General features: G+C 42.6%; 3 protein-coding genes, 1 long non-coding RNA gene, 1 other non-coding gene and 2 pseudogenes across 16 annotated transcripts; 4 read left to right on the top strand and 3 right to left on the bottom strand.

Moving 5' to 3' along the window:
* Window positions 1-897: 897 nt before the first annotated feature.
* On the bottom strand, window positions 898-349,361 carry LOC105484918 (hedgehog acyltransferase). 10 transcript variants are annotated; one of them, XM_011747037.3, is made up of 12 exons: window positions 349,214-349,361; window positions 327,665-327,798; window positions 311,198-311,265; window positions 285,722-285,835; window positions 272,736-272,930; window positions 268,728-268,943; window positions 254,720-254,891; window positions 213,065-213,215; window positions 165,280-165,315; window positions 87,893-88,094; window positions 53,361-53,505; window positions 898-1,346 (listed from the first exon to the last, which is right to left on the bottom strand). In XM_011747037.3, the coding sequence occupies exons 2-12, from the start codon at window positions 327,753-327,755 to the stop codon at window positions 1,255-1,257; spliced, it is 1,482 nt and encodes a 493-aa protein (XP_011745339.1). In that variant the 5' UTR covers window positions 327,756-327,798; window positions 349,214-349,361; the 3' UTR covers window positions 898-1,254. The 10 variants fall into 10 exon arrangements, with proteins under 10 accessions (XP_011745339.1, XP_011745334.1, XP_011745336.1 ...); XM_011747032.3 differs by lacking the exon at window positions 349,214-349,361 and adding an exon at window positions 348,749-348,885; XM_011747034.3 differs by lacking the exon at window positions 349,214-349,361 and adding an exon at window positions 348,289-348,545.
* Window positions 298,921-299,032, top strand: LOC112427248 (U5 spliceosomal RNA). The gene has a single exon (XR_003018756.2). It is a non-coding gene; the product is annotated as a U5 spliceosomal RNA (small nuclear RNA).
* Window positions 349,362-372,720: 23,359 nt separating the features above from the next.
* On the bottom strand, window positions 372,721-373,603 carry LOC105484915 (ribonuclease H1 pseudogene; annotated as a pseudogene).
* Window positions 373,604-404,314: 30,711 nt separating this feature from the next.
* LOC105484914 (uncharacterized) lies at window positions 404,315-405,753 on the top strand. The gene is made up of 2 exons (XR_989297.2): window positions 404,315-404,661; window positions 405,496-405,753. It is a non-coding gene; the product is annotated as an uncharacterized lncRNA (long non-coding RNA).
* A 5,122-nt stretch (window positions 405,754-410,875) lies between these two features.
* LOC105484967 (hsc70-interacting protein-like) lies at window positions 410,876-412,405 on the top strand (annotated as a pseudogene).
* Window positions 412,406-431,974: 19,569 nt separating this feature from the next.
* On the bottom strand, window positions 431,975-445,389 carry LOC105484911 (SERTA domain containing 4). Of its 2 annotated transcripts, none has more exons than XM_011747022.3 (4): window positions 445,257-445,389; window positions 440,073-440,264; window positions 438,627-438,742; window positions 431,975-436,649 (listed from the first exon to the last, which is right to left on the bottom strand). In XM_011747022.3, exons 2-4 carry the CDS (start codon window positions 440,245-440,247, stop codon window positions 435,870-435,872), a joined length of 1,071 nt encoding a protein of 356 aa, XP_011745324.1. In that variant the 5' UTR covers window positions 440,248-440,264; window positions 445,257-445,389; the 3' UTR covers window positions 431,975-435,869. The 2 variants fall into 2 exon arrangements, with proteins under 2 accessions (XP_011745324.1, XP_011745325.1); XM_011747023.2 differs by lacking the exon at window positions 445,257-445,389 and adding an exon at window positions 440,751-440,934.
* Window positions 444,067-446,821, top strand: LOC105484912 (cuticle collagen 2-like). Of its 2 annotated transcripts, XR_011613828.1 has the most exons (4): window positions 444,067-444,608; window positions 444,782-445,570; window positions 445,990-446,074; window positions 446,501-446,821. XR_011613828.1 is itself a non-coding variant. In XM_011747024.3 (3 exons), the coding sequence occupies exons 1-3, from the start codon at window positions 444,309-444,311 to the stop codon at window positions 446,515-446,517; spliced, it is 402 nt and encodes a 133-aa protein (XP_011745326.1). In that variant the 5' UTR covers window positions 444,086-444,308; the 3' UTR covers window positions 446,518-446,821. The 2 variants fall into 2 exon arrangements, 1 of the variants encoding a protein (XP_011745326.1); XM_011747024.3 differs by lacking the exon at window positions 444,782-445,570 and having other exon boundaries at window positions 444,086-444,608.
* The last annotated feature ends 40,766 nt before the right edge of the window (window positions 446,822-487,587 follow it).

Genomic DNA, 487,587 nt, shown 5'->3' with positions numbered 1-487,587 from the left:
ATAAGGGCCATGCTATGTCATAAACAGGAGGCAGCACTAGGTCCAAGTGAGCCTTTCACTCAATGACAACTTAATTCACCTACTTGAGATGTTGTAAATTCTCCTGTAATTAGATATATTATGGATTCAAATTTTAAGGCTCCTTTACCCCTCCCCACTCCAAAAAAAAAAATTCCAAATTCACACAGAAGTATTCTGAATTATCTACCACTTGGGACCTTTGGTAGCCTATCCAGCATCTTTTTAGAGGAGTGAATAATCAAGTTATGTGAATATATTTAGATTTTAAACATTTTCCTCAAACATATTAAAAATAATTCTACAAACATGTAGATTATCTACATGACAAAAAAGGCTCCATTTGAATCAAACCATAACAATATAAACCACTAAACGTGAATCACTGAGTAGGAGGATGACTTTTGAGACGTGTAGAGAGGGTGGACAAGACTCCAGGACACCATCCTCATGACTAGCCTGATAGCACCCATCTGTGGATACACTATCCTGTGGTTTCTAAATGCTGCTTCTGTATTAAGAAACCATTAACTGTAAGGTAGAGGAACTACCATGTTATACTTCTCTGCAAATCTCAGAAACAAGCACCCAAATGTAGATCACCCTGCTGAAGCTCAAATCACAGGACTCCTTGGGTATGGATGCCTTAGAATGCTACAGGGCTGCTACTGTCTTCTTGGACTAGGTAATTCAAAAGACAGCTGTGGCTTGCTCTCTTTCCTACAGAGGGGCTGAAGTGTGAAGCTCAAACTCTAGTGCTGCTTCTAGAGACACTGTGGGATGTGATGAAGGAGGTCACTTAAACATCAACGTCACTCAAATATTTTAGAAATACTGCCCAGAAGACAGGCCTAATCAGGATTTCTGTGTCTCAATCAATAAATGTACACTACATTCTATTCTTGCTTAAGGGGAAAGAATGCAAAGGGCTCATGAGAGTAGGTTCTAGACCAAAATGTCACCTTGTGTAGTTGGGCAAGACACAAGACTGCCCTGGACCCCAGCTTCCTCAATAGGAAAATGATGGGTTGGGGTAGAAGATTTCAAAGACTCCAGGTTAGAAGATTGTCTGGCTGTGAATTTTCTGTGAGATCCAGCATCCAGTCTTGGAGTGAGAACATTCAACCGAAGATGAACAGATCAAATCCCTTAGAGGCTGTCCTGGAGTGAGAGGTCAGGGTGAAGCACTGTTTGCCTTGGAGGCCAGCAGCAAGGACTGGCCTGGGCCCAACAGCATTAGTCCATAGCATAGGTCTGGGCCCAGGCAATGCCCACGTGGGAGTAGCAGTACAGGAATCCCAGGACAGAGAGGGTCACCCATGGCCAGCCTGCAGAGGGAGGACACAGATGGAAGAGCAGTTAGAAATGCTTGGGGCAGGATGTCCCATATGGGCAAACTGTCCCCTTTTGGAGAAGGCAACCTGAGAAACAACACAGGCCTCCTGGAAAGTCTGCTGTAATGACAACTTCAGCAATTGAGTCCTACATTACCATCAGAGTCAGCATAAAATGAGGAGTGCACTACTGCAAACACGAACCATGTTTAGAAAAAGGGCAAGCTTTTAAAGAATCCATGTTTAGGGCCAGGCACCTGTAATCCCAGCACTGAGAGAGGCTGAGGTGAGAGGATCACTTGAGTCCAAGAGTTGGAGACCAGCCTGGGAAACATAGTGAAACCTCCTCTCTTCAATCAATCAATCAATCAATCAGCCAGACCTGGTGGTGTGTTTCTGTAGTCCTAGCTACTTGAGAGGCCAAGGAGGAAGGATCACTTGAGATCAGGAGTTAGAGGTTACAGTGAGCTATGAATGCACCACTGCAATCTTGCTTGGGCCACAGAGTTAGACCCAGTATTGGTTTAAAAAAAAAAAAGAAGTAGTAGTATCCATGTTTAGAGGACTAAAGCAGTTAGTAATTGAAAAAGGAAAAAAGTCCATGAGTCTGAGAAAAAGTAGTCTCATGTGCTACTGTAAACATGTAGGTCATGTTCCAAAACCTGTACTTGTAGATGAGTTGTTTGAAACCAGGGTAGGGTACATTTCCCCCTAGAATAATATTGATTCATGGACAAGACACAAAAATCACCATCATCATCCTCACCGTTGTTTTTTTGTTTTTGTTTTTGTTTTTAACTCGTAGTAAGTGTGAAATAGCACTAATAGGAGCTCTGAGCCCTGGGGCATTTAGGATCCTGAAGCTCTAAATATAGGGTCCTCTGTCCTTGGTCAGCCTCCCCAGAGCTTTCAAGAGTTCCAAGTGGTGGAGAGTGGGATAAAGACTTGCAGACGTGGCCTGTCCTTGGCAATGAGACAGGAAGGTGCCAGCAGCCGAGAGGAAAAGGGTGCTGGACAAGATCAGGAGGGTCATTTGATTGGGGGCATCACAACATTTCACAGAGAGCTTTATAAATTTAAATTTTTGACATTTCTTTTGAATATGGCTAGCTAGGAAGTCATTACCTTTGTCACTCCAATTGTGTTAAAAGAAAAGAATGACTGTGAAATGTAGGCATTTACAATGAACTACATTTTTTTCTTAAAGTCCATGAGTCCCATAGTAAATCTCAAAATGTAGATTGAGCATTATACTGAATTTAGTGCCATTTGTAAGCACACAGAAGGGGGAGCCTAAATTAAATATTTGCTTTCAAAACTGAAAGCTTTTAGTGATTCCCTCTACAAATACTTGTCTTAGAATATCTGATGTTCTTTTCTTTTTCTTCTTTTTTTAAAATTAACAGCTCTTTCTGCTGAGTATTTGTTGCTTAACAATCTTCATGTCTTCTGCATGTTTCACTTAAACATTGATTGGGGGTTCTGGAGAGCCAGAGATGCTGGGGAAGATACAAGATGGCAAAATGGAAAGACCCAGTCCCATGTCAAAAGCACTCCCACTCCAACTTGGGAAAGACACACACACACACACACACACACACACACACACACACATACCAGTGGGACTTATGATCCATGTGGTAAGCACTGGATGATGGAATGCACAGAGCACATTTAAACTGGGCCACATGGGCTGAGCAAGAGTTTGTCAGATGGCAAGGGACAGGGACCAGCTACCAGAGGAAGACCACCTGATGTGTGACCTTACAGGCCATCCAAGGAACGGGGATCATGTGACGTGGCTGCTGCATAGGGAAGAGGCAGGCAGGCAGACAGTGGTAGGAATAGGAAGGAGGCTGCAGGAAGCCCATGGGGATGGTTACAGGCTCTCTTCTTGCTATGTCAGCCATTAGCTACCATAATTATTAATATGGCATGGGGAAGTCACTGTAGCATAGTGGTACATGTGCAGGCTCTTAAGTGGGATGAGTTCAAATTCTGGCTCTGCCACTTGCCAGCTGTGGAACCTTGAGCAAGTTAATGAACCTCAAATGAAAAACTAGGGATAGAGCAACTTACTGAACAGTGTCCTTACAAGGAGGGAGTGAAATGATGTAAAGACTTGCATGGTGCCTAGCATAACACAGAAACTAAAAAAAGGTAGTAATAATAATGGTGAGAGGGCATGGAAGTCTTTCTCCACCAAGATTAGAGTGACAACAGGGAAGTCAAGCCCTGGCCTTCCTTGCGCCTTAGCCTAGCTTTCCAGTGTTCTCCCAGGCCCCGCAGGCAAGAGAGGTGAGGGCAGCAGAGGACACCTGGCAGCCTGGCTCCAGGACCAGCCCCACAGCTCCACTTCCTGCTAGGCAGCCAGTATGTGTCCTGTGGCTGCCATAACAACTTACCAAACTTAGTGGATTAAAACAATAGACATGTATTCTTAGTTCTGGAGGCCAGAAGTCTGAAATCAAGGTGTTGGCAGGAACCCTTCCTTACCTCTTCCAGCTTCTGGTGGCTCCTAGGATCCCTTGGCTTATGGCAGCATCCATTTTCACAGAGCCTTCTTCCCTCTGTCCTCTCCTCTTCTTCTAAGGGCACCAGTCATTGGATTTAAAGGCTATCCCAAATCCAGGATTTCCTCTCAAGATACCTGACAAGTTACATCTGTAAATAACCTATTCCCAAATGAAGTCACATTCTGAGGTGCCAGGTATACATGAATTTGCGGGGGAACACTATTTAGCTCAATACAGCCAGGTACTTTCCCAGAACTTCCAGATGGATCCATCCTGCTGGAAGCCCTCAGAACTCTCATTACTGAGGCTCAGGCACAGATGCCAGGGGACTGGCCAACACCTGCTCCTCAGTGGGTTCAGGGAGCAGGATGAGGGGAGTGGGCTTTGGACACAGAAAGCACTCCTGGACTTCAGCTGTGTTTGGAGTGAGGCATCAGCAGTGTTTGGTAAACATGGAGCCCAGTGGCCAGCTGTGGAGATGGGCCAATGGGGATGCTTCGTTTACACAATGCTAGGCCTGGGGCATTGCACAGCTCTGCTTGGCACCTGTGGCTATCAAGTGACACCCCGTGAAAGCTTCCGCCTAACACACAGGACTATAAGGAAGACTGTCCCCAAGATTGCCCAGAGGTGAGGCATAGACATGTTTAGCACAGGCCATAGCTAGGTTCTGAAAATTCTCCCCATTCTTACTGTATATGCCATCCAGAGAGGTGGCTAGATAGCACTTAGGAGGACTTATAATCCTGACTGTATTATGAGATCCTATTAGGGCCTCAGTTTCCCCATCTACACAATGAGAGCTCAGAATAATTTTTTTAAAAGCATACATGCAAATAAAACAAGATCACAGATTTGGTAGTGCTTTTAAAAGTGTTTTAGAAATACAAAAGATTAATATAGGGCCACTTGATAATTCTGTTACATACCCACAGCTCACTGGACTTTTTAATGCACACATGTTCCTACAGACAGTAGACCTGGCATGTACCAATCGGCTGTCAAGGGTTCCTTATCCTTTCCTGACCTCAGGAGTAAGATTTATGATGACAGAATCATCATGAATGGTGATTCCAAATGAAGTAACATGCTGAGGTACCAGGTCCACATGAATTCCAGGAGGAATACCATTTATCCCAATGCAGTCAGGCACTATTTAGAGATGGAGTTTCGCTCTTGTTGCCCAGACTGGAGTGCAATGGCGTGATCTTGGCTCACCTCAACCTCTGCCTCCCAGGTTCAAGTGATTCTCCTGCCTCAGCCTCCCAAGTAGCTGCAATTACAGGCATGCGCCACTACTCCCAGCTAATTTTGTATTTTTAGTAGAGACAGAGTTTCTCCTTGTTGCTCAGGCTGGTCTCCAACTCCTGACCCCAGATGATCTGCCTGCCTCGGCCTCCCAAAGTGCTGGGATTACAGGCGTGAGCCACCGGGCCCAGCCCAAAATTCATTTTCTAAAATGATGGTAGGCCAGGCACAGTGGTTCATGCCCATAGTCCCAGCACTTTGGGAGCCCGAGGCGCCCAAGTCACTTGAGGCCAGGAGTTCAAGAACAGTTTGGCCAACATGGCAAAACTTTGTATCTACTAAAAATACAAAAATTAGCAGGGTATGGTGGTGTGCACCTGTGATCACAGCTACTCGGGAGGCTGAGGCACAAGAATCACTTGAACCTGGGAGGCAGAGATTCCAGTGAGCCAAAATTGTGCCACTGCACCTCTAGCCTGGGCAACAGAGTGAGCCTCTATCTAATTAATATATACATATATATATATATATATATATATATATATATATATATATATATATAAAATAATGATGGACCTTCAGTCCTTCATCTTCCTAGGGGGAGAGGGACTTGTTGTGTGTAGGACTGAACACTGGTCTCCCCTAATCATGCCTTCTTCCCCTGAGGCCTCTGGGGAGCAGGAGCACTGGAAAAGCTTTCTTAACCATGCAGATGCATTCAGCAGTGGGAAGGCTGCTGTTGCTGAATCAGCACAAATTCCTATCCCAAGGAATAAATCAATCCATCCTAATGGGACATGAGTTAATTGAGTTGCTGAATTGTGTCTGAGCTATCAATTACCGCATCACAGGCTCACTTGGCTGTCAGGCTGGGCAGCACTCCTGAGCCTGTGACTACCATCTTGTCTCTAACAGGGCTTTTTCAAAGACCACATCCTACTAGTACCCATTTTTAGAAGAAAATGGCTGATGGCCAGCACGTGAACAAACTTCAGGGAAGCTTTCTTCCTAGCCACCCAGCACCATAGTCTGTCTACATGTAAATGCTCTACAAAGAATATGCAATCTACTACACCATTCACAAAGAATACACAATCTTAGTTAATTCCTACAACACTCTGAGGTAGAAATTACTATTCTCATTTTAAGAGGGATAAACTGGGGCTCAGAAAGGTAAATAACTTGTCATAGAGCACCCAGCTAGCGGATTCTCAAACTTTGGTTTTGATTTCAATCCGATAGTGATAATCTTGCTTGAAGTCACATCGCCTCACAAAGGCCCAGAGTCCACATCCCAAGCCCGGGGTGTCAGGTTGAGTCCTATGTGGAAAATAGTCTGAATGATGTCTGTCCCTTAGTTTTTAAAATCTACCATTACCCACTATTTATCTAGCATTAATACTGCCTTAACTTCCTCCTTCCACCAAGGCTAGAGACTCCAGCACCCCACTGCCTGCTGTCCCTCTGGCTCGTCCACTGTGCAGTCATCACCTTGCTGGTTCCCAGTTCTGAGGGTTGAACAGCGCTATGACCTTCCCAGCTTGGCCCTTGGGTCCTTACAGCTAAAATGATAGATTCTTACTTCCTGGTCCCATAGAGCAGCGTCCCCCAGTGACTCAAAACTAGTCTAAGAAAGGAAAGAGAGGAGATTCCCATTACTCCTAAGAACTACCAGGTGGTAAAGAAAACAAGATTCACCTCCTAAGACAAACTCTTCTTGGTCAAAGCCTAAGTCTGCAAATGTGAAGGATATATTAGGTTGGAGCAAAAGTAATTGTGGTTTTTGTCATTACTTTCAACGGCAAAACCGCAATTACTTTTGCAGCAACCTAATACGATTCTTAAATGTCACGAACATATCCATCCATGTCCGTAGGGTGCACTGTGCACATGAAACAGCCCACACAGCCATCCTGGTTAACACCAATGTGAGGCTGATGAATTTCAACCTCCAGAGGGTTTGCTAATGGGCTGGCTCAGAGAAGGAGATATCCAATGGGGAAGTAGAGTGAAGGGAAAGAGGCAACTCCAGGAGATGCTGCCAAAGACAGATTTATAAGACTTGGTGACTGATGAATTTGGGGGCCTCTGTCATTGACTCTGAGCATATCCTCAGCATGTGCCCTCAAGGCTGACACTCAGTTGGTGTGCATCAGAGAGACTATACCTGACATTAAAAGAATGATATGCTACCCTAGAGTGAGTAAAAGCCATGGTCCTGGCCTCTCCCTCATGACTTGTCTTCTACAAAAAGAGGGGTCACATGTGGTTCTGCAGGGGCCCCAAGGGTCTGCTCTTGCACTTGGCCACCATCTCTTTGGATCTACAGGTCCGTGCCTGTGCCCTGATAATTGTTAGATATCCCGAATATCACATATCTCTGCTTTGGTGGCATTTTCTATTTTGAGGCCACTGGAGAATGAGTGCTTCTTTCCTTAAAGAACTGCCTCATGTACCAGATCCTAGTCCTAAGGTGCTGACACCGGATCTGCAAACACACTGGCCCTGCCCTAGCACTCTCTGCACCATCCCACCAGCTTCACAACCATTATTTCATTAACTATTCAGAATGACTTTATGCACTGCTGCCTTCATTCAATGAGCTGGCTCTGACAGCACTTAGTTTAACCGTGTTCAGATCTGATAGGGGGGAATGATAAGGTGGCTTGGCAGCTGTATTTAAATCTTATTTACTCCAGCAGTTGCAGTCTGCAGATATCATGGAGTCATTCATCAAATGGCCTTGAGCCTGCAGACCTTCCTCCAGAGCTAAATTTAGAGTTTTAATCTTAATAAGCCTATGAGGCAGGAGCCTTCTTCCGTCAGAGGGCTGGTTTCCTTATCAAAAGATACACAGCAAGAGCAAAGCTGCCCCAGGCTTCTGAGCCTATAAACCACTGGATCTAACTCCATACACAGGCGGAGCTGGACAGAAGCTTTGAAGAACGGGCTTTTGCTACCTCAAGGTTCTAATAATAATTCCTTACCCTCACAGAGTTTACGCACCTGGAACTCAAACCCCAGTGTTCAGGCCTCACAGTTTTTTTCAAAAAATGGTCAGCTGTCACTTTCACATCCTCTCAGGAGAAAGGACTAGATGGTTGTCATTTGTTCAAAATTGAAGCAGAAAATCCCAGAACAGCCAGAACCACCTGGAGGTGAAACGCAGACTGCAGGGCCCCACCCCACAGTTTCTGATCCAGTAGGTCTGGGGTAGGCCTGAGATTCTGCATTTCTAGCACGTTCCCAGGTGATGTGGATGCTGCTGGTCTGAGAACCACACTTTGGGAACTACTGTTGTAGGGGAATCTGCAGGGGGAAGGGCTTCCTACTAAACTGGGTGCTCACGCATGGAGCAGAGGAGACAGACATTTACTGAGCATTACATGTGGCTTGGCTGGGTACATCCCACATTCTCACAACCACCTTATCAGACAGGTGTCACCAGCCCCATTTAGTAGATACGGAAACTAAGGCCCAGAGAAGTAGTTTTCCCAAGGTCTAAACGCTCACTGGACATTAGAACTCAGGGCTCTGCGACTCCACAGTGCACTTGGCCACTGAAGCTCAGAGAGCAGCAGCTTGCTTCAGGCCACACGGTGAACCCTCCTGGCCAGGATTCTTTTCCTTCAAATCCTTGGCCTCCAAATCTCATTTCATCCCCCTACTCCAGGTGTTCAAGGTGACAGGGAGGAAGGAGCTTCAGGATGGTATTTTTAGACCTCAGCTATCACTCACTCACTCGATCCCCCCATCTCCTGGGGCCGCCCTTTCTTGTCTTTGTAGTGGGGGACAGAGAAAGCATGGATGAGCATGCTTATATCCTTTGTCTTGGTTAGTGCCTAATTTAGACTGTGAGCATTGAAGAGCATGTTCCCAGTGCCTGCATGATCCTTTATTAAAACCGTTAAAGCCACAATTACATGGCCCCTGCTAAGGGCTGAGCCTGCAAGGGAATTTGGCAAGGAGAGACAGAGGAAGGGGCAGCTGGGACCACCCTCAGGGAGCTTTCTCCATTCTGAGCAAGAGATCCTTGCTAGGAGCTGAGCGCACATTTTAACCAGCACAAACAGTGGTCTTTAATAAATCACATTGTTCACAGTCAATTTCACATCCTGATGAGGCCAACTTCTACCACATTTTTCATCCTTCCCTGACTCCCGATGCAAGCCCCGCAGGCAAGCACTTACTAAAGCACTCACTTCCATGAAGTAAAATCATTCCACCTGAAATGCAGGGAGTGGGGAGAACCAGCCAGAGCCACTTTTTCTTCTTCTGACAGCACAAGCAGAAGGGGTGCTGGAAAAAACAAATATTTTCTCTCTCCGGGGACAACTGGGTAGGGGACCCGCTTTCCAGAAAACTGTCCACTGCAGTGGTTGCTACACCCCCAAATCAAGCCCCCGGAGCCAGAGGCTGCACAGTCAGAACACACTTCCCCAGCTGTTTCTCTTCTTTAACCTGTGTTTTTATTCCAGCCTAATTAGGAGTGTTGTTCATTATTAATTCATGACCACACTATAAAACACAGTGGATGCTGCGTAGCAAATGAGCTCATGGAAGCCACTTTCCTGAAACGGGGATGGCACACCACGAATCAGGCTTCTCGTCAGACGTGCCTGACAACCGCTCACCCACATCCGTATTTATGAAGCACCTACTGTGTGCTTAGCATTCAGACAAGCAGCCTGGATTCTTGCCATAGGCACAGTCTGCGTCTTTGTTTGAGGCCTTATGCAAAGGTGCCACCGAAGGCTGAGGGCATACTCTGGGGCCACCACGCTCCTCCCCTACACCTCATGTTCAGCTCCACAGCTCTGGGATCCACTTGTGCAGATGACAAAAGACTCAGTGATGACACAGATAACAGAGATAGGATTTCCAAAAACTAGGTAGGATAGGAGGATGAGCTGACACTAATGAGTTAAAATTGAGTAAGATGAAAACAGCTAAACTTAGCAGATTTTTGTACTTTATTTAATTTTTAACTTCTTTTTTTATTATACTTTAAGTTCTATGGTACATGTGCACAACGTGCAGGTTTGTTACATATGTATACATGTGCCATGCTGGTGTGCTGCACCCATTAACTCGTCATTTACATTCGGTATTTCTCCTAATGCTATCCCTCCCCCTGCCACCCACCCCCCAACAGGTCCCTGTGTGTGATGTTCCTTGCCCTGTATCCAAGTGTTCTCATTGTTCAATTCTCACCTATGAGTGAGAACATGCAGTGTTTGGTTTTCTGTCCTTGTGATAGTTTGCCGAGAATGATGGTTTCCAGTTTCATCCATGTACCTGCAAAGGACAAGAACTCATCCTTTTTTATGGCTGCATAGTATTCCATGGTGTATATGTGCCACATTTTCTTAATCCAGTCTATCATTGATGGACATTTGGGTTGGTTCCTAGTCTTTGCTATTGTGAGTAGTGCTGCAATAAACATATGTGTGCATGTATCTTTATAGTAGCATGATTTATAATCCTTTGGGTATGTACCCAGTAATGGGATGGCTGGGTCAAATGGTATTTCTAGTTCTAGATTCTTGAGGAATTGCCACACTGTCTTCCACAATGGTTGAACTAGTTTACACTCCCACCAACAGTGTAAAAGCATTCCTGTTTCTCCAAATCCTTTCCAGCATCTGTTGTTTCCTGACTTTTTAGTGATCACCATTCTAACTGGTGTGAGATGGTATCTCATTGTGGTTTGGATTTGCATTTCTCTGATGGCCAGTGATGATGAGCATTTTTTCATGCATCTGTTGGCTGCATAAATGTCTTCTTTTGAGAAGTGTCTGTTCATATCCTTTGCCCATTTTTTGATGAGGTTGCTTTTTTTTTTTTGTAAATTTGTTTAAGTTCTTTGTAGGTTCTGGATATGAGCCCTTTGTCAGCTGGGTAGATTGCAAAAATTTTCTCCCATTCTGTAGGTTGCCTGTTCACTCTGATGGTAGTTTCTTTTGCTGTGCAGAAGCTCTTTAATTAGATCCCATTTGTCTATTTTGGCTTTTGGTGCCATTGCTTTTGGTGTTTTAGTCGTAAAGTCCCTGCCCATGCCTATATCCTGAATGGTATTGCTTAGGTTTCCTTCTAGGGTTTTTACAGTTTTAGTTCTAACATTTAAGTCTTTAATCCATCTTGAATTAATGTTTGTATAAGGTGTAAGGAAGGGATCCAGTTTCAGCTTTCTACTTATGGCTAGCCAGTTTTCCAAGCACCATGTATTAAATAGGGAATCCTTTTCCCATTGCTTGTTTTTGTCAGGTTTGTCAAAGATCAGATGTTTGTAGATGTGTGGTGTTATTTCTAAGGTATCTGTTCTGTTCCATTGGTCTATCTCTCTGTTTTGGTACCAGTACCATGCTGTTTTGGCTACTGTAGCCCTGTCTTATAGTTTGAAGTCAGGTAGCCTGATGCCTCCAGCTTTGTTCTTTTTGCTTAGGATTGTCTTGGCAATGCAGGCTGTTTTTTGGTTCCATATGAACTTTAAAGTAGTTTTTTTCCAATTCTGTAAAGAAAGTCATTGGTAGCTTGATGGGGATGGCATTGAATCTATAAATTACTTTGGGCAGTATGGCCATTTTCATGATATTGATTCTTCCTATCCATGAGCATGGAATGGTCTTCCATTTGCTTGTGTCCTCTTTTATTTCATTGAGCAGTGGTTTGTAGTTCTCCTTGAAGGGGTCCTTCACACCCCTTGTAAGTTGGATTCCTAGGTATTTTATTCTCTTTGTAGCAATTGTGAATGGGAGTTCACTCATGATTTGTCTGTCTGTTACTGGTATATAGAAATGCTTGTGATTTTTGCACATTGATTTTGTATCCTGAGACTTTGCTGAAGTTGCTTATCAGCTTAAGGAGATTTTGGGCTGAGACAATGGGGATTTCTAAATATACAATCATGTCATCTGCAAACAGGGAAAATTTGACTTTCTCTCTTCCTATTTGAATACCCTTTATTTCTTCCTCTTGCCTAGTTGCCCTGGCCAGAACTTCCAACACTATGTTGAATAGGAATGGTGAGAGAGGGCATCTCTGTCTTACGCCAGTTTTCAAAGGGAATGCTTCCAGTTTTTGCCCATTCAGTATGATATTGGCTGTTTGTCATAAACAGCTCTTATTATTTTGAGATACATCCCATTGATACCTAGTTTATTGAGAGTTTTTAGCATGAAGGCTGTTGAATTTTGTTGAAGGCCTTTTCTGCATCTATTGAGATAATCACGTGGTTTTTGTCTTTGGTTCTGTTTATATGATGGATTACGTTTATTGACTTGTGTATGTTGAACCAGCCTTGCATCCCAGGGATGAAGCCAACTTGATTGTGGTGGATAAGTTTTTTGATGTGCTGCTGGATTCAGTTTCCCAGTATTTTATTGAGGATTTTTGCATTGATGTTTATCAGGGATATTGGTCTATAATTGTCTTTTTTTGTTGTGTCTCTGCCAGGCTTTGGCATCAGGATGATGCTGGCCTCATAAAATGAGTTAGGGAGGATTCCCTCTTTTTCTATTGATTGGAATAGTTTCAGAAGGAATGGTACCAGCTCCTCTTTGTACCTCTGGTAGAATTCGACTGTGAATCCATCTGGTCCTGGACTTTTTTTGGTTGGGAGGCTATTAATTATTGCCTCAATTTCAGAGCCTGTTATTGGTCTATTCAGAGATTCAACTTCTTCTTGGTTTAGTCTTGGGAGTGTGTATGTGTCTAGGAATTTATCTATTTCTTTTAGATTTTCTAGTTTATCTGCATAGAGGTGTTTATAGTATTCTCTGATGGTAGTTTGTATTTCTTTGGGGTCGGTGGTTATATACCCGTTATCATTTTTTATTGCATCTATTTGATTCTTCTCTGTTTTCTTCTTTATTAGTCTTGCTAGCGATCTATCAATTTTGTTGATCTTTTCACAAAACCAGCTCCTAGATTCATTGATTTTTTTGAAGGGTTTTTTTGTGTCTCTATATCCTTCGGCTCTGCTCTGATCTTAGTTATTTCTTGCCTTCTGCTAGCTTTTGAATGTGTTTGCTCTTGCTTCTCTAGTTCTTTTAATTGTGAAGTTAGGGTGCCGATTTTAGATCTTTCCTGCTTTCTCCTGTGGGCATTTAGTGCTATAAATTTCCCTGTAAACACTGCTTTAGCTGTGTCTCAGAGATTCTGGTACGTCGTCTCTTTGTTCTCACTGTTTTCAAAGAACTTATTATTTCTGCCTTCATTTCATTATTTACCCAGTAGTGATTCAGGAGCAGGTTGTTCAGTTTCCATGTATTTGTGTGGTTTTGAGTGAGTTTCTTAATCCTGAGTTCTAATTTGATTGCACTGTGGTCTGAGATACAGTTTGTTGTGATTTCTGTTCTTTTACATTTGCTGAGGAGTGCTTTACTTCCAACTATGTGGTCAGTTTTGGAATAATTGTGGTGTGGTGCTGAGAGGAATGTATATTCTGTTGATTTGGGGTGGAGAGTTCTGTAGATGTCTATTAGGTCCACTTGGTGCAGAACACCCCACTGTCAGTATTAGACAGATCAATGAGACAGAAGGTTAACAAGGATATCCAGGACTTGAACTCAGATTTTGTTTTTTAATCCAACTATACAAATATGGAGCGGCAGAAGTGTGGGAACATGGTATGAAAGGAGCGTTTGATGGATTAAGTGATATCTACCTGGTAATGATAAGACCCTGCAGAAGAGAAGACAGTTGCTGCAAATATATAAAAGTCTACTTTAGAAGAGTGATGCCAAGAGGTCTGAGCACCCTTAGGGGCAGGGCTGGGAGGAAAGAGGAGACGCCAGGAGGAAAAGGGACACTTGGGCCCTTGGACACCAAAACAAGCTCGAGAGACTGAGCTTCCTTGGGCTGGAGCAGGACAGCGTGTGGGCCAGAACATAAGGGAGGAGATTCCTTCTTTGATGGGAGGTAGAACCTGGTCTGCGAGCCTGTGTACCTGCCTTCTTTCTTCCTATGTCCCTGGAACCAGGGCATGCATGGTAAAATGGTCAATGAATACACAAAGACGAGACTGAAGAAACACAGGGTTGTTGACTTTGGAGTACCCATTCACAAGACTGCCTGCTTCGGGCCATTAAAAATAATAGTTGTGGCAAAACCTCTGATCAAGACCACACCCTCTATGTACATTTGGCCCTCATTTTCCAAGCCTGTGCAACACAAAGTTAATTGACGAAAGTGCCCACCGTCTAGGCATCCTCTACACTTGTGGAAGTGCCTGGGAGAAGAGGCACCTGGCGCGCACTGGTCCTGAACACCTGGACTTACCAAGGGAGGGAAGGACAGGAACGCACTCCACACACCCACTCTCCTACCACCACCAAATGAAAATGCCAGAAAGAGTTGTAAGGGAAAGGAAAGACAGAGATGCCTAAACTACGTGAACATCTCAAAGGTGATGTCAGCAAATGCTTCTGATATGTTCTTTTCCTAAAGCAGTTGTTGGATAAAGAATTCTAAATTACTTGACTTGAATTTCTGAGCAAAGAACAGAATGATAAAGCCAAGTCCCCAGGGGCAGCAGCCATGGCTGCAGCAACTCTTCCCAGAGCTCTCAGAAGCGATGATGAGCTAGGATTGCAGGCCACTGCTCTGGAAAGGGAAGGAAATGTTCCTGCCTGTCAAAGATGCCTTTGTTCTCACCTCCATGCTCCCACTGTGTCTGCAAAAGTCTATTTTGCTCATCAACACACTAAAGATTGGGACTAGTTGAAAGCTGGAGGTATTGTGGAGCAAGAGCTTTTCTGTGCATCATCTTCCAGCAGCTGCTGCTCTTCATCCAGCAGTGGGGCTAGGCTGTCCAGAGGCATCCCCACTGTCTCCCCTGCTCCTCCTGCCTAAAAGTAGGATGGGCTGTGCCTGTGACGCAGTAGGTGGCTGTGGAGCCATTTCTCGTGAAGGATCCTGAGGCCATAGGTTTGGTCCCACCAGTGCTCATTTTAACCACCTGAGCTGCCTTCTTCAAAAGCAACCTGACAGGAGCGCAGAGCAGTTCTGAGATTAGTTCGGAAAAAAACATGGCTCCAACATTTACAAATGGTATTTGGAAAAGGCATCTCATCTCCCAGATCCTGTACAAGGAGGGGTGTGGGGAACACAGGTAAAGGCATCCAAGCTCAAGGATGCTACCGTGGTGGCGCTGTCCACATTGCCCCCTGCAGCCAGCCCCTGGAGGTGAAGCAGCTTGCCATGCCTTGGGAGCACAGGGCATTTAGGTGGTCCTGGGCACCAGGAGGAGGCAGCACAGGGAGAGGCCCACTGGGAAGTCAGGGAGTCTGGGGGCCCTCTCTGCTAAAGAAGCATGAGAGCTGCCTGAGGGTGGGGCAAGGGCTCTTATATCACTGTTCAGGGGAGAGAAAAGGAATATAGAAGACCCCACATCTCTACCCTTCATCCATCAAACCCACATGGAAACCCTGGTGACCAAGGGTTCTTTCCTGAGGGTGAGAGGAGAGGCACTGGGCTGTCTCACGCTATAGCTGCTCCTCCTGGTGTGACCCACTTCCCCTGCAGGAGCATAAGGTTATGGAGCCATTGGGGACCAGGGGATGAGCATGGCTGCCTGGCCCTGGAGAGGAGCCATGGTCACTGCTGCTGTCATCTCAGGCCACATGGGAAACAAGGGGCTCAAAAGGCAGGGGCTCGGGAGTATGTGTGCTCAGCCTGAGAGTAAGAGAAAGTACATGCGTGACTGTGGACTCCAGCGAGGCTGACCGGCTCCAGGTGCCATGCTGTAGAAGTGACACTGTCACACAGAAGCCACTTCCTCTGTGTAGGTCTAGAAGGGCTCCTCTATGGGAGGTCTAGAAGGGCTCCACATGGGGACAAGAAGATAAATAAAAGTGTAGCCTAGAAAAACTACATGAGGTCACCTGGAAAGGGAAATGGACTTAGTCTATGTTACTCCAGAAGACAGAACCAGGACCCATGGATGGAAGTGACAGGAGATGGATTTTGGCTACTGTCAAAAGGAGCATATAACATTTAGAGCCTTTGAACAGAAAGTGGGCATCGTTCTTGGAATCACTCAGCATGTGAGCGTTTGGGAAGCTGTTAGGAAGGCATCCATTGCAGTTATCTGCCTCTGAGAGAAGGTGGGACCAGATGATCCCTACAAAGGTCCCTTCTAATTCTAAGAGGTTACAGTCCTATAAAATACAGGTCTTCAAATCATCCTTCCCTCCCCCCAGAAAGTCAGTCCAAGGAATAAGCTAAAAGACCAATGCAGAAGCAGGGAATGGAGGGTCATTTGTCTATAACTAGAGCAGAAGGCAGTGTTCTAGCAAGCTGTGGAAACGTCAGGGGAAATGGCAAATTTTTAATGACGTGCTCATGAGGATATTTACCTGATGTATAAAGTGACTAAGATACTTTTTTCCACTTCGGTTACAGGGAAAGACGTTTTTGTGCCTTACAGACCCTGCTCTGAAGGAACACTATGTTCCCACAGTCAATGGCAGGTCTGCCTGGGACAACAAGCAAGTCCTGGTGGGTGCTCCGAGCCCAGGCTGGGATGGGTGTCCCCTGCACCCCCACCAAGAGTCCCTCTCGCAGCAGCCCTGCTCACTGGGTTGCCTACATTTCCTACACTTTGCAGGAGCTCACAAGGAAGCATTTCCTCTTCACTGGCTGATCTGCTCAGAATCAAACACCAGTAACCAATTGTCTACAGGGTCAGAGGAGACAAGACAGGGTGCCATTGACGTGGATCAGAGGAGAAGCCAATCAAGACAGCCAAGATCCCAGTGATTGCAACAGTCACTAATGAGGCATTAGCACCTTCCCTGCCTCCTCCATGCTTTCTGTTCAGGCAACGGGAGTGGCAGGGAGGCTGGGATTCTTTGGGAAACTTTTCCCAGCTATTTATTCTCTTCCTGGTAATCTTTACATGGAGTTAATTGTTGGCCTCCAGGGAAGGGGCCTCAGCTGCCGCAGCTTCTGGCTGGTTATGTTTGTGACCTCAGAGCACAATATTTACATGATGGAGTCCTTGTAGAGTTTCCAGATGCTTCTTTGGTTTTGGGTCAGTTCGGGACGTGCAAGCAGCCTCCCTCAGTGGGCTTTCTCTGATTCCTCTAAAGTGATGGGGTAGTGTCTACAAGGGTCAGCCCTATGGCTGAGATCTGGACTTCTCCCCATCTGTGTCCCAAAAACTGGAGCTTGAGGTGATGTCCAAAGAAGGAACTGTGACAGTCCCCTCCCTGTGCCTCTGGTACATCTCTGACGTCACCCTTGGGCGGAGTACTGACCTAGGCTGTTGGAACCCTTCCCATTGCAGAGCCTCCCACCTCCTTCCTAGAGGCTGCTGTGTACTCATTCCACAGGGAAGATATGGCTCTGTTCTTGCCGTTTGGCTGGAAACAATCTGATCTGAAGATAAACTAGCCATCATGCGACTCGCATCATTCAACACTTATTGAGCTCCTACTATATACAGAGCAATAGGCTAAGTGCTGGGGTACCAGCGATTAAAAGGCTGCCTTTCAGTTAGGGTAGGGAGACAAGAATCTCACGTAAAACAATAAATCAGAACCCCAGGGTGTTTCCTGATGTTAATGAATGATTCACTCAACATTTATTATGCCTTTTCTGTGTGCTGGGCACTATGCCAAGAGCCAAGGCATGTGAGATGGAATAACTGGCCTCTGCCCTTGGAGATTTACAGTTTAGCGGAGGGAGGGACCCAGGCATTCATGGTGTGGGTTTCAGAACACTGAGAGCCGGTGGAGAGGACACAGGTATAGACAGGGCTAAGCACATGTGGAAATGGGGACTGCCTTGATTCTATCAGTCGCCAGTGCGTGAACGGGAAAGGCCAACCATGGCTCACTATTCCACTGTCACGCTATTCTGCTGTCACACTATTCTTGTCACACTATTCCCCTGTCACACTATTCCCATCACACTATTCCGCTGTCACATTATTCCCATCACACTATTCTGCTGTCACACTATTCCTGTCACACTTTCCATCACACTATTCCCATCACACTATTCCCCGTCACACTACTCCCGTTACACTATTCTGCTGTCATACTATTCCCCGTCACACTATTCTACTGTCACACTATTCCCATCACACTATTGCCCTGTCACACTATTCCACTGTCACATTGTTCCCATCACCCTATTCTGCTGTCACACTATTCCCATCACATTATTCCACTGTCACACTATTCCCATCACACTATTCCACTGTCACACTATTCTGTTGTCACACTATTCCCATCACACTATTCCCGTCACACTATTCCCATCACACTATTCCCGTCACATTATTCCACTGTCACATTATTCCCGTCACACTATTCCGCTGTCAAACTATTCCAGTCACATTATTCCCGTCACACTATTTCCATCACACAATTCTGCTGTCACACTATTCTGCTGTCACGCTATTCCGCCGTCACACTATTCCCATCACACTATTCCACTGTCACACTACTCCTGTCACACTATTCCACTGTCACACTATTCCAGTCACACTATTCCCTTCACACTATTCCGCCGTCACACTATTCCATCGTCACACTATTCCTGTCACACTATTCCGCTGTCACACTATTCCCGTCACACTATTCTGCTGTCACACTATTCCATCACACTATTCCGCTGTCACACTATTCCCATCACACTATTCCCATCACACTATTCCACTGTCACACTATTCTGCTCTCACACTATTCCCATCACACTATTCCACTGTCACACTATTCCCATCACACTATTCCACTGTCACATTATTCCCATCACACTATTCTGCTGTCACACTATTCCTGTCACACTATTCCCTGGCACACTACTCCCATCACACTATTCCCCTGTCACACTATTCCCCGGCACACTACTCCCGTCACACTATTCTCCTCTCACACTATTCCCTGTCACGCTATTCCACTGTCACACTATTCCCGTCACACTATTGCCCTGTCACACTATTCCACTGTCACACTGTTCCCGTCACACTATTCCACTGTCACACTATTCCCATCACATTATTCCACTGTCACACTATTCCCATCACACTATTCCCCTGTCAGACTATTCCGTTGTCACACTATTCCCATCACACTATTCCCGTCACACTATTCCCATCACACTATTCCCATCACACTATTCCACTGTCACATTATTCCTGTCACACTATTCCGCTGTCAAACTATTCCAGTTACATTATTCCCCCGTCACACTATTCCCGTCACACTATTCTGCTGTCACACTATTCCGCCATCACACTATTCTGCCATCACACTATTCCCACAGTATTCCTGTCACACTATTCCACTGTCACACTATTCCACTGTCACACTACTCCCGTCACACTATTCCACTGTCACACTATTCCACTGTCACACTATTCCCGTCACACTATTCCGCTGTTACACTATTCCGCTGTCACACTATTCCCGTCACACTATTCCCATCACACTATTCTGCTGTCACACTATTCCCATCACACTATTCCCGTCACATTATTCTACTGTCACACTATTCCCATCACACTATTCCCCTGTCAGACTATTCCAATGTCACACTATTCCCATCACACTATTCCCATCACACTATTCCCTTCACACTATTCCACTGTCACACTATTCCCATCACACTATTCCCGTCACACTATTCCCATCATACTATTCCGCTGTCACAATATTCCCATCACACTATTCCCGTCACACTATTCCCGTCACACTATTCCACTGTCACACTATTCCCATCACACTATTCCTGTCACACTATTCTGCTGTCACACTATTCCCATCACACTATTCCCCTGTCAGACTATTCCCGTCACACTATTCCCGTCACACTATTCCCATCACACTATTCCCCTGTCACACTATTCCACTGTCATAGTATTTCCGTCACACTATTCCACTGTCACACTATTCCCGTCACACTATTCCCGTCACACTATTCCCGTCACACTATTCCCCTGTCACACTATTCCACTGTCATAGTATTTCCGTCACACTATTCCACTGTCACACTATTCCCATCACACTATTCCCCATCACACTATTCCCATCATACTATTCCGCTGTCACAATATTCCCATCACACTATTCCCGTCACACTATTCCCGTCACACTATTCCACTGTCACACTATTCCCATCACACTATTCCTGTCACACTATTCTGCTGTCACACTATTCCCATCACACTAATCCCGTCACACTATTCCGCTGTCACACTATTCCCATCACACTATTCCACTGTCACACTATTCCCATCACACTATTCCCCTGGTCACACTATTCCATTGTCACACTATTTCTGTCACACTATTCCACTGTCACACTATTCCCATCACACTATTCCCATCACACTATTCCACTGTTGCACTATTCCACTGTCACACTATTCCACTGTCACACTATTCCCGTCACACCTTTCCACTGTTGCACTATTCCGCTGTTGCACTATTCTCCTGTCACACTATTCCTGTCACACTATTCTGCTGTCACACTATTCCATCACAGTATTCCACTGTTGCATTATTCCACTGTCGCACTATTCTCTCGTCATACTATTCTCCTGTCACACTATTCCCGTCACACGATTCCGCTGTCACACTATTCCCATCACACTATTCCACTGTTGCGCTATTCCACTGTCACACTCTTCCACTGTCACATTATTCTCCCGTCACACTATTCCACTGTCACACTATTTTCCTGTCACACTATTCCCGTCACACTATTCCGCTGTCACACTATTCTCCCATCACACTATTCCCATCACACTATTCCACTGTCACACTATTCCTGTCACACTATTCCACTGTCACACTATTCTCGTCACACTATTCTGCTCTCATACTATTCCCGTCACACTATTCCATCACACTATTCCCATCACACTATTCTGCTGTCACACTATTCCCATCACACTATTCCACTGTCACACTATTCCCATCACACTATTCCCGTCACACTATTCTCATCACACTATTCCACTGTCACACTATTCCCGTCACACTATTCCAATGTCACACTATTCCCGTCACACTATTCCTGTCATACTATTCCCGTCACACTATTCCACTGTCACACTATTCCCGTCACACTATTCCAATGTCACACTATTCCCGTCACACTATTCCTGTCATACTATTCCCGTCACACTATTCTCGTCACACTATTCCCCGTCACACTATTCCCGTCACACTTCCGTCACAGTATTCTGTCACACTATTCCCATCACACTATTCTGCTGTCACATTATTCCCATCACACTATTCCACTGTTGCACTATTCCACTGTCGTATTATTCCACTGTCACACTATTCTCTCGTCACACTATTCTCCTCTCACACTATTCCCGTCACACTATTCTGCTGCCACACTATTCCCATCACACTATTCCACTGTTGCACTATTCCACTGTCGCACTCTTTTGCTGTCACATTATTCTCCCGTCACACTATTCCACTGTCCCACTATTCTCCTGTCACACTATTCCCGTCATACTATTCCGCTGTCACACTATTCTGCCGTCACACTATTTCCGTCACACTATTCTGCTGTCACACTCTTCCCATCACACTATTCCACTGTTGCACTATTCTGCTATCGCACTATTCTGCTGTCACACTATTCTCCCGTCACACTATTCCACTGTCACACTATTCTCCCATCACACTATTCCACTGTCACAGGCACACCTTCCAGTGGTTTCCATCCACCATGAAGACCCTCCTTCAACATGCAGAAGGCCTGCCCTCCAGCTCCTGCCCCACCACCTTGGCTGCTGTGGCCTCCAGCATGACTAAGACTTTTTTTCAAAAAAAAAAATCTATTTCTTTTTGACGAGATAATGCACAAAATACAAAATGTACCAAAGGGTAGGCAGGGAAAAGGAAATCTCCCCTCACTCCTCTGTCTATCCCTCAGTTCCTCTCCCTGTAGGCATTTTCTGTTCCCATTTCCTTGTTTATCCTCCCACAGATATTGTATGTACACAGAAACGTACACATTAAATGGTATTTAACTTTTTTTTTTTTTTGAGACAGGGTCTCACTCTGTCACCCAGACTGGAGTGCAGTGGTGCAATCTCAGCTCACTACAGCCTTAACTTCTTGGGCTCAAGCAATTCTCCCACCTCAGCACCACCCTCCCCCAAGTAGCTGGGACCACAGGGATGCACTGTCACACCCAGATAATTTTTGTATATTTTTTAGAGAAAGAGTTTCATCATGTTGCCAAGACTGGTCTCAAACTCCTGGGCTCAAGTTATCTGCTGGCCTCAGCCTCCCAAAGTGCTGGGATTACAGGCGTGAGCCACTGCACCTAGCTGGTAGCTGACTTTTCATTCTAAAATATGTATTGTTTTTGAACCTAAATACTACACACACTGTTCCTATTTTTTAAGGTTCTATATCTTGGAAATTGTCCCATGTACATATATATAAGGCTGTTTTGATCTAACAGCTTGGAAGAATTCTGAAGAATGGATGTGCCATAATTGATTCACCTGGTGGCCTCCAGTGGACATTTATGTCCATTCCAATATTTTGCTATTACAATGGATATCTTTGTATATTTCATTTCACATGTGTGAAATTACGTCTGGATGTCAAAGTCCTAGAAGTGGAACTGCCGGGTCACTTTTGAGAGGTACTGCCAAACTGCTCTCTCTAGAGGAGCTGGCACTTTATACTTCTACAGGAATCTATGAGGTGAAACTTTTTGATCTATGCCAACCTGGTATAGTACCCCTTGTCCTACTTTCAAGGTGCATTTCTCTTTTGCAGAGTGAGGTTGAGTGTCTTCTCATTTGCTTCAGAGACATCTGCATTTCCTTTTTCTGAGAACTCTCTGCACCCTTTCCCCATTTCTTCTAACAGGCTGGTGCCTTTTTCTTACAGATCTACCGGAGTGAGGCTGTTATTACTGCACCAGCCTGAAGGGTGTTCTGCGGCCCCCTTGGAGGGCACGGGCAAGGGCACTGAGTTGCGGGGGAGGCTCCATAGGCAGGGCCAGGCCTGCGACTGCCTGCTTGGCTGGGAGCAGTTTACAATGGCTGGGCACCTTGGTATCTCCAGGTGCTCACACACTGGGCTCTGTGCTCAAAGTACACAGTGGGCCCTGGGTTCTGCCCTCTGTAGCAGCTCAGATTTCACTGTTTCTGAATCTTTATTGAGGAAATCAAAACCAACTTCCTTACTACTGGCATCATAATCTCTGCAAGGGGTTCATAGTGAACCACCATCTACAGGAAAGGCTGTACGCTACTTCTATTTTCACTCTTATGACCCTTCAGCTGCAGAGCTAGAGACAAGAATTTGTTTTGATTCCTCCATTCTTTCTTTCTTTCCTTCCTTTATTCCTGTCTCCACTCCCTGCTCTCTCTCTTCCAATCCCCTCTATTCCATCTATCCATCCCATCCACCCACCCATTTAATACTACTTAGGGTGGGCAAGGCTTTTCTCATTAAGACTTCTCTCTTGGAAATGCCATGATTGAGTGGCTGATGTGTATCCAGCATTTATTCCAATTACTTCCTCCAGCTCTTGAAAGCTAGGCTTTCCTTCAGTTGAGTCAGTCAGGATGGATGATGTATTAGCCTCGGTCATGCCATTTCTGGGCCTCTTAGGGTCAGGGTTCAGGGTTCCTGCGGGCCCCCCACCTCCAGCTCCATTAGTTCCTTTCCTGGCTTGCCCTTACTGACAACGAAGCCCTGGCCTAGAGGCCACCAAGGCAAGGTCAGGTGACTGCTTTACTTACTGGGATGCCCAGGTTTTCCATGATCCTGTCTGGGATGGTCTAGGCCCTATGACTATGCTTGTTGTGCACCTCAATTCTGAGCAATTCCTATTGCAATATAGCGGGAGAAGAGGACAACTGAACTTCCTTCCTGTTTCCAGTTCTTGTCAATGTCCTTCCAGCCCGAGAAGGCAGCAGTGGGTCCAGCCTCCGGCTTCTAACAACACTCTCAACTTCAGCAGTACTCACCTACCTTGGGGTCTCAGAGCTGGCTGCGCAGCCACCCGGTCTGAGGTTCAATCATAAGCCACAGGGTACCCTTCAGCATGGCTGCTAGGGGCCTCTTCTCTGAAACCCTTGATTCTAGCAATTCACTTCTTCCCTTGTGTTTCCCAATCCTAGAGACAGTAACTGCTTTCTACAGCTACATATATCTGGGATGCCTCAGTGTCCCTTTTTGTTCTTTCAGCTTTCTAATACTTGTGTAATTCCCTATATTAAATCCCTGCTGCTTAAATACCTAGTATAGTCTCTGTTTTCCAGACTGGATCTTGACAGATACATCATCTAACTCCCAATTATACACCAGACACTGATCAGTGCCCCTGTAGGATCGAGAACACCAGGAAAGGAGGGGCAATAATTCTGCTGAGTCTGGAGAGATGAGTGGGGGCATTTGCCATGCACAGAAGACAGACCCAGAACTTTGAGGGTTTCAGCCTTTATGGAGAATCAACTAGAGGAGCTCTCACCAAGTGTTCTCTTTCTCCTATGATCAGAGTCACAATTACTCCAGGCTCCATTCTGAGCTGGTTCCTCTCTCCCCCTAGGGATGAGATTGTATGGCTCCTGGCAATTATCTACAGCTTTCCAGTATATTTAATCAGTGAAATTTCATATAGCTAATGAGTCTTCTCTTTCCCTTTCTAAATTTATAATATGAGAATATGTTAAAAAGATTATATTTGCCCCTCATGGACAAACTAAGGAAGGAGTGTGCCATGAAGCAAATAAATTCATAAATTATAGGCCTGCCTCAGGCCCATGCGCCTCTAGCTCATTCCCACCTCACCCCCCGCCTCCCACCAACACATTATAAGCAAAGAAGGGCTCCAAGGCTTATCTTGTCTGAACTAATAGCTATGCAGGGATATCCAGCTGACCTAGAAAGAGATTAAATATACCTTCTATCCAAGAGCTTCCAAATGCTCTGATTAAGAGCTTGAGTTGGATCTGAATCCCCTTAAATGTATTTATAATTGGCTAAATTCCAAAACTGCAAACAAAAGGCCCTTGTATTATGTTTGCTCTTTTAATGAAAAGAAAAAATAACCAGACCATGCTCCCAAGAATGCACCTATAGTTCAACCCTTTTTATGGGTGACCTTTAAAAATGAATTTTTGAAAACTCTATTTCAGCATACTCTCTAGGATGCAGAAACACAAAGAAGAAAGGAATAAGATGTCCTACCCTCCATGGTTGGGGCCAGTTTCAGGAGCCAGAACTCCCAGCCACAGAAAAGAGCCCTGCTCTTGGACTGAGGGGTCCTGAGCTCCATCACTTGTTAGCTCTGTACACCAACTTCTCTGAGCCTCTTGTTTTCTCATCTTTAAAACCAGAATATTCAATCCCTACTCACAAAACCATTATGAGAATAGGAGCCATCTGATTCTCCATTTATTCAACATAAAATATAGAATGGGAAATCATAAAAAATCCAAATCTCAAGCAGCAAACTTGAGCTGTTTCAGAGTCGTATTCAATATCCCAGTCCTCAGCATCATGCCATATAGGCAAGATGAACAGGTTTCTTCCCCTTTCTACTGGGGAGGCAGGGGCAAGACTCTGACAAGAACGTTCTTTGACATCTCACAACTATAAATCCAAAAAGCTTTCCTGAAGCCTAACACTTGTCACTGAACAAGCACATTTCTGATGCTAAATGATATGAGTAGCCTATGCAGGTATAGAGACACAAACCCTGAAGATACTCTCCTTGCATAAACACTTGCTGTTTTATTGTTTTTAACTTCCAAATAAGCTGCTGCCATATCAACCTATGACCGCTTCAGCATTGTTGGCTCTGTCGGTGGCAAGATTTCTGTCATGCTGACCTGGATCCCCAAACCCAACACTCCAACATTCTGCTTTCCCATTACCCATAAGTGGGACATGATAGTTGACAACACATAGGACAGGTCAAGGTCATTCTTGACTCTGATCTCCATGTGGCTCCTGCCAGAGATGACATAAAACCTTTAGGGTGACACAGCGTGAACAGTATCATGGCTCCAGGCAGCCCATCCTCACATCGGGAACAACACTGCATTTCTCCACTATCTGAGGCTCATGTAGGTCTATCTCAGTCATGGCAATGTTAGGTCCCAACACTACCAATCGCTGCTGTATTCTGCGTGACCAGCACTGTGCCAGGGTTACCTTGGTCTGACCCACTCAGGCCTCTCCAGCTTACTCTTTAGGAACTGATGTGAAGCCATGGCTTATTTTGTAAAGCCATGCCAATTTCCCGTGGCAATTGTGCCATGCTTAGAAAACTCCATGAAAATGAGTCTCTATTCCTAGTTCGCTTAGACAAAGAAAGTAAAAGGGGATCCTGGGTGTGCTGAGTGGTCAGAGGGGAGCCAGAATGAGATTCCAAACCCCATCTGAAGACAGCCATGTATCTGAGACTAATTCCCCTGTATTACATACCAGAGTTGACTATATAGCCAAATTTATGCTAAATATCCCCTCTACCCTCTTTAAGTATTTGCTGAGGCCACGATTATACAGTCGGGCTGATTCCAAGGATTTGAATTACTGGAAGCTGTTTTCATATATACCAATTGGGTTATTTAACACAAAATTCAGCAGTGCTAAATGTCTGACTCCGAATAAATTATAGAATCATTATGCTGGGAATGGTCTGTTTTTAAAAGGCTCAATCCTGGTATCACTTGAATTGAACCATAAATTCCCTGAACATTTCTGTATGCAGGCATGTTAACTCAAATGCTCATAATAAAACCGGCTTTTGCATTTTGCATAATTCACATTCAGACCTCCATGCAATTTTCAAATTAATCCTGCATTATGTAGTAACACACATGCATACATAGAGCCACTCATTTCTCTATAGGACAGATAAATCCTCACCTGGGGGAAAACAACAACTGCTGGAAAATGCATGTTCTGGACAATGCGTGTTGTGCATAATCAATCAGCTTGTGGGGCTTTAAGAGTAAGTGTATATAAATTTAGGGTCTTGGGATGATAACCAAATAGCACTGAATAAGCAGATTGGATATGGAGGAAAAAATTTAAGACCTCCACCATTGAGTAAAGAACTCAGAGCTGTGCAACAGCAGAAGAGAAGAAACAAATGCTGCAAAGATGGAAAGAACCTTGTCTCCATCACCATCCTCACCAAGTACACTGCTGGGGAGAAAGGTCCTCAACAATAAATGCATGGCTTCAAGTCTCCGTCAGCCGAACGTATGCTGACTACATGTTCATACTAGGCCTCTGCGGATCAGCGAGGCAGCACTCAATTTCCTTGAATATTTTTTTTTTTTTTTTTTTTGAGACGGAGTCTCTCTCTGTCACCCAGGCTGGAGTGCAGTGGCCGGATCTCAGCTCACTGCAAGCTCCGCCTCCCGGGTTTACGCCATTCTCCGGCCTCAGCCTCCCAAGTAGCTGGGACTACAGGCGCCCGCCACCTCGCCCGGCTAGTTTTTTGTATTTCTTAATAGAGACGGGGTTTCACCGTGTTAGCCAGGATGGTCTCGATCTCCCGACCTCGTGATCCGCCCATCTCGGCCTCCCAAAGTGCTGGGATTACAGGCTTGAGCCACCGCGCCCGGCCTCCTTGAATATTTTTATCTGCGGATGTTCCGCAGATTCTCCATGCAAAAGTGGCTCAGACATTGAGACTGATGATGACATACCACACCAGGAGGGTCTGAAAAGGTTACTACTCATATAATGTGGCTTTCTGGAGATAGCGGGGATCCAAGCCATTCCAAATCAGCTTAAAAAAAGGGAAGGGCAAGTGGCTTTGGTTTTAATTGTGGTGAGGGTCAGACCAGTGGTTCGATTTGCTTGGTTTGAACTTGCAGCCCGTAAGAAAGGTGCGGGTCTGTTTTCTTACAGGCTCACCCAGAGGTGGGACACAAGAAATCAGAGGGGTGGGGCTTGAAAGCTGTCAGCAGTCAAGCATCAAAAAATGGAGCCAGACTCTTTTTTTTTTTTTTTTTTAAGACGGAGTCTCGCTCTGTCTCCCAGGCTGGAGTGCAGTGGCCCAATCTCGGCTCACTACAACCTCCACCTCCCAGGTTCAAGCGATTCTCCTGCCTCAGGCTCCCGAGTAGCTGGGACTACAGGCGTCCGCCCCCACTCCCAGCTAATTTTTGTATTTTTAGTAGAGACGGAGTTTCACCATATTGGCCAGGCTGGTCTCGAACTCCTGACCTTGTGATCCACCCACCTCGGCCTCCCAAAGTGCTGGGATTACAGGCTTGAGCCACCACACCCGGCCCAGACTCTTTACTACAATTTTTCTGCCTTCAGGCTGCCATTGCAGATTTAAAACCCCACTCTGAAATGTACCTAGTATGTGACTTGACCTACCTAAAACTGTCTCCTCAGCAATAAAAGTTGTATAGCATTTAAAGTAAATGATTTTACACAGATTAAAGGAAACTGGCCCAGTGCCCAGACATAACAATGTTCAATAATTGTTTCTGAATCTGGAAATTTAAGAAGAGAAATCTGTTTCCTCCACATAGTTTCACATTTACCCTCGGCTTTTTGTTCTTGAGAAAACCAGAAAGAGGCCCTCAGCTCTGGTAAGGTTCTAACTCCTTGCCAGAGATATTGGGATAAGGGTGGGGATAGAAAGGAGTGGACAGGGTTACATGGCTGGGGGTGCTGGGAAGCAGGGAGGCTGGCAGCCAGGGTATCGCATAAGGCAACTCCCCCTAACATGCCACACGACATTTCCATCTGAGGCAGCTCTGCTGGTCACAGGGGAGAGATAGGCATCCTGGCTGGAGGAAAAATGGCCCCAGTGGAATGGGAAAAAGGACCAAATGGTAGGTCTTATGGGTTAAATTGTGTTCCCCAAAAGGTATGCATAAGTCATCACCCTCAGTACCTCAGAATGTAATGGTTTGGAAGTAGGATCTTTGCAGAGGTAATGAAGTTAAATGAGGTCGCATTCAATGAGGATAGGCCCTAAACCTAATTAAGACTGGTATCCTCATCAGAAGAGAAAAGACAGAGACAGGAGTGATGTAGCTACAATCCAAGGAACACGAAAAGAGCAAGGGAAAGTCAAGGCAGGATTCTACCGACTCTCGAAGAGAGAATGCGCTTCTGATGCTTGGATTATGGACTTCAAGCCTCCAGAACTGGGAGAGAATAAATTTCTGTTACCTAAACTCTCCAGTTTGTGGTCTTTGTCATGGCAGTTCGAGGAGGCTAATACAGTGGGAAGGAATTATCCATTACTTGCACCTCTTTTTTCTTTGAAGATTTGCGTGTATAATTTTACTCAAAATTGGAATAGCTAGGGATGCTAATGTTTATTTTAAAATAATGAACAAATTACAGATCTTCATTTATTGCCAATTAGCCATTAATTTCTCAGAATTATTTTAAATATGTAATGAGAAGATATTTTACATAAAAACATCTAGAGTTTCATATAAAAACATCTAGAGTTTCAGTTCATAATCATTTTTATACTCCATGGTTATTACTGTAGTAAAATTGTAAACAAAAGATAAAGACGTATTTCTGCAAGATCTGTAAGCAGAGAGAAAATGTTAGCAGTGATTATTTCTGGGTTATGGGATTATACGTTATTTTCTTCCTTTTCTGTTATTTTCAAATTTTCCTTAGTATGATAAAAAATATTGGCAAAAGAAACAGTTTTTCTTTCCAAGAGATATTGTAATTTTCATAAAAGCAAGAAATAGGATTCAGTGTCTTCTTGTCTTATGGGCTTTTGTCTTGACTTTTAATCCGAGGGCTCAGGGATATGTTCACAGCCTCTTCATTAGGACTAAAAGGATTAGAATAGAGCGCACAGTGGTGAGAACATTCATTCACTCCTTTGGAGATTAGAAAACAGGAACTTATCCTGCCAGCACAAGAGGCTCGGGCTAGGAGTTTGTAAATATTTTTCCTGCTGTAGTATACGAAGTCTCTTTTATTCTCAGGAGTTTTCAAAAATAGGCCTTAAAGTCCAGCTGCTTAGAAGTCTCTTGTAACAAAAATCAAACACATTTAAAAGTAAATAGAGACTTCTGGTTCTGCTATGATCTCCCACTACTTACACGAAAAACTCCGTGCAAAGTATACAAAGCAACTACCAGAGTACTCAAAAAAGCAAACACAGTCAGCAGATTTTGCAGGACTCAATACTTGCTGAAGCACGGGGGTGAGTTTCCCATTATCTTTTTCTTCTTTTATCTCTCAGCTGAGCTGGGAGGGCAGGTCTCAGTTGCAGAACTGCAGGGTGAAGCAGCAACAGGGAGGCTAAACCCCTGATGGAAATCTGGTCTTTCTGGCCAAAGCGATCCAAAAAAGGGGGCCTTTTGGGCTGGAGAGCATATAGGGAACCCTGAAGGAGAGTGAGCTGGGTAAGGGGTTTGCAGTGCATGAACCCCCACAGGTCTCAGACAGCAGGCCTCAGCTGCACAGGAGGGACCCAAACTGGTATCAGGAAGGCCTGGGCAACTGAACTAACACTTCAAGCATGACCGAGTCCCAGACTAAACCTTGAGTGGCACAAAGCAGACCCACAGCAACACAGCAAAAGCTTTGAAGACAGAACTGAGAAAGAGGCCGGGCGCGGTGGCTCAAGCCTGTAATCCCAGCACTTTGGGAGGCCGAGATGGGTGGATCACGAGGTTAGGAGATCGAGACCATCCTGGCTAACACAGTGAAACCCCGTCTCTACTAAAAAATACAAAAAAAAACTAGCCGGGCGAGGTGGCGGGCGCCTGTAGTCCCAGCTACTCGGGAGGCTGAGGCAGGAGAATGGCGGGAACCCGGAAGGCGGAGCTGCAGTGAGCTGAGATCCGGCCACTGTACTCCAGCTTGGGCGACAGAGCGAGACTCCGTCTCAAAAAAAAAAAAAAAAGAACTGAGAAAGAAAGCATGCACCTCACAGCGTGAACTTAGCCAGGTTAATCTTTTCATAGCTTGATGGTGGGAGCAACTGCACAAGTATATCAACTTGTCAAAATGTGTTGAATATTATCCAGTACTTGGGATAAAGGGACTGCATTTTATGTATAAAAGTTACACCTAAATAAAGTGGATTTCTTAAAAAGTACAGTGACAAATGGTGGTGTCTCCATAATAATGAAGGTAGTATCTGGTAGGGAGGCAGCCAGGTGTGACGGCAAGCATGTCCCGTCCGCTAGGCTGGGCACCCTTCAACAAGTTGTGTAACCTCTTGGATTCTTTGTTTCCTTGTCTATAAAGCAGAGATTATACTAACCACCTTTCTAGAAAATTTTGTGAGGACTAAATATATTAACGTAAGCAAAGGCCCAGGCAAGTGCAATTAGTAAATGTGAAAGAAACTCTACCTCCAAATGACTACTCCAGAGGACGTGGCCATGCGCAATAAGTGGAAGTTACAAGGAGAGCCCTTACCAGTGGCAAAAGCTGTCAGGCAGACCCATGTCATCTACTGCAGGTTTCCTGGAGTACCCCAGGGCTTATAACAAGTTGTTCTGTGCAAAAAGTGGCCCATGGTTAAATGTTTAGAAAAGACTGAATTAAAGTTAAATAACTCTCCTTACTATATGGCAGAAGTGTCAATGTGTATCATAAATTTCCAAGAGGACATGCTATGCAAAATTTTCCAAACTGATTTTGCCAAGGATCACCTTTTAGACTGAGCACTTCACTCTCCCAAGACCAGTATTACTATTTTTTTTTTTTTTTTTTTTTTGAGACGGAGTCATGCTCTATCACTCTGGAGTGCAGTGGTGCGATCTCAGCTCACCACAACCTCTGCCTCCCACGTTCAAGCAATTCTCCTACCTCAGCCTCCCAAGTGGCTGAGATTACAGGCACCCACCACCACGCCTAGCTAATTTTTGTATTTTTAGTAGAGACGGGATTTCGCCATGTTGGCCAGGCTGGTCTCGAACTCCTAACTTCAGATGATCCGCCTGCCCTGGCCTCCCAAAATGCTGGGATTATAGGCATGAGCCACAGCGTCCAGCCCAAGACTACTTCTTAGACGAAGCACTTTACTCTCCCAAAATGATTACTATTTCTTTGGATTATACTTTGAGAATACTTTGGGAAATGCTGAACTCTGGAAATGAGCATTGGACTGAGAGTCAGGAGACTTGGCCTCTAGTCCTGATTGTATACAAGTAACGTTACCTTTCTAGACCTCAGTGTCTTTTTCAAAATGGGAGGGTTAGACCAGAGTCTCTCCTCCAAGATCTTTTTGGATCTAACTATCTACAATTCTACGGCTTCTGCAAAGTATACTGGAATAAGTATGCTGCTTTGGGAGAGAGGTGGGCCAGAGGACCTCCAAATTTCCAAATAATTCTTCAAAATATCCATCTTTTCAGCTATAGATCTTAAAACAGAAAAAAAGGAATTTCTCCATAAAATAAAAATTTCCAAAAATATCACATCTTAATTCTTGGCATATGAATATATCATTTTCCAACAACTCTAAACACCACTGGCTCATCTGTGTAATGTTTCCAGATGCTTCTGCAATTAGTTCTTTTGTATTTAAATTCTGTCCATTAAATTGAATAAGATGTTCCTTCTTCTCTTCCAACAAAGTTGTCTGGTGGTTAAAAAAAAAAAAAAAAAAATGAAGCTACTGAAAGACAACGCGAATGCCACTCTCTGCAGGCAGGTTGTTCACACAAAATCTGCAAAAGATTCACTGACCAGTGCTAAATCATGATCTCCTCCATCTCCGCATCTCCAACTTCAACTGACACGACTACCATGATGCCTTACAAAAGATGAAGGAGTGATTCACCCTCTGGACGTGTGGTATGTTCCAGAACATTTTGGGATACATAAGCTATTTTCCCACCTATATAAATAATCATTTCATTTGTGATTAATCAAAGACTAACACTGACTATGAGTTTTATATTTGTTTCCTAAATAAAGAGATGTACCAATATTGTAGAGATTTCAATTCTCAACAAACTTATATACACATTCAATGTAATTCCAATCTAAAGCCAACCAAGTTAATTTTTTTTGTAGAAACTGAAAAGATGTTTCTGAAGTAAAAAATTTAAGTGTATCCAAGACAATTCTGAAGAATTAAGATTAAGGAATCACATTCACAGCAACAAGATTTAAGATAGTGCTGTATTGGCCCAGCAAGAGACAGACAGACCATGGACATCTGATTTATGACAAAGGCTGTAGTACACATCTGTGGGGGATACAATGGTTTTTTCAATGAATGTTGCTGAGTCAATTAAATATCCGAATAGACCAAAAAAATGGATCCCTATCTCACATTAATACACAAAATTAATACTAAACATATTTTAGATATAAATAGGGAAAGTAAAAAAGTAAAGCTTCTACTGATAGAAGATAATACAGAACAATATGTTCATGAGCTTGGGGTAAACAAGTATTTCCTAACCAGAACATAGAAAGTACTAACAATGAAGGAACTGACTGATAAATAGGACTTGAAAAGTAAAAACCTTGTCCCTCAGAAAACATCATTAAAAGAGTAAAAAATGGAAGCCATAGAGTGGGAGAACATATTTACAACATACAAAACCAACAAAAAATTCTTACCCAGAATATATGCCTATAAATCGAGAAGAAAAAGCCAATCAACTCAATTATTTTTAAATGGCCAAAAGACTTCTACAGACATTTCACAGAAAAGAGTATACAAGTGGCTAATAAACATTGCAAAGATACTTAAACTTTAGTCATCAAGGAAATGCAAATTAAAATCATGATGAGATGACAATCACACCTATCAGAATAGCTAAAATTAAAAAGACAGTTATAAGTTTTGGAAAGGATTTGAGGCCACTAGGTTCCTCATGCACTCTAGTGAGATGATAAATTGGTACAACCCCATTGGAAAACTGTTGACTTCTACTGAAGCTGAACGTACACGTATCATAAGACCCAGCAATTCCTAAGTATATACTCAACAAGAAATATGTACAAGGTTTTTAACAGTCTCAATCTAAAAACAATCTACAAGTCCATCATCAGTTGAACAGATATATGAATTGTGGTATGTTCACACAACGAAATACTGTACAGCAATGAAAATGAACTATTGCTACACATAACAATGATAAATCTCTCAAACATAGTCTCAAAAGGAGCCAGACACAAAAGAGAAATATAGTCCCTTCTGCTTTAATGTGATGTATGTGTTCCTCAAAAGTAACACAATATGCAAATACATGCAACTAAAATCATAGGGCTTATGAGAAAGACAGGAACAAAACATTCAAAACTTTGGCAGTGACAAATTTTAAAAAATAGGGAAATCTAATAAAAATGGAAGCACGGTTTTACACATGTAAAATTGTTAAGAAATGCATACATACTAGAATAAATAGCATTTTATGTTGAAAAAGACCTGAAGTTTGCTTGTGGAAGAGGGTGTAAGAAGGGTTGCAGCTTGCAAGTTATTGTGACGTGGTGGAAGTAGCATTGCCTACGACTGGATGGAGTGTGTAACACGAGATGTGGATGGGTGTGTCTCATAACACAATCAACCCAGGTGGCTGGTAGATACATGAGGTGCATGTGTGTGCATGCTGTGCTTTCCTACTGGGCTCAGTTTCACTGAGTGAAGATTTCTGCATTCATTTAGAGTTTCTTGAGGACAAAATTGCATATAAGCAAACACTAAATTGCATTATGCTCGAATTGTTCTCTAATGCATCAATCATAATGGAAATTTGCATTTTCAAAACAAGCATTACAGTAGAACTGCTAGTACCTTATCATTCTATTTAAATAAAGTTCAAACGTAGGCAAAATTTAATCTATATTGTTATTAGGTTGGTGCACAAGTAATTGCTGTTTTTGCTATTAAAATTAATGGCAAAAACTGCAATTACTTGTGTACTAACCTAATAGATATCAGGATATTGGTTAGTCTAAAGGGGATTATAACTAAAAGGGATCACAAGGAGTAATTTCCAGAATGCTGGATACTGACTAAACAGGTGTCTTCAATTTTAAAAACTGATCATTTGGCACATTTAACACTTGCGCATTTTACTATATGTGTTTTATGTGTTCCTGGGAGTCTTCCTAAAAGAGATATTAACAGATAGGAAGACAAGTGCTAAGATCTTCCTGCGCCACTATATGGACATTCAGTTCTTCCCGAAAACACATACACTAATCACTGACACCATGTCACAAACATTTACATAGTTCTTTTCACACAGTATTCAGTAGCTCATCATTTGTACCCTAAAGAACAAGGTAAGGTTCCTTTCAGTTATTAAATCCAGCCAGACAACTCGTAAAACCCCAGCATTTTCTTAGTAGTGCGATGTAGTGAAAATAGCACTGAAGAAGCAGCTAGATGACATGGGCTCAAAACTCAGCTCTGCCATTTACTACCTAGGTGGGTTTGGCAGGTCAGTTAACTTGAATTCTAGTTCAATCTATATCATAGGACTATAATGCAAATACATGTGCTTTGCAAACCGTAAAGAGAATTGTGTCCACCTAAGCCAAGATGCTATTGCAGTATTTTCTCCCTCAATTCCAGCTGAAATTTAGTTTAAGCCTCCTATTTCCTTGTTTGTACTTCAAAATCCCAAATAACAAAACTGGCTAGCATTAGCCTAAAGAGGTGTGTGTGTGTGAGTGTGTGTGGGGTGGGGTGGGGAGGTGCACACACACATGTTTTGAATACAGTTCCATGTTAGGGCTTTGGCAAAGTCATTTTGATGGTGAGGAATTTAGTGTTCTGATGGGTTTATACCTTCATCAGAAAAAAAAAAAAAATATGTCCACATAGCATCTTGAGGTATGTGCAGATCTAGAGGCATTTTAAAGTCCACTACTCAGCTTATTGGAGTCAGAACTCAGTATTCTGTGGTCAGAGAAGAGTTTTCATTACAACTAACATCTCATTTCACCCCTTAGCCCCAAATAATTCTCTTCCTAAGGCCACTCCCTCTTGTCTTCAAAAAGTGGTTTTTTTACTAAACCAAGAAAAATGAAGAAGGGCAAAAATCTAATATCAAACAGTACGTTTCTAACCCCAGATGCTGATTATTTGGATAAGTTAGTTTGTAGTATCTACATCACTGGATATATGAGAGCTGCCTAGGGCTGCTGAGTTCTTGCCACCTTCAAAATTCTCAAAGCACTATAATCTACCCACCAACTCAGCTGGAGATACACAGAATAGTAATGGCTTCTTCTTAGCCATGGATTAACACTTCCAGGCTTGAAGAAATGAACACTAGCCAGGCATTAGAAGGGAAATTAGAAGTCTTCCATATTGTTAACCAATGCTGGCATTAACAGATCAATTATGGTAGAGTATCTCAGGGTAGTACAAGGAGGATTCCAATTAAGAGTCATTAGGGGTGCTCCTTAAAACACTGGTTCCCGGATGCTACCCTAGACCCACTGAATCAGAATCTCTTAGAGGTAAGAGCTCAGGACTCTGCATTTTAAATAATCTCTCCAGGTGACTCTGATGGGCAACAAAGTTAGGAAACAACTGTACTGGAGGTTGCGCAAGGAAAGAACTGACATCATACTAATGATGACACAAAGGTGAACAGTCTCATTAAGAAAGCTGTTTTAAACCAGGTCAACCTTGAAATCACTCACCATTGTGTTAAGAATGAGGAATGCAGTTACCAGGCATCAAACCTGCACTGAGCCACTGAAAGGAGGAAAGAGTGAGTGTCACACACATTTAACACTGAGATGTCACAGCAAACAACAAACCCAAAATTTTCTACACACCATTCTGAGGACTTCTGTCAGGTGAGATGTGACCTGGATGTTCCCGCCATTTCAGTAAGCTGCTGGCTATGTATCAAACACCCCACAGTCCCCACATATATGCATCCATCTGTTTAGTGGAGGGATTGATAAAGAGCATTTCCTCTGCAGAGCTTGGAAAACTCATCTTATGCTAAGTGGCAAGTCATAAGGACACCGGAAATGCCAAACTAGCAAGATGAAAAGCAGAGACTTACATGATGACTAGTACAGACTAAACTAGCAGATGAGCAACAAATCAAGTTTTTGGTTTTACGTTTTTTTTTTTTTTTGGATTGACAGAGTGAGGGAGGAAGGCAAAATGGCATGGGATGAGATGGGAGGGCAGAAGGAAGGGTAAATGGACAAATGAATGGGTTGAAGGAAGAGTGGACAGGCTGTTGGGTGCGTGGATGAACGGATAAAATGGATGGTAAGGCCAGGCGCGGTGGCTCATGTCTGTAATCCCAGCACTTTGGGAGGCCAAGGCGGGTGGATCACGAGATCAGGAGATCAAGACCATCGTGGCTAACACGGTGAAACCCCGTCTCTATTAAAAATACAAAAAATTAGCTGGGCGTGGTGGCGGGCACCTGTAGTCCCAGCTACTCTGGAGGCTGAGGCAGGAGAATGCCATGAAGCCGGGATGCGGAGCTTGTGGTGAGCCGAGATCGCACCACTGCACTCCAGTCTGGGCAACAGAGCGAGACTCTGTCTCAAAAAAAAAAAAAAAAAAAAAAAAAAAGGTGGTAAGACAAATAGACAGATGGACGGAGAGGATAGGGCCATATCGGATCAATTATCTTTTAGCCTTAAACTTTTTTTTTTTTTTTTTTTTTTTGAGACGGAGTCTCGCTCTGTCGCCCAGGCTGGAGTACAGTGGCCGGATCTCAGCTCGCTGCAAGCTCCGCCTCCCGGGTTTACGCCATTCTCCTGCCTCAGCCTCCGGAATAGCTGGGACTACAGGCGCCCGCCACCTCACCCGGCTAGTTTTTTGTATTTTTTAGTAGAGACGGGGTTTCACCATGTTAGCCAGGATGGTCTCGATCTCCTGACCTCGTGATCCACCCGTCTCGGCCTCCCAAAGTGCTGGGATTACAGGCTTGAGCCACCGCGCCCGGCCGCCTTAAACTGTTTTTAACATGCCCTTATTGAGATATGATTTGCATATCACACAATTCACCAATTTAAAGAACACAGTTCAGTGGCTCTTAGTATATTCACAGTTTTGAAACCATCACCACAATAATTTTTTTTTTTTAATTTTTAAGTATTTTATTTTTGAGGGAGGGTCTCACTCTGTCACCCAGGCTGTGGTGCAGTGGTATGATCATAGCTCACTGCAGCCTTGGCCTCCCAGGCTCAAGCAATCCTCCCACCTCAGTCTCCAGAGCAGCTGGGACTACAGGCACATGCCACCACACTCGGCTATTTAAAAGATTTTTTTTTTTTTTGTAAATACAGGGTCTCCCTATGTTGCTTAAGCTGGTCTCAAAATCCTGAACTAAAGGGAAGTGATCTTCCTGCCTCAACCTCCCAAAGTGCTAAGATTATGGGCACAGGCCACCATACCAAGCCCCATATTCAATTTTAGAATATTTCATCATCCCCTAAAAAGAAACCCATGCCCATTAGCTATTACCCTACAAATCCCTATCCCTCCCAGTTCCAGACAACTACTACTCTATTTCTGTCTCTATAGATTTGCCTATTCTGGACATTGCATAAATAGAATCAACAACATGTGATCCTTTGTGACTGGTTTCCTTCATTTACCGTGTTTCCAAGGTTCATCCATGTTGTAGCATAAATCAGTACTTCATTTCTCTTTATTGCTGAATAATACTCCATTGTACGGATATGCCACATATCATTTGACAGACATTTGGGTTGTTTCTACTTTTTGGCTATTATGCAGAATGCTGGTATGAAAATTCATGTACAGGTTTTGTGTGAACATAGCTTTTCATTTTTCTTGGGCACATATACAGGAGTAGAATTGCTATGTCATATAGTAACTCTATGTTTAACTTTTTAAGAAACTACCAGACTGTAGACTAAACTGTTTTTCATTTTACACTCCCATCAGTAGTAAAGGGAGTAGCTGTGAAGTGCTATCTTATTGTGGTTTTAATGCACATTTTCTGATGTCTAATGATGCTGAATGTCTTTTCATGTGCTTATTAATCATTTGTATATCTTCTTTGCATAAATATCTATTCAGGTCCTTTGCCCTTTTTTTTTTTTTTTTTTTTTTTTTTTTGAGACGGAGTCTCGCTCTGTTGCCAGGCTAGAGTGCAGCGGTGTGATCTTGGCTCACTGCAACCTCTGCCTCCTGGGTTCAAGCAATTCTCCTGCCTCAGCCTCCCAAGTCAGGACTACAGGCGTGTGCCACCATGCCCAGCTAATTTTTGTATTTTTAGTAGAGACGGGGTTTCACTATGTTGGCCAGGATGGTCTCTATCTCTTAACCTTGTTATCCTCCTGCCTTGGCCTCCCAAAGTCCTGGGATTAAAGGTGTGAGCCACCACCCCCAGCCCCCTTTGCCCATTTTTAACTGGGTGAATTGTCTTATTTTATCATTGAGTTATATATTCTAGATACAAGTTCCTCATCATTATATGATGTGCAAAAATTTATCATATCCTGGCTGTATTTTCATTTTTTTGATGTCCTTTGAAGCACCAAAGTTTTTAGTTTTGATGACACCCAATTGATCTATTTTTTCTTTTGTTATTTGTATCTTTGGTGTCATATCTGAGAAGCTATTATTTAATCCAAAGTCATGGAGATTTATCTTGTTTTAAGAGTTTTATAGTTTTGGCTCTTACGTTTTGGTCTTTGATCCACTGTGAGTTAACTTTTGTATATGATGTGAGGTATGGGTCCAGCTTCATTCTTTTGCATGTGCATATCCACCAAACTATTTTGATAGAAGAAAAAATGGGGCCATGTGGCAGAATAAGGTTAATATAATACCAGTACTAATAACTACCTACCATTAGTAAGGGGTCATCATGTGCCAGGAACTGTGTAAGGTTATATTTATTATCTTACTTAATCTCTAACAACCCCCTATGAGGTAGGTATTTTTCTCAATTTACAGGTGGGAATTTGAGTATTAAAGAGGTTAGGTCCCTTGTCCAAGTTCTCATACTAGTAAGTGGCTCAATTATGTCTGACTCCAGAGTCCTCCACTACCACCCTACACTGCCTCTGTAACAGCCCTCAGAAATCGGGGGACATCTCAGACACACCTAACTTCTCTTAGCAATTCAATATGAATTCGCTAATAAAGCATTTACCTAACACCTCCTATTTATATTTGAAGCACATTGTCATTTCTTAGACGTTTCAACTGGGATGTTTGACTCTGAGGAAAAGCAGAATTTCTGTAGAATCTAACACTTCAGCTTCCGGCAATGGTAGGTATATTATTTGTACCAGTACTTCCACTGGGAGAAAAGAGAATCCTAAAATTGACAGATAAATGTTTTAATTTTTTTCCCTAAACAGCTAGCAACATTCCGGAAAGACAGTAAGGAATAACCAGGCCAAAATCTAAGAAAAAATGAGAACCAAAGGCGGCAAACAAAGTTCTTAAAGTTTTTTTGTTTTTTTTTTCTTGAAAACATCTGCCTGTCCAGACTGTGCTGCAGCCTTTGGGGTGAGATAGCAGAAGAAAAATCCCAGAGCCTGACAAAAGCAATGAGTCTAACAGGTGGGTCCTCAAAAACACATTAAGCTGGGGTCCAGAAAATAATCACACTCATCCTAAGGTTAAGGGTTAACCAGAGGTAAACCTAGTTCCCACCTCCAAAGGAGAAGGGGAGGGAAGTGAATCCCTCCCTAAGGAAATGCAACTCTTGAGTCAGCCCTATTTGTCTGGCAGATGCAAGCACAAATTTTGTCTGGAGGAAGATACCTTCACACTGGGCCTCAGGAATACCTCACACGTAATTACGCAAGATAATGAGCAGCACATAGTCAAAGATAACCAAGTATCCAAGGAAAGAGAAGGTAGGGGTAAAACCCAGCAGTAAAGGAACACAGCAGACACAGATTCACACAGATTAAAAATACTTAAAGTATCAAACATAGATTACAAAGCAGCTACGCTTATTGATGTTTAAGGAAACAAAAGACGAATCTGAAATATCTGTAAAATATCTGCAGAGAACAGAACACTTTCTATAAAAGGAGTCCCCCTTCCAGAGCGAACTTAGCCTTGGAAAAAACATTAATTCAGGCAGTACATGGAGCAAGCGGCTCATCTCCGCAAAGCACCCCCTCTTTGTTTTCACATTCTCCTTGGCACTTGCATATCCTTTCAAATTCTAAGGGCAAAGGCAAAGAAACAGAGGGGAAACTTGGAGTGACCATTCTTTCTCCAAACTTCAGAAATTAATCTATAATGAGCTCCCAAATAAAAAGGATAAACCTCAGGTATTTTTGCCCATCTCAGGTACCAAAACCATTATTGTACAAATTATGAAGACTTAACTGATTCCCTAAAATTCTCCCTGGGAGAACTCTGAAGATTTCTTTTCCCATCTTTTCTGTCCTTCGATGCCCCACAGCCATAGCTGAGAGCCTCACCATCTTTCCCACAGCTTCCTCCTGATCGCCCTGCGCCTAGGACTGCTCCCCTTCATGTGACCTCCAGATGGATCTTTCAAAAATGAAAATCATGTCACTTTCTTGCAAAAATCCTTGTAGCCCCTGCCTTTCTCAGCCTACTAAGGATGAAGTGCACACTCCTTAGCATGGCATGTATGGACTTCATTCCCTGATCCTCAAGTTACCTTCCTGGTGTTTGTTGGTGCAAACAGCTTACTCATCAATATCACACCTTGCATCCTCTCCTGCTATGATCCCAGGATGCTTGCAGTTCCTGAATATATGATTTATGCCTCCATACCTTTATACAGGCTGTGACCCATCCCCCAAGTCTGGTACTTACTCATCCATTAAGCCCGCCTCTGATGTCACATCCTCCATGGTGACTTTCTCACCCAGAAGACAGAATTAAGAAGACACATATTAAGGCAAGTGATAGCCAGAAGTTTGGCTGTGTTTTAAAATCAGCTTATTGGTGCAACCCTGAGCCATTCACCTTTTTGTCCCCAAAGCATATATCACAACACTATGTCCCAAAAGCCCTCTCCTTCTGGCAGTATTCTCTGTAAAAATAACTTAGCCTTGCACCTAGACTCAGCTGACAACTGTCCTTCTTTCTCCTGCATCAGATAAGCTGAGATACTTCCCACGTTGCTTATTTCCTTGCCATGGACTTTTGCTTTTCTTGGTAAAGCCCTGGCTGATAGAAATTTTGTATTGCAATCCAAAAGTCATGAGCCAACCCTCCAGCAACCTTAAATGGCAGTCATAAAGTGAAAAAAGTAATCAAGAGGTTAGCTTCAAATATGACTAAAGTCAGTTATGGATAACTGTGAACGCAAACAGAAAAACAACAAGATTGGGAACAATTTTGTTAAGTTACAAGTTAGCTGGTTTCTTCTAGCTTATTAAAAAAAACCCCAATAACTTTCTGAGAAAAAGCACAGCTCCACAGACAGACCTGTGTGACCAGAAAATGTCCAGGCATGGTTTGGCTGCTGTGCCATTATGTTGTCCGGTATTTTTCAGATTTTCTATGATTGACAACCCTCAGAACACAAATGGCTCCCTGCTGTGCATGACTCAACAGATGTGTTTCAAAGGCCTTCTCACTAAGGCAACCCAACTTGGAACCAAGACAAATGAGAGTGCTCCCACCTACCCAACATGTAAACAATGGGGAAAAACGGAAATCAGGTTTACCAAGCAGAATTCCACATTCCCTTGTATCAGCAGAGTGGCCCGGCCTCCCCCAGGGAGGCCAGAAACATCTTCCTAGTGCTCTCTGGGCAGAATGTTCTATCCCCTGGCTTAGCACTCAGCTGTCTGTCTTCTTACCCCACTAAAAGCCACAGGTTACAAGTTAACTCTCGTAGGCAAATGCCCCTGGCCCCAGTAGATTTCTAACAGCAAAGAAATACAGTAACTTTTTTAAAACAAAAGGTTAAACTTCCCTTTTCATTTTACTGATAGCAGGTGAAGTCCTCCCAATTTTCTGTTTCCCAAGATCACCTAAAAATGCAACCAAAAAATATTTTTTAAGTCCTGAGATGTGCTGCCTGGAGACCTAAGTAGGGCTAAAATTAGCAGCTGCCTCCTTCTCTGGGCAACAGTGGTCAGCAGCTGGCATGCTACAATAGCCAGAGGAGAACAAAAGGGTGCAGAGAGGCTCTGTGGGCACACGTGCCAGCAGGCGCCCAGGGGACAAAGGCTTCGGCCCTGGGTTGGTGGGATGCAGGGTGGCTCTCGAGTGGAGTATCAGCTCTGCCTGCCCTGCCCGGAAGCCTCCATCTGCCAGCCTGACACAGGGTGACATACACTGCCAGGCTAGCTATTCCTATCTGCTGCTTCCTGTGTAATCAATGTCAGGGGTCAGAGAAGGGCAGAAGAGGAGAAGATAAATATGAAGGCAGGTCGGGGCTGGAAGTTTGGCTTTGTTTTAAAAGTGGCTGATTGGTGCATCCTGGGACACTCACTGCGGGGCCGTGTTTCTGCTCACCCGCCTTCACCTACCACATCCCTGCTCTTGCCTGACCTGGATCACCCGTGAAAGATAATGGCTCCCCAGGAGCTAGAAGGCTGGCTTTCCTTGCTCCTCACCTCCCAGGGCCCTCACTGTGCCTCTGGATAACCATGTGACATTGCTGTGACTGGGTATTTGACGACTCCTATCCTCACTTCACACTGTTGGAATGTCTGTCCTATGGCCCATGCCCAGACAGCAAAGTCTAACCATTATGTGGACCTGAACACTCGAAGTGGGCGTTTCTGGCCCTCCAGCTGCTGGACTCATGAACTGTTTCTTACAGTGGGGAAGAGTCACTGCCAGCCCATCTCAGTACCTCTCCCTACCCCAACTCCATACGCCACACAACATAATGCTCCCTATATTAATTCCCTAGGGCAGCCAGAACCAAATACTACCAACCAGGTGGCTTAGAACCACACAAGTTTAGTTTGTTGGTTATAGAGTCTAGAACTCTGAAATCAAGGAGCCAGTAGGAACAGGCTCTCCTCAACACCTGGAGGGGAGGAGCCTTCCTTGTCCTTCCCAGCTTCTGGTGGCTCCAGGTATTCCTTTGTTTGTGGCAGCATCACTCCAATCCCTGCCTCCATCTCCCCGTGGCTGCCTGGGTCCCTGTGGCTTTACATCATCTTCCTCTGTGCATGTCTATCTTTGTATCCAAAGTTCCTCTTTTTATAAGGACACCAGAGTATACCCTAATAATCTCATTTTTAACTTACTGATATAGGAATTAAGAAGAAATTATGCAGGCAGATAGTGAGGGTCAGGAAGTCCTCAGTAAGGTTTTCCTTTTAATGAAAAGCAGCCCCAAACCATATTCTAACAAAGAGTAGCTTGTAAAATTGAACTGCAGACAAAGACAAGCAAGCTGGAAGCTTGCATGGCAGTTTGAATGCCGGCAGCTGTGCCAATAGGAAAGAGGCTATGTGGGGACTAGGCATGTCCAAAATGGCGGCTCCATCTTCCCTTTTCTTTGCCAACCATGTGTACAGTAAGGAGCAGGCGACATGGCACCAGCCAGGCTAGCTTCCTCGTGCCATGTAAATGTCACACCTGGTCCAACCAATCTTTGGGCCCTATGTAAACCAGACATCACCTCCTCAAGACAGAGAGCTGTTCTCCTTTCTCTTTCTTTTGCCTATTAAACCTCCACTCCTAAACCCACTTCTTTTGTGTCTGCATACTCGATTTCCTTGGTGTAAGATGACAAACCTCAGGTATTTACCCCAGACAATGACGCTGCTTCATTATCATCTCTATAAAGACCCTATTTCCAAAAGGTCACATTTTGAGGTATTGGCGATTAGGACTTCATTGGGTGGGCACAATTCAACCGTAACACCCTCTTTTCCATGCTTTCCCCTTTCAGTAGCTTCCCCTTAGAGAGAATACTCCACAGCAGCAGCTAATGTGATCAGGGCAGCCCCTGGCAGCTGGGAGAGTTAGGTTAGTACAGAGGAAAATGGCCCAACTAGGCCCAATTGACAGGTGTCAGCTGGAAGCTGTGACCCCTTCAACAATCTTACATGGTACCAAACAGGTGCTGACAAAACAGGATATGCTTTTTTCTGTCTTTGTTTCAAGATAATGAAAAGGTTTTTTTGTATAGTCTTCACTCTCATTTGTTGAATATTCACTGAAAGACTTGAGTGCCTTAATTACACTTAAGATAAATGACCACAGTGCCAGATAGAATTCCTGAGGCAAGGAAAAGGTCCCCTGGATTCCACTTTCTGATCTTCACTGCAAAGACAAGAACCACGGCCAGCCATGTTGCTGTCCTTTGTTGCATTTCCAGCACTGCCCTTACATATGACAGTCACAGGCCCTCGGCTCTTATGACAGCCAACCTGAGATAATTCTGTTTCCCCAGTCGTTGAAATTGTGTGCCAAAACAAAATTATCTCCTCTTTCCACTGCTTTCTTGGTCTGGAAAAGAGTAATTACACTGGAAACAGGGCTTGGGACCAATCAAATGCAATGTCAGAGTAAACCTAAAGAGGGAAGCCAAAGTCCTTGACCACTTGAGCAAGCTTGGGATAAAAAGAGTTGTAGGCATGTGGTCTGGTTAGTGCTGATCCAGCTAACAGGCCTCAGGCTGGTCTATCAGCCCCAGAGCCTGGAAGGTCTGACTCTTGTCACCCTTCCAACATGCTCAGTGGAGAAGTACTAAGAATCAGAACAATTAACCAGGCACCTTAGACTGTCTCTGGCAGTGACACCCAGGGATGGGTCACAGTGAAAACAGTGGTTGCCTGTCATGATTTAGGCCTCACAGAGCAGAGAGAGAAGAGTAGTCTGATACAAAGAATGTAGAATTTGGAGTCAAAGGGCTTGTAATCTCACCTGATATTGCTGCTTAGTAGCTGGACAATTCTGAGGTGTTTTCTATACAAATAATCCAGGAGAAATAATTGGGAACAAAGGTAGCCAGTGCCTCTGTTTGCAAGAAATGCAGAAACAAAGAAAACCCTGGAACACTGTCTCCCAACATGGATTGAGTAAAAAAAATAAAAATAAATCTCCTGTAACAGAAAAGTACAAAGATATGTTGCCTTCAGGCATTCCTCGATCTAGGGGCTCAAAATTATATGGCTTCAGTTTCCATCATGCAGCTCTGCCTTCCTCTGAGCTGGCCCCCCGCCTCCGTGGCTGTTCACTGGGAGGACGAGAGGGCTCAGCAGCTCCAGCTCTGCATCCTGACAACTCCACACTCCAAAGGAGAGATTGCTTCTGCTTCCCAATAGTTCCAGCAAAAGCTCTGGAATTATATCACATGGCGAGACGGACCCTACTGCCTGGCCAGTCCCGGGCCACTCATTGATTGTGGATCTTAGATACGGGGTGTGCCCCACCGGAATCACACAGATTGAGGGCGGGTGGGAGAGATCTGTTCCCAAAGGAAAAGCAGGGCGCTGTTACCAAGGAATGGGAAACAAACACTGAGCAGGCAAAACTGCAGCAGTCCTCAACAACACCCTTGAAATTCCCTGAAGATAACAAATCTCACGTGTGTCCTTCTGTGAAATTTAAGTATTACCTTTTTTTTGACAGGCAGATTCACATTTTAAGGAGGCTAGTGGCACATCCCAATTGCTATTATAACCAAATCTCTTTAGAAAGAAGCTATGGCAGTGGTGTCACCGAGGGGTGTTCTGTGCCACAGCAATTGCCCATGTCAGCGTGGTGCGGTGGGCTAAGTAACGGCTCCACTAGAGACGCGCACCCTCTAAGCCCCCAGACCTGTCAAAGTCAAAGTCACCTCACACAGCAATAGAGACCTTGCAGGGGTGATCAACTGAGAGATTTTGAGATGGGAAATTTCTCTGGATTATCCAGGCATGCCCAGTGGAATCACAAAGGTCATTATAAGAGAGACAGAGGAGGAGGCCAGGTGCGGTGGCTCATGCCTGTAATCCTAGCACTTTGGGAGGCTGAGGTGGGCGGATCACGAGGTCAGGAGTTCAAGACCAGCCTGATGAACATGGTGAAATGCTGTCTCTACTAAAAATACAAAAATTAGCCAGGCGTGGTGGCGCACACCTGTAATCCCAGTTACTCGGGAGGCTGAAGCAGGAGAATCGCTTGAACCTGAGAGGCGAAGGTTGCAGTGAGCTGAGATCATGCCACTGCACTCCAGCCTGGGTGACAGAGACCCCATTTCAAAAAAAAAGAAAGAGAGAAACAGAGGAGGAGACAGCAAGAACAAGAGGTAGATATGTGTGACAGAAGAAGACAGATGAAAGAACATGGTTTGAAGATGCTACACTGCTGGCTTTGAAGACAGAGGAAGGAAAGAAGGCATGAGCCAAGAGAAACCTATCTCTGTAAATTGGAAAAGGTAAGGAAACAGCTTCTCCCCTATAGCCTCCAGAAGGAACCAACGTTGCCAACACCTTGACTAGCCCAGTGAGACTGATTTCAAACTTTTGGTCTTCACAACTACAAGAAAAATAAACTTGTGTTAAGCCAACAAGTTTTTAATAACTTGTTACAGTAGCCATAGGGAACCAACTTGGCAACACAGCAAGTGGTCAGGGTTCAGTGCCCTGGAAACTCTAATTAGCAGGAAAAAGTTTCCACAACGTAGCACAAAAGATTTAAATGTTATCTGGTTGAAAGCCCTTCCTGGGTATTTTAGAATTTGTTTCAGCTTTAACATAACCCTAGGTGCACTTATGAATAAGGACTTTCACTCACTATTCCTCACATTCTATGCCTGGTGACTTGGCTGGAATTACTTGTGGGAAAACTAATGCCCAAGGCCTCTGGCTGGCCATGTGGCATGCAATAAAGAAACCAAGGCTTCTGCAAGTCTTGACATTCAGATTCCAAGAATGGTCATAAATAGACCAATGACGTAAACACGGATAGACCGTGTAATACATCTACATGTCAACCTCATCACCCTTAAGTATGATGCACAGGAAGCCCCTGCTTTTCAAACTCTTCTAGAACTTTCAGAGGATCCAGTGAGGCACAGACACAATCAATGACAGCAGTGAAAACTCCATTTGGAGAGAAGGGCCAGGGAAGGCCATGAAACAAAGTCATCAGAAAGGATGGCCTCTGAGGCACCGACACCTGCCCTCTGTCCTCTTTCATCAGAAATGAAATTTTTAATCCCAAGAATTTGAGAAGATATGATGGGAATGAATTTCTATTTAACCACAACCCTCCAGAATCTCTAGTGCAATACTCTAGTTCAGCTTTAAATAAAATGCCTGTCCAGAACCATTTGAGTTCGGAGGCAAATAAACTGCTCAGACAAGCTAGTAATCAGGGAAAAATATACTTTCTCTTCTCTCAGCTAGAAATAGCAAGCAAATATGGGGACCTGCATAAGAAAATTACCAGCTCCTCTCTCACTGCAATCTAGAGGGAAAAAGAATAAAATTCTCCTTGCCTTGGCATGGGGTCACTCCAGGAGCTAAGTGTTAAGGCAGAGCTTGCCAAAATAGATCGGATGATAGAAGGAAAAACAAACATCCATGTGTGTATGTGTGCATGTGTGTACAGGTGTGTGTGTGTAAGGAGGCATCAGACAGGGCAATGTTCCGCGGATGCCACATCTCTACCAAGCTCTTGTCACTGCAACACTGTCACTGGATCACCCCAGTGATCCAGGCCCCTCCACTTGGGAAATGGTTTGGTTTTCCTTTTTTCTTTTCCTTTTTTTTTTAAAACAAAGTCCATGGCTTCCCTGCACAAAAGCACACAGACTTTTCAGAAGAAGCACCATTCTGCACCCATACAAACATTATAAGGCTCTCAGCCCTCTCAAGGCCAGATATATTCCCAGTGTATAAACACCCCCCTTGAATACTTTTTCTCCTCATTACCCCAGGACAGTGGAGAGAGCACTGCCAAGATGCTTAGGCCACAGCTGGTTTATGGGGACTGGCCTTGCTGATCTGGAGTTACAACTCATTGATACCTTTGAATTACAGAGCTCTATTCAGCTGCTTGTTGAAGAAATTATCCTTCAATGTCAATGATTTATGGCAGGCATGAGAAAGCTCCTTCTATTAACAAATGCTTTTCAGAGCCAAAGCACTTGTAAAAAGCAACCTGCATTGGTCTCTGCAAAGCATGACACAGCAGAGTTCCTCCTAGAACAGCATTTGGACCAAATCTCCAGCCATATCCTTCTCAGATCCGTGGACCAGCTAAATCTTTTAAATAAAGTTTGTGAGGCCTAAATATGCATATTCCTCAAGCAGCTTGAAGCATAACTTCAAAAGTAAAAATTTGGAGTTTTTTTTTTTTTAAAACAAAACAAAACAAAACAAAAACATAGATCCCTTATTCTCTGCTGAATAAACTCAACACTACTTCTTCAATCTCAGCAGCAGAGGTAACACTTCCTGACCAAAACTGTTTTGGGGATGACACATTACCAGAGCCCTAGGTTTGCCACTGAGCATTTCTATCCCTTGCCTTCAGACTCTGTCTTCCACTCTCTAGACAGCAGGGCAGGTGCACAACAGAAAGGGAAGGGTCTGGTTTTACAGCCTCATCTCACCCATATGACCCACAGAGACCAGGACAGACATTTTCATGGAAATCACTAAAATAAACTTTGTAGTTTAGAGCAAACAAATCTACGGCTAAATTCAAGTGAACTGGAGACAGGAAGATACCAATTTTAAGACAACTTTTCCAGGTGAATCATGAGATACTTCTAGGGACATCAGTGATGCCAGAAGAGGGCTCCCTGGGAAACAGAGAGGGGTATCTTTTAAGACACATGTGTATCCACACCCCATTAGCTGTGAGGTGTTCACAAATCTCCTCAATAATCCCTATCTCCTAGATACCCATCTGCTCCTTCCTACTTCTCCAGGACTCTGAGGCAAGACCTGTTAGAGGGATGTGGTGTCAGCGGTTCCTCCCTCTTGCTGCAGCAGGTCCCAACCCATCAAGGTGCAGAGGGAAGGGCCACCTTTCCCTTAAATCTGGAAATCTAGACACTGAGCTTAAATGCTCTCCATCCCTAAAGCCAGCATTCTTACTCGCTTCACTGTATTTCCTCAGTGTGTAAAGATGGGCTCTGGAGCGACAGGAACTGATCATGTGTCCCAGGGAAGATGCCAAGACTACAAGGCTGTCAAAGGTGCACATTTGTCAGCAATTCCATATACAGTTTGACAATCCCTTAACTAAACTTTCTGAGGTCAGATGAGTTTCCGAATTCAGATTTTTTTAATTTTACAAAGCTCGGATATGAACAGCCCCAGCAGAGACTGAGGGAGCATCGTATAGACTCATTATTTTATTTCACCAAAACAGGAATATTCATATTAATCTTCTATCAAGTCACATTAGTTATTAAATGAAATCCAGAGTTCTCCAGGATGGGAGCTTGGACACCGTCTGGTTCATTTACCTCCAAGAGATATCTAAAGCCAATCCTCCAGCGACAAAAACCCACAGCAAGGAACAGATGAAGGGGCAACTGCCAAAACCCCAGCAGACATTCCCTGACTCAGGAGGCCCATGGCACAGGCCAGCAGAGATGCAAACAAGCTTATTTGGATAATCACTGACATAGAAAAAGCCTTCTAAGCTGAGTTTCTCTGGCCTCGGAACCCAGAAGAGAGATGATTCCACAGAGCCTTCCACATTTATAGAATCAGAGTTCCCAGGGCTGTGGCACCGGAGTCCAAGGAGGACATAAATAGTGCGTTCAGTCATAGACCATAGCAGGTCCCATGTGGCAGCAGTAGACCGCGTTTTCAGAGCCCAATCCCATGTGACTGAGGTTAACTCCATAGGATGTCAGGTAAGTCACACTTTGATCTTCCTGCCTTTCTCTCTGCTCCCTTCAATGCCAGCATTCCCCGGGGTTTCTCCCACCCTGTTCTCTTCTCACTCTACACAGCTCCATGGTTAACTGCACCTACTCCCCTGGCCTCACATACAACCTTTACTCCCTTGACCCCCACACATCTCAATCACTGGTTCCACCATCTTCTCCAACTCTAACTCATATTTCCAACTGCCTCTTGGGCATTTCTGGCCAGGCCCATGTGCCGCTCCTGCTGTGCCATAGAGAGCTGGTGCACACTGATATCTGCATGCTTCCCTACACGCCCCTGCCTTGTACTTGGGTTGGTCATGTGACTGGCTCTGACCAATGACATGTAAGCAGAAATATCACGTGTTTGAGCACCTGGTGTGCCAGTCCCGTGTTCTCTTCTCCTCCATGATGCCAGGACAAGATTTTGGAGAATCAAAACAAACATTGTAGGTCCTGGAGCCACTGCTTAGAAAAAGCCACTGGCTTTGTATTGAACTGTCAGAGAAACAAACTTCTATGGTGAGAAAGTACTGAGATTTTGGAATTTCAGACAAAGCAGCCAGTGGTAATTTCCCTGATATACCTGCCTTTTCTACCTAGCAAATTCCTGAATTATTACTTCAATTCAAATGCCACCTCTTCTGAAGAGTGTATCTTCCGTGGAAAGTCAGTTACTCTATCCTGTGACCTCCAATAATTCACTCATACACCCGGCAGAGCAATTCCCTGAATCTACCGCACATTTTTGTGTGTTTGGCACTCACATTTGTGAGCTTCCTTTTTCATCTCTGTGTTCTCAGTGCCTCGCAAGTAGCAAACACTGAATGCATTTGATTCAGGGAAGTGAAAATCAGAGCTTCCTCATTATGTGACAAGCAAACCAAATCAGCACTTTCCCCCCAAGTCACAATGTTCTTATCATTGTGCTAGGTTCTGTGAGAGGGCCCAAGAAAAGTAAAAAATGCTGTAACCCACCTGTATCTTCAGATCCTTTGCACCCTACGATTTCTCATCTCTATTAAAGGAAAGCTTTCACTTAGAAAGCACATGGTCTTTCCAGGAACTATCAGCTAAAACATCTCACAGAAAGCAAGATCAAAGAGGGGTCTTTTAGTGACAAGATTAAAGTAGAACAGGACTCTCTCTTGGCCCTTTGAGCCTGGCTCACCCAAGGCTGCCACAGTTTAGGCCCATGGTTTGCCATTCTGAAATACTGCAGCTGTGTTGCTGTTATTTCTGGTGTGAAAAGAGCTGCAGCAAAAGCACTGCTGCCTTCTCAGGGACCCAGATGTGGAGATGATGGGCCAGCTGTGCAGTTGCGTCATCACCACTTGGCAAAGCTTCCCAAAGCAAAAGCACAAGACCGTGTCACTGGGCAGGGAACAGAGCAGGGATCTTCTCTTTTAAGATGTAGCGAGTTGGCTACAGTAGTATGTACTGTGAGTAGTTCCAAATCTCCCGATTCTCATAGATATAACTCAGTCCCAGCCCAAGGGAAATGGTGACCATAAATAAACAATGATCAATTATTAATAGAATATTTTGACAACTCCCACATAGCAGCAGTTTACCTGCTGCAGGTATGGCTTTGCTTTGGATATTCAGATTACCTATTTAATGTACATTAAACATAAGGTTGGCCCCTGGTATTCACACAAAAATACCCACAACCAAGAGCTGTGGCAAATACCAATGCCATGCCACAGCTTCAGGAGAGTACAAGGAAGCTTCTAGGGCAGATTCCTAGTAAGACATTCAGAGCAATAAACAAAACAAGGTGAGATTTTGCAGTACATTGCAGACTAGGACCCACGGACATTAGGTGTCTCTGTTGTCTGTTGATTATAACAGAATATCTAAAACTGGATAATTTATAAAGAAATGGAATTTATTTCTTACAGTTATGGAAGCTGAGAAGTCCAAGGTCAAGGGGCTGCATCTGGGGAAGACCTTCGTGCTGGTGGGAACTCTCTGCAGAGTCCTCAGGTAGCACAGGGCATCACATGGTGAAGAGGCTGAGCATCCTAGCTCAGGTCTTTCTTCCTCTTCTTGTAAAGTCACCAGTCCCACTTCCATAATAATCCATTAATCCGTGAATGGGTTAATCCATTCATGAGGGCAGACCCCTCATGATCCAATCACCTCTTAAAGGCCTCATCTCTCAATACTGCCAATTGGGGATTAAATTTCAACATGAGTTTTGAAGGGGATATTCAACCACAGCAGCAGGAAAGATTAAGAAATATCAAATCATTGGAAACATAGTGTAATGGAAGGGAATATACACTTTGGGAGAGTTGGAATAATACCTTTTGGTGTTAAACAAGTATCACATACAGGAGATATGGAGCATCAAAAAGAGGGGACACTTACAGTCATAGCTAAACATAGGCAATTATTCCTGGCTGGTACTTTAGAGGTCACATACTATGAACATAACAATGAATGAGTTCCCCAAATCCCATCCATCCCATGTGTGATCCCACCCGCATACATGGAAAACAAGAAACTGATTGAAAACAGCACTGTCAAGCAACTTACCTTGTATGAAGATCCTATTCCAGTAGGTTTTCCCAACCTCATTGCCCCCCAGAAACACCAGGTTGGACAGGATCAGCATTGAGGTGGAACAAGACGCAAGGGCAGCGTGGAATCGATGGCGAGCTTGTGGGGAGAAGTATCGGGTCTGTGAGAAAAATGGCAAGAAGGCATCTCATGACAAGGGTGGAAAAAATGGGGCTAAGACATCATCCAGCTTTCTCTGTCACCAGCCCAGGGTGCCTCCCCACAGAGCCTGAACCAGGTCATTATTTAAACAGCTCTCAAAACTTCAATTCCAGTCTGGGTGTGGCGGCTCATGCCTATAATCTCACACTTTGGGAGGCTAAGGTGGGAGGATCACTTGGGCCCAGGAGTTCAAGACCAGCCTAGGCAACATAGTGATATACCATCTCTACAAAAACAATTTAAAACTTAGCTGGGCCTGGTGGCATGTGCCTGTAGTCCCAGCTACTTGGGAGGCTAAGGTGGGAGGACTGCTTGAGCCCAGGAGTTTGAGGCTGCAGTGAGCCATGATCACACCACAGGACCCCAGTCTGGGTGACAGAACAAGATCCTGTCTCAAAACAAAACAAAACCGTACTCCTGCAACATATTCATTCTACCCTGAGGAAAGAAGTGACATACCCCAAGTTGTTTCTTTGAGGGAGAACAAAATGTGAGGGCTTCCCTCTGACATGTGGAATACAAGCACTGAAACCAGTTAGGATTTAGCACTCTCCCTCCTCCACTTGTTTTCTGCATGTAAACCTACAGGTGGAAGAACTTCAAACTGCTGTCTGTGATAACTAGTATATATAGCTCCACGGAATTAGGTCAAGATCAGCATGCTCCTCTGGGCCAGTTACAATGACCCTGGGAAGCCAGCCAACTGCCCCCTAAACCTGACATGCTATTAAGAGTAATCTCATAACAAGGGTGTAGGACAATCAGTGTGAGCCGAGCCTACTGCTGGAATCAGAGCTCAGGCCCACACTTCACCCGCGGCACACATTGGCACTGAGGATGAAGTGTATCGGCGTGCCTGAAATACTCAAGGCTGGAGGGATGTTTTACGGCATCACAATAAAGAATTCCACTTGTCCTTCCTAGTTCTTCATTGTACTTCTCCTTTTAAGATTTTCCTAGGGATTTCACAAAGCAAACAAAGCCTTTATTCTTCAGCACTGACTGTTCTGGGAGCCCCCTCCCGAGTGAGGTCGCGGTGCTGGAGTGTGCGAGCCTTATTAGCACTTGCACGGGGACCGCCCCGAGGGACTGTGTGTTCAGAATGAGAACCAGGTACAGCACAGCAGGGGCTCAGGGTATCTGATAAGCACCTCCACCTAATCCACAGACACAGAGGAAGAGGGAGCAAAGGGTCTGGAGATATTTCCCAAATATCCTCCAGAAACCCACACATCTCTAGGGTCACATGCACCCTAATTTCAGCTGTGTTCCAATTACAAACAGAACTCGGAATAACTCAATGACAGCAGCCGATGCAATTCATGACAGGCAAAAAGGACTAAATTGGAGGGCGAGTCTTCAGCAAGAGGCTTACTTATTATGGCGGCCCTGCTGTGAATCTCCTGTGACTGCTTTGGAAGCCATGGTCGGTGTCCTCTCCATCTAGAGAAACGAATTTCTGACTCCTCCTGTTCTCTCCTGCCAGCCCCAGGGTCTGTTCCTAACTCTCAGATCTGGCTGCTATCCTCTATCTCCCCATCTTCCCACCCACGGCTCTCTGCTCCAACATCACTTTGGAACGTGCTTTTACTGCTGGCAAACACAAGGGTGGCCCGTTCACAGAGACGCTGTGCGGTGGACAGTGAGATGTCTGCCTGACCATGGTTGTTCTGGAATGCTCTCCAGTGATGCAGAGTGTCCCTACTTAGAGGCCACCAGGCAAGATTACCTCTAGTCTTGCCCCTGCTCTAGGAGGCCACAGGCACGTACAGGAGGACACTGTCAGACAAGACCTGGTACAAGATAACTACATGGTGTGAAAACTGTTAATGAGAGAGAAATGGGGAAGGAGCAGGCTTATTATTCAGCACTCTTCACCTCTGAGAATAATGGGACATTAATCTACCACTTTCTGCATTCTAAAGCAGAGGAAGATATTTTCTGGGTATTACTGACTCAATTAGCAGTAACTAGGAAGGCAGGGTGAGAGGAAGTTGGGAGACGGGGGAAGATCCAAAATGGATTAAGAAAATATGAATTGTCTTAATTGACATAAATGCATCCAAGTAATTCTCTCCAGATACTGCGGTTACTAACAAGACATTTGATTCCTAAGGGATCTGCTGAGTCTGACACTCCACCACTTCTGTTCTAACCACATCAGTCTCCCCCAGCCTCACATCCTGAGAAGGGAACACAAAGGCACTGTGTCATCTTTCCTTTGTTAACGTCAACTACCGAGAGTGCACGTAGCTTGTTAAGCTAAGTGGCTCTTCTTTTGTGGGAAGTGACTACAATTATTAAATAATCAACAGAGAGGTACTGAGAGAGGAAGACTCTCTTTGCATGGGGCTGCTAAGCAGGACTGTGGAGCTGACACTTGGGGCAGGGTAAGGACTGGCCACAGCAGGAGGAGGAGCTGAGGGCCAAGGGAGGTGAGAACAGACAGTGTGTCTTGGAGGCATAAGGCTCCTCAGTCTAGCCCTGAGGCCCCAGCTCCTACAGTTCTTCCTTTGATTCTGTGATTACCCCCATATCTTTCCAAGCTGCATGGTTCCATGAGTTCCTTTATCTACTTAGGATTAAAAAAAGTCAAAATCATACCAACTGTGAAGGAGCTGCTGATCTCAGAGATAGGAAGGGAGGGGGCAGCTAAAATCTGGAACGAATGACTACAATCCAATTTTTATAAATGTTTTTTAAAAATTTGGAAATTAAAAAAAAAATTTAAATAAGCAAGAATGTTAAAAAGCACAGCCTGTTAGAATCAAACTAAAAGGATTTAAAGGAGAAATCAAGATGTCCATAGGCAATTCTTGATTATCCCCCAGGGTGAGTGGGTGGGAGACAAAATAGATGATGATCAAGGAATCCAAAAACCTAATTTTAACCAACAGCCTCATCCTCTGACAAAACTAGCCATGCCAATAAGCAGCAAAATGAACAGAGTGTTGCTCCTTTTCATGGTGAAACGGTAGGGAAAAAGAATGATGGGCCACAGGAAGGAAAAGGGGGTGGGATCTGTCCGATTCATCCACAAGAGGGTAATAACTAACAACAAAGGGGACAGGAGTCTCAGCTGCAATTCATCTCTCCTCTTTGCATTCTCTGGACACTTTGGAAGGTGATGGTTTTGACATCAGGGATCTCTCTCTCCACCCTGGGAACCCCCTGGCTCAGCTACTGGTTTATAGGAGCTCTAGGGGTAAGTTCCCAGGAGGAAACAGGTCATGTGGACAAAACTAGAAGGTATATTCCCTTGGACCAGGCAGCTACATCAATAAATTTAACTTTCGGAATCTCTAAGGCCACAGGGCCAAAGCCTCCACTTTAAAGACTTTTTCTCTTACACTCTCTTTTCCGTAGTCCTACAGCAATTACCCCGGTGGTCCTTCATCACCAGGATGCAGGCCTCTCACAAGTGGGAGGCATGCCTCAGGTGTTAAGTCACCATCCTCATGGCTTAGGTACTTGAAAACTCCCTTGAAAAGAGAATTCATGTTGAAGAATTGTAAACGAATGGGGGAATATCAGAAGACAGTGAAAAGCCATCAGGTATGACAAAGAGAATTGCCAAGTTGATCAGTTAAGGCAATAATGGACAAATAGAATATGATGTTCATTAATACGAATTTATCAGGACAAAAGAGAGCTCTGGTCTGGTCCTGGTCTCTTCTTAGGGCATAGATTGGTCTGTAGCAATCTGATTATCTGGCAGCAAAAAACTGGGAGTGGCACTATCCCCTAGGAGATGTTTGAAAAGTTGCTGGGCATTTTTGGTTGTCTCAATGACTACAAGGCAATATGACATTTGGTGGGCAGGGGCCAGGGATAATAAACACACTGCAATGTGCAGGACGGACCTGTCCTGCCCAAAAGGTCAGCAGAGCCCTGTTGAGAAAGGGCGAATTGTTCTCCTGCACATTCATCACAGAGCAGAGTTCTCGCTTGGTCTATGTGGGCATTAGGAGCAATGCCAAAAATGTGCCCCCTTTCCTTTGGGATCCAGAGAAATGCATCCCAGTGCAGGGAATGTTCCCTCACAGCATTCAACCACTAGGCCCCTCCTATCCTGCCCACCACCTGGCATCATCTGGAGAGTGAGGAGGAGCCTCCTGTGCCCCCGGCCACAGACAGGCAAGGTGTAGCCACCAATTCCAAGCTTCCTCCCCTGACATTCCTGAAATCCAGAAGAAAAAGGAAGAATGGGAGGTGGGGCACTTTAGAATCACTTTGTTCTCAGGCTGGGGTGACCAGTTCTCTACATGGTCTCTACGGTACATGACAGAGGGGTGGGTCGGGCAGTTTCTCTTCCTGTGAATGTGAATATACCCACTATTCAGGTGCAAGGGCAGGTGCTAGACTTTTGGCCTGGTTACAGCAAGCCCCTGAGAACACTCAGAGCACAGGCCTAGGGCTAACCTCCAATTCCTCTGAGTAGTCTGCCTGTGATCCAAGAGACTGACACGGGATGGGGGAATATCATGACAACACTCAGCTATGGCAACACTTGGCTTTAAACTTCCCTCTAAGACACTGACTTCCAATGGGAAGGACTGCAACCCAAACCAACTAAACCTTAGGGCTAAACTAAACTTATGTCAAACTCCTTTGTACTTCCAGGTGTGAGGTGTCTGTGGCTTCCTGTGTATATTCAAATCTCCATGGCAACTCGTCCATCTTTTCCAGGCAGCATCCTTTCCCTGGAAATCACAGGATTGGTGGGGGCAAACAAGCCAGGGATGGGGGGCTGCAGGAATGTGGGTCAAAAGCAAAGCTAGAAACATACGTGGAGATGGGAGACAGAGGGCACAGTTGGGCTGGAGGTTGTGGGCTTGCCAGCCCCTCACTCACCCACGGACGGGCTGCTTGTGGGGCTGATACGGGAGGTGGGGACAGGCTGAGCATCTGGAGGAGCAGATGGCCGAAGGAATGGCTGCTGGAGACTATGACAAAGGCTTGGCAAGTGGGACCTGATGCTGCTTATTTTTAAGTGGTGGAGAAGCTAAAAACAGAAACTGGGTGGGTTTGAGCAGCTGGACACGGTTCTTCCATATAATCACTGAAGTTTTCCATTTTCTAATAAAAATGCTAACCAGAGGGTAAGAGAGGATGAAAAAGGCAATGACAAGGGAGGGGTTGGTGGAGACCAGAGAGAGCAAATGAGCGGTGAACACCCCACAGACTGTTAAGATGAGGCTAGAGACAACAAGAGACCCAATTATAACTCTCAAGAAAGAGAAGAATGACCAGAGTGACACAATCAAGGTCAGGAGGACTCAGATTCCAGTCACTCCAGGGCCCATGTCCCATCTCTGTGCCAACCTGTAGGACGTTTTCCCTTCTCAAAACATTCAGTCATTTTCAGCTAGAAGTCTGTGTTTCACCAGTTTCCCCTCTCTCATGTTCCTACCAGCATAGCAGGTTCCTCAAGGATAGGGCAGGACTGTTTCTCAACTATGTACCATCCAAGAGCCATGCATATCCTATGTGTGCTCAATAATTAGCTATCACCGGTCTCATTCTTTGCCCTAAATAAGTTACAGAATTTCCTGAGTTCCTAAATGTTCTATCCCACCCTATATCCAAGCTGAATGAATACATGAAGACCCTCTGAAAGCAATACCTCCTCCTTCCTTCAAGTGTACAGGGCTTCAAACAACAGCAGGTCAATGCAGTTACATTCTCCGAACTCTGTGTACATGCTCCTGAGAGAGAATCAAACACCTGCAGCAATGAAGGCAAAGCCAGTTTTCTTTAACTGGACAAGTTACCTTCCTCACACTTTAGATGTCCAGCTTAGTTTAAAAACTGCAGAGGCCAAAGTTTAGCATTTAAATCCATGCAGTACGTGAAAAAATTTCAGAGTACTCTCAAATAACTAAGGAAACAACTGGCTCTGTCTAGTCAGAGAACTTAAGCCATGTTTGGGGTGCCTGGGGTCCTGCTAAAAGTTCCGGATTGAGCAATAGTACTGCCTCACCCTAAGTTCTTACTTTTCTACTGCCGCGGCTCCACCTCCAGTCTGCACATCTCTGCTTCGAGTTTTCCAGAAGCCACAACTTTAACTGACATGTCATACTCTAGCCTTTCTCCCTCTAGTTCGTTAAGCACATTATGTGTCTCTACTCTGCAAAATGCTTTGATATTTCTTCACTGCTTAGAGACTGAAATCCAAAGTGGGAAGGCACTTTAAACTGGATCCCATTTTACTTCCCAATCTTAACTCTCCCCACTTTTTATCAATGACATGGCTGTCTTCAGTGTTCCCCAAACATAACATGTGCTTCCATATTTATGCGACTTAGCAAAAGCTGTTCTCTCTACTTTGAATGCATCTTCCTTATTCTTCAAGTCCCAGCTTAATGTCAGCTCAGGAGAGCAACAGCTTTGGACCAGCCCAACTTGGGTTTAGGTTCTATATTTCTACTTTTTATCTGTGTTGCCCAGGATGTGCTGAGGCTCTTCATTTACCTAATTCACATTGGTATTAGCACAGTCAGTTACCCATTTTCTGTTTCTATAACCCATGGGCTAGACAACATCTATCTACGTTTTAGATAAATACAGTTTGTGATGCAAAAAATTCACTGTGTGAGCAGCTTTACTTATACTGTAAAATAGGTAAAAACAATTCATATTTTACAAAAGAACTAGAGATTAAGTAACTTACCCGGATCATAGACTGATAAGTGCAGCGCAAGAATTCACATGTTTCTCTAACTGAACATCTTCATGCTCCTACTACATTACACAACTTCATATCTGTGAGGCAGTGTGGATTCCCTTCTCTCAACTGCAGCCTTCAAGATCTTTGCCTTTTGAGTGCCATACACAAAGTGGATTTTCAAAAAGTATTTGTTCAACAAATACGTCACGCATGTATCCCACTAACAATGGTTGGCAGATACCAACTGTTGATTTCAAATGCCATATGTCTTCAAGAACATATGGCTTACAATGACACTGGAATTTTTAAAAGTAACTGGAATCTACAAGTGCAGTAGGAGATTTAGCAAATCTCCCTAGAAAGTGATATCTAACAGAGCAAAATAGAAATATAAAATATCTGCATAAAAATTAATAGGCCCTGGGGGAAAAGGGGGGTTGGAGAGATGTTGGCTGGTCAAAGGATTCAAAATTTCAATTAGATAGGAGGAATAAGTTGAAGTAATCTATTGTACAACACAGTGACTATATAGTTAATAACAATATATCATATTCTTGAAAATCACTGACAGAGTAGATTTTAAGTGTTGTCACCACAGAAAATAAGTGAGGTAGGGCATGTTAATTTGCTTAATTAAGCCATTCCACAGGTATACACATTTCAAAATATGTTTTACACAATACATTTTTATGTGTCACTTAAAATTTTTTAATGTGCAAAAAAACAGTTGTGATTTTTGTATCCTGCAACTTTGCTGAATTTGTTTAACATTTTTGGTAGAATTTTTAGGGTTTTGTACGTGTAATCTGTGAACAGAAATCATTTTACTTCTTTCTCATTTGGATGCTTGGCTTATTGTTTTCCTTTAAAAATTTCTCACTAACAATGAGAAACCTGAAAAGGAAATTAAGAAAGCAATTCTATTTATAATGGCATTAAAAAGAATAAAATACTTACGAATAAACTTAACCAGGGAGGCAAAAAAATTTGTATAATGAAACTACAAAACAATGCTGAAAGAAGACATAAATACAAAGACATCCCACATTCATAGATGGGAGGAAGTTTTTTTTTTTTTTTTTTTTTTTTTTTTTTTTTTTTTGAGGCAGGGTCTCACTCTATCTCCAGGCTGGAGTGCAGTGGCACAATCATGACTCACTGCAGCTTCGACTTCCTGGGCTCAAGCAATCCTCCCACCTCAGCCTCCTAAGAAGCTGGGACCACCACAGGTGTGGCTAATTGCAATTGGCTAATTGTTTACTTTTTTGTAGTCTCACTATACTGCCCAGGCAGGTCTTAAACTCCTGGGCTCAAGTGATCCTCCCACCTCAGCCTCACAAAGTGCTGGAATTATAGGCATGAGCCACTGCACCCAGTTGGGAAGAATATTGTTAAAATAACAATACTACCCAAAGTTATCCACAGATTCAATATAATCCCTATCAAAATCCCAATGACATTCTTTGGAGAAATAGAAAACCCCATCCTAAAATTCATCCAAGATCTCAAATGGCCTAACTAGCCAAAACAACATTGAAAAAGCAGAACAAAGTTGCAGGACACAAACTTGCTAATTTTAACACTTAAAGCTACAATAATCAAAACAGTGTGGTACTGACATAAAGATAAACATATAGACAAATGGAATAAAATAGAGAGACCAGAAATAAACCCTTATATACGGTTAAATAGTTTTTGACAAGGCCAAATGATTCTCAACAAGGGCAGAAAGAGCATTTAATGAGGAAAGAACAGTCTTTCCAACAAATGATTCTGGAAAAACTGGATATACACATGCAAAAGAATGAAACTGGACCCTTATACTATATACAAAAATTAACTCAAAAGGGTTCAAATATCTAAAAAGAAGAACTAAAACTATAAAACTCTTAAAAGAAGACAGGGGGAGACCTTCATGACATTGGATTTAGCAATGATTTCTTGGCTATCACACAAAAAGCACAGTCAACAAAAGTAAAAAGAGATAAACTTGACGTTACCAAATTAAAAACTTTTATGCATTAAATGATACTATTAACAGAGTAAAAAGACAACCCAGGAATGGGAGAAAATATCTGCAATCACATATTGATAAAGAGTTTAATAACCAGAATATATCAAGAACTCCTACAATTCAACAACAACAAAAAAGCAATTTAAAAAACTGGACAAAGAACTCGAATAGACATTTATCCAAAGAAGATATACACATGGCCAATAAGCACATAAAAAATCATAAAGGAAATGCAAATCAAAACCATGAGATATCACTTCACACCTTCTAAGGTGGCTATATCAAAAATGAAATAACAAGTGTTGATGAGGATGAGAAGAAATTTGAAGCCCTGTGCATTGCTGGTGAGAATGTAAAATGGTACAGCCACTGTGGAAAACAGTATATAGGTTCCTCAAAAAATTAAACACAAAATTGCCATATGATCCAGCAATTTCATTTCAAGGTATAATACAAAAAAGAACTGAAAGGGACTCAAACATATATTTGTATACCAATGTACACAGCAGTATTATTCACAATAGACAAAAGGTGGAAGCAACCCAAATGTCTATCAATGGATGAGTAAACAGAGTAACATATACATAAAATGGCATTTTAGCCTTAAAAAGGAAAGAAGTTTTGACGTATGCCACAACATGAATGAACTTTGAAGACATTATACTGAGTGAAATAAGCCAGATACAAAGGGACAAACATTGTATGGCTGCACTTATATAAGATACCTAAAACAGTCAAATTCATAGATACAGAAAATAGAACAGTGGCTACTAGGGATGGAGGGAGAAGATGAGAGATTTCAGATTAGGATGATGAAAAAGTTCTGGAGATTGAAGGTCGTGATGGCTGCAAAACAATATGAATGTATTTAATACCCCTGAATTGTATACCAAAATGTGGTTAAAATGGCAAATTATATGTTAAGTATACATCATCACAATGAAAACATTAACAGGCCTTTGCTAACAGATATACGGAACAATGAATACATGCAATTTTCAAATGCAGGTGGACCATAATCAAACTCAACATGTATTAAACCAGGAAGGGAGCCTAAATACATTCTAAGAAGTTATCATGAAGGCCAGTATCATCCTGATGCCAAAACCTGGCAGAGATACAACAAAAAAAGAACACTTCAGGTCAATATCCTTGATGAACATTGATGCAAAAATCCTCAATAAAATACTGGCAAACCAAATCCAGCAGCACATCAAAAAACTTATGCACCACGATCAAGTTGGCTTCATCCCTGGGATGCAAGGTTGGTTCAACATATGCAAATCAATAAAGGTAATTCATCACATAAACAGAACTAAAGACAAAAAAACCCACATAATTATCACAATAGATGCAGAAAAGGCCTTCAGGAAAATTCAACATCCCTTCTTGTTAAAAACTCTCAATAAACTAGGTATTGAAGAAACATACCTCAAAATATAAGAGTGATATGTGACAAACCCACAGCCAACATCCTACTGAATGAGCAAAAGCAGAAACTGTTCCCCTTGAAAACCAGCACTAGACAAGGATGCTCTCTCTCACCATTCCTATTCAACATTGTATTGGAAGCTCTGGCAAGGGCAATCAGGCAAGAGAAAGAAATAAGCGCATTCAAATAGGAAGAAAGGAAGTCAAATTATCTTTGTTTGGAGATAACATGATCCTATCTTTAGAAAATCCCATCATCTTCTCAGCAAACTATCGCAAGAACAGAAAACCAAACACCACATGTTCTCACTCATAGGTGGGAATTGAACAATGAGATCACTTGGACACAGGAAGGGGATCATCACACATCGGGGCCTATTGTGGGGAGAGGGGACGGAGGAGGGATAGCATCAGGAGATATACCTAATGTAAATGACGAGTTAATGGGTGCAGCAAACCAACATGGCACATGTATACATATGTAACAAACCTGCACGTTGTGCACATGTACCCTAGAACTTAAAGTATAACAATAAAAAAAGTATATATATATATAAAAGAAAACCCCATCATCTCAGCCCAAAAGCTTCTTAAGCTGATAAGCAACTTCAGCAAAGTCTCAGGATATAAAAAGAATATGCAAAAATCCCTAGCATTCCTATACACCAACCACAGGCAAGCAGAGGGCTAAATCATGAATGAACTGCCACTAACAATTGCTACAAAAAGAAAAAAATACCTAGTAATACAGCTAACAAGGGAAGTGAAGGATCTCTTCAAGGAGAACTACAAACTACTGCTAAAAGAAATCAAAGAGGACACAAATGGAAGAACATTCCATGCTCATGGATGGGAATAATCAATATCGTGAAAATGGCCATACTGCCCAAAGTAGTTCATAGATTCAGTGTTATTCCCATTAAACTATCATTGACATCCTTTACAGAATTATAAAAAACTATTTTAAAATTCATATGGAACCAAAGAAGAGCCCAAATAGCCAAGGCAACTCCTAAGCAAAAAGAACAAATCTGGAGGGATCACACTACCTGACTTCAAATTATAGTATAAGGCTACAGTAACCAAAAATATGTGTCTGATATAAGAACAGGCACATAGATCGATGGAACAGAAGAGAGAACCCAGAAATGAGACCGCATACCTAAGCCATCTGATCTTCAACAAACCTGACAAAAAAAGCAATGGGGAAACAATTCCCTATTTAATCAATGGTGCTGGGAGAACTGGCTAGCCACATGCAGAAAACTGAAACTGGACCCCTTCCTTATACCATATAAAAATTAATTCAAGATGGATTAAAGACTTAAATATAAAATCCAAAACTATAAAAACCCTAGAAGACAATCCAGGCAATACTATTCAGGGCATAGGCACAGGCAAAGTTTTCATGACAAAATCCCCAAAAGTGATTGCAACAAAAGCAAAAATTGGCAAATGGTACCTAATTAAACTAAAGAGCTTCTGCACAGCAAAAGAAACTATCATCAGAGTGAACAGACAACTTACAGAATGGGAGTAAATATTTGCTATCTATCCATATGACAAAGGTCTACTATCCAGCATCCATAAAGAACTTAAATAAATTTACAAGAGAAAAACAAGCAACCCCATTAAAAAGGAGGGAAAAGACATGAAAGACACTTCTCAAAAGAAGGCACAAATGTGGCCAACATATTTTTAAAAAGCTCAACATCACTGATCATTACAGAAATGCAAATCAAAACCACAATGAGATAGCATCTCATGCCAGTCAGAATGGCAGTTATAAAAAAGTCAAAACAACAGATGCTGGTGAGGTTGCAGTTGCAGAGAAAACTAAACAAAACAAAACACTTTTACACTGTTGGTAGGAGTGTAAGTTAGCTCAACCATTGTGGAAGGCACTGTGGCAATTCCTCAAAGACCTAGAGGCAGAAATACCATTTGGCCCAGGAATCCCATTACTGGGTAAATACCTAAAGGAATATAAATAATTCTATTATAAAGATACATGCACACGTATGTTCACTGCAGCACTATTCACAATAGCAAAGACGGAGTCAATCTAAATGTCCATCAATGATAGACTGGACAAAGAGAAATGTGCTATATATACACCATGAAATACTGTGTAGCCAAAAAAAAAACAAGATCACATCCTTTGCAGGGACATGGATGGAGCTGAAAACCATTATCATCAGCAAACTAATGCATGAACAGAAAACCAAGCACCGCATGTTCTCACTTACAAGTGGGAGCTGAATGATGAGAACACATGAATCCACGGTGAGGAACAACACACAGTGGGGCCTGCTGAGGGGCTAGAGAGAGGGAAAACATCAGGAAGAATAGCTAATGGACACTGGACTTACTACCTTAAAATCATCAATACCTAGTGATGAGATGATCTGTGCAGCATACCACCATGGCACACATCTACCTATATAATAAACCTCCACATCCTGCACACATACCCCTAAACTGAAAAGTTGAAAAAATAAAGAAAAAAAGTTACCATAAAAGCTATGCTCACTGATAACATTGCAATAAAATAATGTATAACAACAATTTGCAATAATTAACACACCATTACATTTTTTAAAATTTCATTCATTCAAACCAAAAGTGTTTATTTAAGGAAAAATAAAATGAGTAAACTTTAGCAATTTTTATCAATTAAGAAAATAAGGCAAAATAAATAATATATATAGAAAATTTTTAAATCTTTGGAGATTATATAACAATATATTTAGAGATATAGCTTAAAAAGGTAAATTATCTAGAAAATATAAATTACCTCAATTTTGAATAAAAGAAGTAGAAAGTTTGAAAAAGCATAAACATAGTGATATGGTTAGGCTTTGTGTCCCCGCACAAATCTCATCTTGAATTGTAATCCCCATAATCACCAAGCGACAAGGGAGAGACCAGGTGGAGGTCATTGAATCATGGGGGTGGTTTCCCCCATGCTGTTCTCACGAGAGTGAGTTTTCATGAGATTTGATGGTTTTATAAGGGGCTCTTCCCCCTTCCCTTGGCACTTCTTCCTTCAGCCTTGTGAAGAAGGTGCCTTTTCATGATTGTAAGTTTCCTGAGGCCTCCCCAGCCATGTTGAACTGTGAGTTAATTAAACCTCTTTCCTTTATAAGTTACCCAGTCGTGAGAAGTTCTTTACAGCAGTATGGAAATGGACTAACACACATAGAAAAACTGAATTAGTGGTTAAAGCCCTATGTTCAAAGAAAATTCACCTAAATGATTTTTAGTTAATTATTTTTAGAGATGGTGCCTTACTCTGTCACCCAGGCTAGTGTGCATTGGCATGATTATAGCTCACTGGAGCCTTGAACTCCTGGGTTTATGTGATCCTCCTGCCTCAGTCCCCTGAGTAGCTGGGAGTACAGGTACGTGCCACCATGCCTGGCTAATTTTTTTTAAGTTTTTGTAGAGATGGGGTCTCACTATGTTGCCTAGGCTTGTCTCAAACTCGTAGCCTCACACAAACCTTCTGCATTGGCCTCCCAAAGTGCTAGCATTACAGGTGTGAGCCACCATACCTGGCATACAGGTGATTTTAATGAGCAAGGTCTACCAGATGTCAAGAAGAGATAAATTCCATTTCACAAAAACTTTTTTGGAGAGTAGAAAACCATGGAAAGCTTCCACTCATTTCATGACATTAGCACAGCCCTGATATCAAAGTCATAAAAACTTTCACTTTAACAGTGGAAGAAAGGCTAGCTTCCAGTTTTCTTATGTTAGCTTTTTATGACTAACCAAATTTCTTTCCAAGTTTAATGGTGTGTTAATTACTGCAAATTTCCACCAAATTTCTTTCCAAATTTAGTGGTGTTAATTATTGGTAATTTTTGTTGTTGTTCATTTTTATTACCTTAAAAAATACAAATTAAATAGCAGCAAGTCAAATACAAGAGTAACTTAAAAACACTCTCCATGGAGTAAGATTTACCCCAGGAATGGAAGGGTGATTCAATATTAGAGACATACAGATAATCTACGTAACTCATGGAAAATAATCTTATGATCACTCAATAAATGACGATAAAGCATTGGGTAAAATTGTACACTCATTCACAATAAAAACCTCTAGAGGACTAGAAAAAGAGAAAGCATATGTAAGCTGAAAAAGAGGATATACCAAAATCCCACAGCAAGCATTCCCATAAACTTCAAGATAAAGACATTTTATCCTCTATTATCCAAAGCTGTACAAAATATCCTAGTCAGTACAATGAGATAATTGGATGTAGTAAGAGTTATAATTGTTGGCAAAGACAAGATTGTCATTATTTGTGGGTGATGTGACCATTGATATAGAAAATTCAAAAGAAATAACTGGCAAATTAGCAGAGCTAACAAAAGATTTAGACAACATAAATGCAAAAGGTTAACTCAATACAAAAATCAGTACTTTTCCTATACCAAAGCAATGATACAAAAAGAAGTATGCAAGACTTCTAAGAAGAAATGATGAAACTTTATGTAAGACCATAAGAGAAGATTTGAATAATTAACGTTTGCTATGGTTTGAATGATGGTGTCCCTTCCAAAATTCATGTTGAAACTTAATCCTCATTGTGGTGGTATTAAGAGATGGGACCTTTAGGGGAGTGATTAATTCATGAGAGCTTCACCCCATGAATGGATTTGGGCTCTTTTAAAAGGGCTTGTCAGAGTGGATTCACTCACTCTACCCCTTCATCTTTCTTCCTTCTGCCATGTGAGGACACAGCATTTGTCCCCTCTGGAGAATGCAGCAACAAGATGCCATCTTGGAGGGAGAGACTGGGCCCTCACACTTAAATGGCCAGTGTCTTGATCTTTGACTCCCAGCCTCCAGGACTCTAGGAAATAAATTTCTGTTCCTCATAAATTACCCTGTCTCAGGTATTTCACTGTAGCAGCACAAATGAACTAAGACAATATTAACCGTACTCAAATCATACTGCAATTCAATGCACATCTAGCAAATTCCAATAAAAATACCAAAGGAAGTTTTGGGGAACTTCACCAGTTCTAAAATTCAGACGGAAGAGTCAACAGGCAAAACTAGCCAATGCAATTCTGAAAAAATGCCAAAAACAGGTAGGGGCTTTCCCTAGCAGAAATCAGGACACAATATAAAACTCTAGTATTTAAAACTAAAACAATCAACTAGATCAAAGCAACAGAATAGATAGCCAAAAAGTGAATCCATGTATATTTTGATATTTACTACATATTCAAGGTGATCTTTTAAATAACTGGGGAAAGGATAGAGTATTCAATAACACAATTTTAAAATGTAAAAACAATTCATAACTGCAGGCTATACAAAAACAATCAGTTGACCAAATCTGGCTCATGGGCCTTAGTTTGCCAACTCCTCTGTCCTATTTTATTCTTGGTAACTACCCTAAAGAAACACGTACACACGTGTACAAGGAAGCTCAAAATGGAATCTTCACTGCAGACGCATTATTTGCAAGCGAAAAAAAAAAAAATAGAAGCAACCTGAATTTTCAACAGGAGAATGGCTGAATGATATATCCATACCATCCATACCATTCCCGATTACACAGATCTGCATACACTATCATAGAAACATCGTCACAGCATATCAGTGAGGAAGAAAACTGCAAACTTTAGAATATTCCTTAAACCACACAAACACAAAATAGCAAAGGTATGGGAGACTATATTCGAACTGATAACAATGGTTACCTCTTGGGGAGGAAAATGAGCAGGGTGTGTTTGTTGGGGGATGGGTATCCCAGAGGACTTTCAGCTTCATCTCTCTATATGTATTTTTTAAAAGTATATGGTTGTGAATGACTTCATTAAGTTAAAAAGAAGTAACAAGGGAAAAACAAACAAAAGAAAACCTAGGAATCTTTCCACTAAATGACCTTAGACCCCAGCCATCTCCCTTGAGCATAAAGAGTCAAGGCACATGGGTGGGAAGATGAAAGTCTGACGACCATCACACCCAAGTGATAGCTGCGCATGGTACTGAGGGCCTCCCTCTCCAGGCTACACTTAGGTCCCTTGGGACTAGTGAATAAGCCTAGGATGTGACAGCTGTGGCCTTAGCTACATCGTGTCAAAACCACAAAAACAACAGTTTAAAGCAAGGCCTCCTTTTTAAGTAATCTTAATATTTTAAAATCTAAGAATGATTCACCAAGTGATAGGACACAAAACTCCTCTACTGATATCCAATTAAACATAATAAACATCTCTGATCCCTTTGCAAGTCTCATTAAAATGCAAGTAAACATTTGAAAAAGGTATACATCCACAGATAAAAAATGAAGGGAAGAGCAGGGTGAGCAAAGACAACTCATTTTAATAAGATAGAGCAAATTAAAAAATTAGTAGATTTGAGATACCCAAATACTAGATGTCAAAGACATGAAAGTCATTTATACACCAAACACCCATAAGGCCCAGGCATAGAGGCACCAGGTACCACAGATGGCAAGAGTAACCCATGAAGAAGAAAAAAGCTGGGAGATTAGTTAAAAAGCTGGGTAATAAACATATACAGCCCGAGGTTTCCCTCTTCCTCCTTTGCCCCCAGGATAAAAGTTCTTTCATAGATAAATTGCATCAAAGAGAATTTAAAGGCAGGGACAATGGGCACAGTAGAATTTTAGATATATACCAAAGATGTTCGCAGTAATGCTTCCAGAGCAAAAAACAGAATACATACACTAATGAAAATGGCATTTCTCAATAGAAAAGCAAAAAGCTAGGAGACAGATAATATCTTCAAAATTCTTAGGACAAATTACTTTTCAACCTGAAATCCAGTGCCCAGTCAAGTGTGAGAGTAAATATAAGACATTTTTGAAAATACAGGGTCTCAAAACACTATCTCTTTATGGCCTTTTTCTTAAAAAGCTACTAAAGGATGTGCTCCATCAAACCAAGGGAGAAAAAGAAAAAAATAAAAATAAAAAAAAACAAGACCCAGCACAAAGAAACAGGGATTTGTTAAAGGAGAGAGGAGAAGGGAAGCAGCAGTACAACAGCTAAACAGAGCATCTAAAGAGCAGTGAGTCAGGTGGGAAAAGGGGATGGAAGGGCTTCAAGAGAGATTCTCCAGGAAAGGAAGAGAATAGACAGATGAGCAGATACCTCTGACCATGTGGAAAATTCTATCTGAGGGATTTTCCAGTTCTATTGGAGAATCTGGGAAGCAGGAGGGACAGTAAACTAATGAAAGAAAAAAATGGCAAGGCAATTCTTCACCTAAGTGGAAGAAACAGTTGTATAAGAAAGGAGATGCACTTATATTAAACAGTTTGGCAGTGAGCCACACTTACCATGGTGTGCTGAGTGCTGAATTAACAAACAAAATGGAGTTATTATATTAAGAGGAAAAATAGGGAATAGGACTAAGATGCTAAACTTTCATGAAGAAAGCAGCTATAGTTACAATTCATAAATGAAGAAATGGGCTGAGCGTGGTGGCTCATGCCTGTAATACCAGAACTCTGGGAGGCCAAGGCAGGTGGACCTGACCTGAGGTCAAGAGTTCGAGACCAGCCTGGCCAACATGGTGAAATTCCATCTCTACTAAAAATAAAAAAATTAGCCAGCTGTGGTGGCGCACACCTGTAATCCCAGCTACTCAGGAGGCTGAAGCAGGAGAATGGCTTGAATCCGGGAGGTGGAGGTTGCAGTGAGCCAAGATCAAGCCACTGCACTCCAGCCTGGGCAACAAGAGCAAAACTCTGCCTCAAAAAAGGAAAAGACAGACAGAAAGACAGACAGACAGACAGACAGACAGACAGACAGACAGACAGACAGACAGACAGACAGAAAGAAAGAAAGAAAGAAAGAAAGAAAGAAAGAAAGAAAGAAAGGAGAGGGAGGGAGGGAGGGAGGGAGGGAGTGAGGGAGGGAAGGAAGGAAGAAAGGAAGGAAGGAAGGAAAGAAAGAAGGAAAGAAGGAAGGAAGGAAGGAAAGAAAGAAACATAAATGAAGAAATAATAAAATTAGTGTACACTTTGGAAAGAAGTAAAAATCAGAAACAACTAAGAGAATTGAATGTTGCGTTGCTGTTGCTGGGGAAAGGGACCCAAGAATGAGATGAAGGGAAGCTGCTTGTTTGCTTATTTATTTATTACATTCATGCTTGATGTGTGAACCATGGATGTATCTTACTTAAACTTTCAGGTTTCAGTTTTTTTCCTTGTAAAAATGGGAATAATAAGACACACCTATAAGGCTGCTGTTAACATCATATGAGATAACGTGGTCAAATTCCCTCTGTGAACATTCCCTTTTTAGTTGGACCAATTTTTCAGAGTAGTTATTTGATAAACAGGTTGAGAGGAGACACAATCAAAACCCACGTTTTCCAAGTACTGAGGGCTGAATATTAATCAATCCAATGCCCAATACGCATAAGCAGCAAAGAGACATGAAGTGAATGGGTGATCTAAGTAGGAGGGGTTTATCAAAACGAAGATTCTTCTAGTCTGAAATCCAGGAAGCTTAGATCATGTATAACTGGGTTTGACTCCCTTCCTCATTTAACTGTGTTCTTAGATAAATTATTTACCTTTCCCAGTCTCCAGTTTCCCTATCTGTAACACTGGAGGTAGTAACACCTACCCTGGAGGCTTGCTGCAGTGGTTACATCAAATAACAAATGTGAGAAATTCTTGTACGGTATCTGGTACCATTTCTTCTTTAGCAAAGGATGGCAACTACAACAGACCTAGTTTGTTCTGGAGAATGACAACTCTAACCTTCAATTTCTTTGTTGTTCTTCTTCTTTTTTTCTTTTTTCTTTTTTCTTTTTCTTTTTCTTTTTTTTTTTTTTTTTTGTTGTTGTTGTTGTTGTTGTTGAGTCTTGCTCTGTTGCCCAGACTGGAGCACAGTAGCTATTCGCCAAGTAAAATCATAGTGTGCTATAGCACGGAACTCCTGGCCTCAAGCGATCTTCCACCTCAGTCTCCTGAGTATTTGGGACAACAGGCACATGCTATCAAAACAGGCTGATTTTTATTTGTTTTTGTAGCAAACGTATCCCACTGTGTCTCCCAGGTTGGTCTCGAACTCCTGGCCTCAAAGGATTCTCCCACCTTGGCCCCTCAAAGTGTTAGGATTATAGGTATGAGCCACTACATCTGACTAACTTTCAATTTCTAACATAAATCAAGCATTCAGGATCAGCTAGTCAAAGCCTCCCTAGGGTGAATCCGTCCTGCTCACCTCTCTCTCAATAATTTTTAGTTAGACAACAGTATGCATTTACTGTAGCAAAAGTTGAAAATATAAATAAGCAAAAATAAGAAACTATGTATCACAAATAATACTACCAGTAAGAGTTAACCACCATGATTATTTTAGTGTATAACCTGTCACATACCTTTCTGTTTATGTGTATTTTTAAATAAAAATAAGGTTTTATTAAATCTATCATTCTTTGGTGATCATTTTAAACTAATATGTCAAGAACCTATTCCCTCTCAAAAAAACTATTTTAGGCCAGGTGCAGTGACTCAGGCCTGTAATCCCAGCACTTTGGGAGGCCGAGGTGGGCGGATCACGGTATCAGGAGATCGAGACCATTCTGGCTAACATGGTGAAAACCCGTCTCTACTAAAAATACAAAAAAAAAAAAAGTATATATATATATACACACACATATATATATATATACACACACACACATATATATATATATATAGAGAGAGAGAGAGTCAGGCATGGTGGCATGCACCTGTAGTCCCAGCTACTTGGGAGGCTGAGGCAGGAGCATCACTTGAACCTGGGAGGTGGAGGTTGCAATGAGCCCAGATCGTGCCACTGAACTCCAGGCTGGGCAACAGAGTTAGACTCTGTCTCAAAACAAAACAAAACAAAAAAACTATTTTAACATCACTTTTAATAGCTGCAGTCAGTTTGATGGATGAACTTCACCTTTTATACTGTACCCTTGCTTCCTACCCTTCCGTGGACAGTCAGTGTCTGTTCTAGCGATTACTCCAGCCTATTAGGTAAACTGCAGGTTTGACACCAGAAGAAAAAGCAAGATCCAACTTAAATTGTGTGTTTCAATACATGTCAGTAATCACAAGTATATTAATACCAACCCAGCTTATCTCTAACAAGACCAGCAGCTGCTCGAAAGGCTTTTTAAAGCAGAGTTTATTTCTAGGACTTGGAAAGAATGTGAGGTACTTTAGAAGAATCTTATTTTGGAAGTCCTGCACATCTCTGCCTTAGATCTTTAAAACTGCGTACATACGCGTGCACACACACATGCTGCACACATATAGTCACAGCATATGTACATATATAAATATACATTGTAAAAATATACTGCAGTAAGTATGTGCATATTATTTTAGGAATAAACAAGGGGGCTATTTTTCTTTTCATCAATAACAGGAACACTGGAAATTCAAGCTTTGTCACCTCCGGTGGGTAATTTGGATCTAGGGGAGAAAAAAAGATACCCAGAATTGGAAAGACACAGCCAAAGCTTCAACATATACGTACTAAGATTATTTGTTTTTCCCAAGTTCATCTGTGGAAAGCTGCTAGGCACTAGACTGTGATTAGAGCAACCACCATTCATCTGTGCTGCAGAAACAGAGACCAGAGACTCACAGATGAAGAATCAAACTCCACAAACCACCAAGAAAAGCCAGTTTCAACCATTTACATTTACGCTGTGGATCTCATCTTTGGCTCAGTACTCGTTCCTGAGATTATGGTGTCCCAGGTGAGCCTTTGCATTAAGCAGGGAGAAGGTATAAGAATGCCATGATAGCAGCCGGTGATTGGAGCAGGTGACCTGTCTTGCTCCAGCAGAAACTGAGCAGCCAGGGAAAGGCAGCAGAAGGCCAAGCACTGGCCAGTCCTGGCGCTCATCAGTCCAGGAATAACTGAAAATGGGTTCTATTTCAAAGCCTTCTATCTGTCAGCTGACTCAGTCATGGAAAGTTAAAAAGAACCTTTGAAAATGCTTTTGTCATACTAAACATATTGGAACTAACGTGGAATTATTTTCAGAATTCTGCCTCTTAGACCAGAGAAGTTAAGATTCAGGCTTCCAGTTCCCACAGAGAAGAAAATGTATAACCAGAGAATTGCATAGTGTGTTTCCTGCATCGCTAATGATCCTTAGGACTGGGAGACAATGCCGTGGGGGTGCCAACGGGTCGTAATCCACCAAGGAACGCACTGTTCATAACAACACACATTGCTTTTTCCAGACCCAGAGGCCCGAGTGAGCACTAATAAGCTGGCACAACAGGCTAATTTGATGTGTGGGATTAATATGTTAATTTAATGCTCTCCTGTTTGGTTAAGTGGTTTGTGTTTCTAAATTTCTAAGCATGGCATTCAAATCCCTTTACATGGGAACCATGTGGCCCCTCTAACCACCCTTCTCCCATTTGTCTTGGCAGCCTCGTGACCTAGAAACAGCATGCCCGTGCCTGACTTCAGGCAGCGTGTGCACTGTTCTCCCAGCCTGCAATGCCAGTCTTCTTCTCCCTCCTGACCCTAGCCAAATCCTACAGTTGATTCTCCAGGTTGCTATTCAAGCCTTGGCTCTTTAATGAACCTTTCCCAAAAGCTTCGCTCACACTGACCGCCATGAACATCAGCTGCCTCTGTGCCTCATTCTGGTCACTCTGCATGTAATGCCTTATAGTGGCCCTCAACTGGTCTGTGCATATCTCATCTCTCCATCTGGATCATAAGCCCCTGGGGGGCAGGGATGAACTCTCACAGCTTTCTTTTCTCACTGCCAGCACTCTCATTTTACTCGACCCCTGAGTAGCATCACCACCATGGACCACTTCCCCTCCATGAAATCTCCCCTCTTCTTAGTTTCTGTGAAATCACCTTCTAGATTTTCCTCCTCCTCAACTCCTCCTCCATCCAACTTCTCAATACTGGTGTTCCCTGGCTGCCTTTTCTTCTCTTTGCACACACGCACGCGCACATTCTCTCTCTCTTTCTCTAAGAGTCTCAAATATTCTCATGGCTCCAAAATATCATCTATATGCTCCCAAATTTCTGTCTCTAGCCTGGACCTTTCTTCTAAGCAATGCCTGGGAAGGCTAGGTCAATCGGCATTTTATTATGTTTATAAAGGCAAGTTCATTTGTCATATAGATATCCTAGCTCTTCATAGAGGGAAGCTCCCGTTTCATGGTTTTATTACATCTTTAATCCAAAGCAGTCATCATAATATGAGTACTCTGATAGAAGGCCAGGCAAGGAACCTTAATTCATGGCAGGGATCATGTCTTATTCAGTTTAGAGTCCTTCAGTAATGTGCAAAGTGTCTCCCACATAAGATGCTGAGAATTTTTTCCCTAAATGAATAAGTTAAGAAATGAATAGCCATGCTGACTATGCCTAAGTGGGCTCAGTCGAGAAAGGGTACCATTTTCTGGAGAAAATGTCTTATGTCCAGTAACTGCTTGATTTCAATTTGTTGAAAGAAATCCAAATGGTGGAGGAATAGAAGGCCATGAGCCATTATCAAACACCACAGCTCTTCTCAAATTTTCTTTATACTCCCTCAGAGGCTTAGTCGGGGCTTGGACTACTGACCCCTAGGAAAAGGTTTTCTAATCAGGACAACTAGACATGTATGTCTTGTCAAGTGGTAAGTTAGGATTCTACAGAATCAAATAACCATAGTTTGGATCATGTTGGTCAATTTACAATCAACAATACTTTTAAATTGGTTGATCTCTTAAAACCAATTTGGAATTCTCTATCTTCAAAATCAAACTGATCAACATGGCCAATAAATTGAATTACCACCACTATAGAGTCTTTGGGTTCTCTCTGATGTCCCAGAACATCAAATCCCTACCACAACCATCAGACTGATTCTCGGTGGTTTTCACTAGAGGTGTGTTTCCTCAATTAAGTCTATAAATAGAAATTTTACTGCTTCAGAGAGGATATAAATCAGCTCAGCAAGACACTCTTGGGGCAAAGAGGGGGAGGCAAGGCTGGGAGGGGAGAACGAATTTAAATTATTCAATGAAATGGAAATCAGGGGTGGGGGTAGGTGAACTATTTGAGATATAGATTCTCCTTTGGGTAGGAATAATCGACAAGCAGCCTGAAGGAGCCTTCCGTCAAAGGAGAGATCAAATCGAGAATTGGCAAGAAGTGGTGTCACTTCAAAATGTTTCCTCTGATTAAAATATTTCAATGCCAAACAGAAATCCTCGCTCCCTGGAGAGTACATGTATAGAGAAAAAGCGCAGTCTTCCAGCAGTAACTCCTCTACATCCACCGAGCTTGGATGCTTTGTGAAAATGCCTTTTGTCAGCTTCCTACAGCTCTGTGTCTCAGTGAGTCACAATCAACAATCCCTTCTCTCATAAAGCAGCAGGCTACCAGGAAGACTAATTCCTCCTTACCCCATTGTTTCCTGTATATATATTTTGTGCACTGAGCATTATAACAGCATTTTGCCATCACTAGACCTATTTGTATCTATGCTGCTGCTTAGCAAGATAATCTCTCAATACTCAATAACTCTCAGTCTTAGTCAGTTTTTTCAGTGTTCAATCTATATTCTTCATGTTGCTGCATAAGCCTATTTCATCTTAAACTCCCCTCAGTGAATGAAGTCAAAAAGGATCATTCATTCTTTCTTTTATTCAACAAGGCATTGTGCCAGGAATTGGGATAAGGGTCAAGAATACAGTATTTCTGACCTTGTGAGGCTTACAGTTCAGTGAGGGAATAAATTATGTTAAAATTTCCATTTCAACTGTGATAAATATAGCAGAAGAGAACATATACAAGGTACCCAAAATAAATTATCAAATGGGATCTAATTGAGTTAGGAGGGCCAAACTAGATATCATTTGAGCTGAAATCTGAAGGATGAGTAGGGGTGGAAGGGAAGGAAAGAGAGCGTTCTAGAAGATGGAAGTACCTGTGTTGGGGAGCTGAGGCTAGAGGGACCAGGTATGTAATGAATGGAAAGAAGAACAGAGAGGTGATGGGGGGAGGAGTGGGAAGAGGCAGTAAGTTAAAGATCAGATAGGGTGTCATAGGTCATCTTAAATGTTGTGGACCTGGTTCTAACAAAATGGGAGTCACTATAGGATTTAAAGGGCAGCAACATGGCTAGGTTTTTATGGAGAAATATCAGTCAGGACTATGAGGATAATAAATGGAAGGGGGAGGAAGTGGCAGCAGGGATTTAGTTAGAAGCTATTTGGTAGACCAGGAAAGAAATGAGAGCAGCTTGGATTAGGATTTCAGTAGAAATAGAAACAAACAAAAAAATTCAAGGTCTACTTAGGAGGCAGAATGTACAGTACATGCAGATGAATCTGAGGGGGAGAGAGGTACAAAGGATAACATAATAGCTTTGGCCTTGAGTAGCTAGATAGATGGTGGTGTCATTTGGGGAAAGACAGTATGCTGGAATTACTGGGAGGTAGGGGTGCATGAGCTCAGTATTACATGTGCGAAACCTGGGAGATTTCCAAGTCAAGAGGTTCAGCACGTTACGTTTTCTAGAAGGGGGTATGTTCCAGAGTTGCACTGTTTAAAATGGTGGCCACTAGCCTTATGGGAGATACTGGGATCTAAATTAGCTAAAATTAAATATATTTAAAATTCAGAGTTTAAATAGGCACTAGCTACATTTCAAGTGCTCAATGGGGCTAGTAGCTACTGTATTAGACAGTGCAATGAACATTTCTGTCACCATAAATGTTCTATCAGACAACCCTGTTGTAGACGATCAGAGGGTTTCCTATTTCCAACACTCAGCTCTGACAAGTATTTGGGCGAATGTTCAGCTCTCAGTCTACCAACACCAAGAAATAGAATTCTTCTATATTTTGATCCCCAAATAAGACCTTGGGGTTGAAGATGAAGACATGAAAGAAGTGGGAGGTGAAGCAAGATGGCCAAATAGAAGCCTTCACCAATCATTCTCCCTGTAGGAACACCCAATTAAACAACTATCTACACATAAAAACACACCCTTATAAGAACCAAAAATTGGATGAGCAATCACAGTACCTGGTTTTAACTTCATATCACTGAAAGTGGCTCTGAAGAGGGTAGGAAAGACAGTCTTAAATTACAATGCCACCTCTCCTCCATCCTCCAACAGCAGCCACATGGCATGGAGCAACAACTCGTACACTTGGGGGAGAAAGATCACAGTGACTGTGGGACTTGGCACTGGAACTCAGGGCTGCCCTGTCACAGCAGAAAGCGATACTGGGCAGAACTCAGCCCAGTGCCCATGGAGGCGGCACTTAGAGCAGCCCTAGTCAGCGGGGAAGCATCCATCCCCCGAAGTCAGAACTTGGATTCCAGCAACCCTTTTCCCCAAAGGCTAAGGGACTCCAAGGTCATAAATAAACTTGAAAGGTAGTCTAGGAAACAAGGACTGATTCCTGAGCAAGTCCTCATACTTTGCTGAACTTCAAGCCAGTTGATTTCAGGGACATGTGACCTAGTGAGACACCAGCCAGGGCATCCAAGGGAGTGCTTGCATCACCCCTCTCTCAACCCCAGGCAGCATAGCTCACAGCCCCAAGACAGATTCCTTTCAAACTTCTGCTTGAGAAGAGGAGACAGAAGAATAAAGACAACTTTGTCTTGCAATTTGGATACCTGCTCAGCCACAGTAAGATAGGGGGCCAGGCAGAGTTCTGAGGCCTCCATCCCAACCCCTACCTCCCAGACAACATTTCTAGACACATCCTGGGCTAAAAGAGAACCCACTGTTTTGAAGGGAAGGATGCAGTCCTGGCAAAATAAATCACCTGTTGACAAAAGAGCCCGTAGGCCCTGAATAATCAACAGTGGTAGCCATGCAGTGCTTGCTGTGGACCTTTGGTATGACTCAGAGATTTGCTGGCTTCAGGCATGACATAGCACATTCCCTGTTGTAGTAGCTATGGGGAACTCCTCCTGCTTGAAAAAAGAAAGAGGACTTTGTTTTGCAGCCAAGGTACCAGCTCACCCACAGTGGAGTAGAGCACCGAGTAGGCTCTTGGGTTTCCAGTTCCAGGTTTTGGCTCAGACATTTCTGCACCTGTCCTGGGCTAGAAGGGAGTCTACTGTCCTGAAAGGAAGGACCCAGGCTTGGCAGCATTCATCACAAGCTGAATGAAGAGCCCTTGGAGGCTGAATGAACACTGGCAATAGCCAAGCAATACTTGCCACAGGCCTAGGGTGGTGGTAGCCATGAGAAAAGACTCCTCTGCTTGTGGAAAGGAGAAGGCAGAGTGGCAAGGACTTTATATTGCAGCCTGGGTGCCAGCTCAGCTATAGTAGAATAATGCACCAAGTAGATTCCTAAGGTTTCTGACTCCAGGACCTGGCTCCTGGATGGCATCTTAGGACCCACCCAGGACCAGGAGGAACCCATAACCCTGAAGGGAAGGATACAAGTCTGGCTGGCTTTGCCACCTGCTGATTATAGAAACCTAGAGCCTTGAGCAAACATAGGTGGTAGCCAGGCAGTAGTTACTGTAGGTCATGGGCAAGACCCAGTACTGTGCTGACTTCAGGTCTGACCCAGTGCAGTCCCAGTGGTGGTGGCCCGCAGGAGTTTTTGTGTCACTCCACCTCCAGCTCTAGCCAGTTTAGCACACAGACTCCATTTGTTCGGGAGAAAGTAAGGGAAGAGAACAAGAGTCTTTTCCTGGCAATCCAGATAATTCTTCTGGATCTTCTCTAAGATAACCAAGGTGGTACTTCCATGAGTCTGCAAGACTCACAGCATTACTGGACATGGGGTGCCCCATAATGCAAATACAGTTAGAGCAACCAAAAACTTAGATCACAATGCCCAAGTCCCTTCAAATACCTGGAAAGCCTTCCCAAGAAGCATAGGTACAAAGAAGCCCAAACTGTGAAGACTACAATAAACACCTAACTCTTCAATGCCCAAATACTATTGTACCATGCACAAGCATGACAACCATCCATGAAAATATGACCTCACTGAATGAACTAAAGAAGGCACCAGAAACAAATTGCTGAGACACAAAGATATGTGACCTTTCAGGTAGAGAATTCAAAATTGCTGCTTTGAGGAAACTAAATGAAGTTCAAGACAAAACAGAGAAGGAATTCAGAACCCTATCAGATAAATTTAACAGACACTGAAATAATTACAAAGAATCAAGCAGGAATTCTGGAGATGAAAAATGCAACTGACACACTGAAAAATTCCTCAGAGTCTCTTAGCAGAATTGATCAAGCAGAAGAAAGAATTAGCACACTTGAAGATGAGCTATAAGAAAATACAGTCAGAGGAGATAAAAAATAAAATAAGAGAATGAAGCATGCCTATAAGATCTAGAAAATAGCTTCAAAGAGGCAAATCTAAGAGTTAATGGCCTTAAAAGGGAGGTAAAGAGAGGAAAAGACAGGGGTAGAACATTTATCCAAAGAGATAGTATCAGAGAACTTCCCAAACTAGAGAATGATATCAGTATTCAAGAACAAGAAGGTTACTGAACATCAAATAGATTTAACCCAAATAAGACTACCTCAAGATAATCAAACTCCCAAAGTCAAGGATAAAGAAAGAATCTGAAAAGCAACGAGAGCAAAGAAATAAATAACATACATTGGAGCTCTAATACATCCGGCAGAAGATTTTTCAATGGAAATCTTACAATTCAGGGGAGGGTAGAAGACACACAGTGCTAAAGGAAAAAAACTTTTATCCTAAAATAATATATCCAGCAAAAATATCCTTCAAACATGAAGGAGAAATAAAGACTTGCCTAGACAAACAAGCTGAGGAATTTCATCAACACCAGAACTGTCCTGCAAGAAATGCCAAGGGTAGTTCTTCAGTCTGAAAGAAAAGGATGTTAATAAGCAATAAGAAATCATCTGAAGGTGCAGAACTCATTGGCAATATCAAGTACCCAGGAAAACACAGAATACTATGACAATGTAATTGTGGCCTACAAACTGCTCATATATTGAGTAGAAAGACTAAAACACAAACCAGTAACAAATAATAACAACAACAACTTTTAAAGACATAAACAGTACAATGAGATATAAATAAAAACAACAAGAAGTTAAAAGTAGTACAAAGTTAAAGTGTAGAGTTTTTATTTTTCTCTTTGCTTATTAATTTGTTTATGCAATCAGTGTTAAGATGTCATCAGTTTAAAATAACGGGTGATAAGATTATTTGCAAGCCTCATGGTAATTTCAAACAAAAAAACACACAACAGATACACAAAAAAGCAACAAATTAAAACACACCACCAGAGAAAATCACTTTCACTAAAAGGCAGAAAGGAGGGAAAGAAGACCACAAAACAGAAAATGAATAGTAACATGGCAAGAGGAAGTCCTAATTTATAAATAACAATGTTGAATGTAAATGGACTAAACTCTCCAATCAAAAGACAGAGTGGCTGAATAGATTAAAAAACACATATAGATTAAAAAACAGGACCCCATGATCTGTGGGCTACAAGAAACACACTTAACTTATAAAGACACATAGACTGAAAGTAAAGAAATGGAAAAAGATATTCCATGCCAATGGAAACCAAAATAGATTTCAAGACAAAACATCAGCAGCTATACTTACATCAGAAAAATAGATTTCAAGACAAAAACTATAAAAGAGACAAAGATACATATATCATCATTATACAATGATAAAGGGATCAATTCAGCAAGAAGATATAACAGTTGTAAATAATATATGCAACCAATATTGGAGCACCCAGATGTCTAAAGCAAATATTATTAGAGCTAAAGAGAGATATCCCAATAACAGCTGAAGAAATTATACACCCCACTTTCAGAATTAGACAGATCATCCAAACAGAACATCAACAAAGAAACATCAGCTTTAACCTGTAGCACAGGTCAAATGGACCTAATCGACATCTACAGAACATTTCATCCAACGGCTGCAGAACACACATTCTTCTCCTCCACATATGGATCATTATCAAGGATAGACCATATGTTAGGCCACAAAATCAGTCTTAAAACATTTTACAAAATGAAATTATATCCACTACCTTCTCTGAACAATGGAATAAAAGCAGAAATCAATAACAAGAGGAATTTCGGAAACTATACAAACACAGGGAAATTAAACAGTATGCTCCTGAATGACAGAGGGTCAATGAAGAACTTAAAAAAGAAATTGAAAAACTCCTTGAAACAAATGATAATGGATACACAACATGCCAAAACCGATGGGATACAGCGAAAGAAATACTAAGACGAAAGTTACAGCTATAGGCACCTACATCAGAAAAGTCGAAAAACTAAAAATAACCTAATGATGCACCTTAAAGAATTAGAAAAGTAAGAGCAAACCAAACCCAAAATTAGAACAAAGGAAACAATAAAGATCAGAGATGAAATACATAAAATTGAAACAATGAAAATACAAAATCAATGAAATGAAAAGTTTGTTTTTTCAAAAGATTCATATAATTGACAAGCCTTTAGCCAGACTAAAGAAAGCAATCAAGAAAGTAATCCCAATTATAATAGCTACGAATAAAATTAAATACCTAGGAATTAACCAAGAAGTGAAAGATCCCCACAATGAAAATTATAAAACACTGGTGAAAGAAATTGAAGAGGACACAAAAAATGGAAAGATATTCCATGTTCATGGACTGAAATAATCAATATTGTTAAAACATCCATATTATCTAAAGTAATCTACAGTTTCAATGCAATCTCTATCAAAATACTAATGACATTCTTCACAGAAATAAAAAAAATCCTAAAACTTATATGGAACCACAAAAGACACAGAATAGCCAAAGCTATTCCGAACAAAAAGAGCAAAACTGGATGAATCACATTATTTAACTTCAAAATATACTATAAAGCTATAGTAACCAAAATAGTATGGTATTGCTCAAAAACAGACACATAGATCAATGGAACAGAATAGAGAACCCGGAAACAAATCCACACATCTACAGTGAACTCATTTTCAACAAAGGTGCTAATAACATACACTGGGGAAAGGACAATCTCTTCAAAAAATGGTGCTGGGAAAACTGGATATCCATATAAAGAAGAATGAAACTAGACCCCTCTCTCTCACCATATTAAAAAAATCAAATCAAAATGAACTAAGGACTTAAATTTAAGGTCTCACAATATGAAACTACTAAAAAAATACATTGGAAAAACTTGCCAGGACACTGGAGTTAGCAAATAATCCTTTAGTAATACACAACCAAAGCAAAAATGGACAAATGGGATCACATCAAGTTTAAAGTTTTCTGCACAGTAAAGGAAACAATCAATAAGTGAAGACACAACCCACAGAATAGGAGAAAATATTTGTCAACTGTCCATCTGACAAGGGATTAATAGCCAGGATATATAAGGAGCTCAAACAACTCTGCAGGAAAAAAATACCTAATAATCTGATTAAGAAATGGGCAAAGGATCTGAATAGACATTTCGAAAAAGATGACATACAAGTGGCAAACAGGTATATGAAAAAGCGCTCAACATTAAAGTCAGAAAAATTCAAGTCAAAACTACAATACGATATTATCTGTCCCCAGTTAAAATGGCTTTATCTAAAAGACAGACAATAACGAATGCTGGTAAGGATGTGGAGAAAAGGGCATCATTGTACACTGTTGGTGGGAATGTAAATTAATACAACCACTATGGAAAACAGTTCGCAGGTTCCTCAAAAAACTAAAAACAGAATTATCATATGATTCAGCAGTCCTATGGTTTGGGATATACTCAAAAGAAAGGAAATCAGTAAATTAAAGAGATATTTGCACTCCCATGTTTACTATAGTACTATTCACAATAGCCAAGATTTGGAAGCAATCTAAGTGTCCATCAACAGACAAATAAAGACAATGTGGTACATATACCCAATGGCGTATCATTCAGCCATAAAAAAGAATGAGGGCCTATCCTTTGCAACAACATGGATGGAACTGGAAGTAATTAAGGAAAATAAACCAGGCACAGAAAGACAAACTTCACATGTTCTCACTCGTTTGTGGGAGTTAAAAATTAAAACAACTGAACTTGTGGAGACAGAGAGTAAAAGGATGATGACCAGAGGCCTGGAAGGGTAGTTGGGTGGAAGGATGGTTAATGAGCATAAAAATATAGTTATATAGAATTAATAAGTCATAGTATTTGGTAGCACAACAAGGTGACTGCAGTCAACAATTATTATATATTTAAAACTGACTGGAAGAGTATAATTGGATTGGTTGTAACGCAAAGAAAGCATAAATGCTTGAGATGATGGATACCCTATTTACCATCATGTGATAATTACACATTGCATGCTTGTATCAAAATATCTCAGGTACCCCATAAATACAAACACCTACTATGTACCTGCAAACATTTTTTGAAAAGACTATATGACAAAGAAAAAATAGTTTTTTTTATTTAGACATCTGCTAATCTATCTTAATAAAACAGATGAAGGATATACACCATGAAGAAAGGGTGTGATGGTTAATTTTATTTGTAAACCTGAATGGGCCCAAATATTCACTTAAATATTATTCATGGGTGTTCTGGTGAAGGTGTTTCTGGATGAGATTAACATTTGAATCAGTAGACTGAAGAAAGCAGATTTCCTTCCCCAGTGTGAGTGGGCCTCATCCAATCTGTTGAAGTTCTAAATAGAACAGAAAGCTAAGACAGTATTTTTTTCTGTCTTCAAGCCTGTCTTTGAGCTAGGACACTGGTCTTCTCTTGCCTTTTTTTTTTTTGGACTGGAACTTACACCATTAGCTCTCCTGGGTCTGAATTTGTCAGCCTACAAAATCACACGGTCTAATTCTGTACACTAAATTTCTTTACCATCATCCCTACCGCACCCCACCCCCGCCCGCCCACCCAAACACACACACACCCTATTGATCCGTTTCTCTGGAGAACTCTGAATAATACTGAGGACGTGAGGGGCATGCAGAATGAACTCACAGAGGCAGTAAGTCTTTATTTGGATTTTGACAGAAGAACAGGAAACTGATTCATGGAAAGAGAGAGAGGAAGGGTAAACTAAGTGGGGAAATAGTTCCCTCAAAAATTTGTGTGCATTTGGATGTTGTGTGGAACTACACAAGAAACAGGGTACTGGAGGAAGACTCTATGTCTGGACAAGTGGAGGAAGAACTGAAGAATCGATCTGATATGAAAGCACTAATTGTACACTGACTTAACACTGAGGCTCACTCAGACAATGGGGATAAACAGAGTAATGGGAACCTGGCCATGTACTCAAGGAGTACATTGTCTAAATAGCCGTCACCTCCTACCAGGCTTGTAGGTGATAAAAATAGGTTTCATAAAATATATTCTTGCTCAATAAAGATGCAAGCCAAACATCACATTTGCAACATATAAGACAAATATTTTGCCAAGAAAATGCATATCAAAAATTACTATGTACCAAGGTACCTGAATTATAGATGGAAGGTCAAGTGAGGTGAATGAGTGAGTCCTGAAGCAAGCTGTGATGGAGCAAGGTAGACAGGCAAGAGCTTCATCCTGTGAGTAAATGTGCCTGATGCCTTGATTTATTTTGAACCAAAATGAACAGGCCACAGGCTACATGGCACAGTTGGGTTACTCCAATGTTTTAGATTTCTAAAATTATTACTAGCATAAGCTATGGCTCAAAGGCCACAGAGCACTGCTTAACATTAAGTTCAAGGTTAATGTTAGCTGCTTCATGAAACAGCACAGAAATGAGTTACAGGGCTACAGACAGGGCTGAAAAGAACCTTCTGTCTTTCAAAGGTGATAACTGTGTTTTCAGGCTTTGGAGCAGAATGCTCAGATTTGAGGGAAGATTAAAATCTTTATGATACCATCCTTTTTCGTTTTCCTGTGTGTTACATAGCCATGGCTTTCACTGAAATACCATTTTCTATTAGAATCCATTGGCATTTCCTTCCTGCTGATGGCTGGAAAAATATTTATCTTTATACATACATGAGCATATTTAAATCCCCTCCAATGTGTTGTTTGACTACTCAGTTTATTTCAGTTTTTATTGAAATAACTGTCCACTTGTACTATGGCTATCTTTATAAAAACATATGTAAATGTATTCTGTTTTGACAGGGTTTTTTAAAGTGCATTTGCTTTAGTTATTCATATTGGTGGAATTTAGCCACATTAATCATTTTTCAAATTTTCTGTGTGTGATTGCCTGCCATGAACACTGATGCCAGCACATTTCTTTTTAGCTACTTTTTTTGGGGTTAGAGGGATATTGCTGCATCTTCAGAACTGATGATTTCCGACAAGATTGTAATATATCATATACCACATTTGCAAGATAAAAGCTATGCCCATAGTTTAAAATCACTTAAAATATATGTGTAAAGAGAAATGCTTAATTGATTTTCCAAATCACTTTCCTGTAAAGTTGAACTGTTTCTTAAAACCTTAGTTGTTTTTTATACTACTATATACAACACCCATCAGGATTTAAAATTCCAGTTATACTCAATATTAGCAAGGTCATTCTTATGCGCCATTGGTAGAAACATAAACCAGTGTACTTTTGTCTACAGGGCAGTTAAGAGTTAATAGGCAATATACATAAGGAACATTAAAGAAGAGAAAAACCTTGAACCTGGAAATTTCACTTATGAGAATTCATCCTGGTTATGATATTCATTTTAATCCAGTGGACAGCTGCAAAAAACCTTTAGAATAATATGATTACTAATAATAGGAGACTAAAATAAATTATGGCATATCCACATAAGGGAATTCTATGTAGCCATTAAAAAGGGTGGTTAGGTATGGACTCAGTGACTTAAAAAGGTGGTCCAGATACAATCATCTCTCTGTAATAGCATTTGTTTTAATGTTACATACATATGTCTGTTTGTATAAACACATAGAAAAAATTTAGAAGAATGGATCTTAACATGGTTTCTGTTGAAGGGAGGTTTTTTTCTTGTTTAAATTTTCTAATTTTTACATAATACATTTTTTATAGTTATAACATATATACGCATACACACACACAAACACACATAAGCACTACAGAAGCTTCTTTTCCAGCTGTCTTGTCTCTAGGCATATGGACTTTGAACCAACCTAGCAGAAAGGGCCCACGGTGAGGGCAGGGAATCTGATGGCCCCATCCCTCCCAGACCTAATCTGCGTAGCTCAGCTGTCCCCTAACACAGAAGCAAGGACCCTGCTCACCAGACTGTCCTGGATGCAGGGAATCTCCACCAGCCTCCGGACTCCATTCTCCACGGTGACTCCCAGCCAGTTGAGCGCTGCCCAGCACCAGAGGTAGTCGTAGCCGCCATGCCAGTAGCTCACAAATGCAAATGTCATCGCCGTGGAAAACAGTGTCCCCAGCAGGCCATGCTGGGACCCGCCCACTGGAATGTACACATACCTAGAGAAAGAAGAGGCTGTTAGGAGCCATGCAGAGGGCTGCCCTGCAACTCTGCCTGCTCCCTGGCTTGACTCTCCTGTAGCACACTGCTGTTCACATATGCAGATCCTTCCTCGCTTCCAGGAGGCCAGATTCCTTGGATTCTCCATCCCACAAGGAGTTGGCAAAAACCCAAGCCTCAGCTCTGCAGGGTGTTAGGTTAAATGAACACACAGGCTCAAGAGCTCTCATTACTAGAGCAAAATAGCACTTACAAGAGGCAGGGCAAGAAGTCATGAATTTAGAGTTTCTGAAAGGGGTGGGCCCGGGCCCAACCCTGGAAATCCAATCACAGAATGGCAGTTAGGCTTCTGGCTACACGGGACCAGCAACCTTCAAGGCAGGTGGTATGGTTTGGCTGCGACCCCACCCAAATCTCATCTTGAATTGTAGCTCCCAAAATCCCCATGTGTCATGGGAGGGACCCAATGCGAGGTAATTGAATCATGGGAGTGAGTTTTTCCTATGCTGTTCTGGTGATAGTGAATAAGTCTCACACGAGATCTGATGGTTGTACAAAGGGCAGTTCCCCCGCACAGGCTCTCTTGCCTGGCACCATATAAGATGTGCCTTTGCTCCTCTTTTGCCTTCCGCCATGATTATGAGGCCTCCCCAGCCATGTGGAACTGTGAGTCCATTAAACTGTTTTTTCTTTATAAATTACCTAATCTTGGGTATTTCTTCATAGCAGTATGAAAATGGACTAATACAGCAGGTGCGGATTTTACAGCTCAGACTATTAAGTTTATGGTAAACCCATTATTTAAATGCAGTTGGTAAGATCACGTTCCTAAACAGGCAGGAGCTGGGTGCAGCAGATGGGTGCCAGAGACGGTTCCCCAGCTTTCTAGGCAGGTTGCCCAGAAGCAGTCGTGAATTCACAACAAAGAAAAGGGCTCTGTGCTCACAGGGCAGCCAAAGTACCAGACAAAATGCACAGCCGTCCCCTGGGTATGTTCTCTATTGCCGAGACAGCTGCCTGAGTACAGAGAGACAGGACTATGTTCTTCAGTCAGTATTTTCCTGCTTGAGTTGGACAAAACTCACACCTTAGGCTGTTAGGACCTGGAAAGCTAGGAGCTTTTTGCAATAGCCTTTTTAAAAAACCCATAGGCCTTTGTTTATTGCTGATCAGTGCTTCTTTGTCCAACCTTCCTCCAGGAGGGAAAAGGAGAAAATCCTTTTCTGAATACACAGTATGTTCCAAGTACTAGACACTTTACATATACTACTTTGTTTGATTCTTTAAAGCACCATATGTATGGTTTATACCCACTGCCCCAGCATTTTAAACAACTTAGCATTTGTCCTGTTTATATACCATTTTAATTTGGGGGAAGCGATCAAACTTGTTTTTGAGGAGGAAATAAAATTGTTTTCGGAGACGAAATTGTTCTAGTCAAAATGTTTTCAACAGGACTATTTTATTTTTAGAGATAGCATCTCTAGATGTTACCCAGGCAGGAGTGGAGTGGTGCAATCTTAGCTTACCACAACCTCAAGCTCCTGAACTCAGACAATGCTCCCACTTCAGTCTCCCAAGTAGCTGGGACTACAGGCATGCACCACCACACCCAGATAATTAAAATTTTTTTTTTGTAGAGATGATAAAAGTTGCGTAGGCTGGTCTTAAACTCCTAGCCTCAAGTGATCCTCCTGCCTTAGCCTCCCAAAGTGCAAGGATTACAGGCGTGAGCCACCACACCTGGCTTAATAGAACTGTATAGGTAGGCAAGCTAAAAACAAAAGCAACTTATCAGGCAATAAATCTTTTTAAAGACTATACCATTGTAATTACTTCAAACTATGCCACTGGACAAAGACTCTCTCCTTGACTAAACTTTAGTCAAGCTCCTCTAAGCTCTCTAGGCCTTGACCTTGGTGTCCATCTTTATTGTAGCAAGAATACTGCTAAGTCGGTTTAGAACGAACCCCCCACCTGCAGTATCTGATCATGCTCCAATATCTGGCCAAATTCTTCATCACCTACTCTTGGTGCCTGATCACCCTGGCTGCCTTCAGGAGGAATCCTGTTAAGTCTGTTTAGCCAGAATCCCCCTATTTCCCAACGTTTCCTCTTAATAGTAGTCTACTCAATGACCTCCACCTTGCTCCTTGGCTATATCCCCCTTGTCCAAGCTGTATTCAGAATTGAGCCCAGTTCTGGCTGGGTGCAGTGACTCTTGCATGTAATCCCAGCACTTAGGGAGGCCGAGGCGGGTGGATCACCTGAGGTGAGGAGTTCGAGACCAGCCTGGCTACACGGCAAAATCCTGTCTCAACCAATAACACAAAAATCAGCCAGGCATCGTGGTGTGGGCCTGTAGTCCCAGCTACTTGGGAGGCTGAGGCAGAAGAATCTCTTGAACCTGGGAGGAGGAGGTGAAGGTTGCAGTGAGCTGAAAACATGCTACTGCACTCAAGCCTGGGTGACAGAGCAAGACTCTGTCAAAAAAAAATAATTGAGTCCAGTTCCATACTGAGGTCTCTTTTCCCCTATTACAATAGTTCCCAAATAAATTTTTTTACTGCTTCAACTACTACCTATATCTGGTTTTTCTTTGACATCCTCCACTCTCAAATATGTTCCAGTTTCCAGTTTGGATAATAAATTATTTGATCACCTTACATAATCCCATTTTATGGGTGAGGAAACTGAGGTTGAGAAATTAATTTGCCCGAGGTACACAGTTGGGGAGGAGAAAGACCAAGAAGCAAATCTGCAACTGTACACCCAACTTACTGCTTCCATTACATCCGTGGGCTAATTTTTAAAGTCCTCTATATTTCACCCCAATCAGGAACTATTAAACTGGAAGGTATGTGAGAATGTAGCAGTTTCAGAAATAAGTAAAGCAAAGCCAATTCTTTCATTTGTGCAAAAACAGGACCATCTTGACAATCAAATTAGCAAATAGGCATCAAGCAGTCAATACAGATTACGGAATCTTCCACCTGCTGTTGAGCATGTCTTTAGGCCTTCAGGGAATTCCTGGCACTATGGGAAACAGACAAGACTTTGTTCTTGCTATAAGGATGGGCATACCTGCTTGTGAAACAATAGCAAACAAGTCCCATCATTAAGCTATGTGACATGGTACAAAGTAGACTAGGAAGGTTTCAGAGTGCAGGGGAGAAGGGTGTGAGCGAAAACAGTGGGGCAAAGGAGGCTGAAGGGCGAAGCCTCTCATTCTGGCAAGGCCAAGAGGATGAGTTTTGGTAGGCAAAGAGAAGCTTGGGTTCTGCGCCAAGGACACAAAGGAGGGGCTGGATGACAAGTCAGAAAAGCCTGACAGCCCAGGGCCCAGTGGTCTTATCCGGTGTTCTGCTGCCCCCTAGAGGCTGCTTGGTTATTGGTGTAGAATACTCAGCAGAGGCAAAAAATGGGCCAGAATTACGCTGCTTCCTACCTGCATGGAGGTAACCGCTGGCCCATCATGAGGCCGCCCTTAACTTTACATAACCAGTGTTGTATGTAAAAATAAAATAGGGTGATCAAACCTATTGCAAAAGGATGAAGAACGACTTCTCTTTAAGGAAACTGTGCAGAGGGCTATTTTATAAAACAGATTATCAAATCTCTTTTCACCCAACCTGCTTCATGTTGTTGTGGTTGCTATTGTTTAAATCGTATCTCACTAATTAAAAGTGAGCTGCAGCCAGGGACAGTGGCTCACGCCTGTAATCCCAGAACTTTGGGAGGCCGAGGCTGGGGAGGTCACTTGAGGTCAGGAGTTCAAGACCAGCCTGGCCAACATGGTGAACCCTGTCTCTACTAAAAATACAAAAATTAGCCAGGTGTGGTGGTGCACACCTATAGTCTCAGCTACTTGGGAGGCTGAGCCAGGAGAATTGTTTGAACTTGGGAGGCAGAGGTTGTAGCGAGCACCACTGCCCTCCAGCCTGGGCAACAGAGTGAGACTCCATCACACACACACACACACAAATTAGCTGCGCTGTATATGTCAGAAAACCAAAGCATAAAACCCTCTCATTCTCCACACCAGTGGTACTTGATCTTGAATTCAGCTCCAAGGAGGACACGTTTTCAAGCTTGTGATCAGGAAACATCTAGCCCCAAAATTACATGCCCAGCTATTTTGGGCATCTCCTGGAACCAAGGCTCTGTTACTTTGCCTTCAAAATGACAGCAGACAAACATCTCTGAAAATTCCTTTTATTCCAGAAATTCATATATGGCAGGTCTCCAAGGACATGAGGCTGTTTGTTTCAAACCAGAAGAGGGTATAGTTTCAAGACTGGAAGATAAAAATCTCTTCTTTATTCTTAATTTCTAGAAAACAGTACGTGTGGTAAAAAGGAGAGCAAACAGGTTATTTTCTTTTACAAATTCTACCATCTTCTGTCAGTTTCATGATTAATAAAAACAGAAACATGTCTCTTTTTTTAGAAAAGCAATAGTATGAAACTGCTTACTAAGATTCGCTGCACAGTAAATTGATTTCCCAATGGAAGAAAGCAATCAGCACCACCTTCTCAGCAAAGCAAAACTAAAAACCTTGCTTCTCGTCAGTGACTGTGTCAGGCTGAGTCTTCATGAAGCCTGCCTCGGCCTGGCTGGCTTCGTGTGGTCACCGCTTATAGAAAATGCTGCAGCCACCTTCTTAATTTAAAAGCATCTCACCGAATCAATGCACCATAGCACACCCCCAACTCAGGAGGAAGAATCCATATAAAATGTAGACAGTATTGATGACTTCTACCCTTTACTCAGTGCCCATGCGCCAGATGCTTTATGCATACTATTTCTAATCATTAAAACAACCCTCCAAGGAAATAACTAGGCCTATTTTACACAGGAGAGGTAAAATCTGCACCTAGAATGTTGTGTTTTTGGTGATATATTTCCTGTTTAACCAAATCTTCAAAGCAGTCTCCACAGAAACATCCACTGATGTTTTATTAACTGAAAAATGTCCTTTCTAGGAAAGAATTCTTGCTCAAGAGAATAATGCTTACAATTTACAAAGGGATTTGAGCCAATGAGCTCTGTTAGCCACTGTTCAGTGTCAGAAGACAAGAGGTATAACTTCTGCTTTTGAGAGACTAAGTAGTCACAAGTCCCACAAGCAGAGATAACACCTGCTATCTCAACTCCCTGACATCCTGCAGACATCTGCCTATTTCAGAAGTGGGGCACAAAAAGTTGGTGGCTAGGGTGATGCTGAGTAGAGGTACATAAAGGGAGAAGAAAGTATCTAGCTCCCTCACACCTACTATGAAAAACAACACAAATATACGCCCTACAGTGGGAGACAGGGGTGGAAACAATCCATGTGGTAAACGCATTTATCTAAAAATCGCAACACTTCCTTTTTCCAAGGACCCATACAATAGCTCCTTGGCTTGCTACATTTACCACTTAATTCTATGACAGACTAATCCCAGACCCCAATAAGGTATGAAGATGAAGCACCAGACACTGACGGACGTGGCTTTTACTGTCTCCTGCACTGAGCTGAGGTGGGCTTGCTGGTTTCCTGTCATTATTTACCTATTCCTCGGCCGGGCTAGGGCAGGCAGTTGCTGACATCCTACTCCAGCTCCGCCTTAACTTTCCACCCTTATTTCCCTTCTCCCCACTTGGCTCTGGTAACAAATCCTAAAATCCTGAATAAAGGAGAATTTGATAGCTCCGTGCCCTTGGTCATACCATTTCCACATCTTGAAGACATTCCTCCATCCTCCCTGATTTTCCAACACCTACTCAGTCTATAAACTCCAGTTGATTTTCCATGTCCAGGAATTCTCTTTTGCATTTTCCAGCTTGCAGTTTAACCCAGGAACCTACGGTGTGTACTGTCTGTTCCGCTGATTGAACAGCTATTTACCAAAATGTGTCTATTATGGGTGTCATTTGAACTAAATTATAAGATTCATTCAGACAGCACTAGATATGTGATGTGCGTATGCATATGCATGTATGTGTGTATTACACAGCTACTAGTCAACAGTACTTATATACGTAACACAATTTCCATTTACTGCTGATAGCCTCGAATAGCTTTTAAACTTGTTGTAAATTGTCACCATTGTCATGGACCCATTATAAGCAACAGGAACAAAGGGAAGATTGGTTATAAGGTCCTGTACCAGGTACTGGGAGACTTTGGAAGACACCTGTTCCTAAAGAATACAGACCACTGAAAGACCCTGAAGTTTCTCCATACTTTGTAATCCTAATTACCCTATTAAAGTCAAAAGTATGTGTCACTACACCTCTGGAACTACTCTAACCCCAAGAGATTTACCACCCAAAGTAAAAGTACTAGTCCTTCAAAGAACAGAGCCTTTAGTGGCTAGGAAAGGCAAGACTTTTGTCCATGTTACACTGGTGGTGAGGTGACCTCACCTTGGCTTCATCTGGGCCCTGAGACCAGTCCCTGTGCTCAGGTTTCTCTACAGAGCTGGCTGTGCTGTCCTGAGCCCAGTTCTCATGGGCAGTAGCTCCCCTGACCCAACCCTGGCTCTGGCTTTGGCCTTGGCCCACATTTTAGTGCTCTTTCTCACAGCCAATGATGACCCTCCAGTCAAATCTCCATCTTCTAGGTAGATATCACAAAGGAAGCTACACATCTACTTATAAAAAGTTTTCACAATCTACCCATCTGACAAAGGTCTAATATCCAGAATTTACAAGGAACTTAAACGTATTTATAAGAAAAAAACAAATAATCCCATCAAAAAGTGGAAAGAGGATATGAACAGACACTTCTCAAAAGAAAACATTTATGTGACCAATAAACATATGAAAGAAAGCTCAACATCCCTCAGCATCAGAGAAATGCAAATCAAAACCATGATGAGATACCATCTCACACCAGTCAGAATGGTGATTATTAAAAAGTCAGGAAACAATAGATGCTGGCTAGGCTGTAGAGAAATAGGAACGCTTTCACATTGTTGGTGGGAATGTAAATTAGTTCAACCATTGTGGAAGACAGTATGGCAATTCCTCAAGGATCTAGAACCAGAAATACCATTTGACCCAGCAATCCCATTACTGGGTATATAACCAAAGGAATATAAATCATTCTACTATAAAGACATATGCACACGTATGTTTTTTGCAGCACTATTCACAATAGCAAAGATTTGGAACCAACCCAAATGCCCATCAATGATAGACTGGATAAAGAAAATGTGTGGAATACTATGCAGCCATATAAAGGAATGAGATCACGTCCTTTGCAGGGACATGGATGAAGCTGGAAACCATCATCCTCAGCAAACTAACACAGGAACAGAAAACCAAACACTGCATGTTCTCATAAGTGGGAATTGAACAATGAGAACACATGGACACAGAGAGGGGAACAACACACACCAGGGCCTGTTGGGGGGTGGAAGGTGGCGGGAGGGAACTTAGAGGACAGGTCATCATAGCAGCAAACCACCATGACACACGTACACCTATGTAACAAACCTGCACATTCTGTATACATATCCCCCCCGCCTTGTTTTTTAATAAGGAAAAAAAGTTTTCAAAGGAAGATGCACACAAAAAGGAATATAATTTGCTTTTAATATCTCTCTGTCCAGTAGAGATAATAACAGCATCTTAATAAGTAATAACCAGCAGTTGGTTAATGGGCAACCATAGGCTTTGTCATCCTCCAGAAGGCTAAGAGGAGTCTATTTTCAAAGCAGAGAAAATATTTTGAGCTGGACTAATTCTCAGCTCCTTTACTAAAAGATGCTGTATAAAAGCTTCATATGCAATTCTGAAAATTATCTATTAAAAATTCTATGCACTCTTTGGCAACAGAACATTGTAGAATTTATAAAATAGAAATTAAATTCAAGCTATATTTAGCCTACACTTCAACTTCTAGGTAAATGTAATTAGATGCCAACATTTAAAAAATAATAATTTCTTTCTTTTCTCACTGAGCTGGTAGTTCAGTGAGTTGAAGTACTGTGCTGATAAACCCAAGCTTGTAGCCTCCATCTTAGAGAAAGATTCAACCACACCTTCATAGTTCAAAACCCAAACTCTGGCTTCACAAAAGCTCTATCTTTCTCACAGAAAGAGAGGCTGAGAGAGTATGAATGGCTCAGTCTAAGCACATCTGTCACTAGAAAACAGCCCAAGCAGCAACAGTGGTGAAGTGGAGGACAAGAAAGAGGGCAGTGCTTGAGAGCTAGAAGATGTGACCTTGGCCCTGCTCTGCCACTCACCAACTTCTGTAACCCCAAACTTGTCAAGTAAACTTCTCAGCTTAAATATACACACTGAGTATGCACTAGCAGCACTAAAACCTTCTTTGAGTATGAGTTGCTGTGAAGATCAGATGAGATAATATATAAAGACTCTGGATCCACATTTAATTTTTTTTAAATCATGGCAAGAACACTTAGCATGAAATCTACACTGCTAACAACTGTTTAAATGCATAATACAGTATCGTTAACTATAGGCACAATGCTACCCAGTGGATCTCTAGAAATTCTTCATCTTGCATAACCAATATTTTATATCCATTGATAAGGAAAAGACCCCCTTCCTCTCACCCCTGGCACCTGGCAACCACCATTCTATTCTTCGCTTCTATGAGTTTGACTAGTTTTTAACCTTTAAGTTTAGGCGTACATGTGCTGGTTGTTATATAGGTAAACTCGTGTCATGGGGGTTTGTTATACAGATTATTTCATCACCTAGATATTAAGCCTAGTATCCATTAGCAATTTTTCCTGATTCTCTCCCTCCTCCCACCCTCTATCTGTGGTGTCTGTCATTCCCCTCTGTGTGTCCATGTGTCATCTTTTATCTCCCACTTATAAGTGAGAACATGGAGTATGTGGTTTTCTGTTTCTGCTAAAGATAATGGCCTCCAGTTCCATCCATGTTCTTGCAAAGTACGTGATCTCATTGTTCTACATGGCTTCATGGTAGTCTATGGTGGATATGAACCACTTTTTCTTTATCCAATCTACCATTGATGGGCTTTTAGGTTGATTCCATGTCCTTGCTATTGTGAATAGTGCTACAGTGAACATCTACATGCATGCAGAGTTTGACTATGTTTAGATTCCTCATATAAGTGGAATCATACAGTATTTCTCTTTCTATCATGGGCTTATTTCACCTTCATAGCCTTATATATAACTGGAATCATACAGTATTTGTCCTGTTATGGGCTTATCTCACTGAATAGAATATTCTTCACGTTCATCGATGATGTTGCAACTGGCAGGAATTTCTTCTTTTTTGAGGCTGAATAATATTACATTGTATGTATATACCACATTTTCTTTATCAATCCATATATCAATAGATATTTAGGTTATGTCCATATCTTGGCTGTTGTGAATAATGCTGAAATTAATACGGAAGTATAGATATCTCTTCTAGATACTGATTTCCATTATTTTATATACTCAAAAGTGCGATCGCTGAATCACATAGTAGCTCTTTTTTATTTTTCTGAGGAATCTCCATACTGTTTTCCATAGTGGCTGTACCAACAATGTACAAGAGTTCTATTTTTCCACATCCTCACCAACACCTGTTACCTTTGTTTTTCTAGAAAATGATAGCCATCCTAACACATATGAAGTGATATCTCATTGTGATTTTGATTTTCATTTCCATGATGACTGGTGATATTGAGCATCTTTTGCACATATACCTTGAAACATACAACCTACCAAGAAAGAATCAGGAAAATCTAAACAGACTAATAACAAAGAGATTGAATTAGTAATTAAAAACCTCACAACAAAGAAAAGCTCAGGACCTGATGGCTTCGCTGGTGGATTCTAACAAACATTCAAAGAAAAAGTAATACCAATCCTTCTCCAACCGTCAAAAGAACTGAAGAAAAAGAACACTTCCAAACTCATTTTATGAGGCTGTCATTACCCTGATACCAAAGCCAGACAAAGACATCATTAAAAAACTACAGGTCAGCTGGGCACAGTGGCTCACATCTGTAATCCCAGAACTTTGAGAGGCTGAGGCAGGCAGATCACATGAGGTCAGGAGTTCAAGACCAGCCTGGCCAACATGGTGAAACCCTGTCTCTACTAAAAATACAAAAATTAGCCCAGTGTGGTGGTGCATGCCTCCTGTAATCCCAGCTACTTGGGAGACTGAGACAGGAGAATCGCTTGAACTCAGGAGGCAGAGGTTGCAGTGAGCTAAGATTGCACTTCTGCACTCCAGCCTGGGTGACAGAGTGAGACTCCATCTCAATAACAAAACAAAACAAAACAAACCTACAGGCCAATATCCCTGATGCACATAGATGCAAGAATACTCAACAAAATACTAGAAAACGAAATTCAACGGTATGTTGAAAGAATTGGTTCATCATGATTAACTGGGATCTACCCCTAAGGTGCAAGGATGTCTCAGCTTACACAAATCAATTAGCATGATACATCACATTAACAGAATGAAGGACAAAAGCCTTCGTTATCATCTTAATACACGGAGAAAAAGCATTTGACAAAATTAGACAAACTTTTGACAAAATTAGACAAACTTTTATGATTAAAAACTCTCAACACACTAGGTACGGAAGAAATTTATTTCAGTACAATAAAGGCCATATATGACAAGCCACAGCTAACATATTTGACATTGAAAAACTGAAAGTCTTTTTGCTAAGATCGGCAACAAGCAAGAATGCCCACTCTCACCACATCTTTTCAACATAGTATTGGAAGTACTAGCTAGAGTAATCAGAAAAGAAAAATAAATAAAAGGCATACGAATTGGAAAGGAAGAAATAACATTATGTCTGTTTATAGATAACATGATCTTATATATGAAAAACCCTGGGCCGGGCGCGGTGGCTCAAGCCTGTAATCCCAGCACTTTGGGAGGCCGAGGCGGGCGGATCACAAGGTCAGGAGATCGAGACCACAGTGAAACCCCGTCTCTACTAAAAATACAAAAAATTAGCCGGGCGCGGTGGCGGGCGCCTGTAGTCCCAGCTACTCAGGAGGCTGAGGCAGGAGAATGGCGGGAACCCGGGAGGCGGAGCTTGCAGTGAGCCGAGATCGGGCCACTGCACTCCAGCCTGGGCAACAGCGTGAGACTCCGTCTCAAAAAAAAAAAAAAAAAAAAAAAAAAAAAAAGAAAAACCCTAAAGACTACAAAAAACCCATTAGAACTAATAAATTCAGTAAAATTGGAGGATATAAAACTAACATAAAAATCAGTTGATTTCCTATAAACAATAAATGATCCAAAAAGAAAATTAAGAAAAAATATCATTTTTAAAAGAACAAAAAAAAAAAAGAAAAGAAAAAAATAGAATGACAAAGAATAAAATACTTAGGAATAAATTTAGCCAAGAGGGCAAAAGATTTGTACACTGAAAACCATAAAACATTGATGAAAGAAAGTAAACACACACAAAAAATGGAAAGATATGCTGTGCCCATGAATAGAACTCTGGAGATTTTAACACTGCATACACATGAAAGGTTTATACTTACTAATAATGGGCCAGCAGCAGCATACTTCATTCAACGAATATCATGTTAAGTGTTCTTAACACACACACACACACACACACACACAAAACCCAAAGGGGTACAAGGAAACTTTTGGAGGTGATGGATATGCTTATTACTTTGATTATGTTGATGGTTTCATGGGTGCATGCATATGTCCAAACGCATCAAATTGTACACATTAATATGTGCAATTTTTGTGTATCAGTTACACTCCAATAAAGCTGGGGTTTTAAAAAGCCATTATCATAACAAGTAGCACTCCTATATCTTTCATCAGCATTTGAAGACACCAAGAACACTGAACTGCTTGCTCAGGGATGTTCTTTACTTGAAACCATTAGTCCTAAAAGTGTCACTATCAAATCCAGGTCACTTAGTGCTATTGGGTCAAAGCTATGGATTCAACACCCACATATACCTGTTGATTATTTCTTAATCCAGATGACAGCCAGCTGTTCTCCACACACCTAACACTGGCTGCGGAGGAGCCTGCAGAAGGTATGTGGGTGTGCCAGGGTAAGGCAGTACCTACTACGATTTTGTCTATCTCCAACATTTTGCCATCAAATAACTGTCACCCTTCCCCTCAGGTTCCCCCTTTATCTGCCAAGTAGAAAAGTCACCTGACCAAGTCCTTTTCTTATAATGAGTTACTGCAGTAACTAACTGTCTAAAGAAAGTCCTTATACAGGTTTACACATTTTATCAGTTTAAGTGACCTAATGATGTCCTGGGAGGTCAAAGTCCTGATGACACATGTGTCTTTGTGGTATTACAATCTTCACACCAGAGACTGTAAAACAAGCAAGCAAAGCAAAAGCACCAAAAGCACTTTTCAAGATGTCATGCATCAAAACTAGCTCCCAGTCACAAACAGGGACATGCCAAGGCCCAGCGGAGGTGAACACCAGAAAGGGGTATGTACTGTTTCCCTCCCTGGGGTTTCTAACCCTCTTCTTCTGCTTGAGAGCACACTGAAGCCTCAGCATCCCCAGGGCTCCCAGGCCCAGGTCTATTCTGGGTTATAAATAAATACTATATAAAACAGATTCTTTGGAGGTTTGAGCATAGGAGACAGAGTGGGAATTTACACTCTTTAGTGCTGCAAAGCTGAGTCTAATTGCTAATAAAAAGGTCCTTGAAGCCTCAGTTTAATAACCACCAACATTTTCTGGCTGCCTGCCTGTCTTCCCACCTTTCTCCCAGGAGGATGCTAAAAGCATTTATAAGCTTCCCTAGGCCAGAGGAAAAGGTGGGGGCGGGGTGGGGGGGTACGAAAAGCCAGAAGTAAAGGGGCAAATGAGGATGTCCGTATGATGAAGGGATGCATGACTTCTCCCACTGCACAGTCAGGAGGAGAAGGGGTAGGGGAAAGAGCCCACCCTTGCCCCCAAGGCATTTCCCAACCTTTGCTCCATCAGCAGATCCCAAATCCAGGGATTAAAATTGCCACCATCCTGGGCATACACCCCTCTAATCAGCATGTGAACTATGGGTTTCTCCTGGATGTTTCCTTTCCATCTCTGCCTCTCACTCACATCCTATTCAGTGCCACTCCTGCCGGTCCTAATCTTCAAACTCATTTATCATGGCTGTTAGGAAAATGTTCACTCTAAAATAAACTTGTACAACTTAAAGGTTACTGTGCTGGTACAATGCCTTGGAGTCTCTGGAAGAAAGTGCTCTGAGGACAAGTGCAATAAAGAAATGCCTAGCTGGTTCCCGAAGCATTTCATTCCTCATCTGGGTTGATGGTGTAATGATTTTGTGGCAGCCAAGCTAGAGAAGGCCCCAGAGGCGGGGTCCATGGCCTTGATAGGTGTATACTCCAGGTTTTCAAAGCAACCAAGTACCACACATATGAAGTCTGGTCTGTTGGTCAGTTAGCAAAAACAAAAATCAACAGCCGACGTGTGTAACATAAAGGAAAAGAAGAGGCAAGTTCTTTGTGGTCAGGAAGCATCTAGTCTAATAAGGGTGGGCAAGTCTCTACCTTCGGGGGTCCCACTTCCAGTGGATTCCCATTGTATTATGGCCTAAATTAAACCCATCAGCTTGGCTTCTTCTAAGTCATTCTCCAACTGCCTCTTATGCCACTAATTTCATCTTACCAGCCTCCAAAATAGATTCTCCACCCCAGTCATTAACTTCATTCCTGCCCAAACCTGGGCCTTGTAATCATGCCATGCCATCCCATCCCCCAAGCACGGAAGGCCTCTGGTCAGTCTTTTCCATCATTTGATCTTTCAAAATGGGTTTAACATTCACTTACACAAAAATTTCCCCAGCCAATCTCACTCTTTGATTCTTTACCTCTTTAAGATTCATGCATTCATCTCAACCTAAATGATTTCTTTCAACTTGCCGATGTGCTGCTCTTTAGTACTTCTGAGCTACCTCACCAGGCCTGACAGCATGCAGGATTCCCCACCTTACATCAATACCTGCAACACAGAATTATAAAATTTCCCTTCTTAGTCCACCAGGGTCTAATTTAGACTCCGAATTCAGGAGGACACTCAATAAATCCTAGTGAATTTCCTTTGTCTCCTGCTCTTTCCTTCATCCTTCTCATTTCCCTGATTCATCTCTCTTGCCTCTTCTTTTCTTTGACTGTCACTCCTTGTAAACAAAAGATGATTCTCCAGCTAGAAACTGTGACTTCGTAAGTAAATATCACTGTTTATGTCTGCCGCCACTGTGTTCTCCTCTAAAGTGCTGTGGGGTTTCGAGGTAATATTTACGAAGTCAGACTAAATCATAGATACCAACAGGAGATACCCTGAGCAAAAGGGACGGCTGGCAGGGACTGATGGGGGGGACACATACCAACGCCAACCTCTCCAAGAAAGCTGCTGGAACTACCGAAAGAAAAGGGAGATTTAACCACAAAGCAAAACTCCAGGGTTACATGTTTTTAAAATTAAAGCACTCAAGTTGTGATATTTAACATATATGACCTTAACTTTAAAAGCATCAAATAAAACCATGGCTGTGCCCATCAGTATTCGATATCTGTGAGGGGATGGGGTCCAGGAGGCCAAGAGTTGGCCTTTGCTGTATTACTTGGGTTAACTTTCCTGACGATACCTCTTCCTTGGCCAGGCACGTCACTTCAATTCCAGCGTGTTCGCAGGTCACAAAAAGAGTAGTGTGGGTCAGGCGCGGTGGCTCACGCCTGTAATCCCAGCACTTTGGGAGGCCAAGGTGGGAGGATCACGAGGTCAGGAGATCAAGACCATCCTGACTAACACGGTGAAACCCTGTCTCTACTAAAAATACAAAAAAATTAGCCGGGTGTGGTGGCGGGCGCCTGTAGTCCCAGCTACCCGGGAGGCAGAGGCAGGAGAATGGCGTGACCCCGGGAGGCGGAGCTTGCAGTGAGCCGAGATCACGCCACTGCACTCCAGGCTGGGCAACAGAGCGAGACTCCGTCTCAAAAAAAAAAAAATAGTAGTGTGGAGTCAGGACCTTAAAAGCACCTTAAAGCACAGAGTAGGGCAGATGTAGGGATGAGTAAGTCAGGGTCACAGATTTCAGTGGCAGTTACTTTTCTGGTTTTTGATTTACGACTGGGAATAGCTGAAGGGCTAGGAGAGAACCAGGGAATGAAGCCTCTTGAAAGGTCTATAAAGTCTGGGAACATTTGAGACATAAGCATAAACGCTCTTGAAGAGTTACAAAATATCACAATAGTGTGCTGTTTGCTACTGGTTTCTATCAAAGCAGAGGGGATCTGTCTTCCCTGATTGGGTTTCAGAACACAGAGCTCCTGAAATATTAGCTTATGCTTTTGAGTTCCCCATTTTCCCTACCCCTCTGCTGCCATGAAGTTAACTCTCGTCTTTTAACCAAAATTAAAATGCATCGGCAAGTGCAAAATGCACAGGGGAGAGTTTGAGTGGTGGGTCTCACTCTGTTGCTCAGGCTGGAATGTACTGGTGCAATCATGGCTCACTACAGCCTCAAACTCTTGGGCTCAACGGATCTTCCCATCCCAGCCTTCTGAGTAGCTGGGACTGCGAGTATACACCACCATGCCTGGCTACGTTTTTTTTTATATTTTAGAGACCAGGTCTCACTATGTTGCCCAGGCTGGTTTCAAACTCCTGGCCTCAAGCGATCCTCCCACCTTGGCCTCCCAAGTCACTGGGATTACAGGCACGAGCCACAAAACCCAGCCAAAAGGGTTACTTGTAGGAAGCCTGAGATTAATCTTGACTCAAGGTAACAAATTATTTCCTAATAGCACATTTCTATTGTATCCTGGGCTTTCTTTAAGGCATACTGGAAATGAAAATGGTCATCTAGGGTGGCCACAGGTGAGTTTCAATGCCCAGAAAGGGATAAAAGTGGGAGAAAAAGCCAGCAAGTATTATATGGATACCCTTTGCAAAACACTGACACTCAAGACTGTCTTCAGGAGGAAAGAAAATAAAGGTCTCTGAAACTGATGTGATTTTCAAAAAAATAATCAAAGTGGAATGACTGCTGGTGGTAATGAGGCGGCTGCTCCCTCTCCAGACTGAAATCCGCACTCCGACAAATCAGCTTTGACAGAACTGTTTCAACTGCCTCTCATTTACCGTAATTATGATTCACGATCCCTATCAGAGATGGCACCTTTTAAAGTTTGGCACTAAAAGGGAAAACTGATAATGCTTGAGCTTGGGCATGAATGACAATAAATCTGCAGTAGCCAACACAGCCGTGCCAGTGTAACATTTACGGAAACAAAGCAGGAACATCATCCCATGCTCAGGAAACAATGGCCCGGTAAGCATTTTTCTCTTAATGCAGTCAGGGCTGCGGGGATGATGATGCTTATTTGAAAAATCCCGTGGTAATTGAGTAAACTCTTGAGTGCACATTAGAGATTAATATTTTAAGAGCTGGCATGTTACAGACAGAGGCAGTCTAAGGATGACATTAAACGTGTGACATACAAGGCAGAGTCTTCAGTAGATTAAAAATGCTTCTGTTCATGCACTAAAGTCATAAGAAATCCAAAGATGTCAGCTGTAGATCTGGATATTAACATGGTGGTCCAGGCTAGGAAACAACCACTTCCCAACGGTTGGGGAAAGAAGTACACCATACTGATGGCATTTCACTTGCTTGGAAGGCTCCCTCTCAAGTGTGGGGTCAAGATGAGAAAAGAAGTTTTATGGGTCGGAGAGTACTGAGCTCGACTTTACCTTACCCCTGAGAAAGGCAGGCAGAGAAGATGAGAGTGATTAGTCACTCCCCAGTACAGGCGGCTAATGTTGCTGCAGAGAGAAGCCAGGTCCTGAGTGTGGGGATACAGAGAAGCAGCTGGGTCCAAATGAGGGATGTGCTGTTCCAAACTCTTCCCACCCACACCATGGTCCTGCCTTCCAAGACTATGACAGGAGAAATTGTAGGCAAGGGGCAGCTGCCAAGCAAAGCCATTTCATGGAGCCAAAGAACAAAGAGATGCCCTCCAAGCGCCCGCATGCCTGTGGAGCCTCATTTACCCAGGCAGCGTATGTTGACTTGAATCTAACAGCCAGTAACCAAATCAGCAGATCTGGGTCTCTAACACCATTAGCTTTCCTGACAAGAAAGGGAAAGGCATGGAGGAGATGCTATGTATCTGGTTCATGCCCAGAGACAATGTGAAGGGCAGAAGTAGCTGATTCAGAGCTCACCATCTTTGCCTTGGGTAGCACAGATCAGACAGTTTATTTTCAGAGGTTAAGAAGCTGACCCTTTTTCAATTCGACGGCCGAGGCCAAGAGATTGAGAGAGGCTCCTTCAAGAGCATTCCCTATTTACCTAAATGAGAAGGCCAGAGGAGAAGGCTGACTGTCCATGCTGCAAAGCATGGGAGTTAAGGTGAAGCTGTGGGCTTTAACACTTGCCCCTCTTATGGCACCAGGAGCCAAGAACCATCCAGAGGGATGCTAGAATGGGCTGGACTGCTGCGGGCAACCAAGCTACTCTTCAGAGTTCACCTGCGGGGCCAATATTGCTAGCCCATCTAGTTAGCACCACTTTCCTGCTGCGTCACCTTATGACTTGACAGCACCGCCTTAAGTGACCTCTCCTGCAGCTCAGTCACTTCAAATCACACTGTTCTAGCTCCTCAGTGAGGAGCTTGCTTGGAGAATACAAGTCTCTATGTTAGAATGTATGCCAAGGGTGACCCCACACTCTCATTAGCGCAAAGGTCTTTTTAGTCTGATGCCTATCCTTCTGCTCCTCTCCACACACACTCCTGGGTGGTGGGTCTGTGGCTCACTGTCTTCCTCAGCAGCACCAGCCCTGGGCACACAGCTGCCTCTGGCACAGCTGCGGAGTCCTCTGTGTTCTTTCCAGCATCTCTCATACCCTCCAGGAGTCCCTAGTTCCCAGGGATTACACTGTACATGGTCAAGCTTCCATCAGTGTCTCTGCTGAGCCTCACAGGGCTGCACAGCTCTCCAGAGGGCCCTCATCCAAAGTCCCCTTGGGAGTAAGACATCTCCCAGGATCATGGTCTGAGCAGGGCATGGGACTTGGCAAAGGACCGAACCCCCTCCCATGGCTCTGGATGAGCTCAAATACTTCCTAGGGGTGTACTTCCAGAGCAGAATGTGGGCTAGAGATCATTACTCCCTTCTCACAGTGCTAAGGTAAAATGTCTCCCTTTCAAGGTGCAAGTTTCTAGGAACAAAGCACATCAACTCTAACGGTGGCTCAGGGTTGCACCTATATAACCTGGTATCACAAACTGTATAGTGACTTCTACTAGAATCAAACCAAGCCACTCTTGGCTCCCCAGTCGTTTTTGTGTATATTTGTGTTTGTGAAAGGAATGTGCCTATAAAAAATAGGCTGAGTACCAACTACAGGCTAGGCATAGGGATAATATAAAGAGGGATTGAAACGTCTGTGCCTGCCTGGGGCAGACAGTCTAGAGGTATGTTTAACATCTAAAGGTACAGTTAAAAAAAAAAAAGTCGAAGCAGAATGAAATAAATGCAGCCTGGAGCTATAGACAACTTGCATTGTGCTGGGGGATGAGGGGCTGATTCTGAGGGGCAGCTCCCAGGGACAGGTTCATGGGGAAAGCCACATCCGAGATAAAGAAGAGGATATATAAAGCAGTAGAGGGTTCTAATTTTGTCTTTACTGGCTAGTTGACATCGATCCCAATGTACCCCTAATACCACTGACAAGCTCTTGCAAAGTCAATGTCAGAGGAAAAAGATTATCATTGCCTTCCTGAATCAAGGAAAAAAAAATCCTAAAAGTTCACAAATTAAAAAAATGTAATTGTACATTACTATGGAAAATCCAAAAGGTAGACTACAAAAAGACATGTGGGTACATTATAAAGAAATGAAATAAGCCTTTCTCAGTGAGTGGAAAACAAACAGATTCTGCTGCTATACATTGTGTGTGTGTGTGTGTGTGTGTGTGTGTGTGGCTCTGTCACCTGAGCTGAGTGCAATGGCACAATCTTGGCTCACTGCAACCTCCACCTCCCGGGTTCAAGTGATTCTCCTGCCTCAGCCTCCCGAGTCTCTGGCATTACAAGTGCCTGCCACTGCGCCCGGCTAATTTTTGTATTTTTAGTAGAGATGGGGTTTTGTCATGTTGGCCAGGATGGTCTCAAACTCCTGACCTCTGGTGATCCGCCTGCCTCAGCCTCCCAAAGTGATGGGATTACAGGCAGAGCCATCGTGCCCGGCCTCTGCTGTTATAATCTTATAACACACTTCTGACACCCCATGTTTGGGGGTTTTCTCCCACATACCAAGCAAGCAATCAGTTCTGGAGTGACATGAACTGGGTGTCCCCTAACTGAATTTAATTCTGATACTATCTACCTGGAGATAGGGTCAGATCACACAGGTTGGGGACTTGGCCCCACAAAACTGAGCCCTACTTCTGATGCCAATCACAAGCCCTAAGTTGGTTTACCTGTGCTTCTGACCAGCTGAGGCAGGAGCATAGGGTCTGGAGGCTGGGAACATAAGGCTGATTCATGCTGACTTCCTAGAACTAAATCAAATGGAAACACCTCAGCTATGATAGGAAATATCCTCTCCATTTACACAGGGCCTACACTGAGTAAATGACTTTGTAACTTTACTTGATCCTCTTCATTTACATACGGCATAAGCCAAGTAACCAATGGAAACCTCTGGAGGGTATTTAAACCCCAGAAAATTCTCTAACGGGGCTCTTGAGCCCCTATGCTTGGGTCTGTCCTGACCCTGTAGAGGATATTTTCATTTTCAATAAATCTCTGCTTTTGTTGCTTCATTCTTTCCTTGCTTTGTGCATTTTGCCCAATTCTTGGTTCAAGATGCGAAGACCCTAGACACCCTCCATCGGTAACATAACCAGCCATAAATTGAGGCTCCCATGACCCTCCCTCCTTGGGTTTAATTTGCTAGAGCAGCTCACAGGACTCAGGGAAACTTACATCTACCTTATATTGTTATTATAAAGATTATTACAAAAGAGACAGATGAAGAGATGCATAAAGCGAAATGTGGTGGAAGGGGCTCAGAACTTACATGCCCTCCCCAGGTGTATCACCCTCCAAGAGCCTTCACACGTTTAGCTATCTGGAAGTTCATCAATACTCTGTCCTTTTGGACTTCTATGGAGACTTCATTACGTAGGAATGGTTGATTAAATAATTGGTGATTAACTTAACCTTCAGCCACTCTCCTATTCCCAGAGGTTGAGGGGTGGGGCTGAAAGTCCCATCCCTCTCGTCAGGCATTGGTCTTTCTAGTGATAAGCCTCATCCTGAAGCTACTACGGGGGTGCCAGCCATCAGTCAACTCCTTAACATACAAAAAGACACATGACTTTAGAGATTCTAAGGATTTTAGGAGTTGTATGTCAGGAAACTGGGAGGAAGATCAAATATACATTTCATAATTTCACACTTAACAAGTTACCTGAGAACCAAGGGCACCCAGTTATAAAATCTGGATTTTGGTTGCCCCCCAAGAATGAGCCTGGCTCAGCAAGCAGGTCCCTGGGTATAAGCAAGGCTGTGTCTCCATCTCTATAACCCCGAACAGCTGTGACCCATGCTGGGCCACAGCATCTCCATCTAGGACATAAGTTTGGAATCTATGCCCAGCTCACCTCATAGGATGGTACATGATGATCTAATAAGGCAAAAGGGATGGAAAGGAATGGAGAAATAATGTAAAACAAATTATCACTATACTGACAGGATATAAACAATAGCGTATTAGAGCCACTACTGATCATCAGAAAAGGATTTGCATTGAGTTAAATATTTTGATAAAGAAGAGAGAGAAAACACTGACTGCTCACTGGGAACCAGGTACTGCGCTGAACATTTTACAGGTGTTACTCAATTTATGAAGCTACTCTGGGCAATTTCCCCCTCCCCCAATTTCCAGATGAGGAAAATAAAGCTCAGAGAGGTTACTTACTTCCCTACTTGAGGAACTGGTCACTTTGTTCCATGTTGCATCAAAGAGCAGAACTTTTCATCCACTGGTGAAAATTACAGTGATGCATGTTCTCTTCAATCTGAGATGTCTAAGAGTAAGAAAGCTACACAACTAATGGTGGAGGAGAAATTGAAACTTGGGTTTGTCTGATTTCAAAATGTGCATTCTTCTTGATGAAACGGGAGAGTTGCCTGACCTCCCTCGCAGGACGTGCAACAGGAATGTGCATCCTCTGGTTGCCGCCACTGATCAAACCCCTTATGGGAGGGGGAGCACAGAGACAGACAGGTGCAGGAGCTGGAGCAAGCAACCCCGGGCTCCAGCCCCATGGCAGCATCCAGGGGTGGGAGCCTGTGACTCCCAAAGCCCAAATGGTCATGTGTTACAGTGCATTCTTTTAGCCTTGCCATCTGTGAATGGCTTAAGTGTTAACCAGCTCAGTGGACCCTCTGCCTTTTTGCAAGGGCAGGGGGCCAGTGTGACAGCTTTCTGTATCCAGAGCTCTTGTCCAGCATCCCTGAAGAACTGGGTCACACATAGAAGGATGAATGCAGGGGTTTTAATGAGTGGTGGAGGTGGCTCTCAGTGGGATGGATGGGGAGCTGGAAGGGGAATGGAGTGGAAAGATGGTCTTCCCCTGGAGTCTGGCCATCTAGCAGCCAATCTCCCCTCCAATCATCACCAACTGAACTCCTCTCAGCATTCACACATTCCTTCTCTTCTCTCCTTCTCTGCCATGCTGTTCAGTCATTCATCAGCTCATCTCTTTGTCTTGTCTCCTTGTCCCCTCATCTGCTTATGGAGCCTGGGGTTTGGGGTTTATATGGGTACAGGATAGGGGTATGACGGGCCAAAAGGCAACTTTTGGGTGCAAAAACAAGATTGCCTGTTCTCATTTAAGGCCACAGGTATCCAGGCTTGAGGATGGGGCCTTTGCTGGGGAACCACCCTTTTCTGCCCAGTATTTCCCTATCTCGTGTCTGTATCATCACTAGACCAAGTTGTTTCCCCATGATTACTACAAATATTAATATAGATAATCTATATGCTTAACACTACAAAGACAATGTTTAATTTGATATTTTCTAGCTTTTTAATATCTACTGAGCCTCCAGTAAATGTCAATCACCTTGTTCTGGGCTTTCCACCGTATTTCATTTGATGCTTTTTTGGCATCTTTAAGTGTTCACAGTTATGTTTGTGAACCTAAATCATCATTGTAGCAGCAAAGCATGGCAGAGGTAGATAAAGTATCCAACTAACTGTGAGGTGATACAAAAAATTCAACGCATTTCTACTCAAATCTGGTAGAAACTCCTGATGACAGCAAGAAGTCTGGAGGCCAAGAATGACCCCCTATAGTTGGTACAGAGGACACTAGAACTGGAAGGGATCTGAGAGGCCATCTTGCCCAGGGACCCCTGAGCTACACCCACACCAAGAGCCATCCAGCCTACACCTCCACACTCTTAGCAGATCTCAGCTTGTGAAACAGTCTTTCTACTTTTACACAACTTAGGTTGAAGAAAACATGCTTCCTGGTGCTTTTCATTGGTTGGTCCTGACTCTCTTCTTCAAAGAAACACAGAGCAAATACCAACCCATCAACTGGCAGCCTGCAAAATAGCTGACGAGAGCTTTTAGCTCTCTCCAAAGGCTTGCTTTTGCCTGCTACAGATTCTCAGCTTCCTTGTCCATTCTTTGTGATTCTAAACTCTCTCACTGTCGTGGTTTCTGTTTTTTTTTTTTTTTTTTTTTTTTTTTTTGTATATTTCCTTGTTTGTGTCCCTCTGGGATTATGCAGCCAGAAACAGAAGGAGCATTCATGGAATGACAGGAATAATGAAGAACATACTAGGAATGCCACATTCTTTTCCTAACCGTATATTTGCATCATCACCAAGTATTTTCTAAGTATCTACTACATGCTGATACTGTGCTATCCAACAGAGGTGTACAGGAACACACCAGATCAGACTAAAAGCTTATATACAACCTGTTACTGAGGATGTCTGTGGTAACATTTGTTTCAGGGCAGACTTAACTCACAGCAGAGCTTGCATCTACCACTCTTTTCTGAGAAAGTCAAGATCAAGACCATTATATGAGCACCCTCTCCTTCTTGCCTAACCACATATATCATCCTTATCACCATCAGCACACGTCCATTCACTATTTGGCCCTTCTCCCATAGTAAAAGAGATGCCGTTTCCACAACTAAGCCTAACTCTGCTTGTTAGCTCCGTCTCCTTCTGCCTCCTGAGGAACCATGCTTCCCCTTCCCAGCTCCCATCCCCAGTATCTCTGTCCAACTTATCTGACTGGTTCTTTCCTTAGCCTAAAGATGCACTTCCCCATTTCATAAATGTCTTTCTTTCATCCACAGCTTCTTCCAGCTTCAATCCTAATGGCTTTTTTAAAGCAGGTATTTAAGGTCCTTGAAAGAATAGTCTACATACAGTCTCTAAGTCCCTCCATCCCATTCCCTCCTTAACCTGTTGCAGTCTGACTTCTGTCCCTCCCCTCCCCATTCCATCAGCTTTTGTCAAGGTCATCAAAGACCTCCATATTGTCACAGCTGATGACTACATCTGTGTCTCTCTCTTATTTGTCCTGTCTATTACATTTGCATTGACAGTGCCTTCCATTTTCCTCTTTAGATAATGTCTGCTTTATGTCTTACCACTACTGTACTCCTTACCTTTAGAAGTATTTTTTAAAATCCAGAACTACCAATGAGCTTTTTGTGTATGTCCTTTATGACATTCTTCTATAAATACACATAGACACATACTTCTTATAAGAACAGGATGGCATACATTCCACTTTAGGAAACCGTTCCGTTCACCTAATCACGAGCATCCTTCCACATGACTTTCGCTGTTCGCATTCTTTGCTTCTGTGGCTCCGATGGAGCTCTCTGTTTTCCTTTCATCTTTAGAGCCACTGCTCCTCGTGCTCCCTCTCAGGCTACTCAGTCTTTGCCTAGTTCTAAAAGTATCAGCAACCACTCATGGTTCTGTCCCTTAACTTCTATGTGCTGACACTGGGAGACCACATCAGCACATTAACAATGTAGTGAAGCCAGGCGCTTTACGCCTGTAATCCCAGCACTCGGGGAGGCTGAGGTGGACGGATCACCTGAGGTCAGGAGTTCCAAATCAGCCTGGCCAACATGGTGAAACCCCGTCTCTACCAAAAATACAAAAATTAGCCAGGCAGGGTGGCGGACTCCTGTAATCCCAGCTACTCAGGAGGCTAAGGCAGGAGAATCACTTGAACCCAGGAGGCAGAGATTGTAGTAAGCTGAGATTGCACCACTGCACTCCAGCCTGGGTGACAGAGTGAGACACCATCTCAAAACAAACAAACAAACAAACAAAAACAGTGTAGTATGGGTTCATCTATCACATTAACCAGCTAGTCAACCACTCACTGAGGCTAATAATACATTGATGCTAATATACAGTAGGTACTCAAGAAATATCTACGAAATGAATTGAAGGCAAGGAGGAAGAGAGAAGAGCTGAAGTGACTCTGAGGGAGGCCAGCCCAAGTAACTTGGCATGGTGAAGACCCAATATAAGGTTATGGAAAAGAATAACAACGGGCCGAGGGGAAAATATCAGAGAAGTATCAAAACCAAAATTTCTCCTTCACACCTATGCTGAGAGTTGGATCTGTCATGCAGTTGCTGAGAGCACCACTGAATAGATATAAGAAGTGGTTCCCAACTCCCTGCTCTCCCATGACCAGCCTCCAGGAATCACTGTGCAAGAATGCCCTTGTGAATGGGATCTGAAGAGGCTCTCCCTGGACTTCACTCCACTGCAACGTTACAGAACCCTCCCCACTGTGCTTCCCACCCACTATCCCATAAACTGCCTTCCACGCCCACTCCACTCTGATTTCACCTTTAGGCTCCATCTGGAAGCCTCCTCAGATAAACATCATCCATCTTCCAAACTCAAATTATGATCCCCGGCCCCTAACACGATCTTTTCTGCTATTTATAAATTCTTTTTTTTTTTTTTTTTTTTTTTTTTTTGAGATGGAGTCTCACTCTGTCGCCCAGGCTGGAGTGCAGTGGCCGGATCTCAGCTCACTGCAAGCTCCGCCTCCCGGGTTCACACCATTCTCCTGCCTCAGCCTCCCGAGTAGCTGGGACTACAGGTGCCCGCCACCTCGCCCGGCTAGTTTTTTGTATTTTTTAGTAGAGATGGGGTTTCACCGTGTTAGCCAGGATGGTCTCGGTCTCCTGACCTCGTGATCTGCCCGTCTCGGCCTCCCAAAGTGCTGGGATTACAGGCGTGAGCCACCGCGCCCAGCCTATTTATAAATTCTTACCATTTGGATAGTTATACAGTTGTTCAGTTGCTTCATTTTCTTAGCTATATTGGAACCCCATAGGGCTGAGACCTCATCTGTTCCAGAATCTATACCCCACATGCCCAGTACCCTTCTGTATTCCCTCTAGGTACTTGCCACAGGCAGAATCACTTGACCCAGAAGCATTAAAACCAAGGAGATGCCTCAAAATATAGCGGTTAAGGCATGGATTCACCCTTGGATTCTAATCCCACCTTCACTTAGTAGTTGTGAGGCTCTGAGCCAAGTTTATCTGTTCTGAGCCTTAGGCTCCTGATCCTTAGAGTAGAGGCAATAAAATCCACTACAGGAATGTCGTAAAGCTTAACCAAGACATCGAACACAAAGAGCTCAAAGAATGCCTGGCATACAGCAAGCACTCAGTAGATGTTGGATGTTAGCTGTGACAAAGATGCACCTCAGCAGAAAGAAACATCTCAAAGAAGCAAAAGGGCAAAGCAAGCAAGGAGCCCTGCTCCTCTCTCCAAATCATGAATGGCCTCAGGACAGCTGTAGCAAATTCAAAATTCTTTACTCACCCCCCACCCTTGGCCCTTGGGGATTGGATTGAAAAGAATTTCTGCAAAATACCCTTTTCTTTATGAGTGACATTCCTTAATAAGTTGTTTAAGTGGAAGCCCCCAATGTCAACGATGCAGATTGGAAAAATATATATCCTTTCCAATTACCTTCTCTAATTAGTGCTTGTATGATTCGTGCTGCTAATATTGTTTACACTAAAGGGTGCCCTCGAAACAGCAGTCAACTATCTCCTAAGTATTCAACAACTACTTAAAACTGAGCTGGTTTATCGAATGATATCTATAAGTTGTAATCTTATAATTTACATTGTATTTGGTTAGTAAGTTTACATTGTATTTGGTTAGTCTCTGTCATATTCATTCATTCATTTAACATAACACCTACTATGAGCAGCCACTATGCACTGGAAGAAGTTAGTAAGTGACTATCAGGTGTCAGGCACTGTGCTGGACACGATGAGGAAAATGAAGTTGCTAGAGACACAGCCCCCACCTTCAGGGAGTGTATCCTCTGCCTGACAGACAAAACAAACATTGAGAGTGACAGCCAAAAGAATTGATGTTAAATGTTCTCACCACAAAAAAATGATAACTACGTGAGGCAATAAATATGTTAATTACCTTGACAATCACTTCACAATGTGTACATACATCAAAACATCACATTGTACCCCATAAATATATACAATTATTATTTGTCAATTAGAAATCAAATAAATGCAGAAAAAAGAGAAAATGACAGCAGTTTAAGGTAATGTGAGTAGCATACAGAGTAGCAGTAAAACTGGGTTAAGAATGAACACTTACTGAGCACCTTCTAGGCACCAGGCAGATGGCTGGGCACTTGCCACATTTAAACCTATGATGTGAGGTAGAAAACCCACATTCTCCAGATGAGGAAACAGATTTGGACTCACACCTATCTCTGAAACTGGCATCCTGTCACCATGCCATGCTAACTCTCTTTGCCCAGCCTCTTCATTTAGACCTATTTATACATTTAGACTTATTTATACAACATTTATGCAAAATAAGGTACAGAATGGTTAAGTACCCTGCTCATATTTAAACATTATGAATAGATTTATTTTCAAAAGTTCTCAGTCTTTTAATCCTACAGACTCTTTATAATGAAACTAAAGGGCCTTCTATCTGTCCAAACAAGTGGCCCAAGATCACCTTGAGGCCATGATGAAGGTAAAAGGTACAGGCCAGTGAAGAAATCACCTAGTTCTATGGGACTTACCCCACACCTCAGCTAGAAACTGGGATGTGGCAAAGGATTCTGTTTTAAACCTGGAAAGGAGATGACCATTTTCACCACATCTTCCCCTTCTTTCTTTGAGAAAAGATGTATCAAAGAGCATCATAGATACCGGCCTCAGTGATCACTAGCTTCCTTCACTCTCCATGGTCAGTGCAGCTCAGGAGTTGGCATTTCTTAATCTGAAAAGTCTTTAAAGTCAAAAAGAAAGAGGAAAAAAACGGATCCACCACACTCTGTTTGTTTGTTTGTTTGTTTGAAGACACAGGGTCTTGCTTTGTCACCCAGGCTGCAGGGCAGTGGCACGATCATAGCTCACTGTAGCCTCAAACTCCTGATCTCAAGTGATCCATCCTCTTGCCTCAGCATTCTGAGTAACCGGGACTACAGGTGCTGCCATCACACCTGGCTTTTTTTTTTTTTTGGTAAAGATGGGGTCTATGTTGCCCAGGCTGGTCTTGAGCTGCTGGATTCAAGCAATTCTCCTACCTCGGCCTCCCAAAGTGCTGGGACCACACCGCAGCCTCTTCTATTTATCTTGAATGATGTCATAGCTGTCATCCTTTTATGTGGTTCTTTTTAACTTACAGGTAAGTGCCCTGGGCAGGGTGAGCCCCCAAGAAGCCAGAGGTCTCCTCAGGGAATAACTTCCAGTTATAAACAAGTCTCAGAACAACTTGGGGAAAAACCAACAAAGCATGAGAGAGGTGAGATATGGACATTCCCATTGTTTTTAAGGGGAAAAAAAACCAAAAAACTTTGACTCTGTGGAAGTCACACACATTCTCACCGTGTTCTCTTCCTTGTTTGTTTTTGTTCACAATTCTGAGAAGTAATAAGCAAAGAAATAAAGGACCATCTTTAGGAACTAAATACCAATTCAAAGGTCAGGACTAGTCCTTAGAAGGGTACAAGAGAGAAATTGGAGGACTGAATGCCTCAGGACACGGTTTTCGCGTGATCCTAAGAGTTCGTGGGAAAGGAGCACACAGGAAAACTTGGCCGAGTGGTAGAGTTAAGAGATGGCCAATTCAGGAGAAAGACACAGGATCCCAGGGCTTAAAGGGCCTTCTACGATTACAGTGAACCAAAGTCTTCAATCCCCTGGCACTACTAGAGACAGCTGCTCCCAAATTACTGACTGAGCAGGCTTTCAACCTCATTAGAAATGTCTTTGGGAAGGAATTGCCATAATTTCTCAGATAACAGAGTCTGATACACTTTGTTTCAATAATGTCACACACACACAAAAATACCTACACTTTTCCTGGGTGACATCAATGACTGAATGGTCAAAAGAAGGAACCACCACATCTGCATAAGTCACTCATCCACAGAGCAGCCAGCATAGTGTCACAATAAAATCCTGTTCCGAGCACACAGAGACCAGATCTGGATTTCTGCCTCTGACCTATGGTCTCTAGGACATTTGGTGGGAAAACCTGGCCATTTTTGTGAATGGCAGCATTGTGTGGTGGAAAGATGAAGGTTTAGGAGTCAGACAGGCCTGTGTCCAAATCCTAGCTCCACCACTTCCAATCATCAGTGAGAATCTGCAAAGTGAGCTATGATCTATGTATAAGGGGTGCTGAATAATAAATGCTGAATGGAATTAAAAACTAGATTCACTACTATATCCTGCTTCACATCAACCTTTACCGACTAACCTCTCCTCCAGCACTTATCCACTCCATTTATTCAACAGATATTTACTGAGTACCTACTATGGGCCAAGTGGACAGAGATTAAACTGTTTATTTAAAATCATGAACAGTACAGAGAAGGTCCCCGCCCTCATGAAATATTCTAGTAGGGGAGACTTAAACAGATAAGCAAATGAATAGGTAAATACTTTCAGACTACTATTTAAAAAAAAAAAGCAATACAGCATAAGGGGCTAGAGCCTGACCACATCATTCAGAATCTCAGCATGGATGGCAATGCTTGATTCAGTACTCTTTCCTGTGTGTTAATCTATAATCTGAACTAGGCTGAAACTTCTCAGACATATGGATTCTGCCTTATAAGTCATCACGCTCTGTGATATCTATGGGAATGCCAAGCACATAGCAAATGCTCAGCAAATTTCTATCAACTGACAATGAACTGACTGAAGAGGATTCTACCAAGTTAGATACCATCCAATTCCATGAGTTACTACTTGATATCACTATGAAATAAACAGAAACTTTAGAAGCACAGTCTCCTCACTACTCCAGACAGGACCTCATCATTAGCACTAAGCTGACCCCAAGACAACCCCACAACTTCCATTTCAATTTCTCTGTGCGCCTTTCCCAAGGATGCCCCACCATCCCAGCCATATGACCCCAACCCATGCATGCCTGGCCTCAAGAATAACTGGCAAAATTCTGAATGGTTCAACAGCCTTTTTCCTATAGAGCTGTTTTGGAGATTCAAAGAAAATGGCAGATTCTGTTTACCCATTTCGAGATAAAACATTTTTCTTCCTCACTTCGCCAAAGCCTGTAAGCTCTGTTTACCAGAAGCCCCTCAAAGTGGACCAGAAAGCAGCAAGAAAAAAGTCACCAAATCCATTTCCTGCCCCTGGAAAGTATATTTACTCTTCCCTATCCTTTCCCCTTAAGCTTCTTCTACAATCATTAACACTACGAACTGCTCAAGCCAACACAAACAGGTAAGACCCAAAAGCAAGTCCTGGCAGGTGGCCAGCATCTGCTCTTAGGGACAACTGCATCCTTTCTTTCTAAATAAAGTAACAAGAGAAAGAAGCACAGGGTACCCCTCCTACCTTAGCCAGGTAGGAGAACTCTACTGCAGCACTCCTTTGCAAAAGAGTTACCAGCCTTCATTTTAAAGCTTCCACTATCCTGATTCCTTCTGGAACTACAAAGGACACTGAGACCACCAGGTTTTGTGAGACACGTTTTCTATTCACTCGGCTTTTATCCACCCACCGTTTGCTGGATATCTTCTGGCAGAAGGCTCTGTGTTAGCTGTTATGGGAAATTCAAACCTGAGTCACAAAAAACTCTCTGCCACAAAGGAACTCACAATACAGCATTACCCTCAAATACAAGGTTGAATCATTCTCACTGCTCAAGTGGAAGGAAAAATCCCCAGGGATCCAGTTCCTTTTAAAGTGTAGCCACTTTCCCAGGACACCACTGAAAGCCAAGCAGGAAGAATGCTCTTCTGACTCCTCAGGAAATCCGCCCAAATACCCATGTGGACAGTGTCTTCTGGCCTGTTCCACCCACGTACTCCTGGCCGCCCACATAACCAGCCAAGTGCCTTGCCCACTTCTTCCTTGACAGTAGGTGATATGGTTTGGCTGTGTCCCCACCCAAATTTCAACTTGAATTGCAATGTTTTATTTCGAAATGGGTAAACAGAATTCCCAAACCCTCTGGAGAGAGTTTTCCCTCTTGTGGGAGGGATCCAGTGGGAAGTAATTGCATCACAGGGGCTGGTCTTTCCCGTTCTGTTCTCATGATAGTGAATAAGTCTCATGAGATCTGATGGTTTATCAGGGGTTTCCACTTCAGCTTCTTCTTCATTTTCTCTTGCTGCTGCCATGTAAGAAGTGCCTTTCACCTCTCGCCATGATTCTGAGGCCTCCCCAGTCATGTGGAACTGTAAGTCCAATTACACCTCTTTTTATTCACAGTCTCGGGCATGTTTTATCAGCAGTGTGAAAACAGACTAATACAGTAGCCAACAAGTAACTGGCCTGATCCACTACCGAAGCAGGAGACATTCGTGTACAAGTGCAACTTAGGTTCTGATCGTCAGGCTGGGGAAGATTCCAAAATTTCAACTTTCTAAACCAGGGGTTTCAGGAGTTGGAAAGCAGTGGAAGGGATTGGCTTATCTTGGACTCATCTGCCTTCCAAGGACACTTGGAGGTTCATGGGGGCATTTGTTATGGGTCCTCCACTCACAAACAGAGTGAAGACATTCTTTCTTTATCACATATCCAGGAGTTTAGCAAGTGTCAGTTAATAACATATGCATTTCATACCTTAATGCATTTCATTGATTGCTCAAAGTTGGTCCCAGCCACATTCTGTCTCCCTCCTAGGGTCTCTTTCTCACCTGTGAGCCTTTGGCACCACTGGGTCCTCCCCATGTTCCTCCAGCTCATTCAGGGGGAAGGGCTGATCCTGAGCCCTGCTGTGAGTGTGGGTGACAATCAGCACCGTCTGCAGGAAGCCTCACATCTGGGTCCCATCCCCTATTTCTACAGCACAATCTTACACTGTCCTTCATTTAAAAGAAGAAACTGCTTATCTAGCCCTTCAGGGGGTGAGTGGCTTTGAGCTGTTTTTCCAGTGGTATTGGATTATGCTGACTCTAATATCCTTACTTTACCAGAACAAATCACACCCATTCATGAGTGGCTGGCTATGTTAGGGGTGAAATCTGTGGTCCATGCGTTGTTATTCTTGGTCAAATTATAGGAAGTTAAATTCCATCATCTTGGTCTCATCAGCATCAGTCTCCAGCTCAAAGAGCTAATCAACAACTACAGTCAATCAAACATGGCAAGAGAGTGAAGCTGTCATATCAGCTCCCCTCTTGAAGGCCGCTCTGGGCCCAAAGGATGGTATATGTGTTCGTCAGCAGGAGGAAGGATGTTTGGAGGCCCAAAGGCGATGAGAGGAAAGGAGGCAGTAGGTGTTGGCAGACCAGGAGGGAGGGCAGCCCCCTGGGGTTCAGGTGAGCAGCAGGGAGCAGTGGGAACCAGGCTGGACATGTGCACATTTATATCATATATTCATGCACCTAATAAACATCTGGGGGCTGACCACAGCTAGGGGACATAGTGATAAACAGAAGAGACACAGCCCTTGGCCCTGGGAGAACTGACCTTTTCATAAGAATGGACTCAAATGATGGAAGGTTCTGTTTGTTTGCATCTTTATTTTAAGAAAATCAGGGGAAAGATACCACTTGAGGGAAAACTCTCCAGAGGTCAGGCAACATGAGACAATAAGGGAGGAGCCTCGTAGGGCTGCAATTTACATGCCCTCCATGCCCCCTGCTGCTGGAGACAAGATGAGAAAAAGACCACAAGAAGGGGAGGAAAAGAAAAGAAACGAGAGTATAGACTAAACCCCCTGCACACTACAGTTCTGACTCCTCACAAAATACTTTTTCAAATGAAAATTGTCTTTAAAAAAAAAAATGGGGGAAGGACATGTGAAAGAGAAAAGAACAAACATGGCTATGCTTTCAAAAACAGGGCCTCCAAACATCGACATTAATAAGCAAATTTATTGGTAGGAAGAAATTCCAATCAATACTAATCAGGCTCAGCTGGCCCACTTCTCCTCACAGGGCTTAATAACACTTCCCAGCCCTGATCTGATTGGAGTCCAACACATGCATACTAATGAGGCCGCCAGTGCAGAATTTACCACTAGGCTTCTAAGAGGGTTTGATGGGCACCATTTCTGTCCCGGATGTCTGTCAATCAATATATATGGGCTTCAGCCATTAATTCAATGGTTTGTTGGTAATACCCAACAGATTCAAGCCTGTTATCTAACAGTCATGAGGGACAGTGTGTGAAAGCCTGGCTGCTTTGAAACAGCACAAACTCCTCTCTGAAAATAGAAGTCCAGAGAATCTCTTCTTCTCACAATTTCCTAATTGCCCTCAACTATTCTATGTCATGCCCACTCTCCACAGACTCCCACTGACGGGCGGCCACTCCCTTAAACAGGACTAGGGCCCAATTCCAGGACTTCCCAGTCTTGTTCATCTCACAATTCCAGTATTGTGCACGAATTAAAATTCTTCCTGTCTCCAGCATGGGCAAGATCTGTTGCTTGTTCTCTCAGCTTGGAGAGAAGGTGTACTGCAGGCTGATGCTTCCTCTTCCTGCTTATCTGGGCTTCACTATGGTGTCACAGCAAGGGGTTGGGGTGAGAACTACAGGCAGCAGAGGGGTCTTCTCAAGTGAGTGCTTAAGGCAAGGAGGTAGCCTCTTTCTGTAGGTTGTTTCTGCTTCTTCAAATTGGCTGGTTGTTAGTTTTTCTTTGTGGTGAATGTTTCTAAATGCCAGGCTTTTGTGGAAAACTTTCATTGGTTCCTTGAGGGGATCCCCCTTCAAGTCCCTGGGTGTGAAATATCCAACTCAAGTTCAACATATTCTTTCCTTCCTCTGGCCTCTATCACAGGAGGCCCAATATACAGCCTCTTGCTTCTGGGACCCCCTTTATCTGGTGGGCAGCCTTCTTTGCAGGAGAGGGAGGTAGGCAGAAGAGAAAACACCAGCAGGATGGCTCACACCCAATCATCTTCCAGGGGACCCACTCAACAAACACGAACCTTATGTATTCCAGCCTTGCTAAACGGCCTGAGAGCAGACTGCTAAATGGCACCCTCTCTTTCAGTGCCGCCATCTCTCTCCTGACCCTCAGATCTCCAGTGAACCACAAGACACACCTTGAGAAAGACTAGATGGTGCCACATAAATCCATCATGAAAGACAGGAAGTCAAGGAAACCCACTTTCCTGATTTAGAGATGGCAACTTCTCACTCAAGGATCTTAGCACTTTCATGGTCTTACGCTGAAACCCCCTGCCTTCTCGCTAGTATGTTCCCACACATTGCACACACATGCACATTTTCACAGCACCTCCACGGACTCCCACCCACAACTCACACACAGGGAGGGTGGCCTGGTCTCTGGGTAGAGAAAGGTGCCCTTGTCTCCAAACCCAAATCTCAACCTTCAAGACACAAACCCGGCACTGAGCTCTGACCAGCACCAAAGGGCAAAAACTCCCTTACTCCTCCGAGTACAGCATCCCACCAAAGCTCATCTTCACAAGCCAGGACAAAGCAGCAAACCGAGGTTACAACCCTAGCTGAATTAGGAGAGGGTCAGGGTTTTCCTGAAAGTAATTAGTTCAACAAACATTTTTGAACCCCTCATGATGACAGACATTACAAGGGGCACTGAGGATGCAGCAGTGGACAAAACTTTCACTATACAATCATAATAATGTGCGCCCTCATGCTAAAATCATTAACCTATCTGGTTTATCATCATCATCAGTATTATTACTCTCTTTCTTAAAATGCATCCCCTCCCTGCTCTCCACACGCAGTGTTCATAACCCAGCAGCCCTGGTTCTGCTCGTTCGCTGCGGGCTTTGCGTGCCCATGACCTATGACAACAGAAATGGAGCCTGTCCACCTTAAGTTTTCAATAAAAATACAGATCCCAGTGATGAATATTTTATCAGGGAAGAGAACAATTTCAGGGCCATTTCTAGTAATATGTCAGCCCCAGACAGGAGTGGAAGGGAGCTGGAGAGTAATGAAGTGGATACGCTTGGGGTGGAGCCACGGCCCAGCAAACCATACAGGGAAAGGAAGAGGTGGAGAGAGGGAAAGAGGGAGAGAGGGAGAGAGGGAGAGAAGGAGGCAGAGCCCCGGGTGGCCTAAGCAACTCTGAGCCCATATCCCCATTTCCAGGGAAGGAGGCTGAGGTCCATGGAGAAATGATTTGAGAAGCTCACACTGCAGGAGTCTAAGCCAGCCCTGAACACCAAGATGTTTTACTCTGGCCTCAGAGAAGAGTACTGTCTGATGCCCTGTGGCCACTGAGCAGGGCTAGGGTTGAAACCTTCAGGAGACTATGAAAGCCCATTGCTAGGTGAACTGTAACTCCGATGCCCAGACGGTTAAATTTAGGTCTTATTACTCTGCACTTCCCTCATGTTTCTGAAGTCTCTCTTCTGCCTTCCAATGTGTATGTCTATCTTCCCCATGATCCTAGAAGGGCCTCCACAGAAGAATGTCCTCCCCTCCATCTGGAAGTCTCCTGAAGCTAAAGAAGCTCTACAGCCTCTCTGACCCCAACCCTTTCAAAGCCTCTAAAGGCAGGGTACAAAGTGGGGAGCCAAGTTGACAGATGAAGAAGAGCAAACGGACACACTCTGAAAATTCAGCTTGGGGTCCAATATCGCAGGACTTGGCTGTTCTTGCTGTGGGCCAGGAAGCCAACCTTGGTTCCCTCTTTCTGGGCAGCAGTAGAGCCACTGGATCCAAGCAAAAGGTTCCATCTCCCATCTTCCTCTCCCCTCAAAGGCCCTTGGGCTGGCATGACGTCAAGAAGATGTTGACGTCTTAGGACAGAGAGATGCAGTGGAACACGCAAAGATGGGGTAGAGCCACCTGAATGGGGGAATAAAGACATTTAACTCTTCAACGCAGACACTGCACTAAAGGCTGGGGATGTGACATGAAGGAGACCTGCTCCCTGCCTTCATAGACCAGCAAAGAGAGAGACAGCTATAAGAAAACAGAGGTCGGACTCAAAGGAGGGCAGGAGTCATTCTGTGAGGGTAGAAAGCCAAGGAGGGCTTCTCAAGGGGAATGAGGAGGACAATTAACATATAATCACCAGGCAAACCAAGGGTAGCCCCATTTGCTCTCCTGGCAGCTGAGCCCTCTCCAGGAATTGCTTTTACTCCAAGAGAGCTGCCTCACCCAACAACATGGCCCTCCCTGGAGGCAGCCCACATCAATAACTGGTCGAGAGGGAGAAGCTTACAAGTGTCCGGTTCCCTTGACTCAAGGCAGGACAACTGTGAAGGGTGTCTCAATTCGAGAGCAACATGGGGCCAACTAGGTGATGCCTCTGCCACAACTGCCCAGCAGTCCAATTTTCCCCTTGCTTAATCTTGTTTGCCTCATTCCCTCAAAATTGTCCATCCCACGAGCACTTGCCAGTGAACTACCTGTTCACAAATTTCCATCTCCAAGTCCATTTCCCGTATTTCCACCATCTCAGCCAGGCACAAGGCACAGGCCAGAGGTTTTCAAGAACAATGTCTCAGAAGGACACAAATTGGACATGTAAGGTACCTACGTTTTAAACAAGCAAAGCACTGATTACTTGTCAAAGATGCAAGCTTTCTCCCAGAGCCCTCTGAAAGTTGTGTGAGTCCCTGAAGAATCTACCTGGAAAATTCCAATGCCCCGAGGAGCTTTCTCAAAACGTACCCCTGCCACCTGCTTCCCTGCGTATCATCCTTACTCTCCACAAGTCTGTTTATCCATAGAAACAAAATGTTAGAGCTGTCACTGGGAATACAAATGGGGAGAAAGCCACCCTCAAGCCAATCGATAATGCTGGAGACGAAGCAACTGCAGTGCTCTGCAGGTCATAGATTATGAAGTACAAAGAAAGGAAACTTAACTCCTAGCACTGCATTGTAGCCGATGGTCAGTAAGGAAAGCTCATGTTCCAATCTGATTCTATTTTAGCCACTTGGCAGAAAATCATCACTGAGGCACAACTGAGATGGCCTTGAAGGTTAATAAAAATCTTAGTTCACTTTCCAAGACTTCAACATCACAGAACTTTTCAGGAGCTCTGCCTCTCTGCAAGGCTTGCACGCCTATTTACAAAGGCAGTAGCTTCTCTAAAGTACCTTGGTTACCAAAGCAGCCTGGGAGTTGATAAACCAATTTGTTTTCCCTTCAATAAATTGTTCATTAATGTTGCTATGACATTTACATCTTAAAATGGTTTTATGGCTTGAGATTAAAAAAGAACCGTTCCAATAAATTTCATATAACCGAGAAGATTCCTGGCATTTTGATTAAGTAGTTCCTTGTGATGATAAAGTTTTATCTTGAATAATGAAGGGGGAAAGCATTAATCACTTTAAAGTCATTGTTGCCTGGTCTCTGGAGCCAACAACCCAGCAGGCTCTCCTAGGGGGTTACTCAGAAACACAATTTAAAAAACAAAAATAAACCTACCAATCTTCTAGCAGGGTTACAGTTTTCAGAATAATTGCTAAATCTGCACTGTCTCTAAATGGTGCAGAATCTTCAGAACTGTGACGAGTCATGCTGGGTCCCCACTTTCCAGTTCCTCGTGGGTGGGGGGTGCTAAGGATTCTACTTTTGCTCGCCACTGGGACATTCCCTCTCTCCCTGGGCTTTGCAGCGGGCTGCACTAAGAACCTCTGAAGGCACTTTAATTCGGTCACTGGAGTATACATCACATCCTACAAGGAACCCAGGGCTTCAGAGAAGAGCCAACACATTTGATTATTCCAGTCACATGGAGTTCTTTTTTAAAAACCCACAGATCTGCACTCACTTACTATCGAAACCTAGACTCTAGCTGATGTCAGGATTCTTACATCCCCTGTGTCCTTTAGCTCTGTATCACTCTTTAGGAGTTCTTACTCCTGCTTAAAAAGTCAACACTTCTGGGCCAGGAGTGGCTGCTCACACCTGTAATCCTAGAGCTTTGCAAGACCAAGCTGGGCAGATCACTTGAGGTCAAGAGTTCACGACCAGCCTGGCCAACATGGTGAAACCCTGTCTCTATTAAAAATACAAATTATCTGGAAGTGGTAGCATATGTCTATAGTCCCAGCTACGTGGGAGGCTGAGGCAGGAGAATCACTTGAGCCCAGGAGGCAGAGGTTGCAGTGGGCTGAGATCACGCCGCTGCACTCCAGCCTGGGCAATAGAGTGAGACTCTGTCTCAAAAACAAACAAAAAAGGCATCCCTTCTGTTGATTAGGCAAGCCACTGAGAATTCGATGTTGAGTTTTGGTGGGGTTAACAGTATCTCTTTCCCACCTCTCTCTCATCCCTAGCTTTCCCCTGCAGGAGAAAAGGGGGTCAAAACAACATTAACTGAATGCCTACTATGTGCTCGTTCCTGTGCTCACAGCTTTATATCATTTAAGCTGCACAGCAGTCCTGAAGTAGGTATTATCACCATTTTACAGTTGAGGAAACTGAAGTTCAGAAGAGCTTAAATAACTTACCCAAGGACACACACAGGGTAAAAGGTGGAGAGAAGGAGCCATGCTCCGTTGTGCTTTTTCTACCGTACAGACAGATTTCTTTCCTCTCATGTACTTTTGGATGTACACATATCAACTAACCATGGCTCTTATATCCAAGGCATTTACAAAGGAGTTAAAAATCCCAGCCAGCTGAAGAGTAAGTCAGTGCTGATCTGTGGATTTCAGAAAAGAGAGAAGTCTGTGTGGCTGGAATAATCAAACAGCTTTAGGGAAGAGGTGAGACATAAGCTAGGCATGAAAGGATGAGTGGAGTTTAGATCATCAGAAGTAGAAAGAACAAATACTTCAGGAAACAGCACAAAGGCTTGCAGTTGAAAATCAGCACAGTGCCTGGGGAGGATAGTGGATAAGGGGGTGAGTAGAGACAGTAAACATTCTCTTCTCTGGCTCTGATGAGCCCTTGCTTGGTACATGTGTCCTAAGATATGACAACTCTGTTTTTTTAGAAAGGCAGAATGCAAGTGAGTAGTATGATCCAAATGAACAACAGAATTTTATCTATTTACGGATATCTTAATCTTCTCACACTGCTTTTTTTGAGATGCAGTCTTGCTAAGTTGCCCAGGCTGGCCTCAAACTCCCAGGCTCAAGCCATCCTCCCACCTCAGCCTCCCAAGTAGCTGAGACTACAGCGTACACCACTGTACCCAGCTTCCTTCTTTATTTTTATCCTATCATAATGCCATATGGTAAACAGATGTATTATTCTGCTCACTTTACGAAGAGGAAAAAATGAAGTCTAAATTGCCCACAACTCTTCCAAGTAAATGGTGAACCTAAAACTCAAGTCTCCTTATTACCAGACCCTGTAGGCAGATAGATGTCTTCCCATGAAATGGCCTTTGAGCACTGACTGACTAGAACTATGGATTCTCGCCCCTTTGCACACTCTTCTTACAATTTCGGGAATTCAGGGAGTCCTGCCGCTTGCCCTGGACTTCATAGAGAACCATGGACTCTGAATATAAACCTCCCCACAGTACCACACTCTGCCAATCCATCCTTCGTATGCAACTGACAAAATGTATTTCCTAAAAGGCTTTATTGCCAGTGGCTCAATACCAACCCTTCATTATAGAAACCTAAATGAAAAATAGACAACATCTGATCATTCTTTCCTCACCCACAGTAATAAAAACAATGACAAATAACAAAAACAACAATCATGCCTACTTTAGTGCTTTACACGTATTATGCCATTTGATCCTCACAACAACCCTACAAGGTAAATGCCATTATTATTACAGGTGAGCAAACTGAGGCACAGAGAGATTAGGCAACTTGCCCAAGGTAGTAAGTGGCAGAGCCAAGAATGGAAGCTGGGAGCAGGTTCAAAAATCCACGTTCTTAAGAACCACTGCACTGCACTGCCATTTGCCATCCGAGAAGCCCCACCCAGGCTGAACGCATAAGCCTGGCAGTAAACTTCAGAATACTTCTCCCCCAGTTAGCGGGGTCTGTTAGGCATTAGGAACAGCAATTGAAATAATGCCAAATACAGGCACTTCGGGACCTGCCTTAATAGGCAGATAAAATAAATATGCCCTCATCACAACCAGCATGACTACTGTTGATGGGCCTGGATCTACTTTCTTAATGGGAATTCCATATGCTTCTGTAATTTTCAATTAATACCATTAACAAGTCCAGTGATTTCCTTCTTCATGTAGAACCAACTTAAATTTCTGCTCAAGTTCTAATCAAATAATTAGGTAGCTAGCCTGTTCTAATTCTTCATGCACCAAGGAGAGCCCTGGCATAGCAGGAGCATCAAGCCACAGTTGGGTGCCTGTCCCCACCTTTTGTACCACCTGCCTCACGAGCTCCCCTCAGTCCCCTGGTTCCTACTCCAGATCTGTGACTTGGAATCTGATTCATCCATTCATCTATTTGTTCTTCATTAATTCATTCAAGCAAACAAACACTTATTAAACACCTACTATTTTCCAGGCCTTGTAGGCTCTGGGGATACAACATTTTAAAGCAGCTACTGTTTTTGATAGTCCTTGTATCACCTCCAACAAAGCTCCCTTAAAGCACTGGACCTTGTCCAGGACAGTAACATAGGCCAAGATCAGACCAGACAGTTGCTTACTTGGCCTTGGTAATTGGGTCTGGCCTTTTTCCGAGGTGTTCTTGGGTGCTTTCCCCAATTCTCCTCTGCCTTGGTGCCCACGGTGAGCACTGATAGCAGAACAGAAATGTTCCATAAGACAATGGCGACTACCAGGACGGTCCATCACTGCTGGGTCAGTGAGTATAGTAGGGTATGAAATAAGAGAAGAAATCATGCAATTATGTCATCAGAGTTTTCCCCAAGATCTTTCTGGACTCCGAACCACCACCTTATCATACAGCTGTTTATACCCACCCTACATGAACATTATTCTGTTTTGACTTTTTAATGCCATTCAGCACTTCAAAGTCAATCTGCTCGGCTGTGTACACACACTCAAGATGCCCACCTGGCTGGAGTAACACACCTGCTCAGATACTCCAGATTCAGTACAGGCAGACAGAAATAGGTCCTCGGATGAGGTTCTGGAGTCACAGGAGGACTTGGTCGAATGTACAAATTAACGCTATTTGGAGGGAAACTTGGAAGTCTGAATTCCCAGAGGCTTTGGAAGAAATGAGATTTTCATGACTCATTTAATCATCTTCCTCACAGCTCCCAATTCAGTGCTAAGTACAAAATGGTGCCCAATATGTTTTAGAGACTAAAAATAGTAACTAGATTATTGGAATACTGCCAAATAGAGGCCCTTTGGGACCTGCCTTAATGAGCAGATAAAATAAATATGCCCTCATCACCACCAGGATGACTACTACTGCGGGACCGGGATCTACTTTCTTAACGGGATTCCATATGCTTCTGTAATTTTCTATTAATCCCACTAACAAATCCAGTGATTTCCTTCTTCATGGAGAACCAACTTAAATTTCTGCTCAAGTTCTACCCAAATTATGAATCAAAAAGTTTTTGTCTTGCAACCTATTAAATTTTCTGAGATGGAGTTTTGCTCTTGTTGCCCAGGCTGGAGTGCAATGGCACAATCTTGGCTCACCGCAACCTCTGCCTCCCGGGTTCAAGTGATTCTCCTGCCTCAGCCTCCTGAGTAGCTGGGATTACAGGCGCTTGCCACCACGCTCAGATAATTTTGTATTTTTAGTAGAAACGAGGTTCCGCCATGTTGGTCAGGCCGGTCTCGAACTCCTAATCTCAGGAGATCCACCCATCTCGGCCTCCCAAAGTGCTGGGATTACAGGCGTGAGTCACCCCACCCGGCCTAACCTATTAATTCTCTCTATTCCATTTCAGCCCATCTCCTGACCACTAACGCCATCTGAGACCATTTGAAAGGGTCCAGAGAGGCCCTGGTGATGGCCCAGTTCATCACGATCTGTCACTTCACCCCACAAAAACTCCAAGCTGTTCTGTCTCCACTCTCCCCTCATTCTTTCCCATCCAGCCTTCATTATCAAGTCTGTCACCCGGACTTTCAAGTTTTCTCTCAAATCATCCCACACTCTCCATTCCCACTTTCACGGTGAAGCTTCAAGCCCTGCTTCTTCATTGCCCAGGTCGCTGCAACCACCACCTTGCTTTTCTCTGTGCCTCCATCCTCACCACCACCAGCTGCCACACCCTCTCCACACTGACACTGGGTTATTTTAAAAATGAAATCTGATGCTGTGAAGCCCGTGCTTAAACCCATGTGGAGGTTCCTCATGCCAGACAAGATAATGTCCCACCTTCCTGGCCTCTCCACAACCCAGCCTCTCCTCTTACCTCCCTGTAGACCTAACCGCCCCAGCCACACTGGACCGCCATCTTTCCAAGCATGCACTCATCTTCCACCTCTGCACCTCTGCTCCAGGTGCTTCCTGCTCAGCAGTTCCCTCCTCCTCCATCTGCCATGCCTGGTGGAATCACACGCCAACCTTCAAGTCCAGCCCCTGGATCACATTCCCTGAAATGTTCTGTGGCTTCCCCAGGCCAAGTGGATGGTCCTGCTTCTGTATTTTCCCATCACTTTATTCAGACTCCTAGTATGGCACTCAAATACATCACATTCAGGCAAACTATGGACCACTTTGTATCCGGGACAATGTCTTTCCCATTTTTATGTCTCCAAGGCCCAGAGTGTTGCCTGGCATGTAGTAGACAGACACTGAGAGAATGTTAGCTGAACTGACCAGCTGAAGTAGAGTAATTAATTCTGGCTGGTGAGAAACAGCATAGTGTCATCTAAAGGGATGCTTAGACTAAATGTTAAGCAGAAGGAGGAAAAAAGCTGTAGTATGAAAACAGCATGAACAAAGGAAATGCCCTTCCTCATGACCTTCAACAAATAGTTAAAGGAACCTATTAAGTGCCAGGTGTTGCACTAAGTGTTGGCGATATAAGCAAAACTATACGTGGTCCCTACTTTAATGGAGCTTACAGTCCAACAGGGAAGAAAAGCAGTCAAATCATTTCACAAATAAATGAAAAGCTGTCATGAGGCTCTAAAGAAATAAAACATACTACTCCAGGAGAAACAACAGTTTTACTTAGAGATGAGAGAAGGTCTCCTGAAGAAGTGATGACTAAGGCCTGGTGCAGTGGCTCACGCCTGTAATACCAGCACTTTGGGAGGCCAAGGTGGGTGGATCTCTTGTTCCCAGGAGTTTGAGGCCAGACTGGACAATGTGGTGAAGCCCCATCTCTACAAAAATTACAAAAATTAGCTGAGCATGGTGGCACATGCCTGTAATCCCAGCTACTTGGGAGGCTGAGGCAGGAGAATCACTTGAGCCCAGGAGGTGGAGGTTGCAGTGAGCCGAGATTATGCCACTGTACTCCAGTCTGGGCAACAGAGTGAGACTCTGATCTTAAAAAAAAAAAAAAAAAAAGTCATGACTAAATTGAGTTGTGAAGCGAAAGCTTATTAAGCAAGTGAGAGAAGAATAATATTCTAAGCTGATGGAATAGCTTGTGCAAATGTCTTGTGGCAGCAAGAGAAAATGGGCACTCAAGGGACCCAAAGAAAACTCATGAGGCTGAATGCTGAGAGTGAGGGATGCCTAAAGATGATGAGGCTGCAGAGGTAAGAGAGGTAAGAGAAGAGGCCTAAGCAAGGAGAGCTTTATAGTTCAGTTTAAGAATTTTGTCTTCAAATCTTCAAAGCAATGGGAATCACTGGAGTATTTTAAGCAAAGGGTACCTCGATCAGAATTGTGTTTTTTGTTTTTAAAAAGCCATTCTCATTACAATATAGAGAATGGGTAGGAGGAGGAGAACACATGGATGTTGACTAGATGGGAAACTACTTCAGTCGCCCAGATAAGAGGTGACAGTAGCCATGGATATTTAGAGACAGTGGGAACATTTGGGAGACATAGGTATGTAGAATCAACAGACCTGGGAATTTAAGGGTGAGGACGAAGGAGGTATCAGAGATGACTCCTGCCATCTGGTGCATGTAATGGAAGAAGTGAAGACACCGTTTTTTGAGGTAACAACTATTGAAGAGATAAGATATTGAGGAAAGATCATGAATTGTGGCTAACGAATGCTTTGAATGAACTGGGAGTGGAAGGACACCTGTAAGAGAACCAAACCCATGTATGATCTAGATTAGGAATAGCTGGTAGAGTCTTCTCTGAAAAACACCCTGGGCTGGGCATGGTGGCTCATGCCTGTAATCCCAGCACTTTGGGAGGCCAAGGAGGGCAGATTACCCGAGGTCAGGAATTCAAGACCAGCCTGGCCAACATGGTGAAACCTCGTTTCTACTAAAAATACACAAATTAGCTGGGCGTGGTGGTGCACACCTGTAATCCCAGCTACTCAGGAGGCTGAGGCAGGAGAATCACTTGAACCGGGGAGGCAGAGGTTGTGATGAGCCAGGATTGCGCCCTTGCACTCCAGCCTGGGCAACAAGAGCAAAACTCTGTCCAAAAAAAAAAAAAAAGTAAAGAAAAGAAAAGAAAAAAGAAAAACAAGAAAAACACCCTGGAGCCTTATGAAACCCTTCTAACTTTCTCTAGGTAAAGATACTTGACAAGGTCCCTTGACAGGAATCCACATAGTCAAAAGTCACTAAGACTGTAGTATCACCAGCTACATCCCCTCCCACTGTTGATGCCTAGAGCTTGAGAGATTCCCACACCTCAGGACCAGCAGTGGGTGAATAGAGTGCACGGGCAGTGCATACTATTTCCTTCTCCATCTTTTGCAGAAAATAAAGAGTCTTTTCTCGGGGTCTAGTATTTGAGAGGGCCGAAGACCCTGAAACAGACAAATCTTGGATCTTACAGACAGCTCACAGGCCACCTGCAACCCAAGGGTAGAGAAGAGAAAAGTCAACAATGTGTTCTGGGACCAAGAACTGCTTCAGCTGTCTAGATTATGTGGAAGGTGGAGACAGCGAGTGTAGAAAAATAGAGCTGGAAAGATGAGCTGGGATTGGATATGAGGCCTCGATGAACCTATCCCTACGGGCAGAGAGGAGCTACCAAGGTTTCTGAGGATGTTACTAGACTCTCATCCATGTTCTGTTAAGGTAAGGAGGTCATGGAAAGGATGGACTTAGAGGTAAAAGAACGCAGGCAATAATACAGAGCATAGTAGGAAGGCCATTGAGGGGGTCCTATGAAGAAACAATGAGAGCCCCAATAATGAATTCAAAGAAAAATTTGGAAAAATTAAAATTCAAGACATATGAGGTCTTTTGAAGGGGTGGCGAGGGTTGAGGCAGGGTCTCACTCTGTGACCCAGACTGGAGTGCAGTGGCACAATCCCAGCTCACTGCAGGCTTGAACTCCTGGTCTCAAACTCCTGGCTTCAAGCAATCCTCTTGCCTCAGCCTCCCAGAGTGCTGGGATTACAGGTGCAAGTCACCATGCTCAGTCAGACATGAGTTTTTTAAAGAGTCAAGAGAGATTATTTGAACAATTCCCTTAATTTTTCAGAGAAAATGAAAGAAGGAAAAAAAGAAAAACACCCTGGAGCCTTATTAATTTTTCAGAGAAAAGGTAGAGAAAAAATATTCAGAGAAAACATGCCCAACCATCCTACTCATGAAATTTACCCTTCCTGTATCCTCCCCTAACTTCCCTGCCCCTGTTAACCCACATTTACGAAAGTAGCTGAATTTCTTTTTTAAAAAGTGTCTGCTTTTTTAAAGGCTATTCCATCAGCTCCCGATTATGAACTCACTAAACGTGTTTTCTCTTTCTCGCCAGGACTAATGTTCCATAAAGGCTTTAGAACAAGAAAATCAAAAGCTTTGCTTAACTGTGGTCATTACAATGAAGCAAATGCAGTTTTCCCCATGATGCCTGTCTGTGAACAATGGTGCCATACTAATCTACCTCTGTTGGCAAACAGCTCTGAGATCAGCCCCTAAACCTTTTGCAAATGTAAAACAAAACAATCAAAATATATATACACACAAAGATGTCCATATATGTATAATATATATACAACATGTATACTTAATATGATTTAAGACAATATTATTTTATTTTTGTTTTTTCAGAGACAGGGTCTCACTCTGTCAAACAGACTGGAGTGCAGTGGTGTGATCCTAGCTCACTATAGCCTTGAGCTCCTAGGCTCAAGCGATCCTCCCACCTCAGCCTCCTGAGTGGCTGGGACTGCAGGTGCACACCACCGTGATTGGCTAATATTTTATTTTATCTTACAGAGACAGAGTCTCGCTATGTTGCCCAGGCCAGTCTTCAACTCCTGGCCTCAAGCAATCCTCCCAACTCAGCCTCCTGAAGTGCTGAGATTACATGGGCAAGCCACTGCATCCAACCAATATTGATTTTTTTTACTAAAACACTGATGCAGCAAAAACTGTTAAGAATTTTATTTATTTCCTAAACCCAACATTGATACAACAGAAACAGGAAAATAAACTAATGCATTTGCTGAATTGGAAAGAAATCAAAATGTGTTTTGAAATACACCAGAGGGATGACCATGTCCTTGGTAAGCCAGGGGTAACAGTTTAGGTGACAGCAAGAAATTTGGGCAGTTGGAGGCCAACCTCCCACCCCTACCTGTTTATTCCCTGCCCAGAGGTGTGAGAGGCAGGCAGATAGATAAAGAGTAATCAAGATCTAGAAGGATACGTAGGTTGTCATCTGTCAACAGTGACAACTTTCTGTTTGTCTCATCTTGAAACAGTTTGAATTTCACTTTCCTTTGCCATTCAAAAAGCAGGGCTGGCAATGGGAAAAACAGACAAAGGGACATCAAGGGAGAGGACAAGAGAAAGCAGGAGGAAGGAGGAGATGAATCCACCAACTGGCCAGCCATCCCCCATTCAGATACTCGGCACAGAGGCATTCCCTGGAATAAGCGCTGATGCTGATGCACTCCCCGGCCAGTGCAGAGACATTCTCCAAGGGAGGGCCACACTCACATTGCTGGCCTGGGGCACTGGGCAGACAACAAATCCTTCCCATGCCCTCAACTGAGTCATTCAGACCAGGAGACCAGGGGGATGCCGACATTCCACCTAAACCTCTAAAGTTCCCTGAGGATGTAGATATTCTTTTCTTTTTGTTATTGCTTTGTGTTTTGTTTGTTTGTTTTTGAGATGGAGTCTTGCTGTGTCACCCAGGCTGTAGTGCAGTGGCACAATCTCAGCTCACTGCAACCTCCGCCTCGCGGGTTCAAGTGATTCTCCTGCCTCAGCCTCCCAAGGAGCTGGGATTTCAGGAACACTCCACCACACCCAGCTAATTTTTGTACTTTTGGTAGAGACGGGGTTTCATCATGTTGGCCAGGCTAGTCTCAAACTCCTGACCTCAAGTGATCTGCTGCCTCAGCCTCCCAAAGTGCAAGGATTACAGGCGTGAGCCACCGTGGTTGGCTGGTGTTCTTTTCTAGAACAGTCAAACTTTATGTCTGCCTGTGAGACTTTGTTAAGCCTTTACCCTCAAAGAGCTTGTTTCCCCTCATTTAGAAAATAGCAAAACCCCACACTCTATTGGATTCACAGAAAGATTTGGGGAGACAATGTTGGTCAAGTGGCTAAACATGATACCCCATGCACAGGAGGTTCTTAGTAACTCATTGTGGATTTATTCAGAAACACTGCTTAGTATTGTCTCTATTTTTTTTTAAATATAAAGCTTATATTTTTTCATTTAAAAAGCAATACTTGGCTGGGTGCTGTGGCTCCCACCTGTAATCCTAGCACTTTGGGAGGCCGAGGCAGGCAGATTGCCTGAGCTCAGGAGTTCGAGATCAGCCTGGGCAACACGGTGAAACCTCATCTCTACTAAAATACAAAAAAATTAGCTGGGCGTGGTGGTGTGCGCTTGTAGTCGCAGCTACTCAGGAGGCTGGGGCAGAATTGCTTGAACCCAGGAGGCAGAGGTTGCAGTGAGCTGAGATCACACCAACACACTTCAGCCTGGGCAACAGAGCGAGACACTCTGTCTCAAAAAAAAAAAAAATTTAAATAAAGCAATACTTAAGCTGGGTGTGATGATGCTCACCTGTAGGTTCCAGCTACTTGGGAACCTAAGCAAAGGAGGATAACTTGAGCCCAGGAGTTCTAAGCTATAGTGTGCTATTACTGCACCTGTGAATAGCCACTGCACTCCAACCTGGACGATGTAGCAAGATCTCATGTCTTAAAAAAAAAATCAATATCTACTCATTGAAGCAAACATATTAGATATTAAATCTATATCAATATCTATATATATTTAGTACACGCTATGTGTATGTATATGAAGGTGAGGGTGAGTCAGAGAAAGAGAGAGAGAGACTGTGTGTGTGTGTGTGTGTGTGTGTGTGTATAAAGAGGGAAAAAATCTCCTATTTACTACCACCAAAGAAAACCACATCAATATTTTGGTATTTTTTTCCCCAGTTTTCTCTCAAGGCAACATTGTATGAATGTTCATATTTGCTACACTGTTGTCATTATACTAAACTGCAATTGTAATTCTGATGATAAATGCTACCTTGGAGAAAGGCTGTTTTGGAACATCTTTTATGTCAAATTACAGGATTATTGCCTAAATTGAGAGTAACAATCCCTAACAACATTCTTTACTTTTTAGTTTCATCCAGATGCTATTGTGAAAAGAAATACCAAGCCCTCGGCCATCTTCTATGTCACTAGAGTGACCAAGTCATCAGGGTGGCTACTGGGTGACCAGTCTCCTCAGGACTTCAGGGAGACATTCGGTATTAAGCCTACTGAGAGTCCCACAGAGCAATCCAATCCTTTTGCACTTCTTTATTATTTGATTTATAATTTTTAGTGTACTTCAAGCAATGTTTTCAATTAAAGGTTGCCAGGTGGCCTGCTTCATAAGCCCATGATGATCTGAGAATGCCCTTATAGGAAGAACTTTTCTTGAGTAGAAGGAACAGATACACACTCTCATATCCAGGAGGATTTACTGGAAGGACACAGGACAAAATTCAAAGGATGACAGAGCTTCGTGAGCACAAGAAAGGCATTGAAACAGCTGCCCTGTCCCTGTGTGTGGCTTCTCTGCTCCTCTCTGACCCCACTCAGCATCCCTGCCTCCTCATAGCTTCTGGCCCTCTGCAATGTCAGTTTCCACATTGCCAGACTGGGGAGCTGTTGACAACACCCCCATCTCTGTGACTCCCTAGCTCGAGTCCTCAAAACCAACTGCAATATTTTCTCTATTCCAAAATCCTCAAAGTAGAATCTAGCTGGCCCACCTCATCCCTGTTTACCAGATCTTAAATCGCAGGTTACTTCTGAGGAATGGCCACTGCTACTCCTACCACTTTAGCAGGAGATGGCAAGGCCACCCAGGCTCAAAGGCCTTCCTACTCCATAGGTCCTTCCAGGTCAAGACCATTGTGTGAGAAGAGGGCTTGTCCAGGGCAGGCACCCTAAAGCATTTTTAGAGAAGTCATTCAGTTGGCTTCAAACACTAAAACAATGTAACTGGATATAAAATTATTGAATCGTAGTCTTTCCTTCTCAGTACTCAATAGGCCTTGTTCCACTGTTTTTTTTTTTGGCCTGAGGTGTTGCCAGACAGATGTCCAACATCTTTTTCTCCTCCTAAGTAACCCTTGTCTCTGTGTGGATCCTTATGTACCTTTTCCTTTTATTCCATAATTCACAAATTACAGCAGAATATGCTTCCACGTGGCTCTCTTTGATTTTTTTTTCCAGACAAGGTCCCCCTCTGTCACCCAGGCTGGAGTGCAGTGGTGCAATCTTAGCTCACTGTAGCCTCTGCCTCCCAGGTTCAACCAATTCTCTTGCCTCAGCCTCCTGAGTAGCTGGGATTACAGCAGTCCGCCACCCTGCCTGGCTAATTTTTGTATTTTTGGTAGAGACGGGGTTTCACCATGTTGGCCAGGCTGGTCTCAAACCCCTGCCTCAGGTGATTCACCTGCCTCGGCCTCCCAAACTGCTGGGATTACAGGCGTGAGCCATTGTGCCCAGCCCCTTCTATGCATTTTGCTTGTAATATGGTTAGTCCTTTCAAATCCAGGAAAGTTTTCTTCTTTATGTTGCCCTTTTTAACGCTTCTGCTCCCATTGTTCAGGTTTTACAGTTATCTCTAGTATTTATTATTTTCTTTTATCTTTTTCTACAATGTGGAAGACAATCTCAAGATGGTCTTCCTCACAGGAGTATTTTCAAGTGTCAATTTCGATCTTCATGTTCTCCAAAGAAAACTTTAATTATGTGATTGCATCCTTATTTTTCCAGAAATGCTTTCTTATTTCTCTTAACTCCATTTTTCTTCCCTTCTTATCCTCTATTTATGGTTTATTACTATTTCATATATGCCACATGAGACTAAAGCTTTAAAATATTTGACCTGTTTTTTATATTTATAATAAATAATCTCACAGGCCTGCTTTTCCTCTGAGACTTGGAGTGATGAGTCCCTTACTTCACAGTGGAAACTTTCTTCAATGGCTAAATATTATTTATTTTTCTCTACATAAATCCTTAGAAGAAGTAAAATGTATTCATATTTAGCATTTATCACCAACTGCTATCTACCAATGAGGAATATATTGACTTTTGCTGTGATTTTCAATGCTTAATATCTCATTTTCATTACATACTATAATAGCAATTATGGGATACAATGAATCCATTCTCATAAAAGTCTGTATGGAGAAAAGAAAAAAAATACAAAATGTGTACAATTGTTTAAAGGAAAAGAAAGCCTTGTAATACAAAAAGATACTTTCATCACTATTTCTAATTATCAAGAAGAGAAAATCACTGAAAAATTTTTATAGCATCCAATTACCAAAAACAATAACACCCAGAATCATAAAATTCTCTATAAAATTAATAAAGGAGAACTTCAAATGACTCGAGTTTCTCAAAATTTTTCTTATTTCAATTGAAAGGGTAAAGGAAACAGTTTATTGCTTTTCACTTTGTTCTGTTTCTCCTTAAGCAACAGTCAAATCTCCTCAAGTAACACACTCGATGAACAAAATGAGGTGCCAGTCCCTAGTCCAATTTCAAGTTTCCAACAGGTATTCTCTGATATGCTGCTTGTTCCTTCAGGGCGCATTTTCCTCTACTCCATTCCTTGCTTGTTTGATCAATTAACCAACAGGACACATTAAAATGGCCCTTCCCAATGTGTCAGCAGGGCCCTTCCTGTCTCCATTTTCACCTACCATAGCTGACCTGTGGAAGACGGAAGATGGAAGACCGAACACAGAAATGAACCCCAATGGCCCAATCCTGTGTTCCTCACTTTCTGTCTATTCATTTTATTATTATTGGAGTCTCCACACTGATGTGGAAAGGGGGGTGTATATGAATTGAGAAGAGCAATACAACAACTGCGCTGGAACGGAATGCAACAATGACACTGTATTTGTACAAGGAAGGGCAGCCCACCTTTCTGCTTGGAGCAGACTGTGTTTCTGAACTGGGAGGACAGGCAGACAGCAGAAGAAGGGTGAGGGACTTCGTAGCACAGCATGCACAAGCCACTGACAGCATTTTCAGACAAGTGAGCTTTCTGTGCCAAAGTAAAGGAAATTTCTCATTGATTCTGACAACAGCCTGAAGTCCAGCCCTACTTTTCAGTGTTGATTTCGTTCATCTTTTCTCAGTGTTCTCTAGACATTACATTACAGTGGTGGTTGGGTGAGGTTGTATCAGAGGCAACAGACATTATTTTAAACTTGAAGACCTATAGCCACCTTTTTTTTACACCTTCCTTTATGTACAGTTCAAAACCCAATGTGACATTTTATCTTTAACAGTGGTTTTCAACCAAGTGCAATTCCCCTCCCTCTCCATACCCCAGGGCTAGTTAGCACTACCTGGTGATATTTTTTATTATCACTTGTAGGGGGTGCTACTGACATTTAGCAGGCAGAGGCCCGAGATGCTGTTAAACATTAAGTACACAGGACAGCTCCCACAACAAAGAATTAACCAGTCCAAAATGTCAACAGTGCCAACATCGCCGAATCCTGCTGTATGGCAAAGGTCCAACTCAAACAGAAGCCCCATGGGGGAATTATCTGAGGGGTGTCTTTGCTACTCCCGATCACCTGTATTAGCCCCCTACTCATTATCTGAATGTCCCAGTTACATTAACTTTCTGCTGATTAGGAGACACAAATCCTTCTCCAACTCAAGAAAAGACAGATTCTCCCATATTGTTCTTTCACCTCCACTGTAAATGATATAGCAGACAAGAGATACAATCACTAACAGGCAGAGGCTGAAAAGTCTGCAGTCACAAGCAGTAATGTGGTACTGAGCCCAGCATGCCTGGGCTGGACACACATGAAAACAGCAGACAGCTGGGTTCCCCAGCAGGAAACTGGAGGGAACTGGCTGCATTCTGTTCAGACAAAGAAAGTTGAGTGAGTACTGAAAAGATGCTCTGAAACTCGTTCTCAAAATGCCAGTAGTAGCTATGAGCCCTCAGGGAACAACAGGCATCAGAGACTCTGGGTTGGGTGGATGAAAGATGGTAAAGGTCTGTGTGCTGGAATAGGCTAAATTCATACAAATATCCCAGGACTTTCACACAGGCTATTTATATATTTTGCAGCAGTGGCTTCAGTGATGAGGTGCTTACTAAAGCACTAAACGTATTTTCCCCAGTTAAAAAGGAAATATTCTCAAAAGGAATTCCACCACATTAAGGCAGCCAAATCAGTTGGTCATTAGCACTCTGATGGCCAGTGACAGCTCATAGCTGGACTTGATATGCATATGCCCGAATCTCCCCAGGAGTGGCTGAGAGTTACAGAGCTGGCTGCTAGTTGGGTAATTACTGGAATCTTGAGCATCTGCAAGCTGCTCTTCCAGGCTCTGTAATTCAGAGCTAAGGGGGCCATGCTATTGGTTACACAGCTTTTAGCATATTTGCATGTTTGTGTTGTAGTTGGTTTGGTTTGGAACACTGTTTATTTCGTGGGTGTCTTTATTTGTTGATGTGCTATTCACAGGGATTCTCCCCCACCCCCAAATTTTCAATCAAAATCTTTGCTATGTTTTCTGTGTAGATACAGCACAAGAAGGGATGCACGCATGCACGCATGCACGCGTGTACACACACACACACCAGCAAGAGTGTCGCTCATAGTAGCTTCTGTCATAAAAGGCCAAGCCAGTCTGACATCTGATGTGTGAACAGAGTTATTTGCACACCGAGCGAACTGGCCTACCCGCTCCCACTGACCTCTCTCCCCCATCCAAAGGGATTCTAGCCAATGTCCAGAGAATCATCAACTATGAAAGACAGATTATTTATATTATTTTACCACACACACACACACACACACACACACACACACACACACACACACACACACACACAATGTTTCCCAGTCCCCTTCCCCCACAGTATTACAGCTCAGTAGGTTAGAGCAACACGCTAGTAATCCACCTTACAATACTGTACAGTGCCACCAAGTTCTTCCACATAAATCATCTAACCCAATCTTCACAAAACCCTGTGATGTAGTCACTGTCTTCTATTTGGCAGATGAGGAACTGGAGCCCGATATGGGCATGTTCACATGGCCAGGTAGAAGTAGTGCTGGCAGTGGAGGTCCTATAACCCAGAGCTCCATGCATAACAATGGCCTTCCTCAGGGCTGGGATGCATTGCCTTTGCCCCAGAGAGGCCTGTGCTCCTCCCTAGTGCTCAACACAGCTAAACAATCCTACAAAAGGCCAGAGGCTGGTCAGGAAGCCTAGTTAAGAAAATGTGGATGCAGCCGGGCGCGGTGGCTCACGCCTGTAATCCCAGCACTTTGGGAGGCCGAGGCGGGTGGATCACGAGGTCAGGAGATCGAGACCATCCTGGCTAACACGGTGAAACCCCGTCTCTACTAAAAATACAAAAAATTAGCCGGGCGTGGTGGTGGCGCCTGTAGTCCCAGCTACTCGGAGGCTGAGGCAGGAGAATGGCGTGAACCCGGGAGGCGGAGCTTGCAGTGAGCCGAGATCGCGCCACTGCACTCCAGCCTGGGTGACAAAGCGAGACTCTGTCACAAAAAAAAAAAAAAAGAAAAGAAAATGTGGATGCATGGTTTTAGGTCTAACATTTAAGTCTCTAATCCATCTTGAATTAATTTTTGTATAAGGTGTAAGGAAGGGATCCAGTTTTAGCTTTCTACTTGTAGCTAGGCAGTTTTCCCAGCACCATTTATTAAATAGGGAATCCTTTCCCCATTTCTTGTTTTTGTCAGGTTTGTCAAAGATCAGATGGTTGTAGATGTGTGGTATTATTTCTGAGGGCTCTGTTCTGTTCCATTGGTCTATATCTCTGTTTTGGTACCAGTACCACGCTGTTTTGGTTATAGTAGCCTTGTAGTATAGTTTTAAGTCAGGTAGCATGATGCCTCCAGCTTTGTTCTTTTGGCTTAGGACTGGTTTGGCAATGAAGGCTCAATTTTGGTTCCATATGAACTTTAAAGTAGCTTTTTCCAATTCTCAAAGGATAGGAACAGACACTTCTCAAAAGAAGACATTTATGCAACCAACAGACACATGAAAAAATGCTCATCATCACTAGCCATCAGAGAAATGCAAATCCAAACCACAATGAGATACCATCTCACACCAGTTAGAATGGCGAACATTAAAAAGTCAGGAAACAACAGCTGCTAGAGAGGATGTGGAGAAATAGGAACACTTTTACACTGTTGGTGGGACTGTAAACTAGTTCAACCATTGTGGAAGACAGTGTGGCAATTCCTCAAGGATCTAGAACTAGAAATACCGTTTGACCCAGCCATCCCATTACTGGGTATATATCCAAAGGATTATAAATCATGCTGCTGCTAAAAAGACACATGCACACATATGTTTATTGCCACACTATTCACAATAGCAAAGACATTGGGGACCAACCCAAATGTCCATCCATGACAGACTGGATTAAGAAAATGTGGCACATATACACCACGGAATACTAGGCAGCCATAAAACAGGATAAATTCATGTCCTTTGTAGGGACATGGATGCAGCTGGAAACCATCATTCTCAGCAAACTATCTCAAGAACAGAAAACCAAACACCGCATGTTCTCACTCATAGGTGGGAATTGAACAATGAGAACACTTGGACACAGGAAGCGGAACATCACACACCAGGGCCTGTTGTGGGGTGGGGGGAGGGGGGAGGGATAGCATTAGGAGATATACCTAATGTAAATGATGAGTTAATGGGTGCAGCACACCAACATGGCACATGTATACATATGTAACAAACCTGCAAGTTGTGCACATGTACCTTAGAACTTAAAGTATAATAAAAAAGGAAAACAAAAAAAAGAAAATGTGGATGCAAAGCCAACCCTCTATCAAGGAGTGACTTCAGCAGTGCATCCCACTAGCAGTACTCCCATGGAAGGCAAAGAGAGACCAACCCAATCCACAAGGTCCTTACTGAAGGCCAGAATGTTAGACACAAGAGGTACAATTCTATGGGTATCTTAGCACTGACGTGATGGGTAAATCTAGACCCTATATATTTGACCTTTCTCTGGCAATTCTATTACAGAAAATCCAAAATTGAAAACTCTAAAATTTGAAATGTTTGAGCTCCGTGATGATGCCACCAGTAGAAAATGCCACACGTGGTCTCATGTGACAGGCCACAGTCCAAATGCAGTCAAAACTCTGTTTCATGCACATAATTATTTAAAATATGGTATAAATTACCTTCAGGCTATGTATATAAGATGTACATTAAACAAATGAATTTCATGTTTAGACTTCAGTACCATCCCCTAGATATCTCATTATGTATACGCAAATATTCCAAATTCTGAAAAAATATAAAATTCAACATTTCTAGTCCCAAGCATTTCAGATAAGGGGTACTCCACCTGTATTTCTGTTTATGTACAGGACGTAGTGGGGTGGGGATTGTTATATAAAAAGAGCATTAATGAAACAAACAAAATATAACAAAACCCTAGGGGGAAAAATGTATAAATCTTTACCCCATGTAGCGTGAATAATCATCTCCCCACATCCTCAGGTAGCCAAAGCTAAATATAACAGAAGTGTACAAATCCACCATGGTAGCAGTGCAGTGACACAGTATTGAGTTTGAAAAGAAAACTTGACAAGCTCCACGTGAGCCATCAGAGCCAGGAAAAGAATGGATGCCCCTCATAGACCATAGGTGCCTGCTCAGCAGTGCCCGGAACAGCACCTAGGAGAACACTCATGAAAAAAAAAAAAAAAGGTACAATTACCCCAGTGCGTGGCAGCTAGCCAGGATGAAAAGATGTCCTTCCACTCTATACGGCAGCCTGAGACTCCTCATTTCCCCACCAGCTCCCCATCCACTTTCTCTTCCAGCCTCCTCCCTAACGCCACATCCCTCAGTGAGTTCGGGGACCCGGGAGTATTCTGCATCATCAAGCCACCAGGTGCCAGCACAAACTCATTTAAGCTGGGCCTTTTTTGTTCTTGGAGTCAGGATTGATTTCTCAGAAATTTTAAAAAGTTTGGTAAGACCAAATTATCAAACCCTTGATTTCTTTATTAGAGAGAAAGCCAGGAAGATCAAAATCATTGGAAATCCCTAAATCTCAGTTTATCCAGTAGCTTCCTTGGCAGGACTACAGAACCCGTTTAAAGATCCCCAATCTAAAGCAATGATCACATAGCTTGATTTTTTTTCCCTCTGAAAATACACCTATGGGTGCACTATATACAAATGCTGCCGCTCTCCTGCCTGCTCCAGCAAGATGCATCAAGGACAGGATGGAGAAGCTCTTACAGACAGAAAGCTGCAGGTTGTCTGTGAGTCTCAGAGGTGATTACAAACATATTTAGTCATGAAAAGACCATCTCCAGACATAAGGCCAAGAGCAGCATCTGGGGATGCACTCTTCTCAGGCATACCCATTTCCCTTGGAGTTGACAGTCCCCAAAGATGCTGTCTTCTGAAGCAGCCAGCTGCCATCTGCACTTCTAAAACAGCAGAGCTACTAACAAAAGAGCCAGATTTTCTGTGCCATTCACCTCCATCTCACCCAATTATCACTCCTGGCCATACCCAAATTCCAGTGCCAGTGAGCAATGATAGGGCTGGAAGGTGACGATCAGGGACGCTCCACCATTCAAGACATGTATATTGAACGAAGTGCCATGCTCGATGCCACAGGGACTTCACACCGAAAAACAAGGAGAGGCTTCTGAGATGCTCACAAATCTAGTGAGAGAGAAAGACTCAACTAGGGTATATTCCAGAAAAACTGTATGGAAAAAAAATAGGGAGTGCAGATTTGACTCAGTAAATAGAATATGAACCCAAGTCTCATTTTTCATTACAAATATTGTCTTTAAGAATGTGGCCCTTTCTCCACATTGCCCACTAGGACTCTTTCTTCCTTTCGTATTCTACGATTATCAAAGGCTTGTGCTCTGGCATTTCTAACTGGTTTAATCATTCTAATTATATCATAAATGTTTGTTCTCCCTCTCCAACAAGACCACAGAAAACTCAGGTAGTCGCTTACCTTTCTGTCCCATCATTGGCCTTAAGAGTATTCTGCATATGGTAGGAGCTCTGCACATGGTGCTGACGGAAACATAAAATCCAGTATCTAAAACTCCAATATGGGGTCTGGAGAACGTCATGGTTCTTGGATTGCTCAATTGCTTATAGGAATTTGCCTGCTTCAGTCAAGTCACAGAATTCTACAGTTATATAAGTTTAGGGCTAGAAGAGACCTTTTAAATCATAAGGTGTTTTTACCAATGAGTAACTGATGTCCAGAAATGGGAATTGGCTTTCCTAAGGCCATGAAATAAATGGAAAAGCCAGGACTAGAATCTTGGGCCTCTGAAGCATCAGATGAAAATGAAAAAACGTTATAGAGTCCAGAGATAAAATAAGGAACCTCCTCTCAGTAGCACAGGGAGAAACAATATATATCTGCATTTTATTACAACTGAAAAATTGTCCTGTGCAATCAGATGCACTTTCTCAGCTAAATGTTTTCCAGTTCATTATTTTGCTTAAAAATTGATTAAAATGTTCAAAAATCTATTTCCATTTCCAAAATGGATTTCACTGCAATAGACTCAGTATATTAATAAACACATACAAATGTCACTCTACGAAAAACACATTGTCTGCAAATAACCTTTCAATTAGAAACAGATGCTGTGGGCTTTCAGATTCTAAAGTGTTTTTATTTTAAATGGCCTTTTCACAGCTGAAACCAGGTTGCTCTTTCTTTCTAGTCCACACACATTTTGAAGGTCAGACCTTCCCCTGGGATCACATGTTGCTTGCAAATACCCAGGAATCATCGCCTGTTTGGTGTAGAATGTGCTCTTGCATCTGTCTTGTCAATAAAGATTATCCCACCCACCCTTGCCACTAAGCAAGCCTTTTCACATAGATTTGGTGAGAGGAAAAGAAACAGTGCTAGTTGCAGCTATGTCAATCTTTCTCATCAGATTCAAATTCCACAAATACATACTGAGTGCCTATTAAGTGTTAGACCCTGTGAGAGGCACTTCCACATGGGTTTTCTCTCCTTAGCCTTGAAACAGATGGTATTGTGGACTGATGGACAGATAAGAGATGACAATATCCACCACTTAGGGAACTGTCCGAAGTATTTTACATACATTAGCAAATTTATCATTTCCAACTCACATATGAAAAAAACCGAGGCTCAGACTTAGTATGCAGTAGAGTAGGGATTCAAACCCAGGTGGTTGAATTCCACAACTTACACTTCTAACTGTTAAGCTATTCCGCCCCTCTGCAGCATGCATTGACAAGAGATTCTAGTCCTCTGCCTAGGTTCCTCTTCTTCCTCTCCAACAGTCACACAGTCACACACTTTAATTACCATAGTTCATACGTACAGTCATGCATTATATAATGATTCAGTCAACAACGGACTGCATATACGATGGGTGGTCTCATAAGATTATAATGCTGTATTTTTACTGTACCTCTTCTATGTTTACATGAATACTTGCCATATTACAACTGCCTGTAGTATTCAGTACAGTAACACAGTGCACAGGTTTGTAGCCCAGGAGCAACAGGCTCTACCATATAGCCTATGTGTGCAGTAGGCTATACCACATAGGTCTGTGTAAGTACACTCTATGTTGTTGCACAATGATGAAATTGCCTAACGATGCATTTCTCAGACTGTATCCTTGTCGTTAATTGATGTATGACTAACTGGTAAAGGGAAAAATAATATCCTTATAAAATAGAAATTGTGACTGTTTATAAGCATTTTTTTTCTTAGCCTGTCAATACTTTGAGCATCTGAACATAGAATTCACTAACAGAATTGACTAGATTATTGTACCAAATACCCACTAATCCTGCCTCTTTTTATTGGCTTAGTTCGGTCAACACGCTGTCTTAGAAGCACATAGGGCCCACCCAGTTCTCCTAGGTTCTTATTTAAAAGAACAACCCAGAACAAGGATTCAGAGCCATCTCTCTCAGACATCCTCAAGTCTGTGCGAAGTCTGCAAATGCTTCTCCATCTCTCCCTGCCTTTGTCTCCAGAACAAGTTGCTCTGTTAATAATTCCGTATTCAGTACTCCTCATTCCTACAGGCTGCAGGGTACGCCTGATTTCCAAGTCCCTGCTGGTACTGTCACACATTTTTCTCATTCAGGAAAGGGTATTCGAATGCAAATGAATCTCCTCTAATTAATGCAAATATGCACATCATTGCAAACATTGGTATTAATATTATGATTCATAACAAATTAGCCCTGATAGCCCCGACCCTTGTTTATACCCCTTTAGTCATGTTACCTTCACCTTTTAAGGTAAAGGCTAATATGTACTTACTAGAAGATGTATTTCCTAGGAATTCAACATGACATTTCAAATGTGCTAAGATCCTTATTAGGACTGTTACTGTTTCTCTTGGTGCTCTGGACAAAGTTGAATAGATTTTGAGTGATTTACTCAACTCTATTTTTCCCACAAATCCTATGATTTTTGTGTGCAATTTTACATAACCTGAGCTTGTATACCCTACATCAGAGCAGAAACATTTGAACTGGCAGCACAACCAAAGGATTAAACTTTATCCAGTTACCTCAAGACTCACGTGGTACCTCTTCAACACTGAGTCGCTGTGAGAACAGAATGAATTACTGTCTTTACCGTGCTTATTTATATAGTCTGATATATAACTCAGTTTTTAGTTGCAAACAACAGACTCTAACTAAGCAGAAAAGGAATTTATTAAAGGACATGTGCTCACAGAATACCTGGGTGGGCCAGCAAATCAGGCTGGGAGACCATTGCTCCCTGAGGCCACTCCAGTTCACCCCGCTTTTGGTGACACCGCCAGCAGCACTGTGCTGGTACTGCAGATGCCTGTGCTGCAGACGCCTGTGCTGCAGAACCCTGTTTATGCTGCAGGGAAAGCTGCATACCATCTCTACCATCTTTGCTGGAAATAGTTTTGTGGGAGGCCCTCTCATTCCCATGATGCTCTTCTGAATTACAGTTACCCCTTTGATGTCCCTGAGAAGCTGGGCCTGGGATACACTGGGGTACTAGCCACAAGAGAGGCCCAGAGAGTGACTTTTTGACTTGTACTTTGAGGAGGCCGAGTACATAAGGCTAGAAATTCCCTAAAAGCCACAAGAATGTTCAAAAGGTACTGCATAGCTAGAGTAGGGATTAAATTTTACACAAGTCACAACAAATACTGATCTCTCAGTACCACACTGATGTCACCGCTCCTCATAGCTGAATTCAGTGTTCTGGTCTGATGTACATCAGCTTAACAAAAAATATCCCCATTTTTTTTCTTTTTTTTTTGAGACAACGTCTCGCTCTGTTGCCCAGGCTGGAGTGCAGTGGCACCATCTCGGCTCACTGCAACCTCCACATCCTGGATTCAAACAATTCTCATGCCTCAACCTCCCAAGTAGCTGGGATTACAGGCGCATGCCACCACACCTGGCTAATTTTTGTTTTTTTCAGTAGTAACAGGGTTTTGCTATCTTGGCCAGGCTGGTCTCGAACTCTTGACCTCAGGTGATCCACCTGCCTCAGCCTCCCAAAGTGCTGGGATTATCAGCATGAGCCACTGCACCTGGCCTCCATTTTCTAACAAAATTTGATCTTATATGTTGATCAGCATTTGAAAATATCCCCAAGGTTCCAAGGCTGCACTTATCAATGGATGATATCCCAGGGGGTAACAATTTGTATGAGCACATGGGGGTTTTGACTTGCTGACAAACCAGGACATAGGTGCATCACAGATTTCTACAGATGGCAGGGTATGCCCGATTTCCACGTCCCTGATGGTACTATCACATTTTTCTCATTCAGGAAAGGGTATCTGAATGCAAATGAATCTACCCTAATTAATATAAAACTGTACATCATTGCAAACATTGCGATTATGATTGGTAACAGATTAGTGATAATATTCCTCACAACAGATCCTTTCACTTCCGCATATTAATAGGCTACACTATGCATTTTCTAGTGAAAGTTTCTCCCTTCAATATGTTAATTACATCATCTGAATGAGAACTTTAGACATGCTAGGATACATTTGCACACATAATTTTTAACTACAGTTATGTTTCCCCAGGAAACTCCTTAGTCATTCATTTCCAGTCTATTGCTTAGCATCTAAAACTGACTTTGATCTTTAAAATGGCATTCAAGGCCTTACATGGCCCAGCCCTGGACAATCCACCAGTCTCACTATGCGCCTCACTCTTGGTGCCCAGAACACAAGGACTTTCTTTCTCTTCTTCCTCCTGTGACACACCCTGCTCCTCCCACCACAGGGGTTTGATATGCTTTTCCCTCCACCTTCCACCCCAGAGATCCTGGGAGAACCTTCCCCATGACCAGTCCCTGCACCACTCCTGGGTCAGGTGCATTGTGACACACACTTGCAGAACCATGTGTCTCTCTCTCGGCATTACTGGTTGCTATACTTTTGCTGATACGCATATGATCACCTGATGAACACCTCTCTGCTCCTAAAGCATAATAAGCTCCCAGGGGGTAGGAACTCCATGTCTTTTTGCTCACTGCTGTGTTCCAAGAACAAGTAGGGTTTCTTGCCCATGGTAGATGCTAAAAAAATCTGATATATAAATGAATGGGTTTATGCATTTAGAGAGATTGACTTCACCCATTTATTTATTTGCTTGATGTAACTCAGAGTTTCAAAGTATCTGACTTTCCTCTTAAAGGTGACAATGTCTCCATTTCACAGATGGGGAAACTGAAGCAGTGCTATTAAATATTCGCTAATAAATTCACATGGCTAGTACATACCAGAGATGGCCTGGGTTTGGCCTACAGCAGCTCCACTCATTAGTGCCACACTGTTGGCATACCATCCTCTGCCAGGTGCTCAAAGGAAATTGTAGAAGAAAGCAAGCCCACAATTCTGGCCCTCAGGGAGCTTACTTGTGAATCGCCAAATCTTAAGCATTAGCAGAATCACTCATTTTCTTTATTGTTTTCTTTTTAAAAGTGTTGCCACTCAGTATGCTAAGATCCCAAAGAATGACAAGATAGCCAGGGAAATGATGATGCTGATAATGGTGATGGCTAACCGCCATTGTATTACTGCTGGACACTATTCTAAGCACTCTAAGTGTACTGTGTTATTTGGTCCTCAAAAACCTGCTGTGAAATAGTTATTATTATTAATCTTCATTTTACAGATGAGGAAAGTGAAGCACGGAGCTGTTAAGCTGGTCACACAGTCAAGAGTAATGCATCTAGCACACAAACCCAGGCACTCAGCCATGGGAGCCTGCGCTGCAAAACCGCGAGAGACCACACAGCATGCTGCAAGGGAGCACCTGACGCTTCCAGGGGAGTCTGAGCTGAGTGCTGAGCCAGCCTATGCAGGAGGAGGGGGCGACACATGCATTAAAGGAAAGAAGAGAATGAAGGAGCCTCTGCATTCTTGGGAGGTGGTGATGAGGGTGGGGCTATAAGTTCCCATCCTCTTATCACATGGTTGGTTACCCTGGTACCCAGCCCCCATCCTGATGCTATCCAGAAGCCCATCAAGAGTTGCCTCATTAGAACAAAAGACGCTCTGATCACTCAGGAAATTCCAAGGGATTTAAGAACTATGCATCAGGAACTGGGGTCAAAGACCAAATATCAGGACAAAATATTATCCTAGTGCCCCTAAGTGTTTTAGGAGCTCTGTGCTGGAAACTGGGAGGCAGAGACCAAATATATATTTCATATTATATCACAACATCACAGTAATTTTATGGAATTTCAGTAGTTTAAATTTAAATAGCCATGAGTGATTAATAGCTACTGTATTGGCTGGCACAGATCTAGACAACAGAAGCTGCTCTCTAGTATCAGAAACAGCAAGGCTGCTTAGCAGAGGCTGTTGAGATTGGAAGGGACCTTAGAGTTTATCTGGTATAATTCTCTCATCTCACAAATAAGAAAACTAAGGCCCGAACAGAAGCAACTCACACAAAACCGCTGCAGCTAGAGAGGTACAGCAGTCTAGAGTGTTGGTCTTCTGCATCTGATCCAATGCCCTTTCCATTCCACAGGCTGCTTCTGTTACTGATGCAAAAATAGCTCTAATTGTGTTTAATTCTGGTATGTGGAATTGATGCAGCTCACAGGCAAAGCTAACTAAAGATCATGTGCTCCACCTGTTGAGCTAGGCATCTCCAATGTCCATTGAGTAAGTAACTATATTAGTTACTTCAGTTGCAAAACAAACAAACAACAACAACAACAAAAAAAACCAGAACCCACTCTGGTTAGTTTATTAAGGAAGGTTAGGCAGTTTGCACAATCTCTGAAAGGGCCAGAGTTCCAGGCTCAGCGGTGATGCAATCAGAACTGCTGACAAATTATACCACCACTGCTCCAGTGGGGACTCAACCATGTCTGCCACTGGACTCAGGGAAAGGGGCTCTCCATCTCCAGCGCTGGGCATAGGACTCCACCCCAGGACCTCTGTCCCTCCAAGCTGGGTATCACCACTACCACCCTCACCAGAATGCACTTCAGGTCCCACCTCTGCCCACCTACCATTCTCTTCAGAATCTAATCTCAGGCACGGGGGATCTGAGACTCTTCCTGCAAGGAAGAAAAAACATTTATGGCTTCTACCAGATGCAGCAACCTCATAAGGCAGAAAGATCCCCCATGCATAAGAGAATTCAGAAGAAGGCAGCGCCAACACTTAGCAAACGGCCTGTCAAGTAAATAACCCATCTGTACTGGCCTAAGACCATGGATCTCACAGCCCGTCTTGCTAAGCAGCATCCCTGACTCAGAGCTTTTTACATTTAAAACTATGTCTCTACATTGCAAATATCTCAAACAAGTCACCAGGGGCTCTTTTTGATTTTTTTAAATGATACATTTATTCACAGGAACATCTGTATTGATAAAGCTATGTATGGTGGGAACTAAATTATGCATCTCAATTCTCAAGTGTGGAGAGTTTCTCTTCTTTTTTTCTTTTCAAACCTGGATTTTCTCATTAATAAACTCAAATATAGCACAGCCAGGAAGACAAATAATTCTAACAAGTTTTTCCTCAAAAGTGGTAACAGCAAGATCAGGGTAAGGAGTGAATCTGAGAAATCTTCTAAAAACGAAATATTAGTGAAATGTGGAGCATAATCATCAAGGCCCTTCCATTCTAACACTCTGTGAACATAAGAAAAGGACTCCAAAGCAATCCAAGTGTTTGCATCTGAAGGACAAGGAATGTTGTCTTGGACATTGACATGACTGTGATGGGGAAAGCCTGGAAGGGGATTTAACTTTTGACAAGAAATGGGAGAACACACCAACACAGTATGTGACAGATTGCACTGGCAGTCCCAGAGAAGGAGCCAGCCTTGTGGACTTAGAGGGTCTCTGCATCCTAAGATGGGCTGACACCCAAGGCGAGTGGGCATCAACACAAGGGTGCTGATGGCTAATAACTGGGCCTTCAGAGACCTCACTAACTAATGGCCAAGCAAGAGAGACGAACCAGTGACAAGCCCTGGTTTGCTGAGTGGCCAGAAGACAAGATGGGTACTTGTCATCCTGGGAAAACTGCAAACCTCTATCCCAAGTACATTTTGTAGCCCTGACCCCAACTCCACTCAGCTGCCCATACTTCTGGAGATAGTCTATTGCCACGACCAACCCTCACTTAACTGCCTCGAGGTGAATATTCACGTGCATAATTACATATTTTAGAACACACCAGGCAAGCAGAAAGAAATTAAGAGGTATTTGAGGTCTATTGTTGCTCAACACAGTGAAGCTTTCACAGCAGCTGTCTGTTTGAGAAACCCCCGAGTAGCAGGACAGACCTGGACTAGGAGGCTCCAGCTCATGATGCAGAAGCGCAGTCATGGTTGAGGTTCAAAATTCCCAGTTTCTCTAGATTCCCACCTAAGTCTGTCAGAGTGACTTTCGAAAATGTAAATCAGATCCTGTCACTCTCCTACTTAAAACCCTTCAAGGGTGCCTATCACGTTCAAAATGGAGCCCAGTCTTCATCACAGTCTGGCTGTTCCCTCTTCCTCCAGCCTCATGGAGGACTCCTTGCTCCTTCACTGGCCAGCCCCAGGCTCCCCTTCTGTTCCTCAAGCACATTCCTTTGCACCTCAGAGGCTGGGTGCTTGTACTTCCTTCTGGCTCGAACAGTCCAGCCCTGGCCCTTTCCCCGGTGACCCCTTCCTCCTCATTCATCTCTGTGTCACCCACTGCCTCAAAGAGGGCCTTCCTGCCCAGCCCTTCAAACACGGCACTCACGCCTGCACCCTCCATCACATCAAGGGAATGATAGTGCTTGCTTACTTGGGTTCTTTTTGTTCTTCCATTAAAAAAAAATTTTATTGTAGAAACACTTAACATGAGATCTAATCTGTTAACAGGTTTTTAACTACACCATACAGTACTGATAACTACAGGCGCATGCTGTACAGTGGATGTCCAGAGCTTATGCATCTCGCCTACCTGAAACTTTATACCTGCTGATTAGCAACTCTCCCTTCCCCCAACCCCTGGCAACCATCATTCTATTTTTGCTTTTGCTTCTGAGTTTATTTTAGATACCTCATAAAAGTGGATTCATGCAGTTCTTGTTCTTCTGTGAGTGGTTGATTTCATTTAGCTAACATCCTCCACACTCACCCATGTCATCACACACTGCTTACTTGTTTTCTCATTTACTCACTGGGATGTGAGCAAAGAGAGGGCAGGGACATTGTCTATTTTGTCACTGCTTTGATCCTGGCAGCCAGAATAGTGCTTAGGGCACTTAATTTGGTATAAAAATAAACGGGTTAAATGAAAAGAAAATTACATGGTTACTAAGTCCTTTTACATTTTTGAAAATAAACTTTATTTATCTTAATATGTTGAGGAGCCCTCTAGACATTAGACGTTGTGAGGTACTATGTGGAAGATCCAGATGAGTCAGATCCTGCTGGCTACCTGGGAGGGGGTGCAACATGTATGTGCACACATGCGAACACATGCTATATTTAAAGCTGGGGTCCCAAAGTCCCCTAAGAAGCAGAGTCACTGGGAGTGATTCACAATTATACTCATTGCTGGACTCTACCCAAATCTACTTAGCCCAATTCCCAGATGTAGAGCTTGGAGATCTAAAGTATCCAGGAAGATTCCCAGGATCCAGGAGGCTCGGGAGACAGCGTTATCGAGGTAGAGGGAGGAAGGCTGCACAGAGAAGGCAGCATCTGAGATGGACTGAGACGGGTGGGATTTGGATATGCACTAATGGGGGAAGCACAGGCACTTCTGATATAGCTAACAAAGACGCCAGGAGATGGTGAGGCATGGGGCAAAAAGCAGCATTTGGTCCCAAGTGGCAGTGGCACAAAGGGAATAACGGTGAGATGAGATGGAAAGGTAGCCTGAAGACCCACTGTGGTGGGCCCAGGACACGAGGTTGTATAAAGTCTGGTTCCGAGGAGGGAGGGGCAGCATCAGGGCTGGGTTTCTGTGAGACTGATGGGTGGCCATAAGCAAAGTGAAAGAAAAGCTATGAAAGGTGAGGGGATTGGGAGGAGGCTCGGACAACTTGGTTGGAAAGAAAATGAAGACCTGAATCACAGCTAACATCTGCATGGAGTGTTATGGCCCCTAAAACACTTTTGACACACTTCATCCCATTCAAGCCTGGCAAACAACTTCCTTGAGCCAGAAACTGTGATTTCCAATTTACAGATAAGTAGTCAAGGTCTTAGAAAGGTTATGTAAGTTATCTAAAGTCACGGGTAGAAAGAGTGAAGAGTGTGCCAGGATTCAAATCCTGTTACTCTGATTCCAGAGGTAAAGTGGGACTGGGGAGTGGGGGGCAGGGAGATAAAACTAGCCTTGAGTTTCCATCATATCCAGGCACAGAGCTGAGTGATTAGCATGTATTATTAAACCTCATCACAGCTCTGTGGGATAAGAAGCCCAGTTCACAGACAAAGGTGCATATTATTCTTTTCCTCCAGAAACAGAAAGGAAGGGGTGGATGTGAGAGATGTTAAGAAGACAAAGTCGGCCGGGCACGGTGGCTCAAGCCTGTAATCCCAGCACTTTGGGAGGCCGAGACGGGCGGATCACAAGGTCAGGAGATCGAGACCATCCTGGCTAACACGGTGAAACCCCGTCTCTACTAAAAAATACAAAAAACTAGCCGGGCAAGGTGGCGGGCGCCTGTAGTCCCAGCTACTCGGGAGGCTGAGGCAGGAGAATGGCGTAAACCCGGGAGGCAGAGCTTGCAGTGAGCTGAGATCCGGCCACTGCACTCCAGCCTGGGCGACAGAGCAAGACTCCGTCTCAAAAAAAAAAAAAAAAAAAAAGAAGACAAAGTCAGTAGGATTTGGAAAATGACTGGGTGCAGGAGCAACGACGGAAGGGGGTTCCCAGCTCCATGGGAGCCAGTGGACTTCTCTCTAGCACCCTGCCTGTATTTTCATTAACTGCCTCTCTGGGGCCTATTTGGTTACCTGGGTCTCTTCACTCACATGTTCTTCACTTTTTATTTAAAACACTTTAGTACAAGAACATCATACAGATCCTTAGCTTCTTTCTGGTGGAATCAAAGAAAAGTTTAAAAGAAACTGATACTGCAGTCACTTCAAAGGAGATGAGTTTTCATCAGGCAGGGATGAAAGAGACCTGGGGACTCCTCCCAGGTGTCATTTCTCCCCCGAATGCCACTAAAAGATGATGGGCAATGTCTAATTAGGGCCGTAAAGATACACACTTTAGACTCACCTCAGGTGGAAGTGGTGTTTTAATAAGCTCATTCACTTTTTATATCACTAGTAAAAACTGTTTCAACAGAAATCGACCTTTATGTTACATTTACAAAATACAAAGTTTAAAATCCTATGTAACAAAGCAAGTATTTTTTGCCTCTGAGTTATCACCTCTGTGTTTAAAAATATATACATAATGGGCTGGGCGTGGTGGCTTATGCCTGTAATCCCAGCACTTTGGGAGGCCGAGGCAGGTGGATCACAAGGTCAGGAGATAGAGACCATCCTAGCTAACACGGTGAAACCCCATCTCTACTAAAAATACAAAAAAAATAGCCTGTAGTCCCAGCTACTCGGGAGGCTGAGGCAGGAGAATGGCGTGAACCCGGGAGGCAGAGCTTGCAGTGAGCTGAGATCCAGCCACTGCACTCCAGCCTGGGCGACAGAGCAAGACTCCATCTCAAAAAAAAAAAAAAAAAAAAAAATATATATACACACACACACACACACACACACACACACACACACACACACACACACACAATGACTTCATCTTTCCTTCCTGGTAGACACAGAACATGCATGTGTTTTAGCTGGTTCTAAACTGCTAAACTGAATACAGATGCTAAAATTAACTTCCCATTACCATCCTACTTCCAGGATCAAATGTGTGCCTCTCTCTTTCTGTTTCCAGGGCAGCTCAGAGCCAAAATAGGTCTAAACGGTCCTAAGGGGACACCAAAAAGAGAGTGGCTCATCTTCAGCTCTCTTCCTTCTCAGAGGGAGTACATAAGCCTCAATTAATCCTTCATTTGACCACCTCGCTTCTTAAAGACGCAAGGCAGATTTTTTGAACGTTTCAGACATCACACAATCCAAGAAACACTTCAGATGATGGTGACCAGACTTCTTCATCAATACCAGGAATGCTACAATTAACTACAGCAAATGTAGTGATAGACTTGTGGCATCTGAGATAAAGAAAGTTAAAAATTACCCTGTGATTCATAAAATTCAAAATGCCAATGATTTTTAGCCCAAATAATAATTCTGTTCTGTTGTAGGGCTAATTTTATGAAAGGGTCAGGTATGGGGTATCAACAAGGAAAAAGCCAGAAGCAGGTAATATCATTTATAATCATTTCAGAATTCAGTAAGCCACCAACTCCCATATTGCTGAAATTGGCTGCCCTTCTGGCCATTCAAAGATACTCCAGACTTCATGGAAAACCTGCACCAACCTCCAGAAGAACAAAAGACACTACAAGTGAATAGTTGTCCTCTTCTACCTTCTCTTTCATCAGAACAAAACCATGCTTCAAAAGGGCACATGTATTTCATATAAATGTTGGCCTTTGTATGAACTGAATATACACTATATTGAACACCATTCTAATATGCAAAATCTATTTATTTGTGGAAAAATTTATCTTCTAAGGACTCTATTAAAGATCTCCAGAGATCTTCTCAAATAGCTTCAGGGCCATGCCAGAGGTTCACTGCCTTGTTCTATTTGCCTAAGAAGTATCAGTGGAATTATTTCCATACTTTGCATTTCCACTAGTCCTGAGAAGGTATCAAGACCTTCTCCTTAGGACAGAAGTAGTGGCTCTGATGAACTCACACATGGTCTCTGGAGTAAATGTGAAAAGTGATGATAAAATTTATCTTGCTATTTTTTTTAAAAGCTAGATTATTATTTGAAATATGTATTTGAAATTAATTAAAAGATACATGTAAATAATATAGAAAAAAATTCAGGTGAATACTTTTCTGATTTTAAATCTGTAAGTTAAAGAGTAATGAAAAATTATCAATTGACAAATTTAATGTTTCAGAGACACTGGGAGAAGGATAGCATTGGGTCCTCTTTTAAAAGTCATATGTCCAAAGTTAAGTTATCAGCTTTAAAAAGTTAGTCTATTATAACTACAGCACTCTTTATGTTAATCCCATAGTAACCACAAAGAAAGAAATTACAGCAGATACACAAATAAGATTAAAAAAAAAAAAAAAGAAAAGAAAAGAAAAAAAGCTTTGCAACACAGAAAACCACCAAACCAGAGGGGAAAAAAACAAGAGAGGAAAAAAGGAAAGAAAGATCTACAAAACCACCAAAAAACAATTAGCAAAATGGCAGGAGTAAGTCCTTACTTATCAATAATAATCTTGAATGTCAATGGATCAAATTCCCCAATTAAAAAGACAGAATAGGTCAGGTTCAGTGGCTTACATCTGTAATCCCAGCACTTTGGGAGGCCGAGGTGGGTGGATCATGAGGTCAGGAGTTCCAGACAAGCCTGGCCAACATAGTGAAACCCTGTCTCTACTAAAAATATAAAAAATTAGCCAGGCATGGTGGTGGACGCCTGTAATCCCAGCTACTCAGGAGGCTGAGGCAGAAGAATTGCTTGAACCCGGGAGGCGAAGTTGCAGTGAGCCGAGATCATGCCATTGCACTCCAGTCTGGGCGACAGAGTGAGACTCTGTCTCAAAAAAACAAAAAACAAAACAACAAAGTGTTTTAAAATGAGCTGAAGATCTTAATAGACATTTCTTAAAAGAAGATACACAAATGGCCAACAGACATATGAAAAGATACTCAGCATCACCTATCATCAGGGAAATGCAAATCAAAACCACAATGAGATACCACCTCATCCCAGTTGGAATAGCTATCACCAAAAAGACCAAAAAAAAAAAAAAAAAAAAAAAAAAAGGTCAAGTGTGGTGGCTCATACCTGTAATCCCATCACTTTGGGAGGCCAAGGCAGGAGAATCACTTGAGCTCAGGTGTTCAAAGGCAGCTTGGTCAACACAGTAAGACCCTGTCTCTACCATTAAAAAAAAAAACAAAAAAACTGCTGGGCATGATGGTGCATGCCTATAATCCCAGCTACCTGGAGACTAAGGCAGGCAGATTGCTTGAGTCCAGGAGGCTGAGGCTGCAGTGAGCCATGATCATGCCACTGCACCACAGCCTGAGTGACAGAGGGAGACCCTGCCTCAAAAAAAAAAAAAAAAAAAAAATGCAAACAAAAGTGTTGGCAAGGATGTGCAGATAAAAGAATCCTTTACATTACACACTGTTGGTGGCAATGTAAATTAGTACAGCCACTTTGGAAAACAGTTTGGAGGTTCCTCAAAAAATTAAGAACCAAACTACCATATGATCCTGCAATCCCACTACTGGGTCTACATCCAAAGGAAAGAACATCAGTATATCGAAGAAATATCTGCACTCCCATGTTTACTGCAGCATTATTGATAATAGCCAAGAGATGGAATCAACTCAAGTGTCCAACAACAGATGCACAGATAGAGAAAATGTGGCATATACACACTGTGAAAGTTAATTATACAAATTGGGTCACTATTGTGATGCCCAACTAAATCAGAGTTGAGGGGCCAGGGAAGAAAAGCACTTGGGACACATAGCACCTGCTCCAAGAGTTAAATGTTCCACAAGCTCAGGTGCTGAAACAGCCTGCTGTAACCCTAAGACCAGTTTTACCTAATAGCTGCTGAAATGACTTCCCGAGACTCTAACACTGGTTTTATTTACCATCATCAGTCACCAATCAGAGCTTACCATCTCTCAAAAGCCTCTCCAGTGCCAATGAGCTTTCTTTCAAAACAATACATAACATTTCTCTGTCCAACACAACTCCCAACTTTCTGTTTGTTCTCTGGACATATGGAAGGCCACCTGGTCTGTATGTATGCCCTGAATTGAAACTTCTTGCTTCTCATATGTTTGTTTTTGAGACACAGTCTTGCTCTGTCACCCTGGGCTGGAGTGCAGTGGTATGATCTCAGCTCACCACAACCTCTGCCTCCCAGGTTCAAGAGATTCTTGTGCCTCAGCCTCCCAAGTAGCGGGAACTATCGGTGTGTGCTACCACACCCAGCTAATTTTTGTATTTTCAGTAGAGATAGGGTTTTGCCATGTTGGCCAAGCTGGTCTTGAACTCCTGCCCTCAAGTGATCTACCTGCTTTGGCCTCGCAAATGGCCTCGCAAAGTGCTGGGATTACAGGCATGAGCCACTGTGCCTGGGGCCAAATAAAATGTTTTAAATTTAGAGATTCATCTCTATATTTTATTTGATTTTGGCAACACAATGGAATACTATGCAACCATAAAAAAGAAAGAAATCCTGTTATCTGTGACAACACGGATGGATCTGGAGGATATCATGTTAACTGAAAAGATCCAGACATAGACAAATACTACATGATTTCACTGACATGTGGAATCTTAAAAAAATTAATAACACAATAGCAGAGAATAAAACAGTGATTACCATAGATGGGGTAGAGAGGGGAGGATAGGGAAAGACTGGTCAAGGGGTACAAAGTTTCAATTAGATAGGAAGAGTAAGTTCTGGTGTTCAATTGCACAGTAGAGTGACAATGGTTAATAGTAAGGTATTGTATATTATATCAAATAGTTATTGTATAATACCAAATACAGCATGTTCTCACCACAAATGACAAATGCATAAGATGACAGATATGCTAACTACCCCGATTTGATCATTATACAACATATATATCAAAACATCAAATTGTAGCCCATAAATACAAACACAATGTGTCAATTTTTTTTTTTAAGTCATGATGTTATCCTGCTCCACTGAAAACTACTGCCCCACCTGAGGTGGTCAGACAGGAGCAGTCAGAGGTGGGGGTCGGAACAAAACAAGTATCATTCATCTTTTTTAAACTATTATTTTTTAGCTGACAAAAATTGTATATGTTTATGGTGTACAACATGTTTTGAAATACGTTTATATTGTGAAACGGACAAATCAAGCTAATTAACACATGCATTTCTTCATATACTTATCTTTTGTGTGGTGAGAAAGCCTAAAATCTCCTCTCTCAGTAATTTTCAAGAATACATCATTATTAGCTATTGTCACCCTATTATACAATAGAGCTCTTGAACTTCCTTTTTCTGTCTAACTGAAATTTTGTATTCCTTGACATTTCTTCATTCCCCACTCCCAGACCTTGGTAGCTACCATTCTACTGTTTCTATGAGTTCAATTTTTTTAGATTCCACATATAAGTGAGACCACATGTACACCTTTGTCTTAAAAGAGACAGTGCTGGCTGCAATTCTGAGTAAGATGGAAAATGCTGGCCAGGTGCAGTAGCTCACGCCTGTAATCCCAGCACTGTGGGAGGCCAAGGCGGGAGGATCGCTTGAGCTCACGGAGTTCAAGATCAGTCTGGGAAACATGGCAAAACCCCTATCTATTCAAAGATAAAAGAAGAAAGAAAAAGAAACATGCCTCAGTCAGCAAGAATCAAACCAAAAATCATTTACTTTCTTGCCAAAGCTAAACTAAGCTAAATTTAAACAAGCCACCCTGTTATCTATAATGAAACAGAAATTTTTATTCTGTAATCTCTTTCCCCAGGTTGGTCAGCTTTTCTTACGCAGTGTCACATTAAGAACTCCAGCCAGTAGGCTTCTTCTGAGGCCATTCCTAGGTGAGTTGTGATTGCTGCTTCTGTCTATGATTTCTATAAGATGCAGAACTGAGCTCACTGAATTTTCCCACAGTCATCACAAAACACTAATACCAAAAATGCCCACATTTCATTAAGTGTGACAGCTCCTTCCTGCCCCCATGGCTCAGTGGAGTACTTCAAGGTTTAAAAGGAAGCATGTCCCTCCTTGCAAATGCCTAGTCTGAGATCAAAGATAGGGCTCTTGGCTTTGTGGAAATTTACGTCATTCCAGAGAAGTCGACATGACTTCCATCAATTTAAAAGATGCAGCTGATTAATTTCAGGCATGCTGTAGTTTTTTTTTTTTTTTTTTTTTTTTTAAGCCAAACACTAAGTATTCAATACAGCCTGACAAACCAAACTGCACATTAAGAGCTTTTGGAGCTAATAAATGTAGTTAATCTTAGAGGGGAGGAGGAAACCTATGACAATTTCTCCCACATTTGCTCTTTTACAAAGGGAAGTATATTTTCTTCTCTTGGCCATTATAGAGTGAGAAGGATTCCTTAAGTACCATCCCTTTCACTCTTTCAACCCTCTAAGGTTTTCTCTAATGATATATTTACAAGAAAATGCCATTGCTGTCTGAGGTTACTAAGGGGCCACTCACTCCCCCTAGCAATCAGGCTCTACTTCTCTCCACCTAAATGAAACTGCTTTCTCTAAGTCTAAAGGACACTTAAGACCTTCTGGTGGCTAAATACAAGAGTTCATCCCATTAAAAAGAAAAAAATACCCACTCCACCCACCCTCTCCACCAGCTGCCCTATCTTTCTTTCCTCCCCTTCACAGCTTATCTTCTTAAAGGAGCTGTTGCTGCCATCCCCTCACTGCTAACCCCACCATGCCCCCACCCTCTTCAACCTAGCTTCAGGGTCATTGTCCCAAAGAAACAGTTCTTATTAAGGTGTCCAGTCATAAATGGTGCTGGGTCCCATCAGGTTTGACTTCCCTCCCAAGCTGGGAGAAGAAAATACCTCCTTTTTTTTTTTTTTTTTTTTTCTTTTGAGACAGAGTCTCACTCTGTTGCCCAGGCTGGAGTGCAGCAGCCCATCTTGGCCCACTGCAGCTTTGGCCTTCTGGGTTCAAGTGATCCTCGTGCCTCAGCCACCCAAGTAGCTGGGATTACAGGTGTGTGTCAATACGCCTGGCTAATTTTTGTATTTTTAGTAGAGGCAGGATTTTTTCTCATATTGCCCAGGCTAGCCTTGAACTCCTGGCTTCAAGTGATTTGCCCACCTCAGCCTCCCAAAGTGCTGGGATTACAGGCATAAGCCACTGCACATGGTTGAAAATACTTTTTTTTTTTTTTTTTTTTTTTGAGACGGAACCTTGCCCTATCACCGAGGCTAGAGCTTAGTGGCGTGATCTTGGCTCACTGCAAGCTCCACCTCCTGGGTTCACACCATTCTCCTGCCTCAGCCTCCCGAGTAGCTGGGACTAGAGGGGCCTGCCACCATGCCCGGCTAATTTTTTGTATTTTTAGTAGAGATGGGGTTTCACCGTGTTATCCAGGATGGTCTCGATCTCCTGACCTCATCATCCACCTGCCCTGGCCTCCCAAAGTGCTGGGATTACAAGTGCGAGTCACCAAGTCCGGCCTGAAAATACTCACTTTCTAAAGAGAGCTGCAAATAAAGAGGTGAGATCCACCCCATTCTGGGATTACTGCAAGATGGAGAACTGCCTCTGCTCCCAACCACCATCTTTACCACCCCTACCCCTTACTCCCAAGCTGGGAAGAGGAAAGAGGAAGAGACTCCTTGGAGTCATTAAGTTGTTTGCCTAGTGGGGTGCGCTGTCATGTGATGGGAGAGGAAGAGACCTACTCCCAGAGGCTAGGGATGCCTGCAAAACTAACCTCTCGTTCCCCAGTAGGATAAGCAAGAAACCTGCTAATTTTCTCTGCTCCCTGCCCGAACGAGGGTAAGGAAACACAGAAGACGGCATGGCAGGGTAGAGAGAAGCCTTACTCTCCCAACAGCGCTCGCTTCACAGAATGCTGGTTAAGGTGACCAGTTAGAGCATCTTCCAGTACCTGCCCAAAAGGGCCTCCTGCCAGAGCAAGGGGATCCCAGCCTTGGTCACGTTAGAGCCACTTGACCACTCCCTCTCCTTCCTCCAGACCCAACTTAGGAGGAAGGGTTGGAGCCCAGAAGAAGGAAAAAGAGGAGGGATAGCAGAGGCAGACCCACCGTTCACTCCAACTACAAGCCTGGCAAGGGATAAGCACATGGAAAGCTTCAAATCAAATGTCTGTTTTTGCAAGTGACAGCATTCCCAGGCATATCCAAGTAAGTGGCACATGGTAAGCTTAAGTTATTTGCTGAATAATCGACTGTACAGCTTCTTCTCAACCTGCTTCACCCCTCTTGTCCTTTCTGTCTCATCTCATTCATTCCCTGCTAGCACTAATGTTTGCTGAAGGTTGATCCTATACAAGTTTCTGAATCTAATCATTGATAGGTGACTAAGACATGATCCCTGACCTCAAGAAATTTACTATAAAAAATAAGAGTACAAACTTGCATCCACTACAAGGCATTAAGGGAACAGTACAATGGGAGTTATACAAAGCACCAAAGACATTAAATAAAAAACTCGAACTACTCCCTGAAGTAATAATACATCCAGATTCTTCTGATCAGTTCAAATATGGAATGTTCATGCCTGCTTTCCCATGACTGCTGGTTCTTTGTCCTTCCTGCTAAAATGTATTTACCCTTGCTGTGTTGAAGATAGCAGTTCACACTCTACTATCTGTGGAGTAAGTATGGATGGTCCTGGAGAAAGCCAGGACCATCCATATTCCTTGAGTAGGAGGGAAGCCGAGGAGATTTCACTGTGCAGCCTTGGATGAGGCCTTGGAAAAGAGGTCAAAGAGGATAAGGCCTGCATGGCCTTACTCAGAACACTACCATATCTAGTGCAGAGGAAATGTGGTTTTTGGTGGGATTAAAGGTGATGTCAATTATGTACACTTCCTCTCAAAGAGCATCTTACCAGTAGGGAGATGGCCACGCATTGTAGAGAACGAAACCAGCATAACACTTACCCAAAAATCACATTGAGTTTACAGACTGTTCATTATCAGGCTATTAGACAATATTAACTAGCATTTAGAGATACATACTTGCAGAAAGCAAATCGCCTTACATAATTTCTGGTTTCCTTGTCATCTTTAGCTTGCAGTCTTTCAGCAACCATTTCTGCTTCCCTCAATAGTTTTGACAAGCATTTTAATGATCATTATTTATCATTATTAGAGTAATACATGCTCAATATTAATACATTTAGAAAACACAGCAAAACTGATAGCAGACAAAATATGCATATTCTTAAAACTATAATGCTGGTATATTTCCATTTAACCTCTATTAGATTTAATAGCTATTTGAAATTAATATGTCCCATAAGCCAACTCTGGTAAAAATCACCAATAAACTAGGATATAAACTGTCATCTGTAATCTCTTTCAATTATGAACAAGGTTGTATCTTCACAACTATAAAGCAACTGAAAGATTCCACTTAAAAAGACTAAATTCAGTGGAGGGAAAATTGGTTAAGGCGGTTGTTTAATGTCTGAATACAAGCTGGCACTCCTAATTTTTCAATTAGTTTTTCCAGCAGCCTAGTAGTTGGAATTATACTTGTCTGAGATCTTACGTAACTATCACTTCAGAAATAAGCCACTTTAAACATTGATTTCTTTAATTGCTTAATCATGTGTGATTCTGGGAACAACAAAAAAACTAGTGTTAGCAATGTTTTCTTGACAAGTATATATATACAAATGCCATTATTTATCAAGATATTTAACAAGGATTTTCCGTTTCAGTCTTTCATAATAGACATGCTATTCAATGTTACCTAAAATAAAAATTATTGGCTTACCTGATTAAGAACTTATGCAGTCCAACATCAAAATACCTGTTCAAAGGAGACATAGGCAGGCATATCAAGAAAAGATATTTACAGTAATGGTAGACTAGACAACTATCTATATAATTTAAATTCATAGCATGAATAAATGGATTGCTATACCACAGTAGTTCTCAAGATGCGGCCGCTGGAGCAGCAGCATTCCTGGGAACTTGTTGGAATTGCAATTCCAGGCCTTCTCAGGCCCCACCTCAGACATACCAATTCTGAAATTCTGGGGATGGAGCCCAGCAATTAAACTTAACAGCCCTCCAGGAGATTCTGGTGCAGAAACACTGCTCTCTAGTAGCATAAGTGTCTCAGCAAGGGTAAGCTCGCTCTAGAAACAAAGGCCATGAGAGTGGATCTCCCAGGTACCTTCCACTTTTCCAATAGAAGAGTCCGTTTGTAATATTCATGTCTCAGATCTTCATTTAAAAAATATATATGTATACAAACACACACACACATATATATGTATATGTATATGGTTTTTTTTTTCCTTGAGACAAGGTCTTGCTTTGTCACCCAGCCTGAAGTGCAGCGGTGCGATCACACTCACTGCAGCCTTGACCTCCTGGGTTAAACCAATCCTCCAACCTCAGCCCCCAGAATAACTGTGACTACAGGTGTGTACCACCACACCGGCTAATTTTTAATTTTTTTAATAGAGACATGGTCTATGTTGCCCAGGGTGGTCTCAAACTCATGGGCTTGAGCAATCCTCCCACCTCAACCTGCCAAAGTACTGGGATTATAGGTGCAAGCAATCGCACTCAGCCCGAAATATGTTTCAAAAGCACAACACCACACTAGCCAAAGGGAAGAAGGTTAGAGGGGGTAGTGGGGTGGGGAGAGGCTGGTGCAGCAGTGGCCTTCCAAGCCCCACCTAGTTGTAGTCCCTGGAGCTTTCCACCTGAGAAAACAATCCTGTCCCATCTCTGGGTCTGCCCTGAGCAGGGGATTGGAAGAGCTGCAGCTCCATGTACTAGCTGGGAGCCTGCCATTGTGCTTGAGCCTCATACCAGGCATCCCATAGCACTGGTCTATGGCAGACCCTTGAAGTCACAGCCTTTTCCTGACACCACCAAACTGGTACAGTCCATATAAATGACACTGCTTGGTTTCTCTAACTAGCATGCTTGTTCCTCCCGAACCTCTGATTGTGTAGCCAGTGCCCTTCTCTCCCTTTGGGTCAGAGTGTGAGTAAAAAGACCAGGTGGCCGGTGTAGTCTCAGCTACTCGGGAGGCTGAGGCAGAAGAATGGTGTGAACCCAGGAGGCAGAGCTTGCAATGAGCCGAGATTGTGCCACTGCACTCCAGCCTGGGCAACACAGCAAGCCTCCATCTCAAAAAAAAAAGAAAAAAAAAAGAGAGAGAAAAAGACCAGGCAGCCAGAATCATGATGATATAGTTCCCCAGGCGGAATCACTGCTCCCAGCACCTAAAGGGTGGTGGTTGCATCCCACCCACGAGTCTCACCTCTTGGGTTGCCAACCTGACTGAGTAGGGCCTGAGTTAATTCTGTCCCTTTCAGACAAGGGGTAATGGACGCAGGAATTCACCCTCGAGGGGGGTCTGACTGTCCAGACCCCACCTGTCCCTAGCTTCTAGCTCCACCCTTGCCTCATCCCTCGAACATCCCATCATGCCTGGTACCTCGCCACCTGACATTTGACAGGTAATTACTGTCATTCCCTGTGGGATACCTTTAAATGACAAGATTCTTTTATGTACTTAAGTATCTGTTTACAGACAATGGACACAGCATAGGTGAGAATAAAGAAACTCAAAGCCAAAACATGAGAGACCTCATTTACTATATCACTGACCTAAAATAATTACATAATTCAGGAAAAACGGGATTAGAGATACATAAATTCCATTTATTCATAAGTCTTCTGCACAGAGCTGTTCTCTAAAGAGAGATCTACCTGTAGGCAGAGGTGATGTGTTTCATTTGAATTTTACATTGACCTGGAAAAGATGCTAAGTTCTTTCTAAAATTATATTTAACACAAATTTTTTAAAAATAGAAATGATCCCTTCTCTTAACCAAAACCAAGGCTACCTTGCTCAGCCCCATAAATAAATATCCACACCACAGACAGCAATTTTAAGGTTGCCACATCTATAACATGGGAGGTAGAAGTATGTGTAGATTAAAACAAAGATTTCAGCTTCCTTCACTCATCCAAAGCTTGAGAGCCTTTTCAATTACATTGGGAACAGACAGCAACAGACTATTCCAGGAATCACAGGACAAAGCAGACATGGAAGAAATCAGAGATCCGCAGTATATACTGGGGTAGGAGGAAGGCACTGAAACAGTAATGAAAAACCTGATAATAATGAGAAATTGTATTTATTGTTTAGAATCTGGCAAGTACTATGTTTGGTGCTCACATACGCATGCCGGTGAGGCAGGTACTGGTATCCCCAGAGCTGACAGCCAGTAGAAAACAAAGCTGGAAATCAAACTGAACCCTAAAATGCATGAATTACTTGTTCTTCCCAAGCACCCCACTAAAAGCAAGGTTCTCACTGCCTTTCGTTATTACCAATTGAAAATGACTGCTCATGTTAAAAGCTGATGTCTTCCCGCTTCCACTTCATTTCTGCTTCTCCCAGCATGGCTGCCCTGCTCCAGGGAAGCCCAACTGCTGCTTCTCCCACCTGCTTCTTCTCCCACCTGCTTCTTCTCCCACCTGCTTCTTCTCTCACCTGCTTCTTCTCCCACCTGCTTCTTCTCCCACCTGCTTCTTCTCCCACCTGCTGCTTCTCTCACCTGCTGCTTCTCTCACCTGCTTCTTCTCTCACCTGCTTCTTCTCCCACCTACTTTTTCTTCCCAGGTTCCACCCTCCTCCTTGGTCTCAGCTAGCCAGGCTCCACAAAGTGATGGAAGTTCAGGTAAGTGGAGATGTACATTATTTGTCCTTTTGTTTCTGGATGACTATCAGTTTAAAAAAAAAATAAGGTTCACCCAACTCATGCCAACACCATCATTCTCATTCAACCTAGCCATGGCCTCCAGGGGATGATGTGGTAGTCAATTCATTTCTTTCCATTTCCAGGTGCCCTTCCTCATAGAAACGGTGGCCAGCCAAACCAATTCCCTCTCCCATCTCCTCCTCTACTTGTAACATGAGGCCTACCTAAGGACACTAAGCTTTAGCACACCACCTACTGAATATTTAAAAACTAAATATATTCGAAACCATCTCTGTATTATAAGACATAACAATCTCTGAAAGGCAAAATGTGTCTTTCTTATTCAACTAATAGCCAGGAAATTATCCATTCTTATAGCCCTGAAAGATTTCCATTGCAAAGCACATCTTAGGGCTTTGAAAATACTTCCCAATGATAATTCTGTGTAGACAGCCAATACATGAAAGGATGAATGTATCTAAAAATTAATTCGAGCTCCAGAGGTGGGACAAAGAGCAGGTTTTTAAAAAATCACCTCTAAATATAGGAGCCCTTACAATGACTACAAGATATGGGTAGAATATACATAAGCTTTAATTTAATGCTGCTTCTCACATTCCTTGGATCATGTGAGAAAGAAAGGCAAGGTTAGGGGAGAATAAAGGGTTATAGTTTCTCACCATGCAGGCACAGTACAGCGCACACAGAGTGGAGAAGGGGAGATGTTAATAGTAAAAGCCAACACACATACAGTGGTTAGCATGTACCAGGCACTCTTCCATTCTACACACATACACACAATTATGTTTGCAGTAACACTATGAGGTAGACAGATACTATTATCATCTGCACCACAAAGGAAGAAACAGAAGCACAGAGAGGTTAAGGGATTGTTGGTTAGGGGTAAAGCTAACACCTGAGCCCAGATAGTCTCCACTAGCCAGAAGACCCTCCAGGGAACAGTACCTTGGTTTTGAGGAATGAATAGTAGGAATGCACCAAGATTAACTTCCTGAGTTTGGTTATTAGAGGGCTGAGTATCCCAAATCCAAAAAATCTGAAATCTGAAACGCTCCAAAATCTAAAACTTTTTTAGCACCAATGAGATGCTCATAAAAATGCTCATGGGAGCACCTTCAGATTTTGGATTTTTTAATTTGAGATGCTCAACTAGTGTAACTGCAACTATTCCAACATCTGCAAAGCTCAAAATCCAAAAACACTGATTTCTGGACCCAAACATTTCAAATAAGGGATATTCAACCTGCATATTGCAGTTATTCAGTTGGTGCAAAAGTAATTGCATGTGGTCTTGGCCATTAAAAGTAATGACAAAACCCACAATTACTTTTGCACCAACCTAATACATAGGAAAGTGTCCTTGGAAGCATACAGTGAAGTATTTAGGGTGATGATGCTTCATGTCCACAACCTAATCTCAAATAATTCAAGGGGAAAACGTTACATGTACCATGCTTCTAATGTTTGTGACTTTAAGATTATTTCAACATTTTAAAAATGAAAGATAAAACAGAAAGCACACTCCTTGCAAAATAAAGACAAACAAGTTCATGTTTTTTGTATATAGAAATTAACAATGCATCCTAAAATCAGAATCTACTGTCTATAACTCTAATTAGTTTTTCCTCATATCTTTTGTTTTTGAGCTGTAAATGAGTGAACATATATAAAATGAAAATCAAGACCACATGATAAAACCAATGATACCTATCTTACTGGCTGGAGAATGAAGTGGTCCATAAAGCTGCTCTTCATAAGAGTCATTATCTTAGTCTTACCAACTTCACCACCAATAAGTCAGGCAACATATTTAATATGATGCTAAAGGTTTGGCTTAAAGAATGTATATGCCTTTCATCCTGTTCCCATTAGAAAGAAATAAACCAAACATATTTGAAACTATCATTACCTTAAGAATTTTAAGTATCATAAGAGAAAATTACTCTATCCAAAAGAAAACTGTGGTCTACCCAACCAGAGGGCTAGCCTTATGTTACCAGAATTTGTGGACTTTTGCAGCTTCCTCAGAATCATGAGTCAATTCTTTTATCATCATTATTATTACATATTGACATATTATAGTCATATATATTTATGGGGTACAAACTGATAACTATGATTTTTGAACATAATATGGAATGATTAAATCGAGCTAATTAATATATCCATCACCTCAAATATTTAACATTTTTTGTGATGAGAATATTTGAAATTTACTCCATCAGTGATTTTGAAACGTTCAGTATGGATTTCCTCTTTACCACGGTAAACCTAACTCATGCTCCTTCCAAAGAGTTAAGGGGTGGGGCCTCCCCTGTGGGGCCATCTTTAATTTCAAAACACTAGCAATCCAATGAATTCTAGAAATATATTCTCATGGCCAGGCGTGGTGGCTCACACCTGTAATCCCAGCACTTTGGGAGGCCAAGGCAGGTAGATCACAAGGTCAGGAGTTCAAGACCAGCCTGTCCAAAACGGGGAAACCCCGTTTCTACTAAAAATACAAACATTAGCCAGGCATGGTGGTGGATGCCTGTAATCCCAGCTGCTAGGAAGGCTGAGGCAGGAGAATCACTTGAACCCAGGAGGCGGAGGTCGCAGTAAGCCGAGATTGCACCATTGCACTCCAGCCTGGGCGACAGAGCAAGACTCCATCTCAAAAAAGAAAAAAAAAGAAATATATTTTCATTTAGTTTTTTTATACAGATGCAAAAGGCACCTTAAGGAGCTACAGTAGGAAAAGAATATACATTGTTTTCTTAGAAGTATATGCCAAACACTGGGCTAAGCACTCTGTATATCCTAATTTTTAATCCTCACAACAACCCTGTTAAATAGGTCCTATTTTATGAAGGCTTGTGTCTTTATTCCCAGTCTCATGGCTATCAAATGCTCAGTCAGGATCTAGCTTAGAGCAGACACCAAAGTCTGTGCTTTTTCCTTCACATATTCAACCACAGACTCATTTAACAAATATTTATTATGTGCCTATTCTGTACTAGATACTGGAAATTCAGTAATGCACAGCACGTAACCTCTGCTTCAGGGAGAATAGAGCCTAAAGGGATGGAAAAGTCAACAATAATTTCAATGCAGCGTGACTGATAACTAATCAATCATTCTCTCCCACAACAGACCAAAAACTTCATAAGGGCAAGAACCAGAGCCTGCCGGAAAGCAATAAATGTCGTTGAGTGAAGCAATGTGTGAATGATATGCCCGTAATAAAGCACCAATGCTTCTGTCTGCTCTGGCACTTAGCATCGTACACTGAAGATAGAAGAGGCTCAAAAGTAGTTATTTAATACATTGAATATTTTATGTAAGTGCATAAAATAAACACCCACAGATAAAAATGGGGCTTCTCTTCTGCAATAAGATACTGATCAAACTGTAGCACAATCATTCTTATCACCTTTTAAGGAAATAGTCTCACTGCTAACCAGCTCACAGAAAACCAGGATTTCCTTATGACGAGGCATAAGGAACATGGATCCTGTACATATTATTCTTAGCTCCTTCCAGAAATTAAAAATAGAAAATCTCGTACGATATGCAAGTTTTGTTATCTGCACATCAATTGATAGCAGCCACAGGGAGGCAGATTTCAGCTTGAGATAAAAAGAAACTGGAATGGATGACCTTTAAGATTCCTTTAAGCCTCAAGTTTCCAAGTTCGTGTTTCAGGCACTTTCAGGCAGCATCTCTAAGTATGAGTGCTCCCTCCCACAGCAGCAGCTCCTGTCTGATTACCATCAGCAAATTAGTAGACTGTGCCTGGGCTAATACAACCATGGCAGCCCTGGCAGTTTATTTATGATTATGACTGCTGTACTCATTAGAGCCTCGCAGTGCATCAAAATTAGGCTTGTTGGGCCTGACAAAGTGGTGCTGCCCATATGCTTACTCACAGAGCACAGAGGTTTATATATCACCTAGCTTAGAACTGCTCCTTTGACGGAGGAGGGATGGGGGCCACACAGCACGTCCATGGCAGAACTCAGACCAGAACCTATGGCCAGCTCCAGGACTTGTTCTGCACTAACAGGCTGCCTGCCCTTTGGGGTCCTGTCCTTCCTCCCAGGCTAATCTTGGCTAGATGGGAGCTAGGGATAAAAACAGCAATGGACTACGGCCAGGAGTGGCAAATACCATACAACCGAGGTATATTTTAGAACCACTGTTGTCATGGCCACTAAGGATGACAGGCAAGGTAGCATGTAGACAATATACCAAAATTCAGCTCTCAATCCTTGCCTCCACCTCTTCCATTTTCAATCTTCAGTCTTTTGTCACTAGACTTGTTTATCCCATTAATGGGCTGCGAAAGTTCAGCCTTTACATTCCTGCCTGGGAAGTTTGAAAACTAATTTGCACAGCTGGGGGTAAAAACCAAAGCACATCGCTAGGGTAACAAAGTTGATGCCTAGACTCAAGAGGCCCTGATTAGTTCTGGCTAGCCTACCCAACCCAATTTTAGACAGCAGAGAAGACCTGAAAGTGTATCTGCCCTAACCTCCTCCTCACTTGACAAATTCGGAAGCACAGAATAAGGAACATGAAATAATTGAGATACAACAAACAGCAGAGCTGAGGCTGATCGACCAGGCCCCCTAGACCCCAGCTTTTTGTTCAAAGTGTCCCAAGGCTGCCCTCCTCTCAGTGTCAAGCAACATCTTTATTTTCTAAGGATGCCCAAGGCACAATTCTTGGAATAGGCTTACTGATGACATCATATAGTAACTGGCACCATATCATACCATCTTCAGCTCCATCTGTTATCCTACATCTCAACCTGCTCACAGTCAAGAATAAAAAACCGGGCCAGGTGTGTGGTGGTTCATGCCTGTAATCCCAGCACTTTGGGAGGCCAAGGAGGGTGGATCACCTGAGGTCAGGAGTTCAAGAACAGCCTGGCCAACACGGTGAAACCCTATTTCTACTAAAAATACAAAAATTAGCCAGGCATAGTGGTGGGCGCCTGTAATCCCAGCTACTTGGGAGACTGAGGCGGGAGAATCGCTTGAACCCAGGAGGTGGTTGTTGGAGTCAAGATCACTCCGCTGCACTCCAGCCTAGTCAACACAGCGAGACTCCATCTCAAGAAAAAAAAAAAAAAGAATAAAAAGCTACGCTGGGAACATAGTGAGAAGTGAAAATGAACTTAGACTAGCATGATCCCAGTTGCCAGTCAAACACGTTTGGTGAAATACCAAGGTCTGATGGAAAAGTAGAAAACAAGCCCTGGGAGGACAAACTCCTCAGAACATGGTGAAAACAGTCCTGAGTTACCACGTGACATGCTCTTATGGATCAGACAAGTGTGTCTGCCATCAGATCATCAGGAAGGAGGGTCTGGAAAAACAGCCCACAAGCCTGAGATATAGGCATTTCACTGCTGAAGGAAAGGTGAGAAGGCACCAGTCCCAGGCATCATCAGCTCAGGAGTGAAGACATTTCCCCAACAACAGTGGAAATCATGACACACTGAATGTAGAATTAGAAATTCGAGATCTGGATTCTGACTCTACCACTTAATAGCATTTGACCACAGGCAAAAAGTTAATCCCTCCATGGCTCTGTTTTCTTAACTGTGGCATGGATACAGTGATACCAACAACAGAAAAGGGAATGAATGTAGTAGGTACAAATGCTTCAATAACGTTCTACAAATGTTCAAGATTGTTTTCTCTCCTCCTTAGACGTCATTAAGAATCCTAACAGAGTATTCTCCAAACTGTATAAATGCTGTGATTATCCAGGAAATATGTATCGAGTACCTTCTAGATGCTCAATAGAGCTACAAGAGATGCTTAGGATACAACAATGAACAAGAGAGTTCCTACCCTTGTGAGTATTCTGGAAACAAGTCCTTTACTGGATATGTAATTTGCAAATATTTTCTCTCAACCTATGGTTTATCTTTTCATTTTCTGAAAATGTCTTTGAAGCATAAAAGTTGTGAATTTCAAAAATCCAATTGATCGATATTTTTCCTACTGTGGATCATGATTTTGGTGTTATATCTAAGACATCTTTGCCTAACCCAAGATCTTGAAAATTTTCTGTTTTCTTCTAAAAGTTTCATAGTTTAGCACTTAAAGTCCATCATCTATTTTGAGTTAATTTTTGTGCATGGGGTGAGTATAAGGGTCTAAGTTCATCTTGCATTTTATCTCTTCATGTAAAAACGTCTATTGGACACATTTGCCAAATTAAAGGTCACTGGCAACTTAGAGGACTAGTTTCATTGAGCGGTGGAAATGGAAGCCAGACTAGAGCCAAGTAAAGAGAGGATGAGAAGGAGAGGAGGACACTACCCAGTGTGGGTAGTTCTTATGAGGAAGAGTTATGTCCTGAAGGAGAAAAGGAACCATAGTCACCGAAGAAAGATGAAACAAACAAGGTTGGTTTTTGTTCATTTGGGGGAAAGTCTTCCATTGTACCGGTGATAGGTACAGAAGATTTAAAAGAAGATGAATGCAAATGGCAGTGATTTGGTGGAGATAATATTTTCAAGAGTATAAAGCAAAATCATCAGATGAGAGAAAAGTAGACAGGAGTTACATGTGGACATTTGTTGGTTTTGCTTGTTTGCTTGTTTGTTCTGAGGGAAGGCCTGGCTTCCTTTGGGGACTTACCTCTCACCTACTGTGTCCTGTTCTAGTGGGACAATTAAACCTTATCCCTGCCTGCTAGAACCATGGGCAAGGCAGCCAGGCTAAGTAAAATTAAATCTTGAATATATAGTGGCTCATGCCTGTAATCCTAGCACTTTGGGAGGCCAAAGTGAGCCAATCACTTTAGGCCAGGAGTTCGAGCCCAGCCTGGCCAACATGGCAAAACCCTGTCTCTACCAAAAATACAAAAATTAGCTGGGTGTCATGGCACATGCCTGTACTCCTAGCTACTCGGGAGGCTGAGGAAGGAGAATCATTTGAACCCAGGAGGCGGAGGCGGAGGTTGCAGTGGGCCGGGATTGTGCCACTGCACTCTAGCCTGGGTGACAGAGGGAGACAGTCTCAAAAAATCTTGAGTATATAAGGAGTATATATATTAAGTATATAGTATAAGCTAAATTAAATCTTGAGTAAATAGACAGCAAGAAAGAAAAAAGTTATTGAGGCTGATTCACTCCAGGTGTTGTGCCTTAATATGACCATGATACCACTTTGCTGACGTATTATAACTATAATAAATTCTATTAAAGAATTCTAAACATGAATTTATAAGTTGTTGTCTATTAGGAAAATAATGATTAGTACTTCAATGGAACTTTAAATTTACAAAGCACCATCACAAACATTTCTTAACAAACTGTAAGGAAAATAAGGCTTGTATATTATAACCATTTAACAGCCAGTGGTACCTAACAGAGCCTGGTTCTTGGCACTTAGTACAAGCCTGGTAAATATGAAAATGCATGAATGCATGATTAAATGATTCTCCTACAATTGTGTAGCCAATAAGGGACCTGATTTTAACTTAAACTCAGATTGCCTCACTAAAAATTCCGCGATTTTCAAATGACTAATGTATTATAAATTAAATGAGATATACTTTTCAAAAGATTATGCTTATAACTTCTGGACTAGGAAAGATTTAATTCTTAAGAAGAATACAGGAGACCTAAAATATAGGCAGAGGGGATATTAACTGTTGGGATAGGACTAAGGATGAGGGTTCCCACATATTAACAAAATTAAAGCATCCAATAAGATGGGCAGAGCTTTGTTCTTTTTTTTTTTTTTTTTTTTTTTAAAGGTGGGGGTGGGCAGCTCAGGGAGAAGGTTTCAGATGAAGCAAGGCAGTGCTCTCGATATGCCAGATTTTGTGTGTGGATATTCCTTCCTTCCAAGCACTGGCCTGTACCTCAGAGGTGAAATGCCTATAAACTAGCACTTCCCAGATCCCCTTTCCAGCTGACTTCTGATTCAGTTCTCCCAATGAGAGGCACTCTCATAAGAACTGAAGGGAAAAAAGCAAGAAAAGCCACTTTTCCCAGGTGGCAGCTGCGGACAGGCCTGTGGACGTCAGCAGATGGCAGACATGGGTTTCGCTAGCTGCTTCTGCAGTGAGGGACTCTTGAGACCCCACTTTGGTGCTGCAGACAGCCAAGATCAGCAGCAGCAGCTTCCAACAGCCTTCCGACCCTCCACTCACCACCCCTCTATGAATTTGGCGCGCCTCCAGTTCCCTATAGTTAATCCTTGCCACCCAACATATCTTGAGTGATTTCCATTTTCCTACCCAAACTCCCATGCAACCGATGAAACAGGGCAAAGCTGCTGCGGCAAAAGGGAGAAAGGGGAGGAGACAGGACAGAAACAGATGTGCCAGGAGATTTCAAGCATCTGCAAAGGGCAGAGGCTGGGGAAACCAAGTCTATGGGCCAAAATAAGAATGGCAAATAAATCCATTTAATGAATAGAGTGCCTACTATGTGCCAGGCATGGCATTAGAGGCTAGAAAAATAAAACTGAACAAAGCGGAATGTGGTCCTCCAGCATTCAGTCTGGTGGAGGAAATATAAGTGATTCAATGAATCTGGAACAAAGGGATAAATGCCAAAGAAGAGATAAGCATGAGGTGCTGTGAGAGCTCCTGAGGGGGTGTTTACATTTTACCAGCATGGGGGAGGGCAGGAGAGGCATGGAGGAAGGGTTTCCCAGAGGAGCTGATGCTCTAGCTGGGCTTTGAAGAACAAGAAGTTGGACAGCCTGGTGTGGGAGGTACTTCCCAGGTAACATGTCAGTTCCATAGTGTTTAGGATCCTCACTGCGGAAGCCAACTGGCAACAGTCCCCACAGAACATCACTTGAGTTGGTGACTGATAAGGGGAGCTGGTTCCAGAGCCACAGGAGATGGTGACAAACGTTGTCTTCTTTCTTCCAAGGAGCACTTCAGTAATGATGCCCAGAGGGCAACCAAAAGCAGCAAGATTAAGAGGAGAGAAGTCTACATCCCTAATGGAACCACAGAGCCCTGCTGGTCTTTCTGCCCAGGTTGCCCTGGACAACCACACCACTGAGTATCTCCAAACAGAGAACAAGGATATATGACTTACACCTTCCTCTCCATGATGCTCCAAAAATTACATAGAGACACAAGCTTCAGCATGTGCTTATAGAGTAAACTGGACCCAAGACACCCAGAGCTTCAGGAAACTAAAGAAATTAGGTTAGGCTTCTAAGGGTTGAGTTCTGGGAGCTGGGTAATTAAATGAGTCAATACTTATTAAAAAATGCCAGCAGGTCACAAGAATTCAACACAAAACTAATATAAGGCTATTATTAATACAATCTTAAAAGCTGAACATCTTCCCTGCATGTGTATTTTTATAATCAGTCATCTTATTAATACCTCATTCTACCCTTCAGCAGTTTGTTTGTGAATACATCACAACAAGTGATTATTCATGACATGTGTTTGATGAATCTGTTCATTACGGTTTGAAAAACTGCCATCACATGATCCCTTCAAGGATCTAGTTTCCCCTCTCGGAATAGTTGAACATTTGGCCTTGTTACCCAAGGCCGACTGGTTTGAAAAGTTGCTTAACTGGAATGAGGTACACAGGCTTTCCCTCCTTTTATATTGAAACAAAATACTTTTTACCATAACCAGGACTCAAAAGACAACAGTCATTGTATCTAAAAATGATACTAACAAATTTTGAAAATATATTTGACGTTAGTGTCATTCTCACTAATTTGTGTCCTTTCCTTTCTCAGTTTTACTCACATACTCATGATACATCGGAGCCTTAAGAATTCCCATTTGGTTATTTATTCCCTACTTGACTAAGATATAAGTAGAGTTTCGGGGTTTTAAAACAACAAGCTCTCCTAGTCTTTGCAGCCGCCTCTCCTAGGCTTACTAATTACCAGCAAACTGTCTAAGTCTCTTCTTGGGCATCTCTCTCACTTAAGTGGCTGAGCTAATCTAAGTGAATATGGCTATTTTCCCTTCCATAAATTTTTTTTTTTTTTTTTTTTGAGTCAGAGTCTCACTTTGCCATCCAGGTTGGAGTGCAGTGGCACAATCCCAGCCCACTGCAACCTCCAACTCCTGAGTTACAAGGATTCTCGGGACTACAGGCATGCACCACCACGCCCAGCTAAGTTTTTTGAATTTTTAGTAGAGACGGGGTTTCGCCATGTTGGCCAGGCTGGTCTCAAATTCCTGACCTTGAGTGATCTGCCCATCTTGGCCTCCCAAAGTGTTGGAATGACAGGCATGAGCCATGATGCCTGGCCACTTCCATAACTTTCTATCAAATTCTTTTTATTGAAGTCCAGAAGAAAAAAATTAAGGAGCCACAGTTTGTCAACTGTCAATGTCACAATGCAGCATAGGCAGGTGTGGGGAATGGGAAGCAGAGACTAGAAGGACACGGATGAGGATGGAGTTCTGCAGGGCTGTGTCACGGCTTGAGGCCTGAGGTTCAAGGCAGTGTGACACAGATGGTCTTCTCAGGACTAAGCAGTGCATAGGCTGATTTGCACAGCAGAGGCAGCAAGGAAAAATAAAAACAGACTGCAAGGCAGGGAAGCAATACATACAAAAGAGTGCCTGGCCTTTCACAATCCACCATGCCAACAGTTGCTTTGGTTTTTCCTAGTTATAATTAATGCTGGGTGAGTGGGCCAGGCCTACAGCACCCTCATTAGCCACCCATTGCTCAGACAGCATTCTGGACAGAGAAGTCGTCACTTCATAAAGCCAACTGATGATGTTGCTGGGTCTTCAGGGATCTGCACAGGCGAGAACATAAAGGGGCCTTCAGTGTTCTCTAGCTGAGTGGTTCTCAACCTGCTCATTCAAGCTGCCAGTGGTCCCTATCTGTGTTATAAAAACTAAATTTCTCTCCTACTGAATGTTACCAAATTTTTAATAGATTTTTTTAAAAAATCAATCTTATTTCAAGAAATAAGAATCATATTGTTGTCTCAACATTTAAATTTTTAAGTTTCATATACTTCAAGGAAAATTAAAATTTACTACATTTAATAGAAACACTAAGAAAAGTAGTATCACATGCATATTGTACCCCAAACATTGTTCTTCTGGACATAAATCCACGCAAGAGAATAAAGAATGTAATTTCTTTATATTTACTGAGCTTCTCTCATGAGCCAAATGCTGTCAGGTACAAGGATGGACAGTCCCTGACCACAGGAGTTGATAGCTTAGGGGGTCAACTGATACATAAATAAAAAATTATGGCCAGGCTTTGTGGCTCACACCTGTAATCCCAGCACTTTGGGAGGCCGAGGCGGACAGATCACAAGGTCAAGACATCGAGACCATCCTGGCCAACATGGTGAAACCCCATCTCTACTAAAAATACAAAAATTAGCTGTGCGTGGTGGCGCATGCCTGTAGTCCCAGCTACTTGGGAGGCTGAGGCAGGAGAATTGCTTGAACCGGGAAGGTGGAGGTTGCAGTGAGCTGAGATCATGCCACTGCACTCCAGCCTGGGTAACAGAGCGAGACTCTGTTTCAAAAAAAAAAAAAATTAGGGTCAGCCCAGCATTCTAACAGTAGTAACTCTTCGAGAAAAAATGGGCCTCTACAGACCCGCGAGCCCACTGAAAACAGCACATCCTCCAATCCTCCAATCCTCCACTGTGACTGGAAGATGCAGAGAAGCCCTCAGGTGTAAAATCTTAAGCCAGAGAAGACCTGTGGCTGCAGGGCTGACAAGTAGTAGGAGAGTGTTGAAGAGTAAACAGTCAACATCAAACTAAGAAACTTTCTTGTAGAATAGTGCCTTTCCAATTAATTAGTAGGGCTCACTTTATATCAAGAAACGACTCCAGTTTGAAACTCTCACAGTTTCAAATTAAGAACCCAAGGCCATATGTTTTTACTTTGTGTTGTGTTTTCTACTGGTCTTTTAACTGTTTAACTAGAGACTTCCAGCCTGCTTAGGATCTATTAGCACTTCAAAAATAATTTGTTCTTTTTCAGTCATTTACACTAGTCAACACAAAAAATATTGGCTAGGAGAGCTAAAACAGATTTGTTTTCACACCAGGGAATATATCAAATTATATTATACAAATCATGTCTGTAATTATTCTACAAGATTCCTTTAAGTAGGGCATGCCTTTATGTTTCTAATAATCCCTATTCTCAAAATATCAAAGTTTAATTATACCCCATTTATCTCCAGGTAGAATTTTCCATAAGCTCATTACTCAGACCACACTCCTAAGAAGACTAAACAGGCAGAAAGATCAGCTGAAAGTATAACTGCTATCACAAACTCCTGTATTGTATTCTATAAGAAACAAGCCATGCAGTTGTGCATGAAATATGGCCACAGATTTGAAGTGAGAACTCACAACCAGCAGATATACTTGACAGATGACCAGATAGGTAAAAGGTATAGAACTACAGAAATCAGACAGAAGGACTCTGAAAGGACATTAGTATAGGCTCAATTTACTTAAGGACAAACAGTCCCCCATAGCCCAGTAAGACTTCCATTATCTTGCTTCATTGTAAAAGTCACTGGTGTTCATATTCATGATCTTAAAGTCACAGGTAATTAACCACGGGTGTGGAGCGCATCAACAGCAGAGCTTCTTAAATGGGCTTCTGCTAGCTAATGTATACCTCTGCCTAATGGTGCACAGTATTAGACACTGTACAGCAGTGTTTCTTAAACACTTTCTCACACGACCCACAGTTAAAGATGTATCTTGTATCTCAACCCAGTTATAGAAGTTGTGATGGCCAGTCTCCATGATGGCCCTGGACAATCCCCACCTCCCACCCTTGACCCTCTCGTAAAGTCCCTCTCGCACTGTACCAGGATTGCTAGATGTGACTAACAGAAGAGAAGAGAGTCATAGCAGACTTGATTACTTTTGATCTGATACTCTTAATTTTGATCTGATACTGCATCTTCTGTCTTGGGGGCACACTCTTGTTCTCTTTCTGTCTTAGGTCATGTGTTCTGGTAGAAACCAGCAAAGATGTCATGAGTAGCACTAAGAAAAGGCCTATGTGGTGAGAGGCTGAGGCCTCCTGCCAACAGCCACAAGCACAGGCCTGGAAGATCAGCCCAGCGAGGTCTTTAGATGACTGCAGCCCTCGCTGACAGCTTGTCTTCCACCTGAATCAAACCACCCAGCTAAGCAGGTCACAGATACCTGACCCCTCTAAATAACAAATGCTTATTGTTTTAAACTACTAAGTATGGGGGTAATTTGATAACTAACGCAAGTATATAACTAAAAAGATTCCCCCAAAAAACTGTAATTACCTTTACTCTCTCTGACCCATGAATACTGATATTTTCTATTCCATTTTTTGAGACAGAGTCTGACTCTGTTACGCAGTGGTGTGATCTTGGCTCACTGCAACCTCTGCCTCCTAGGTTCACGTGATTCTCCTGCCTCAGCCTCCCGAGTAGCTGGGACTACAGGCATGCACCACCATGCCCATCTGTCTTTTGTATTTTTAGCAGAGATGGGGTTTCACCATGTTGGCCAGGCTGGTCTTGAACTCTTGACCTCAGGCAATCTGCCTGCCTCAGCCACCCAAAGTGCTGGGATTACAGGCGTGAGCCAGCATGCTCAGTCCTATTTCATTTTCAAATGTTGCCTGAAACCCACTAAAATGATTATGACCTACAATAGGTCATAATCTGAATGGTCCAACAGGCATTAAAAATATAACAAATATCTGGAATTCCTTATCTATATACATATACATTTATACATACATAGAGAAAGAGAGGGAGAAGGAGGGACGACAGGATCTTTATTGCTAACAAACCATATCCATATCTACTACTTCAGTTGATTCTTGCAATAACTGAAAGTAAAGAAAGGATTAAAATCTCCACTTTCCCGATGAGTCAAAAATGTTGCTTGAAAAAGGCTATTTAATTTGCCTAAAGTTAAAGAACTAAGACCAACAGAACTGAGCCCAGCCCTCAGGCCCTCTGATTCCTGGTGCCCTTTCCACTAAGCCACCTTTGCTGTGTTTCCCCAGAAGTAATCTAATATATAAATATTGTAATATAATTTATATAAAATCTTTATGGAAAATATATATTTAGCATGTATTATATATTACAGATGTATACAATATTTTATACTATATATAAAGTTTATAATCTATTATATAGATATCCTCCTTGATTTTCATTGAGTTCCCAGGACCCCATGTTCTCTTGGTTTTCCTGGTAACTCACTGGCTGCTCCTTCTCAGGTTCCTTTGCTGATTCCAGCCTCTCACTGCTGGAGAGCCAGGGCTCATCAGTCTTTGGTCCTCTTCTTTCCTCTGTGTACTCATGCCATTGGCAGTCGTACCACCCAGTCTCTGGGTTTTAAGTACTACCTATGCTAAAGACTCCCAAATTGGGAGTTCCAGCTCAGGCCTCTTTCCTGCAGTCCAGAGCCACACATCTCCTTACTTTTTAAATAACTCTACTTGGATGTCAAAAAGCAATTTCAGGCTGAGCACAGTGGCTCATGCCTGTAATCCCAGCACTTTGGGAGGCCAAGGCAGGTGGATCACCTGAAGTCAGGAGTTTGAGACCAGCCTGGCCAACATGGTAAAACCCTGTCTCTACCAAAAATACAAAATCAGCCAGGCATGGTGGTGTGCGACTATAATCCCAGCTACTTAGAAGGCCAAGGCAGGAGAATCACTTGAACCTGGGAGGCAGAGGTTGCAGTGAGCAGAGATCGCACCATTGCACTCCAGCCTGGGAAAAAAGAGCAAAACTCTCTGTCTCAAAAAAAAAAAAAAAAAAAAAAAAATGGCAGTTTCAAACTTCACACATCCCAAACTGAACTCCTGATCTCCCCGCTTGCATCTACTCCTCTGGTAGCCTTCCCTATCTCAGTTGATGGCAACTCCATCCTACCAGTGGCTGAGGCTAAAAACCCTGCAGTCATACTTAACTCTGTAACCCTGACATCCAATCCATCAGCAGAGCCTGTTAGCTCTACTTTGAGATATATCCAGAATCTGATGACTTCTCACCACTTCCACTTCAATAGCTTCCTAAAAGGCTCCCCTTGCTCCCAAAAAGCCATTCTCAACAGAGCAGCCAGAATGATCCTTTAAAGACCCAAGACACATCACTCCTCTACTTAATGCTACAATTGTTCCCCACTTCACTCAGAGGAGCAGCTCAAGTCTTTACTATGGACTACAAAACACTGCACATGTAGGATACAGGCAAGGTGATGTTGCAGAAGCAGATTGAGATTTAGCCTTTAAGCCAAGAGTGAGCTCAGTGAATCAACAGTATTCTAACCCCCCTCCCTTCAACCAAATTCTAATATTTATCTGCTTCAATAGAAGAACAAAAGAATTGAGCATGGCTTGTGTTCATCAGACCACACCTGAAAGGTCACCCTCAATTTCAAGTGCCTACTTTAAAGACAGATTGACAAAGAGAGACATGTCTGATGATAACATCCAGGCTGAGGCAGGAATGTGAAAGAATACCATTTGAGGGGGGATGCAAGGAACCGGGAAGTTTAAGATGGATAAGTAATGAACCAGAAAACAGGGTTTTCAGGTGGATTTCAGCTCAATTATGACTATAACCAAATGGGTAGCCTTGAGAACTTTCCTGTCACTAGATCATTTTGGCAAACTCAGCACCCAGTCTTAAGGTTTTAAGTGCTACCTATATGCTCAAGACTCCCAAATCTGTATTTCTAGCTTTGACCTCTCTCTCATACTCCAGACGTGGGATGACTAATTTTATGTGTCAACTAGGCTAGGCTATGGTACCAGTTGTTTGGTCAAACACTAGTGTAAATGCTGCAGGTAAGGTATTTTCAAAATGTGATGAACACTTAAATCAGTAGACCTCAAGTAAAGCAGATTACCCTCCATAATGTGGGTGGGCCTTATTCAATCAGTTGAAGGCCTTAAGAGAAAAGACTGAGGGCCCCAAGGAGGCAGAAATTCTGTCTGCAGACCACCTTTGACTAAAAAGTAGAACATCAACTCTTCCTTGGCTCTTTAGTCTGCCAGCCTGCTCTGCAGAGTTTGAATTTGCCAATTATTTAAAATTAATAATATATATGTATGTATATCTACATGCACATACATACATGTGAGTGCAATCTATATTGATTCTGTTTCTCTGGAAAATCTTGACTGCCATAAGACCTATAGATCTCCCTGCTTTTTGACTGTCTCTGCTGGGATGACTAAAAGTTGCAAACTTAGCATTGTGAAGGGTGTTATAAAGGAAACCAAATATTCAGATGGTTGGCTGAACTAGAATCAAGGTACTTGATCCTTTCAACTGCTGATATTCTGTTAACTTTGAAGGCATTTGTAGAAAAAAGAGGGTGCACAGGCTAAAAAGGGGAAAATGAACTATTTAAGAATTGGAGCCCAGTAGCCCTCTAAGAAATGAGATCCCAAAAGGCTGATAAGACACTTGGCATCTGAACCCATCCATTGACAGGAAGAAGACAAAGACTAACGCACAGAATAGAATTCAGAGATCATTTAGTCTAACTTGCTTTTGGTGCAGAGTTTTGCTATAACCTAGGCAGTTGCTACTGAAACGAAATCCCTTTATTAAAATTATATCCCTTATTTTGAGCTGACAGTGGCCTGTATCTTTCATCCCAGTCTTGGTCATGGTTCTGCCATGTTAAACAATACAAAGTAAGTAAATGTACACTCCAGTCACTTATATATCCCAAGACAGCTATTTAAACCCTCTCCTACTCATGCCTTCTTTTACAAAGCATGGGTATTTCTCAAATATTTGACCTATTTCTTAATCAAATAGGCTTCCAAACCCCTAACCATTACAACCACATTAGACACATTCTAGTTTGGTAATATCTCTCAAAGTGCCTTCACTCATCCATGCCTCCCTCCATCTAACCATCCATTCATGAAGCAGCATTTATGAACACACAATATACAGGTAGGAGATATATAGAAATGATCAAGATATAATCCCTCTTTTATGGGGATGGGGAGTGAAGAACTACAAGTAAACAGACCATTATTGTGCTGTGTCATAAATGGTAGGAGAGAAAGATGAACTGGAGCTACAGGAGACTCTAAGATAGAGTGAAATCTGGTAGGCTGTTGAGAGTAAAAGAGTCTTGACCTAAGCTGAACTTTGAAGGTTAAGGAAGAGTTAGTGGGAGGATGTAGAAGATAAATGAAGAGGATGCAGGTGGGTACATGTGTGATGACATTCTAGGCGGAGAAAGTAGCTTATAGGAATTAAATACAGGGTCAGGTGCAGTGGCTCACACCTGTAATCCCAGCACTTTGGGAGGCCGAGGCAGCAGACCGCCTGAGGTCAGGAATTCAAGACCAGTCTGGCCAACATGGTAAAATCCTGTCTCTACTAAAAATACAAAAATTAGCCAAGCGTGGTGGTGTGTGTCTGTAGTCCCAGCTATTGGGAGGCTGAGGCAGGAGAATCGCTTGAACCCAGGAGGCAGAGGTTGCAGTGAGCTGAGATCGGGCCGCTGCACTCCAGCCTGGATGACAGAGTGAGACTCCATCTCAAAACAAACAAACAAAAAAAAACTAAACACAGAAAGAAAGAAATATGGTCCATTAGGTGAATGCCGGTAGGGTAGAGCTCTGCAAGTAGCTGGGTATGACTGAAGGAATAGGAGCAGAAGCAAACTGGGAGCAGAATATAAGTAATCACAATAAAAGCGAATCTTTATTAGGTGTTTAGTATGTGTTAGAACTCATTTAATCCTCTCAACAATACTGTCACGGTCGTACTATTAGCCCAATTTACAGATGAAGAAGCTGAAAACCAAAGAAATAAATAACTTGCCCAAGGGTTCTCAGCTGGTAAGTAGATGAACAAGGTCCTAACCCAGGAAGTAAGTTTCATGGCTCAAAGCCATAACCACTGCCTTCCCACCAGCTCTCTGAACTTGCTCCTCATAGGAGTTTGTGGTTTATCCTAAGGCACTAGGGAGCCACCAAACAGTGTTAGGCAGAGCAATGACTGGATAGAGACTTATTTATCTTCTAGAAACATTTCAGTCTGGCATTAGTGAGAGCACAGAGGGAGAGGGCTCAAGAGTGAGGTGCGAGGCCAGTTCCGAGAGATGGTGATGGGCCTGCAAAGGTCAGCTTGAGAGGCCTGAATCAGGCTTGAACCCCATCGACGAGGGTCTCAGAGGACTTAGCAGCATATAAATCACTGCCCCTCCCCCATTTCTTCCCACTTTCAATCCAGGAGAGAGACACACACACACTCTCTCTTTCTCTCTCGATGTGTGTCTCACAAAAATGGTGTCTTCAGACAGTTTATGTGAGATGGCTGCATAATGGAGACACTTAAACACATATTGGCTGTTTCAACTTTTTCCATATGGATTTTTTTTCTTATGTTCCTTACAATGTGTTATTTTTGTCTTCTGATGTAGAAGAATGTTTCTGCAAGTTCATAGTTGAAACATTTTTCTACATCACAAGTAAAAATCTCTACTTTGGAATGTTTTTCTTAGCAGAAAATTTTCACTTGGGTGAAAGTCTCTTTTCCTATTAGTGGGTTTACATTTGACAAAAATTAAGACATGACATCCAGGTTAAATCCCACAGGCCTCAATTTCAAGTTGTGATGTGATGCCACCATCAGGTTAGCAGGTATGTCTTTTGTTCCCTTTCTGAAAACATTAGTTTTGATGAATAATCTCAATAATCTCATTTGCCTGAGGGCACATGGGGATTTCAAACCTGGGAAGTTTGCTAAGGTGTTTGATATGGCCAGAATATCAATGTCACTTCTTGGGTGAATATGAAAATGTTTAGGTTTGATTTCTGAGCTTCAGCTTTCCTGTCCCTGTCCCCTAGAGAATTCTCCCAGGAACCAAGTCTAAGTCAGGGCATTTCAACTCCAAATGGGGAGAACCAAGGAAATCAGTAAAGACATCACTCCATTCATATCCATGTGTGGTCGTTATTTCTGGTGGAGAAGATCTGCTGGTGGCAGAAATGTATGAGATGCTCAGAGATACCTTTCCTCTCTTTAGAATGTGTTAAAGGCCAGAGTTATTCCCTGATTTCACAAGCCTCTTTCTCCCCGCTCTTCTACACCATTGCTTGGTCTCACTCCACGAATTGAAGGCCTTGGCAGCCTATGAGCCCGGAATCCAGACCACTTTACCAGACGTCAGGGAGCAAAGCTCAGATGCCAAACTTGGGTTAATCCAGAGGCCATGGTACTGGTTACCAGATCTAAAAACAATTGAGGAATTTTACAGTTACTTTTTTTTTTTTTTTTTTTTCTTTACTAAAATGGGCTCACAAAATTCTTTGCTTCCTTCTATATCTCAGCAGTTAATAGCTGCTCTATGTTAAGACGTAAAACAGTCATTGAGGACTATGCCTCCTACAGACAAGCCCACTCAACTGATCTGAAATAATCATAAATGATGTTATGGCCTTCACAAAGGACTGGAACTGGGGGCTGTGGGGGATGCATACCTGGAAGTGATATAGGGTGAGCATCTGCAGATTCTCCTGAGCTCCTCTTTCACTAAAGGCATGGATCCAAAGGTGTGTGCTCTGCTTAAGAAGGTCATGGGAAGTTTTCCTGGATTCACAGATGGTCAGCATGTAGGAAGCCTAACCTACAACCTCAGCTTTTCTAGCTCCAAATAAGAAATGCAAACAGAGAAGCTGATGGTTACCAGGACAACACCGAATGCCAGTTGCTATAGAATAGAAAGAGAACACGACCAAAAGAGGCCCTGGTCAAGGGGAACTGACAAGCTACTTGGAGGAGGCTGCAAAAAGAATAATAATGTGGAGACAATTATGACCACAAGTCAAGGTGCACAAAGTAAGATCCTCAGATTAGCCTGCTTCTCTCTCATGAAGGCTTTAATTGGTGTTTATTCAGCATTTATGTATCAAATTATGTAAGGCAATTATGGCATTAAGCTGACAGCCTCAGAATGACTTTTCTGTCACTCCTCCTAAAGAATCCCAGCTTAACCCTATCTCCAGTTAACTTTCTTCAACTCTCTTCCCTCCAGCTTAATCTCCCCACTCCCTGATCCCCACTCCTAGCTCTTCAGGGACAGCAGAGAACTATTTACTAACAACACAATATTGTACAAATCAGCACATTTTAAAGAAATAACTTGCACTGCATTTAAATAAAGTTGTACCCTAAATGAATGATATCAAAATAATGACTTTGTATCAAAGAGCTAGAATCCTGACTGAACACATACAGGTAGAAAGAACATTACTTAAGACTTTTCAATAGAATTTGTCGTGAACCATTCAGCAAAGCATTGCTTCTGTTGTCCACTTTTTAGTATGGAAAGTTCCTTTTTCACTTAAGCCAAACCTGAGAATAGTTCCCTCCAGGTCCCCATTTTGGCTTCTTTGCTATGTCTGTGAATGTTTTACCTTATTTTTCTTTTTGTGAGACAAGGTCTCACTCTGTTGTCCAGGCTGGAGTACAGTGCCACAGTTGGCTCACTGAAACCTCTGCCTCAGGGGCTCAAATGATCCTCCCACCTCAGCCTCCTGAGTAGCTAAGACTACAGGTGTGTACCACCAAGCTCTACTAATTTTTAAATTTTCTGTAGAGACAAGGTCTCACTATATTGCCCAGGCTGGTCTCAAACTTCTGGGCTCAAGCAATCCTCCTACCTCGGCCTTCCAAAGTGCTAGGATTATAGGCATTAGCCACTATGCCTGGCCATGTTTTACCTCTTATTAAATTCATTCATTCATCGAATGAATAACATTGAACAGCTACTAGGTGCTAGGCATTGTTTGGACTGTTGAACTACATGAGTGAATAAAATGGGAAAACATCTTCACTCTCATGGAACTTCTGTTCCAACAGGGAAAGGCAGACAATCAACAATTCACCCCCATTATGTGTATAATAAATAACTAGAGCATATCATGTGTTAGTGGATGGCCAAGTACTAGAGCAAAAAGCAAAAAGAAAAAGTGGAGAGTGATGGGGTGAGTGGGGATGTCAGTTGAAGTTTTAAACGGAATGGTCCAGGTAAGCCACCCTTTGAAGGTGATATGTGAGTCAAGATTTGAAGGAGATGAGGGAATCTGTGATGCAGATATGTAGGGGAAGGAAGAGCCAGGTGACCTTTATAGGTTTTCCTTCTCTGTTATAAATTGCTGTGCTGTGCATCAAATTCTCCAGTGTAGAGGGAAAAAAAAGATTGCTTCCTTCCACCCTTCTGGATCTTTGGTCTACAAATTAACATAAGACAGATTAACAGAGGAAAAATAATTTTAATTACATACAGATGCATGGGAATCCCACGAGGAAGCAGCCAGATGACTGAAACTAATGTATCATCTGAGCTACAGAGAAGAATAGGGGTTTGGGGCTTCTGAGGGGTGGTGAAAGCAAATTATGGAAGGTGAGAAGAGGAAATGGATGGTGAATAAATGTTGCCTTGGTATGCAGATTAAAGTCCCTTAGGTGATAAAAGCTGTCTCTTGTAGCTTTCTTCCTGCTACAGATGCCTTTACTAATAAACATTAATGAGCATTTCCTTCATATATGTACATTTCCTTTACAAAAGGGGAAATTTATACTTTATTTTAGGCAGCTGAGGGAAAGGTAAAAGAGCATTTCCTGTGTTGGCTGGTTCTCAGTTTCTTTCAGCTCAAAATAATCTGCCAAAGTGGCATATTTTGGAGCAACATCTTCTGAACCCCTTCACCAGCATCTCTGGATCATTCTTCCAAGCCATTCATTATCCATATCTCTCAGTGTCATACTAGAAACACATATTAAAACATGCATGTGCTTCCTGGCTGTCAAAACAAATTTGGAAGAGGATAGGACTCTAGCAACCATTGTGAACTTCCCTTCAGAATACTACTAACCCTTGTCTTTCAACTGGATACCTCTGAAGACCATTCTCTGTGAAGTCCAGGGAGGGGCTCAAATAGATATTGTGGGGCTCTGTAGGAGACCATGTTTATGCTCTCCCATAGCTTAAAAAACAAAAAAACAAAAAAAAAACCTCTTAGTTACTTTTCATTATTTTTGAGTATTGACTTATTCTGGGAATGGCCTCCCTTATACCACATCCTCACGGTTCTGCAACCCCTTTGTCCTCACCTTTGCTCCTGAGCTCCTCACTCTGCCCACATATCTGCTGCTCTGCTGTCTGAGCTGACCCTAAGCTCTTTGCACAGCCACACAGATGCCTGGCCTGGCAGCTCCCATTTCTGCCCATCCTCTCCTACTGCCTACGCCTCTGCATCAAGATCTGGACTTCTTAGGAGTGAAATCTGAAAAACCACATCACAGGTGTGAAGAACAGACAACGAAAACAATTTAAAATAATTATATGGTTCTAAGTTGAGAGTGACTGGGGACTTCATTATCCCTCCTTTTCACATTCTTCAGAGAGCAGAAGCAGCTTTCAAAGCCACAGTATAATCAGCAAATCAAGTTTTCCTTTAGGCTAGCAGCCAGTGCAGGATTTAATGACAGAGGGGAGAGGACACTTGCCTGCCTAATGCCCAGGCCAATAAGAAGATAATCAAGAGGCTTGATCTTAGATGACAGTAACTCCTGAGATGAATGCTCTTGATTCTTGAGTTTTCAGAAGCCCCTGACTTTCTAAGTATACAAACTGCAGAAAAGGTACTATTGGATATGAACTGTCAATACTGGGGGCAAGTCCCTTATTAATACACCACCTTAGAAGTTAGCCTGATGCACAGGAAAGACTGTGCTTCCCCCACACTGAAGGTCTGGGTGTAGACTCTAACTGTCCACTCAAAAGAACCTATGTTTGGTCAGTCCTACCTGTGGCCAGCAGGTAAGTACACAGTGCTGCCGATGGTCAGAATACTTGAAAAGAGGACCCAGCATCTAGATAAAAGCTCTAATTATTAATAATGTGAATAGCACTTTCAGCAGCTCAAGAACAATCCTTCAAAATGAATGAAGAAGAAATGAGAAGCTGATTGGAGTGGCTTCATTATGGGTAAGCATTCACTTAACGTAGTCTTAGGAGGAATTCAGAAATATGCCCTTTACTAGGCTGTTACAGAAATTCATTTCCTATTTTTGTGAGAATACTTTGTTTTTATGTCCTTATGTGAGAGCTAGCAAATGTATTAATTAACATCCTGATTACGCTTCTATCAAAAGGGATCATTTAGGGGAGTGGTTAAGAAGTTGTTAAAGAAGAAAACCCATGAAAAGTGCCTATTTTGTTAGACACAATAGCAGAATCATTACGGTGATGAGTAAGGGCAAATATGTGAGAATACTAATTCAAGCACATACAATTCCTGACTCAATTTTCAGAATTAGAGAGTTTTAAAGTTGAAGACCATCTTAAAGATCCTAATCCTATTCCCTCTCTTGGCTTAAAGGAAATTGAGGCCCAATATTACAGCCTATCAGATGCCTTTTGGAAACACAAGACCACACAGGGCATACAGTCTGAGACTGACATGGTTTAGCTGTGTCTCCACTCAAATCTCAGTACTCCCATAATTCCCACATATTGTGGGAAGGACCCGGTGGGAGAAAATTGAATCATGAGGGCGGTTTCTCCCACACTGTTCTTATGGTAGTGACTGAGTCTCACGAGATCTGACTTTGATAAGGGAAAGCTGTTTTGCTTGGTTCTCATTCTCTCTTTGCCTGCTGCCATCCATGTAAGACGTGACTTTCTCCTCATTGCCTTCAACCATGATTGTGAGGCCTCCCCAGCCATGTGGAACTGTACATCCTTAAACCTCTTTTTCTTTATAATTTATACCCAGTCTCAGGTATGTCTTTATCAGCAGTGTGAAAACTGACTAATATAGAGACCTCATGATCCAAACAGCCCCAGGACCTAAGGAGTTGCTGATGGGAGAGGTCCATGTGTCAGTTCTGCTGGGAGCACCCAAGGAAGACATGAAATGGGTCCTGTTCTTAAGCAACTGTGAAGAACAAGAAAGAAGGCTATAGCTCTGACCAGGGCTGACTAGTGAAGAAGTCTATGGCGGCCGACCCTGAGCCTACAGAGAGGAGGACTTGCCTCAGAGTGATCGGACCATAGCACTGTGTGCTGTATATCCTAGGAGGAGGAGTCGGCATGTTAAAAAGTCAGGTATACAGATGTGTTTTTATTCTCACTCCCATCTAGGTCTTGAGCCCACTCCTGCATGGGGGAAGAGGAGGCCTGAGCTCTTTGTTCTTTCTCTTTCCTCATTCATATTCTCATGTACTCTCTTCTCTCTCTTGTTCTTCTCGTAGCCACTCAACACGAGGCAAGACACTGAATTTCAAATTTGGGCTCAGTGAGGAGCAAAGAGACCCCATGAACCTCTAGCCCACACCTCATCTTACTCTGCACATAGCCATCAATGACTCCAAATTTATGTATGGATACTTTAGGGATCACAGAGGGAAAAAATATGATTGGCAGGGCAGAGTTTATTAATATAAGGTATCCTTCTCAAATCCCATTTGGGCATGTCCAAGGACACAGAAGCAGGTCAATGGGGCTCCCCTTGGGTAAGACTGAGACAATGTGAGCACCAAAAAATAAATACATAATTAAGTAATGAATTGTAAACTACTAAAAAACAGGAAGTGGTGCATCCGTACAGATAATAAATATACAAATAAACTGGGGGAAGGAGCTCATGTTTTCAATAGAATACCCAGTGCCACTGGTAAGTCCCAAAGTCAGGAAGTCATCATTTTGCAAACATCAGGGTAAAACTGGCTCAGGCAAAAATAACCCATAACACTAAGTCTAGGGGGACATTTTGACAAAGAGCAGAGTATTTGCATGGTCTTCAAGTGTCTTCCCTAGACTGTTTATTAGCCGCAAGGCCAAAAAAAAAAAAAAAAAGTAACTATGGTAACAGTAGATAAATCAGACAAAATTCATCCTTCAGGATGATGAAAATTAACATCTCTAATGGGCAGAGTGGGACATGGTGTCCCTCCAGATGACATACCCCGACAAGGATATAACACTTCTTATGTAGTTTTCCTGCCCAGAATGTATATCAGTCTCATCATGAGGATTCTTCAAAATTATGAGTGTTCTATTAAATAAGGGAGAACTCTTAAATGTCATAAAAGACAAAAAAAGGCTACGGACATTTTCCAGGTTAAAGAAGATCCTAGAACTCCAACTACATGTCAGGCATTTTTGCACTCTCTTTTCTGTGAGCAATCAGGCTTGGGGTTAATAATAAGGTTTAGCATTCCTTACATGAATAATCTGCAGGTGGAAAATCAGTTTTTAAAATTTCACAGGCCTCTTACATAACCTAGCCCATGTTGAGGCTTGTAGAAACAAATAAAACCAGCATTGTCCTTGAAGTTGAGCCTGTCAGTCAGTCACAATCCCATTTTGCCTCTGGGCTCTGCTTCTTAGCTAGTATTTTTTTTTTTCTTGAATTGTGAATTCACAGCATTTTCACCACAGCTTTTGCTCTGTGGCAAAAATGGATTTATCCTTATAAAAAGATTTATAGTATAGAAATGGATTTATACTTATATTATTCTACCTTGGTTGATGGGTCTTTAATCTCCTTTCCAACTGAGCTTTCAAAAATGTAACCCATGAGGAGATAAACAGTCCATATAATAAAAATAACTTCCTTAACTGAGCTGGGCACAACTGACTTTAATCTGAGGCCCTAGTTCATTCACAAATTAAAAATACATCAAATAAATTATATCACTTCTTCCACTTTGCATTTTAGGCTTTATTTATTTAGATGATGGCTATTAGACATAAATAGAAACTAATCTATTTTCACATCACCCTCCTTTACCCCACAAATACACAGAACCTAAAGCTGGAAGGAACTGCTGGAACTAGATCAGACCTCTCCCCTGCCTTCCAATGACAAGATACCAGGGGCTCCACTTCAAAGATGAGGCAATCATAGCCAGGGGCTGACTTAAGGACATGCATGCAGGCAATGACAGAGGCAAGGTTAGGATGCTGCAGGGCTCAGAGAAGCGTTCTCTCTGCTCTTCTAAACAAATGCAGAACATCATGAAATTACGCACTTTATGGTCTAGCTCTCTAGCTCATCTTGCCAATCACTAATATGATTTGACGCATTCCATTTAATTTCCCACTATTTGAATAGTCCCAACACTCTCCCCATGGCAACAGAAATAAAAGTTTGTGAATTTTGTGCCAAAATAATAGTAGAAAGAGTCACAGTGACAAAGGGCCACAGAAACAGAAGAGAGTGCTATTATTATGCATTGGTTACATTTACTGGTGGTAAATCTACAAGAAGTACATTCACGTCAGACAGTGTGGATAAAAAATAACTCTCCCCAAAGCCCCAATATCCCCAAGCACAAAAGAGGCTACGTTTATACAGCATAGTATCTTTGGAAAATAATCTCTGGCTTTGAATCCAAGACGGAAGCTGAGATTTGCTTGAGTGCATGAGGAAATGAGAAGAGAGTGATGAAAAGCTACTGTCATGAACATATTACACCTTTTAAGCAGCAAGAAATTCATTTAATAAATTGATTGAAGCCTGGAATCTAATTAAATCTAAAAGAGGTATCAACCTGAAATGCTAATAAGCTCACGCTCAAACTGTATACACGGAAGCTCTGCTGTGCATGCCTTTAATAATGCATTACCTAAAGTATATTCTGTATTCATTATAGCAGTACAGCAACGTGACATGAATTATTTCCACTCTCTACTTCGGATGCAAATATCTTCATGCAGGCAATCTATTTAGCCACATTCCCCTTCCCAGTGAAGGTAAATGAGATGTGGCTTTCAACGGCTGCGATCATGGTTGTAAAAAGGAAAGCTGAAACTTAGCAAGGAAGCTTATGTACCTTTTATCCAGACAAACAATGAAGGGAATATTCTTCTATCCAATTACTGGCACCCTGTGTTTAAAATAATCTGAATGTGTAAGGCTAATAATGCAAGATGCCAAATTGCATTAGAGAAACTAAAGCTTCAATTAGTTCAATTTCAAGTGGCAGCACATTTTCAGATAGGCACCAGCAGCAGCAGGTACTGTAATCCCACAGTTTAACTCTCCTTGAGATGCTCCAAAAAGGTGGCTGAGTTCTAAGAACTGTGCTCTATTTGTGATCTGGGAGTGATCCGGGGACCGGGAGGTGCAGAAGAGTTATTTTTAGTGGTGACCAGATGATGACATCTAGGCTTGTCTATAGATTACTGCTGGCACCCTTTTAACTGGTTTACTGCTGCCTCAACACAGTACAGTGCTGAGACCATCCTGGCTAACATGGTGAAACCCTGTCTCTACTAAAATACAAAAAAAATTAGCTGGGCGAGGTGGCGGGCGCCTGTACTCCCAGCTACTTGGGAGGCTGAGGCAGGAGAATGGCGTGAACCGGGGAGGCGGGGCTTGCAGTGAGCTGAGATCCGGCCACTGTACTCCAGCCTGGGCAACAGAGCCAGACTCCATCTCAAAAAAAAAAAAAAAACTTCTTAGCTCAAAAACCTTCCACATCTCCCCATCTAACTCAGATATAAACCAAAGGATGCACTATCGCTTACAAAGTCCACTCCCCCACCCTCATCTCCTGCCACTCTCCTGGTCACTCCACACTCCATGACAGCCACACTGGCCTTCTTGCTATTCCTTGAGCACTTTGGGCACACCTCTGGCATTGGCTGTACCTTCTTCCTGGAACACTTCTCCAAATACCCACATGACTCCTGTAATCTCCTCCAAGTCTTCATCAGATATCACCTTCTCAGTGAGGCCTATGCTGATCATTCATTGACAGTCAATCCTTGTTATTCACAAATTGTGTATTTGCAAATTCATCTCACTAAAATTTATTTGTAACCTCAAAATCAATACTTGAGGTACTTTTGTGGCCACTCGCAGGCAAGTTCCATGCAGCAAAATATGTACATCACCCGATGAGGTCTGAAGTGCTGCTGAGGATCTCAGCTGGGTGAGGTCCAACAAGGCCCATGCCGCATGCTTTAGCTCTCATACTACGAGTATCCTTTCTGCCACCTATTTAGTGCCATGTTTTACACATTTTTGTGTTTTTGGCGATTTCATTGCTAAAAGTGACCCCCAAGCACAGTAATGAAGTGCTGTCTAGCGTTGCTAAGTACAGGAAGGCTGTGATGAGACTTATGGAGAAAACACAAGTGTTAGAAAAGCTTTATTCAAGCACAAGTTATGGTGCTGTTGGCCATGAGTTCAATGTGAATGAATCGACTACATATGGTAAAGAAGGCGTCTTTAAGCAGAAACACTCAAAAAAACAAAGTTATGTATTATCAGTTGATGAGAAGGTTGTGACCAGAGGCTAGCAGGAACCTAACTCTGTATTTCCCCTAGAAGCAATGGCTCAGTGGTCACTAATTCAGTGTTCGTAAAATGATATTGACTGTATACTGCAACCCTTCCCCCAGAACTCCAAGTCTCCCTCACCCTGCTCTATCTTTTTCATAGCATTTATCACTTCCTAACACACCATATCATTCGCTTATTTATTAGGTTTGTTAATTATCTGTCTCACCAGCTATGAGTAAGCTATGTGAGAGTATGTGCTTTTGCCTGTTTTGTTCACTACTATATCCCCAGCACATAGCACAGTTGCTGGCACATAATAGGCACTCAACAAATATTTGTTTGATCAGTGAATGGATAGATGGATGGAGTCACAGCCTTCCCTGAAGCAGAGATCTGACAAGTGCCTTCCTAGAGGATAAGTACCACATGAGTGTATCTAGGAAAACAAAGGAATAAGGTGGGAATTCTGTCCTGGAGGGGAGCTATCAGGGAGAGGTCAGAGAAACATTTTATAGTCAGCTGAGCCTAAAGGGAAGCAGAGGCTGGGTGGGGAACAAAGAGTTTACCTGCAGGCTCTGAAGCTGAACCCAGGTAGACAGTTGCCAGGTTTCTAGAGGCAGACTGTAGATGGAAAGTTCAAGCCAGCAAGGGGTGCAGGATACAACAGGCTCCAAACAGAAAAGGGGGAGGGGGGAGGTGCCAAGCACCATCATAATTGCATTAATCCTTAATAACTAAAATCCCTGGTGGTGTGCCTCCTGGAATAAGCTCCATAGAGTTGCCCATGTAAACAGCAGCTTCGTTACGTATCAATGGCTGCAGCTCCATGTCTTCTCTGGCAACTATTTATGCCTAGTGTTCCATTACTGGAACACGAAACATGTGGGAGTAATTTATATCCTACTGCTCAATGTCATTGCCGAGGTCTGATTGCAAATATTCAACAAATTGCAACCTCAGGCATAAATGGGTTAATTGGTGGCTCAACTTTGACTCCTCAGCTCGCAGTCTGTCCATGGGATTTCAATACAGAGGTGAAGTCTCTCTCAAACCTGATTCACCTCCAGCACACTTTGGACCTTGGTGTCAGTGTCCCTGGAGGGTGACTACACCTCGTTCTACCCCAGATGAACTTCCGATAGCTATGTAATTCATATTGTGTCAGTTTACTCAAAAGACACACATACACACACACACACACCTTTAATGCCTGAATGTCCAGTAACAAACAGAATATGAACCTTAATTTATACAGAAAGATTAACTTCTCACCTTCATCCCAGCAGGTAGGCATCAGTAGCCCATTAACAGGTAGAGAAACTAAGGCTTAGATAAGTTGAGTACCTTGACCAAGGTGAGAGAACTAGTAAGGACAGGATGTGACCCCAAGTCTGCCGGACTCCAAAGCTCATGCTCTATTCTCTACACTACATCATTACATAACTCCCTTAAATGCTTTTTAAATGAATTAAAATATTGCTCTGCTTTTCCAACAACTTTATATCAATAGTGATGTACAATTATTCAAACAAAACAATTTATTTCACTTATTTTCAGGGAATTAGTGTAATTTCATTTAGTTTTCAAGGTGCCCACTGACCACAATATTTACATTTTAAAGACATGACAGTTTAAAGCTAATCACTGGTAAACTGTTACAGAAACCAACATCAAGGAAACTAGGACATGCTGTTGGGAGATGACATGGTATTGTCTCAGGTCTGCCACTCTCCTCTCTGGGCAAATCGTTTAACCTCTCTAAGCTTTTATTTTTCTCATCAATAAAATGGAGATAACAAAAACAAGGCCTTCTCTGACTAATCTATTGAACCAATAAATGAGACAATAGATGTGGAAATGTTTTTTAACATTCAGGGGCTATAGAGACTCAATGATGGTCATGCCTGTCTTGTGACACATTACTTGTCAGTATTAACTCCCTGAGGGCAGGGACTCCTCTATTCAGCTCTGTATCATATCCATTTGTCAATGGTTGGCCCATAGTAGGTGCTCAATAAATACTCCTTGACCAAAGAGAACTTGGACTATCAGGTACAATTCATTCAGAGAGGCTCTACAACAAGTCTAAATAGTCTGTGAGCGAAGTATTGATGAGAATAATCTAGACCATTTGAGAATCAAACATGAAGTTACAGAATCATTTGGGGAAAGGTCATACGATAGGGGACACTCTGTTCAGTGAGATGCTGATAAAACTTGCCCAGGAACAGCTGACAAATTGTTTACTACTCCTGCTGCGGGCACTTCCACCAGCCACTCAGTGGTCAGAGTACACAGCCAACAGATCACACTTTAAGCCCACAAGGGTCAGACGGCGTGACACAGATGCCACCACTCTGCAAACCCTCTCCCAGATGCTTGTCTCTCATTATGGAGGGAAGGGGTCCAGAAAAATGCTTCCCAGCACCAGGAAAACATTTAAGGACACATTCCTCAGGGCCAACAGTTCCAGAGTATCCATCTAAGATTGGATAAATGGCACTTTTGAGGTGCATATATGACAAACTCACACAAGAACAGCCCCTGCATAGATTTCTTGAGGGCAGGTCCTACCCCTACTTGTCATAAGGAAAATTCCTTTCTACCTACATTATGTGGTCAAGGCTCCACTAGGAAGGTGCTTTCATAGAGTGTGAGAGAATCACTCTCCACCTCACCTAACATCCATCCCTCTCCTCTGAAGCACAGGCAAGATACCTGGAACCCTTAGGCTACTAAAGATTTTCTCAGATTCCAGAGATTCAGCCTCTCACGCTCCTATTTCACCATCCCAAGAGCCAAGGACCACAGCCAAATTCCACACATAACTCTAACTGAAGTCTTTACTCAAACCAGGAAAGGGGCTGGTCCAGTTTCTTGGTTCCACCTATAGGACTCTTACAACCAACAAACTTGAGGAAGGGAGGCACCCAGGCTACATTTTAGTTGATTATGATTGAGTCAAAGGCAAATATTGGCAGATGATCTTGCTAAAACCTTTTGGAAAATTAAATCTGCTAATAGAAAATGAAGCACACAAAAAGCATAACACATAAAACCAGTCCCTTGAATTTCCCTCTGGATCAATCCTATTGGAGTGAGTGATGACACAACTCAGGAGGAAATACATCTGTCTCAAATATACCATATCCCACTCTGTAGCAGGAACTCACTTGAGAAATCCCGGGGAACCTAAGATCTTAGCTCTCAGTTTTTTCATTAAAACCAGACTGTAAGAAGGGTACCTAATCCCAACTGCAACATAAATATAAGTAATCTTGGAAATATATTGCTATGACAATTACTGCTACCAATTAAGTCAGCCGCCGACTAGACAAGTATTATTTGCAGATTTACATTATGATGACAATATGTCATAAGCTCTGAACTACTGCCCCTATCACCAAGCCTCTGCAACTCCATTTCCCTTAGTCTCCTAATGACAACACTGTTCCCCACTCCCAGGTGAAGAACCTCGATTAAAATAATGCAGCAAGCAACCTCGCCTGACTGCCTCCCAATCACTTGCTAATCACAACCCAGGCGCCACCTGTAGGACATCCATGATGTATATTTTAATTAACTTCTTAGCAAATCCTCTGTAGCCTGCAGCTAGCAACATTTCCCAGAAATGGAATGCCTACTTGAACTTGTCATCTCTATTTCAACAGTAAGGCCATGCCCCTGATGATGCTTTCCAGAAGTCTGGTGGGTCAGCTCTCCTATTTAAATAGTCTCACAGGAAACTAGATCCCTCCCTGCCATGAAGATCAGGTGGCCAATCCTCCGAAATTCACAGAAGGATGTCTACAGGACTTGGCCAGAAACCAGGAGAGGCTGGGCATTCCCTCCTGAACGGCGGAGTCCCTCCCCTGTGGGCTTCTTACACACAAGAAGCAACTCTAGGGAAACAGTGGGAAGAGGGCAGGGAAGAGAAGTCATATATAGGAAAATGAATTCGAGGACAAATGCATCCTATGGTGACAAATGGGCCAACTCATTTTTTCCAAGTTTTTGTGGCTGTAGATCAGTTGCCTTTATATGGTTTGAGGACCTGTAAGTCGAGCTTCCCTGATTCCTTACCTCCTCCAAAGAGCTGCCCTCCAGCACCCTCCCTGCCTTAAAACACAACAAGTTTGTTGTCACCTGTCTCTTCAGTCCGTTTGTGGTGCCATCCCCTGGTAAAGTCAGTAAAAACTCCCATTTAAGTTCTTCAGGGTCCCGGTCCCTGTGACCCATGTGAATGTAAGATACTGAATATTCAAACATATTTACAGTTACTCATGGCCATCATCCAGGCAGTCTATGGAGCCTTGCACATCGAGGAGGAGAAGTCCTGAGGAGTCATCTAGCCCAGTGACTCTCAAATGTTAATATGCATACACTGTTCCTAGGAGATCTTGCTGAAAAGCAGATTCTGATTCCAATCTTGTAGTCAAGATCCTGTATTTCTAACAAGCTCCCAGGAAAGATTGATATGACTGTTCCTCAGACCCTACTTAAGACACCAAGAATCTAATGCAAGGCTCTTGCTAAATACCAAAACGCTGGCTTTGTCAAAGCAAAATATCAAATACAAAACAGTAAGGTATAGCAGTCCCTGGCCTCCAGAAGTTCAGTGGCATTTTGTCTGATATAAGAAGGGTCTGGAGGCCGGGTGCGGTGGCTCATGCCTGTAATCCCAGCACTTTGGGAGGCTGAGGCAGGCGGATCACGAGGTCAGGAGATCGAGACCATCCTGGCTAACATGGTGAAACCCTGTCTCCACTAAAAATACAAACACTTAGCTGGGCGTGGTGGTGGGCACCTGTAGTCCCAGCTACTCAGCAGGCTGAGGCAGGAGAATGCCGTGAACCTGGGCGGCGGAGCTTGCAGTGCACCGAGATCGCACCACTGCACTCCAGCCTGGGCGACAGAGTGAGATTCCGTCTCAAAAAAAAAAAAAAAAGGGTCCGGAGAGTGTGCCCTATGGTACTAGAAAGCCAGCACCCAAGTCACAGAGGTTTGTGAGAGAGCTGCACAGGCTGGACTGAGGAATGAAGACTTGTTCTGCACTACTGCCAGTAAGGTGAGTGAGAGGAATTTGGAATAGAAGATTGGAGCCAGGCTTATACACCATGCTAAAGAATAAAGCATTGTTTGCAAGCATGACAACCAGAGAATTTGTCTTAACTTTTACCCTGCAGGTAATTACAGTTTATGGTTCTTAGTAGAAGACAAAGTATTCATCTTGTTCATTAGGTAAGCAGTTGGGCAGTATCAGAGAATTTGTTAGTATACCAAATGAAAGTCTTTGAATGTCTGTACAGACAGGTGGATTAGAATAAAAATGGCAGTAGGTCTGCGAAGCAACACAAAACAAATGTTGTCTGTAGCTGTAATCGTCTGCAATCTCAGGACTCACAAAATGGATAAGAAAACTTCTGCCTTTCTTCTGGGTATAACAGAAAGAAGAAACCTATTCACCCACAGTGCTACAGAATATGCAAATTTTCACATGCTCCTCTACGAGCAAACACACTTATGGCTCAAAACCTTTCTTACTAAGAGGATTAGGATTTAAACGCAGTTAGCATGTACTAGCTCTGTGATCTGGGACATATCAGTATCTCTCATTCTCACTGATGATAATATCTAAATCCTTACTTAACAATACAATTACACGAGAATAAATAAGCTAATTCTAACGGGATTTTTTAAAACTAGAACAATGAATTTCACTCTCAGCAATCTCTCATTCCTAGTGGTTGTCTGGCTGCTCACAAATTCAGAATCAAATCTAATGAGTCAAAACTTATTTTCCTCCATATGACAAAAAGAATACGCCATTCTCCCTACAAAGGCTGGGCAACAAGGCTTCCTTCCCTAAAGAAGAATATGTCATCAAGAGAGAATAGGAAGAGGAAACAAAAAACTAGTCCCTTGTGACACAGTGAACCATGGGAAGAAAAAGAAAGAGAAGGAAGAGGATGAAATTATTCAGTCTCATGTTCTAGCTTCCCCTGCCCTCAGGTCACCCCATGGCATCCTGAAAGGGAAGTCTGTCATGTAGGTGGAGGTAAAAATCCAATCAGAGAGGCTCTGGCTTTACTTCCTGGTTCAGACTCTGATAGACGACTCTTGCAAGATGCTTTCCACAAAAACACAGGGTGATCATATCACAGTAAACGTAGTTAGGCAGAGTGAAGGAGAGAGCTTGGCTGGCAGTGCTAAGTCTTCCTCAGCAATCCCTGTGCAAGAAGAGATCCAGAAGTTCTTGCATTAAAGGTAGAGGGATGAAGTCCAGAAAACCAGGATAAGGTGCACCATGATGGATGGCAAGGTAAGCCTACCACAAAGTACACAGCTTTGTCAGAGCCTGGCCAGGACTCAAAAGGTTCTGCCTAGTTAATAAGAACTGGGGTTAGCTCGGCACAGTGGCTCACACCTGTAACCCCAACACTTTGGGAGGCTAAGGGAGGTGGATCACTTGCACTCAGGAGTTCGAGACCAGCATAGGCAACACAGTGAGACCTTGTCTCTAAAATTAAAAAAAAAAAAAAAAAATAGCTAGGTGTGGTGGCCCACACCTGTAGTCCCAATTACTTTGGCGGGGGGTGGGGGGGGGGTGGGCTGAGGCAGGAAGATCACTTGAGCCTGGGAAGTTGAGGCTACAGTAATCCCTGATTGAGCCAATGCACTCCAACCTTAGTGACAGAGTGAGACCCTGCCTCAAAAACAAACAAACAAACAAAAAACACCTGGGGTGAGGCCAAGTTAGGAAGAAAAGAAGTCTGGACCCCAACCAGGCCAAGTTCACCACCTTTCCCTCCTCATCAGACTCACTCTTATCCACTAGACCAATAAAGAAACACAAACTCCTTCTTGGATTCTAATGCTGAGTTTTTCAATACACACAAAAATGGAAACATTTACATTTTAAAGAAACACAAAACCTGGAATGCAGGCTGCTGGAGGATGGGCCCAGAAAGTCTCAGGTCAATATAGGAAATAGAGACTATGGCAAAAGACAGCATTTTATGATGACCATAAATGGACTTAGGCTGGCAGGTTAACCACTGGAAATAAAAAATTAAGTTAAACCTATATTTCAAAAATTAAATTTGCCAAGCATGGTGGTGCACGTCTATAGTCCCAGCTACTCAGGAGGCTGAGGTGGGAAGACCACCTGAACCCGAAAGGTGGAGGGGTGGAGGTTGCAGTGAGCCATGATGGCACCACTGCACCTAGCCTGGGCGACAGAATGAGAACCTGTCTCGGAAAATAAATAATTACTCTTTATCTCTTCCTCAAGGGAGTGGGAATAGTGAAGGATCATGCATTCTTTCACTTAGAAAATATCGGTTTGTTAAGTGCCTACTATGTGCCGGTCCCCATGCTAGGAGGCAGGGATTCTACGGGGGTAGTCTTTCGAAAAGCTAAAGAAAAACTGAATCAGTGGCTTGTGGATCCCCAAATTAGGAATTTCTGCCCTACATAAAAATAAATTTTAGATGGAGTGTAGAAGGACATTCTCAGCTGATGACTAAAGGCAGAAATTATACAGGAAAAGAATGAGAGCCTTAATTGCATATAAATGTGAAATTGACATATCCAAATATTCTGTAAATATTTAAGAAAAATAGAAGGTTGCACTCAGTCCTCAGAACTGAGGTGGGGCAAAAAGCAACACTACTTTGCTGAAGGTATGTCTGAATTAGAAATAAGGTAGAGCTAGGAGACCCAGAAGCTTAAAGACCAGCAGATGTAGGACAATTCTCCTTTTTCATTGGCAAGGAGGACCTGACCCAGCATGAAATGAGATAAAGGAACAGAAGAGGAGGACAGTCGTCAAGGTGGCTGTGGGAAAGGAGATGCAGGAGGAGACACTGGCAGGAGAAATTAAGTCAAATTAAGTCTTTGTGGGCACCAGGTAAAGCCTCCACTTCCTTCCTCTATCAGGGCAGCTGTTTCTGGATTGCTGTTTGTAATACAAGGATGTAAGATAAGAACAGAAGCCCCCAGTGGCCCCACACCATTCATCCAGTCAGTGACTCAGGTTAAACTGGTGATTCTCTTTCTCCCCAACCCTCCCCCTCGGTGCTATAAACCAAAAACAAAACACTGAACCCCCCAACCGACTGAATGGACCTCTTCTCTTGGCTAAGGGGATTTAAAAGTAGACCTGAAAAATTAGTTCAGGCCATGATGGGAAGAAGGGGTTGAAATGCCTCATTATACTCTCTTCCCTTCAAAATTCAGGCACAACTGACCAGCATTAACATTAAAACAGAGATCTTAAGACAAAACAGACTCTTTGTGGCAATAAGATACCAAATTTCAACCTGACTCTAGTATAGCATTACATGACAGATAGCAGGCCCTGAAAGAAATTAAAGTATTTTACCCTAAAATATATCTCTTTGACATATTCTGAAATGACCCTGCAAAGCTGTCTCTTGTGGGGGAAATTTACATTCTGTAGAGAATCCCCTTCCCTTTCCAGGTCCTTTTCTGATCTTGAAGAGATTGGCTGAGAGTTGAGCACCTTTTAAAGGTCTGAAGAGGAAACATTTGCCATCTATTGTCTCTAAGAGTAGCTACTTCATCTACATAATAAGAACCTTGGTCTCCACAACCCCTTCTCTTAACCCAGACATTCCTTGCTATCGATTCTAGGTCTTTAGATGATAACTCTTTTCCCAATTGTTAATCAGAAAATCTTTAAATCCACCTGTGACCTGTAAGCCCCCACTTCAAGTTGTCCTGCCTTTCCAGACCAAACAAATGCATAACTCACGTGCAATCATTGATGTGTTATGTCTCCTTGAGGTATAAAACCAAGCTATAACCTAACAAACACAGGACCTCTTGAGACTGTGTCTTGGGCCTTGATCATTCATATTTGGCTCAGAATAAACCTCTTTAAATATTTTACAGAGTTTGACTATTTTCATCAACCGTGACACAGACTGAACCCTTCCCATCACTCCTTGAACCATTCCCTTTCTAGGGAGTCAGTATGTAAGCCATAGTCATTCTCAGGTACCTCTAAATTCCAGATCCTGTCCCACAAGCCCCACACTCCAGACTATGAAGGAGAAATCTGCTTCAGTTCCATTTCACTAGAGAGACAGTAAAAGGGAGTGATCAAGAGCACAGACTCAAGAGCCATGTGTTTGGATTCAAATCCCAGCTCCACCACTCACTCGCTGTGTGATCTAAGGAGAGTTACTCAACCTCTCTATGCCTCAATTTCATCATCTGTAGAGTGCAAAAATAATAGTACCTACTTCACAGGGGTTTTGTAAAGATGAAATACATTGAATATATAAAAGAACTTAGAACTGTCCTTGCAGAAGTGGGAACAAGCTGTGTGGGAGGACTTTTTTTCTGAATAAATTATACTTGAGTATGTGTGCATGCACAAACACAGGGATACACATTTTCAAAGCTGTAATAGCTCAAGTACCTTCTAATTGATTTTGAGATGTTATCTGATCTTATTACAGGAGCAGATAATTTTACTTTCCAAAGGTGGTGAATATTTTAGATGAATTAGACTTGTTCTTAATATTTGTCCATTTCCCTAGATTATCTGTAATTATATTGACTACTTCATAGGATACAAAATTTCAGTTAGAAGGAGTAAATTCAAGAGATCTGTCGTACAATATGGTGACTATAGTAAACAACAATGCATTGAAAATTGCTAGAATTTTGTTTAAATCTGCAAAAAAAACCTCTTCTCACTAAATTATTTGATATTGGAAATAGTGACTTTTTCAGAAAAAATGTTATATTAACATATATTGGGCTTAATAATGTTATTTTAAATGAATTTAAAACATGTTTTAAAAATAACTGTCCTGGCAGAATGTAAGCATTATGTTCTTTGCACTGCTGCTACTGCTATTGCTGTTATTATGATTAGAGTTTGGGCTATTCTGAGGATGTGTTTTAGAAAGGCTTCACTCCCAGCCCCACATCCAGCTCCTCATCTTCCTCTTTAAGGCATTAGGATATCTCCTTTCAGCACCTCCCTCAGAAAAATCCTACCCCCAAAGATAAACAGTTGCCAAACTCCTCTCTCACAGCCAAGTCTGAATTGAATCCCTTTTCTCCCTTTATATTTGTAACTTTCTCCCTCATCTCATATCGAGGATGTGGCACAACATCTGATAAAATAATGACAGTAATAAAGTAAGAAAGGCAAACATTCTTCTTTCTAGATTCCTTACAAGGCAAAGTCATTCACAAAGAAATCGCGGCAGATGCAATATGTTGGCATGTCATGCATTAATACTTAATGAGAAAAACAGGGAGATGACAGTGGCGTATCAACAGCAGTCATGGTATGGTACACCTACAGCCACATTATCACCACATGCTGCAGAGAGAAGCCGCTCAGCTGCCAGACCTAAATACTTGGAAATCTTGCTCTTAAGACCTGGTGATCAAAATTTCAGAAGAGTGACCAGTGTCCATTCAGCATAGATTTCCACTGAATGCTGGGCACCGAGGAGGGTGCTAGGATTACAACATTAAACAAGAATAAGACATGATCACTGCCTTCAAAGGGCTTATGGGTTGGTGGGTTGCAACCAAGTAGAGTGTGACTATTACCATGAAAGGTACAGGGTTCCAGCTCCATTAGGAATTGGATACCCTTTATAGTATCTCCATCTTACAGAGAAGGAAACGAAGGCACAGAGAGGTCATCGGCTAATAAGCAGTGGAGCCAGGATTCAAACCCAGGCAGTTTAGGCTCTAGATCTGTGGCCTCAGACACTATGTTCTGGTGACTGGTGATCAACATCTTCCATCTGAAAATGTCTGGTGCTTCTTACATTAGATTACTTCTTACTCTAACAGTCATCTAAGAGCTTGTCAGTAAAGGCACCCCAAAAAAAATCTTCCACACGGGGAGAAAATGGAGAAGAGGACACAGTATCTGTGAAACAAAAATAAATCCGTGAAGCAAAATAAATTCAGGAAGCAAAATATAATGATGGTTTGTAAAATTTGCTTTAACTTGATAGCCCTTTCCACTTTGATCTATGGAAGTCTATGTTTGAAGGAAAAGGTAAGGGGATTTCAAAATATGAATGCTACAAGAAAGAGAATATGTTTTGAGTTTGTTGAGATGGAACTATGAGATAGGGGTTGACTAAGGTAGGTACCCAAAAATGTGAGGTAATATAAATGTCTAGTGGCTGGAAACTGCTTGCAAAGTTATATGAATGAATAAGAGCTCTGTGAGGGGTGGGGGAGAGGTCATACTGGGGCAGATTCAGGGGACTCACATGCATCTAATTTGAAATCCATGTCTTCCACCTTTTGTCACTCACCTCTTCTACCTTCCATCTACTTCAACACTTAGCACCTTATCAGGTCTTTCTTTTCTGAGAAATTAAAAAACAAGCAAATGGTGGGGCTGGGCACAGTGTCTCATGCCTGTAATCCCAGCACTTTGGGAGACCAAGGTGAGAAGATTGCTTGAGGCCAGGAATTCAAGACCAGTCTAGCCAAAATAGTAGAGACCCTTCCTCTACAAAAAATTTTAAAAATTAGCCAGGTGTGGGGGAAAGGGGAGGGAGCACATTAGGACAAATACCTAATGCATGTGGAGCTTAAAACCTAGATGATGGGTTGATGGGTGCAGCAGACCACCATGGCACGTGTATACCTATGTAACAAACCTGCACATTCAGCACATGTATCCCAGAACTTAAAAAAAAAAAAAAATTAGCTGGGTATGGTGGTGCGTGTCTGTGGTCACAGCTACTTGGGAAGCTGAGGCAGGAGGATCACCTGAGCCCAGGAGGTAGAGGCTGCTATGAGCTATAATCACACAACTGCATTCCAGCCTGGGTGACAGAGCGAGACACTGTCTCATAAATAAACTACAAACGAACAAACGGTATAAGTTTTACTCTATTTGTAATGATTATTAATCATTATTTATATAATTATGTAATGATTAGTTAATCACTTATATTTTGGTGTCTGCAGCTTGCCTGCAGTGTATCCAGTGCTTTAGTATATGATCTTACCTAACCCTTACAACAATCCAGTGAGATGAGTACTATGATCAGCCCCATTTTAATGCCTCAAGAAACTGAGGAATAAGGAGATTTGTGGGGGTGGTTGTATTTTAGCACAGGGATCCTGGTGGTCATCTCCCTTCAATGTGGCTGGGGCTAACAGACAAGTAGATGGGAACACAGGCATTGTCTAGTGACAAGATGCTGTTCCTAGTCTTTTCATCCAACACCTCAGTCTTCCTCTCACATAAGGAAGCAGACAAAAATGACAAGACCAAGGCCCCTCCTCTGAAGGTCCAGCCCGTACTGCTTCCACCGTAGTCTCTGTCTCTGAATCATCACATCTCCGGCGCAGAGCTGAAATTTAGCCTTCCATCGGCCAGTCCCATCACTGCTCCCTGCCTCCCTACCCCAGTCCATTAGCAGGTGGACCTCTCGGTCACCTCTGGCTTTGTTTTATTTTCAAGCAAAAAAAAAAGTACTAAGAAACTACCCCTTCCTGAGGACCTACTATATGCCAAGCTCGCTCAATCCTCATAGCACCCCTATGAGGCAAAGTAGTACTATTCTCCTATTAGAGATTAAAAGACTGACCCAGAGAATTTAAATTATTTGTCCAAAGTCACATAACTAGTAGGTAGCCAGCTCTTAGTCAATAGATCGCTGCCCAAAAAAGCAATCTTTTATTAACAGCACCTATTTGACCTTTTCTTATTTATGCTCACCCTATTCCAGCTTTCTACCCAACAATGTCAGTAGACATGATAAAATATTTCACCAACTCCATGCCCGCCATCCTGCCCTGCAACTGGTGGTTAAGCATGATTCAAAGGCAGTACTAATGCAAAGCCAGCAGTTTGTAGAGCTGATTTATCATCTAACATGCTGGACCAACTCTCTACCTAGGGACCTAAATTCTTCTATTGACCTAACAGCCCACGCAATCTACCTGACTAAAAGAAGGTGCTCAGATTCCTCCTCATCCCCAGCCTAAAGATACTCCTATGTATTAAGGTCTAGCAGCCACCAACAGCACCCAGATCCCCCTGGGATAAGCAATGATGCATGAGTTTGCCTCTGAACACCTGAAAGCATCATAATCCAAGAAATGCAGAGGGCAAGCTGTGCAGGATTCCTGAAATAATTGAAACTGACCCATAACTCACCAGCCACCATGGGAAATTCTATCACTTTGCTTCCACAGCTAGAAATCAAATCACAAAAATAGGATCAGATCTCTTATTTGGAGCCTTAGACATGCAACGTCATCTTTAATGACTCCTGGCAAAAAATGCTCATTACAGATCTCAGCCCATCTAAATTAAATGTGAAATCCAAAAATTAAGCAGAAAATTATCATTTTCTCAGGTCCATAAGACCATGGAAAAATCATGCAAGTGGGAATACATGTACTCCTTGGAGTCTTATTATATCTGTAAATAATCTGAGCAGAAATTATATGAAAAAGAAGGTTTACGAGGAAAGAAAAACAAACCCATCAGGTCCTAACTTTCAGGTTTGGGCCTTCTTGGTGAATTGCAATTTTTCACAGTCAATTTGAACTAGCATGGCAAGGAAGATTATGTCTCTGGTAATGGCCAATTTTATCTTTTCTATGATGTAGAGCTCATATTCCTCTGATATGGCAGGCTGCTGACTTCAAGTCTCTCAATGCTAAGTAGGCTGAAAGATGATGCAATCAGTCAGCATGGTGTTCAGGAGGGTATGGCTCCATTAAAATGGGGGGGCTAAATATTCCTCTATCAGCAGTTCTAAATCTCATTCAGTGTAGATCTCTGAGAAGTTCAGGTAACCATTAAACCATCTCTGGAGATTCTTCTCTCCACTTCCCATCCACCGTACCCTTTACGTCACCATGTGAATAGCTGACATGACCCAGCAGAATAATTTGCATCACCAGCGTTCACATCTGCTCATGATTAAATTCTTCTCAAACCTAAATTCAGGAAGAGAGCCATTCCCCGTCCGCAGCAATACTTCAACAGATGGCCCAGAAAAAGTAAGGTTAGCTATTAATAGAAATTACAAATTCAAAACCTAGTTTCCTTTAACAAGCATTCTTAAAGAGAACAGTTAGAGAATGAGACCAAGACCAGTGTCAGGGTTATGCTACCAGATACCGAACATGCAACATGGTCAACCTCCTCCTACTAGTAAAGGAGCATCTGCAAATCACACAAAAGAGACACTCTAATTGTTATTCTATTTTTTTTTTCAATTAAAAAACTACTTCTGAGTCTTACATTGTACACTGAATCTCAGAAAAAGTTCATCTCCATACCTAAATTTAACTACTTAGTATGAAATGACCATTCTGTACAAAGACCTGTGTGTTTCTAAGTATAATTAGCAGCCCAGAAAATCCTTCAAGAAACCTAAAAATGTGGAGAGGAAAACCTACACCTATGCATGCTAAAGAAGCCAGGATAAAAGTCTAGGTCACTCCCAGGAAAGGCCCTCTTTGTTATTTTGTCACATGCCCTCAGAAACACCTCTTTTTAGAACCACATCACTCCAAGGGGTCACCCCAGAGCTTCCTCCTCAGAATAACTTTTCATTACTACTCTTTTGTCCACATTTGTCTTAAAACTTTAACTGAGTGAGGGGAGAGTGTCTCAGCAGCCTGGGGTCTCAACTATATGAGTCTAGTTCTAATCAAGACAGTGACAACGGTCTTGACAGACATGTTCTCTCCACCTCTGTGGTTGATATAGAGCTGAAGGTCTTCCTCGGACAAAAAAAAAAAATATTAAAATAAAGGACAAGAAGACAACCATTTTGAGTATGAAATGTAGTCAACTGCCAAAATTGCCTCTGGTGACATAATGGGTTGGTATTTATGGACATGGGCCCAGAAACCAGCATGCATGCCAGGGAGTTATGGTTTTATCATGCCAGCCAATACGGGAGAAGCCTTTTAGGGGAATGTGCTTCCCAAGAAATGCAACAGTACAAGCATTCACACTGAGTAGGCACAGGGACTGTGCAAGGTTCACACCAGATACTTGTGACATGTTCCCAAATCATGCTGGGTCCCAACCCATTGACTCAGTAAGTGACTTTGATGAGTAAATCAAAAGTTAACAGAGCCTTCCAACCAGCGTCACCTTTTCAACAAAAACCATTCCCTGGCTTTCTAGTTAGAGAGTACCTCTTTGCCAACATTCCCCAACCTTGCCATGAAAACAGGGCAACCTGTAATATTTGATGAAGTAAGGACAAATCAAAGTAACTACTCGACATTCCTTGCAATCACCATAGGAAATTTCTTACTCCAAGAAGCAAGCTGGACCAAAAATAAAATGTATTTAGAGAGGCTCTGATAAATTCAGCATCTGTAATAAGTTACTATGAAAAATCAGGATGTTGAGTGCTACCCACCTCCTTTTGAACAGCAACATTAGATGTGGCAGTATTTATTGAGCTGTTTCCCTACCTGTGTCTTGGGTTTTTTTGCCTACAGAGACGAAATTTAAGAATGAATAAGCCTGTAATCCCAGCTACTGGGGGAGCTGAGGTGGAAGGATCTAGCCCAGAGTTTGAGACTAGCCTGGGAAACATAGCGAGAACTTGTCTCAAAAATTAAAAAATAAAAAGGAATGAGCCACATGAATCAGGCACCGACTCCCATGGTTGTGCCAGTGCTGACCCTGAGGTTCTTCCATTAGGTTTCCCATTGCAAACACAATCCTGTCACTTATTACACTCTGGAAGTGATAAGAGGAACACAGCAACAAGTCCATCACATTGAAAACAACAATCTGAAATGGCAGAAGGACTAAGGAAAAAAAGACTCCACACCAACCATAAGACTATGGGTCAAAATCTAGAAAAGTAAGAAAATTTCAGAAAAAAGTATCTGTCTATCATGTTCACTGAGCATAAGAATAACACAAGTGTTAAAGCTAACATTAGTAAACATCTATGTTATACCACCTGCTCTACACACATTAGGTTATTTAATCTTCAAAACAACTCCTTGAGACAGAGATTACCTTGACTACCGTTTAAGAAATAAGAAAAATGAAACTTACAGACATTTATAAATAGTATGCTGCAACACTGGCCTAACCTATTATCCTGAGTCTTTTTTTCTTAACAGTCTCACATATACTGATGTCATTTTCAAGAAAAAGAGAAAGCAATTAAAAAATGAAGATACAGTAGCCTTTCCCAAGTTAGTAAGAAACTACTTCAAACATAACCCTTTGTGCACCAGTACACAGACTCAGAAAGAAACTTTCTTATCTCACCTATCTACATAGACTAATCATAATTGTGAGAGACCCAGAAAGCATGGATTAGTCATCCTGTTAGTAGGATGAAGAAACGGATGCCAAATGCAGCTTGAGCGAGAGACAGGGAGAGGACAGTAGCCCGAACCCTTTGAGGCCTGTCCAGCCGTGCTCCTCCCACTGGACAAGCCTGACCAACTTTAGCAAACCCAGCGCCTGACCTCCACATCCCGGTGAAACTGAACATGGTGCTCACGCAGCGAGGGAGGGCGGGCGGAGTGAGTCCATCCAGGCGCATGAGCAGAGCCGGCACGCCAAAGAGCACCAAGTACTTCACGTAGAAAAAGAGCACCTGGGCTAACGCCAGTCCTCCTGAAAGGCAAACAGGCCGGTCAGACACACGGATGAGAGTCACAGCAGCTTCCTGGAGGAGACCAACACCCCAGGAGCTATGCCAACTGCCTCGCTTCTCCACCCACCCCTTCCTCCCTTCCACTCGCACATTTTACAAAAGTATCCCACATTGGTTTTCTTCAATGAAAACCATTTTCGATTAACAAAAAATGAAATTTCATTATTGTGACAGGCAAGAGGACCTCTTAGCAGTCATGCTTTTACAGATACTAGGAAAGAGAATGCCCAAAATGTGTACAGTGCATTAAAAAACTATTACAAAGGGGAAAATCCTTCCAAAATCTTTCAAAACCTACGTGATAATGGGTACAAAAAAAAAAAAAAAAAAAAAAAAAAAGAATAAGATCTAGTATTTGGCTGAATAACAGGTTAACTTTGGTCAATAATTAATTACACATTTTAAAATAACTAGAAAAATATAATTGGGTTATTTTTAACACAAAGGATAAATGCTTGAGGTAATGGATACCCTATTTACCCTGATGTGATTATTATACACTGAATGCCTGTATCGATCATTATGCATCATATGCCTGTTTGCTGTATCTCCCATACCTCATACATACATGCATCCACAATGCACACCCAAAAGTTCAAAGTTAAAAAAGAAAACCTACACGAGTCTATACCCACTAGGATAACTAGAATCGAAAGGTCAGATCAGCAAGTGTTGATGGAGATCTGGAGAAACTGGAACCACCAGGCACAGCTGCTGGGAGTGCAGAGTGAGGCAGCTGCTTTGGAAAACAGTCTGGTGGTTCCCCAAATGATTAAGCAGAGTTACACATGACCCAGCAACTCCACTCCTTGTTATATACCTAAGAGAAACGAAATGTTCACACAAAACATATGTTCACACAAAAACGTGTACCCCAATGTACAGAGCAGCATTATTCACAATAGCCAAAAGAGGAGACCACCTAAACATCCATCAGCAGATGAATGGATAAACACAGTGTGGTCTGTCTATACAACAGAATAACTTCCCACCATAAAAAGGAATGAAGTACTGATAAATGCCACAATGTGGATGAACCCTGAAAACATGAAGCTGAGTGAAACAAGCCAGTCACAAAAGACCACATATTGTATTATTCCATTCATATGAAGGCCCAGAATAGGGAAATCTATAGAGACAAAGTAGATTAGTGGTTTCTTGGGGAGAAGTGGCAGCAATTAATAAAAGGTGGGGTTTCTTTTCAAGGCGATGAAAATATTCTAAAACTGGTGGTGGTGATAGGTGAATCATATCTGTGAATATACTAAAAGTCACTGAACTGTACCCTTTAAAGGGGTGGATTTTATGGTATGTGAGCTATCTTCCAATAAAGCTCTTTGGAAAAAAAAAAAAGGAAAACTCACATGAAGGCCTGAGGTCTAGCGGAGTAAGGAGGCAGTGGGTCCGCCAGAGCAGTGCCCACAAGGAGAAGACCACAGGCCAAGCCCAGAAGGAACCCCCAGGGAAGATGATAAATGGTCACACGCTCTCTCACCTCAAGATTGCCCTCCCCACTGTGCAGAAAATTACTGCAGGACATGTCGGTGTGGCAGACCAGGTTATCTTCTGGGATATTCTGAAGGAAATAACCAAGCTTCAGAGAGGTACTAGCAGAAAATACCACCGTCTGTCCTCTTTGATGCCCCACTATGATCTTTGAAAGAATGTCACTATTATCGAGTGTGTGGCTATAAATGGTAACCCTGGTGCCAGAAGAAAAACATAAGCCACTTTCTGAATATACAGTTTGGGTGATGGCAGGTGGTGTTTCAAATGTGAAAGTCATACATCCTACAAGGAGAAACCCCTGGGAACCGCTGTGTCTCGTTCCCATTCAGAAGTGATCAAACAGGTTCTTCAGACTTTTGAAAATCAGACTACAGTCATACTTGCTGAAGGGCTAGGGATAAACTTTCAGCATTCTTGGATGTGCCTGGTAAGAGTCAGGAAAACAAATCTGATATATGTGTGTGAATATATATGTATACATACAGGTGAATATAGGCATACACCACACGTTCAGCAAGAAGTGAGACATATGTCCTAGCAATACTATCATAAAATACTTGAAGGGCATGTGATCACTCTGGGTGACAAATCAGTCTCACTGGCTGAGATGGCAATGAGGGAGGCTCGCAACTCATGCAAAATGAACCACTAGGCTCTAGCCAGAAAAATTCCACAACTAGAGATGGCAGGACACATACGTAAGAATGACTGATTAAAGGGTACAATGCTTCCAGAGCTGAAAATAATCCACCTGAAAACTGAAGGCAACAATGGACCTATGGAAGAGTATGCATGGTTAAGGCCATGCCAAGCTCTTATGTATATGAAGCATCACAGACTTCTCCTGCCTGCTAACAGGATGCCAGATCAGGAAAAATGGGTTGCTTCATGTCTCAAGTATTGCTTTATTTTTTACACTATTTTTGTACATTTGTCAGATCCAAGGCATATAAATTAAAATCTACGGCTGAGTCTACGTGTTTATGAGTCACTGTGTGTACAAAATATTCACTATTTGTTAGTACTTTCACACAGAACTGGGCTAAGGAAAAGACTGATTTTGCATAGATGTTTAATAAACTCTACTGCTAAATATAATTAAAGATAAGGTAATTGGGCTTGATTTGGGTTTTCTTAAAGCGCTATGTGAATGGAAAGCATGTATACATATGTAACAAACCTGCACGTTGTGCACATGTACCCTAGAACTTAAAAAAAGATATAGAGAAAAGTTAACCAGATAACCAACAATATGATTAAATACATTTTTATAATATTTAAAAAAAAAGTCATACAAGTGTTCTATTTTCCTGTCACTGAATATTTCTTATGACTTAAGATATGAAAGGCTTAAATAGATTTTTTCCTTGAAATTTTAATATCTGGTTTACTAGCTTATATAATAAAAGACACATAATGATTTTTAAAACAATATTAAATTTAAAGATTAAATTACAAATAATAATTTGTGTGTTAATTTTCTTTAAAAATTGGGTTTGCACCGTGGATTTCACTACTCTGCTGTCTTGCTGTTGATTTTCATTATCCCTTTGAAAAATGCATGGCTTGGCCAGGCACAGTGGCTCATGCCTGTAGTCCCAGCACTTTGGGAGGCTGAGGCAGGTGGATCACGAGGTCAGGAGATCGAGACCATCCTGGCCAACATGGTGAAGCCACGTCTCTACTAAGTAAACACAAAAAATTCGTTGGGCGTGGTGGTGCATGCTTGTACTCCCAGCTACTCAGTTCAAGCGATTCCAGGTTGAGGCAGTGGAATCGCTTGAACCTGGGAGGCGAAGACTGCAGTGAGCCAAGATCGTGCCACTGCACTCCAGCCTGGTGACAGGGTGAGACTCTGTCCCAAAAAAGAAAAAGAAAAAAGAAAAAGAAAAAAGAAAAATGCAAGGCTCACTCTTCTTTCCCCTTGACCTAAAAATTAGTCTCTTTCCCTTGTAAGATTTGGTCTACGTTTCAGGGTTGACCCTAAATATCTTGTTGCATTCTCTTGGGCATACAATAGGCAGAAAGGCAACATAAGACTATAAATGACTCTACTCTGATTGCAAGTTATTTGACATAAATTGAACTAGCTTCGTTATGCTCAAAAAATTACATTTTACTATTTTTCAATACTTTAACAAATATTTCTGGGTTTGTATATGTAAGATTTTCTCAATTAGCAAGAGTTATGACTTTATCTAACCCAACTTCTTCCCCCACAAAAAAAAGCCATATATGAGTTCATGTATTACACACTCCTTTGACATTCATTCAACAAGCATGTGCAGAGGGTATGACTAATGGAATCACCAGTTATGTCCTATGAGAAATAGACTAGAGGTCAAATCGGTGGGACCTAGCCTCAGGGGATTCACAGTTTCACTGCAGTCTCATTTATCCTTCTCTTTTGCCACACAGTATTTTCTTCTGCCTCTGTGCCCTACCCCTCCTTCTTTTCTTGGCAAAATACTATGTATCCTTCAGATCCCAGCTCAAATATGGTCTCATCTCATTCATTTAACATACAGTTATTGAACATCAGCTCCTTGTCAGGCACTGAGCAATATGGTGGTGAATAAAAAGGCATGATAACAGCCCTTATGGAGTGTTACGGTCTGTTGAAAGAGAAAAGAATGTAAATTAGGAGTGAGATTAATACTCACACCCCGAGGACAGGCAACAACCTAAACACAGAGGATCAGACACCATTCATTGCACATATAACAAACATTCATTGTGTACATATGTGCCAAGCATGGTTCTAGGTGCTTGGAATGCATCAGTGGATACTCCTGCTCTCATGGGGCTTATACCCTAGCAAGAGTCAACAAAAAAATAGACATAAAAATAAACTTTATAAACTTTTTAGGAAGTATGACAGAATGACTTCCTGACGATGGCTGCAACTGTATCTTTCATCCCATATGGTCTTCTGCAATGTGACCTTGCCACTCCCCCATCAAGAGTAAATCTGGGCAGGTCCTAGGACCAACAGATACAGAAGAAGTGATGTTGTTCTAATTCCAAGCGTGGTCTGCCACTGGCCGGACACCTTCCACTTCCTGCCCCTTGGAATGCTCAATCTTTGAATAGTACCTCTTAGAACCCAGTTGTCATATAAAGAAGGCCAAGCCACACAGAGCGGCCACATGAAGATATTCTGGGGAACAGCATCAGCTGAGCTCCCAGCTGACAGCAGCCTGAATGGCCAGCCATGTGAGAAAACCTCTTGGACATCCTGCCCAGTTACACCTTTGAAAGACGGCAACCCTGGCTGATGTCTGACTGCAACTATAGGAGAGACCCCAAGCAAGAACTACCCAGCCAAGTACAGTCAACCAACAGAACAGGGAGACAGAGGCAATCATTGTTTTAAGCTGGTAAGTTTGGAGATGGTTTGTTATTCAGCAACAGCCAACTGAGACAGAGGACAATAAATGTAATGGAAAAAGCAAAACCGTAGAATAGGGTGAGGGAGCTCTGAAGTGCTGAGGTGGCTGATGCTGCCCTTTTTAAAAGGAGAGTGGGGTGGTCTTCATCAAAACAAGGACATTTGAGCAAAACTTGAAGGGGGTGAGGAGGTCAGCTATGCAGCCACTCTGCTTCCTCTTGGGCTCTCATCATACTCCCTTCTTATGATCTGTCTGTCCTTATCCTATCAGACCACAGTTGTATACATGTGTGTATAGCTTAAGACTATAGGTTCCTTAAGATCAGGAATGGTGTCTTATACCTCTTGCATTCCCAGCACCTAATATTTGCCATATGGTTGATGTTTGATAAGCATTTCCTTAAGAAGTAACTGAATGAAAAATTCCCCTTATACTATAGTAGGAAGACAAACTGTATCACAGTACTTCCGGGAAGTGCATACAGTCAGATCTGAGGATTTTTAAATCTCTACTGAAGTTCAGACCTGCCACCAAATCAATGAGTCTTCTGTAGGTTTGGGACCTTAGATATTGTATTCCCAGTATCAAGAACATTGGTGAAAAGGAGAGAAAGAAGTCCCAGCACTATGTCAGCTACTGCCTTGAAGTTACTAAATGTGTAGTTAATTCTGCCTAACAGCAGGCCACCTCTAATTGGGCCATCTTGAAACTCAACTCGTCTGAAACAGAATTTAGCTTTCTCCCCTTGAAAACTGTAAATGGCACAGATTTTCAAGACAAAAGGAGACGAATGTCAAATTCTATAAGAGTTCTAGGAGGGCTGAGAAAAGATCCCAACTAGCTCCCCTGGAATTTAGTTCTTCCCAGATTGACATACATACCTACCCAGCCCTTCTTTGTGTTTAATCTTGACTTGTCATAATTTTAACTAAAAATGAAGAAACTAGTGACTGGATCCCATCTGGCTGATCACCCTTCTCTCGGCTCTAGTCCACAAATGAGTGGCTAAAAATCTCACGCTGAAAGGTGGAGGGAATGGGAAGGAGAAGCCAAGGCCAGGCCCAACCTATTTTTCCTGCCCTGACATTCCTGTCCTCATTGAACCACTCATTTTATCCAATTCTCTCCTTCACTTTCTCTTTGCTCACACTCTTTTCTCTGCCTAGAGGTTCCCTTCCTCCATTTTGTCTGTCAAAATTCTACCTAAGTTTAAGGGTAGAGTTACCCTTAAACTGCCATTACGCATGTAAGTGCGATTTTTTCTTAAAGTTTTTCTAACTGCCCCAGCTGAAATAGTCACACAGTATTTTCCCAGTACATAATGTGGTTCAGCTTTCTGTAAAGTCTAGTTATCGATAAGATCTGAAGGGCAAAGATCACAGCTATCTTCTTTAATTCCATCTCCTTAGCACCAACCAGTGCCTGGCACATAACACAAAATGAGCAATGAGTATTTGCTGAATGAATGAATGGGATGAAAGAATGAATGCACTTTTATGTCCATTATCCCACTGTTAATTTTTACCACCCTATCCCACAAGTATTGCCCCCATATATCATATTAGAATGCAAAGACTGATAAGGATTAAGTGACCTTCGCAAGCCTCAGAGTCAATCCACAGTTGGGACTTTAACCCAGGTCTTTTGGCTCCAAAATCAACGGCATCTTCTCCAAATGCCAAGCTTCCAAAAGTACCTTCTCTACATATAAATTTTTAGATTTTTAAAAAATGCTTTACTCATATGATTTCAATTCTAGTGTTCTATTATCTGTACCACATATGAGGAAGTGCAACTAACATTTCTACTACTCATTATCTTACAGGTCTTTTTGCACTTGCTGATACTGTCTACCAGATTACAGGATATCCAGAGGCCATCCCCACATGGCTGAACATCAGGACCTCCAAGCAGCAGGCACACAATACAGAGTAGCGCATCCAATGAACCTTGTTAATGATCAGAAGATCTTCCCGGGGGTAAACACAAGGGTCTGAGTTGTATGAGATCACCTTGTGAATTGTTAATTCCCCCACAGACCTGAAGAACAACTCAGCAACTGCCTCATGAAAATTCACTTCCCTCAGCTTCAGGAAGCTGCCTTACTAGCTTGTGCCCCCCGACTCTCTCCACGTTCTCATCTCCAGCCTGTCCTGGGTTCCTGCATCAGTCCATGGCCTGACCTCTCATCTGGACATTTTCTGCTCCAAGTCCCTCTAATAACTTTTACTTTGTACACATCAAACCTACGCTAGATTTTGCTTAACTTTGTGATTAAAGCTTTGTAGCTTCACCCCGTCTCTACTAAAAAATACAAAAAACTAGCCGGGCGAGGTGGCAGGTGCCTGTAGTCCCAGCTACTCGGGAGGCTGAGGCAGGAGAATGGCATAAACCCAGGAGGCGGAGCTTGCAGTGAGCCGAGATCCGGCCACTGCACTCCAGCCTGGGTGACAGAGCGAGACTCCGTCTCAAAAAATAATAAGAAGAAGAATAATTTTTAAAAAAAGCTTTGTAGCTTCAAGAACCTTACATTTTTTTAAATAAGTTTTTTCTCATATGAGGTTATTTATAAGAACCTCTTATATATAAGATCTGGGGTAAGTACTGGAAATATAAAGATGAATCAAGAAGAGTACAGACCAGGAACTTCAACATAAGGTAGAAGTGCCACAACAGACACTTGGAGATTTTCTCTCCCAGCCAGGGGTGAAGGAAGAAGAGAAGCTAATGTCCTGAGGTGGTCAACACCAGTGCTGAGAGTCATCATGATGGCTCTGTAGACACACTGAACAAAAGGTAGCTATTGCCCCACAGGAGTTCTGTAATGTGCTTGGTCAGGAGGAGATGGATCAGCACCCAGAAAACCAAAGTCAGTAAATGTGACTGGTCGGGGAAGGGAGTGAGGTCATGGGCCGAACTGAGGAATGGCTGCCATATACTCCAGGGCAGCAAGTGCTAGAGCCCAGAAGGAAGAGCAGCGTGTAGGGGAGAGGCACCGGGGACACCTCGTGTGAAGCCTGGCCAGCCAGAGGGGCCAAAGAAGCAAAAGGAATTCAGTCATCTCTAGCATTGATTTCTGGAAATGAATGACTATAGCAACTGGTGTCATTTCAATTCAACCTAAACCTCTAGAGCTAGAGGCAGCCCCACCAGGAATAAGCTAGTGTCCCCACTTCTGAGCCCAACAGTGTCACTGGCCTGCTGAAGGAGAAACAGTCAGAAACCAGTAGCTCAGACTCATCCACTAAGAGATCCTGAGCTGAATCTCTGACTAAGGGGAACACCTGTAATCTACCTGACTGTGCACGGTCTATATCACAAAATCCCCTACTCATAGTACAGCAATAATATGCTCTAAACAATTGGCTGTGCATGTTGATGGCAAGGCCATGCACACCCGGTAGTGGACCCTCTGGTGCTCAAAAAGGGGGTGGTCCCAGGACCCCGGCTGCATCCGGCTGGTGAGTAGTTCACAGAAGAGGCTTCAGGGCTGCTTCTAGGAAATGCAAAGACTGAGTGTTCAGAGTAAGTAAGACCAAACCAGGGAGGGAGGAGAGACAGAAAGGGGAAAAAAGGCAACAAGTCAGAGGCGGGAGGAACATTAATCACATCCGTAAAACTAGGAACAAACAAAGCAGACATTGGTAAAATGAAGCAAGAACAGACTAGAGTGGGTTGGAGAGTGGTTTGGGGCTATAAACTTCTGGCTGCATAATTCCTTTCTGCGTGAACGCACAAAACACTACAAAGAGGCCAGGCTGTGCCCCTTGGGTGCATCAACAGACCTGGAGGGACAGCAGCCAAACAGAAGGGGACAACGCCAAAACCTGGTGCTCTCCTGATGAGAGCTATGGCAGAGCTTTGCACTCTCCTCCCCCCACAAATTGCTAGAGTGGGATCTACACACCCTTCACACGTGGCTTCTCAGACAGTTCCATCTCGTCTCTCACGGGTCTTATTATTTACCAATATCCACGTAAAACAATAGTCACACAAACAGTAAAAGCATAAACAGATGTAGAAGAATAAAAATACCAAATTCAGGATAGTGGCTGCCATTTAGGGGCAGGGTGGGAAACACAATCAGGAGGGAACCCAATCAGGCTTCAACTATGTTGTAATATTTTATTTCTTAAACTAAGGGTGGAGAAACAAGTGTTTGCTCCATTCTCTCTGTGGTAAGAACTACTATTACTCCCCATTTTACAGATGGAAACTTGGACACAGAAAGGTTACAACATTTGCCTAAGATCACACACTAACAAGTGGCAGGGTCGTAACTTGAATCGGGTCAGCTGTCTCCAAGTCACCATGTTTACTAGATTCACACACAACTCTGAGGCCAGACGTGGAACAGAGCCTGTGTGAAGCTGACCAGGGAGTTATTAAAGGGAGCCGACAGAGGTTATTTCAAGCAGGGAAAAAAAAAAAACAAATGAACCAAAAAAACACAGGGAAGGAGCTCTAAAGGTCCTCAGAAAATCCAGCCTCAAGCAGCACAAAGTATGCAAAGGTATTTGAGATCAAATGAGGGGGTGGCGCATTGTGGTGAGCAACTCTAGGTGAACAGATTTGCTCTTTGAGTTGTTTCAAGCTAATACCAGGTCAAAGAAGCACAGGCACAATAAGAGATACCTTTTTCTGCTATAAAGGGCAGGTGATGTGAAAGACAGGGACAAGAAGACAGGCACTTAGTGTGCCAAGGACCATCAAGCTCAGGAAGCCTTTCAGCCGCTCCCAGAGGTGATCTCTATCAAGGTCAAGAGTCAGCCCCAAAAAGGGCTTCCACAGCTGCATCCAAATTGTCTCCTGGCCTCCCATCATTCTCCCTTGCTTTGTCCTTAAATGAGAGGAGCCAGTGATCTGTAGAAAGGGCTCTATACTGGTCAACCATGAACTAACAGTCTCCCAGGTAACTGTTTCTTCTTTTTCTTTAACACCAAACTGATCCTCTCAAGGTCACAATGAGTGGTTACTAACTTGGAAACCCAAGAGAGAGTTTACTTCCCAGAGTGACTATTCTTTGAACATGTTAGACATGGAAAATCCTAGTTTTGGAAAATTTCTTCTTAACGGGTTCAAATCACCAAAATGCCCCTCTTTAAAGAAAAGATGTGTTGCTGGAGGAGACAATTTACCTAGGTAGAATATTAAATCCTATTTGCCCATCTTGTTCCTCAGGATACCACCTATGACATCATCTTGTACTTGATTCAAGAAATGCAGGGAAGATTCCACACAGCAGAAGCAAAGTAATACTCCACATACACAGCCAGGCAAGACTTAATGAAATAATGTGGGACAAGAAGGGAGCTTTATACAGGGCAAAATGTCCTGACAGTTCTAAAAAGCACATTTTCAGGCAGAGTCCATGATATGGTTTGGCTGTGTCCCCACCCAAATCTCCACTTGAATTGTATCTCCCAGAATTCCCATGCGTAGTGGGAGGTACCCAGGAGCAGGGAGGTAATTGAATCATGGGGGCTGGTCTTTCCTGTGCTATTCTCGTGATAGTGAGTAAGTCTCACGAGATCTGATGGGTCTATCAGGGGTTTCCGCTTTTGCTTCTTCCTCATTTCTCTCTTGTCACCACCATGTAAGAAGTACCTTTTGCCTCCCGTGGTGATTCTGAGGCCTTCCCAGCCATGTGAAACTGTAAGTCTAATTAAACCTCTTTTTGTTCCCAGTTTCGGGTATGTCTTTATCAGCTGCATGAAAACAAACTAATACAATCACTCACTTTGCCTAAAAGAAGTGCTCTGTAAAATCTATGTGCAGAATGAATTGAAAATTCACCACTAATTAAAGGATTCTATTGCAAATCCTTCAAAAAAGTAAAGAATATCTTCAGAAAGCAAATAATTGCCCCCCCCACCACCAAAGTATCCAACAAATTCAGATTTCCATACGTCAACTTGGCTTAAAAGTTGACGTATGGAAATCTGAATTTGTTGGATACTTTGATGCAGCTATTTTCTTAGATGCAGCTATTTTCTGCATCTAAGAAGTTATATGTACACCAAGTTACCTGAGCACAACAATGAGTTAGGTAAGAATGAACAAAGATCATGGTATTCTGAGGGGACTATGGGGGAAGGAGATAAAGGGGGAAAGGGAAGGCAGAGAATAGTTGGTATTTTAAATAACCGTGCTGCAACTTGCTACATTTCAGTATATATTTATAACAGCACATCAAGCAGGCATCTCTTCCATTCTGCAAGCATGCACCATGAAATTATCTTCACACTACATAGAATATCTGTAATTGAACAGTCAAGTTCCAGAGTAGTAAATCCCAGAGTAGCTTTAGGTTCACACTGCATTAATTTTAAATAACCTCAGGATTCTAATCCAAGGAGAAAACTTATAAAAAATCTTTCTACTGTATCTTAACAAACCTTAGAATGTTTAATTCCTCAAAAGAGTGGAAAAAGAAAGGAATATTATGCTAACTAATATATGTTTGTCTCCCCAGCTTTCAAAACAAATATCAGATGTCAAATGTCTTATCTCTTTCCTCTCACTGTTATGTTGTAGAATGAGAAAAAGCAAATGGATAACTTTGCTGGCATTTCATCACCATTTAGATAGGTGCACAGGCGTTATATCAACAACAGTTAGTACTTAAACACTGAGCTAAAAAACTGATTACTTACACTTAGACAGGTTTTTAATCTCCAATCAGTGAACAGTTAAGTGTTTAAAAAGGACTCTAATGTACATTTCACAAAGCTTTATTATAAACTTTGCCATGTAACTTTCAATTATTTTCACTTTTCTACCTCCTCGCTCACTCTCAAATCCCTTGCTAAAGCTCTTTTCTCCCATAAACTCACATACCTGGATTTACCATGGATTTACCATAGAGAAGCACCATTCAATAATGAATTGAAGAAATGTTACCTTTTTGAGTTCTTTTAAAGAAAAACCTCAAGTCACTGTCTTTGCTCCCGTTAATCCTAGGCTCTGCCTAGTTAGGGTAAAGCTCCACTCTGCCATATTCTGTTTTCTTAGAAGATTCTGAAGTTCAAAAGAATGTAAGAGTTCTTATCTTTTAGAGATACTACTGAAATATTTACAGGTAATAAGATGTCTGGGATTTGCTTTAAAACAATACGGGAGAGAGTACAGATGAAAGAAAATTGGCCAGGAGTTGATAATTGTTGAACCTGGGTGATGAATACATTAGGGTTAATTCTACATTTTCGCTTTTAATTTTCCAGAATACAATATTCTAAAAGGGGAGGCATTGAGAGCCCCCATCTCAATCCTGAATATTCAACTTCCTCCTCACCACCCACTGAATGCATGTGCAGGGGGCAATGAGCAAAATGGGCTTATCTCAGCACAATCCCACCTCCTTGCTTGGCCTTTGTACATAGAAAGCATGAAAAATAGAAAAATGGAGAGGCCAATGATGGGAGGGAGAAGGGGGAGAATGTCAAGGATCAGAATAATGAATTAGCTTATCAGTCCTTAGATCGCTGGGAACTGGCAGCCTATGAAGAAGAATGTCTTTCTACAACAAGATGCCCCATGATCTTTAGCAATTACAACAGCGCTTCTGAAATGTATCTGGTCCTAAACACCTTCCGGGATAATAATCACAGAGAATCCTAGCCTCTCCTTGAAAGATTCTGTTTAGTATCTGAGCCAGAGACCTGAAATCTATATATAAAACAAGTACTAGAAAATTATGCCCAGTCAAGTTTTAGAGACCTAAGTTAGAAGATCCACACTCTACTTTGTTTCCCCATTTTTTAAAAGATATATCATGTTTTGGGAGGCTGAGCCAGGAGGATCACTGGAGACCAAGTGTTGGAGACCAGCCTGGGCAACACACAAAACCATGTCTCTGTAAAAAATTTAAAAATTAGCCAGGCATGGTAATGCATGCCCATAGTCATAGCTACCTGGGAGGCTGAGGTGGGAGGATCACCAGAGCCCAAGAGTTCAAGGCTATGTTGAGCAATGGTCGCACCACTGCACCCCAGCCTAGGTAACAGGGTGAGACCCTGTCTCTAAATAAATAAATATAAATATAAAAAGATATTTCAAAGTGTAAATAGCAGCTTTCTTGGAAAAATAGAGATTACCTTTCTGTTGTTTTAATTTTCCAAATACTAATTTCGCTAATATTTTCAGATTTTCAGATATAGAAAAGAAAAAAAGTCACCTTTCTCGCTCAGTTTGTTCTGTGGCAGAATTTCAAAGGTAATGTTCCAAATTCATTCTGACATCCATCACTGAGTTATCCGAAAAGAGAACATGCAGGGAATTTCAAAGAGAAATCTTGTGCCACAGAAGTGACCTTTCATTTTATTAGCTAAAGACTGCTATCATTGGCCGGGCACGGTGGCTCAAGCCTGTAATCCCAGCACTTTGGGAGGCCGAGACGGGCGGATCACGAGGCCAGGAGATCGAGACCATCCTGGCTAACACAGTGAAACCCCGTCTCTACTAAAAAAATACAAAAAACTAGCCGGGCGAGGTGGCGGGCGCCTATAGTCCCAGCTACTCGGGAGGCTGAGGCAGGAGAATGACGTAAACCCGGGAGGTGGAGCTTGCAGTGAGCTGAGATCCGGCCACTGTACTCCAGCCCGGGCAACAGAGTGAGACTCCGTCTCAAAAAAAAAAAAAAAAAAAAAGACTGCTATCATTTTGATAAGCACAACTTAACTGTAAAGAAACAATGCTCTGCTAGCCTGAGAGTGAAGATCAGCAATCACCCAGACCCAACCTAATACTCCCTACTAGAGAAACCAAGCTCCAAGCTTCTCTGCAGAGTTCTGCTAAAATACTTCTACAAATAGCGCTATTTTTTTTTTTTTTTTTTTTTTTTTTTTTTTTTTTTTGGGACGGAGTCTCGCTCTGTGGCCCAGGTTGGAGTGCAGTGGCGCGATCTCGGCTCACTGCAAGCTCCACCTCCTGGGTTCCCGCCATTCTCCTGCCTCAGCCTCCGGAGTAGCTGGGACTACAGGCGCCCACCACCACGCCCAGATAATTTTTTGTATTCTTAGTAGAGACGCGGTTTCACTGTGTTAACCAGGATGGTCTCGATCCCCTGACCTCGTGATCCGCCCACACTTTTAACAAAACCCTATTTTAACACCTATTTTAACAAAACACTTTTAACACCACCCTATTCCATCGGGTAAGGATTAGTAGAAAAGAAAAAAAAGTTACTGCCAGTTATCAAAGCTCCCTCAAAAGATAAATCCTCAGCTAATTTTCAAATTTGCTAGCATTCCAGGGGAAAGCTGTTTGTACATTTTATCTATATATTTATTTAATATGTAGATTCATTATAAAATGTGCCCTCTGCTATTGTCACAGTCCTTGGAGTTCGTAAAAAAAAAAAAAAAAAAAAAAAAAAAAAAGATTTACAGTGTACCAATTATAAAAGATATGGCCAGGTACGGCAGCTCATACCACTGCACTACAGCCTGGGCAACAGAGCAAGACTCCATCTGAAAAAAAAATTTTTTTTTAAAGATACAAAATAATTTTTTAATTCTTCAGAATAGGAAAGTTGCACTCAGAACATCTTCCCTTTCACATAAGAAATGTTTGAAAAGCAGGATGTCTCCACGGCTCCAGTGATCTATACAGATCTCCCATATATTTTCCCTAGTCGGCACCCTTCCCAATAGCTTTAATAGCCATATTCTCACTGTTTCCTGTCCCCCACCCGAGACGCAGTCTTGCTCTGTTGCCCAGGCTGAGTGCAGCAGCGCAATCTTGGCTCACTGCAACCTCTGCCTCCCGGGTTGAAGCAATTCTCCTCCCTCAGCCTCCCAAGAAGCTGGGATTGCAGGTGCCTGCCATCAAGCCCTGCTAGTTTTTGTATTTTTAGTAGAGATGGGGTTTCACCATGTTGGCCAGGCTGGCTTTGAACTCCTGACCTCATGATCCACCCACCTTAGCCTCCCGAAGTGCAGGGATAACAGGAGCCACCACGCCCAGCCTATATTCTCACTATTGAATCCCAAATACGTATCACTAACATTGATATTTCCCCTGAATCCCAGAACTATGGATGCATACTCCCGCTGGAAATCTCCGCTTCCTCTCTATACCTGTGGCCCCACACAGTACCTGGCACCCAACATTTAGAGAGCGAATTCATGAGTAGAAATTTCTTTATGAAGACTTAATGAAACTTTGATGAACTGATGTGAATTAAATGACCATCACTTTTTCAGTGATCACAATTACATTTGAGGAAGGTCAGCACTTAAATAACTCCTCATAATCATTTAGCCTCCCTTAATATGCCCTGTGTCACAAAATTGGTGACAGTTTAAGACTGGAACTCTCAGCTTCTCTCTCCCAATGAAAAGTAATTCATTTTAGTCATGAAGGAGCAGAGGGAGGCTCCCTCTAAACCTGGGGGCTCAGGGGAAGTAGTTCAGAAGTGAGATGTTTTAGAGGCATTAACTAGATAAAGAAAACCTGAAGCAATGGCATAGCCAAAGCATGAAGAAATGAACCATCCCAGCGCAGCTGGGGCGGAAAAAGCGTAGACAGGAAGGGTGATGCGACTTCAGCAACGGGAAAGGCACTATCAGAAAGGGTCACACTCGTCAGCTACAAAGCACAACTTTATAGCGGGAGACCTGGGAAATCAAATAAGAAAATTATATGATATGTTTTGTGTTTTAGAAAGATCAGTCTGTTTAGAAAAAAAAGTAGAGGATGAGCTTTGTTCCTAAGGGGAGAAAAGGCAGAAAAAGGAGCTAGACAGAGAAGACAGAACAGCATGGCCAGAGGCCAGAGTCTGAGTTTCAGATATGGCAGAGGGATCCAGGAGGTCCGACCACTAATTTTAAGCTGCTTGTGGAACTGTCTCCCAAACCTTTATTAAAGTCCTCTAACACGTGCTGCATCCAAAGAGATTTTTGTTGGTGGTTGTGTGTGTCATGCATGGTGTGTGTGTACAAATTAAGAAAAATAACCAAATGCCACGTGATAGCCAGGGTGATATTCAATAGGGACAGCAATATGATCCCCAAACAGAACCAATTCCATGGAAGCAGGAGGTGAGGGACAGAAGCGGCACAGGAGTAAATGTCTCAGAACAGCACTGGGCCACGCTCCATCTAGGGAATAAAGAGTCAGGTCCACCTTATCTAGAAATTAAGGAGCTGGGAGACCCTCACTGCTGAAATCCAGTGACAGTCCAACCTACAGCCTATATATAAAAACATGTTCTACATAAAATCTGAAAACTAGAGTAAGTTGAGAATTTTTTAATTTCACAGGAGAATTTAATGAAAAACAGTTTAAAGTAAAAAGATTCAGGGAAATCATGAAAGCTGGGATGAGAATGGCTACTTCGGTAGACTCTCTCTCTCTCTCTCTGGTCTAGAAGCAATACCCATCCTGCTCCAACCTCAATACTTTGCAAATTACCCTAGAGAGGCTGAATATTAGGCTAATTTGGTCTAATTTGAATTGGTTAAATGACTAGCTATCTTTTACTGCCACCTCCTGGCCCCTTCTAGTATGTCTACCCTAAACTATTACACTAAGACTGATAAACCCTCCTATGCATACACAAAATATCAATTACATTCAAGAATCTCTTAATTGCTGAGTACAGTGGCTCATGCCTGTAATCCCAACACTTTGGGAGACTGAGGTGGGTGGATCACCTGAGGTCAGGAGTTCAAGACCAGCCTGGCCAACATGGTGAAACCCTGTCTCTACTAAAAATACAAAAATTAGCCGGGGGTGGTGGCAGGCGCCTGTAGTCCCAGCTACTCGGGCAGCTGAGCCAGGAGAATCACCTGAACCAGGAAGGCAGAGGCTGCAGTGAGCACTGAGATCGAGCCACTGCATTACAGGCTGGGCAACAGAGCAAGACTCCATCTCAAAAACAAAAAAGAACCTCTAACCAAATAAATTGTCAAATTAAACTATGACCACATTGCAGATGGAAAGTTATGCTACCGAGTGGGAGTCCCTGATCGAGGCAGCCGGTCACCCAGCCACATCCCCTTCAAGGTGGCTGTACACTGACAGTCACCTCAGCCAGGGTCTGGGTCCTTCGATTTGTGGGTCAGGAGCCTGATTTGTCAGCACCCTGAGACAGATCTGTGTGTAGGGGTAGACACACATTAACCCAGCTCACGGAGACAGATCTATATTACCAGAATGTGGGGCCTCATATCTTCTTTAGGTCAGTCACATAAGAAGTCAAATGATGCATTCAGAGAGTGCTTGGTGAGAAAGAAATCAGGGCCGGGGCACTGGCCCTGGTTCAAGAACCTGAACCTTCAGTGACTTCAAGCTGTGAAAGATGGAGGCACCTGTCTCCTCCACAGGGATATTCTGCCACCTGACATGACAAAGCAAATTGCTGAACCAGGGCATCCTTCCCCAGCCAATCCTTGACTGCGAATTGTCAGGATTTGCCTTCTGGACGTTTCCTTGTCTAGTTCTGACTAAACCAGCTCCCTTTCTGATCGGCAAAATCTTTCCAATGGTATGATTAAAGCCTCCAATTAAATGATCCTCAATCAAGTGCCCACCAAAATACATGTTTCTAACCCATCATGCACTGATATAAAAGTCTTCTCTCTGTAGTGGGCTGCATTTTCTCTTTTTCCAAGCTTTGGAAGCACCCTGTGGTAATCTCCTGTAATTACTTCTAATAAACAGGTAGAGACAACGTCCATTTGTTGAAAAGCTTACAGACAGCTTGCGCATCTCTACTGTCACAGCTATTCCTCTCAACCACCATGGGGGTTCTCTGCGTAAGTACTATGATTCTTATTTTACAGATAAGGACACTGAGATTCAGAGATGACAAGTGGTTTTTCCAATGTCACAGAATTCGTGGATATGGGGTTAAGACTAAAGCTCAGATCTTCAGACCCCAGATGAGTCTACTGAGGATCCTTGCTTTTAACAAAGTACAAAGGCGTTTACCTGACCAACTGCACTATTCATATACTCAATAAATATTTATGGAGTGTCAAATATTAGCTATCTACTGTTTTAGGCAGTGGGGACACCATGATTAACAAGTTCACTAAGGTTCCTATGTCCATGGAACATAGACTCAGGGATGGAAGGCAGACAAACGAGGAAAATTTCAGATGGCAATGAGTCCTACGCAGAGAAAAAAAATCCAGTGATGTAGAACGCTGGTTGTCTATTTCTGTTTGGGTCACCAAGGACAGCTTCTTTGGGGCAATGACATTTAAGCAGAGATGGGAATGACAAGAAGTCATATGATGACGAAAGGCAAAAGCATTCTAACATGAAGGAACGGCTCATAAAAGCACCCTGCAGTGGCACCATGCTTGCTCTGTCTGAAGATGAGCAGGAAGCCCAGAGTGCTGGAGCACAGAGGCCGGGGCAAGGGTGGGAGGAGATGAGTCACGGAGGCAGGTGCCAGACCACATGATGTTTTGTTAAGGAGGATCAGACTGGCTTTAATCTAAGCTCAATGACAAGCCAGCACACAACTGCAGAAATATTCTGCTTTTTAACAAGGTCGCACCATTGTAGAACAAGTTTTACACCCCACAATCCCAAAGTCCCGATTGTCCCATTATTCCTAACATCCACTGACTGGTGTCTTGATTAATATGGTATTTTTTCCATAAATGGGAAGGACATATTTGAAAGGCTTCAAACACTATAATCTTGCAAGAAGAAAAGTTTGTCCTATCTAAAAACTCATATATATATATATGCAGTAGGTTCATAGCCTCAATATTCAAGCAATCTGACCTCCAAGAAGCCCTGTAAGGTTCCCGTGAGGCCCCAGTTGTCTTTTGGGAAAAGGCTGGGGGAGAGGGCCACAGTTCCATGCCTTGCCCACCTGACAAGAGAATCTCCCACAGGTTCCGCCCTTTGCGCTTTTCCCATAGTTGGCTGCTTAGATGGCACCTGACTGCAGCTTGCTTCATACTCAGAGAGAGAGCCTGTAACTGTCCAAGAGCAAAGGAATGTTAATGAGCACCCTAAGAGGATAGCAGGGGAGGAGAATCCAGGAAAGAGAGAAAGGTAGGGCAGGTGGCAAGAGATGTCTAGCCTTCTAAATAGAAATCAATTGCATTAACAAAAAATCAGTCCACCACCAACCACCTCTCTCAAACACTGCTGATGTCAAGAAAGAAAAATGACACTACCCTTCTAAAGTCTGGTTTGGCAATGAGTTGCAAAAGCCTTTGACCTAGGAAATTACCCTGAGGAAATCATCCCAGGTGAATTTAAAAAGGTTAATGTAAATATGTTCACTAAAACATTATTTATAATGAGGCAAAATTTTAAGCAATAATCAACAACAGAGAATTGGTTAACTAAATTATAGTAAAGCCATAGAAAGGAATACCTGAAAACTAGTAAAAAATATATATACTCTAAAAGAATGAAATCTAAAAGATTATTTCACCACATAGAGGAAAAGTTCGTAATATAGTAAGCTTTCAAAGTAGGTTGTAAGCTCTGAAGCCAAGGCGACCTTTTAAAAGGAAAAAAAAAAAGTAGCTGTAAAGAACACAGGGCTTGCAAATCCTTGTAGATTATCTGGACAAAATGCAGAAGGCAAATAGTAAAGGCAGAGAGGGCTAGCGAGAGATACTAGCACAATTCTATTTTATATTCTCTGCACCACTGTGCTCACTAGTCAACATGTGACCACTGTTTAAAACTTGTTTGTGTGTTGGCTGGGCACAGTAGCTCAGGCCTGTAATCCCAGCACTTTGGGAGGCTGAGGCAGGCAGATCACACAGTCAGGAGTTCAAGACCAGCCTGACCAACATGGTGAAACCCTGTCTCTACTAAATATACAAAAATTCTCTGGGTGTGGTGGTGCATGCCTGTAATCCCAGCTACTCAGGAGGCTGAGGCAGGAGAATCGCTTGAACCCAGGAGGTGGAGGTTGCAGTGAGCCGAAATCACACCACTGCACTCCAGCCTGGGCAACAGAGTTAGACTCTGTCTCAGGAGAAAGAAAAAAAAAAAAAAAAACCTCGTTTGTGTGTTATATATTGGCTGGGCATGGTGGTTCACATCTGTAATCCCAGTACTTTGGGAGGCTGAGGTGGAAGGATTGCTCAAGTCCAGGAGTTTGAGGCCAGCCTGGGCAAAATAGTGAGACCCAGTCTCTATTTAAAAATGTGTGTATATGTGTGTGTGTGTGTGTGTGTGTACATATATACACATGTTTACATGTGTATATCTGTTTTTATATACACATTTATTGCATGTTGAAATGTTTAGCAGATTATTTGTTGCTCTTAATTACAAATTTGAGAGGATGTCAATGAACAAATACTTTTTCCAACTGCCAATCATTTCCACTTTCATGGTGAGGAAAATATGTTGCTATTATTACTATACTATTAAAAAGAACAGTTTGAACTAAGATATCTTTGGTGAGCCATGGGGCTATCTTTGTCAAAATCTAAAGACAAGCTTGACTTTCACTGACATTAAAATGCAAATAATTTGAAAAAGTGTCATATTTGTAGATTAACCACCAAAAAACTCACTTAGGTAACAACTTGACAGCCAGAAGGTGTAGAGAAAGATTGATCGGAAAAGTGAGCAAGGTCTCTTTTGGCAAAGACACTTGACATTCAGACCAGTACCTCTAGAAAAACAATTACTGAGCTTTCTGTCCCTCTGGGCCCAGCAGGCTTCAGATTTCCTATGTAAGAGGTCTTATTTGCAACTTGATTCTCAAGCCATTCAACAAGCTGCTGCTGTCTAAAATCAACATGGGCATTTGTGAAACTTGACCACAGTCCCTCTCCCGTTGCTCATTCCTTACCCTCCATCCACATCACACAGTCCCTGCGGGTTCCCCTGCACTTTGAATAGGCTCTGTCCACTAGACGAGCACACTCTAGTGGCAGTGACATTAGTGGCAGCACACAGTGGCTAGTGCAAGTTACCCTAGGAGGCGGTGGCATCCTTACAGACTGTGGCATATTGTGGGGTTTGAGTCCTGGCTGCATAGCCCTGGATTCAGTCCTCTGAGTTCAGAGTCCTGTGATTGTATGAGCTACTCATTTTCCTTTTAACACATTTTATTTTCTGCATAAATCATCCAAAGTTGGTTTCTCCTACTTCCAAGGAAGAAATTGATAGTTTCAAGAAACTGATACTCAGTACCTGTCGGCACGAGACACTCAGGAAAACCTGGGGAACCTAGACTTGGTTGTCTTGATGCTTTGGAGCTGAAGGCAGTGAAAATCCAGCTACTAATCAATAGTGAGACTCTGGAAGCTCCAGGTACACAGTATTGAAATTGTTCATCAAATTATTGTCTGGAGTCACCTGGAAAGAAGCAACCATTGAAGCCAACACTGGGTGACCGAGTAGACAATTCCACAAAACACTATTGTGGTGAATACTAGGATGCACTGCCCAGATTTCCTTAAGCAATGAAGGACTCACTGTCCCAGCTGATGGGAGGTGACCAGCAGAAACCCCCAGCTGGGGATTGCCTCCACTGGAGATTGCATCCACTCAGGAAAGCTACCTCGCCCAAGCCTTTCTGGGGCAGGCTACATCCAAGGACTGATTGCCATGGGGGTAGAAAGGCTTAGCCTCCTCACTCTGCTTGGGACCACTCCAAAGAATTACCCCACCTGCAGAACTCCCTACAGAATCGACTGGAGCTTCCATGAAGACTCCATCACAGTTGGCTCTTCCCTCTTCCAGGTCCTCCTTCCACCCCTTTCCTCCCACAAGAATTAATCTCAAGAGAACACCCTAATAAGCACCTGCAAACTAGCCTCCCTGGGGAACACAGTTTACAACTACTAAGGGCATGATGTCTTGAATTCCAAGAAATATGGTGTAGGCTGGTGGCTTTCAACTGCCAAGGAGAGCTTAAAGAATGAGAGTAAGAGGAGAATGACAGGCTCAAATTCCTAAATTCTCAGCTCAGGGCATGGACTGAAACCCAGGGACCTTCTCGGCCTCTGCTAAAAACCATCTCTTATTTCTTGTAGTCAGCAGGCTCAATAAACAAAAAAACCAAAAAGTTTTATCCTTATATTTATTAAATTACATTGCCAGCTGAATTCTCACCCTTGCAAGGTATCTATAGACTGGGCTACCAATCCACAAAGAGTGAAACTCCTAAAAACTAAAACGGATATTTAAGGTGATTCAGAAAAGCCCAAGTCCCCAAACCTCAGGGAGCATCACTTCCCAGCAGTGACAGCCCATTTTTCCCTGTGTAAGGCTTTCAGGTGAGGCTGATCTGGCCTTACCTGAAGACCCTTTCAATGAAGTCTCATGAAGGAATTACTTTGCAAGAGAAGCAGATTTTCTTCATCTCTCCTGCTCACCATGCCTCACTGTCTAGAAATGAGCCCCAGCATGCCCCAAGGGGCCTATTACAAGGCTTTCACTCCAAAAGAACCACAAAACTCTGACCTATATATGTGCAAATGGATTCTGAGGAATCTAGATGGAGGGAAGAAGACTAACTGGATGGGGTGGAATGATCAATATGAGTACACTTACCAGCAAGTCAGGATTCCACATGCCAGCTGCAGCAGCTGGGAGTGGAGCTGACTGTATGACTCTGGAAACCCAGACACCACAGCTGCCCATATGTGTGGGGCTGAGATGCCAGAAATTCTTTGGGAAGTCATAGAGCAAGTAATAGAATGATTTCAGGAGATAAGAACGTCAGGGTGGATTTATCATGTGTGACCTGCTAGCCCACTCCCTAATTATGTCTCTAAGAGAGCTCAGAAGACACTCCTTTCACTGAGAATTTGATAAATAAATACACTAGTGAGGGGAGCACAAGCATCTCAGAAATGTGTTGCCAAGGCCATTCTCTGCGGGCTGAGAATGCTGTTAGGAGACAACGAGATTCTTCATTTCAATGCGGACACCAAACCCCTTAAGTAATAGACTAAATGCCACTTAACCCCAAGGTGACGTGTGCATGATGACCACAGTAAGCCACATGGCCTTCCTGGCGGTCAGATGCTCTGATTCACTGGGATTTTTGGAGAAGGGCAACTGATCATGAGGTCCATAGACCTTAAACAGACAAATATTCAAGTTGAACCTCTCTGTGTCTCCATTTCCTCACTGTAATATAGCAATAAGATTCTACCTGCTCATAGGGCTGCCATGAGAATTACACAGGCTAATATAATACAAAGCTTTTAAAGCAGTGTTTGGCACAGATTAAGTGCTCAATATATGTTAGCTATCATTTCCACTACTGTTATTTTTATTGTCATTATATAACTGGCAAATAATCTAGTCTTAGTGAACAAGGCTTAACTTAAGCCACCATGATCATTTATCCAATTTCCAGACCTGAGTCAGTTCACAGATCTAAAGATTCTAAACTAGAGAGCCAAATAACCATAAGAAAAATCATTAATAGAGCATGCCAATAGGACCTACAAAATTAAGAGTGGCAGGCATACCAGATGCCTTAGTAAGTATGAGCATATCAGAAATAAACATATATATATATGGGTATATCACTTCAGAGCAGTTTCTGGAAGTTCAAGATACAAGTAAAGGGCAAGTTGGTCTACCTTATGCCACTCATCCATAAGAAAGAGGCACAGCTGGCCGGGCGCGGTGGCTCAAGCCTGTAATCTCAGCACTTTGGGAGGCCGAGACGGGCGGATCACGAGGTCAGGAGTTCGAGACCATCCTGGCTAACACGGTGAAACCCCGTCTCTACTAAAAAATACAAAAAACTAGCCGGGCGAGGTGGCGGGCGCCTGTAGTCCCGGCTACTCGGGAGGCTGAGGCAGGAGAATGGCGTAAAAACCCAGGAGGCAGAGCTTGCAGTGAGCTGAGATCCGGCCACTGCACTCCAGCCTGGGCGACACAGCGAGACTCCGTCTCAAAAAAAAAAAAAAAAAAAAAAAAAAAAAAAAAAAAAGAAAGAGGCACAGCTTTGGCAGACCTCTTCGGAATTTGGAAGTGATATATACATAACTGTGCATGCCATTCTAACTCATTCACCAGGTGAGCTATCCCTGACCACAGGACACCAGAGAACCATATTACCTGAGTGATCCATTATCAACTAGAGTTATCTGATTCACCTAGCCACAATATCAGGAAGCATTCCATTATCAATGGATACATACACGTGTGTGTACACACATACACACACACACAAGGAGAATCCTGAAGTCACAAATAAGTTGCAGGAAAAGAGAACTCTTCCTCCCAATATGCTGACTCCTGCTATATAGCTATCCTTCTCTCATCCCACACCTAAGGCCCAAAGAGGACTTGGTAGAGGAGGGGAAACTGAGCTCTGTTCACTGACGGCTCCCCATGATATGCTGGAATCTGCTGGAAATGAACAGCTGCAACCTTGCACGTGAGGTGGCCCTGAAGGACAGCAAATAAGGAAAAAGCCTCACACTGGGTGGAATTTCAAGTGGTACATATCATTAGTCAATTTTTCTGTAAGAATCTAAAACTGATTCATGGGAGTGTCCAATAGTTTCCTGGGATAGTTAGGATTGTGGAAGGAATTCAATTGGATAAACGTTAATAAGGAGGCATTTAAATCAGTGAAGAGGCATATAAAAGAACATCTCAAAATAAGCCCAGTGGAGATATTTGTGACCCATGTAAATACTCAACAAAAGGGCCTGGCAGTCTAAATAACAAGGTGCCATGGCCCCTGCACATCAGCCAGCTTCTTTCCACAGCCATTCCAATGGGCTCATGACCAAAGTAGCCGCAATGGCAGTAATGAAAGCTTTGCATAGGATCAACAATGTGGACAGCCTCTCACCAAGATTAACCTGGCTATTAGCACAGCTGGGTCCCTAATTTGCCAGTTTCCTATGACCTTCCATATTCTGGTATGAGGCTGATTATACTAGACCTCTTCTGTTTTGGAGGGGCCAGAGAGTTGTTCCTTGTGAATCTGCTTTCCAAATTCACCAACGTGTCTGCCAGTTTCACCATCCATGGGCGTAATGACTGTCTTAGTCACTGTCATGTTATCAGACGTAACATCACTTTTGTCTAATGACCTCACTTTGTAGCAAATGAAGTCAGACGCTGGGCTATGGGATTCACTAGTCTTACCCATCATTCGAAAGCAGTTAGCCTTACAGAATAGTCTGTCAAAGGTTCCCATACACATCATCATGTGACGTTGAGATTCTATCCCACAGGATATAGAATGTGCTCTGAGCCAGCAAACTCCATATGGTGCTCTTACCCATCACCTAAATATGTAGAGTCAGTATTCAAAGAGGGGAAGAAGGAGTGGCACCTCTCACTATTGCACGTCTTAACCTACTCCTAAGAAATCCTCTTCCCATCCATGCAACTCTGTGATGTGCTTGGTTAGAGGTCTTACCACACAGCAAAGAAGTGCTTCCACCAGGGGACAAAACAATGACTCTATCAAATCAAAACCTACTATCACCCAGCCATTTGGGGTTCCTCATGGAACTAGGAGAACAAGTGAAAGAGGAGTTATAGTACAAGCTGGAAGCCTTAACCTTTACTGTCAAAGGGAAATTGAGTTACTCCTACACAATGGAGGCAGGAGGAGTATAAAGGAAACTTAGGGGATTTTGTGGGGTATCACCTAGTATTGCCATGTCTACTGGTTAGTTAATGGAAGACAACAGCAGGACTTGCAATGGCTTAGACCTATGAAGAATCAAAATTTGGATCACACCAGAGTTAAGAAACCCAACAGCAGAAGTACTAACTGAAGGCAAAAAAGAACACAGAATGAAGGGGAAAGTCACAAACCCCCTGATCAGGCACAGAAATTGCTCTATCCCCATCAAAATGCCAATGACATCCTTCACAGAAATAGAAAAAAAATCCTAAAATTCATATGGAACTACAGAAGACCCCAAATAGCCAAAGCAACCCTGAGCAAAAAGAACGAAGCTGAAGGTATCACGCTATCTGACTTCAAAATATACTGCAAAGCTATAGATACCAAATCAAGCATGGTAATGGCATTTTTAAAAAGACGTACAGATCAATGCAATAGAATAGAGAACCCAGATATAAATCCATGCATACACAGTGAACTCATTTTCCGCAAAGGTGCCAAGAACATAAAATAGGCAAAGGGCATTCTCTTCAATAAATGGTGCTGGGAAAACTGGATAACCACATGCAGAAGAACCAAATTAGACCTCTATCTCTCACCACATACAAAAATTAATTCAAACCACACTACAGACTTACATCCAAGACCTGAAACTGTGAAACTGCTAGAAGAAAACATTGGGAAAATACTCCAGGACACTGGTCTGGGCAAAGATTCTAGGCGAGGCCTCAAAACCACAGGCAACAAAAGGAAAAAATAGACAAATGGATTACATCAAGCTAAAAAGTTTCTGCACAGCAAAAGAAATAATCAACAAAGTGACATCCCACAGAATGGGAGAAAATACTTACAGATTATCTATCTGACAAAAGATTAATAACCAGAATATACAAGGAACTCAAACAACTCGATACCAAAAAAAAAAAGAATCCAATTTAAAAATGGGCAAAAGACCTAAAAGACATTTCTCAAAAAATGACATATAAATGGTCAACAAACATATGAAAAAGTGCACAACATAACTAATCATTAGAGAAATGCAAATCAAAGCCACAATGAGATACTGTCTCACCCCAGTTAGGATGGCTTTTATAAAAAAAAAAAAAAAAAGATGCTGCTGAAGATGTGAAGAACGGGGAACCTCATACACTGTTGGTGGAAATGTAAATTACTACAGCCTCTATGAAAAACAATATAAAAACTCCCCCAAAACACAAAAATAGAACCACCATATGATCCAGCAATTCCACTACTGGGTATACACCCCATAGAAAGGAAATCGACATGTCAAAGCAATATCTGTACTCCCCATGTTTATTGCAGCATTATTCACAATAACCAAAATATGAAATCAACCTAAATGTCCATTAATGAATGGAGTTAAAAAACTGAAATATAAATACAGTGGAATATTATTCAGCCATAAAAAAGAAATTCTGTCATTTGTAGAACATGAACGGAACTGGAGGTCATTATGTTAAGTGAAATAAGCAAAGCACAAAAAGATAAACACTGCATGTTGTCACTCACATGTCAGAGATATAAAAGTGAATCTCGTTAAGACAGAGTAGATTGGTGGTTTACCAGAGACTGGGAAGGGTAAGCAGAAGGGGAGGATGAAGAGAGGCTGATTAATGGGTACACATATACACTTAGAAGAGAGAAGACCTGCTGTTCAATAGATCAATAGGGTAACTATAGTTAACATTAATTGATTGTACATTTCAAAACAGCAAGAAAATAATTCAAATGTTCCCAGCATTTAAAAAGAGATCCCAATTACTCTGGTTATATGAATGTATCAAATTATCACATGTACCCCCAAAATATGTACATTATATATCAATTTTGAAAGTTAAAAAGTTTTCTTAATGAAAAACATAAAAATTCACTCTAAACCATTACCTGTACTTTATTTGCTGTATAATGCATTTACATGTAAATTTTGACTAACATTTCTCTTCATTCTCATCTCTTTCCCCTTCTATTTAATATGAAGTGTGTCAATGGTAGCTAACTCTACAACTGAGCTCACAGTTGTAGGATATTAACATTATGACCTAATTCCAGGAGATGTGGACACTCCCTTGAGCCCGCTGAGAGCCTGGACTTGAAGAGTTACTTAGGGAAAGACGTGCGCATGTTTTCAGCTCTATAAGAGATAGTGTGTGTCTTCCTCGAGGTGTTCAGTCTGTGGTACACCACTTGAGGACTATATCTAATAACACTTCCTTGCTTAAACTTAAACCTTGTTTGAACTCGGCAGACATGGATAGGAGCTGCTCAGTATCCTCTTCCTGAATATTCCTGCATATTAAAAGAATTCAGCCTCCCACTGGCCTTCAGAAAGCTATAATCACGATCACATTTCCCACTACTTTCTGATTGCTTTTAGTTGCTGAAAGCAGAAACACTGAAAGTTTCCCCCAAACAATTTCTATTTTCTCATATCTGATTATTCTTCAACCCTATATTCCCAAAAAATGAACAGTGGCAACCATGACCATAGTCAACCACGACTCATTTGCCAAAACTGAAACAGAATCTCTTCAGTCCCCTCTTACTTGGCCTCTCTTCAACTTCTGATAAATTGTGCACCTCCTTCTTTTTTAAACCTTCGCGAGACACTTGTTTCCTTCCTCATTAATTAATATTCCTTCTGATTCATTAATGGCCCTCTTTTTCTATTCACCTGTCAAATATTAGTGTTCTCTAAAGTTCTATCCTTCCAGTAAGATACGTCTAATGCAGGTGCTGGGCCAGCTGCAGCGGGGGCAGAGGTAACCCCACGTAGACCAGTACAACGCTGGTGTGGAAAACATCCACAGCCCAATGCCCTGCCCAGGCAGTGCTCAGGGAGCAGATCTTCCTGGAGCCTGGCCTCCACCTGAGAGGCTGATTACAGCAGCTCTAACCCTCACTAGAAACTGAAGGAGAAGGTTAAAATTAATAATCATCATCAACATCACCCTGAAGAGAGAGAAAAATAAATGGGAAGAAAATTTTACTTTGATATCTCCAGGAGAGGATTAAGGGAAATGAAAGAAAAACAAATGTCGCCCTGTTGCCATGGAGCCCCCAATGTCCTCTCAATCACAGTGAGTAGCAACGGAGCCCTGACAGACAAGCAGCCACCACTGTTTTTTTCCATCCCCGCCAGGAGAGGGTTGAACACCTTCCATGGAGTATGTGAATTTCTCTCCTTTGATTAACCACATCAATCCCATGAGAAACAACCTCTATTTATATTCTCTATTTCTGTTAACTTTGCAGCGATCCCTTTTTGGAATAATAACGTAAGATGTATGATTTCCCTTTGCTGCCTTATGCAAAATCTTGCATCAATCACTCATCTGGATATCTGGCTGCTCACACTAACACCAATCTGATGTCATTTGCCAGGCAGAGTCCCTGTGAAATTTTACTTCACCTGAACCTGCACGTGAAGTACTCATTAAGCACCTGTGCTGTCAGTGCTGCAGGAGAAAGACCCCAGAGGCAGTGGTATAGGCACTTCTCTAAAGCAGCTCTCACTCAGCTTGGGGTGTTCGGAGGGGGTCATTCCTGGACAGGGTAGAACGCTACCCAGTCCTGAGATCTTTAGAGATGAAGGATATATTGTATGTCTTCTTCCATGTAAGACAAAGAGGCATCTTTTACTCTGTCTGTGCTGCTGCCTCACACTTAACTACAACTTTTGGAGGGAAAAAATGGCCATCATGGAAGAAGAGCCCTACCATTGAGAGGTTAAAAGTGATAGAATAAAAAAATTACTGTAGCTCTGTATTAGTTCAGAAGGAAATCAGAGGCCGCAACCAGGGCGCAAAGCCCATATGCCTTCTGCAAACCTTATAACCCCCTTATGCTTATTTTATCTTTCTGAACATCATCTCAAGAAGGATTAGCCCCCAAACCTTGAAGCTGAAGATGCCCACATGCTGGAAAGAAAGGGGGTGTTTGCCATGCTATACTCCAACCATGGCAGCCTGGAGAGACGGAGACCCTGAGGAGTGGCCTGGAGATGGCAGGTCCACCAGAAGGAAAAAAGATGCAGTCAGGACCCACTGGGCTATGTGACAGCAAGGCCATCTGAGACTACGTGGCAGGGAAACAGAACATACTAGGCATCATCATTTAACACAACCAAAGCAGCATATTGGCTTCTGCCTCTATTTTTTCACCTTTGATTTATTCTGTAACCTTGGTTTTTAGTCTCCCAAAATGAACAATGTCAACCATAACCAAAGTCAACCATGACCTCCCGTTTGCTAAAAGAAAGACTCTCTTAAATCCCCTCTTACTCAGCCTCTTTTCAACCTCTGATAAATTGAGCTTTCTTCTTGCAACCTTCACAAAACCATTGGCTTCCTCCCTTGTTTATTAAAATTCCTTCTCATTCGTTTTTGACTCCTCTTTTTCAGCTCACCTCTTAAATTTTAGCATTCCCTAAAGTTCTATACTTGGCCCTCCTTTATTCTCATTCTACACATTTTTCAAGGAAGTTCTTTCACTCTTGTGGCCTCAGTTATCACATGTGTGCAACAGTTCCCACGTACCTGTCTCCGTTGTCAATCCCACTCCTGAGCTCCAGTCGCATCTAACTATATAGTTGTCCTCTGTATCCCTGGGGAATTGGTTCCCAGAACCCCTACAGATACCAAAATCCATGGATGCTCACTTTTCAATGACACTTTTGAGAATGAAAGGAACTATTATAATGATGTCAGGACAACAGATATAAAATAGGACTGCAAAATGGGATATTTGGTCACTCTGCAAATCATAAGCCTCAAATTAATTGTTTTAAGAGTGGAATAAAACAATTATAAAATTTAAATCTTCTATTTTCTTGGCTGCCTATTATACTACTTTTCAAATTTTCCAATTTGAAACACTACACTGCAACTTTGTATTCAGAAGTATTTGCCCTAATACAAAGTACTGGCTGCCTCTCAAACAACTCTCTTCCCCCAGTCCTTGCCATTGGAAAGGGAATTTCATTCCAGTGTCCAACCTCTTCCCCATAGTAACCTGAAAGAAATTCCTGGTTACAACTAATCATGGGATGATTATAATATGGGCATATGACCCAGATGATGCAGTTACAGCTACAAGGTGCATAAAGGGGGAAGCTGCTGGAAATGTTTCTTGGGAGATTTCTTCCTTCTTAAAAAGAGGTATAGGGGAATTTCCATTTCTGGCAATATAACAGACTGTCCCATCTTGAAAATCATGCCAATGGAGAACACCTAAGAAATGTTAAATGAAATATGTAAAAGCATCATTTTAAAATATATGCTTGAGCTATTTGGAAAAGTCCTTGGAGACCAAACATATACATATACAGTAAGAGCTGAAAAATGGGTGAGCGGTGGTGCTTGTCTTTACCCTGGTAAAACCTGCCAGGCTGCAAGGACCTAGGCTTTGTTTTCCACAAGCCACATGTGGGGACAGGCGGCGGTCCTGGGAGCCCATACACATAGGAGATCAGGGTGAGAGCCCACACAAATTCAGATTTCCAAAGCCCAAAATTCCCATTGCCGGTGTGTCCCCTCAGAATCCCAAGCCAGAAATGTAAGTGGCACCACGTTGGTAATAACTCCAAGCACCTGGCAGATATAAACCTAAATATTCTCTGGATGAATGTATTTCAAACACAGACACCAAAGAATTCCCAAGGACAAAGCAGCAATTAACATGGGCTCACAATCAAACATCCCAAAATATGGGTGAGAACTGACAGAAGTAAAATGGATAATCAGACTAACAAAGATTGCAGATGTAGAATTACGAGCTATAGGATATAAGATAAACATATTTATCATGTTTGAAAACATAAGTAAACTTGAAAGAATATGCAAGGAAAAGAAACTATAAGACCTCACAGATACAAAAAGGCATCAAAAAGAACTTATAAAAATAAAAAATAGGACTGATAAAAAGACATATTCAAATTTAGAAGAATTTAACCAAATATCAAATCGGTAATATGAACACACATTAAAAAGCATTATTTCAAATGGCTTTTGAATACAGAGCACTCAGTATCTACCTCGACTCTAAGAGAAAAAAAGAACTGAAATGATTCTTAAATGTCATTCAGTGATTTTTAGTCAAAATGTTGAGTATTATAATTTTGAAACTACTCATAGTGTCACCACAAATAATATGCTCATGTAGTTAGAAACTATGATCTTCATTAATAAAGAAAAAAGGCACAAGTATAAAATCAAAGTTGCTAAGAAAACACATAGTAATGTTAAATCTGAATTTAAAATCTCAGTATGAACTCACATTTTACAAAACTCATGTTTTTGTAAAAACATATTCCCCAGTCTACTCACTGGAAATTTTCAGGCCTCCAAACAATAGCACCTCTGTAGTAATGGACAGACTCGGATCTCGGCTCCCAAATATAATTCCCCAACTAAAAGGAACGAAGGCTCCTTTGAAGATTTGGCTGATTCCAATACAGGGCTAAGGAAAATATAAGATGAGCACTGGAGTATCTTTCAGTTCCAGAAACTAAGGAAACATTCAGAGTCAAATAAAGGCTCGTCAAGAGAACACAGAAGCCAGCCTGACCAAATTTGGGACAATTTTAGCATCCAAAAGGAAAATTACTACATTGAATTGTAAAATATAAAATTATTTGACACTACTATTGAAGGAGAATATTTCACTGAACTCCTTATTCTATAAAATGAAGTTTAAAGAGGAACGATTACACATTTGCCCTGGCTTTTTATGAGAAACTGTAGTCAGCTCCAGTTTATGATGGAAAAGTCTTCTTTACAGAAGAATGCCAGCTATCAAATGCAGGTATAATGATAGATTTGGAAAATCAGCATTTCAAACTCCTACTCAAAAAACTGATTCAGGCAAGTTTCATCAAAAAATGTTAAAACTATTCACTAACACTATTTTCCAGGTTTTTGGGGAACAAGATACTCAGATAGCACTGAATTAACATCCCACATATTGCTTGCTAATTGCAAAGGGATAAATGTACCTTCAGAAGAGAGAGATGGGGCGCCACCACCATATGCAGGTGATTTAACTTTGTGATGCAAACAGAGGGGGCCACCTGACATTATATGCACCCCACAGATACAACACGAAACACAGGGCATTCTATATTAAGTTATTTTTGCAAAAAAATTGTTTTATTAAATCAAGACTCTAGAGGATCTAGATCTAAGTTTCAATTTACAGAAACAGACAGGATAGAAGAACAAATTTAAGAGTAACGCAATTTAAAAAAATCAAATCCAGCGTGTGGGACATTTTAAAAGACAATAGGTCTGGACTCCTCAAAAAGTCTTATCATTTTAAAACATGGTTGAACTATTCTAGATTGAAGTAGACTAATAGACATGAAACCAAATGATGCATTTGGCTGATTCTGGGTTGACAAAAATAACTTTAAAATATATTTGGAGACAACTAGGAAAATGTGAAGATAGACTAGATATTAGGTATTAGAAAAGTACTATTTTCAAGCGTGATATGTAATTGTAGTTAGGTAGGAGAATGTTACTTGGGGGCAAAAATTAACAATTATTGGATCTACACGGTGGATCCATTGTGTTTGTTACATAATTCCTTCAAACATTCTAGATATTTAAAATTTCTCATAAGAATTGGGGAAAGTTTAAGTATGCCATATCACCTATGATTTCATAGGTGATATGATAGGTATTGTAGCTAAAAATAATTAATCACTTTAATCTATGAAGGTTTTTCTTTTGGCGGGGGGCGCGGAGTGGAGGACAGAGTCTCACTCTGTTGCCCAGGCTGCTGGAGTGCAGTGGTGCGATCATAGCTCACCGCAGCCTTGACCTCCTGGGCTCAAGTGATTCTCCCATCTCAGCCTGAGTAGCTGGCACTACAAAATCATATAATTACATGGAAATTGAATGACCTGCTTCTGAATTACTTTTGGGCAAATGATGAAATTAAGGCAAAATGAGCAAGTTCTTTCAAACCAACCAGAATAAAAATACAACATACCAGAGTCTCTGGGACACAGCTAAGGCAACGTTAAGAGGGAAAGTTATAGCACTAAATGACTACAACAAAAAGTTAGAAAGATCTCAAGTTAATAACCTAACATCAAAACTAAAAGAACTAAAGAACCAAGAACAAACCAAACCCAAAGCTAGCAGAAGACGAGAAATAACCAAAATCAGAGCTGCACTAAAGGGATTAGAGACTTGAAAGGTCAGCGAATCCAGGAATTGGTTTTTTTAAAAAAATTAATAAATAGACCACTAGCTAGACTAATAAAGAAAAGAGAGAAGATTCAAATAAACACAATAAGAAACAAGGGGGATATTACCACTGACCCCACAGAAATACAAACAACCATCAGAGAATATTATGAACATGTCAAACTAGAAAATCTAGAAGAAAGTTATCATTTCCAGGACACATACACCCTCCCAAGACAGAACCAGGAAAAGAACTGAATTCCTGAACAGACCAGTAAGAAGCTCTGAAATTGAAGCAGTAATAAATAGCTTACCAACCAAAAAAGCCCAGGACCAGATGGCTTCACAGCTAAATTCTACCAGATGTACAAAAAGGAGCTGGTACTATTCCTACTGAAACTATTCCAAAAAATTGAGGAGGAGAGATTCCTACCTAACTCATTCTATGAGGCCAGCATCATCCTGATACCAAAACCTGGCAGAGATACAAAAAAAGAAAACTTCAGGCCAATGTCCTTGCAAACATCAATGCAAAAATCCTCAACAAAACACTGGCAAACAGAATCCACCACTGCACTAAAAAGCTTATCCACCACAATCAAGTAGGCTTTATCCCTGGGACACAAGGTTGACTCAACATATGTAAATCAATAAATGTAATTTATTACAAAAACAGAACTAAAGAAAAAAACCACATGATTATCTCGATAGATGCAGAAAAAGCTTTCAATAAAATACAACATCCATTCATGGTTAAACACTCTCAATAAACTAGGTATTAAAGGAAGTAAAACTACCCGTTTGTAGATGACATGATCCATGTTGAGAAAACGCCATCATCTCAGCCCAAAAGCTTCATAAGCTGATAACTTCAGCAGAGCCGCAGGATACAGAATCAATGTGCAAAAATCACTAGCATACGTATACACCAACAACAGTCAAGCTGAGAGCCAAATCAGCAACAAACTACCATTTACAACTGCCACAAAAATAATAAAATACCTAGCAATGCAGCTAACTAGGGAAGTGAAAGATAGCTACAAGGATAACTACAACCCACCGCTCAAAGAAACCAGAGATGATACAAAACAAATGGGAAAACATTCCATGTTCATGGATGGGAAGAATCAATATTGTGAAAATGGCCATACTGCTCAAAGCAATTTACAGATTCAATGCTATTCTTATTAAACTACCATTGACATTCTTCACCAAGCTAGAAAAAACTATTTTAAAATTCATATGGAACCAAAGAAGAGCCCATATATCCAAGGCAATCTTAAGCAAACAGAACACAAAGCTGGAGGCATCATGCTACTTAACTTCAAACTACACTAAAGGGCTATAGTAACCAAAACAGCATGATACTGATACAAAAACCAACACATAGACTGATGAAACAGAACAGAGAATCCAGAAATAAGGCCACACACATACAACTATATGAACTTCAACAAACCTGGCGAAAACAAGCAATGGGGAAATAATTCCCTATTCAATAAATGGTGCTGGGATAACTGGCTAGCCATATGCAGAAGACTAAAACTGGACCCCTTCCTTATAGCACATACAAAAATTAACCCAAGATAGATTAAAGACAGAAATGTAAAACCCAAAACTATAAAAACCCTGGAAGACAATCTAGGCAATACCATTTGGGACACAAGCATGGGCAAAGACTTCATGACGAAGATGCCAAAAGCAATTGCAACAAAAGCAAAATTGACAAATGGGATCTAATTAAAGAGCTTCTGCACAGCAAAACAAACTATCAACAGAGTAAACAGACAATCTACAAAATGGGAGAAAATTTTTGCACACTAGGCATCTGACAAAGGTCTAATATCTAGCATCTCAAAGAACTTAAGCAAATTTACAAGAAAAAAATAAACAATTTCATTAAGTAATAGGCAAAGGACATAAAGTCTTTTCAAAAGAAGACATACATGTGGCCAACAATCATGTGAAAAAAAAGCTCAGCATCACTGATCATTAGAGAAATGCAAATCAAAACCACGATGAGATCCCATCTCATGCCAGTCAGAATGGCTGTTACTAAAAAGTCCAAAAATAACAGATGCTGGCCAGATTGTGGAGAAACAGGGACACTTATACACTGTTGGTAAGAGTGTAAATTAGTTCAACCATTATAGAAGACAGTGTGGCAATTCCTGAAAGACCTAAAGACAGAAATACCATTTGACCCAGCAATCCCATTACTGGGTATATACTGAGAGGAATATAAATAGTGTTATTATAAAGACGCACTCATGTGTATGTTCATTGCAACACTATTCACAATAGCAAAAACATGGAATCAACCTAAATGCCCATCAACAATGCCCAGCCTGGATAAAGAAAATGTGGTACATATACACCATGGAATACTATGCAGCCATAAAATAGAACAATATAATGTCCTTTGCAGGGACATGGTTGGAGCTGGAGGCATAGAAGAGAACAACATGCACTGGGGCCTATCATGGGGTGGACGGTGGGAGGAGGGAGAAGATCAGGAAAAATAACTAATGGGTACTCAGCTTAATAGCTGGGTGATGAAATATCTGTACCAAAAAAAAAATAAACCATGGCACAAATTTCCTATGTAATAAACCTGCACATGTACCCCTGAACTTAGAGTTAAAAAGAAAGAAAGAAAGAAAGAAAAACCTAAAGACTCTACCAAAAAAACTATTTGAATTGATAAACAAATTCAGTAAAGCTGCAGGGTACAATTAGACAAAAATCAGTATCATTTCTATACACAAACAGTGAACTAAAGAAATCAAGAAGGCAATTCCACTTCCAATAGCTACAAAAAAGTAAAATAACTAGGAGTAAATTTAACTAAGGCAGTGAAAACCTTCACAAGGAAAACTGCAAAACACTGATGAAAGAAATACAAACATTGAAGAGGATACAAACAAATGGAAAAACATCCCATGCTCATGGATTGAAAGAATATTGTTAAAATGACAATACTACTCAAAGCAATTTATAGATTTAATACAATTCCTATCAAAATACCAGTAACATTCTTCACAAAAATAGAAAAAAAAAAACCTCTAAAATTAGTGTGGAACCACAAAAGATCCTGAGTAGCCAAAGCAATTCTGAGCAAAAAGAACAAAGCTGGAGTCAGAACACTGCCAGACCTCAAAATATACTACAAAACTGTAGTAACCAAAACAACATGGTACTTGCATAGAAACAGGCACATAGATCAATATAAAAGAATAGAGAACCCAGAAATTAATCCACTATCTAAGCCAACTGATTTTTGACAAAGCTGCCAAAAACACTCATTAAGGAAAGGACAGTCTGTTCAACAAATGGTACTGAGAAAACTGGATACCCAAATGCAGAAGAATTGAACCAGACCCCCACCTCTCACCCTCAAAATGTAATACCAGGCCAATGTGGTGAAACCCCATCTCTACCAAAAATATAAAAATTAACCAGGTGTGGTGGCAGGCACCTGTAATTCTAGCTACTGAGGAGGCTGAGGCAAGAGAATCACTTGAAACCAAGAGACGGAGGTTGCAATAAGCCAAGGTCACACCACTGCACTCCAGCCTGGGCGACGGGACGAGACTCTGTCTCAAAAAAAAAAAAAAAAACAGAAAATGTGGTATTTTTACACCATGGAATACCATGCCACCATAAAAAAGAATGAAATTTTATCATTTGAGGCAACAAAGATGGAACTGGGGGACATTCTGTTAAGTGAAATAAGCTAGAAACAAAAAGTTAACGCCACATGTTCTCACTCATAGGTGGAAGCTAATAAATGTTCATACAGAAGTGAAAAAAACCAAAGAGAAAATACTAGAAGCTGGAAAGGGAGGGATAGGGAGAGATTTGTTAAAAGATACAAAACTACAGTAGGTAGAAGGAATAAGTTGTAGTGTTCTATAGCACTGTAGGATGACTAGCGTTAATTATATATTACACAGTTTCAAATAGCTAGAAGGAAAATACTGAATGTTCCCAACACAAAGAAATGATAAATGCTTGTGATGATGGATATGCTAATTACCCTGATCTGATCACCATACATTGTATGTACCAAAACATCACCATGTACCCCATGAGTATGTACAGTTATTATTTGTCAATTTAAAAAAAAATATTTTGGATGGTTTATATTTTATCAGTCTATGATGCAAATGTCCATAATAACCAAAGATTTTTTTAACTTTAAAAGTTTTAGAAGAAAATAGAGAATTACCTAATTATTTTTATTTATATTTTTGAAATAATTATTTTTGAAAGACCCAAAAAAGTAAAAATGATAAATAAAAATGTCTAAATGCAACTGCATTAAAATAAAGCCTGTTCATCAAAAGACAACATACAAACATTAGAAGTCAAACCACAAACCAAAAGATGTCAATATTTGCAACTACACATATGACTTTTTTCAAATAATATAGAATAAATTTTATGAATCCATAAGAAAAAGACAGAAATCCCATTAGAAAAATGGGCAAAAGTTATCAACAGTTATTCATTAGAAATGATATACCAGGCCAGGCACAGGGGCTCATAGATGTAAGCTTAGGAATTTGGGAGGCTGAGGTGGGTGGATCACTTGAGGTCAGGAGATCAAGACCAGCCTGGCCAACATGGTGAAACCCTGTCTGTACTAAAAATACAAAAATTAGCTGAGTATGGTGGTGCACGCCTGTAATCTCAGCTACTTGGAAGGCTGAGGTATAAGAATTGCTTCAACTCAAGAGGTGGAAGTTGCAGTGAGTTGAGATCACCCATACTCCAGCCTAGGTGACAGAGTGGGACTATCTCAAAAATAAATAAGAAATAATATAATAAAATCCTTTAAGCCTATGAAAAGATGCTCAAATTTATTAGTAACCAAGGAAAGGCAAATTAAAACCATGAGATAAAATTCACAACCACCAGATTTTCAAAATTAAAAGATATGTGAATTAATTTCCAGGTTCTCTATTCTTTTATATTGATCTACATGCCTGTTTTTATGCCAGTACCATGATGTTTTGGTTACTACAGCTTTGTAGTATATTTTGAGGTGTGGCAGTGTTCTGACTCCAGCTTTGTTTTTTTTTTTTTTGCTCAGAATTGCTTTGGCTATTCCGGTTCTTTTCTGGTTCCACACAAATTTTAGTTTGTTTTTTTTTTTTTCTGTGAAGAATGTCACTGATAGGGATTGTATTAAATCTATAAATTGCTTTGAGTAGTATCAAGTGTTGGTGAGAATTTCAAGCAAGGGAAACCCTCATACACTGCCAAGAAGAGCATAAATTGGTTTAGCCAATTTAAAAAATAATTTATGTTATAAATCTGAACATATATACTACCCATGATACTTATTTCTAGATATAGATATATAGACATACATATATTCGAGCAATGTTTGACAAACTCTGGATAGTGACTCATCCAATTCAGGGATTTTAAAATAGAATATTTTAAAATAGAATAATATGGAACAGAAAATATCAGCCAGTATACATTGCAGGTGGTTCAAGGTAAAGTATGACTTTGTGAGAGTTTACACACAGACACAGACATGCATATACTCATGCACACACCTGTAATACAAAATGTATTTCTTACTGTGGGTAATGTGCCAAAGAGATTGAAAGTTATAGCCCTACAGGGAAACCCTTACACGTGAGCTCCAAGAGACACAGAAATGGCATTATATGGAACAGCAAAACCCTGTTAAAAAACTCAAATGTCCTTCTATATGTAGAATGGACAAATAACTTCTTGTATATGGATACACTGGAATGCTATACAGCAGTGAAAATAAGTGGTACCTAGTTACATGTTAACATGAATATTTCTCAAAAACATGTTAAACAAGAAAATCAAGTCATAGAACATACATACCAAGTATGAATCTATTCATATGAAGAGGTGTTAACATATGCAATTTTAACTGTGGTAAAAGTACGACGAAAAAAAAGAAAAGGATAAATACAATATTCAGGTTACCTTTTCAGAAAGGGTGACAGAGGCTGATGGGATTAGGAGCACAAGGGCTTCTAAGATTCTGGTTAGTTTAAGCTGAATGGTAGACATACAAAAGGTGTGTTGGTGCCATCAGAGTCACATAATTTACTACCCCTAGTGCTGAACTTAGGTATCATTGTTATATGGAATAACTTTTCCTTATTGTTTAAGCGCCATTTTGAATTGTGTCTTCCATTACTTGTAGTTTAAAAACCCTCACGCTGAAACAGTCCCTTAGTTTGTATCCCGTACAACTGGGATCTGACTTAGTATAAGCTATCATTTAATCATATTCTGTTTGTCTAATTGTATCATTAAAACCTTACAATATTAAGCAACCCCAAACTATAAAAAATTTTGTTTTGAAGAAAGAGACTATCATTAAAATAGCTTAGCATTTTTTCCATCTTAAAGGTTTCTTCCTTGGAAACATCCTGATTAAGTACGTGTGATACCAAGAACAATCAAGATTTGTTTAGGAAGATCTATGAAATGTTAAACAGATAAGGAGGGAGTCGGGCTTGTACTCTTGCCCTCAGCAGGAAACAGCTTAATCTGCCTGAGGATCACACAGTTATTGGAGCTACAGGCTGGAGGTCAGAGTACAGGCAGAAGTCAGTCACTGCGGGAGTCCTCAAAAAAAGAGAGAACAAGGAAGTGAAGAGATTTTATTCAGAAACGGGCATGGGCTCTGCTGTTTTGGCCAGAGGAATAAAGAAGAGTGGTTTCTCCACAGACAAATCCTATACAGGAGACTAGCCCTGCGGAGGAAATAAGACTTCCATGCCACCTCCCTGGCAGACACACAGGAAAGGGTAGATAAGAAAAGGGGATCTACAGAGGGAAATACACACACACCCTTTATTCTATCCCCCAGACACTTTACAAGGTATACCCTCAATGTGCGGCACTTTCTAATATCCTCCTATTATTCCACAAAGTTAAGTCTCCCTGTTTTACAGATGAGGGTGCTGGAGCTCAGAGGTTAAGTAAACTGCCAAGGTTACCCATCAGTCATTGGTGAAGCTGAAACTCAAACCTACAACTGTGTGATCCTCAAACTCATTCTTTTTTGAGACAGAGTCATGCTTTGTCACCCAGGCTGGAGTGTGGTGGCATGACCTTGGCTTACTGCAAACTCCGCCTCCCAGATTCAAGTGATTCTCCTGCCTCAGTTTCTCGAGTAGCTGGGATTACAGGTGTCTCTCACCACACCTGGCTAATTTTTGTACTTTTAGTAGAGACATGATTTCACCATCTTGGCCAGGCTGGTCTCAAACTCCTGACCTCAAGTGATCTGCCCGCTTCAGCCTCCCAAAGTGCTTGGATTACAGGCATGAGCCACCACAACCAGCCTCGTGTTCTTTTATACCCTATGCACAAAGAACAAGGAAGACTGTGGAACAACTCAATCTTGGAGCATTCCCTCTTAGAATGAACTCAAAGCTGCCCCCAGCAACTCCTGCTGTCTACTGCTAAACGCAATGCTAGCTATCTGTGAAGATGTGGACCCAGCTAAGCTCAGTAGGATCCCATTACAGAGGAGAATGCCACCATTCTTGGTTCCCAGATTATAAGCACAGCTCTCACTTCCGTCAATCATGTCAACCACATCAACCACTTCTCACGTGCATAATCTTGGCCACAAGAGGAGTAGGTTAAAAAATAATAATAAAGAGGGTTTGCTCTAGGCAGCTGCACCCCTCCTCACCCCCACTCCAGCTCCACTCTGATGCTAACTGACTACTGGGGCTCATCCCACTGTTAGTGATTCCCACAATTACCTAACGTCCAACCAGAGACAGCCTCCAGGAGGGGGATGCTGCTGTAGATGGCATGCATGTACATCAGGTGAGCCATCAGCTCGGCCAGCCACCACCAGCAAAGAAGGCGGCCCAGCCCCAGGGCCAGGACACACAGGTTGCCCTTCAGGGATTCATGCTCCTGCTGCTGCATCTAAAGTGGAAACAAAAGAGGTCATTAGATGGTGATTGATTTCTAAAACAGTCCCCTCGATAAGATTTTTCATAAACTTCCCACAAACATTATTGCTATGCCGGCTGACAGAGGGTTGGTTTGGCTTGTCTTGGGAACACTCAACATTCTTGGGTGGAAGAATCATATCTGAGCTTGAACACTGTCTCAAAATAAGAATGGGGGATGGGGGTCAACAAGCTAGCCTAGTGCCAAGAACCAAAGCCACGTTCTGCACTGATCCCTCCACTCCAGCATCAGCCCTGGGAAAACCCAAGTGGAAGGGCAGCACACGGTGTATTTTCCCCACTGGGAATTTGGAGTTTCTTTAGGCTACAGGCGCCACCCTGCCTGAATTCTTCCATCACCTACTCATGTCTGAGGCTGGTAAAAGCAGGGCCCACTCAAAAAGAGACACAGGACTGGTAGAAGAGACAGAGAAAAAGACAGGGGCTGAGAGCAAGGGAAAATGATGTGTGGGAGTGTCATTTCACCCTAAGTTGTTTTCGAAACATGGCAGACAATATGTGGAACAAGTCTCTTGCCTAGTAGGCAGCAGAGCATAACAGTTAAGAATACAGACTTTAGAAAACATACAATAAGGTGGGTCACGGTGGCTCACACCTGTAATCCCAGGATTTTGGGAGGCCCACGTGGGCAGATCACCTGAGGTCAGGAGTTCGAGACCAGCCTGGCCAATATGGTGAAACCCCATCTCTACTAAAAATACAAAAATTAGCCAGGCGTGGTGTGACACATGCCTGTAATCCCAGCTACTCAGGAGGCTGAGGCAGGAGAATTGCTTGAACCCGGGAGACAGAGGTTGCAGTGAGCCAAGATCACACCACTGCACTCTAGCCTGGGCGACATAGCGAGACTCCGTCTAAAAAACAAAACAAAGAAAAAGTAAAATAAATCACTTTGGGTAGTTTTGTCATCAAAACAATATTGAGTCTTTCACTCCATAAACTCGGGCTGTTTTTCCATTTATCAGGTCTTCTTTAAATTTCTTTCAGCAATGTGTGTAGTGTCCAGTGTACAAGTCTTATACCTCTTTGATTAAAGTTATTCCTGAATATTTTGTTCTTTTTGATGTTATTAGAAAAGGAATTTTCTTCTTTAAAAAATGGACTTTAGAGTCAGAGGATCAAGATCAAATTCTACCACAAACTACGCAGCCGTGTGATCCTGAGCAAATTACTTAACCTTTCAGAGTCTGGGCTTCCTCAAACATAAAGTAAAAAACATTGTTGTGATGATTAAATATGATGAAGTATGTGAAGTACTAAGTACAGTGACTGGCATACAAGAAGCCCTGGATACTTGGTAGTTAGTATCTATCATTAACCATTTCCATGTATGTCTTCCCATCCTTCCCATGTGATGTCCCAGACAACCAGCTACAGGGCAGCATTAGGAGACAGCTCAGAGCCAAACACCAAAGGCAAGAGAGGAATGTCACAGATACAAATAGAAGCTACTGAGGGCATACTCAATACATGTGGACAACACAGACGAAAAATTTTAAAGCCTGGTTCTGTGGTCTCACCTCACTGCCTGTTGTTTAGAGATGCATAATAACTTAAAACACATAGATTCTAGAATTCATAAACATGCTGGAAAATGTGAAGTGAATTCCATTTCATTCAGCCTTATACCACTAAACAAATATAAATACAGAAAAACTAGAGAGAGCAGTAAGTTTTCTGGATCTCACAATGACAAGATTTTATTAGACTGAAAGCTCCCTTGAAATGTAGAGGACAGACTAATGTTAAATGTCGAAGCTGCATCTGCACACATTAGCCGGTGGAGGAAATGAGCTTGCTTTAGCATTTGACTACCAGGGCTCATGACACAAAGGCCCATTCCGTGAGGTAGCTCCTTAGCTTCTCTCTCCTCTACCATCAGGATGCAGTGGGTCCCACTGCAGCCAGGAGAGTGGCAGGCACTGCCCCCAGTGGGGAAGAGAGAGTTACACAGCAGGGGATTTATTTTTATTCCATTTTCTAACACTTCCAGTGTTAGAAACTTCCAGTCTCTCAAACTGTCCTCCCGCAACAAGAAGCCAGGCTAAGAAATTTTGGTCGGCTCATTGGCATTACAATCTTCTGCACAAACAGCTTTCTCCCTTTTGCCATCTGCTTGGTTAACTATGCCCAGGAAAGCTTGTTGGTTTAACTTTTAAAATGTAAATTAGGCTGGGTATGGTGGTGGCTCACATCTATAATCCCAGTACTTTGGGAGGCGGAGGCAGGTGGATCACCTGAGGTCAGGAGTTCGAGACCAGCCTGGCTGACATGGTGAAACCCCATCTCTATTAAAAATACAAAAATTAGCTGAATGTGGTGGCACACACCTGTAATCCCAGCTATCCAAGAGGCTGAGGCAGGAGAATCATTTTAACCCGGGAGGCAGAGATTGCAATGAGCCTAGACTATACCACTGCACTCCACCCTAGGTGACAGAGAGAGACTCTGTCTCAGAAAAAAAAAAAAAAGGAAAAAATTGGCAAAACTAACAGGAATTTCCCTTTTGCCTTTTGTTTCCCTCAGTTCACTTCAGGAAGACATTTTATGCAGTCATACCAATCTGCATTGTTAAGAAACAACAGTAACTGCTTTGGAGAATCCATCTGGTTAGTATTGACAGGAAGCAGAACTTGAGTTCTCCAAGAAGGAAGACTGGGTATCCTTGGGTATTTGCAGACTTGTATTGATCAGACCTAACTGCAATTAAAGATGCACTAGTGACCCCAGGCAGACCCCTTTCTGGGCATAAACTGAGGATGGTTTTCACTTGAATCCTTACCCCAAGCATGCATGCTCTGAGAGACCCTACAAAGTCTATGGCAGCAGATCTGTTACAAGCCAGTCAATCACTAAATCCTCAGTGTGGAAACATCGACCTGCCAGATCATTCACGTTTGTGTTAATAAACAAGAAGTTAAAAGGAAATAACCCAAATGTCCAACACTAGGGTGTTGGTTAAGTGCATGTGTGTACCTCAATATTATATAGTCATGAAAACTACTTTTATTCAATGTGCATAAAATAATCCAAGGCAGGAAAGATATACACCAAATGTCAACAGTGGTCATCTTTGGATGGTGAGAGTTTAGTTATTTTTTGACAATTAATTTTTTTTTTTTTAAGACACAGCTTCACTCTGTCACCCAGGCTGGAGTGCAGTGGCACAATCTCAGCTCACCCCAACCTCTGCCTCCCAGGTTCAAGCGATTCCTGTGCCTTAGCCTCCCAAGTAGCTGGGATTACAGGCACGTACCACCACCACACCTGGCTATTTTTTGTATTTGTAGTAGAGACAGGGTTTCTCCACACTGGCCAGGCTGGTCTCAAACTCCTGACCTCCAGCGATCCACCCACCTTGGCCTCCCAAAGCGCTGGGATTACAAGTGTGAGCAACCGCACCCGGCCAAATTGGTTCTTTTTTAAATCAGAGAAAAAGTAATGTGACCTTACAATATTGTGAATATTTGGACCCTCTCTGTTAGTGAGGCCAATGTCCTCAAGACCCCTCTATTTCTTCATCCTGTTTCTCCAAATGCCTGGCATCAGAACTTCTGCCAGGAAGCCCAGCATCCTCTATGAGTGAGTATTCTTCTCCGTGTTTTATGCTAGACTAATTTTTATTTCTCCTTTCCTTCTCCCTTCACTCTCAGGTTTTTTGTTTTTTTGTTTTTTGTAGCTATGTACTGAGTTCTTCTTTGTTCATTCTCAACCCTTTTCCAGCTCTCCAAAGCAAATTCATTTTGACCTAATAACCACTAGCAAAAGAAGAAATGATTACAAACACACTGCTCTGGTCTGCATGTTTGTGTCCCCCTAAAATTCATATGTTGAAATCCTAACCCCCAAGGAGATGGTACTAGGATGTGGGGCCTTTGAGAAGTGATTAGGTCATGAGAGTAAAGCCTTCATGATTAGGATTAGTGCTCTCATCAAGGAAACCTCAGAGAGTTAGCTAGTTCCTTCTACCATGTGAAGACAGTGAGAAGGTGCCAATCTATGAACAAGGAAGCAGGCCCTCACCAGACACGGAATCTGCCAGCTCATTGATCATGGAATTCCCAGCCTCTAGAACTGTAAGCAATACATTTATGTTGTTTATAAGCCAACCAGTTTATAGTATTTTGTTACAGCAGCCCAAATGGACTACGGCCGAAAATCAGTACCAAGAGTGGGAGTGCTGCTTTAACAAACACCCAAAAATATGCAATTAGTTTGGAAGGGGTAATGGATAGAGGCTGGAAGAGTTTGGAGGTGCATGCTTTAAGAAGTCTACATTGCTGTAAATGGATCTTTAAGGGAAATTTTGGCAAGGGCTCAGAAGGAAAGGAGAAGAGCTGTAGAGAAAGCCTCAATATTCTTAGAGAAGAGCTAAGCAGTAGTGAACAGAATGTTGGTGGAAATATGCATGGTAAAGGCCATCTGATGATTTCTTAGACAAGAGAAATATGGTATTGAAAACTGAAAGAAAAGCAATCCTGTTATGAACCAGCAAAGAAGTTGGCTGAATTGTGTTCATATCCTAGTGTTTCGTGGAAGGCAGAATTTGTGAGTAATGAAATTGGATATTTAGCTAAAGCCATTTCTAAGCAAAGTGTTGAAGGTGCAGCTTGGCTCCTCTTGACTGTTTATAGTAAAATAGTAGAGGAGAAAAGTGATTTAAAGACAAAATTGTTAATCAAAAGGGAAGCGGAACTTAAAGATCTGGAAAACTCTCAGCTTTTCCATACTATAAAGAATGAGAAAGCCTCTTCAGGAGAGAACATTGAGAATGTGGCCAAACAACCACCTGATAAGGTTAGTCAGCTGTTTAAACAGAAGCCAGGACCTCCTGTCCAAGACAATGGAAGAGTGATTCCAAAGGGAATTCAGTCATGAAAACTATTTTTGTTCAATGTGCATAAAATAATGAAAGGCTGGAAAGATATACACCAAATGCCAACAATGGTAATCTTTGGATGGTGAGATTTTAGTTATGTTTTACAATTAAAATTGGTTCTTTTCAGTCAGAGAAAAAGTAATGTAACATTATAATATTGTGAATATTTTGACCCTCTTTGCTGCCACCATCATCACAGGCCAGAGTGCAAAGGCCTGGGGGACAGAGCAATTGCAGATGCAAAGGAGGGGATGTCACTGCCCAGTCCTGCCTCACACTGTGGGCTCTGCTCCCCACTCCCCATCACCAAACTCCTTGGCTGCCCCAAGAGTGGCTTCTGTGGGCCCCAGTGCAGTGTAGTTGGCACTGCAACCAGCGAAGCTGTAAGCGGGTGTGGCTGCCTCCACCTAGATTTCTAACAATGCCTACAGAGCCATGGGGCCCAGACAAATAACTGCACAAAGGCAGGGTCCAGCAGAGCCATGCAGGTGGCACTGCTCTCATGACCCCAGACCAGTAGAGCCACCAGCTCAAGATTCTGGCCTGGGCGATTGGCAGGAGGCGCAAAGCCCCCATGAAGGCAGAGCCACAACCCCCCTCCCTGCCACCATGTGTCCAGAAGGCACCCCAGTGTGTCTAGAAGGTGAAACCTCCACCCTCGTGGGCCTGGAGGGCAGAGTAATGAGCCAAAAATGATGATTCCTGAGCCTTAAGGTTTTGGACTTCCTCGGGAGCTTTTACTCCTTTCTTCTTTCTGATTTCTACCTTTTGGAATTGGAGTGTCCATCCTATGCCTGTCTCACCATTGTATTTGGGTGCACAGAGCTTGATTTCACAGGCTCATAGCTGAAGGGGAATTTGCATTAGGATGAATCATACCTTGAGTATTACACACATCTGACTTAGATGATATTTAAAGGAGACTTTGGATTTCAGACACTTGAGCTGGTGCTGGAACAAGTTAATACTATTGGGGCTATCAGGATGGAATGAGTATATTTTGCGTGTAAGGAGGATATTAATTTTCAGGTGGCAGGGGCAGAATGTTATAAATTGAATGTTTACATCCCTCCAAAAATTCCTATGTTGAAATCCTAACACCCAAGGTAATGGTACTAGGAGATGGGGTCTTTAGGAAGTAATTAGGTCATGAGGGCATTCTTCATGGTTGGGAATAGTGCCCTTACAAAAGAGATGCTGAAGAGTTAGACCCCTTCCACCACAAAAGCACACAGTGACAGATACCAGCCTGTGAACCAGGAAGCAGGCCCTTACCAGACATCAAATCTGCCAGTGTCTTGATTTTGGACTTCCCAGCCTCTAGAACTGTCAGAAATAAATGTTTGATGCTTAGAAGCCATCCAGTTTATGATATTTTGTTATAGCAGTCTGAATGGACTAAGACATATACTATCCATTAGTCTGTAGAGGCTAGAGGAGTTCACACCAAGGTTAAGACATGTAGAGGCAGCAAAATCACTGTAGACCAATGGACAGGTCTTTCCTGGCACCCAGACTCTTTTCTTTATGACACAGGCTGTCACTCTATTGCCTAAGCTGGAATACAATGATGTGACCCTACCTCATGGTAGCCTTGATCTCCTGGGCTCAAGCGATCCTCCTGCCTCAGCCTCCCCAGTAGCTGGGACTACAGGCATGTACCACCATGCCCAGCTGATTTTTTTATTTTTTGTAGAGCTGAGTTTCACCATGTTGCCCAGGCTGGTCTCAAACTCCTGGCCTCAAGTGATCCTCCTACCTCAGCCTCCCAAAGCACTGGGATTACAGATATAAATCAGTGTGCCCAACCTGCCCAAACTCTTGGAGAGAAGCAAGTCTTCTAGCTGAACGCAATAATGGCCTCAAAAGCAGTGTTGACAGCAGATAATCTTCACCCACAGCCATATTTCTACAGTTTCTAAATAAGCAACTGTGCATATGGCCCACAGGCTGTTCAGCATAACCTACCCCAAGCTCAGGTCCCCTGAAGGCCAGGACTGCACCTCAGGCTTCCAAGCAGTGTTGGGTATGGAGCCCCATCCCAAGGAGTGGAGAGATAGCAGCTGGACTGGAAGGGAGCCAACAGGCCAGAACCAACAGCCCCCATGACAATCAAGAAAATACCACTAACACCCAATCACCTCTCAGTTCCAGGCAATCACGTTTCGAGGTCAATTCAAAGGCTTCCTTTCCCTCCTCAAACTACATAGTTTCTAAAATGACACAAATATCTTAATTAAGAAAAATCATGAGGTACATTTTGTCAGATGTTGCCTTCCTAATAATGACTTCCCTAGTTTCCACAAGCTAAAACTTCCCTACCAGGTTTAATAAGGCATAATTACATGTCACTACAGGACCAAAAGGGCTAGACCTTTCTCTGCAACACTCCCTTTCTGGTGCTAACTGCCTCCTTGCTCTGAGCAACAGAAATGTTTATTAATTGCACAAATAAGCCAGGCATGGTGGCTCATGCCTGTAATCGCAGCACTTTGGGAGGCCAAGGCAGGCGGATCACTTGAGGTCAGGAGTTCAAGACCAGCTTGGCCAACATGGTCAAACCCTGTCTCTACTAAAAATACAAAAATTAGCCATGTGTGGTAGCATGTGCCTGCAATCCCAGCTACTCAGGAGGCTGAGGCAGGAGAATCGCTTGAACCTGGGAGGTAGAGGTTGCAGTGAGCTGAGATTGAGTCACTGCACTCTAGCCTGAGCAACAGAGCGAGACTCCATCTAAATTAAAAAAAAAAAAATTGTACAAATAAACATAGCAAAAGAAAAACAATCCAACTTTCTATTTGCTTTCACCTGAAAAAAAAATAAAAAAATAAAAAAAGGTTTTTCATGATTCTTTAGACTCATATCATTATTACAGTCTATTTACATGTGCAATCTAATTGACTGTCTTTTGTTTAAAAAATCCGGCCAGGCATGGTGGCTCATGCCTGTAATCCCAGCACTTTGGGAGGCCAAGGAGGGCGATCACAAGGTCAGAAGATCGAGACCATCCTGGCTAACACAGTGAAACCTCGTCTCTACTAAAAAATAAAAAAAAATTAGCCGGGCCTGGTGGCAGGCACCTACAGTCCCAGCTACTCAAGAGACTGAGGCAGGAGAATGGCGTAAACCCAGGAGTTGGAGGTTGCAGTGAGCTGAGGTTGCGGCACTGCACTCCATCCTGGTCCACACAGTGAGACTCCATCTCAAAAAAAAAAAAAAAAAAAAAAGTCCAAAATTTGTCCCTTTTCGACCCAGCAGGAAGAACAGACAGCCCATATACAGCCCATCTAATGTGCAGGGCAGCTCTCTTGCCTGCATGCAAAGTACTTCATTTGAGACATTTCAAACCTAGGGGACTGCCAACCTTAAGACCACTGGAAACTGCTACCATGGAAATTGAGAAGTTCAAGCATCACTAAAAAATACACATTAACTCATCTGCAAAGTGCATTTCAAAATGCATTATATTTTAAAACCTCATTTCATGCAAATTGCATAAAAAGGAATAGCGACGCCTTTCTCTCTCTTCCAAATATATTCTGATGATTAAAGATGACAGTTCTCAAAGCTGAAAGGTTCTTTTTCTTCACACGCGAATAATACATATGTTTGTAAGCACAAAACAAAAGCCCTCCCCAGAGCCAGATATTCAGCTGGACCACCTGAGCCACTAACTTATTGGCTTCTCTTTGCTTGGGTCTAGGAGGCCTTGTGGCAGTTGTTTTAGTCCTTTATACTGGTCACAGACCATACCCTTACTCCTAACAAATCATTCCCTAATCAGACCCACATTACTCCCGCCCCCCCCTAGCCATCCAGACCAAGGCCAGTGACGTCCAGTGAGCTCTCCTGGAACAGCAAGTGGGGCCTCCAGGTGTTGCTGCTGCCAAGACTGGTACTTGGTCCAGCCAGCTTGAGCCTCCAGACCTACATGTCCACCAGGCGACACTCCATCCCACTCTAACTCCTCTCACAACCAAGTCAGCACAATAAGGCCCATGTCTTGATTCCCTTTACCCTATCTGCATTGCAATAGCCTCTCTTTGTCTCTGTTTCCCTGTCCATAAAGTGGTCATGACAGTATCTCTCTCATAGGTTGTGAGGAATAAACAAGCTAGAATGGCCAGGCACAATTGTGTGTGCCTGTAACCCCAGCACTTTGGGAGGCCGAAGCAAGAGGATCACTTGAGGCCAGGAGTTTGAGACCAGCCTGGGCAACATAGCAAGACCTCATCTCTAGAAAAGTATTTTTTTTTAAATTAGCCAAGTGTGGTGATGCATACCTATAGTCCCAGCTACTCAGGAGGCTGAGGTGGGAGGATCACTTGAGCTCGGGAGGCCAAAGCTACAGTGAGCTATGATTGCACCATTGCACTCCAACCTGGGTGTCAGAGTGAGACCATCTCAAAAATTTGAAGTTAGAATTGTATAAAGCCTGGCTCAGACTAAGTGATCAGCTAGTATATTTTATTACAATTCGCATGATTCCAGGAGCCCATGCCAAATACTAAACAAAGCTTCTGGGACATTGACTGCCTTGCACAGCTCTTGCCAGTCCCAGCAACTCTGGGACTGCCCCCATGCCTGTTCCCGCAGCAATTGCCTGGGTCTCTCTTCAAATAGATGGAACCAGCACACTGGCCTCTTCTGAGCCCAAGCATGGCCATGGCCCAGTAACCCCTGCTGCTGTGCCTGCCTACCAGACTGGATACCCAGGGTCTCCCTTCTGACCTAAACTACCCTACCGCATGCTTTCTGGCCAATAATCACAATAATAAAAGTAAGAGACCGAGCATGGTGGCTCACACTTGTAACACCAGCACTTTAGGAGGCCGAGACAGGCAGATCACCTAAAGTCAGGAGTTCGAGACCAGCCTGGCCAACATGGTGAAACCGTCTCTACTAAAAATACAAAAATGAGCTGGGTGTGTTGGTGCACACCTATAATTCCAGCTACCTGGGAGACTGAGGCATGAGAATCACTTGATACCAGGAGCTGGAGGTTGCAGAAAGCTGAAGTTGTGCCACTGCACTCCAGCCTGAGTAACTGAGCCAGACTCTGTCTCAAATAATAAGAGTAAGAATTAACACTTTATAGTATTAACCTGTCAAACCACATTACCTATACACAATTATTTAATCCTCACAGCAATCTTGAGGGAGGCACTATTATTCTTCCCATTTCACTGATAAGAAGACTGAGGCATAAATAACTCAGCAAGCACTCTCAAGCCAAAGCAGAGCAGGGATTCAAACTCTGGAGGGTGGGCTCCAGGACCTTTGCTCTTAACCTCCATGCCAAATTCCCTATTTGACCACTGGCTTCTCTAAGGTGGGAGAGCACAGTGCCCAGCAAGGAAGAGTCCCTGGCCTACCACACTAAGGCTGCTCCTCTCCCCAGTGCCTACACCACACCAGTCAACCTCTTCAAGACGAACCGGCCCCAGGCTCCAGGCTAAGCAAGTAAACACCATGTCCTTCCCTTCCCTAAGTCCCTCAGGATCCCTGCCTCACCGCTGACTTGGTATCCGAGTGCCACAGAAACATGAGAGAAAATCAAATCGGGCCCATGTTCCTAAAACTCTAAATGCCACCAGAAATAGCCTTCAAGTTAAGGCGCTGAGGCAAATTTTTACCTGTTCGTGACTAATTATGCAAATTTCATACGCTTTACATTGCAGAAGACACCTCTTCTATACCTCCCTCATTTTGTGTATGTAAATTGGGTGGAAGATACGTTCTCCAGGGGTATGCCTAAAACTAACATTGTCATTTGATCCTTAGGAGTTTGCAGATACTGGGTGAAGATTTCCCGCTGGGGTTGGTTTCCACGATGGGGCACTGCTGCCCCCTGGTGGTGCAGCGTCATTCTCCTGCTCTACGTTATTTTTAGGCATTGACCTGCCAGTCTAAGAACCATGCATTTCAATATTTCCAATCCTTATAGCTGAAGGCATTTCATGCATGCATTCATTCAAGCATTCATTCAGAGCAAATCTAACTTACAAGTTCTTCCAACTAGCTTTCTTTCCCCACCTCCCAGCCTTTTCCTTCTTGGCTTCTCTGAAAGAACCCTTTCACTACAAGATAACCTTTTTGGTTTAACCCCCTCCCCCTTTAGAGCCCCCTTCTCCATAGAAGGGAAGTTTCCCACAGCCACTTTCAGCAGGTGCGGAAACCTCCTGGCTTTTTAAATTTGCCCTATATCTTACTGAACATTTATCCTTTTCTAGAATGACTGTTTTATGAATACTCCCCAAAACATAGAGGTTTTAATTTGCCCTTTCGAGTTCCCTGCTGTCAGCAATTGCTATTGTTTTGGAACAGGTTAAAAAAAAAGGGGGGGGGGGAAGGAAAAGACATGGATAAAACCCAGAGTGTCTATACCTGGCCCCTATAGGAAGCAACCTGCCCCTTCACTTCCCCAGACTGAGACTCAAGAGAATGAGAGCCCTTGGCTAAGGATTTAGGTGGGAAATAATCTTAAAGCATGCCTCTGTGTGACACAGGACCCTACTAGAGGCCTCTAATATTCTTACTAGACCCTAAAAGGCACAATTGGAAAAGGGGGCCGGGCGTGGTGGCTCAAGCCTGTAATCCTAGCACTTTGGGAGGCTGAGGGCAGACTGCCTGACCTCAGGAGTTAGAGGCAAGCCTGGGAAACATAGCAAAACCCGGTCTCTACTAAAAATACAAAAAATTAGCTGGACTTGCTGGCGCATGCCTGTAATCCAGCTACTCAGGAGGCTGAGACACGGGAATCACTTGAACCCAGGAGGTAGAGGTTGCAGTAAGCTGAGATTGCACCACTGCACTCCAGCCTGGGTGACAGAGTAAGACTCTGTCTCAAAAAAAGAAGAAAAAGGAGATGAGAAATAACAGGAACAGATATTTTGCATAATAATAAAGTGCAGAGCATACAGGGCAAAGCTTATATATAAGAGGAAGTCGGGAAAACAATCTGTTTCCTCCTAATGGATTTAGTTTATGTTTCTCTGAAAATTACCAGCCATCCTCAGGAAAGGGGTGTCTGTGTGTGGATGTTTGGTCCAAAAGTTATTGCCTGGCAAACTGGGAATAATTCAAATACTCACAAAGGTAAGGAGATTGTAAAAGAGAGGAACCCATCTTATGCTGTGCCCACCCTACCTTTACTCCCACCCTCCTCCTGAAGGGCCTGTTAAACCACCTTCCTGGGTTCTAACCCTACAGGTTCTGATTCAGGAGGTTGGAGAGGACCTGAGAATTTGTATTTCTAACAAGTTCTCTGGTGATACTGACGCTGCTGGTCTGGGAACTACACTTTGCAAATCATTGAGTTAGAAGATCAGCTGCCATCATTAAACCATCTCTTTCACACAATAATTTTAAACACAATTTCAAACGCAGATTTTAAATTCCTTCATGACAAAAGAACAATCCCAAACCGAGGTATGAGAAACCACAGACTAAACATATCTGTCTAGAATATCAATTTCACTTACAGATTTCTAGAGATATAAAAAGTTACATACTTTCACTGGAAATTTTAGAACATTATGTTATTGTTATAATGCAAAAATATATTCTTTAATACAATGCATAATTCAGTGGAACTTTGAGGACAAAATATGATTTCTAAGAACCCTCTCTTCTTTTTCAGGGAGCATCTTTCATGTTGCTGCCCAGAAATGTGCAACACTGCTGCTTGCCCTGCACTTCCAGGTGTGTGCATATGTGTGGGTGTGTGTTGTGCGTGTGCATGCATGTGTGTGTATGCACGTACATGTTATTCTCTCCTCTATGAGGATTGTTTTGTTTTGGTGGTGGGGGTAGAAGATCCCTTGAGAAACACTGTTTTAGGCATTGTCAATTACTAATTCCTTATGTGAATTAACTTAGCAATTATGCTCCATGAAACTAGAGGTAGGTTGAGGAGGCAGAAAAAAAAGAAAGTTGTAAGCAAGGGGGAAAAGTGAAGTAGGGGGGAACAACAAAGGTAGTTTAACATGGCATTTCAGACAAGGATGCTGTCCAAGGAAGGCAGGCAGGGGCCTGGGCACAAAGGGGAATCCAGTCCTGAACACACACCATTGCCTTCGAACTTACTTCAACTCCACTCTGTTCTCACATCTAGGTCACCCTGAACAGCTCCCAGGCTATGGCAGGACTATTTCTTAAGCAGCTTGTGAATATAAAAGGAAACATATTATTTGCCAAGCAACAGCTTAGACAGTTTCCTTTTCTATTCCTTCAAGTAATAGCATCATAATCAAATTTTTTTCTTTCCTTGGGACTTCGCCACATTGGATACCAACTCCCAAACTCCTCGTTGTGCCTCACTCATTAATCCTGGTTGCCAGAGTTCACTGAAAATCAAGGTGGGACCCCCTAGAGCTAACATATCTGAGGGGTCAAACTTTATTTTATTTTTTTTTTATTTTTTTATTTTTTTTTTTGAGACGGAGTCTCGCTCTGTCACCCAGGCTGGAGTGCAGTGGCTGGATCTCAGCTCACTGCAAGCTCCGCCTCCCGGGTTCACGCCATTCTCCTGCCTCAGCCTCCCGAGTAGCTGGGACTACAGGCGCCTGCCACCTCGCCCGGCTAAGTTTTTGTATTTTTTTAGTAGAGACGGGGTTTCACTGTGTTACCCAGGATGGTCTCGATCTCCTGACCTCGTGATCCGCCCGTCTCGGCCTCCCAAAGTGCTGGGATTACAGGCTTGAGCCACCGCGCCCGGCCAGGGGTCAAACTTTAAAGGCTCATTTCTCATATGCATTTCATCTATTCCATAAAACCTCATGAGAACTAATAGTGTTGTAAATCTGTGGGCACCTCTGAATGAAATGACTCAAGAGTCAGAGAAGCCCAGAGCAACAGTGACAAAGGCTTAATCTACAGAATCCCAATCCCATCCCCAGCGGGCTCTACCTGTTTGATGAACTCCGGGAAGCTGAGGATGGGCCCATTGTGGAAGACTGGATAATAAAAGACATAGGCCAGCATCCAGGGAAAGGAGTAGGAGGTCGATGCAGCAGGCAGCTGCTGCCAGCAGAGCTCCAGGCTGAAGCTGGTGTAGTAGAGGCAGCGAACGGTCAGCGTGAACTGCAGCAGGTAGTACTCATTGTCTGTCTTGTACCACCTTCTCTACAAAATCAAAAGGAGAGAACAACCTCGGAGTGGCCAGCAGGGACATCGTCCAGTCCCATTGCAGCTGCTGGCCAGCAGGGCCACCTTCATCTGAGAATCCTAGCGGGCTCTGGGAAGGCGACCTCTTCTTCAGGTAGAGCAGCTGTGCCATAAAGGGGAGTCGAGAACCAATGAACACCAGGTAAATCTCATTGGTAATCAAAGCAAGCAGTTAATGAGCAGTAGGAAAAAGAACATCTCTAATGTAAACTTAGCATTAGGACTGACACAACATAATGAAGGTTTTCCCAGACACACATGTATCAGATACCCAGGGCATAAAGTGCAGATTAGCTACATCCAGTGGATACTCTGACAGCTTCTTCAACTATTCGGATAACAAAGAGGGGCTTAAAATGTCCCATGGGATTTCTGTCTTCAACGTATTTTTCTTTTCGCTCTTTTGTTACCAGTTTGGCTCTACATTTAGTTGAGTAGCATCTGTCAAATAAGTTTTATAGACAAATATTAAAAAATAAACCCTGCCCTCAATATGTTAAATTCTCATACAGGACATAGATGTGTAAACATGCAATTACAATACAGCATGAAACAAGAAATAACCTGTGCAAAAATATGCGTGGAACAAAAGATGAGAAGGAAATACAGTAAAATGTTAATATCAGGGAGTAAAATCAAGAAGTATTTTCTAACTTCTATATTTTTCTATATTTTTTATGTTTTCCAAAAATACATTCAGTGAGAAAAGCTATTTATGGAAATATATAGAAGAAATATAACTTGGGTCAAAGGAGAAAGTAATTAATTTGATCCATCAGGGTCTCTTAAAGCTGTACACAGAAAAACCAACCACTGAACAGAGTTTCTACTTCTTGTACAAGACTTTAACAGCCACCAAGGGGAAAGAGGATAATCATATCAGGAGAACCACATGTGCAAAAGCATGGAAACCCAGCTAGTTTCTAATCATATGATCTCCTTCCTCAATGTTTTTCAAATCACTGTAAAACTTACAGAACAAATGAATATTTATTTACCTCCAACATCCATAACTGATACTGTCCCCAAAGAAATGATAAATGGAATTAGATTCTGTTTTTACACTTGCCAGGTCCCCAAAAAGTTAGGTATGAACTTGTTTTCATTTTTACTATAAATCTGTTTTTAAGCACACTTGCTTAAATGGTTGCCTAGTTAATCACTCTGGGAAGTATCTTTTGTTAAAATGGAGTGATTATCTGATATACTCTCATAAGTCCAGATTTTGATATATGTGCTTAAAATATTAGCCCCACATCATTAATGAGAATGAGAAAAATTAAGGTAGACTAAAAACAGCAAAAAATGCTTCAACTTTCAAAATGCTACAATTTTCACAAAATCACTTAACATAGATTATCTTGTTTGACTATCAGAACAATCCCATGAGAAAGGAAGAGGAATTATTACTTCCATTTTCCAAATAATGAGACTGAGGCTCAGAGGCTAAATGATTGCTCCAGCTTCAGAGTAAGAAGAGACGGGGATTAGAAAAGACTAGAAACCAGGTCATCCATCTCACATTTCCCATCATGTTCCTTCCCATTACTGTGTCGATGCAGGGCACATGAATGCTAAGTGCAGTCACCTGGATCAACGAAGGAGTGACTGAATGAACAAAAATATAGATACCACAGGAGTTCCAGTCCCACAGTGATTGAATAAAGAATATCCAACACAGCCCAAGATTTTGAATGTGCCTATGGAGATCCTAGGGGGTTAGAGGAAGGGATAGGTGTGTGTAGTGTCCCCAAAGCTCTATGTGACACCTGGTCACTTACATGCTACTGTTTTATTGTGTCCCCGGTTTGTAAGAGCCAGCAGCTCTCAGAGCAGTATGTGATACTAAATGATCTGTGTTTTCTGTGGCCCTCTTTTATTACTTGCCTTTAGAGACTGAGGTCTAAGCTGTACTTTGAAAGAGAATCAGGTGGACAGGGATGATGGGAAGGGTTGGTTCCAACAAACAGTGTAAGCATATGTAAATGTGTAAAGGGAAAGGTAAGCAGATTGGCCTGACTCAAAAAAACAGCTCCTGCCAGTTGGGCAGTGTTTGGGAACCGGGCTAGGAAGGAGAAGGTCGATGAAGGTGGGAAACATCAATGGTCCTGCCCTAGGCACATGACCCCCAGTGTTTTCCAAGCTGTGCATCTCTCAGGCTGGCTATTCTCAGAGTCAACTGACCCCAAAGGTGAAGGGCTCTGAAGCCGAGTGCCCAGGACCAGACCCTGGAGCTGGGACTTGGACTTGTGTTCTTCTTGCCATGCATTTCTACCTTAAAAGAAAGCTCCCACTTCTGGATGGTTGAGAGTTCCACACAGACTCTCCCTTTTCTCCCCTGCAGCCGCAGACCTTGGCAGCTCCAACTTGCACATGTAAAGGGTGTATTCAATAGACAAGTGAGAGAAGGAATCTCACACAGCCTGAGTGGGCCTGAGATAGCCTGAGGGGCCTAAGCTTCATTTGCACAAGCAGGGCTAGGTTATTCCAGTTACCAAAGACAGAACCAGATAGTCCGGAGCTGTCCAGGAGATGCTAGCCACTGCCAGGAGATGATCAGAGAACACACAACAGAAATCAGAAAATGCAGTGCAAGAAGAATTTGCTGATAGGTGCAATCGCCTCAGCAAGGCACAGTAAACTCTTCAACTCGGAAGGCAGTCCCTCTGTCATCCACCATCCTCTGGGCCAAGTCTGATGTGCAATCATAAAATAAAAATGCACTGTTATTGTGACTAAGAAAAAAATAAAGCTAAAAGGTAAGTGCCTATAAAATAAGACTTCACTAATGCAAACAAAAGCTATAAGGAAGTGTGGTTTGAGCCCAGTGTCCTCCTCTATTAGCACAAACAACCCATAGGTGACTGAGTCTGTCAAAATGCCTCTGGGTTTACTAAAATGAAAGCTTGGTCTGGGCCCTTTGGAGATAACCCTTTGTTTTCACTATCTAAATTGAAAGTCCTTCCACTAGGTCACATGAGTAGATAATAAATCTGTTCCTGACCAGGCACAATGGCTCACACCTATAATCCCAGCACTTTGGGAGGCCAAGGCGGGCAGATCACATGAAGCCAAGAGTTTCAGGCCAGCCCGGCCAACATGGTGAAACCCCGTCTCTATTAAAAATACAAAAATTAACTGGGTATGGTGGCAGGTACCTGTAGTCCCAGCTACTCGGTTGACTGAGGCATGAGAATCGCTTGAACCCAGGAGGCAGAGGTTGCAGTGAGCCAAGATTGCGCCACTGCACTTCAGCCTGGGTGACAGAGCAAGACTCCATCTCAATAAATGAATAAATGAATCTGTTCAATCAACTAGGAAGAAGAAAAAGACCTGACTTACCACCACAGGGCCATTGTGGCCATCAGATGAGTTGAGTGATGTGTACATTCCCTATAAATTGTAGGGCACTCTCCAGATGATTTTTAGTAAATCCTCTGTTTGTTTCTTCTCTCTTTGTTCCTGGCCCTCTGGCCCTGTGACATCTGGCACTCCACATGCCTACCCAAACTCTGAGAGATGGTACAGGGCCAGCCCTGGGCAATCTCACAGGGCTAAAACACAGCCAGGAATGATAGGACTGCAGAATGCACCACTAGGGTTCACATGTAGCAACCTTGTATGGCCACTATGGGGAGCCCCATCACAGTTCTACAATCATCTCATCTGAAAACCAAGGTGTCTACTGGGATCAAGGCAAAGCCAAAAGGGCCTTCTCTGGATTCCCGATGGTAACAGGAAGACACTTACCTTAACTTCCTCCACACCCTGCAGCCTCAGTGTGGAGAGCAGGAGGAGAGAACAGAGCCACGACAGGAGCTGAGACCGGAACTGGGCCACGCAGAAAGAGATGGTGGTATGGAGCAAAACCATGGCCACACCAGGGGTCCCCAGCACACACCAGCAGGCCCACATCCCATAGAGCATGAGAATCCAGGGTCTGTGCTGCAGACAGGGTGGGGCCCAACCAGAGAGAGACAGGGAGGGAAAGGAGAGGGAGGAAAAGAAAGAGAAGTGAGCTCATGGAATTGATACTGAAAGTTCTACATGTAAGAGGATCACATTTAATTACCCAATAAAGAAACTCTAATTATCACTGCCCTGGGAATTTTGGTACAAAACAAACAAGATTCAGAGGGACTTTCCACATTAACCCCCAGAGTCCCAACAGCTCCACCCAGAAGCAAGTAACCACTCTCCTGCCTTCAACCAAAGCCACCCAGACCCCTGGGTCACACAACAATAAGATATTGGATTGACTTTTCAACAGACACAATGAAAGCCAGAAGACAGCTGGAAAATTGCCAACTGGACCACATCCTACATACACCATCCTTCAGAAGTGAAGGCGAGAAGAAGTATTAGTACACATTTCTAGGAAGGCTTCTTAAGAAAACTGGATCATCCAAACCACGAAAGACTTTCCAAAGTCTAAGCCAGAGATTTTAAATATGTAGGGATTTTTCCATTTTTGATTTTTTGCATATTGATTAGTCAAATTTATGTCATAGAAAAATTGCATCTTACCTGCTTTATGAGCTACTGAGGACTTTGCATAGTCTACCTGATTGATACATTTATTCCCATTTTAGGAGAATCACAGATTTTTATCTAATCATCAAGTAATTTATAGTTATCACATTGAATAAGTAGATGAATTAACATATCTTTGCTTCATGATATAACTTTGGTCAGATCTGATGGGGAAATCCTTATTTAATAACTATAATGTTTTAACTTTGAGACGCAAGATATCATTGTGGTTTAATGATTCAAGCTTTGAAGTCTAACTGCCTAAATTGAAATGCTTGTGTCTCATAACTACCTGTGTTACCTGAGGTAAATGACTCCATCTCTGTGGATTAATTTCTTCATATATAAAACTGGAATATCCCAGCATTTTGGGAGGCCAAGACAGGCGCATCACCTGAGGTCAGGAGTTTGAGACCAGCCTGACCAACATGGCATAAACCCCATCTTTACTAAAAATACAAAAATTAGCCAGGTGTGGTAGGTGACTGCAATCCCAACTACCCAGGAGGCTGAGGCAGAAGAATCCCTGGAACCTGGTAGGCGGAGGTTGCTGTGAGCTGAGATCGCACCATTGCACTCCAGCCTAGGCAACACAGCAAGACTCCATCTCAAAAACAAACAAAACAAAACTGGAATAATAACGGTATCTCCTTCATGGGGTGTATACACAGGAAGGACTCTACAAATACGGTTGTTATTCCCATAGGGAAATGTGATGTCTCACAGGGACGCATTTTAAAATGTGGATCCCAGGAACACACCGAATTGAAAAGTGAGAAGTGCCTGAATTTAAGTCTTCTTGTGGAGCCAAAGACTTTTCAGGGCAAGACAGGTGTGGAGTATAAATTGCAAATCCCATGCTTTGATGCTAACACTTTCAAAATATTGCCTACCTACTATTCTTTCCCAAACCTATACTCTAGTTTAAGAGAGAACATTTTAAATATGAGACTAGGTCAGCCATTTTTAAGTTCCAGGAAAACCAGAGAAATGTGAAGTTCATTTTTACTATTTTTCCATCCTACTACCCACAGAAAACAGCCACATAAATTTGCTTCAAACCCTCACCTCTGGGCAGAGTCCAATTATAAGGAATACGTCGCCAAAGACTATTTGAAGAAGTAGTTTTAACAAATGAAAAAAAGGAGGTTCTTTTCCAACATGACCTACAGCATTTACCAATGGAATTCTTTTTCGTGCATGTGTGGCTACATACATAGACACAGTTATGTTTTTATTAAGTGCTATTTGATCCCTTCGGAAAAAGCCTGTTTGCTAGGATTCATCTGGGAACTTACCACAGTCTGAAGCTGCTTCAACTTGGAAAATGCTGAAAGAACCTTCAGGAAATACTTCACAGTGCTGTGCAAACCCCATTTACTGGAGAGACTCTATGATGAATTTAACAGTGGTCTCCAAAGCCACCTTGAGGCAGACAAATTTGTCCCATATTCATCCCCCACTGTTTCCCTACTGCCAAACAGTACAGGCAGACGACACTTAACTGGTCTAAGACATCACAGGACACGCTCTCACATGAGCCTCATGTTCTCTACCCATCTTAGTATTATGCACTGATTCTCCCCAGGTACAAGCAACTCTACTATATACATTCATGATGTATAGGCCACGAAAAGATGTGAATAACGCAAAAAGAATCACCTACACAAAACTGTTGTATAGATTAGAATCCCACTACAATGTTGATTTTCATACTTTGTCTATAAAAATGCCATTGGAATGAATCCTATCCCCAAAACACCATTAAAATCCTGCAAGAGGAGAATCACTTGAACCTGGGAGGCAGAGGTTACAGTGAGCCAAGATCACGCCATTGCACTCCAGCCTGGGAGACAAGAGTGAAACTCCATCTCAAAATAAGTCACAAACAAGTAAACAAAATCCTGCTAGAGCAGAATCAGCCTCCCATGCCTTGCAATCCAACTGGCATCATGGCAGGGCCGTCCCCATTATAGATGTAGCCCTTAGGGCACAGCTGCCCAACCACGATCCTTCCCATGCACATACCTAGATCTCAAGCACTATGAAGAGGGTTCCAGGATTAAAGGGTGGCATGGCCCAGCAGGGTGAGCAGCAGCATGGACGGCCTGCTCCTCTGGGCAGCAGAAGAGCTTTTTCTAAGCATTTCAAAGGCCAGTTTCATAAGCAAAGGCCTAAGGATAGCCCTGTCCCATCCATCTCTACTCCAAATGTGTGTATGTGTTTATCGACCTTTTTTCTCTCTTAAGTAAAAATGCTTAACTATCAGTATTAAGCCTCTGACATCTGACATCAACCAGGCCAGAATATTTTTTAACTTTTCAAAAATAAAAAAATAAAATGTGTTGCATTTTGTTCCAAAACAACACTTCTGACTCCTCACTAGAAAGGCTTTCAGACTTTTTTTTCCCAAGTTCTAAAGGTAATAAGAGCAGACATGCAAGATTTGGTCATACATGTACTGTACGTCAAACTCAAGTTTGAAAACACACCTAAACACCAAAATAGCCCCATTCATTTAAATTACAAGGTTCAAATCATGAATGTGATTGGGAATTACTTGTTACTTGAAAGAAGACACAAAGAATCACATTGATCACATCAAGTGTATAAGTAAAACATGGCCTTAATGTTGGATTGTGATGTTTCTGATGTATAAATTTAGATTCCAATTGCATACAACTTTTATATAATGTTCTCAGATTTTTATTGAGATAGTTGTATTCACATATACATACAGGAGACATCCCTTGTACACTTTACCCGGTTTCTTCCTATGGCACATTGTTTAAAACCACAAATATCACAACCAGGATATTGATGTTGCTGCAATGCACCAAACTTACTCAGATTTCCCTAGTTTCACTTGTATTCATTTATGTGTGTGTTTAGTTCTATACAATTTTATCACATGTATAGGTTTGGTATCTACCACAGTAAAAATGCAGAACGGCTCCATCACCACAAGGATTCCTCATGTTGCCATTTTATACCACATTTACCTCCTTCCCACTCCTCTGACCACCCCCATCCCTAATCCTGACAACCAATAACCTCTTCTCCATTTCAAAGATTGGCCTTTTTCACTCAGCATAATTTCCGGCAGATATCTTCAAGTTGCTGTATCAACGGTTTGCTCCTTTTCATTGCTGAGTAATGTTCCATGATGTGGATATACCACAGCTTGTTAGCCATTTACCTACTGGAGGCTGTCTAGGCTGTTTCCATTTTGGGGCTATTACAAATAAAACTTATGCAAACATACATGTATAGATTTTTGTGTAAAAATAAGTTTTCGTTTTTCTGGGATAAACGCCCAAGATCACACTTGCTGGGGTGCAAGGTAGTTGCATATTTAGCTCTATAATAAACTATAAAACATTTTCCAGCATGGCTGTAGCATTATACTTTCCTGCCAGCAATGCATGTGTGATCCAGTTTATTCACATCTTTGCCAGCATTTGGTGCTGTTACTATGTTCTATCTGAGCCATTCTGGTAAGTGTGTAATGACATCTTGTTGTGGTTTTAATTTGAATTTATCATGCTCTTTTAAAAGGTATCAAAGCATGAGTGACCTGAAGCTTGAGATGGGTTTGCTGGAGCACAGGATGACAGCCCCACTGGAACTACTCTGACCCTTCCTTAATGCTCTTTATTCCAGGTTCTTCCATTTCTAATAGAAGATGAACAGAAAGCAGGGGAAGAGGGAAAATGTTTAAAAGTCTGATGAAAAATAAGGAAGTGTACCCTATTTATGTAGCAGTGGAGACAAAGCCAGACTGAGAACGCTATGGCCTCTCTGATGAGACATAGATCTTACTAACCCTGATTGACTTAAGCAGGCATCCTTCCCCTCTGCTCCCTGGGTCTACACTGAACCACTCTCAAAATGGGGTCTGACTCTACTTGATAGTCTCCTTTAACAGGCTAAACTCCTGCTTTGTTTAGATTACAGTAATGTGAGCCCAGAATCTGGCACAGTGCCCAGCATATATCAAGTGTTTCATAACTACTGGATGGAAGGACGGAGAGAATAGTTGCATGGATGGATAGCTGGGTAGATGGATACGCTTTCCCAAGTCTTGGGATTTAACCTTGTGATCATGACTAAGAAGAAACAAGAAAATAGTACTAAAATGTGGGCTTTGGAACCCACTAATGTGAAAACCTACTGTCTTCCAAAGTCTCTACTTGTCCTACTTAACCCTTTATAAACAAAGGCTGTTTTGCGTATGTAGGTAGAATGGAAGAGACATTTCACATCTCACCGCCTATTACCTGTTTGCCACTCACAGCATCTCTCAACTGTACTTCTGTTGGGGGAAATCTCCAATAGTTAACAACTGATGGGGCACAGGTACCAATCCAGGAAAGTGGATACCTGCTATAGAGCCTTCTATCCATCACCCCAGCAGAGTCTCCCGGGAGAATAACCAGTTGAGCTGGCAGAGCTCCAAGGATGGAATCAGTGACCCTAAGAAAAGACTACAGATTTGCTCTTTCTTTTGAAATCCATACTCTTAAAACCTTCTTCATAAGGAGTCAGGAAAAACTGCCAATGCCCCTTCTCACACCATCTGTTTCTACTTCAGCTCATTCTGTGCCAAGGGCGCCAAGTGATAATAGGATGTGCCTGAGTGGGTTCCCTCCTTAGAGTTTACCTCTGTAGGGAGGAATGAAAGTGTCAGCCTTGGTCAGAATTCCTGTTGGCAACATTATCAGATGTCCCTGCGTATTCTTTTTGCACATCTGCCAAGAAACCACTCAATGGGAGCATTATTTGGGAAATAAGAATGGGAATCAATCAATATTCTTATGTATGACATAATTTATTACATACTACATAATTAGCAGCTCTACTGAAATATATATGTCTTATATATACATATATATTTATATACAATCTCCCCAAACAGAAAGATACAACCCACCCATCCCAGAGTCTGAAAAACTGCATTCTAGTCTGCTTTTTCCTGGGAGTAAAGGCCAGCAGGCCCACACAAAAGGAATTTTATCTCTCCTTAGACATGCATTGATGGAGATAGAAAGGGGCTGATTCCAGGAGAACCATTAGCACATGATATTTCTATTCGGCGCATGGATTTGGGAATGTCCTGGAAAAAAGCTCTGCTCCCTGCAGCCTTCCAGAGGTTGGTTAACTCATCTCACTCAGCACCATGGGTCAGGCTTCTCAGCCCTTTCATATCCTGCGCCTGATGAGCTCAGCCCATCAGCCAATAGCTAATGATGTGGGTTCTCCCCATCAGAGGCACAGTGAGAACCCAGCTGTGTGGTTAGCAACAGCACCCACCCTCAGCCCTACACCAGGTCAGACTTCTCAGTAAGTTCACATGGGGGTATTTTTTGGTTCTGAGGGCAGAGAACACAACGTCTCAGGTGGTGGTGAGGCCACAGTTGGCATTCATGAAAGGAGGCAACTATCTGACCCGCGACATCCAATCCAATCATAACACACACACAGCCAAAGCTCAGAGCCGTGATTCAGCCTTCCCTCCAGGGCCACTGGCTCCTGATGAAGTCTCACCAAAACCCAAAGAGAGAGCCTTATCCAGGGAAAGGGTGTTTAACTGAGCCAAGTAACTCAGTGGAAAGTTTTATTTCTTACCATGGCAAAAAAAAAAAAAAAAAAGATAGATCATGCTTTTGAAAATAAAAATAACCTGCCACCTCTCCGTGGGAGGAGGTGCAGCGAGCCAAGGAAGAGACGAGATTAGATATTAGATAAAGGAGAAGGCTAGAATCTTTCAGGGCTTAAGGCTATAGCAGCAAGAATTGCTAAAGCCTGTCCCTGCATAGTATTGCCTATAGTTTAGGATGCCTCAGAGAATGGGGAGAAAAAAAAAAAAAAGGACAACTGCAGCCTAAATCTTCCACCCTGAATAAGTACCAAAAACAACTACCTGAATTAAGTCCATCTGGAACACTTAGTCCAGGTGGTGAAAGCAGAGTGCTAATGAGGCCAACGCTGTGGTTCATACTTATGTAAGGGCCAAGCAAACTCAGACAAAGAAAGCACTGTGCCCCAGCCACAGGCCGAACCCGGCCCACCAGCTGTCTCACAAATCAAACCTGCGGTCACCCAGAGGATGACAGAGGCACATACAGAGGGAGATGACTCAGTGCTCACTCTGCCTCATTCCAAGAAAAATGCAAAAGAACACCTCCTACGGACATTGGATGAGATGTGCTCTGCAGAGAAAAAGACTAGTCCCCCTGTCCAGCCCTGCCTGGTAACAAGATGCAGGAAGCTGAAACAAGTGAACCATTTCCTTGAAGCCACAGCTCAAAAGCCACCTTCTCGGAGGCCTGCCCTGACACCAGAAAGGCAGGTGAGGCCCACACCTTCTCCCACCATAGCGTGCCCAGCCAACCACATCAGGTACAGAACAGTGAACAGTATTTGCTTTCCTAACTTCCCACTCAACTGTGACTCCCCAAGAGAAGGGGCTGTGTTTCTCAATCCTTTCCCCCAGGACCCAAGACAAGCTTGAAAAGACCATCAGCATGGGAACATTGCTACGGATGCTAGACACGGCCTATGCCCTTGAGGATTTTGGAATCTCAAGATGGTCCCCTCCATTCTTGAATAACAAACTGCTCTCAGGAGCAAATGCCAGCAGATGACAGCAGCAGACACCATCTATTGGGCTGTCCTCATGTGCAAGCATAACCTTGAAAAACGTTTGCTTATCAGCCCCTCTCCACAACTCCATGAAGCCAGCAGTGCCATGCCGCTTGCACAACTGTGGAAACAGCCTTAGAGATATTCAGGAACTTAAGGTTACACAGTTTGAGAGTAGCAATGCAGGGATTGACCCTAGCGCTCTTAACCACACCAAATACTGCTTCCCACAAGAGGAGGAGCAAGAAGTCAAAGGTACAAGCAAATTAAATGAAGGGACATCTATATCCTAATATAGCTAGATTTCTGATAGTGTCAGGTGCAAAACAGGAGCTGAACGTAGAGGAGGTTTGGAAAGAGGGAGGGGCATCTAATCAGGAAAAGGTAATTAATCTCAATCATGCATTCTCAACAAGGGTTGTATCTCCTTCAAATGAGGTGGGGTGGGGCAGATTTTGTAGGCTAGACCTAAGGATAAAATGGAAATTAAAATTAGTGATGACTGGGCATGGTGGCTCACGCCCGTAATCCCAGCACTTCGTAAAGCAGAGGTGGGAGGGTCGCTTGAAGCTAGGAGTTTGAGACCAGCAAGACTCCATCTCTATTGTTTTTTAATAATTGAACATTTGTAGAAGATTAGTACTATATTTTGTCTAAGTTTTAGGTTACTTGTTGGTTATCGGGGGCAAGAAAACCTTACTCCTTATGCATACGCACACTAAATAAACAGATATATACAGGATATCTGTAGTACTCAAATTTCACAGAGGAGGAGAGATGATCAGGGAAAAAATTATCTCGAAAGGTGCCTCAGGGACAATACTGAAAAAAATTTAAGAAACACTGATCTACAGGAAGCGAACAGGAGGAACAAGAACAAGGGTGAGAGGCAAAGGAGACCCATCAGAGGAGGCCATGTGGGTCCTGATGCGCATGGCCCAGAGACATGGGGGGGACAGATGAAAACACAGTGTCCCCAGGGCAACTCCACCTTTCCTTCTGCCCATCATTTCATTCTTCCATGTGTTCAGTTAAAAATATACGAAATATCTGGCCAGGTGCACTAGCTCATGCCCGTAATCCCAGCACTTTGGGAGGGTGAAATGGGAGGATCACTTGAGGCCAGGAGTTCAAGACCAGTCTGGGCAATATAGTGAGATCTCGTCTCTACAAAAAGTTTTTAAAATTAGCCAGGTGTGGTGTCACAGCCTGTAGTCCAAGCTACTCAGGAGCTGAGGAAGGAGGATTGCTTAAGCCCAGGAGTTCGAGGTTACAGTGAGCCATGATTACACCACTGCACTCCAGCCTGGGTAGCACAGTGAGGTCCTGTCTGTAAAGGAAAATAAAATCACACAGTGCTGGTGGCTGTAGGGTAGGCCCTCCTCTGGCTTTACTATATAATGTGTTACTAAGTAGTTATACCAATATATATTCAACACCCTTTCTGGATGAGTTCAGGCAGCTAACGCTGATATCATCAGGGGATTTTTGTTTTGTTTTTGCCAAACTAGAAAGCATAAAATGATATCTTATTGTAGTTTTAAGATGCAATTGTTTGATTACTAATGAATTTAACATTTTTTCATGTTTATTGGTCATTTATGTTTCCTCTTCTACAAATTCCTCTTCATATCTTATATCATTTTTCTATTGAGTGATTGTCTTTTCTACGAAATTTATTCCATATGCCAATCCTTTGTCAGTTTGCAAATTACTTTTCCACTATTGACTTGCCTTTCCACTTTTCTATTGTGTCATTAGATAAAAAGTTTTTAATTTTAATGTAAATTTATCAGTGTTTTCCTCTATAATTTGCACTTTTTGTATCTTGTATGAAAAAAATCTGTGTCGGCATCAATATTCTATGTCCTATTTTCTAAAAGTTTAATACTTTTGATTTTCATTTTAACTTCTTAATTCATATTGAAAATTATTATGAGGTAAGCATATGTATACCTTCTAGTTTGACAAAAGTAGATCTTGTTTTTATTGCTTTTCAACGTAATTTCCATAATTACTTATTAATCAATAATTAAAAGTCAAAAAAATAGATATTGCTGTAAATGTGATAAAAAGGGAACACTTTCACACTACTGGCAGAAGCATAAATTAGTACAACCACTATAGAAAACAGTATAGGAATTCCTTAAGGAACTAAAAGTAGAACTACCATTTGATCCAGCAATCCCACTACTGGGTATCTACCCAAAGGAAAAGAAGTCATTGTATGAAAAAGGCACACGCACCTGCATGTTTATAGCAGCACAATTTGCAATTGCAAAGATATGGAACCAATCTAAGTGCCCATCAACCAACGAGAGGATAAAGAAAATGTGGTATATGTACACCATGGAATACTACTCAGTCATAAAGAGGAAAGAAATAATGTCTTTTGCAGCAACTTGGTTGGAGCTGGAGGCCATTGTTCTAAGTGAAGTAAGTCAGAAATGGAAAACCAAATATCATATGTTCTCATTTATAAGGGGGAGCTAAGCTATGAAGACACAAAGGCATAAGAATGTATAATGGACTTTGGGGCTCCGGAGGGAAAGGTTGTGGGGGTGAGGAATAAAAGACTACATATTGGCTACAGTATACACTGCTTGGGTGACAGGTACACTAAAATTTCATAAATCACCACTGAAGAATTTATCCATGTAACCAAAAACCACCTGTACTCCAAAAACTATTGAAATAAAAAAACATGAAAAAAATCTCCCTACAATAATAGACCTATCTATCTTTATGTTTATGATCACTTTTTGTTTTATATATTTTGAAGCAAATAAACTTAGAGTTTTAATATCTTCCTAATAAGAAATGAACTGTTTGTTATTCAACAACAGCCCTCTTTGTCACCAGTAATGCTCTTTGCCGCTATTAATAAAACTGCACCAGTAGTTTGTCAGAGGGAGAGGGGTTTAATATTTGCCTGGAACATCTTTTCATACTTTTACTTTCAAATTATGTGTCCTTCTGTTTTAAGGATATCCAGCTAAGAAAAGCCTCTCTGAGCTCCGTTTTGGTTTTTGTTTTCCCTTATTTCTCTTTCTTTTTTTCATCTAGTCTGACAATCTTCATCTTTTTTGAGAATCCACTTATGTTGATTGTAATGACTGACATATTTAAACTTATTTCAACCATTTCTTTTATGCTTTCTCTTTGTTCCACTTTTCCATGTTTCATCTTTACTTTTAAGGATGAAATGTCTAACAAATGAAGTTCATCATATTTTAAAGGGATTAAAAAAACTGATACTATATTATTGATCCTATCTTGCAGAGGACAACTGCTATGTTTTGAATGTTTGTCCCCTCCAAAACTGGTGCTGAAATTTAATCCCCAGTGTGGCAATATTGTGAGGTACAGCCTTTAAGAAGCAATTGGATCATGAGGGCTCTGCCTTCATTAATGGATTCATTCATTCATAGGTTGTATTAGTCTGTTTACACACTGCTACAAAGAACTACCTGAGACTGGGTAATTTATGAAGAAGAGGTTTAATTAACTCACACTTCCACAGACTTAACAGGAAGCATGACTGGAATGCCTCAGGAAGCATGACTGGAATGCCTACCATCATGGCGGAAGGCAAAGGGGAAGCAAGCACATCTTACCACGGCAGAGCAGAAGAGAGAATGAGCAAAGTGGGGAGTGCTAGACTTTCAAACAACCAGATCTCATACGAACTCTATCATGAGAACAGTAAGCGGGAAGTCTGCCCCCATGATTCAGTCACCTCCCACCAGGCTCCTCCTCCAAGACGTGGGGATTGCAATTTGACATGAGATTTGGGTAAGGACACAGAGCCAAACCATATCATGAATTAATGAGTTATCATGGGAGTGGGACTGGAAGCGTTATAAGAAGAGGAAAAGATACCTGAGCTATCACGCTCACCACCTGATCTCCTGCATGGCCTCAGGACTGCAGAGACGCCAGCAAGAAGGCCCTCACCAGATGTGGCTCCTCAACCTTGGACTTCCCAGCCTCCATAACTGTGTAAATTCCTTTTCTTCATAAATTACTAAATAAGTTCATTTTCTTATAAAATTACTCAGTTTTATGTATTCTAAGCAACAAAAATTCACTAAGACCATAAATGAAGATGCAGTGAAAACCTTTGCTCAGGTTAGAAAGCTAATCAGTGACCAAACTAAGGACCAACATGAGTAATACAATGTCTAGCACTCTTCCACCACACAATTAGTACAATCCTCGAAGTACATCATCTTCCCCTCACAGAGGTAAAGAAAAAACAGTATGAAGCTATTCATTTTACATATAGGAAAACTAAGACTTATGGTAATAAGTCATTTACACATGAGTGGGAAAACTTTGTTACAAATTAAAATGTTAAATTTCCAGAAATTTTGAATTCTTGGGGAAAAAAAACTAAACAGAAATTTGTGGGAGAAAAGAAAACCATTAACGAGGGCTGAGGTAGATATATTTATTACTAGCTTAGGAACAAAAAAAATTATTATTAGGTCTGCTCACAAAGTTACATGAAATTTTAAAATATATTCAGATCTGACGACGTCTAATATTTTGGATTTTGCCAGTTCAGCAGCCACTTGAGTACAAAAAAATAATCAATATCATATTTAAGAGGAAGTTAATATGCTGTTGGGATTTCCTATCTTCCAGGGTTAGAAGCAATGCCCAGGAAGCACCGATTTTCAGTAGAGTCAGAAACTGACTCAAGTTAGGTGCACATCTCTAACCACAAGGCATCCTGTTTCTGTATCTCACTTTCTGGTCTCAATCTCCAGAGGTTTCTGTTTCTCTTCTACTTCAGTTTTATCACCTCCGGGACCTCTGAGAATCAAAACATTTTTCCTAGGTTGAATTCCAAATCAGGTATTGGTTGTGTCTTGTTTTTACTCAGTAAATTTCCAAGCACAGACTTTTTCCTCCACCAGGAATCTATAGCAAGCAAGAAGCATTTATCAGAGGCCTCTGATCAACACCCTGGCCTTCAGGTGACAGAAAGATCCCCCTGGCAGTATACCAGGTCCCTTGCTAGCTAGACCTGTGAAGAGGGTCTCAATCCCGCCTCATATAAAAGTAGTTTTCAAATAACCACTTTGAAGAATCTTTCATTATCTAAGCCAGACCAAGGCAAAAGCAAAATGCTACTGGACTTCCCATCTAAAACAGCGACAGCAGCATAAACTACTTGAGATTAAAATTATTCCCACTTCTTAAGTAAATCATCAATTTTCTTCTGAATTTGGACTCGTCTAGATTCTCAACAACAGGCAACTTTTTGATAAATTGATCGGAAGTGATCTTAAAGACCACCACCACCCTCCATGGTTAGTTGTACTCTACAACCTTTATATTCAATGTCTGAAAATAAGTTGGAAAAAGTAAGTGCAGGATATGAACTATGAACTTTTATCTTAAATGTTATATTGATCGTTAACAACTTTATCATTTTTTCCAGGCCCCCAATGCTAATATTCATGTCTTCTGATTCCTAGCTTGGACTCTTTCTTTACAAGAAGCAAAGGAAAAACACACTTAAAAGGTAACAACACAAATAATCATACCTTTCTTGCCAGCAGTGTGGCCATTTGAGACACTACCATGTGGCCAAGGAGAAGCCACACCAGCCACTGCTTCCCCCATTCCATCCAGAAGCTCCACTCAAAGTCAGTCGCATCCTAAATAGGACAAAATAGGAGTTTATCAGAGGGATTTCAGTACATGTCTGAGTCAGAACACAAACTCCAGTTAATAAAACTGGAAAGGTCAGTGTGAGTCCAAACTCTGTACAGGCTTTACACACTTCTAGCCTTTCCCCATCCACCTGTACACTCCCCTCCAGCTTGCTATTAGTTAATGGCAAAAACTGCAATTACTTTTGCATCAACCTAACAGAATCATTGCTATTGCCATTCCCCAAATGCACCTTGGACTTTCTACAACTCAGTGTCTTTGTTATAGCTGATCTCCCAGAGCCCTCTATAGTATAGATACTATTATTATTTCCATTTTGCAAAAGATGAAACAGAGACTTAAAGAACTCAATTCATTTACCCAAGGTCACAGAGATAGCACAAGTAATGAATTGAGGCTATCCCAGTTTAGACAACTAGATGTTTTCACTAAGAAGAGAAATGTAAATTGGACACTAATAATATGGCTTAAAGTCAGTCATTCTGAGTCTTGTTACCATTTACAGACAGAATAATTTGTCAGAGAAATTAACTAATTTCATATAAATTTATAATAAAGGAATGAAAGGTACACTTCCCTTCCCCCCAAGAAGCTCTGTGTCCATGTGGCATTCTGTGTCTGCATCGGTACCAGGTTCCACATGTATGAAGCTCCCCAGCAGGAGTAGGTAGAAACCTCTGAAAAGAGTGGACATGTGGATGCTTAGAAACCAGCACCTCCAAGTCATGGCCTCAGGAGCCCCAGAAAGGACCACAGAGGCCAAGAGGAGCATGGAGAGATGCACACAGGATGGAGGGGGATTTGAGGTCTCAGAATTTTCTAACCAAAACGTGTGCCTGGAAAAGGACTCCTGCAATGACTACTGATATTGAACCCCTCACCAATCTCCACAAGTAGAACTTGAAGTCTCTCTTAACTGGATTTGAAGAAAAGTGTGATTTTTTTGGTGTACCTAAGATTGTGGGGTAATGTCATACCAGTTACACACAAATAAAACTTTTTTTACAGAAGGTAAGATACACATAAAATTGATCTTGATTCATAACAGACTATGAGTGCAAGGTAGCTAAGAATGGAGGCTTGGTTTGGGTCCAGAGCCCAGATCTACTCACACTTGCTGTGATGACCTTGAACATGATTCTTAACCTTTCTGTTCTTTTTCTTCATACAACAATAGTACTTACCTTACAGGGATTTTTGAGGCTTAAATAAGAACATATGTATATTAAAAGTTTATAACAGCACACAGTACTCACTAAACAGCAGTACCCATTACTCACTGCTAGACCCATGTGCTTCCCATCCCTTGTAAACCACCAGCCAAGACTGTATCATGCTTTACTTTGTGCCACTCATTTAAAAAAAGTTTTCCCATTTCTTCAAATAAGGAAATACAATACTGTGCATTCTCAAATTACACGTGCTCTCCACACCCCAGATCCTGATACATGATCTGCTCCTAAAGCCCCTGTCCCCTGCTGGAAATCATGTATCTAGTTGAATTGCTTCCATTTAGAGATGACTACACCAGAGTCTGGGACATGCCCACCAACACACAGCCAGGCAGCACGGCAGAGAACCCAAAGCTTTAACCTGGCTCCTGATCCCTGATCCACAGTTTATTTCCCCATCTAGAGATTTCCAAGTTAGCTGAGAGTCAATTAACCAAATAAAGGTAAACAAGTTCAAAGGTCATGTGATGAGGCCATGTTAGTAAAATACCACTTTTATAACAGGGATATAGCTAAAAAGACACGGAAAGCCGAGACTTTTTTTTTTAACACAAACTCAAAAAATAAAAAACAACGTTTGAGTTTTTTAAATATAACATTTTTGAACACTTAGAATTACATTTAGAATTCATGACCCCAAGCTTACCTATGCCTCACAACTTCTCCAAGTTTAATTTTTTAGGGGGGAAAAAAGGATATAATATGACAAAACATCTAAGACTTTCTGTTCCACCAGAAAGTCCAGGACTCCTGAAAACTCTGCTGGTAAAATCCCATCAACAAAAATTACGCATGGCCTTTCACCGCTAATTATTACAAAAAACATTCATTTAAAGGCAATAAAAATGTCTCTCTCATGTCTATTCTTCCCCATTTAAAAAAGTTACCTAAGGGAAATGACCACACACAAAAGCTGGGCCAATGAAAAGGTCAAGATGATGTTTAATGATTTGGGTAAGAAAAATATTGACTCACTGCTTCTCGAAGCAAAAGCTTTATAGACTCTGAGCTCAGTCACACATTTCAAGGCAAACATGAAAGCCTGAAATCAGGAACAACATCATGTTCTGTCCTTTCCCCCATTTTCTTTCTTGACTCCATGGTTATTAGTCAATTAGGAGTCTCTTCTTTGGGACTCTAAGGGGGTCAGCTATAAACTGGGGCTAAATCCCAGCGAGGCAGAACTAGGCAGGCTTCTCCATGGAAGCTTGGAGGCTGTACTCCAAGGAGAAGTCACCCACATCCAACCTCAAGGTGGACACAGCCACCTACTTGTTAAAATGCAGATTCTGATGCAGTCAATCAAGAGTGGGGCCTGGGATTCTGTATTTCTAACAAGCTTCCAGATGATGTGATACTACCAGCCTGGGGACCGATCTGCACAACTGATGAAGCCTTCCTACAGCTGAATGTTCATAAACTCACAGAATCCTTAACAGCTCAGCCCACCCCGTACCATTCCCAGCCAGGGAGGGCACACACTCCGAAGCTGCTACCTAACACTCACCAACAGAGCAGTCATCCTCCTGTTCACCGTTCAAAGCTCTGAGCACCCAGACTTCGGAATTCACTGAACAAGTTAACAAATGCGGTTGTTTATTCCGAGGCTTGCATTCTGCCAACAGGCAATACTAAGGACTCTGAGAGACACAATCGTTCTGGGTTTCTTAAATAGTAACTCTACCTTCCTGGCAAAACACTTTTTCCTTTCTTAACAAAGGAAAGGGTCTGGGCCTAGTGTTTGTAACTGCTGCTTTTCCTACCCACAATGGAGTTCTACTCTAGGCACCATGAGGAGCTCAAAGTCTAAATGGGAACACCCCCAGCACCAAGACCACCACACCCCACAATGAAGACACTAAAAATCCACTGCAAAGTGAGAGGGGTAACAGTGCTGCAACTCAACTTCATATGTCCAGGAACCTGACAGACCTGTCCTTTCTTCCCATACAATCACTGATGAACATTCGAGTATGTGTTTTCTAATTACAACCTCATAACAATCTTTAAAGTGGTTCGTTTGTTTGACAGACCTTATCTTTTAGAGAGTTTTCAGTTCACAGAAGAATTAAGCACAACGTTCAGAGAGTTCCCATAGACCCCTTAACCCCTCTCCATCAGCATCCCCCACCACAGTAATATATTTGTTCCAATTGGTGAACCTACACTGATTCATCATTGTCATCCAAAGTCCATAGTTTACATTAGGGTTCACTCTTGATGTTGCATATTCTATGGGTTTGGACAAATGTATAAAAACACATATCCACCATTTTCATATCATACGGAATAGTTTCACTGCCCTAAAAATCCTCTGTACTCTACCTCTTCATCCCTCCTAACCTAACCCTGCCCCCCCTCAATCCCTGGCAAACAGTGATCTTTTCACTGTCTCCATATTTCACTTTTTTCAGAATGTCATGTAGTTGAAATAAATAAGTTTTGGGTTTTTTGTTTTTTGGGTTTTTTGGGGTTTTTTTTCTGTCAGCAATTTGAAGCTCTTTTTATTTGAGACACTCTCACTCTGTTGCCCAGGCTGGAGTGCAGTGGCACAACCTTGGCTCACTGCAACCTCTGCCTCCCAGGCTCAAGTGATTCTCGTGCCTCAGTCTCCCAAAGTAGCTGGGACTACAGGTACATACCACCATACCTGGCTAATTTTAGTAGTTTTAGTAGAGACGGGGTTTCACCACATTGTCCAGGCTGGTCTCAAACTCCTGACCTCAAGTGATCCACCAGCCTCAGCCTCCCAAAATGCTGGGATTACAGGCATAAGCCACTGTGCCTGGCCTGAAGCTCATTTTTCCTTTATTCTTCTTTTTTCTTTTTTAAGTAGTTGTTTTTTATCTCTGTGTTACTAATGAGTTAACTGGAGGTCAGAGAAAGCAGATTATTTGTCCAAATCTAGTAAGGGGCAGAACTGGGTTTCTAACCTAGGCCTGTCTGATGCCAAGGAGGAAACCCTTTTCTGAGATGTTTCTACTCATACTTGTCCCTGTACCTGAACTCTCTGCCCTTCCCACCCCTTTGGCCCACAAAACTATTTGACTAGACAATCTCCAACCCAGAGTGCACCTCATTAATGCCCCACAACCACAAAGCCAGCCCAGTGACATGCACAAAACACTCACTAAATAGTACAATTCAAATGTCAGCACAGAAGTGAGGCTTTCCCATCCCTGCGCCTCCCAGGTGGACCTCACTGCACTCCCTTCTCTGTCATCCACATCTCAATTCTAGAACTTTTATTATGGCATATTTATTATATTACTTTTATTCATGTATTTTCTCTCTGGAGGGAAAAATGGAGTTCTCCGGGAGCAAGAACCTTGACTCAAATCTGTCTCCTATATAACCAACATTCAGTAAGCCTTTCAAACGGCGGGGAGCAGGAAGGGAGCCAAAAAATCAGGCCATCTAGTACTTATCACATTTCTCCCCCTGTTTAAACTTGGAAAAGTCACTTATCTGGACTTGAATTTCCTTGTGTGTAAAATGAAGGGCTCCACTAGCACAATGTCTAAGATTCCTTTCAGAAAATGGGAAAGACAGTTATTTTCCAGGCTAAAGGAAAGAAATACTAAGAAAGTGCTTGTCACCCACCCGTGCAGAGGGGGTGGTCCCCCCTTCTCACACCCCTATGTCACTAGGGAAGAAAGTTACAAGAAAAAATTCCTGGCAAGTGAGGACTTGCCCTAGCAACTCACCACTGAGTAAATCTTTCCTCCTCCTAGCCTTGAATTCTCATCGCCCTTAAACCTTGCCAGATCACAACTCACTCTCAGCCGCTTAGCTGGAGTACTGTGTTGTTATCACAAGGGATGGCTAAAATTCTGGTTCTGTGTTTTCTCTTGCATTCCCCAGAAAATTGAGGACTATTCTCTAGCTGAAAACAACATAAATGCATAGCTACTGAGGCCTGGTCAATAGACTAAAATGTAAGGTACCAAGCCAAGTGCCAAGGCACTCATCAAGACACCCTAAGTGAATGAGAGAAATTCACCCTGTTGCCACATCAGTTAGCTCAGTCTGCTAGTTCCTCAATCCAGATCCCTGGCCCCACTGTTTTTGGAGTCTTTTTGGATTTTTTTTGTAATCAGTCCATGACCTGCTGAATAGTTCCACTGTTTATCTCCTAGTGAGATGGGTCAGGAGCACTGTTTTATTATGCCTGTTGATGGCATTTGTAGATAGCTTGCTATCAGCTCAGAAGTTTACATCTACAAATGAAGCAGAGTCTAAGAAAGGCCATGGATGAGCCTTGAAAATGATTTGAGGTCAGGTGCAGTGGCTCACGTCTATAATCCCAGCACTTTGGAAAGCTGAGGTGGGTGGATAGCTTGAGGCCAGGAGCTCGAGACCAGCCTGGCCAACATGGTGAAACCCCATCTCTACTAAAAATACAAAAATTAGCTGGGAGTGCTGGTGCATACTTACAATCCCAGCTACTCGGGAGGCTGAGACATGGAAATCACTTGAACCTGGGAGGTGGAGGTTGCAGTGAACCGAGATCATGCCACTGCACTCCAACGTAGGTAACAGAGCAAGACTTTGTCTCAAAAAAACAAAAATAAATAAAACTTTTTAAAAAATGATTTGACCCATTGTATAATCATTCAAATATTTCAAGAAAGTTTATTGAGCATCTAGTATATGCTGCTTCATATGCTCAATCACAGCACATCAATTAGGCTTTGATATCCAGGAAAGTCTTGGAGCTACTGCAAAATCGTTTTCCTCCCTGTACCATATGCTAGACCTACTTCAATTCTGCAGACTGTTCTCTACTCACTTCTACCCATTTGGCCTTATTCCTTCCATTCCATGCCCCCTACACAGCACCAAAGTAATATTTTTAAGAGCATAATTGATCATGTTATTTCCCCCACTTAATATTCTTCATGTGCTCCCCTTAGCATTTCAGAGAAACTTCTCAGTGAGACTCATGCAGTTCTTCATAAAATGGCCCTGTCCCCCTGTCCTACCTAACCTTCACTGCCCCCACCATCCCACATTACAACTGCATTGACCCCTCTGACCCCACAGCCTGACATTCATGCAGCTGGGCCTCCCACACTTTGCTCCCTCTATTTGGAAAAACCATCACTGAAGCATCATGTGAATGAGGACCTACCTTTCAGGTCTCAGCTCAGGCAAGCCTTCTCCCAGGAAGTCTTTCCTAATCCATCCATTCAGCCTGGACTCAGTGTCCCTTGCCTATGCTCTCATAATATGCCACTATGGTTACCTGCATCAAAGCAACTTATCCCACTGTGCTTTTTATTTTTTTATTTTATGTTATTTTATTTTGAGACAGAGTCTCGCTCTGTTGCCCAGGCTGGAGTGCAGGGGTGCGATCTCAGCTCACTGCAAGCTCTGCCTCCCGGGGTCACACCATTCTTCTGCCTCAGCTGCCTGAGTAGCTGGGACTACAGGCGCCCGCCACTACACCCGGCTAATTTTTTTTTTTTTTTTGTATTTTTAGTAGAGATGTGGTTTCACCGTGTTAGCCAAGATGGTCTCGATCTCCTGACCTTGTGATCCTCTCGCCTCAGCCTCTCAAAGTGCTGGGATTACAGGCGTGAGCCACCGCGCCCGGCTTATTTTATTTTATTTTATTTTTGAGATGGAGTCTCGCTCTGTCACCAGGCTGGAGTGCAGTGGCATGATCTCGGCTCACTGCAACCTCCACCTCCTGAGTTCAAGCGATTCTCCTGCTTCAGCTCCCAAGAAGCTGGAATTACAGGTGTGCACCACCACGCCCAACTAATTTTTGTATTTTTAGTAGAGATGGGGTTTCACCACATTGGCCAGGCTGGTCTCGAACTCCTGACTGCAAATGATCCACCCTTCTCGGCCTTCCAAAGTGCTGGGATTACAGGCGTGAGCCACCAGGTCCAGCCCCCATTGTGTTTTAATTACAGGTTACTGAGCTGTCTCTCCACTAGACTGTGAGCTCCTTTCCGACAGGGTCTACATATATATTAAGCATTGTATCCTTCAATAAACATAATATATTAGATGCTCAATAAAAGTTCGAAAAATTTGAATGATTATACAATGAGTCAAACTATTTTTAGGAACCTGATATCAGCACAGTCTGCTGGGAAAGGGGAAGAAGAGATACCAAAAGTGAAGAACCCAGTTTCTGGCTTAGAATGCCTTTATAACCCCAGGTAGGGAGAAAATATAAGCTCACAGAATAGTTCTAGTGGATGATCTGCTCTGCAGATTTTCCTGACCAACTCAAGGCCCACTCTCTGAAAAATCAATTACTGACTCTCAAGACATGGCCAAAGCATAGTATTATTACAATAGAGGACCCATTTCATATTCATAAGAAACACATAAACTAAAGTATGGAAAACACCTGGAATACAGCCAGGAATGTATGAAGTACTATGTCCTTGTTTGTTCAGTAAATATACAAATAAATGAACAAACAACAAACTCGATTTTACTTTCATAGGCCCAGAAACACAACTCCAGGAGTTTTCAAGCCGCACATCCTGAAACGGTTAGAAGCACCCATAGTTAGAATATGAGAGAGTTCAGCTGTTCAAGATCCCAAACCCAGTGCAACAAAAGGAAAGAAGAAAGTTCTAGAGATTGTGGACTGAAAAGAAGTGAGTCCACAGTTAACAAAAAGGAACTTCAGCATTCAGGAAAGCAACCATCTTAATCTTTTGCTAAGAAGAAAACATCTGCTGGTACAGCAGGTACTGCCAATTAACTCAACCATGACTCTTCAATCCTCTCTAGCATTACTTCCTACACATTACAGGTTAGAAGGTTGAAAACTACATATCCCCGAATTCCCTGTAGCTGGCAGGTCTAAAAATAGCTGAACTTCTGATGAACAAATACAAACACTATGACTCTGAGAGTAAAGGAACGATGCATGGGCTGTAAGACTTCTGAAGAAAATGGTGGCAGAGGCCCTTTGGCTGTTCTGCAGCAGCCATGATGGAGATTCTGGGGTCTAGTCAGGTCAGAGATGCTGAAGCTGTCAGATGTGGCACCAGAGCCCTAGGTTCTCAAGCCAGGGGCTATGTGGCAGCAGATGTGTAGGGTGGCTCTCGGAACTGTTTCTGGTAGCTCACTTAGTGCCTGCTCCTAGAGGTCTTTCCATTATTCTGAAATGTCTTTAGATCCCTGCAATAATTGTCTTTTTAAAATGACTGCAGCAGATTCTGTTGTCTGCAGTGGAACCATGACTAACATACTATGGAAGAAATGTTTCCTCTGATTGGAATCCAGCTCCAGCTTAATAACAAAAGCATTATGAAAACAATTCACTTTGAAGGACACTAGTCTGAAATAAGTCTATTCAATGGAGGAAAATGACATGGAAGAAAACACCAGCTAGGTCAACCCAATGAATGCTCAAGAGCTAGGTAATGAAGGCAGTGATTGTTTGTTAGAATACAGTCACAGATGCATTTATGTATTTCAAAACCAAAAGATATGTAATGTTCTCTATACCAAAAAAAGGTAAATGTTTCAGGTGATGGATATCCCAATTACCTTTATTTGATAATTACACATTGTATAGAGGTGTCAAAGTATCAAATGTACTCCAAAAATGTGTACAACTATTGTATATCAATTTTTAAAGAAAAAAAAAGGAAATGACCTACCTTACCAACCACTGTATATTTTTCATTATTATACCTTTTTCCTTCAGAGAAAACAGTATAGAACTGAATATATTTACTATTTTCCTTATCCTCATACCTAGCAAGTTGTAAAAATAAAATACTACAGAAATGCTACACGTTTGTGTACTTATTTCCTAAATAGCATTATTTGCTTATTGTTTACTTTGAGACCATATATAATATCTTATTACACTAAATAAGAGTTATCTGCGATCAGAGAAAACCTTTATGAGGTTCTTGAAATCACAAATGTTTCCCTGCACATTCTAAGGCAGCAAACTGACCTGAATGGCCCGTAAATCTCCAGACAAGAAACACAAAAGGAGACTAATTTTGTAAGAATTCTGCACAAAAGAGGCACTGCTCTCCGAATGAACCCGGGCTAATGATTCATTGAGCAATTATTGGAAGAGTTTTCTTTTTCCTTCAACAACTGCTTTTCTCTTTCTAAAAGAATTTGAACTAAATCATTTTACTGCTTACAATTTCCAGAGACAACACTCTCTCCCAGTCAATACTTTCTGAAAGATAAAACGCTTTCACTAATAAAACCTTTTTTTCTGGAAATAACGAAGTCCCTGCTGAAACATCATCACCCTCCTGCATAGGTGAAGATGCTTACAAGGGCAGGGACACCGCCAACAGGACAGGCCCAGGCTGCCCTGTTCTACTGTGTACCATTCCCAGCCTCTTCATTGCCCCTCGCCACACACGCCAGGCAAATTGGTCCAGGGTAAAATGGTAAAGGGGAGGTGTTTTGTGGAAGAAGAAAAGAGAAAGCCTCTTAAGACAAGAGGACCTAATGAACATGGGTAAATTATTTCGCATATCTTCAGCCCAACTGCCAACCTAAACTCAGTAACATCCTCTGGTCACAACTCTCTACCTACCTACCTATTTCTCAGAAGTCACTTTGGATTATGCAGGAGAGCAAGACTGCAGAATCTATTCGGTTTAACATGAATAGATTCTGTCTCCCTGCTCTGTCTATGCCATATTCCCACCTTTCCTTTCCTCCTAAAGCCAGCAAAGAAGGAATCAAATGTTTAAAAAGAAACATTAAATTTCAAGGTGAACTTGAAGGCACAAAACTGTATTATTTTCCCCACATCTCTCAAATTGGAAAAACACTATATTTTCTACAAGGTATATGGAAAAAAAGAGCTATAAACTATGAAAAAAGGTGATAAACAAATTGGAGATCATGACAAAAAAATGTAATAGAATGAGATGACTGGAGAACAAATTACACAGAATCATGACTCCTCAGCTTCAAAATATGCTAATAAATCACACATACCATTAATGTCACTTCCCCAGAATATCAAAAAGACAAAGTGAGTCACAATAACATGGAAGGAAAAAAGATCCTCAGCCTGTTGGGGGCCACAGCCCCTAAAATGATCCTTACACTCAGAGAATTTACTCTCTGCTGAGGAAGTCTTCACACATGCAAGAAAACTGGTTTGTACAGAACGTCTCTGCAGTGGGCAAACATAGCAAACTGGAACTCCACATGGAAGCCCAAAATGTTGGAGATCCCCAGGGCAAAAGGCCAATTAAGAAAGAAAGTATAATCTCAGAGAGAAAAAGGAAGAATTAACACTTTTGCCATCTATTTAGGGGAAGAAGAAAGGAACCCTCCATAATCCCAGATGCCACCTTTCTACTTTACACACTGCCTGAAAGACCAGGGAAACAGGTGAGCAGAGCTATGTTGAAGAGTACTCCCATACATCTTTACCTCTGTCCCCTTTGCCCATTAGCTCCCAAGCTGTTCAAGAGACACCTCCCCACCCAGATCACCTGTGAACCCACCAGCCATCACAGGCAGCCCAGGAACCTGGGAGACCGGGAATAGAGACAGACAAGAACAAGACCAAGGCTCACCACATCCTCAGGGCACACTGCCCCATCCTTCCCCCGCTGTCCATTGCTTCTACCATCTCTCTTCAGAAACCTATTTGTGTATTAATAAAATAACTCATCTTATTTATGATACCTGAAACTTACTTTAAAACACAGACTACAACACAGAGACCTCTGCTTTCAGGCAAGACATAGTCCGCACATTTATCCCTATCCCTCCACTAATGACAGCTAAAACCCTTGGATGTAATCTATAAAACAAATGCAAGGAGATTCTGAACGGTGAAAAGAGCAGACTGGGCTACAGAGCTGAGGACCTACGGAATGACAATAAGCAAAATAAAATTAAGTATGAAGTAAATGTTGATATATTAATATTTACATTAATGCAATATTAATTATACTTAATATAACTTACTAGATGGGCTTAATAGCAAAAGTAGATTACATAAGAAAGAATTATTGAGCCAGGCATGGTGGCTCACGCCTGTAATCCCATAACTTTGGGAGGCCGTGATGGGTGGATCATTTGAGGCTAGGAGTTCCAGACCAGCCTGGCTGACATGGCAAAACCCCCTATCTAGTAAAAATACAAAACAATTAGCTGGGCATGGTGGCACATGCCTGTAATCCCAGCTTCTTGGGAGGCTGAGGCAGAAGAATCGTTTGAACCCAGGAGGCAGAGATTGCAGTGAGCCAAGATTGCACCACTGCACTCCAGCTTGGATGACACAGTGAGATTTTTTTTTTTTTGAACCTAAGGATAGGTCAATAAAAATTACCCAATCTGAACGAGAGAGAGAGAAAACTGACTGAAAAAATACAGCCTCAGAGACCCTTGATATAAGAACAAAAGACCTGACATTGGTGTCATTAAATTTTCCAGAAAGAAAGAAGAAAAAAAATGAGGTTAAAAATATGTTCAAAGAAATAATGGCAAAAAAAAAAAAAATCCCCAAATTTGGCAAAAAGCAAAAACCTACAGATTCAAGAAGCTGAATAAACCCCAATCAAATTAAATACAGCAATTAAAAGACAGAGCTTGGCAGAATGGATTGCTAGAAAAATGACCCAACTCTAGACTGTCTACAGGAATTCACTTTAAATATAATGACATGGGGAGGTGGAAAGTTAAAAGGATGGAAAAGAATATGGCATACTTACATGAATCAAAAGAAAGTGGGAGTGGCTCTATCAATGGCAGATAAAGTAGACTTCAGAGAAAGAAAATCACCAGGGTCAAAAAGGGTCATTGCAGAATGATAAAAATATCTTCTCACCAATAAGATATAAGAATCCTAATATAATTTTAATATATATTAAAAGCATTGTGGTTTTTCAGGGATTAGAGATGAGGAGGAACAGGGTGAGTATGGCCACAGAAGAGGTAGCACGGAGTAGCTCTTCAAGGTCCTATATCTTTATTATGTTGGTGTTTACATGAATTTACACGTGATAAAACTGCATATAACTATATACATATACACAAATAGGTGCCTGCAAAACAGGTGAAATCTGATTAAAGTCTGTGGGCTGCACTAATGTCAAGTTCCTGGGTTTGAGTTTACTATGGAAGATTCCCCACTGGGGAGCTAACCATCAGGTCCTCCTGTTGACAACAGCAGACACCAGGGACTGCTGGGGGGTGGGAGGGAGGACTGGCAAGGGCTGAAAAACTATTGAGTACTGTGCTCAGTACCTGGGTGACAGGATTATTCACACCCTCAACCTCAGCGTCACACAATATACCCAGGTAACAAATTTGTGTATATACCCCTGGAATCTAAAATTAAAAGTTGGGGGACAAAAAGATTCCCCACTGGGGAATCTGGCTAGAGGTACACAAAGCCTCTCTGTACTACTGCTGCAACTTCCTATAAGTGTGTAATTGTTTCAAAATAAGATGATGCTAAAGATAACAAATCGTACTCCAAGTCCCATTGTATAAAAAGGGCTAAAACGAGAGTTTCTATGGTTAACCCAGGATGGGATTTAGAACCCTGCTAGCATGTCCTCTACTTCGCCCCCTAGTGGTAGCACCAAAGGCACCCGGTGAATAACAAGGTGTGGAATCTCAAGGCGATGACTCAACATTCATTTGCATACCCATAGTACCCTGCACATAGTAAATTCTTTAAAGCTTAAAAGAATATTTCTTTTGACTCAACATTTCTAACTATGGGAAGATTAAATAATTCTTTTTGTGCAAACTGTAGGCAGTAATTCTTTTTGTGTGAACTGTAGGCACCATCGGTGTACTAGGAGTTGCAGTTACTGCCATAATGAGTTAAAACTGACTTTTGGTGTTCACTGGTTTCTCTTCAGATCGAATAAATCTTTCGCCTTTTACTAAAGATTTCCGTGGAGAGAAACAAATCAGTTTAAAATTAATTTTTTGAAGCCTTGCCTTGGCAAGGCAGATCATGTTTTATAAAAAAAGATCTTAAAATGAAAGCATTGTAGTGCAGCAACTTTAGGTTGTAGTGTTATATTGTCGCTGTTCACTGTTAGCTTAAACACTGAGTAACAGAACTTGCAAGGCCATGGTTAACTCTTGTTTTCCATCTCAAAGCTCCGAGTCATATATGAGTCACATATCTCAAAAGTCATATAACTTTCCCTGGTGGCATCTGACTTGCTAATTAACAACATTAACATTAGAGACACAGACTGGCTTAGACAATTTAGAAGTGATGGCCTTTAAGATCCTAAATTCAGTCACATGGTTGGAGAATTTCTGGTTGCCTGTCTTTAAAGAAGTCCCAAATCCATCCCACTCTAGATAATATTCTATTTTCTATCTACCTAGTAAAAAATTCAATGCAAGGTGGTGATGCAAGCTCCTTAAAGGACTCCATCAATTCCACTGATCAGCTTGGTGTAAACTGGTTTCCACTGCTTGCCTAGCAAGTGTTTAATAAACGTACATATGCCAGATAGAATTTGACCTGAGATTTGCTTTCATCAAACCTGGGAGCAAAATTATGGTGGAATAACAAACCTTCATCCATCTCAAACTTTTCGGCAGCTATTGTCATCCCTGAAAGTGGCATCAGTCAGTTCCCCACACAAAGACACCCCACTTTACATCTTCTCCCACGTGCCCCTGTGATCTCGCTCTTACCTTGCTGCTGCTGCTTAATTTCTTTTTAACAAAGGCTTATCAACTGTCATGTCATGATTTTAAAAGGTAATAACCTTTTTAAAAATGCTGACAGGCACCACTTTTAGGAAATGTACTGAGAGAAGGAAATGTTTTCCCTCCTTCCCGCTTCCCCATACCTCCCCCCAAATTTCAGATCCCGCCACTATTCAACCTGCCCTAGGCTGGAATAATCCCTTCCCCCTTTCTCTCTGGGTCTTGTTATGGCACTTATATAATTCTGAATCCTGTTACAGCACTTACATATTTGTGTGTAAATTAACTTTAATCCACCTCTAAGGACAGTTCTTAACATTGAAAGTATCCAAATAAGGAGTCCAGAAAGAGTGAGTTAGCATTTGAAGGACTCTAATCAGAAATCTACTCCCATACGTGACTACAATTCAAATAATTCCAACATGGTACCTAAAGCTGCACCTGAAAGTTTACTAGCATAAGGAATGTTAGGAATAAATATTTTACTAATGAAAAGCATGGTGCTCAACATGTGATGGATTAAAATTTTTCATTATTACCCTTGTACTAATGAAGTATGTAAGAATCCCTTGAGGCCAGGTGCAGTGGTTCACACCTGTAATCCCAACACTTTGGGAGGCTGAGCCAGAAGGATTGCTTATGCCCGGGAGTTAGAGGTTACAGTGAGCTATGATCATGCCACCGCACTCCAGCTTGGATGACAGAGCAAGACTCTATCTTTAAAAAATAAATAAATAAATAAATTAGTCTGGGTATGGTAGCTCACACCTGTAATCCTAACAGTATGGGGGGCCATGACAGGAGGACTGCTTAAGGCAGGGAGTTTGAGATAAGCCTGGGCAACAAAGCAAGACCCTGTCTGTACAAAAATTTTAAAACTGGCCGGGCGCGGTGGCTCAAGCCTGTAATCCCAGCACTTTGGGAGGCTGAGACGGGTGGATCACGAGGTCAGGAGATCGAGACCATCCTGGCTAACACGGTGAAACCCCGTCTCTACTAAGAAATACAAAAAAAAAAAAAAAAAAAACTAGCCGGGCGAGGTGGCGGGCGCCTGTAGTCCCAGCTACTCGGGAGGCTGAGGCCGGAGAATGGCGTGAACCTGGGAGGCGGAGCTTGCAGTGAGCTGAGATCCGGCCACTGCACTCCAGCCTGGGCTACAGAGCGAGACTCCGTCTCAAAAAAAAAAAAAAAAAAAAAAAAAAAAAAAAAAAAAAAAATTTTAAAACTTAGCTGGATATGGTGGCACATGCTCACAGTCCCAGCTATTCTGGGGGCTATGGTGCTGGCACCACTACACTCCAGCCTGGCCAAGAGAGACCCTATAAAAAAAAACAAAAAAAACTCCCTTGAGTCCAGCACCCAAAGCATTGAAGGTCTAACACTCTCTTGGTCTGTGTCTTTTGCTTCAATAAGGCTCTATCCTCTAATCAGAGTAGAAGGGTTTCAGCCAGCAGAATAGAATTGCACCAGCCTCAGAAGGAACTTCCTGCAAGATGCTTGTTGGAGTACCTAAAGACAAACAATAGAGGCTTCACAAGCTTTCAGGAACAGGCTCAATGATGGGTTTTGTACCTCCCTACCTAATGAATGTTTGTACTTGTAGGAGAATTCAGAGTTAGACACTTTCACTGTTTAACATACCACTTGGTGGCAAGGTTGTGGGAGAGAAGACGTTTAACTCCTATTCACCTCCAAATGCCAGAAGTTACCAAGAGTAAAACCAAAGAACTTTATTTTGTTAAACAACAAAATAGGCTTGGGTCAGTTCAAAACATAGTACTTCCATTCAAGACTCAGCTCCAACCCACCTAACTCCAGAGAGTCTTCTCTGATCATTCCAAGACTAGAAACTCTCCCAGCAATTTTTGGCTACACCGACTAGGGACAATCCTACATATGGAAACACTTTGTTAAACGGCATGCCAGGGCCAGCTTTCAGGCAGGACCCACCAGCAGGGCCAACTGTCCTGGCTGTGTACAGCCCTGGCTCTTGTTACATACTTCACACATCAGCCGTATTAAAGCTAGGGGTGTCCTCCTGGAATTCTCAACTAGAGTATAAACTTGTTGAGTAGAGAAATAATGCTTCTTACTTCCTTAACCTACAGTATTATCACAACCCAGACCAGAAAGCAGGTAGTAAGCACTGACTTGTAAACTGACTGCTTTGTGACTGAGAAATTTCTCACCATTCTCAACAGTGGGAATGTCTTCATCTTTGCATCGAACTCCCTCAAACATTAGTAGACTCTTGATAATGTTTGCTGAGTTGAGGTGAACATGCCCATTGGGGTTGGGGACTTCTTGTAAAGAAACATTGATCTCTTGGCAACATTGCTTTGTTTCATGTGTGTAAATTCTGGTGAGTTTACAGAGGTTAGGCCTTAACTCATTTTCATTAAGCCGCAGCCCCTCAAAGATTATTCCAGCATGTCTGTCATCTCTCTGCCTCCCTCCATCTGACAGGAGATTAATAAGTGATTTGGCTGTGTGTGTGAATGTTCAGCCTGTCTTGATTAACAGAAAATTGGATTTTATACAGTTTTTCCCCTTTCCAGAGAGGCTTGCTTAGCAGAGACAGATTCCTGTGTACCATGCCAGCCCCTCCAGACAAAGAATGTGGGTTGAAGGGTCTCCAAATGGCAGGGGCAAGAAACCCACGGATTAGGCCAGGTGGGGTGGCTCACACCTGTAATCCCAGCACTTTGGGAGGCCAAGGCGGGCGGATCACTTGAGGCCAGGAGTTTGAGACCACCCTAGCCAGCATGTTGAAAACCTGTCTCCACTAAAAATGCAAAAAGTTAGCCAAGTATGGTGGCACATGCCTATAGGCCCTGCTACTTGGGAGGCTGAGGCACGAGAATCGCTTGAACTTGGGAGGCAGAGGTTACAGTGAACCGTGGTTGCGCCACTGCACTCTAACACGGGCAACAGAGTGAGACTCTGTCTCAAAAAAATAAATAAGAAAAAACCCATGATTAGCGATGGAAGGTCAGGTTTGCTTCCTTCTTGTGAACACAAAGAATGCCGGCTCCTTACCCATCAGTACAAGACCTTTTGTCTAGTCTCATCCATGCTAGATTTTCTTCCTGACATTTAAATTTGCAGACAGCTAGGAAAAACGTAAGATGCTAGTGATTTCCTGGTGAGAACAGGAATAGGAATTGTAGCTCTCTGCCTCATGTAAAAACAGGATCTGCAGCCAGGTGCAGTGGCTCACGCCTGTAATCCCAGCACGTTGGGAGGCCGAGGCGGGCTGATCATGAGGTCAGGAGATCAAGACCATCCTGGCTAACACGGTAAAACCCCGTCTCTACTAAAAATACAAAAAATTAGCTGGGCGTGGTGGTATGTGCCTACAGGCCCAGCTGCTCGGGAGGCTGAGGCAGAAGAATCACTTGAATCTGGGAGGCAGAGGTTGCAGTGAGCCGAGATCACATCACTGCACTCCAGCCTGGATGACAGAGTGAGACTCTGTCTCAAAAAAAAAAAAAAAAAAAAAAGAAAAAGAAAAAAAGCATCTGCATTGTGAATGGATAAACAGCAAATTTGTTTATTAATTCTTAGCCACCAGGTAACCTGCTCTGTTCTCTCTCTTTTCTATCTAGTAGTTCATGGGAAATATTATTTGTTTCATTGAAAAGGTCCTTGAAGGCCAGGCGCAGTGGCTCACGCCTGCAATCCCAGCACTTTGGGAGGCCAAAGTGGGCAGATCATGAGGTCGGGAGTTCAAGACCAGCCTGGACAACATAGTGAAAACTCATCTCTACTAAAAATACAAACATTAGCCAGGCATGGTGATGGGCACCTGTAGTCCCAGCTTCTTGGGAGGCTGAGGCAAGAGAATCACTTGAACCCAGAAGGCAGAGGTTGCAGCGAGCCAAGATCATGCCACTGCACCCCAGCCTGGGTGACACAGCGAGACTTTGTATGGGAAAAAAAAAAAAAAGGTGAAGGTAGAATCAAGCGTTTAGCTCTGCAAAACTAACAGATTGAGAGAGAGAGAGAGAGAGAGAGCGAGCGTGTGTGTGTGTGTGTGTGCACGTGTGTGTGTGTGTGTAGAGAAGAGAAAGAAGACAGAGACAGGGCAAGACAGGAAAATCAGTCAGAGGGCTTCAGAAAGAGTCCACAGAAGAAATGGCACCTGAAACCCTTCAATGACTGACCACTGCCCTCTGGATAAAGTCCAGACTCCACATATGGCACTCCATGGCCTTTATGATCTATTCCCTGCCTATCTTGAGTCATTTGCCCTCCTCACAACTCAACCTTCTAGCCAAGTCAAATTTATTTCACTCAAATCCAGGTCGTCAGGCATGCTATTCCCTTCACCTAGCTTTCCCGTCGCCCAGCCATCACCTCCCTTCAGTCCCTGCCGGTGGGGTTCTCTGCACCCTCTGCCTCTACAAGCCCCAGTGGCTATTGCACCACCAGCTCACTGTCACATCATCACCTTCCCCAAAACTTCAGAGCCCACTCAGGACAGAGACTGAGCCTGGAATGTCACAGCATCCCTGGCACGTGGCCTGGAAGCTGCTTACACAGCAGGTGCACATTTAACTCATTTGTTAAATGAGTCAAAATGGAATGTTGTTTTCCTGAAGTATTAAAATGCAGAGGCATTTATAAATAAGCCAGATCTTAAAACCTTCATGGGCAAAGCATGAGTAGCTAAAAACTACATCTTTATAGAAGTACCTCTTTCTCTATGTTCACAGTCATTCGTATTCAAGCTTCCCTGCCTGCCTCTGCCTCTTCTTCCTAAGCCTCCTCACAGGCACTGGAAAGTCCTTTCTGATTTTACTTCTGAAAGAACAGCTTATTTAGAGGTCTGCCCCAATTTCAGAAACCTGTCATGGGAAAATGTGTCCTCAGGAAAGAACAGAATTGATTACTTGTAACACTTTTTATAATGCATTAGGATTTTGAGAGCTCTTTTCAATAGCAGTCCCCCTCTACATGTAAATGTCACTCTGTAGAACATTACCTCCTTGCTAGAAAGGGAGAATCAATTCTTTTTTTTTTTTTTTTTTTTTTTGAGACGGAGTTTCACTCTTGTTGCCCAGGCTGGAGTGCTATGGTGCAGGCTCGGCTCACTGCAACCTCCGCCTCCCAGGTTCAAGTGATTCTCCTGCCTCAGCCTCCCAAGTAGCTGGGATTATAGGCACCCGCCACCACCCAGCTAATTTTTGTATTTTTAGTAGAGACAGAGTTTCACCATGTTGGCCAGACTGGTTGTGAACTCCTGACCTCAGGTGATCCGCCCACCTCAGCCTCTGAAAGTGCTGGGATTACAGGCATGAGCCACCGCGCCCAACCAAGAATCAGTAATTCTTAGTGCTAAAGCAAGGAATTATTCATCCATGGAAGAAAAAAATAACAATAACCAGAATAACATGTATTGTTCATCGATTCTATACTAACCACAAGCATGCTGGGTGTTTTCTGTCCATCACCTCTTCATAACCTTTTATTCCCATGTTTCAGGTAATACAACTGAGGCTAAAAGGAGGGAAATGAGGCCAGGCCACAGTGGCTCATGCCTGTAATCCTAGCACTTTGGAAGGCTGAGATGAGTGGATCACTTGAGGCCAGGAGTTCGAGACCAGCCTTGCCGACATGGCAAAACACCATCTCTACTAAAAATACAAAAACTAGCTGAGTGTGGTGGCACACGCCTGTAACCCCAGCTACTCAGGAGGCTGAGGCAAGAGAATCACTTGAACCTGGGAGGCAGAGGTTACAGTGACCCGAGATCATGCCACTGTACTTCAGCCTGTCTCAAACACATACATTTTTTTTTACAAAGAAGGTAAATTATTTTCCCAGATGTAGCAAAGCCAAATTTGAACTCAAGCCCATCCAACTCCAAACCTGTGCTCTTTCCATTATGCCAAGTATTTATGATCTTGAATCCTAAATAAAATGAAAAAAATTAATGACAATATACCTGACATAGAACTTCATTTGCATCAGTTTGGTTCAGATGCTACTGTCTAGAAACATGTTTACTTCATCGAGCAAGCAACATGGGCACTGAAATATTTCCCCTATCTCCCTGGCATCACTAGAGAGAAGACCAGTAAGAAGTAACAGATAGGGACTGGCAAATACGACGACAGATCATGCCAGAACCCAGCAAGTCTGGGTTCACCCCATCCCTGCCACACACAGGCTCTAGCACAGCACGCTGGAGCCTGCGGGGTTGGGGGGTCGGGGGACGCTTTTACCCTGACAGCCTGGAAGAGCAAACATTACAAAAAAGGATGCAAAAACCAAAGCATATGGAGTCTGAACAGCCCTTGACAGCCGCACCTACACAAGCACCCACACCGCATCTGTTGTCTCGGCAAGTGCCATCAGCGTTACCCTCAAAGAAATGACAAAGCTCAAAGAAATGACAAAGCTCAAAGGCATTCTTGATTGGGGCTGTAATCCTCCAAACCCGAACATCGTCAAAAATTGGAGGACTACAGTCAGGTCCAGCTCCCTTTCACTGCCCTAAGCTTCACTTCGAGTCACCATTTCCCTAATATGTTCTTCCCTTTTCTAACCACAGCGACACCACTGGAACAGTGTCTCCTCTACCGATGATCTTGCCAAACCCTACCCATTCTTTGCAGCTCAGGTGAAGGTGCAGCCCCTTCTCCCAGAGGCAGTTTGTGATTGTTTTGTGCCCAGAGTGGTCTCTCCCTCCTCTGACTCTACACACCGTCCCACTTCGCCCGCTTACCTACACGGCTATCTAGAGGCACGGAGAACGATGTATTTCACCTCCATGCTGCAACCTGGCACTTCACTCTTTCCTACAGTTAAATTCAACAAAATACTCACTGACTCTGCTCCAGGCATTGAAGATACAGAAATGATTAAAATCCCAGCCTTGCTTTTGTGGGACCCACAATCTATGTGAGAAAGGATAACACCAAATAAAATTCTACAAATCAATTTTTCATAATAGGGTACACAATTTGATCCAAAATAGAGCTATCTTATCACCCTGTTTACTGCCTTCATGTCATTTAGCTCAGTCTGCGGCCATTGTTTGTTCATTTATTTGTGGTCAGCCTGTCCCTAGTAGGAGACACTAGCATAGGAACATTGTCTGTCTGGTTCGCCACCGTCCCCAGCACTCCATATGGACTTGAGCACAGAGACCCTCTCGTTGAAAGCTGTATTTGTGGAAGGAAGTAAAGAGAGAGGCAGGGAAGTGTCAGGAACTATGAGTACCAAGGCCGGCTTGAGGTTCAGGCAATGCTTCCATGACAGGGAGCCAGCTATGATCTGGAGTGTGAGTGACGGCCAGACAGGGAAGGCGTGAGCCCCAATCCAGAAGAGGAACAGGATGAGCAAAGGTAAGAATGGCAAATTGGCATGACTAAGACAGTGGTCATTTAAGAGCACTTAAATATTGCTATACACCAGCTGCTTTTAAAAGGGGATGATTTTGCCTCCCGGGGGCATTTGACAATGCATGGAGACTTTTTAAATTGTTTTTTGTTTTTGTTTTTATTTTTAGAGACAGGGTCTCACTCTGATGCCCAGGCTGGAGTGCAGAGTGCAGTGGCACCATCTCAGCTCACTGCAACCTCCACCTCCTGGGTTCAAGCCATTCTCGTGCCTCAGCCCCTGGAGTAGCTGGGATTACAGGCACATGCCACCATGCCTGGCTAATTTTTGTATTTTTAGTAGACATGGGGTTTCATCATGTTGGCCAGGCTAATCTCAAACTCCTGACCTCAAGTGATCTGCTGGCCTTAGCCTTCCAAAGTGCTGGGATTACAGGAGTGAGCCACCATACCCAGCTCACTTTTTTAAATTGTTAAGGCTTAGAGCAGGAAATGCTGCTAGCATCTACTAGGTAGAGTCTAGGGATTCTGCTAAGCATTGTACAATGTCCAGAGCAGCTCCCCACAACAGCCATCTGATCTAAAATGTCAGTAGTGGCCAGGCAGTGTGGCTCACACCTGTAACCCCAGTGCTTTGGGAGGCTGAGGCTAGGAGTTCAAGACCAGCCTGGGTAATATAGTGAGACCCCATCTCTACAAAAAATAAAAAATTAGCCAGGTATGGTGGTGCATGTCTGTAGTCCCAGCTACTCAAGAGGCTGAGGCAGGAGGATCGTTTGAGCCCAGGAGTTCAAGGCTCCAGTGAGCTGTGATTACACCACTGTACTCCAGCCTGGGTGACAGAGCAGGATCCCATCTCTAAAAAAAAAATAATATTTAAAAAAATAAAATGTGGCTAGTCATGGTGGCTGACACTTGTAATGCCAGCACTTTGAGAGGCCAAGGCAGGTGGATCACTTGAGGCCAGGAGTTTGAACCAGCCTAGTCAAGATGGTGAAACCCCATCTCTATTAAAAATACAAAAATTGGCCAGGCGTGGTGGTGTGTGCCTGTAATCTCAGCTACCTGGGAGGCTGAGACAGGAGAAATGTTTGAACCCGAGAGATGGAGGTTGCAGTGAGCTGAGATTGTGCCACTGCACTCCAGCCTGGGTTACAGAGCGAGACCCTGTCTCAACAAAATAAAATAAAATGTCGGCCAGGCATGGTGGCCCATGCCTGTAATCCCAGTATTTTGGGAGGCCAAGGCAGGTGGATCACCTGAGGTCAGGAGTTCGAGACCAGCCTAACATAATGAAACCCCATCTCTACTAAAAAAATAATAATAATAAAATAAATTAGCTGGGCTTGGTGGCAGGCACCTGTAACCCCAGCTACTCAGGAAGCTGAGGCAGGAGAATCACTAGAACCTAGGAGGCAGAGCTTGCAGTGAGCCAAGATCATGCCACTGCACTCTAGCCTGGGCAACAGAGGGAGACTCTGTCTCAAAATAATAATAATAATAATAATAATGTCAGCAGTTCTGAGGTTTACCAATCCAGCTGCAGACTAACATTCAAGGGATGGGCTGGTCAGAAAACAAACTTTCTTCTAAAGGTCATGATTTCTAGTCACACCTAATATCTTCTTTTGATTAGAATTTGGACCAAAATAGCATGTGCTTGCCACCTCCTACAGCCTCTGAGAAAAGAAATATTCAGCAAAGACTGTTTTGATCCTAAGGACCTATATCAATGTCCTTCATCTGCTGGATATCCACCAGGACTCACCATTTCCTCCATAAATTCTAGGGCTCCAAACCACCCACCCCACATGCAAGGTGATGAGAAGCAGAAAGATGAGAAGGTGAGAGGCGCTCACAGCACTGTCGATGAATGAGAGACAGAGGGATGGACAGACAGATTTGTCGGGATGGCAAAAGACTGAATCCTTGGAGCTCCCAGAGTACGTGCCTGTGCCACGTGGACTTTTCTGTGAAGGCAGAAGTGGCCTGAGCAACAACACTCCCAACCCCAGCCCTGTTATGAGAGCTGCTGTGGAGAGTGGAGAGCACTGAGAGCGCTGTGGAGAGTGGAGAGCACTGTGGAGAGTGGAGAGCACTGTGGAGAGTGGAGAGCACTGTGGAGAGTGGAGAGCACTGTGGGGAGTGGAGAGCACTGTGGGGAGTGGAGAGCACTGAGAGCACTGTGGGGAGTGGAGAGCACTGTGGGGAGTGGAGAGCACTGAGAAGTGGTCATCTCTGCAGGGCTCTGGAGCCTCTGCAGGGAGTCAGTCAAGCAGCTGGGCTTGACCCAATGAAGTGACAGGAGCCGGGAAGTCAGTGAAGACAAAGCCCCTTTGTCTAGAAGTAGCAACACACGACTGGGCTGAGCCTGCCCTTGATAATGAAATCCGTGGCAGCTCCAAACCTTGTTGGGGCCTCACCCTGTGTTTCCTTTCTCGTGCTGCCTCACCACTGCTCCTCTGCAGCTCAAAGTCTCTCCAATGTGTCTGCTTATTTGTGCCCCTGGCACATAATTCTATATTTCAATATTATCTAAAATGTTTGAATTTTAATTCTAAAAGGAAAAAAATCACCTTTTTTTCTGCTGTAAGACATCTGCTAATGTTATAGTCGTAAAGAGTAGATCTGAGACACACAAAGGCTACCTCCTATTACATCTCAAATTCCACTTTGTGACAAAGCTTCCTAAATGTCCTCATCTCTGAGGTGGGTACAATACTACCCACATTACATTCTCACTAACAATCCTAAAAAGAGCTTATTTAAAGAAGAGCTATCTAGAAATGGATGCCACGGATGAAAATTCAATTTACATCTAAGTTTTCATGGAAGTATCTGGTGGGTAGAGCAAGGAAAGCCAAGAATGGCACCCCACGCAGGGCAGGATCCTCTTCCTAGTTCCAGACAAACATGGGCCTTGGATCTTATGCATGGCTCTGTACAGCGCTGGGAGAAAGGAACGGCTTACCCTAGCAAATCAAAATGGAAATTGAGCTATATTTGTTACAATTCGAGTAAGATCTGCAACTTACAACAGGAGAAAAATATTAGTACAGGCAGTACCCAACTTGGACATGAACTGTCTTGCAAAAGTTCATTCCTAAGCAGAATGTTCAGAACCTGGAATGCAAGGTGTCTTTTATGTCCCAAGCCAGCCCACAAAAAGCTGATTGAATTTATGATTTATTTGGTATATTACATACTTAAAGTAAAAATAGAAAACACAAAACAAAAAACAAACAATGCTCTGATAACATTTTAAAAACATATAAAAATACTTAGAAAAACAAATATGCAGCCCATAATCAGCCTTGACCCGAAGCCCACACCATGAGCTGGGCCCTGGACCCTCCACGGTCCAAGTCGTAACTGAAATGGGGCCCTAAGAAACTGAATGGAGAAGAATGAGAAGAACTCCAGCCTCAAAAGGACAGGGGTTCTGGTGGGAGAAAAAAGTAGTCAGGCATCTCTCAATTGGAAGAGAAGGGTGTGGTACCCTACCCAGAATATATACTCTAGCACAGACGTGCTACTGGTGACATCTAGAAAGACACGGGTATGTGAAAGAACAGTGGCCACTCTGCCTGCTACCAAAGTAGACAAAATACAAAATGAGCTGCTGCTGAAGACAAGCGAGCCAGCACCCTGGCACCGCCCCACCAGAGGGAGGAGGAATGTGAATTCCCAGCACGCTGTGCAGCAGCGTGAACAGCCAGGGACACTCAGAGGCCGGAAGGAAGATGTTTCTGCAGCTGCCAACGGTCGGTGTAGGAGTGTCCAGGGGCCACATGTGATTCTGATGGATCTGACTAGGTCAAGAAAGAAGTTTCTGAGCTTTCCAAAAGTGAAAACTGTCCTAACTGATAAGGTTAATCATATTTCTGGTATCTTCAGAAGAGAACAGGGGACAAGAAGATACAGACCCTGGGAATGCCTTCCCCAACACAGCACACTCACACCTTTACAGCAGAAAGGACACCTCATTCCAGATTGTTGCTGAATACGATACCTGGATCGACTCCAAATACAAACGTGATGTGAAATATTGAAACCAGGTTTGAAAACTGAGATTTTTTATTCATCCACTTTGTACCTTCTTTAATCCTCCAAATAAAGTGTCAGTCTCCAGCTCAAATTCCTGGTCCAGCTCCTCTTCATGTTCTGACCAAAACAAACCAACAAAAAAAAAAGTCTTCGTTAGTCACAAATCTAAACAAAATTGGGTTGGCTGAAGAGCTGAAGCACTAAAGGAATTGGACCATGTCCTGGAAAAGCAGCCAGTAGACTAAGCTGCAGGCACGGAAACATACCACACTGCTTGACTCTGCTTTCCAGTGTTCTGTGACCTAAGTTCCTGGAAATACGTAGAGCCACTGATGGAAATTTGGCTTGTAATAAGGGTCACAAAAGGAGAGAGCAAGGGAGAAGAGTTTCCAACACAGGAAAACGTGGGAAGGGTTACTGCAAATGGCCGACGTGCACATGCTGTTAGAAATTTTGGGCCAGGCATGGTGGCTCACGCCTGTAATCCCAGAACTTGGGGAGAATGAGGAGGGCGGATCACGAGTTCAGGAGTTCGAGACCAGCCTGACCAACATGGTGAAACCCTACCTCTATTAAAAATACAAAAATTAGCCAGGTGTGGTGGCAGGCCCCTGTAATCCCAGTTACTCAGGAGACTGAGGCAGGAGAATCGCTTGAACTGGGAGGCAGAGGTTGCAGTGAGCCAAGATTGCACCATTGTATTCTAGCCTAGGCAACAAGAGCAAGACTCCATCTCAAAAAAAAAAAAAAAAAAAAAAAAAAAAGAAGAAGAAGAAAGAAAGAAAAAAAAAAGAAAGAAATTTTGACACTGACTTGCCACAAAATATGGTGATTGGATCCACTATGATATAATGCTAACAAAATATAAAATAGTCATATAATGGTAATGAGAATGTATATAAGTAAACAATACAGTTGATTTGAAACCAAAGATAAAATAATATCTGCAAACACTTCTTGGGGATATACAATAACCAGACACAGTACAAGATACTAGGAATGAAATGCAGCCAGACTGGTGTGGCTTTTGTCTTCCTGGGGCTTACTGTTGACTGGGGAAGATAGACAAACACAGAATAAGAAATGACGATAGTGCTGATGAGTGAATTGATGCAGGAAGGAATGCTGTGGGGGCTGATGCTGAGGTGCGATGTCCTGTAGGCAGCTGCATGGGTGTGGGTGGAGCTCAAAGGAATGCTCTAGGCTGGAGATAAAGACTTACGAGTTCTCAGTATAAGGGTGGCACAAAGCCACCAGAATGACTGAGATTCCCCCCCAAAAAAGGACAAAGAGTACCTAGACAAGAATGGGGAAATATTAATGCTTATCAGATCAACAAAAGTATAAAAACCACAAGAAACCAAAAAGGAGCTACCCAGAAGGAAACCCAGGAGAGAGTGCTGTCACCAAAATATAATCATGAAATGATGCTGGGTTCAGAGTAGGATCAAGGGGCAGATTCACACACACTAGATGCAAACAGCAAGCCAAGCGTCAGACTACAGGCAACATTTAGGAACAATACAAAAGGGAGGGGCTTGCACACCGGCCCAGGGTACACATGGCACACCTCCAGGAGCCCCAGCTACAGTGCACTCCAAGTGATCTGGGTGTGCCATGGAGGTGTGTGATTACAGTAGGGCACTGGTCCTCTCTGTGACCGCTGTATGCAAGACGACATTGTGTATGTGTGTGTGCACGCACCTATTTGCATGTTGCACTGCACACAGACACACAGACTCAAGTCCAAGGGAACAATTGGCAAACAAATGGCAAGTTACTGTGATCCAATAAAGAAGTAACAGAAACCTCTGAATTCATTAGGGCAAAGAGAGTAGAAAAACTTTCTGCCTCTTCCCTCTTCTGTTTTGGCTTCACTTTCACACAAACTGCAACCTTTAGAAACATCAGAGTTACACGGGATTAAAACAAAGCGAAAACTTAAGCTCTTTTTTTGGTGCTTCTTGTTTTAAGAGTTCACTCAAAAGCAGTGGCATTTATTTACACGCTAGCCTCAGAGTTCCTGAGGCTGGAACATACCTCCCTCTAGTGGGAGCAAGGAGCCCTATGCAGACTGGAGAATGATGATAAAATCTTGCCTAGTGCTGCCCAATAGAAATAGAACATGAGCCACACTTAAAAATTTAGTTTCTAATAGCCACAAAGTAAAAAAAAAAAAAAAAAAAAAAAAAAAAAAAAAAAAAAAGTCAAGTTAATTTTACTATATTATTTACTCCAATATAAATTGTATTTCAATATGAAATCAATATTAAACAGTGATATGAGTTATTTTACATTCCCTTTTTCTAATTCTTTAAAATCCTATTTACATGTCATCTTTATAGCACACCTCAGTTTGACCTGGCCACATTTCAAATGCTCCCTATCCAGTGTGGCCCATGACTACAGTACTGGACAGCATAGCTCTAGACCAAAAATCCGTCCTTGACCAGGCGCAGTGGCTCAAGCCTGTAATCCCAGTACTTTGGGAGGCCAAGGCAGGCAGATCACCTGAGGTCGGGAGTTCAAGACCAGCCTGGCCAACATGGAGAAACCCCATGTCTACTAAAATACAAAATTAGCTGGGTGTGGTGGTAGGTGCCTGTAATCACCGCTACTTGGGAGGCTGAGGCAGGAGAATCGCTTGAAGCCAGGAGGCAGAGGTTCCAGTGAGCCGAGATCGCACCATTGCACTCCAGCCTGGGCACAAGAGTGAAATTTCATATCAAAAAAAAAAAAAAAAATCTTTCCTCATGTTTTGGAGAATTCATATATATCACCTTTGTCTCATTTCTTGACACAAATGCTCCCTGACATAAATTTTAAATTCTAAGTTAAATCCATTCATGACCCATTTGGAACTCACTGTCTTCACATTGCCTTAAGTTAGCTGAAAACCCCAGCTGCAGAATGTAGTTGATACAGGAGAACCTGAGGCAGGACATCTTTCCACAAGTTGCAGTAACCCTCAGAATTTCTGATTATATGTTCTGGTAACCGCCCTTTGGGTTCATTTGGCCCGCTGCCCAGACACAGCACATTTATCAAGACAGAGGAATGATAATAGAGAAATTTAATTCACACAGAGCTGCCTAAATGGCAGATGAGAGTTTTATTATTACCGAAATCAGTCTCCTGAAAATTTCCCCCAGCCCCGCCCCAGAAGAAGTCTCGCTCTGTCGCCCAGGTTGGAGTACAGTGCTGCAATCTCGGCTCACTGCAACCTCCGCCTCCTGGGTGAGAGCGATTCTCCTGCCTCAGACTCTCGAGTAGCTGGGATTACAGGTGTGCGCCACTATGCCTGGCTAATTTTTGTATTTTTAGTAGAGATGGGGTTTCACCATGTTGGTCAGGCTGGTCTCGAACTCCTGACCTCGTGAGACTGGTTTTTTGTTTGTTTGTTTTGTTTTGTTTTAAGGATAATTTGGCAGGTAGAGGGCCAGGGCTGATTGGTCAGGTGGGAGATGAAATCATAGGGAGTCAAAGCTGTCCTGTTGTACTGAGTCGGTTCCTGAGTGGGAGCCACAAGATCAGATGAGCCAGTTCATCGATCTGGGTGGCACCAGCTGATCCCTCCAGTACAGGGTCTGCAAAATATCTCAAGCACCAATCTTAGGTTTTTACAATAGTGATAGTTTTACCTAGGAGCAATTGGGATGGTTTAGAATCTTGTGGCCTCCAGCTGCATAACTCCTAAGCTTCATTTCTAATCTTATGACTAATCTGTTAGTCCTACAAAGGCAGTTACATTCATAATGTTTGCACAGGCAGTTTTATTCTTAGGGAGGGACCTCGGACCTTCGTTCTTTGAGCAGAACTGGAGTTTTTATCCTAAGTCAAACACAGTCAAGCAAGAGGCCACCATAAACAGAAAAGCAGCCTTCTGTGCCTGGGAATTCTCTCCCCATCACAAAGGACTGACTGGCAGAGCCCGCTCTTTCTTCCAGTGCCCTGTTTCTATTTCCCCAAATTCAGAGCTTCACAAAACTGCCTGAGAGCATAGAAATGAAGCAATTTCTGCTGATGAGTCCTGATTACCACGTCAGCTGTTGATTCTTGCCTTCCACAAAAGGATACATCAAAGCTCCATCCTACCTACTGAGTGAGAGGATTTGCATTTTAATCGCTGTCAATGAGCTGTGGTGGTAAACCATTTACTTAAAACCTCTAACTAACCTACCCCTTTTCACTCTCAGCATTTTGATGGGAAATTAATTCTGGGGTGGGTGTAGTAAGAGGGCAATAATCAGAAAGAGAAGAAAACACATACACACACACACCCTAGTCTGACACAAGACACAAGCCACTGGGAGCAGCACACCCAGTCATGGCGCACGTGCCCCGCTGTTTCTACGCATTGGCAAAACTCCAATCAGCTCCTACTGATTATTTCTCCAGGAAGCCACGAGTACAACAGACTGTGGTAGTCATTGAGAATAGGAAGGGCGGCACAGAAAAGATGGGCTTCTGATGATGGGAGAATTTAGTGGTAAGCAACTCTCAAATATTCATCTGCAGGTTATCCTACAGAAAGGGGGTGGCTTTTTATGACACTCTGGAGGCCTAGGGGCTCCTTCTTTCCTCTTCCAATTTCCACTTGAGGAATAAAAAAGTGATTTAAAAATAACCCAAGGGAAAGCAAATCATATATGCCAATGGATGTAAAAGGAGACACTGCATAAATGTCCTTCAAAACTCCCAAATAGGGCTGCTCATCTGCCACTCACCTGAGAAATTCTGAGTCTGCAGGGGCAGACCACCAGGTGTGTAATTTGCATGGGAAACTTTAGAGCTTCTGGGAGAAGGAGAAGCAGCCTGGACTGAAATGGAAACTCTCAAGCCAAGAGTAAGCCATAAGCTCTATGCATGTTCAGTGTGTGGGGTCTGACATGGAGCACCAGATGGGGAGCAGAAGGAATGAGGAGCTGTGGAGTCTAATACTAGGGCTTGCCCGCAAATGCCCCCCAGCCCAGTCTCTGCCCCATGTCATTGTGGGAGGCTTACTAAAAGTCTTAAGAAAGCAGATTATCTGGAAGCCAACACTCCCCCTATGTGAGGATAAAAAAATATTCTTCCTCTAACTTTCGTAGGTTCATGACTGAGGCCCCTGTAACAAAAGGCACATTAACAAGAGAAGAGCATACAAATGTATTTAATGTAAGTTTTACATGATACAGGAGTCTTCGTAAAGAAATGAAGACCCAAAGAAATGGCTAAATTTGTGTATTTTATGCTAGGTTTGATGAAGATTGGACAGTCGTGGAGAAATAGATTTGGACAAAATGAGTATGTTCTAATGGCAATAAACTGAGGGGAACTTAGCAAGACCTATTTCTTCTGTGTGATCCTTCATCTTCTGAGATAAGGATGTTCCCTTCCTTTGTGTATAGAGAAGGCACCTCTCAGATGAGGGTTTTATGACCTGCTTCAGGGGAGAAAGGTTGGGAGTAACTTTCCCGCTTCTGCTGTTTTCTCAAATGCCAAGATGCCACGTTTTGAGGTAGTGCTCCTGAACCCCAACACCTACCTGAAGGACCAGTGTCAACCCAGGAGGAAAATGCCAGTGCAAGAAGGAAGGGATAGGCTATAAGACTTGGGATCCATTCCAATACGAAGACAGTGATTCAACTGTTTCCTAAGACTCTGGCCATAGGTAACAATGGAAACCACAGTCAAATATAATGTGAAGCATCACCAAACAGAATGTTTGGAGCCTTGGCTGTTCCACAACACTCACTGTTAAAGCTTCATGACAGGCTGTTCAGTTCCCGGCTCCTACAGAAGTACATTTGGGTCTTTTCACAAAGTCTTGTTAACTGAAGGACCCCTGGTGGCCCCAGCCATACTCAGTCAGCTCACCTGGTTCTAAGAGCAAGGACACCTGTTCAAGGACAGGACCAGTGGCCTTTGTTTTCCCACCCTGGACTGGGCTCTCCAGAGTTACTGATCATCTTGCAACCAAATAAGTTCCTCTAATCACAAAAGTCAGTGGGAAAAATTACTTCCAAAAAAACCCATGCCCCATGAGAGGTTAGCACGTTGCATGAACAACGTAAAAGAAAGAACTGATCTATAAATGAGCTTCTGTATCCTTTATTCATAAATCGAGCTTAGTAACAATGAAAACCACAGGTTTATACAGAAATAAACAAAAGGTAGAAGGTGAATGTGTTCAGCTATACTAGCTGTATCCCACTTTAAGAACAACTATATAAAAACAAAGAAACAGGGAGTGGTGATTCAAATAAATACTTTGCACCATAAAAAGCAAAGGCTCCTTAAATATGAGGGCTCCCTGGTGCTAGAGTGTATTTAAAGAAACATTAACTACAGATATATCACTGAATATTAAAAAAATGAAAAAAAAAGCCTGTGACATGAAAATGCAAATCAATGGGAAACACAGTTTCATTTATGAAAATGTCATTAATATGCAACTTTTCAGGATCATAGCTACTTCATAAAAGAAGATGTGCCTGGTCTCTGTAAAATCGGAAGGTTCTAGGGTAGCTGCTTTTCATTAGAAAATAATTTTCACAGGCCAGGCATAGTGGTTCATGCCTATAATCCCGGGACTTTGGGATTTGGCTTGAGGCCAGGGGTTCAAGACTAGCCTGGGCAACATAGAAAGATCCTATCACCAAAAAAAAAAAAAAAAAATAGCCAAGCAAGTGTGCAAGTGTGGTAATGTGTGCCTGTAGTCCTAGCTACTTAGGAGGCTGAAGTTGGAGGATCACTTGAGCCCAGGTGCTTGAGTTTGCAGTGAGCTAGGATCGAGCCACTACACTCCAGCCTGAGCAACAGAATGAGACACTGTCTCAAAAACAGTAATAATGAAATAGAAAAATATGAATTGTTCAAACTGACTTAAGAATGAAAGCATACAAATAACCCTGAAAAGTACTGAAAAGTTTTCAATGAATAAACTCCCAAAGAGACTTCATGCCTAGACATACTTAGAAGTGAATAACATCAGACACTGATGCAGACATTTCATAAACTACCTTAACAGTACCATAATATTTTTTAAAATGGAATCATCTCCAGTTGTTTTATAAAGCTAACAGAATATCAAGATTGAAATTGGGGATGAGACAAAACAAAATTACAGGCCAACCACTCTCACTTAGAAATCCATATTTTTTTAACCCTAGGGGGAAAAGTATGTTTAAAAATACCATGGCCATGGTAGGTTTGTAGTAGGATTGAATTCGTATGGTTTGCCTTTGGAAAACTGATGACTTTAAAATGTATCAATAGGTCAAAAAAGGAATAGGTACTTTAAAAACAAATAAAATTAAACACTTATTGCCAATTTAAAGGGGCTAGGATTCCTTAACATGAGTTTTTAAAAACAAGTAAAGCTTGTTCAAGCTTTCACTATACAGAGATTTCCATTAAAGTCAGAATTAAAACAGGATAACATTCAACTGTTGTATTGTTCTAGATGTCCTAGCAAAGCAAAAACAAATGAAGCAAAACTACCATCATCATCTGCGGATGGTATTATCTAAATACAAGAACAAGGAAAATCAAATGAGCCAATGGAACATAAGAGAATTCAATAAATTGCTAAAATATAAAATAGATAAACCAAAATAAATACCTTTTGTGTAGATCAGAAATAATCAGCTAGGAAATTTGGAAAATATCCCAATCGCAAAAGGAGAAAGGAAAAGACTCAGAAATAATCCTAAGTTTCAGCAGGATCTATTTTGAAGAAGACCACAAACCTTCATTAAGGGAAGTGATTAAAGATTTTGAATAAGCAAAGAAAAAAATATATTATTGGATAGAAAGACACATTATAAAAATATCAATTATTTACAAATTAATTTATAAGTTTATTACAATTCTAACTAAAACCCTAATGATTTTTTGAAAGTAGCCAATTTCAAATATATATCTGGAAGAATAAGCCAGTAAGAATAGCCTAAGAAAGATCTGAAAACAAAGAACCAATGACTAATAACTTACTCCAGATACTTAAGCATTTTATAAATCAAGGATAATTAAAACAGCACAGTATTGATGTAAGAATTGATTAAGAAGTCAATTAAACAGAATATAATAATTTAATATGTGAGGCCAGGCAACCTGGCTCATGTCTGTAATCTCAGCACTTTGGGAGGCAGAGGCAGGAAGATTGCTTGAGTCCAGGAGTTTGAGACCAGTCTCAGCAACATACATCTTGTCTCTATTTTTGTAAAATAAAAAATAAAAATAAACTTTAAATTTTAACAAAAGAATTCAGTATATGACCAAGATTCCATCATAATTATCAGAATCACCAGTAATCCCAGCACTTTAGGAGGCCGAGGAGTTTGAGACCGGCCTGACCACCATGGTAAAAACCCGTCTTTACTAAAAATACAAAAATTAGCAGGGTGTGGTGGTGCACACGTGTAATCCCAGCTACTCGGGAAGCAGAGGCATGAGAATTGCTTGGACCCAGGAGGCAGAGGTAACAGCGAGTAGAGATCGTGCCACTGTACTCCAGGCTGGGTAACAGAGCAAGACTCTGTCTCAAAAAAAAGACATAATGTTTAGTTACCTATTTGTGAAAAAATATCACATCATATACTAAATACACTTGAGATGGATTGAAGAGCATTCAACTTGCTGGGAGTAGTACAGAAAAATGGATCTCCTCCTTTGGAAGCGTGAATTGGCACAGCCTTCCTGAGAGCAGCCTGGGTACATCTATTAAGCACCTGAAAAATGGTTGTGTGGTTTTACTCTATAATTCCTCTTCTAGAAATCCTTCTGAGAAAAACAATCAACAATCCAAACACATTCTTTACAAAGTAAATGAGATAAGCATTCAACTCATGACACTGAAATAAAAAGGAACAGACCAAACCTAAGGAAACAATAAGGAAGGAAATAATGAGATAAGGGCAAAAATCAATGAGTTAGAAAACAAAAAGAAATGACTGAGAAAATAAAGCCAAATGATGAAAAGATTAATAAGATTTCTGGCACCACTGATGAAAGAAAAAAAAAATAGAAGGGAGGAAGAAATGGAAAGAGGAAATGAAGAGAGTGAAGATGATGCAGATAAAATATAAAATGAAACCACAAAAAAATTTTAAAAGTTAAGAGCCACAATATACTAATCAAACTGAAAACCTACATAAAGTATATAGATCCCTAGAAAGCTGTAAAATGTCAAAATGGGTACAAGAAGAAATAAAACATTTAAATAAGAACCAATAGGTGGTAAACTGAAATAGTCAAAGACTTCCCCTCCCAGGTGCTTTCTTTAAAAAAAAAACAAAAACAAAACAGGTGAATTCCTTCTATCACCAGGATTTTCAATGATGGGAATTCAATAGTTTTTATTCTGAATATTGCATTAAATTGATATGGCCAGAAAAATATATGGCATTCTTTTAGGCAGAGGCATCAATTCGTTCAAGGCCTATCACACAAGCCTTCTGATGCATGGCACATTGCATTTTCACATTAAATGTAAACAGAGAGGGGCTGGGCGTGGTGGCTCATGCCTGTAATCCCAGCACTTAGAGAGGCTGGGAAGAGTGGATTACCTGAGGTTAGAAATTTGAGACCAGCCTGGCTAACATGGTGAAACCCTGTCTCCACTAAAAATACAAAAATTAGCCAGGTGTGGTGGCATGCACCTGTAGTCACAGCTACTAGGGAGGCTGAGACAGGAGAATTACTTGATCCCAGGAGGCAGAAGTTACAGTGAGCCGAGATTGTGCCACTGCACTCCAGCTTGGGTGACAGAGCAAGACTATCTCAAAAAAAAAAAAAAAAAAAGTAAACAGAGATAAAAAGTTTTATGTCTACTAAGCCATAAGGCACCAACCTAATGCAATAGCTGTGTATTAGCCACAGTACTGCAGAGCACCAGGGGCGAGGTCAGCCAGCATAGCAGATCACTGTCACCACCCCAAATATTTCCATGTGACTTCAAGATACTCTAATTTGGTAGAGTTGCAAGGAAGAAGGGGTATTCTATTGAGTCCCTGCTATGGATTTGCTGAGAGATTCCATTTGACTAAAACTGTTAAAATCAGTCTGCTGTCCCCAACCACATGACAACCCCACTACTGCTGATAGAGACAGCCGTGAAGGAGATGCCTGCTCTGTGCCCAAGGAGAGTAGCCATGCAGATGCCCACCAGAGACATTTCACTTAACAAATACACTGGGAGCCCCTAGTCTATTCTAGGCAGCACATTTGCTCCAGACACGAATGCCCTAAAAAAGTTCACAGTAGAGACAATTTTTCCAGTGACCCACTTCTACAATGTGGGTAAGTAGCACTTTTTCCTGAATTAGAAAGTGAGATATGGAACCAAGAAGGCTCAACACTGCACCAGTTAAACATACTTAAGCATGGCACGGGGATCTGGCTCCTGTGAGCTAAACTGGCAAAAGCATTTGAGGAATATATTTCTTGGGAATGTCGGCACTGACAATAAAAGGAAAGGCATTAAGGATTTAGGAAGCTTCAGGCTAGGGAGTGGTCAGCATGACGCACAGCATGACAGCACCTGGACAGGTTAAGGTGCAGAAAAGTTTTGTACTATCTACAAAGGGACCCCTTGCCCCATTCCCAGAAGCTACCACAACATAAGAAGTAGAGTTGTAGAGTCCTAGGTTTAAGCTTCAGCTCTATTAGTTATTAGATACATGACCTTGGACAAGTAATACTTTTGAGCCTCAGTGATTCATGTGGGTAAAGAAGTATAACACCCATTATAGAAGAGAAACTCCAGGAGGTGGCTGCCATCAGACTCTTCTCTTCCTCCATATGCTGCTCCACCTGTAAAAAGGTGTAGTCTTTCCTCCCCTTCAATCTGGACTGGCCCTGTGATTTGCTTTGACCAATAAATGAGGCAGAAGTGACCTGTATAACTTCCCAGGTGGCACGTGCAACAGCTGGAACCCAGCTGCCCCGTTATAAATGTAAGAAATGTAAGCCACATGAAGCCATTTAGAGAGAACCATAGTACTCCACTTGACAGTCCCCAGCTGAGCTCCCAGCTGACAGCCAGCACCAACTGCCAGCCATGTGAGTGAGCCACCCTGGATGAGTGAGCCCAATCGAGCCACCAGATGACTGCAGCCCCAGATGACAATACAGGAAACAGGAGAAAGGCCAGCTGAGTCCAGTCCAGGTATATTAAAGTCAAAATCTCACAGAACACAAAAAATCAATGTAATCCAACACATCAACAGGCTAAAGAAGAATAAAATGATCAAGAAATGCAGAAAGAGCACTTGACAAAAACCAGCATCTATTGTGTTGGTTAGCGCTATGTGTCAACTTGACCAGGCCAGGCAATGGCCAGATTAAACACTATTTCTAGGTGCCTGTGAGGGTGTTTCTTGAGGAGTTAAGCATTTGAATCAGATACAGTAGGTTGCCCTCTTTAATGCGGGTGGGCACCATCCAATCCATTGAGGGTCTAAATAGAACAAAAGGAGGAGGAAGAATTCACTCTTGTTTCTGGCTACTGCTTGAGCTAGATCATCTCGGTTCATCTTCTCCTGCCCTCAGACTGGGATTTACATCCTAGGCTGCTCCAGTTCTCAGGCCTTCGGACTTGAACTGAAAGGCACCACTGCCTTTCGCAGGTCTACAGCTTGCAGACAGAAGATCATGAAACTTCCCAGCCTCTATAATTGTGTGGGCCAATTCCTTGTAATAAATCTCCTTTTATAGCTATATGTAGCCTGTTGATTCTATTTCCCTGGAGAACCCTAACTAATACAGTCGTTCATAACAAAAGCTCTCAGAAAACTAGGAATAGAGGGGAACTTCCTTAACTAGATAGATGAAAAGCATCTATAAAAAACCCACAGCTAACGTCATACTTAATGGTGAGAAACTAGAAGTTTTCCCAGTTAAATTAGGAATAAGGCAAGGATATTCCTCTCATCTCTCTTTTTCAAGATTCTACTGGAAATCCTAATTAAGGCAACAACAACAAAGAAAAGGTATATAAGATTGAGAAGGAAGAAATAAAATCATCTTTGCAGACACCATGATAACCTATGTAGAAAATCTGAAAGAACTGACAGAAAAACTCCTGGAATTAATAAGCAATAACAACAAGATTGCAGGATTTAAGGTAACTATACCAAAGTCAATTTCTTACCTATATATCAGCAATGAAATAAATAGAATTTGAAATTTAAAACAACACCATTTACATTGTCACCCAAAAAATGAAATACTACTGAGCTATAAATCTAACAAAATATATATAAGATCTATATCAGGAAAACAATAAAACTCTCATGAAAGAAATCAAGTAACTAAATAAATGGGGAGATAGTCCATGTTCATGGCTAGGAAGACACAATATTGTCAAGATGTCAGTTCTTCCCAACTTGATCTATAGATTCAATGCAACCCCAGTGAAAATCCTGGCAAATTCCATTGTCTGAATATACTGCAATTTATTAATCCATTTGCCTGCTTAATGACATCCTGGTTGCTTCCAATTTTTAGCAATTTTTAATAAAGCTGCTATAAACATCTTTATTTTATAATTAAAATTATTTTGTAGATGTCAACAAACTGACTTTAAAGTTTATACAGACAGGCAAAAGACCCAGAATAGACAACACAAGTAACATTCAGAAGACTGACACTATCCAACTTCAAGACTTACTGTAAAGCTACAGTAATCAAGACATTATGGTATTGGTGTAAGAACAGACAAATATATCAATAGAACACAATAGAGAGCCCAGAAATAAACCCAGATAAATATAGCTAACTGAATTTTGACAAAGGAGCAAAGGCAAAACAATGAGGAAAAGATAGTCTTTTCAACAAATGGTGCTGAACAACTGGACATCTACCTGCAAAAAAATCAGTCTAAACACAGACCTTACACCCTTTACAAAAATTAACTCAAAATGAATCATAGGCCTAAATATAAAATGTAAAATTATAAACTTCTAGAGGATAACATAAGAGAAAATCTAGATGATGTTGGGTAGGGTGATGACTTTTTAGATCTAAGACCAAAGGCACAATCCTTAAAAAAAAAATTGATAAGCTAGACTTCATTAAAATTTCAAAATTTCTGTTTTTCTAAAGACACTGTCAAGACAATGAGACAAGCCATACACTAGGAGAAACTATTTGCAAAAGACATATCAACCCAATTTAAAAATGGGCAAAAGAACCAGACAGACACCTTACCAAAGATACACAGATGGCAAATAGGCATATAAAAAGATGCTCCACATCGTATGTCCTTAGGAAAATGCAAATGCATTTCCTTATAGAAAAACAATGAGATACTACTACATACCTATTAGAATGGACAACATCCTGAACTGTGACAATACCAGTTGCTGGCAAGATGCAGAGAACAGAAACTCTGATTCACTGCTGACAGGAATACAAAAGGCACAGGCACTTTGGAAGACAGTTTGGCAGTTTCTTACAAAAATTAACATATTCTTACTATATGATCCAGCAATTGCACTCCTTGGTATTTATCCAAAGGAGGTAAAAACTTATGTCCATTCAAAACCTATGCATGATCTTTATAGCAGCTTTATTTGTAATTGCCAAAACTTGGAAAAAACCAAGATGTCCTTCAGCAGGTGAGTGGATTAATAAACTGTGGTTTTTTTCTAGACCACAAATTATTTAGCAGTAAAAAGATAGGAGCTATCAAGCCATAAAAAGACACTGAGAAGCCTTAAATGCTTATTACTAAGTAAAAAAAAAAAAAAAAAAAAAGTCAATCTGAAAAGGCTACATTTTGTATGATTCGAAGAAAAGGCAAACATATGACATTCTAGAAAAGGTAAAACTATGGCCACAGTAAAAAGAGTAGGAGCTACCAGGGGGTTGGGGCAGGGGGAGGGAAGGATAAGTAGCCGAAGCACAGAAGAGTTTTAGGGCAGTGAAACTGCTCTATATGATACTACAATGGTGGATATGGGTCATTACACATTTCTTAAAACCTAAAGAACGTACACCACCAAGAGTGAACCCTATTGTAAAGTATGGACTTTGGGCGATAATGATATGTCAGTGTAGGTTCATCAATTGTAACAAACGTACCCCTCCAGTGCTGGACGCTGCTAGTTGGCGAGGCTGTGTGTGTATAGGAGCATGGGGTATTATGGGAGCTCTCTGTACTATCTGCTCAATTTTGCTGTGAACCAAAAACTGCTTTTCTTGTTGTTCTGTTTTTGAAATATGGTCTTGCTGTGTTGTCCAGGCTGGTCTTAAGCTCTTGAGTTGAAGTGATCCTACTGCCTCAGCCTCCCAAGTAACTGGGACTACAGGAGTGCACCACCATGCCTGGCTTTAAAACGACTTTTAAAAAATAAAGTATATTCAAAACGGGAGGTAGGGGGAATCTCACAGAACAGTGAGAGATCATAAAAGGTGGTTGTTTCTTTAAAACACAAAGCTTCAGGATAGCTTGTTGTGCAGAAATAGGTAATGAAGATACCCTTCTATGGAGGAGACTGCCAATGGACTGCTCATGTCCCTTCTTGCTTTCTCTACAATAGAATCCGTGTGCTTTGGCTGGATAAATGGCCTCCCAACCAGAGATTACATTTCCTAGCTCCCCTCTCAGTGAATGTGGTCACAGGACTAGGTTCTGGTGAGTAGTACTTGAATAGATATGATATAAGCCACTTTCAAGTCAAGTTCTGAAAGGGAGAGAGCCTGTCCTCCCCTTCCCTTCCATCCTTCCTGCTGATCAAAGAGCAAACTTGACAACAAGAGCTAGAGCAGCTACCTTACAAAAGGTGGGACATGTTGAAGACAGCAGGGGAACATGGGAGAAGGAACCAGGGTCTCTGATGCTAGCTAGACACCACACTAGCTGTGAACTACAGTTACTCTGGAGGCTAAGTTTCTGCAGCCAAGCTTGTTTTCTAAATATCCTATCTCATAGGGCTGCGCTAAAGATCAAGTGAGACAAGGTACATGAAGTATCTAACACGGAGCCTGACACAGAGCAGGTTAGTTCCTCTTCATAAGCTCAGAGCTCAGAGGCTCCAGCAAGAGAATGCAGCCACTTCGACAGCCTTGCCCAAAGAACCCTGCTCATCTCCTTTAGATGGTCATTTCCTGCAACCAAGTCCGTGGCTATGAATGGGACACATTCAGAATGCAGAGGAAGATCAACCCTGGTGATCCATAGAGTAGCAGATGCTGAAGGCAGAGCATTCTCAACTGTACTTCCCAAAACCTACCTTTGTCATTTTAAATGACTGCACTACTTTCAATATGCTGTCCTGTCTTCAAGATAAGGTCCAAACTCCTTGGCCAAATATACAACCCATGTCTTTCACAACCTATCCCTGCTCTTTGATCTAAGCTCAACTCTTTCACTCCCCATCACACTCTGCACTCTAGTCCTGATGAGTGGTTTGTAGTTCCCTGATGATGGTAAGCTATCTCCAACATCATTTGCCTGCAAACTTAACTCTGTTCAGAGTTCCTCTGCTCACTTCTCTACTTGGCTGACTCTTGCTCTTCTTAAGACAAGGCTCAGTAATCACTATCACCTCAAGGACACTCTCGCTACCTATGGCAGAGACTGCTCAAGGACCCTCCAAAATTCTTTCTCTTTCTTCCATAACATGAGAAGTTTTAGGCTGGGTGCAGTGGCTCACACCTGTAATCCTAGCACTTTGGGAGGCTGAGGCAGGAGGATCACCTGAGGTCAGGAGTTCGAGACCAGCCTGGCCAACATGGTGAAACCACATCTCTACTAAAAATACAAAAATTAGCCAGGCGTGGCGGTGGGCACCTGTAATCCCAGCGGCTGAGCTGGGACAATTGCTTGAATCCAGGAGGCAGAGGTTGCAGTCAGCCGAGATCGTGCCATTGCACTCCAGCCTGGGTGACAAGAGTGAAACTAGGTCTCAAAAAAAAAAAAAAAAAAAAAAAGTAGTTTTAGGTAGCACATAGCCACCAAGCTAATGACTATTTCCCAACCTCCCAGCTGTGCCCGTGGGACTCAGTGCTGGCCAATTGGGCGTGAGCAGGAGTGACTAGTGCTCCCTGCCAAACTGCCACTAAAATAAAGGAGGGCCCCCATTCTCCTTCGTATGGGCAGGGATGTGACCTGATGATGATTTATCTCCAGCACTCAGACAAAGGCAACACACTAAAAATGACAGAACAAGAAGATAAAACGAGCCCGGGTCTCATATGTCTGAGAGGAGTAATGATGAAAGAGAAATTTAAGAGTTTTACTTTGAATTCTGAATGCAAATCCCCTCCATGGCCTTCAATAGCCTTTGAATCAAACCCACCAATTATAGAAGACAAGCCACAGCATCACCTAAAAGACCAAGGATTAGGGTAGAAAACTTAATGGACTCAGGTCACTGATTCAAACTATCCAAGACAGGGGGAAGCAAATCAAGGCCCACATCATCCGACACTATTGGATCATCTTCTTGAATCTTCCACCTCTACTCCTTTTTTTTGACAGGAGTTTCCTTGTTTGATAGAAGGTCAGAAAAGCTTGGGGCCTTACCTCTGGAGACTTTGTAAACTTCATAGAAGGAATAGAAGTGGAAGCCTAGTGAGGCAAGTAGGTAAAGTGCCAGTTCCCATCGGGGCAGCATGGCTCCTAGGCACGAAGATTCCCGATGCCCACGCTGAGAGTTTCTGAGAAAGAGACAAAACATTAAGCCATGAACATGGCACTAGAGAACAGCATCTTAACATCAATTCAGTTGGTTCACACTCCCTGAGACCATCACTATTCGAGGTGATACAGACATAACCCCAATAAAGCCTCCTCCTCCCTGTGACCTTACTCCCTCCTGCATCCAACAAACATGCACGCGCACACCCACACATACACCACACACACGCATCCTGCCTGTCAAAGGGGTCAGGTCTTTTCCTAGGGGTTCCCATAGCCTCCCATCAGAGTATACATCAGACAGTTCTCTACTCATTGCATAATATACTTGTCTCTTCTGTGGAGTGAACCTCAGATAGCAGGGACCATGATCGCTGACTCCCCAGCCCCTAGCGCAGTGCCTGGAATGTAGCAAGAAGGGACTACCATGTGCTTTGTGAATAATAAATGGCTTCAAAAAGTCTGAAAAGCACAAACAATATCCAAACCTCTAAGCCAACAGGCTCACCATCCTTGTTGTCCCTTTCAAGTATCATACTATAGGCCAAGCATGGTGGCTCATGCCTGTAATCCCAACACTTTGGGAGGCCAAGATGGATCACTTGAGGCCAGGAGTTCAAGACCAGCCTGGGCAAAACAGCCAGATCCCATCTCTAAAAAATATAATAAAAACTTAAAATCAGCGGGGCACGGTGGCACACACCTGTTACCCCATCACTTTGGGAGGCCAAGGCAGGTGGATCACTTGAGGCCAGGAGTTTGAGACCAGCCTGGCTAACACAGCAAAACCTGTCTCCACTAAAAATACAAGAATTACCCAGGCATGGTGGCGCTTGCCTGTAATCCCAGCTACTCAGGAGGTTGAGGCAGGAAAATCACTTGAATCCAAGAGGCTGAGGTTGCAGTGAGCCAAGATTGTGCCACTGCACTCCAGCCTGGGTGACAGAGTGAGACCTTGCCTCAAAAAATATATATAAGAAATCAAGTACCATCCTGCAGTTGATTATCAGAATGGAATACTATAAACCTCTCTGTCTGCCATGCATCTACGCACTTTATTTATGTATTTTTGGAGACAGGGTCTATGTTGCCCAGGCTGATCTTGATTTCCTGGTCTCCTCAGCCTCCTGAGTAGCTGGGGTTATAGGCACAAGCCACTGTGCCAGGCCTCATCCATACATTTCTTAAAGGGCAGTTAATGACATAACCACAGGCATCTGTGACAGACACTGCTTGTTACCCACTGCCCCTCACTACCCCTTTTCAGAATTCAGTCTCTCTTCTCACACAGCAATTAAAATTTCCTCTGGACACCAACACTACACTGTAGCTAAGTGTGGACACCTGAATAGCTCCATTCAAAAGGATGTGAGTGAAGGGACATGGCTGTGGCCATCTCTTTCTTTCCCTCCCTTTCCTGTTGAACAGAATTGGAACAGCCACCATGGATGAAGAGGTGAAAGCCACGTGGACAAGACAGAGGCCTCTCAGCCCCCAAATCCATGTACTACCCCCAACCCCCAAAGTGCCCCAGACTACTTAGATCTAGACTGTTACAGGAGAAAGAAATGCATTTCTAGGTTGTTGAAGCCTCTCCTATTCTAGATCTCTCCATCATGGTAGCCATGACTATATTCTAAGTAATAGAGAAGGTACAGGAAAGTTAGATCCTAAAATTCAGCAAATTAAATGATTCCAAATGTTCCAACTAACAGAGTTCACTAAATTTAAACCCATTTATGGCCTTTACTGCTTTACTTAAACCTCTCAAATATGTCTCATTGTGGATGCCAAACTAAGAGCAAAATTTTAAGCCGCACCCCCCTCCCCAACCCCACCAACTACGTCTAACATGTGACAGTAATGCCAAAACCCAGAATTCACACATTATCTCATTTTGTTTTCACAACAGCCTGGTGAAGTAGGTGGAAGTGGAACAGGGGAGGTAGGCATTTTATAGATGACAAATGTGATGAGGTCACAGAGCCAGAAATAACTGAGCCAGAGCAGAAAAGCAAATACTGCATGATCTCACTTATATGTGAAATCTAAAAAAAGTCAAACTCACAGAAGTGGTGGTTGCCAGGGGCTGGGGGGAAGGGGGAAAATGCTGGTTAAAAGATGTTGGACAGGATGAATAAATTCTGAGGATCTATCATACAGCATGGTGATTATAGTTAACAATAATGTATTATAGTCTTAAAAAGTGCTAAGAGTAGACCGTAAATGTTCTCATCATAAAATGATAAGCAGGTAAGGTGATGGGTATGTTAATTACCTTGATTTAATCATCTCACAATGTATAGCTAGACATCACATTGTACACCATAAATATGCACAATTTTTGTCTAAATAAATGAGTAAACAAATAAGTAAATAACTGAGCCAAGGCTCAAAGCCAAGTCTTTGGACCCAGGCCCCTGCCCGTCCACTCTGCCACGGCCAATCCCATTAATGCCAGTGTACAGTGACTCAGACTTAGAGCCTGACTCAGAATCTGCCACACACAAACTCCTTTCTTCAGGCCACTGGGAGACAGAGCAGGAAGGGAAATAAACTTCAGCTTTGATAAACCATGATTTCAGAAATAAGCGGTCTTGCACCCAGAGTGCCCCATTTCATTACCTAAAAGTCACCCAGAAAGTTTGGTCTGGACTTTTCCTGCAACCTAAGAGATCCAGAAGCAGTCATTCATGCTTTAAAACACATGCCTGGCCGGGCGCGGTGGCTCAAGCCTGTAATCCCAGCACTTTGGGAGGCCGAGACGGGCGGATCACGAGGTCAGGAGATCGAGACCATCCTGGCTAACATGGTGAAACCCCGTCTCTACTAAAAAATACAAAAAACTAGCCGGGCGAGGTGGCTGGCGCCTGTAGTCCCAGCTACTCGGGAGGCTGAGGCAGGAGAATAGCGTAAACCCGGGAGGCGGAGCTTGCAGTGAGCTGAGATCCGGCCACTGCACTCCAGTCTGGGCGACAGAGCGAGACTCCGTCTCAAAAAAAAAAAAAAAAAAAAAAAAAAAAAAAAAAAAAACACATGCCTAAACCCTAGTATTTCAATAACACGTTCTCAAGTTCCTTACTATTTTTCAGAACTACTTCTAGCTTTATCCATTTCTACTCACAATTTATTTTTAAATACTTTCATCTTCAGAATAACAAGACTCCTTTCTGGAGCTTTTCCGGAATTTGATAGGCTTCCCCTTAGTGGGAAGGTAATTTCAACTTCTTGGTTTATAATTTAATGTCTCGCCTGTCAAAAGATGTTGGTATTACATCGGATGACCTCTTTGCCTCATGAAGAATCTGATTAACAAAAAGCTGATCTAAAAGGATTGAAATTTGAACACAAATGATCTTGTAGACTAAATGAAAGTTTTAGAAGGCTTGCCATTAGATGCTTTTCAGGGACATTCTATCTGAGACAATTCTCCTGCATTAAGGATTTAATCCTCAGGGAACTAGAAAATTCGATTTAATAATTTTTCATTTTGGTGCTTTTTTTCTTCTTCCTGGAGACAGGGTCTTGCTCTGTTGCCCAAGCAGGAGTGCAGTGGCATGATCTCAGCTCGCTGCAGCCTCAACTTCCCAGGCTCAAGTGATTCTCCTGCCTCAGCCTCCTGAGTAGCTGGGATTACAGGCACGCACCACAACACCAGGCTAGTTTTTTTGTTGCCCAGGTTGGTCTCAAACTGCTGAGCTCAGGAGATCTGCCCACCATGGCCTCCCAAAGTGCTGGGATTACAGGCGTGAGCCACTGCACTCAGCTTAGTGCTGCTCTTAGCTGGATTGTACAATGAGTCCTTATTTAACATCACTAGTAGGGTCTTGGAAATTGTAACTTTAAGCAAAACAATGTATAATGCAACTAATTTTACCATAGGCTAATTGATATAAACAAAAGGTAAGTTCCTACTGCATATTTCTGGTCACAAAAACACCAAACATCTAAAGACCAAAACACTTCTAATAGTAAACACTGAAATAAACATGAATAAACATGAGCTATACATACACTTAAAGATTAATAAGCACAGGTAAGATCATTATTTACCCAAGTTTGATGAATCAGCAAGTGATGGCAGTTGTACTGGTGGTGGGTGAAACCAAGGAATAAAATGTTTGCAAAGCAAAAGTTATAACGAGCACCTCCTGCCACCATGCAGTTCAAAACATTTACAATTAGGGTGGGCTCACTGAGAGCTTCCATACTACATTTTTTGTCATGCATTTGTATGATTATCATAGACTTTACAAATTTTTATTAGGTAATTTTTATGCATTCATTTTTCACCCCACTTGTTCCAATTTAGGGTCTCTGGTAGCTGGAGCCCATTCCAGCAGCTCAGAACGCAAGGAAGGAACCAACCCCGGACAGGATGCCATCTCAGCGCAGAACCCACTCATACTCACACCCCCACACTCATTACCAAACACAGGTTCAGCTGCTCACTACTTGCAAAACAAATTAGCAAGATAGAGGTATGGTAGAAAGAAAGTGACTTGATTACAGACCAAAGCTAGCAATGGGCAAGACGGTCTAGACTCTTGCCTTAATGGAACCACTTCAAATTTCCAAGTGAAGTGCAAAGGCTTAAGAAGGGGAAGGCAGGCTGGGCGCGGTGGCTCATGCCTGTAATCCCAGCACTTTGGGAGGCCGAGGCAGGCAGATCACAAAGTCAGGAGATCAAGACCATCCTGGCTAACACGGTGAAACCCCATCTCTACTAAACATACAAAAAATTAGCCGGGCGTGGTGGCGGGCGCCTGTTGTCCCAGCTACTCGGGAGGCTGTGGCAGGAGAATGGCGTGAACCTGGGAGGCGGAGCTTGCAGTGAGCCGAGATCAGGCCACTGCACTCTAGCCTGGGCGACAGAGCAAGACTCCGTCTCAAAAAAATAAAATAAAATAAAAATACATAAAAAAGAAGGGGAAGGAAGTTGTGGCATGGGGTGAGGCTGTGCAGGCCCGCATGACTTGTTCCGATGACTCATCTTGAATTGTTGCTCCATCTTGTGAATGGGCTGGCATCATCTGGGGCTCAGCTGGGTTGTAAATTGACTGTAGCCTTGAAGCCATCTCCTGGTAGGGGAGATTTTCACAGGTGTCTGTGCTGTATCAAGGTCTAGTCTCTGGAACCTCGACTTCAGGCTGAAGGAGCCTAAAGACCCGACTGAAAGCAGATAACAGTGGCCCCAAAGGCTCCCCAAAACAGGAGGCAATTGCAGGGATTCCTAGGAATGTCTGGCTTTTGTTGAATTTGAATTCCAAATTTGGGGTTGACGGCTAAGCCAATTTATGAGGCCTTGAAAAGGGACTAGATTCAGAGCCCCCAACCTTGGACAGATGAACATCAACAGGCATTCGATACCATCACAGAAAAACTTAATAGGGTGCTCAGTTACACTCACACACTGAGACCATTTAGACACGCCAATTCACCTAATGGGCACAGCTTTGGGACGTGGGAGGAAACCGAGTAGCCAGAGAAAACCCCTGCAGACATAGCCAGAATGTGCAAACTCCACAGACAGTGGCCCCAGCACAAACTCCATTTTCTTCTATTCAGTGGTATAAGGAAACAATAACAGTTTCAATAATGCTACATGTTTTGTAGACATATGCACAAAGATACACAGTAGCAGCAAAACAGCAGGTAAGGAAGCAGCAAAACTAGCTGACCCCTCACCCCCAAAATTTAGGGATTGAACCAAATAGTCTCCACCTGACAGCACAGTGATAAATTCTGGCACCAAACCCACCTGTGGGGTCGGGGGAGGAAGGGTGGGCAGGTGCGGGGGGAGTCCCAGGCTCTGTCATTTATTGGTTGAGGAAACTTGGGTAAATAATGGCCTCCCAAATGTTTTCTCATAGGGTTGTTGAGGGGTTAAATGTAAAATGCTTAGCCCAGGGCCTGGCAGTGAATAAGCACTCAACAAACATCAGCAGTTACTAGTGAATTTCATTCATCAGGAGCCTACCTAGCCCAGACCCTGATTTTCCCCCTGAATCAAAGAAATCTGGCTGACCTTCCAAGGGTGTGCCCATCCTACCTGCATCTGGACCTCTTTCAGGAGGTTGGCATCCCCAGGGCTTTCGTTAATGTCTCCTTCCTCTTCTGACGCCCAATCCAAGGCCACCCTGGACAGCAAGCAAACTATCCCTGGGGGCCACCTGCAAGCTTTCAGCCCAGCCCAGTGCCTCTTCCTCACCACCTACCTCTCTGCTACCCTCAAGGGAACGATGGGCATTCCACTTTCATTTTCACCACTCTCCATTACACGAATGCCACCTCAAAACACCACCACCGCACAGACACTCCCCCACCCTCCTTAACAGACCTTTCTTCCTCACCTCTCTTTTCAACTCTTGCCTGTAGCTGACTGCCATAGTTACTACTTGAGACTGTCACTACGACAGTCACTACTGTTACTACTTGAGATCGTCATTACAACAGTTACTACTGTTACTACTTGAGACCATCATTAGGAGACTAAAGGAAGGAGGATGAAGGCAGAAATGAAAACTTAAAACAAAAGTAACTATTTTAAAGGAAGGGGCCGGGGAAGAAGAGAGCTCCCTGCTTCTAGTGAGCAAAAGCAGCAACCTCCAGCTTCTACAGCCCTTTGTTTTTATTGGGTAGAAAGAGCAGGGAGGAGGAGGTAATGACTGGTCCGCTGCTTGATTGATCACAGGTTCACATTATTGCTAACAGGCTTCAGATTTGCCTAATCACAAGAAACACTGTGCCTGGGTGGTGACTGTCCCCAGCATTCCTTCTGGGAGGCAGACACAGTTTGTCAGTTTGCCAACAACCTGCTTTCATGAGAAACAGTTTGCTGTTTACTCATATAGCTTCCAGTGGTATACTAAGTTGATCACGACCCTCATTCTTTCAGCCTTCAACACTTGCCCACTTATCTCAGGAAAATTATTTCCCTACTTTGTTTTCCCTGTTTATTTCAGCTGTGCAGCCAGAAAGTAAATCAGAGTAGATATCTCTTAAGGGATTTATGACACAATGAAAAGGAAAAGGAAAAAGAAAAGGAAAGCTGTATATTTGGGAATATGACTGGAACCTTTTTAAAATGTCCAGGCCCTTAGAGGTTCCCAAAAAGTCTCTCAGAAAATTATCAAGTGTCCATTTCTCATGCTCTAAACAAGCATGTCCCTCTTTAGGCAGAGCTATCTGAAATCAAGGAGATTCTTACTAAAATGTGTAACTGATGCTTCTTTTCTGTTTTCATGCAGTCAGTCCTGTACCAATATTATCAGCTAAGTGGGTAGCTGTGAGATAGCCTAGAAAAGTCATCACCACTTACAGCATCATTTCTATAGAAAACAGCCAATCTATAGTGACATAGCCTGTGTTTAAGTAGCAGTCTACCTGATTAATCTACATAAATGAGATTGCACTACTGATATGTAAGAGTGATTGGGTTGTTGGGATGTGTGATGGTGAGATGTGCCTACGAATACTTTCCCAGTTTGGGAATACTGGTCAGAACTGTAAAGAAGAGAAAGTGTGGATGGTTCAGGGAAGGGAGAACAGGAGCCAAGTGGTAAGGAGTCTTAAAACATACGATTTCACGTTTAGATTTTATTTCCTGCAGAACCTCAGGCTTGCAAGCCAGTACATAAAATTATTCGAACGAAGCTCTACAAAGCAGCGCCTTGATGCTGTGGTAGACCCAAGAGCCAGGGAGGTGGATGATTTAGGCCCTTAGTGAAAGTGGAGAGAGTGCTGGAACCAAGCCACACAGACGGGGAAAAATTAAGTTGTCCCTGGCATCAAACTAGTCCAGAAGTTGGTAGGGGGGAAAAAAGAGGAAGATAAAGAAGATAAAACAGCAACTCCAAAGCTGTAAGACAACAGGATCTCGAAGTTAAATGTTGAAAAGAGTGAGAATTTTGAGGCAAGTGAGGACACAGCGACAGAACATGCCTTTAATATTAGACATTAAAGGAAATCATAGCAAAGGTTTCCCTAGAATCAGACGGAAGGAATTCAGACTGGAGTAATAGGGAGCTTTCTCCACCTGCAAATTGGGTACAAACACCCCAAAGTTGAATATTTCAAAAAATATATTTATCTGGGAATTATAGAACTCAAGAGGGCCACAGAATAAAATCTGAGCTGTAAAATGGCAAGAATCTCTCAGCTAACAGAGCTTTTTCTATACTGGAGCTACTTACATTTGCATTTACTTTGGAATTACCCTCCACCTGCTTTCAAAGTTGCCATCTACTCTGATCCTCACAGGAGGGCTAAGCTTTTAGAGCCCTTTCAGGAATCAGAATCCTGCTTGGGAAGAAGCAGCGATCTGCCCATGGACAGAGAAGCCAGCAATGAAGCAAAAATTAGAACCAAAATTCCCAACCCCCGCTGTCATACAGGCAGAAATCCGGTCCCTTGATCTTGGAAGAAAAGCACAGCTCACCTTGCCAAACCCTGAAACATGCATAAACATAATGGCTGCAAGATGGTTTTCCCCCAGCAACTTCCAATATCATTCAAAAGTACTTTAGCTTTAATTCTGATGCAGGCAACTAATGGATTCCAACACTTCCATTTTAAATTTTTTCTGCTTTTAAATCTTGATATCAAGCACTAAATGGGCTATAACCCAATATTCACACGCACCAGAGGACTTTAATAAGACAGCTCTCATCATTAAGCTAACAATCCCCCCACACCAGCATCACCATTGTCACTTCTACTGACTAACTGCTTAATGTCCTAAATGAAGATTTCCCTCTACTGAGTTTTCTTATGCTTTAGTAATAGCTGTACTATAACAAGTACTATTTACGGATTTCCTATGCTGAAAAGGCACTTTACAAGCATTATCTCACTTAATCTTCATAACAACCCTTTGAGGTTGGTGCTTCTGATAACCTCACTTAACACAAGAGGAAACCAAGGCCCAGAAAGGATAAAGAAACCTGCCCCAAATCACATAGCTGGTAGGTGGCAAAGCTTAAATTCATACCCACTGAGTCTAACTGCAGAGCCTTCCCTCAGCCACCTCACTATTCTTAGAGTGTACTGGATTCATTTTCCAAAATCTATAATGAAATCAATCCATTAGGAAAGCCAGAAGGTAATATAAGTGGTCTAAGTGTAATAGAATTTTTAAACGTTATGCATAACATTAGACACTCTCTATGATGAAAAAAATTTTAAATCAATGAAATGTAATCAAAATACACATGAAACATCTAACTCACGTACATTCCTTAAAAGATTTACTGAAAAAGGCAAACTAAACCAAACCGATCTACCTTGTAAGTAAGAGGGGAAAGTTAGCAGTTATGCAGAGATAAGAGTAAAATTGAAATAGGTCTAAATTCAGGAACAAATGAGCACTCTGGAAACCACAAGTAATAAAAGTGAAAGAAGCACATGCCCACTGAAATGACAATGGCTTTAAAGAAAATGAAATAGTAGTGCAATATTCTAGCATATTCGGAAAAAGTGGTATGACACTTTTGCCTTTTCCAGAGTCCAATTTTCATGAAATGGAACCCCATTTTATAGACTCTAAATTACATGATTTTCTCCAAGAAAACCACCAAGTCCAGATTCCCATATCACAATTCTCTCCAAACCCGACTTCAGTCTTTTTTTTTTTTTTTTTCTCCTTTTCTGAGACACAGTCTTGCTCTGTCCCCCAGGCTGAAGTGCGCTGGCATGATTCCAGCTCGCTGCAACCTCCACTTCCTGGGCTCAAGCAATTCTCATGCCTCAGACTGCTGAGTAGCTGGGATTACAGGCGCACACCACCACGCCCTGCTAAGTTTTCTGTTTTTAGTAGAGATGGGGTTTTGCCATGTTGCCCAGGCTGGTCTTGAACTCCTGGCCTCGAGTGATCCTCCCGCCTCAGCCTCCCAAACTGCTGGAATTACAGGTGTGAGCCACCGTGCCCGGTCCCCACATAAGAGTCTTATAAAGACTCTTATCCTTCAACACACATAATACTAAGAGGAAATACTTCTCCAAACCCAGAAAGGTTTCACCAACACAGAAGAATGACTAGATAGACTGAAAGAGGTCCACTGGACTGGGGAAAATGTCTAATTACAGAATAGTTTAAAATACCCACTACTTCCAAATCCACACCAACATATTATGTATCAGTTATGTATTGCTGCATAAGAAACCATCACAACATGTAGTTCCTTACAACAATAAACATTTATTCTTTTTAAGGATTTTGTGGGATGTCAGTCTAGATAGTTCTGTTCATGTCCCTCCTGGGGTCACTCATGTGACTTCTGTCATCACACAACTCCACTGGGGCTGGAGGGGGCCATGATGACCTCATGCACACGTCTGGCATTTGGCGCCAGCTCACACAAGGCCCCTCCCTTCTCCTCCAGGCCAGGGCTCCTCCTCTGGTAGGCTAGACTCGGCTTTTTCACAGCAGTGGGGCTTCAGGGTACCAAAAGAACAGAGGCAAGACGTGCAACATCCCTTAAGGACCAGGCTCCAGAGTTCACAGAACACTTTATTGGTCAAAGCAAGTCCAAAACCCAGCCTGGATTCAAGGACGAGAAAACAGACCATACTTCTTTATGGGAGGAGCAGCAAGGGTACCTTAAAAAGGGGTGAGGACACATCTATCACACCAGGTATATTATAAATAGTTACTCATCAGTAAAATCTGGAAAATTAGTTGAAAAGATACCTTTCACAATGGATCTTTATTACATAAAATGTCACAAAGGTTGTTCCCTCCCTTCTTATATATGTAGTGAAAAAAATTAATTTTTTTCAAAATCAGTGGGATCTCTGTTGCCATTTGGTCTTATCTCCAGCCAGTTTGGGGAATTCTTTTTATAATAGCCTACTTGACCATTTCCAGTAACATTACAAGGCAGAGAAACACTGTTCCTAAGCAGCTGTTGCTTTTGTTGTTGTTTTTGTTTTGAGACAGGGTCTCACTCTGTCACCCAGGCTGGAATGCAGTGGCGTGATCACAGCTCACTGCAGCTCCAAACTCCTGGGCTCAAGCGATCCTCCTGCCTCAGCCTCCCAGGTGCACACCACTATGCCTGGCTAGCAGTTCTGATTGTTGTGTTTTCCCTTGAAATCTACCCCTGTATTTCTAAAACATACAGATTTCTAAAAAATACAGGGGTGGACTTCCTCTGCCACTAGTCCTCTCCTACCTTCTGGAACTAAAGGCATGGAGACAGCACAGTGTGATATGGTTTCAGGGATGGCTCTGGAGTCAGAATGCCAAAGATTGAATCCCAGCTTTGCTGCTTCATGCTTGTGTGACCTAGGACAAGGTGCATAACCTCTCTGAGCCTCAGTTTCCTTATCTGTAAAATACAGTAATAGCGAACCTCAGAAGATTGATGTGAGGATTAAGTTAATTTATAAAATGATAAAACAGTGCCTTAGGCATAGTAAACTCTGAAATGCTTATTTGTTGTTTTTAATGCTATTACTGTTGAGTATGCTAAAAAGGCTTTTTTATTCTTTCCAATAATACTCCTTCAAATATTTATAGATAACTAATGCCATCTACTCCATCTAAACCCTCTTCCAGACTAACATCTATGATTCCTTCAACCATTACTTCAATGACTTGGTTCCAGGTTCCTTTCTGAAACAAGGTCTCACTCACTGTTGTTCAGGCTGGAATGCAGTGGCACAATCTTGGCTCACTGCAGTCTCAACTTCCCAGTCTCAAGCAATCCTTCCATCTCAGCCTCCCAAGTAGCCAGGACTATAGACAAAAGCCACCACACCCATTTTTTTTTTTTTTTTTTAAGAAATGGGGGGGGGGGGTCTCACTATGTTGCCCAGGCTGGTCTTGAACTCCCAGGCTCAAGTGATCTTCCCACCTATTCCTGCCAAAGTGCTGGGATTACAAGCATGAGCCACTATGCCTGTCCCCAGATCCTCTGCCTTACTGTCAGTTGTCTCTGTATAATACATGTACCTAAACCTGAACCCAAAGCTTCAGTTGTGTCAGTGGGAGGACAAGACCATCACTTCTCTTCTTTCAGAAACTGCACTCAAATAATGAAATCTTAGACCCATGTCTTCATTCAACAAATACGAATGAACTTCTACTGACAACTAGGAACTGTGCTCTTTGTGAAGACAAAATATAAAGATCCCCTCTGTGGGGTCCACCAAAGATGGGTCCCCTAGAAGTGTCCATGTCCTGATCCCTGGAACTGTGAATATGTTGCCTTACACAGCAAAAGGGACTTTGCCGATGTGATTAAGGATCTTTTGATTGAGAGGTTAGCCTGGATTATCTGGGTGGGCCCGAGGTAATCACAAGGTTCCTTTTAGGAAGGAGGCGGAAGGGTCAGAGACAGAGAGGAAGTGTGAGGTGATGATGGAGGCAGAGGTTAGAGTGGTGGGCTTGGAAGATGGAGGAAGGGCTCCCGGATGAAGGAATCTAAGAGGCATCTAGAGGCTGGAAAAGGCAACGACAGCAAAAAGATTCTTCCCTAGAACCTCCAGAAGAAATGAACCCTGCTGTCATATTTTGGACTTCTGACATCCAGAACCATAAGGTAATAAATGTCTGTTGTTTTAAGCCACTGAATTTGTGTTAATTTAGTACAGGTGTAATAGGAAACTCACATGCCACCCCTGCCCTCAGTTAGTTCATGGCCTTATGGGAGGAAAGTACCTAACTGAAAGGATTTATAGAAAACAGATTGTTTTTTAATCCACTGGTCATGAACTTTTAAAACTTAAATTGGAAGAAAAGTTTTTTAATCCAGTGGTCATAAACTTTCAAAACTTAAATTGGAAGAAAATTAAATCTGAAAACAAAATTTTCTACTTAATACTCCCTTAGCTTTTATTTCCACCTCACACTGGTATCAATCTTATAATCAAACATAACTCTAAGTCTTTTTATATGAAATTCCCTTAAGCCAGATCTCTGCCATTAAAGATTGGCAAAAGGGAGTCAATTTTATAAGTCCCTAATTCAAAAAAAGCTACTGATGCGATATTGCATTCTTTCCCCCTGAAAATTCTCAACCTATTTTAAACCTTTTTAATCAGCAAGGCTCGTGCCCACCACATCTTACACTCCCCAGCCTGGGAGCATCAGAATGAACCTAACTTTTTACAAGGTTTTAAGTAAACTTTATTAAAATATACTTAAATGAAGAAAAAACCTTAAGACTTCCTTTTTACTATTTTTTATTTTTTTCTTAAACAGGGTCTCACTCTGTCACCCAGACTACAGTGCATGGCATGATCATAGCTCACTGCAGCCTCAAATTCCTGGGCTCAAGAGTGGTCCTCCTGCCTTAGCTTCAGGAGTAGCTGGGATTGCAGGCTCACATCACCACACCCTGCTATTTTTTTGGTCTTCTTTTGTTTAGAGACAGGATCTTGCTATGTTGGCCAGGCTGATTTCAAACTCCTGACCTCAAGTGATCCTCCCTCCTCAGCCTCCCAAAGTGCTGGGATTACAGGAATGAGCCACCATGCCCAGCCCTTAGGGCTTTCGAGAAGTGGAAAGCCTTATGTAATTACCAAGTAATTATCACTGAGATAAAAATTGCATGCCAGGCCAGAGGTAGTGGCTCACATCTGTAATTCTAGCACTTTGAAAGGAGGAGATGGGCAGATTGCTTGAGCCCAGGGGTTCAAGACCAGCCTGGGCAACATGGCAAGACCCCATCTCTAAACAAAAACAAAAACAAAAAACAAAATCAGCCAGGCATGATGGCTCATGCCTATAGTCCCAGCTACTCAGGTGGGCTGAGGTGATAGGATCACTTGAGCCAAGGAGAGGGAGGTTGCAGTGAGCTGAGATCACACCACTGCACTCCAGCCTGGGTGACAGAGCGAGATCCTGTCTCAAAAAAGTGAAAGAACGCCTCTGAAGCCCCTTCTGCCCTTTCCTAGTCACTAACTCCATCAAAGGTGACCACTAGCCTGACTTCTACCACCATGGTTTATTTAGTTGTCTGTTTTTGAACTTCACATGAATGGAATCACATTGCACTTACTCTTTTACATCTATCTTAGTTTTGTTCAGCTTTGTGTCACAAGATTCATCCATGTTGTTATGTGAGGCAATAATTGGTTCATTCTTATTACTGTACAAATTAGTGCTTTTTGTATCCTATTCAAAAAACTTGTCCCTGGGTCATAAAGATATTTTACTTAGCTTTCTTCCAGGTGCTTTGTTTTAGCATTCACATTTAGGTATATGATGTTATCTTAATTTTTGTATATGAGATGAGGTACATAATCTAGCTTCATTTTGTCTATGTAGATAGCGAATCGACCCAGTGTCATTTACTGAGAAGACCATCTTCTCTCCACTGCCCTGCAGTGTTGCCTCTGTCATAAATCAACAGACCACAGATGTATAAGCCTGTTTATGGATTCTCTGCTCAGTTCCATAATCTGTGTAGTTTTATGCAATACCACACTGACATGACTAAATACTGATCTAGTAGCTTAGGTCCTCCAATTTTGCTCTTAAGACTGTCTGGAATTTCCAAATAAATTTTACAATCAGCTTATCACCTATTTTTGAAGAAAAAAATTTGCCAGGATTTTGATTGGGATTAGCCCAAATCTATAGATTTGCAGAGCAATACCATACCCTCTGTTATTTTAAATCTAATTTATCTCAATGCTCCAGCTTGCAAGGAGGTTTGTTTTTTTTTTTCTTTTTAATCATGAATGGGTGCTGAATTGTATCAAATAATTTTTCTCCTTTACTTCATGTATGGAGTTAAATTGCATTTGTTGACTTTTCTAGTGTTAGCCAAAGTTTACATTCCTGAAATAAATCTAACTTGGTCATGATTTATTATCCTTTTTATAGATTGCTAGATTTGACTTACCATTATTTAAGACTTATGTGTCTGTCTGTATGAGCATTTGGTCTATAATTTTCTTGTCATATCCTTATCAATTTTTAGTAACAAGATTGTGCTGGCCTCATAAATGAAACTGGAAAGTGGTTCCTCTTTAATTTTCTTAAATGTTTGGAAGTTTCACTAGTAAAGCCATCTGGGCCTGAAAATTTTGCTGTGGAAAGGTTTTTAACTACAAATTCAATGTCTTTGGTAGATATAGGACTACTCTTTTTTCTAGCTTTTGTCTTCAGTAATACATTTTATTGGAAAAAACTTGTCAATTTCATCTGAATTTTCAAATGTATTACCATGAAATTGTTCATAACATCTTAAGAGCTTCTGTCTGTGGTATATGTGATTGTAGTTCATCTTTCCTCCCTGACACTAATAACATCATCTACCACTAAGGTTAATTTCTACTCGCCAAAAAAAAAAAAAAAAGACAGGTAGGGTGTATACATGACACACATCCACTATTTCAGGAATATTCTCCAATTGTATTACCCACAGAAGGAGCAGAGCAGGTAGATTATATAAACAATCCAGCAATGCTCTCTCAAAAGCTTTCATCAAACAGAAACAACTGTGAACCCGGGCTAAGGGGAACACTAACTGAAGGAGAAGGAAACTGCTATCAGTAATGCGCTAACAGGCCAGGTGTGGTGGCTCATGCCTGTAATCCCACCATTTTGGGAGGCTGAGGTGGGCAGATCACTTGAGCCTAGGAGTTTGAGACCAGCCTCGGCAACATGCCGAAATCCCTTCTCTACTAAAAATACAAAAATTAGCCAGGAATGGTGTTGCACGCCAGTAGTCCCAGCTGCTCGGCAGGCTGAGGTGGGAGCCTGGGAAGTTGAGGCTGCAGTGAGCTGTGATCCAGCTTGGGAAACAGAGCAAGACCATTTCTCAAAAAAAAAAAAAAAAAAAAGTGATACTCTAAGGTGGCCAGCAAGTACTTAGATGAAAACAACCACTAAGTAGGGTTGTACGTAACCCAGGATCCCCAGCCCTCCACTCCCAAGCTGTCCATAGAGAGAATTCAGCGGGATATGAGCTCAAATATCTCTATTTTCATGAATTTCTGGTTGAAAATTAGCATTTCATTGGATTATAGATGTGGACAACAAATCACAGTAGTAAGAGCAGTTCCGGCCAGATATGTTGGAATTACGCCTGTAATTCCAACACACTGGGAGGCCGAGGTGGGCAGATCACTTCAGGTCAGGAGTTCAAGACCAGCCTGGCCAACATGACGAAACCTTGTCTCTACTAAAACTACAAACTTAGCCTGACATGTTGGTGAACATCTGTAATCCCAGCTACTGGGGTGGGTGAGGCATGAGAATTGCTTGAACTCGGGAGGTGAAGGTTGCAGTGAGCCGAGATTATGCCACTGCACTCCATCTTGTGTGACACAGTGAGACGCTGTCTCAAAAAACCAGAAAATCATGGTAGTAAGAGCAGGTCTGATGACTGTCACCAGGAAAAGTCAGATACTTTCATACCACAGATACTTTCATACCACAGTGTAGCTTTTGAAAATACTACAAAATACCATTTACGTGGGCATCACTACTTTGAAATTACAGGAGTTATTTGCTACTGCACTGAATTTGTTTTTACTTTTTAATAAAAGTTACTATATTAATAAAGAAGTACATATACTCATAAATTTGGAGCTTTTTTAGTTTTTTCACTTTATTATTTAAGAAACAGGGTCTCACTCTGTCATGCCAGCTAGAGTGCAATGGCCTGATCATAGTTCACTGCAGCCTTGACCTCCTGGGCTCAAATGATCCTTCCTCCTCAGCCCCTCAAGTTGTTGGGACTACAAGTGATGCTAGCACTGGGGAGTGGCTGCAAATACAGATTAGCATTAACAGAGAGGTTTGACTACACAGAGACCATAATAAATCAATTGCTTGCAGACTCATATCAAAATCCTATCAGTGAGTGTCAAGCAACAAGCTGCGTCTGGTGGCAGGCTTTATAATGGCAAGTAAGTTGATGTACTTCCACTGTACAACCGCATCAGTGGGCAGGCTTTAATCAGAATCTGACACCTATTTTAGTCCACTCATGGCCCGCCCATTATTTTATTTACCACTTCCAGCTGTGCCTGTTTCCTACGCTGCACATTTGTCTCAGTCACAGTTTTGGTAAGCCCACAAGTTAACCCTAGCCGAAATGAGAAAAAACAAACATCACTGGTAAGCTTCTTTGAAAAGGGGGAAAGACCCAATGATGAGACAGAAGACGCTAAGACTGCCAACAAAAAGAAAGCTGCGTTTAAAAGAAAATACCAGGAGTCAAACTCAAATTACAGGTTAATTGCAACAGGTGATTCACATTCTCCAAACCCACTTTGTATAACATGTGGCTACTGGCTATCCAATGAAGCCATGAAACCTTCAAAACTGCTTCACCACATAGAGACCAAGCACCCTGCATTAAAAGACAAACCTTTGGAGTGTTTCAAAAGAAAAAACATAAGCACAAAGAACAGAAGCAATTATTGAAGGCTACCATTTCATCAAATGTGTCTGCAATGAGAGCATCATTCTTAGTGGCTAACCATATTGCTAAAGCTAAGAAGCCCTTTACTATTGGTGAAGAGTTGGTCCTGCCTACTTCTAAGGACATTTGTTCTGAACTTTTAGGAGAGGCTGCAGTTCAAAAGGTGGCATGTGTTCTTCTCTAGCAGCATAACTAGGCGAATTGAAATAGCAGAAGATATTGAGGCACAATTGTTAGAGAGGATTAATGAGTCACTGCAGTGCGCAATCTGGATTGACTAGTCTACCAATGTTGACAAGGCAACAATGCTTGTTTTTATGTGATACGGTTTTCAGGAGGATGTGCATGAGGATGTTAGATGCACGAGGATGTGTCACTTGCACTTTTGTTGCTAACCAACACCACAGCTGCACAACTATTCAAGTCTTTGATTACCTATCAGGAAAACTGAATTGGTCATTTTGGGTAGTATGTGCATGAGCAGAGCGACTGCTATGGCTGGTTTCACTACTCAGGTCAAAGAGGTCACTTCTGAATGAGTCTATGCACTGTGACATCCATAGAGAAGTGCTGGCTAGCTGGAAAATGTCACCTGAACTTAACAACGTTTTGCAGGATATGATTAAAATTATTAACCACATTAAAGTACATGCCCTTAACTCACATCTGTTCACGCAGCTTTATGAGATGGACGTAGGGCACACACATCTTTTATACACAGAAGTGGGATGACTAAAGATAGATCACTGGCCAGAGTTTGAGTTATGAGGGCCACTCCAGGGATTTCTTTTAGAAAAACAGTCACCACTGGCAGCACATTTCACAGAAGGGGTTGCAAAACTTGCTTACTTGCTTACCTCCTCAATGAACTCAATCTGTCCCTTCAGGGGAGAACTGTTTTCAAGTCAACAGATAAATGGCTGCACTCAAAACCAAACTGGAATCATTGGGGCGACAAGCGAACACGGATTTCTGACATGTTTCAAACATTAGCAGAGATTTTGAAAGAGACTAAGTCAGGGCCTTCTCTCTCCCAGCTGGTGCATGATCACCTATCTCAGCTTTCAAGAGTTTGAGCATTACTTCCCAACTACAAGAGACCCACGAACTGGGAAGGATCCTACACCCATTTGTGAATAAGCCAGGTGAATTGACTTTGTCCATGCCAGAAGAGGACCAGCTGCTTGAGATCGCAAATGATGGGGCCCTAGAAGTACGTTTGAGACGACTTCACATCTCCATACATTCTGGATTAAAGCCAAGGCGAAACATCCTGAGATTGCCACAAAAGCACCAAAAAGCCTGCTTCCATTGCCAACATCCTATCTTTGTGAAGCAGGGTCTTCTGCAGTGACAGCAACCAAAATGAGACTATGGAGTAGACTGGACATAAGCAAACAGACTTTGCGTGTCAATGTCTACCAACACCATCAGATGGAACCGCCTAGTTGCAGGAAAACAAGCTCAGGGGTCCCACTGATTCTACTCTATGGTGAGTTGTATTCATTGTATATTACAATGTAACAATAGAAATAAAGTCCACAATAAATGTAATGCAGGGGGGGCATGGTGATTCACATCTGTAATCCCAGCACTGTGGGAGGCCAAGGAGAGGATGGCTTGAGTTCAGGAGTTCGAGTTCAGGAATTTGAGACCAGCCTGGTTGACGTGGTGAAATCCTGTCTCTATTAAAAATGCAAAAATTAGCCGGGTGTGGTGTCGCACACCTGTAAGCTACTCTGCAGGCTGAGGCACGAGAATTGCTTGATCCCGGGAGGTGGAGGTTGCAGTGAGCTGGTATCGCGCCACTGCACTCCAGCCTGGGTGACCCAGCAAGACTATCTCAAAACAAATAAACAAAATAAATGTAACGCGCTTGAATTATCCCAAACCATCCCCACTCCCCCGGTCCATGAAAAAATTATTTTCCATGAAACCGGTCCTTGGTGCCAGAAAGGTTGGGACCACTACTTTAGGGAACACTTCCCCCTGGGCCAGGTCCATCTGGAAGCTGGGGGTGCAGTTAAGGCCCATGCTCGCAAATTCGTGATGCTACCTACAGAGCTCCCAACATCTGGCCACCCACAAAAATGGCTGCTCCCTCCAGAGACTTGACTTTCACCCTAAGTTCATCCATCTAACCTACTCCCAAGGAGGGGACAAAGTAAACAGCAGATAAAGCACAGGCGTTGATCCAAAAGAGGAGTCCAAAACCCAGCCCTGACATGTACTAGTCTGCAGCTTTGGCTCCCCTCCAAGGCTTTCTCTATCCCACTGTGAAAAGCTATACCACCACCTATCTTTCCCAGTTACTGTAAGGTTTAGAAATAATGTATCTAAAGCACCTAACAAGCACATAGTCTCCTTAAATTAACATTAATGGAATCTCTCAGGTCAGAGCTGTCCTTATCAAACACTTATTCACAATTAAGGACTGACTGGCAACCAGAAAGGAGGGAGAAAAATCACAGGGAAAATGGAACATGAGGAATGGAAGGGGGAAAAAATCATTCCTCAAAGTCTCCTTCAATTAACTACCACTTCTTCAATGAAGCCTTCCCTCTCTTCTCCTTGCGTTCCCATAGCACTTAATCACATTGAAATCGGTCCTTAGCTCTGAGAATGAATGAGATGCCAGGCGCGGTGGCTCACGCCTGTAATCCCAGCACTTTGGGAGGCCGAGGCGGGCAGATCACCTGAGGACAACAGTTCGAGACCAGCCTAGCCAACATGGTGAGACCCCCGTCGCTACTAAAAATACAAAATTAGCCGGGCTTGGTGGCGCATGCCTGTAATCCCAACTACTCCGGAGGCAAGGCTGGAGAATCGCTCCAAACGGGGATGCGAAGGTTGCAGTGAGCTTAGATTGTGCCATTGCACTCCAGCCTGGGCGATAAGAGCCAAACTCCGTCTCAAAAACACAAACAACAACAAAAACAGAAAGAGACAGAGAAGCAATGTCTCACTCCCACATAATGCAAGCCTCCGAGGATGCCAAATGCCCTAGCTCTACAACCCTGATCCAAGAGCAACGAACACAGGTAGTAACACATTTTTTAACACAATGCTACCCGTAAAGCACCTCTGGTGAGGATTGGGGGGAGGGGTTTTCCGCATAAAGACCTGTCACCTGAAGGTTAGACTCAGAACAGAGGAAGGAAACTGAGTCCTGAAGACAGAACGCAAAGGAAGTCTCTAACTTTAGAGTCCCTGGAGTCACAGCAGGCAGGCAGGCAGGCGCACCGCTGATACTGCCAAGGGGACCAGAGTTCGCAACTCCCCGCAGCAGTGCCGGAAGCTGGGGACGAAGCCAAGGAGAGAGGACGCCAGCTGGGCCGTGCGCGGACATGTCCCGGCGCCCAGATCCCCGCCTTTGCCCGGGCGCACTGAGCGCGCGGCCCCCGCCGCTTTTGTCTCCTTCGCCCGACCGGGAACTTCCTCTGTCCCGCCCTCGGGCGCGCACACGGAAACTGGGGTAGGAAACGGAAAGCGTTTTGTGCATTTTTTTTTTAACGAAGTAAACTGACGCAGAAAATTCACCATCTAACCTCCCCAGGACCCCCAACGGTCACCAGTTACCAACCTCCGGGCTGTCCCGGGCGGCGGCGACGGCAACGTTCACGCGAGCCGCGAGTTCCCAACACCCCTCTTTCGGCACTTCCGAGTCCCAGCGACATCGGCGGCGGCTGCGGGCTTCCCCGGGACGCCACCCTCTTTCCCCCCGAGCTGCCCTTTGGAGGAGTAGTCCAGCGCGCGTCCTCTGAGCACGCCCCTGCCGCCGTGCCCGCGCGCCCTCCGCGCCCGGCCTCGGGAACCCGCGGCGCTCCCGGGGCGGTGGCGAGCAGGCCGTGCTGCTGCAGGGGGACTGGCCACAGAGCGGCCTGCCTCTCCGAACCGCTTGTGCCCCGCCGGCGGCCCGGGACCCCTAGCCCCGCTCACCCCTCGGCTGCTGGTTTCCACTGACCCTGGCGTGTATATCTCTCCCCCCACCTGTATGTTCATTGCAGGTGTGGGGCTACCTGCAAGTTAATTGCAGAGTGGAAGTCACCTGAAACTCGAGGTGGGCCTTCATTCCAACACCAGTGGTCCCCACCTACGTTTTGTAGGCGAAAGGAAGGTAGTTCGGTGCGGTGGAAAGAGGGCGGGCTTTGCAGCCCTGGCAGTTTCGAGGGCTTGCTGTGTGAACTTAGCCCCTGTGAGCCTCCCTGTCCACCTCTGTAAAACAGAAATAAACTTCCCTGCTTTTCCTTGTAAATTAGAGTGAAGATCAAACAGAATAAACTTTATGAATTGTAAAACAACTTACAGAGATCACTACTGCAAAATGGGTACGAAGATTTTGATTGCGTTGTGAAGAGTGAAAGATCTGAAGATGCCCCAACGGGGTGTAATTGGCACGATGTTGCTGCTCGGAGGCCTCCAAACCTGAGCCAACAGACAGGCTTGCCAGAGTTCTACAGACTTATTTCAGCATACTCACCTGGCTCTCCTTAAAACCTCGGGCTTCTCGATCCCTCCCCAAACCAAATGAATCAGACTGTCCATGGCAGGGGCGGCTCAGGTGGTTCTATGATAAGGTAAAAGTGGATAACTCTGCCCTAGGCAGCAGGGAAATGCGGAAGCTGTGCTCTCAGAAATTTCATCTAGCAGTCATTGTAATGGTCGAGAGGATTATTTTAACGATTGTAGAATTCTCCAGGAAACCAGAGTATGAACTCTCCAAGAGCTGGAGCCATCTTTTCTTTCTGCTTTCTCCCAACCCACCCACCCCAAAATCTAGTACAGGATGGTGTTCAGTAAGCAGGTGTTAGTAAACTAGCCCCAAATAGGAGTGCCAGATTTAACAAATAAAAATACAGCATACTCAATTAAAATTGAATTTCAGGCTGGGCACGGTGGCCCACACCTGTAATCTCAGCACTTTGGGAGCCGTAGCAGGAGGGTCGCTTGAGGCCAGGAGTTTGAGACCAGCCTGGCCAACATGGTGAAACCCCCTCTCTACTAAAAATACAAAAATTAGCCGGGTGTGGTGGCCTGCGCCTGTAATCCCAGCCACTTGGGAGGCTGAGGCATGAGAATCGCTTGAACCGGGGAGGCAGAGGTTGCAGTGAGCTCAGATAGCACCACTGCACTCCAACCTGGGTGACTGAGCCGGACTCTGTCTCAAAAAATAAGTACATAATTTCAGGTGAACAATATGTAACTTTTTAGTATCACTATGACCCATGCAATATTTGAATATACTTGTGTTTAAAAAAAGAAAAAAGTACTTACAGGAAGCTTGTAATCCCAGCACTTTGGGAGGCCAAGGTGAGCAGATAACTTGAATCCAGGAGTTTGAAACCAGCCTGGCCAACATGATGAAACTCCATCTCTACCAAAAAAAAAAGAAAGTTTATCTGAAATTCAAATTTACATCCTAGGTATCTGAAAATCAAATTTAACTGGGTATTTTATCTGGCAACTCTAGATCCAAGGGTTTGGCAGAGGGAGTGGTGGAATAAGAACTCAACTCAGGTAGTGTCAGACTTAGAGACAGGGATGTGATAACAGCTCCTACATAATTTCTAAAAGATGCTGTTGTTAATATAGGTTCAGTGTGATTTAACCCCTATCTATAAACACACTTCAAATTCACCAGAGAACACAAAGGAGATAAAGGTAGATTTAAACACAGGCAATCAGAAACATCAATTAAATAAAAATAGCCAAAAATTATGTGTGTATATATATATTTCAGAGAGAGTCTCACTCTGTCACCCAGACTGAGTGCAGTGGCATGATCTCAGCTCACTGCAGATTCAAGCAATTCTCGTGGCTTATCCACCTGAGTGGCTGGGATTACAGGCATGCACCAGCCACCACACCTGGCTAATTTTTGTAATTTTTAGTAGAGACAGGGTTTTGCCTTGTTGGCCAGGCTGGTCTCGAACTCCTGGCCTCAAGTGATGCACCTGCCTCAGCCTCCCAAAGTGCTGGGATTACAGGTGTGAGCCACCGTGCTTGGCCATAATAGCAAAAATTTAAAGATTAGCAATAGACTGGGGTATTTGCAAGAAATTTGCAAAGTGTTAATTTTAAAATTATATATAGAGTTAATACAATCAATAAGAAAACATTAGAAACCAATTATAGACGAGCAAGACACATTTATAGACAACCCACTAGAAAAAGGAGGAGGGAAATAAAATTAGGAAACAAAATATATTGCAAAAAGCTCAACGAAATGTATAGTAAAATAAGAACACACAATTTTCACACATTAAGTTGGCAAAAAATTAATAAATAACATTACAGCCTGGCATGGGTGCTATGTGATAGCACTCACACACAATGTTTAGTTGGGTAAGCAATTTGGCAATATGAAAACCCTTAAAATTTATCAAAATCTAAGAGAGGTGGGGCAAGATGGCCAAATATAAGCCTCTACCAATTGTCCTCCCTTCAAGAACAACAAAATGAACGGCTATCCACAAAAACACACCTTAATAAGAACCAGAGATCAAGTGGGCCATTGCAGTACCAGGTTTTAACTTTGTATCACTGAAAGAGGCACTGAAAAGCGTAGAAAAGACAGTCTTGAATTGCAGACGCTACCCCTCCCTCATCCTCCAGCAGCAGCTGGGGAAAGATTCTTTCAGATCTTATGCAAGACCACTAAGGTGGTACCTCTGAGTCTGCAAGAGCCATAGCATTCCTGGGCTTGGGGTGCCCCCTAATGCAGAAATGACTGCAGTGACCCAAAACTAAGATCACAACACCCAAGTCCCTTTGAATACCTGGAAAGCCTTCCCAAGAAGGATGAGGACAAACCCACACTGTGAAGACTACAATAAATACCTAACTCTTCAATGCCCAGACACTGACACACATTCACAAGCATCAAGACCATCCAGGAAAACATGACATCACCAAACAAACTAAATAAGGCATCACTCCCAGAGTGACCTTTCAGACAGAGAATTCAAAATAGCTCTTTTGAAGAAACTCAATGAAATTCAAGATAACATGAGAAGGAATTCAGAATCCTATCAGGTAAATTTAATGAAGCAATTGAAATAATTGAAAAGAATTAAGCCCAAAATTCTGGAACTGAAAAATACAATTGATATGCTGAAGAATGCATCTGAGTCCTTTAATAGCAGAATTGATCGAGTAGAAGAAAGAATTAGTGGTCTTGAAGACAGACTATTTGAAAATACACAGTGGGAGGAGACAAATAAAAAATAATTAAAAAACATGGATCGCGCCACTGCACTCCAGCCTGGGCGACAGAGCGAGACTCCGTCTCAAAAAAAAAAAAAAAAAAAAAAAAAAAAACATGAAGTACACCTACAAGATCTACAAATTAGCCTCAAAAGGCAAATCTGAGAGTTATTGGCCTTAAAGAGGAGGTTGAGAAAAGATAGGGGTAGAAAGTTTATTGAAAGGGGTAATAACAGAGAACTTTCCAAACCTAGAGGAATAGATCAATATCCAAGTAGAAAAAGGTTATAAAACGCCAAGCTGATTTAACCTAAATAAGACTACCTCAAGACATTTAATAATCAAACTTCCAAGGGTCAAGGATAAAGAAAGGATACTGGCCGGGCACAGTGGCTCACACCTGTAATCTTAACGCTTTGGGAGGCTGAGGCAGGTGGATCACCTGAGGTCAGGAGTTTGAGACTAACCTGACCAACATGGGGAAACCCTGTCTCTACTAAAAATACAAAATTAGCCAGGCATGGTGGTGGGTGCCTCTAATCCCAGCTACTTGGGAGGCTGAGGCAGGAGAATCACTTAAACCTGGTTGGCAGAGGTTGCAGTGAGCTGAGATTGCATCACTGCACTCCAACCTAGGCAACAGAATGAGACTATGTCTCAAAAAACAAAATAAATTTTAAAAAAAGCTCTACAATGGAGCGCCAATACGTCTGGCAGCAGACTTTTCAGGGGAAACCTTACAGGCCAAGAGAGAGTGGCATGACATGTTTAAAGTGCTGAGGAGAAAAAAAATTATCTTAGAATAGTATATTCAGTGAACCATATCCTTCAAACATAAAAGTATAGAAATAAAGACTTTTCCAGACAAAAAAAGCTGAAGGATTTTTCATCAACACCAGCCCTGTACAAGAAATGCCAAAGGGAGTTCTTCAATCTGAAAGAAAGGGACGTTAATGAGCAATAAGAAATCATCTGAAGGTGCAGAACTCACTGGTAATAGTACATACACAGAAAAACACAGAATATTTTAACACAGTAATTGTGGTGTGTAAACTACTCATATCTTGAGTGAAAAGACTGAAAGAGGAAGCAATTAAAAATAATAGCTACCACAACTTTTCAAGACATAAACAATACAATAAGATAGAAACAACAAAAAGTTAAAAAGTAGGGTAAGCAAGTTAAAATGCAGAGTTTTCATTAGTTTTCTCTTTGCTTGCTTGTTTGTTTATGCACTCAGTGTTAAGTTGTCATCAATTTAAGATAATGTGTTATAAGATATAATTTTCAAGCCTCATGGTAACCTTGAATCAAAAACATACAACAGATACACAAAAAATAAAAAGCAAGAAATTAAAACATAACCACCAGAGAAAATCACCTTCACTAAAAGGAACGCAGAAAGGAAGGAAAGAAGGAAGAGAAGACCACCAAACAACCAGAAAACAAATAACAAAATGGCAGGAGTAAGTCCTTACTTATCAATTATAACATTGAATGTAAATGGACTAAACTCTCCAATCAAAAGACGTAAGAGTGGCTGAATGGCTTTAAAAAACCAGAGGCTACACTTCTCAGCCTGTAAGATGGCCACCCTGCAGTCTGCAACCTTATATAAGAAATAAAGTCTGTTTTCTAAATGTATAAAAAATGTGTGATTTCATTTTAAGCTGACACATGTCAGAATTTCCTTCCTTTTTAAAACTGCTAATATTCCATTGTATGTATGTCACACATTTTTTCCATTTATCTCTCTATGGACTCTTGAGTTGCTTTCTTCTTTTGGCTATTGTGAATAATGCTGCCATGAACACAGATATACAAACATCTCTTTGAGACCCTGCGTTGGGTTCTTTTGAGTATATACCCAGAAGTGAAATTGCTGAATCATATGGTAATTCTGTTTTTAATTTTTACGAAGAATTGCCATACTATTTTCCATAGAGGCTGTACCATTTTACATTCCCATCAACAGTGCAATTTCTCCATATCCTCACCAATACTTGTTATTTTTTTATTTGTTTTTATACTAGCCATTCTAATCATTATGGGGTAGTATCTCCTTGTAGTTTTAATTTACATTTCCCTAATGATTAATGATGTTGATCATCTTTTCATATGCTTATTGGTCATTTACATACCTTCTCTGGAGAACTGTCTAATCAAGTCCTATGCCCATTTTTAAAAATTGTATTGTTGGTTTTCTTGTTAAGTTGTAGGAGTTCTTTACACATTCTGGATATTAATCACTCATCAAATATATGATTTGCAAATATGTTCTCCCATCCCATGGGTTGTCTTTTCACTCTGCTGATTGTGTCACTTGATGCACAGACATTTTAGTTTTGGTGAAATCTAATTTAACTATTTTTTCTTTTGTTGCTTTTTTTTGTTTTTGTTTTTATTTTGTTTTTTGAAACAGGGCCTCACTGTCACCAAGGCTGTAGTGCAATGGCACATTCATACCTCACTGCAGCCTCCATCTCCAGGGCTCAAGCGATCCTCCTGCCTTAGCCTCCCAAGTAGCTGGGACTATCAGGATATGCCACCATGCCTGGCTAATTGTTTTTATCTTTAGTAGAGAAGAGGTCTCACTATGTTGCCCAGGCTGGTCTCAAACTACTGAGCTCAAGTGAACCTCCCACATCGGCGTCCCAAAGTGCTGAGATTACAGGCATGAACAATCATGCCTGGCCAGTTGCTGGTATTTTTAATGTCATATCCAAGAAACCAATGTCATGAAGATTTTTTCCTGTATTTTCCTCTGAAATTTTTATAATTTTAATTCTTATGATTAGGAGTTTGATCCATTTCAAGTTAATTTTTGTATTTGGTATTAGATAAGGGTCCAGCTTCAATCTTTTGCATATGGTGATCCAACTTTCCCAATACCACTTGTTAAAAAGCATAAACATCTTTTAAATGCCAGGGACTGGAGTAGAAGGAATGGATGGTAGGAGACTAAGTTCCTTTTGGAAATGAGAAATAAGATTAATGGAGTAAACCAATGTCAAAGTCTAAATACCAGGAGAAAAGTTGGGTTGGGGAGAGTGTAGATGGGAGGAGAGGGAGAAGAGGGAGATTCTCCCCCGCCTTTAATGCTTCACACACAGGCAGAAGTGGCTGAACTTTGAGGATCTCTGCTTCTCTTGGAGCAGTAAGGCCTCTGGACCTTCCCGACTTGGAGCCAGAGCAGTCAGCCCTGAGGCAAGACATGACCGGACATACCTTGGCTTGAAAGGCTTCAGTTCTGACTACAAGCAAAGCCAAGGAGAGTCCTCCCTGAAGTTGAGAAGCAAACCAGAAATAGAGTAAATAGAGCAAAATTGATGATAATTGAGGTTTAAAGGAGGGAACCAATTTGTGCCTTGGTATTGTATTTCCTTAAAAACAAAAATACCAAAATTAGTATATAAATGTGAGTAATAAATGGTCAGTCCCTCTCTATACTATTACTTTAATCAAAAGTCATTAATCAGGCACCTGCACTGGGTGTGTTTTCTCTCTGACTCTCAATTAGTAGAATCTAAGTATTCCACTGGGGCATCCCATCCAGACAGACAGACCTGAGTATCTGGTAGCAACTCTCCAGACAGAAAAACTGGTGCTTAGGAGGGATTAACCAGGCCAATCCTCCTTTTAAGTTCAGCCGTGACTCAGCCACAGAATTATACTCATTCAACAGAGGCATAAATGGTTGCTAAGACTTCATTGATAGAGGCTGGAAGACAAAGGAGTGAATTTCTAATTACAAGGATTCACACTCAAGGAGCAATCATGAGCTATTTTGAAGGATTCAAGGATCTACCCAACCCTGACCATCTGGCATAGGCTTTTGTCTGCTCCACCTATAAGAATGTCCACCCTGGTTTATTGTGATTTTCAATAATCAACATTGAACTAGCATTTGTCTAGCACCAACTTTACACACAGCACAAAACTGAGTATTGGGGGAGATTTTGTAAAAAGGGAAAAAAGACTTCTCCTGCAGGAAGTTGCAGTCTGGCTGGGGATTCACCAGATATACACAAAACAATAGGCAAATCAGAAGTACAATTAAAATGATATAGTTCAAACTACTCATAAATGCTGAAGAACAGGCTCATATCAGTAATCTAAACTATGCAGAGTGCAATTCATTAGCATCTCCAAGAACCCTTCCTATCCAGGGTAAATTCAATCCCTGGCAAAATTAATCTCTGCCCAGTCACTCTCTTCTATCACATTATTCTTTTACATTTTCCTATAGCACTTACCACTCTTTGAACTTCTCTCATTTGTTTATATATTTATTATTTATGTCACCATTATTCAGACTACTTGGAAGACAAAATACCATAGTAGGTTGTAAAATAAACTTAATGGGTCACAACTACATTTAATTTTTTTTTTTTTTACTTATTTTTTAACAAAATGAAATAGAGTAGAATAAGCAATTAGAATAAAATAGAAAATATGAGAACACATCACTGGACTTTTTTAGGAATTGTGAACACTGTAAGAAATACTACATCCAATTGCTATGAGTGGGATTAAGAAAGCTAATAAAAGACTATGAGGGGCCAAGCACAGTGGCTCACGCCTATAATCCCAGCATTTACAGAGGCTGAGGCAGGTGGATCACTTGAGGCCAAGAGTTCGAGACCAACCTGGCCAACATGGTGAAACTGCATCTTTACCACAAAAAAAAAAAAAAAAAAAAAAAAAAAATTAGCCAGACATGGTGGTACACACCTGTAATCCCAGGTACTTGGGAGGTTGAGGCAGGATAATCGCTTGAACCTGGGAGGTGGAAATTGCAGTGAGCCAAGATCGCACCACTGCACTCTAGCCTGGGTGATGGAGTGAGACTCTGTCTCAAAAAGAATTAAAAAAAAAAAAAGACTATGATGAATATAAGTTGGCTAGTACAAGTCATTCTACCTTCTAAAAACAAACATCTCATTTGATTTTCTGATATATGATATGAATATGCCCATGATATTTATAAGATAATTAGCTGTTTATATTTTATGTTAACATTAGTCAGAATTCATTGTAAAGCCTTTTTCTGAAAGAACATTGTCAAGTGAGATATGTCTCAGGTTTGCATCAAATGTGTATTTTGTTAAATTAGCATGAATTTCCCTTTAACAGGATTTCTTCTTATTAGAAAAGAATAATGAAGGAAAAATTGGAGAAGTGCCCAAGTTCAACCTAGAACTGTAAATAGTGACAATGTTGAGAAAATGATTGATTCTAATTAGTTAGCTTCAACTTCATTTGAGATGTCTTTTAAAAAGAAAAAGAGAATGCACAGCTTTATAAGACGGATTATTTTTTAAAAAATTTTCAGTGCATAAAATCCAACAAAAGTGACAAACCCCAATATATTATTTGCAATGACACCTTCAAAACTAGGAGGACACTTGGAAACACAGCATGCTAGACTTACTAATAAGCTCTTCAAACATTTTTAAAAGAAAACAAAGGACAAAAAATTATTGACACAATTTCTCTGTTGTTCTATTAACTGTTTTTTTGTTTGTTTGTTTTGTTTTGTTTTGTTGAGGTGGAGACTCAACCTGTGGTCCAGACTGGAGTGCAATGGCACAATCTCGGCTCACTGCAACCTCCACCTCCCAGGTTCAAGTGATTCTCCTGCCTCAGCCTCCCAAGTAGCTGGGATTACAGGTGCCCGCCACCACGCCCGGCTAATTTTTGTGTGCGTTTTTAGTAGAGAGGGGGTTTCACCATTTTGGCCAGGCTGCTTTTGAAATCCTGACCTCAAGTGATTCGCCCGCCTCAGCCTAACAAAGTGAGATGATTACAGGTATGAGCCAACGCGCCTGGCCTGTTCTATAAACTGTAAACGAGACTTAGTTACATATGGTTGGACAAAAGAGAAAATGGGTCTCACACAGTTGTTGAAAAATTATTCTTCTAACTCTCCAGAACATTGGTCTGAGCAAAGATTTCTTGAGTAAGACCTCAGAAGCACAAGCAACCAAAGCAAAAATGGACACCTGGGATCACATCAAGCTAAAAAGCTTCTGCACAGCAAAGCAAAAAATCAACAAAGTGAAGTGACGAGTCACAGAATGGGAGGAAATATTTGCAAACTACCCATCTGACAAAGGGTAACCACAATGTATAAGGAGCTCAAACAACTCATTAGGAAAAAAATAATAATCCAATTTAAAAATGGATAAAAGATCTAAATAGACATTTCTCAAAAGAAGGCATACAAATGGCAAACAGGTACAGGAAAAATGCTCAACATCAAATCATTGGAGAAATGCAAATGAAAACTACAATGAAATATTATCTCACCCCAATTAAAATGGCATTTATCCAAAAGACGGGCAATAACGAAAGCTGGTGAGGATGTGGAGAAAGGGAAACCCTTGTACACTGTTTGTGGAAATGTAAATTGGTACAACCACTATAGAGAACACTATGGAGGTTCCTCAAAAAATGAAAAATAGAACTACCATATGATCCAGCAATCCTACTGCTGGGTATATATCCAAAAGAAAGGAAATCAGTATATCAAAGAGATATCTGCACTCCCCTGTTTAGTGAAGTGCTATTCACCATAGCCAAGATATGGAATCAACTTAAGAGTCCGTCAACAAATGAATGGATAAAAAACTGTGGCACATACAGAGAATGGAATATTATTCAACCACTAAAAGGAATGAAATCCTGCCATTTGTACCAACACAGATAGAACTGAGGGACATTATGTTAAGTGCAGTACGCCAGGTGTAGAAAGACGAATATCTCATGTTCTCACTCATATATGTGAGAAAAAAATTTGAACTCAGGGAGGAGATTAGTGGGTACAATTATGGCCACCAGAGACTGGGAAGGGTAGCAATGATAGGGTGATAAAATGGAAATGGTTAATGGGCACAAAAATACAGTTAGATAAAATGAATAAGATCTATATGGTAGCACAATAGGGTGACTATAGTTAACAATACATTGTTGTCTACTTTAAAATAACTAAAATAGTGGAATTGGAATGTCCCTAACATAAAGAAATGATAAGTGCTTGAGATGATGGATACTCCAATTGCCCTAATGTGATTATTACACATTGCATACCTGTATCAAAGTATCAAATGTACCCCCATAAATATATAAAACTATTATGTACCTATACTACTTCAAAATGAAACCACTTTAAAAAATCAATCTTTCAAAATAAAAACATAAAAATTATTCTCTAATATAAATAGCTATGATGAATATGATTTTTAATACCAAATCAGCTAATAAATTGAAGTGTACAATTCTTTGGGATAGTAGTATTTCTAGTCAGATCTGTGCTACTGCAGAACCTTCTAGAGTCATGCTTCTCATGTGGTTAAAATCCAGTATAGACCTTGAGATCCATCCCCAAAAGAGCACAGATACTGCAAGTTGTTAAACTCCTCTCATGTATGCAAAACAACAAGATCTGTGTGAGTGTGGGGGGGTGTTTGTGTTGTTTAACCGCACACACAATGGATTGTATATATTTACAAAAGTGGAAAAATGCTTTGTTGGTCAATATCTACTAAAATGGAAAAATAGAGCTGGGCATGATGGCATGCACCTTTAGTCCCAGCTACCTGGGTAGCTGAGGAGGGAGGATCACTTGAGCCGAGGAGTTCAAGGATATAGCATGCTATGATCATGTCTGAGAAAAGCACTGCATTCCAGCTCAGACAACATAGGGAGTCCCTATCTCTAAAAGAAAATAACAAATTTAATTATTTTAATTTACGTTTTAAAATAAAATAAAATGTTATAATGGAATTATGAGTGACAGGCAGGGCCAGCTGATATTGCTAGAAAACAGCAAAGCTATTAAAATATTTGTAAAAACTATTAATGACAGTTGTGTTTAGAAATCAGAATCAATAGAAATGTGCCATCTCTTGAAGTAATTCTGCTAAATCTCATAGAGGTATTGGAAAACATCATGAAGGTTGTTAAATTTATTAAAAAGAGCTCATCAATAACCAAAATATTGATGTGTTTTGGTGAGACTGGAATGAACCATACTCTCACACTGAAGCTCACTGAAATTCATTGGTTATCCTACGGAAACGTAAGGGAAAGTATTAAGCAGGATGAATAAACTCAGAAATGACAGTCACGTTTTTCTAGTTGGAAAGCAATCTCATTTGGCAAGCAATCTCATTTTCAAAGACAATGTTTGGCATTTTTAATTAGTATATTTAATGGAGGTTATTGATTTTTCTTAAATGAACTTAAATGTATAACTTCAGGGAGAAAACAACAATATAATTCAGCAAGTCCAACACGTCCAGGATTCCAAAGACATTTTGTTATGGCAAGTCACCTTAAGAGCAATCACCCTAGCACCTATTTGTTCCTCATATTGTTACAACATATTGAAAATGATATTATTAGTAAAGTCAGTATGATGGAAATAAAATTAGGGAGATCGTTATACTTCACTCCTCAGTTTCAAACTTGGAGTGATTTTCCAGATGCAATCATGATTTTCCAGATGACAAATTGTAAACACAAGATAAAAGGTTTCAAATGAAAGACTCATTTTCTTTTCAGAACCCTGAATCAATAAGTGACCTAAACTTGCTGCCCAAAAGGGGTGAATGAATTATTGCAGCTTAGTTCTATGTTTGTACGAAAGAGTAATCACAAGACGTTAAATGAATCATAATTGTAGGGTAAGATTAAAGAAGAATCTCCATTCATAGGCAAAAAGAATGCATCTTTATTATCACCACTCACAATTACCTATTTGTATGAACAAGGATTTCCAACCTTTAAAACCAATTAAAACAAAGGAAAGAAAGAAACAGGCACATGAATGTATGCACAGTGAGAATTATCCTTGTATGTTCTGGACTGGAATAAACTTAGAAGCAGACAAGTACTCCTAGTGCATTAAATACAATCTTGCCTGACTCTTGTTTTTGTATTGCTTGTTGGGGAAAGTTTTCTTATGCTGCATTCAAGTTTTTTGTTTTTGTTTTTGTTTTTGTTTTTTTTTTGTTTTGAGATGAGGTCTCACTCTCTCACCCAGGCTGGAGTGCAGTAGCACCACCGTACCTCACGGCAGCCATAACCACCCAGGTTCAAGCACTCCTCCTACCTCAGTCACCTGAGTAGCTGGGACCACAAGCACCTGCCACCAGGCCTGGCTAATTTTGTTTTATTTTTTGTAGAGACAGGGTCTCATTATATCGCCCAGGATGGTGTCAAACTCCTTGGCTCAAGCAATCTGTCTGACTTAGCATCCCAAAGTACTGGGATTACGGATGTGAGTCACCACACCCAGCTGCATTCAAGTATTAATAAGGCAATATTAACTTTATGTTTTTAGTTTTTATATTAGTAAGAGCAAGTGTTCTACAAAACTTTGATTCTATTGTGTGGGGGCAGAAGGGAGAAGGAATATACTACATTGCCGTGCAAAACACATTTCTTACTGGGAAGTGTGACTTAAAAGAAAGCTGAAAACCTCCAGCCACTGTCTGCCCTCCCCAGAAACCAGCCCCTATAGAGTGTAAATTTCAGAAGGGGAAGAATTTGATCTGTCTTGCTCGTCATCAAATCTCCAGTAGCACCTAGAACTGTGCCTAGTACATCTTCAATAAATATTAATACTTGCTAGATAAAGAAGGAACTCACCAACTCAAAGGAGAAAATTCAAACTTATAGTTATGTTTTGTTTGCATTCTTGAGTCATCTTTCTCCCTTTTATAGATGTGGCTTTTAGAAAAGATAAAGGGAAGTTACCGTGATCATTTCCTATGAGGATCTGCAGGTTGCTAAGGAGAAGGACAGACTCCCAATCCCTTCTGGTTGGAAGAAGATTCTGGATGATCTTGAGTTTTAGGCCATAGAAAGCCCTAGAAGGAGAATGGCTAACAGCAGCAGGAGGGATGGGTGCAGGTCAAGCTGCAGGCCTGTGCAGCAAGACCTCACTTTTCCAACTTAGCAGAAAGCAGCTTTGCCTTTGAAAGTTTGCTGGACTCTTTCTGAGCTGAGAGAGAGGGTCTAGTTTTCATCCCTAATTTTATGGAGGTAGGGCTAGAACAAAGAAACTAACAGACATGAGAAATGGTCTCTGGATGTAAAGGGTAGGGAAAGAGTCAAATTTAGGTTAGCCTTAACTTCCTTTTTATAAAATGGGGATAATATTTGTACCATATCATAGGGATGGTGTAAGGATTAACTGAAATAATAAACATGAAATGCTAAGCATCATACCTGGCCCATAATACATACTCAATCATAATTAGTTACTATTACTATTACCAATAGAATATGTAATGCTTGGATTTTTTTTTGTTTGTTTTTTGAGACTAAATCTTGCTCTGTCGCCCAGGCTGGAGTGCACGGGTGCAGTCTCAGCTCACTGCAACCTCTACCTCCCGGGTTCAAGCGATTCTCATGCCTCAGCCTCCCAAGTAGCCAGAATTACAGGTACCTTCAACCATGCCTGGCTAATTTTTGTATGTTTCACCATGCTGGCCAGGCTGGTCTCCAACTCCTGACCTCAAGTGATCCACCTAACTCGGCCTCCCAAAGTGCTGGGATTATAGGTATATTTGGGAATATTAACTGAGGGTTTTTCCCCCTTGTGCTTCTTTATAGCCATTACTCTTTTCTTTATCATGTGTCATACTCCATACACATTGTTCTCAGACAGAAAGTAGATAAAGCTGAGAAGAAAAAATCTGTTGAATGTCTGAATGGATTTATTTTAAACCCATAGTAGAGACAACAGCTTGAGAGGCAGGACTTTCTTTGATTCTGAAAGCTGTGCATTTTGAGAAAGAACAAAACAAGTGTGTAGCTGCTTCCTAAGTTTTGGTATGGAGCCCAGAGCCCGCCCTCTGAACCAAGCAAACCCACTATCAAGGCAATATTTTTTAAACTGTGGGCTGAGACCTCTTGCATCATAAAATCGGTTTATTGGGATGAAACCAGCATGAAAAGAAACAGAATACAATGGACTAGGAAATCCCAGAGTTCGTTGCAAGGTAATGGTAATGTTGTTTCATGAAGTTGTTGTTTCGTGTGTGATGTGTACGTGTGCTCGGCCGTGATGTAAAATGCATTTTCTTTTATGGTCACAGTCAAAGAAATTCATACATCACCAGAGACTCTCCATAGCAGAGGACACATGTGTCTCTCCTCTCAGAATGCACCAGGGAGAATCATAGTTCCTGGGAGAATTTCCACATCCAGAATGGCATTGGAAGAACAGAGCAGTCATGATTTAGGGTGGCCACTCAGAGCCCCCACGCATCTTGGCGAGGCTGGAGAAAAATCTGAAAAGTTTCTATGGCCACCAAAAGGGATGCAGAAGAGGCCCTGGACAAGCCAAAAGGATCCAAAGGAGCTGCAGTCTGGACCATAAGGATGTAGGCAAAGGGAGGCGACAGTGGAAACTTGGCCATCAGAAACTAGTGCTGGCTCAGGACAATGAGATCAAGTTGCAAGGGTCACTAGTCAGTGGAAATTGGTGACAGAATGTCATGATGGGCCAGACACTGCTTTTCTCCCCACACCGACATGATGCACGAATGCTGCCCCAAGTCACATGCCCCCTGCAGCTACAGAGACTGAAAAAATGTCGGGGAATAAGGGGAGGGAACTTCTGATTTGCTTCTCAAAGACTATGTTTTAATTCTGTTTTCAAACAGAATGAGGCTGGGTGTGGTGGCTCGAACCTGTAACCCCAGCACTTTGGGAGGCTGAGGTGAGTGGATTGCTTGAGTCCAGGACTTCAAGACCAGCCTGGGCAACATTCCGAAACCCTGTCTCTACTGAAAATGCAAAAACTTAGCCAGGTTTGTGGTGTGTGCCTGTAGTCTCAGCTACTCGGGAGGCTGAGGAGGGATAATTGTTTGAGCCCAGGAAGCAGAGGTTGCAGTGAGCTGAGATCAAGCCACTATACTCTAGCATGGGCGACAGAGCGAGAGCCTGTCTCAAAAAAAATGGGTCTGATGGTACATTTCTAACACAAGTTACATAAAAATAAAAATTTAAAATAAGAATAAAAACAGAATGGGCACTGGGTGTGGCGGCTCACACCTGTAATCCCAGCATTTGGGACGCTGAGGTGGGAGGATTGTTTGAGCCCAGGAGTTTGAAAGCAGTCTGGGCAACAAAGTGAGAGTCCTGTCTCTACAGAAAAAAATTTAAAAATTATCCAAGTGTGGTGGCACGCATCTGTAATCCCACCTACTCGGGAGGCTGAGGAAGGAGGATCCCTTGTGCCCAGGAGGCTACAGTGAGCTATGATCGTGCCACTGCACTCCCACCTGGGTGACAGAGCAAGATTCCATCTCTAAAAAATAAAAGATAAAAAACAGAAAAGGCTGGATTTATCTTGAATTAGGAAGGCCACAGACATTGGAGGTTGAGTTAACGATTTGAGGTCAGCTCTAAGAAAATTAAGTTACATCCTTGAACACCAAGAGCTGTGACTGTATAAAATATCAAAACTGACATGTTATTATTAATGAAGCCTTTGGATTTGGCAAGTAGAAAGTCATGAGCAACCTCCAAAAAGGCAATTTCCACCATGCTTAGGACAGAAGCCAGATGGGAATGGGGTCAGAACAGAGTGGTCAAAATAAACTGCTCTTTGGAGACACTGGCGAGGAGTGTGGGTGTGGATGAGTATGGATCGTAAGCTTGAGGGAAATTCCGTTTATTTTAAATGGAGAAACCTAATAATTTATAGGCAGAAGTTGTAGGCAGACGAGAAAGGCTTACACAGAGCTGTCCGTGGGTAAAGGAAGGTTCCAGTGGACGTAAGATACATTACTACTCAGGTGAAAACTGGTCAAATCCACAAAGGCAAGGTGCTCTCGGGATGGTAGCACTCACAGTGGTACTGCAGGGTGGAGTATGAAATGAGAAGAAAGGTATTTCTAATGGTGTGTGTCTGATCGTGCTGGTCTTTTACTTCCATCTCCTTCTTAGGCTCAGCACCCTGGGACCTATGAAGGTTGGAGACCCCGTGGAAAGATTCCAGAGTCCTTAAGCTCCCAGGAGCCTTGTTCAATGTTATGGTTCTTCATTTAAACCCCATTGCCTAGTGGCTGTTGAGTTCTGCCTGCCCCTGTTCTCTGATCACTGCTTGGCTGACCCTTTTCTGTGTCCCCTGCAATCACAACAGTTTCTCAGTCCCAAGGGACAATTCTGTAAAGGAACTCAAATGGAGGGTTCAAAATTGAGGCAAGGCATGTTTATGAAACAAGTCTCTCAAAGCCCGACGTTTCCCATGGAACAAGGGCTGTCTGTCCCACCCTGGCACTCATTCCTATCCCCCCGCCCCCGCCCTCCGTGTCAAAGGCTTCTCGGAGAAGAAGACCATGATATCACTTCCTTCGGGTGGTGCAGGGTCGTCTGGCCTCACCCCCACCGCCTTTGGCCGCTGACCCCCGAGGAAGTGAGGCAGCGGCCGGAGCCAGGCACGCCCTGAGCTCGCTCTCCTTTTTTCCCTCTGGCTCACCTCTGGGTGAGGTCCCAGATGCCTTGAGGAAGTGGGCCGTCTTCAAAGTATCTCAGTGCCTCCCAGTGCCCTCTGTTACTTCCTTTAGAAGCCATGTGGAACTGCAGGGGTGAGGAGACACCACTAGGTGGCTGCACAGGACCTTGTTTGTTTCCATAGGTGCCAGGCTAGTGGCAAAGAGAGATGAGACCCTCTGCCACTTGTGTGTGTGTGTTCCTGTGCACGCACCTGGCAGGGGTAGGGGGTGGGGAGGTGCCCAGCAGGGAGAATGGGGAGGCAGAGACAGAAGTTTAAGAAAACTCAATGTTAAAAATGCCTAAATTTACAAAGCAGGTAAGTTGAAGGGCTATCCTTAATGCCGACAATGGAAGGCGTGCAGAGCTCCTCCTTACAGGTGAATTCTCTTGATATTTTTAGTCCTTTTTAGTTCATCAATTATTTAGCAGAGAAACTGAAGTGTTAGCCTACTAACATTTCTGGCTACTGAAAATGAATCAGAAATGAGGATGTTGCATGAGATCTGAACTCTTCTAAGAATCTGATTTGCATTAATTTTCATTCATAATCAGAAATTTGATGAGTGCCTACTACCTGCCACACCCTGGGCTAGGTGCTGAGGAGAGAGCTGTGAACAACACTCTGTACTCTCACGGAACTTAGGTTTTAGAAAAATGCATATACACTGTACGTAGAAAAAAAGTGTACAGTTTCTCCAGCTGTCATTCTACAATTCCATGAGTATACCCTTCCCTTGCACAGCCCTCACATGAAGTATGGGATAGTAAGACTCAGTTAATCCGCCAAAATTAGATGCCACACAGATTTTCTGGAGTAGAGTTGCAGTGTAATTTCTGGCATGTGGTCATTTTACCATCAAGAGTTCCAGAAGAAGTGATGCCAAGGAATTTCCAAGTCTCTCTTCTTTATCTGTTTATTGCCTTCTTAGGTCATCTGCCAGTGCCAGGACAATCATCTGAGACGTGGGCCGCTCCTGCGGCATTAAAAGCAGTGGGAAGGCTGAAGACCACAGGCTGAAATACGCAATTGGAAAATAAGAAAGAAAAGTGATCAGAAGTCCTGGACACCAAGAAGATTGTGGAAAAACTCAGAATATAAAGGTGTGGCATTTCTAAGCACTGCCAAATTTATTTCTCCAGCCAAGTCAAACATGACACAATGGAAGTCAGCTCCCAGATGCCCCACATGAGAAAGCATAGGTTATAGATTCAGTGTGGAAACCACATTTGGGTTTGGGAGGTGGCTGGCTTGATCTGTAAGAGGGTGGGGTATGACTTGCACCCATGTGTGTGTGCACATAAGCTCATGTGAGAACTAGTTAGGAGAATGGATGTTCATATGGAATCATGGAACACCAGAGCTAGAACATACTTTCAAGCTAATTTAATCCATCCTCTCATTTTATAAATGCAGATACCAGGCCTGCAAAGGAGAAGGTCTTGCCCAGTATCCCAGAGTCAACACTGACAGAACTAAGACTATGTAACTCAATATCTTGATCCCCAGTTCGTAATTCCAGTCATTTTATCTGTTCTTAAAGGATTATAGACATGTTTGTTGCCTTTTTAAATTGGATTTACTTGACTTTCCTTTACATGTTATGGTGGTTGAATGGTGCCACCATCCCCCTCCCAAAAAAGATACAGAATCTGTGAATATGCCCATACTTTTATATTTATTTTTAAATGTTATTCATTTATTTTTTTATTTTTTTTGAGACAGAGTCTCACTCTATCACCCAGGCTGGAGTGCAGTGGTACGATCATGGCTCACTGCAGCCTCAACCTCCTAGGCTCAGGTGATTCTCCCACCACAGCCTCCCGGGTAGCTGGGACTACAGGCACACGCCACCACACCTAGCTAATTTTTTGTATTTTTTGTAGAGATGGGGTTTCACCCTGTTGCCCAGGCTGGTCTCTAATCCCCTTATTTTTAAAAAGGATCTCTGCAGATGTAATTAATTAAGGATCTTGAGATGAGATTATGTTTGCTTAGGATCAGCCTATATCCAATGACAAGTGTCTTGAGAAGAGAAAAAGAGGAGTGAAGAAGAGAGGAAAGGAAAGGAGAGGAAGGGTGGGGAGAAGAGGAGAGGGGAGGGAAAGGAAGGGGAGAAGAGGGGAGGAAGAAGGCACATGGAGAAGAAGCAATGTGAAGACAGAAATTGGAGTGATATATCTACAAACCAAGGAACCCAAGGATTGCTTGCAGCAACCGGAAGCCAGGAGAGAGGCATGGAACAGCTTTTCCCTCAGTGCCTCCAGAAAGAACAAACTCTGCTAGCACCTTGATTTTGGACGTGTGACTCCAGAACTGTGAGAGAATGAATTTCTGTTGTTTTTAGCTACCAAGTTTTTGGTACTTCGTTACTGCAGCTGTATGAAACCAATACATTTATATGTCTCAGTTCCTTCAACTGCTTTTGTTCTATTCTTTTGTTACCTTGAAGAGGGAGGCATTCTTTGAGCACAGTAGCACATCATGGTTATGAGATGCTGTTGCTATTGGCAGGTGAAATATTGCTTATAGATGGTCCTCTTGGAAAAATCTAAAAATGTTGTACTCTAAGTGCCACTAACTAAAACCAGCCTTGAGAAGTTCTCAAGACAGGCCTTCCAAATGCCCTAAAGCTGTCTTCATATGACCAAAAGGAGAGCCAATGGGAAAAGAACACAACAGTTTTTCCCCATCCCAGATGTTGAGTGTGGTCATGACTGGCTTTTATTAGAATCGTGTTCTCTCTGGTAATATGAGAGGCTGTTATCAGTATGATTATTTATTTATCATCTAGGGTTTTTGTTTGTTTGTTTGTTTGTTTTTTGAGACAGGGTCTCATTCTGTTGCCCAGGCTGGATTACAGTGGCACAATCTCAGCTCACAGAAGCCTTGACCTCTTGGGCTCAAGTAATTCACACACCTCAGCCTCCTGAGTAGCTGAGACTACAGGTGCATGCCACCATGCTTGGCTAATTTTATCATTTTTGTAGAGACAAGGTTTGTCCCCAGGTTGCCCAGGCTAGTCTCAAACTCCTGGGTTCAAGCAATCCATCCAACTTGGCTTCCCAAAGTGTTGGAATTACAGGCATAAGCCACCATGCCCAGCCCTCCTAGGTCTTTAAATGACTTTGGATGGCGCAAGGGAGTGGGAGTCACACCTTACATGAATTTAAAATAGAATCGGAATTATAAGTGATATTATAAGGCAAATCTATTGCATAATGCAATGTCTTCAAGCATATTTTTCCTTTTCATGTGGTTGTTGGCAAATATCTGGAATGGGAAAGAGGATCATCCTTTTGGGAGACTTTCTCTTTGTGTTCCTCAATGTTGCAGAAATAAACACACAACTTTAATTTGTTCCCCAAAGGAAGAAATAATAAAAACAACCTACTCAAAACTAGTCAGAGTTGCTGGAAAAATCAGGAAATAGCTTTTGTGGTTTATTTGTTTGTTTGTTTTTCTTTGTAATTTTCCAGGAAATCTAGTAAAGACAGTAGCTGCCCTTTGGATAACACATTCATTCCAAGGGCCAAAGATATTGGTACATGTGCTGAAGGTGCCTCATGTCCTGAACACATCTCTCCATCTAAGCTTATAGCACCCCAGGGCTGGGCTCAGAGCCACAGCGTAAAGAAGTGAATGGTGTCAATCTAAGGGAAACAAGACAGCCGACATCAAATTTTAGAATAATGTCATCTGATGAATTAATTCCACTTTGAGCCCAAACTGAGATTTAAACATGTCAGAGAATGGACCTAAACTGGTGGGTGGACAAGAATAGTCAGTTTGCAGGTTTGCTATATGGGGTAGAAACAGACGGGAGGAGGTTTGATGGCCATCTGGTTGGAGGTAAAAATAAAAGGCCAAAGTGGGATTTGTTCCATACCTGGCACCTCAGTTTGGTGTCTGAGCCTGGTAGAAAAGGGGCTGTGAGCTAAAGCTATACTATTGGTCTTTGTGAGGGACTCAGTGAGGCCTGAGGCAAGAGTATCATTCTTACTTTCCTAAGGGACCAGCATGACACAGGTTGCCAGGCAGATGGGCCAGGACCTAGTGCTGTTCTGGCCCTCATGGATTAGAAACTTTGGCCTCTGGATTTAGTTGGCTTGGATGTTGAAATTCTGATTGTGGTGGCCAGAAGCTAGGGCAATGGAGAGTCACTCTCAAGAGGTTTTGTGGACAGAGAACATTGGATGGGACTGAGGCCAGAGAAGAAGGATGAGCCTAGAGGAATCTGTGTGTTGACTATAATAATATGGTCACCATTCATAAGGACATGTCAGACATACTCTATGAAGTCTGGATGGAACTTTGTTGAAACAAATAAAGGTCCTAGTTGAGTATGTGGTAAGAAGAGTCAATAAAACTTGGGTTATTACGATGTTTTTTTAATTTTGTATTTTTTGTAGAGATGAGGTTTTGCCACGTTACTCAGGCTGGTCTCAAACTCCTAGACTCAAGAACACCCACCTCAGCCTCCCAAAGTGCTGGGATTACAGGTGTCCACCACGGTGCCTGGCATGGGTTACTACTATTAAGGTGACCCCCTTTAGTACCCAAGAAACACTAAGGTTGAAATTACACCTCATCTAATAGGCCATGTTTTCAAACTGTGCTCCATAGTAGTCTAGGTATTCTAAGGAGACCCTTGAGACTGGAGGAGTGGCTCACAACAGAGTCTGGGCCTTCTACCACAGACTCAACATCAGCCACCATTTCACCTATTTTACCTACAGTAAGAGAAGTTTTGTAACTAACAAAAAGGTCTTCATAGCTTAATGGAGAGGTCTCAAACACCTCTGCTTTAGGGCTCCCTTGACTAAGCCTGGCAACATGTACCAAGTAGATTTTCAATGAATTACACGTTTATTTCTATATACAATCTAGCCAAAAGATGATTTGAAGCAGTAATAAGTTTTTACTAATGGATGACACCAGAGTAAGTGATTATTTCTAAAACACATTGAAAATAACAAAACAATTAAAATATTAAATGTTTGGGAATACTGTTTTATTCCTTTTGGACTCACCAGAAATGAACAAACACAAATGTTAATGTGGGACATTTATAGTGATTCTATCTATTGGAAATAAGCAAAATAGTAGTAAACGATCATATGTACCTCTGTTTTAACTGTATTTCCAAGTTATGATTTGTGAGCCTGTTCAGTAGTTGTTATCTAATTTTCCATTGCAAGAAAAAAATGGCCAACTCATAAGTTGTGTTTCTGTATGCATTTAGATTAACAGATTATTATTGGTTTTTTTAAAAGGGAGGTTTTGGCCGGGCACCATGGCTCACGCCTGTAATCCCAGCACTTTGGGAGGCTGAGGTGGATGGATCACATGAGACCAGGAGTTTGCCTAACCAACATGGTGAAACCCTGCTACTAGAAGTACAAAAATTAGCTGGGCGTGGTGTGGCGCACATCTATAATCCTAGCTACTCTGGAGGCTGAGACAGGAGAATTGCTTGAACCTGGGAGGCAGAGGTTTCAGTGAGCCAAAATTATGCCACTGCGCTCCAGCCTGGGCAACAGAGCGAGACTCCGTCTCAAAAAAAAAAAAAAAGAAAAAAAGAAAAAATAATAATAAGGGAGGTTTTTAAAAATTAATGTTCCATTAATAAATAAAAAATGTCTGAATGCTGCTAACAGTTTTGAATGCCACTAGCCTTCAGAACATACAGACCAATAAGGATTTTCTTCTAGGCAGAAGTCTCAATGAAAACAGCACGTGTGTGTGTGTGTGTGTGTGTCTGTCTGTCTGTCTTCCTGTATGTTTTCATTTTATGATAAAAAGGTTTAAAACTAAATCAATGATCATGTCAAACTTTTTTTTTAAGTGTGCACAGTTTTCAATAAAAGAGCCAAAGAAATTTTGGAAAGATTGATTTATACATCTTGGTCTTTACAAGTTGTCTGTTCCTAGAGAGTGGCCTAGCAGCCAGGGTCGCCTGTGTGCAGGCTTGGCCTGTTATGTCATTGCCCAGCAGGCAGGCATGTGAGGCTAAGACCAGCTCACATCCTCTCTGCTGAGCAGCCCGCCCAGGCCCCGGGCTGCATCTGTCTCTAATGTGCCCACATGCACAAGTCACCTGTAAAAGCAAGAGATTCAAGTCTGTGAACTGGAAGGTAAATGGATTTTTTCAGAATATTTCTAGACTTCTGACCTGCATCTTTTAACCAATGTTTTTTTGATTTCTTATCAAAATCAAAGCTGTGGGCCAGGCACAGTGGCTCACACCTATAATCCTAGCACTTTGGGAGGCTGAGGTGGGTGGATCACTTGAGATCAGGAGTTTGAGACCAGTCTGGCCAACATGATGAAACCCCATCTCTACTAAAAATACAAAAATTAGTCGGGCGTGGTGGCACGCGCCTGTAGTCCCAGCTACTCGAGAGGCTGAGGTAGGAGAATCACTTGAATCCTCGAGGTGGAGGTTGCAGTGAACTGAGATTGTGCCACTACATTTCAGCCTGGGCAACAGAGCAAGACTCTGTCTAAAAAAAAAAAAAAAAAAAATCAAACCTGTGGCATTTTACAACAGATTGCAATAAAATAAGCAAGAACAGTATCAAACCTAGTAAGCATAATGCTGAAATCTCACATAATTCTTAAATCTGAGAGATGTTCAATTTATTATATATTTAACCACTTTTTATCAAAATGTATCACAGAATGCCACCGTGCCACCATGATTCAGTGTGAAAGCCACATCTGCTCATCCACTGCAATGGTCCAGCCTGTAGTCTCTTTTCTGTACCAGTAAGCAAAAGTAGCAAAACAGCCACTGGCTCAACTTTTCCCAAGTAATAAAGTCACTTTGCTTAGTCTTCAGAATGTTTAGCTCCTCTTGCTAATCTATCAGCTTTTTCATTCCCGATAAACCCTGGATGACCAGGAACAAGTATCCACTGAATGCCCATGCTTTGAGTGAGCTGCTCCAGTGCCACAAAGTCCTCTTTGTTCATCACCTCTTTCCCTGTACTTGTCTTCCACCTGTTCTTCTTCCTACCTTGAACCCAGTTAGTTATACTATTTACAGTAAACATACTATCTGTGTACGGAACCAATTTATTGATGTTTTCAGCCTCTCCTTGTTCAATGGTGTTGCAGGCTGCATGATTTTCTGCTCTTTGGTTTGTCTGTCACCCAGGAAGTCTAATGCCTACATTTAAAGGATGGCCTGGCCCCCAGTAAACATCAGTTCCCACAAGTGCTCTCCTCCACCCGTTACTGGAGCAGCAGCCATCAGTGTACTCGACGACAAAGCCTTCGATGTAAGAAAATGTCCCTGCTCATTCGAGGTGCCGGCTCTGTGATTTGCTTCACAGGCTTTGCACACGACTCTGCGCTTTCATCTCCATCGCCATTCAATGGCTCATGGAGTCCCTTGATGGCTTTCGTTTGTGATTCTTGTACATGTTTATTTTTCTGCCCTTCTGAACCTTCTGGGCTTGCAGATTTCCTGACAAAGGCCCAGGCCTCATTTTCTGTGGCAAACTTCTTAAATCTGGCAGCAGGAAATAGGTCCACCTATGCTCTACATTCACTCCAGGTCAGAAAGACCCCGGTCCTGCAGGCCCTCCCCACAGCATAGACCATCCTGAGGCTGCAACGGTCTCTGCGGCAGCGCACAGCTATCAAGGCTGGCACATGGCTCACCCTCGCTTCAAACCAGTGCGACCCCAACAGTGCCCACCAAAAATAGCTTCAGTAAAAGTACACTCTGAGGCCGGACACGGTGGCTCATGCCTATAATTCCAGCACTTTTCGGGGTGGAGGTGGGTGGATTGCCTGAATCCAGGAGTTGAGACCAGCCTGGGGAACATAGCAAAACCCCATCTCTACTAAAAGGATTACAAAAAGTTAGCTGGGCATGATGGCCCACACCTGTGGAGGCTGAGGTGGGAGAATCACCTGATCCCGGAAGGTCGAGGCTGCAGTGAGCCCAGATTGTGCCACTGCACTCCAGCCTGGGCGACAGGAGTGAGAACCTATCTTTAAAAAAAAAAAAAAAAAATGTCCACTCTGAGGCATAACTAAAGACTTGGCTAATTATTTTTCTCTATGGTCAGTCGGTGGACCACTTGCAAGAACTAACCCATTTGTGTAGCTGTGTCTGATAAGACGGGCCTGCTCCAGGGCAGAACATTCTTCTGAGGACCAAAGCTAGCCAGATCAATACATTTGAAAAAGTCCTTGTCATAAATCTATCAAATCCCCTATGCCTTGAGCTAAGGTGTGGAGAAAAAACAAAACGTGATCTTCTAGAATGTTCTTGAGAACTTTACTTTGAAAGGTAGATAACATTCTCTGAAAGCCTCTGCACTTGATAAGATTATTTTGTTCAGCACAGATCATAGCTATAAGGAGCTATTCCAAAAGAGGGGTTAGCACTACCTAGAATTCCAGATTGAAGCCAGTTGCACTACAGGCTGCCGGGAGGGGATATCATGAATCAGAACATATGGACCAGACGCAGCCCTTCCCTGAGCAGCCACAGACAAGTCCAAGGGACGTGGCATAACTGCCGCCTGTTTCCAAGCAGGCAAAGTGGTCCAGAAGAGTCTGATCAGAAGGGGCCAAATGGGAATCCAGTTTCATGAGTTCTTGGCAGCAACGATGCTCGCCGTTAGGGGTAGACTGACATGCTAACAGGAACCAGCCGGCTCCATGTGAGGCGTGAGACCGGGATTAGGCCCAAGTCCTGGGAAACTGAGCTGGCAGCAACCAGCTAGGTGGCTGGAACACAGGCTAGGGCTACCTCGGATGCCAAACACCAGGACAGAAGGGACCTAGCAGAGATCCTGGCTGCTTGGGTATCTGGAAGCCAGCTTCGAGGCCATGTTCTTAGTGCTCCAGCCACAGACAAAAAGCAGCAGCAGAGGGTCTTCACTTCCCATTCTTGATGAGATAGAAATGCAGCCTCTAGCCTGGGCTTCCAAAGCCCATTCTAAGCTCTAGCCAGGACAAGGAGGAGCAGGGCTGGGGATCATTACATGGCAAAAGGTGATGGTAGGCCTAGGAAGTCTTGAGTTTTAGAGTGGCCAGCTTGAGCAGGGATACTCACAGATTAGGTATACTTCTTGGTAGACCACCACCAAAGCCCCTGTTTCCACGTCGATATCTTGAAATGTGCTTTTACTGAGAAACCAAGATCAACTTTTCTCTGGCTGAATGGATATAAGTTAATTCTACATTCAAAATAGATTTTAAAAAACCACACACATCCTCAGAAGAATTTTTAAATCCTTTGGAGAAGCGTGAGGAGGTAGCTTTCCCATATTCCCCCATAAGTGGACCACATCTTTGCTTTTGTGCATTTTCCTCAGATCCTGGGAACCAGGCCCAAAAACTGTTGAAAAGGGGTTTTCTAATGTAAAACAAATTCAGGTTCACATTTAGAGAATACTAAATGCAAGTGTGCAAGATCACGTCACCACTTCGCTCTTACTTTGTATCAGTCCAAAAAGCAAATATCCAGAAGCCACTTCCAAGTCCTGACTCTACATGCAAGTTGCTGTCTGGAACCATTTTCCACCATGCCACATAACCTCCTGGATGATTAGCAAAAATCGCTTTCCACTTACTACTTGCAGCTGTTTGGAATTCCACATTGCTGCTCTGCTGAGTAGCAGAGCCTAACTGGGCGAGCTGTACAGTAAACACATGAATCTCTGCCAGCGTTGGCATCTAACAGCACCATGATTTGCAAACATGTTGAATTGCTATTTTATTCAATAAACGAACTCACAATAGAAAATAGATTTGGAAGTTACATCAAACTTGTTTATCCTGTTACAGTGGGCTGGGTAAAGCTATTGTGCTTTGGTTATAAAGAAATCCCTATCGGGAGGCAGCAGGCGGAGTCTCTGCTATTCTTTCCTAGGCTAATATTAAGCACTCAGAGTACACCTCGGTCACACTGACTCGCTCTACATGGAGCCGGACACCTGCTCCCTTTAAAATCTCTTTTCTCCAGCACTAACTCCATAGTTTGGGTCAATGAATACTAATTATGCTCTCTTAGTCTCAGTGTTACTCATCAAATACTACTTTTCTCTATATATTCCAAGAAAAAATATATTAATATATAATATTTGGTGGAAATGCATGTATATATATGTGCACATATGTACATGTGTAAATGTATATATGTATGTGTCTATGTGTGCACGTGTGTGTGTAAATTTCCTCATGTCAGGGCTGTGCCTTCTTCATCAGCTGAGAGCTCTCCAAGGGCAGCAGGCTGGGTCTCCTCTCTCAGTATCAGATGGTCCTGAAATGATTCTCACCCCTACCGCCATCCCCATCAGTCAAGAGACACCCTCCATCCTAGGACTGGGAGTTCCTTGACCCTTGTGGGGAGCAGAAGGGGCAGTACCTTCTGTATGTGACTGAATGAAGGGAGGGCAGTAAGCTCACAGTGGAACAACACAGGATGAGGAAGAAAACTCTCAAAGATTTGCCCAGATAATAACAGCACTTACTTTGCCAGCTTCTTCCATCTGAGCAAATGGGTGTGGTCATTATAAGAAGGCGACTATTTCCCCCAAGTAAATAGGGTATGCTATTTGGTGGAAAGGGAAATTGTAAGAGAAAGTGTATCATTTCTGCAGTTTGAAAGCAGGTAATCTCTGTAGTCTGGGTGTCTATTTACACTGCTTTTCAACAATAAAGGGTAACATTACCTTAATAACCTGCTCATCTGAGGCAGGGAGGATACTTAAGGCATCAGAGAAAGAGGCATTTACTCTGATGAGCCACTTTCCCCAAACAGCACAAAATCGACACCATTCGCCCAGGAGATTTTTTTTTTTCTGGATTTCTAAAAATATTTCCTGGTTATGGCATGTGATCTAAGATACAGGCACCCTCGACTCACTCTTCTGTAGCACCTTGACTTCCTCACTGCCATTCCTGCCAGACAGGGAGGAAAGGGGAAAATCAATGGAGCACTGGACTTTGAAAGAAGAAAGTTTTGCCACTTAAAACCCCAACTAAGGCCAGGCATGGTGGCTCACGCCCGTAATCCCAGCACTTTGGGAGGCTGAGGCAGGTGGATCACTTGAGCCCCGGAGTTCAAGACTAGCCTCGCTGACACGGTAAAACCCCATCTCTACCCAAAATACAAAAAGTAGCCAGGCATAATGGCATGTGCCTGTGGTCCCAGCTACTCGGGAGGCTGAGGTGGGAGGATCGCTTGAGCCCTGGAGATGGAGGCTGCGGTGAGCCAAGATCACGCCACTGCACTCCAGCCTGGGTGACAGAGTGAGACCCTATTTCAAAAAAGAAAGAAAGAAAGAAAGAAAAAAACTGAGTAATGTGAGGCAGAAAATGGTTTTGTAATTTGATCTCAGTGCTCCCAGAAACACCTCTCGGAAAGGGGTTCGTGCAATGGGAGAATATCAGCTCTGCTTCCCAGCTAGGAAGGTTGTTTTCTCCCCTTTTCTTTTTTCAAGGAGACCTCTGGACATTTCTGACCTAGGCGCTGCCCTCTTGTAGGTAACTGGAGCACTTATTTCAAAATGGCCTTTTTTTGACAACTCTTCAAAAGCTGCCAGATGACAAGCCGCACCCACTCCCACACCCACAGCTCCAGGGCATTGTTCTCTGTCCCAGCCAGCTTGGAAACCTCTCGTCTCAACTTGCATTTAAAAAGGATCTGAGGACAGATTCTGGGAAGATTTTTTTTTTTTTCATAGATATGGCCTAAGGCATACAATGGTTTTTTTTTTGGTCATCAACAACTAGTACTTACAATGCAAGCAGATGCCTTTTCTTTGACTGAAAAAGCTTAGTTGGGCATTATGGCAGTGATGTGGACTGGGAGTCTGTACACTCAGTAAACTCATTGATTCAGGCTCAGCTAAATCAAAACTTGATCAGTTTGACCTTTGAAGAAAGGGTTGGGTCTTTTTATTTTTATTTTTTTTTAACTGTTTTAAAAAAAGGAGAATTGGAAGGGTAGTTAAGACCAGAGAAGGCATGTTCAATCTATTTGGCATACTTCTAAGTACCCAAGGATATTACCAGCATGGGAATAGATGTTGCTCCGTACAAAACAGTCTTATCTGTTCATTAACCAGGTTCCACAAAACCATAAAACTGCCTCTGAAAAACCCTGTGAACAGTTAACTCAAATGTGATCACGAAACTAAAAATACTTGAAATGGCCTCAATCTTTACAATGCTTTTGTAACAGGCTATGATGAGATGGAAAAGTTTAGGTTGTGGCTTTGGAATTCTTGGGTTCAAATCTTGGCTTACTCACTAAGAAATATTAGATAAATTGCTTAACCTCTCAGAGCCTGAGCTTCCTCCTTGTTTGTAAGAAGATTCTTCACTCCAAAGAGTAAATGGAATATTGCTTATAAAAGTGTTACTGATACAGACAGGAGGCAGGGAAATACTGGGTAGAAGAGAGTGGTTCCCCAGCAGAGGCCCCACCCTCAAGCCTGGAAACCACGGCCCTAAATGAGAACAGTTATCCTTGTTTTCCTGCCCAAGTGTTTGCCAAAACCACCATGGCCCATCATACCCCGATTCTGTACCCATAAAAACCTCAAACGCCAGGCTCCACAAGCAGAAGAGCAGCAGAGCAGCATGGCAGAGAAGGGGAGAACAGACAAAGCGTCTGAAGGTCAAGAGCTCAGCTGGGAGCAGTTGCAGAGGAGACTGGCTGCAGGATGCCTGAACTCCAGGGGAAGATCATCTTCCCACTCCATCCCCTCCCCAGCTCCCCGTCCCACTGAGTACTACCTCCATCACTCAATAAAATCCCTGCATTCACCATCCTTCAAGTCTGTGTGACCTGATTCTTCCTGGATACTGGACAAGAATTCGGGATGCACTGGATACAGGAACCCAAAAAGGCTCTCATACTGACTCTTCACTCAGCTGTTTAACAGTAAAGCCATCCCCATACGGCAGGGTTAAAAGAGCATTGTAACACCCCTAGACACTGCTGTGGGGCTGGAGCCCAAAAGCACTCACCCCAGCTCCTGCACCTGCTCACCTGCGTGCTCCCGTTACCTTAAGGGATTTGTGTGTTTGTTGTGGGGGGGCGGTAAATAAATGAGCCACACCCCTGTTGTGCATCCTACAAAGAGGCCAGGGAACTCTCTCATTTCATCACTGGAAAGGGGTCCTGATCCAGACCCCAAGAGACGGTTCTTGGAACTCATGCAAGAAAGAATTTGAGGTAAGTCCATAGAGCAAAGTGAAAGCAAGTTTATTAGTAAAGTAAAGGAATAAAAGAGTGGCTACTCCACAGGCAGAGCAGCCCTGAGGGCTGCTGGTTGCACATTTTATGGTTATTTCTTGATTATATGATAAACAAGGGGTGAATTAGTCATGCCTCCCCTTTTTAGACCATATAGGGTAACTTCCTGACATTGCCATGGCATTTGTAAAATGTTATGGCGCTGGCGGGAGTGTAGCAGTGAGGACAACCAAAGGTCACTCTTGTCACCATCTTGGTTTTGGTGGGTTTTAACTGGCTTCTTTACTGCAGCCTGTTTTATCAACAAAGTCTCTATGACCTATATCTTGTGCTGACCTCCTATCTCATCCTGTGACTTAGAATGCCTTAACTCTCTGGGAAGGCAGCCGAGTAGATCTCAGCCTCATTTTACCCAGCTCCTATTCAAGATGGAGTTGCTCTGGTTCAAAAGCCTCTGACAAAAGCATTTTGTAAACTGTAAAGTGCTATACAAATGTACTTTGTTGTAACAACCCTGTTATTAGATTATAAGACCTCTGAATCTGAATTTCTTAAAGCCCAGGAATCTGTATTTTTAAACACAATTCCTTAAGTGTTATGCAATTAGGCTTGGGAACCACGTTGGCGTTGTCCCTGGATCAGCACAACCTGCACCACATGGGAACTTATTAAAAATGTACATTCTCAGCCATGCCAGACCTTTGGAATCAGAAACTCTGGGGTAGTGTCCTGCAGTCAACATTTTAACAACCCTTGCTGGTGATTCCGAGCCAAGCCAATTACTGAGAACTACTGATCTGGAACACAACTTCTCATTCTACAGCATTCATACAAATCACCTGGAGGTCTTGTTAAAAATGCCTGGGATGCAGGGCAGGAAAGGGTGAGGAGACTGTGTACTTTTGAAGGAGCTTTCAACTAATGCTAATTTTGTCAAGCACATTTTAAGTAAGGAAGACCTGAAAGACACCAGGCACCCTTCAGAAGATGGGGTTGTGATCCTCCTGGGCCACCTCAGGCCAACATCTGACAAGAGTGCAGAGGGAGAGAACATCTTATCCTACACTCATCCCCTTGACTTGAGTGGTATCTGTTTGAAGGGTTAAAAAGGTGTGGATTGGGAAGACAATCAATCGGATGCTGGGGCCCTGTCTGAGCTGCTCATTTATGTGGTTGGGAAAGGAAGTGACAACTCCTGAACCCTGGTATCACAGTGATGGCTTTGTGGAGGGTCATTGTAGGGTAAACGCACCTGTCAGCATTAAGTTTAGCAAACCCTCGGAATGACCCTGTGTGGCAGATGCACCAGAATGTGTGTTCTGAGCTAGGGAATCTGGGAGTAGCCAACCAGGAGATTAATTCTTTGTCTAGGCAGAACATCTGAGTCCCCAGCCCATCCTGTGGAACACCGGTGGTACAGGGGATTGAGGCCCTGAATTTTGGGACAAAATGAAGTCTGCTGGGTGAAAGTTGTTAGGGGGAGGGTGTTAAGTGAAAATGCTATACAAACTGCATGAGATTTGGAGGCCATTGCAGTTTTCCTGCCCAGCCCACTGCCACTAGGCCACCCAATTATGTTGTCCATCCTGATGCTCCCCTGTATGGAAGCCACTAATAAAACCCCATGTCTCATTTGCTGACTCTGGGCCTCACCTTCAGCCTCTTGAACTTGGTGCCTCACTCACTGGGGTTAATAGGGGTTTCACACAACTGTCACCCAGCTCTGGAAGAATCTGACTCAGTGTCTTCTCTGATCTTTTTACCAGGATGTTTCATTTGTTTGTTTTTGAGACAGGGTCTCACTCTGTCACCCAGTCTGGAGTGCAGTGACACAATCTCAGTTCACTGCAGCCTCAACCTCCCAGGCTCAAGCAATCTTCCCCCTTCAGCCTCCCAAGTAGCTCAGACTACAGGCATGTGCCACCATGCCTGGCTAATTTTTGTATTTTTTGGAGAGACTGGGTTTAACCATGTTGCCCAGGCTAGTCTTGAAATCCTGAGCTCAAGCAATCCTCCTGCCTTAGCCTCCGAAAGTGCTGGGATTACAGGTGTGAGCCAGTGCAACCGGCCACAGGATGAGTTTTTGATAGGAAGAAGGGAGGAGAAGAGCTGGTTCAGAATTCCCCCAAAATGATTTTTTTAACCCCACAACCAATCCCCTCTCATTTCTATCTTTCCAAAGGGAGCCTACGTCTGGGGAAAATCTGGCCAGAGAAGACTTTGATTTCAGACCCATAAGGATATTTCCAGCAATAGAAAACACAGACACTATATTCAAACGAGGAAAAGCATTTGGAAGCACCTCTGCCCCACCCATCCCTGATTCCCAGGCCCCGGTGTCAACCTCAGTGACATGGCCCTTGTCAGAGGACAGGGTGTTGAGAGGAGATTCTCCTTGAAGGGGAGAAGCATCTTTCTGGGATTTAATGAGATCACTTATTGTCTCTTTGCTCTGATGAAGATGGTAAATGTGACGGGTGAAATACAAAGAATAATTAGTCCCAGAGGTAAATCTGTCCCCTACAAGACATCTTTTCTTCCCCCTCAGCCTGCTGAAAAGTTTACTGCTTCCAGATGTGCCCGATTTCAACAGTAAGAGGAGCCAGTTCCTTTTGAGCTGCAAACTTGTCAGAGAAAAGCTGGTTTCTGAGAAAAGGCTGAAACTGGAGAGATGATTCCTAAAGAAAGCATTGATGTCGGGGAGGAAATACGGCCATAGTAAAGCATTGCTGGTCTCTCCTGGGGTCTCGACCCCGAGGAGGAGGTGGAGGAAGGCCTAGGTCAGCTCCCATCATGGTAGTGACTTCTCACTAATTAGCTGTTAAGGAATCCACCAGCCTCTGAAGGAGACATTTGTGAGGAATGCTTTCCTCAGATCCTGCCAGTGCTCCTGCAAAGCCAGCAAGTCTCAGCCCAGCCGGGGACTTCCTGCTTTCCCAGAGCTCAGGACAGACCTCAGCCACCGTCTGGAGAGGCCGCTGGAGCCCACACATAAGTCTTTGATAAACACCAGTCACTCCCTCTTTAGAAACATAAGCTGTTTAGTCTCTGCCAGTTGCCTGGTAGCTGGAAGCGAATCCTAAGAGCTATGTGCCCCCAGGGACTGACTGCATGACCCAGCCTTGTGACTTCAGATGGAAGAAAAGCTAATATCATGTAGGATAGCGCCTTTTTCTCTCATGTCCACTCTCTTTCTGAGGCTCTCTGCAATTGAAAAGTACCCCAGAGGTGGGCCTGCCCTGAGAAGAAAAGTGGGTGGGAGGGCATGGCCAGATATTCCACATGTGGGCCTCGGGAGGCTAGGGCAGTGTTGCTCCAAAGCCTGGGATCTCCCCTTGACAAGAGGGACTAGAATCCTGGCAGGACAGATGCCTGTCTGTGAAGAGGAACTACTGAGAGGGGCCTATAGGGGAAGGTGGACTTTACACTACCCACCTGCCTGGGTATGAGCAGAGGGAGTGGAGATAGAAGGCCAGTAGTGCTGAGGGCAGACCTAATGTACAGGAAGCACAGTCCTGACAGACCCTGCAGGGAAGGCTACAACAGCAGCCCCATGTGATGGCCAGAGGATTGTGGGGAGGCTGAGTTTGTGAAAATTATTTCTCTCCAATTTCCCCCCACCTTCACTCATTACACTCTTCTCGTTTGCCTCTTTGCTGTGGCTCCTCACACACCATAGACATGCCCCTATGTCTTTGTTTGGGCTACCCTAAAAGCAGATCCTGAGCTGGGAGACAAGCAGGGCTGACATCCATTAGGCACAGTGTCGAGGGCCCACAGGGCTTTTGGGGGCCCACGGAAATGTTGTAATTTCTTTGTAGAAACAAAACAATATATAATACTTTTAGATTAAAAAATGCTTTAGTACTGGCTGGGCACGCTGGCTCAAGCCTGTAATCCCAGCACTTTGGGAAGCCAAGGCGGGTAGATCACTTGAGGCCAGGAGTTTGAGAGCAGCCAGGCCAACATGGTGAAACCCCGTCTCCACTAAAAATACAAAAATTAGCCAGGCATGGTGGCAAGTGCCTGTAATCCCAGCTTCTCAGGAGGCTGAGGCAGGAGAATCGCTTGAACCCAGTGGGCAGAGGTTTCAGTGAGCCAAGATCGTGCCACTGTACTCCAGCCTGGGCCACAGAGCAAGACTCCATTTCAAAAAAAAAAAAAAAAAAAATGCTTTACTACATAATATTACTATGTTCATCTTTATACAAATGCAGCCATAAAATATTTTTGTATTTTTTAATTTTTGTTTTTGATGAAGGGCTCAGGGCCACAAAGGCCAAAATGCCTAAAATCCACAAAAGTTACAATGTAGCCCTGGGTACAAGAACTGTGTAAAGTGCTTTATATAGTACACATTATATAAGTCCTCATAATGGTCCTATTGTTCCCCTCATGTAACAGGCAAAGAAACTGAGGCTTAGAGAGGTCGAGTCACTTACTCAAGGCCCCATCTAATGGGTTGGGGAGTTGGAATTCCAGCTACCTCTTGTCTGACTCCACAGTTCTTGCTCTTCCCCATGGTCTGCAGAAACTTGAAGGACTTGGGAGCAGGAAAAATTTGGTGGGGAACATGTGTCTTCTCTCTACTGCTCTGATTTCTCAGGAGAGGGACCCAGGAGGGCAGCCCAGTGTCTGGCAGCTGAAACTTTGCAAACAGCAGTCACGGTGCATCTCTGCAGACTCTTGGATCTGCTCCCTCTGCCGCGGCCAGATGCGTATTTGTGGCTTTTCCTCCTTGGCTCCTTTCCCCAGGTTTTCATTCCTTTTATTCTGGGATGGAGCTGAAATTTTTCCAACAGGGCCCATGGTGGACACCCAGAAGTCAGTAGGGACTCCAAAAGGAAGTTAAGGCCGGGAAAGGGGGCCAGGAAGAGGGAGACCAGCCTAAAGTACACAACACTCAATTCTTTATTACTCACATGTGGCCTGACCGCTGGTGGACTGGCTCCAGGAAAATCTGAACCCTGGGCTGAGCCTCTCCGCCGGCTGGCCAGGACAGACCTGGATGCCCTCCACCCTCCAGCCAAACTTATTTTTTTCATATCATAGCTGCAGAATATTCGGACCCTCTAGTCCCAGTCGCACAGTGAACTTGAGCTGTGTGACCTTGAGCAAAAGGCAAAATCTTTCTGATTTTCAGTTCCCTCATCTGGAAAAGGAGGAGGCTGTGGGACATGATGGTCTTTGAAGGTCTATTAATGAAACAAACAGAAAACCTGTGTTTCTAAGTTGGTGAGTCTAGAAAGGTACGTCTGTTGCTTGGGGAAAAAAAAGTCCGAAATCCCAAAGAGCCCCTTTTGGCAAGTGTTCTACTTAAGACAAACCGGGCTCTGCCCCTCCTGAGGCAGGGGGTACCCAAGGGCCGGCTTTAGCCGACGTTCCTTCTGCAGAGCATCTCGGACGACGCCGCCTCGGAGGACCCGGGGCACTTTTGAGGAGGCGACGGCGGAGCAGGGCGGGTGGCAGCGCAGGCGTGGGAGGCACAGGTGGCCCGTACGCGTCGAGTTAGGGCGCCCCCTCCTGGGACGCCTGTGCCCCGCCCAGTCCCAGGGCCCAGTCCCGGGGCAGACACTGGCCGAGCCCGGAGCCTCTTCGCATCGCCTCCCACCCAGGCCACGCCTGCATTTCCCCCGGGCCCCGGCGCAGCTCTGGCCCGCGGAAGTCGCGCGTTCTTTCTTTCCCCCTCGTTAGTCGAGCTGAAACCTGATCGTGGAAAGTCTGGGGCGGGTGTCAGAGCCGGCCTGCTCTGGCTCCCAGCGCCTGGGGCGATTCCTGCTGGAGGAACCCGGGCGGGGCCCGCCGAGGGGGCAGGAGGTCGGACACCTCGGGAACAGGCCTCTTTGTCTCTGCGCGGGTGAGGGGCTGGCAAAGCAGGAGAGCGAGTTAATTGCAGGGGCGGGGAGTGGTGGGGAGACTGGGTAAGCCGAATGACACCTGACAGCTCTGAGAGAGCCCCCCAACCCCCGCCGCTGGGGGGTGGTCCTCCTAATCCCCTTCTCAAGAGGAAGCTAATTGCTGCAGCCAGAGAAGGCAGGATAAAAGCGAGCGGGCACCCACACCCACCAGGCCTGGAGTCTTGCTATTTGCTGCTAAATTAATATAATTATATTACCTAATGCAGAAACCACGTTAAGAACGCCAGCTTTCGGCTCCAACAGGAGCTTCTGATGGGTTAAAGGCAACATCTTGCTTTAATTCCCCCTTTTTTCCCATCCTCCCCCCACTCCCCACCACCACCAACTACAAATGTCAGAAAAAAATTATTGAAACCAGATGTAAGGTTTTTGGGTGCACATTTTCAGGCAGTTCTGCGCTAACAGATGCCTTGTATTAATAATGTACAGTTGTGACAGGAAATATGGTTTAGAGTCCTGGAAAAACATGAAAGCTAATTCCATTACCCCTTTTCATGGTACCCACTTCTCAAATGTTCAACTGGTTTGGATTACAGTGAAACTCTAGAGGAAAAACGATTTGGTCTGAGATGGTAACTTGGTTCTGCTTTCCAGCCTCTCCCCTGGAGCAGCACCCACCTTGTTAGGCACCTGCAGACCTACATTCTATGTACATGCAAGTAGCTAGAGATGAGGACATCTGGACCTGATGCCTCCCCAGGGAAGGCGTTTCCAAATATTCCCCCCTTTCCTGGTCATGAGGACCCGGTAGACAGTAAAAGCAGGGCCAATGATCGCAGCTTCACATTCTTGCCTGGGACAGTCCCTTTAAACCTGGCCTACCCACTCACACTTCACTTGGAGCAAAAGTAAAAACAATAAAACACTTTTATGCTCGAGGAACCAGATAAATTCTAGTAATTGATCCCAGGAGAGGGATTATTAAGGGGCTAAGTGCAATGCTTTCCAGAACCGGGGTGTAATAAGCATGAAGCCAAACAAATGCACAATTTGTTATCTGTGTTTCATCACTTGATGCATTGCAAGCAACGGGCTTGAAAATGGCTTTTCTCCAGGAGGGGAGAAGGCACTAAAATAGCTGTAACACATCCATTGACAGTTATGTTCTGTTGCTGAAAAATGTCTGCATTCTCCATGGCTCACACAGTCAGTCAGGCGTGCTCAGAAGGGTCAGAATATTCCCATTCTGCCGTTTTCGGGGACAGATTCCCCTCCACTTTAGCCAATGTACAATGCTAAAAGAGACAACTGTTTCAAGGTCTTCCCCGCTCTAACCCTACACTTACGAAGAAATAACAAAGTAACCAGCAAGGATATCGAGCTGCCCTGGACCTGTAGATAAGAAAGACTTTCCCTGTCCTAGACAAGAGTGAAGAAGGAAAGATATCAAAGATATCTATTGGTTCAGTTGGGTGAGACCTAAGAATTACAACATCCAAAATAATAGCTAATCTTTATCAAGAGCTTACTATGTGCCAGGCACTGTCCTATCTGCTCTTACACCTGTGGCATCTAATCCTAACAATACCTGAGAAGGTAGGTGCAGTGCAATTATATCCTTGGTTATAGATGAGGAAACTGGGTTTTAGGGATGCTGGATAATCCGCTGAAGGTTGCAGAGTTAGTGACAGAGCCAGCACTCACAATTAAATCTGTTTGATTTCAAAGACAGTTTTTAACAACCTCGACTATCATTTATTCTAATAGGTAAGGAAAGTACGCTGTGAATTATGGGCAAATCCACACTGTATCATTCTTTTAACGAAACTTTTTTTTTTTTTCAGGCTTGGTATATAGTTGATGTCTAGAATATATTAACAGAAGGCTGCCCTGTAGAAGTTTTGAGTTAATGGTTTCCATCAACGTAGGAGTGGAAGAAGCTACTGGGGATCAGGAATCAGAAGTCCTGGCTTTAAGCCCTAGCTTTAGCCCTCACTGGCAATAAAATCAAAGCAATTGGTCTCTTTGACTTCAGTTTCTCCACTTTTAAGGTTGACATGATAATACTTGCCCTGCTTGTGAAGAGCGTGTGAAATAATAGCTATTCAAATTTTTACAAAGCACCAAGCCAATAGCTGTGTGACCTTGGGCATGTTCTTTTACTTTTCTGATCCTTTTTCATCTTAACTGTAAAACTGTGGGATTGAATGAAAGAGCATCCAGCTTCACCTCCTGCTCTGAAACTGTACACTTTAAAGATGGGTGTTATGGCATAGTTCAAAGGAGCAAAAGCCAGGAAACAGAGGGTTGCCTTCCAAGAGGGAATAGCTGAACACATTATTACATGTCCACGCCATGGAATAGTATGTAACCAATGAACATGGAAAATCAGAGTATGCCAGATAGCTTGGAGGAGTTTCTATGAGGTGGTGTTGAGATGAGGAGAGAAAAGGTGTATAAATGATCCCACATTGTAAAGCAATGAACAGCATTCCCCCTGGGTATGTGTATAGGTATATATTCTATACAGAATTACATAAAAAAGAGAAAAGTATACTCCATATTCAAGGTGTTATGGTGGGAAGAAATGGGGCTAGGGCTGACTAAAGAAAAGGAAATAGGGGGAAAAGACTGCATTCAAAAATAATAAGACAACATGTATTTGTTCAATGCATATGCTTGTGTAAAGGTCCGTATTATGAATACATGCTATCTTTTTTTTTTTTAAAACAGGAATTACACCCCCCGAAAGTTCTATTTTTTAAATGATGAGCCAGGCACTTTTATTAAAAATAACTAAATTTTCTTATTTAGACCTGTATCTTGGTGCAAGAGAGTACTTACATACATAAGCATCAACCTGCTGCTATGCCCCTCACCTATTGACTGTATGTCAATGAGAAGTTCCCCTGTGTAGTCTGGGCCCAGTAGCTCATGCCTGTAATCCCAGCACTTTGGGACACCAAATTGGGAGTATCGTTTGAGGCCAGGAGTTTGAGGCCAGCCTGGGCAACATAGTGAGACATTATCTCTATAAAAAATGAACAAAATTAGCTGGGCATGGTGGTGCATGCCTATAATCCCAGTACTCAGGAGGCTGAGGCAGGAGGATCACTTTAGCCCTGGAGGTGGAGGCTGCAGTGAGCCATGATCGGACCACTGCACTCTAGCCTGGGTGACAGAGTGAGAACCTGTCTCAAAAAAAAAAAAGTTTCCTATGTAGAAACTTCCCTAACATGGTTTGTTCCTTAACATAGTTTGAATACTCCCTGTCCTTTAGTCATGTTTATGCTGAATATTTGCATACGAAACCCTTTGTCATATAAAGAAAATCTTCCCAGCACCTACCTAAGTGCTTCGTTTATATTCAACAAATACCTGTTTGCAGACACTGACCTAGAGGCTGGTGATGCAGCAGTGAGTACAACAAAACCTCTGCCCTGATGGAGTTGACCTTTTAGTGGGGGAAGTTGATGATAAAAATACGTCAATAAAATATAAAAACAGTGAGTGATACAGAGTATGAGTAAAATAAAGCAAATAAAGCAGAGTGAGAGAGGAGGCACCAGGCACTGTGTTAAAGGTGATCTTTCTCAGGGAAGACCTCCGAGGATATGATAATTGGGGAGAGACCTGCATGAGGTGGAACAGTGAGTGCAGTGCAGCCTAGTTAGTAGGACCAACCAGGGAGGGTCCAGGAGGAGGGAATGAGCTTGGCATGTTTCAGAAGCAGACATGATCTCACTGGTCTCATCCCCACCCCAGCCACCAACCTGGTTCAAGCCACCACTGTCTCTTACCCTCTCCCCTGCTATAGCTCTAACAAGTCTCTCCATTTTTATTTCTTCATTTCTGTGGTTGATTTTCTACATACGTAGCCCGAATCATCCTTTAAAAATGCAAATGTGATCATGTGTTAGAACACTTGTAGTTTGTACCTCCAAGAGCTTCCCATCACTCAGAACAACATCAACTGTCTTCACCTTCCTTGACAACATCCTCATGATCTGTGCCAAACACCTCTCTGACCTCAGCTCCTGCCTTTTCTGGCTCACTGCTCACTAGCCTCCTTGCTCTTCCTTGACCAGGCCACGTACACGCTTGCCTAGTCTGCTGCCTGGGCTGTCCCTACACCAAGAGTTCCCATAAATGGACCATGATTCCCCCAATTGCTCTAGCAGTAGATTTAGGAGTCACTCTTGATTCCTTTTTTTTTTTTTTTTTTTCTCACACTCCATAGCCTATCCATTGGCAGGTCTTGACAGGTTTCCATTCTAAGGAGATTCCAAATCAGACTACTTCTTATCACTTCCACCAAAGACCCTTAATCTAAGCCACCACCATCTCTCACCTGCCCACCTGGATTACTGTAGCCACCTTGCTTGCCATCTTGCACCCCATAGCCTATCCTTCACACAGTAGCCAGACAGATCTTTTTTTAATTATTATTTTTTAGAGACAGAGTCTCACTGTGTCACTCAGCCTGGACGGAATGCAGTGGTGCAATCATAGCTCACTATAACCTTGAACCACTGGGCTCAAGCTATCCTCCTGCCTCAGCTTCTTGAGTAGCTAGGGCTACAGGCATATGCCAACATGCCTGGTTAATATTTTTTTTAAAAAGTTTGTAGAGAAGGGGGTCTTACTATGTTGCTCAGGCTGGTCTCAAACGTCTGGCCTCAAGCAATCCTCCTGCCCCAGCCTCCTACAATGCTGGGATTATAGACATGAGCCACTGTGCTTGGCCCAGAAAATCTCTCTTTTTTTTTTTTTTTTGAGATGAAGTCTTGTTCTTGTTCCCCAGGCTGGAGTGCAATGGCACAATCTTGGCTCACTGCAACCTCTGCCTCCGGGTTCAAGCGATTCTCCTGCCTTAGCCTCCTGAGTAACTGGGATTACAGGTACCTGTCACCATGCCCGGCTAATTTTTGTATTTTTAGTAGAGATGGAGTTTCACCATGTTGGCCAGGCTGCTCTAGATCTCCTGACCTCGTGATCTGCCTACCTTGGCCTCCCAAAGTGCTGGGATTACGGGCATGAGCCACCATGCCCAGCACAGAAAATCTTTTAAAAAGATATATTCAACATTCAAATAATATTCATTGAGCCCAGCTATGTGCAAGAGTCTATTTCAGTTGCTGGAAATACAGCAGTGAACAAAATAGAAGAGGTCCTTGCCCTCGTGGAAACAAATGTTTGGGTGAAGAAAATGAAGAAGAGTTCTATTTTTGTTTTATACATGTTAAAATAAACAATCAATATACTAGGTTGGTGCAGAAGTAATTGAGGCTTTTCACATTACTTTTTGTTTGTTTGTTTGTTTAAGACAGAGTCTCACTCTCACCCAGGCTGGAGTGCAGTGGTGTGACCTCGGCTCAGTGCAACCTCTGCCTCCCGGGTTCCAGCAATTCTCCCTGCCTCAGCCTCCTGAGTAGCTGGGATTACAGGCATCTGCCACCACGCCACCATGGACTAATTTTTGTATTTTTTAGTAGAGATGGGGTTTCGCCATGTTGGCCAGGCTGGTCTTAAACTCCTGACCTCAGGTGATCTGCCCACCTCGGCCTCCCAAAGTCCTGGGATTACAGTCATGAGCCACTGCACCAGGCCTTCCATTACTTTTAATGACAAAAACCATGATTACGTTTGTACCAACCTAATAATTGGTCAATATTATCAAAAACCTTTGTGTATATATAAAGCAGTAGCCAGTGACATCTTATTGTTGTTGCCTTAAAAGTTCAGTTTTGCAAATTCATCATTTAGGATGCTGTATTTTTCCCAGAGTTTTAATGCTCTGCATTGAGCTGGTGATAGATACCTTGATATCACATTCCAAACCACGGTATGTGTGTTGTACCTGAGTTCTAGTTTGGAATAACATTTCTAGATATTTTTTAAATGAAAAATATAATTCTTTGCTAATGCATATGAAACAAACACTCCACTCGGGGAAGATGCTCAGGAAACAAGCATTTCAATGAAACACATAGGTGAGGCTATTTATCTACTGACTCATGTCAGCTCCAAAAAGGATTTAAGAGGAATAGCTCTACAGAATTGGGCAATTTTAACTGTCATCAATCACAATTTAATCTAAATTTGATCTTATTCCCAAACTTTGGTTAAGATGCTTCTTCCAAGCTGCCTTTAATTTTACTTTGGATGTTTGCTCCAAGCACCTGGAGAGCAAGGATTATGGTTTATTCTTTATTTGGCCACAGTGCCTAGTATAGTTCCTGGCAGAAAATAAAGGTTTGTTGAATGACTAAACGAATGAAACTTTCCTAGGGCAAGCTTTAAATCTAAGCCCTCTGACCAACTTGTAATACATATAGGCATAAAAAGTACCTTTCTAGCTTTTCATGGGCATTTCAGCAAGAGCGGTACTATGACTGTCCCCTTTCCACAGTCAAATGCTAGAATTTTTCTCCATGGCTCTCAGCTCTTTGTACTTCCAAAGCCCCCTGTTTTAAAAGAGTTCAGGTATAGGAAACAGAAACCATTATACCAATTTTAAACAAAAAGATTATGTAGTATCAGGAATTAGATGCCTGAAAGATTATTGCCAGGGCTGAAGCAGCAGACCCCAGACTGTGCCTCCTAGAATGACTTTCAGAACAGCACACCAGAACTGGCCCAACAGGGGAGCTGCTACAAAGGTGGGCAAATCTGAAGCTGATGAATTTAAAAATCCATAGCTGGATTCAGGCATCTGCTACCACCACCATCACCACCACCACCACATCATTGCCTCCTGACACCTACAAGACTGGTGACAGAGCGCTGGAAGGCTGCTATAGAGAAACATACTGTCTGTACAATCATGCTTGCTGCTGGTTCCAGGGATGGCTCTGAGCAAGACCCTGAGGTAGGACAAGCTTAGCTGCTTGGTTCTCTGGTAGATCCTTAATAGTCAAAGCTGCATGAAGACAGCCTTTGTCTCACTTGGGTCAGGCACATCTAATTGGGAGAACCTAATTGTCTTCTAGAAACCTAGCTGCAAGGGAGTCTGAGAAATGAGGAGTTTAGTTTACCCGCTTCTGTAAATCAAACAGGAAATGCTACCTGTGAAGGCAGACTAGATGCTGAGTGCCAATCAACCATAACCACTACAATCCTCCATTTGGCAGAATAATGACAATACAGCTGACATGTAGCATTGACTACATACTGCTGTAAAGAAGGAAGAACTATCTGTGACATCCCAGTACAACAGCATTAAACTCTCCCGTGAACAAATACCCACTTTAACAGGAGGAGGAATTACAACTCAATTAACATGTGATCACACAACACCCCTGCTGAAACTGCAGGAGGGAGCAAGGGACAGAGAGAGAGATTTTCAGTAGGATGAGAGAGGAAGAATTATCCATTTTAAATAAGCATCTTTTACTCCAGATTGCCTTGTCTGTGACCATACTGAATATCTTTCAGCTGGTCAATGTGCCTGATGGGGAAGAGACAAAGTTGTCCCCATGCTGAGAGGAGAGACCCAGTTCCAACTTGTAGGGCTCTCTGGGGTCTGGCTTGGTAAGTTGCTTTCTGCTATTATATGGTTCTAATTAAGCAGAAAGCTTGACAAAGGAAAAAAAAAATAAAAATAAAAATAAAATGGAGAGAGCCCAAGGATAGGAATTGGAGGATTCTGAGGGAATCATTGGGGAGAACACCATTTAAAACAACCATGGAATTATGTGTGTTTGGGAGCAAGGCAGAGAGAGCAGAACCCCAACAAAAGTTGTGCCATTTCTTGAGAACCAGAGATGCAGGAGTCCTCCAAAACTGCTCAGCCTGTCTCCACCACCCAGCAGCTGCCACTGGTCATAGATAGCCTGGCCCTCACTCTTCAGTGACCTCAAGAACTTTTCTTTCTTCCTCCCTCCCTTCCTTCCCTCCCTCCCTCCCTCCCTCCCTCCCTCCCTCCCTCCCTCCCTCCCTCCCTCCCTCCATCCCTCCCTCCCTTCCTTCTTTCCTTCCTTCCTTCCTTCATCCTTCCTTCCTTCCTTCTGTCTTTCTTCTTTCATTGTATTTGAGACAGGGTCACTCAGGCTGGAGTGCAGTGGTGTGATTACAGCTCACGGTAGCTCCAAACTGCTGGGGTCAAAGGATCCTCCCAACCTCAGCCTCCTGAGTAGCTGGGACTACAGGTGGGGCCACCATGCCAGGCTAGTTTTTAAATTTACTGTGGAAACATGGTGTTATGGTATTGCACAGGCTGCTCTCAAACTCCTGACCTCAAGCAATTCACCTGCCTCACTCATGGACTTTTCTGATCTTGCTTGTCTCTGTTTAGAGTTTCTGGAGTAGAACCACTGTCAGGATGAGTGGGAAGAGCATCCCCTAACCTGTCTGTGCCTCAGATTTCTCATCTTCAAAATGGAGGGAGTAAAACTACTTACCTCGAAGGGCTGGTGAAAGGTTAAAATGAGATGTAATTAGTTTAGACATAACATTAATACATAATTAGTTTAGAATAGAAACTGGCATGTGTTAAGTGTTAAAAGAAATATTGGCAGCTTTTGTTGCTTTATCTCTATGAATCCTTGGCAAAAGTTAGAGATCATGGATTATCTAGAGGTAGGCCATGGTGGAGAATTGAGAATGAAGTGTGTGGTGGTGATCAGATGAGAAAATCATATAAGTTGCAGGAAGGGGGAGTGACTGAGGAAGCTTTTGTGGAGTCCTAATTAGAGAAACAGAGTTAGGCTAGCAGGACCAAGGGAAAGCAAAGAGAGAAAGCAGATAAATGGCTGGGTGTAGTGGCTCATGCCTGTAATTCCAGCACTTTGGGAGGCCGAGGTCAGGAGTTCAAGACCAGCCTGGCCAATATGGTGAAACCCCGTATCTACTAAAAATACAAAAATCAGCCAGGCATCATGGTGTGTGCCTGTAATCCCAGCTACTCGGGAGGCTGAGACAGGAGATTTGCTTGAACCTGGGAGGCAAAGGTTGCAGTGAGCCGAGATCATGCCACTGCATTCCAGCCTGGGCAACAGAGCGAGGCTCCATCTCAAAAAAAAAAAAAAAAAAAAAAAAAAAGAAAAAAGAAAGCAGATAAACTGTAAGTCTTCCTTTCTTTCTTCATGGTCCAGGACACATAGCCCTCCTGAGCAAATAACTCACAATCTTCCTGCATCCAACTATCACCAGACACCTGCAAGCTATTATAGCTCACTGCAACCTTGGCATTATCAGAACTGCACAAAGCCCTCTTCAACAGATAGCATAAACACTCTTCTATAGAATCTCCAGCAAGCCTCTGTTTCCTGGCAGTCAGATTCTCTTCTGCTGGCTGCCCATTGCCTCCTTGCAACGTATTTTCCTACTTTCTCTAGTAAATCTGCCTATTGTTATCTACAGCTGTCTTGGTAAATTCTTTTACCCCTGCACCACTGGCCCAGGTACTCCCCGCTTATCTGCAACAGCTTTGGCAATGCATCGTGATAGCAAAATGTCAGAGGTTGGCCAGCAAAATGAAATGGAGCCCAGAAGAGAATAAGAGTAACTAGGAGTAAGAAGAAGTGTGGCTGAGACCAAGATGGGTTAGGGTACAGATTTAGCTACTATACCAAAGGCCAAAATAATGGTGTCTCTAACAAAGCTTATTTCTCTTACATAAAAGAATTTGAGTAGATGGTTCGGGGTTGGTATGGTGGTTCTGTAGTGTTGGAGGCTTCTTCTATCTTGTAGGAGACCCAGGTTTCTTCTACCTTGTTGCCATGCCATTCTCAGCATGTGGCTTCACCTCCCAGTCTAAGATGGCTACTCCAGCTCCTGCCATAACTCCTACCTTTCAGCTCATGGGAAGGGAAGAAAGGTGACACTGGACACATTCTTTTGCTAAAGGAATGACCTAGAAAGTACACGTACCACTTCTGCTCACATCTCACTGGCCAAGACTTAGTTACGTGTCCATCTCGTGCTGCAAAAGAGGCTGGAAATGTGGTCTTTAGCTGGGTAGTCATGTGCCCAGGGAAAGGAACGGAGGGAAAGGGAAGGAAAAATGGATATGGGGAGTGGGCAATGCATTGTGTCTGCTATAGGACTAATACATATTTTGGGATGCTAATGGAATTTTTATTGCTAATGATTTCTGAAAACGTCTGACAAAGTTGCAACATCTTGTTTTTGACCAACATTCAAAAAAACCAAACTACATAAAGAACTGGAAGCTGGAAATTTCTTACAATGACCCCACTACTACCTGAGCACCAAAGCCTTATCAATGCTGATGACCAAAAAAAGACTTGAATTGTCCAATTTCTCTCTAGGAAAATATTTTGGAGATGAATTAAGATGAATTAAGTCAAATGACTATTAAAAAAATCTTTCTTCCTCTTGATTAATGATTCCATCCATTAACATTGATACTTTTTAAGCAGCTTACCTTTTCTGAAGGAAGATATTAAAGGACAGAACATGCCAAGCTTTTAAAGTTTGACAAAAATACTCACTTAAATTATTATTAGATTCTGAGATCTGCTCTGAAGGTGATGAAGGAGCTTTTTGGAATAGAGCCAAATGCTAATGCTGATTTCCACAGCTGAGCAAGGTCTGTGCAAGCACCCCAGGATCACTCCCTGCTTTCTCTCCTGCTGTTTAATACCTAAAACATAGGTTTACATATGTTGAAATGTTTATATTTGTCCCAAGCCTTTTCTGGAGGGAATTGGGTATAAATAAACCACACAATGAATCCCTTCCTCCCTAGAAACTAAAAATGAGGTCATCTCCTTTGTCTTTCCCCATTCCTCTCCTGATAGGAATGTAGATTTTTAAACAAACGTATCAAAAGTATGCTGTGAAGAGGGCTCAGTGTTAGTAACAGCGGGCTTTTTTGTCTTATAATTGCCCTGCTATAAAAACTGAGAAAGGAGATGGAGAAAAGAAAAGGGAAAAGAGAGGAGAAAGGAGAGAGAGGTACTAGGTTCTTATTCTTTGAGTCTTTTTGGTGCCGTAGATGACTTTGATAAACTAGTGAAGCCTATGGACCCCTTCTCTGAAGCATGTCTTCAAATGCGTAAAATCAGATGTATAGGATTACCTAGGAAGCCAATTATATTGAGATAGAGCTCCACTTATGGATTCTTTAGGAGGTCTGCAGACTGCAGATGAACTCGCTGGGTTGTCTCCCCTGCCTACATCATCAGCTCCCTTAAATCAAGCATAAGTTCCAGCGGTTCAGGCTGTCTTAGTTTGACAAATACAATCCCTTACATGAAGCTGCTACATTGTATGCCCAAATTCTTTCTCAGACACAAGGTCATTTCTGTTCCATGGACATGGAACTAGCATTTGAAGGCTGTTACTATGAAGCTCAAATGCACAAGCCTCTGTACTGCAGGTTAAATTGGCCCCACAGTGATAGATCTCCACAGGTTCTGCCTGGATGCCACTTGCTTTCCCGTAGCACTGAGCAGAGACATGATACTGGGATTCAGTCCTTAAAAGTAAAAACCTTATAATAAATATGTAAGCTCCTCTTGATGAAATATGTAGTAAGAAGAGGCTGTTTTTGTTACAGTCTCAGCAATGCACCACAATGTAGCAGTCTCTCGTTGTGAGGTATCACTCCAAGTTCTTTGTCTCACAACCAAGAGAATTAAGGAGCATAAACACAAAGGATGAGGTTGGAGTGAAAGTTTAATAAGCAAAAGAAGAAAGTCTCTGCAGCAGAGAGGGGTCTCAAAAGGGTTGCTGTTTTTATAGTTGAATGCAAAGCCTTTTATAAGAAACTGATGGGAGCTAGGCATCTCATTTACATAAGGTGCAAATTTCTGGTAGCTCCACCCCATTTTCCTAATGTGCATGGGGGCCCTTAGCGCCATATTGTTTTGTTCCCCTTACGCGCATGTGTTAAAGCACAGAATTTTCCATTGCAAGCATGTCTGGGCAAGTCACCTGTGTAGTTGTTCTTATCTGTGCAGCTGTGGGAATGTCTTAGGCAAGACCCCCTGTGCAAGTTTCCTTTTCTGTGCCTGCAGCTTGATTTTTCAGGCTGTTCTTTTGTTTGAAATAATTTAACTGAGGACCCACTCTAACTGCCTGCTTGACCGGTTTCTTCCTTTCTCATCTCACATTCTCATAGTAGCAGAAGCTCTTAGCCTTTAAAAAAGGGCTTTGTTTTGGGCAAACGAGAGACAGGATGATGGGGAAATGTGGGGAAGGAGTCACCAACTCACACCTTAACTAATTCTGCCTCCACTGTGGATCTGGACTGAGGAACCTACAAAGGCAGATATCATCTCAGTGTTGGTCCTTGGGTGCTTCCTCACGTGGACAAGTTCAGAGTAGGAAAGATGATACCAGGCAGGTCCCCAAGACTCCTGTCATCCCCCCTTCTCACCAAGCCTCACTTATATCTAACATGTATCTTCAGGAATCCCCAGGTGGGGAATGACTCTTCCCCAGGTTGCCTTACTGAGACCTGAGAAATAAAAAACAAAATTCCAAGGCCCTAACTGACTAAACTGATCCCCTTTTGGCCAGGGGGACCCCAGAGAAACCTTGGAAGCTGAGTCCTGGCCATGATGCTATAGAAGGTTGGACATATCTCATTACATCCTCTCCCTTGATAACTGCCGTTAGACTTTCTTCCCTAAGGGCTACACAGAAACCAGACCTTTCAAAAGACTCCACACTGATAATGTCAATGACTAGCTCATCTTCCCAGGTATAGAACAAAGACAAGATGAGATTAGTCGCTTCTTCACCCTTCTCTGAGACATCTGCTTCCTCTATTCCTCTTCTCTTCAAATGTTCACCTTATATTATGTAAAATATAGATTTCCTGGGCACTAACTAAAGTCTGACAAATGTGTAGTCATTCCTCTCACTGCTCCCGTTCCTTTTTTTAAGGAAAATGTATAAATACTAAACCTCCTGAGAACCTCTTTGGAAAAAAAGAGCTGCAGATGTGTCTGTGACTCTCATTTTTCCTGGGTGTGCCCTCAAACTGGCTTAATAAACCTCGATAATTTGAAACTTATGCTTCAGTCACTAATTTTGATTGTCAGGCTCCCACATCTAAGGGAGCCATTTTATTGGTTCAAAGACTCAACCAACTCAAGTCTTATGCACTCAGCCCCTCCCCTACCCATTATGATGAACTCTGGTCAACAAAGAGCCATGTATAAATTCCATCCAGAGACACAAGGTCCCCTTGGGACTGCCAATCACAACAGGGTTACTTCTATTGTTTCCACTATGGGTGGAACCAAAATAATTCCTTAGCTAGTGAAACCCCGTATCAGGTTCTGTAAGTACCATCGGACTGTACTTAGCAACATTTCGTTATGGCCCACAAGGTATTTGGGCCATTTCCCTAAGGAAAGTCCTTTGTTTCCTTACCTCCCTCTAGGAACAGTACTCAGCTGGGCCCTTGTCCCACAGAGAGAGGGGAGAGCACTCATCCTGTGTGACAGGAAAGGGGTCCTGATCTAGACCCCAAGAGAGCATTCTTGGATCTTGTGCAAGAAACAATTCGTGGCAAATCCATAGAGTAAAGTGAAAGCAAGTTGATTAGGAAAGTAAAGGAATAAAGAATGGCTACTCCATAGGCAGAGAAGTCCTGAGAGCTGCTGGTTGGCTATTTTTATGGTTATTTCTTGATTATATGCTAAACAAGGGATGGATTATTCATGAATTTTCAGGGAAAGGGGTAGGCAAGTCCCAAAACTGAGGGTTTCTACCCTTTTTAGACCATATAGGGTAACTTCCTGATGTTTCCATGGCATTTGTAAACTGTTATGGTGCTGGGAGGAGTGTCTTTTAGCATTAAAATGCATTATAATTAACATATAATGAGCAATGAGGACTACCAGAGGTCGCTTTTGTTGCCATCTTGGTTTTGGTGGGTTTTGCCTGGCTTCTTTACCACAGCCTGTTTTAGCAGCAAAGTCTTTGTGACCTGTATTTATTATTATTATTATTATTATTATTATTATTAACATCATCATTTTGAGATGGATTCTTGCTCTGTCACCCAGGCTGGAGTGCAGTGGCACGATCTCGGCTCACTGCAACCTCCGCCTCAGGTTCAAGCGATTCTCCTGCCTCAGCCTCCTGAGTAGCTGCAGTTATAGGTGTGCACCACCACCCCAGGCTAATTTTTGAATTTTTAGTAGAGGCAGGGTTTCACCATGTTGATCAGGCTGGTCTTGAACTCCTGACCTCGTGATCCACCCGCCTTGGCCTCCTAAAGTGCTAGGATTACAGGTGTGAGCCACTGTGCCTGGCTTTTTTTTTTTGACCTTCCCACCTCAGCCTCCCAAAGTGCTGGCATTACAGGTGTGAGCCACCACACCCAGACAAGATTCTTTCTCAGGATTGTTATAGCTATTCTGGGTCCTCTGCAAATCCATATGAATTTGAGAATTAGTTTGTCAATTTCTACAAATAAACAGTTGTTCAAATACAATAGATTATCCTTTTTCTTACCAGATATTTGTAGATTTTCTTTAATAGATATTTCTTCATTTGCTGTATGCCCTTAGGCACGTTTCCAGAGCCTCTAAGTGTTTGGGGTTTTAAAAAATGATTTTCATCAATTTCACTGGAGCTTCCCAAATCATCATACCAGAAATCAATCTCTTTAACAAAGGATCACACACGCGCGTGCGCGCGCACACACACGAACTCCTACAACTCAATAGCAAAGGGAAAAATAACCCCATGTTGAAGATGACAAGAAACAACCAGATCTCTAATACATGGCTGATAAAAGTGCAAATAGAATAAGCACTTTGGAAAACTGTTTGGCAGTTTCTTAAAACTTAAATGTTTCACCTATTCTATCACTCAGCAATTAGACTCCTAGGTATTTAGGCAACAGAAATTAGAGTTGTAGCCACAAAAAGACTGGTATAATAATGCTCACAATGACTTTATTCCTAATAGCCTGGAAATAACACAAATGTTCATCAATTTAAAAATGCATGGCTGGTAGTGGTGGTGCACACAGTAATCCCAGCACTTTGGGAGGCTGAGGCAGGTGGATCACCTGAGGTCAGGAGTTTAAGACCAGCCTGACCAACATGGTGAAACCTCGTCTCTACTAATGATACAAAAATTATCTGGATGTGGTGGTGCATGCCTGTAATCCCAGGTACTTGTGAGGCTGAGGCAGGAGAATTGCTTGAACCTGGAAGGCAGAGGTTGCAGTGAGCTGAGATCACACCATTGCACTCCAGCCTGGATGACAAGAGTGAAACTCCATCTCCAAAAAATAAAACAAAATTTAAAAATTAATGCATAAGAAGAAAACATAATGTATGCATCCAATAGAATACTACTCAACAATAAACAGGAATGAGCTACTGATACATGCAGCAACGTGGGCTTTGAAGTCAGGCAACCAAATTGCAGTATGACCATGGGCCAATTACTTGGTCTCTGTTATCTTTTCTGTAATGGGATTGTTGTGGGTTGACTCGTATTCCCCAGAAATTTATGTGTTATGGCCCTGTCCCCCAGTACCTTAGAATGGCACCATTTGGAGACAGGGTCTTTAAAAGGGTCATTTAAAATGAGATCATATGGGTAGGCCCTAATCCAATATGACATGTGTCCTTATAAGAAAAGGAGATCAGGACACAGACACTGTCTCAGTCCATTTGGGCTGCTATAGCAAAATACCACAAACTAGGTGGCTTATAGAGACCAGATATTTATTTCCCACAGTTCTGTAGGGTAGGAAGTCCATGATCATGTCTGCAGAAAATTCAGTGTCTGGTGAGGTCCCTTTCATCATAGATGGCACCTTCTTGCTGTGTCCTCATATGGTGGAAGGGATGGGTTTTTTTGTATAAGGACACTAATTCCATTCATGAGGGCTCTGCCCTCGTGACCTAATCACCTCCTAGAAGCCCTACCTCCTAATACCATCACACTGGGGATTAGGATAGGAACATGAATTTGGGGGGAACACAAACATTCAGAGCATAGCAGACACAGAGAGAGAAAATCATATGAAGATACAAAGAGGAGAAGGCCATCCACAGCCCAAGAAGAGAGACGTCAGAAGAATCTAACCCTGCTGACACCATTTATTTATTTATTTATTTATTTATTTATTTATTTATTTATATTTATTGAGACAGGGTCTCACTCTGTCAGCTCACTGCAACCTCCACCTCCGAGGATCAAGTGATCCTCCTGCCTCAGCCTCCCGAGTAGCTGGAACTACAGGCGCTTGCAACCACACTGGACTAATTTTTGTGTTTTTAGGAGAGATGCGTTTTCACTATTTGCCAGACTGGTCTTGAACCCCTGGGCTCAAGTGAATTCACCCACCTCAGCCTTTCAAAGTGCAGGAATTACAGGCATGAGCCACTGCACTCTGCCTTGTTTAATTAGTTATTTTAAGATGGAGTTTCACTCTGTTGCCCAGGCTGGAATACAGTGGTGTGATCATAGCTCACTGTGGCCTCGAACTCCTGGGCTCAAGTGATCCTCCCACTTCAGCCTCCCAAGTAGCTGGGACTACAGGTGCAGACCGCCACACCTAGACAATTTTTAAAATGTTTTTGTAGAGACAGGGTCTCCCTTTGCTGCCCAGGCTGGTCTCAAATTCCCGGGCTCAAATGATCTCCCCGCCTTGGCCTCCCAAAGTGCTGAAATTACAGGTGTGAGCCGCCATGCCTGGCTCTTACTGACAACTTGTTCTCAAACTTCTAGCCTCCAGAATTGTGAGAAATACATTTCTGTTGTTTAATCCACCCAGTTTGTGGTACTGTGTTGTGGTAGCCCTAACAAACTACTACAGGGATCATAATTCCTATGGACGAAACTGTGGGAAGGATGACTTGAGAAAACATGAAAATCACCAATCATAGTGCTTAGAACATCGTGAATGCCCAGCAATACTATTCCTTTTGAGGATGTAAATTGCCAGGCAATGTGTAAAGAGGCCTGTGGTGTGTGTCAATACACATAAAGCTGGGAAACTATGTGCATATGTATGTGAGCACGTGTGTGTGTGTCCACATGTATATGTAGTTTTGCACGTTAAATGGAGTATGTCAGTCACATTCATATATCTCACAGTGAAGCCTGGAGCAGAAGGTGAGCTTTCTGAGGGCAGGACCCCAGCCTGGGTAATCTTATAAAGCAATAGGACAGAGGGCCAAATCCAGCCCTCTGCCTATTTAGTTAAATGAAGTTTTATTGAAGTACAGCTACACATGTTGGTCCACATATTGTATCTAACTGCTTTAGTGCTACAATGGCAGAGCTGAATAGTCTTGACAGAGATTGTGTGGATCACAAAACCTAAAATATTTACTATCTGGCTCTTGAAAACACAGTTTGCTGCCCTTGTTATAGAGTCCAATGTAATAAAGATTAAATAAATTATTCTTTCTCTTTCCTTTTCCTCCTTCTTGTTATGGAAGGAGACTAAGAAAAAGAAAAACAAATGAAAAATGAACATGAAAGTTACATTTTTTTTTTGAGACGGTGTCTGGCTCTGTTGTCCAGTCTGGAATGCAGTGGTGCCATCTCAGCTCACTGCAATACCCGCCTCCCTGGCTCAAGGAATCCTCTCACCTCAGCCTCCCAAGTAGTTGGGACTACGGGCATGTGCCATCATGCCTGGTTAATCTTTGTGTTTTTGGTAGAGATGGGTTTCACCATGTTGCCCAGGCTGGTCTCGAACTCCTGGACTGTCTTGAACTCCTAGACTCAAGTGATCCTTCTGCCTCAGCCTCCCAAAGTGCTAGGATTACAGGCATGAGCCTAGCATTGCAGTGAGCGGAGATAATTTGGCTGCGCTCAGCTGTAAGTTACTTTAGATTGATTTTGTCTAACTTCTTTATGGTTATGAGGAAACTGTAGTCTAATACAGTTCTGTCTCAATCTCCTCATCTGTAAAATAGAGATATTTTGAGTTGTAAATGTGCTAATACAGTCATGTACCACATAAAGAATGATGTTTTGGTCAAGGAAAGGCCACATATATGGTGGTGGTCCCATAAGATTATAATGGAGATGAAAAATTCCTATCACTTAGTGACATGGTAGCCTATGTAACATTGTAGCACAATGCATTACTCATGTGCTGGTATAAACAAACCTACTCGTGTAAAAGCATACAATTATGTACAATGCATAATAACTGATAATGATAATAAACAACTATGCTACTGGTTTATGTATTTACTATACTATTTATCATTATTTTAGAGTATGCTCCTTATACTTATTTAAAAATAGCTAACTATAAAACAGCCTTAGGGAGTTCCTTCAGGAGGTATTACAGAAGAAGGCATTGTTATTGTAGGAGACGACAACTGTTGCCCCCAAAGACCTTCCAACGGGGCCGGCGCGGTGGCTCACGCCTATAATCCTAGCACTTCGGGAGGCCAAGGTGGGTGGATCGCTTGAGCCCAGGAGTTTGAGACCAGCCTGAGCATCATGGTGAGACCCCTTTCTCTACAAACTACACAAAAATAAGGCCAGTGTGGTGACACAGGCCTGTAGTCCCAGCTACTTGGTAGGTTGTGGTGGGAGGATTGCCTGAGCCCGGGAGGCAGAGGTTGCAGTGAGCCAAGATCGTACCACTGCACTCCAGCCTGGACAACAGAGCAAAACCCTGTCTCAAAACAAACAAACAAACAAAACAAAACAGAAACAAGAACAAGAAACTTTTCAGTTGGACAAGATGTGGACGTGGTTCTCTACATGATGTTCTTGACCCCGTGTAGGCCTAGGCTAATGTGTATGTCTGTGTCTTAGTTTTTAACAAAAAAGTTATATAAAAATGGAAAAAAGCATATAGAATAATGACATAAGGAAAGAAATAGTTTTGTATAGCTGTACAATGTGTGTTTTAAGTGTTAATACAAAGGAGTCAAAACGTTTTTTAAATTTTTCAAAGCTTATTAGGTAAAAAAGTTACAGTAAGCTAAGGTTAATTTATTATTGAAGAAAGAAAAATTTATTTATAAATTTATTGCAACCTAGGTGTAGAGAGCTTATGAAGTCTATGGTAGTGCACAATAGTGTCTTAGGCCCTCACATTCACTCACCACTCACTCACTGACTCACCCAGAGCAACTTCCAGTCCTGCAAGCTTCTTTCCCAGAGAATGCCCTGTACAGGTCTACCATCTTTTATCTTTTATACTGTATTTTTACTGTACCTTTTCTATGTTTAGATAAGTTTACATACAAAAAAATCTTACCGTTGCCTATGGTATTCTAGAACTTACCACTGCCTGTTACAATTGCCTGTGGTATTCCGTACAGTAACATTCTGTACAGGTTTGTAGCCTAAGAGAGATAGACTATACCCTGCAGCCTAGGTAGGCTCTACCGTCTAGTTTTGTGCAAGTACACTCTATGATGTTTACACAATGGTGACATCACCTAACAATGAAATTACCTAATGACACATTTCTCGGAACATATCCCCTTTGTTAAACAATGCAGGACTGTACACATATAAGCAATTAGAACAGTGTCTGGCACAAAGTTTTGCTATTATTCGTATCATCGTTAACTTCTCTTCCTTATGAACATCTGAAAAACCCCTATCTTTTTTGGTTTATATTAACGTATACACAATTCATGTCCTTCCCTGCAGAGAACATGAGAGAATGAGGGCAAAGGGGGAATCAAAGTTGGAAAGGCAGAAACAAGCAACCCAAGGCGCCTGCTTGGCAGCAAACGACTCCCCAGGTAAGCCCTAGCCAGCCCCCATCCCCACCCCCAGCTGGCCTGTGCTAATAGAATTCAGAAGGTAACACAATCCTCAGGCTCTGAATTCTTAGAGGCTCCTGGCCAGGGGCTATGGGAGCTGGCAGGAGGCCGGGAGGCTGAGGGCTGTGATAAAGATCAAGTGCCCACAGCCCACCCGTCTCTTCCACCCCACCCGGGGCTGCCTCCTGAAGCCTGGCCTCAATGCAGGTTTGCAGATTTTCTCTAACTGGCTGTCTGGCTTCCTGGAGAGAAAGTGTTCAAGCCCAGAGAGCCTCAGGAATGAGAGTCTAATCAGACCCATGTGTGGAGAAAACCTCTAGTCCTTTTTCTTAGTTCTTGCTGCTTTTGTCCCCACCTGGGAAAAGACAGTAGCCCAATAGGGGAAGGCCTTTCCTATGGGGGGAAAGCTTGTGGTCAGGGTCCCCCTTCCGGCCCACCCCCAACATTTTCCCCTATGGCTGGGGCTTAGAGCCCAGTCTGTCACCCTGCAGGGGAATGTGGATCCAGACAGGGCTTTTGCTCCTCCACCCACCCCAGGACCAACCACAGTGAAAGTAACCACTGAAACACAAGATAATTGGGACCCCTGGGTGTCAAACAAGAAGGAGGGTAGAAAACACACAGAAGGCTAGAGACATGGTCCTTTTGGAGCCTCAGCCCCTGCCTAAGCTCCCTGTCTGAGGCAAAAACATGAGGCGCCCACAGGACACAAGAGAAATAAGACAGAAACTTTTTTTTTTTTTTTAAACTCGGTACCTCAATTGGATGCAAAGAGACAGAAACTTATGATCAAAAATTTTTTGACTCTTACAGGATCCAAATTCCCAGCAAAGCACAAACAACCATGGCAAGAAACTGCCTGGAGTGCCTTCTGTCACCTTGTCACCAAGATCAGCAGTCAGCACTTCTGAATGCGTCTCGTCTACACCATGTACTATATAGGCACCTCTACATACCGTCCATTCTCATTACTTAGGGTACTTATACCCTACAAAATCACTGCAAACCTCGAACCTCTGGTCAGAACATTTTCATTAACCAATCAATACATAGCCTTGTTTTATGTGTTTCTATGAAGTATGTATCATTAATTAATTAACATTGAACTCACAGCCCACAACACTATCATTTCAGCCTGAACAAAGCTTATCTAACACACTTCTTTACTCCACAAATCTCAGCACAGTCTTTTCATGCTTAGGAGCGGGAGACACCACTTCAGCACTATGCTTGGGGACCATTTTAAACAGTGAAATCACCAAGAAAAAGCACAAAAAAATGCCAAAACCATGGCACTAAATAGACTGCAAAAGGGGCACTTGTTTACAGCATGAGGGCTGAAAGAAGAAGGAAGAGCATGCCTTGTCCAGCCTCAGCTGGGAACATGATTCGAATTTCTGCTGCTCTGTGCGTGTCTGCAAATGACCCCAAAAACACTGTAAATATTGATTTGAGGGTTACAAATACATTTTAGTGAGTAGACAAATTTGTAAATACAGAAGTCACAACTAACAGGACCAACTGTATATTATCCTGTTTATTTCTCCTAGCAATTCTATGTGGTGGGTATTTATTATTATTATTTGTAGAGATAGAGTCTTGCTTTGTCCCCTAGGCTGGTCTCAAACTCCTGGGTTCAAGCAATCCTCCCTCCTCAGCCTCCCAAAGTGCTGGGATTACAGGTGTGAGCCGCCACGTCCAGCCTGTGGTGGGTATTACTATTCCCATTTTAAAGATTAGAAAACTTGGGAGCTGGACACGGTGGCTTATGTCTGCAATCCCAGCTACTCAGGAGGCTGAGCAGAAGGATGCCTTTAGCCTAGGAGTTTGAGGCTGCAGTGAGTCCACCACTGTAGTCCAGCCAAGGTAACACAGTGAGACTCAGTTTCTAAAAAAAAAAAAAAAAGGTTGGAAAACGGAGGCTCAGAGGGGCTTATGTGATTTGTACAAGGTGGTGTGGCTAACAAGTGGCATTTGTATGTCTCCCACATCAAGCTTAAGACCTTTCACCTGGAGAAGACTCTACCAGAGAAGATCATCCCGCCTCAGTCAATCTTTTATTCTGTATCTATTTGCCATACATAAATGGACTCGTTCAACTACTACTGTGGGCTGATGTGTTCTCTTTAACTTATCTGGGGGTGCTTATGGGGATGGGGAACTATATCCCTCTTCCTCTATCTCCAGATTGAACTCAGATTCTTGAGTACAGAGAGGGCTTCTCCTGCTGTTTATTCCCCAGGAGCTCTGCAAGCAGTCTTGAGAAAAGCAGTCCCCATTCCTATCCTGGATTCAGCTACTGCGACAGGCTCACAGGGCCGGTCATCTGGGGCAAGTGTGGGAGGGCACAGGTAGCCTCTGCATCAAGTCATTCAACAGACGCGATATTGGGCCCTTGCTATTTACTTAGTCCAGTATCAAGCTTGCCTCAGGGACACTGTGAAGACATAGGAAACATCTCCACCCAGTCTGCTTTCACATAAGTTACCTGTGGTGTGGGAGATTAAGACACAAACATCACAGGCCAGCCAGAACCATGCATGGTGCAGAGCTGAGCTCAGTGCAGTCTTCAGTGGGTAAGGGCATCCATGAGGGCTGGTGTGGGTCCTTCTTCATGGAGAAGGAGTTTTGTCGTGGAACTCAAATAGTGAAAGGGATAGACGGAAGGAAGGAGGGGAGTTCAGGCATAGCTTGTGAGGAGATCGATGTGGCTAGAATCTGGGCTGCAAGCTCAGGATGGAGTTTGGCAGCAATGAAGAAACAATCCAGGAAAGAATCCATGAGGGTGCGGGAGATGACAGAGCTGTTGACTAAGGGTTGGAGGCTGGAACTGCACTAGGCAGCACATTCTTGGTTACTCCCGAACAATGCTGAGTGGAGCGCAGAAAAACTTGATGCGGGTCCCTTGCCAGTCACAGTGGGGCTTCAGCCCCTTCCAGTGCCCTGATAATAGGACATGCTACAGAGAAGAGGAAATGCCCTGTCAGGGGTTTTATCTTTATCCTCAGAGCCCCACAGCTGCCTTTACCTCCCCAATCCATTTTTTATACTCTCCTTCTCCAACTGATTCCTCAAACCACCCAATCTGGCTTCTGTTCCTTTTCTTTTCTTTTTCATTTCCTTTGTTTTCTTTTCTTTTCTTTCTTTCTTTTTTCTTTCTTTCTTTCTTTCTTTTTTTTTTTTGGAGACAGGGTCTCACTTGCCATCCAGGCTGGAATGCAGTGGCATGATCTCTGCTCACTATGGCTTCGACCTCCAAGGCTCAAGCTATCCTTCTGCTTCAGCCTCTCAACTAGCTGGGACCACAGGCACACGTCACCATGCCTGGTTAATTTTTTGCTCCTTTTTGCAGCGATGTGGTTTTGCTGTGTTGCCCAGGCTGATCTCAAACACCCAGGCTCAAGCAATCCTCCTGCCTCAGCCTCCCAAAGTGCTGGGATTATAGGCATGAGCCATCATGCTTGGTCCCCATTTCTTATAAAAGCCATTTTCATGAAGATCACCATTGACCTTCAAGTGACTATATCCAACGCACATTTTTTTTTTTTTCAGTTTTCAACTAATTGGATAGTTCTCTTCTAGAATGTAACATCATGAAGTCAAGGAATTTTGCATTCATTACTATATTCCCAGAACCTGGAACAGTCTGGCATAAGTGCCTGATAAATACAGTAGGTACCTGATAAATACTCATTGAATAAATGAGTGAACTTTCTTTCCATGGCTTCTGTGACGCCATGCTCTCTGGTTTTCCTTCCACTCCCTGTCTGTGTCTTCTCTGTCTTTTTCGGTAGACTCTTCTTCTTTATCCTGACATGTAAGATGACTCCAAACCTCCATCCTAGGCACTCTCCTCTCCTCATCCATATTGTTTTTCTTTGGGACACCTTATTCACTACCTTTAAGTAGCATCTGTGGCTCACGGCATTGTCCAAGAATGGCCACACCTATATATTTATCCCATCCCACATACTCTTCTTAAAACGTAACTGACACTTTTCCATCAAGAAGTAGGGTCTAAGTTTCCTCCCCTTGAATCTTCCTGGCAGCTTATGACTTCTTTGGTCAAATGGAAGTGACACTCTATGACTTTGGGGGTTAGGTCGTATGAAGAATTCAGTCTCCACCTGGATGTCTCTCAGGCTTCTTGACTTTAGAAGCAACCCATCCTGTGGTGAGGAAGCCCAGGCCAGGTAGAGAGGCCACATGTGGGTGTTGGCAGCCAATGACTCCAGTTAAGCCTCCAGCCAGCAGCCAACATTAATATCATATAGGCCAGGCATGGTGGCTCATGCCTGTAATCCCAGTACTTTGGGAGGCTGAGGTGGGCAGATCACGAGGTCAGGAGTTCAAGACCAGCCTGGTCAATATGGTGAAACCCCGTCTCCACTAAAAATACAAAACATTAGCTGGGCGTGGTGGTGGGCACTTGTAATCCCAGCTACTTGGGAGGCTGAGGCTGAAGAACCAATCACTTGAACCCGAGAGGTGGAGCTTGCATGAGCCGAGATCGCACCACTGCACTCCAGCCTGGGCGACAGAGCGAGACTCCATCGCAAAAAAAAAAAAAACAAAAAAAAAAAACAAAAAAACACCCCAAAAAACCATATATTTTTTATATATATATGTAGTTTCAGGTCCCAGCCATTGAGTCTCCCAGCTGAGACCTCAGACACTGTAGAACAAAGTTATCCTCTCCATGCACTGTCCAAAGTCTCAATACAACAAAACCATAAGAGATAATAAATGGCTGTTGTTTGAAGTCACCAAGTGTTGAGGTAATTTGTTACTTGGTGATAGACACCCACTATACCATGTGTATGCCGATATTCTCTAAATTTATATTTCCAACCCAGTCTTCTCCTTTGATCTCTGGATCCATATATACAATTGCCTGCTCAGCATCTCCACTTGGATGTCTCAAAGGAGCTGTGATCTCACCATGATGAAAGCTAAACTCTAATTTTCCCAGAGGTCTGATCCTTTTCCACTGTTTTCTTTCTTAATAAATGGCTCTTCCTTCCAACCATTTTCTGAATCCAGAAATTTAGGAATCTGTCCTTAATACTTTATTTTCCCCACTGGTCCACAAGAAATCCATCAATAAATTTGGTCATTTTTACCTCTTAAATGTCTATCTCCCTCTTTCTGCTTCTTCTTTTTTTTTTTTTTTCAGATGGAGTCTTGCCCGGTCACTCAGGCTGGAGTACAGTGGCACTATCTCGGCTCACTACAAGCTCTGCTTCCCGGGTTTGCCATTCTCCTGCCTCAGCCTCCCCAGTAGTTGGGACTACAGGTGCCCACCACAATGCCTGGCTAATTTTTCGTATTTGCAGTAGAGGCAGGGTTTCACCATGTTAGCCAGGATGGTCTCGATCTCCCGACCTTGTGATCTACCTGCCTTGGCTTCCTAAAGTGCTGGGATTACAGGTGTGAGCCACTGTGCCTGGCTTTTTTTTTTTTTTTTAAATTGAGACAAGATCTTGCTCTGTTCCCCTGGCTGGAGTGGAGTGCAGTGGCACAATCTCAGCTCACTGCAACCTTCACCTCCCAGGGTCAAGCAATTCTCCTGCCTCAGCCTCCTGAGTAACTGGGACTATAGGCACATGCCACCACACCCGGCTAATTTTTATATTTTTAGTAGAGACAAGGTTTTGCCATGTTGGCCAGGCTGGTCTCAAACTCCTGGCCTCAAGCAGTCTACCTGCCTTGGCCTCCCGAAATGCTGGGACTACAGGCCTGAGCCACCATGTCCGGTCAAATGTATCTTAAATCTTACAACCTCTCTACATCCCCACCATCGCCGTGATCCAATCCACCATCACAACTCACCTGCCTGAACCCATGTAGTAGTTTCTTACCTTCCCAAATCTAGCCTGCTTCTCTCCACTTTGTTCTTCACACTGCAATCAAAATGATCCTTATTTGGAAATTAGCTGGGCGTGGTGGTGGGTGCCTCTAATCGCTGCTACTCAGGAGGCTGAGGCAAGAGAATCACTTGAACCCAGGAGGTGGAGGCTGTAGTGAGCCGAGATCACACTATTGCACTCCAGTCTGAGTGATAGAGCAAGACTCCATCTCAAAAAAAAAAAAAAAAAAAAGTCCTTTCTGTGCGGTCATGCCAAGCATGATCCTGGAACCTGATCCTGGAACCAGGCTACAGACCCTCAGCTTTGCCCACCACCTCCTGACCATGGACCCCCACAAAGTGAATGAACTTCGGGCCTTTGTGAAAATGTGTAAGCAGGATCCCAGTGTTCTGCACACCAAGGAAATGCGCTTCCTGAGGGAGTGGGTGGAGAGCATGTGGGGTAAAGTACCACCTGCTACTCAGAAAGCTATATTCGAAGAAAATACCTAGGAAGAAAAACCTGATAGTAAGAAGGTGGAGGAAGACTTAAAGGCAGATGAACCATCAAGTGAGGAAAGTGATCTAGAAATCAATAATGAAGGTGTGATTGAACCAGACACTGATGCCCATCAAGAAATGGGAGATGAAAATGCAGAGATAACAGAGATGATGGATCAGGCAAATGATAAGAAGGTGGCTGCTACTGAGCCCTAAATGATGGTAAACTGCAGAAAGCCACTGACTTATTCACAGATGCCATCAGGCTGAATCCTTGCTTGGCCATTTTGTAGGCCAAGAGGGCCAGTGTCTTCCTCAAATTACAGAAGCCAAATGCTACCATCCGAGAGTGTGACAGAGCCATCGAAATAAATCCTGATTCAGCTCAGCCTGACAAGTGGCGAGAGAAAGCACACAGATTTCTTTTCTTTTCTTTCTTTCTTTCTTTCTTTCTTTCTTTCTTTCTTTCTTTCTTTCTTTCTTTCTTTCTTTCTTTCTTTCTTTCTTTCTTTTTCTTTCTTTTTTTTTTTTTTTTAGAGGGAATCTTGCTCTGTTACCCAGGTTGGAGTGCAGTGGCACAATCTTGGCTCACTGCAAGCTCCGCCTCCTGGTTCACGCCATTGTCTTGCCTCAGCCTCCTGAGTAGCTGGGACTACAGGCGCCCGCCACCATGCCCGGCTAATTTTTTGTATTTTTAGTGGAGACGGGGTTTCACTGTGTTAGCCAGGATGATCTCAATCTCCTGACCTTGTGATCCGCCCGCCTTAGCCTCCCAAAGTGCTAGGATTACAGGTGTGAGCCACCGCACCCAGCCGGGAAGCACACAGACTTCTAGGCCACTGGGAAGAAGCAGCCCATGATCTTGCCCTTGCCTGTAAATTGGATTATAATGAAGATGCTAGTGCAATGCTAAAAGAAGTTCAACCTAGGGCACAGACAATTGCCGAACATTGGAGAAAGTATGAGCAAAAATGGAAAGAGCGAGAGATCAAAGAAAGAATAGAAAGAGCTAAGAAGGCTCGAGAAGAGCATGAGAGAGCCCAGAGGGAGGAAGAAGCCAGATGACAGTCAGGAGCTCAGTGTGGCTCTTTTCCAGGTGGTTTTCCTGGGGGAATGCCTGGTCATTTTCCCGGAGCAATGCCTGGAATGGGAGGGGGCATGCCTGGAATGGCCAGAATGCCTGGACTCAATGAAATTCTTGGTGATCCAGAGGTTCTTGCAGCCATGCAGGATCCAGAAGTTATGGTGGCCTTCCAGGATGTGGCTCAGCATCCAGCAAATATGTCACAATACCAGAGCAACCCAAAGGTTATGAATCTTATCCGTAAATTGTCAGCCAAATATGGAGGTCAAGCATAATGCCCTTCTGATAAATAAAGCCCTTGCTGAAGGGAAAGCAACCTAGATCACCTTATGGATGTCTCAATAATACAAACCAGTGTACCTCTGACCTTCTCATCAAGAGAGCTGGGATGCTTTGAAGATAATCCCTACCCCTCTCCCCCAAATGCAGCTGAAGCATTTTACAGTGGTTTGCCATTAGGGTATTCATTCAGATAATGTTTTCCTACTAGGAATTACAAACTTTAAACACTTAAAAAAAAAAAAAAGATCTTTGTTTGGGACACTTGAATGAATTTTCCTTGCTCTTAAGACCAAGACAAAAATCCTTAACATGAGCAAACTCTATGAGATTCGGCCCTTGCTTAACCTCTCAAAATCCCTGCTGTCCTCCCCTGGATTTCTGCTCTGCACTCCACTGTGACTGTTCCTGGATTGCACTGAGCTCCTCCCCACAGAGGGATGTGCACACATGGTCACTATTCTCGGGAAATCTCCTCTGTCCCCTGTCTTTTACCAAGCTAATTTTCATACATTCTTCAGATCTTAGCTCAACCAAGGAAACTCTTCCTGACTCTCCCTCACCTTCTTTGTAAGGTCTTCTGTAATATGCTGTCATTGCTCCATGTGCTTTTAAATCTCAGCCTATCTCTGTCTTTAATTGCACATCATCCATGAGACTATTTGATTAGTGTCTCCCTTACAAGACTGAAAGCTCCAGGTCAGCAGGAACCACACGTCTGTGATGTCCCTTGCACCATGCAGAGGCATTCCGTAAATATCTACTGCTTATGGAATGAGTGAATGAAGGTGCAAATCCAAAATGAGTAACAGAGCAGCAAGTTCCAGCCTTGAGGCCCAGGACCGTATTTCTCAGTTTCATGAACCTAATATGCTGGGGAGAGCCTGTTGTGAATCACACAGCACCCTCTCCTTTCTCCAGAAGATACATTTTCTTTTTAACAGAATATAAATTTTCTTCATGTTTCACGTTCCATACCCCAGTGTCAGCGTGGGGATAGGGGTGAGGGATGTCAATTAAACTAATCTTGGCAATCCCCTCGCCCAGGATTGATTGAGGAATAGGTATAGGACACAAGGCTAGTGAGACAGAAAGGAAATTTGAGTTTTATAAAGGGACAGGAAGATGCTCTTGGGTGAGGATGTGATACTTGGAACCACTGTAGCCTCTTGTGGCCCTGAGGGAACAAAGGCCCAATACATGGCAGAGGCAAAGGCTACTGGTGGGGAGAACCCACCTCCTCAATGAACACATAAAATGACCACCATTGAAACTGCTTATTATATGGAACAATAAATTGTTCCTTATTGGTTTAAGCCAGGGTTTCTCAGCATCACCATTGACACTTTGGGGTGCATAATACTTTGCTGTGGGCAGCTGTGCATTGTGTGTGGTCCTATGCATTGTGGTATGTTGAGAAGCATCTCTGGCCACTGCCCACTAGATACCAGTATGACCCCCTCCACCACCCATCCCAGTTGTGACAACCACTAATGTCTTCAGACCTTGCAAAATGTCCCCTGGGGAGTAAAACTGCCCCCAGTTGAGAATGACTAGTATAAGCCAACTGAACTAAATTTTCTATTACTTGCAGCCAAAAGCCACTTAACTGATACAGCACCTTTTCCACTTAGTTTACCCATAGCAGATGAATCTCTTTTTATCACACCCACATCTGCCTCTAGCACCAGAGCTGCTCACAGACCCATTCACACGATTACATCTTCCCACCAACCCCATTCAATCACAGCCTTCCTACTCCTGCTTTACCACTCACTTCCCCAGTCCCAGCTCCAACCATCTCTGTCTCTCCCATCTCCTGCCACTTGCTGTGAGAGCTGATGGCAGTGCTGTCAGTTACTTGCTCTTGCTCTAACATTGCTCTCTGCTACTTCTGCTCCTCACCAGACGGAGGTCAATAGAAGCTTCCTTCAAATTTCCCCTGCCAAGGCTCTTTCTCCACCCCCGTTATTCCTGCCTAACTAATTTCATCTGTACATCCATTTATCCATCCATCCATCCATCCATCCATCCATCCATCCATCCATCCACTATTCAACAATATTTTGCACACTTACTATGTGCTTGGAGCTACAATAGACACTGGATAGTGAATGGATTAAGATATAGAACTTGTCCTTAAAGAGCATGCAGTCTGGCTAAGAAGACAGTTCACTAAGTCAATGAGAAGTACTGTATAAATGTTGAAGATATCTGACCTACTAGGAAAAAAAAATGCATTTTCACACCCTGAGTGGCCCGCACATTTAATTAGGTACTCAAGATAATGGAAAAAGTGGTCTTTATCTATTCATGGAGCAAGTCTGGCAAAACTGTATCTGCCAATGTGGTTAGTCCAGTTCCAGTAACTGGATGCATTTGGGAGAAGGGAGAAGGCCTGAGAAGAACTGGGTTCTGTTAAGTCAGACTTTTTTCCCCCTGTGCACTTTTCTCCAACTGGTCTGAATTAGTGAGGTCTAACTGTTTCTATTTAAGAAAAAGGCAACAAAATCTTGAGGGCGTGCCTCCAAAAATCTTGCCAAAAGACACACATGCACGCACACACACACACACACACATGCACACATCACCACCACCACCAACTCCATCATCCACACACTCTGCCCTCGGGACAGGGACACACAGTGACACACACTGTCAGGCAGTTAAGGAAAAAGCAGAAATTGGGCATCCGTTCAAACAGCTTGAAGTTAAGAGATGGAAGACGGCTGTCGGGAGGGCAGAGCAGAGAGGGGCTTTGGTAAAGGAACTGCTCCAAGCACAACAGAAAAGGTCTGGCCTGAAGATTCTGGATTTCCTCTTTGGTTCTTTCAAAGAATGAGTCTCTGGTTCTATTTGGCTGGGGGACCAGCACTTGCGGGGTGTGGCCTCGGGCTCCCTCTTCCCCTGCACAGTAACACTATTGTTCGGTAACTGCGGCCAATTTATGGAAAGAGGTGGAATGTTTATGTAACTGACTCCGCTTTAGACAAGACGTTTGAAAGGGGAAAAAAATGACTGATGGAAGGAGGCCAGTCCAAACATGGTTTTTCTTCCTTTCTGGACACAGATGTTGGAAAAATGAGGAGAAGGAAGGAGGGAGGGAGAGAAGAAAGTCAGGGTCTGAGAAAAAGTGCCAAAGTCCAAGCTGGCCAGAGACAGCCAGAGTCTGTCTCTGAGGCCAGGGGCAGAGCCTTGGAGCAGAACCTCCGTTTTTGGAAGCTGCTGCTTTAATTAAACAGGTCAACCCAATCAGGACAGCTCTGGTGTGGGGTCTGGATCTCATTAACCTAACATGGGTGGGGTGGGGCTGGCCTGGGGGAGTGGATCCCTGGTGTGTCTGTAGTGAGGGGCAGCCTGAGATGAGGGAACTTCTTTACTGCTTTCCCCAAAGCCAGGCCCCAGGCAGCTGGAGCTGCCAGGAGGGGCAGACCACAGATGGAGAATGCGCTTCATTAAGCACGAGTCAGTCCGCTCTGCAGCCTGGAGGCCCAGGCAGACTGGAAAAATCAGAACTGCTTTGAAAGGGAGTCACAGGAACAAATCTCACCCCTTCACTCAGCCCAAGTGCGGGGTAGTTAGGAGAACGAGATCCATACCTACACTTTCCCTTGAACCTAGGTTGCGCACTGAATGGCAAAGGCAGAGATGATTGTCTTCCAGGTTACAGGACTCCTGTCCTTGGGAGCTCCATCTGATGGGGAGACTGGTTCCTGCCATTAAAGATCTCTGGTTTGATGGGGGAAGAACTCAATCTTGCACCTGGGGATACCTAGTAGATAGCCCCTAACCCTGGGATCCCTAGTCTGGTGAGAAAGGCAGGACTGTAGTAAATGAAACAATAATCAGACTCTCATAGAATTGGCATGTAAGCAGGTTCAGTGAGTTTTATGCAATGTGGGGACATCATATGCTAAAGGACTTATGTTTACAGTGGATCAGGGTTAGGGGTAGTTCCTAGAGGAGGGAAGGTTTGAGCAGTAAGATGACCGTGGCTTGGCTAGGACCATAGCCTATGTGTGAGCATCTGTGATGATGCATTCTCAATTCTTAGGGGACAGGACTTAGGAGCCCATGTCCCCAGAGGTCTCAGTTCAACTGGCTGGGTGTGGTGAGGTAGGGCCTGGAGGTCTGACCTCTCTCAAAATAGGAGAATAAAGACAAATCAGTTGACCACTTGGTTTTCCCCAAGGGCTGGCTGGGTCAGGTTGCAATGACATTTCTGTCAGCACGTCCCAGAAGCCAGGGACTGTCAGATGTCCCCCAAGATTAAGATGACTATATAATTTATCATTTAAATGAAGACTTTGGAGAGAGCAGGTGTGTTATTAATCATTATGCTGGGCCCATAGGCATAAACCAGGCCTGTTCCAGATAAACCAGGACAGTTAGCCTCCCTCCCTTCTAAGATCTTTAAGGGCCTGTGTGTGTGTGTAGCTGAGGGTTATGAGAAACTGAAGGATTAGCTTCAAATATTCTCCTCAACACCCCAATTCGACTTGATTTTTAGAGAAACATGATTATTATGGTAAATAAAACATGTATGTATACAATGTGTGCTTATAAATAGTGTATGTGTGTATGTGTATCTCTATATATATTTCTAGATAGATGATAAGAGATATATACACATATAATACAGAAGTCACATGAATTTTTTAAAAATTTGTTGAAATTAGGCCAGGTGTCGGGGCTCATCCCTGTAATCCCAGCACTTTAGGGGGCTGAGGCAGGAGGATCCCTTGAGACTGGGAGTTTGAAATCAGCCTGGGTAACATGGTGAAACCCCATATCTACAAAAAAACTTTAAAAATTAGCCAGGTGTGGTGGATATGCCTGTAGCCCCAGCTACTCTGGAGGCTGAGGTGGGAGGATCGCTTGAGCCTAGGAGGTCCAGGCTGCAGTGAGCCGTGATCACACCACTGCACTCCAGCCTGGGTGACAGAGTGAGACACTGTCTCAAAAAAACAAAACAAAACAAAATTAAGTTAAAATGAGAGACCTCAAAATACGGTTGTCAGAGCAAGTCTCCTGGGACTATGTCCCCAGCATCAAAAAGGGCACTATCATAGACATATTCATGGCTGCCCAAATGTTTTCAATACCCTCTTGATATTTTGATAGTTTTTCAAGGATGCATCCTACCTTTCCAACGAAGACTAAAACAAAAGAAAACGGCCCTTATTTTTTCATTTCCATTGCTGCTAGGGGTGCTAGTCACATCAATCTGAGTCAATCTTTGTCTCTGAACAGAGTTACCCAGGCACAGGGACATGGCAGAAAGGGGTCCTCCCTTTTTGCTGGCACCAGATCACAGCAGGCACAGAGTGGGTAAGAACTGGCAGCTTCCTGCTCCTGACGGAGGCAGCAGCTCCCCTGGCAGCTGGATCTGCAGTGTGGCTCTTGGAGTCATCCTGGAAGCTCAGACTCAAGTCTGTTTTTCAGTCCTCTCAATATCCTTACTTCATGCTTAAACCAGATGGGGAGGATTCCAGGTTTTTATATTTGCTTTGTTTTACAAAGAAGGACCCTGATCAATTCAGAGGATGCAAGGGCAAAGTTTAAGGAGACCTGTTACCTACAGTGTGAGGGATGGGGAAATTTAGCCCCAAAGGATGAAACAGCTGCATAGAATAAAACCATCCCATCTATCTGTTGCCCAGCCCCAGCCTCTTTGAACATCCACTTGCTCTCTTCTGTTCTTCCCTCTTCCTCCCCTTCCCTGCCCCATCTCTGGAGCTCCATCACATTTCATGTCCTTGCTTCCTCACACTGTTCCTCAGAGGTAGGGAGGTCAGGGGGTGCTTCTCTCTGGAAGGTAAAATGCTACTCTGGAAGGATAGTGGTGCAGCTGGCTAGGGGTGGAGCTGGGATGACACATTCATTCTTAATCTGGATCTCATTGTGTAGGGGCTTGGTGTTTCCCAAGCCAGGGCTCCCTGGAGCCAGGAGCAGCTCAGGCATCTGTAAACCTCATTATAATTGGTATATAGTGAAAGGGCAGACTGACTCAGATTTCAAGTCCCACTTTTGCTCTGAGGCTAGTGCAGTCCTGGGCAAATCACTGGCCATCTTTGGGCTTCATTTACCTCATCTGTCAAATGAAGAGGTTGGTCTAGATCACAAATTCTTAACCTTTTGGGTGTCATAGACTCCCTTAACAATCTGATCTTTGGGCCAGTTGAGGGGGCTCATGCCTGTAATCCTAACACTTTGGAAGGCAGAGGTGGGCAGATTGCCTGAGCTCAGGAGTTCGAGACCAGCCTGGGCAAAACGGTGAAATCCCGTCTCTACTAAAATACAAAAAAAAAAAAAAAAAAAAAAAAAAATTAGCCGGGACTGGCAGTGTGCGCCTGTAGTCCCAGCTACTTGGGAGGCTGTGGCAGGAGAATTGCTTGAACCCAGGAGGCAGAGGTTGCAGTGAGCTGAGATCACTCCACTGCACTCCAGCCTGGACAACAAAGTAAGACTCCAACTAGAAAAAAAGAAAAATCTGATATTTGGCCAGGTGCAGTGGCACACACCTGTAATCCCAGCACTTTGGAAGGCTGAGGCAGTTGGACTGCTTGAGGTCAGGAGTTTGAGACCAGCCTGGCCAACATGGCGAAATCCCGTCTCTACTAAGAATATAAAAATTAGCCGGGCATGGCAGTGCATACCTGTGATCCCAGCTACTTGGGAGACTGAGGCAGAAGAATCACTTGAACCCAGGAAGCAGAGGCTGTGGTGAGCTGAGATCATGCCACTGCACTCCAGCCTGGGCAACAGAGCAAGACTGTTTAAAAAAAAAAATCTGATATTTTTCATTCATCCCCAGTCCCTCCCCCTAAAAACTGTACAGACAATATTTTGTGTAAAATTTCAAGGGGATCATGGACTGTTTAAAGTCTATTATTCAGTAAGAGGATTCAAAGCTTTTTTTTTTTTTAATCAGACTCCCAAAGGGATCTATGACCCCCAAATTATAAGAGCCCTGCTCTAAGGGCAGCTTGAGCAATGATTCTGGAGAGCTCTATAGAAAAGCCTGCCTACTGATCTTGGCTCTGCCCCTTGAAAGTGTTTCCCTTCATTGAGCCACAGTTTTCTCACCTATAAAATAAGGATAACGATACCTGTCCTGCCAACACTATAGAATTGTTGGGAGAATTACACCGTAAGGGAGGTGAAAGTTTTTTGTAAACTCTAAAGTGTTTTATATTATAATAGTGATCAATCAGCCAGCTCCCTTTCCCCTTTCTAAAGCCTGAGGGATGGTGGCAACATCAGGCTAGAGCTGGCAGAGTTCCTGGTAACGCACAAGGGCCTGAGAACTGGACCCCAGGAGTGTTGTCTCTTACAAATGGGTGACTCTCTCCCCGCCATGGGACCTCACTGAGCCTTCATCCTGTTCCACTGCTCCAGGCCCATAGACAGCACTTCCACTGGAGCTCTTTGTTCTCTGCAGTGCCCTCTTCTACTCAGCATGCTGACCGAGCCTGCCCACTGTCTGGAGCAGTCACGTGCTCATGCATCCACTGCTATTCCACAAGGTAGCAGAGAGCACTCAGGGAGGTAGGACGGGCATGGTGAGTACAGTGTCATCTGTACCAGCCTGTCGTCCGCTCCATGACACTCCTAATTTCTCAGGCCACACGTCTAAATGTGAGGTTCAGAAAACATGAACCTAGGACTCATTCCCCTTGGGATGCTGTCAGATTGAGGGCATGCAGAGACAGGCATCTGCAGCTTGAGAAGGAGCCAGGATACACACTCACACACATACACACACAGTCGCAATCGCCCAGGAAGGGCCTGTCTGTCACAGGCCTGGCCTGGCCTGCATGGCACCGAGGTGCTACATCAAAGGAGAGCAGTGGAGTCGGCGATTACTCGGGCATGTGGCTCACCTTCCTGCCAGTATTTTCCCTGACAAGACTTTACTTGCCACCCACATTTTCCTCTCTGGTAACAGAGAGGATTAAAGGCTCCTCAATCTGCTTCTAACTAAAGCCCTCACCGCTCCAGGAACTACTGGAGCTACTGTCTGCAACTCCTCCTCTCCCCCGACCTGCCTGCCCAGTCTTTGGCTCTGTCACTCTAGGATAGCCCCACACAACCCTCCCTGGGCCGTGGGGATGATGCTGGAGGGTGTAGACCAGAGCCAGCCAGCCCCAAAATGTTGACCCTCTGGTGTCGGGGAGTTTTCACTGAGCAGTCCCTGGGAGTGATGGCAGCTTCCATTGCCTTTCCCAGTCCTTCCAAAGTCTTGAACTAGGGAGATGGGCTAAGGGTCCCCAAGAAGCAAGAACATGGTGCCCAGAGGGCACGGAGGAGAGGGGATGTGGCTGTGAGCCAGATGGGGGCTGCATGATTCCCTGTACAAGGGATCACGGAGATCCAGGCCTTGACTTGTCCAATATGGCAGCCACTAGTTGTATGTGGCTATTGAGCACTGAAATGTGTCTTGTCCTAATTGATATGTGTTGTCATTGTAAACTAGGCCCCAGATTTCAGACTTAGCACAAGACAAAAAAGAATGTAAAATATCTCATTCAAAATGTTTATATTGATTACATGTTGAAATGACAATAATTTGTATATATTTGGGTTAAATAAAATATATTATTAAAATGTTTTATAATTTAAAACTGTTTTTTATTTTGTCAAAATTAAGGGACTGGGTGTGGTGGCTCATGCCTGTAATTCCAGCACTTTGGGAGGCTGAGGCGAGAGGATTGCTTGAGTCCAGGAGTCCAAGACCAGCCTGGGCAACATAGCGAGACCTTCTCTCTATTAAAAAAAATTTAAAAAAATTCTTTTTAAATTGAGACAGAGTCTCACTCTGTTGCCCAGGCTGAAGTGCAGTGGCACAATCATAGCTCACTGCAGCCTCGACCTCCTGGGCTGAAATGATCCTCCCTGCTTAGCCTCCTTGAGTAGCTGGAACTAACAGACGTGCAATACCACACCTGGCTAAGTTTTAATCTTTAGTAGAGACAAGGTCTCCCTATTTCCCAGTTTGGTCTTGAACTCCGGGTCTCAAGTGATTCTCCAGCCTCGGCCTCCCAAAGTGCTGGGATTACAGGTGTGAGCCACCACACCCAGCCTTCATTGTTAAAATTAATGTCACCATTTTTTTTGAAATGAACTTTTTTTTTTTTTAATGTGACTACTAGAAAATTGAAAATGACATTCATGATTCGCATTATATTTTTATTGAGCAGTGCTGGTCTAACAAAAGCACAGAGTTCCCCACGGGGGATCAGCCACAGAGAGGGGACCAGTGAGAGAGGACCTGCTGTGCCCATCTTGAACTCTTCTCTACCATCGGTCTTGTTCAGCTGTGAACAGGAGCCTCTGAACAGCTTGCCTGAGAATGAGACTGACCTGGAGCTAGAACTAAATCTCCTGACTGCATTTTAATGCTCTGTTCTCTCAAGACAGGGCCCCTCATTCCCTCACACCTGGGGCTGGGTTGATGAATTTGTGGCTTATGGTGCAGGGGAGGGGGAAGGTACCCCCAGGGTATCCCCTGGGCATCTGTCTAGGGGACCTTCACTGCTGGACTCACCGAAGTTTTAGGGACCAGAATGTGGTGGTAGTTCGTGTTTATTCCTGCCAGGAGCCCTTGTCACAGCCTGCAAGCTTAGAAAAGAGAGATTCCCCTTCCCACGTAGGGCATATTCTATTATTTATTAACCCCGAGGAGGCCTGCCCACGATGGCCTTCCAGCTGGTTAATTGGATTTCATGACAACTTTTTTAAAAGGAATGTTCTGAGGAGCAGTGTTGTGTCCTGCCCCAGGGGTCCTGTGAGGTTTCCTCCATCTCCTTGAAAACGCAGCCACTGCGGTATAACGTGGAGCTTTAATCATACATGTCAGTGTAGCTCCAGTCACATCAGAAGCTGTGGTGGGGCTGACACAGCCACTGATGCTCCAGGATGGGAAATAAGTCCCTTTCTTACCTATGATAGAGAAAAGATACTCTGGTGCCTGATGTGTGGGGGACTACTAGGTCATTTGTGAGGCACTTCTGCTTCGATTACAGTCCCTCGTAGGTGAAAGTGTGCTGCTTATCACAATCAGCATGTCATAGGTTTGCATTTCCTTCTGAGGAGACATTAATAGACATAAGGTCCTATGATAACAGCTATTAGCATGGCTGAGGCCCCTATTTAAACAACTGCTTTGAGACTAGGCGGCTAAACACTAGTATTTCACGCATGGGCTCACTACTCTTCCTCCCAGGTCAGTTTTGCCATGGTTGTTTCATCCAGAGGATGTTCAGGGGAGGGCAGAAGGGGAGCCCCCTGGAGATTCATGGCCACCCACTGTCCCATGGCCTAAGCAACAGCTAAGGAGAGGGACAAAACCCGCTGTACAAAAAAAGCTATGTATGCACAAAGCTGCATTTTTAAGGACAGGCAAGAATTCTTGGTGTTCTGGTAGAATTTACTGGAAAACCCTTATAGACTGTTAGTTCCTGCCAGAATGGGTTATTTACAGGGAGGCCTACTGAGGATGGAGACTGGGAAACTTAAAACAAGAAGGTAAGGAGCTAACCCCCTGTTTAGTGTCTTTCTTGTGTAGAGTTCTGACACTAGACACTTACAGTAAGTATGTGCCCATAAACCACTATCCCATGGACCCGAGGGAAGAGCCCCTTCCTAGGATTTGGAAGGGTCCCTGGAGAGAAGGAATGGCGGTATGTGTACTGAGGCACTAGAACCCCTAGGGATGTGTGCAGTGGAAGTTCAGATAGCCACGGAATCTATCCTTTGACAGGGTGCTCTCTTTATATGGAGGACTTGCTCATACAACAACAAATGGTCACCCTAAACTATTCCCCCACATCAACAAGGACAAGGATCCTAGAGCTATTCATACTGTGTGTTTGGCATTATTTAAAGTGACTTACATACACCATCCCAATAACTTAGCTATGGGTATCGTTAGCCACATTTTGCTCATGAAGAAGACTGCGCTTAGAGAAGTCAAGACATTTACTCAAGGTCACAAAGTCATAGGAAGCCAGGGTTTTAACTAAGCTCTCTGATTCCAAAGCCCATGTTTAATTTCTACTTTATAATGCCTTCCAAAAAAAAAAAAAACTCCCCCAAAACTATGATTCTAGTTGAAAAGTAATTCTAGAGAGGGGGGATATTACATTTTATGTATCACAGAACAGAACTATAGTAGTCCTGGCAGGCTTCACACAAAATGTGGACCTTGAATTGGCCTTGAGAGCAAGTTACTCTTTGTATAAGTGGGGGCATGGAGAGGTTATCCCAGGCTAAGGGAAAAGCTGGAGTGAAGGCTGGGAGGTGAAAAGTTGCAGGTCAGCAGGAGAGGACATTGAGAGGACAGACGTGGCTGGAGCAGAAGGTTCCCCCCAGGGAGCAGAAGGTGGGGCTGGGCATATAGCCTGGGCTGAGGTCTGGAGGGCACTGAAAGTCAAACCTGGGAGGTAAACTGCTCCTGTTTGCCTGGCGATTTAGGACGATCAGCTACAGAATGGATGGAATGGAAATACTTAGGGGCACCCTGGGCAGGGCTGAGGCTCTGGACTTCACCTCCGTGGACCTTAATCTCCCTTGCTGTGAGAAGGGTAGATAAGCCTGAGTGCTCAGAAGCCTGGGCCCCTGTGGAGCTTGGTGATGCTAAGGCACCTGAGGGATGCTAAACCACCTAGGTTATGGCTGCCAGGTGCAATGGCAGAGGTGCAATGGTAGCACCTTCTTTTTCCATGTAAAGATAACCAGAGGGAAAGAATTGACTAATTGTGTGAGAGCAGAGGGAGGAGTTCAGGTGACTCTGAGAGTTCAGGTGTCTCTGAGATTCCAGTTGGAGGATGTGAACAGAGTATCCCTCCCTGCAGTTGGTCCCTAACACTGCCTGAGGCCACACCCAAGTCTAGGAGCTCCAGTCCACCCCCTGGGCACTGGCATTCTGCATGCCTGGCTTGGAGGTAGGGTCTCCCCAACTCCTCCCTGCCCCCTCTGCAGTAAAGCTGAGACTTTTCCCATTTCTCCTGCCTCTTGTTTCTCTAATTTTATGATTGTATGAAAACAAAGTTCCCAAATTGCCTTTAATTAGCTTTAATAAGACAGCCTTTTTGCTAATTAAAACGATTATTAAGAAACCATTTATTGAGAAAGAACACAGTTGTTAGAACCTACGAGAATTCTGAACTCTTAATAATAACAGCAGCAGCCACCACCAGCCCCATCAGGCCCCAGAAACTCAAACTGGGTAGTGCTCAGGCTGGGGGCCCAAGATTTCCAACTTCTCCCTCTCTCCAGAGCACCTTGTGGGCAGATGCTGCCGGCAAGCCTATAGTTGCTCCTTTCCCCAGCACTGAGGTTCTCTCTGTAGAAAATGTCCCCGGTAAGTAAGCAGGGGCAGGTGCCTGTTAAAGGGTCTGATGCAGCCAGAGTAAAGCTGAGCAGGCAGTCAGGAGACAGTGAAACCTCCAGTCACTTCATCTCCCTGGACCTTTATCTCCCCTGCTGTGAGAAGGGTGGGTGGGCCTGGGTGGCCTCAGAAGCCCAGGGCCCTCTGGAGCTTGGTGATGCTAAGGCGCTGGTTGGAGCCTGCACTGTGGAAACCCACACCTCTGGGTAATGGGGGAGTCTGGGGCTAGCAGAGCCCAGAGCTTATTTCATCCTCCTCTCCTCCGTCTCCAGGAGGGCTGCTCAGGCAGCTGAGGCAAGAGACTCCTGTCGCGAAGCTGTTGAGGAGATTCGGAGACTCTGGGCTCCCGCTAGGAGCAAGCAGGCGCGGTGCAGCGACGCGAAGCCCAGGCGCGAGGCCCGGAACGCGGAGGTGCACCTCCCCGGTCTCCGGCTCCCTGGGTCCCCGGGTCCCCGAGTCTCTGACCGCGGCGCTTTCTCCCGCCCCCCTCCACCCCGCCCCGCGCTGCACAGCTGCTGACAGCTCCTGGGTGACGGCGAACGGCTTGTGCTGTCACATTTCCTTCCTGTAGGGAGGGGGTGGGGAACTGGAATCTGGAAGGGCCGCGACTGGAAGGGAGACTACCCAGGTGGAAGGCGGTGTAGAAGGTTGCTGGAGAGAAGATGCCCCTGGCATTTTCTAGCGACGTCGTCTAGGCCGTATCTGCCTTCTGGGGTCAGGAGTCTTGCTACACCCTAACCCCGCCTACCTCACAGTCCTCCCAGGGTTTTTCCAGGGACCTGGTCAGCTTGAGGTCTTGGCAACACTTGAAAAGCACCGGTGGTTTTTGATTTAGTTGTTTAATTTTTATTTTTAAATATTACAGTGGAAAGAACGTGGACTTTGGAGTCCCACAGCCCTGGACTCCAGTTCGGTGGGCTGAACACTTAGCTTTGTGACCTTTTGTGACACTCAACTGAGCTTCATTTCACGATAGCTTTTTTCCCACGGGGCTACTGTAAGGCTTAGATGCAATAATGGAGGTGAAGTTGCCCAGTCGGTAGCCTAAGACCCAGCGCTACTGTCGGGTGAATGTGCACTTGACCCTCAACCAGTGAAGGCGAAGGATAAGCTTCGAGTTTATCCTTCACCCTAAACCCGACGCCCAGCCGGCCTGGGTCTCCTTGGCGCTCGCTGGCGTCCAGGGTCGGCAGCGGGGCTGGGGACGGTGGAAGGGGGTACCCGGCAGTCTCCAACCAAGGACATTTGAAGAAACATTCGCTGGGAGGCCTCAGCGGAGTCCAATTCATCGCGAGCCGCGTGGGGGTAGGGTTCAGGCCTGAGGGTTTTGTAAAAGCTCCCGAAGGGGGCTCCGAGGTGCAGTCAGGATTCAGAACTGGTGACTGAAGAAGAACGACCGCGGTCTCGGGGAAAAAAAAATAAACAAAGAGGCCTTCCTGGGGCGGGAGGGAAGAGGGCTGGCGGGTCCCCACCCGTATGCAGGTGACCCCTTCATACCCGCATTCCCACGCCCAGGGACACGGTTACACGCACGCTCGGACACACGGGCACCCACACTCACCCGAACACACACCCCCACGCCCATTCACGCTGTCCCGGACACACCCACACCCACTGCATTCTCCGGGCGAGTCCTGCGGCCGGAACCCAGACAGAGCGCGCGCGCTGGGGGCCGGGCCCCGCCGCTCCGAGGGTCTCAGGCCAGGCCGCCCGAGCGCGCCACAGCCGCTGACAGCGCGGCTCCTCGGAGCCCCGGGCGCTCGGTAGAGCCCCCGCCGGGCCGCGCTGCGCTCGCTCCGGCTCTTTGTTATGCTAATTCCCCTTCCCAGCTGGTGCCAGCTGCCTGCACAATGAGCGCCCGGAGCCCTTGCCAGCCCTCGCCAGTCAGGGAGTGGGGGCGGGGAGCGAGGGCACCTCACACTGCGGTCGCCCTCCTCACCACCCCCTCGCCGTCCCAGCACGGCCCAGCTTGGCCCGGTGCTGAGCCGCCCAATAAGCAGCCTTTCCCCAGTCCTCCCCTCCCCATTGCTTGCAGGGCCGCGCCCCCCGGGGCCTGCAGGGCATCCTCTGATTCCTTCCAGTCGCCCGGGCTGCCCGCCCTCCAGGTGCCAGGGCTTGATGAAAAGTAAAAGGCTCCTCGGCGGCTCGAGAGCCGTGAGGATGAAAGGGAAGCAGCCGCCTCCCAGACCACACAGCTAATCCTCCCATAAACCTCGAGCAAATAAGGGGAGAGGAAGAACAGGCCGGCTACAGATGTGGAGTGCAGCCTCCGGGGATCCCCAAATTAAAACTCGTGCAGGGGAAGCCCTTGGACCACAACCAAATGACACTAATTGGGTTATGGGACCATAATCTTGGCTGGTATTTTAAAAAAACCGAACAAAAAAACAGTTATAGTCACAGCTGCAAGAACTGTCTTCATAAAAAGAAGGGGGAAAGTCCGCTATTTTATTAGGCATAAGAATGAGAGAGAAGAGGGTTCACGGATCTCCCGCCTGCATGGTGCAGGCAGGCTGGTTGCTTGCAGGTGAGGACAATCTTGTGCCAGGGGGAGCCACGTTGTGCCTGGCTGGCTCCGGGTGTGTGGAGCTAATCGGCTAAAGGAGGCGGGGGCAGGAGCACTCCAGGGGGAGGGGCAGAGGAACTGCAGTGAGAATGGGGGAGCATGGCCTATCTGGAGGAATGTATATTTTCAGAAGACAATAGATTAGCCGCCATATGCAGAAAACAGTTATCTGGGACAGGAAAACTCAGAGATGTATTCTTAAAGAAAGATCCAGAAGCCATTTCTCAGTTTCACTGGGAGGGAAAAAAGGCATTCTGGGGAAGGAAAGGAAAGGGTGACATGCAGAAAACTCAAGTGAACATCTTCAGAAAGATCCCTGATTGTTAGAATCAGGAATTGTTAGAATCAGAAGACAGGGTCAGAAGGGAACAATCTTTTAGAGGTCCTTTGAATCCAGCCTCATCATTTGACAGATGGAAAATCAAGATCCAGAGAAGTGAAGGGGGTTGTTCATGGTTAGACGGCTACTGGGTGGCAGACCTCGGCAAGAATCTGTCTCCTAACTCCTAATCTAGTTCTCACCACTAAGTTGGTTATAATCTTGTGGTTAAGAAACAGCAGTCATTTGACCAGAAATCAATACAATAGATTGACTCTAAGCAAATAAATGAAGACTTAGGATTTCTTTTTCCTTTTCTTCTTTCTCTCTTTCTTCTTTCTTTCTCTTTCTTTGTTTCTTTCTTTCTTTCTTTCCTTTCTTTCTTTCTTCTTTCTCTTTCTTCTTTCTTTTCTCTCTCTTTCTTCTTCTTCTCTTTTTTTTTTTGACAGATTCTTGCTCTTTGCTCTGTCACCCAGGCTATAGTGCAGTGGTGCAATCTCAGCTCACTGCAACCTCTGCCTCTGGGGTTCAAGCGATTCTCATGCCTCAGCCTCCAGAGCGGCTGGGACTGCAGGCTCACTGCAACCTCCACCTCCCGGATTCAAGTGATCCTCCTGCCTTGGCCTCCCAAAGTGCTGGGATTAAAGTGTGCACCATCGCGCCTGGCCTAACAGGACATTTTTAAAAGATTGAGTTAAGCTTTGTTGGATCTATAATAAGAATAAGAGTTAGAAATCAATTAAGTCACACAAATTCCATCCCAGGATTCTTCCTAGTATGTATTTCTTTATTCATCACTTAAAACACCCAGATGGATAAATGGCCCCAGAATTTCTTTAAGAGTTCTTTCTGTGCAGGGACAAATACCATCTCTAGATAGAGATGTCCCTTGTGCATTAGGTCATCTTGCCTAAAACCAGCTAGGTCAAGATTGGGCCGGTTGAGAATTCTAATTGGTCATCTTAACTGGTTAAAATCCTACTGATTGGAAAATAAAAATATCTACTCCAGCTGCTGGTTTTCCAAACTCTGAGAGGACAGAGGTTTAGAGATGGCCAGTCTAGACCTCCCTGGGCAGGCTGAGATGTCCTGGCTTCCCACTGCCTCTCTCAGCTGGCTCAAATGGCAACTAATGTTGCCAATCATGAGATCCTGGTCCAGTCAAATAGGAGGGGAGCCTCTTGCAGAGAAGTCCTGGGACCCCCATGATACAACACTGCATTTGCTCTCATTATACTCTGTTGTCCATTTCTCATTCTCAAGCCATATGGTTCAGTTTTGTTCTTATTTCAGGACCTACCCATCAGCAAGCCTACTACAAGTGAACCTCACCTTATGGAAAAATACATACTCTTCAAAAATAGAGAGATGGAATGTAATTTTGTAAATGGAATTCTATTTTGAAATTATCAGTAGATTTCTGAGTTTAATGGCAAAACAGAAGGGATAAGAGTTTGAAATAGGGATAACCAACCTCTAGTTGACCTTATACGTGGAAACTGTATCCCCGTTATTTTATAATAGGCTGTGTCCTTGGTTATGGTTATCCAGAAAATTCTGCTTTGGCCTCCAAAATTATCAGGTTTAGGAGCACAAGGAATAGCGTTTAGTCTAAATTACCTCCCCTGCCCACCCCCCAACTTTTTTTTTTTTTTTTTTTTTTTGAGACAGACTCTTACTTCCTCATCCAGGTTGGAGTACAGTGGATCAATCTAGGCTCACTGCAACCTCTGCCTCCCAGGTTCAAGTACTTCTCCTACCTTGGCCTCCCAAATAGCTGGGATTAAAGGTGCCCCCCACCACCACACCTACCCAGCTAACTTTTGTATTTTTAGTAGACACGGGGTTTCACCATGTTGACCAGGCCGGTCTTGAACTCTTAACCCAAGTGATCCAACCACCTTGGCCTCCTAAAGTGCTGGGATTACTGGCAGGCATGAGCTGCCGCGCCTGCCACCCCCTTTTTTTCCTAACTTAATACTGTACTTTTTCAGAGTAAAAACTAGGTTTAAGAAAATTATTCGATACAACAACTGAATAAACTTGAACTTTGGCAAATCCTGGAGATGAGTCAGAGGTTAGTGGTTTTTAATCTTTCCATTTGTAAGGGACACCTCTTATTCCCCTCACATAGCGAATGTTCTGAAAGATTCTGTCTGACAAACAAATTGTATTTATTAAGGATAATGCCTTCATTTTCCCAGTCAGAGTTTCTTCTCCGTTTGTGATAGCCTGGAGCTGATTTAATTCCAGCCAAAGGTAAGGAAATCTGATGTGGGGTTAGCCTGTGCAACCACTTTCAGAAGATTTTATGATTTGCAATAAGGTATTTTAAATACTAAACATATCTCGAGGACACCATGACTATTTTCATAGCTAAGGGCCCTGGGACCCCAGGTTTCATACCATCCCCCTGTTTAACTTCAAGCTTGCTGTACAGAACCAAAGAGGCTGAATACTTTCCACCAAAAGGAGGATCTGGCACTGTTGGATTCCACCTGCAGGGTATTCAAGGACCGTAATGGAGGAGTCATGGAGGCGTGTTCATTGCAAACCCATAATGTACACCCAGAAAATGTTGAGTCACTTCCCTGATATTAAAACCTTTAATCCTGACAATTGTGAGGTGGATAATGTGTGCTACTCCATTTTACAGATGAGTAAACTGAGGCACTAGGAGGTAAAGTGGCTTGCTGGCCAAGGCCAAGCTTGCACAGCTACCCTGGCAGAGCTGAGATTTTCATCCAGGCAGTCTAACTCCAAACTCCCTACTCTTAACCCTCTGCTATACTCCAGTCTTGTGAGAAACCCACAACCTCTGTGCCTAAACTGAACAAGAGAGAGATTCCTTGGGCTAATGACCATACCTGTTCACAAATACAGTTTCGTGGGTTTCTAAGGACATGGAGAACAAGGAGAGCCCCTCCCAGATCAAGAAAGGGCAGACAAGCCATGTCTCTCTTCCTGCAAAAACATTTAAAACAATCCTTTAGTCCCTGAAATGTTTTTTTCTGTTTTCCTAAAGAGGTTTGACGAGGAAACAAAAAAATTCTGTCTTCTTTCTCTTGCAGTCTTTAGACTTTTCCTTAAAGAGAGTGTATTCACTCCGCAGTGTACGGGGAGCACTGTATTTTTCAGACTTCCTTCAGCATACTGGACCAGACATCAACTCCCTAACCTTTTGCCCAAATCCCTTGCATAGCCTGTCATTCTTGATCATTTCCTTATTGTGCACACAGGGATGTTGTGAGTTTTGAAGATGGTATAGATATCTGAGTGCTGTGCCAAGTATATTTCAGAAAGATCTACTCATCTCTTGATTGAGAGGATACCAGGGTCTTAGCACATCTGAGCTTAGTTCATTGCAGTCACTTTAGAGGGTATCTGAAGCACGTGTGTACTGACCAGAGGAGGCAGTGGAGAATCACATGCCTGATGCCTGGACTCAGCTGCTTCCATTGAAAGATCTGGATAGAGGTAATGCCTGCTGAAGGCCAGGCTGGTCTGTGCAGCACAGGACTAGGGTACGTTAGATCCCTTTCTCCCAAAATTCTGATATTTGCCTATTGTCTTGGAGATCTTGGCAGAAAGCAAGATCATAACTTACATCTCTGCAAGTTCTTTTATAGGTAGGTCCTCCCAACAAGATTTTATCACATTTTTATATTTTTAAATCAAGAGAAGAGTCAAAAAAATGGGGTTGAGAAATATAAGAAGTGTCATGAGAAACCACTAATACATCCCCATACATTCTATCAGTTTCATTGTGGTCAAAAGCAGGTGTTTCCACGCTGTGAATAAGTAGTTTGCATTTTCGAAATTAACAAATTGGATCAACAACAAGGAAAAGAAACCAACCATAGACAGCCCACCAGCGGATTGTTTACCAAAGAAGATGAAGCTCATGGCGATGGTTTGCAAACACCACCAGACTAGCTTGTGTAAATTCCCTTCGTTTAGTCATCGTTCTTCAGCCTGTCACAGATACTGAAGGGAAATGCAGAAACAGGAAATTACAGACTATTTTAAACAGCATGTTTTATTAAACTCACTTGCTGATGCACTTTATGGCAGGATGCGAGATTCAAGTGTTCATAACTTACATCTTTGCAAGTGCTTTTCCTAAGTGAGTTCTCCCAGCTCAAATATGGCAGGTACCCAGGGCTGGGAAATAATCTCCAAACTAGTAACTCTTTCACCCCCGGTCGTGTAGCTATATCACATAAAATTGAGATGTTTTAGCCATGTCAAGAGAATATACCTTGCTGAGGCACTATAGCTAAGAAAGCAACAGAGGCATCTTGTAGTAACTTAAAAGATCCTTAATGCATTTATTTTAAACCACAGAATCAAAACACAGCAATCTTAAAATGAATCACTACAAACCATACATTGTCTCTTCTTTTATTATTTAAATACTGATATCATTCTCCTCTTCATGGGACAGTTCTGCCTCTAGTTTAAACCACCATTACTAATGCCATGCTGAATGCTTGTCTCTGAAAAGATCTAGCAAAATTGGCAGGGGTGTGATAACCTTAACTACAAATGAAATAACTTCAAATGTAAGGGGCTGTCAGAAAAATGGAATTTCACAACTAATTATTTCCAAAAAAAAAGTCTCCTGCTCACCATTTGTTAGAAGGATATAAAAACCTAGCTGCATCACATAGGAATCCTTGTATCCTTGTCTTCTATTTGTTGTGAAGTGGATGTCTCTTAATGGTCATGTCTTCTACAAGTTGTCCTCTGCTCTGCTCCTGATACACAGAAAGGAAGTCACCAAGTGGAGCTGTAATACAAGTTCATAACTGGAGGGATGGATAGCCATGTCTCGATGGAGTTAACTGTGAGCTCTAAAAATAAATACTTTCATTCACTTGCTTCACCATTTAACAAAGTAGCATGTAAAATGTTCTACATTTTTGTTGTCTTAATAAAAGATCATGCCAAAGATGCTTTACCCTAATTCTCAATTCATTGCCAGATAGTGGCATCTGCTGGTTTTGAATTTTTCTCTCTTCCTCCCATGTCCCCTGTCCCTGCAATCCTGTCCCTAGGACCCCTGCAAAGTGAAGTATAGAATAATAGGATTTTGAGTGGAAAGATGATGATGAGACTTTTGCCCTTTGAAAATCCCTTTGCCAGACCACCTTCTATAATCTGCCATTTTTAGAAAGGAAGGACGAGAGACAAAGGTTAATGATTTCATTAATGATATGCACCCAGATGCCTAGGGGAATAGCAATTAAAGGCACTCTTGGGGAGCAAGGCCACTTTCTTAAATGAAGGTTTCCCTTCATTTATCTTTTAATAGTCTTGATTCTGTCATATCAGGCTTTCCTTAAAGCACAGCACAGCAATGAGAGAAGGTGCTGCTTCCAGGCGGGTAGACAGCAGTGTGGGTGGAGGATGTCTTAGCTTTTCCAAGTTGCTCAAGATAAAACTATAGAATCCAGCTAAGGGATTTAACTTACTATGAAGGGTGTCCTGGCCACTCTAGGAAAATCTAATGGAATATCTCACGCATAAAAGACAATTCTGGGTGCATGGGAGGTGAACACAGGAAGTCCTAGCAGTCTCACCTACTAACAAGAGAATTTTTGTAGTTTGGATGGGTGTTTAGGAATTAGTTTTTGGTGAAGAAAATTTTTTTGTGATGCTAGAAATATCCTGGAAACAAAAACTTGACGATGACTAAAAAGAACAGATTTTTATTCTGCTGGATTCAAAGGCATCACTTATCCTGCAGAGAAGTGATTCTAGTGGGTTCTACCGAACAGGTGCAGGCGCTCACAGCTCAGGTGAGTGCTGCTGAAAATCATCAACTTTGTCATTTTACAGCTTTGGCCATCAAGAAAAACACTGTCTAGTAATGCTGGGGCCTTTAAAAAGCAGAAGGATAAATCCTTTCGTTCATATTTAAATCTCCATGAGATATTACACTCGTAATAAGAATGCTACATTTGACAAATTAGTTTTTAACTAGCTTTCCCCCTTTATCAAATATTAGCTCCTAAGAACATTAATACACAATTGTATGGAATGCTACTAGCAATAATCTGTAGTTGTTATAACCGTTTACATATGGGTCATCTTCACAGTTCGACGTTTCATAATGCAATCAGCTAAGATTCAGTATTTACGGCTTCATGCTATACAATTTTTTTCAGACACACTCCAGAAAGGAAAATCTTTACATTCTTTCAGACATAACCTTATTGATCACCACATCATCTATTAATATTGTGCTTCTTAATCAACAGAAACTTAAACTTACAAACTAGGATCATTCTAAAACACCTGTCAGATTGGCATTTTAAAATACTCTTTAATTTAGAAAACTCCTGTGTGGCCACTATCCATTACAGTTTCTAGATGTTTTGAGTTTTTTAAAGGAGAGAGAATAATGGAAAAGAGAAACATAGCCAATAGCCATTAAAATTTTAAAAAATCTTAATGAATTTTTATCATTTTAATAAATATATATCAAGAAAACCTCACTTTATTACAACACATTCATATACAAGCATCTATTAGCTAAGTTTTGAACATCAAATGTTTATCAAATATTGAAAATAAAGGACAAAACATTACTAGAGTATTTAGCTATAACGCAAGAAAATGTTTTAAAAATTGGTCCTTGTGGACAATTGTCCAAATGATCCTACTCATACACTGTATGAATGAGACCTATATTTAATATTAATAGCAATAATAAAAAAGCTTTATCTTGGAGAAACTGGGAGGGTTTACTTATTTCCTCCATTTGGCATTTGGTTTCTGTGAAGTATTGTTTAAACAGGTCCAAGTCAATTAGTAAACCTGGAAACTGGAATGGCAGGAAGAGTTGGCTGGAGTGGAAGGAAGGATGGTAGGAGGGCCACTCTGAACACTTTTCAAACGTACAAATTAAAGATATTATTTGGAAAATGTAGACCAAATACATAGTAACTATTATAAATTAAGTCCCATTTCTCCAAAATAACTTTCAAAAAACTAAAGTCTTTACATTCTTTAAGATAAACCTTAATGATCACCACATCATTTATAACATTGTGCTTCTTAATAACAGCAAAGTTCATATATAAAAACCCACATGCTTTTATAATCTAAACAAGTGAAATGATGCAAAACAGAGAAAAGTATAATGCATGCCACTGGTTCGTGAACTTCATTGGACAAGAAAACAAAACAAAACCCAAAACCCAGAAAACCCAAACCCCAGCAACAGACAGTTGCCATAGAAAAGCTCGAGCAGCCCGTGCTGCTTTCTAACAGCTCTCTCTCATTTCCTCCATCCCTATCGAAAAAATGCCAAATCCAAAAGCAATTGGGCATCAAAAATAAAGGAAGAATAGAGATGTCGAATCAAAAGTTGAACACAATGGTTCAAAGTTAACAGTTTCCACACCATATTGATCCACCCTGTTTTTTTTTTTTTTTTTTTTCCTGTTTGTTAAATCCCTGCTGTAACTCTGATTTATCCTTAATTTTCACATTGGCAAAAATTAAGATAAAGTAAGGCACCAAAAATCGCCCTGTATAACACCTCTCTAAAAGCCTCATCACCCATCACAGGCAAGCCAGAAACTTGCAGGGAATACCCTCTCTGTGTAAGACTGTTGATTGCCGCCCCTAGACAGGTGTGTTTCATTATGTTACATCCTATTTTCATCTGTCACGCAAGACTGTTAGGTACAAATACTTAACAGCACCATTAAGCCATTTCATCTAGCTCCCTGTCTTCAGTCTTTTATTTAAAAACAAAATTATATCATATAGAAGAAGCAGGTATCTTTGCTGGTTATATTGATTTGCTTACCAAATAACTCCCTAATTAATCGGCAAACATGTAGAAATTTCTTAGCTAGTGACAGGCTCCTTGGGGGGCAATAGAAATATTGCAAGGGCACATTGCCCCCCAATCTAATCTACTGGTCTTTTCTGTCAGAAAACTATGATATACTTTTAAGCATTAAGTCAATCATTTCCTTGGTAAAAATCACCACATTTATAAGAAGCTCGCTGATGCCTACTATACAGATGTTTTATGCAATCTGCTCTCCAGGCATTAAAACGACACGGCATGTTCATGGCATAATTTTATCAGTTGTACAAAATCCATTCAAAATAAAATTTATGAGAGCTAACTGATCATGCTGTGCATGCTTCAAAGTTCGGTGAGAAGATGGCTCATATTTTACTTCCTTTGCTGCAGCACAGTTTGTTACTTGGTGGCGAAGCCTCCTTTTTCCGTAAGGACTTTTTCCAAGATTCATTTACATTGTTTCTTTCATTATATCCGGTCTCAAAATAATCATAAAATTGGCCTTTGCACTCAAAAGCAAGGTCATTTCCCACAGGTTCATGGCTGAGGGGGCCACCATCTCTGTTGGTGTCATTATTTGCTTTCTCCTCATTTAATTTGGCCTTTTCCTGAACACCAAGTGATCTGACATTAGTGACAAAGATTTCGTTGGCAGGTATCTGGCCATCACTCTTGTAAACAGGTGCACTGCCTACATCGAAATCCACCTGGTGGGAACAACTCGGTAGAGACAAAGGGGGAGAGGAAGAGGAGGATGAGGAGGAAGAAGAGACGGAGGGAGAGGAGGCAGCAGTGGAGGCACTTCCAACATTAGCATTGACAGAAAGGGGTACATTTAGGTAGTGGCCACCACATTCTTGGTAAAAGCAGCAGGCATGAAACTTTTCACATTCCTCTTTGGCCATCCGTGGTCGTTTTCGGTAAGGGCAGTCTTGAGCCATAAACCACTCTTGGGCAGAGGTGCCATTGAAAGAGCAGGCAGGGAAGCACCAGTTATTCTGCATGATAATTTCTCCATGGATCCTTTTCATCAAATTGTTTATAAGGACAGATCTTCGGAGGTATACTTCAGGATCATCGATAAACTTTAGCTTTTCTAAGGACATATAAAGGATGTGGGCTCGTTCCTCAAAAATTGAGATGGTCTACAAACCAAAACCAAAACCAAAACCAAACAAAACAAAACAAAAAAAACAAAAAAGGAAGAGAGAAAGCTTAGAAAATGGACTATAAGAAAACACCATCATAGCATACTTCTTTCTTGGCACTGTCTGGGTCTGGGCATGTTGTGGTCTTGTTCCCCAAGGTTCATTTAGAGAGGCTGTCCCCCTTTCTGCCGATGTTCCCTTTTGTCACTTGGCTGGAGTGCCCACCCACTTCCTGATTCACTGGTATGGCCAAGCACTAGGGAATCAAGCCACAGTGCAGACCTCAGGAGGGACAGTTCAGGTGGTTTGATCTATTATGGCCCAGTAAGGAAGATGCTGAAACACAAAACTAATCTAAGCTATTAGAAGTCAGGAGAGGAGGTACTTTCAGAGTTGGGGTGAGTGGGGCAAAGGGTAGTGTTAAAAGCAGGTCAAGGAGGATTCTGGTTGCTGGTTATGTTTTGGTTCTTGACCCGGATGTTAGTTACATGGATATGTTCACCTCATGAAATTCATCAAGCTGTACTGTGATACTTGTACTTTTTTATGTGTGTCTACACAAATACACATACACACAGACACATAACTCATATATTATACATCAATACGTGTTTTTAAAATGATGTCAAAATGCAAGTCACAATGAATATACTTCAAACCCTGGTCTAGCCATCAAGGAGCATGAGATTTGGCTTTTAATACTGTCCCTCTTTTAATCCTTTGGGTTTCATACTTGCAATTATCCTTGCTTGATAAGAGGACACAATAATGAATGAGGCTCAGGCCCTGACAGAATCTGTCAGTTGAAGGACCAAAGTAGGCTTCCTTGCGGAGCTGAGTGGGAGATGAGATGCCGAGAGGAACTGAGAGGGCTCACTCCTGAGCTGTGTGACACTATCACTATGTGATGGTTGGTGCAAATCCAGTAGCAACTGGGAAACTGCTACAACCACAACACAGAAACTAAAAAGGAAATAAACTGCTTGTGTCCGGGGGACCAGCTATTCCAGGTCATCAAAAAAGCAAACTGGCAGCATAACCTGAGGAGCTGTGAACTAAACCAGCCCATACTGACCAAAGGCAGGGACTACACATGCAGGGAAAAGCCCAGTACCTACCAATGCATTCTGCTGTCTTTTCATGAGCAAGGTAAAAGTAACATCTAAAGGATGAGGTGGCAGAGGGGGAAGACAAGAGAAGACAGAGAGGAAGACGAATTGAAAATCCTCTCTGCATTTCAGACAACTATGGTCTGCAGTTATACCTGCCTCAATTAAATCAGCAGATAGTTATTGAAGGAAGGTAACTCTAAAGAAAAACGAACTGATATTTCAAAAGTTTAGGTGCCCAGTTTCATAATTCTATGCAATTTCCCCACCTTGTTTTTTTTTTTTTTTTTAACTATACCTACAAAAAAGTTAGCTTTGGTCTTTTCTTGGAAATGAAGTATATTTTTCAACAACTTATATGTAACCAATGTCCAGGGAAGTGCATATTTCTACTTGCATACACACATTCAAGGATGGTGAGTCTACCCACAAAAGGTCAGGAAAAGCTCTGCGTAACCACCCCCATGTGGACACACACAGAAGTAACATTGGCTGCAGGAGCCAGAACTTAGACTGGGGAGAACACCACGGGAAAGAACAAGCATTTCCCCACACACAAAAGTGCGGAAGAACCATAACCCGAAACGCAGTCTGAGAAATATTAAATCATATGTTAAAAAAATTCCTTGGATTACATAATTTTGACATTTCTGGGTAGAACAGCTCTTGCCAGCTTTTTCTTCAAGTACTTGTGAAAAATAACACAGGACCCAAAAAAGTGACAACGATTAATGAGGCTCCACTGAGAAGTGGCTCATTTTCATTGCTTGGGTGAAACAATTTAATTCCTGGAAGTGGATCAAGCAACTGTTACTAAGTATCTTAAACTCTTAATAAAAATAATGACTATTAAAAAAAAACATACTTTATGGCTACAGCTGCTGAGTGGTGGGTGAAAATCCTCTTCTTCCACATACTTCCTCTTAAAGTATGCGATCTTGGATGTTGTTAGAGGATTTGAAGTTCCCCTGTAATGTGATCCTGTGGTAATAAATCAGATATGACAAATGACATGCGGTTTGCCAGAGGTTCTCCAAACAAAATACTTTCATTTCCTGTCCTTCTAGATGATAACTTGGCTGCATATTTGTCTGAACATGTGGTGATTAAAAATAAACATTTGTCTTAATAGTTGCTATCATATGGAATCCTGTGACCCAGGCTAGGAAAAGATTTCTAGGCAATTATAGAGGAAAATCACATACTTTAGCATTTAATAAATATGCAGAATCTTAAATCTATGCAAAAGGAAACTGCAATATTCAGAAAGGGGAGGAGTGTAATTTCTCTAAAATATATTAGTATTTATTTAAATTGTTTAATTAAACCTATGACAACATAGCACCACTGTTCAAATGCATACATCTTTAACTGTAACCACTGATAACCAAACAACTTTAAAATATTATTGGCTTTAGGTTAGTGAACAAATGGTTATCTGCATATTGGAATTATAACATTCCTTTTTTTCAAAATGCAAAATTCAAATTTTTAAAATTTGAATTAAAATTTTGGGTAACTAATGTCCTTTTCACTCTTCAAAATGTAGTATGCCAACCATGAAGACCACAGTTTTTAATCTTTTTTAGCAAAACAGACTTCATTGAGTACTTGTTTTATATTTTAGTTTATTTTAAAAAATAGCTAATACTGCACAAAAATCCGAAGGAACTTAAACCATAAGCAGAAAGAATCAGGAAGAACATATTTTTATTTTCTTGGCTTTAAATTTTTTCCTACAATCCCAAAGCCAGTTGTGTGCTTAACCCATTTATGCCAGAGGTTGCACATTTTTTGTGTGTGAAGTCAGACCTTGGTGATGACCTTGAACAGCAGGATAGAAATAACTTCCACAAGCTTAGCGTTCCAATAATGGAACACTGAGCCTAAATGGGTTAATAAAGAAAAGAGACACATAGCTGCTGGCGCAAAGTGCCGATTCCTTTATATCTCATGGGATAAAGGTGTCATTGTTGAGCCCACCAGAGCTTTCATAGTTGTGAGAGAACCATATAGTTCCACAGGGCAGAAAACCAAAACCCAAAGAGTTTCAATATCTGGTTTGGCCCTCTTAAAAATACAGAATATAATTCAAGCAGCAGCATGGGTAGACACAGGTTTGAATGCAATTTAAATATCACCTTTGGTCCTCTCTCTGGAGCTCTGGACTCACTTATGAGAGGTGCACAGCAGCCCGGGAAGTCCTTGGAGCTTTAGCTTTCCTGGCTCAGAGGGGCACTCCAGACACCACCTCCTGCCCACCAGGCTGACTGCAAAGGGCAGCAAGGAGCGGGGGGGTCAAGGGAAATACCTGCCAGCGGGGGACCAGCTCCCCGATCTCCCTGCAAAGGAGCCTGTGCTGGCCCTGGGGGGCTTGGGCCTCCGTAGCTGTCAGCCTCCCATAGTGTTTGGTACCCAGCAATTTCAGCAGCTCCTTCCGAGACAATGGGCTCGCAGAATCTATTCATGGACAGAACCAGAGTCATCTCTGACAGCCTCAGATCTGAAAAGAAAAGAAAAAAAAAAAAAAAAAAAACAAGAATGAAGAAAACAGCCCTAATCAAGAGCAAGCCAAGGGACGGCCTTGGCATCTTCATTTCTTTGCTTTGGGAAACTTTTACTTCTCGGCCCTCCCCTTCACCCTGAAACATTTTATTATTTTTTCAAAGAAAACCTCAGCAAACTCTCTGGCTGCTATTAGCTCAGCCTCTGTGTTCAGCAATCTGCATTTCATGGGCGGATCTTTAAAACCTCATTTCTTATTGTTCTCAGATTCCCCTCAGCCTTCTTCTAGACAGCTGCTTTGCCTCCTAAACACATTTTCCTCCTGACCTTCCAAAGAAAATGTACCGCTAAGAAGCCAAAACCCTTGCTCTTCCTTTCTATTAATAAGGCAAAATCAATTTTCCAGTCAATCCCCCAGGAGTCTCCTTTGATGAAATCCACTAATCAATCAAAAGAAAAGGGCAGGGGAAGCAGAAATATCCACCGTAATTCCAACTGATGTTCTGAGGTTCAGTCTGTTCCGCTGCCCCCTGCACCCTCCTCCTCTTGTTTCCGCAGGCCAGTTCCTCTACAACATGCTGGGGCTCCCTCCACTTTCTTCTCCCAAAGCAAAGCAGACAGAGAGACACTTGGTAGTTGTTTCCACCAGCCCTGATCGGCCTGAACTGGATCTGCCTCCAGTCAAAACACTGCGAGATGAAGACAGAAAATTGGCTCCAGTTTCAAGCCGTGAGTTGCAGTCCCACAGGAGCCAAGCACAACATCAACGGAGCAGGCAGAATATTAAACAGGAGCCAGGCTCTGGGGCCAGAGGCAGCCAACAACTCTTTACACTGCAAAGCCCAGACACAGAGCAGGAACTTTCCAAGAGGCAACACATCACTGCCCTTCTCTCCAGTTCACGCCCTTCTCCCTTGGGCCTGCAGGGAGATGGGAGCCTCTGCTCTGTGAGGCTTCCTGGGCCCCTCTATAGCTCAAGCAGTGGGGCCGCTTTCATGGGGGCTCTGTGTCTTCACTTGGCCCTTTGCAGCTCTCAAGGTAGGGTCAAGAGTAAGTTCAAGGGAGAGGAGAGTCTGATATGAAGGTAAAAAGACCTAGCAGCCATAGACCAGTGGTGACAGTAACACAGCCTCAGTGCCTCCTTAACTGCCAATCCCTTTACGAGACCCAAGCCCCCACTATCTCATTTTGTGGTTTCAAGAACTGTCACACAAGTGATGTCAGGCTTGCTTTCTGAAGATTGATTGTTTTTCAGATATAAACTAAGGGCCCAGTTCTTGCTTTCTTTTCCAAATTATACAGCTTGTAATGTTTTTGGGAAAGACTGGGAATCTATCATTGTCTCATGGGAGACTATTACCTACATGCCATAACTGGGGTCCACTTCCAAGGAAAAGGAGGAAAAACACCAGGGAAAGGCAAAACAGCATCATTAAAGTGACAATGTCCTTCTGGCTAAAAGAGCAGTTCTTGGCAGCAATGACTCTACCTTTCACCCAGTCTTCTCTCTGAGGTCTCAAATTCTGTCCCAACCACACAGAATAATGAAGCAAGACCTTTTGACAGACAGGGAAGGTGTACAGGTCAGTGGAGAGAATTAGGACTCAGCTGGTTTGGGCTGCTAAAACTTCCCCTTTCTCTTTTAAGACACCCTCCAAAGAGACATCAGTAAGGACTTATTAGTAAACCTTAAGACAAGTGGGCAAAAGATAAATCTTTATAAACAAACGATGGGACATGTCATTTATTTTTATCTTTGAGTCATCAACAAAGAAATTTAGCCTACACTGATTTAACAAATTAAGCCCTTCTGTCCATCACTTCTCAAACTCCACATCCAAGTAGGGTATCAAACTTCATGATGATTTATTCCCTGGAAGACTCTCATGAAATGGTCCAGTCTCTTAAACTATTCTAAGAGACAATCATATCAGGAAATACTATTGCCAAGAGCACATGAATTACAGCTTTTCAACAGTCAGCGGCCTGTTCTTATTGAGAGAATCAACATTTTCTAGTTTGAAGTTTACACTCACTTTTGTGTTAGATCACGGGAATAAGATGCAAGGCTTTTGCCTATGCAGAATTTTATTTCATGTAAACAAAAGCAAGTTGACAAACTCATGCCCCTTAAGAAAGAAAAACATTTGCAGGCCCCTGGCAGCAAATTACTTTTGTTTAATAGGACATTATATGGGCCCTGTGCTGTTTTATGTTTGTCAGAGTTTGTTTATATTTTAATAACTTTTTGGTAGGAGTTTTTTGGTTGTTAGGGATTTCAGTGTTTCTATTTGTTAGCATTATTTCCAGCATATGAGATGCTATTATGCATGTGAACTGGAAACATGGCATAACAGTATTTATCTTGGCTATTTTTTTGTTCACAATATCTAATTTTAGTAAGTTTTTCTTCTGTAAATTGAGAACTGTTACACACAAAACCCTAAACTAGAGAGGCTGAGTTCTGCAAGTGATTTATGTAAATCTGAATAAAACGTGAATGAATTGGGATTATTTGGGAACAGGGAGGAGATTTTGCAATTGAGTCTTCCTAGTCTATTTAAAACTTAACACTGGATGGATGTTAACAAATTAAGAAGGCAAGTTGACTGTTCATGAAAAATTGGACACTGCAGGATTAAGCACAAATGCTTAACATGAATCTGTCTTCATATTATATGTAGAGATCTAAACTGTCATAATTCTCAGTCTGATGAGATTTATAATTCTGCTACTGATGTCAGCAGTTCAAGTCCACAAATTCATGTTCTATTAATATTAAACAAATAAAAGGATATACATTATGACAAAATTTATTTTCTAACATCTGAGGTGGTGGATTCAACAGGAGGGTGTTAGAGTGTGTTTTGCCTATGCATGGGTTTAAAAGATTAAAAAAAAAAACAACAAAAACAAGCCCTAACCCTTCATCCTCAGGCTCCTGAATGTCTGTTTTGACACCCAGGTGGCTGTAGTAGAATGACATGTCCAGCATCCCCAGAAGGCTGAGGGCTAGAATGCCAAGCTTTTCCAGCAAATGTTCATAGTAAAGTTACCAGACATTTCTACACAATTTGTTTTTTTCCAGATGAGTTGTGCTTATTCTTTCCTCAAAGCAATTATGATGCTAATAGGAGTGGCTGGCACACAAAACAGGATAGCTATGAATTCAGTGGCACCTTGAATCTAACAAGGGGCGCCAGGTTATTCTTCGCTCACCTCTTCTTCCATCTGTCATTGAAAACTGGAGAGCATTTGATTAAGATCATTACAGCAGTTAGCAGTCTGATTCCAGCACTGGAAAGCAGCGAAGTAAAGGGCTATTTCCACCCTCGATCGATGCTGCCAGTCTTAAATGGCATCAAGCCCCTGACCTCCACATTGTCCTAAAATGATCTCAATAGCTTGTCCGGCTCCTGGTGGTGGTAGTGGAAGGGACTGGATGGGCGGAACAAAATCCTTCAACCCTTCTAAACAGACAGATGTCGCTTTTCTGCCGGTCCCTGCAGTACACCTGTCTGCCCTGGGAAGTACATGTCTCAGCTGCAGCCCTACGAGGTCAAGAGCTTGAAGCTGGGTCCTGTGGTTGGGGCTGCAGGTGCTGGGTGGGCTTAAAGAGCACGAAGGGGTGCTCCGATGTCCAAGCCCCGGTGCCCAAGGTGTGTGTGTGTGTTGGCGGCGGGGCGGGGGGGGGGGGGGGTCCGAGGTTTGGAGGGCCGACCTCTTGAAGGCGGGCGGCAGCCACCAACCACATTCTGGCTCCCGCACAGACACACCCCCGGGGTGTCGGTGCCGCAGCCCTCAGCCCCTCCCGGGGTAGCCAGCAGCTCCCAGTCGGCCGCTGGCCGCAGGAGAAAGTAAACAACACCCCAAGTGTCCGGGAACAAAGGCAAGTTGTCTTTCTACGGTGCCGGAGCCGTGTGCCTCTTCGGAAGAATAAGAGCTATTATTATTCTTTATGTCTTATCCTTTTTTTTTTTTTTTTTTTTCAACCAAGTTTCCTTCTAAGGGAAATAAACACCAAAGGTAGGATTCCAAGGAAATGACTCACGGCGGCTGGCAGGGCTCTGGCGGGGCTGGCCCGGGCCCCCGCGCTCCAGCCCGCAGCAGATGCCGGCCCGGCCCTCCCTCCCTCCCTTGCCGGCCAAACCCGCCGGAAGCCCCCGGCCGCGGGAGCGCCCTGCGCCCATGGGACCTGGCGGCGAGGACGCCTCTTCCCTGCTTCTGCGACCGCAGCTGGGCACTCGGAAAGTTGCTAGGGCCGAAGAGGCTGGAGGGGAGGAAGGGAAGAGAGAGGCGGAGGCGTGGACCAGGCGGGCAGCAGCCTCAGCCCGCCGGGGAGGTGAGCTGAGGACAGAGGAGCCGCCGCCGCCCGCAGCGCGGCTCTGCTGCCTGGGAGGAGGGTGCGGGGGCGGAGGTGGCGGGGGACAGAAGGTGTCAGCTACTGCATCAATTCCTTTTTCTTGCAAACGCGCGCTCCTGACATCCACAATCCCTCTCTCCCCACCTGCCAAGCGCCGCGGCATCCGGACCTGGGGGAACCCCTCCTACTGACCCCCGTCCCCTAGGATGAGGGATTAAGCGACCACCGAGGACCCTGAGGTCTCACCAGAGCTTCTGACCCCACCCGCCCCTGGAGTTGTCTCGGTGCGCGCGGGTGGCAGCCCGAGCAGCCCTAGAGGAGGCGGCGGTTCCCGCCCTGGTGAAGGCGCCGCGGCGCACGCTAGCCCAGGGAAAAGCCCGCGCCGCCTCCGCGCCCAGCTGTGCCTTGGCCCCCACGCCGCCCCGACCCCGCTCCGGCCGCTGCGAGTCCACTCGGTGACCTCGGCGCAGCCCTGGTGCCAAGAGGGCGCGCGGGAGGCCGCGTGGGTGCCCGTCTGAGCGGGCAGGAGCCCCGGGGGGCCCTCGCCCTCCACCCGGCCCGGCCCTCCCTCTCCACCCGGCCCGGCCCTCTCCCGCCCCCGCGGCCCGCGCCCAGCCCGGCTCTTACCGCGGGGTCAGCTGGGAGGCAGCGGCCGCAGCGCTTGAGCCGCTGCTGGTCCGCTCTGGGCTCGGCGCCAGCCCGGCTGCCGGTGCACACTCACGGGTCCCGGCCCGGCGGCCCGCTCGGCGGTGACTGCGGGTGCGCGGCGGGCGAGGGTCCCGGCAGGTCCCGCCGCCGCTACTCGGGCGCTGCGCCGCCGTCGCTGCAGACGGTTATGGTAATGAGCGGCTCTGTCTAGCGAGCAGCGTGTGAAACCCGTCAATCCTGTTTGCCATTTCCCCGTGGATTTCCGAGGAGAGGTTCTGCAGGATGCCCCCAGGGTGAGAGAGGGAACATGACAAGCGCGCCCGCTCTCCCTCCCTCCCTCTGCTCCCGCCGCCGCCGCCGCTCCTCAGGCTGCACACGGGGCGCCTTTCCCGCACCCCCACCCCAGCCCGCCCCCTGCCTCCTTCCCTCCTTCCCGCCCTCCCTCCTCCTTCTCCTCCCCTCCCTTCCCGGTGCCCGGGGACACGCGGGCGCAGCTCCAGCCCGCAGCCCAGACCCCACGCGCTCTCCGGCTCCCGCCCTAACCCTGGGGGCTCGGCTCCAGCCGAATAATGTATTCACACTGCAACCTTCCGAGATGTCTTGTCTTTTAAAATTTGGTTTAGTTTTGTTGTTGTTGTGTGTGCGTGTGATTAAAAAAAAAATCTGTGCCTTTCCCACCGTTTGCAAAAGACTTTCTTCTCCTTTGCCACAGCAAACGGAGATGAGAAACAGATGTCTTTGCAGGACCAAACAGTTACTCTCCCTCGCCGCCCCCGCCCGTTTCCCTCCTGAGCTGCGTACGTATAAAAAAAAAAAAAAAAAAAAAAAAAAGCAACCTTGGTCCTGCTGCAACTTGAATTGGCAACTCTTTCTGGGTGGGGAGCCTGCAGGGAAAACCTCCAGGAAATAAAAAGTAATACAAGAGATTGTCCTTGCTGAAGAGAATGTAATTTAAGCCTTGGAATCAGAATTTTTGCAAATAGTAATTTTCTCCTATAGTGGCCTCAGAGTTTATTTTTTAAAAACATTAATTCATAACTTCTGTCTAGGGACCCCTCCATAGCCGAGATGGGTCATTTTAGGTGTAATGAAGGCAGAGGCTTGGAAGGCATAGACCTAATAAAATCGGGAGAAGGCACCTGCACAAAAGTGTTACAAAGACTATAATGTTTGTTTACTGCCACTATGCCAGATGTGCTAAATATAACACTTCTTTAAAACAGTGATCCTCCGACTGTGAAAAACCAAACCTCTGGCTGCCTGGCACCCTAGGAATCAAGAAGACGCACAGACTGAAAATCAAGGGAGGAAGGAACAAGATCAAGGATGAGGATTAGCATCTGCAAATTGAACTCTATCTAATTTGCATGTTTATTTCTTAGAATTATAATTAAATTTGTGTAATAAATGTTTTCCATTTCATTTGTACACTTAAAACTTGGGTGACTGACATGCAGTTAAGTGAATTTCCTTTTTTTTTTTTTTAAGCAAATGTAGTTTATTCAATAAAGTAGCAAACCAATATTAAACATAATTAGAACTAATCTGTTTTGAAGGTGTTTCTGTTGAACTTTGTACATTAAAGACTCTCAGAGGTTTTAAGGGTATTAGGAAGCTGAGAGATGGCAATTATGCTGAAAACAGACGAACCCAGCAGCCTACCAAGAGCATTATTTCATGTTTTCCAAAAGACGTTCCAGGGTTGCATGCCTAAAATTGGGAATTGGGCATCCATCTTGGCTTTATTCTGAACCATATTAAATTGCATTGGCTCTTGCATGATGTAGGCCATTATGATGATAATTTAAGAATTGTAAAGATGCCATTTTGTGCAGTCAATGGAAGTTGCATGTCCAGATTAACAGTAGAATATAATTTTCATTTGGGTGGGAGAGGAGGGTTAGGAAAGGCACAAGGGCGTTTAAAGCAGTGCAAGTATGTAGAAATCCAAATTTCCAAATATCTAAAACTGGTTATTGTCAAACTCAAAGAACTAAATGTGAGGGCTTGGAGGCATGGCTTATTATGGTTTTTATCTCCCTATATTAAAGTTTTATAGCATTTAAAGGACTATGGGGAAATCCCCACATACACTTGGCTGTGTCAAAATACATAAAACCAAAAGGAGCAAATTAAGCCTAAAATTGAGAAATAACATGAGACTAAGTTATCAGCATGGGTGCCCTGGTATCTTTGGAGCTTTGGCTCTGAAAAATGAGCCTTCTGGGAAACTGGCACCGCCCTTGGGTGGAGAAGACTCTTGGCTTTAATGTTACAACAAAATGATATCACAAGTATCAGATCATTGTACTTCACAGCATCCTTGCAGTTCTGATTATGAACTAGACCTTGTCCTCATCAGATATATTAGGTTAGCATGTTTTACTGACAGCTTTCCCTGCCCTACTTTTAATCCCAAGCTTAATGTTTTTTGAGATTCAATACCCAACTGTTGACAACATGAACCTGTGTCTACAAGTACAAAAGGCAGACAAATGTCTATGGAATGAGAAACCTCATTACAAATTTAAGGTGAGTATGTGGTAGCTATGGCATGAAAAAAGAACTAACTATAAATCAATAATGAAATATTTGGAATGAGTAAATGTTATTTCTAATGAGGTACGATATTTAATTGAGAACTATGATGTCATCATTTTGGGGTGTGTGTGTGTGTGAAGTTCCAAATAGAAGTTTGATTATAAAACTTATAATACTTTGAGCTGCAGATTTACTGAAGGCAGTGGTTGTTTTCCTTTGTTTAACAAATAGACTTTCAGACTTCAAATTGCTGAAACCCATTTCACAAAACCTTTTTGTCATTTGTCTGATAGGGAGATTTCACAAGTAAAATTTGACTTCTTCAGATTGCTGTGGATACAATTCCCATTTGGGTTAATTGAAAGTTAAAATTACTGGCTTAAAAAATAGACCATTTTTGGCTGGGTGCGGTGGCTCACGCCTGTAATCCCAGCAGTTTGGGAGGCCAAGGTGAGTGGATCACCTGAGGTCAGGAGTTCAAGGCCAGCCTGACCAACACCGTTAAACCCTGCCTCTACTAAAAATACAAAACAATTAGCCAGGCGTGGTGGCAGGCGCCTGTAATCCCAGCTACTTGGGAGGCTGAGGCAGGAGAATAGCTTGAACCCGGGAGGCAGAGGTGGCAGTGAGCCGAGATCGCACCACTGTACTCCAGCCAGGGTGTGACAGAGCAAGAATCCGTCTAAAAAACAAAACAAAACAAAACAAAACCCATTTTTTATGGCAAAAAGAAGCATCTGCACCCAATTCCTCTTCTATTCTCAAACCTTTTCCACTGAGGCTTTCTTATCCGATCACTCCATTGAAACTGTTCTGGTCAATGTCACCAGTGACCTCCACGCTGTTAAATCCAAAGGCCATTTTGCATCTAACTTGACCCTTAAGCAGCATTTGACCCAGGTGCCCACTCCCTCCTCCTTCAAATGCCTTTATCCTGGCTCCTGGGACAACACACCCACCTGGTTTGCCACCTGCCTCACTGGTTGTTCCTTCTCAGTCTCCTTTGCTGGTTCCCCCTCTTATCTAGGACCTCTGGATGTTGGGTTGCCTCAAGCTCAGTCCTTGCACCTTGTCTCTTCTCTACAGCCACTTTCTTGTGGGTCTCATCTAGTCTCTTGCCTTCGAATACTCTCTATATTCTGATGACTCCCAAATTCATATCTCTAGCCCAGGCTCTCTCCTGACTTCCAGACTGCATGTAGATGCCTAATGGGTATCACAAGCTTTACAGACCCCAAACTCAACCCCTGTTATCTCTGCTTTCCCAATCTATGCCACCTTTAATAGTCTCCATCAATAAACAACAGTATTTTTCTGCTTGCTCTGACAAAAATCCTTAGAGTCATCACTGATTTCTTTTCCTTCATCTCCTCTATCTAATACATCAGAAAGTCTTGAGAAGCTACCTTTAGAATTTTTCTTGACTCGGCCAGGTGCGGTGGCTCATGTCTGTAATCCCAGCACTTTGGGAGTCTGAGGTGGGTGAATCATGAGGTCAGGAGAGCGAGACCATCTTGGCTAACATGGTGAAACCCCATTCTACTAAAAGTACAAAAAAAAGTAGCCAGGCATGGTGGCACGTGCCTGTAGTCCCAGCTACTTGGGAGGCTGAGTCTGGAGAATCCTTTGAACCCGGGAGGTGAAGATTGCAGTGAGCCAAGATCACGCCACTGCACTCCAGCCTGGGCAACAGAGTGAGACTCCGTCTCAAAAAGAATTTTTTTTTTTCTTGACTCTGATCACTTCTCAATATCTCTACCACCACCATTGTGGTCCACGCTTTCATCATGATCTTCTGCCTAGGATGTGACAATGGCCTCCTAACTGGTCTCCCTGCTTCCGTCTTTGGCCCTGTCTCCAGTTCAATCTCAGGTCAATAGCAATGGTGTCAATTTTTGCCAAGGCTCTTCCTAGAGCTCCCCATTTCAAAGTAAAAGCCATGTTCTTGCAATAGCCTACAAAGACTAGAAGTCTCTCTTTATTTCTCTAATCTCACTCTGCCTCCAACCACTCCAGCCACTCTGTTCTCCTTTCTGTCCCTCTAACAGCCAACCTTGCTTTCCTCGGGACATTTGCACTGGCTATTCCCTCTTCCTGTTGTGCTCTTTCCTCAGATAGCTGCACAGATACGTGTTCACCTCTTCCACATCCCAGCTCAAGTATCATCTTCTTAATAAGCCCTGACCACTATGCGTGAAATTCTAACACTTCACCTTTATAGCCTGCTTGATTTTCATCCAGAGAATAAAATAAAGATCACCTTCTAATCTTTTATGCATATGTTCAGTTTATCACTTCTCTTCTTCCACTAGAAAGTAATGTCCATAAAAGCAGGGATTTTTGTCTTTTTTTTATTAGCTCCCATATCTTCAGCAACTAGCACAGTGCAAGTACTTGGCATACTGGAAGCACTCAATAAATATATAATGATTGATTGAACAAGTGACTGACAGTTTCACGTATATACAGAATCCAAACAAGGCTAAAATGGTGCTAGTCTAATCTAGTGTATGTTGGTGAAACAGGCAGTCAGTTTTATTACCTCATTTGTCTCCCAGAATCCTCTGGCCTAGAGCTGCCATCTGCCCCGCAGCCTTCCAGGACCTGAAGATACTACCAAGATTCCCAGGACGCAGTGGTTTCATGCTGCCCTCCCTGCCTAAGAGTCCCAGTACTAGATTTGATTCCTGTGGATGCTGGTGCTCTGGACCAGCCTGCCTTGCCCCCAGCACAGATTTTCATCATTGCCAAGATGCTTGTGCTAAGTTACAGTCTTATACAAGATGACAAAGTGTGTAAAATTACTCTCTAGGAGCCTAGGATATCATTTCTTGGCATAGCTACCCTTTCAGGGTTCCTCCACTTTCTTTCTTATCCTCCTTCAAAACTCATTCAGAAATACTCTAATAATTATGTGCATTTTACATGCAAGAATTGATCTAGGCACTGCAGGTGAAGTAGAGATTAATAAGACACTATTCCTAGACTTATGGGTTGTCAACACAGTGAGTAGCATAAGACAAGCATAGATACATTGGCACTATTTAGTAAGTCGGGGCACAGCAATGGCCATGGGAGTTCCACGATGAGATGATCACATCCAGCTGGGAGAGCCAGAAAGATGTAGTGAAGAAAGTAAAACCTGAAGTTGACCTTGAAGATACCTATCTTGGCTGGAAATGGGGAATGGGTGAAATGTGGAGGAAACAATTTGAGGAAAGCCACGTAGGCTGGAAAGCAAAGGGAATCTTTGAGAGGAGTGAGTGTTCTGGTTAACTAGTGGGTACATGAAAGTAAAAGTGTATCGTAATATAGTGTATGATAATACAGTGTATATTACATAACACAGTGTATCAAATATGCTATTAATATTGTATTATGAATATACATAATTCAGTGTATCATAATATACACTGAAAAGCAAGATGAGTTTGATCTGAATTTAATAAGCAGTGGGGAACATTAAAGTTTTCAAACTGGAGAATGATATGATTGAAGCTGAGCTTTAGGAAGAGTAACGTGCAGTGGGGAGCGGTGCTGGGCATTGTGAGTAAGAAGCTCTTTCGGCAGTCTAGGGAGGAAAAGTGCAGGTCTGCATGAAACACGGGGCCTCTGAATGAGAGCCCTTTCAAGTGTGAGGTATCGCTGAGTTGGAATCCTCAGGATATAATCACTGACTGCGGGGAAGAGAAGAAGGAAAGATGCCTCTGACGTTACTACTTGAGTGACGTTACTACTACTGTGTGGCTAAGTAAACCCATAACAAATGAGAAGCAGATATGAAGAGAATAGCATGTGTTGGTTCCGGGTATTTTGAGGATGAAGTGTAGACAGGGATGTCCACTTGTTAGCTGAATATTCCATTCTAGGTGTGGACATAATATGAGAGCAAATTACAAAAATTTGTGATTATTTCAATAAACATCTCTTAGGACTTCAAAAAATTATTGAAGACATTTCAGAGAATTAAACAGTAAAGGGTTTGGGTCAGCATCTTGAAGAATCTGATAAATGCATTTGTTCAGAGATGGAAAAAAACCATTTTGGGCTTAATGTGTGACTTCTTTCAGGAATGTCTGTATTTAATAGTATACAAAGACCCTTTTGGCTAAAATTTAAAATAAAAAATTTGAGAAGTGATGGTGGAGTTTGGGTAGCAGGCAGTCTCTTCTAACTGCCCCGATATCATGACACAGAAGTAGTTATGTGCTGGGCTTCCTCATGTGGTTGCATTTACTTATTTGCCATCACAGGTGGAAAGTGATTTGATATTTCATAAATAATCCTGCAATAATTCCTGAAAAGATGTAAATCATTGACAATGAACTTGGAGTGTTATCTCTCTCAGGGACATTTGTATGTTAATAGGAGTCTCATAATGCTATAAAAACTTTAATCAAAGCAATTAATAACTAATGACATGATTTCAGATGTAATACAAGTATTATTTCTGAATGGAAATCACTATATATTTATATATGTTTGTATATATATATAGAGAGAGTCCCTTGCTCAAGGTACTATTTTGGAAAACCTATATTAGTAAATAGGTAGGAGTGGTTTACAGTAAACATATCAATCCTTTTTTAATTGAAAAATAATTAGAGTTAAGGTGTCACTCTGTTGCCCAGGCTAGAATGCAATAGAGTGATCAAAACTCACTGCAGCTTTGAACTCCTTGGCTCAAGCAATCCTCCCGCCTCAACCTCCTAAGTTGCTGGGACTACACACACACAAACCACAACTCCTGGCTGTTTTTTTATTTTTTTGTAAAGATGGATATCTTGCTTTGTTTCCCAGGCTGGTCTCAAACTCCTGGATTCCAGTGATCCTCCCGCTCCCAAAGTGCTGGTCCAAAGTGCTGGGATTACAGGTATGAGCCACCACACCTGGCCCTGGCCCATACCAATTATTTGTAAAGAGATGTCATTCTAACATCCTTGGTAACTTTTTCAACTAAAATTTTTCAGTTGAAATACTTTTAATGCTATTAATATTGTATTAGCTAAAAGAGTATGGTAGCCTGCTGGGCACTGTGGCTCACACCTGTAATCCCAATACTTTAGGAAGCCAAGGCGGGGGAATTGCTTCAGTTCAGGAGTTCAAGACCAACCTGGGCAACATAGTGAGACTCCCCTCTCTATATTAGGAACAATAATAGTAATAATAAAAAGAGTGTGGCAATCATGTGTACATCAACCTCAATATTCATCCCAAGTCTTCAGGGAGAACATGGGTCCTAAGTTAGGCATGAAACTTGGATGGGACCTGGATAACCAGAGGGGAGGAGGAAGAGAACCTTCTTGTGGGTTAAGGAATAACATTCATGAGTTCCACAGGTAAGAGAACAGAATGCTCCAGGCATAAGGGCACTGGATGAGTCAAAGCCAACTTTAAAAATAGTTATATTAAGGAAGATGGCATTGCTATTGGAGGAAAAACACAGAAAGTGGAAGGAAGTTATTTAAGCAAAAGATGGCAAAAGAGTGTGTGGGGTATGTATGTGTATTGGAGGTGGGGGAGTTCAAACTTTTTACACAATGAACTGAGATAGTAAGTAAATAAGAAAAATGGTGACACATCTATCTTCTGGGAGTATTACCTTTCTTTGTTCCCTTTTCCTTTTCTTCTTCCAAGAAGAATGTTCCTCATTTATCCTCTTCCTTCCTTTGGCAGTAAGGGTCTGTACAGTTTTTTGTTGACCAGAAACCTAAACACATGGGTCCGCATGGTGCCAGAACACAAATTCAGAAGTATGAATGACTGAAGAAGTCGAGTATTTCATCCAAAACCTGAAGGCAGATTTTGGTGAGGCCTGGGAGAGGCTGTGCAGGGCTGTGTGAGGGCCCCCACAGCTGGACAGCAGAGTGTACCCCAGCTTACACCTAAATATAACTGGCCATGCAACAGGAGGAGGTTCCAAAAATCATATTAGGGTCAATCTGTTAAAAAAAAAAAATAGGGCAGGCACAGTGGCTCACGCCTGTAATCCCAGCACTTTGGGAGGCCAAGGCAGGCAGATGACGAGGTCAGGAGATCAAGACCATTCTGGCTAACACAGTGAAACTCCGTCTCTACTAAAAATACAAAAAATTAGCCGGGTATGGAGGTGGGCACCTGTAGACCCAGCTACTCGGGAGGCTGAGGCAGGAGAATGGCATGAACCTGGGAGGTGGAGCTTGCAGTGAACCAAGATCATGCCACTGCACTCCAGTCTGGGTGACACAGCAAGACTTTGTCTCAAAAAAAAAAAAAAAAAAATATATATATATATATATATATATATATATATGCGCTGTGTTCGTCCATTTGTGTTGCTATGAAGGGATACCTGTGACTGGGTAATTTATGAAGAAGAGAGGTTTATTTGGCTCACAGTTCTGCAGGCTGTACAAGAAGCATAGTGCCAGCATCTGCTTCTGGTGATGGACTCAGGGAGCTTACAATCATGGTGGAAGGCAAAGGAGGAGACTGTATCACATAGAAAGAAAGGAAACAAGAGAGAGGGGAGGGGTGCCACGCTCTTTTCAATAACTAGCTCTCGCATGAATTCACAGACTGAGAACTCACTCATTACCATGAGGATGGCACCAGATTCATGAGGAATCTGTCCCATTCCCAACAATGAGAGTCACGTTTCATCTTAAGATTCAGAGGGACATATTCGAACCATATCATAAGCCAAAGAAAACAAGAGCCAAAAAACGGGCAGTCTGGAGAGAAACTGAAGCTACTTATAATCTGATTTGAAGAGTCCTTTCCTTCTCTATTTGCCCCTTCTGCACATTGTTATAAAAAAGATAGGCTAAACATTTTATGAAACTTAATATTCGTTCATGGGTTATATTCATGATACTGCAATGTCATCACAATCAAGGAGCATTTATTAAGTGACTAATAGTCACACTGGCACATAGAGAATTAATCCAACATGGTTTTCTCAGGAACTGGAGGATTTGTAGATATTGGAGTATTTTCTCAAGCTTACTCTTCACCTTATTTTTTAAAATTTGTAATTATTTTTTAGAGATAGGGTCTCACTGTGTCACCTGGGCTGGAATGTAATGGTGGGATCATAGCTCATGTAACCTTAAACTCCTGGTCTCAAGTAATCCTACCTCCTTGGACTCCCAAGCAATTGGGATTACAGATGTGAGCCACTGCACCTGGCCCCTTCACTTTATACATATGGAATTTCTAAAAGTCTTTTCATCTTAGTGTATAGCTAGTCTATTTTGTTTTTAGCATTTTTAAAAGATTATGAAAACCTCAAAGAAAAGTTTTGGTAATTGACAAGGGCAAGGATATATTCCAATTAAGTAAACATATGAGCTATATAAGAAAGTATAGAGATTTAAGTGTGGCACTAATTATATGTATTAAATATAATTAAATTTATTTTAGGTAGTGTGCTTTTTCTTGACTAAAATAATTATTACTTGGTTTAAGTGAAATGTGTGTACTTGTCACAAGCATTGATTTTCCTAGGTCAAACATTTTACAATAGGGAACTGGGGTAAGTAAGCCAGTATTATGAAGGCATAAATTCCTAATTAGGATGAATATATAAGGGAAACAGCATTTGCTCATCATTCTTCCTATTTGTAGGCATTAGCCTGGACTTGGTTTAGAGTTTTTTGATATAACATCCATGTTTAGAATGCATGTAGAGTAAACTGACTGTATCAATAACTAGTGTCAGGAGAGGGGAACTAAGGAATCATGTTCTGGCAGAGAAATACCTGGAGACAAATTAATTTTTGAACATTTCATTTTATATTACTACTTTCTGTGTAGTATAAAATGTGTAGGCATATCAAAGTTTGTAACAAAAACTGCTTATACCATCAGGAAGATGTATTTATTTTCAACAATGTAAAGGGAAAAGCATACAATTGGGGTGGGAGAGGGACAGAGAGAGAAAGAGAGAGAAAGACAACCTGCAGCAGACATCACCTGAGCGGGAAATTACACATCCTGCACACACAGGCAAGCTCTGCACACACATGCACAGAATTCATCTCTGACAATTTAATTGTTTAATGGTAGGACTAACAAGGAATCCTTTCTAAAGTAATGGCATATAAAGGCTTCCTAGTGAAGTTAATATTCCTGCTGCATTTGATGGGTGTTTCCCATTTGTGCAGTTCTGCCCCACCAGACTCCTGGTGTTTGATGGTGGGGAGACAGGAGGGGCGGTAGTGTCTGTATTCAATAGCAGAATCTGGAGAATGCCTTAGCTTGTGACCTTAGCCATTAAAGCAATAAATCCAAGGCCACGATAGGCACCAGAGCAATTGCTCGCATCGGTTGTAATGTCTTGGCTTGCACTCCTAGGATCTGGGCTTCCTGAACTGGAGAATATTCTGAGTACAAAGTCCTGCTTGCCTCACTGTCTGTTTTCTCTTAGTTCACTAGAATGGAGATTTGGCAGCCATTTGTGCTGAGGCTGCAGGACCTCAGTTTGACCAGCCTTCTAGATAATGCATGCATGATGCCTCTGATGTTATGGTTTACACTTTCATCCTGAGCTGAAGTCTCTTATCATATTTCCTTATGGTTCACCTTGCTCATATCTGTGTTTTAATTGAATCAAATAACTAAGAATAACTATCTTAAGAACCATAAAGTTCTCAGAGCAAAGCCTAATGTGTTCTCATTTTGTAGTTTCCATTCTAAAATCAATACATTTTACATTTTTTACTCAGGTTACCAGGCTTTGGGGAGAAAAGTTTCATTGTCTACATCAGAGAAACCCAGGGGACGTGGTTTGACCACAATAGAAACTTGCCTTGCTCGGGAGTACGGTTTTCCTTGGGTTGTGGATTGACTCCCGCCATGCTGTGTTGGCTCAGCTCGTGGAAGCACGATCTGTGTCTTTCAGTCTAGGAAAAGGCTTAGTAGGCAGAGTGGAAAATGACAGACTATTTTTAACACAAGCTTTCTATCCCACAGTTCTGGGTCTTACTTCTATTATCATTACTTATTCATAGACTTTCATTCCCAAATATCATTACCCTTTACAGTAATAGGATCAGCAAAGCAACCACTTAAAACAAAACAAACAAATGCAGGAATCCAAGTCCTGTACACAGAAACATTTTCTCCACTCTTGCCAGCTCGCTGCCTCTCCCTGATTACCTGGGGGAGAAGTGGTTCTTATCAGTCACTAAGAAACTCAGCTGCTTGACAAATGCCAGAGTAACAAAAGGGCTTGGCAGTGGGGAATGGTATGAAGGCACCAGCCACTGAGAGAGCAGGGAAGAGGTAATGAAATCCCAGAACAAACAAGGGAGAAAGTAGGGAGTGGAGGAAGCTGGGAAGCGGGAAGAAAACTAAGGAGAAATATCCACAATGTGTATTCCTGCAGCAGAAAGCCCTTCTAAAACACACTCTATTTAATTTACAGTGCCATGTAACTATTATGATACCATGTAATATAATGATTACAGGGTCATATAATTATTCCCTGCTTAATAACAATAGCTACAATGTGTTGAGGACCTACTATGTGCCAGATGCTTTCGATATGTTACTTGATTTGCACAACTTTTGATAATAGGTAGGAATTATCCCCATTTTATAGCTAAGGAGATTGAGGCTTAGAAAGGCCTTAGTGTCTTGTCGAAAATGGCATGCCTTCATTCAGTGGACCTGGAATGTAAATTTAGACCTTATGAGTCCAAAAACTGTGTTTATAACCACACTTTTTTTTGTACTGTTTCCCACTGTGTTACACTGCCTTTTTGTTTTCAGTTATTTGTATCTTCACTCATACACCACCTTGTTCCAGAAATGATTTCAGATGGTAAAAGTGCCTTGGAGTTACACACATATCTAAGCAGTTTGCATACGGTTGCAGCACTCTACATTGCATATTTGTTGATTGATTGAGCCAGAGAACCTCATTTGTCAAGAGTTCAGAATTCTTTCACTGTGGAGTCCCTTTCCCTTTCTATATTTATTATTATTATTATTTTGAGACAGAGTCTCACTGTCACCCAGGCTGGAGTGCAGTGGCTCAATCACAGCTCACTGCAACCTTGACCTCCTGGGCTCAGGTCATCCTCCCACTTCAGTCTCCTGAGTATGTAGGACTACAGTTGCACTCCACCTCACCCGGCTAATTTTTGTATTTTTTGTAGAGACAGAGTTTCACTATGTTACCCACACTGGTCTCAAACTCCTGGGCTCAAGTGATCTGCCTGCCTCAGCCTCCCAAAGTGTTAGGATTACAGGCATGAGCTACCACGCCCAGCCACTTTCTATCTTTAAAAATAGGCCTACCACAAACTTATCTGTGCAGGATGGCTCGGGGACAAGAGACTGGACCACTTAATCTGTCAAAATCTCTTCTAGATCTATGATTCTGTAAAGGACGAAGTTATCATGTATAGTAAGAATTATTTTCTCTTTAGTAGTTAATTACAGAAAAGTGAATTTGCAGGGGGTCCAGACAAACACTACCTCAGTCACTTGATCATCAACAGTGATAACTTAAGGTCATCATTCTTAAGTTGATAGCTTGTACCCTTGATATGCGGTCTTGAAAATGAAACCTTACTTCTGTGATAGTCCTCCCCAAAACCCATAACTTCAGTCTAATCATGACAAAAATATCACACCAATCCCAATTGAGAGACATTCTACAAAATACCTGACCAGTCCTCCTTCAAACAGTCAAGGTCAACAGAAACAAGGAAAATCTGAGAAACTGTCACAGTCAAGAAAAGTCTAAGAGTCGAAGTCTAAGGAGGCAGGATGACAGTAATGTAGCATCCCTGGGACAGGAAAAAGACATGGAGTGAAAACTAAAAAATCTGGATAAAGTATGGACTTTAATTAAAATGTATAAATATTATATCATTAAGTGTAACAAATGTACCATACTAATGTAAGATATTAATAATAAGAAAAATTGAGTTTAGGGGGTACGAGAACCCTCTGTACTATCTTCTCAATTTTTCTGTAAACTTACAACTGTTCTAAAAACATAAAGTCTGTAAAAATATTTTGGCACACACACACAAAAGGGAATGGGCCAAGATTACTGAGAGAACCAGGGGAATGGCAAGATGTAAGATACGTGTTCCTGTCCTGAAACTCAATCCAATCAAGATGAATAGCTTTTTCTTGAATTAATGCCATTTTGTTTTCCATTGATCTCTGGATTTTTTATGACTGGCTTTCGAATATCAGCAGATAGGACCAAGTTGCTGAGGAAGTGTCCACTCAGTTCCTAGTTCCCAGAAGGTAATTGTTGAATGAATGAATGTCATTGCAATTTAACTTATAGAGCTTTCCTGGCTCTGGGATGCATATAACTCAGATTGGGTTTTAGACCTTTCAGTGACAGCACCCCTCTGCCCCTACACCTGGTTTAATGTCGAGCTACTCCAAGGTGTTAGTTTCATTCATAAGAACCCAACAACTGATTAAATAACTATCTCGGCCAGGGGCAGTGGCTTACACCTGTAATCCCAGCACTTTGGGAGGCCAAGGCAGGGGTATCACCTGAGGCCAGGAGTTCGAGACCAGCCTGGCCAACATGGTGAAACCCTGTTTCTATTAAAAATACAAAAATTAGCTGGGCATGGTGGCACATGCCTGTAATCTCAGCTACTCTGGAGGCGGAGGCAGGAGAATCGCTTGAACCTGGGAGGTTGAGGCATGGTGGCACATGCCTGTAATCCCAGCTACTCTGGAGGCGGAGGCAGGAGAATCGCTTGAACCTGGGAGGTTGAGGCTGCAGTGAGCCGAGATTGCGCCACTGCACTCCAGCCTGGGCAACAGAGTGAGACTCTGTCTCCAAAAAATTAGTTAGTTAATTAATTAAATAATTATCTGAATTCAAAACTCTAATGCCACATCCTGTTTGGATTACTGGTTATCGATAACTCCCAATGTCTTGTATGCAGCAATATCAGTGACTTTGTTACCAACAGAAATCACAGTTATTTGCATGTCACAATTGTTGTAAATACCTTGAATTATTGTTTATACTTGTCATTACTTTGAAATTATGACATTTATTAGATTTACTACTGTATCTTGATATTTAGTGTGTTAATAAAGAGGCACATGTACTACAGTGTCACAAATTTTAAGATATTTTGATAATTACATTTTAATATAATTGGTTTTCTTTATAAACCTATGATGTTTTAGAAATACATTTGAAAACATTTTTCTAAGAAGGTGTTCAAATGCTTCTGCCAATTCCTAAGGAGGTTCATGGCACATAAAAGGCTAAGCACCCCTGAAATACAGCCTGGTCAACAAAGTGAGACCCCATGTCTACAAAAATCTAATTTTAAAAAATTAACCAGGAGTGGTGATATGTGCCTGTAGTCCCAGCTAGGAGGCTGAGGTAGGAGCATCGCTTAAGCCCAGAAGGCTGAGGCTGCAATGAATTTTGATGGCACCACTGCACTCCCTGTCTCAAAAACAGAAACAAAACAAAACAAAAAAAACAAAGAACCTTGAAGCAGTGGAAGGAACACTGAACTATGACCCATGAGTTCTAAATTTTGTAATCTCCATCAAATCCCTTGATGGAGACATCTCACCAGTGTCAACCCTGTAAGTGTAAGAAATCACTGTTATTATATTTGTTACGTTTGGCCATTAGATAAAAATGACTTTTTTTACCAGAGTTTTAAATGCAGTTCATTGCTAACAATATTTTTCACTCAATGATTTAGACCATGCTTACATGAGCAAAGTGAAATGGAAAATTGAGCCAATTCTCTGGATAATAATTCATGCTAATAGGTTCCTACATTTGCCTGCAACATCCAGATAATCAAAGAAAATGTGTTTTTAACTTGAATTATCAGCATAGCTGTATCACGATTCTCAACTCTACTATGAATGCATAGATTAAAGTGCCAGAATTGAAGTTCTTAATAAGATGAAGAACAATAGGACTTTTTCAGGTCCTTATTCTAGAGATACTCCCAATGTGCACATTGAAATAGCATGTATCTTCTGGGGACATTTGTGTTTAATTGTGCATCAAGATATATACACACCACTGATTAAAACATCTGTGTTAGGTAAAAATTGTCAGTTCTATTTGTTTTTACAGATCCCTAAACCAATTGAACTTCTGTGTAATACATAGGTTTTAGGACAGTGTTGTCTAGTTCAGACCCTCAGTAGTTTGCCAGCAGGGAACAATGTATTTTTCTTATTTTTTGAGACAGTCTCACTCTGTTGCCCAGGTTGGAGTATAGTGGCATGATCTCAACTCACTGCAATCTCTGCCTCCCAGGTTCAAGTGATTCTCATGCCTCAGCCTCCCAAGTAGCTGGGATCACAGGTGAGCACCACCACACCTGGCTAATTTCTGTATTTTTCATAGAAGCAAGGTTTCACCATGTTGGCCAGGCTGGTCTCGAACTCCTGGTCTCAAGTAATCGCCAACCTCAGCCTCCCAAAGTGCTGTGATTACAGGCATGAGCCACTGTGTCCTGCTGCAAGGAATGTTATAAATGGAAACGTTCTTGCCTTACAGTATATAGATCCTAAGCAACGTAAATACAACTACGTGCATTCACTCATCTTTTAAGAAAACATACAAACCAAATCTAAACTGAAAGGACTTGAATTAGTTAGAAAATCAAATAAGGAATGCAACTGGAAAGTGTTACTCTGATCCCTTCCACCCTCTGACAGAAAAGTAAATGTATTTATTCAGTCTAAAGAAATAAATAATCACATTTTCTTTCTCTGCTATCTCCCCCAACAACTTTTCATTCATAACTATACAAATGTAGCTCAAAAGAAGAATTTAATTCAATTGATGATATAAATATGTTGAGAAGATATTTATAAGTATATTGACTCTCTGGATAATATTTACAACGAAAAGACAATCTGGGGACCAGACCACCACTTAATAGAAAAAGCACATTAAACACTGTATTAGTTTTCTGGGGTTGCTATAATGAAATACTACAAACTGGGTGGCTTAAATAACAGAAATGTTTCACATTGTTTCATAGTTCTGGAGGCTAGAAGCCTGAGATCAGGGTGTAGGCAAGGTTGGTTTCTTTCCAGAGCTGTGAGGAAGAGGCTGTTCCCTACCATTCCCTTAGTATCTGGTAGTTTGTAGGCGATCCCTGGTGTTCCTTGGCTTGTAGAAGCATCATCCCCATCTCTGCCTTCATCTTTGCCTTCATCTTTCAATGGCATTGTCTGTGTGTGTGTGTCCAAATTTTCCTTTTTTGTAAAGACACCAGTATTATTGAATTAGGGTCCATCATGAAGTTTTCATCTTAACTATATGTGCTGCGAACTTATTTCTAAAGAAGGTCGCATTCTGAGATGCTGGGGGTTGGCACTTTAACATATAAATATTGGGGGAACACGATTCAACCCATAACATATACATTAAGTGTTCCATTCATACTTGAAGAACCGAATGGGAAGGTAATATACCTGTGAAAAGCTAGAGGGGCTTGCACTTCTTGAGAGGAAACAACATCTGAAAAGCCCTGATGTCAGTGTAACCATTAACTTAGCATCAAAATTAATCCAAATTTCCTTCCTTCTTTAAAGCTCCACTGTCTTCCATAACATAGATATGTTTTCTTTTCTTTTTTCTTCTTTTCTTTTCTTTTTCCTTTTTTTTTTTTTTTTTTTTTTGACAGGGTCTCACTCTGTTGCCCAGGCTGGAGTGCAGTGGCACGATCATGGCTCGCTGCAGCCTCGACCTCCCCAGGCTCAAGCAATCCTCCCACCTTAACCTCTGCAGTAGCTGGGACTACAGGTGTGCACCACCACTCCCAGCTAATTTTTGGTTTTCTTTTGTTTGTGTGTTTGTTTCGGTAGAGACAGGGTTTCAACAGGTTGGCCAAGCTAGTCTTGAACTCCTGGGCTCAAGCGATCCATCCACCTCAACCTCCCAAAATGCTGGGATTACAGGCATGCACCACAGTGCCTGGCCTGATATGTTTTCTAAGACAAGAAAAGAAGCTTTCTGCGATTACCCTTGGATAAAATTGACTCTCTCCTCTAGAGGTAGGCCATGCTTACACTGTAGTTTCTCACGCCCCCTGGCACACTGTGGTTTTGCGCCTCATGTAATTTGAGGGGAGCATCCTTATTGCCAAAGACTTTATGCTTCTGAGAATATGTCCAAAGCAGGGAATTATGCCCTGGAACCAACTTTTAATTGAAATAAATTGAAGAAATGTGTTTAATGCAGACCTACGTTCCAATTCAAACTTAAGAAATAAATTCTGTTTTGATTTTTCCTCAATTTTTATTGAAGATATCCATATGCATAGTTAAAAATGTTTAAATTCTATAATTCTTATAACTTAAACCAACAATTTCCATCCCACTTCACCTTACCCTCAATTGCTGCTATCCAGAAACAACCGCTTAGGATACATTTTGGTCTTTCATTTGGTAGTCACCTTCATATTTTTAATAACATTTTCGTAATGTTGCTTTCTTACATTTTTACATGTTGGTTATCATCTGTTATTGCCTTCCTGCTAGGTAAGATGAGGCTTCCGTTCTTTTATACCTCCTGATTCTTCACCTATTCTCACTTCATCTTCCTAATATAGTTGTACCATGATTTTTGATCAGTTGAATATTCATTGAATTTTGAACACTGTGTAAATATTTTTCACAACTAGACATGTAGTGAACTACAATTATATATTTTTTTTGTAAAACCTTTTTTTCTCTCTGGGATTAATAATTGTCAGTTTCTTGTTCACTTAATTTTCTAGGTATCTATCATTAAGACACTGATAGAGCATAAAACTCCTTTCAATGTATTCAAACATATTCTCTTTTCTTTTCTTCCTTTTTTTATTTCTCCTGCTCTTTTTCTCCCTTCTCCTCCCTACTCCATTTCTTCCTTCTACACACACACACACACACACACACACACACACACACACACACACAGAGTCTCTTTTGAGTCATCCCTCCTGGAATCATCTCTTTCTTGCTCCAGTCAGAGATACTGGTTGCTCACTAGTCCTGCTGCATCCACTGTCATCCTGGATCTTCCATTGTCATCATCCTGGGATTCACTTTTCCTCGTTCTTGGGATCAGTCCTCTATCTCTTGTTTCTTGGATCTCATATATTATTCTTTCCTAGTTTGCTTCCTTTTGGTGGATCATTTTTGAGTCACTTTCCAGGGAAAGGCACAAAGGAAGCAGATTTTTCTGAGACTTTGTGTGCCAGTTATTAATTTATTGCATCTCAGCTCTATTGTGCTTCTTTATGATACTGGAGCTGGACCCAATAAACATTTCTTCTTTGCCAGCTGGAGCAATGGTAGGCTTTGTCAATAGAGGGCCCTGGAAAAACACCGCACAGCATGGCAGACAAAAGGGCTTCTCTTCCAAGTTCTCATGTGCAGTTGTCAACAGATGTGCAGGGGGCTCAGTGGCACTTGCCTTCAAACAAGTTTCTCCACTCAACCTCCAGTAAGTTCCTCCAACTCTCCAGCAAGCAACTTCTCATGAGCCAGCCCTAGCTTGCTCTAGCGGGTGACCTCCTGCCCACTGGCTCTGGTTGGCACACCCCAGTGGACAGCTTCTGTCCACAGTACCCCAGTGAACTTCTCCACTATTACATGGGCCTCAGTCACACCCTCTACAATGAGGTCTGAATCTCAGCCTTTGCAGGTCCTTCTGAGCTTATTTCTTCCTTGATTATGGATACTCTGTCTCCGCCTTAAAGGAAGTAGTCGTTCCCTACAGTTGGTATTCCTGTCTTCTTTGGGCTTTCTTTTACATCTTTTAGTAATTAATCATCTTTTACTAGCTGAGCATGGTGATTCATGCCTCTAATTCCAGCACTTTGGGAGGCCAAGCGGGAGGATCACTTGAGCTCAGAAGTTTGAGGCCAGTCTGCCCAACATAGGGAGATCCCATCTTGACAAAAAATAAAAAAATTAGTCAGGTGCATTGGCTTATGACTGTAGTCCCAGCTACTTGGGAGGATGGGGTGGGAAGATCACTTGAGCCCGGGAGGTCAAGGCCGCAGTGACCTGTGATCCCACCACTGCATTCCAGCTTGGGCAACAGAGTGAGACCCTCTCTCAAAAAAATCATATTTTTTTACTAACTAATAATTCTTCATATTAAATTTTCCCTGTATCAGAATACTAACTGGAATCTCACCGATACACTTTGCACATCTGGAAATGTCTTTATCCTTTTGTTTAATTGAATGCTTGGCCAGATAGATAATTCTGGGTTGAATATAATTTCCTTCTGATTTTTGAATACTGTTAAATTTTTTTTAGTTTCCATTGTTAGGTATTGAGTAATTTGATGCTAATCGGAGTTCTAATCCATTGTACATGATATTTGGAAAAAAATTTCAAGGCTTTTAGGGTCTTTTCTTTATTTTAGGGGTTCCAAAATTTCATGATGTGTCTTGGCATGGTTTTCATATGTGTCTTGGTGTCGTGCTGGGCATAATCTGAAAACTTATGTCATCGGGTTTAGGACATTCCCTTGAATTATTTATTTTAAAACACCCTCCCTTCATTTTCCTGACTCATTCTTTCTGGAATTCCTATTATATGGATAGTCTACAGTGGTCCTCTAATTTTCTAAATTTTATCTCCCATTTTCTGTCTCTGTCTTTTTCCCCCCTAGGAGATTAACTTAATTTTATTTCACAATTTTTCTCCATTATTGCATATTTAATTTCAGAGTGAGGCACTAAAAAGTTGGATGGAACATTTGTGTGAGTGGTGGGGGCTTTTGGAATGATGACCACCATCACAGGGTGGCTGGGCTGGACAGTGTCATAGTGTCCTCTGACGTGAGTTGTCTGTGAGTGTCTGTGAGTCTTTCCTCTTGCATTGGTCAACTGACCCAGAGAGAAATCTTCCAATCCACTTGGAGGTATCAAAGCAGTTTGTTGTCTGGGAAAATACCCGAGGTTCATCATCTCACGTCGAGAGGATTAACGACACGGACACACACACATGGAGTGGGTTAAGGAGCGGAAAGTTTAACAGGCGGGAAAGAAGAGAACAGCTTCCCTGTGCAGAGGAAGGGCTCTGAATGGAAAACCCGCCCTTGGCAGGAAGCAGTAGGTTATATAGGGAGGCTTGAGGAGGTGGTATCTGATTTACATAGGGCCCAGGGGATTGGTTTGACCAGGTGTGTCATTTACATAGCCCAAGAAGAACCTGGCCATCTCACCTTAATCTTTTATTATGTAAATGGGGTTCTTTACGTGGCCGGCTCCATGACACGCACACGCATGGCGACCAAGAAAAGGGAGGGGGAATTGCCATACTGTGTGAACCTGGCTTTTAGTACAGCTGCTGGCACTCATCTATCCCTGCTTCCAGCTTGCTTATTTACGCTTGCAGCTTGACTTTTCAGGCTGCTTTCTGTTAGAAAAGAAATGGTTTTGGGGCTGCTTTTTATTAAGAGAAAAGACTTACTGAGGACTCCTGTACCCTCACTATCTGCCTAAATAATTTATTTTTATTTTTATTTTTATTTTATTTTATTTTATTTTTTGAGACGGAGTCTCGCTCTGTCCCCTAGACTGGAGAGCAGTGGCGCCAACACGGCTCACTGCAAGCTCCGCCTCCCGGGTTCACGTGTTAGCCAGAATGGTCTCCATCTCCTGACCTCGTGATCCGCCCGCCTCGGCCTCCCAAAGTGCTGGGATTACAGGCCGGAGCCACCGCGCCCGGCCAATAATTTATTTTTAACTCCTATATTAGTATCAGCCTGCATGCCAGCATTCTTAGGAGCTATGTCAAAAAGCGCAATGCGATTCTCACCTTTCACGTGTAGATTTTCATTTTTAGTACGGTATCCCCGTCTCCCACTTCCTGATGTCCTATGACCTGAGCCATTATGGTGCAGCTTGTTCAGAGAGTCATCCAGTCTTACACCGGGTGGGAAAAGGGTAGTCATTATTTGGGGTGAAAGAGGGGATCTGGGGATTCTATTTCCTATACAGATTTACCCTATCCTGTTTGTATTTATTTATTTATTTATTTTGAGACAGAGTCTCACTCTGTCGCCCAGGCTGGAGTACTGTGGTGTGATCTCGGCTCACTACAACCTCTGCCTCCCGGGTTCAAGCCATTCTTCTGCCTCAGTCTCCTGAGTAGCTGGGACTACAGGTGCACACCACTATGCCTGGCTAATTTTTTGTAGTTTTAGTAGAGGTGGGGTTTCACCATGTTGCTCAGGCTGGTCTCCATCTCCTGAGCTCAGGCAATCTGCCCGCCTCGGTCTCCTAAAAAGGTAGGATTACAGGCATGAACAACCGTGCCTGGCCTCGCCCAGCTAATTTTTGTATTTTTAGTAGAGGTGAGGTTTCACCATGTTGGCCAGAGTGGTCTCAAACTCTTGACCTGAGGTGATCTGCCTGCCTTGGCTTCCCAAAGTGCTAGGATTACAGGCGTGAGCCACTGCACCCGGCCCTGCCCTTCTGTTTTTAGGCCCACCTGATCAGCACCTTGAGATATGTGATACCTATGATTTTTTAGCTTTTCTGGGGTTCTGTAAAATCAATTGTCTTGTTTCTAGACCACCTCCCTTTGCCCTATGGTCAGCTTAAAGTTTCAGCTTTCTCTTACCTAGTAACTTCCCACTCATGTATGTATCTATACGTTCTATCGTGCTGTAGTGTCATCTCTTCTTTCTTTGTCATTGCCTTTATGGGTTTATGTCTTTTAGGTAATCTTTTTACTTTCATGTTAGTGAGGTTGTGGAAGGAAATGGAGGCAAACATGTGTATTCAATCTGTCATATTTAATCAGAAGCCCCCCCACCTTTTTTTGCTTCTTAAAATTTCATTGTAAGAGGTATGAGAGGAAATAATTTCTTCCACTAGGCCTGTAGGGTAGATCTAGATGGAAATGCAACGTTTTCCAAATGCAAAGCTTCAGCTAGAAGAACAGAAAATTGGAATCAAGATATTCTATATAAATATAGACCATTAAGACCTTAAGCATCAACATTTACAGTAAGTTAGAAATTCACTGAATTAACAGGTTAAAAAAAAAAAACTACCAAGATTGCCAACTTTAAAAGGAATCTCTAAATTCCATAACAACATATTGATTGATATAAATGCAATAAACTATCCTAAATCTCAAAACATAATAGTTGGAAAGAGAAAGTTATGCCCTTGATATGTCTAAATCCGTTTATAATCTAACTTATTTAGAGAAGAGAAAGCAGCTCATTGATTTCTTCTTTCTCAAAAATTCTCCATGTTGAGGAAATTGCTGTCTATTGTCACTTTTAATTTTCAGGAAAAGAGAGGAGGGCATTAGGTAGAGGTGAGTACAGAGGAGCAGGTTACAAGTTAAAGCAGACATCTACTTGGACCTTTGAGTATACTTAGTAAATTTATGCAAACACCAGCAACGTGTGAACACAATGTATGAAAATGTCTTTCTCTTCACTCTTACCGGTAGTGGAAAATAATTTAAAATTCCTTAATTCTTATTTAAAATTAATTTTTTGTACATTTGTAACAAATATAATAATGATTTTTAAAAATTTAAGCCAATGCAGTTTAAGATTTTTCTTAAAGCTCCATTGCCTTCACTCATTGAATCAATATTTCATTGCTTTATAGAGATGGTAGATACCAGCTAGAACAACAGTCATTGCTCAGTTCTGACTGTCAATTTTATTTCACTTTGGCATGCTGAATGAGAGAACGGTCTGGAAAGCCAGGCTTTGTTGAGGGAGAAAATGTCAAACCTTCTCTTCACTTATCAAAACCAAGGCTTGGTGACATAGGCGGCAAGGCCTTGGTCCCCTGGAGGGGGTGTGCACTGAAAATTACTGACATGAGGCAGACTGATTAATAGGAGAAAAGGTATACACATTTATTTAACATGAATACATGGGAGCCTTCAGATTGAAGACCCAAAGATACAGAGGAAATTGTCCATTGGTATGCTTAGATTCAACAAAGTACAAACCACCATGTAGAAATATGATTGGACAAAAAGGGTCTGATCTAATGCTAATAGACTGATTGGGGAAACCCAGGGAGGCCTGCCTGTTTAGATTCTTCTTGACCTCCCTGAGCACACATTCCTCCTCCTGTGTGTGGGGCAGATCCCTCTCTAGAATGGGGTCTTACGACCTATAGTCAAACAAGGTAGGTTGGATAATTTCTTTGTGGCCAGTCTTTACACAGAAAGATGGAGGGAAAATTAAGTAATATATTTAGGTTTTGTGGCTACCTTTGGGGAAGAGGGGTTCTGGTTTCTATGACCTGCCTTGGGGAAGAGGGATTCCAGCTTTATGGCTAGGCTCAGGGGAGAATGGAACTGAGAGACAACAGGACAAGAGAAAATCAAAGGAAAACTTGCTTCTGAGGCTTTTATTTTGGGGTACTTGGAGTGTGATAGATTAATGTCCCTGTACCTGGAGAGGAGTGGATGGCACTTGGACAGCTGACACATGGAGGAGGGGAAGGAGGAAGATTCCAGAGGTGCAAGATTAGGGTGAAGACATCCCTAGATCCTTGAGAAAGGCCCCAGCAGACCACCTCTACCTGGTTAATGGTAGGCCTCATTACCTTATTAGGGGAAACCAGATCTACCCACCTTCATTGTCTTTTTATAATGTTAGATTTTCATTGATGTTATTTTAATTAGAAAAGTCACCAGTTACATGGAGTTTCTAAGAAGGCAATTTTTTTAGTACTTTTCATTCATCCAGTAGTCAGAGCTGCGGGCACACAGGCTCAAGCCACTCTGAAAGTCAGTCAGTTTTAGAAACCACACATAGTAGTACACTGAATCAATATAGAAATGTTATAGGTTTGGCCGGGCACCGTGGCCCACGTCTGTAATCTCAGCACTTTGGGAGGCAGAGGTGGGCGGATCGCTTGACTTCAGGAATTTGAGACCACCCTGGGCAACATGGCAAAACCCTGTCTCTACCAAAAAAAGAAATGTTACAGATGTAATCTTTTACAAATAAAGTAACTTTTAGTATCAAGAGAAAAGATAGGAAAAAGGGTTAACAAACTAGTCTAAGGAGAGTGATGAAGGCTGATAAAAGAAAAACTTCAGCTGAATTAAATTTAAAAGAGTTTAATCGAGCCATGAACATCAGGAATCGGGAAGCCCCCAGAATCACAGCAGATTCACAGTGATTTCAGCATCCAGCATGGCCACGTGGTGGAAGAAGATTAATAAACAAAAAAAGGGAAATGACATACAGAAATCGGAAGTGAGGTACAGAACGGCTAGATTGTCACAGCTCGGCGTTTACCTTATTTGAACACAGTGTGAACACTCAGTAGTGAATGAATGGTTGAAGTATGGCCGCTGGGATTGGCCAAGATTAGCTCTTGTGACAGGCACATACTCCTAAGTTAGGTTTTCAATTTTGTCTGTTAAGCTAGGTTACAGTTCCTCCAAAAGGACTCAAATATAGAGGTACGGAGTCCTTCTCAGGCCATATTTAGTTTGCTTTAACAAGACAAAAAGAATCTCCTGGGCTAGGCCAGGGAGGTCTGTCGGTTTTGTAATGAAGGGTCTTTGATGTGGCACAGCCTTCAGCCTTTGGCTCAGTAGATGCCAAACTCTTTTTTTTCTTTTTTTTAAATCACGAGTGACAGTAAGTTTTTATGACCATTGAGTCCCCTGGTGAGGACTGATAGTGGAAGAGTATGTTTGTTTATGTTCTTGTCTTGTTGGGTATAGTCTTTGTTATTTGTTTATTAAGCAAAACGTCTTATTCTTGCTGGCAAAGTGTCCGACGAAATGTAAAATGGAGTCTTTTTCTAAGGGAGTTATTTCAAGGATGCACTATACAGTAGTGGTGTACATGTGACATCATAGACAGCCCCAGAGAAACTCCGGATGGGTTGAAGGAGACTCTGTTAATATCTAGGCTTGCACTTTGGGTTGTAAAGGATAAAGATCAATCTCTCTCTTTCCAGTTGAGGGTAAATAAGAACTACCCGTGCAAATTCGTGGCACCTTGCTGTTTTGCCTTCTATTTTAAAAACTGCTATTTTAAATAATAATAGTTCATTTAAAAATTATTTTTATGGGCCTGGCACTATGCTAAGTACTTTACATAAATTATCTCTGTTTTTTCACACTGTCCTATGAGAGACACTATTTCACAGAGAGGTAATAGACATTAAAAGAAGATTAATATCTGCTCACTTGACCTGTTAGTAAGTGGTAGAGCCAGCATAGGAACCAAGATCTGGCTATCCAAGTTCTTAATGTCTCTGCAAGGCTGCCTCGCCCCTCTGTCCTTCCATTTTCCTCCCACACTCACTCCAGTCCCTTCTACTATCCTTGTCTTCTCCCTGAGCCCTGCGGAGTAAACTCTATAACTAACCATTTATATTAGTTTAAAGAGAGAATAATTGTAGCATACTTGAAGTTCATTCACACTACACTGTTACCTCAGCCAGGCACTTGAATTTTAAAAATTTTATTGAGGTATAATTTACATATCATAAAATTCACCCATTTAAAGAATACAGTTCAATGACTTTTCATGTTTATTGAGTTGTGGCAACCATCCCCATAATCCAGTTTTAGAATATTTTCCTCAACTCAGTAAATTCCCTCATGCTGAGTTACAGTATTTCATGTTCCCACCTTCAGCCCCAGACAACTACTAATCTACTTTTTGTCTCTATAGACTTTTCTTTCTTTTTTTCCTTCTTCTTTTCTTTTCTTTTTCTTTCTTTCTTTCTTTTGTTTCTCTTTCTTTTCTTTTTTCTTCTTTCCTCTTTCTTTCTTGCTTTCTTTTCTTCTTTCTTTCCTCTTTTTTACTTTCTTTTCTTTTTTCTTCTTTCTTTCCTCTTTCTTTCTTTCTTTTTCTTTCTTTTTTCTTTCTCCTTTCTCTCTCCCTCCTTCCTTCGTTCCTTCCTTCCTTCCTTTTTTCATTCCTCCCTCCCTCCTTCTCTCCCTCTGTCTCTCTCTCTCTTGCTTGCTTGCTTCAGGGTCTCATTCTGTCACCCAAACTGGAGTACAGGGACAGGATCACAGTTCATTACAGCCTTGACCTTCCTGGGTTCAGGTGATCCCCCCACCTCAGCCTCCTGAGTAGTTGGGACTACAGGTGCATAACACCACCATGCCTGGCTAATTTTTCTATTTTTTTGTGGAGACAAGTTTTACCGTGTTGCCCAGGCTGCTCTCAAACTCATGGCAATCCACCTGCCTGGATCTCCAAAAGTGCTGGGATTACAGACGTGGGCCACCATTTCTGGCCTAGATTTGTCTTTTTAGGATAAATGAAATCATACAGTATGTAACATTTTGCATCTGGCTTCTTTCACTTAGCACAATTATTCCTGAGATGTTGTAGCAGTTTCTGCTCATTCCTTTTAAGTGCTGAATAGTATTCTGTTGTGGATATACCACATTTCATCTGTCCAAATGATAAACAAAATGATATTTGGGTTGCTTCCACTTTTTGACTATTACAAATAATGCTGCTATGAACATTGGTGTGTGAGTCTTTGTGTGGGCATATATTTTCGTTTTTTTCTTAAATAAATATCCAGGAGTGGATACTGGGTCATATGGTAAGTTTATGTTCAACTTTTTAACAAACAGTCTCATTGCATTTAAACCTCATATCTGAATGTGAATTTAAAGTCTTTTTCCTCAACTAAGCAAGCATCAGTAAGCAATGGAGAGGTTCATAAAGTTGGAAGAAATTTTATGGGGACTATGAGTTCTTTCTTAAATGGCATTCGTAAAGTGTCTCTGTGTATTAGTCTGTTTTCACACTGCTATAAAGAATTACCTGAGACTGGGTAATTTGTAAAGAAAAAAGGTTTAATTGACTCACAGTTTCACATGGCTGGGGAGGCCTCAGGAAACCTACAATCATGGTGGAAGGCACAGGTGAGCCAAGCATGTCTTACACGACAGCAGAAGAGAGAGCGAAGAGGGAAGTGCCATCCTTTTAAACCATCAGATGTCATGAGAACTCACTAACATGAGAACAGCAAGGGGGAAGCCTGTCCCCACGATCCAGTCACCTACCCCCAGGGTCCTCTTCTGGCATAGACAAGGGGATTACATTTCTTTTTTCTCTCTCTCTTTATTTATTTATTTTTGAGACAGAGTCTCACTCTGTCACCCAGACTGGAGTACAGTGGCACAATCTCATCTCACTGCAACCTCTGCATCCTGGGTTCAAGCAATTCTCCTGGCTCAGCCTCCTGAGTAGCTGGGACTACAGGCACGTGCCACCATGCTCCACTTTTTTTTTTTCCTTTTTAGTAGACACAGGGTTTCACCATGTTGGCCAGGCTGGTCTTGAACTCCTGACCTCAGGTGATCCACCCGCCTTGGCCTCCCAAAGTGCTGGGATTGCAGGGGTGAGCCATCGCACAGCCCACAAAATTTTAAAGATTAAATTGGAATGTTTATAGGTTGGTCATGCATTCTCCATTTTACCCACGTTTCCCCCACTTGCTATTGACAAACATAACAAAGTTAGAGGATTCACACTATCTGACTTCAAAACTTACTGTCAAGTCACAGCAATTAAGGCAGTGGTACTGGCCGGGCGCGGTGGCTCATGCCTGTAATCTTAGAACTTTGGGAGGCTGAGGCAGGGGGATCACAAGGTCAGAAGATCAAGACCATCCTGGCTAACACGGTGAAACCCCGTCTCTACTAAAAATACAAAAAATTAGCCAGTCGTGGTGGCAGGCACCTATAGTCCCAGCTACTTGGGAGGCTGAGGCAGAAGAATAGTGTGAACCCGGGAAGCAGAGATTGCAGCGAGCTGAGATGGCACCACTGCACTCTAGCCTGGGCGACAGAGTGAGACTCCATCTCAAAAAAAAAAAAAAAAAAAAAAAAAAAAAAGACAGTGTGGTATTTGGTGAACATGTAGATCAATGGAAATGAATAGAGAGACCAGAAACAGACCCATTCTTATGTGGTCATTTGTATTTTGATGGCAGTGCAAAGGCAATTTAACAGAGAAATAACAGTCTTTTCAAGGAATGGTATGAGAACTATTGGACACTCATATGCAAAAAACTTTACAGAAACACTGCTCTTCATAAACACTGTTGAGGAAAGGAAAAGAAATCCATAGTCTGGAATTAAATATTTGCAAAACACATATCTCCTAAAGAACTGGTAACCACATTACGTATCGAAAGAATTCTTTTAAAAAACCTTCAATAATAAAGAAACAAATAGGCTGGATGTGGCAGCCCATGCCTGTAATCCCAGCACTTTGGGAAGCGAGGCAAGTGGATTATTTGAGGTCAGGAGTTCAAGACCAGGCTGGCCAACATGGTTAAACCCCATCTCTACTAAAAATACTTTAAAAAAAATTAGCTGGGCATCATGGCGAGTGTCTGTAATCCCAGCTGCTGCGGAGGCTGAGGCAGGAGAATCATTTGAACCCCGGAGGCGGAGGTTGCAGTGAACCAAGATCACGCCACTGCACTCCAGCCTGGGCGACGGAGTGAGACTCTGTCAAAAAAGGAAAGAAACAAATAACCCAATAAGAAAAAGGCAAAAATTTGAACATACACTACACCAAAGATCATATACAGATGGTAAATAAGCACATTAAAAGATGCTAAGCATTATTGGACATTAGGGAAATGCAAATTAAAATCATAATGTGTTACCACTGCATCTATTAGAATGGCTTACTTTTAAAAAACAACAAAAACAACTTTCCATATCAAGTGCTGATGAAAATGCAAAGCAACTTAAGGTTTTATGTATTTGGTGGGAATGCAAAATGTTATAGCCCCTTTGGAAAACAGTTTGGAATTTTCTAATAAAGTTAAACATAAGTTACCATATAACCCAGAAATCCCACTCTTAGATATTTATCCAAGAGAAATAAAAACTTATGTTAATACAGAAAATTGTACATCAATGTTTCTAGTTGTTTTATTCATAATCACCAAAAACTGGAAACAAAACCAATGTCTGTCAGTTGCTGAGTGGGTATATTAACTGGGGATGCTACTCAGCAATAAAAAGGAACAGATTGGCCGGGTGCTGTGGCTCACTCCTATAGTCCCAGAACTTTGGGAGGCCAAAGTGGGTGGATCACGAGGTCAAGAGATCGAGATCATCCTAGCCAACATGGTGAAACTCCATCTCCACTAAAAATACAAAAATTAGATGGGAATGGTGGCGTGCAACTGTAGTCCCAGCTACTCGGGAGGCTGAGGCAGGAGAATCTCTTGAATCTGGGAGGCAGAGGTTGCAGTGAGCCAAGATCACACCACTGCACTCCAGACTAGCGACAGAGTGACATTCTGTCTCAAAAAAAAAAAAAAAAAAGGAACAGATTTACTAATAAACATAAATAGATGAATCACAAACGCATTATGCAAAGTGAAAGAACCCAGAGCCAAAAGGTTACGTATTGTTTTATTCCATTTATATGACATTCTCAAAAAGGCAAAACCAAAGAAAAAAGACTGATGGTTACTGGGGATTAAAAGCAGGGCAAGAAGTTGAAAACCAAGGCGCATGAGACTTTTGGGTAGAGAAAGCTGTTCCATATCCTGATTGTAGTGATGGTTATGACTGTATGCATTGAAACTCATAGGATTTTACACTGAAAATGAACTCTGTTATGTGCAAATTATATCTCAATGAGCCTGAAAGAAAAGCCAATAGGGCCACTCTTGACATTAGCACTTATGAGATAGTAATCTAAGCTAACCTAAAAATATGGAGAAAGTTTCTCTTTCTTTGGCTAATTATTAAGGATTCAATATGGGAAAAGGCAGTTCACCAAATTTAGCTTGTATAGAAGACGCTCAAAATTGTGGAGTATTCCTTTAGCACAAATCTAAATAAAGCTTTTCTGGTCATATTTATAGGCATGCTCACATTTTTACCTCTCTAATATAGCTGTTAAGAATGTGATATCTTTTCAGTTTCCACTTCAACTATAAGCATTTTTCGTTTACGTTTTCTGGTGTGCATACAGTATAAATTCTGTTACATCACTTTACACCTTTTGTTGTTTCTGACTGCAGCACTTGCAAATCATGTTTAATTTTGTTTGCCCAGAATAACGATGAAATGCTAAAATATATATATATTCTATTCACACTTCACACTCTTACAGTAACAGAAGAGTCTTAATGCACTTCTGTCCTCTGAGGTAGCTTGTGGTAAAACAGGAGAAACATTATGAATAATTAAAAATATGATATTTACTCCAGGAGAAAGATAAATCTTTGAAAAATCTCTGCCGGCAGAAAGCTTCACAATCAGGTACCATATTCTTATAAATAAATTGCCAGTCTTTTCAGGTGTCAAGGGATTTCACAGTCAGATGTTAATGAGATAAAGATGCTCAACTTGATCATGAAGGGTGGGAAGAATGAGGATTGAGTTGCTTCTCGTTAATTCTTATCATTCTTCATTGTTAGGTAACAAGTAGGTAGCAGATGCCAGTACTGTGCCAAACCTACAGCTGTAAAAGGGTAAGGCAGATCCTAGACAGAAGAGTTTATTCTGAAATATTTGATTTCAAAATATTCAGACTTTAGGCAATTAACTTAGTTTTTCCTCATCATAGAGACAGGACTCTATGTCTTTTATGTAATTGGCCATTTGACCTATTTTTGTTTTTCATGTTATTACAGAAAAACTCAGTTCTGTAAGTGAGGAATTAAGGTCAACTGAAAAATAAATAAATAAATAAATAAAAGAAGTGGTCTGTTAGTCAATCTGTCCAATCAATGGATATGGTGTTTGGCTGGGATTCAGTAGACCTGGGTCCCAGCTCCACTGTGACATTAACTAGTGTGACTCTGGATAAGTCCACCTGCCTGGGGCCTCAGTTTTCTTATGTGTACAACGATGCATTTGAATTTGATAATCTCTAAAATCAACTACAGCTCTAAAACCATTGCTGATTCTTAATGCACCATCAATTTTTAAATTACTTGAAAACAATGTCTAAATCTATATTACATATAATTAAATCCTTGATAATTCAGAATGCATTTCAAAACACTGCATACTTTATAGAGTCATTACTGTGAACAGCCTAGCAAAGTTCTGGTTAAATAGAAGTTTCAGGCTAATGGAATCCTCATTAGATTCGCTTTTACAACTGTTTTTCACAAATATAAAATTCTAATTGTAAAGAAAAATTTACCTTCATTTTAACAAAATAAAACCCAATTCTGCAATTAAGCAGGAAATAAAGAGATGTAACTCACTTATACATGGGTTGAGGTCGTTCACACAGAGCATTCTGGCATTGTCAACAAGCCCAGACTCTTTCACTAATATGCAATGCAGACTATCCACTGGAGTTTATAAAAAATTTGGACAAGAGAGGATATTCGAGTACAGGGGTGCAATTTCAGCTCACTGCAACCTCCGCCTCCTGGGTTCAAGCAATTCTTCTGCCTTAGCCTCCCAAGTAGCTGGAACTACAGATGTGCACCACCATGCCCCGCTAATTTTTGTATTTTTGTGTAGAGATAGGGTTTTGCCATGTTACCCAGGCTGGTCTCAAACTCTTTGGCCTCCCAAAGTGCAGGGATTACAGGAGTGAGCTACCATGCCCAGTCTTCAGACTTTTAATACAGTCAATTGATTTAGAAGCCAACAAATTAATTTTTACAAACAGTGAATACAGTTAACCATCTTTAACATGATTATGTGAATTGGAATTTGTGCTATTTGAATAAGGACAACATAAGGAGAACCCAGATCTACAAAAAATAAAAAAATAATTAGCCAGGCATGGTGGCGCGTGCCTGTAGTCTTAGCTATTCGAGAGGCTGAGGTGGGAGGATCCCTTGAGCCTGGGAGGTCCAGGCTGCCGGCAGCGGTGAGTGCACCATTGCCTTTCAGGCTAAGCAGCAGAGCAAGACTTTATCAAAAAATAATAATAACGTGACAATTTAGTGATAAAGATGTATACAAATGTTACTAGAGGAGAATTGACTTACACACACACATACACATACACACAAGTTTGTGTAAAATGACCATTCCATATCAAATTTCAAATAAAGCCTTTGAACAATTCGTAAGCATTTTGAAGCACTAGGTTTACATATAAATAGCATCATAACTCATTTGTTATTGAAAGCAGGTATGAGAATGTATACTTTTTAAAATCCCTATGCTTTTATAGTTGCCATTAGTAGGAGAAATGGGAAAGAAGCAAAACAACGTCTGAAAACTATTTTAGATGGAATGGTCATCTGGTTTTGGTGAAAATGAAGAGAGGAGGCTTTTTTCACATATCCTGGCTAAGGGTAGAAATTAGAGCAACCTTTCTGGAGGGCATTATAGCATGATTTGTCAGAAGGCTTAGAGATGTACATACTTGGATCTAGCAAATTTAACAAAAAAACAAAACAAAACAAAAAAAACTGAGGAAGAAAGATTCAGCTTTGAGTGCATACACGTTTTGGACTATTATGTCTTTTGGGTGAATTGGCCCTTTTATCATTACGTAATATCCTGATTTATTCCCAAGCACTGTGGACAGAGTAATATTCTGAAAGTCAGTTAATGGAGGAACACAAATAAATGAAACACCTGTGATAAGAAGTGGAAATCTAGAAAATATATTCATTAACTTATTATTGGAAACAGTTTATTGGATTCTGCTTGGGCCTGAGCAGGTACATGTTAGTGATTACATGTATTTGTAGACTTGGCTTTCTATTGTTAATAGTCTGAGATACATGACCTCTAATTAGGCATGAAACAAACAATAGTAAACTTTACACATTTTTCATGATCATATTAGGGGTTTATTGCCATATAAATTGTTTATGTAAAATCTATATGATTTATTACATAATCCCATTAGATACATTTTATTGCTTTCCTGTGGTTTTGTGCTTTGCCTTAATATTATATTTGAGCACCCCTTGGAGTTTATATTAGAGCATTTAAAAATCATCAGTACTAAATAACCAAGGAGAATGCCTAATACAAGAGAGAAACAAAGCTACATTGCCGTCTTTAGACCAAGTCTTCCTTACCTGATTATCTGGATATTGTGATGAGAATTAATTGAGCTCAAGGTTGTGCTGACACCTTGTGTCTAAATATATTTGAGAGAAATTTTGCAAAGTTGAAAGAATTCAAATATAAAACCGAATGTGTAGCTCTATCTACTTCACCATTCCTATGGTTTAAATTATTTTCTTGATTATGCTTGATCACCCATTTCACTTTCCATTTGCTACCATACTATGTGCTGTTGTTTGGTGTTGCAATATAAAAAAATATTTATGTCCCGTCGGGCGTGGTGGCTCATGCCTGGAATCCTAGCACTTTGGGAAGTCGAGGCAGGTGGATCACCTGAGGTCAGGAGTTCGAGACCAGCCTGGCCAACATGGTGGAACCCTGTCTCTACTAAAAATACAAAAATTAGCTGGGCGTGTTGGCGGGCACCTGTAATCCCAGCTATGCAGACTGCTGAGGCAGGAGAATCACTTGAATCCAGGAAGCAGAGGTTGCAGTGAGCCAAGATTGCACCACTGCACTCCAACCTGGGAGACAGAGCAAGACTCCATCTCAAAAAAAAAAAAAAAAAAAAAAAAAAAAAAAAAAAAAAAGTCCCAAGTAATGTAATCATATTATAATAGTAGATTTTTCTTTTGAAAATCAATATCCCTTCGTCTTAGTAAGAAGGTCTCTTTAAAACAAAAAGTGTTACTTTTGTGTGTGTGTGTGTGTGTGTGTTTTCTGTCTCTCTTTAATTCATTAACTATTTAGGAAATAACCATTTTAAATGTTTATCTGTTGGTTTAGAAACTCATTGAAAGTAGAAACCACATCTTTTATTGTAATTATTTACAAAATTTAGCAAAGTTTTACATGTACATAGTTACTTTCGTAAAAAGGACTTTTTAAAAAGCTAATATTTGCTGAACACTTACCATATGCCAGATGCTCGTCCATGTATTTTACACACTTTATCCATAGTAAACAAGATTAATAACACATAGAACCATCATGTGCAGGTTCCACTCATCAATCCTCTGTCAGGTACCAGAACCTGTATGTACCTTTCTGCCATTTTGAGCCAGCCCAGAAGGATCAACGAGGTCTGACCCATCTCTGTTTGAGGTCTTTGACACCGCCTAAATCTTTGATGAGGACTCTATTCTCTAAATATTCTTGAAAATTCTTAAGAGTAAATGTATATATATATGTATCTGCAACTTGTACTTATCTGCATGTAGAGGGAGAATGACTGGGTCCTTCTGGAAGTTTAACTTTATACATATTACTTACCTGATGCCCTCTTCCAAGATCATTGGTTATTGGCCGAATTCAGTAGAACCCTGTCAATGTCTTTGCGTCATTGAATTCATTGATCACGTGGTCATCAATAGCTGATGTGATGAAAACTAGAATACTCTCTGTTTTGTTATTCTGAGACAGTTTCCTACAGCAAAGTGGCTTCTGTGCTGAAGAATAAGTCTTTAATGATACAGATCTTTCAGTTCATAATTACATAGATACATTTGCCCCAAGATGGGATCAAGCATCAAGCAAAATTGGTTTGGGATGAATTCCTTTGCCAGCTGTAGGAAACAAAGCCCTTCCATTAAACTTTAGGTCTAGCAGCTGAGTCTGCCTTGTGGGTTCAAACAAAACTCTACTAGTCAAATGCAGAAAACAGAACTTACTGTTGCTATTGAGTGCTTGAAAAAAACTCTAGGCTAGTTTAGGAATGACTACTAAATCCACCACAAACTTGCTGCCATTGGACCACCAGCCTCTGCCCTGGTCTAGAAATTGTAGAATCAGGAATCTTTTGTGCTACATTTTTTGACTCTAGAATCACTGCATTGTGACAATCAAGAAGCTACCAGCCAAACTGCAATGCTGCCTGTATTAGTTTTCTATTGCTATTTACTATGGTCTGAATGTTTTTAATCTCTTCAAAATTTATATATTGAAACTTTATCCTCAATGTGATAGTATGAGAAGGCTTCTGGGAGGTGATTAGCTCATGAAGGCTCTCCCTGCATGAATGGGACTAGTGCCCTTATAAAAGAGACCCCAGAGAGCTAGTTGGCTCCTTCTACCATGTAAGGATGCAGTGAGAAGTTGCCATCCTTGAGGACACAGGCGCTCACCAAATGTCCCCAGTACCTTGATTTGGATTTCCCAGTCTCCAGAACTGTGAGAAATAAATTTCTGTCGTCTATAAGTTACCCAGGCTAAGATATTTTGTTATAGTAGCTTGAACAGACTAAAACACTGTTTAGCAAAGTATCACAAACTTAGTGGCTTAAAACAACAGCCATTTGTTTTCTTACAGTTCTGCAGATCAGAAGTCAAGGCACAGATCAACTGGGTTCTCTGGTCAGGGTCTCGCCAGGCTGAAATCAAGGTGTCATCTGGGACAATAATCTCGTCTGAGGCTTGAGGTCCTCTTCCAAGCTCCCTGGCTGTTGGCAGAGTTCAACTCCTTGCAGTTGTAGGATCAAGGTTCCTGCTTGATTATTGGCTGTCAACCTGAGCTGTTCTCAGCTCTAGAGGCTGCCTGCCATTCTCTGTCACAACAAGGCAGTTTGTTCCTTCAAGGTCAGCAGGAGAGTGTCTCTTTGACTTCTTTTAGGGACTCACTTGATTATCATGTCAGGCTCACACAGGATAATATCCATAACTTAAAGGCAACTGAAGAAGGACTTCAATTGCTTCTGCAAAACTCTTCACAGCAGCACCTAGATTAGTGTCTTATTCAATAACTGGGATATGGTGTGTAAGGGAAAGGGGATCTTAGAGGTCATCTTAGAATTCTGCCTACCACTGCATAGCACTAAAATAGCATACTGCTGTTTTAGATGCAAACTGTATAACCTCTGTCTCTCTCTGCAATATTGTATACCAGAAAAGGAGAGGCCCATGCCTTGTCTCTCCACTTACTAAAGTTGGTTCACACCTCTAAACCCAACTGCAAGAGAGTGGAAGAAATAAAGCTTTTAGCTTTAGGTTAAAGAAGCTTTAGGTTAAAAGAACCTTTCTAACCTCTGCAGTAATAAAATGAAGTTGAAATGGATGTGGAGCAAACTAATTCTTGCTATCTACAATACTCTTTATAATCAATTAAAGATGGTTGCAAATTCTTTGCTACTTCTCTCATTAAGAGATGAAGTCTAATTTTACTCCCTTTGAATCTGGGCCGGCTATGGTAACTTGCCCGACAAATAGAATGTGGCAGAAGTGACAGTCTAGGACTTCTGAAGCTATATTATAAGAAGTTTTGCAGCTTCTGCCCAGGCCCCTGGTTACACTCATTCTTGGAGCTCTGAGCTACCAATTTAAAGTCTAACAACCTTGAGGACCTGTTGTGGGAAATCAGGGACCCCAAATGGAAGGACTGGCTGGAGCCATGGTGGGGGAACATGAATTATGAAAATTTCATGGACATTTACCAGTTCCCAAATAATACTTTTATAATTTCTTATGCCTGTCTTTACTTTAATCTCTTAATCCTGTTATCTTCATAAGCTGAGAATGTATATCACCTCAGGATCACTGTGATAATTGAGTTAACTGTACAAATTGATTGTAAAACATGTGTGTTTGAACAATATGAAATTAGTGCACCTTGAAAAAGAACAGAATAACAGCGATTTTTAGGGAACAAGGGAAGACAACCATAAGGTCTTACTGCCTGCATGGTTGGGCAAAAAGAGCCATATTTTTCTTCTTGCAGAGAGCCTATAAATGGACATGCAAGTAGGAGAGATATCACTAAATTCTTTTCCTAGCAAGGAATATTAATAATTAATACCCTGGGAAAGGAATGCATTCCTGGGGGTAGGTCTATAAATGGCCGCTCTGGGAGTGTCTGTCTTATGCGGTTGAGATAAGGACTGAGATACGCCCTGGTCTCCTGCAGTACCCTCAGGCTTATTAGGGTGGGGAAAAACTCTGCCCTGGTAAATTTGTGGCCAGACCGGTTCTCTGCTCTCAGACCCTGTTTTCTGTTTTCAAAGATGTTTTTCAAGACAATACGTGCACAACTGAACATAGACCCTTATCAGTAGTTCTGTTTTGCCTTTTGTTCTGTTCCCTCAGAAGCATGTGATCTTTGTTCTGCTTTTTGCCCTTTGAAGCATGTGATCTTTGTACCTACTCCCTGTTTTACACCCCCTCCCCTTTTGAAACCCTTAATAAAAATTTGCTGTCTGAGACTCAGGCGGGCATCACAGTCCTACTGATATGTGATGTCACCCCTGACAGCCCACCTGTAAAAGTCCTCTCTTGGTACTCTTTCTCTTTATTTCTCAGCTGGCTGACACTTATGGAAAATAGAAAGAACCTATGTTGAAATATTGGGGGTGGGCTCCCCCAATAAGGACCATACTATTAGAAACCTCAATATAGCTAATTTCCTGTTCTAGCACCAAGTCATTCAAGTCATAACAGTTGAGGCCCCAGACATTACGGGGCAAAGGTGAACTGTCTCCATTGTGCAATGCCTGAATTCCAGATTCATGGATTTGTGAGAAAAAAAAAGTTGTTTTGAGTAGTTATTTACACAGGGTAGATAACTGGAACAGAATTTGGTGCCAAGAGTGGGGTGCTACCTTAAGAAAATTTAAAACATATGATATTGGTTTGGGGACTAGGTAGCAGGTGGAAACTGGGCCTTAAGAAGACTGTATGTGAAATCTGTAATGGCCTTATGAGTGACGCCTTACAGGACAGTGAAGAAATAGAGGCTGGAAGAAAGGGTATTGTCACAGACGTCCATTTGAAGAGACCAACAAACAGGCTTTGTGTGAGCAACAAGGCTATTTATTTCACCTGGGTGCTGGCCGGCTGAGTCCAAAAAGAGAGTCAGCAAAGGGTGGTGGGATTATCATTAGTTCTTATAGGTTTGGGATAGGCGTACAAAGTACCTTCTTAAGGTCAGGGGAGAATATATGTGTCAGTTAGGGTGGGACAGGAAGAGATCACAATGGTGGAATGTCATCAGTTAAGGCTGTTTTCACTTCTTTTTTGATCTTCGATTGTTTCAGGCCATCTGGATGTATATGTGCAGGTCACAGGGGATTTGATGGCTTAGCTTGGGCTCAGAGGCCTGACAGGCATGTGAGATATGTCCTAGCAGCACAGTTAGCCAAATTGTTGCTTGGAGTAATGAGGTAAAGAAAGATCTTGAGGATCTTGCTAAACAGATTTTCAGGCAGAATGCTGAAAGTGCTACTTAGCTTTTTCTAATAATTTTATTATTTCTACAATAAAATACGGGAAGTGAGGAAAAAATTAAAGATGGAACTGTTCACTTTTTGAGAATTTATAGGATATATTAAGAATAAAGAAATTGTTGCTTTTGAAAATAAAAGTCCTTACCTCCATCTCTTTCAGAAAAATATTATCAAGGTAAGAAATGGCTTCAGAGCAAAGGAACTATTGATATGGGTCTGGTTGGGTTTCATAACTATTATAGACTAGTGGCTGCTCTGAACCTTTGATTCTGTCCTCCTCTTTTTTGAATGACTGTGTTGACTGCAGTAACCCTATCCCTGTGTCACTACTGGATATTGGGTTTATAGACAAGGAAGATAACTTACATCTTCATTTCATGGTCTTCAGATCAAGAGGAATTCTCCTCAAGGAACTACATTGAGAAACCTCATCCCAATTTACATAATGAGATGCTGGCCTTTGGACTAGTGCTGAAATGGGATGAGACTTTTGGGAGCCTTGGGAGGGAGTATGTGTATTTTGCATGTAGGATGAATGTAAATTATTGGTGGGCAGAGAATGAACTGGAAGGAAGGACAAAGAAAGAAAGACTGAAGATGGCTGCAAATTTGTTGCTATTCCTCCCCCTGATAGGTGGAGTCTAATTTTCTTTCCCTTGAATCTGGCTGGTCTTAATGACATATTTGACCAATAGGATGTGGCAGAATTGATGTTCTGGATTTCTGAGGCTAGGTCATAAGAGGCTTGCAGCTTTCACCCAGGCCTCATAGAGCACTCATTCTTAGAGCCCTGACTGCCATACAAAATGTCTGACAATGGTAAGACTGCCATGTTTTGAGGATGCTCAAGCTAGCCATGTAGATAGGCTGTGTGTGAGAGAGAAGGGTTTGGGGTGGCTGGGTAGCTTCAGGTGTTCCAGCATTGAAATGTTGAGGCCATCCCATCTGAGACCCCAGATATCACAGAGCATGGGTAAGCTGTTCTCTTCTCACCTATCTCGATTCCTGACTCACAGATTAATGAGCAAAAAAAATTATTGTTTTCGTTTTAAGCCACTTAGTTTGGAAGTGTTTATTATTTATCAGTAAATAATTCAATCTTCCCTCTTCCGTCTTAGGGATCTTGTTGCCATATCCTGGGATCCAGACTTGGTTTGATCCTATTCCAGTTCATCAGAAATGTTATTTTGTTAAACCTCACTGGATGGTAGAATCATATTCTCACCCCTTCTTCTGTTAAAGGGGGTCTCTTCAGTCCATTTGCAAATGAGTAGATGCAAAATGATACAATGGAAGTTAAACTGACTGAACCCACACTTTAGAATCTCTGAACTTCAACTCAGCCCAAAGCAAATTCTAGCAATGCCAAGGGTAAAGAGAAGTTCCTGTGCAAATAAAATGTCTTGTTATCCAACTATATTCAATGAACACAGGAATTACTGAAGCAACTTTTAAACAATAGTCAATGCATACTAAATATATTTGGGGTTGTAATAAACATTAAAGCCATACAACAGTTTTTTTTTGTTTTGTTTTTGTTTGTTTGTTTTTTGAGATGGAGTTTTGCTCTTGTTGCCCAGGCTAGAGTGCAATGGTATGACCTCGGCTCACCGCAACCTCTGCCTTCTGGGTTCAAGGGATTCTCCTGCCTCAGCCTCTGGAAAGTAGCTGGGATTATAGGCATGTGCCACCATGCCTGGCCAATTTTCTTGTATTTTTAGTAGAGACGGGGTTTCTCCGTGTTGGTCAGGCTGGTCTTGAACTCCCAACCTCAGGTGATCCACCTGCCTTGGTCTCCCAAAGTGCTGGGATTACAGGTGTGACACTGCATTCAGCCAACATAACAGTTTTTAGACCTCTAGGGCCACACATTCATTCGAAGTCTGAAGATGTTTTAGAGTAGATTCTGCACCTTAAGTTTCTACGTGACATTGGTATTTGGCCCCAAGTGTAGGTTATTTCAGAAGAAACATGTAGAGCGGCATTTTCAGAGGAGGGAACCAGGGGTATTTCTGTAATGTTGAGAAAAACTGATATATATATCCAGTCATGAGTTACTCAGTGGGCCATAGGGGTAAATCTAATTGATATTTGGGGTGCCTTAGAATGCATCTGTGAGGATAAGGCCTGAAAAATATGTATTTGTACTATGCTTCCCTCCCCAGATAATTCCTAAACATCTGGAAGTTTGAGAACCACCAATATGAGAACAGGGAAGCATGAGTCCTTTTCCTTTCTCTTCATTCACCCCCCAACTTCCCAAATGCTATTTGAGACATTTCACTCTGTTTCTATCAACAACAAAATCAAATTCAAAGAGAGAATCAGAAATAGCTTTATTGAGAACAAAGCATGTATATAGTGGCAATGAGAAGGCAATGATGACTATCCACTAATGGGTTTCAAGAAAAAGACTAAAGATCTTGTACTATCCAAATGATAGTTTTGTCTGTTTTGTACCTCAAGACCTAGGCACATTTCTCTCATTTCTATTGCACCTGGCATTACTTTAGTTAGTATTTTATTTTCATACCATGAACTACCATTTGACATCTTGAAATATAGCTCTGTAACTCATGTATTGCTTCACCCAAAGGTTTTTATGAAATATGCAGTTTTCACTTAATATTAATATTGCTGCATTCAGAGCTCCTCCAATCAATCCAATTTGGCAGGGATTTTATTTTAATACTACCATATGGAGAAATTTCCCCTTCAAGTCATTTCACTCTGTGGCTGTCAAAGAAAGATCCATTTAGAAAAAAATCAAAATTAAGAGGGAATCAGCATAACTTTACTGGGAAAAAAGTGATTGTGTTTGTAGTGGGAACGAGAAGGCCAGATGGCCATCCATTCATGGATTCCAAGAAAAAAGACTAAAATCTTTGAATAATATGAATAATCAAGTCCATTTTCACCTTTTAAGATTTCCTATGGACTACTGAAAATTTATACCCTGTGAAAGAATGTTTCTTAACTAGAAAATGTTCCCAATAACAAAATAGAGTCAACTAAAGTTCAATGACAAGAGAAGAGCATTTGACTTTGAAGAATAGGTTAATGTTTAAAGCTAGGAGGGAAGGCCAGGAGTGGTGGCTCACTCCTGTAATCCCAGCACTTTGGGAGGCTGAGGTGGGTGGATCACCTGAGGTCAGGAGTTCGAGACCAGCCTGGGCAACATGGCAAAATCCTGTCTCTAATAAAAATACAAAAATTAGCCAGGTGTGGTGGCCCACGCCTGTAATCCCAGCTACTCAGGAGGCTGAGGCAAAAGAATGGCTTGAACCCAGGAGGCAGAGGTTGCAGTGAGCCGAGATTGTGCCACTGCACTCCAGCCTTGGTGACAGAATGAGACTCCATCTCAAAAACAAAAAACAAACAAACAAACCCAAGATAAAGCTAATAAAGCTAGGAGGGGAGGCTGAGGATGCCTCACGTGATATAAATAGGAAAAAATTCTTCTGCCATTTTTTTCTTTAAAATCATACTTAAACTATCTTCTAAAAAAAGAGCTATCTATGAATCTTTCTATGATTATATTTGCAAATGCAGTATTCAAAATGTTA

This window comes from Macaca nemestrina, chromosome 1 (genome assembly GCF_043159975.1).
Source record: "Macaca nemestrina isolate mMacNem1 chromosome 1, mMacNem.hap1, whole genome shotgun sequence".
Lineage (NCBI taxonomy): Eukaryota > Metazoa > Chordata > Mammalia > Primates > Cercopithecidae > Macaca > Macaca nemestrina.
Note: the sequence above shows the minus strand (reverse complement) of the source record. Positions and strands in the feature narration are given on the sequence as shown.

What these genes read in the sequence shown, in the direction of transcription:
- LOC105484918 (XM_011747042.3), bottom strand. Translation starts at nt 348,842, where the DNA reads ATGTCGCTGGGACTCGGAAGTGCCGAAAGAGGGGTGTTGGGAACTCGC. An exon ending in TATTTGGAGGATTAAAGAAG is followed by an intron (nt 285,836 to 311,197) that starts GTACAAAGTGGA and finishes TGTCCTATTTAG; the next exon opens with GATGCGACTGACTTTGAGTG. An exon ending in GAATAGGATCTTCATACAAG is followed by an intron (nt 1,347 to 53,360) that starts GTAAGTTGCTTG and finishes CTCCCTCTGCAG; the next exon opens with GCTGGCCATGGGTGACCCTC.
- LOC105484911 (XM_011747022.3), bottom strand. Translation starts at nt 440,247, where the DNA reads ATGACTCTGGTTCTGTCCATGAATAGATTCTGCGAGCCCATTGTCTCG. An exon ending in AGCTGGTCCCCCGCTGGCAG is followed by an intron (nt 438,743 to 440,072) that starts GTATTTCCCTTG and finishes TTATTACCACAG; the next exon opens with GATCACATTACAGGGGAACT. An exon ending in TCAGCAGCTGTAGCCATAAA is followed by an intron (nt 436,650 to 438,626) that starts GTATGTTTTTTT and finishes TTTGGTTTGTAG; the next exon opens with ACCATCTCAATTTTTGAGGA.
- LOC105484912 (XM_011747024.3), top strand. Translation starts at nt 444,309, where the DNA reads ATGACTCACGGCGGCTGGCAGGGCTCTGGCGGGGCTGGCCCGGGCCCC. An exon ending in AGCCTCAGCCCGCCGGGGAG is followed by an intron (nt 444,609 to 445,989) that starts GTGAGCTGAGGA and finishes CCTTTGCCACAG; the next exon opens with CAAACGGAGATGAGAAACAG.